We start from the raw sequence: 559197 nt of genomic DNA, 5'->3' as shown, positions 1-559197 counted from the left end.
CATATCTACAAGTGACAGTACTTCAGCACACAATCAATCACAGGGAAAAGAGAGCATGAGTACGGATACCTGTAGTCAGTGTTTTCTGCCTAAAAGTAGCATGGCAACACTCACAAAATAATACAAAAGAGCAGAAGACCCCTTCTCACCGGACAAGTTTGATGTCACAGAGCCAGAATGTCACCCATACTCATTCACAAGCTAGCAATGCCCTCTTCAACCTGCTTTCATCCACACTGGCTCCGGGACAGGCAGCAACGATCAATACCCACATGCTGAGCTGTAACGACTGAGAGCACTCCTGGGTTAATGCATCTCGGAGAGAAGCCAGGAAGCTCCATGCCACTGGCATGCACAAAATTCAGAGGTTACAGAAACAAGGACCCTGCACAAGTAAGTGGAAAATGCCTGCAGTTGTTTAAGAAAGTATATAACCAGGCAGGCTTAGAGACAGTGCACTGAGGCCAGGTACCACAAGCCATCTAACGTCATTGTTTCACTCAAACGTCTAGGAAACAGTGGCAGACAGTAAAATTACTGCTCATTACTCCCACTACTCCTATCTGGGGATGGGTTTAGTAATGCCTGCCTCTCTCCTAGTCCAACATACTGTCCTGGTTCCAGCCAGGACAGGGTTAATTTTTGCAGTAACCAGGAGAGGACATGGCCAGGACCCAGAGGATATTCTATACCACCTCATGTCATTGCCGGGGCTGGGGGAAAGGAAGTCTCTTCCAGGGAAAAGGGGTCTCTTCCAGTTGGCATAGCATGGAGAGGGAGCAGTTGGGTGTTGTCTGTTGTCAGAGGGTTTCCTTGGGAATCATTCATCTCTTTCTTGTACCCTCTGTCATTAGTACTGTTGCTGTTTATTTTCTTATCTCATTGCTGTTTCCAGTAAATTGTTATTTTCTCAATCCATGATCTTTACCTTTCGTGCCTCCAATTCTCCTTTCCATCCCACTGCAGAGGGAAGCAAAGTAGGAGGGAGCAAGCGGCTCATGGTTTGGAGATTCTCAGTGGGAGCACTAAATTGGGGAGTACCATTCTTAGAGCATGACCCATATGCTTAAAGGAAAGCAAAAGAGTGCATAGGCAATGATCCCGTAAGATTTCCGGCTTTATGTGACATCCTTCTTAATATGCAGCACTGATTTTCCTATCACTATGGTGCTCCTGACAAAGACAGCTCACAAGGATCAGGCCAGCAGCAGAGGCAGAGGGAAGGACATCTCACTAATTTTAATGGACATGTCAGCACTCTGTTGTCCTGCCAACCTTGTTGAATGAGCTTTCTCTCAGCAGAGAGCACATCCTTGCTGGGAAGGACTAGTCAGAGCCTTGACCGAGGCCCATTTCAAACCTCAAGCCTGGCTATAAGCACTGATGGACTCCAACAAGCCTAGATGCAGGTCTTGGTTATGCTACTGCTTACATCTTCCTCCCCAGCATGTCATCAGTTTACAGACATGCTACTGCAACCAAAGCTTTGCCTGAAACCCCCCCCAGGAGGAAAATCAGCATGCACCTGTGTTTGTGTATGTACAGATATTACCTGGCTTGGCTGCTTGCAAACAAATCCTGTGACCTTTCATGCTGAGTCAAGAGCCTGGTGTCTTGCATAGAAGGTGACTTACAGCTGAGAAGAGCTTCAGCTGCCCTGGGCAGCAGCCAGGTGCCCTCTGGAAGTGGGGCACTGAGCAGGCAGAACTGGGATGCAGCTCCACCACAACAGCCCACACATCCACATATGAGCAGGAGCTCTCCCCATTGCATATGGACCTTGCAGTGCCTGCTGACAACTGGGAAGGAGGCTAGTATTCTAGCTCAGCTACAGCCCAGCCAAAGGACAACACTGGGATAGGAAGGATGAAGATAGCTACTTCCAGCTTAAAAGAGACGCTGCAAACTTTGCTGGTTTGAGCTGGTGGTAGGTAAGAGAAAGCTGGCCACTCCACTTAAGAAAAACAACAAACCAGAAAACAACCCCAAAGACCCCTAAAACTGAACAAAGGCATAACATGCCACTGCTTTACAAATTAAAAACACTAGAATTTGTTCCCATGGAAATCTTCAGGAGCCTTTATTCTTGTGCTAAGAAGAAATCTCTTTTATATTTTTAAAGGCACTAATTCTTTTGGCCCCAGAGCCACAGAGAGACTCTCCTCAGTGTGCTCAGATTTTCTCTCCCTCAGCCCCGCCTGCCCCCACAATGAGCACTGAGGCAGAGCCCCAGCCCCTGCAGCCAGGCTCTCAGCTGGCTTGGAAGTCACTCCCAATTGGTGCCGTAATAGGTTAGTTATGACAACACTCTTCCTGCTGCCCAGGTGTAAACCCACTTGTGCACCCACCACTGCTTCCATGCAGCAGGGTGACAGCAAGCCCAGGCAACAGTGCGAAGCCAAAGGTGAGCTCAGAGCCTGCAGGCAGAGCCCCAGCTATTAACAGATTATTATAGGGACAAACACCTACTCACACCTTCCTTCACATCCATGTCCAGTCTGGGACTTTAATTCCTCTCACTGGGTTTGGCCTCCCTGCTCATACCTCCATCTCACACCACACTGCTCCCTCCCCTCCTGGGGCTCTCCATAAGCCCAGAAACCAGGCACCCTGGCACAAAGCAGAGTGTTCACCCCCCCGACTGCGGGAGATTTGGGACTGTTACATGTACTTCACAGCTCAGACCTAGCTCAGCATAAAACATTCTGGTTTTCTCTCTCTTTTTTCCTTTCCCCTTTTCTGAAAGATTCCTCCAGAGATAGACAAGGAGGAAACATTTTTGCCTCCAAGAAAGAATGAAAATTACAACCCTATCTACATAGCAAAGGATACTTTACCCCTGGGTGCAGAACAAGAAGGCTGAAAGAAATGTAAGCTAACACAAAAATTATGAGCAACTTTGGATGTGGGTAGGTCTCTGGTGTGAGACCAGCATGCAATCCTTTCTTATTTCTTCCTCCTTTCTAAGATGCAGATAGAGATTCAGATCATATAGTGGGCAAGGCAGATAAATAAATAAAGTTTTCGAGATTTCAGAATACCTACAGCTCTGTGGCTGGGACTAATCACACAGGCAAGGATGAAGAATACATCCTGCAGAACTAGTAAGAACAGGAAGATGAAATACATCCAGTGCTATGATAATTAATTAAACTACTTCAGTTTGGGACACAGGTTGGCGCCATTTCTTGCACAATGTATTTACAGGCATATCAGTCCAACAGTGATGGAACGTGAAACCTTGTCTGAAATACTGCTCCTCAACAGCCAGATAAGCGCACTAGAACAGCTCTCATACATGTAAGCCAGCTCTTCTCCAGCCCTCAGTTATTCTCTGCCAGCTGTTTAGTCTTCCATAAAGAATACCTACATTTTTCCTGCATTCAAACATTCTATCAAACTGCCATATAAAAGTCAATGGATATTAAAACAGAGTAGTACTGTATATTCTTGCTACAGCCCCGAATTCAATTATAATCCTTCAAGACCCCAGGGAAAAGTTACAAGCGGAAACATTGTGTGCTCAAAAAAATGAGAAACGATGGCATTCGGCATTTGTAAGTTTATTTCTAATGTCTTTCCCCAGGAAAGCAGGTACAAATAATTTGCAGTCATGATATTGCTTTTGTTTGCAATCCTTCCTTTGCTTTGCTGCTAACCACAGGTAATCTTTAGTTTAAGTTGTCTTGCTTACAAGGATACCAAAAGATTCCCTCCCTACCTAGATGCTTCCAAAGCATTAGGCTTCTGACTAAACAAGGGAGTAGATTCAAAACCCATGTTTGTTCCCCATACCAGTCACCAGCAACTACATTAGAAAAACAAATAAACAAAAAAAGGCTTTTTTACTTCCCCCCCCCCCCCCCCTTTTTTTTGCACAGATACCTTTAAAGACTTTTACTTCGAGCGAATATGGGACTCGTCACTTGATGATTAATTTGCATGTTGATAGGCAGTCAGTGTAGCAGCTTTCAGATTAGGGACATTCCGCTGCACACTAAAAGGCACAAAGAACAAAAAGTGAATTTCAATCTTGCCCTTCTTTTCCAGTCAGTGCATTCCCAGCCCATGTCTATTGATGAGCAGTTGGAACAATACCAAAATGCAGTGTAAGATCAATCCTGCTGTTTACTTCGCTGAGCTGAAGGAACAAAGGACAGAAGAAAGGACTTAAACCCAGCTATAGTAAAAGAGTGGGGATGAAGGATGAAAAATGTGCCTGATGGGCAGTAGCACAGAGTAAGCTCATTTAGAAAATAGGCAGCTCCAGCTGAGATAAAACCAATGATGATTTGTATTTTGTACTGTATCTTCAGGGGATAAAAGCACTTCTATCAGATACCATTGGAGGCAAACTTGAAACACTGCAGTAAAATGCTATGTTCCCTACCAGGGAGAGAATAAAAATTCCCATAATTGCAAAGGAGTGTTAAATATCTGATTGTGCATGCCTTTTTCCTCCCATGGTGAGATAACTCAACCCGGTCCTCTTTTTAACTTCACAGGACCTGTCTAATAGAATATTCAGCTGGATGCTTTTGTATCAAATGCAGCATGACACCACGTTTTACTTTGATAAATACTGATAATTGTAATTTGGGGGGTTATTAGCCTTTAAGACCTCTTTTTTTTTAAAAAAAAAAAAAAACAAAACAAGAAGCTATTTCAAATGAGAAGGCACTCAAGTGCCTGAACAGGCAGGAGGATGTGAAGAGAGAGGAAAAAGTTCTTCTTCAAATGCAAACACCTTAAAAAATTGTATCTAATGAGAAGGAGAAAATAAAACACTCTCTTCTATTGCTAAACATAAATTATCCTAAATCAAAAATCTATTTACTTTTACTGAAAAGCAAGAATATCTGACACAATGAACTGCCACCATATGAGGCAAGGACAGCACAACACAGAATAATAGAGATGGTAAAAATGAACAGCAGGAGAATTGATGGTATCCTTGTTGATATTGAAGTACAGGGGAATTTTGTTGTTTACTGATCACCATTTACAGGGTTTGTTCACCTATTTGGTTCAAAAAAATTACTTCCCAGAGGCTATTACTTGCCGACAGGGATGTGTTGGCTCCTCACACTGATCAATGTACATTCTACCACTAAGGATAAGATTTGAAGTAATTTATTTGATTTTTCTATGATGCTTCAGAAGAATCTCTGACTGTCACCAAGCAGCAGATAAACAATGTTCCCATTTGCAGGAGTCAGCACTTAGAGACAATTATAAACTGACCTGTCTAGACACCGGCACACCGGAGTGTGAACATTGTCTTTGCACATGGGGAGCTGGTGTAGATACATATAAACACACATATATATGTGCATTGTGGGGTAGGGAAGGTTATTGTTTAAGAGAATAAGAGGCAGCAATTGCAGATAGTAAGTAGAAAAATCTGAGACAGTTGCACAAACCTCACATTTGAGAAAAGCCTCCATGGTACATCCAAATGCAGCTGAGCCAGCACAGCAGGAAGGAAAAAAGGGCTAAAGTTAGGTGCAAACCTCTCTACTGCTGACTCAACAGCTGAGATTTTTCTGTGGGTTGATGAAGATCCAAAACATTTTCTCCATTTCACCTCACTTTCCAACCCCACTGTTTACTCTAAAGTGACCTGACGTGTCTCTTTTGTCCCCAGATACAATAGCTAAGAAACTTGGGCCCTGATTCTGCAACTCTCTTCTTTCACTGTTATTCAGCAGCAGACGTCAAACCACTGCTGATTCAAAGCCAGCATATTAGAATTAGAAAAGAGGTACACTCTGTCTTGTGTTAACATCGCTTCTACCAGCCCATTTCTGTGCTAGAAATTGAAGCCCTGTTTCTTACTAAAATATTACACCTGCAGGTGCTCTTGTGCAGTCTAACAGCCTGCCAGAAATTAGTCCAGCTAGGCAACAACACATCCACCTTGCCCTGGTGAGACAGAATAGCACTGTGCGTGGACAAGTTCCCAGAAGAAGGAAGGATTTTGGGTCTATTTACAGCAACTTTCTCTGAATTTAGAAGTATTTCTGTTTAGTTCTGAGTGCACCCTCTCTCTCCTTACATAACAAACAGCAGAATCAGATAAACTGCTGTTAATTTTAACTCTCTCTTCAGAACATTCATACAAGCACACCCACCCATGTTTGGAAAGAATCCTCTATATTTATCCATAAGCATAAATATTTGGTACACTGATGGATCTTAAATTTTTAACTATGTTCTTCCAAGCTTGAGAGTTCATGTTGCTTCAGAGACAACACGAGCCAGTTTATAACCCTCTAGAAACACACAGACTCTGATAAAGGTTCACAGCTGAAATAACCCGTACTACAGTGGTGAAAATACAATGCCATCAGTATAAAATAAGGCAGCATTATTCTAAGCAATCCTGTGTCCATAAATAGTGTAAGATTAAAGTGCCTATAAATTGCAGAGTCTTATTTACTTCTGGATACAATTACATTTACAACAGATAAATGTCCAAACTCTTTGAAATCTTAAGTCCCTGGTGTGAATTTCTGGATACAAAACTATACTGCATGTATGCGTAATGCACATTTCTGTCAAGAATATAATACATAAGAAGTCTAGTGAGAAAAAGTCTACCTGCTTCTTCTAGCTTTTTTCCCCACTGTCATTTTCCCTCTGATGGAATCTCTGACAGTTGTCTTGAATTTCTATGGGGCTGCAATTTAAAAAAAAGAAACAAACAACCCAGTGATATTCTTTTCCCTTCTAATTAAATCGGATCAGCAGAGGATGCTCAGGTCTGTAAAGCTATATATGGCCACACCTCCCCATCCCTTTTCAAGGTGAGAGGAAATTCTGTTCACCTTTTGGGAATGGCCTGCTTGCATCCACAGCAGCTCTCGGAAGATCCACAGCTCAGAGCCAACAATGCAAATACAAAGCTAAATTTTTGGTAGCTGCCAGGCATTTGAGGTTCCCTGACACATCAACTGGATTCCTCGGGTCAAGGAAATTGAATCTTTCTGCTTTTGAAAGAAATTGTCCTTTTGCGATAGAAAGGCAGGAAAAGGACGTTTGAATGCTTAACCCTTGCCACTAAATGAGAGAAGAGCCTTAAAAGGATTGAGAGCTGCAAGGGGAAGCACATCATGCGAAACATGGACACACAGACCATCAGCCAGCACTGACAGGAAATATGTTCTGCACACCAAGGACAAGCCCTCTGCCCCCCACCCAAAGTTCCTGCCTAAACAGGCACAACTAATATTTGACCTACACACTGCAAAACAGGACTATAACAAACAAAATACACTGAGAAACATCATTCAGCCTCCCCAAAGAGTTTTTGAAATCTCACAATGTTATTTAATTTCTTAATTACTAATTACTTATATCCTAATTACTTGAATCCCACAAGCAAGATTTTTTATGTAGCTGACACATATTTTCAGAGATTATCCAAAATTTCATAGACATCAAGTTAGTTCTCTGAACAATTTCCTCAAGTGAAAAAAAAGAAAAACAAAACAGACAGCCAATCAGACCCTGAAATTCCACTTCAGAATTTTAGAATTAGAATTTCCTCCTCTTCCTCAGCTCACCTCTTTTTTCTGTTCGTGTCAACATAAGAATACAAAGGTAGAATGTAGACTAACTTATGTTTTTTAAGACTGGGCATGCTGGTATCCTTGTTTTAAAGGGAGGAAAAGTTCCCACAACTTTAGACACCTGTGTTCCTAGGGATGGCAAGAAGTCAGGCACAAAATCCAGGCTAGGTGGCTTATCTTGGCAGCTGAACCATGAGCTCAGTTTATCCCTGAATTTAAGTACAGAAGGGGCATTTACTGGAGGAAACACTCCAACAGCCTCTGCATAGATCTTGGTGATGCCAACAACAGTGTTGGACACAACCAGTTCTTGGCATCTCTACAAGTGGCTGGTGGGCACAAAGTTAATGCCTAGATATCTGGGGAGACACTCCATGAAATCTTATCTTTTTTGCCCAGTTCTAGTGCAGAACTGGCTTGGACCAAAGCCTATTTATTCTTAAAGATTTCCACTAACATTATTCTATCATTGCCTCCCTCCAAAGAGCTCAAGTCTCGGAGCGGACACAGCTGGCGTATCCAGAGCATCCTGTCCAGAAGCATTTTGCTGTCAAAGCAGTGGACAACATCCTCTTCTTCTCAGTGACCTCTGTTCTTCAAGACAGAGTAGTAGACAGACATACATGGCAGGCATAGAATTGTTTTAAAAGGCACGTCATGAAAGAAAATAAAATATCCAGTGAAAAGACAAAGAAATGAGGAAGGGGGGACTAAGAGTCTCTCTAATAAGTTTCTGTAATTCGCATCTAAAAAAAAAAGGAAAGAGTTTCACAACTTGAGTTTTGACAAGAAACCAACTCCACAGGCTCTGTGAGGTAATTACAGCAGTTTCCAAAAGACATTCTGGAGCACACAGATGACAGGCAGAACATGAGCTAAGAGGCTAAGAATGGGAACAGCAAGTAACAACAGGTCATAGTACAAGGCTTGAACCACTGCTTTTAAGGGGTTAGCATGGAAATAAAATAAATAAATAAATAAATGAAAGAAACCTGAAAGCTGGTGCTGACCTTTATCAGGGACCAGGGTCAATGCTGTGAATGACAGCTCTATCAGCTGGATTCCATCAGCACTTGAACCGCTGGCATCTGTGGGATTTACAGATGATGCCAGCAGACCTCAGGCTGATGTACTGCACAACATGGCTCTGACCTGCAGGGACCAGCATTTCCAGAGCTTTTCATAGGACCAGCTGCCTTCCCCAAGACAAACTTAAAACTAGTCTAGGCTCCAAGCATAGCTCATGAACCCTCTCTGTGCTCCATACCAAAGCAAATCACTTGGATGAGCAACAGTGGGTTTCAGAGCTAAAACCAATGCAGTGGGGCACACCCTGAACAGCTGCTGAGGTTGACAGCAGACTCCAGCATCCATTACATTTGGGTGACATCCACAGTGTCCTGTAGCTATAAAGATTGGAAACTTTTCCCAAACACACATTTCAACACCACCACCAAATGTTACTCTGATTCCTATTTCTTGATATCCCTTCCCTTGCTTTCTCAGCTTTCCCAAGCTTCTGTGTCGTATGCTCCATCCCAGTCCAGCCTTCCCCAGAATTATGGGAAGAGAACAGAATGGAGCTGTTAAAAAGTAGCAATTTTCTAAAAGGCTAAATCATACCACGGATTAAAATCAGATGTTCTCTGATGGCTCTGCACAGCCAGTTCTCACGGCATGTCTGCTGTGCAGGAATCAAAGGTTATCACTATCTGACTGATGTGATTAAATGAAACACGTCAATGGTATGTCTGGCTCCGCATGTCCAAATGCCAAAATCTCTTTCCACCCTCCTGAAAAACAAAACCAAGAAACTTGTCTCCAACTACCACACCTTCCACTTTTCCCAGCAGTGAGGTCAGGAGCTCCACAGATAAAGAAGGAATTATTCCTTATGCTACAAGAGCTCTAGTGAGTCTGATTCTATATTTTCCAACTGAGGAAAAACTCACACGGATCCCAAAAATAAGACATCTAAGATGTCTAGGAGGATCAGCTCAGGTCCTTAAGAGGGAATAACATGGAGAAGTCTGCTCAGATGAACCATATACAGGCAGCAGCAATAGGAAGACCGAAAAAACATCTATGACATCCTGCACACCTCCATATATTTACACATTTTCCTGTAGAAAAATGGTGCAAATGGCTCGAGTACAGGAAAGAATTTAATTCTCTCAGAGAAAGTGTCTCTCTCCTCAGCCCTCACACTGCAAGCAGAAAGGGGGTTTGGCCTCAGACACATTTGCTCAATTCAGAAAGCTTCACAGTAAGTTTCACCATCATCAAAAAACAAAACCCCTGGAAAATTACAAATGTGCAGATATGGTAAGAGCAAATTTACACCAAACTACCCCTCCACCCTGTAATGAGAGCAGCCAGGGTCAAGGGGAGATAATTAGCAAAAGGGGATTAAAAAAAAAAAGAGAAAAAAGAGAAGAGAAGAGAAGAGAAGAGAAGAGAAGAGAAGAGAAGAGAAGAGAAGAGAAGAGAAGAGAAGAGAAGAGAAGAGAAGAGAAGAGAAGAGAAGAAAAGAAAAGAAAAGAAAAGAAAAGAAAAGAAAAGAAAAGAAAAGAAAAGAAAAGAAAAGAAAAGAAAAGAAAAGAAAAGAAAAGAAAAGAAAAGAAAAGAAAAGAAAAGAAAAGAAAAGAAAGAGAAGAGACAGAATAAATCAAGGAGCAGGGAAGAATGGATGTCTGAGCTCTTCCCCTTTTGTACTTGGGGTCACTAGCTTAATTTTCTCTTACATTTGAGTTGTTTTTAATTTCCAGGAAGTCTTCTCAGATATCTTGAAACTTTGCCAAATTATCATTAAGCCAATATTTTATCTCCTCATAAAAATGCTACAGTATCTCCCTCACTCAATACATACTGCAGGAATAGATCTTAAATCAGGGAGGATGGGAATTTGTTTTTAAAATGACTTAACTATTTCAACCATCCCAGAGAGAAGGAAAAGCTTTAAGGGAAAAAAAAATCCCTTTAGTGCTGTCCTCCCCAAATATAATTATTTTCCTGTGGTTCTGTTTGAAACATCAGCACCACATATCAACATTATGATTGCTCTTCACCTTGCACAGCTGACCACAAATGAAGTATCACAAGAAAAATAGCTATTAAACTTCCATGTGTGAGGCACTTACAGACATGGGATCTACACAGAAGCTTCACAAATCCATCATTAGTCATGGTCTCCAGAAGCCCTGTAGGGAGGAAGCAAGAAAACCAAAAGCACACTCAAGTACAAACACTCCTTTGTGGATCATAATAACTTGAGAGAGAAAAGGGATGCTCAGACAGTTAACAAGTATGAGTCCAGCCCAAAATGGATGTTTCCTTTATTGAAACAGTGCATTTTCAGAGCAGAGATTTTTTGCTCCTGTTGTCACTCATTCAAACAAACAAAAAATAAACAAACGCAGTAAATAACCCCAATTTGGCCCAGCAGAATAGCTGCACCATTCAGTAAATATGGCAGTTTGGTGAGATCCCTTGTCATCATGGAAAAGCCTAGTGAAGAGCACAATTCCAGGTAAATGATGTATAGGAAATGCAGGGAACTTATCTAGCCCGTCATTAACCTCATTCTGAGACAGCCCCAGAGGCAGTTCTTTAGCCACCAGCACAGCCAGCTGTCAACTGTGTCAAACCAGTAACATATTCGTTAGCTGGGGAGCAACCTGAAAAGCCAGCCATAGATCCAAATGCCTAAAAAATATTCTCAGATGTGGTAATTATGTCCTGCAGCTGCCAAGAATGTCCTCAGAGAGTTCACAGATACTGGTTGTACCAGTGAATCAGAGCAGATAACCACTGTAGCCTCAGCAGAAGCATTAACAACAGACAAGGCTCCCTGAAACTTGGAGGGAGAGGTTTTGAATCATCAGCAACAACTGGCATGGTAATTGCCATGCTACTTTAAAAACAGTCTGCTTTTATTTTTTAAAAGTGTGCCAACCTAGCATCTTCATTGCTTAATACAAAATTATTTTTAAATGCAGTGTAGGTCATGGCATGATAACAGGGATGAGCTACAGAGATTCTGGAAAATGAGGTTCCCTTTGCAATCCCAAAAGTTGGACCACTAAGTGTGGATGCAGGTCACAGAGAAATCGACACCACCTTTTGAAAATGCTCACACATTTTGAATGGGGACTGAAGGAACAGCCTGTGTGTAGCCTCCTGTAAAGTGTCCAAAGGGATTTACCAACCAGCCTGAAATTAGCAGGTGTTTCATGTCCATCTTGCAGTAGAAAAAATTGATTGTGAATGATACTTGGCAGCTAGTAGATGACAGAGCAAACTTTTGCTTATTTCAGTGATAAGCAGCTAGCTAGCAGGACTGATAAGGTCTGGCAATAGTGACAGGAAAAGTAACTAATACCTCTGAGCAATTTCCAAAGGCAGAGATCAGAATAACTAGGGCACAAGGAGGAAGGAGCCACACCACAGAGCAGCCCCAAGAAAACCAAATCTCAGAGTTCAGAACCCACTGACAAAATGCAACTTTTAAACACTAGTGTGCAAAGCTGTTGACTTTACGTTTTCAGTGGGGAAAAAAAATAAATGGGTTGGTTTGGGGGGTTTTTTTATTTTTTCTGTGATGTCAAAATGCTGGATTTTACTAATCTGAGAAGTCTTGATTCAGCTTTTCATTTTAAGAAATAATTCAAAACAAAATAACTCAAGTTTTTTCCTATAAATCTTGTTTCTCTTTCCATCTGTGTTTCCATTCACATACAGAATGACAATGATTGTTTCTAAGAATTTGATTTTTTTAAAGAGCTCTAAATTGTAGTTTCACTTACCACAAACCAAAGAGAAAAATCACCCAGATTTTGCCCAGAGTCCTCACATTCCTGAATTCAGAAGAGCCAGTATAACCGTATGTAAAGTTTGCCTATCATACCACAAACCAGCCACAACTTTCCTTTAAAAAGCCAACGCAATAGAATAGGGGAAGAGAAGGCAGACACACCTCAGATATAACCAAAGTACATCCTAAAACATTAGGAAATAAGGGATCATGAAAACTAGAACTTCTGGGGAATGCTCAAGTGAAGATAAAGTCTGTTCTGAGCACTTCAGAGACAGAGCCTGGAACAGCATCAAGACTGGACGGACCTTGCTGAAATGCAGTCGTGACAATCCTCAAAACTAGCAGCTTTTAAAGACAGGATACAGGAAGATCAACTACAAGCAATTAAGACAATCTGGAAAAGAAAGAGCCTGTCATTTAACATCAGCTAGATCAGGTTTGCTTTCCAACTTTTGTTGGTATTTCAGCATTTAGCTGTTTTATTCAGAAGTCCTGGAATGAAGACTCAACAAAAACACTCACAAAGCATTTCTTGATGGCCAAATGTCAACATTACAGCATTCTCCAGAATGCAATGACCAACACTGATCCAACTTTAACTCTGAGAGGCAAAAAACAACAAAAAAAACCCTACATGCACAGCAACTTAAGAAAATCAGGTGTGTTCAGAAGGAAGTTTATGTTTCGTAGGATTTTCAAAACACATGGGACACTTGAAGTCTACACCAGAGAACAAAAAGGAGGAAAAACTGAGCTGCAATTTTAAACGAGACCTCAGAGTTTGTCAGCGTGACCACCACAAATAAGTGAGGAGCAGCATCCACATACAGAGGTGACAGAATGCCCAGCACTAGCTCTGACCTTTGGAGGAGGCAGGTGGCCATCCATACCCTTTGAGGCATTTTCTCCTGCAAGCATTTCTTTTCCATATCTTAATTTATCAGAAATTAAGCAGGATGCTAATCCAGGAAAGGAAGGAAGGATTGAGCATGATGAACTCTGGTAGAAGAGACCCCTAACTTTTACTCTCTTTCCATTTCTTTCCAGACCCTCTCCCTCCTCTGTAGTCACTAACATCATTTCCTCAAATTTAATCTCAGTTTCATCACCATTACAACAACCAAAATATCTACAAACCTCTAGACATTTGCTGACACTGGAATAGAACTTCCAGAGGGTAAACCAGAAATTTTTAATTGAAATTAAATAATGAAATGATGGTATTCCTGATGGTCAAAAATAGATTGTTCATTAGGCTGTGGCTGTTGCTCAATGGAAACAGTTGATAACATTCATCCATTTAAAAATTCTGAGCACTTTTGTCAGGTCAAAGAGATCAGCTATTACTCCTGTTCCATTCTTAACAACATGCACATCTAAAATGTTCTTGCCAATAGACAAGATTTTCTTGTCAATATTATTTGAAAAGACAAGGCAACATTTTCAAGTCCACCCAGGTGACACTAGATTTTCAACACCTGTATTCATAAGTGACTTAGAACTTTTTAGCTTATCCAAACTAAAACTTTGAAATTTATGTAATTTTTATTTTCCATTGTCCAGCTTTCATCAAGTTGGATAGATAAACAGAACTCCTGAATCTACTGTAATGGAAAAGCTTATTTTATTTAAATACAGAAAATGTCTACCACTCTCATTGTGAAGAGGTTCCTAAAGAAGAGCACATATGGCTCTGGCTTTCCATTCCAGCCACTTAGAACCTTGAAGATGACAATATGTTTTTTAAAATCTTAATTTTAACCATTCCAGTCTTCATTATTTTAGCAGAAATGTCCTGCTACCAATAAGCCTCTTGAATGTTTTCTGCTCACAGAGGTGGGGTATCAGCTGAACCATCTAACCACATTTTCCCTCAACAAATGTCAAAAAACTATGGCTGTGTGCTATCCTGAGAAAAATAATCAGCACACACACCAAGTCAGGTGGCACAAAATGGAATGCTCAAGAGAAACAAATAACAAATTCCACACTTCAGTTCTCTAACCAGAATCAATGCCCTAGGCTGATTTGTTTCCTGGGAAATGCTCATTTTGTATGATTTCTTACATCTTAATGTAATGCTCTTTAAACAAACTTTGTCGTTGAAAAAATTTAAATATTTTAAGTCCTCAGTAGTCTTCTGATTACATCAAAGCCCTCAGGTTCATGCAATCTTATTGCAGGGAAACAAAACAGGTTACAAAACAAGGATTTTTCTGTGTATGGAGTCCACGCGAACCTCAAGCACAGCAAACGCTGCAAAAGCAACTTGTTTAGATCAAACCTTTTAGAACACTGACAAGTCCTAGAGCATTGTGATTAAGCATTGCTGATGATAAACAGATCAGCAGCATGACAAAAGGACACCACCAACCCCTGCACCTCTCTCAGTAATCCCTTTCCGACCATTTATTGACTAATCATTTTCAAGACTTGCTCCATTTCCTACGTCATCATTTCTTCTCAGTCTCCCCAGTAACATTCAGGAAGCCCAGGCAGCCCAGGGATCCCTCAGGGGACACAGCAACCACACAACTGCTGTCTTCTTTACCAGGATGCCAGAGGTTCAAGTCTGGTGCATGGCTGCATTGCTTACATAAAGATGATCTATTCTACAGAACTTGCATCAATTTACTTTTCTCAAGCACCAGGCATTTCTCTTTGACTCTCTAATACTTCAGCTGACGCTAATCCAAGGCACAAGTTTGGCTTCTGCAACTGCTCCCACTCCGCCCTGCTCCCACATCCCCTTTGCTGGATTTCTTGATCATGGATAAGAGACAGACACTAGTGGCTTATCATCACCTTTTTGGAATTTACTCACCCTGCAAATCTGTCAGAAAATAGTCAGCCAAAAAAAGGTCTCCTCCTCACCCATACCTTAGCCATGACATACAACACCTCATATCACACATAACTTGGTGATGACCTGCTTTGGCTCTGCAAGTAAACAGCCTGTTTGCAGGAGGTATCAATGCTTTTTAGCACCTGCTGAGTTTGGGGGTTTGTTCTAAACGGGCACACTCTGCATTCCTGCTGGCTGGACCTGCCAGGCTGTGTTACCCCATTTGCAAATGGGGGAAAACTGTTCTTAAATAACAGACTACCTTAATAAAATTGCTGAAAAACACAAATATCTTCCAGAGTCCAAAGTGTTTCATAGTTTACTGCCATTCACCAGCAAAGTACTTTGCAGGTACCACTGCCATCACCCTCACCAGGGCCCATGCTGGATCCCACCACGGGTGCTCTCTTCAGACCTGATCTGCCATCCTGCTTGGGTGGAGGGGACTGTGCCCAGGCTGACAAGCCCCCACCTGTCCCCTGGTCTTCACTAGTTCCCCGCCAGCAGGTAACAGCCAATTCACACCATGTGCCCTGTAAAGCACAGGCTTCATTGCAAAGGGAGGAGTCACATGCTGGAACGTGTGCTTTAGCATTCTGCTCAATTTGTTTTTAAGAATAAAGTGCCAAGACAGTGAGGACTCCTCCATCAAAGCCAGAGGGAAGGCAAAAGAAAACTGTTCTTTCACCAACAGCATTGAATGTACATCTAAAAGATATTCCACATACAGGTGAAAGTGGTCAGTGCAAAGCTGTAACACTGCTGGAAATACTTTCATTTACAGGCTTGGCTCTCACAGCCAGATATTTAAGATGATAAAATAACTGGCCAAACACCGGATTTGGCTGTGGCTGCAGTAAACATTTTTCTTTTTAGTTGTAGTTTCCTTTCCCAAATGCTGCTAGAACTCATTATTTATGTCCCCAAACTGGATCCATCTCTCTCTATTTTTTCCCTGGGTTCCTAACATTATTCCAACTATTGATTGTGGGAATTCATTTTCCAAGAAAAGGTAAACTCCTATACATCAAACCAGATTTTGCATCTGCTGCTCCCTATGAAAGCAACTGGCACTTATTCAAGTGTTCTGAACTGAAATCTTTGAAACTATTAAAACCTTTCACCACATGCAAGCACCAAATCCCAGTTTCTACCCCAAGCACTGATGCAGAAATGGAGCTTTGTGTATTGAGCAGCCACTGCAGTTCCTGCAGAGTGTTTTTTCCTACCATCTCTTCCCAAAGAGGTTGAATAATTTCCTTAAACACTCGCTCTGATTGTGCAAACCAGCATTCACCTTGAGACTGAAGCAGATGACACCATGTAGGTGAAAGGAAACATGACAGAGGCCACTGCTACTCAGCACTTCACAAAGACAGAAGCGGCCTCAGGGTACACAACAGAACGAGAAACTTTTTTTCTCCCCTTACCACTGATGTTTATTGATTTGTCCAGTTCATAGGGAGCATCCCTTAATGTTCTGCTTTCATGTTTCTGCTTTGTTGCATGGGTACAGAAAAGAATATTGCAAATTGATCTTTCTTCCCTGCCTTTGTTGGGAATGCACTCCTATTACGTTAGCTCCCCTGGCCTGTCAGCTCCTGCTCACTTTGCCAGTATATAATCAGCATGGCTAAACACCGAGGGCTGAGCTGATTAATTTCCAGCCTTGGCCACTGAGCCCATTGATGCACTCCCTGTTTGATGATCTGTGCAAGAGAGGACCACTTTTGATTGCTTGACCCTTGCCCTTAAACCTCGAGCTGTCGGCTCTAGCACCTGTCTAAGTTAACAGAACACACATTGTGTTTATTTTCAGTTTAAAAGGAAACCCTAACAATGGATCAGCATTCTCAAAACACAAAGAGACTGATTTTCTGCTCAGCACTGAACTTTTGCAACTCCCACAGACGCCAGATGATTTCGGGGTACTTGGTACCTCCACAGACATGCCTGGAATACAAGTTTAAACAAAATATATCTCACTCCATATCTGGATACAAATTTATGAGCCATATCCATTAAGTAAAATCAAGATGGAGAAAAAAACCCCACCAATTAATTCACATCTTCATGACGAAATTATTCACCTGAACTGGTTAGGTAAGCACCAACAGTAAAATTTCCACTCACTACATTTAAAATAAAGTGTACAGCATTCATTTTTTCAATGGTGCTAGAGATGTTACTGCTGTTTATTTCAGATTAATAAACTAAGTTAGTTTATATTCCAGGAAGGAGCAGTGAGTGATTAGTGTTAAGGCTGTAAGAGTCACAACACCTTTCCTTACACAAAAAAGAAGTTTTACTTGAAGGCCCAACATTTATTTTAAAAATGTTATCTTGGAGTCCTAGGGATGTTTGGAATGAAAGAAAGGAAAAGAGAGGACAACAATGGCAAAACACTTAAAGGACAGTTGATTAGCCTGGGGTTTCTTTATGTAAATACATGTGTATAATTCTGTATATAGTTATTATAAATTAATATCTTCAGATATGAGCATTATGGATCTTGTAAAATATAGATACACAATTTAACTGTAACAGCTTACCCTGGCAGCCACATTTTCATAGCAGCCTAGAATAATATGCCTGGTGCAGTAGGGGTGCACCTGTGAAGCAAGAAGAAAAAAAATCTCTATTCATGAGTGCAAATTAGATAAAATTGACAGACTAGCAGTAGTGAGGTTTTCCTTCCCTTAAATCCCATCTTTGCTGCTCATCCTGTAAATGTTTTAGGTAATGGCTCTCTGGGAAGAGAATTTCTTCTGCTGTTCCAGAGGTCATCACAGTGACCAGGTCAGACTCGGCTGTCCTCATGCCAGCTGGCAGATCAGACTGGGGGGAACAACACTTCTCTGTTGGAATACCAAATTCAATTCTAGGTGCTGCTTTCAGATTTAGGTGAGACTTAATCCCTTTGTGGATGTTTGTAGACAGGGTGATGGGCTCCAAGGGGACAACCCCATCCACAAGCCTAGTCCCTAGAAGTGGATAGAAAAGACTGCTGACTCCTCACAGCAGCCTACTCACAGCAGCCTCAAGGAAATTTCAGAAGATATTTCACCTGCTAGACCCCCATGGTAAGCAAGGGTTTCATGAAGACTTCATGGAGGATCACAGAGGTAAATCCATACTCCCGGACTATTAGCAGTTGTTTATTCTTAGTACTTACTATCCTTTATCATAAATAGTTCTTTCCCTATCCTGAATCTTTTCCCTATTTGTTATGAAGAGGTCAGATGTCCTTGATTTTAAATGGACTAAGTATGTAGGCCATTGTATCCTTCCCTTGTAAAAGGAAACTTCTCCTTCGCTTCTCTGCACACATTCCTGACTGAATTCTTCCTTCTTAAACATGGATGACCAAAATGGTGAACAGTATTTACAGAAATTTTCACCTGTTTTTCCCACTGCAAAAATTCCACACGACATATCTGAGGCTTGTGTTACCGACAGTAAATAATAATGGCCAGAAATTTGTGATCAGGTTAACACTTAGCACAGGTAGGTCTGGTTCCACCATTCTATCCAAATGCAACATTTTCCTGCTTGTGCCAGAAATTATTTCTACTTCTTACACTTGTGACTTAAAATTTAATGCAACCATGTTATCCCATTTCTCTCCATCCTCAACAACAAGGTTGTCCAGTTCTTTATTATGAGATGTTCATACTCTGTCTTTGCAGCATTTACAAACTTCAAGAGTAAGTTTCATCAGTTTGGGTCCTATGACTTCTGAAGACAACATTAAATATGACCAGGTTTAAAATTCCACCCCTGAGGATGACCTCTTACAGGCTCCCTTCAGTCAAGCAGCTCCCTTTCAACTTGGCATTTTCAGCTTTCTATTTGGCCAGGTTACAGTTGTTCTAATCCCCTTTCACTTCACTTGAGTAAATTCTTTTGCAGCCATAACACCATGATGGATGGAACTTGGAAATTTTCCTACTGCATTTCCTTCTTTAAAATCAAAGTTACCAACCCAAGATATGAGGTTAGTCTTGTGCAAACATGAGCAGTATTTATGGATGTAATCTAATTGTCCAAAGAGAGGATAATCCGAGGTTTCACAAGAAATGCTACAGCTGAAGAGCTGATGCTGAAGGAATCATCTGTTCTCCATAGCTGCAGGTCTTAAGACAGAGAAACAGTGGTCTTATATTACACATAGAAACTTATAGTGGTATTAGGAATTAGAGTGGAACAGATAGACGGGGAAGCCCATTTTCATGCCATCATACAGTTGAAGACCATGGATTTGACAGACCATTGGAACGCCAGAACTGACTTGATTTCTTGCAAGTTTTCTATTTGTTCCTTAATCTTCTATTGCCACACTGCTAAAGTCTATGCTGAACAATGTTTCTACCCCCAAATGTGTGCTTTTTTGCTTTTTCTCTTACTCTTCCTAATCCTTTGGACATGCCAAGGTAGCCATTTTCTACCCATCACTTTTTGAAAGGTGGATATATCTTCTACTTGAGTTTTTCAGTTCATCTTAATTCTTACATTTGCAGAAAGCCAAAATACAGACTTTAAGGACACACTGAGACAAAAATCACACCACTGGCATCAAAATTACAGTCAACCTTCCCAGCACCTACAAAAACTCTAGGATTCTTAAAGTTAATACCAAGCTCACCCTTCCTTTATCGGGGAAGAGAGTCAGACTCAAACATGAGCAAAGTCCAGAGGCAACTGGTTGAGGATTCCTGTTTACCAGAATTCTTGATTTGAATAATCAGTAGTTTTTCTTTCCCTATCCCCCTTCTGTTACTACTGTACTGTAGACTTCAGAATTTCAATAGTTATGTCAAATTACCATACAATTGGCTTTAATCCTACTTACCACTGTTTCTAATTAAAACTTAATAAATAGAAAATTATATCGCTGTCAAAACTAAAACTACATTGTTTTTTTAAAAATCAGTAGATACTTACAATACAGTAATTGTCTTAATGCAGTTAATTACATCCTTACAAGAAGACAATTTGAAAAGTGACCTATTTTGTGCTCTAGATTTACATAATACAGCAAGCAATCAACGGTGTCCTGGATACCTGAAGCAAATATTTTAAAGATTAAAATGACTGATGAAACAGCTACTTTTCACAGGGTTTGTTTTAATACCTTGATGGGTTTTAACCTGCAAACTATTCAGGGTAAATAATGATCTATAATGACAATGTTTTTGAGGAAAACTGTATTTAAAGCTCTGGAGGAAAATCAAGAAGACAGTGAAAGCACATAGTGAGAGACGCAGCACTGACCACAGTCCTGTTTGAGACACTGAACCAAGGGTTTGGGGATGTGGTGAGAATGCCAAGGGGGAAAGCACCACAACACTTTCTCATATTCCTCCCACAAGACTGTTCAGATGCAAAAAGAGTCTTGACTTAGTGATATATTCCTTTCCACGAACCACATTCCTTGGCAGTCCTCGAAACAAATCTTTAACTGCTTCTCTGGATGGGGTCCTTATTCCCAAATAACATAGCATCCCACTGCCAAAGCCATCAGGGTCTCGATGTTCATCTCCTCTTTGATCCCCAAATCCCAGTTCAGGAAGAAATCCCTTCCCCAGAGCACTTGCACATGCACTCGATTCCTTTGGGTTGGATGGCACTTTACCATGTGCTGACTGAAGCTCGTTGCCCAACATGGATGGCCTTGGATGCACCAAATGCCACGGTGAGTTTTGGTACCAGTGAATACAGTCGGGCAAAACCGAGCTCTAAATTCACCTGCTTCTGTTAGAGAAATGCTTCAGATAAACCAAACTCTCAAAGTGACTCTGCTGTATGAACAGTTCAGCCCTCAAGTGTCTTCTCAGGGACATTTATATATTTGTATTGGAACAGGAAAAATGCCCAGTTTCAGCTACATTGATATGAAACCAAAGTCATGGAGATTTCAAATGGCTTTTAATATAGTAAATGCAGTATGCACCCAAAACTCTCACCCAGCAGAAATCAACAGGCAAGAGAAGGCAATATGACCATAACTATCCAAGTACATCCCAGGGAATTGCTCATATTTTTCCCAGAAGATCTAGGGTCAGGCAAAGTTACATTTAGGTAGCACACCAGAAAAAATGACGTGTGTCGCTCAAAGAGAATTTGCATCCTATATCAAAAGAAATTATTGAGGCAGGCTTACCACAGTTTTGACACATCAGAGGAGTAACCTCATTCAGCCAAAATCTGAAAATCTGAATCCCCAGTGCTCCTGGAAACAGTAGTATAAAACATGAAGAAACTATTGAATGTTCTTTATACATTGAAAAGGAGTCATATTTCTTCCCGTTCTTTTCTAGGAAGAAAATCCATAAAAACAAAAGAACTGACGTTGCTACACAATCTTTGAACTGATCACTGGACCAAGGTCTATATTCAGTCTAGATGCAGAAAATGGCTTTCTAGACTGACAACTGATTAGTATACAAGGATGATTATATGCAAATCTCCAATTTCTATTGACTTAATTGTGATCTGATGTAACATGTATAATTAACACATGCATTTAAAATAAATGTATATTTAATTAACATGCATATTTATAAAATGAATATTTATATTTAGCATATAATTTTGGGTGAATTTAGGTGGCACAAAATTGAGGGGTTATCATTACTGATGAGAGCTAGTCATAGCAAAACAGCTTTCACACCTCAGGCTCTCCCTGGGGATTTCAGTCCCAATTTATCTCACCTCTGGCAGGCCAGCCTTGGGCCTTCCTCCACTAAACAAAGTCTGCAAGTCACACTAGACAGATGCGACTCTGGTAAACATCTTCATTAAGGCTGGGGGAGGGGAGTCATTTAAATCATAGTTTGAATAGGAAACTACAACAATATGACAAGCTGAGTCCAAAGAAATCTGAAGCCAAAGGTCAGGAAGTTGGGCATCAGATCGCCCAAAATTGTTTTGTATTTCCATTATGGATACAAGATGCTGTGTGACTCCAGCAATTCAGGTACATTTCTTCCCATTAAATCCTCTTCTGCAAAACAGAAAATGTAAAGCTTTTATAAATAAATTTGAGACACTGTTTTCATAGCACCGTAAAGACATGATGCCTTAAACACACTGGAAAGACCAGTGCACCAAATTCCAGCCGTGAGTTGGAAATGATGATCTGGAGAGTCCATCCAAGCAGCCTTGCTTCTCACTACTCTCATGAACGACTGGGTTATGATGCTTATCACCAGGGCACTCATTGCTATGAGTACATGGGCACCAAAAGCACAGGACATTTCAAGATATTTATGTGGGACAAAATATCAAAGATGACTTCTTTAGTTAAGAATGTCTGTGGTGCAAGCAAGACTTTCTACAATCAATACAAGGCTCTCATTCTCAGGTGTTCCCCACGGAATTAGCAGCCTCAAAAAGCAAGAGAAATTCCATTGCTTTCCACAAATAAACACAAAAAACGCCAACAGAAAATGAATGACACTCCCATGGCTCTGTGTCTATATTTCATATCATCTCTTCTCTTCTTGAGGAAGAACTACTGAACAAGTACCTTAATACACTGATGAGAGGTGCTCAGTTGTGCTGGTGATCAGCATCAAATGGAAACTTATGTGAAAGCCAACCCAGAAATTCAGTCATGGGCTCAAGCAGCATTGTGAGGCAGGGCTCACATCAAACAACCATTTGTTTCCTATCAGTCAGAGTCAGTACTTGTATGAAGACAATTATTAAATACCTAGTTTCCTTGGGAAAATCAGGGGGAGAGTAATAGCACATCTCCAACTGAGTAGTCATCCGTTCCTCCCCAGGGGGAACAGAAATACATTTTCTTCTTCACTTCCCAGGGAAGGTAGAAATCCTGACAGCTGCTGCAAGGTTCAAAAATACCCTAGTGTGTCCCCCTTCTCCAATATGATGGAGCATATCTACTCTTTATAAAGGCCTAGAACATAAACAGTTCTACCATGCTATTCCTGCAGTATTCTGACCAAATGTCAGCTAATTCTAGACAAATACTTCTTCCTGATATATTTAAAAATCAGGTTTAATGGTTCGCATACAGCTGATGCAATCACATTAGTTTCAGAAATGTACTGACAAAAGGGAACATTCTGACCAGAAAGACACTGTGCCTTCCAGCACCTTGCAATGGCAAGGGTTACACAGCCAAAATGACACAGTACTGCAAACACCGGCTTTGGCAGTGATGTACTTAGACAAAAATCAAAACTTACAAATGAGAAAAAAGGATTAATCAAACTATGCATTTCTTGATTAGTAGGATGTCATCTTTCTTCTATTGCACCAGATCTATCAAATCACAGATTTTGTAGTTAATCATTTGGATTGCACATCTCCAGGAAGCCAAGGAATCAATTTACAGTCACTTTTGTCCATTTTCTTCTTCTGCCCCACTCCCCACACTTTTCTTATGTGGTTTTATTGCCTGTCCCCTCAGACAAATCTCTTCCCTGCTGCCATGAGTCTCCCATTCTGCAGCCTCTGTTCCCCAGAATGGTTTTCATTTCTCTCCCTGAATGCTCAACTTTCCCTTCTATTCTTTCCATCTTTGCCTACGTCTCTTAACTCAAAGCAATAAAGAAGAACAGATTTAACAACTGTCAGGATGCCTTTGATAGGGGAGCGTGTACACAAAATGAGTCTGCATTGTGCTAAGGAAGGAAGAGCCACAAAACAGTGTTAATATTTCTATTGGTATCAACAGGTGAATCAAAGCTTTGTAACATGGAAGGCAATATCATTCCATCATTGCCATGGTTAGTAAATAAAGCTTGTATCCATAATGGAACTGAGCTTGGATGCTTTAGGAATAAACCTTTTTGCTGGCCAGGATATCATTTCAAATTACGGTCAAGGCTATTTTTATTCTCAAAGATTTCCTGAATGTTCATTAAAAATGTGCATTTCCAGTGTGTGTGTTAATTTATAACTTACATACTCCTCTTCAAATAGATCTAAGTCATTTGTAAAATGGCCATTCAGTCACACTGACAAAGAACACACCAAATTCTATGCAGAGAACCAAGTTGCTCCAGGGCAAATTCTCTACTAATACATATGTATTGTTCACCATGAGAACAACTGCACATTGAAATATGGTTGCCCTGAGAGGTGGTGGAATCTCCCTTGCTGGAAATAGTCAAGTCAGTTTGACAGGGTCCTGGAAAAGGTTTTCAGCAGGACGTCAGACCAGGTAATCAACAGAATTCCCTTCCAACATCTTTTTCATACAGTTTTCCACCTCTGCTACAGGTTGAGGTACACTTTCTGAGGTACCCACAGATTTGCATTAACTTACTAGAGGCAAGTATCATAGAAGAGGCGGGGCTTAAACTGACAAGGAGAAAAACTCTGAACCCCAGTTCATGCCTCCTGCACAGCCCAGCTGCCTGCTACATCCTAACACCCTGCACTCCTGTTTGACTTATGTTCTCATAACAAAATTATTTTTGAAGAACCATCTGGGAAAGGAAAAATCCCATTAAAAATATGCACATATTGAATGTCTCCCCAACAAGAATATCTTCTGTCCCATATAACACATGGAAAGAAGGTGTATTTACACAAAATCACTGTTTACTAGTTTAAATGCATCCCAGAAGGATCCCAGAAAACATCTACAAAGGCTTCAAAGGATCACAGCAAGATACATCAGGTGGTGTATGGTGCTAAAGAGATGCTTCCAAGGGGCTGAAGACGCAGAGCTTTTCCTTTAGTGTACAGACTCCTCAGAACATCTGCTGACCCAGCAGGTATTATTTTGGTATTTCAGGTTGGTTTTATGGGGGTTATAATAACTGTCCCTCAAAAAAATCACTATTTGTTCACATGAAATTACAGGTTACAAATTCCCATGTTTCATTTTCTAATTAATGAAGTCTTCCCTTTCTTTTCTCTCCCCCCTGCCTCCCTCAGAATAAAGCAAAAAAACCAACCAACCAAAAAAAAAAAAAAAAAACACAAAAAAACCAAACAACCCACCTTGTTTATAACTTGAGATCACCAGCACTAACTTCATTTTACTTCAAATTAGTTGGTACCAGAATTCAATATTGCATGGAAAACTGTTACCTTTGCCAATGCCCCAGTGAAATTGCCTCTGCTCTGGCAGGAGAGCTGGTAGCATATACAGCCTCTGACACACAGTGTATCTGTGCTTGGATCACTTTGTTTGTATATAAGATTACTGGATTTTACTGCAGTTTGGTACTTTCTGAGCACAGAAAACACTTTTTATGTGCAGGATGAGTAAATGAAACTACACGATGTGGTAATTAGTTCTCGCACTTGGAAAACAGAGTTATAAATAAAGGGAAGAAGAGAATTTATAAATAAAGGGAAGGGTAGGGGGAAAGAGCCATTTGGTTTCAGATATAGCACAGTGTTCAGTGCTATCATTTGTGCCAATACCCTGCAAACCATTTTCCTCTCTCCCCTCTTCATTGGTATCACTGCTGGTGGTGAATACAGCAGGAACCTTGCCCCGTTTGTCACTTGTGAGAAGAAATGGACAGGACAAGTGACCCAACAATGATTGAGAAGGCTCATCTAATTAGATAAGACAGAAGATGGATGTTCCTGGGTATTTCTTTAGTGAGGAAATCACAAGATAGGGAGGAGGAAAGTGAAAATACAGACCAGCACCTTCTAAAGCAATTGCCCAAGTACCTGCAGGTGAGTTTAGGAAGCTGAGTAACTGATGCCGTGTTCAGGAGAGTGTGGGCACAGCAGTCTTCCACCAAAGCCCTTGGACTTGTTCTGAGTGCCCACACCCACAAGGCAAGCCTGCACACTGAGAACAACCCTGTACATTTGCTTAAGAATGAGCACAGGCATTCTTACACAACAGGAAGATAAAAGCTAGCATGGCCTTACCGGGGGAAAAAATTCCAACACAATCTCATATGAAAATCTGCACTGAACAAAATGTGATTTTATGATTTCTAATGTAAAACATGTTTTTAAACACCACAAGCAGAACTGCACTGCAGCACCCTAAACGCATGTTGCTGGCCCATGGGAACAAGGCCTTGAGCAGCCTGCAGGGCAGGAGGTGACTGAGAAGAGCCTTTAAGCCTGTCAGGTCTGCCTTGGGAATCTCAGGTGTTGGCACAAGAGTCCTTAGCTACAGACACATACTTGCATTAAGCGTCAGAAAAATCCAAATTCAGCCCAAATGGTATGAAGTGCAAAAACTCCTTCTATAATAAGTTGGCAGCAGAAAAAATCATTAATAATTAAATAGGATGCACAGAACTATGGCCTGATCTTGCAACACCGATTACAGATTGTAATGCTGATTTGGACACTAAAAACTAATGGATGGTATATTTTAAACAGTTCTGTTATACTTCTTTATCCTTACTGCTACTGTTCTGTTGACCCTGTTTTCTGCTGGTGTTACTTCCTGGGTGGAGATACTAAATCCATATTAAAATTACATCAGTTCTTTTTAGGCACTACAGACATTTAGGCCAAATACAAATCTATTAGTATATGTAAGAATCCTCTGCATCTAGAAACATCTTGTTTAATTATGAAATTTAAGCCTAGCTTAGACTGAAATTTGGATTTAAGGAGATCAAACAAACAGCACCTATTATTGCTGCCCTCAGAGAAATACAAGGGGGGAAATCCACCCCACGTCTACAAGCTTGATCTCTCCTGTTTGAAGGTGACGTGCAGCTTTATCCATCTGGATGGCTTTTCAGATATTGCTGGTAACATGTCACAGAGAAAGTAACACCTTATTGCTTTTATCTGCATTCCAATCCTGTAGTTGGGTCTAATTATGGGGAATACGGACAAGCAATAAGCAATGAACATGCGGTCTCTGGGGAAAGTATTACCAGCAGCAAGATCATATCATCAGTGACTTGGGAGGCACGACAAGAGCCAATCAATGAGGGATCGTGCAACTGGCAGTCCCTTCTTCAGACAACCTTCTCCCTTGCTATCAGTCATTACTTGAGCCAAAGGTCAGCAGCTTGGTGCTTGTTGGAAGCAGACTTTAAACACCTCATGAAAAACCCCGGAGCTGGGAGCAGGATTAGTGCAAAATGAACGCTGTGGAGAGGCAGCTCTGACTACCCCAAGGCTCCCACATCTGAATTTCAGGAGCTGATTCTTTCCCCAAAGGCAAGATACTGCCCTGAGGCCCAGGGTACAGCAAAATGCTTCTTGGAGAAGGACCATCTCCCAGCCTGCCCTGGGGTCCCGTCTTCAAGCTTCATCTCAAAACAGAGAAAAGCATCTGTCACAATCCCCTTCCAAAGACTGCACATCTCCAGACTATGGGACCTCACAATACATCACTACAAGTCACGAAGAACACATTTCTGAGCAGTCCCTTTCCCAAACTGAAACAGGACATCAAGACCGAACAAATGCAGTAAGCAACCCTAAGCAGGAAAATTTAATTTACAAAGGTTATTTCCCCCACTTCACAGAGTACCACCTCTTGTTCTGATTAGTATCCAGAATCACAGGTTACAAACATCCTTTGCAGGCTGGGAAAGGGAGCCAACTATGCTTGTTCAACATTAGAGAACTGATTCAATTTTGCAGATGCCATTTAAAATTCTTACTTAAAAAAAAAAAAAAAAAAAAAAAAAAAACCCAGAAACAAACAAAAAACATTTTAGACTATCAGTCCTGGATTACATTGATTGGGTGGGTCTGGCAACCTATTCTAAGCTAGAAAGGACACATTTTACAATATGCAAAAAGTGAAATTTCTGCCTTACAAAAGTCAGCAGCAAAATTCCCATTGATTACCCAAAGGATAGAATATCAGCCAGCTTGTCTTCCATAACCAAAGGTTTATTACATCAATTCTTTTCTGTTATTTGTTTTCAGTCTAAATTTATAGACAGTCTTCTATACCAAACTACACAAACTTCCAGAGCTGAACTCCAACTGTTTATCTGGTAAGAGCCACCATATTTTAAATAATAGGAAATTGGCTGAGAGAAACACCCGCCCCAGGCTCTACTCTGCTCCAAAAAATTAAACCAAAAATTGTGTGCCTCTGTTTTTTCATGGTTTTGCCTCAGTCTAAAGCCATACAGCAGGACTGTTAATAATCATTTCTTCTCTCACACACCCAGCCCTTGACCAGCTGGCTGCACAATCTTCTTTCATCCCTTTTCTCCAGAGTGTTGCAAGAGTCAGACCGTATGTAACAGTTACCAGTGCTCCCTTATAAGCATAGGTACACTGAATCTGCTAGGGTTCTGCACAGGAACAAATATGATCCTGTTTTTTTAAAATATTTTGGAAAACTGGAAAGAAAGTGTGCTAAAATGCCTAGGAATCATGGTGATTCTCTAATGCTTATACCACAAATACAGTGTTTTTCCAACAACTACATCTGGTTTATAAATGTTGATTTTAGAGATGAGCATGTGTCAAATCCTTTTAGTATTCTTAGTGCAATGCTTACCGCAACATTTCTTCAACTTGGATGTTTTTCAAATTTGGAGATCACTCTTCCCTGATCAGAATTTCACACTCTGCTTTTACATGAACAAATTAGATGAAAACTGAAGCCTGAAGAAGATCTATCAAAGCTCAAGCATACAATGGAGGGAAAAGTACTTCCTAAAACTGTGATTCTGGTGAGACTGCTCATGCATGTAACCTTTGTTTTTTCTAGCTTTCTTTATCTGAGCAAGTCAGGTTTTAGGCACACAGCCCCATTGGTAAGGTGGTTTCAGGACTCCCTAAGGCCAGCAGGTTGGGACCAGCCTCTGCATAACCTCACCAATTTAAGATGTGCTTTCAGCAGGAGCTGCAGCACACAAGGCAGGAATTCACCCAGACACTTGGAACACAAAGACCATCTCCTCCAACAGTATGACTTGTCTGTCCTTCTTATTGCTCTGCATCCAAAATTTCTGCTTGATTTTTTTTTCTAGAGAAAATGATGCCACAACACAGTTCCAATCGATACTTGACACAGTATCAGATTCCTTGCAGTAAAAAATACTGGCTGAAAGTCTCGTACATGCTTTCTCCAAGAAGCCTATGGTAGCACGCCGTGCCTCAGCAAACCATCAATTTAAATGATTGGGAAAAAAACAACACATAATAAGTGACAGATTTTTCAAATCAGATAAAGATGGGAACCAGATTATCTGTCTGTGGGTGATAGATTGCAGCAATAATAAATTCACTTTAAGACACTGGATCAATTTTTAATCAAGCCAAGAATTATTATTGCAGAAAGATAAAATGACCCATGAGGAGATGCCTTAATTTTCCACCAATCAAATTATAGCCTTTCTAAATAAGATGTAATGAGATCCATGGAATATCCAGGTTACACAGCCTACCTAATTACCCATGTTCCCTGTCATGTTGTGATATAGTAGTGGTAAACTGACCTCTGAATTTACCAAGATGAAAAGGTAATTAGTTTTTCCACAAGGCTGTAGTGAAAACAACAGCAATGACACATGTCACCTCCTTCCACCAAGTCACAATCTCAGAGGTGTTTGTTCTTAAAATATATACAGGATATGACCTACTGGGTAATAAACTATGGTCATTAAGTGAAGCATACATCTGACAGAAAAACAACCACTATCTCCAAGTTGAGAATACAGGGTCTGAAGGTAAAGCAAATCAACTCATATTCCACATGAAACTTTATCAGTGTATTGCCACAGAGGGGCTCAGGAGATAGCAGAGTGTTTTCTAATTAAAGAGGTCACAATGCCATATATAAGGAAGCTTTCCTGAGACACAGGCACCACAAGTATAAGTTTCCTTCCTATTGTCCTTAACCACATAGGCGCTTGTTTCTGCAAAGTGCAGCATGGCATCATTGAAAAGCATTCCTGAACACATCCTGAGAACGTGAAGGCACACCAAAATCAAACTCGGAAACTGTCATCATCATCATGAATTGATAATTATTTCAGACAGAAGATTCAAGTTTTGTACACACTCAACAAGACTAATCATCTCTTCACCAGATTTTGAAGGTAGGATTAAGAACCATATTTTCAACAGCTTTTGGGGCCTGATATCTCCACCAAAGCTATTAGTAAGAATAGAGACTGAATTTTCTCTGGCAGTCTCAGAAAGCAGGAAATCCCCTCAATGATTTGTCCCTGTCTGTGTGCCCTTTCCTTTGGGCACCACTGCAGTTTAGAGATACAATGACAGACGTAATTGGCTCATGCAAAGAAAGCCATCATAAAATTAATGAACTACAACAATTCATTCCATCTGCTGCCTCTTTCTTGCTAATTTATTAATAACACACAAAAAAAAGGTATGGATTATAAATTTCAATTTCTCCTCTTTACCTGAAAATTTAGTTTGAGTCTTAAAAAATTATTTCATATTATACCAAATAGATTTATGGCTTATTACTAGTAATGTGGCAGTACCCAATTGACCATAAAAGCTAACTATTTAAAAGTAACTCAAATTACCCCTTCTGAGCAAATTGGATATTTGGTTTACATAGCTTGCGCTGCTTTTACAAGTGCCCCTCTTCAGTCACCAACCCATCATATTGCTCTGCTTGGATCTTCTTCAGCTTGTCATAGACATCCCACAGCGCAACAGCCCTGCAAGCCACAAGCCCAACCATCAGTACACAAGTTTTCCTGCAATGGCAAAAATATAGCAATACATGCAGAATAGGAAACATGGAATGGATTTTCCAGGGGTTCAGATCAATTCTATCCCTTTATAAGACTGTCAGGCATGGACTTCAGAGGAACAAAGTACATGAAGACCAAGCATTGGAGAATGGCTCTTTTGCAAGTGAACGTCGAGGTAGAAATCGATGAACAGGTGCCATCAGTGTTCATCATACAGGAAGAATGGACTTCACAAAAACGTGTGGAATTATCCTGCTGGGCAACCCCCACGTATGAGTGTGCATGTGCTAAGCAGGCATCCACCACTGCTGCCTCTCCATTTTGTACTGAAGCATGTGCAAAAGCCCACAAAACCCTGACAAGTCCCTTCAGGCTGGGTTAGGACATGCAGGAAAGCCTGACTCCTTTTTATCAGGGCAGAACTGCTATTTCATTCAGCTGGATTAGACCTTCCCCTGAAGTCTGATCCCCACATCAATACTGCAGGAATATAACTGCTTAGATACTAAGGGTTTTTTACTTATTTTTCCAGTTGTTCTCCTGCTATTCATGCAGCTCTATTGATATAAAACCGATGATACATAGAAATGTCATCCCTTTTACTGCAGAGAAACAGCCATATCAATACAATATATCTCTGCGTCAAGGTAAAGACCTATGCAATAGACAAATTCCATGGCTTTTGTGGGACCAGGCAGTAGAGCAGTCAAACTTGAAGGGAATTACACATCCTAGACTGATTTACAAACACTATGGAAAGTTTGTTTTAAGTGGGATCACTGTGTATTACCTAATATGTGATGAGGTAATGCTAAAATACTAAAAAACCCTCAACACTTTTTCCAGTAGAGATTACAGCTGCTGTGGGGGGAACCTATTGCTCAGAAGCAGCTCAATAGTATCAGAGGGCTATCTGTCAGGATAGTTCCACTTTGCATCAATGTTCCTATTTAGATGTCTTGATCAAAACACATCAGTAAATTAAATGCAAAGGCTATATGTTGATTAGAACAAAAGATACATTACACTAAGATTAAAGTCTTGGTATTAAGTAAAATATCTGAGCACTAATTCCTAGTTCTGTAATATTTCCATCAATACTATTATCTCCACTTAATTAGGACATAAAAGTAAGTAAAGTTAATTTAAAAGGAAATTTCAAACAGCATTCTCATTTGATTTTCTAGTAAATTAACACTTTAAAACCTCTAATGGGCATCTTCAAAAGAAAATGTTATTAACAAAATATGTGATAATTAACATAATTAAAACTCTCTAAAGTATACATTTTTTAATGGCAATTGTTCTGTTAAAAAATATGCTAGAGTAGTGAATCCCACTCCCCACATAATGCAGACATGCATTAAATAGCATAAACATTGGACAATTCCTCATGGATATCCATTAACCTAGAAATTGCTAGCACTAACTCATAACAAGATTACCTTTTGTGGAACTGGATTAACTCTTACACACTCCCTTACTCCCAAAAGGAGCTCAGCGAATGGCTGAAAGTGCTCCAATATTTCAAACTATGCAGTTATTAATTTAAAGTAAGAGTATTTTCTCTGATCTTATCCCAAACATTTTAGTCCTCTCTTACTCCTGTTTTTTAAGACCTATTCTGGCACATCAAAAATTATTAGTTATCTCACACATAAGATCAAACTGGCAAAATAAGATAATTTTTACCCTGTTGAAGAGCCTGAATTGTGATTTTCAACCGTTATGACATCAAGCTCTGTAAGGAGCAAATCTTTTGTTCATCCTTGGACTGTGTGGATGCACCTCTCACCTAGGAAAACCATCACATATTTCAGGGAACAAACTCAGTGACATGAAGTACATCTTGTATGCCTTCTGTACTCTCAAGAGATTTATATGTTCCAACCAGATGGGGTAAAAGCATGAAAAACTTTAGTTACTTATCTGAGCTGTTCAAACGTCTAGAGTCTCCCCAGGGAGTGAGATATCTGAGGAGAGGGGCTGTGCTTCCTGCTCCCAATCCACTGAGAATTACCTCATGAGCTGGCACTCACGTCACTTCACACAGGATGCAGCAACGTCCTTTCATGTGGGTAAGCTCAGCACCAGGTGTAACAGCACTGCTGATAAGACAGAATAAAGACAACTTTCTTCTTGTTTGGCTTCTTCCCACATTTCTTGGGAGGGGAAAAAAAAAGATGGAGGAAAACACGTGAAGCTACCCCACTAATACTTTCTATTTTATGCTCACTCCACGGATGCAGAAGGGCTCAGATATACCTGACATTTTAAACGAGCAGGACTAGTGGGGCCCACACCGGAGCACCACATGGGTCAGGTTCTCCCCAAGGGACAGGGAGCCAGGACCTGAGGGGAATCCCATGGCTGAGGCCTTACCAGCAAAAACCCAGCCCCCCCCCACCTTGGTAAGGTGGGTAAAGCAGTCCCAGGGTCATCTCAGAGCTCACAGAGAGGAGGCAGGACCAAGAACAGGCTGGGAGCACAAGTCAGAGCCAGGATCTGACCTGCTGAGGGCAACCAAGTCAGACAGAGCCCAAGGGTCACCAGGGACATCCATGGTGGCAAGACAGGCCCAAGAGAGTGAGTCCCCAGATTAAGGGTATCCACAGCCAGAGAGGGGCACGGCTGCAGCTGGACTGGAGACTAAAGCTCCTTTAACCAAGCTCAGCTCTCAAAGGCAGGGACAGAGCTTAAATAACATGGGAAGCGGGTGTGGTGGACACTTCTGTTGATGTTGACCATTAAGGCCTGATGGTGCACTTGGGACACTGGCAACCAAAATGCAATTTCTTCTGAGACTATAGTGATAGGTGTCCCACAAACCCATCACCTTCTTGATCCCAGGGGACAAGGCCACGTCCCTGCACCTCGATGTCAAATCCATTTATATCAAGCTCCTGTGCACGCACCTGCATCCCCCACCTCACACCACTGCTCAAGAGGAAAGTTCAGCTCTATTGAGCTCCTGAGGAAAAAAAATGTGTGGCCCAGCCTCCTGAGCAGGCTCAGTGCCCTTGCCCTGGACAAACCCGTACGGATGACAGTCGGGAGCAGAAGGCAGCACTGGATTCAGCAAGGCCCTTGTGAAACATCACCCCTTAGACCCCTGTGATGGGGGACTCCAGTGAGAACACATCAGCGGTCCTGCTCATGCTGAGGCCTCGCTCTCCAAGCAGGTGGGAGCCCTGCAGGGCTACAGGAATTCTCACAATCAAGTAGGAAAGGAGGATATGAGAGAGTTAACACCAAAAAAAAAAAAAAAATTTAAAAAAAAAAAAAATCTTGTTTCTCCAAAGAAAAAACATTTGCTCCAAGAGCAAGAACCGGCTGAGTATTTGGTTTATTTTCTATTTCACTTGAGCCTTGCCAGCCACAGCTAATAGATATTACCACCTGAATCATGAGCTGATTTACTAAATAACAGCCATGACACTCTACTAGTGTAATCTTACAGTAAGGCAAATATTTGCCACCATCTGCAGTAAATTTAAAGCATCTGCTGTAACTTTTTTTGATGAAAGTAAAATAGTATACCCCACTGTAAATTCTTTTGAAATTGTTATTACAATATTCTGTGAAAAATAAAACAAATGCACAAATACAGCTCAGGCTACCAAAATAAATCAGCAAAGCTTAGCAACTGCCTTAACAATTTGGCATTTTTCTTACCTGTCACCTTACAGAACTGTTTTACTCACCACTTAAAGAAAAGCTTTGTCTACTCTTTGCATACCTAAAAAAAAAAATTGAACAAAATCTCAGTGTTTGTTTTAACTGATTTTTTTCAAAATAACTCAGAAGTTACTCAATCTCTGCTTCCACTGAAATCTGCACAGCTTCTCCCACTGCCGGTATAGGTAGAAGCCAGAATGATGTGCTTTACAAAAATTCCAGTTCTAGGTATCAATGATGTGTTTATCACCACATTATCCAGGAGACTATCGCTCTTGCACTAAATGTAAGAGTTTCTCACTGTCCGCCCACTAATGGCAGCTTGGCTGATTGTGGGAAAGCCAGCAAATCTTGCTTTTTTGCTCTGTGGATGGATGAATTCCCGGGCATTTTTATCTCTTGTGGAAAGGGTTCAGTTACAGCTGACTGGCCTTCATCCAGGTACCGATCTTTCCCAGGCAAGGCAGAAAGCAGGAGAGGGAGTCAACTGCCTCTGGTATAAAGATGACGTGCAACAGCGTGTTGCTGGGGTCCAGTTGTCACACAGACTCCACCAGACGTTTAAGAAAGATGCTGAGTAAGATAACATCAGACCCAAAAAAAACCCAAAAACAAAACCAGAAAAGAGCACTATTGGAAAGACGAACAGAATTTAATTACCCGTTACAAATCTTCCAGCTTTCTTGGAGTTTTTTTGAAAGGAATAAAAAGCACCATCTCAAAAATCTTCATGCAACTTTATAGTAAAAAAGGCAGCTTTAAAACCAGTGGTGGTAACAGGAACAGTTGACACAGCCACAGGACCATAAATGACCATAAAATGTCAGCCAATAGCCAAAAAAAGACTAAACCCCTCATGAACATAAATGTCATCATTTTGGATTACATCATTGCGGAAGAAGGATTCAAGACACCTGCAATAACCAGATGGAGTCGGAGTTTGCCATTTATTAGCTTTTTAGCTAAAAAAGATGAAAGCACTGCACTGTTTTCAAAGTTTGGGATACATGGACATAGGAATTTCATCCTTAAATATTATATTGGAGGCCTTGAAGCAGGCACAGAGTCAAGAAAGAACATCCTGTTCTTGCTAAATCTGCTTCAGGGAAACAGCCTTTTCCATGCCTAGTAACTACCTTCTTCTTTTCAGACTAAATGCATTCTATATCTGCTCACCTTCCACTGGGTATTTAAACCCATATTTTTAAGTTCTTCCACGTTTGTTTCATGGTGGTGTTTCTTTAACTCTCACTTCATACATAGTATTTTCCTACCTTTTACTTGTGATTTTAGAACAATATTACTCCCTTTCAGCCTTGTTTTCTCTAGGCTAAACAAATTATACTCCCACAGGAGATAAACCCAGAGTATCTAGGAACCCCTCTCCAAATTCCTCTTCTTCAAAACGGTTTGCTCATATTAGCACATGGGAATATTTACAGAGGGTAGATCTTTTTCTCATCCAAGAACACCGTTTATGGAGATACTTCACATATTTCAATCATGTCATAGCAAGTACTACATTCCAGTCTCCCTCCTACTTACATACTTCTAAATTATGAGTTTTCAATGGACATAGGATACTTATGAGTGTGGCTTTACATTTTTCACTAGTGCATTTAATGCCTTTTCTTTCACTCGCTTTCTCAGGGTTATCTTAATTTTCCCATGGGAGATTTAAGGACTCCTCTGTATTGCCAGTGCATCTCATTTTTCCCTATCAATGCAAGCATGCTCCAATTTTCATGCCAACATCATTAAAGAAAAATCTTCAACCAAATCCAGTGCCAAAACTCACTCAGGAGGCTTCCTTTCATGACTTGCTTTCAGCACAGTAATATTTCTTTTAGTATAACTGCTTTGTCTCTTACCAGTTCCACTCCACATTACAGTTCTAGCAGCTGCCTCCTTAACATTTTAAATTAAGAATTGCCTGTGCAACACCATAGAGACTCTGGAGATGCTATACAGCAGATGAAGCTAATTTCCTTAGTTTGAGAAATTGGTTATAAAGAGGAATTGATCCGAAGATACTTAGATAAAATACTTTTGGTAAAAGTTACATTTCTCTTTTACTGATCCTTCCTTCTAAATATTCTTTCTTTTTTCATTACTGTCCTGGTTTCTTAAAACCACGACAATAACCGAGTTTGGAATTTGAGATACTCAGAAACTTCTCTGAGCAAACAAATAAATAAAAAAAAAAGCTGTGTAGATGTTGTTTCCAACTCCTGCTGACCTCAGTGTTTGATCACGAGTTGCTCACCTTCAGTCACTACTCTTAAGCCAACTGCAGTTTTTGAGACTGTATGACACTGAAATTCCTGGAGTCTAGAACATGCTTCAACAGTAAAAAGTTCTCCCAGAAATAATTTGCCATTAGCAGTCAGGATTTAAAGGAAGGCATTCTGGGTTGCCAGCAAGATTTTCAGCTCAGACTACTACTGAGGGATGCAATTTAATGGCTCACATGCGAACAATGACACAAAGCGGTCAGGTCCACCCCACAACTGGGCTTATATGACTTTTGCCCTAAAAACCTTTCTATTCATATTTCTTCACCTCTAATGTTACAGTTTCCCTTATTTGTCCCTCAGATTACAATGAGAACTAAAAGCTGGGGACTTTTACAACATAAAGCTTCCAAGTACTCCGTGAATCTACAGGGACCATTGCTAAAGCTACTCTGTGCATTTGTTATATTATTAAGAATTAACACTAATAAAGTGATAGGTCCTCAGCTTTCAGAAGCACTAGACTTTACATCTATGTAAAAGAAAAACCAATGTTTTGAAAAAGCCTCCTAAACAGAAAGGCAAACATGGAACTGTATTCTTCTCTCTTCCAAATTTCATCTGTCTCTAAAGCCCAAACTTCTTCAAACTATTTTCATTACACTGTTATCTTTAGATACTTAATTAATTTGCACCAAAGCCCCCAGTATTTTCATTCCTTACCATCATGCTCAGTGTGGCCCCAGAGTAAAGAATACATATTCACTCTCTTAGAAGCCAGAGATCTTACCATATTTAACAAGAAGCATCTCTGACAGTAATTGGAGTTTTGTATCAAGGTAAATAAATGGTAAGATCATAAGAACATACTCTAGTGGCCACATGCATCCGGCAAACAGTAACATCAGAGAGCGAAGTTAACATACAGTCTCAGTGGACATGAATTTTCTGTAAACAAACAATCTGAAGAAAGCCTCACTTTTGCCATCTGTTATTCCCATTGAAGAAAAATGAATATTCTGTTTCATACTTCTCCTACCAGGTGGCTTCATTATTTACCATTAGTCTTCTTTCCCTCATCATGTGTGCAATACTGTAATATCCTCAATGACAACAGATTAACTTACTTTCCTCAACAGTAGCATTCAATGCAAATTACCCAAATTATCCAATATGCTAGAATGATGGTACTTCACAGGGGTACATTGGAAGGCCAGTTTCTCATATTGCTGGGGAAAAAAGCTCACTTCTATCAAGGTACAAAGGCCCCTCCGCACAGCATGTATTCCCACAAGTACAGGGCACGGAGTGGAACAGTGCAGTCAAGGATGGGGACAGTCACAGAGGCTCCAATCTTCCCAGTCACTGAGCACTTGAGGAGCGCCAGGCAAGTCACTTACTCTCTCTGTACACTGGCTATCCCTGCGAAATACAGAGATAACACTGCTTCCTCCCTTCAAACAAAGTGCTGGAGGCATAAAAATTCCTAGACTGAGAGGTGTAAAATCCCTTGATGATGAGGTAAGTGCCTTGAGCAAATAGTGCCTGGATAACTCAGACTGAAGTTTGAGCACTGTGTTTAAAGAGTTAAGTTCAGAGCAGAGAAGGCAAAGACAGGCATGAAGGGCTCCCCTCTACATACCTAGAAATCAGTGGCTTCAGCAAACACAGGACTGGCCTCTAAATGCTGAAGCTGTGCTAAGATGCCTGCTATAGAGAAAGAAATACTTATTCTGACCTGGAAAAAAAAAAGAAAGGCAAATGCCGTGGCTTTGAAATAAAAGAGCAGAAAGAAAGAATAGGCTCAGGAGGGTTTATAAATCCTCTTAGGCAGCCTCTCAATATTCTCTTCCCTACAACTTTAGAGCAGGGCTTTAGAAAATTTCAAGGAGGATGGTCAGACACTCTGATTATAGCCATTTCTGGCTTCATTCTGATTAGAATGGCAGTCAAGTTTGATGGGGTTAACTCATCAGGTCCAAAGAAACCTCAGTATAAATATGGCCTTATTGTAGTACCTCTGCTTTGGAATAGCCTTAGTTTGTTTAAGCTTATTCAGTTATAGCTTTCCTGAGTATTTGAGAAAACGAAGTAAAAATAGATTTATAGTGACACCAAGAAAGGGTCAGGGGGCAATATTCAGATGAGCCTCATAATCAAGGTGAAACCTCTAAAATATTTTTAGAATAAATTGTTGCTATCAAATATTCTAGTACAAGACAAAGAAATCAAAACTTTTGGAAGGATTTTGAAGTGTTGAACCAGCAGGGCAAAACTGGGGATATTCCCTTTGTACAATTCTGGGATATGAAAGGGTCAAAAGTGCTCTTTCAAGGAGAAGGACAATTGTGAAGGAAAGAACAGGCTAGAATTGTTCAAGCTGCTCCACCTTGTTGTAGGGGGCTGACACGATCCCCAGGCAGCTGTCAGGAATGAAACAAATCACAACTACATTTGCCCCCTTCCTCCCTCAGACCTTTAACACTGCATGCCTAACCCCAAGCATTCTCCACAGCACTGCTGCTAACTTGCAGCAACCCAACCCCTGTTCATAAGATTCCAACAGCTTCCCAGCTGGGGAGTGCTCTTTCCCCCCAGCTACACAGCCTAGTTTGCAGTAGCTGCACTATCAATGGCTTTAGCCTCGTCAAAGCCCACTCAACCTTTTCACAGCCATATCACAAAGGCAGGAGATGCTCTTGTATGACCAGACGTGACAATGCCCCAGGCTGTATTTCCCCCTTCAAACACCCACCACAGACCATGGCCAGCCCTCGTAGCCTCCAGGTATTCCCGGCAGGGCAGGCGTTTCTATTAACTCAACATTCAAGAGGTGCATGACTGAGAAGGGGGGAGAGCAATCAAAGCATTTGAAATGCCAGAGTCCTGCCAAGTCCTGTGCTGGGCTGTACCCTGCTACATTAGTTATAACTGCAAGTATCTACTATCAGCAACTGATTGACCAAAAAGCTACTTTGGAGCTTTAGAAAATTAAGACACTCTCATGCAGATAGAATTCAAGTGTGGAAGTTTGTCCCTGTGTGCTCCTCTCTATTATAAGATCCTAGCTCCTTACAATCCCAATAGGATGCTGGCGTCTCTAAACCACAGTGTATACAGAGTGGAAAATAAGCATCACAAATTCCTAGTTCCTGTTGCAAGTGTTGCAATATTTCTAGGAGGCTGACAAAAACTTCTCTTTAGCTGGCCCATCACTTATCTTGTCACTTAGATTGCCTTTGTTACTGGTGATGTCCAAAGGCTTTCCATGTAGAGCCGCCAGAGAAGCCATTGCTGAACATCTCCACATCTTGGGCTGTGACAGGAGTGCGCCAGATGCACATTTTAAAAAGCAGAGCATGTATCAGCCTCCTCATAGAGCCCTGTCAGAAAATTTGATTAATGGTAACGTGCTACAAATCCTAAGCAAAAAACACAGCCCCTCATAAGTGTTCTACCCAGATCAAAGCCATGTGGCCATGGATACTCAGCACCAAATGTAGTTTCTGAAGCTCTTTTGAGCTTCAGAAACCAAATGTAGTTTCTTGCTCTTTTGAATGTTTCAAAAAAAGATTTCAGGCTAACAGAAGGTTTGGGAATCATGTTTTCATAGCCTCTGAAGTTTCAGAGTAAAAAGCATCACACTAGACTCCAGTGATTTGAAAAACACGAAACCTTCAATGAACACTATTTTAAAATTATTTGGGATAGAAGGAAGAAAAGGCTTTCCACTTCTGCTCCATGATCTACAGGTTAATGGAATAATGTGATAAAACAATAGGTTATAATAGGAGTCTCAATACAATTAAAATCTTAAAACTAATGGTGATCTGTTTCAGATGAAGCCATGGATGAAAATAAAGGATTAAATATTTTTCCCCATTTATTAAGCACACTGAAGATTTCAGCCATGTAAAAGTGTGATTTACATGTATGCACTTGCACACACAGACAAATCTATGTAAAAAGATCCATTTAGTCATTAAACCTTGTACTACCAGATTTCGCTTACTCATACTGAGGAATTCTACTAATTTCTACACCAAGAGGATTATTTTAGAAGCATCTTAATATAGGCATCTAACAGAAGAAAATACCTGCTGAAATACACTGTGGCATGCTAGAGAGGGGTGTAAGAGGAGTGAAAAAACAGAATAAATGACACACTACCGAGAAATACTATTTGTATCAGCAGACTTCACTAAGGGCAGCAACACAACTGCATGCAGTTGGTCATTTCCAGCTAGGCTTCCTGCTTTTGGAAATAAGCTTTAATTAAAATGTGGGAAGTCAGTGGTGCTATCCCTCATGGATCCTCAGGATCCTCATGAGTCCCATTTTACCTCTAAAATGAAATTATATGAAGAATTTTCCCATGACAAGACATATGTCTTGACATGGTGTTTTTCATACATTTCTCCAGTATCTAACACAGCAAAACCTCATCTGCTGTTTCTTGAAACGGTGTGATCTAAACAGACAGATTTGTAAAGACAGAAGGAGACCAAGCTTCAGCTGGAATTCATATTTAGGAAGACACCTGCTGTTGAGGTGAAACAAACACAAGAAGTCAAGCATTTCAAAGGTCTTTATTACTCTGTCAATTCATTTTCGAATCCTTTCCTGTAAAAAGTCTACCCCTATGCAAGAAAAGCAGGTGACCCACAAACACAATGGATCCTTCTCCTTTTCCAGTATGTTGGACCAGCATTGAGGAGGCCATAAATCAGTTGGGATTAGAAAGATTGCAATGAAGGTCCAACACAGAAGTACCGGTTCCAAAGGCTTATTCCCTGCAGTTGACATTACAGCTGACCCTCAATAATTTGTATGAATGGTTTGTATGACAGTAAGACTGAAGGATCAACTGAGGAGCCATGGGACCTAACACTCATTGTAAAGGAAAAAAAGAGCTTGCAATCTTAGCAACAAAGCAGGAGAAAAGGATTTACATTCAGGCTGCAGATTGAGAAGAACACTACAGCCAGAATGGAGTGACTTGTTGAAAAGGAACTAAACCAGGAACTGGTTTAAACTAAACACAGATTTCTCACATCTTTGTCCGTTCCCTGAACCATAGCTGATCATTTCCCATACAGCCTTGGAAGACTTTCACTTCTAAGTTCCTTTGAGGCTGCTGCACTTTGGCCCCATCCCACACAATCCAGTGTGCTTTTCATTTCCCTTCATCTGAGCTGGCTGCAACAAATGTTCCTTCTGCGGCCTCTGAAGCAGTTTGCGGACAGGCATCTGTTATCCTGTCAAAGACACAGGGCCCTGAAGCCCAGCTACTTTCTGCTCCTCACACTAATGCTGACACCCCTGTGTCCCATCAGTAGAGGAACACTCTTTTCCAGCCTCATGGATGCTCCAGCTGAACAGCTGTCCTCCTGAGGAATGTGCAGCCCAAGCGAGTTAGACATGTTCATTTGTAATGGCTGCAAGAGCCACGTGCCTCTCCACTTTATCTGGAGACTCTGGCAAAACAATTCACACCTATACATATTCCTGGGTCTCTAATACTGTTCAGGCATAGGTCAAAGTCATCTCACTTCAAGAACCTCCTCCCTTATACAAGTTGTCTTCTCTGACTCCCACAGTCACTGTCTCTCTCTCCAGCCAGTTCCCTTCTTCCTTAGCCAGTCTTAGAGTGACACCAAAGCTGTTACCGAAGTACACCCCTCCATTCCTCCTTCCTGCCCACAATCTCTTCATCTCTGCATGTGCCTCCGAGATCCCTTCCCCTTCTCCCACAACCTTTGAACTTCAAAATGCACCATTAGCACTCAATGTCTTTGCCTCCACTTCTGGGGAAGTTCCACAGCTCCAAACACCTTTTCCGCCAGCAGATTCAGCTGGATTGATTTCCCTTGCCTTCAGCTCTTCCACTGTCCACAAGGGATCCCACTTGAATGCAAGCCAGACCCCCTGCTCCGGGAGCTGCATTGGCCATATGCTGTTCAGCCTGTGCATCTTGCTCAAAGTGTGATATTCAGCCACGCACTGAGACTTCAGAGTCACAGTCAGAATTATTAAAGTACATAGGGACACCTTCTCCCTCCTCACCTTTGATTATCACACTTGCATAATGTGTGGTTATGCAGCTATTTTCTTGATGCTGACTGAGAAATAAGCAGCCTAATAACACTGCAGTATATTATTTTTCAACATTTGTTTCCATGCTGGAAAAAAAAGCCATAAAAACTGTGAGTAAAATTGAGAACAGATCCTTTCAGCTGGTGTAAATCTAGATATCTCCATTGATTTTTGGTGGATTTATGCCAGTTTCAAAGTGAAGATTCAACCCTTAAAATAACAAGTCACATGTTTTACACTTTATTCTTAATAAAATATCTAACAGGTTTTCATTTAATTAAAACTTGACTGAGATATTTTTGTATGGAAGGATATTAATGGAGATCTTACTAATCCTGGACAAGTTGCTTTGCATTTGACACTGATGCAATACATGGAAATAAGAGTGAAAGAAAGTATGGTCCCACTCCAGTAACTGCCCCACTAACTTGAGCTTTACCCCAAAAATGAGCAGATGAGGTCACACACTAAGAGTTTCACTCTATTAAATTACTATGTGCTGATTCCCTGCCTTGCTTTTTAAAAGTAAGGCGACAAAGATCACTGTAATCTACACGTAACGAAACATCATATCTCCTGTGTATTCTCATTGATCATATTTTTTTTTTTATCATTCTTAGGAGGATATTGGGCTTTTGAAACGATAGACGCTCCTTTCCTTGAAGAAACTCTTGCTGTCTGCCAGTGATCTTGTTATATGCTTTGCAAGTCAGCTCCGTTTGTAATTAGAGTCAAACTATCAGGGAGTTTTTGAACCACAGAATATCTTTCCAGCAGCAAAATCTAGTCAACAAAATGCAACTTGGACTGCTTTCTTTAAGTGTCAGACTGCTGGGATTCTTGTTTTGCCAGAGATGCACTTTGAAAATTGTAAAACCAAAACAAAACAAAACCCCAAAAAACACACCAAAAAAAAAAAAGAGGGGGGGGGCGGGGGGGGGGGAGTGCTGAACAAAAACCTTTGTGAGAACCTGACAAAAAATGGCCAAAATTGCAGGCAAGCTGAACCACCCTTCCAGGTAGCACTCCTGAGTAACACAAGTATAGCTATTGCAAGCAGGCATTCCAAATATTGATCACAGGATCCCCATTCAAGACAGGCTTTTGCCCAAGACCTTTTCTGAACAGGGCCAGCACCAGGATATCCCAGAGACACCTTCTTTAAAGATTCTGTTACATCAGGAGAATGCTGAATTCTGCATCTTCTGATTTAGAAACCTGTTCAGGATCTGCTGATTTAGAATTGTCAACATTGTAACTCTTCTGTGTGCCACCACTGCTGCTTTTGCAAATACAATGATTGTATTTCGTTGCTTGTTTCAGAAATACATTGGTATTTCTTGCAAATTTTGGAAATGGGAAGAGATTCTGAAAACTCCCCAAGGTACTTTGCATGTCAGAATTTAACCAGTGAAACTGCTGAATTGTGCTTTGACAAGCGTTATTTAATGCTGTGGTCAGAGGACATGATGCTTGCAACGTTATCCTGGAGGGGGTCAGGTTCTGAGAGGACTGGCAGTTCTTGATTTGCTTTCCATTTTTTTAATGCTCACTAGTAAACAGTTATTTTTCTTCAAGTTTTCTGCACCTCACCCCTAAATCAATGGAAGCCAAAATACTCACCTTCTGTTTGGAATAAAGGGGATATCCAAAACAAAACATCTTGACACTTGACTTCAGGAGCTGGGGCTTTATGGAAAATACCAAACAGCAGATTTCTCAGCCCTTTTTATGATTAGCTAAATACAACCAACCCAGAAAGTGACCTTAGCAGTCATATCTAAACAATAGGAGGTCTTCCTTTCTACACATAAACAAAGAGGGACTAAGTACCATTGAAATAAAATCACTCATGTCAGTAAAGAATCATTGACCTTGTTCACTGCTTTCGGGAGGAGGCAAATACAGCAAGAATAAAGTGTTCAATTATGTCAGTTCTGGTATTTGCCAAGCACTTGGGATCAGGTGAATCAGACGAGACACAGATCAGAGCAGTTAAACATGAATTTCACTCATATAATCATAAAATATCTCCAGTTAGAGAGGATCCCTCAGGATCATCAAGTCCAACTCCTGGCCATACACAGGACAGTTCCAAGAGTCACACCTTGTGCACAAGAGCATTGTCCTAACACTTCTGAACTCTGACAGGCTCAGTGCTCTGACCGCTTCCTTGGGGAGCCTGTTCAGTGCCCAAGCACCCTCTGGATGAAGAAATTTTTTCTAATATTCAACCCAACCCTTCCCCAGCTCTGTTTCATGCTGTTCCCTGGGTTCCTATTAATGGTCACCACAGCGAAGAGATCAGGGTCTGCCCCTCCTCTTCCCCTAACAAGGAACTTGTGACTGCAATGAGCTCTCCCCTCAGTCTCCTCTTCTCCAGGCTGAACAGACCAAGTGACCTCAGCCTCCCCTCATACGGCTTCCCCTCAAGGCCCTTCACCATCTTCATATCTCTCCTTCGGGTTGTCACTAACAGCTCTACATCTTTCTTATATTGTGGTGCCCAAAACTGCCCCCAGGATTCGAGGTGAGGCTGCCCCATTGCAGAGCAGAGCAGGACAATCTCCTCCCCTGAGCAGCCGACAATGCTGTGCCTGATGCCCCCCAGGCACTCTGTGCTGTTGTTTCAGGCTTTGAGAAATAAGTAACAAGATAAAAGGGTCTGAGTCTAAAAACAGAAACATACTCTAAGCCTCTGAAATTTCATCCAGGTGGAAATCAAATTTGATGCCCACACAATTCTCTCCATAATGTCCCTTAAGGCTCTAAACCAACAAATGCCTGCACACCTCCTCAGACCTGAAATTCGGTCCCAAGCTCCTCCACTGAAAGCCATCTTGACCACTGCTCTAATCCTTCTTCCCCTAGCCGGGGAGAGAACAGCAGCAACCATCAGTTTGTTTTCTACACTTTATTTCTGGTTTATAGGCTGGTTTCCTCTGAAAGGTCTTTGTAGGTGTTGCCAGGACTTTGAGCACTGAGTCTCTCTAGACCAACACCTACAGAGACAGAAAAGGATTAGCCCCAGGGCTGGCTGGACAGGAGAGATCTTTCATTCTCTGTAACAAGCCTCAGGCGAACAATCACTGCTTCTGGATCTAGCAACGGAGTCTTCCCTTAAAGCACACTATGGCGCTCCTATCTTATGACCCCATATGATGGGGCTAAATGCAACAGCAACCTTTTGCTTCTCTTTTCCTAGGAGTACCAGAAGATACTACAAAGACCTTTTCCTCTGTGCTGTACTTACACCCACCTGATCTTTCAGAAAGGATTCAGTGCACACCTTTGACAAGCAAAGTTATTAATCCTAATGCAAAGTCTGCACAGGGATTCTAAAATTATTTCAAAATTATAAGTATACACAAAACCTGTAACATTTAAACATTTGCACCTATGCCTTCACCCAAAAGGCTCCTAAAGTATTTTCCCAAGGTATTTTTTTTGCTTTTTTTGGTAACTACATCTTGACAGAAATATGAAATGGAATACTGGTAACTTCCATTTATGAGTTGATTATAGCTAATGGACTCATCAAAATCGTAGGATTTTTCTTCTTCTTTTTTACTTCACATTATCCAATCACAGACTGCAACAGCACAAAATACAGCTTTTATTCTTTATTTAATTCAATCTAGTAAGTATTCTGAGTAGCCCTTACTGACAATCTGATTTCTCACAAAGGAGTATTTGCAAAGCGAAAGACGGATATTCTGTGAAATATTTTACTTGTCATCAGTTTTGTGTTCTTATATCTCGGACTGAGACATCCTCTGACAGATAAGTTCAGTCATCAGAGGAAATAGTAGCAGTTCCTTTCTCAAAGGCTGGACCACACTGCTCCCGTGTGGTTTCTGAGGAAAAGAGAACAGGCTGGAATGACTCTGCTTTACAGAGAAACTCCTCGTCCCCTGCTTGTATAAATCAGGCCCTTCATATGTTTCTTAGATGGCACTATGCATTCTCTTGACACCTGACAAAATAAAAACGGTAGTGGCAAATTTCAAGCAGAGGGGTTTGGGGGTTTTTTAAGTCTACTGTAATATCAGTGTCAGTACAAAGTTCCTTTGAGTAGCTCAACTCCTGGTTATTAGCACGTGGCTAAACATTTCACACCAAAAGGAAGAACTCCGCACCTGCTGAGAAGATCTCCTCAGACACTAAAATCAGAGGTCTGGGCTGCCTCACCCACAGGATAGAGACCCATGTCACAGGGGCTGCAGTGAGGAAGCACCAGTTTCTGAGAGAAGTGTTGCACATTGGCACCCAGAGACACAGAACCATTAAATATTCTGAGTCGGAAGGGACCCACAAGGATCATCAAAGTCAAACTCCTGGCCCTGCAGAGGACCACCCCAGGAACGGTGGTGACATTGGTCTCTGTCAGGCACTGTTTGCCATTTGGCTGCTATTCTTGCACATTAGACAGTGGGAATGATTCCTGCAAGGATTCGATCCCAAATGCAGCAAATATTTTTAGTAAGAGTGAAAATATTCCTCTCCTGAGAAGTCTGAGATGTTAAATGCTATTGATGACCAAATATAACCCCAGCAGAAACCAGAAACCATCATCAGGATCAGGTCCTTCATTTGCAAAGTATTTAATCCATAATACACAGCTACATCAAATGAGGTGACAGATACAGGTATTTTGGAATCTGAACCATTAACACCAACCACAATAGAAAAATGACCTGAAAAATCATTGTATGCTGAATAGACCTGTTCTTTGAATATGTGTTAAGACCAGCAGCATTTCCTGTAAAGAGATGACATTTTCCTTTGATTATTGCACAGCTAATTTTACATTAATTCAGTGTATTCCTTTCCCATTGAATCTAAATTGTTCCTTGATACCCAAAATATATCTGCAAATAGATGGTGGAAACAGCTGATGTTTTTCAGAGTAAAAGTACTTTTTGGCCTGTTTTATCACAAAGGTTTGCTTTCCTCAAAGTCAAACTCAAAAGCTGTTTACCCTTATCTGGGGGACATGCAGACAGAAGAAGTGGGATGGGGGAGTGAAAGAGACCTAAAAGAAATAATTACATAGAGAAACAAGCCTTACAGAAGAAACCTCAAAGAAACCCCAAAAGCTAATTCTACCCATCTCCACCTTTTCCCTTTCTATGGAAAACCAGCAGACTGACAGCTCATATAAATAGAGCAGATGAGTTCAACATGAAGGCAAGAAGGAACAGAAATTTCTATTGGATTGTGGAAGCAACAGCTATCCCAGAGCCTGTTACTATATCACCTCAGATTGCTTGCAGGCCTCATTTCACTTAAAAAATATATTTGTGAATCAGACAGAAATGTGGTATCTTAGAACAGAATCAGAGGATCTGTCAGCATTCTGGAGAGTTTACTTTTAACGCGTACCAGGCCTTAACCACATGCACACAGAGGACAGAGCATAATGAACACAGACTTAAAAGTTCCAATGGTTCATAGACCCTCAAAAGGGATGAACAGCTCTGAAGAAGATGTTATGGTGCACCAAGCAAATCCTCCTTAGTTCACACAGTTATTGACCCGAGACATCACAATTATTCCTTCAGAGCCATTAAGGGTCAAATGTGTTAATCCCGCTGCCACCACAGATTATTTGTTACACAGTTTAGTGAGTAGGATAAGGAGGATGTTATACGGGAACTGCACGCACTCATCATTTGGAGGCTACCTCTCTTCCTTGTGCCACATTTCAGTCTTGATACCGAGGGCCTTACACTACTGACATGACACAACAAGGAGTGGAACAGGAAATCAGGGCAGCAGGGAGACGTTCAAAGCCACCAGAAGACAACATGTCCTGTTGGGACAACCCAGCTGCTCTCCTCCCCGGGTTCAGCTGTGCGCTGACTGGCACAGAGCTGGAGAAGAGATATTTTCCTTTTAAGTGCAATATGCCCACAAAGCACATAGAAACAGCTGCATCCCTTCATTCCCTCTGGTACAGGCAATCACTGCCACCAAACTTCCCACTAGATTGCAAAGAAGTGTTTTTGTATCCTACATCTGCAAAAGCCAGTGGCAAGCAGAGGCTCAAGCAGAGACAAACCTAGAGCTGTACCAGCTGAGGGACGGAGTCACCTGGAATACTCAGCAACCCTTGGTACAGCACTGCCAAACAGCCAAACCCACAAAAGTTAGCATTTAACTGCAGGATGTTTCCACGTGCCTTTCAGACCTCTTGGATGAGCACACAAATCTCTCAGCTGCCTATTCCAAAAGCTTTGTGCACATTTTTTGTCAACAGACACACTTGCCCCCTCTTTCGTGGGCAACACCTTAAGGAAGCAGATCATTCCCTTTCCAGGAGAAAAACATACAGTGAAGAAATCAAGCCTTCATCAGTGCCTGACAAAAAAATGCTGGTGTGTAGTATCTGTGACACAGATCACATAAATTGGCATTTCTGAAGTGACTCCTTTCTTCCCTGTGCCAAAATTGTCATAACTAGTTATTTCAGACTTATTAAATCTCAATATTGGAGCTCTTTGCCTTTTCTTAAAAAAAAAAAAAACCAAAAACAAACAAGGGCAAGGATAGTCAAGGTAGGAATTGCTTGAAATGCCTAAAAATAGTTTAAAACTATTGTTTAGGTCTCCCAAATTTACCCATGATTAATAATCTGCTAAAAAGCTATGAAGAAACTAAACAAAGTCAGGCTTCATTGGGCTGATGATTTTCTACTGAACTTGCCATGGTATTCTTCCTGAAAGCAAGGACACAAAGTGGGCTATGAAGCAGTGGTGGCACCTCAGCAGAGGTAAATGGGAACTGTGCTGAACCCCCCAATCCACTGGCTCTGGAACTCTGCCACTGGATGCAATATGCAAAATACTGGAGGCAGTAAAAGAAAGGGTCCCTCAACACTGTAACAATGTGCTCGTAACACCACGTAACTCAATCTATCACGGCTGCAGTCTTCTGCCTCATTCCTGTGGCATTCAGACACACTTTTAGTCATGGAATAAGCAAAGAGGATATATATAAAAATAGCACACAACATGAAGATGAATATAAACCATTTACTGCAGCATCTCTCAGAAGATGCAGTAAAGAAGTACAGAAGACTACCCTGAGGTTCCTGCTTTGCTTTGCTACTCGTAAGCTGCAGTTCCTCATTCCACAGCAATGCCATTTGTTACCCTCACTCATGCTGTACATTACTCGGTCCTGTGGGATATACACATATATGCTAATATATTATTAATATGGTAACACAGGGCCTCATTTTCTTGCAATTTTTTAATACTCAGTTTGTAACAGCTGCACTGCAGCTTCTGTTAAATTGTTTTCCAGTAGGAGAATACTTCCATGGAGCAAGATAAAGGGGAAAAAAAGTGTCTTCATTTGAGGCTTAAATTGGTCTCAAAAATGTCATCAAAATATTGCTCAAAATATGCATTTTTGCAAAATGTGGGAAAACTCTTCAGTCTTCTGGTTATTCATTTGGGGGAAGGAAAACAGATTTTGGCTATGTGCAACCTCAAATTGCATGCAGGCCAAACATTCATAATTTCCTTCACAGATAACTTAATATTACAGAGACTGTGAGGGAGATGGGAGGAAAATTAAGAGAAAAACACAGGAAGACAATATTTTTAGCGTACACCATACAAAATTTTACATGTACTTAGTTTTGCATATCTCTAAGGGAAAGGCAAGCGAGTACTGCAAGCCTGTAAGTAGGCTATCGACCTGTAAAGTCAAATTTTATAGCAGCACCAAAACATTTCACAGCTCCTTAACAGTGTAAGTGGAGAAACTGGATTCTCCATTTCCAGTTCTTTTAGTGAAGACAGTGAAGCTTGGATTCAGCAAACTACTTAAACTACTTAAGTGTTAAGCAAGAGCACTATCTCAACTAACATGTATGCAAGAAGTCAGAAGATTCAAGAATGCCTTGAAAATATTTTTTTAACAAATATCACTCAATTGACTGAGAGCAGATGTGAAAAAATGAATAAATACTAATATGGGGGCTATCATTCATTTTCCCCATAAACCCACAAATCCATAACTGTACCCAGCCACACTGGGCAAACAAAGATTTTCTACTCACTTGCTATGAACAAGAAATTCAAAGCCATCTTTTTTGTGTAACTGTTCTCCTGTGATAGGAGGAAAATTCTTTTATGCTTTTATCTTGAATTCAGTAAGTCCTGTGAGAGGGGATTGTTTGCATTTGGCCAAATGTTTTCATATTTGTGCCAATTTTAAAACCATGGATTTCTTCTTCACACCGATTATCTATGCTGAGATGATGACCATGTTTTGTGTTATTTTCATCTATTTACAAGTATATCTAAGGTTTCTAACAAAAAAATTTCCTTTAAAACCTGCAAGTAAGACAACATCTTTCACATACAACCCAAACTGAATATAAACAGAAGAGCTTGGTAAAGGCCTTCCTCTGTGGCTACCATTATTCACAATAAATGTTTTCAGTTTATTCCAGATGGCAAAACTGAAATAAGATCTCAGCTTTATATTCAAAAGCTGGTCAAGCTCATGTCACTGTTCATAAAGTAATATGAACATCAGTCCCAGGTATATGCTGTTGGGAATGCTCAATAAAGATTGACACTTCGGATGCATTTTTAGCTGGTGAAATTACAATAGGGGCAGGACAATCAGAAAGGGCTGCTCTATGCCTCCCATTCCCTATTTCCTCTTGGGAAACTGAGTCACCACACTATTTTTCCCTTCCCTTCACTTTCTAACTATTTCAGGTTCTGCGGCACAGACTGATTCACACTGATGCCCAGGTCTAATCTTAGCACCACAGTACTAACTACAGGAGCTGAAGTATCCCAGCAGCTACAAACATGCCAGGGCAGCAGACACTTCAGCATGAGCAGAAATCAAAGCCTGTGAGCAGCCCCCTTTACTTCAAAGGGAAGCGGCCTGAAGCAGCAGGGCTACAATGGCCATAGCTGTCTTCAGGATACAGGTAAAACTATGACACAGACATGTAAAAATTGAGTAGTGTAACTGCTCCCTCAGACATCACTCAGTCACTTTTCATTACTAGAAGGAGTTTCTTGCTGCACTTATCTACAGAACTGTTTCCTGGTCATGAACCTTTATCGTGAAGTGGCTGCTTTAATGCTGTTGGTCATTGAAATCACCTGTTGGGCGATTTATTAAAAAATGCTGGTCAGTAAGTTCTGTTTTCAGACACTAACATCTAACCACATCATTAGCATCATACACCCTCATCTCCCTCCTGGTGAGTACAGGACACATTAAACTGCTGCTACAATGACAGAGCAGTAGCAAGACCCCATTCTTCAGAGCTTCTATATCACAAGAAGTCTCTTTCGTAGTTTTGTCAGATGTATGGGCAGGCTGGTGAAACTGTCTCCCCAGGACTTCTCTGGGTTGAGCACCAAAAATAGCTTGATTTGAGAGCTTGTCCTCCTTTCTCAGTTGATCAGAAATTCAAAACAATGCATGCTGCTCCAATAACCTACTCCATTTTCCCTTTTAGTCTTCAAGAAGTTACAAGGAAAAAAAAAAGAAACAAACAAGAAAGCAGAAAGTCTGCACAGAAAATCTGCAAATAAAGCATTTTGTGCATAAGGGCATAAGGCCTCTGAATAAATGTTTCTTTATAAAATGCCCCCAAAGGAAGTAGACTATTCAAATAATCTCTGCATCAAGAGATTTTCTGCAGGATTTTCTGCTTATCACTCCTTTTGCCAACCAGCCCAAGTGGTTTCAATCTCCCTTTTTTCCCTGTCACAGGACATAAATGTTTCCATTGCAAGTTCTGAGACTTGAGTGTCACTCTGAGCTGCACAAAGCAGATGCTGAACTGACAAGTTCACTGAAATTTCTACCAAATTTCTGTGAAATGCACCCATAAATAAAGTCTGTCAACACTTGCTGTTCTACACTGATTGCCAGCATCTCACTATTCTCAAAATAAATACCTCCTACAGATACTTTTAGTTGCCTAGAGTACTAGATGTTTAAATAGAAGTTAAGAAATACAATTTCAAATGTGGATTGATGATCTTTACTCATTCTTAAAGAACCGAAATCCATCAAACAGATATGAAAGATCAAATCGAAGTCAGTTTCTATCAGTTTCCGCCACTGGGCCTCAATGGCCTTCAAACAGCCACCTATTCTGCCTCAAGTTATTTATGACAGCTGCTTTATCATGCAGTTATGCACTCAGTAGTGCATTTCCAGGTTTTCTTAAATCCTAGTCAGAGAATAACTCTTCCATTATTTCTTGTTTCTAAATGTCTGAAAATCAGAAGCATTGAAAAACTAACTCAGGTTACATAAAAGCACTGCTTGAGCAAAATTCAAGCATTTGGAACAGAATATATATTCCATTTCAATGCATTCTTTTTTTACAGTTTTTAATTATTTTTTCTTAAGAAGAGAATAAGGAAGAGTTTTAAGTAGCAGCGACATTCGCTGTTAGTTATAAACCAGTTGGCAGGTTATAAAATTCTCAGGGAAGGCACACTTACACCCCCAAACATCAGTTCATGTCTCAAACCAGGTATCAAGTGTCCTGACGCTGTTACAGACAGGCATAGCGGTACTGAGTTATCACTCTGAGGAGCAGTATTCTACTAAAGATGAATAACTCTGCAGTGCAAGACTGCCCTTACCCAGCTATCACTCATTCAACAGTACTTGTATTACTAATCACCTGAAGAACCTACCCAAGCTTTGAAATGAAGGCGACAAGCATCAAAATAGTCAAGAGTTTGCATTTTCTCTGTCTATGGTCTCATCACACATAGCATAGTCCATCCCCTTCCTATTACCAGACCTGTAGAGTTAAGTGCTTGCAAAATCTTCTATGACAGCCGGTCTATATAGAAAGAGGTAATTTCTGCCAGCCAACTTTTTAATTTAAAGTATTACAGACTTTAAATTGGGCTCAGGCTATGCCTCGGTTGGCTGGACACTGACTATCTAACAGCCTGAACAGCCACATAACCATTTCAGAGAGACTCCTCAGCACAAGGAGAAAGACTTTTACAGTACAATCCCACATTCTAAACCCAACCATAAAAAGGCTAAAGCTAAAAAACACAGTTCCAGTTCAGCTGCTGATAGACAAATAGGTCCTTTTAGATTAATCAGTCTCACTCGATTGCCCCAGTATTACCTCTAAAGCCAAACTGAGCACTAGCACAAGCAAATGAAACTGTGACACAGATTGCGCCATTCCCAGTCCTCAACAGGAAGCTCAGAGGCCAAAATCTCGTCTCCAGCAAGAGAGGCACAAATCTTCAGATTCAAATTCTTATCCTTCCACTCTTATCCTTCCATTTGATAAAGCACAGAACATCATCACAGTCGTCTTTTCAATGAAAGGGAACATTTATTTCAGACATGCAAAACCAGGCAACCTAATTATGGCCCTTCTGATGAGATAGTTCCTAGATTTTCTATCAACATGTTCCCAAGCCCATTCCCAGGGGAACTCAGTGGTAACATGAAGAGCGTGACCGTTTATTTGGCTTAAGGAACACATTAATTTATCTGGCTTATAGAATTTAAACATCTGACGAATGACAGTGTGGTTGATTTTATTCATCAGCTAATTGCTTTGCCACCTGGAGCTGCAGCTTTATATATTCAGCTTATAAAAGATCTGAAAAGGATCTCAATTATTCTTTAATTTGTTCCTTGAATTTAAAGTAGGAAAATCTGGCTTAATCAAACATTGTCTCAATTCTATTGGGATATGTCTAGTTACCTTATAACAAGGTAAGCTTTCACTTAATCATATGATATGATAATTCCCCACTTTCAAGCCAAGTATCCTCTTAGTTACAATCAATTTTCCACTGAAAAAATAAACATTGTCTCTTTACTGAAATCCCTGTAGAGGAAAATAGTCCTTTTAGAGCAACTTGCTGTTAGTATAACCACCCTAGGAATTTTTGTGTTGGAATTCATTAAATCCCCTCATTTAGCCCTGACGGGTAAATTGTGATATCCTGATTTTTCAGAAATGACTCTTCACACACAGGACGATTTTTGGCATAGTTGAAAAAGTCTGATAATGAGCATTTGGGCAGAATGGTGGGATAAGTAAAATCTGTGGGTAAGCCTTTATTTTGCTGTATAAAACAATTTTATGTAGCATCCTCTGAAAATTGACTGCCTGACAGTCCTTGTACTTATTTTGACAGCAAGTAACAAAGGGGTAAGAAGACACACCGAGCACAAAGTAGCTTTTCTCCAAAGTACAGTTAAAATGCTGTGTTTCCATAAGATATAATAAAAATTATATAACTGGGTCAGAGCCCTGCATAGTCACATAACATTTTCCCACAACTGCATGCCCCAACAAAACACTTGCCAACACTAATCCCTTTCCATGCTTTACCAGAGAAAGCCTAGATCTACAACGAGTTTTAGAAAGACTGCAGGAGAGATCACTGGCCACCTGAGTGTCTGGGTGAGGGCAGCACTATGGAGTTTGCTACTTGGAAATAGCAGCTTAAATTAGGAAGCTTAAGATGCCACCACATGGAATGTGTAATGTTTCCACCACATGGAAAGTGTTTGTTTGCATAGGAATAACTGAGAGGAAAAAGAAAACAAGGAAAAAGAAAAAAAGAAAACTTGCAGAGAAATCGTAATGAATTTGAATGGATGGAGTGCTGAGCTAGATAGCAGACTTAAAAAATGAGGAGTCCAAAGGCTAGTCTTGCTGGAATAAACATGCTTCTGATGAAAACAGCATGACAGGCACTGGAGAAATAATTAGACAATGAGATGATATGAGGAGAAACAATGAAACTACTTAAAAACAAAATTATTTGTACCAAGTCCCGAAACACTATGGAGCCAGAGGCAGGAAGGGATAAACCGGCCTGCTAGTGCTTCTACAGACACTGAGAACAACTCGTGCTGTAGCCAGAGCACTGAGGACCACACCAGGCCACAGAAAGGTCAGCGGCAATAGCAGTGTAGGAGGAGGAGTTTGAACGAGGGAGTAAAGCAGCTGACACAGCTCCATCAGGGTGGTGGAATGGTCTGGCCAGGTAAACACGCTTAAGAAAGTTCTCTGATGAGGAAGACAAGAAAAAAGTCATTCAATAGAGGAAGCAAGTGCAGATCTACTTAATATGATAGCTATTTTGCATCTCTGTCTTTGGCAACATATGGCCCAGCTCCAATTGCCTTTCATTTGCATAGGAAGCTGCTGATTTTGCTTATCTGGAATTTCATAGTTCTCTAATGCCCACTAATGGCATTAGCAATAGTGATTTACAGGATAAACATTAGACTATATATTAATTGTTTTCACTTATTCTGTTTATTTTTAAATTTGTACTTAGATTTGAGCAATAGGAGCAACTAAGATGCACTAAGTGGGAGCAGGCACTGGTGAAGTATTTGGACGACAGGATTTACTTCCCCTGAAAGTAATTTCTCCAGAAATTCAGATTCTCACTCTCCCTGGAAGACCTAACATGCAGATGGAGATCTGCAGGACATGGCATGAATATAAACACACAGTGGCACTTGGAATTCAAAGGCCATCAGCTTGAGTAAATACTCTAGAAGAAACTTGGGATTTTTGTCATAAGACAAGTGTTTCTGTATCCAAATGTTTTACTCTGGATTCATGAGGAAGAGTGGAAGTATTCAGTGAAGGAGCCTGGTATTTGGCAACACTTTCTTGAGATTTCCCTGGAGCTCTCTTCTGTGGGAATGCCAACTTTGTTCTCCTCTAGCATCTGACACACATATGAGGTTGAAGCAACAGCTGACTTCTCAATCAGCTTTGTTCAGTGTATTCAGGCAACAATGCCTACATTTTTAGCACCGAAAAAATCTTTTAATCAGGCTCATTATGGCTTCAAACAAATCTGGATCTTGGATGCACTCAAGCTACTGTGAATTCCTAGTCTGTTTACTCAGAGAATTCTGGACAAAGCGCATATTTCTAAAAAGAAAAAAAATATTTCCAAGGCTAACACCCAGACATATTTTTTGCCTTACAGATATCAAAGACCAAAATAGGTTTCCTCAATGCAAACTGTGATTTATGTGTCATGCAACCCATACACCAATTAGAAAATGGCAAGGTGGAAAAGTCACAAGAAGAATTTAGACTTATGCAGTCCGCAAAAGCTGCATTTCAAGGCACTATCTGAATAATTAAAAAATTGTAGCATGGGTATACCACCAGATAAATATTCATTCTTGCTTCCCAATGAACTTGCCTTTTCTGCCAAGTAGAGTAATGCAACATGACCTACAAAGCACCACAGAGAAGAGAAAGCGATATGGTCTGCCCTGGCTTTTATACAGTGCCAGCATAAGAACAGAGGGGTTTTTTAAGAGTTTTGTAAGAGTATAAAAGCCCTATATCCAATAGAATGACTCCTGGCACGTATTAGAAATACCGACCAGATACTTACAACTGGAGTCACTATAAAGAACAGAAATGAAGTATCCTTTGCTACAGCTTTTAGATCATCTGCTAGTGCTCCCCCCACATTTTGAAAAACTGCCAGGAGCCAATCCTGAGAGTCATATCTACGTCATGAGGGTTCATACGCTTGCATATGCTCAGGAAATACAGCTATCATATTTGGAACTCAAGTGTGCTCCTTTGCCCTATTCCTATTCTTTGGTTATGAAAATAGCAAGGGCCAACAGTAGCCCTGCTAGGGTTTGGCTAACATCAGAGAGGCTGTCCTGGCCAGCAAGGAGTATGCACTTCATTCTCCCAAACATATGTCAGCAATCAAGTGGAGCACTCAATTAGAGTTATTCAGTGCTCTCCCAACTTCCCTTTTTTCAAAGAATAATTTTTCCTTTTGTTAAAGAAATACCTACCCATGAAAAACACATGTTTAATAGGGATTTGGGACAGCATTTCCCGTATTTAAAAAAAATATTATTTTCATCTTCTAGCTTGTGTTCCTCTTTTTCTTCTCCTCCTTTATCTCTTACCTCCAACAACTAATAAAAGTGAGTTTTTTTTTCACTCTCCCCAATTTTTAGAAACTGAAAAGCCTTGAAAGAGTTTCATTAAAGCAAAAAACAAAATAAACCTCAGGGGTGGAGGGAAGGGGTAGAGAATTAAAATCAAAATAACTTGCGGAACAGATCTTTTTCCCAAGTTTCCAAGCATCAAGAACTGCCAGAGCAAGAAGTACTTCCCAGGCTCAAATTAAACACACCTGCCAGTGGTGACCTCCTCTCCCACTGATCCACTTGCCAGGGTGCAGCCAGCTCAGCCTTAGAGATCCTGACAGTGCTGGTGGGAGATGCTGTGAGCTGAAAGACCATGGAGCTTGAACATTTTTTTTAAAACAATCACTCCACATAAAAGTAGAGACTTAGTAGAGGGATGCAACTACATCCCTCTGTTCTCTGAACTGGCTGTTCTCTGACTGAACAAACTGTACTCTTAAGCACATGCCTTAATTTTAGTATAGCCCAATAATATCAATAGTCTAATTGTCAGGGGTAATAATAAACTAACAGTATGAGAACAACCTCATCAGGTTCTGTTTAATCTCAGAGTTCCTGTCTGTTCACCTACTTCTCACACAGAAGACATGAGAAAAGATAAGGAGAGAGGAAAAAAAAACCAACTGGGAAAAAATATCCAAATTCTCTCTGCCAACCTCCTACCACAGCACGTACAGGCAGCTTTCCTACCAGCAGTGGCACATAACTTTAATTCCTTGCACAGCAGTCTCATTAAAATGGATATGTCCTGAATGGACACCACAGCTAGAATTTTACTCATGAATTCAGGTATACAGAGCTCACCACCAGATTCAGCTGGGCTGATCAGAGGAATTTATAATTCTTTCAGCACCTCTCTTTTGATAGATACTATTATTTCAAGCTTAACAAACCTGTATTTCACAAGAATTTAGTACCTTCCCACTCTTACAGAGGAAAGGATTTATCCCTGAAATAAAGCAGCACAGGAAAAAAAAAAAAGACATTATCAAAAGAGTTATTTCCGGTAACGGAACACAGTCCAATGAATTCAAAAATCTCTTGAAAAAGCAAATGTTTATTTTATGTCTATCTTACTGTGGATCTTTGTCAGAAACCTTGTTACCCCTTGACAAGGTAAGGCTGAAGAATTTGGAGGGAACATAATCTAAAAAATGACCTGTACATGGAGAGAAGAAATCCAAGAATGACTAATAAGACCATCTCAGCTAAAGCAACCGAAAGCAGAGAGTTGGAAAGGCAATGTTAATGCATACACACAAGTCAAGCCAATATTTTGTAGCAGACAATATCCCAGCAGAGAGTACAAAACTCATAATCCTCATGCTATACAGCTCAGGTCCAGGATCACGGGGTGGGATATTATGAGGATAGTTACTAATTAAGAGGAACAGAGAACTGGTCAGGGAATGAAGGAGTTAAAATAATGAGACCAGAACCTGCACAAGCTATCAATGGATAAAATGGATAAAAATTAATCCATCTGATTTATTCACAACAACAAACTACATTTTAAAGAGAGCTGAAATGAGGCAAATCCTGTCCTAAGATAAAATGTAAACAGAGCTTTTGTTTTTGTTGTTGTGTGCTTGCAATATAAGCCAAGGAAAGTAAGAATTATGACCAGCTTTTAGACAATAACCTCAAAGATAGGATACTGCCACATGTTGGAAGCATTCAAATAGCTAATTTTACATGAGGTGATCTGAAGTTCAGCCTCCCACCTCCCAAAGCAAAGGCATCTGTCCTCTGGGGTAATTCCACCTCTTCTGTTGACTACGTTCCATTTTGCAGGCCCTGCTTGAATACTCAGAGATTTTTAAAAAAAAAAAAATAATTAAAAAATTAAACATCATTTAGAGAAGGTGATGGAATGGCTGGGTACCTGGTTTCATCTTTTTTTCAGTCCTCTCAGAGAAGACAGCTCAATAAAATAATTCCAGCTTCTTTCCACTGTGATCTAAAATCACTTGGATTTCATCCCACAAACACAGGAAACTAAGCTATCATTTCAGCAGTCCACACAAGCCTACTCTCACAAGAGAGAGCTCCCTGAGATCTGTCTTGCCCTAACTCTACTCAGACTAACACCCACACCGTCTTTAACCTTGCTTTGTTTTCCCTCACTGCAATCCCCTTCCCAAATACTCATTAAAATATTTCCAGGCATGGGATTAGGCAGTTGTGGAGCTGTCTCTTATGGTAAGCAACAACAGTCATACTACATGAAGACTTCAATATAAGACTGGAAAGATATTGTAGGGAAAAATCTCGCCTCTAGGAAAGGTAAGTCAGACAGCCCTCAAACACACTGCTGAAAATGATTGTTGCATTCTATAACATCAAGATTTAATTTCACACAGGCCCACTATTTTCCCCTATTGTGGATCTACTCTTCAAACTGTCTGTTGATTAAGTTAGGATGAAAACCATTATTTCTCCTTAATCTCTGTATACACAGAGAACATTAAGACAAATGTCACGTTTCAGCCCTTTCCTTAATTTCTACAGATTGTAACCAAAGCCAGAGAGCCCATTTTCCCTTCAGCATCTGGGGATAAAAAAAAATTAAGGTGGTCACACTTAAGTTAATGGAATTGTACCCATATAAAACTGGTAAAAATAAGCTGAGCCCTGAATCAGATTTTCAAGCTCAAACAGACTAGCAAAAAGCTCATGCAAATCACAGTCTGTGGAATGTATGCAGTAGCTGCCTCATCAAACCAGGATGCTATGTAGAGATAACATGACACTACAACCATGTACTTGGTTACAACAATATAGGCAGCACTGTAATTACAATAATGACCTCCCAGAGCTATTGTGTCTTTAATTAAGCCTTTAAGAGCAGGCATTTGCCACTTAATCCTAACTCACTGTAACCACTGCAGCATATCATCTACATTTTCACAAAGAATTACTGTGTCATATTTCTGTCAGAAAGATGAAAGGGAATATTTTAGTTCAAGTGGCATTTACAGAATGAAACCGTATGAAATAAGTGGGCCATAGATGTCCTTTTAACAGCACTTCAGACCAAGTAAATGCTTCTGTTCCCTTTCTTTCTCCTACTACTCTGCTTCTTCCCAGAGTAAACTGGGAGAAAGCAGGCAGGAGGGGCTACACAGAGCCAATATCACACCTGATTACATGGATGATAAAGCTGTGACAACAGATTTTAACCAGAATACAGCACACAGCAGCAATGCCACAAACTAACAGTTTTCCAGTTTCTTTTAACTCTTCACAAGCAAACCAGCAAATAGCTCTTGGTGCCCACCAACTCTCTCTCTCTCTGCTTTCTTTGACTGGGAAAGCTTTCCTGAGATCCCTTTCTATTCAAATGTATTCTCAGCTAAAGCAATATACAGTGCCAAGGGGTGTAGTTATGCTATTTTCAACACCATTAACAAATTGTTAGGAGTATTTTTCTAATAATTGTTCTGCAAAAGTGAGGAATTCTTTCCAAAAATATGCATGTGAGTATACAGAAGAGTTTGAAGAGTTTCTGTCTGTTGTGTGAATGGCACCACTGTTAAATCAAACATAGGGACACTGAGTAGCTCTGTCAGTTCTACTTGACTTTAACAGACTCAAAGGCACCAGAGATGAGAACAATTTTCTGCTTGTTTACTTGGGGGATTCTTATTCTAACTATGGAAATCTGACTCGGCCCAATTTCCACATCTTTTCAGTGTCTTCTTTGATATGAGTATTTTCAATCCACTATACTATTTATCTCCATCAACTCAAATATTACATCCAAATAGTTTGATGAATGAGAAGAATTAAATCAAAAACTATGGAAGTAGTAGGGGAACTTAAAAGTGATCATTAGCCCCTTGTGTATTTCTGTATCATCACAAGATACTTTCAACACTGAGCATTGCACACCAGGGAAGAAACAAAAACAAGATTATTTTAAATTTTCTCCATAAACAAGGCAGACTTGGATGACTTCTCAAAAAACCAAAAATCTTCTTTATCTCTAGAAACATTAATTTCTTTTCCACAAAATCCTATTTTGTTATTGTCATTTGTCTTTCAGACCTTTGTCATGCTTGCTCTACCCTTTACAAGATTTTTCATGAGCCTGAACAATGCTCACTGTTCACATCACAGGATAGATGTCAACTGCTGCCTGAAGTTTCTTTCTTTCCTTCTCCTTTCCCTTCGTTTCCTACCCTTTGTTGGAGTGTTAAAATCGTATTACCTTCCCAAGCTGATCTCGATAATAATCCACAATGGATTACTAGAGTGTGAGAGAAACTGATGCTGAGGGGCTGTTTTCTGCCACTTCAGGTGTAAGTAATACTACTGTATCAGGTACATAGAGGTGCCCTCTTAGCAAATTCTAATCTGCCCAAACACCATGCAAGTCTAGTGAAGTAATCAAGGCTGACACTGACAGGTAAAAAATTGAACAGTTATTTTGCATTACAGCACCCAATGCTTTATTTATACTACAAACCAATTTTGCACACACAAGTGGAAAGACTTACTGATAAATACCTGTTGGCATGGGCAAACTACCTGTAGAAAAATAGGTGTTTGAATGGTTAAAGGTGTTTGAAATTGTTGACGAGCACATGTGGTTCTTTTCTGCCACTTCAGGAGTAAGTAATTACTGTATCAGGCACATAAATGCAAGCTCTTCTCTTTGTAAGGAAGTCATTCAAACTTTTCTAAGGCATTCAGAAGGGTCTACAGGATTGGCCTATAGCCAGCATTGTCTGGTGGGGCACCGTTCAAAAATGTTCAGAGAAAATTTGCTTCCTACTAGCAATAACATAAAGAAGATCTTTTATTTTGTGACTGGATTGAGGATGGGAAGGGAAATGACAATACTTTTTAAATTCTTTGGCATCTAACCAAAGGAAAACAAAGGCCAAAATATAACTTCCAGTATTTCTGCTCAGTACAAGATTTTGTAGTACTCTGAAAGTATTCAGTTTCATTTTTTTATTAACTCCTTCTTATGGGCAGATAATTTTGAAATTAAAACACTTCAAAATATCCAAAAGCTCAAAGGAAAAATACTCTGCATCTCTCTAAATGAAAGGTACTACTTCAACATTTTGGAGTGCTTCTCTTTGTGTTTCTGCTTTTAAAGAATGATCCACCACCCCTGTGAGCCTACAGCAATGTGATAGACACATCTTAAATTACTTCTCTAAGGTGAGAGAAAGGAGGTTCAGCCTTAATGAACCAGCCCTCTTGCCAACACTTTTGCATATCACCCTTAACCAGACCCTTCTCTCCAGGCTTGATGTGAAAAGGTCACTGGCCTTTTATCTAGAGAAGATAGACCCTGCGAAGTCCAACCATCTCTTCATTTCATTTGACACCAGAGCAACAACCTCTGCTTCACTGCTACAAGGCAGGCACCTCCAAATGCCTCATCACATATCTTTCTACTACAACTTGACAGGCTTACAGTGTGAAGGATGTGTTAGAGTTCATTCCATTTGGAAAAGAACATCTTCGACTGATGAAATTGTATCTCTCTCTCTCTCTTTAGAAAATGTACTAAGTAATTGGAAGTTCTTCGTGACAATTAGAATCATATCCCAAAACTTGTCATGAATTTCAGCAAGCTTTGGATCAGGCACACATATACCAAACAAGACTGTTTGGGCTTGATTTCTTGAAGAAATTTAGGTTGAGTCTGCAAATGTTAAAATAGGTTCAGGCAGCAGTGCAATATGACTGACATACTCTCATACTTCCACACGTTAAGCAGGATCGATTCCCTTCCCCACACACAGACACCTGCCCCCCTTTTTAGAATGTGTTTATAAAACATAATAATACTTTATTAATCAAATTCTGTTATCTATGCAGGATAGATTTTTTTTATTCCACTGGGCTGAATCAATCTTTCAGATACTATTTCTGATCAAGCTCTGAGACAGTTTATTTGAAAGTCATCCCTGCAGTGTGAAATGGGTATCTTTACAAAAATGTCTGAAATTCTATTCTCTCATAGCAAATAACCTTATCACAACAAATAACCTTATATTCCCTGGAAATGGGAGGATTCAATGATTTTTTGTTGTTGTTTTTAAAGATCTTTTTCCTACTATCTTGGGGAAAATATCACCAGGAATTCAGTTGGTCAAACCTTTCTGACCATAGAAGCATCTAGCTCCTAAAGAAAAAAGGAAAGCAAAAGTCCAAATTAAGCATATGACTAGTAGCAAGAAATTAACAGATATGTTCCAGTTCAAACTCAGCATCAAGTTCAAGCCATCATGAATGGGTAGAGACGAAGGTGCATTTTTCTTGAGGAAAACACAAAATCCATGCCTTGTGAAAGCTGTGCAGCTCACCAGTGACAGCAAAAAAGGTGGGGAATGGTACCCCACCCGCAGCACTCAATGGCATACATTGTTATACACAGAACTGCTCTTGTCGAGTCTGCAGTGAGCCAACTGGAAAGCAGACAGAAGCAGGTACCTATATTACACCAGAACATATTGTCACTGCTAGAGCCAACGTACCATCACCGAAGCTGCCAATTATCCCCAAGTCACTGATACATTATTTTTTTTAATCCCAGAGAACGATCTTTTGCTGGAGGCTTTTTCACACCCATGACTGAAGTATCCCTGGTGGCATGTTGGCTAATTAAGAGCAAAATCCATCTCTTGATGAAATAACACTGCCACTGAAAGAGATTTCTACAGCTGGAAAAAAAAATGTTTAATCAGGCTAGGAGGAGCAGCATCCTAACACTTGCACTAAGCACAGGAAAGAGGTCTACCGCTAGCAATTAACAATGATGAAAAGGACAGTGATTTAAAACATATTGCCATGACATTTTTATCAAAGTAAATGAGTTTGCTAGGCCCAGTGGCTGCATATGCTTATTGTCATTTAATGTTTGGATAGCAACACATCAGGCACCGAGTATCAGGAGGTGCCGAATTTAATAAGTCATTTTGACACTGGCGTGAAACGAACAAATCAGCATTCTGAGGAATGTGTTCACACTCTGAGCAGACAGGCAGACATCCTAAGCATGTGAGGTGACACCAATCAACAAAAAAAAAGGGAGGCGGGAAAGAAAGGGAGTGAGAGATGAAAGCCAGGAGAAGAAACAGGCACCGATACTCCGATGAAAAACTCGTTCTGTCCTGTCTGCTGGTTTGCCTGGTTGGTGTCAACAAGGCAAATTTCCACTAAGGCTGAGATACACTGTGTATCTTCGATGGCATAAATCTCATGTATTATTTAAGCCCTACATGGATTATCTCAAATGAACTAAAATTAATGTCATGGAAATCTTTCAGGACTTTTCATTGCTTTAGCGGCAATGCAAAATTCCTGCCACGTGCACAGTTAATCAGAGCTTGTTTTTTAGCACAACAAGGCTGGCTCTGCACACGTACTTTGAGAGCCTCTCAGACACTTTCTCCCCGAAGCCCAGAGGAGTTGTGCCTGTGTGAGCAAACTAAGGCTCTGGCTTTTCATGACTTTCAAAGCAGCGGCAGCAGTTTTGATCCCAGCTCCTCTGCCCTCTGCAGATTGGCTGCTCGCTCTGTCCCTCGCCTTCCAACCCTATTTATATTCTCTTTACCTCAGGGTATGTCTGCAGTGCAGAGGTAGCTGAGTTAGCTATAGAACTCCCCAGCTCAGGTGCTGCTCTAGATGTGGTTGTGTGGAGCTCAGTGCAGACTAATTTACCCCCACCATCCCTAATTCATTTAAAGTTACTTTAACTAGACCTACCTGACAGAGTCACTTCCCACCACCATGTCCATGTCCTCACCTCATCACTTCCAAACACTCCGTATTTCACCACCAGGCTTGTCTACTTCTAAATTAAGATTCAAAACCCAAAAGAATTCAAATTCAAAAATCCTTTTGCATTTTGAGATTTATCTCAAACTTTGCCTTAACAGGGCTGACAAATTCCCTTTTTAGGCAGTCCTGAACACCTAAAAATGCACATAAAAAATGTCTTGGAAGAAAAATGTCATCTCCTTGTCTTGCAGAGCATCAGAAAATACATTAGGATATAATAAAACAACTGGTATGATTAAGAAAAATTAGGCATTAAGGAATATAACCTAGAGTAGGAGCAGCACTCAAACGATGGGGTGGAAAGGGAGGAAAGGAGAGAGATGAAAGCATCCTATTCATGTTCTGTCAATTTCCAATCCACGTAAGTGAGAAGAAATCTACTTTCCTCACATATACTGTTTGGACTTACTCTTCTCCTCTATTTGGACTTGCGCTCTTCCCCACAAAAAAAAAGTTTGAGTTGACTGTCGGGTAAATACATCAACAAAGCAAGAAAGGAAAAATAAGATATCATTGATACTGGAACCAAGTAATTCTATCAATCTGCATAACCCACATTTGATGGGGTATCCACTAAAAAATAAGGACAGTTGCTATTTTTCTGGGCTGATGGGAGGTTTCAAGAGAATAGTGTCAGGTTTGCAACATGAAGTAAAAAACAGGCTGAAGTGATCTCCTTACCTATTAGAGGAACTCCCCATCCCCAGACACTGCTGCACCTAAGCCAGTCAGAGATTACATCCAAAAGCTATGGAATGTGAACCATACTTTGGGTATTCTGCATTCTCCTACTGGCCAATTCATTGTTGAACTCGCTCATGGCACCTTGAAGTGTGTTTATCCCTGTCTTCTCTCCCTCCCCAAAAAACAGTGACCAAAACAAACTGTCTTCAGCACAGCTTCAGCACTGAAGCAGAAGATAAACATTTCAGCCATGAGCCTCCTGCAAGAGATGGTGCTTCATGCCCTAGGGAGATAAAGGGCACAGCACCTCCCACTGCAGCAGGGTCATGCTCACCAAATTACACACAAGTGGGGCAAAGGCTGGGAGGCATTTCACAAGCCTGAGGGTTTGGAATTCACTAGGATCTCTCTGGAAGCACATGACAACTTGGGTTATTAAAGTTAAAAGTGTATGTTATATTGCTTGTTAAACTTTTCAATAAGGACTGAAACAAGAGCAAGAGGGGCTCTGGGACCACAAAAATCCTAGTAACAGGAAGAACTGCATACAATGCTGGACAGGGAGCAAGGAACATGCAGCTGTGAAAGACCAGGGGAGCAGGATTATTGAACATGCACTCTTGCAAAGTGTATTTGAGCCATCTAGCCACAATGTGCTAGAGAAGACAGAGGGGAGCACTGGTGCTCAACCAGGTATGAGAATTCTCATGGCCCAGAATACAACCCCCTCCTAGGATTTAGTTGGCTAAGCAAACAGTTTAGCTGGCTGAGTTCAAGATCAGCTTCGTCACTGGTAAGAGCTGCTGTGACGAAAGCCAGAAGCAAGGACCTCATTTCCCTTGGGAACCATTTTCAGGCTGAAGCTTTACCACAGGTCCCACCTTTGCTAACTGCCAGGGAGCAGTGTGGGCAGGGGGCTCTGCAAGGGACAGGAAGCTGGGAACAAAGAGAGCTAATGAAGGTTCCAGCACTGACCTCAGCAGCACAGAGTTGGGGCAGAAAACAGCAGGTCCAGGTCAAGATGAGGGCAAGAGGCAGTGATCAGTCAGACACGGTCCAGTGATCATACAGCAAGTCTGCAGTGCTGGGGCACATCTCATGTCAAGCCAGGAATGCCAGTCAGCAGGCTCAGGTCTGGGTCAGAGTTGTGTCAGTACAAGACCATCGCAGATACAGCTGCTGCAAGGCTGTGATGGAGCACAGGTAGGGCCAGCAGTTAAACCTCGGCTTTAAAGTGGTTCCCAAAGGAAAGGAGAGGCAGGCCATCTCTTCTGGCTTTCTTCACAAGAGCTCTTATCAGTGAAGGAGCTGACCTCAGACTGTGCCAGCTAAACTCTAACCTAGCCAGATGAACTCCTACAGGAGGCCTATGACATCAGATGTCTCTCACTGCCAGTCACAGGAAAGAACATGAGATAGGAAGGAGGGTGTTATGGACCACTACTATTCATTGTGAACTCCAGCAAGACTGAAGTAGAAGAAAAGAAAAATTACTGAAGGCAAAACCAATGTCTGTTACAGCAAAGTTTAAAGGTCACACATATCAGCTGAGGAAAATCAGTTCTCAAACCTCTGAAATTCAGTCTCTTCTCTGTGACCACAGGTTGCAAGTATTTTCAAATTTTCTTTAGTGTTCAGAAGCCAGTTCATCTGCATCCTAAGCCACTGCAGAAAGAGGAGCTAGAGCAAAAGGCAGAGGGAAGGCTTCTAAGACCTACATATCCTCCATTCTTGTTTAACTTTGCGGGGCAGGGAGAGAACTAACTATGGATCCAAACTGAACATCAGTTTGCTCTTTCATCCTTCATGGAGAAGGTATATCCAAATATCACACCAACACCACACCTGTCTTCAGGAGGCAGCAGTTTGCACAGTCCAATTTAAATTACTTGCATCCCCTGGAATGTGTAAAAGGTACAGTAAAAGTTTTACTATCTGAAACTATAATAGACTTTTCCCTCTTGTTTTTTTCTTCCCATACCCTCTCCTAAGATCTCACAGTTCAATGTGTGGGCAGCAGAGCATTCTGCCACCCTGTCACTACATTGCAACATTAATATTAGGCAGCAAAGGCATATCATCCCAAGATGAAAAGATGCCTTGGAATCCTTCATATTTAGTTAATATATTTTCCTTCCATATAGTCATGCTGGCACTAACTCCATGCCCAAGAGGGCAGTGCAGCTCTGGCAGTCTGATGGGACGCTTCTTGGTTATCTTTCAGACACAGCATGAACATTGCACAGAGCCCTCGTGGCCCTGCAGAGAGTAAGAGCTTTTCCTCCCTGTTCTCTGAGCTGATGCTGCCGAGCTTTAAATTCAACACTGTCCCTAAGCCTGCATCACCAGAGATACAATTAGGTCGTGCTGGGAGTAAATGCTTCAAAAGAGACCCATGACACCATAAGTAGGCACCTTCCACTTGGGAAGGAATGCAAATACACAAATATATCCCTTTGCTTCCAGATTAAAATTAAACAGAAGTGATACCAGAAACACTTTCCAAAAGACTTGTGGAGTCTGCAAACGCCTCTACTTTGTTCTATGTGCAGTAGCCCATTTTGTGCCTCCTTTTTAAAACACTGGCTCTTCTCTACTCCTACATAGCTTGTTGTTATGTTGCCTCATTCCAGTCGTGTTGCACCTGCTAAGTATGCTCTAAATCAGGGACACCACCCAGAGAGTTCAAGCTAAATAGGAACAGGAGAACTAGGCCCCAGGGGAGATTTACCCTCTGCATCTTCAAGCCCAAACAGCCCTATCTTGTCATTCTTTCAATTTGAGGTGGAGAAACCAGAATATTAAATCACATCAGGAGATGCCCAAGCGTGTCTGATATTTTTGCCTTCTTTTTCCCCTTGGTCTACCACCAAAAAAAAAAAAAAAGAAGAAGAAAGAAAATCAATAACAGCTTCTCTATGATTGGACCAAAAAAAAATCTTATATGATTCAAATGCTGAAACCAGTGACAAGTGAGCCATGTCAGGGAGTTTGTTTTACTAAAACAGGTACCACAGCTGGAACAGAGAGTGGCTTCCACTTTTAAAAATAATGATTCAAAATCAGTAGCAAAGCCACTGAATTATGTAGCCCAAATATATAACTCTCTGCATGTATCAGGTATTATACAGCAAAGAGCAAGTAAAAAAGCAGACAGACAAGCTTATGGTCTCCTGTTCATTTTCCAGTCAAATTAGAATGATAGCTGCTTGATTTCTGTCCCAGTTTTTGCAGTTTTTGGAGTCTCAAGCTGCAGTCTGGCCGTACATGACACAACAAGGTTTGGCTCATTTCTAAGGAAAAATAGATTCAAAAGGTGTGAGCTGGTAAAACACTTTCATGTTACTGATACAAGCAACCTGCAGATACTAGTTAAAACTTCTATAAGAACAGTACCAAGATAAGAAAGGTCAGCTTAGAAGCATCTACAGCTTGATTCTAAAAACAGAAAAAACACCCTCTTTAGTGCTCCCAAATCCCAAAGCAAACATCCGCTGGCCGAGGGTTTGGGACTCTTATCAGCTGCTACTCTGACCTCCACAGACAATTTCGCTGCTCTGACATTAGCTGAGGAACTATACCACCCAGCAGAGAGAAGACAATGCTGGGAAAACAGAGATCACCAAGAAATGGAAATTCGGTGATGGAACTGTCATCATCACAAAAGTCATGAAAAATGAAAAGCAAAAGGATAATACGGCCTACGTAATAATACAAAAAGACTTTTGTATTCTCTTCCTCTAGGTCTTCACTAACAAAAATAATTTAGTTTTCTAAACACCATGCCCAGGCATTGCTAATGCACAATGTTTTGCAGTATCCATTTGAGGTAAGAATGTATCACTGCTCCTTCCTACTGAAATAGGCTGGGAACTGCCCTGTGCTCTTGAATTTTTCTGCTGGTTTAACTTTGCTCTTTCATTTAAAATATCTTTGTTTCCATGGTCATTTCATGCTGGCTGAGGAAGCTATATGATGGGAAATTACATTTTAATGATGAGTGCACAAAACAAAACAAAAACCTCATATGGCAACAGAAAGGCCAGAACTCCAACTGGAGAAAGACAGCATCCCACACAGCTGCTTTCTGGGTCCTAAAAAAGGATCTAAGTTAATGTTGTACTAATTATACCCAGGTGTAGAATGAGAGCTGGTTTTCATTTCTTTTCAATACAACCACGGGACTGGTTTCCAGCCTAGATTAGTCCAGGAGTCCTTTAACGGGTGTGATTTAACTTGCATCCAGCTTCAGTTTCAGGGTTCCCTGCAGTGGTACTTCTCTGAACTCTTATCAAATTAATTGGGCACTCATGCATAACTTAATTGGGCACTCATGCAAAAATTAATTGGGCATGCAAGCGTGAAGAAATTGGGTTCTCATGCATGAATCGATTGGGCACCGATGCATGAATTAACTGGGCATGCAAGCAGGAGCTAATTGTGTGCTCAAGTAAGAGCTGATGGGGCACTCAGGCGTGATCTCATCGGGCACTCATGCGTGAACAAGTTGGGCGTGCACGTGCGAATGCAGAAAAGCCTGCGATTTCTGCCCCATACATTCTGCCCTTCGCCTCTGTGAAAAGCACATAGGAACTGTTTCAACATCAGTCCATTATAAACTGTACTTTCAACATCATCACAATCTTAGTATACACTAATTACAAACTCCACTCAGCCCCGTGAACCAGGCAGTAGGAATAAGCACCGTGTGGTGCACACTTTGCCCAGCACAGCACTACAAGCACTGCTCATAATGAACAAGAGCCTCCCTTCTGCACTGAGCGCTTCTTAACACTACTTTTAGCAGGCTTCTTTTATTTTAAAATAAGAAACCTTCAGCTCAACTCCCCACATCTGCCATGTGCTTCTGGGCTCTCTGGAGATCTGTTTAGAGGATGCAGACAGTCCCTTCACGCCCCACAGCACAGCAGCTTTCCTGGAGTTTCCCAGGCACACGGACCCTCCATGGATGGCACTCTTGAATCCCCAGCTGTAAGCCACTGGGGGAGGGGCTCAAAGCTGACCCCATGTTATCTTGTCCCAGTCACCTTCCCATCCCTCAGGACCTTGTTCCATTAGCCTTGAACTCTCCATTTCCTACCTGTTTACACACTGTTTGCACCTACCCCTCCAGACATGGAGGATATACCACAATCCCCCAAATTCCCAATATCACAATCAATGCTCCTTCCTAGGCCTCAAAGTCACTTAAATTATTGCAGTCCCAGGCCATGTCAGACTTGGGTGCTGCCTGCATTCTCCACTAATTACTGTAGTGCACAAAATCACCTCTACTGGAGGAATTTTTTTAGGAAGTTAACAAAAATTTCTTTCTAATCAGGCTCAAGCCTTGAGAGAGAATAAAATACAAGAAATTAAGCACTTAAGAAAGCACTTTTTCTCCCCCTGTCCTAGACTCCACTTAAGCTAAACATACCTTCTTAAACTCAGTTTCTCTTATTTGCACAAGTTACACTTGGTTTGGCCCAATCATCTCATTGATCTAGCGGGCAATGCAGGAGGTTGGGTTTGTGTGCACAAAAGTTTCTTCTGTCTGCCACTCCTTCATGTGTCTTGCTAGGTGTCTTCCACCCCTCTGGCTTCCCAGTGTCGCTCTGCTGGCGTAGATCACCCATGGCCACGTTCAAAGTCTCCTTGCCCTGGTGTATGTTGTCTTGAGGCTGCAGTGATCCAGGCGTACATCCCTTGGGTATGGAGCATCCTCTTTCATACATGCCTTCTCTGCCATCTACCTGATCGTATGTTTCCTCCAGCATCTCCCCATGCTGTCTGCACTGTGGCACTGTGGGATCCTCTGAGGGCCTGGCATTTAGGGACAGCATTTTGGCTTCAGAGCCAGCTGCCACCTGCACATGGCAGTTCACGGTCACCTCCCATGCTGACTGTGCTGGAACCCCTGGATGCCAAACCCTGCCAGGTGCCTCCAGTGCAGCACTGGGGAGAACTCATGGTGCACTTGGGGGATGAACTCACCAGGTGCTCATGCATGTACTAACTGAGCATTCATGCATGAGTAAATTGGGTACTCATCCAGATCTAATTGGACTCTCAAGTGTGACTTGATTGGGCTCTCAAGCATAAACTAATTGGGTGCTCATGCATGAACTATTTGAGCAATGAAGTGTGCACTAATTAGGCACCCATGCATGAAGTAATTGTGTGATCAGGCGCGAACTAATAGGCTGATCATGCATGAGTTAATTAGGCAGCCATACCATGCATGGACTAAATTGGCACTCATGCAGCAGTTCATTAGGTGCCCATGCACAAACAAAGTAAACCCTACAGTTTAATCTCAATACCTTCCACCCCCTGCCTTTGCAACATACATATTTAAGAAATGTTTCCAACACACAAACATTACTGTCTCTACTTTCAACATCTTCACAATCTTAATATACAGCAATTATAAACTTCATCATTCCTCCCTGCAACAGACAGTAGGGATTAGCACTGCAGCAATGCTCTTTAAAATCTTGTTCCTTGCCCCACAGATCACATCATAGAAACATTTAGGTTGAAAAAGATGCTTAAAATCATTGAGTCCAACCATTTACGTAACACTACCAGGTCCACCACTAAACCATGTCCTTAAGTGCCATTCCAACACAGTCAGAACACCTTATCCATCACAAACTCTACCCTTTATACTGGTGGACCAGAGTGTAAGGGATTAATATCATAACCAATTGCATATGCACTTAGTAAAATTCTAGCCCCACCCCAGAGAGCCAAACTACAGGGGTTATCATCATCATCACAGTCTGACTTTTCATCTGGTACAAGCTCTACCCCTTGACTTGGTGGACTAGATTATGGGAGTCAACCTTATCACAGTCTGACTACACCTATTCTTCACAAACTTCAAGCCCCATCTCCATGGATCAGACTGTAGGGATTACACTCAGCCTGAACATGTATTATTATGCCCCTCAGGGCATACATTGCAGGGGACACAGCATTCATGCTTGAGTGTCCCATGAAGTCACACCAGAATGCCCAGCTAGTTCCTGCATGCGTGTTCAATGAGCTCGTGCATGAGCACCCAATCAATATGTGCATGAGTGCTCATCCAGTTTATGCATGGGCACTCAAATAATTCACACCTGAGTGATCTATCAGTTCATGCATGAGGGCCCAATCAGTTCATCCTTGAGTGCCCAATGAACTCAAACGTGGGTGCACAATTAATTCACATCCAAGTGCCAAATTAATTTATGCTAGACCACCCAACTAGTTCGTGCATGAGTGCCCAGTTAGTTCATGCATGAGTGTCCTGCAAATTGACACTTGATTATCCAATTAATCCCTGCATGGAGGCACAATTAATTCATGCTTGAGCACCCAATTAGCTCACACATGGGCATCCAATTGGTTCAAGATGCCCCATTCGTTCACACGAGATTGCACATTCAGGTCACACATGACCACTGAATTCATGCATGAGAACCTGACCATTTCATGCATGATGGCACAGCTCACGAGCACCCGATTTACTCCTGCATGAGCACTCAGCTGACACTTGCATGAGTGCCTGGTGATCTCCTGAGTGCCACACTGGACACACGTGGCAGGCTTCAGAAGGGCCGTGAACTGCTCTGTGCAGGTGGCAGCTACCTCTGAAGCTGATGTAAATGCCCATGGCATCCCAAAAGGAGCCCACAGTGCCCCATCACAGAGCTATTTACAAACAAGCAGCAGACACAAGAGAAGGAGACATGCAGAGGGAGAGGTGCTAGAGGAGTCACACGAAAGGAAACACAACAGACAAGGATGAAGCAGGGCAGAAAGCCCATCAAAAATGGAATTGCAGACACAGGGAAAACAGAAGGCTCAGTTAATGTTGTTCAGGATGTGGAGCAATGTCCAGAACAGTTGAGCCATTTGGTGCACCATTTTATTGCCCAGGTTCAGAAAAACCTGTGTTGCATCAAGGGAACACTCTTCACCACACATTTTACATCTGGAAAAAGCCCTACAGCTATTTGAGTCATGAACATATTGGTACCTCCAACAGTGGTGGTGATCTTTACTTGTACTATTGTCATCATCTGCTTTGTATGCTAGAGTATAGTAAATAAATGAAAAATCTATTGTATTTTTAGCTTTGTGTTTTGCAAGAAAAAGGCATTAAATTTGTAGCAAGTGCTCAGCATATGTTAACCCAAATAATGCACTCCACAGGGGCGAGGGGTGGCATACGTAATACATATATATTGAAAATATGGCTTGGTTATATTTGTTGCAGCAGCAGGGACTGAAGTTCTAAAAAGCATGAATTCAGGTTGTTATAAAATTAATCCATACAGTCTAGCCCACTGGGATAAGGGTTGAAGTTTGTGAAGAGTACATATATTCCAGCTGTGATAAAGTTGATACACATCCTTTCCTATTCATCTTCCCAACCCTAAGGACCTTGTTCAGGTACCTTCAAACTCTATTTACCATGCACTTACTCATTGTTCACACCTACTACCCCTCCAAGATATAACAGCTGAAACACTTATAGCCCAAAAGTCCAATACCAGAAGCAAGGTTCGCCGCTGAGCCTCAGAGTCACTCAAATTATTCCAACCCCAGATCATGCCTAGCCTGCATTTTCCAACAACTACTGTCCTGGGCACACTTTCTGCTGCCAGCAAGACAGCCTTCACTAGGGGAATTTTTACAGAAGTTACTGCAAATTAATTCAAATTTCTAATCACTGACTTAAGTAATGAGAAAGAAGAAAGAAAACTATCAAACATTTAATAAGCTTAGCCTTTTCTCCTCAGTTTTTTTTCCTTCCCAGTTTAAGCTTCCTTAGCTTTCATCACAGTTTACACACAATTCATCCCAACCTCTCTGGTGATGGGCAGTGCAGGAGGGTTGTGTTGTGTGCATAATATTTTGCCATTGCTCTCTGTCTTTCACTGGGTTTCTTCCACACCTTGTGAACCCCAGGCTTCCGGCCCTAGCATGGACTGGATGAAACACAACACACCGTTCCTGTTCTAAGGACACGGCTAAGTAGTTTTTTTTTTCAATCAGTGAAAACTGCACCTAATATCCTTCACTCTCTTTTCTTAGCAATTATACAGAGAGCCTTGCAAATGGTCACAATATTCACAGCAATATAAAAGACCAGGGCCTCAAGTCCACGTATAATGGTGAAGAATAATGTTTTCTTCTTAAGAAACCGTGCAAAACCAAAATTGGCTCAGTGCAATATTCACCACACCACATGAAACAAAAAAAGTCAAAAAGAAATACTGAGGTTGTCAAGCACATCTCAGTACCTCCCAGACTACTCTTATACCACTCTTGCCACGCAAAGCATTCAGCAGTGCAACGTGACTGCCTATACCAGAATAAGTCCTTTGCAACAGTCAGCCTGGATTGTATTTGAAAGACTGGCCCATTTACTGCATGCTTCTGCCAAGATATATCTTAACTTGCAGCTGATTTTGAAATGCAAACCACTTAGCAACTCATAATATGATTTCTAATCTCTAAAATCCCACACTACCGACTAAAGGCAGGAGGCTTAGGCCTTGAAATGCCAAAGTGCTAAAGAGTTGCATTGACAGAAACAGCATTTGTTTTGAAAAGTCTTCAGGAGTATTGATACCAGACCAGGGCCCATCAGAGTCTGTCAGCTGAAAGTCACTTCTCATGTTCCTCTCTGTGTTGACTGGTGTACTTGCTAAGATGTCTCTCAAGCTATGCAAAGTCAGGAGGGGAAAAGCTGTAAACTGATCAGAGTAAAAACTAAGCCTGCTTTGTGGCGATGTCTTACCAGTGCAGAACAGCTGGAATTTTGGCCATGGTGGTTGTAAAACTACTACTGTGTGAGCTTAGGACTGTCACACTCCCAGAGCCCTCTCCATCAGGAAAGGGATGAGTATTTCGACAGACAGGAGAATATCTACCAGTCAAAGGTTTGTCAAAAGGCATATTCTGAGTCAGAAAGGAATGACACATCACACTGCTGAGATTTAAGCCCTGTAAGCACCATTTCCTGTCCAAATATGTACAAACCAGTTTAACATGTCTGTCTACAATGGCAAATAATCATAATTTATCTCAGCTGGCATCTCTGTGTCTAAAGGAGCCTCCAGCAGATATCTACAGGCAAGAACCAAAAATGAAGGGCTGAAAAATGGGAACTGTTCTTCATGTACTACTGTCTCCTCTTCACCTTGCAACATAACCAGGACTGACAGAGAAGAGGGATGGACAGTCTGGGCATACACTTAGAGCCATGCTGCCTCAGTGGCCCCATGGAAAAGAGAGTGCCCCTTCTTCCACCAGGCAAAAACATGATGCCACCCCACCTCCCATGGCTGTCAAGCTACCTGAAAATGCTGGCAGGGGCCACTCCATTCCATGCAGTGCAGGAAGTCTGTCCCCACACTGCACCATGGGTAGGTACTTGGAGGTTTTACATGGCCAACAAGTCTCCTGTGCTCTGGGCAACCACTCTGGGCCATTTAGCTTAACCACACACATCTACTTCATCACCCAGTCCCAAAATTAGCATGGAAAGCAATGAACACCATATCACAAGAGGCTGGTGTTTAGATGCACTCTCATTCCCTGCCTCAACCCAAATTTCGCATTCTGCTACAAGCTGACAAGATAATTGTTAGGTAATTACACTGTCTTCATTTCCAAGTGCAGCAAAGATGCAGCAGCAAGAGAATGTACCAGCATGATAAAAATTGCGTGTTTGTCTGCTTTTCAAAAATTATCCAGCTGGCCTGTATATTACCAAATAAGTAGTAGGCTGAAAAGAAGCACTGGCTGGAGAATGCTTCAAAGATCTGAAGAACATCTGAGTCTGCCATGAGGACCTACCAATGTATGTGCAATGCTACAACTTACAGGCCTAAATAGATGAGAAATAGCAGGGGCATGCACATATGTCATATTCTTTGGGGCAAGCTTTGGATAATCTCAGTTTATGAACCTTACCAGCAATATGTCCAGAATATCTGGAGAACACTCCAGCTCCATCGATTGAGATGTTCCAAAGCTTCTTTTATTTTGCACCAGGATGTCTGCAGCTTTTCACCTATCTTCAGATACGTCCTCCATCAGACATAAAGTTCCAGAAGAGAGATATCTGGAGAATCTTACCAGCTGAAGGGCTGAAAAGAGCATTGTAAGTAGACTAGAAAATTTCAGAATGCTTTTATTTTAAACAAAGGACTGTTGATACAGGACTCTAACCAAAACCCAATTGAGGAAGAATTAATCCCACTTAAACTCAAAGGCCTGGCTGTATATTGCAGCACCATTATTTGCAGTTCAATAGCTTTGAAAAATAAACTAAGATTCTTGGAGGAAATAGATGAAAAGCTGCAGCAGTGGATGATTTTAACAGGAACAGGATCTTTTTACTGACAGAGGAAGAATTCTTGGGACATCTCCCCAAAACCAGAAAGACTACAGCAAGGCACCATAGCATACTTAAGCCAAAGAACCTCGCCTCATCTGCATAAGGCTGGTGCCATTTCCTCAGCCTGCTTGGTACCGCAGTCTAAGAGCACCTTGGAATACTGGTGACACAGGTAAACTGCTGCTGTGTTCAGATAACCCAGGGAAAGGCAAGGCAAAGGGAGGTCCAAACCCATGGCTGACATGAATCAGCCAGCTCGCTCAGAGTTCAAAGAGTTCATTTTAAGGCTTCAGACTGAGTCCTGTTTATATATTGTTTTCCTCTTCAGAGGAGTAACTGAAGTTGTAATCACAGAAATGCTTTTGAGGTTGCCTTGCTAAAGCAACCTTGATGAACCTTGCTATTCATCACAACAAGTGCATTTGAGCACTGCAGTCCCCAATAAATCAAAACATTCTGGGATGTCTGTAATTCTTAATCAACACCTTTGAATTTACACTCTCCTCAAACACCCTTAGGAAAAAAAACAGAGTGGACGCCAATTTCCCTACTGGTGCAAATGAGTGAATTTCCACTGAAATCGAGATGCTTGAGCCAGTTTCAATAAGCTAAAAATTCAGATCTTGTGCTGTTTCTGCTCCTGCTTAGAGTGGTTTTGAGATCAAGCAGAGTTCTTGCAGGATGAGTAACAATGAAGCAGTTATCTCCTAAAGCAGCTTTCATGCCGAGGTTTGCAGTCCTTGGCAAAGGGGATCTCCATACCGACATGTTTTAATTCAGGCAAAGGAAGAACTGACTTGTTCAAGTCTCTTGGCAAAACAACAGCCAAACGAGGATATGCCCAAGCCCTGGAGACCAGGCTTCAAGGTGCCTGTTTCCCAATTATGTTGAACCAAATAGCTTTTCAGTGAGGGACTTGAAAACGAGGAACCTTTTCATTTTTTTTATATTGCTGAAAACCACAGCTACCACACTGAGACACATTTCTGAGCTTTAAAAAAAGGCTGCTTTCAACATTCCTAATTTTCACTGCTTATAAGCCATGACTTTACAGAACGATTTTATTTTTTTTCCTGTGTAGTTGAATATGCCCTGTATCTAGAGGGTAATTTTGGCTTTAATCTGCTCTAAACGCTAGAATGTCGGACAAGTGAAGCATTTGATGGTGATGATAATGAGTAGCCCATTAAAGGTAATTTTTTAAAAGTTAATGAGCTCTCACCAAGGGACCGACACGTACTGTAATGAAAAATGTTTGCATAAAGAATATAGCTTTCTTGCTATTTATTTTACTTTATAGAGAACCTATAAAACTTTTTAATATGCCTTCAATTAATTCAGCAGTTTAGATGATGCTTGAGTTTTATTTTCATTCTTGCTTTGCCATAGTAGGTTACAGAAATTTAGTTTCCTAAGGAAAGCGACTGATATATCAATTAATCACTCTCTTTTACCACCATATTCACTATTGAATGTCCAACGATTCAATTTTTTTTGCCCCTCTGCTTAATTAAGGGAACTCAGCAACAAAGTGATTTAGTGATAATGACTCTTGCCATTTCTTTAGCTGTGTGGTCACTGTTAGCCACTATTTGAATTTACCAGCATAAATAAAGCCCTTCAGTGACTAAACAAAGTTAAAGTAGCAATAAATTAAGCTTGCCATGTACACTTGGTTAAACCTTCAGCCAACATAAATACAAGCAGCCTTTTGCTGTGATTTGCTTGGTACAATGACATCATACATTTCCAAACAGAACATGAAGACCACAGCCAAAAAGCTAACACAATTCCCTTACGTGAATCAAATTACAACAATCTAGAGTTTGTTGCACTGACTGTTCAGTTTCTGGCTTCTATGCCATGTGCTCTCATGTGACCACATTATAAAATAATCTATATAGTGATCTCAATTTTGCATTTTCTGCATGATTACATTTTGGCAAGGGGACTCCCCATGTCATCACTCTCTGCAGGAATGCTTTGAAAGTTACTGAAAAATCAGAATTTGCCAGCTCAGAGTCAAATCAAACCTTCTCCTCCTGAACCAGATCCTAAGAAGAATAAAGGCTACAAAGGGCTGCGTCCAGAAACAGACAGAAAGGCAAAAATTAGGAGTGGCACTAACCAGAGTTAAACCTAGCTACGGCTCATAAAAAGGGGCTCTGCCTCTTTGGACGACAAAGTTTTTAGGTGGTGAAGAGATCAACAAGAGGACAAATAATTTGCCATGTTATCTTAGATTGTCTCAAAGCAGGCCTTGACCATAATTCTGCTCACCTTCTGATCCATTAGAGCCTCTCCCAGGGAATGTGTCTGCACAGAGCTCAGAGGCAGCTGAGCTACCTTTACAGAATGCAGTTGCCTTGTTGAGTACAGTCCCACAACAGCGCTGCAATCCCAGGAAGGACTCACTCAGTCCACCAGCACCACAGTGAGCCTGGGTCAGAGGCACAAACCCCCACAAAAAGGGCAGTACCTGAAACCTTCCAGAAAGAAGGCTGCTCCTCCTGAGGGTTGTTATGCCCTGCAGGGTGGACTCTGGCCTGCTGGGACTGGCCAGGAGCAGCCGATGAAGAGCAAAGCATGGGGCTCCTATTTGTATGAGAAAGGGAGATCCTCAGCTGGCTCTCACAGGCAGTGCTGGTCATTCTGCTCTCAGCAGAGGAAGCATCACTTCTGGTGCACCTGCAAACAGCCCTTCCAAAAGCACAGTAGGCAGCTTAGCTGGACTACAGCACAGATAATGTCATATTACTGCTGCTTAAAAAAAAAATCCGGAAGTGTTGGTGGATGCTGACTAGGTTTAACCCAGAACTACAATTTACTTATGAAGGGTCATGCTCTCGTATTTGTTCTCTATTAACAATTTCTTCACTAAATAGAGCAAAACAATTAAACTTCTTAATGCAAGAAAGAATCAAATGAAATATAGCATCACAGACATATTATTGAGCCATAAATTAACAAAGTATGAGAGAGAGGGAATACCTCTCTGAGCCTGTGTGCATGACAAAGGATTAAAAAATGAGAAAACTTAATAACTAATTGGTTATAACTTTATGGTGTAGCCATGAAAATGGCAATAAGAACATTTTGCCTCAACCAGTCTTGTGCTGAGCTGTATAATTTTATGTCACTTTTTATTTATATTTTCACCATGAAAGTCTTGTTGAAAGAGAAGCACTAGAAAAATGGGGTGAGCCTAGTCTTCGCAACAGATTATACTTTCACAGTATTTTAAAAAGGAAGAGATAGAGCAAAGTCACTCATATATCAGCTTTTCTCTACTCCTTCTTTATTCTCCTAAGGCTGTGTTGAGTAATAATTCTTGCCTACTAAATCATGACATATTAAGGATGAAAAAGATTTCACATTGGTTTTCTCCCCTCCCTTTCTTTTTATTATTCCTTTTGAAAGATCTGTAAAGGGCTGAAATATCATCCAGGCCTCTATGAAGCCAATCAGCACAATGCTTATTAGGCACAAAAGAGAAGATGTGATCTATTTTTAATTAAGCCATCTTTGAACAATGCAACTTAAGGAACCTGGCTTTTGAATTGCAAGGTAATCAGCGAATGGATGGTGAGTGAATTAAAAGTAAACAGGAGGAAGAATTCCTAATACAGAGAAGGCTCAGAGAAGATTTAAAAAAAAAAAATACAGCAACACAACTTTTCTCAAGGAAAGAAAAAAGTGAAGATTTTTTTAGTATAATTTTGAGGGTACATTTCATTCCCTATTTTGACTCACTTTTCAAAGCCACATCAGGTTGCTTGTAGAAACAATTTGTTAGCAAATACATGGTTTGCCTCTGCCTGGAACATTAGAAACTGCAACATATACACAGCACTTACTGATGTTTAAGTATCAATCAGATTGTGTATTATTTGAGCAGAGTATACATTCAAGTCCACTTTACACCGTTATGGAACAGACTAAACAAACCTGACCTCAGGCGTGACCCTCATAGGATCCCTAAAGATTGCAAATGTATAGTAGGCAGTCACCATGAGACTTTTACAGCCTGGTAATGGCATGCAAATGACACTCTGTCTCTGTAAGGCAGCCAAATTCTGGGGTTGTATATGAGAGTAATTTCCTGAAGAATTTGGGGAAAATGTGATACTTTTCCTTTTATGTATGAAATTCACATCTCCTCCTTTTACCAGAGGACTACAGGGAAAGCACTCACAAACTTATCACCGAGCCGTACTGTTCCCTGTAGCAGCACCTCTCCAAAACTTGCCCTCTGTAAGCGGGGTGGCCACGTGTCCCAGTGTTCCAAGCCCCCTTTCCATACCCAAGGAAACCTGCTGAGCAGCTCACTGAGCTATCTGTGTGAAGCATTCTCCTCTAGAGCCCAGCTTCAGGCAGAAGATGAGGAGAGATGCTCTGAATTGCCCTGTGGAGGATCCATTCTCCCTCTCCTTTATACAGGATACATGGAAACTAGATATGGTTGGCTCCTTAAATCCAGTACAGGGGAATCCTACTTATAGCACTCAGGGCTGACTTTTTTTTCTTTTTCTAACTGAATATACAGAATGGAGTGTCTTGAGCTGGAGGGGACCTTTAGAGGCCACCTAGTCCAAACTCCCTGCTATCTTTCGCTGAATCAGGTTGCAGATTATTCAGCTTGAATGAAGTTGTCTAGTGGGTCTCATGCCAGTGCAACGGGTGAAGGCTTAGTTGTGGTTGCAGCACCACTGGGGATTAAGCCAATTTTCACAATGGCAGCCACACCTACACGTTACAGATGTAAATTCTTGTCCACACAGTTCATACCTTTCTTGGCACTTTCAGCGCTGTAGCTGTGTTATTCCAGTTTTGCTTCAAGGCTTCCACTGCAGCTGTGTATACACTTGCCATAAATCAGCTTATCTGTTCCCACTGGAGCTCTTAGCAGAGGAAAAGTGACAAGAAGGGAAAGGTAAATGTGTCTTCCATAACCCTGTGTACTTCTATGTACACTGGCTAGTAAAGGACCAGGATCATCCTGGCATAACACAGAGGAACCCACTTGTGGTTTCACCCTGGACTTTGAGGAAACAATCCACTCTAGTCATACCGAGTAGCAGCTCCCAAAGGACAGCCTGCCATGGCCACACTCCCTCACTCTGTTTTTATGAGAGCTTACAGATGGACATCTGTTTTAAGACATTCTTGTGACCACAGGGACTCAGGAGGGCTTTTTTCCTCCCTGCCTGGCCATAAGACTTCCGCTGTCCTTTGGGGTCCTACCTGTGCTTTCACCAGCTTCCTGATGTGTTGCCACAGTGTACTCCATGCACAGACACCTCATGGATTACTAAAAGCAAAATCTGAACCACTGAATCACAGAATGAGCTGAGTTGGAAGGGACCCAAAGAGGAGTGCAGCAGCCCCACTTTTTTGCACCAACTTTCAAGGGGTGTATTTGTACTCATATTACACAATTACTTTCACCTGACTGCCCCTGCTATGAGACCCAGGTTACTACCTGGAGACAGGACTGTACAAAGGCTCACACCAATTCTTTATTTGGCCCAATAGGTGAGGATTCCTCCTTTTGCAGTGATGGCATTAAATGGAGGCACTGGGAAACACTGCCAAAATTAACAAAGCAGTGTTAATTTAACATACCTGCTCTGTGGGACACTTAGAGCTTAATTTGGAATGTGCATCTATCTTCTTCAATGTGCTGCTGCTTAAAGTTAACCTTACATGAGGACTACACAAGGGGTGCAGGGAGGAAACGTGTTGGGCTCTGGTGCTTTTTAACAAAATAGATTCAGGGAGATTTCATCACTTTCAAGACCCACTCTAGTAATTTCTTCCTTTCCCAGTGCCCCTCTTTCTTTCCTCTTCCCAGAATCACACTGTTAGTAAACGGTTTTCTTCGAGTATATAACATTACAAATCTATGTGTATTTTCCTTTCCTCTGCAGTTCCAGCCTCTTCTGGGGAATTAAGTTATGCATACTGCATGAAAATAGGACCACAGGCTGGGCCCCTACAAGCTGCTAATTGAAAACCTTGTCAGAAGTAGGAGGAAGTGGCAAGAAACTTGGCAGGCCCTCCTGCTTTTCATGCTGTACTTAGCTCTTGGTACTTATGAATGGCAGCTCTGCAGTACTTTGCACAGGTTTACAAGTTGTGCCAGTGCTGTCTCTGCAATTACAGAACAACATGTTCTTCTCTATGAGCTGAAAAACAGAAAAGAGCATTTATATTCAGAAAGCCACATCCTGTGTTTTTCATCCAGGTAATACTGCTGTTGAAATAGAAGTGAAGAAGACAGCAGACAAGACTTCACATCAAACTTATTAAACATGAATGGCTATCAGCTACAGAAAAAGCTGATGAGGCAATGTTATGCTTTGAATAAAAAAATCCATGTGCTAGATTCCTGGCAAAGATGCTCTTATTCTGGAGTAGGTAAGAAAGTGCAAGAAAGCACAGGAAAGATGTCTGGACCTGATCTTCCAATTCTCAGTTGAATCTTGTTTTAAAACACCAACTCACATGGGAGCTGAAGAACTCAGCCCCATAAAAAATTACTACAAATCACCTGATATGAAATGCTTGCATTATGAAAACAGGGATGATTTTGCATCTGTTAATGAGGATAATGACTAACATTCAGGCACTAGACGTGACAGCTGTCTGTATGTTTTTAGGGGCATGTATTTTTAGATGCCATTTACCTCCAAACATATTAACTACTACATTCTTCCCAAGTGCTCCAAATCTCTGAAGCTTAAGAATGAAGGTTAAATTTCTTTCTGCTTCTGCATCACTCAGTTACATCACTGTCTCATTACTTAAAAGCTCTCAGAAATCTGTTACTCAGATCCTCAGCTAAGTGCCATGGTAGAGGGAAATGGCTAATGCCAATTTGAAACAAAACAAATTTGGAATCACAGTCCACTGAAACACTGCTTAAATATAACTTCACTGCCTGCTGCTGTATTTTAACTAGTTTAATCGCTTGCTGACCAAGCAGGGCTTATAACTGCTAAGTAATATATGCTTGTACTTTCCTCCTGTTTTTCAAAACCAAAGATTTGCAACACAAACTCCAATTTTAAGACAAAAGTCACCCCATTAAATCTCAACAGATGTTTCTAAAGTTCAGAAGATTAAGAAAGATTTCAGCATCAAAAATCAAAGAAAATATTCTATGACCTCAAAAAAGGATAAATCTCAAAGCTCCAAACAAACCAAAAGTCCACTTTGACAGCTGCATCTGACTGAATTGATGAGATGCTATTGATGTTTGGATTAAACTATGCCTCTGTGATCAAGTACTCAAACATGGGATAAAAGAGGAATATATTCTTTAATCCCACCAACTAATTTTGTGTAGGCAGCAGTTGCAGAAAGCATTGGTTACAGAACAAACGTTGGAAGTGGCTTCACTTTTTCTTATTGACAAACCTATTTTTATTTCATTAATTCACCAAGTATACTACCAGCATTTAAACTAACACGGGGAAATCTATATCAAGCACAGTATTCTCCACAAACAAATCACTGAAAATTTCAAAGTCATTAAAGGTAGAATCGATAGGATATGATTCTGAAGGGCTAGGAAGATGCAGTGCTTAAATATAATAGAAAAATTAGATATTGATTCTTTTATATAATCTTGATAAACAAAGAAAACAACACAGGAAATTCCAGTTCTAGTTTTATAGCATGTCTTCTCCAAAAAAGAGGAAGGGTTAGAAGACACTAAAGTCATTTGTTAATTACTGTATTCATCTATCACTCTCTAACAGTGATAGTCACACCCTAGATCTCTAGAATAAGACAACCTGGCGTGTGCTTTCCGAAACTCCTAGCAAGAGAGGAAGTGAAGCAAAGCTCCAGATGTTACATTACTAAGAATCCAGATGGGAGAAACTCTAACACAAAACCAGCCACCGGGATACCTGGATCCTCATCTGACTACAAATGGGAAAGGGCTTTGGGGTAAGCAACAATCTGACCTGTAATGTATAAACAGTGGCATTACATCCACTGCTGTGCTCTGGGATGCTTCCTGGGGTTCAGCCCCACTGTGAGGATAATATGTGAAGGAATGGGAATGATTTTGGCTACTTGCAGAAAGTCCAGTCCCACTGTGACACCAGATTGCACCATGAACTGTCAGCATATGAAGTCCTGCAACCTGAGCAAACAGCTGGGTACAGCATTTTCTGGAGTGGAAAGGCCAGTGTTGAACAAAATAGATCCTCAGGACACAGGGATCCCAGATCTGCAGAAGGCAGGCACAGAGGGAAGGAAAATCCACAGGTCATAAATTTGTGTTCCAAATAAAGCTTCCCTGCTCATGCACACAAAACAGTATCTGAACTTTTTTTTTCACTTGAGGCACTCAAGAATGTGATTCTGAAGTAATTTACTGGAGAATTATGTCATTTTAGGGGAACTCCCATCAGTAAATATTTACTCTGAGAATCCTTTCACTAAAATAAAGGGCAAAAATGCACCCTGATCAAAGGGATACAGAAAAGGTAGGCAGCCATTTCCAGAGCAGACTCTGTGGTGGGGGTGTGAATCCACTAAAGTGGGTGACAAACTTGCCATTGGTTTCAAAAGGGATCAGACATCACCTCTAATTCTCTACTCTTCTGCCTCTTTTTCATTATTTCTGTTTCTCTCAGCAGCTGCTCCTTCCATACATGTAAGGAACACCTACTTTCAGATCCAGATTCGCATGCACTGTTACTTTATTGTGCATGCATGAGAAGAAGAAGTAAGTTTATAATTCTGAGAACTGTTTCGGAGAAGAGCCAAGCACCCCCAAGCTGAACCAAACTAGCCCATACATTTGGCAGGAATAGGCCCAAATTAACCAACAGCAGCTGCCTTGCACTCAAGAGATGTGGCAAAAGTGACAAACGATAACACGAACCATAAAAGTGAAGAATGAAAATAACAGATGGTGTCTTTGCCTGACTTAGAAACCTAAAAAACGTGTATTCTCAGCTTCAAGGGAGTCTAGACTCTCTATCATTTCTTCAAGCACAGTTAGATGCACATTTGCAGGAAGAGGTTGGGTGTAAACAAAACTTTATCTTGCTATCGGTTTAGTCTGTCTTTCCAGTCACATGATCCTAAAGGATGCAAAACCACACAATAATACGACTGGAAAACACCAGATGAAAAAACTGTATGTGGTAATATGCTATTTACATAAAAGTATTATGTTTCTATGTTGTAGAAAAATACATAGAGTATTGGCAAAAAGTTTGACCTATTTCTGGTTTTGGATTTTTTTTTATTATTTTCAGTTGGGTAAAATAAATATTTGCAATTTTTCTTCAAAGACTTTTTAACTCACAAATAGATCTTATTAGAAGCTTATGCTTCCAGAATCATAAATATGAAACCAAGAAACACCAGTGGTTATGACTTAAATAGCTGGTCTGTGACTATTATGCAAAGACAGGTTTTACCATGACAATTATACTTAGGTAATTCTGACAGTTTTCTTTGTGTTGCTAAGGAATTCTGTAAACAAAACCCAATAAAACCACAGAGTACTTCAATAGCAGTGACAAAATTTTGTAACCACAATACTGAGAATATGGTCTAATTATTCTATAAACACACTTTGATTTGTTTACTTCAGAGTCAAATTAACTTCAAATATGTACCAACAGTCACTGATTTGATACGGTATACAATGCTGCCAGTGAGTGCTTTCATTGTGGTGTGTGTAAACGTATCTCTTTTTAAAATGAGTTCATTTCTGAAAGCGTCTCTGCTGTACATTGTGAATACTAAACAGGGAAACACATATGCAACTTATTTAAAAGAAAATTATTTCCAATTAATTTTGCTATGATCCAGCATGTTTTGGCTCCATTTTATTTTTCCTTTTGCACAGTAGAAGGAATATTTTTTTAGAAATATTAATAACTCATGGCGTAGAGAAACAAATTATAATCTTACTGGGGAAAAATGAGCTAAACTAACCACATCTCTATCCACGCAGTTGCCCTGAACCAGTAATTGTGCCACTTTAAAAGAAAGACAGAACTTTGACTATTATAACTAATCTACAAAACTGGGGCAAGATCAAGTTTTTTGAGCAGTTGCAAAGAACACAGATCCTGAAGAGATGCACTAAAAAGAAAATGATTGCACTGTGGTTTTCATTTTTTTACAGTATTTACCTAAACTATACTCCAGGGAAGACATCAATGGCTTACAAAAATACTCTGATGTGGGATTTTTGTCCTTTTTAGGGAGCTCTTTTCAGGGGTTGCTGCATACCATGACCATCAGTGGTGGCAAGTAACAAATTCAGTAATGGCCGCTGCTACTCTGCACAAATGACTTTGTGCCCACCACAGCTTAGAAAACCCTGGTTTGTACCATAAAGTGCCATTCACAGAGAAGGCTCTTCAAATGGTTTATAAGCTCTGCGCCATATAGACAGGTCAGAAGCCCTCCCACTGAAATAAGGCCAGCTCAGGAGAGAGTGAGGCTGCCAAATGGCACCTGTAAAACTAAGTAAGACAATTAAGCGGAAAAAAGAAAGCTTGTTAGTCCCACATTCTGCCCGTGTCAGAATGTAAATGGGCAGCTGTTTCTGTCCATTTACCCAAGCAGTATGGGAGGTGTGACATCATCCAGTGGACAAATACTGCTGAGGTTACTTCAGCCCTCTGGTCTCTACATAAGCACTTGCTAAGGTGTCTTGCTCCTGTTCTTCTATGAAACACTTTAGGACCTCACAGGGATCCCAGTGACTGGGTATTGTGGGAAGGATTTGGTCCCAGGGTGCTAATGTGTGTGCAGTATAATCATTAACAAGACTCCAAAGCGGGCTCCAGTGTTTCCAGCAGTGCACCTCAAATGGCACTGAGCAGGGACACAAGGACCTGTGCCCTTTAAAGGACTAAAATTGCCAGGAAGAAAATACTGGATTTACTGTCATTAAGCTGCAGAAATCTAGGGACTTGTGGAGAACTTGGAGTTTTAATTCTTGTGAAGTAGAAATTGTGGAAATTAACAATGAAGTTGTGGAAATTAGAGGTTATTATTACAAAGCCTCTATTTAAGGGATAATGTTCTTGGCAGAAAAATATACAAGGCAATAAATTGCATTAGTAGGTGATTATATTCCCAAAGCAAAAATTGCAGTGATGGCTGAATAAGTAACCACAAACACCATTATACAACAAGGGAAAGGATAAAAGCCACAACACTGTGCCTTCTAAAAATATTTTATAAACACACATTATTTCCATCCGTTACTAGTGCATTTAAGAGTATTGTGTTTCACTGTTCTTAGTCTTTCCATATTTACCTGAGTAGAACAGATAAAGTCTAAAGGAATTCAATTCATAGGTGGGCCTTGGACACCTGACCCATCTGATGTGCATTGGTAAGGATATACAGACAGTTTGTAGATCAAGTTCATGGGCAGGGAAAGTTTTCAGCTTCTCCACAAGCACAAGCATATAATAAGAAATCAAGAGGAAAGGACCATCTTCCCAGAAATCTGTGGTCCAACCCTCTGGGGGTGTTTCCACTCGTAAAGAAAATCCTTACTCTAGGACTGAGTCCTAGGTCAGCCCTTCAGGCTGACTGGGGTGTGGAGAGCAAATCCCTCCTCCTCATCCTTAGTTCTCATTTCTCAGAAAAAAATCTCTCCTTCCTCCCACTTATTCAGGGTGAATTTCATCCAAGAGAAATAACTCTCCCATCACACAGCCCACATGGTTAGCTGAAGCAAAGCAAACTAAGAAAATACAGCAAGAGCTGTATCTTCATCTTTCCTGTGCTTCATACTCTGCATCTCAGGGCTCTGATGGCTCTTCAGCTATTTCAAGACTCCTAAGGATTCTCTTTTCTCCCTCATTATGTATGGCTGAAAATTTGTAACAGTTTCACCAGCCACGAGCCTCACTGCCATTATTCCTGCCACTGTCACGTCACTGTAAGCCTGCTTTATGTGTACGGAGCACGCACTAACCCCAGGCTACACTTCAACTCACTTGGAAATGAGAAAAGGATGCAACATGCCATCGTTTTGTGCGAGTTGACAAGAAAATTCTTCCTCTCCTACCATTTGCACTGACTGACAGTAGGTTTCCACGAGGGGGAGGTGTAATGGAGCTGGTTTTGCCCTATAAATCTCTGCTTAGCTTGCAGTCTATCTACCTGCAGTCTATCTACCTACGCTGTTTCCAGAAAAGGAAAGGGGGGTGTTGGAGCCTCTGCAAAGATCAGTTTCAAGCTCAGGAAGACAAAGTTCTCTGGCCAGCTTCTACAGGCAATACATGGAGACTGATTCCTCCAAGGAACTGGTGAAAACTGTTACTTTCTGAAGTCAGGCGCCTGGAATGAGGATCTATCCCAGCTTCCAGAGTTTGGGTTCCCTACAGCAGGGTTATCCTCTGTGAACATGCATCTGAAAACAGTGACAGGGTTACACAGGGTGTGCACAAAAATTCCCTGGCCCCACCTCCACCATTAACCTCTCTCTAGCTGATTTAACAACTTCAGGAGAATGCTCCAAAGTGTCTTCTGGTATGGTTTTATGGATGCAAAAAGTAAAGGGCAGAGGTGCTGGGGGTCTGGCACGTTTTACCTCAGCTGGCTTGGCTGAGGGGAGACCTGAACAGTCTGTTAGAAAGAAACCTTCAGACTCAGCCTATCAAGAAGATGCAGAGCGGGTCCCCAGCTTCAGTAAGTGGCAGCTGCAACACATCCTGCAGGGACAGCAGAAATACACTGCACCAGGTGATGTGGTCACCTGTACCAAGTAACAACAGGATTTGAGGGCTTAGACTTTCCTCTTCATACTCTTGAGGGGGGGTTTTCAGATTTGTCGGGCTTGTAGGTGATCTGAAATGTGTGTTAGAGTGCAATTTAGTTAAAGTGAAATGAATTTTAAAGAGCCTAATTCTTCATATTTCTATTGACTGTGCTGTAAACATTCAGGTACTTGTTTGAATGTTTCCAGGGTTGGGGCATCTATCACCTCCCTAGACAAGCCCCTTTAGTTGGGGTTAGGGTTAGGGTTAGGGCTTTAGTGTTTCACCACCCTCATCATAAAAAATTTCTTCCTTATATCTAGTCTAAATCTACCCTCTTTAAAACTATTACGTCTTGTCCTATCATAACAGGCCCTACTAAAAAGTTTGTCTCCATCTTTCTCATAAGCCCCCTCTAAGTATTGAAACACCACAATAAGGTGTCCCCAGAGCCTTGTCTTCCCAGGGTGAATCACCCCAAATCTCTCGACCTGTCCTCATTGGAGAGGTGTCCAGTTCTTTGATTAATGGATGCACTGATCTGCACTCCTTACTTCTGCAAATGAGCCCATAAAAAGCCAGAGTTTTCATCTTTTAGTTATGTGGCTGATTTCTTACTTCTCAAGGTGAAACAGAAACAACTCTGTTCTTCTCTTAGCAGACCAGAACACTTCTTTGTACCCAAGCTCCCCATAGTAACTGCTGCACAAGAACAACAGGCTCTGCTAGTTTGGTCGTTACAACTACTAGTAATACCTTCAAAACCTCTACACCGAAACAACAAAGCTATTGCTACAAAAGTAAATTGAAACTTTATTATTTGTTCCTCTAGGAGCCTTTCTGAGAAAGTCTGATTGATTTTCAAGTATCATTTGCTAACTCAATAAACTGGTCATTGGCTGACAAACTCATCTGGCTTTACCTTTAGCGGTTTAGGGACCATGTATTATTATTCCTTTTGCAGGCAGAGTTCTAACACTGGGAGAAAACATCTGGATTGTTTTCAACTCTCACAGCTGCTTGCAAAGCTTTGGACACAACAGCAGCAGTATTAAGTGAGCAACAGTCACTACAAGGGTTGGAGTTGGTCCCTTGTCAATAAGGATGCATTTTTACCTATTAATGGGTTTCCAGGCCTTAAAATCTGAATCAGATGTATCTCTGTTACCTGAGAACTGAAGAAAAGCAAAACCAAATCCAGAGTAAACCTGTTAGGAGGAAGATCAACAAAAGTACCTGAAAGTAATGTAAGTGTTTAGAATGTTTTTTAAATAATTTTCTTTAGATTTTTTATTTATGATAAAAGCCTACAAAAAGATATAAGGAAAAAGGAACTTCTTGCGGTGCCTTCTTTCTTAAATAGGTACATCACAGAGGTGTTACCAGCTTGTTTAATTGGCCTAGCAACCTACCCATCAAACCAAGTTTCCCTAAACTGCTAAACTACCACAGCCCTTTTGAGTGAGTCTAACTCAAGACATTTTTGCCTTTTTTAATATGTCTCAAGGATAATTGAAACTTTTTTTTCAAAGCTATGGTCCTACAAGTGTAAGACAAATACCAGCAGCATTGATAGCTACCCTGCCACGATTGTGTGCAAGAACAAAAGGCTGGGGATTTCTAGCACATGCATTTGGTGCGTCAGACACTTCATGGAGTGCTGTAAACCCTCAGTGTAGGCTTTGAATTTGTGTATCTTGGCCATAAGCAAACACATTTCTGGTGGACTCCTCTGCTCACAGAGGCCTTGTATCACTCATGTCTCCATGCAGGCTGACCAAACTGGCTTTATGCATATGCTGCATCAGGTTGTGTATCTGCTGAAAGTCACCCCAAGGAAAAATAAATAAGCAGATATCACAGTTCTGTCTGTTCTTTTATCCTTAGACCAGATACATTCAGGACATAGAATATGCACCAAAAAAAAAAGAGTGAAAACTTGTTTAAAATACTGACCCCCTTACAATGATAATGAAGTTTTCTCCTCACTTCACTCTGATGTCTTCCACTTTAAAGAGCATATTCCATTGCTATCAATGCACTAGGCAGTAATACACCTTCCAAATCAGCTAATGCCAGCTAATAGTGCAGATAAAAGACCTAAAAAACACCCAGTATGTTAAATTGCACTGGGAGTTGTTGGGAGAATTGCTGCAGATTACTGTCCTGAGATTCAGAAAGGGAAAAAAACCACCACCACAAGTAACAGGTAAGGATTTCTATTTCTGCACCTTCAGTAGAGCAATTTGTAGCTGACAGGATCTGACAAGCATCCCACTAGAAAAAATTACTTCCACAGATGAGCTTCAAACCCATGGGATCATCAAGACAGGGGATGGGGAGAAGCCTGTGGGGGTAGGGGGAAAGCAGGAAGTTCTCTGCTCATTGAAGTGCAGTCAGATGCAATAAATATAAGCAACTGTACATTGACAAACCATCTTGCCAAGGTCTGCAGCTCAGACGAAACCAGGAATAATGTCCTTCATTCAGCATATTCTAAATTCCTGAAAGAGCACTGTGGACTGTCCTGTTCCTGTCCTGTCCTGCTGATGTACTCTGGGCATACATCAGTGCTAACAGATCCTTCCATCTGTGCAAACTGAGATCTGGTTTAAAACTGATTCCTGATCTCCCTCTAACAGGAGGAAAAAAGTCTTTCTGAAATCAAGAACATCCTGATTCAGCTCTGGACAGATGAATTCCTAGAATTTCCCCAAGATCTTTTTCTTCTCTGCCTGCTCCTGTGTGTGAACCAAAGCTTGGGAAGGTGAGGTGCTCATAGCCAAGGGCTAGGAAAATGGCCATTCAGTAGGAAGGAAGGCAAAACATAAAGGGTAATTGAGAAAACATGGTGGGTATATGCTAACAAAAAATCCCCAAGATGATTTATTGTTGCCTTATACAAGGCTCACAAAACTATCCATAAGACTACAAAACTATCCCAAATGCTGAAGGAGCCACTTACACCATCTTGGATCACAGAAGGAAACATGGCAGGAAACAGCCTTCCACATTCAGTTCAGGAGCAATTCGTTAGATGTAGAGCATTTGTGGAATGAGCTCTGCCTGAGAAGACACTGAGATAGGAAGCCAAGCACAAAGAACAGGAGAAACAGAATCTGATCTTCCCAGAAAATCCTGTTATGCAATGCTGTTAGCAGAGGCTTAAGACAACAAGCTGACCTTCTGGGTAACCTGCATCGGTGCTCAGGCTCAATGGATCATTCAGTCACTACGACTCATTCACGTACTCACTCACTCACTCACTACTAAATCTCACTACATCCAGTTTAACAGCTAACCACCAAAACAACGCACAGCACATCATCAAATACCCCCAAACCACTGCAGAGAGGGACAACAGCAAAGAAAAATATGTTCATTAACTCTAGTGTCTTAAGCTCATGGGGAACCCATCTTTCTCCTATTCCCTCCATTTCTGGCTCCATATCATGCATGAAATTGGTCTTTCAGAACAGAGACTAAAGAAAAGGTCTTATGGTACCATCTCCATAAGAGGCTTGGTGGGAAATGAAATACCACCAAATAAAAGTATAAAGTATAAAATAAAAGTATAACAGCAGAGAAGGAAGCAGACAAATGGGCATAAGCAAAATAGGGGGTAAGGACCAGGGAGAAAATGCACAGAAGAATCTTTCTGTCCTTCAGATACAAGGAATAAGAAGTTAAATTTCAATGCTCCTCTACAGTAACATTTACATAGATACCTTCAAGGCAGATATGGAAATATCTACAAAAAGGTAGCTCCGAGGTGTGGTGCCTCTTTTGTAACAGTGCCTTAATAGATAGTGGATGTGTAAGATAGGAGTTGGCTCCGCTGCCTAAACTAGAGACATTAATTGTTTTGCAACACAGTAAAACACACATGGAGATGAAAGTGAACTGGAAGACAGAAATGAAATTTGGGGTCAGAAAACCGAAGGGCCTCTGTACCTGGGAGGAGGAAGGGTACATTAAACTCGGCCAAGAGCCTGGAGTCACCATGAGAGCCCACGCCACAAAGAGGCTGCTTTGCCAGTGAAATTCTCTCAGTTGTGGGTCTACCTGCTGACTCCACAACTGCATTAATAAAAGCAAACCGAGACAATTTAATAAGCTCACTCCTGCTGCCAATTCCTTTTCCTCCATTAAAAGAAATAACCCATCCCTCTGGTTCCAGTCTGCTAACCAGCTGGCATAAAGCCCAAGTGGGGCTCAGCTCTCCGGCCCTGAAAGGCAAGAGGTGAAATCCAGTCCTTGCTTAATACCAACAGTGTAAAGCCAATTTAAAAGTCTTTAAAAATCTATCTTTGATCGAAAAGAAGATGTTGTTTAATTGAAAAGTCTCCTTTTCTGGAACAGATGGATTTTCCTCAAGCAGCAGGCACTTCAAAAGGATTCCCAGTAATGTCAGAGCTTCTTAGGTTTAAACTGTCAGCATCGGAAGGGCTGCTACAGGCTTTCGTCTCCTGCAGGTTCCTAAAGACCTCTGGCGTATAAAGATCCATTTTAAGTAATATAAATGCTTTAAAAATACAGTAGGGAGGGAAAATACCAAGAAAAAAATTCCATCCAAATAAAAAGTTATCATGGTTTCTGCTGGGGACTAATTTCCACAGTAGTTAGGTATTTTTGTAATATTAATACTTTTGCTTTTTGTTCCTTCATTTGCATAATATAAACAGTAATGAGGTACCCATTGCTGTAGACACACAAAACCATGTTTTGGAATTGCTGCTTTACTTCAAATGCATTGCATTTAAATGAAGATGGAAAGTGCACTTAGGCAGGCATTATTATTCAATAAAGTGTGCCCTGTCATGTCTCATCATGCTTGACTAAAACTTTGTAACTCTGGCATAGCTGGCATTAAAATAGGGATATGCCAGTATCTGGATGGAGACATAACATTCTCCTCCAGGGAGAGCAGACAGCAGTTTAACTGAATTGATGCCATACCCAAACTCCACTGAGCTCTCAAAGTAAGATGGACTGGTTTTTTCTTAAATTTCAGAACTGCCTTCTGCACCTTAACTTTCATGATCCATATGACGATTTACCTTTTCTGCATATATAGCTTTAAATTCCTGGCACACACTTTCTTTAGAGATCAGCAAAAAACATAGGCAATTTGTTTTAAAAACAATTCCTCCACACAGACAATGGCAAGGTCTATTCAAAATTAAAGTAGATTAACATAGATACACCTGATTCTCAAATCCACAGGCTGCTGAGGTTTAAGGACAAAAGATCTGAGAACACTTCAGTGTTGGACTGGGGAGAGATGTGCTCTGGAGAATGACAAGCACCAAGCAAGTTCAGTCCCCCAGTTCCCTCAACGCTGCCTGGACTCACACAAACCATATTCAGCTGACACGGATTCTACCACATCTCCATGCTCTGCTTTTCCTGCACAGGGGCTCTAAGATACTTTCATGTAAGTTCATGTAAGTTCATGTAAGCTTTGGGACTTTCCCTCCCTGCACTTAGCATCTTTAAGGTGAGGTCCTCTGTGAACCTCATCTTGCTGTTTCATTATGCTCAAATTTCTCACTTGCACAGTAAGAGCCACAGGACTTCAAGGGGTATTTTGTGAGGGAAAATAGGGCTGCGCAGAGTCTGTAGGAATGAAAGTCAGACACTGCAAAACATATGACAGGAAAATCTTCTAAAACATATGCACATATACAACTAATTTTTGGGTTACCCGTGCATCAGGACCCATAAGTAATCTTCTGTCATGTCACATCTTATTAGTTATAGCAGTGTATTCCCTTCACAGCAACAGAGTTGGCTGGTTTTCTGAACACTCATGTTTGCTATCAGTAAATTTGGGAGTGAGAGACAAGGGGTTAGATTAGGGCAATTAAAAGCTTATTTTGTTACCAATTACTCCTAGTGCTATTGTACTCCTGTGCTATCTCTGGTGTAATTCTATTAAATTTTTGGAGTGGCAACAGGGACAAATTTGGCTCAGTGTACTTAATTTTTTTTTTTTGTATTTGATACTCGTCGCTGTATTTATATCCAAAGCAATATGTCTCTTATTACAAACATAAGTCTTTGTAATGGCATAAGCACTAAATGCATAGGACATTTAGCCCATAAAAATAACGAAGGTCTGATTCAGTCTGCATTGAAATCATCTAAAAAATGCTCATAATTTCTAATGGAAACAGAATCAGGCCCCAGCTTTTTTTGCCCTTTAGAGGGGAGAGTTGCATTACGAGTTCGTGGTAATATCCCCATATTGATGAGTCACTTACTTTGCAGTACATAACATTTTATGAAGTAGAGAATCACTTTCCCTAAGCAATTACAATTTTGAGACAGGATCTCAGGCACTGGCAAGTTCCTTTGTTTCGCAGCCCACTTTTGTGTGGTGCTACAGCCATTCTTAACATGCCTGCCTGGCTATTTGCTAGGGTAAATAATTTGTAAAATGTGGCTTCTGTGATAAGAAGAGATCCCAGCTGGGTATTAAAGTGTGGGTTAAGATCTCAATGAATGATGGTTTCCTTTAAACTTCTCACCCCATTTCTTCAGCTTCTCAGTTAGGGGCCTGTCAGTAAGAACAAGAACATCCACCTCTGAACCGTATCAGCCATCCTGAAAGGACTCCCCTTTAACCCTTTTCCAGTGTTGAGTGTGAACAACAAAAGCTTATCACATATGTAATAACACGAGCAAATGCAACTACTACAGAGATCTTTAAAAACCTATGCATGTTACCTCAGCATTGGCAGAAATATAGACATTCCTTCCACCACGTTTTGGGAAAAATTGCAGACACCTAGAAAAATCCTCACATCTCTCCAGCAAGACTGCTAAGAGTTACAGTGAGCTCTGCCCACAGGAACAATGGGCTGCACTAAGAGCATTGCAACAACTGAAATTTTTGGCTCCAGCAGTGGGAAAAGTATGTATTGATATCAATAGCTTAACTTTGGTCATTGAAATAGGAAGATTTAGTTATTTGGAATGAAGGCTCCAAGCCATACCACTGTATTAAGAAAGAGAAAAGATGTGAAAATGGACAGAGCATCTAACGGTGCTTGATAGGCTGCTCCGGGGGATGGCTGTGTTCTTTTCAACGCAGAAATATTTTGCAAGACTTAAGCAAAGCATTACGTTGGCCACTCGCGCTCTCTCGTGGCCACTGGGGAGAATAACCTGAGCCGTCAGCAGCATGTACAACGCTTCAAATGTTTCTCAAGGAGAAGCAGCTCCAGCAAAGAAACGCAAACTACTAGCTTTAAACAGAGAGCATTAAACACTTGATCTTCCACTCAGCCCTTTGTCATCTCACGATCACGCTGGGGAAGATGTAGGAAACAGGCCTGATTTTCTTCTAACAAACCTCCTTGAACTGCTCACTGAACTATCTGCTTCAGTTTCTGACATGGTCAAGGTGTCCTTGAGACGCACTGCTAACGCACATGCAAAGAAAGAATGACTTTCAATGGGAGAGAGGTGTGATTCACACAGGGGAGATCCCAGTTGTGGTGAGCTTTTACATGGAATCTTAGAATACAGAATAGAATCTGCTTGAAGTCCAAGAGCAGCAAAAATGTTGCTCCTAGAAATTAAATTGCTATGGGCTATGCAAAAATGTTCTTTTTTCTTTTTTTCTTTTTCTTCCTTTCTTTTCTTTTTTTTTTTATTTTTAAGGTAAAGGCAATTATTATAATCCAACACAATCTTTTCAGCCAGGCTTTCTGATACGAAGTATCTTCTTCCTCTTCCACTACAGCTTCTGCTCTTACAAATTTCAGATTGCTCAGCAGCACTGTAAGTCCACTTCTAACATTTCCCAAGGAAGGGCTGTTGCCCTTTGGATTATATTCCTCCAAAACTGGAGAAGAAGACTTTTAAAATGCAAAGAAAAAACAGAATTTATAGATTAGAGTTTAAAACAAGCAGGAAAATAGATGCAAATTAAATGATTTACTGCAAAGGAGTAATGGAAAAGACAGTGCCAAGGCTTTGGTTTTAAATGGAATACTTTCATTCCACATAATTTTCTTAATCCAGAGATTGAAGTTACAAGGCACTACCTCAGTCTATTGTTTAATGACATTTATAACTCTATGATAGTATTTTGCAAAAATAACTTCTCAGGCTTAACATTTCTGACTATGGAATAGACAATACAGTGATGTCATGAATACAAAGTTAGTAAATTATAATCTGTCATTTGGCTTTAAATGTGTATTTCTTCAGACAATAGGTATGATGAACATAAGAACAAATGAACCATGAATCTCTTCAATTACTCTTATTTAGATTCATTTTCCTGTGAGTTTTCATTTAATTCCTATCACAATCTCTTTACCATAAATCAAAGGCAGGTTGGTCTTGTGGCAACATTTCTACTTAGTATAATGAAGAAACACCTACAGACATTAAAAATAGCGTTTCCGTGATCCAAGGTTCTTTTATAGCAGCAGAGTCTTGTGTTTCAGGCTATATTCTGGAGTTTGCAATATCGTCCCTTCTTCTCTACCATTAGATTGTTACTATCAACCACAGAAACTACATTTAAAGCCTTTTACCTTTAATACTAAACTCAGGTGACCTGGAGTAATAAGGATATGATTCTCCTAGTGCTAGAACCTCAGCTGATCTACCTATCAGCACCCACCTCTTGCCCTGACAGGGAATGAGTGGTATTATCAAAAGAGCCCATTCTGACTCTTGGAATCAAGCCTAAGGCCTATGAGATTCCAGATCCCGGTTTTCAGTTTAGGCAGATCCTCAGGGGACAATTCGAGCCTTTAACTGCATCAGTACTAATAAAGTTACTTAGTTTTTAGCTGTCCTACTCGAGTCCACAGTCCCCCTGAACCTGACAAGCAGCTGGTCTGAAGTTTCCCAGCCAGAATCCTTGTGCTCCATCTGGCTCATGCTGTCCTTTGAGTAGCAAACTGCACATTTGCAGCAGGATTCCCATGCTGCTCATGACACCCTAAAAACCTACTTCTGGATGTCATGATCTCAGCTGAGTTCATGACCAATTGTGAGAGTAAGTAAATGCATCCAAAAGACTCCTGTCATGCCCCCTGTTGGGAACCACTGATTTAAAGTCCCACACAAAGCCCCAGTGTCACACGGTGCAAAAACTGTGCCACAGTTCCTTTATGTTGCTTCTCCCTCACCTGTTTGCCTCCTAGTACCATATCAGGTTTTAATCTTCTGTTTTCCTAACCTTTGTAACACACAGTTGATCAGCTTCAGCCCACTTCCCAAGGTGATCCTGTTCATCCATGGAGCCTCCTGAGCCTCTCTCCTGACACTCTCCTATTGTAAGCCAGCAGAATAGGCAGAAGGCAAGGAGATAATCAGGCAGCCAATTTGGTCTGAATACGAGTCTCGTTATCTCTTTATGCATTCTCTCCTCAAATTGTATGACCTGCATTTCAGGCACCCTTGGGCTTGGGATTTACATTTTTAATATCAGGGGCTTGTGACGCTGTCCTCTTGTTGGTTAATTGGTATCAGAGAGCAAGTGTTTTCCCTTCCACTGAAATAAATCTCCCCTAAAGCTGCAATTGCTCATTCTTTTGTTCCATCCTCATTTGAAATGGGTTCTGCAAAGCCTCCATACCATGCTAAATAATCTTCAACTCTCACTTTTTAAAATCTGTTGGTTTATGCCTTAATGGCTTTGATGGGCTTTGCTATTCAGTCTTGCTACTTAAACCACTTTCCTCATATTCCTAAACTCTGTGTTTTCATTCATCCTTACCACAGTGGACTCTTTGAAGCTGAAAGGATTTATTTATTATCCAGAATACTTTTCCCCCTTGATTTTGGAAACATACCTTTTTAAAAGACAATGTGACATAGTTCAGGGTATTTTCTAGTTCTAGAATATTGAGTCTAAAACAAATGTATTTTGTGTTCTGATTTGCTGAAAAATCCATCTGTACCTCTCAGGGAATAATTTTTCCACTGGATCTGTGTCAGCTCCAAACAATAGAAATGTTGCACTCACCATCAGTTTAATGTGATCTGAAATAACATTCTGTCTGAATTCAGTAGTTGGTGGCGTTAATAAAAGCTAATCAGTAGCAATGGTGAATTTCTGGAAGATTACTGCACATGAGCTGTAATTCTCTGTCTTCAGTATGCATTGCAACTTTAAATTAAACTAATTTGGACACACATAGGAAATGTCAGTCTGGGTAACACTGTGTAAACAGACTGAAGTATCACAGAGGAGGATCAGGAACAAATAAAATTGTCTGTGTGACTTTGTTCTTAAATCAATGTTGACACTTTTGCTGCTCCTACAATGATAGTGTAACTTTCAGCTCTTTCTTCGTGTGCTGTCCTTATTGTGCAACCATGGAAATATTGAAAAGAGTAATCATCATTTTGTCAGTCATTTATTTTAATATTGTTCTCCAAATATTTGAAAATATCTAAAAACAAGGGCAGAATTTCCAAAGCTCATCTATCAGTCGGAGGCAGTCTGCTCTCCTTCCAACCCACACACAGCTTCTTCGAAAACTGGAAAGACATCCATGTATTTGAAAAACCGCCAGTTGCTTCCAGGCCAGACAGCTGATGTGCCCAGATTCCTCCACTCTCTGGGGGGAAAAAAATTAATCGGGAGCCGAAGTTGTTCTGTTTTCTCTTATATTTTACACTGATTACAGAAAGAAATGGTGTCACTGAGACATTTCAGTCAAAAACAGTTTTTCTAATGACTGAAACCATGATTCAGCCCCAAAAGACATAGACATTGAGCCAGCCTGAAACCAGAGCTGTCACTTCATCTGGCTTCTATGGGAAAAGAACTGAATCCACACTGAGCCCAAATTTCTGGGCCAATATGTAATAGCATTTGCCTAATTAGAGTCCAGCTGGAGGCTTATTATATAGCAGGATATAGTAGGCTTTTACTTCTTCAAATCAGTCATGGATACAGGCTTGGCTGAAGAACTTTCTTTCCTGTGATCTAACCAGGACATGATGGTATTTAATAGGACTGTGACTTTTTATTACAAGCTGGCCCCTGCAGAACTTTGACTTTCCCTGCAGCCGTGGTCTCTCACCTGCAGTCCTGAAATGCTTCAAGCTTCAGGCTGAAATACCAGTTTTAAGGGTGTGGTTAAACAGAGAGGCAAGAATCAAGGTTTGTATCTGCATTGGGTGGCCTGGAGTTAACCCACTTAACTACATGAAGGTCATCTTCCTAGTTTTACATGTAGAATTATACCACCTACTTTAGTATCTCACAGCAGGAGGGGGCACTTCCAGGTTTAGCTGGTGCTTGCAAAGTGCTCTTGAGGTTGTAAAGAATTTTAAGTGCCATTTTGTAAAGTTGTGTGCAGAACGTGACAGCACAGACCACTCTTTGCCTGGTCCAAGATGGATTTCTACAGCATCATATTTCCAAGTGATAAAGTTCCCTGCTCATACTGTGGCTTAGGTTTCACCACTGAAGAAATTGAAGAGATTCTGCTCGTGGGCAAATAGGAAATTTAAAATCCCATGAGAGAAACTCTTCCAGAAGTCCTTCCAGATTAGAAACAGGTTTATGCATTATTGGTTAGGCAGGGGAGAGTTGTCACTAGGACTTGTGTCCTTGCACGGTGAAATGTTCCACAAGGATGAGAAGTATACCCTTGCTCTGCAAAATGCACCAGGGACTAGATGGTTTTGATGGCCATGGATCTCTGTGCTTCCAGGAGAACAGTAACTGGAATTCCAAAGTGCTGGCTCCATCCTCCAGTGATACCAACCAGTATCCATGAGGACTGAGGACTTAAGATTTGCTATTAAGTACAGCAAAAAGACAGCTTGCCTGCCACAGATTTTTCCCAATTTTTGTATGATGAGTGAGTCTCGGACATCAAAAACATTTTCAAGACCTTGAGCATCAGCTCAGCAGTGCTAATTACCCACGCACAGATACAGAGTCTGAGGCAGGACTTCAACTCCTCTGAATTAGATTCATTATCAACAACAGAAATTAGCTATGTTCCAAGTACAGCTCAGGGACTAAGTGCTTGTGTACACGCATATTTACCACAGGTCAGACAACATGATTAAATGTATTATTCTCAAACCTGGTTGACACACTTTGTCTTAATTTCTTTAGATGTGGGATTTATTTCATAACCTAACAAAAGTAAAATCTACACACACCGTTAATGCTGACTCTTTATAGAAGAGCAATGGGTACAACTGCTACTGTTTTCCTATACCCTCTTCTGATCACAGAAGGCCTACCTCAGTTACTGCCCACCCTTCTACCTCTCATAGAAGACAGTAAGAGTGTAGGTCACGCCACATTAAGTTCCATTTTAAACAAGTCAGGCTAAATAATCCAACAGCAAACCCTAGTAAAAAATGACCCAAGTTAGAGGGATGAGCCTTGTTAACAATTGCTTAACTAAACAGTGAAGACTAAATCTAAGTGGGCTTGCTTGGACTTATACCAGTTCAGGCCGTGACCACACATATACTTCAGGCAGCAGATGGGATGGAAAAGGAAAAGGAAAAGGAAAAGGGAGAGGGAGAGAGAGAGGGAGAGGGAGAGGGAGAGGGAGAGGGAGAGGGAGAGGGAGAGGGAGAGGGAGTTAGACCCCTGTCATTGTGCCCACAGGTATCAAACTGATGGGAAGCTGAGAGAGGAAACTCCTTCAGGCAGCACAACTGTGTACCTTGCAAAGGGACACCTGGCACAGAGCATTTCTTAACTGGGAGTCTCAGCAGCTCTACCTGGAATCTGCACAGGTCACATACCTCACTCCACAATTCCTGCAGCCACGGCCTTCCAGTGTTTAGAGGCCAGGTACAGGGAGCTGACTCTCAGCTATGACACTTCAGCTGCTGACTGTTCCTTGCACACCTCCTCTGCCCCAGCACCATAAGTCCAGCATTCAACTCAGGACGTCTGAATCCAGAAAGAAAACAAGTCTATACCACCTAGGAGAGACAACATCTCTCTCCCTTTACTCACTGATTAGTACTTTTTAGCTGCTTCTATTCCCTCTTAAAACTTGCAATTCAAGAAGTGGAGAAAATAACTCTTCTAATTAGCAATAACAGGCATGTGAAAAGAAAAAACAACTTGTCTCACTAATTATGGGCATTGTGTTCGCAGTCCATTTGCTCTTGATCACTTCTTTTCAGTTACTCCTTGTACTCTGCTTCATCTTGCTCAGTGAGTAGGACAGCAGCACAAGGAGAATATAGTAGCTCTTTCTGCTCAGCTTCTTCATTTTTGCAAACCGGAGGGAGGCCTTTTCAGCTCTCTCTCAGAAGATAATTAGGTATAGTGAGGGTTAATATCAGAAGTTCAGTAACAGCAAGTCCTGTATAATATTATTCTTTACAGCCATAGCATATCCTAAAACAGGCGAGCCAGCAGTAGTTTTCCTAGTACTACAGTCCACTCCACTTCCCAGGGAGTTTTCTCTGTCCCAAAATAAAAAGAAACCAATAACCTAAATCTAACAAGTCCCTTAAACAGATATTATTTCCCTGGTCATCCAAAGGAATGAGTGAAGACAAGATACCTCTGTGCTTAAGAAATTAAGTTAGAATAAGAGATGAGCTCAGCATCCCAAACTGGATAGGCAAAAAAAAAAAAAAAGGACAATTCCAAACTGCTTTCTGTTCGTGTTGTTTGCAGCCAGACAAACCTCATTAGAGCTGAATTTCTGCAGAGCATCATAGTGACATTCAATGGACCACTTGCAAAGTATGCATTTCCTTCAAGTGTCCAGAACAAACTATCTGAGTCTGGAGCTGGGGCCAGACATTTGTTAAAAAGCCAAGCTCTGGGCAAAACAACCATCCAAGCTTCCACACTTGCTCCAATTTGCCAATTAAACATACAAAACAAATAATGGGAAAGGGGAAGAAGGAGGAGCAACACCCTGTTGCTTTGCCAGAAAATGTCAAAATAAGCCGGAGATAAGAGCCAGTAGAGCTACTTACACCACATTATAACATGCAGAGCATTGCCTGCCTCCTGATCCCAATAGTAATTTGTCATTGTACTGAAGTCTCACTGTGTTTGTTTCCTTTAAGAGAGACAGAAGTCTCATATGCCATCTTTGAGGGAGTGTGGTCAGGCTGCCCAGCAAGACATTTCAAGGGAAGGCTGTTATCCCCACCTTGGAAAACCTACACTGTCTCTGTCTGTGTGAAAACCTAACCAACACACCATAGCATGGAACAGTCTGTCCCAGCAAAGGGCTCAACTACTAATCCTCTCTGGTACTCACTCAAAGCAGCAAATGCTCCTGCTCTGGAAGCACAGCGAGGAATAGCTCTCAGCCAGGTCTCACAAGGAGTAAACACTGCAAAGAATGCCTTGCGATGCCTCTCCAAGTTTCAGTATCCGCCTTCTTCCTGCACCCAGAGGCAGGTAGCCACACATAGACTAAAGACAGGCTTGCGTAACACCTTCTATATTACACTCCTCTTGAGCTCCAATTTTGTTAGTGCGCCAAGAACACAGCAGCTGAACACCACTTACAAAAGAGCAACCCTGAAATCCTTTCATTTTGTCCATCTTTCTGGCACTCTCTGGGTTGTTTCTGGCTGGGAACTGTCACCTGCACAGATTCACTGGACATAAACACAAAAGGGGGGAAACATCATTGGGTCTCTGAAACCTGATGAGATTTGTTCAAGTCCTGAATGAATTGACTGGTGTAGTTGCCAAGCCACTCTCCATAATATTTGAAAAGCCATGGCAGACAGGTGAAATCCCTGGTGATTGGCAAAGGGGAAGATTGTACCTATCTTTAAAAAGGGCAGACTGGAGGACCCTGAGAATTACCAACCTGTCAGCCTCACCTTTGTGCCTGGGAAGATCATGGAACAGATCCTCTGAGAAACTCTGCTAAGGCACATGAAGAACAGGGAGGTGATTCAGAACAGCCAGAACAGCTTCACCAAGGGCAAGTCTTGCCCAACCAACTCAGTGGCCTTCCATGATGAAGTGACTACATCAATGGACAAGGGAAGGATTACAGGTGTCATTTATCTGGACTTCTGTAAAGCCTTTGAATTGGTCTCCCACAGCATCCTTCTCTCTAAATTGGAGAGAGACGGATTTGATGAGTGGACTGGTGGATGGATAAGAAAGTGGTTGGATGTTTGCATCCAGAGGGTAGTGGTCAATGGCTCAGAGTCGTGACAGACATCAGTGATGAGTGGTGTCTCTCAGGGGTCCATACTGGGATCAGTGTGATTTAATATCTTCATTAATGACATGGACAAAGGGTTCAAGTGCACTCTCAGCAGATGACACCAAGCTGAGTGGTGCGGCCCAGAGGGACCTGGACAAGCTTGAGAACTGGGACCACTGGAATCTCATGAGATTCAGTAAGACCAAGTGCAAGGTGCTGTACCTTGGTCAGGGCAAGCCCCGGTGTCAATCCAGGCTGGGGGCTGGATGGATGGAAAGCAGCCTTGGGAAGAAGGACTTGGGGGTGCTGGTGGATAAGAGGCTTGACATGATCCAGCCGCGTGCATTGGCAGCTCAGAAAGCCAAATCTGCTGTGGGCTGAATCCAAGGCAGTGTGGGTGGCAGATGAGGAGGGATTCTGCTGCTCTGCTTCACTCTGGTGAGATCCCACCTGCAGTGCTGCATCCAGACCTGGGGTTCCCCGAACAGGAAGGACGTCAACCTGTTGGAACCAGTCCAGAGCAGGCCACCAAGATGATTATAGCATGGAGAACCTTTGCTATGAGAGAACTGGAATTAGGACTGGGGTTGGGATTTGAGATTGTACAACCTGGAAAATAAAAGGCTTTGGAGTGACTTAAGTGTGGCCTTCCAATACCTGAAGGGCGTCCACAAAAAAGATGGAGAGAGACTATTTAAAAGAGCATGTAGTGACAAGGCAAAATGGCATAAAACTGAGAGTAGGTTTAGATATTAGGAAGAAATTCTTTACTATGGGGGTGGTGAGGCACTGGAACAAGTTCCCCAGAGAAGTTGTGGATGATCCCTCCCTGGACATGTTCAAGGTCAGGCTGGATGGAGCTCTGAGCAACCTGGTCTGGTGGAAGGTGTCCCTGTCCATAGCAGTTGGGTTGGAATGAGATGATCTTTAGGGTCCCTCCCAAATCTTACCATTCCATGATTATGATTCTATAATTCTATGATTTTTTTCCACGGGGAAGATGCAACAAAGCAGTATGGACCTAGTACAGTAGAGCAGACCCCAGAGGCAGTGGCCAGGTGAGAAGTGAACCTGATACTTGCTAAGCCCAGGAAGTATAACAGTGTCAGGTGATGGGTCACAGCTTAACAAGATGGGGGATGGACAGAAGGGAGGAGAGTCCCAGGGTGACTCCAGCAAGCCGTGTGTACCTAAGGCCAGCTCTCAGCTCTGCACTACACTGCAGTTCTGCAGTACAGACATACATATTCCCTGATCTCAGAGATGACAAGAAAAACCATCAGTGACTGTGATGCATCTGTAATTTCCCTTTCTAGCTCCAAATGTGAAACTGCTTGGGAGTCTTTCTGTGTATGAATTAAGAATTGTACATACTTTGCTTCATTCATATATTTCTTTAATTATCAGGTGCCCAGCTTGTTCTAAGAAAGCATCCAATTGTCCTTAAAATATAGTTCATACCCATCCTTTATCAAAAGAAAAGCTGCAACCCTTACAAAAGACAAATTATTCCAACCCACCATCCTGTCACTGAAAAAATGTCATGGATAACTTGCCAATCAGTTCATTTTGTACACTAAAAGGGAAATCAGATAATTGCTTTGGCAAGACTGTACACTGCTTATTGCACGTGGCTATTGCACAACCTTCAGCAAAAATGTATTTTAAAAAAAAGTTTTCAGAGACTCTTAAGCCTATCCTCTTGAGACCAGCACCCTCTTTTTCCTGCTCCAAAATCTCACAGCTTTACTTTATCCTTGACCGCAAAATCAGCATAAAAAGTGAAACTTGACGTGAATTGGGGGAGCAGTTTTTAAGTAAAGATGAAACAAATCTTAGAAGTATTTTAGTCATTTTTAAATATTTAAAGACTGCAACCACAAAATCTAAGTTTTGTGTTTCAGATACTTTTATGCACTGGTCTAACTAAAACCAGCTTCACATAAAATCACAGTTTTGCAAGTCAGCTCACTTCCATAAAGAGAACCATTCCCTTAAGCTACTGCTAAAAGGTCATTTGGTCTGCAGAGTCTTGCCCCCTTCTCTAGTACACTCCTCTTAGCAGAATGGGAATGACCCAGCATCCCATAAACCTCTAAGCCCTTGAAATACCAGAGGCACCCAAGTCAAAGAGTAAGAAAAACCATTAATTTGGCATTCATTCCCTTTTTAGATGCTTGGTGTAAGTCATTTCTGGACCTGGATCCTGCAAAGGTTCAAACACAGGTTTAAACTTTACACACTGCATGGGGTTCCATTTACTTCAACAATTGCAAACACTGGGAAGCTTAGGGAATTATAAACTGAAAACTGGGCTTCACTATCTCTTTAAAAAGGATCCCACCTATCTGGAAAGCCCATTTGTGGGGGGAGGGGGGCATGGGGAGAGGGGGTGGGTGTTGGGGTTGTTAGCTTATTACAGTTACATTACACCACGCATTACACCATGATTAGTCCACTGAAAGAAAACAGCAGGAAGGAAAAAAAAATAGCTCCTACTTCCTCTCCACTCCCAAGTTAGTTTATTATGTGTATTTGATGGCCCTTCATGAAGACGCAGTAAGAACCTGAACCTGCAATGACCCCTGTTTCCACACAGAACATATGGACTTCAATGCAGGGGTTTGCCTGGACAGGGCTCATTGTCAACTGAGACTCAAACATCCCTGAGCAAGCAGAAAAACTAAAGCATATTTTAATATTCCTCTTAAAAAAAAAAAAAAGTCCAGCAGGGTTTTATTCTTCTGCTTCCATGAGACACTTCCTATCGTGTTGTTTTACAACTGAACACATCCCTATAGGAGTCGGATGCTCGGCAGAGACTGCACTATTTATACGTAAGGCACCATTCTGCAGCACCTTGAGCTGTGTTATTCAGTACCTTCAACCCTTTCTGAACTCTGATTGAGATGGGGGCACTCAGCCCCTCTCTGCATGGCACACAAAACTAGCCTACTTTGATCTTAAGTGCTGGAATTGTTTGTGATTAAATCTAATTTCATTAAAACCTCAAATTTACTCATTCCCCTAATATTTGCAACTTCACTGAAAACAATACATGTACAAATCACTAGCATGACACATCCTAGTGAAGATGAAGTTAATTTACGGGATCTAGCCTTTAAAATACAGGGATTTCACAACAAATCTGTTGCTATAGAAACAGAGTAAGCTTATGTGAACTTCAGGCATTCATATTCATAGAAACTCCTGAAGCAAGACTGACTGTTGGCCATAACATCCCTACTCTTGCCAAGTTTCAAATAGTGCATGAATTATGCCAAAAATAAATGGGTGTGACTAATACAAGCACACAGAACACCAAGGGAAAAAGAAACACCCAAGCTTTTGCCTCTAAGGCAACATTTGTTGATAGAAAAAATGGGCATTTGGAGAGTATGCCTTTTGCTTTGCTGTATCTTTTTTCTTTACTTGCACATCATAAAAGCCCTACATGCACATTTGCCTGCCATAAATTGTACGACTGCTAGTAATCGCACATCTTTGCAGTCTATAGAACAAATCTTTTTTTAAAGACTTGCTCCCTTTGTACTCCCCTGGTATTTAAGGAGCACGTGTGTGCTGGAGGAGGAAAGTCAATCTGTTTTAACTCATACCTTTCTCTGTCACATAGCTGCAAGCAATTCTTTTTGCAGCCTCTGAAAAAAGCATGTCCAGCCTTAGCCTGTGACAAGCTCTGTGACATTAAATTCATCTCTCTCACATCCTCTCCTGCCCATCTCATCTCTGCACCCCAACCCAGCCTGCCCACTCTCATTTAGCAAGGTCAGATTTTTCCAAGGGCCAGACTGCATTTAATGTGCTGTATCCAGATCCAGAGACTTCCTGCTAATTACTGTGGTCACACTTCCTAATCCAACAAGCATCAAACTGCACAGCAGTCTCTGAAGTGGAATAGGTCACCTGGTGATGTGCTGCAGGTCATTCAGTTGGCAGATTTTTCTTGATGAAAGACAGTTGTGTAAGGTAGCTGTCTCAACATGAACAGCTATGTAGACTAATTACATGTGATACACCCACTCTGACTCATGAGATAGCACAGAAGTAAGGGACAGAGGAAGGGGAAGAAGATGAAGAGAAAAAGGAAGAGGAACCACAGTAAGTTCTTAACTCACCCAAAGAAAAAATGAAACTTTCACACTTACCATTCTTCCCTAAGGCACAGAAAAGTTCTGCAAATTTTGGATTCCAAGATCTTGTTCAAACCAAGATGCAACCTCTCTTTTTCTGTCCCAGCTCCTCTGCTGTACAGCAGCTCCATTTCCCATTGCAATTCAGTCCAAATCACACTTCCTTCTCAGAACTCAGTAACTTCTTTTGGGTCTGATGGACTCTATAAAGGCTGAGCACATTGAAAACAAACAAGAAAGCAGTAGAAGCATCTCTCTGGCTTTCATTTCAGCCCATGCTCCCACAGATGACTTTACAGCCTTTCATTTTGCCCAAATCCTGATTTTTGCTTAATGATGGAATTAGCCCAAACATATGTTGAGAGAAGAATGTGTAGACATGGTAACGCTCAGGAGACTAAGGCAGACCACCACGGACCAGGGGTTTTGCAGTAGGAAAACATAAATCCCTCTAAAAACTGATCTTGAAATTCAGAGTGGGGGATACAGAATAAGGGTTTCTTCTTTGCATGCATCATCTCAACAGTTAGTCCACCTTTTCAGATCAAGTGTTAGGCCCTGAACCCACGATCGTTCCCAGCATGTTTTTGACAGAATGGTGACCTCCAACATGCCTCCTGTTAGGCATGTCAACGTGTTTTCCCTCTTTTCAGGTGTGATGACATCCCCAAAACTTCAACTCAGCAACAGAATTTTAGCCAGGCTTCAGGATGATGCCCTCACCTTCCCTGTGAGTTTATTAGCATAGTTATTTTCATTTATCTTGACAGTTAGTTAAGTTCAATTTGTTTGAATAGTGTTCATTAGAGAATCTCAAGATAAACTATTTGATAAAAGTTAGCCCGGTCAACAACTGAAAGCAAGGACATGCCATCTCCTCAGAACAAAAGAGTTGGCCCAATGGAGTAGATTAAGTAAGACACAACTTGTTGCAACAAGGTTGCTTCAGGAATGATGACACTTGGCTGGGTTTCCGTGCATGTTACCTGTTCTTGGGGGAGGTTTTACTGATCTAGTTACTAAGTTGCAAATGAAACAACTTAAGAGTTGCTTACTAGTTATACTATCTTCTGTTAGCATGGAAGGAATTCTCAAGAATGGAAAGCTGTGAAATACGGTACATCGGTATGAATAAGGATGATGAGAACACAACCTGCTGATCCATTTTGACAGTCCACTTGTGCATGATAAAGAAGGCTGCTTTCAGTTTCCAGGATTTAGGCCTGGAAGCTGGGAGACCTTGTATGAACACAACAGAAAAACAAGGGGGAGGGGAAGAAGGTGAGAAATCACAAAAGCTACTCATGGTCCATGGATTATTTAAGAATACCTGTGTTACCTGAATGCTTGACCTTGCTTTGCCCTGGATTATTCATAATGCTGGCATCAAGTCACCACTTGCCAGGAAAATCGTACTGGGTTACTCACCATCACATGAGACGGGCCTGCCTCCAAACAGAGCAGATTCAACCAATGCTAAAAATTGCACGTATCCATAACCCTTTGCCAGTTGACTGCCTATTTCCCAGCCATAAGGGTTTTGGTAGTTTGGCCTCCAGCCCTGTTGCTAACAGCACTCAACTGAACAAAACAACATCTCTTCTGAGCATGCTGGGGCACTAGCAGACACCACAAAGCCAAGTATGCCCCTGAGGACTTGCTCAGAGCTCCCAGAAAGGCTTACTTTGGCTAAAATATGCCTTGGGTCAAACTCTGCTGCCTTATATCAGGATACAACGGCCAGGAGAGGAACCAAGAAGTGGAATCACTCACTAGATTTTACACCACCAGAAGCCATTGACTTACACTAAATTTGTGTTAGAAGTCGCTCAAATCTAACTCAGTCCTCCCTGTCATCTCATTCTGAAATGCTGGCTATGGATTTTGTCTTCTTGTTTCATAACTACATTTCAGACTCATTTGATGGCTTCTTGAACTCTCCTGCAGCACTTTGACTCTGACTTGGTCACAGCATAGTACGGTATCCCATGAATACAATTTCCTCTTGGAGTTTTTAGTGAAGGACTTCTGGAGCATGCAAGCCTGCCCTCACTCAGGCTCTAAACCATCCATCCTTTCAGGACTATAATGCCAGCACCCTGGGGCAGTAGAGACAGTCCCTGGAAAGGACTAGCAAGAAGATCTGAAACTTGCTTTCAGTTCTACCCATTACACATTTTTGATGACCAACACCCTTTGGGAGAAACACTAACTACTGGAAAGCAGAAGCAAATTCCTACAGCTTCACTCTAACAGTAGCCAAGGCTGTGTTGGTGGGCCAAGTAGTGGCCATTCCCTTTAAATGTATTAATTCTGCTTTTTAGAGAAACATGAGTCTTGGCAGAACAGGTGGTAAGATTTCAGAACAGTTATGTTATAATTCTATAAGCTTAGCTTATAGAATTACAGCTGTTCCAGATGTGGGTCACTATGTTCAAAGTGGTATTCTTAATACCAGTTCCCAGAACTGCTCAGGACTTGGAGCTTAATTTTCTTCAAGTTGAGATTAGTTGACTCCAGTGGAAACCTTAGTTTTTGTCCCAGTCAAGCTCTCATTTCCATTTCTGTCCTCCAGAACAGCTAAATTTATCTCAACCTGTTTGAACCTATTGCACTTCTTACTCTTTTCTTCCAGAAAGATGTTGGTTGTTTATAGCCTGCAGTTTTTTGGAGGGAAAGAGGTTTCAGGCCAAAAAAAAGCATGTAAGTGAGATGGTGGCATTTATAGCCAGGAAGACATTGTTCTGTGAACAATGAAAGGGCAGCCTCTGCAAAAGAGCAGGATCCTGGGCACCCCTACCAAACTGCCCACCATCTACACAGCCATGTCAGAGACTGCCTATATAAGCCAGCCAGGAGCACCAGCAGGCCTAACTACCTCTAGAAGAGGGAGGTTTGCTCTTAAGTGCCTCAAGGCTGCCCTTTCCTAGACATACAGACAATATCCAAAGGTCCTTTGATACTTTGCTCCCAGGCAAATGCCTAAATTCTTCTGGGAATTGAGAAGTCCTCTGCTAATTTACAGTGTCAGAAGTTTGAGTGACACAGGCCATGCTATGTCTTAAGGCTTCCTGTTTTCCAGCTCAGGGGATTAAAAAGGCCACGTACTAAAATTTAGTAAAGACCACACTGACTTCAAGATGAACTATTAAGGGGCCAATGGAACAGACTGCCACAAATACTCCTAGATGTGAAACGGAGCCACTGATAAGGTTTTGTTGATGAGTTCTATTACTCGCCATAAAGGACCTTAACTACATCTAGAAGACAGGAAAGAAACTGCATTCCTAAGCACCGTTTTCAAAAACTCCAATGCTTTAAGTAAGAGCACTAAATATATATTGAAGTGTCAAATTCAGAATGACTCTGCTCTTGGTAAATGAAGGCTTTGGTTTTCCTGGTAGCAAGATGGAGATCTGGTACATAGAGATGAGAAACATTTCCCTCATTAATCTCTATGGGTCTGCCTGGAGACCCAAACCTTAAGCACATGCTTATATACTTGATTGAACACAGAAAAAACTTAAGCACACGTTTGAGTATTTTGATGAGTGTTGCCATATGAATTTCAACATGGCTTTACAGATCTATAGTTTGACTGACAGACTCAACCCTTTCAAACATATATTATCTAATTAGTGCCTGAAGGGAAAGGCCTAGATATAGAACATTTGTCTTTTAGCACACAACTCACACAGCATTTCATGATGTCTTGACAATTATTAATTGCATTCAGTTTGAATATAAACACTGTCACATGATCCTTAATCGAGCATTGGCTGAAATACCATAAACAAAGGATTACAAGCATAGAGCAGGGAGGATGTGTCTCAGGGGATGCCATGGGGAATTTTGGTTGTGTCCAGTCTTGTTCTCACACAATAAGGAAAACAGAATTATAAACAAGCCAAAATTTGTAGATGGTAGAAAACAGACGTGAGAACAGCCAGAAAAACAGGCAACCTGGAAATGTTTGAAATTTGGTGGATAGAGAGAAAGAAAGAAAGAGTTGTAATGGAAAGGAAGTAAGAAATTTCTATCTTCTTCTCAGCTGGAACAAAGAAAATATTTTCAACACTTTCTGTCCAAAGAGTTAAAAAAACCTCCAAGGATTATCCAAAGTATGCACAGGACTCTAGTAGAGACAGTATCCCAGTATCATACAGATCAATAAGACTGGGTTACTCTCTCCAGGAAGAAAGGCAGAAGTAGAAAGGTTCTGTAAAACTACCATGTCTTCTAAAAATCTCTAGCAGCAGGAATGGCACCAGCATAAACCCCCTTCCTGCCTCCCCTCCATCTGCCAAGATTCTTCCCTGAGGCTGCTCCAGCTTTGCCATCTCCAAGTCTATGGACTACAGACTTCATTCAACCCAGCTCCCGTTACAGGATGGGACTTGTTACAGAGGCAAGACAAACTTATTTTCCTGGCTTGGTCATGATATCTGGGAAATTCCTTCCTTGCTCAAGCAATCAGAGCCTGGGACCCCAGGGTGTGACTGCCACCAACAGGCAGTGGAAGAAGTGGATGATACAAAAGCACTCCAGGGTCTGAGACTCTCCTACAAGTGTGTATGACTTTGAAGGTGTTCACAAGAACATGGAAGGTCCTGTGGGATTGAAGGACAAGAGCCTAAACTTGCAATGAAAACTAAAAGGACCACAAACTTTGGCAACCTCTTTCTGAATAAAATACACTCTACCCTTTAGCTAAGACGAAGCCAAGTGCTGGAGCCTCCATTGTGTGTTTGTAGAGCTGCAAGAAGCTAGTCTAAACACATTTTTTCACATTAGTTTGGCATTTGCTAAAAGCCACTACAGCTGCATTTATAGCAATACATTTTTTCAGATGACCAGAAGACTTATTTTCATCTGCCTATCAATTAATTCATTTATCATTTCGACCTTTCCTTTAAGTAAAAGTGTTCTCTCATAACTTTCATACCATTGTAAATTTTTACCATGAGGGGGAATCAAGTAAAATTCACCAGAGCTTTCAATCAGTGTGAGAGAGAAAGAGATGAAGAAAAGTGCAGCAACAGTGTATTTCAGAGCAAAATAATTTATTCTGCCTAACAATAAAGCTCCTATCTAGAAACAAGACTGATTATTCGTAATGCTACCCACTGCTATTACCAGAACTCTCAACAGCCCCGACAAGCTTCTATCCATGTTTAACAAGTCAAAGTCAATTTGCCTTTCCACGTGTGTATTTCATAGCATTACTTCAGCATACAACCAGCCACCCAAGTAACAAATCGAGTACACATTTGTTTGTATGTATTTAATATTACCCTAGCTCCTGACAGCTTTAAAAGAACACACAGATTAGAAATAACTGAGCTTTCTTTAGGAAAAGATCTGCCATGAAAAGTTCATTTTTCTCTAAGCAGCCTAATGGTAGAGGGTTACTATTTTAAAGTACAGATTGTGTAATTGTATATCTTTACAGTTACATATTGCAATAAACAGCATGATTTATAGCAAGAGTAACAAAGGACAGGGATATCTCCCCTAACAAACACCCTGCAATGGCAAACTCCAGATAACAGGAAAAATAAGGGATACACCAAAGAGCACACAGCACAGCAAACTGACCATACAGATTCAGCTCAGATCCATCAGGCCTCCTAACCCTTGCAACATCACCCACCCCAAGCCAGCTACTGGAATCATTGATAGCTCAAGTAAAGCAACAGTACATAGACATAGATCAGGTCCATACAGTCAGAATCAGAATTTTCAGCCCCAGTGACACAGGACCAGGCTGTCTCTGCCTGTACTCCCACTTCTAGGGGCACCAGCTCTTTCAGCTAACTGCTCAAGAGCTGTCTAACAGCAATGCCACCACTTCTGGCACCAAGCTACTCTTGAAAGATACGTAACTATTCTTGCTCCTGCATCTCAGCCAACACCCACCATATCTCTGCTCAGTTTGCCCCACGTCCGGACAGCCACTCACAGAAGTCTGACAACATCCTGCAAACAGTTTCATCTGCCCAAGAAGCACCCCAGCTTCAGCTGGAGTACCTGAGGGTATAAAATCCACCATGTCCTCCTCAGCCCTATGACTGCCCCCCAGCAAGCACATCCCCATCAGCTCCCACACAACCAGGGGAATTAACAAGGGTTCACTCACCCTTCAGAGAACAGCTTCTGCTGCCTGGTAGCCTCAGGATCCTGCTGCACCTCAAACACAGGGCCCAGTCTCCAGAACCCTCACAGCTCTCCCATTCCACTCCAACTGAGTATCTTTTTATAGCCCAGCCTCCTCACACTGCATAAGACTCCTAGGCTGACTGAGAGCCTCTAATGCTCCTCTGCCTGGTAGAGGGTGGGAATGTGCCTCCCCACATGGCTTTACAAATACTGAACAACTTCACATAGTCTCTGCAAAGACAGAGAAATCGTCGTGTCCCCAGTCAGGGAAACCAAGGCAGCAGTTTCAGCATCACCCCTGCTGCCTGTCAGCACCAAACCTGTGCCTTTCTTACATGAGCACAGGCAGCCAGGAACAGCTGTGCAGGCCATAAGCAGATCAGCTCCTCACGCACTGAAAAGCTTGTCTGAAGTGCCCAGTGCCAATGAGCTCTGAAGCCGATTTCCACACAGTACTAGCAGGGCTCCCTTTTGGATGAATCACCTTCACAGCCAAAAAATGAAAGCCTCAGGAAAGCTTATTATCCATGAAATGCAGACTTGCCAAAAAATACAAAGCCCCCAGCATTGTGAATTTAGCTTACCTTGGAGCATCCCTGCTATTTTAATGGAAAGACACCTAAGCATGCAAACACTGAAGTACAGGTTAAGAAAAGCTAGCTGAAATCTCTGGCCCAATTTTCTTCCTGCTCACATTTCTGAAACAAGCCCATTTGGGTCTGGGATATTCCTCTGCTTTCATATAACCAAAATCAGGACAATCTAAACTATCCCTGGACATTCAGCTTTAAAATACATGTATCCCTCCTTCACACTGCACACTGCATGTACCTGCTACCACAAGAGAATAACAAAAATCAATGGTTTTGTGTGCTCACTTGTGTTCTTCTGAATAAATACACAAAATACTGAAGATTTTCCTCTAAGTTACTTTGGGAGAGCTCCTGCAGTCATTCTTTTTGTCTCATGAGCATTTCCTCTAATAAACGCAACACCCAGAAATATTGAGTTTGTGTCACAGAGACACTTCCTTACAGCTGAGAATCATCAGGCTTTGAATCCAGCTAAAAAGAGATGAATTAGCAAATACGGATGACATGTTACTATTTCCTTTAAGAGAAGGCCTCACCAGCACACATGATGAATTCTGAGACCCATACATGATATAAATAAATAGCAATGATTTTTTTTTAATTATTATTTGGAGCATCAGGCAAGCTTTCTCCATTTGAGATTTGAACAAAAGGTATCACACTTTTTTCCATTTACAGCATATACCTTGGACAGCGCTGACAACAATTAAAATGAGGTAAAAAAGCTTCCCAAATACTTTGGCATTGTCTGGATGACCACTGAATTTTAATAACAATTTCAATTAATTAAGACAGGAAAACACCAGAATCATAACAACAGTGCTATTTTATTGGCAGGCTGTTGTGGGAAAGAGTATTCATCTGTTGGCCAGCAATAAAAATCAAAATAACTGCAAGTAGCCCTGGGGCTAGAATCTGCTCTTATTTACACCATCCAGGTAATTCCATTTATTGCAGTGGGACTTCTCCAGACAGATATTGTGGTTGTGCAGCTGTTTAACACCTTGTGCAAAATAGAGCCCTCCAAGGAAAATCTGGCTCTGTACATTTATGCTTTCTATCAGGCATATACTCATATGGGGCTGTAATGAAATGTTAAAAAATAAAGTAAAATAAAATTGGGAACTTCTGAATCAGGTTTTAACTCTTCCCTCCTGCACAAGGTTCCAACTGAATTATCAAGTTCATATTGTGCCTGGGAGGCACAAGAAAGTATAAGGGGTAAAGAGCTCATTTCTCCATTACTAATTCCAATTATTGTTAACTGGAGTGAAAAATAAGGTGGATCAGAGTGAAGATGTCAGAAGAAAAAAAGATCAAATAACTAGAACAGGCAATAATAGTACATTGACTAGCTATAGCAGCTGGATTACAGGTGTTAGTTTTTCCTCCCAAAGAACGGCTGGCATAGGAAACAATTTCTAAGGTGAAACAGAGGACACTAGTCACGAGAGCAAGAGAACTACAGTCTTTCAATGAACCCACCACTGCAGCAACACGGAAGTAAGACATCCTTCTGGAAGGAGGAAGGTAGACTTGGCATTCTCACGTGCCTTTATGTTTCCTCCTGCTCCCTTGTGTTTCTCAGGAGCTGTGGCAGAAGTGCCAGATCAAATGCATCACTGGAAGCGAGTGAGTGAGATGGCTGGGGGGTCCGTCCCCTGCAAAGGGCCTTGCTATCAGGCTACACATGAAGATGATGACTTTGGTTGAGGACAATGCACCAGGAAATATTGCCTTACAAGATTTCTCACATACCTGGAATAATGTACCTGCTTAAGTTTGAAAGCAGTAACTGTTTTGTACCTACACTACCCACTGAAGGCCAGGCAGACAAGCTTGTCTTTTGTGGACATGAAGGTGCAGAAAAGTCTCAGGTAAACAGCTTAGCAGAGAGAAAACAGTGTGTTCTTTGCACAATAAAGATGACATTTTTCTTTACAAAACACTTCAGATTGGTGGCAGGGTATTGGTACAGAGAAGTTATCTGTACTTGGTGACTAATTCACCTTTGCAAGATACCGCTTCTACAGCTGATAACAGACTCAGACAGGAGTCCTGCCCCTGAAATCATTTCCCATTAATTTCAATCACTCTGAAAGGTTCAGCCACCAAAAGTTTCCAAGTCAGCTGGCATGCAAATGTCTAGGCCCTGCCAATATTTTGTGATCCACTTACTGTAAACACATAGCTAATGAATATTCATTCCCTTGATGATTATTTTGGAAAGTGGAGACATGTCTAAGAGTATTTACAAGGTATGTGGTCCTCCAAAAAATTGGTAAATAATCTGACACATCTTAAAACAGAGGCACCAATGCCTTCAGCCAAAGAAATAATGCTAATCATGTATAAAGACATGAGTTATCTCAGGAGCCTCAATATATTAATTTCATTACCTCTGAATATTGCAGTTGTTGAATATGCTGACCCCATAACTTGGAAAAGGACAGGAACAAGATTAATGCAGACGAAAATTGTTAGCTGTTGTGGAAACCTTTGCATAATTGTGATGGCAGTTCTGCGTCAGTCTGTGGATTACATACTTCCACCATCCGCAATGGCCATTGCTAACTCATAATGTCCACTTAGCAGGACCTGAGACTGCAGCTCTTCCAGCACACAGGATGCTCCAGCTCTGGGAGAAAAGCAGACCTGCAAGTCAAAATGAGATGTGCCAGGGCTCCTGTCCCCCTTTCCATAGAGGTAAGCTAGAATTTGGCAATGCACTAGCAATAACCTACAAAAAAACTTGAATCCTTGATGTCCAGAGGGGCTGATCTTCTAAATATCTAGGCACAAGATAAAAATTGTTTTATAAATGCACTCCTGTGCAAACAGACATGCATACCCTTAAACAGAAAGTTGAAAAATATGTTTTAACAATATTGTGTTAAGAACCACCAAGAAAAATAAAATTGAGGGGTTTTTTCACTACAACTCTCTAAAGGCAGATGATGAGACCCTCTGAAGACACTGAGAATTTAGCAATATGAAGTAACTTGCAGATGTTGTGTCTGACATAGCACATCTCCTGTAAGGCTGTACTCACTGACTGCCATCTTAAAAAGCTTCGAGGCGTCCAGGAAGTTGAATGCAATCTTCCGGTCCTCGGTCCTTCCACAAGATCTTGTGTTTTCCAAGGAAGGGAACAGGAAACGTGCCTCTGTGTGTGATCATGTTGCCATCTAGTGACCACAGCCCAAAGACCGCTCAAGCCCTGACACTCTTCCACAAGCACAGACAATGCCGTGTGTGAAGCAACTGGGTCTTGTATAACTGAGACCTCGGGGGAAATCGGAGCTGTTGCCAAGATATACAGGATTATTCCTCCTAAAGTTGCAAGTCTCACTTAGGCAGAAACAGCAAGTTCCTTGAGTAGGGCGATAAGGAGCTAAAAGCTCATAGAGGTTGCAGCTCTTGCAGTATCATTTTCGTGCCACCCTTGAGCTCCAGAGCCAACAGGGGAGTTCCCTTTCCTGAATTCACATGGAGAGTTGGCAAGACCAGCCGCAACAATCAGTCGTGGCCAGCTGGTCTCTGCCATTCCTGTGAGATTCACTCAACTTGCCCTGTTAAGCACAAAGAAGAACAAAACATTCCAGCCTGGGTATTAAGAGTGCAAGGCCTCTTCTACTGCTCTTGCACCTGGATTCAATGGCAGATTTTCTGGGACAGGGGAAAATACAGTTATTTTCTACAGCCCAAAGGATGTAGGTACCCAGCATTCTTTTGCATTACCAAAATATGTAGGCAAATAAAATATCAGTATTACACATGCAGGCACTTCTGAAATCCAACTCTCACATGCTCTTTAGGCACTTTTTACCAATCCTGGCCCACAACACTCAGTTTCCATCAATTATGATGGAAAACTTCTTTTTTGGCAGTTTGAGAAGGCCAACTTTCCTTCATAAACATGTCCATTCATGTTAGTAAGTATACATATGTGTGTGTGTGCATTTGTGTGTTTATAAATATATGTACACACAGAGCACCTTCCCCAGGGCCCCGTCTTTTTATTCTTTTCCTTATATACACATTGCTACAAAATAAGCTGTAAAAAGCTGAAAAAATATGTTGAGATGCCCTTATATGTGACTTCCTGAAGTATCTTTTGAGAGTTTTTCACCCTGCCTAATCACTACACATTACCACCCCAAAGTCTCTGGATCCTGAAAATTTCTTCTCCCCACAGTATCAGGGTTTGCGGCATTTATCCTTGTTTTTCCCCTCATTGAAAGAAGACCTTCTGTTTCCACCTTAACAGAGTCACACATCAATATGGATCAGTATCATCTGGATGGTTCTCACTATAAACACACACACACACACAAAAATAGCTCAAGTGTCTTATTCCTATTACTATCAGTATTATCTCTTGCTTTTTCTTTAGGATCTGAAAAGCCACCAATTTGTTTTGTTAAAATATAAATAAATTTTAGGTCATATATTTCCTGATCAAATACAGACAGTGAAAGACTAATTTCAGCATACTTTTCTCCTTAAACTGTTATAGAAGTTTCAGTGTGGTTTCCTGAGAGATATGATACACACAAGAATTGCTAGCAGATATTATTTACTGGCTCAAATTTATTAGAGATCAAAGAATGGGGAAAATAAGCCTCATCTTTCTTGTTCTTCTTGGCAGTGGAACTTTCGTACCACTGAGAAAACCAAAAGGCAAGAGGAAAAGAAAAAACATGAGGATATACAATTGCACTGGGGAGAAAAACATGATCACACTGAAATACCTAAGGGATCTAAGGACAGCTTCCAAAAGCTATCATAATAATTAAATGAATAAACCAAGTCAGATGCTGATTACCAAGCACAGTGGCCCCTATCGCCAACAGGCATAAAAGAATCTTGATGTAGCAATGCCATTGTGAAACAGCTGAAGATCTTCCTGCACTGTGGCAGTGCTCTAGGATTTTGGATGGGATAGTTTCTACAGAAAATGGAGGACAGAATGCAGCCCCATACATCCCTCTCTGGGAATTAAGGGAATCACATTTCTTAAAATGAACTCAGTGATGAAGCTAAGCTCTGCCGCTCCTGTTAAGTCTGCTCAGGATTTCCTGTTAAGCACTAAGAAAAAAAAAAAAAAACATAAAGAAGAATGAAGAATAGCCATGTGCAGGATTCCTATTTTTGCGCTATTAGGCTATATATGATTCATGTAGCCAGTTAATTTTCCCCAAAATAACCTACTAGCTGAGACTAGAGACTGAAATTTTGTTCTATTCTTTCCTATGGGAACTTATATTCCTCAGGCAATCCCTTAAAATCAGGTTTTCTTTTAGTCTCTAGCAAAGTGTTTCCTTTCCAGAGAGAGACCACCCAGAAGAAAACAGGAAGTCCCATAGTTTCATATTCTTCAAGGAGCAGAATGTTGAGTTCCAGCCCCATATTTACCCAGTCACCAAGGAGTTAATGTGTTGAGCAGCTACTTCATGTTCTGCAGATATGTATGCACTGATTAGCAGTGGTTGGAATAAAAGACTACAGCCCAAGGAAGGCAGAGCATTCTCAGAAACAGCAGTCTGGCAAGAAGCTGTCAAGGGAATAGATCCAGAACCCCCAAGAAGAATGAGACGGACTGACTGGGAACAATTAAGGAAAATAATTTCGTTCTCTATAAAGGAGAGAACAGAGCATCCTTCTGAATTTTTGGAGTCCCTGGAAATTCCCATTAACATGGGATGCAGAAGGGAGTAAAAGACCAACAGACTGGACCACTCATAACCTATCGGATGATACCAGTAAAACCTCTCACGAGGGGAGTGGAAAGTCTTCCTTGGCATTACCTCCCTATCAAACATGCTAATGATGGCAACACTGCTTTTAGAGCAGTTTTCATCCCAGTGCAAACCATGCAGCTGCTGGCTGCTTGTTCTGGGGGTCAGTCACACATTACTACCTGGCTACACAACATTTTGCAGAGCAAAGCAGAATGCTCCACTTTCTCCATGCAAACCCTTATCTGACCAGAAGCTGCACAATGCTGCTAGAGAAAGCCATTCAAAAGGCAAAAGAGTCCATCCCCAAGCCCATTAGTTCTTTGATTACTGACAGTGTTAATGATTAGCAGTGTTAATGATTATTGAGAGATTTAGGATTGAATTGGCTGATTGACTGACAATACCAGCTCCTTTTATGCAGACATTGGAACAACCAAACCCCAGACCAACCTAATAATTTCATTACCAAATCTTACCTAATTCCAGCTAGGGAAGCAGACAATAGTAGTCATTTTGGAGAAAGATACAGAATTCTAGAAATAAACAATACTCTGTCCCCCATCCTTGTATTTGTACCCCACCTTCATTCCATCAGGTTTTGTATCTTATTCAAAAAAACATGTTATGCATAATGTATTATGAAACTGGTTATCCTAAACAAGCAGAAAAAGAGGTTTTCTTCTCTCTGTCTCTTGCAAAGTTTTGGTCCCAATGTAACCTAGCAGCAATGAGTTTCATAGACTAATTCCACAGTATGTGGAGGTCCCGGGGGCAGGTGCAATCCTTTCTACAAATCAGCCAGTTTGAATTTTTTTTGTTACAGTGAGCATCACCTCTGTGGTTCTCTCTGCTTCTTTCTTCCTTCTGTGTGACCTCAGAGGGCATGGGCATGTTCCTGGCTGGACCTTTTAGTCACAGGGTGACAATCATGACACAAAAATAGCCCCCTTGCAAATCTATGTATTAAAACTAATAAATGATCCAGAAGGAAAAGTCCCCTTAAAGATCAGAGACCCAACTGGACCCACATTTCCAGCTGGAATGATGGGAGGTTTACAGACCCAGCTGATCAGCACTCTCTCTCACAAAACAGGGGTGAATGGGGGGCTGAGTCATGGAAGTCAGAGGCAGAGATATGTGAAAGGAGAGTGCAATGTGCATGGACTCAAAGGTAGGAGTCCCACTGCTGATGCAAAAGATGTGCCAGCAGGTTGTATTCCACAGATGATGGATCAAGGAGAAAATTCCTTTCACCATTCCTACACTATTCCTTCTTTGGGGAACTTTATCGCATGCCATCTCCTTGATCCTCGTAAGGCAAAGTAATCCATTTTATAGCAGTGACTCCCTTCTGGTCCATGGGGCCTGCACAAGATGAACGCCTTACATGACCTCAGCACTTTTGTCAAGTCCCTGTGGGCCCCTGTGGCTCTCTGAGGATGAGACAGGAGCAAAGCTTGTGACTTGCATCTTGTCAGTCACAGGTATTCTCAAATTCCCCTGGGAGTAGCATGCCTGGGGAGAGCACAAAGATAGTCCTATTTTCCCAGACTAACACTCTCAGCCCCAGAGTGGAAAAGGCAAGCAAATCCATGGCCTGACTGTCAGAGGTGTCACAGAATGACATAATGGTTGAGGTGGCAAGGGACCTACGGAGGTGAACTTGTCCAACCCCTCTGTTCAAGTAGGGTCACCTAGAGCAGGCTGCCCACAACCATTAGCCTTGCTGTCATTGTTTTTGGTGGGAAGCACCTTGCAGGACAGTTCTCTTGCCTTAGGCATTCATTTTATTATGTAACAATATATAGACACGAAAAGCAACTGATAATATTTCACAGGAAGCAGTGCTGTGTGGAATGGTGATGGACTCTGATACAAAAGACTGTTTGCAAAGCAACTATTTCTATATACACAAAAAAAAAAAAACCAGAAATGTTTAAAATATTTCTGTTCAGGATTAATTCATAACCAATAAAACTCTGCCTGCAATCATATATCAGAATAAGCCATCTTCCTATTTATTCATCTTAGTAAACTGGAAATATACAAAATAGCAAGCCACTCCCTCCCTTGAAAGAAAATAGGTGTTACTATCTCAGCATTGGAACAGAAAGAAAAGCAATCATCTTTGCAAATTAATTATTTAATTGAAATTCTTAAAGAACCAGTAGGAAACAGTTGTCTTAAAATAAGGCTTCATAGGCCATGGAACAATTTAGTAAAGAGAAATCCTATTATTCTCTTTGAAAGGCCTTGAAGTGCTTTGTAAGGGAGTGCTATTAACATTACAGATGGGAAAGCCAAGGCCTTATAAGGTGGTAGGATTTATCCAAGGTCATTTTACAACCAAACAGTAGAAAGAGGAATATAAACTAAATTTCTTAATTCCCAGACCACAGCCAGTTTCCCTTAGCCTTAAGTCTATCACATGCATGACTGGAACAGCAGTTGATAACTAATCTGTTTACTCATGGGCCCTCACATTGAGGTTTTGTGAGAATCCATGTGGAAACCGGGTGGGATGCAACAACACTTAATGACGCTCAACCACAAATCACTCTCCCTTATGCAACTACAGGCAGCAAGATGCAACAGGGGCCCACTTCTGAAAAGTGAGGGCGATTTCATCCTAGACTCGAGTGAGATGACTCGCAGGACTCAGTATTGCTGCTCCCTAGTGCTCAGTATTGCGGATGGTCCTGTTTAACATCTTTGTCGATGATTTGGGTTGAGTGCATCCTCAGTAAGTTTGCAGAGGACACATGTTGGGCAGGAGTGCTGATCTGCTAGAGGGCAGGAAGGCTCTGCAGAGGCTGGATCAATGGGCTGAGAACGGCTGGATAAGCTTCAACAAGGCAAAGTGCCCTGCCCTGCATTTGGGTCACAACAACCCCACCCAGCAAGACAGGCTGGGGGAAGAGCGGCTTGAGAGCTCCTCAGGAGAAAGGGACTTGGGGGTGCTGGTTGACAGGTGGCTGAATATGAGCCAGAAGTGTACTCAGGCGGCCAAAAAGGCCAATAGCATCCTGGCCTGTATCAGGAAGAGTGTGACCAGCAGGACCAGGGCAGTGATTGCCCTGCTGTACTTTGCACTGGTGAGGCCACACTTAGAGCTCTGTGTCCAGTTCTAGGCCCCTCAATTCAGGAAGGACATTGAGGTGCTGGAAGGAAATCAGAAAAGGGCAAAGGACCTGGTAAAGGTTCTGAAAAAAACCCTAAGTCCTAAGAGGAGCAGCTGAGGGAACAGGGTTTGTTTAGAAAACGAGGTTCAGGGGTGACCTTATTCGTCTATACAGCTCCCTGAAGGGAGGCTGTAGTGAGGTGATGGTTCCTCTCTTTTGCCATGTCTCAAGTGAGAGGGTGAGAGGAAAAGGCCTTAAATTAAGCAAGGGGAGAGTCAGATTAGATATTAGAAAAAAAAACCCCACTGAAAGAGTGATTTGGCATTGGAATAAGTTGCCTGGGGAGGTGGTGGACTCACCCTCTCTGGAAATGTTCAAGAGGCATCTAGATATGGCACTTGGGGATACAGTTTAGAGGTGATTATGGTGGTGCTACATTGACTGTTAGACTTGACGATCTTGAAGGTCTCTTCCAACCTTGTGACTCTGTGATTTCCACCAGCGGCTCAGTTACCTGTGGGGAGCCACGGCAGAAAACCCCGAGGCAGAGGCGGGAGCCGCAATGGCGGCCGCACCCTCAGCCCGACCCGGGGCTGCCCCGACGGCCGCGCCACGCGCCACAAGATGTCGCCCTCCCCTCACGCAGGGCCGGGCCGGGCCCGCCGGAGACCCCCAGGGGGCCGGGGCCGCCAGCGCGCCCGCGGCGAGAGCCAAGAGAACCGGGAGCAGAGAGTCGAGAGCGGCGAGAGCCGAGAGCGGCGGGGGGCAGCTCTCCGAGGCCGCCCGGGAGCTGCTGGGTCCCGCCTGCCGGCGGCTGGCGCGGGAAGGCGCCGCAGGGCCGCGGCCGCCATGTCGCGGAGCAGCTCGAGGGCCGCGGCCGGCCGTGGCCGAGGGGGAGGCGGCGGCCGCTTCTCCGCCCCGCAGATCCACGACCTCATGGAATCATAGAGTCGTTTAGGTTGGAAAAGACCTCTAAGGTCATCAAGTCGAACCATTAATACTGTCAAGTCCACCACTAAACCATGTCCCCAAGTGTCACATCTACAGTACTCACAGGGATGGTGACTGCCACTTCCTTGGACAGTCTGTACAAGTGATGGACAACCTTTTTGGTGAAGAAATTTTTCCTAATATCCAATCTAAACCTCCCCTGGTGCAACTTCAGGCCCTTTCCTCTCATCCTGTTACTTGTTACCTGGGAGAAGAGACCAACCCCCACCTTGCTAGAGCCTGCTATCAGGTTGTCAATAAAGATACTAACTAAACAGGAATGGCCCCAGAACTAAGCCGTGAAGAACACCTCACCACCTCCACAGCTGGTTCATTCTGCTCTAGTCCTGTGACACCAATGTCCTTAAGCCCAACTTATTTTGCACTGTATCTTCTGTACAGTGAAAAACTCCCAAATCCAGCAGTCTAAGAGGATTCCTGGTATTTCCTGTTGCTAGGAGAGTGCAGCAGCATCTTGTGGTGACTAGGTGAATACCCTATCTCTACTGAATACCCCATATGGGCCAAGCAAGCAACCCTCCAAAAGTGACTAAGTCACAGAAATCACAAAATATTTTGAGTTGGAAAGGACCTAGAAGGATCACCAAGTCCAACTCTTAAGTGAATGGTCCATATAGACATAAAACCCATGACCTTGGCATTGTTGGCACCATGCTCTAACCAACTGAGAATGCAAAGATTTACTCCTAAAACGGGCCTCTTGCAAGGCTCAGCAGACCCTGCTCCTTTTCACTTGACCCTTGGATGACAGTTGCAAGTTAGGAGTAAAAGACCTGGCTGGGAAGGCAACAGCTGCTCTGCTGGGAGATGTGTCCACCTCCCACTTACTTGTCAGCTCCCATCTGCTAGAGGGTTATCAGCTTCCCGACTTTATAGGTGGGATCACCTTATGTAAGTGCTGCCTACTCCACTTCAGGCACAGACAGCCTGGCCCAAGCAGTCTGAATTAGTGGGCTGAGCTCATTCAGTGGATGTTCCTTGAAGCCCTTTAAATTAATAGCAATGTTATCTTTCTGTAGATCCAACAGGGTGGAGAACAGAATGAGTGTCCTTCTAGGCTGTCACTCTCCAGTGGCTTCCCAAACTGAATGACCCTTTTCAAATGTACCACTACCCTTTCTCTAAAGATGTTTTTGTGATCCTGGAGGACATCTCCTGTCCCAGCCACACATGACATCTAGATCCAGCCCAGCCCACACACACTGGTGTTCAGGTTCTGAGACTGAGAGCTACGCAAATGTGACCATAAGTGTGCAGGAGATGGGAAGAAAGAGGTCACCCACAGCAGCCTCTGAGCAATCCTGAAATGATGGTATGTATGTAAATGACATAGGAGGGTTCAGAGCAGGAATCTGCTCTCACAAAAATATTTGCCCTCTGTGACATGAGGAGTCCTGCTGATGTCAATGAAACAGGAGTGGCAAGCCCTGGTCCTCAGTAAGGAGTCAGATTTCCCTATTTTTTTATACTCACAGGATTATTATGAACATCTGGTAAACAAATTCTTTCCTAATGGTTGACAAGATTTTGACCATTTCCTTTTAGACAGCTGGCTTAGAGTAGGAAGACACAGACTCTAGGGTTTAGATTCACTCTTTTTTTCATAAGTAGCTTCTTCCACACAAGATCCAAGCAAAGATTCTGCTTACACATGATTGTATTCACCACCAAAACATAACTGCGGAGGGGGAAAGTTTTCCCTAAGGATCTATTTAAATCCATGAATCCCCCTTCCTTTACAAGACAGACGCAATGATACTAGCTTTGTATGTTCCAATGTTTGTTTGATACCTCTGGAAAATAAGATTTAACAATCCCAAAATCTGTGGAGGAAGTTAAAGAGTAGAGTTACATAGTGATTCAATGCACAACAACGAGATAATTAAACCTGGCACACAGGAGGATTCTTTCTAATTGACTTCCTGGATCAGATTTTGCTGGCAAACATTGGAAGTGGAGATTAAAAGAGTTTAACAGCTTCCATCTTCAAAAGGTGATTTTTAAGAGGAAAATATCATACTTCATTAAGAATTTCATTGGAGCTGCCATGAATTATGTTCTAAACAAAACATACTTCAATACTATCTTTGCTTACATTGGTTCTGTAGGTCCAAGTGCATTCTAGGGGAGCTTATGTTTTGTTACCATGGTGAAAATTATTTTAACTGTATGTGATCACCATTGCCCCCTCTGTTTGCTCATAATCTCTTCTACTCCTCCACTTTCCCCTTCCAAATATATAAGAATCAAGATTTTTTCCTTCTTCCTTTCACTCATACAGGTAACAGAAAAATGATCTCTCAAGCAGTCATGACAGCTGTTTATTTACTTGTTTGGATAAAAACCAGCTCTCTTTGTATTCCAGTGTGGAAGACAAATCAAAGAAATGTAATAACTAGATGCTAAACTCTCTTTTTTTTTTTAGCCCGCTGACATGAGGCTTATGTGATCCTTCTGTCTGTTTTCCTGTCCTTTCCCACCCTCCTCCTCCATTCAAATGCTTTTAAACCTGTTGGCCAATTCCAGCTAAATTTGGCAGAGAAGTAGAAAAATAATATCTTTGCAGTCTCACCAAGCCTAATGAGAATCAGAAGTGAGCTGAGAAGAGATGACTGCCTTGGTTTAGGAAAGACACTGTAACTCCAGAGTCACCCATTTGGCTGATAGGGTGACCCAGCAGCAAGCACACACTAGCCAGCCTCCACACTGGTTACTGGAGCTTTCCCACTACCAGTGTCTGCTGCCTGGCCAGCTGGCACTGTCGCATAGGAAAGCAGGTGGGACTCATATGATGGAGGAACAGAAGGTGCTGTGGGACTGTGCAAGTCACTGCATGAAGCTGTATTTAAAGGGTTGTGTGTACAGAGGCATGGGATAAAGATGCATAGGAAGCAGCTTTCACTGCATCATCTGCTCCCAGAACAACTACTCACAGTGACTGATACTACCCACTTGGTAATAGCCACCTTCAAATAGCACAGCAATCCAAACAGGCACGATTCTTTCCCCGTGATACATTTTGCTGTTCTACATAAGCAATTTGGGTAGGATACATACAAGAAGGTTTCCTGTACAAAATGATAAACAGAATATTCCTTATCATTCATAGCCACTGCCTACAAACAACCTATATTATGCCCTTTGCATCCTGGGTGGGAGCCAGGACTGCTAGAGTGATGAATCAATAGCATCCATAAGGAAAATGAAATGGAGGAAGCTCTTATTCAGTAGATTTTGCTTTTGTTAATTGTTGCTATATTTCATTCCAGCCCCACATCCTTTCAAATGGCTGGGACTGTGATTCAGCTTCAGCGACTTACATCCCCAGAAGAGAGAGGAGTCACCCTCCTGGGGCTGATTTCACTATTGCTTCATAGCTCCATTGCTTGGCAGGCTTGTCCATCACACAGATCCCTTTGCAGATCTCACATATCCCACATCCCACATCCCTGTCTTGTCTGAGGCAGCTGACTACAATGAGCAAGGACAGGGACAGCCACAGCATCAGGAGCCGGTAAGATAATCCTGCTAGCAAGACAGCTGCATAGGGAAATGCTGGCTTTGCTCACTTGGTATCATTGTCCTACCCTCAGCAGATACATCGTCTAAATGACAGAGCTTGAACTTGGCCTAGAGACAGAGGAGCAAGACCAACTCTCCAACCCTGCCAGCACCTGGTAGACAGGCAATCCAAATTAACAAGGGCAATTATGTCTTTGGCTGTGGCACTTCAATCCAGTAGATTTGGTTTGTCAGTCCATGAGTCAGCTCTGAAGTAAGCTTGTGCCTTCAAGGTATGGTATAGATGCTTCCGAGTTGACACCTCATAAGTCTTTCTGCATGTATAGAAAGCTTAACATTGCTGTTCCTAGGTAGCAATTACACTAGACAGCAGGTTGGGAGGAGGGGTTCACATAACTGGCAACCAAGAAAGAAGGAGTCAAAATAAAGCTAATGAGATTTCTTTTTACAATAACTGCTGTGTCCTCTTTAAAATAGATCAAGGCCCCTTAGTTGAAAACTGAGGGAAAAGCATAATGAAAGCAAACCGAAAAAGCAATTAATAGCAGCAGGAAAATAAACTAGAAACATATGTAAAACAAAGACAGAGGCAAAACCAACAGGCCTTTCCAAGTCTCACCCTTTAAGCCCCAGGTCCTGGAACCAGGAGATTGCATATGGTGCCCAGTGTCATTAAAGAAAGTTATTTTCTTCTTCTTGCCATCCTCTCCAAAGAAGACTTCAAAAACCTGACATAGATGTGCTTTAAAGAAAATCCAGACAAGGCACCCAGATTTGGCCAGCAAGTACGGGGTCTTTAAAACCAGATCAATCTCATAATTCTTTGAGATTTGCCCCACAGTTTTTAAACAGCAAGGAAGTGTTCAAAATGCTGATAATACTTCATGGATTGGATTAATTAATAATAGTTTGGGCCCTGGCAACACTGTACAATTATGCTGGTTTCTAGACATAATGAGACCATTTTAATTTTTTTTTTAAGTGCTTATAAAAGGTGTTTATGTGCAAACTTGTAACTTTCAGGTCAAGTTGAAGTCCAGTACCAGAAGGTAAACCACAAGGACTCAGATGTGGACAGACACACTGAAACCTGTAAGCTCCGTATTGTAAGCCCAATGTTTCCCAGTGCTTCTGGAGACTGTACATTTATGTTGCTAAAAGCCCCAGCTCACACCACAATGACAATGGGACACTATAATGAGATTGGTGGGACACAATAATGATATTGGCAGCTGCCTGCAAGTCTTCTACTCCTAATGTTTTAGAATAGGTCAGACACCACAACCCATATTTAGAGCATGCTTTTCAGAGACCTTGGCCACCCACAATTCCTACAGCGCTGGGCACAGACACCAAGCCAGCAGCTGTAAAGTTCTTATTTCAAATGTTGTGTTTCCAGTCAACACACAAAGCTTAGGTAGGGAACATATTGTTAGGAATGCCTTCTGGGTTTGTCTTTTTTTCTTTTTTCAGCCTGTTTCCCACATAGTTTTACTGAGGAACAAGAAAATCAAATGACTTGCATGGAGGTCACAGACTGAGTCATCAGCTCAGCCCAGTGACGGTCAAATAATGCTTATTTGTAAGACTATAATTTTATAGTGCTCTACTGCATAGCTTTAAAAATGAATGTATGGGAAAAATACACCCACGTATGACAAATGTACTTATACTTTCTCTGCTTTGGGTGGACATTCTGTTAGTCACAGGGAAGCATCTGTGTAAAGCTTTTTTTGTTGCCGCTTTTTGCTTTTCTAGACATTTCATCAAATGGTCCCTGAGTCAGAAGAAGTGGGTTTTGCTATTAAAGTCTGTGTGGAGGCTGCATTCCAAAGCTGTTGGAGGATTCAAAGATAAATATTCCTACTTTGGGGAAAAATTAAAAAAAAAAAACCCTAACATCTTTGATTTAAACACAGCAACAACAACAATCCAAAGTGAATGTAATGTTTATAAAGACAGCAGAAAACCAATGATCCTTCCTGATAGTCTCTGGAACCAAAACCCAAGAGGAGTTTCATTAAAGCACAAGTTCCTTTAAAATTGCTTTCAATTGTATAGCATATGCGCCTACTGCGCTAAAAAAATGGTATTGATTCATATTGAAACTAATTCCAACAGCAACAAAATATTAGCCAGCAACCTCATACAGCCACTGTGCAATGAACAAAGCTCCTTGGAGCAGGAGCCATCTCTGTTCAGTGGTTTGTATTTTGTGTGGTGAGGGTGGAATGCAAGCCTGTAATAATCTGTCTCAAGAAAATATTTGGGGGTGAGCATATATGCTATGGCTCCTTTGGCTGGCAATTTTGGAACCCTCATGTATCCATCCTTGCAGATACACATCGAGAAAGTGAGGGAGAGCTGAGCAGTGGAAGACAGTGGAATCACCCCATCCTGTTGAAAGTGTTTCCCATATACATATGCTGCACAGCACACTGGAGGTGTAACACAAGGAGGTCAGACTTCAACTTAAATCTAGGTATGTTGCTCACAGTAGCACCCCCCCTTAGTTCAGGGCAGCTGCTGAGCAGTACCTTCAAACTCACAGTTCTCCCTGCTCTGGTCTCCCATGAGCAGCAGAAATGACAAGGAAAGTCTGTGCTCTCTGTACATAGTATCTGTTATCATCCCTTCCATGTGGCACCTAAGTCTAGATGGGCTTGGAAAGATTTTTCCCTCCCACCTGAGCACATAGAAGGTGTTTTCTCTTTTGCCCGGGGTGTGCTGATGTGCAGGATGGAGGGACTGATTTGTTCAAGGACAAAGAAACCCACAGCAAAGCTGGGCACAGAGGCTGAGTGCAGATTTGTCTTCTTACCCCATCCAAATTTGCCCATGTCCAGCAGTATCCCAATATCTGTTTTACAGTAAATTAATGTTCTGGATGATGGGAGGGAGTTTAAGGAATTCATCCAGCCTCCCCCACTCCTGTAGCTTTAACTCTTTCTTGCCTGGCTCAGCAGTGACTGACTGCAGAGCTTTGCCTTACCAGCTGCTCAGGGTGGAGCTGGACACAAGGGGAGGACGTCTTTAAAAGTGGAGCTTTGCATAAGAAAAGATGTTGAGTGAGACTGCACAGGAAAAGGGGACAATTTTGTTTGAGCTGGCCTGTCCCAGCCTCATATTGCCACTGTGATCACAGTCTAGGGAAAAACAGTCCTAAAGCCACATCGATCACAAAATCACAGAATCACAGAATATCCTGAGCTGGAAGGGACCCACAAGAATCAAATTTCAACTCTTTGGCTTGCACAGGACAGTCCCAAGAATGACACCACATGCCTGAGAGAATCATCCAAATGCTTCTTGAACACAGACAGGGTCAGTGCTGTGACCACTTCCCCAGGGAGCCTGTTCCAATGCTCAACCCTTTGGGTGAAGAACCTTTTTCTCTAATATCCAACTTAAACTTTGCCCAACTCAGCTTCATGCTGTTCCCTGGGATTCTGTCATTGGCACTGTCCATATGCTGCCCCTCACAAGGAACTTGTAGATTTCAATGAGCTCTCCCCTCAGTCTCTTCTCCAGGCTGAACAGACCAAGTGACCTCAGCCACTCCTCATATGGCTTCCCCTCCAGACCCTTCACCATTTTGGTAGCCCTCCTTTGGACACTCTTTCTTATATTGTGGTGCCCAAAACTGTCCCCAGGATTCAAGGTGAGGTTGCCCCAGGGCAGAGCAGAGCGGGACAATCCCCTCCCTTGCCCCCCAGGACAGGGGTGGCCCTCCTGACTTCCAGGGCACTGCTGACCCATATCCAACTTGCCATGGACCAGGACCCCCAGGTCCCTTTCCATGGCACTGCTCCCCAGCCTCTCATTCCCCAGTCTGTACATCCAGGGCTGCACCATCCCAGGTGCAGAATCTGGCATTTGCCCTTTATAAATTTCATATGGTTGGTGATTGCCCAGTTCTCTCTGCAGGGTCTCCTTGCCTTGGAGGGAGTCAACAGCACATTCCAATTTTGTGTCATCTACAGACTTGCTCAGTATCCCTCCCAGTCCTGCATCCAAGTCATTTATGGAGATGTTGAAGAGCACAGGGGCGAGAATGGAGCCCTGCAGAGCCCTGCTAGTGACAGGTCCCCAGTCTGATGTCACCCTGCTCACTGTAACCCTTTGTGCCCCACCCATGAGCTCACCCATCAGAGGACGTGTTTGTCCAGCTGGGGGATGGACATTTTGTCCAGAAGGATCTTGTGAGAGACAGTTTCAAAAGCTTTACTGAAATCCAAAAGGGTGACATCAACTGGCTTCCCTTGATAGCTGGGTGCGCTACCCTGTCATAAAATGAAATCAGGTTTGATAAGCAGGACGTTCCTGTCATGAAGCTCTGCTGGCTGTGACCAAGGAGTGAATTGTCCTTCAGGTGTTCTTCAGTTTCCCCCTCAATAATCTTCTCCATAGTTTGCCAGGCAGTGAAGTGAGACTGACAGGCCTGCAGGTTCCAGGGTCATCTTTCTTGCACTTTTTGAAAATTGGGACAATATTAGCCAGCTTCCAGTCAAGCAGGACCTCTCTAGCCTGGTGCATCTCATCTCCAATAGCCAGACCACCAAGGCAATTATAGCTCACATCCAAGAAAAACTAGGAAGATGAATGAATGAATAAAAATGTTGAAATATTAGATCATCATCAGAACAATGAAAACCCCAAACAGATACAAACAATGTTATTGCCTTTTTTCTTTTTTTTTTCAACTTCAAGCTGAAAACCTGTTTGGGCCAGAATTCTTTGGAATCGTGCTACTGAATGTGCCTATAGTTAGGAGATAAAAAAAAGAGGCGTTAAAGCTGTTAGGAGATGTGATCATCACAATGAGGGACTGGTTGCAGCCTGCAGGAACCTGAAAAGAAACTGGTGAGTGCAGGAGTTAGAAGGCATTGCTATGACAACAAAGCAAACCACCTCTGAAGAGAATAGAAAATATGTACAGCCATGCCAAGATCATAAGCAAAGAAAAGTATATTCTAAGAGGAGGCAAATGAAACATTGGCTTGGAAAACAAAATTATGCCTTTAGCATGATTTCTTCTTTATGCATGGCACCTCTTCAGGAAAAGCATGCTTTTAGCAGAGGGAAAGAAACTTTCACTAAACCACCTTTTTGCCCAGTCCTTATGCTTTGAGGAGGTAGCAGAAAGATCTGTGCTCTGTTTGCACTCTCAGATTTTGGTTATCTGTGGTTAAGTTATCCATAAGACGGTCTCTATGCTTTTTTCCAACCAATACTTACTGTACTTTTGAATAAATTTAACTTTCTTACCTTTTCCCTCCTAATAAAATTAATCACATTTACCAGAAGACGCCTTTTTATTCACTTTCAAAGCTCAGAATACTCCATGGAGGGTTAAACCCAGAAATTCCTCTAGCATTCTGGCAGAGAAGGTTTCCATGTTCTTCTACAGCTGCACATAAGTCATTAGCAAGATCGGTCCAAGGAGTTTTCTGGACCATACCTAACAGAAAGCTCCCTGGTGACACTGATGCTTGATGACAGTCAACTCTTGAAATCAGAGCCAGCATGGATGTTGACAAAATGGTCCACACGTTGTGTGCTCAGCCAGGAGGGAGAAAATCCTCCGTTCCCCAAAGTGAAGGAGCAAATGAGCAAGCCAGAGGAATACACTATAGCAAGAGCCTGCTGAAGAGGTGATGAGCAGCATCCAGGGTTTGTGGCAGAGAGCAGAGCTGGGCAGCTTTGTGCGCAGGATTGTTCTGCAGAAGGGATGTCCTATACTGGGGAATTGAACAGATACTGCTTGAAACAGAGCAGTATCAGGCCCTACCTAGACAGTCTTACGGTGACTTTTGAGACTTATCTTCTAATTTAGCTCTGGAGTGATAGGACAGAGAGTGTCTTATACACAGGCTCAAGTGAGCTGCCCTCTGTCTCTACAAGAGCCTCATGATGCAGCCCCCTGCCCCCCTCCTGAGCAGTTCTGCATTACTTTCTGGCATAAATACTTTCCTGCTTCAGCCTCAGAGCCTTCATTCCCTAGCCAGAGCCTGAAACACAGAGCTCTACTGTTAAAAACATGTGCTGTACCCCGTAATACATCTAGAACATCAGCAAACCAATGCATGAAAAACATTGTCCTGGGCTAGGAGGTATCTTGCACTAACAACAACAACAACAACATAAGCGAAACTGTCCTTGCCTGTACTACTGCTGTGGAGGGCCGTGGGTTGAATTCCCTAATAGAGACCCGGCCTGTGCCACCAAAGGGAATTTCAGCCTACGGCAACGCCACCAACGTACCCAGACATGCTAAACTGTCAGAAACACTCATCTGTCAGCACAGCTCTGTCTACACCAGCACCTTGCCAGCAGTGGGGGAGTTCATTTCTTTCCACACCCTAGAATTACACTGGCAAACTCTGTAGGTTACACTAAGCCACAGAGTGCAGGCCACGTGTACGTGCACTTTATTGGCCTTCATTTGATCCTGTGCATTAAAGGCAGCTGGGCTTCCTCTCTTTCCAACTAAATAATAATTACACCCATTGTTCCCAGTGGGCAAAGAGACCCTGTTCACACATATCCAGAAAGACAAGACATATAATTAACACCTTGCTGGGATAGAGAGCTTTTGTTCAGATTAGTCATTATGTGTCTTGCAGCCCGAAAACAGTGCTTCTTACATTCATTTCAACTCACTTCCTCTGTGCCTCAGAGCTTAACTCCTTGCCTCTTCCCAGGTCATTGTACATGCATGTGTCCAGCAGCACTACTTAGTAATCTGAAGCCAACAGCTTCATCCCAATATCCAGAGCAGGGGGTCCTGAGCTGCCATGTGCATCCCATGTTCTGCACATTGGCGGGTGCCATGGCTGTTGCTGCTGCTACCAAACCCATTTGCAAAAAAATGGCAAAGGTTTCTGCCAAAGACATAAGGCAGAGGACAAGTCTCCTGCCTTGAGACTTGGGCTACAGGAAGAAAGTGAGGTTGCATGCAGTGGATGGGCTTAAATAACAGTTCATTGTTCTCCTCTTCCTCCTTCCTCTTGATTTGTTTTTCCTTATCCCATTTCCATTCTCACTGAACATCCCATTTTCACTCTGCATTCTGTCCCATCCCTTGTGCTGGACTCCACTCTCTTCTGATCAGTGTGGTCCAAAAATCTTCTTTTTGTGAGTGTGTGGATTTAGTTTTTTCTTTTTCACTTCAGGTTTCATTTTTATCAAGCCCTTGATTCAATGCTTTCAAATGAAGGATCCCAAACAGGCTAAAGAATGGCACAAAAGGGGAGCAGAATAGTCACAGTTTAGGGCAGAAGGGGGGTGCACAGAGAAAGAGGGGTTGCACTCCCCTCTTCTAGCAGCAATCTGCCATTAGATCAGCTCAAGCTCTCTTCAGTAACTTTGACATTTGTTTTGCCAACACAGCAATTTGGGTGGCAGTGCTATGAGCACGTAGGGAAGGCTGAACTACAGCATTTTGTCAGTAATAATGGTGCATAGGTACAATTACTGCAGCAAAGAATCACTTTGTTTTGGGGCCAAAATTGCATAGCTAAAAGCCAGAGCAGGGTCTGTCTTTATGACATGAGCTTCCCAGGAAGAAAGCAGGAGCTGAAGAGCAGAAGCTGCATTGAGGAACCAGAGCAAGTTTGTCACAATCAATACAAGTTTGGGCCGCTGACTGTCAAAGGAGCAGCTGTGGCTACTGCCTTCCAGCAATAGGTCCTGGCAAGCAGCAGGGCTACCAACACCCAACCCACAGGCATTTGCATGTAGCCAGCATGTCATCATTTCACTTCAAGCTCGGTCCAGCTGGTACTACTTGATTTGGCAAGGTCTTTGCAAGCCCACGGTGAGGTTTTGCCCAATGACAGCTTTAACCATAAATACCCAAAGCACCATACCAGTACAACCTGAGTGAGAAGGAGCACTTACATCAGCTTAAAGACACCTAAATACCAAGTTCCTTTGAGGATGCCAGTGTCTGCTGCCTGTCATCAACACGAAGCTAGAGGTCAGCTCTGCATAAGAGCACTAACAAATCAGTTGGATTAACTTAAAACCCCTTTGTCAGCTCCATAAACTAACATGGTGCACAGCTGGGTTGGTAGCATATAATATTTTCACTGCCTCAACACAGATAAAGCAGCACTGCTTCTTTGAGGAGTAAATGTCTAAAAGAGACCATTTCACATCTGTACTAACTTAATAAAAAGAAAAATAGCTTTGTTTTGTAAAAGGAAAGTGCAGCCACACTCATGCAAGCCTGGCAAACTAAAAACTCCTGTAGCACACTGTTCTGTCTTCTTTTGCAGCCTCTAAATCCAATGGTGTCTAATTGCCTTGGGGTTTCAGCCCTTCCAATTAACTAAAAAGTTTTATCTGCCACTGGTGCAACTGAAAGGTGATTCTGTGATCACAAGAAGCATTGATTGCTCTTTTGCCCCCCTTGCCCTAATTTAAATAACATCCAGTCCCACCCTACCAAAGAGCCAGGTGTCAGGAGCTTTACGGAGGTCTGTACTTAGCACAAGGAGATTGCAGCAGACAGGTAAGCAATCGGGCAAAATAAGCCCCAAGTTCTTCTGATACAACAGCCATGCAAAGGTACTGTTTGCTTTATTTGACAGCTGCAGTATCTAGATGATGTAAGATGTTTAAATGGATTTGACATGTAACATTTTGTTAATGATCCCTGGTTTCAGGCCTCAGGTGCTATGGAGTAACATGAAGGCCCTTTGTGTACATACCCCACCAAAACTGGTAGGACCTAGACAAGCATCTAAAACCATCATGATATCAATATCCCTAAAACACGTAGTGGTGTTATTGAACTATGATTTGAAATGTTATTGTTAGAACTAACAGCTTAAAGCCTGATGTAGCAAAAACCCCAAACCATAACAAACCAAAACAAACAAACAAAAAAAAAAAAACCCCAGCTTCAGTTCTCCTTGTTTTCCAGTGCTATGCTCAACAATATTTCAGCAGCTGCCTCTGGAGAGGCTAAAATATCTCTGCAGGAGTCAGGCACTGCCAGGAGAAGGACACAGAGTACTGAAGATGCACACTTCTTCATTTCATGAAGAGAGCCAGGGCAGCAGCCAAAAGAGTGTTATTTTGGATCCTTCTGTAGCAGCAAGTAAAGAAAGTTCAGCAATGCCCAATGGGACAAGCAGAGGCAGAAAATATTTGTCCCAACTGCTCTGGACACTCCTTTCCTACTTTCTGAGGAAAGCATGGGAGGTCCCTAATCGGCTTTTGCTGCTAGTGGCTGGAGATAAGAGTAGCTGTACTGCCTGAGGCATTTTTCTCCAAGATCTCATCTGCTCCTTTGAGTGAGGGCAGCAGATGCACTTCTCTAGGTCCTCTGTCCATTCCCTGGATGAAAAGTTACCTACCTTCCCAGTTATCTCAAAAGGACAGCTCTGGGAAGCATGGATTAACCCTGGAAAAGGCCCCGCTGTGAGGAGACAGGGAAAGTATGATTAAAGACAAAAGCAGCAGCAAAGCTGGACTACAAAATCTGATTGAAATCTCAGGTTTTACTCACAGTTTACTGAAACTTTCCCCCACTTCCGAATTTTCTCATGACAGAATGAATTGCTCTATCAACAAGTGTAAAAGGAAATGATTAATTTACCCCTCCCATCCAAACTGATTAGCAAGACTTCCATATCTTCAGGACCTGCGTAATGAATGAGCTTCCTGTGATTATAACCAGGCACACCGAGAGGACTTTGGTGTTGGCGTTAACGCCACTGGATCAAAAGCTGAGGACCACACAGCATATCTGTGCTCATCAGAGACAGCAGCAACTTCTTAGCATGGCGAATGGTAACCCCTGTAGTCTTTGACCTTGTAGACATTAGTAATCTGGACTAAAAAACAATTTAAAGAATCCCTGTTTCACACCACAAGATGCACTAGATTAATGGGAAAATGCTGGAGTCCTGGATTCTCTCATGCAGACCAGAGCAAGGGGAGCAATGCCAGCTAGGTCTTTCTTTACAAAATGTGAGGCACAGCTTACTGGGAGAAACACAAGAGGAATCAGAAGCTTCTATCTCTCAGAAAGACAAAATGCTGCCAGCAATTAATGGATGGTATCTTGCTTTCTTACACAACAAGCCTCACTCCCAGTGAGACGGGAATTCAGCGTGAGCTGGAAGCTGCAATTTCTGACAGCTCCTTCTCTTGTGGTGGCATGGTTCCCAGTTGCTGATCTTACCATGTGCCAGGCAAAAATCTGTCCTCCTGCTATCTTTGGCCTCCATGCTATCAAATGCTGACCTTGATTCAGAGCTGCTCTGGTCTGAGTTAAGTGGCATCACAGCCAGACAGTAGGGCTTCTGTGCATTAATGTATTCCCTGTTGCTAACAGGGATGGGAAAACCAGGCTGGAGATCCAAGCAGGGACGTGATGGTCACCCTCCTCTGTTTTGTCCTTCAAATCAGATGTTGAGCCAAAGCCTCTTCTCCAGCTGCTTTAAAGGTAGAAAATACAAGCTGTCACTGTCACTCTCAAAAGAATAAAAAACGAAGCTCAGCCTTAGCACACAGGCCAGCATCCCCCCTTCCCCCTGGAGGAAAATGGTTTCTGTGTTAAACTTTCACAACTAAACCCGAAACCCAGAGATGTTTGTTTTAGGTTTTGTTACAAAGCTAGAACACAGGCCAAGTTTGGGAAAAAGAAAAAAAAAAGAAAAAAAATCCGGGCAAAGTTTCAAGCATATCAAGACCGATTTATGGTTTTGAGTGGAAACCCTACTCAATTCACTACTTTCACAGAGGTTTGATCTGAAACCAGGCACAGTCTGGCAGTCTCAAGCTGACTTTTGCTTCAGGTTACACTGAAAATCAAACCCAGCACATCTTCCCAAGTATCCAAGCCTGTAGGGTCCTTGTAAGAAGGAATCACCAGTGCTCTAGAGATCCCATAATTGCACAGCAGTACCAGTGTGTCACTCCAGTCTCACATGAGCAATGGATCTGCCATCAAAACAATACTGGAATATACAGTGAGAGTTTTTAGTATAGCAAGTGTTATACAATTCAAATTCTAGTCTGTAATTTTTCATTTGTTGGAGTTTTCCCCCCTCCATTTCCTTTAATTGTTTGTTTTGCTTTTAATCTCTGCTGCTTCGGTATAGTTGGCTTTTTATCAGATTGCAGACCAAAATTCTGGTGGTCTTGTGTCAAAGGTGGTAAGTTGTTTCAGTAATTGAGAACACTGTTTTGGCACTGATAGTAATTCACCAATTTTACTGAGCGATAAGGTGCATACCTTACTATGTGCACATACTACATTATCTCCGAGCTTTCTCTCCCTCTGCCTAACACTGATACTTGTGGATATGTCAAGCCTGCTTTCAAAATATTAAAGGAAAAGGTCCATTTGGAAAAAGTGATGGCAACTGTGCCGTTTCTAGATGGACAGCACAGGAGTCAGCATTTCACAGAGGCAGAAGGAAGGCTAAAGTAAATAATGAACAACCAAAGCCATTATTTAATGATCCTGTGCCTGGCTTCTACCATTATTTCACATCATTAAATGTAACTTCTTGCTTCTCCGTTTCAGCCCTCCATTTTCCAAGTCCCACTTAACACCTTGTAGATCCAGACAGTGAGGGTTCAGGCATCCCTGAGTCTGAGGATACACTCCAGACATGGGAACATTCACAGCTGACAGCTCTAAGTCAGCACATCAGTGTTAGGGCCGTGCAGTCCGTGCCTTATACAGATGTATGTGTGTGCTTGAATACACACTGGGAGTAGACTTTCATGGGATTAGCCACTGGGAACACTAAATGCATGCTTAAGATTTTGTGGGACTGGCAGGCCTATCTATTAACAAAAGAAACAGATACATAAATATTACTTTGCACATATCCAGTCCCCCATCCTAATTCTTTGTATTTTAATCAGATTAGACTTTGCAGAAACATATTATTTCATGACAAAAACACCATAAGGAACAATCCTTTGTACAAGGTATCAAAGAACCATCTTGAGACATGGCTCCAGTTGAGTTGGCATGGAAGAGGTAAAGCATCCCAGCCACGAATCCTCCCCAAGCCAGCAGGAAGCCACAAGGAAGTTTGCTTGCTGAAGCCAGGCTCCTGGAAATGTGCTGCTCTCTGTAGTGGTTTTGACAACAAAAAACCAACAAAAAATATGACAGCAAGTATGATGGGCTTAGCATATGAGTCGTTCTCCATGCAGCCTGCTTGCTTTGCTTCAATAGATGCAGGCAAAATGTTTTGTAGCCCCCTTTTTCACAGGTCCCTGCTGAGCTGGGCTTTGCCTCCCAGGCAGCCCTTTCCCAGCGGGAGGATATGGGTGGGGCTGCACATCCTCCTCCAGCTGCAGCTGTGCTGGTTGAGTTGCTCCTAGTGCCAGGCCCCATAGGTCCCTTGATCTGCTCTCTTTAAAATCTGCTCTTTAAGCCACTTATCGTGTCCATTTTCACCTTTCTGTGACAAGGAACTGCAGAGAGGCTGGGAGCAGCAAACATCCGCCTAGACCATCACAGCCACACCTCCCAGTGGCCAGGGGAGCCGGATGCTTTGGCATCCTTCTCTGGGACACCTTGAGCCATGACAGCCACCTCTGGGCAGTCTTCTGAGCTGGGGGACCAGCCAGTGGATTTTGTCTACAATTCTTCACTTCTACATGGACTTTGTAGGGGGTTAAACTGAATTAGTGAATAGCCCAGCACTGCCAAGAAATCTGAGTAACCCCAGCCCTTGCCAGCCAGAGGGCAGTTTGTGTTGCTAGTCCTTTATGTATCCTTCCCAAATTTACCAGTCTGTGTGATCTTTTCAAGTGCAAATCACCTGAGGTGACTAAGGTTAGGAATGAGTTTCTAGATTTTAATAACAACGACTAGCTTGTGCATGGAGCTGCCAAGGAGCAGACCAAATTCCTCCCTAATATAATCCCAATGAAAGGAAGGTTATTCCAGCAGGGGTAATTCTTACTTCTTCATGCTAGGCACATGCCATTTCTTAAAACAAGTTTTCTATTTACATTTTAAGTATCCTCCTCAGAAGACAAGTGAGTCAGGCAGCCGTGCTGTCGACTAAGACTGACTGAAAAAATGAAAAGAGAAAAGTAGTCCAGCTGAAGCACAGCTGGACAACTTTTCTTGTTCTTATTATTTGATGCCCTTCAGGATATAAAGAAAGTCTGTGCTCCATTGTTCCAGTGACAGAATAAGGCCTGCTGAGACCCCACCACTTCATTACAAAGCATCTCATGATGGAGCAAACACAGAAGGCCACAGCTGGTCAGCTCTGGGAAAATCAGAAAAAGGGGTTTCTAACTTAAAATGGCTTGAATTCAGAATGTCTGTCCCCTGCTAGTCAAAGCACACAGCATTATTTCTTGGTTGGGAAGGAAATGCCTGTCACCTAAGCTGCCAGTTACCCTATGTCTGGTTTTAAAGGGCTACTGCCTCCACAGTGGATGTTATGGGTGGAAAGAGAAGCTCTAGGACTTGACTGTCCACTGAACATCACAGTGCAGCGCAGTACCCCTGGACCAGCTTCCACCTGTCCCTGCCTCACAGTGCCAACCAGTCAGGCAAACACTTGAGGTGCCAACCACATTCTGCTTCAGTCAGTTGCTTGGGTTGTTTCCCTCATGCCTATCAGCATCACCTCTCTTATCTGGAGTGAGCACAAGGCATTTTGTTCCTCCATAGATCCTGAGCCTGCCTGGAGAGTGAGCAAGCCCACATCTAGAGCAGAGGGGTAGCAGCTCTGAGAGCACCTCCAGATCCATAGCCCTAACAGGGCAAACCTATCAAAGGAGAGAGCCCTGCAGATCCCCCCCAGGGGATGGGGTGCACAAGAACAAAACTAGCCCTCAACATCCCTCGCATGACCCGACACATCTGCCTCTCTAGGGCCTGCCAGCAAATTGAGAAAGCTCGAGATGCAAGGCTTTGTGGTGGTGATCTGGTTGATGGAAAATCAGCCCTCCAGCAGCACAGACACTTAAAACTGAGCTCCGTAAAGCTGTACACATCCATCCCCTGTTGCCTCAACTCTTTCCTCACTGCTGCTTCTTCAGTAGCTTTGCTGGGAAAGAAGAGAGCGCTCATCATGCTTTTGCCTTCAGCCATATACTGGCCTCTGCCCCAGGTGATGCTGTGAGCCCTGTCCTGTTCCCTGAAATCTCCCATTCCTCAGGTTACACATCTCCCTTTTGTTGTTTCTGCAGAAGCAATTCCTTCAGCAGGAATTGAGTAAGGCCAAAAAAACCCCCCTAAAATATCTAGGAAAAAAAAGACAAACCCAAACCATGCAATTTTGGAGTTTCCAAAATGAATGAAATGTGGCAAACATTTTCATTTGTACCCAAAATTTATGGAGGAAATACATACATATCTACATTTCTTGAAAGAAATTGTTTGTTTTGAAAATGCCACAGCATTTTATTTCACTGCCTCTTAAGCCCAACCCTCTGATTTGCTATTTTGAAGTGGCGTTTTCCACTCAAAAGAGACCTGAAATAAAAGAAAGTGTTAGAAACAAGAGGGGTTACTAACCTCAAAACAAAATGTTGCATTCAAAATGCCATTCGGGTTGACCCAAAATAACACATGGGGTTTTTTTCTTGTTTCTCCCAAGCAAAAACAAGTAAAAAAAAAAAAAAAATTGCCATTTCTTTTGCTTTGACCCAATCTAGTTCTTTTTCTCTCTGTTTTCCAGCTCAGCCCCTGAACTGAGGCAGTTATTATTTCCCCAGGTCTTTCAGAGGTTATATTCTCTGCTTTGTGCCTTCCTGAACCACAGTGCATGGACAGACATGGAGCGAGCAACAAACCTTTGCTCCTTCAGGCCAAGCTGAGCCCTCAAGTGCCTTATTTTTACTCCATCCTTAACTTCTACATAAGAGTGTGTGAAGCAGGCAGGGTAAGGGCAATCTGTTCATATTTAATCTTTCTACCTCTGTCACATTTACAGTGTGGCTTTGGCGAGTTGATTTGCTCCCATGGCTCAGTTTACCTAACTCCAGAGCAGAAATGAGCTTTATCAGCACAGCAAGCTGCAGTGCCTACTCACGGGTGAACTCTCCTGAAAACATCACGTTAACCACTGCACTGGTGTGCAGCAAAGTTTCTTTCCCTCTACTTCACCATCTACAGAACACCAAAAGGATTTAATGGACTAAACCTGCCTAGCCATGTGTCTCTTTTGTGATGTTACTGTGCTTGCAAGGGCAACCAAGCTTTGAGAAAAACAGCTTCTTCCCTCCCCGCCTTTCCCCTTTTTTTTTTTTTTTTTTTTGCATCTTCCTCCGTGGGTTTCCGGCAGTTCCTTACAGCCCCACAACAGACAGCTGTGCTCACTGTACCTGTGTGTGTGTGTCTGACTTTTCCCCCCAGGAGATTTGTCTGCAAGATAAGCACCAGCTTGCGGAAATCCTGTGTCACCGACCTCAGGGCAGCTTTTCGTAGTGGGGATCCCAGTGACATTTTGTCCTTCTGGAAGTCCCGCTGACAGACACATCCATGTGTTTTGCACCCCTTGAAAATCTGAAGTAAAGGTTTGAGTGCTTTAGACCATCTCCACAAACACGGGAGGCTTCACCACTGCTCTGTGGTTTTGCTGTGGCCAAGCTTTACTTTCATTTTCACATGGTGGAGGGGAATGTGGTGTCTGGGTTTTGGCCAGGGAATCCTGGATTGAGGTTCTGCATGATGTACCCTAGAGTCACTGCACACACAAGAATGATCCCTCTGGGTGGGATTGACAGGGAACTTATCCCTTGAGATCTGGGAGAGCAGGGGTACAAATGCACCAGTTACAAAGCTCTTAGTTGGGTGATGACTCTGAAGAGAGAAAGGAACGGTGAAGGGAGGATGAGTTGGGAAGGGTGGTGAGGTGGGTGAGGCACAATTCTCCTGCATGGGAGACTCCTGTCTTCTTGACATGGAAGAAGATCGGATCACTGCAGATGAAGAAGGGATTGCTGGGAGAAAAACCTTATCCAGAAAAAAAAATTGGAACTAAACAATATCACAAAGATGCATGTTAGGATTCCAGAATGGACCTGGGCATTGGACATCTGGTTGTCCTGAGTCAGAAAGAGGTGGGGTGCAGAGTCCCTGTGGTTTTAGAGGAGTTCATGGGCACCTAAGAGCAGGCCTTTCCAAAGGAGCCACCTTAGGGCCTGGAATTGCAGCCTTCTCCTTAACTTTACAGCAAAACTTCCCAAGACTGACTCCTAAATATTGATAACAAAGAAATGCAAATACGCACAAGAAGACAAAGCCAGGCTCTCCTTTTCCTGAAGCTGGCACTGCATATGAGACAAAGCTTTTCCAATTCCACTCCAACTGAACGGGTAAACATATGCATTTCTTTTCCTAGTTTAGAAAAGCAAAAAGTATTTCCTTGGCTTTTGTTTCAAAAATCACTATGCTGTGACATTTTTCAGCAAAATGTTTCAATTAGGGTGTTATTGTTCTTTCTTTAATTTTTTTTTCCCAAGTAAGATGGTAGTATCTTGTTCCACAGACTCAGAAAGAGAGTAAATTAGAATTTCTAGGAAACTGGGAAGTCTCAAGTGGAAATACCTAAGTACAAAGCAAAGATTTAAGATTGGGGACATGGAAGTAAAAACAACATTTCCTTTGGGAGAAGCAGCTCTTGTATTCATGGCTTCCAGTTTAAACAGAAATGTCTTCCCTCAGCAATTTTGCATTGCTGGCAACCTGAGAGTTGTAGCACAACTAAAAGAGGGAAATCCCTAGGACTCGATGACAACATTAAGGAATTCCAGAGACCCTCCTACAGGAAACAAAAGTCAAAAAATGAAAAGGAAAGAGGCCAACAACACCTTCCAGTTCAAAACTCTCTTTGTTTTACAGACAAAAATGTCAAGGGAGACAGTGTCTTCTGCTGGCAAATATTCCCATATTTCCTCTTCCTTGTGAGTTTGCCTAAGACATTTGTGTTGAGCCCAGTAACCCCACAGGAGGCTGAGTAACAACATTTACTGAAATGTCTAGACACAGGAGAGTCTTGCGCCTCCAAAATTATCCCAGGATACTCTCCAACCACAGCACTGCAGGCGAGGGATTGCCAATATCCGATACTTGAAAGAGATTGCAAAAAAAAAAATCTTTCCCTTGAACAGTTACAAGTGAAACTGACATTGAATAGAGACAAGAAGGGAAGTCTCACTCAGGCTGACGTTTGGGGGTTCCCTCTGTATACCTGCAGGCTAATGAAGCTGATGGCTCTCTGAAGCTACTGTTTGGCTCCTGGGAGCCATGGATGTGGAGAACGAATTTGGCATTAAACCCATATGAACCCCAAAAGGAGGTCTCTGGTTCTGCAGGAGTGCACAGTCTGTGGCAAGGTTTCCATAGCTGCAGGGAGAAAAGCTAAAGACCAGCTGCTGGTCTCACCATGAAACATCCAAAATAAAGGTGCAGTAGTCTTAATCCTGGTCTATACCACCATACCAGAGAGGAAAAAATTTTCTCCAATAGCCTTAATTAGGAGAAAGACACCTAGAGCTAATCAATTAATTCTTTACATAAGGCATGAGCAGCCCTTCTCAGCCTGCAAACCACTAAGCAAAGTTTTCATGCCATGGGGAGCCACCAGGTCCTGATCCCTGAGCCTGAATAACATGTGGAGGAGGAGCTGGGAGGGAGAAAGTGAGAGCTGCCCCATCCTTGAGTTCTGCGTCTCCCAGGGTCACACTGGGTGTTGGACCACAGGGGTTCCTGCACAGGCTCACATCCACCAGGCAGTCGACCACCCCCGATCCAGCACTGGGCTTAATTTTCACAGTCACATACATCGTCAAACATCTCTAATTCAGTGGGAATTAGAGGCTTTTAGATCCGACTTCCATGATTCAGGAGCTTAAAATTTTGTGGGACGTGGGTGCGCTTCCCTCACGTGGGACATCTGAAAGGCCAAGGCTTGCTCATCTTCAAAATTACATGTAGTGTTTGGATATCTTTTATGTCGCAGTGCAATTTCCAGGATGAATGCATGTGCTGCACCCCTTTATGGTAAGTGTGTTTTAATTTAGGCCTCTGTGATGTAAGACCCTGAAAAGTACATTAAAATTGAAAAGGCAGCTGGTCCTCAACACTAAAGGCACAAATATGATACCACAAAACATCTTCTGAAGGGTGTGACTTCTTCAAACACACCTTCATTAGAAAGGTTAAAATTCAGAAGAGAGACGGCACATGTCTTACAGTCATTATTAAAAAAAACAAAACCAAAAAAAGTCAGTGGGAGCATTATAACTAAGAATCTAAGTTTAGTTCTTTATCCAAGTTTCATGTTGGCACAAGTGCAAAGGAAAGGCTCTTGTTTAGGCAGCAAGTATTTGTAGGTGAAAACACTACTTTGAAGGGTGAAAAACGTGTTTCATCTGCAGAGTTATTTTTGAACTTGGAAATCAGGGCATAAAGGATTTTCCTAGGATGGAAATGCACACTGGAACACTTTTACTCAGGCCACACAAGGCAAACGACTACAACCATGTTCAGTTTGATGGGGCACCTTCACAGCAGCATTTCATTTTAACCCATGATGATATAAACTATAAGAAGAGAATTAGCAGTGTGCTATTTAGGCTTGAAGCATTTAACTTCGCTCCAAAATTCTTCTAAGTTCAGAGTAATTCTGGTATGTCTCACAAATATATTAGAATTTATTTCTGTCCTTTCCAATAGTAAGTTACAGAGGAATGGAGGGTCTCAGGTGATTTATGCACCACTTACAGCCAAGCAACTAGACACACATAAACAAGCACAGAGAATTAAACCTGAGTGGATGTTGTTTTCCTATCTTAAATGATCCCCAAATGCTCCTGAGTTCAAGTCTTCTTCCTGACACCCAGGTATCTCCTTGGGCTGTAGTTCCGTCTGCTGTAATGGAAGACCAACACTCTCCTCCACCCCTACAAATGACTGTGAAGGATACAAATGAAAATTAGTATATTAGATCAGACATGATTACACAGATAATCTAACTAAATCAAAAGTCACAATATATAATTTATTGTATTTTTAAATTGTTTTTTCAAGATCTCATGTTTCTCAGTGATTATCTCCAACCCAATACTTGAAAAATCAGTATAAGAAAATACTGTATAATGAAATGCCATTGTTAAAAGGTCAAAGCCCCATTTGGGGTAGTTGTGTGAAGCAAAGTTACTGCAGAGCTTCCACAGCTTCCTGCAATAGGAGACGTTATGATCAAAGAAAGCTCTGGCTGTGATTTTGGTGACAGCTAAATGGTAGTGGCACAAAGCCCTTACCACTGCTAGCATTCTTTAGAAAGCACAGGGCAACAGGCTCTGGTGACCTTTCTCTAAAGGTGCCTTGCTCATCCTGTTACTAGGGTAGGTCCATCTGCAGAGGGGATAGAATTGACCTTGCCACAGGAAGGTGGAAATCACCTCTGCTTTCCACCCTCTCAGGATTTAAAGAAGACAGCTATGCCTGTTTCTTTCAAGAAAACAAAGACTTGTCCCGCTTTTTTTGCAAGCCAGAGAGAAGCCAAAATTCAGACTGCCATCTCACAGGATTTTGATCAAGTCATGTGGGAGAGCTTTCATGTTTGTGACTTTCTTAGACTGAAAAAACGTCAAAGAGAAGACCCAAATTTCTTTAGAGCTGAGCAGGAACCAATTTATAGGAAGTGTTTCAGTGTCAGAGCTATTCAGAGCATTTTGTGCAGTAACAAATTAAATACCAGTAGTGTGGCAATGTCTTTGGCACAAGGAAAAGCAGTTATGTGCAAGGTATTGCATCCAGACCACGTGGTTATAGAGCAGTTCTTTCACCCCTCAGTGAGTTTTGGACTACAACTCCTGCTGTATGGAAGGAACAGATCAGGCGGGAGAAAAGAAGCAGAACACAAAAATTAAAGGAAGAGCCCAGACTCTGATAGGTTTGATAAAGACAAAAACGATGGCATTAAAAAACTACTATCATTCACCAAAACGTCATCTTCATAAGCTCTCTACTCCCCTATTAGATTTTTTAAAAATGGTTACAAAATGCAGAGATTCATGTCCACACTGAACACGTGACCCTGAAGACATGCATGGTTCCAGCATACATGTGTGTTCTCCAGTGCATGAAATCAGGAGGCAGGAATTTACCATAAGTCACTGAAGGTCCATAATGGCTATTTAAAATAAAATATCTCTTCTGGATCATCTGATCCTGCTGCCACTGCCTTCAGTGGGGCTGAATCAGGCAGTTATCATCAGTGCCATGTAACTCCTCCCTTTCAAACCATCCCTCCAGCCATACTTTGCAAAGCTGCAGCCAAATAATTATCATGTGTAAAAGTACGTGCAGGAGGGGATGAAATTCTCTTCCTAAACATAGCTTACAGCACATCCATTTAAGTGTAAATGCTGGGGTTTCTAGACTTGAAGAGAAAAACAGAATCAAAGGCAAATGTTTACCTGCCATGGATCTGGAGGTTTCCTTCACAGTCTCTGCAACTTAAGCCAAGTACTCCTGGTTAGGGAAGTGAAGCTTATTTTTCAGAATGTCATCCATTTGCTATTTTCTAAATAATTCTTCTTGGTCACACTAAACCTTAAATTAACCCCGACTCCCACCCGCTTGCAATTTTAGCACGATGGCATTAACTGCAGAAGGAACAAAAAAAGCCCTTCAGCTGCCACTTTAGCATGCCCCATATCTTGGATTGTTTTTACTTTCAGCTTTTAAGGTCAGAACACGCATCCAGCAATAACCAGCCCTTTTTTTCCCCCTAAGAGACTGGAGAGTCTACTGTCTAAAACAAGGGAGTTCTGTGAGCATGATCAAGCTTGTGCTTTTGGTCTTGTAGGTGTGAAGCTCTCATAACCTGGGCTTGCTTTTCTGGGCTTTGTTAAGCCTGGCAGGAAACACTGCTGGGGATGCAGCTGGCAGTGAGCACCTGGAAGGCCTTGCACCCAGTACCTGCAAATGGCAGCTTCTGTTACCACAGCTTCTGTTAACGACCACACACAGAGCAGACCTGTGAGTCTTCATTCCCTTCTAGATGGATCTGGAATCCATACTGGAGTATATGTACAGTCCCCAAAGGTTTTTGTGTGGAATGACTAATTACTTTTCTCCTTAGAACTGGGCAGGGAAGCATAATGTGTCTGTGATTACCAGAACATAAAAGGAGCATAGGATTATTTTCCATGGGAATCCTTGGGAACATCTTGGAGGGTGGCTGTCTAAGGAGGTGTTCTCTGCAGGACCATTAAACTCTCCTCCCAGTTTCTTCATCATGTGCTGCGACTTATCCCAAAGCTATTCAGTGGTGCATGGGGTTAATCATGAACCTTCTTTAGCTCTAACTCTCCACCTCTGAGTCCTTCCAGGACACTCATAAGCCATGTGCTATATTTGCCTAGCTGGAGTTGTTATGAGGATGTTGACACAAGGGAAAATATCTGCCTGGGGAAGAGGGTGGACTGGCACCCTTTGAAATTAAATATGGCCAAGCATCTGCAAAGGACTGAGTGGGTCAGTGTCACTAAGCAGTGCTGAAGCAAAGGGCTGGGTAAATGAGGATACAGGCAGGGTACATACAACTCATTTCCCCTGTGTACCATACACCATTAAACATCCGACCCAGCCATGTCAGCATTTCCATATTTCAAAAGCTTAATTTAACTCCAGAAGCCTTTCCTGATTGATACCTGTGGGGGGGTTTCTCCCACAGCCAGGTCTGGACTGGGTAAACCTGCAATTATAACCACTCAGACACTGAATAGGACCCTGTAGTCACAGCAAGACACCAGGTGAGAAAAGGAGGTCAAGCCACAAAAACTGGTTTTGCCAAAGTAGTCAGTCAACTGTTCATGTCACCTGCTGAGGCTGATCAAAGAGCTCTGCAATAAAGGGGATGTGGGTGTTCAGAGGGGATGGTCTCACAATAGCTGTGAGAGAAAGGGAGGAACACCCAAGTGAAGTTTGGCTATCAGAAGGCAGCTTTCTGAAATACGCTTAAAGGTTTAAACCTAATTCAAATAACCCCCAAGGAGGGGAGGAAAAGGTATGCACAGCTCCAGTGTTTTTCCGAGATCCATCCACTTTTGTGCTCCCTGAAGTAAAACCAGATTATTTGGCATCTGTCCGTTCAGTTCCCATGAGGCCCTGGAAACAGCTGTATCAAAAATGCAGAAACCTCTCAAGGGTGGAAAGGCATCTCAAGAGAAGAGCAGCCCTTCCCTCATGCCAAAAGTAGCCTGGATTTAGGACTAATCCTGAGGTTGCAGTCACACTTGCAAAGTTCCTGCACACTTATTTTTCAATTTGGTGGGCCAGGGCATGCTGAGCCAGGAACGCACAGGAGCAAAGCACTGCTGCAGAACTGGCAGCATGCTGTAAGTGAAGGTTTTGTAGCAGTTTTTCCTGCCAAGCATTCAGCACAAAAAGGTATGCAAAAAGTTCAAGAAGCAGTTGTGGACCCATCTCTTGTTGAGTCCATGCCAGGGACTTGACTCTAGTGGGACTCCCAAAACCATCATCCTCACCACTACGTATGAAGGAATCGCCCCCATCAACACTGCTGTCTCGCTAAACCTGCTAATGCCACCCTCTCACCAGGGTGGAATTTGGGAGTGGGAAGGCTGAAGTGTTGAATGCAAGATTAGAGCATTTTCCTGCTATCTGCATCACAAAGACAATGTGTCATGTGCTTGGGAGACTACAATTTAGGTTTGTTATCATCCCTTTATATCAAAAGGAAGTTATGCACACAAAGGAAACACCAAACCACCATGTCAGGGGGGCTATAAATCACTTACTGCTGAATATTAAGAGGGCAACAGTGCCCAGTAGGAAAGCAAACAAGGTTTTTGAAAGGAAAGCAAGGGCTTTGAAAATAATGCTTTTCCTCGTCATCTCCCCATTTCAATAAACTTTGATTTTATTTTGGGAGAGGATGAAGGAGAGCATGAGGTTTGATGAACACAGCTACAAATGACACCAGATTTGTCCCACAGGAATGACTCATGCCTGACTGCATGCACTGGTCAGTGCCTTCCCAGCCATCAGCACAGTCATTGCTGTTGCCCAAGACGATCCCATGGTGTCCAGGAAAGCCATACAGGCAACAGCACCGACATCGCCTAAACGTTGCCACTTTCTGTCCTAGTAAAATACAGGTTTACAAAAACCAAAAAATGGAGAAGTGGGATAGTCAGACCATCTGGCAGCAAGGGCCCTTTCTGCTTGCCTGCTCTGGTCTTACCAGCCTCCAAAAGGACATCCTGGGAAGACTGCAAGGAGCTCTCCACATCCTCTTGCCCTGCAGATGCCCAAAAGGATCCCAACAATTCTCCAAACCACATGTGGAAATCCCACTCCTGCTGAAAAAAGACTTAGTGTTTCCAAACTTTGTGACCTCCCAGAAAGTGTCAGCCCTGAAAGACTTTACTCTGACTGCAAATGTTGCAAATTGTTTCTGTAGCTCTTAAATTCTGAGCAATTACGATGGGGCAAAACACGGATGTAATCACTGCTTTTAAAATATGATTGCTGCTTGAAAGAATTATTGGGGAGGGGGGGTAATTGTCTGGAGGATGGCATGATTCAGGACTGCTGACTTCCACTCCTCACTCATTCAAAGTCACCAAGTGAGTCAGTGGAAAAATCATTGAATTGAGCACAGTCAACAGGGTACCAACATTCATATTTAGGTTCCTAAATCAACAGTGTGGAAGATTTCAGCTCCAAGGCTGAAAGGTTTTACAAGTGAGAGTAAGTGAAGGTAGAAGGCTACATTGCAAGCCTGCAGTAAACGCCATCCTAAACTTTGACGCTTCAAATTCCAGTGGTTCTCACCCTAAGTAAGTGCTAGCTAAAGGGGTAACAGCACTCAGGGAAGTTTATTCCAATCCAAGCAGACTCAAGGTTCTCTGCAACAGCTGAAGTATCACTCTGCAAAATAAATGTTTCTTTTGAATATAAAACACAGGACAGTCATAGCAGGCAAATCGTTAGTATGCAGGAGCTGCTGCCTTGAAGCTCTGCCACCAAAGGCTAATTAATTCTAGGTAACGATTGCATCACAGGGAAGCGCTATTCTGTGTCTGAGCAGAAGCTCTGTATACAAACAACACAACACACAAACAGAAATCACACCTCTGAGAGAGAGCCTTTTCATTCAGAAAAGTCAGTCAGCTCAAACACGCTACTTACAAGAACCGGCACAGTAACCTGAATATTAGAAAACTAAAATTCAATTCTTCGGTGAAAGTAATAGTAAGAGGGTTGTGCAGTGAGTGAGAGAAATCATTAAGAGAATAAATCACTTAGCAGCTTGCAAACTGGCAGGACAGTGAAAGCAGAGATCAAATAAGAGATCTTGCAAATCCACAGGAAATGACTCAAGAAGCTAGATCAAGTAAAACTTCAGCTTCCAAGCCTCAGATACATTTGCTTCTTGCCATCGGGGTAAATATGTGCACACACAACATAAACACATAAAAATACATCCAGATCACACAGACAAGCTCTCAAGTATTAATCAGACAGTGATTGATTAATACCCAGTCCTCCTCAGAGGTATAACCATTATAATGGCCTTTTAATTACATGATTGTGCCCTGGGTTTTTCACATGGCTATAACTCTCCCCATATTCTGCTTCTGTAGTAACCAACTGCTAAATACCACACTCCCCACTTCAGGCACATCAATGTTCCTGCTAATCACAGAAATTTTTGGCATGAAAGATTTTGAGCATGTTAGAAGTCTATGCAATCTCAGCATCCTTTGGGAAAAAAAAAAAGACATAGGATGGGTGGAAATGTCAAATCATTACATCTGGTCTTTTATTGTACAACAGCTGAAGACGTTCCTACCATTTCCTTGCCCCCGACCCCTTACTCCTGCCCTGACACTTCCTTTTGCTGCCAGCTCAGCTTTTCCAAGATGTTTATCATGCCATTCTGCAAGCTGGATCCTTGAATAACTTTCCAAAAGAAAGAGGCATTGGGGGGTATTATTAGCTGGGACCATTTAGCAGATCCAGCAGTGTCACTCCTCAGTGGGGGATGCATTAACACAGCCGAGGGGGTGACAAACTGTGATTTGCAAAGGAATGGGTGGGAAGGGGGTGGGGGGACAGGCAGCATTGCCACCCAAAAGAGCACCCACAGTCTGCCAAGGGGAGAGCAGCAGGCTTGCACTCTCACACATTATCTGGTGTTATGGCCGAACCTCTAGCAGTGACTGGAGCATTACTATAATATTGTGCCACAAAGCTGCAGATTCTGGTACCACCTCCAAAGGCCATGCTGCTTCTCCCTGGGGAGAAGACCTCAAAGCTTTCATCAGCTCTTGCCTCTATCTCATTACTAGCAGTCCACAGATTTCTCTCCGGGATTCCATTTCTGTTCCTGAAAAGAAAATTTACAGCACTTAGAAACTGAAACCCAGCGGAGCAGAAACACAATTTCCACACCAAAATCTGAAAGCCCCTTTAAGACTAAATACCATAGACTAGACTTGAAAGATAAATCAGTATGTGACTCCCTTAGGAACTGCAGCCATATTGAGACTGAATATCCCTATGCAGTGAGAGCAGAGATGGCACATCTCCCTACCTTCAGTGGGAAAGGGATGCTGCAGTGGAGCGGCCTGCAAAAGCTGGAGGGCAAGGTGATGTGCTTAGGTGGTACAGACACATTTCTTCTCCCAGGATTGCCTGATCACAGAGGACCTGATGGAGTAAGCAAACCCAAAACTCACAGCTGGTTCCTCAGCTTCATGAGCCAAACTTTCTTTTCCATAGTTGGCTCTTGTTACCCCTCCTCTGTGGACCAAGCAAGTCCTGAGGGCAGATCTCATGCTGTATCTACGAACACAAGTTGGGAGAGTGTTTACAGTTATGACACTGTTCATTGCAGCAAAAAACATTTGAACTGACCTACGAGAAAAGTTGTATGATGTTACAAGCGTGCTAGCTAGCATGCACCCCACAGCAATTCTGAATGTGACTCTAAGGGGCGATTTGAGCTCTTGTAGAGGGCAAGGTGGGGTGGGAAGAACACAAGGGTGGTGAGAAAACAGCACCTGAACCTCGGGATGCACTGCTGTGGGGGCAACATTGGCTCCCCAGGCTTCTTTACTGACCATCTGCCAGACCACTCACTGGGCACACAGCACCACAGTACGGAAACGCTTCCTGGGGGTCTTATCAGCCACGATGAGGAGCTGCACAGAGCCAGGCTGCCCTGGGCTGGGCCAAACCCAACCAAGCGGAGCCAGGCTGGGCTGAACCCAGCCACCCTGGGAGATGTCAGGTTGAGGTGAGCCACGATGTCCAGAGAAGGTCAACAAAGTTGATGACGGGTCTGGAGCACAAATCTCATGAGGAGCGGCTGAGGGAGTGGGGGTTGTTTAGCCTGAGAAAAGGAGGCTCAGGGGTAACCTTATCACTCTACAACTACCTGAAAGAAGGGTGTGGCCAGGTTGGGGTTGGCCTCTTCTCCAAGTCAACCAGCGACAGGACAAGGGGATACACTCTTAAGCTGTGCCAGGAGAGGTTTAGGTCAGACATTAGGTGGAATTTCTTCATAGAATTGGTTATTAGACATTGGAATAGGCTGCCCAGGGAGGTGGTGGAGTCACTGTCCCTGGAGGTGTTTAAGGGAAGACCAGACGTGGAACTCAGTGCCGGGGTCTGACTGACACCGTGGTGTTCGGTCATAGGTTGGACTCGATGATCTCAGAGGTCTTTTCCAACGTAATCGATGTGACTTTGAGCGCGGCCCGGCACGGCTGAGCCAGGTCTTGCTAGGTCCGGCTGCGCAGGGCTGAGCCGGACCGGGTGAAGCTGAACCCGGCGAGCCGAGCCGAGCCGGGCCGGGCCGTATGGCACAAGCCGCAGCTGGGCGGGCCCCGCCGCTCCAGCCCGGCCGAGAGCAGCGCTGGGTGGCGGGCGGGGCGCGGGGGCTGCGGCGCGGGGGGCGGCGCCGGCGGGCGGAGGCGAACGCGGCGGGACCGCACCCCGGGCGCTGCGCTGCGCCGCGCCGCGGGGGCTCGGGGGGCCGGGCCGGGGCGGCGCCACAGCCGGCCGCGTCTCCTCCTTCCCCGCCGCCGTCGCTGCGGCTCCCTCCCTCCTCCCGCCCGGGTCCGGCGCTGCCCTGCCCGCTCCCGGCGGCCGCGGCAGCGCCGCCGCTTCCTGCCGGGGCTGCCCGCTCCCTCCCTCCCTGCTCCGCCGCCCCCCGCGGCGCCCCGCCATGGCGTGATCGCGGCCATGGGGCTGGCCCGGCGCCGCCGCCTGCCCCCGGGCGCTGCGCCGCTCCCCCGGGCCCGGACCCCGCGCCGCCGCCGCCGCCGCCGCGCCCCGCCGCGCCCCCGCGGCGCGCTGACCGCCGCCTCTCCTCCTCCTCCTCCTCCTCCTCCACCCCTGGCCGCCGCCGCCCGGCGACGAGTGCGGCCGTAGTCCCCCCTTCTCCCCCCCCCCCCCGCCGCCGCCCGCGCTCCCGCGCCGTCGGGCCCGGCGCGGCCGCCAGCCCCGGCCCGCCGCGGCGCGGCCTCCCTCGCCATGTGAAGCTCGGGAAGATGCGGAGGCGCAGCCCGGCCGCCCGCGGCGAGGGATGAGCCTAGACGGGGAGAAGATGACCGAGGAAGCCTACCCTGACGAGTGAGCGGGGCCGGGGGCGGCGGGCGGGCGGGGGGGACGGTAGAGGGGGCAGCCTTTGTTGCCCCGGCGGGAACCGGTGCGGGTCGCTCACCCCCCGCACCCCGTGCACGGACGGACAGACGCACCGGCCGCGGGCGGACAGAGGGACGCGGACACGCGCGTTCGTGTGCGCGCCGCCCGCCCGCGCATCCGCCATTTCGCGCTCCCCCCGGGCCGCGCTCATTTGCATACGGCCCTTTCATTCATAAAAACCCCCGGGAGGGCGGCGCGGCCCCGCCGGGGTGCGGAGCCCCGGGGCACCGCGGAGAGGGGGCGCAGCCCCGCGCCGCCGCCGCTCCCCGCCCCGGCCGAGGGGCTCGGGGCGCCCGGCGGGGGCGGTCGGAGGCGGAAGCGGCTGCGAGGGGGGAGGTGAGCGGTGTGCGCCCCCACCCCGCAGCCCCGGGCCTGGAGGGGGTCGGGACGCGGAGCTGGGGGGGTACACACGACGTCGCGGATCCCCGCCCCGGCCGCCGCCGTTTTGTGAATAGGAGGGCGGCCGCCGCCGTCGTCACATGACGCCGCATTCATAAACCCGGTCACCGGCGGCCTCCCCATTCACCGTCACCCCCCGCCGCCCACCCCCGTTCCGCAGCCCTCCCGCCACCTCCCCACTAAGAAACCCCCCGAGAGGCCGCACCGTGGCTTTCAAAATGCCTGGCGGTGCCCTTTTCCCTTTTTTAATGCTTTCTTCCCCAAAATAAAACCTAAAGCTATTGCAGCGGAATGGCAGGAAGGGCTCTTTCACGCCGTGCTGGCCCAAGGGCTGTTCCTGGCTATCTCCTTCGGGGTTTTGACAGTCAAGAGGAATGACTCACTGGCGTGCAGGACTGGGTTGGTGCCAAGCGCCATAGGATGTACCGTGCTTTAAAACGACTCCTTGCAGGGCTTATAAAGCAGCCTAAGAACTGTGCAACTTTTTGGCTCGGTTTTGAGGTCCGAAAAAATCATAATTGGTGGTATGTGCCACGCTTACACCTTCATCATGGTAAACTTATTTTAGGGCGATTTACTGGAGAAATATGAGTGGTGAAGGAAATGGCTTCTGCCCCCAACGTGCATGTTGAGAGGAATTGTTATTTTGGCAGCTCTTAATGAAGAGACTATAAATACGTGTTTATATGTAGCTTCTGAAATTGTGGTTATTTTGAAGATGGTAAGGTTCTTGCAACAAGAAAAAAATACCCAAAACAAACAAGCAAAAAAAGACAAACCAAAAAAGAAGTGGTTGAGATTCTCACATGCATATTACCATGACCTAACAGGCTGGAAAAACGTGGCCAGCTCATTTCCAATAAAAACCTTCTGGTTCTTCATTTGGTTTGGTTTTTTTTTTTTTTTGACTTTGTAAATTGCATGAGAGGAAGAGAAGTGGGTCCTTGTCTCTGCATTTGAGAACACGAGGCCAACTGTAACCCAGTTCAGTGGACAAAAATCTGGTGCTCACCAGCCTTTATCTTGAGGCAAGATACTGCTCTAAATGTGTTTTCCTGCAGGGCTCAGTGCAGAGGTGAGTGTTGGTGTAAAACACCGAACACTTGGCTCTGATGGTTAGCTGGGGGGGGGTTTTTTTCCCTTAATTGTAGGCTGCAGTTTGTTTTGGAGTGAATTCTTCTTCCACGTGCTGCTGCACTGCCATGCTGACAGAGGCTTCAGCTGATGATTTTCATCTGTGTGGGAGCTATTGGGTCACGCCACATCTCCTGGGGTCACCTGTCAACCCAGCAACACTATGCTTTGGTCCCTCGGAGGTGGGGAGGCTGGTGACCGCAGGGAGCCTGGTACCCAACCCATTCCCAGGCCACTGAGAGCTGTTTTGTTGGGGTCTGGGTGTGTTGACTTTCAGGGTCAGTGATGCCTTGTAGTCCTTACATCAGTGCACGTCCCAAGTGGCTCTTCTGGAGGCCGTGGTTGGGCTTGTCAGAGTTTAGTGCAGGCCTTGGCTTTGTAGGGCACGGCGAGGCGTTTTAGGTAAGCCATGGTTTCCTCTGTAAGCTCCTCGCTTCCAGCCTTGCATTGATTGATAGCGTTGCTGAAGCCGGTGACTCATGGGTTGTTTTTTCATTTCAGTGGTGGGTGAAGTGATTTGATTTTTTTTTTTTCTCCAATATATATGGTGTTAAAAGCAATAAGGACAGGCTCTCCTGATAAGTTTTCTCAAGCTGTCAGAACAATGGTAGTATAGCGTGCTATTTGCCCTAGATATCTGGCTTTAATTTGCATAGCTATTCTTGTTTCACTGAGTGCACTGTGAGCAAATGTTAACAGCCAGATTACAAAAAAAAGGACCACTGTCAGGATGCCTTTTAAAATAACCCTCTTCAAGTAAATAACAAGGAGTTCCTCCCTCCCCTTTTTTTTTTTTTTGCCTTTTTTTTAAAGTAGCTTCTTGAGAACAGCTCAATTAGACTTTGAGCTTTGAGATAGTTTATAAAACCGAGGAGGGAAACAAATAGGGCTTAGGATGCTGGAAACTCATCGGTCCCTTCAGAACTGCAGCATTTGAGATCGATACTTAGAGGTCAATTTGTCATTGCCAAGCCAGCGCCTCTTTCTGCATCTCAGCCTTTATTTCTGCTTCCCTCCTTCCCCCTCACCCAGCCCGTGCTGCCTCGCACGTTGCAGGGTGGGGGGAGAATGGGGATGCCAGGTAATAAATCAGAGGCTCGAAGCCGCCGTGCTGGGCGTAAGCGGTGAGGGGATTTCGGGCAGCGCTGCTTGCACCCAGAAGATGGGCGGCTGTGGGGGACCCTCTCCGAAACCATCCCGGATGGGCTGCCCGTGGCTTTTCCGCGGGTGAGGAGGAGAGTGGAGCTGAACCCTTAAAGTGATTTGGATATGCCCGGAGGCTGCCGCCTGCTCGTTCCGATGCATGGTTCCAAGAAAGTCACAGGAAGTAATTAAATGGAAAAGGTCAGAGAACGAGGAAGTGCTGGTCCGCAGCCTTGTGCTGCTTGGGATGGAGCCGCGATGCCCGGGCTGAGCTGTGTCCCGGGAGTGTCCCCGCCGCTCCAATGCACGCTTGGTTTATTCCAGCGAGCTGGGAGCGCTCCTGCCAAGTGTTTGCAAGTGGGACCGGTCCCCCGGAGGTTTTTAACGAGCTGGGTTAAGTGGGATATGTGTAGGGTTGCTGTGGTGGTGTCCGGGACAGCAAAGTGCAGCGTGAGATCACACCGATGCATTTTTCCAGTCTAGGGAAAGAAAATTAGACTTAGCTTGCTCTTGCTGGTTCTTTTGCTGGTCCCAAAATCTCACTTCCCTCCACCGCTGAGCAGACACCAGCGATGTTTGCTCTGAATACTGAGTCTACCAATATTGCAGTTTGCCCTTTGTGCTGAAAAAAATGTTTCCCCCCCTTCATTATCACTACATTTTTGCCCCATTCTGATGATTTTTCTGTAGATATCAAAGGCAGCTCATTCAGCTAAATTATTTTGCTACAAGTTTCAGCCAGGGAGGAAGGCATGGGACACAATGTGTGTTATGACATTATCGCTCACAAATAGGACAGGAAATGAAGGATTGCCAAAATATAACTGTTTATTTCTTGGCCTGAAAACATGCCTGTTTAAAATATGACATGTAAGTAGCTGCTTTGTTCGGTCTCTGGGAGAAGTTGTTGTTTATAAGGGAATAATAGATCTGTCAGATGAAGAAGAGGGCGAAAGAAAGACGGGATTTACCCTTTCTACTCTTTCTACTTCTGTTTTGGAAATGCCTTGATAGAAGTTGTAGGTGGAAGATGTATGGAGAGGGTGTTTGGTCAGACAACTGGAAGGGAAACCTGTGGGAAGAGGGTTGCCACAAGTGGAAGGGAGCTAGATTTTTAATTTCTCAGCACATTAGGCCAGGCTATGGCCCCATGCAGCCCATGGATAACCCAGATTCTGCACTGAAAAGGGGAAACCAAACCAACCTGCCTTTGGGCCAGAAAGTGAGGTTTTTTGGTGCAGCTCCCCTCCTTGAAGAGTGTGGTGGGGCAGTGGTGGTGGGACAGTGTTTGAGTGCGGCACAGATGCTGCACCAGCAATGGAATCATCTTTGACCTGGTTTTGCAGCCTGTTTTTTATCTCACTGAGGCACACCCTGGAGCGTGGGTTAAAAGGTAGGTTTTATCTACCTGTTTAATTAAATCCTGAGGCTGCAAACAAAAGTACGTTGTGTGGCAAGGCTCACTCTTAACATGGGCTTGGTTTGCTGTTAGCTGGATTTAAACCACAAAATTGTTTCCTGTTGGCCACCAAATTGCAGGGAGATGATGGTAGTTGTCCTCCTTCTTCTGGACCAGGCTGGAAAATAGGAGCTGAGGAGTGAGACACAACTTAACTATTGGTTTCAATCCCTCCTTTTTCTTTCTTACATGCTCTGGCATGCTTGAGGAACCGATAAATTCAATTTCCTTCCTTCCAGCAGAATGGATATAGGAACTGCTCACTACAGCAAATTCATTGAAAAATGTGGCTTTTTTGTTTTTCCTTTTTTTTCCCCCCTTTTAACAGCACGAGGTGATCTTTCTTTCAAGAGCTGTGCAGGGGTGGAGAGGGCACAAAGATCAGTGAAACTAAAAGTACAGTTCTGTAGACTGTGTTTTTGATATATGCCCTTTTTGCTAAGTGGAGCATTTGATTTTTGGAGGACTTAGGCTTCTAAAGCAGTGTAGAATTTCAAAAAGAAGTAAAATAGAAAAGGTCAGTTGACTAAAAAAAGGCACAAATAGACTGTGGAGTTGATTGACAGGAGATAGGAACTGCAGCAGGTCCCCATTTCTGTAGACTACCAAATGCAAGCAAGAAGCTGTTGTCACATAAATCCCAGCACTGGAAAGAGAGGTCTGCTCCAAGCCTGGCAGCAAGCAGAGCACGGCAGCATCTCCCAGCATCTTGCTTGCACTGGCCATTTCTTTCCACTTTGGCCATGGGTAAACTCAGCTGATGGTTTCCAATGATTTCTTTTTTTTTCTTTTTTTTTCTTTTTTTTTGTTTGTTTGTTTCTTTTTTTTCTTTGTTTCTTTTCTTAACCTATTGGTTTTCTGCCAAGATCTTCTGAGTTATCCTTCCTTCCCGTTTCTCTACCCACGTCCACCCCCTTTCCTTGTCAAATTTCCTTTAATCATTTATTTTTCTGGTGCTTGCTCAGTACTGTAAACCTGACTCTCTCAAGCTGCAGAGAAATGCAGCTGGGCTGTGCTGGCCGCCTTCTCTCTGCGTCTGACCCTCACCTTGGGTTTTGCATCAGCTCTTGGGGGTAAAGGCTGGGTGTGCCCATGTGGTTTCTCAGGATTTGGTTCCTTGCAAGGCAAGGAGAACCATCTGCTGGCCCCCACTGCTGGATGAATGGAGGGCACAGGGCTGCAGGATGGAGCTGGGGTGAGGGGCAAGCCCTGCTGATGCAGTAAGAGTAGCAAAGCAATGCCCTAATACTGCACTTCTGCCCAGCAGCACAGCAGTTTGGGGAGGTTTATCACCATCAGTCTTGGTACCCGCAAATGCTCCCAAGCTCATTTTTCTGCTCCCCCTTGATGTCAGACAAATGTTGCGTGGGCAGGTGGACATCGCCTCAAAGTCCAGGAGGCTGTCTTCACTCCATCTCCTTTTCTGTCTGCATTTCCTTTCTCCCACACTCTTGAGGGTATTCTTTTGCCTCTTGCCTGTTTTATATCTATTCCTTCATGTGTCACACTTGTCTGGAAGCAGGAATTCCACTGTCACCACAACTCATGTTCTCCTCACATCAGGGGAAGGTGATCACCATGAACCCAGTGTAGCAAAACACTGTCTACCCCATGCAGTAGATGTAGATGCTTCACCTTAAAGTAAGGTGTTTTATCAAAAGCACTATTACAAAGTCTGCTTTCAAGGCTGTTGGAGACCTTTCTGCCAACAGCCAGCAGGTTCTACCTGTTGGAGTAGGTCTACAGTGAGATTTAACCCAAATGACTGTTTTTGTCTCCAGCCTGCTTGTTCTTACAGTCTTAGAATAACTTCATTCTTTGACTTTCTTTGCTTGCAGCTTGCACTTCAAGGACTATGTTTTGGGGGTTTGTTTGTGTTCCCCCTCCCCCCTCCCCCCCCTTCTTTGTTCTCAACTCCTATGTATATAATCAGAGGAGAGATCTTGAGTCTATCAGCTGAGTATTGCTGATGGCTATTCCAGCTAGGAAGGAAACTTCTTACTGGCAGGCGTGGGGAGGAGGGTTTACGGGACTTTCTAACAACAGAAGTTGATTTCCCCATCTGTGGTGTGTTCAAAAGTGGGATTGCAGAGTTGCCCGAAGTGCTTGGACTTGGACAGCAGTGCCTGGCAAGGAGAAAAGCGTTTCATGACCTGAAGACTGCGGTGGTGATGGAGCTCGTTCCTTGCTAGGTAGAGCTTTTTGTCTGAGGTACTACAGAAATGAGGCAAAATGCAAGCCAGAAATAACATCTTCAGTGAACTACCCAAAGAATAAATGGGCTTTCAAAAGTAACATCAGGGCTCGTTACCTGTGTACATCTCTCCTTAGGAGCAAAAGTGTTTGTCTCCTGTTGAGAGTAACCATTTCCCCCTGTTTTTAAGTAGAAAGGTTGAGTTGGTCACTGTTCCACCTCTGCTGCTGCTCTTTGCCAGGCTGGCAGTGATGGTGCTGGGAGATGTGTTGTAAAACCTGATAGCGTCTTTTGATCCTGCGTATGGGAAACACATCTCCCAGCTTGTAAGGACCTGTGCTGCTGTGCAAGGACAGGAGCATGTTCTGCACATGCACTCAAGTCCAGAGGAGGTCTGGAAACACTTAGGTTGTTGGTTTTTTTAACTGCATTATACATACATCCTGTTTGGATAGTCCCATTACTTCTTTTCTTTCTAGCTAAAAGTGGCAGCTTCCCTCCTGTACGTTAAAATGTAGAGCATTGCTTGCCTGTTTGAGTAGTTGAGAGCAAGATTAGTTTCCACTGCAGTATTTGAAATACACTGAAGGCATTTGTACAGCAGTCAGTTTCAACAAAGCTTCTTCCCTAAACACTGGAGCCTTTTGCAGCACCGCAGTTTGCCTACCAGCTCCTTCCTGGTCCTCCCCTCACCTAGAGAAAAACAACATTTCTTAAATGATGTAGTTTTGTAGGAATTAAGTCCATGTTTAGGATTAGTTGATGCCACTAGCAGCAATTAGTATCTGAGCTAAAGCACACCTGTGTAATTTACTTTTTTTGTTCGAGTCTCTAGACTGTTCATGCTTTTTATTTATTTATTAATTCCCATACTGGTGGTGGAAAGCATTTTTCTGGGGGACAGACATGAGGTGAAAGAAGGGTCTCCCACAACCTTGTGTATATCTGGTTTCCTCGCTTTTAAATATTGGCAGCACTTGCTTTTCTGCAGCTGTAATGACTCCCCTAACCCATAGCACCTTGAGCAGGTCCCTGTTTTGAGGGGGATGCTGCCCAAAAAGATACCCATCATGTTCAGCCCCCTGGCTAAAAGCAGGGAGCTCAGCTTACCTCTGCTCACTGCATTTCTTTGCTGACATGTCCAAACACTCCCACCTGGGCTTCCAAGTGCTTGGAAGGCATGCTGGCTGTTTACCTGGTTTTATGAGTGGAAAGGTATGCCCTGGAGCTGAGAGAAGGTTACTAACTAATGATTCAAGTTGCAGCATAGAGGGAAGCGTGTGCCTTGCCTCAAGTTGGGACAGAACGAGGCGAGGGGCGGGTGAATAGCTGGGATCATGCCTTGGTAGCGACTGGCGTTCTGGGCGGCTCATCACTGCATCCATCTTTGTAAAACCTTGAGTGCTGTGAAGGGGAAAAGTGTCCAGGTTTTAATACTGGAGAGCTGCTTCTTTTGTTTTCCAGTGATCCAAGGGATGCCATAAAAGAGCTGCTGGAAGGCATCAGCAGACCTGGCGAGTACAGTCGGCTGCTGCTGCGGACATCTGGCTCTGGGCTTGCAGTTATTTACAAACTGTCTCGTTCTTAAAAATTATGTAGAGATCTGAATGTATTACCTGGGTTAATTTAAAGCGTGCTTGGAGGTTTTTAGATGTGTAGCTTAGTTTTTGTTCAATTACTCACTTTTGTTTCATTTATTTGTGCGATAACTGTGATGCTTGGATCTTTGCACCTCTCCATCATTCATCCATACTGTGTAGGTGAAGGTTTGAGGTCAGAAGTCCAGTGGTTCAGTGGGATGATGAATGCCTAATTTTGCCTGATGTCCCATGCAGTGGCTCTTGATGAAGTTGACAAGCTGAGAAATTCACCCTCCTCTGCTGCCAGGTTGGCTGTGGAAGAGCTGCAAGGGAGAGCACATTGCTGAAAGTGGGAGCCAAACCTAGACGTGCCTTCTCCAGTTTTCTCCACAATTTCAACAACACCGCCACCTTACATGATCATATTTCTAAAACCCAAGGTGCCTGATTCCTTAGTGCTGATTTCTTTTTAAAATCTTTATTTTCATATTTTACATTGTATTAAAAGCCCTGCTTGCCTTGGTGGCAATGGAGGGCCGGCGTACAGGAGGCCCTGTTAGATCTCAGAGTAAATCTCTGTATTTCAAGAGCTTGTTATGCTCCATGTATTTAAAGTGTGTGTGTTTATAAATTACAGAAAAGCCGCTGATACTTCAGTGGTGTGCTTTTTTATTTTAAATACTGGTGAAATTACAGCAAAAACTTTATCACTAGAGGTTTATAATGCTGCCAGCATAATTCATCTGTGACTGAAATTTGGCATGGGAGGTGTTAAGCTGGTTGCATCCCATCATTGCTTTACATGTTATTACTGTATGTATGCAGTTTGGTGGCTGTAAACATGAAAAGGGTTAGGAAATGGTATAGAGTTTTATAAAACAGTAATTCTGATACTTGAATTGCTTGAATGACCTTGTGTTTTTAAAAAGGCACCTGGTGTTTAGCTGGACTAGGAGGAAAACAGAGTGCAGAGCTTGTGTTCTGTGTTTAAAAGCAAGAATAAAAGGCTGCAGTACAATTAAGCCATTAGAGCTGCTTAAGAGAAAAATTTCCTTCTTTCTTTTCTGTGCAAGTATTTGGCATTTTGGTATAGTAATACTTCATGAGTGTATTGAATGGCTGGAAAATTACTAAGCAGTGCTGGAGATGAGCTTCCGCTTGTTATCTGAAGGAAGTGAAATGTAGAGTTAACCAGATTGGTTAAAAACAATAAATAAAATGGAAAAATTTAAGGGGTATTGATAGGAGAGAGGGGCAGGCTGGTGTGGAGAGGGAACTGGAGGTGCACAGAGAGTGTGATCTCACAAATGCAGTCAGGAAGTTCTAGAAATACCCTTTATAAACACTGCATCCTACAGGAAGAACCTAAAAGCCCAAATAAACCATTTCCCCTGTGCCTATGTATACATAAACTCCACTGGTTTGGAAGATCTTATCAGGTCAGTGATGTGCCTTTTTACAGTAGTTCCTAAGACAAGTTACATGATAAATATCAACTTTTTTTTTTAGCTGTTTATCAGGTTTGTTTGTGCTTTTATCAATTATTAAAGTCTGTGTCTCCGTCCCCCTTACCCAGAAGTCCTAAACCTTCCCAGGTCAGTCTGCCTGGATAAGTGACCATTTTTGGTTAATATCCTTACAGACTCAGAGTTGTGCGGATGGGCAGAGTCAGGAGGAAGGTGAGGGATTTTATCTGTTCGACTTGATGTGTACATGGGGGAGGATGATCTTCCCCCACCTCAAAGTTATGATTATAGGAATGTGGTACGTGTAGAAATTGTTAGCAGACAGCAGATACAGGGGAGACAGAAATAGGCTTATTTTGATGCTTTGGATTGAACTGCAAAAGAGTTTGTTGATCGTGGGATTGCCATGGCCATCTCGCATGATGCTGGGCTGGATGATGTTAAAATATGTGTGCTTGCCTTACTCTGATGTTTTTACCCAACTTCTCTCCTGTGCTTGCCCATTAAAAATCTTCTTGCTTCTCTCCCAGGCTTATTACTGGGTCCTAGGAATAATTGTGTGCCCAGAGGCCAGGATCAGGATCTAGCCAGGGTCTCCCAGTGTTTGGGTGTGGAGATAGCAGTTGGTGTGCCGGTGACCTCAGCTGTGCTGATCCTCCCCCAGTGAGTAGCTGAGTAGCCCTTTAAAATCACAGCCTATGAATGAAAAGAATTACAGCTTAACAAAGTCTGCCACCAACCATTCATTTGGTTTGGTTCTGCATGCGTGCCTTTAAAAAAGAGTCCTGAAATAAATTTCCAGTGCCTGCAGAAAAGCCCCCTCTTCATTCCAAATCCCCATAAGCAGCAAGAGCGACTGTTCCCTAGAGTTAGCAGCCACATGGACTATTTTAGAAATGGTCCTGAAGATCCATAAATTAAAACACAAAAAGCCCCCATCTGAGGCATTTTTAGCCTGGTTTGACTATGGAGCACTGAAATTCTGCAGTGCTTAGTGCTTCTACATCCATGTACTCTATATTTTCTAGTTAGGAGAGCTCTGGGTGAACTGTAGACTGGGTTAATTTGTTGATAAAATTTGCTGTTCTGCCCAAAAGTTATTAAATAATACATCTAGCAGCTTTGTTGCTGGTTGGGATGTTTGGTGGTTTGTTTTTTTTTTCCTCCTTCCCTTTTCTATATCCCTAAGGAAGCGTGAGCTACCTTTATCAGAGTATTGCTGGAATAGCTTCCCCAACCTTTCATAAGGTCAAATAAAAAAACAAACAGCCCTTCATAAGTGAAGGAAGGGATGAGGAAAGAAGGGTGTTTGTGTACACTTTCCCATTCATGTTTTAAAGAGAAAATATATAAACTTCTGGAGTCAGTGCCGCGTATCTCGTGCGATTATAGGAGTTGAGAGTTGGAAGCTTAATTTGCATTCTCAGTGCTGACTTAAACAAAACCAAAGGGGAATAGCAGTGAGCAGGAGAGCACTTTGCTGCTTTGGGTTTGCCTCTCTTGGCCAAATGCACTCCATGTTCTGCAGTGATTGAAGCAATAAAATCACAGGGTGCTTTTGCTAATCCCTTCTCTTTGGATTGTGAGTGCAGCTAAGGTTTCTGTGTTGATTTGGTGTAAGGTGATACAGAGGAGAAAATATGTCCTTTGTTCCAGCACTTGAATGTTGAGATTTTAAAAGGCATACCTTTTGTGCAAATTTCATATAAAGAAAAAAAAAGTAATTAAATATTATTAGACTGTTTTCCTCTTTTGCTTGCTCTCTGCTGCAGGAATGGGAGGAATATTTTCTAAGGAGACAGGTTTTGTGGTTCTGCGTGAGTTTAGTACCCTCCTGAACATTGTCAACTGCAAGTAGTGCTTGCCTGTACATATCTTAAGAAGGAAAAAGTTGCTCTGATTTCTGTGCTTGGGGTACGAATGGTAGAGGTGGGACTGAAAATGAGCATTCCTGGTTGGACATTCTTCAGATGATCTTCACTTTGGGTCACAAGCAGTGAACCCTGGCTATACCTGCTCATAGTGTGGGTGTTTAAAACAGCCAGGTGCTGCCTTTGTCCAGTATTAAAGAAACCCCTGCCCTTACAGGGGTAAGCAAGGGTTGGAAAACCCAACTGCTTTGCAAGAGGCATCTGGCTCTGTCATCTCTGACCAGTTGTCTATGGAACAGTTAGAGGCAATACATAGCATAAGCTTTTTGTTGTGATTAATGCTGTAAAGAACTCACTAATGGGCCCCAGAGATCTTGCTGAAAGCTGCTGCTGGTGGTTGCAGGGAAGATGCCCGTGTTTGGAAGAGGTTGTCTCTTGAAATGGTCAGCATTAACTCTCCTTCAGTTGAGAACTGAGCATCAAAGACAGATCTTTCACATCCTCTCTTATCTTAATATGAAAGTGACTCTCCAACTCTTAGCATGCGTTAAAAAATACTTGGTAAATAGCTACTGATGTTACTTCTGGGTGTGGTTAGCACTGGATTTATTTTACAGTGGATGTTGAAGTAAACATCCCTGTGTGTAATGAGAGCAGTGGGGAGAAGAGGCAAGAATGGAATGGCAGAGAATTTTATCTTAATTGGTGATGGGTCAGCAGAAGAAGTACTATTTTTTTGGTACTGATTAATTTCATATCATGGTTTTATTAACTGCCATGATGTGAATTTGGGCCAGCTGGGTCACCCTTTGCTACAGAGGGCACAAGGAGGTGGTGACTATTTTTCGTAGACCAATAGAAGTGAATCTTCTTTGTGTCTGCAGATGGTGTCTTCCAGTGTTAGATGGTGAGAATCTTTGTTAGCTTATTGTTGAGGGGTGCATTCCTTACCAGATACAAAGCACCTGGCTGTTTTCTTACCTGTTAAGCCGTATCATGTCTTATGTTCTGCATTCTGCACTCTTTTAAGCTCTTGTTTCCTTAGGTGGATGGAATAAATGTTGAACCCCTTTCCTCGACTTCTGCCAGGAAGAAACTTGTGCTGCTCCCTAAACTTCTGAGTAAAGCCAGCTTCTCAGGACAGAAAAGGGAAACTCCTTGAGAGCACTCTCCAGCTTCGAAATGCCCCACATAAAAGCACGTTTGTACATTTTGTTACACGAAGGAATTCCTGGCCTTACCCAGCCCTAAGTAAATAGCCAGGGAGAGGCAACTGAAGCATGACGGGTGGCGGTGGTTGGAGAGCAGGGACGTGCGGTGTGGAAGTCTGCGGTGCAAAGCAAACAATGCAGGGACCCGTGCTGTGTTCTACAGAAATGGTGGTGGTGTTAGGAGAAAACTGTCCAGTGCCAAAACCTCTCCTCAAGATCACATGCAGCAAGTACAGAAAATGCTGAAAAGTTTGTTGAATTTTTTTTTTTTTTTTTTAATCCATAGGTAAATTTTCCTGTTTCAAGACACTTGAAAATTACAAGTATTCACTGATGAAAGAAGTAATCCCTTTGGGGTGTTTTGCTGATTTGATGTTTAGCTTGAAATTCTGGGCAGCAAAAAACTTGGAAAGTTTATCTTTTTTTCGAAGTCGCATTATTTAAGGTCCAGGGAAGTCCTACCTGTAAATTGCCAGAGCTGTCCTTAGAGCTCCCTAGGTTAGTGAGATGGCAGAAAACTAAGGAGGGTTTTCCTTGGATGGCTTCAATGGGATTGCCCTTGGTTGAGCACCTGTTTCAGGCATCTCTTGCTGTATAATTCATAAAGGGGATTTAGAAACTCCTTTGACACCAGAGGGAAGGCTTTGAAACCCAGGAAGAAACATATGACTGGAGAGAGGGCGAAGTGTGGCTTGTTGGAAGGTGCTGTGTTCCAGGGAACATGAATGAGTTTCTTCAGTTAATTGGATAAAGACAAGTTGAAAGGTTTGTTCTTGTTTACAGCTTATATATGTTCTTGCTATTTTATATTTAACTTATTCTGAAAACTAAACCTTAAATAAGGAAATAGCTAAAAGGCTAAAATCCAGTCTCTGTATATTCATTTTATTTTGGAACATTTTAAATATAGGAACTTCTTCTGCAGCACTGTAGCTTTGTCATGCATGAGCTAATTAAGATGTTAAATATACTAACCTCTTCTGTGCTTAAAAAAGATCCTTGCTTCTGTATGTGATGACTTCCCCTCTGCAGGATAAGCCTTAGTTTTGTCAAGAGTGCCTTGTTGGCAGCTCCAAGGCTTGTGCAGGCTGTGTCCCCACGTTGCATAGCACAGCACTCTTGGCTTGTGTTGTCCATGGCTGTACCTCTAGTTTTGTGAACACTTCTTGACATTCAGCGCTGCTCTGCCTTATGGGTCATGCATATACTAGTCAGCTCATGTCATGAAACAGAGTGGATTTTTGTTTTATTTTTGTTTCTTTAGCTAGGCAGCGTGCTGACTCTGTTCTTCCTTTTGGCTAAAATTAAACCTTCTCCCCACCCCACACTGCTCTCCCACCCTTGGACTTCCATTACAAAAGGCATGAGAGACATGCAGAGCAGACCATAGGTTGGCATGAAGTTTCAATTGACTATTAAGTTTTTTAGCTAGGGATGTGATCTAATTAAGCTTGAAGAGCGTGCTTGCCCCAGGTGAATAGAAAACCTGCCCAAACAAGCGTTGTGGCACTGAGCAAAAATTACTCCCTATCAAAGGAGAAGCTTAATTTTATCCCTACAAATCTAAACAGGATGTAGCACCTTCAGCAGCCCATGGATGCAAGTTAAAGTTAATAAAGCCAGCTATTTGGAGATGGTGTGAGCACCTCTGGGCTCATCAGAGCCATCTGGGCCTATTCCACAGCAGCGTTTCAGGAAAGCAAGCGAGGTGCCTCTTGGAGCTTGCAGTGCCACATGCTTGGCAGAGGGTTGTGAGGAAGCCCCAGGTGCTATCCAGGAGTGGGATTTTTGAAACAGTGCCTGTGCCATCCTCCATACTGGCAACAGCTGGTATTATAGGCATGACAGGTGTCTGGGGTCCCTGGCACCAGAGCTCAGCCTTCCCCATCACTACCTTGGCAGGACTTGGTTCCCCATCACTTGGTTGGCAGGACAGTCCAGAGTCTGTAAGTGCCATGAAGATTTTTGAAGCTGCTTGAATTTTATTGTTGTTGTTGCTGTGATTTTGTTTGATGTCATTGGTGTGCCAGGTACTGGTGGACCTCAAACACTGGTTGATTTAATGGATAAGGCAGAAATGCCTCATGCAGCCAGGAGTGTGCAAAGCGAAGAAGCCATGAGATGTCCCAGAACAAACAACGCTTTCAGCATCATCTGGCTTACAACTGTCCTGAACACTGTGTCCTATCAGCAGAGCTGCCAGAGCTCAGAAGCTGGATGAGGCACCCCTCATTTTATTGTGCTTTGCTGTTACTTCTTACTATTTTTATATGCTTTGAAGAAAAGGACTTGAAAAGAGCCAGTCCATGACTTCTGAAAGTGTCTCTTGGGTATTGGCAGACAGTGGAGGAAAACACTGTTGTATTTTGCTAGTTGGCTCTCTCCTGATGATCTGCCTCAATGGCAGGAGCCAGAGTTCGGTACTTCTGTGGAAACATTGCACAGGGGTTTTTGGTGGCTCATTCCTTCATCTGGAGCAAAGAATGGGTGAAGTCAGAATATCTGGGTGTCATTTCAGAGTTGAAATGACTTTCCTGGGTGACACATCAGGGTGCAAAACACAGGAAGCCTTGGCAAGCGCTGTATATGGGCGCAGCTCCTTACCACCACCTCGAGTACTTAATTAGCCAGAGAGCATGAACCTTGACCGTGCTCCCGATAGTGATTTCCTAGAAGCTGGTACTTGTGGGCTCCGTCTGTTGTTGTTATTATTATTATTAAAATTTCTGCTTGTAACTGATGTGAGTTGTTTAATTACCAATACCAGTACTTGACAGGAGGAGCTACGATGTGGTGTAGAACATTCGGTCCCATAAAACCCTGGCACACGAGCACACGTGTGGCAAACAAACCCAAAAGGTAGCAAAGGTAACAACTGGTCTATTGAGTTTGCTGCAGCTCAGCAGGATTTGAATGTGGAAAGGGAATGTGAATTGGCAAAAGGCAGGTGCCCACTGATCACCATACTGTTACAGGCAGTCACTGTCCTGCTTGATACAAAACCAGAAGGCGTGTGGCTTGGTGTAGTGCGTGTCAGACAAATAGCAACTGCTTAATATTTGATCCAATATATAGATACGTATATATTTGTATGCAATAACCATACAAATAACATCTGCATCATTGTCACAGTTGTGGTAGAGGTCAAATCCAAGTGGAAAGCAGGGCTGATGGTATTGATGGTATTTTTAATGTAGATAATTTCCTGCCTGATAGTTAACTAACATCCACTAACTAACACAGAAATTTAATTGTATTTCTTAAACAGTGAATGCCCTAGTTCAAAGGGATGACTTTCAGTGGACAAAAATAATTCAGCTATAAATGGTATCGAAGAGCGAAGTGATGAGGACATATTAGGAGCATAAATATTTAAACCTTTTTTTCAGGTTAAGTTAAACTTATTTTCTGCATTGATGGCTTTCAGTGCTCTGGGAATTCTGCAGACGGATTTGAATTCTGCTCTTAGGTTGGCATTGAGTACACGTGCATAGCTTTGGTTCCAATGGGAATTATCTAAATTTCTTGCAGGCTTGTGCAAGAAGAAGGTGGAGAAGTTGCTTGAAAAAGATCCTAAGTGAAGACAAATTGATGTGGGGTCCCTGTCTCCTACTCTCCCCACCTCCTTTAATAGCAGAAGACCTCTGGACAGTGCTGTGCCTCAGCCTGACTCACTTAAGGAAGATCAGTTATGTATGATAAAACAGGAGTCTGAGGGCTCCTTGTGGTGCTGCCATGAGCAAGCACAAGATGTTTCTGAGAGAAGTAAAGTTGGTGCCTCCAGACAAAGTGATGAGGTCTGTTCAGCTTTGGTGACTTGTGATGGTCTGAAAATAGTTGCGCCACCAGGTTGGTGCAGAAGTGGTGGTTGGCCTCAAGCACGTCCCAGCTGCATCCTTGTCATTCACAGCAGTGTTGGTTTTATTTTCATTTGAACAAAAACTTAAGGCAGGAAAGTCGAGAACAGCTTTTCTGTTTGTGGCAAAGCCCTTCATTTCCAACAAGTGCTACCTTAATATTGTTACAGTAAATGCACCAAAACACATATCTGGAGGGAATACCTAGCCCTGTGGCTGTGGGGGAAATGCAACAGCAAAATAACTTGATTTATTGGTGTCAGCTACAGAGTATTGTCCATGCATCAATTCATAATGGCTTTAGATGAGGTGAGAGCCGAGCAATGGTGTTGGTTAGGGAAACAGTAGATCAGTAATGTGCAGGATGGCCTCCCCATCTGACAGCTCTGGGGACCTGGGTGAGGAAACTCACTGCAGCTGCTTTTGTATAGAGAATAGTGTGACTTGCAGATGGACGTTTTTGCTGGTATCTTAAGCTTCAGAAAAACAAATATTCCCTCAAAATAACATTAAAAAAATAAACTTCCACTTCTTCCTGTTTTTATAGTTTGCTTGTTTCCTCAGTGTCATGGTTTTGTCTCCAGTACTGTAGATCATTAATCTTCAGAGGATCAGGACCTTCATAGAAGTATTTCCTGTACATGTTTATCTGTCTTTTTAACAAATTAGTATCTGCTTGTTCTCCTCTGAATTTTCCTGCAAATAATAGGAAATGCTCTCCTCAGTAATAAGGCTTTTTGTTAGAAAAAGATATCTAGATAAATCACTGCCAGGGGTTAAAAGTACCTTTTTTATGATTTTATTGATGGCATCCTTTAGGACATCTGCAAGTAGCACCAAATTCCAGAGGTCACTGTGTTAGTTTTGGCGAAGCATTGTTTCAGCTAAACTTCATTTACTTGGTTGTGAGTGCGTCTGGAAGACTCCTGTCCAAGTGTTAGCGGGAATTCCAGAAGAGGCATGCTGCTACATCCTAGGCTTTCTCTTGAGACAGCCACAGATTTCCACCTAATCCTTTAGCAAGGTGAGCGTTGGCCATTAGTCAACAGGGAAGTGCCTGTTTTCCACATCCACATGTTGCATTGCCTTGTTATAATGGGATGGAAACAATCTTCTCAGCTGCTACGCTACTAACTTTTGTTACTTTTAGCTAATCCCAACACAGTTTGTAAATACATGCATTAAATGTGTAAATATATTCCTCCTAAAACATGCGTGTGTGTGTGTGTGTGTTGGATGGGGACTTAACTCCCATGTCCTCCCTGGACTCATTGCAGCCCAAGCACATCTGGACAGGGTGAAGACAGGAGAAATGTGATTTCTACCCTCTCAAAATTGATGGTATGCATCATCCATGCATTTCCAAGGGAGAGCATTGGATTTGGATGAGTAACCAACTTTCCCCCTCAGCTTTCTGTTTTGAATGGAGCTGTCGTCATCTGACTCCATCTCTGAATCCGCTGGAGCTGGGCCTGTAACTCAGAGCTCATTCTGGCACTGCCTCGCATTTCCACAGCGGAATGCACTGACTTGTGTTGATATCCACAGCATCCTCCTGGCATTGGCCTGGTGGCTCCCAGGGCTGTCCCCATGGTGGAGGAAGCACAGGTTGGGCACCAGCCTCCTCATGGTGCTAAAATTAATAAAAAGGCATCCCTGGATTTTGCAGGTCCTTGCTCCACCTTTCAGATTAATGGTGGAAATAGCCCTTTATCAGACTCGGAGAGGCCCAAGGGAGTTTTCTTTGGTTTGGGTTTGGGGTTTTTTCAGACGTTTTGTTGACTTGTGATTTCCCATCATGGTGCAAACTGTTTAGCAGAGTTTGTACTCACCTTGCTTTTGGGCAGTGAGTGCATACATCTCTCCCTTAGAAGGCCATTGCTGTTTTCTCTGAATATTAATTTCTAGTGGAAAAGGAGGCCTTGCAGGGCAGTCTTGACACATCACTCTTCCACTGCCATCTTGTCTGGGAGCCAAAACATCACAGTGGAGTGCTGGGCATGGAGCTGCCCTCCCTTTGCACAGCTACAGCAGAAACCCATCTTCAGACCAAGGCTCTTCCTTGCTATAATTTCTCTTGCTCCAAGGTATTAATGGACATAGTGGCAGAGACGGATAAATCCTAAAGTCAGACTTATAGCTGGATGAAACTGCCTTAAGGAAAAAAAAACAAGTTTATAGGTGGAGCATCAAAGGGTAAGCATGCACCTCCTGTCAACCTTCTGTCCTTGTAGTTAAAATCCTGGTTAAATCTGAGTTTAAGGGGAGGAAAAAAAAAAGAAGCCATTTTGGATTGAGATAAACATTCGCGGTTTCATTATCATGCGCTGAACGTGCGTGGAGTGGTTGTTACACAGCTTGAGACAGAGAAAAACCAGTGTGAAGTTAGGGAAAAAAAATCAGGGTATATTTTCTTCCTCCTTTGTAGATACTTCAATAATTTATTGGAAGTCGATAGTATAGATTGGGCTTTACCCAAAGATAAAAGGTGGATGCTTTTTTCCCACAAATCTTTTGCAAGAAGATGATGTTGCTTCTCTTCAGTGTTCATTTTTTGATGTTTTTAAGCAGTGCTGTGGCCATTTAAATTAATAAACTGGCATAAGCTGTTAGCAGGTTTTTTTGGTCTGATGTTCTGGTATTCCCTAATGAATCCAGAAGATTTGAGGTGGCAGCTCCCAGCTAATAGTGAGTGTACCAAAAACCCTGATGGGTACAGGATGAGAAGCTGCTTCACCATCTTTGCTGCTAAAAGGAAAGACCATGGGAGTCTTTGATCTCCTTCATATATATCCGGGGACTCCAGCTGTCCCTATGCTGAACCTTTTTGGAAGGAATGGGTGTGAGAGCATGAACATGCAGTGTGTTGAACAACTCATCCTTACCTGCCAGAATGAGAAAAGAGGATGACCCCAAGATGTTTCCCCTGATTGATTTCTCTGCTGTGTGCAAGCAAAATCCCTCTTGCCAGGGACACATTCAGCGGGCACTTGGCACCACCCTATCTTTCAGCATTTAAAAGATTCTGCCTATTAAAGCAGAGCACAGGAAATGCAAGCCATTAAACGCATGTGACAGTGTTGTGACCAGGCGAAGGACAGTGGTAGGGAGAGAGGCACAGGCACGCAACTGCCGGCATCTTGAGGAAACGCTTGTTTGTTTGTCCTTTTTCCAAAGCCCTTCGGCTGTGCACGGGAAGCGACGGCAGAGATGTAAACAGGAAAGCTGGCTGCAGGGAGAACAAAGTAGGGGTTAGGAGATGCACATAGTTGGCCAGAGGAAACTGAAAGGTACTGGTGAGAAATCTCTGCCTGCTATAGGACTTTAATAATAAAATCAGTAAACTAAGAAAGAGAATCATAGAATCATAGAGTGGTTTGGTTTGGAACGGACCTTAAAACTCATCTTACTCCAAAGCCCCTGCCATGGGCAGGGACATTTCCCAGTAGACCAGGTTGCTCAAAGCCCCATCCAACCTGACCTTGAACACTTCAGGAATGGGGCATCCACTGCTTCTCTGGGCAACCTGTGACAGTGCCTCACCATCTTCTGAATAAAGAAATTTTTTTTAATATTTAACCTGCCTTCTTTCATCTTAAGGCCATTCCCCCTTGTCCTGCCACTGCATGCCCTTATGAAAATAGTTTAATGCTGGATGTCCTGATCCAGGGCAGGCATGGTGACACTTGCAGTACCCTTTACAGGAGGGGAAGCCTGCTCTGTGTTGTTTCTGTGCTCCGAAGGAGGCAGATTGTGAGGATCACTGTCATAAATGAGCAATAAAATAATTCCCACATTACTAAAAATGTAAGTGGAGTCATAAGCGTTAACCATCTTCCTTTAAGTCTATAAAATAGCAGCTTGTTCCCAAGAGTACTGAAAAGAAGAGCTGGACAAGGTACATTTTAAGGGCAAGATAATGTTTTACTAACACTGACAGGAGAAGCAGAGTGATCCTGAAAACTTAAGTGGATTAGTTCAAGTCAGTCCCCAGCAAAACAGGGAGCTGGCTGACAGGAAGCACAGTCAACATCAGATTGAGAGGATGAAATTGGAGCTGCTCAGCATGGTTTTATGGGAGTTTTCAGTGATTTTAGGAATGTAGGTGGATAAAGATTATCGTATCCTTGTGTCTGCCTCTTGGTCTGCAAGTGGTTTTACCGTGGAGTATTGAGTCGTGGCGTGGGGGCTTTCCAGAAGATAGTGCCAGCCCTGAGAGAGCAGTAAAGATGATTTGAAATCTAGAGGGAAGAAATTGGAGAAGACACAAGATGATATATCTGGTTTAGGATGTGCATAATTAGTCTGAGAGTACTCGCATGGTAAAAAAATTTTATCCTAAAGAAAGGGAAAGCAAAGATGCAGTGGATAAAAGATTCACACTTAAGTACCTCTACTTTGAGCTAAGTATTAAAGTGCAAAAAAAAAAAGGGAGGAGCAAGGCCTTGGTTTTTCAGTAGCTTGTTTTTTAAACCAGTTTCCTATCAAGAAAATGAAAGTTTGCAGCGTGCTGTGTGATGATTGAGGCCATGTCACACAAGTAAGGCAAAGTACAGGGTTAGCTTTCCTGGAGTATATTACAGCTGTTTGTCCAGGTATCAATTAGGAGCCATGGAGGAAGGGTTTAATTAGAAGAAAAGCACATGAGGCTTTTCCGGCGTGGAGGAGCTTGGTGCATGTCATTTGTGTAACCTCTTTTCTGGTCGTGGATGTTTATTTGGAGTCAAGTAAGACGCTCTTGGCATTTTCCTTTGATCTGTCTGCAGGGAAATGAAATCCATATGGCCTCCACCCAGATCCTGGCTGGGAATACCCATCTATGCTGGGGTCATTTTTTTGTTGTCATACATATGTACAAAGGTCCATTCATCTATGAGAATGACATTCAATATAGGGAAAACATGGTCATGATATGTAGGGAGGAGCATTTTGGTGCTCCCAGAATGTTCAGCAGCCTAAACCGTATCGTAAAATGTCTGAAGTCCTTCCTAAGGATCTACTTTTGTGCTCTTTTTCCTATTTTTTTGCCATACTTCCTGCTCTTCCCTACAACACAGCTTAATAAACCCAGTATTCAAGAAAGCTTTGTAGACAACAGGGACAGCATGAGTGAAACGGGTGTCTCTCAAGTGCTGGGCATAAAACTACACTGACCATGTTTATGAAGTCTTTTGTTTGGGTTTGTTGTTTGTTATGGGGGGATTTTGATTTGTTGGGGTTTTTTTTGTTTGTTCTATTTTGGGTTTTGTTATTTTTTTAAATTTAAACAAAAATGGAGAAAAGTGACCTTCTTTACCTCTTACAAGGCACAGCAAGCAGTGCTCAGGCAGTACTGCTGTGGTTAATCTTGAATGCTACACCTAAGGTGGGTAGCCTGGTGTTCCCAGAGGATGAGGCATAACAAGTTTCAGTATTCCCAAAGTGGACCTGGGCCTACAGATACTCAAACACCTCACACTGCACTGGAAATGAGTGCAGAGACATCTTTGTGCCCAGTTCACCACTGCCAAGGCTTGGTCCCGGGCACTCTGTTAATGTTTTGCTGCAGAAGTTCAGCCCATTGACATGACTGCTATTAACAAGGTGACCGAATTTCATTCTTCTCACCACAAGTACTCCAGCAGCTGCAGTAAAAATGGGCTCCCCTTGCTCCAGCCACTGTCTCAGCTCTTTGAACCATGCTTGCAGTTGGCTGGCGGGCAGCAAAAGGCAGATCCACCACCTTGCTGGCTCCCCAGGTGCAATGTTTACTTAAGATTTCTAACAGCAGAGCCCTGTAGCGGCATGAATCTTGCTGGGAAGTGGGGAAAATATTCATGTGTTGGCACAGCCGCTCTTCGATCCACACTAGGAACTGCAAGAAAGCTTTAGAGGATATTTCACTGTAGCACTGAGCTAGTAGGGTTGGGTGTGCAATCTACTGGACAGGGCAGTATTTAAGGGGAAAAATAACAATTATTTTAATATTAATGTTTTTTTAAGTGCAGCATCATTGCCTGTCTTGGAGCTGAGGTTTGTTAGCTTAGCCTTAAGGTTAAAGAATGTGTGCAAAGGTGAGAACCCAACCAGTGAGTGATTCAGTTGATGCTGATCCAGTGGCTTGATATCTGCTTCCCTTTGGAGAAAACTGTTGGGAGCAGGGCTTGAAGCCAGCTGAATGAATTGGTGGTTCTTCTTGACAGATGCAACAGCTTCTGGGTGTAGACGAAAGGCAAGGGCATTATTTCCATCCCTATGGATTGAGCATGCTGTAACATTTTAACAGAGAGCTTTTTTCCGTCTTGCATTTTCACACGCGGTGTTTGTCCCCACCTGCCCCTGACCCTGTGCTGACCAGCAGCTTTGCACAGGTTACCCAGGTGGTGGCTCAGCCCAGTCCCATGAGCTGAGAGCTGCCCCACAGCAGCTGCGAGACTGTGGTACCTGTACAGTGTGATGGCTTTCCTATGTAATTGGTCATGCTGGAACTGTTTGTTAATGTTGCTCATTGGTAAGAACCTTCTGACAGTCCCAAGTCTCTCTGTGTGCTGAGCCTTGAGTTTTTAGGAGGACCAGTGGCAGGATGGTCTGCAGACCAGTAGGAAGGCAAGAAAACAGACAAGCTTTGGGGAGATGTAACTGCTCAAGATGTTGTTTCAAAAACATTGTTACAACACAGCTTATTCAAGGATAGTTTTGTCTTACACAGGGAGGCTAATTTCATCTTCCCCCATCCCTTGGGAGAAAAGCTTTAGAAACTGGACTTGCAGCAAAAAGTGCCAGACAGCTTTCTTGAATTTTTCTGGCTGACGTTGCTTTGGACTTGTGTGCTGAGTTCTTGCTGGAGACAGATGAGGATTGAGCTGATGGGTGCTGCATTAAGCATTTGAAGGTAAAAGCAGTGTTGCTGCAGAGCTTGAAGAGGAATGTGAGGTGGCAGATTCCGGCACATCTGGATAGGATGAGATGTGGACTGGGGATGTGCAATTAAAATCTAAAAAAACCCCCCACCTATTGTTTTAATTACTTGCATAGCACGATACTCTGACTGATGAGTTAACCCACTGGTTGCAAATGCACTTCTACCAACACAGACTGCCCTTTGGCCATCAAATTAAAGATCTTTTTATGCTGTATATTGAAATTCAGTAAATGCAGCTGTCCATTGATACCACTGTAACAAATTTGACATGCTGCTTGTTGCCTTTGAGCATCAGGGTCATCAAGGGCTTTGGACTGTGGCTTGATTCCACTGTCATGACAAAATCCAGCCAAGCTGCAAATAGGTGCCTGCAGCTGCACCTGCACAAGTGCTCACTGGGTGCTGGAGAGAAGCAGTGAACAAATGTTGGTGACTTGGAATGTCATGGAATCAAAATAGTTTGGATGGGAAGGAACCTCTAAAGGCCATCTAGTCCAACCCCCTCTGATGTCCCAGCATCCTCCATGCAGCCTGGTGCCTGGTCACTGAAGCTGGGTTCAAGCCTCGTTGGTCCTTAGCTCAACATTTCCATGGTCCAAGCATGAGGTTTTCAGGAGCACATGTGATTTTAGGTTGCCAATGTCTGTAAAGTAGGGATGTGGCTGTCCTCTAAAGGATGCTTGCAGGCAGCATCACCTTGGTCACCATTCTCCACCTTGAGGAAAAGGGGATTTTTGTCCCAAATCAGGATTGAAACCATTTGGGTTTGAGGCAGACAGAAGCAGCTGAGCCTGGAAACACTTAGTTAGCTTTCTTCTGCCCTCATGCCTTATCATCAGCATAGATTAGTTCAGAAACTGGACAGGTATTTTTAGAAGCTGCTTTCAGAGCCCCAGTGTCACAATTTTTATTCTTCTTGTTGGTGCTGAGGCATTTCTTGAGCAACATTTCTGCTTTAATGAGAATACGTTGGGGATCATCATAGAACTTTTGGGGACATGCATGGCACCCTGGCTGAGTGAGGGGTTCCAGCAGTTGTGAAGGTTTCTGAGCAGCAAGGGGGCATTTGAGACCAAGTGTCCAAAACGAAGCTTGTGTGCAGGGATGTCACTGTTGGCACTTCAGTTGTGTAGGCTGCCAGCAAAGGTGGGGTGTATGAAGATCTATAGCTGATACCAGCTCGTTGCCCACTGGAAGTATTTAAAACCCCATTAAAAGTTGTGATGGAGGCAGACACATTGGGAGGCTGAGCGCTTCCTCCAAACCTTTTGAGTGGTTTGGACCCTTGGTCCCAGTGCTGTGTTGGCAGCTTTTGGGAATAAAGTGCTGACAGGCTACCAGAGGAAATGACACCTGCGTTCAACTTTGGACCTGTTTGCAGCCCTGGGTGCGTGGGTGACATGCCTGCTGGGCTGGGGCAGCCTGTCGGCAGCACGTTTGCCCCATCAGCTGCTGCTAAACACCCCCATCATGAGTTTATGGCAGCTGTATCATAATTATTTTATTTTTTTCCCAGCCTGTAACCGGGGTGGGGAAACAAGGATCTTTGGTCGATGTGCTCTTCCGAGCCAGGAGGATATTGCGAATGAGTAATGGTCCGGCTGGGGCTGTAATGTGCAGAATACCTCTGGGATGACTCACCCCGCACAATGCAGCACATCCCTCAAGGAGACTGAATCACGAATGGGGGGAAGCCGCTTGCCTGCCCGGCAGCAGCCAGCTGGGACACGGGGTAACCAGTGCAGGCAGGGAGGCTGGCGGTGGCAATGGTGGTAAAATGGAGCAGTAAAGGTTTAACATGTAGAGGAAATGGCATCCCCCAGCAGGTAAGTGTGCTCTGGATGCATATGATTCCATATTTTTTACTCCTGGGGTTTTTTTTCCTCCGCCTTCCCCCATCTGCCCCCACAGCCCTTCTGAATGTTGTCTAAATCAGCATATGATTTATCAGTGAATATGTATGAATTCTTCTGTGAAACACAGCCTTTCATTTATGGTTACATATCAGGTTTTTTTCAGAACTAATGGTTCAACATTCACCCTTTCTTTAAATACCAATAGGAAAAATAGATGCTGCCTGGGAAGCTGCTTCCCTTATTGTCCCTCTCCATGGACATTTGATGGAGTAGGGGATTTAAAGAGAGGTTGAAGGCAAAAACAATGTGCATGCTGGTTTTGATATAGCCAAGAATGTCTTCTTTTTTATGTTTATTTCTCTGGCAAAAGATGAAAACCCTTTAGATTTAGAGGCTTACTCCCTCACCTCTCCTCTGATACAGACCCAGCTGGAATTGAGTCACAGAATTATTTTATTTCTTTAATATTTGCAAAATATTATCTACTCTTCATAGTTATAACATACGTGTCATTGAGGATGTTTACAGAGGGGTAAATATTGTTGTAGTCTCCACTGATCAAAATGGAGGAGAGTGGGGGAAAATTCAACTTCCTTTGGGTGACCGATTTTCTTTCTTTTCTTTGTAAACTTTGAGTTTACAGGAATACTCTGTATATGTTTGTGTGCAGACATAATCATTTTTCTGGAATGCAGTTTCTGTGGTTGTGTGTTGGGGTGTTATTTTGCTAAATATTGCTATTTATTAGCTAACATAGGATAGCAGTAATGGAGTGCTTATGGTCAGTTTATGCTAGGAAAAAAATTAGGGCAGAACTTGGTTGTGGCTTTTTTTTTGAGGTGGGGGGAATCAATTCAGGATGCAGATCTTATGAATCTACCTGTTTGGCTGGCTAAACTTCAGTGTGATTTTTGCTTATCTTACACGTGATATAAAACAAATACCATCTGTCATGCAACAACAATTTATTAGTCATTACTGTAAATGATAGTGCTAATTAGCTTCCTTGTAATCTTAATATTTTGTTCTCTTGCACGAAAATAGGAGGACTTGAGGCTGCAACTCTTGCCTGTACTGCATGAGGTGCAGGGCAAATTATTCAAATTTATTATGCTGCCCCTTTTAACTTTTCAAGACGTGCCATCATGTGCAGCTATAACCATTTGTTGCAACAAATTTGAAGGAAAGTCTTTTTTGAGAGCTTCCCTTGAATGGTTGCTCATTAAAAGTTTTGTCATTAGTGTGCATGTCCCAGTGATGTCATGGCTACCTTTTAGCAGAAAAAAAATCAAAATACTGTTTTGGGTCTTTTTGTAACAAAATTGGCTGTGGCTTTTGGTAGCTCTAGCACAGTTTCAACAATGTTACATAAATGCTTCAATACAGACACAAGTCATAAGTTAATCTGCCCCAATGCCATTAGATTTTAATTTTAATTCAATATTGTTTGTGTAATAAGCTAATTTCTGGGGAGAGACTTTAAATTCTGTGCGCTTGAGCTGCATCAGTGAATCTTTGCTTGCCTATCAGCTGGCTTGTTAGCCAGCTTTTTTCCCTAAAAAGCTGCTTCCAATTCACTTGAGGTTTTCTCCACATGTACAGCACTTTGTGGGGATCACTGGGCAAGTCTGGCACAGGAAAAGATGTTATGCTGGTCAGAAAAAAATTGATTTAATCCATGCAGGACTACATAATACATATATTTTTGAATATATATATGTATATATGTATTTCAGGAATGAATTCTCATGTACTTCCTGGAAGGACCTGAACTAATTACGGGATTATGAAATCCCATTTGAGCTAGTTAGGATAGAGCTGTTTCTCGTAAACTCAATAAAATCAGCCTTAAATGTTGAACAAACGTTTTGGTGAAAGGATTCCTTTGTTCCTTACTGCCTCGGCATTTAAGGGAGATGTGGAGGCGGGCGGCTGGGTTGTTGCAGGTGTCTTGGTTTTTTGAGAAGTCCTTTTTCTTCTGGAAAAAAAAAAAAAAAAACAAACCAACCAAAACTGCTATTAGTTTTTCCTATGGAGGATTTTTGGATGCACTGCAGTGCTGGAAGCAAACCCAGTCTTGCTGAGCACTGGCTGTGGAGACCTGACCCCTCTTCATTTTGCCCTTGGGGCTGCTCTAGACTCAACCAGCATCTCTGGAGCAAGAAATGTGGAGACTGAATTGTTTGTATTTACTCTGACTGTGTGGAAACTAAAATTTCCCAGATGCTCTTTTATTCTGCTGGTATTGGATTTGAAAGGCAGAAAAATACAGGTTGCAAATTGGTTATACAAGAGTTGGGTTACAGGTAGAGTGGTTCTTTGTTCCTGACATGATGCAGAGGTGAGGGCAAGGAAGACTTTTGGGAGGTTTTCCATGGTTTTCTTCAGATTCCATTCTAACATTTGATCTGGCCAGAGAGACGCAGATGTCTTTTTTTCTTGGTGATATTTAATGAAAAAGTTTCAAACCTGCTGGAAATCTAAATGGTATGGAAATATCAACTTAATTTGCTGTAGCTGCATGCACTCAGAAGGTTTCTTTCAAAGAAATTGGTAAGTTAGGATTTGAAGAAGAAAATGCTGGTTATCATCTGCAGATAATCACCCTTGCTAGAAGGTTCACGAACCAACCAACAGATAAAGGAAGTGGGACTCCAAAAATGGCAGCTTTTCATGTCTTCCACCAAAATGTCCCTGCTTTCTGGCTGTGGGATGAACTGCAGAGAGGATCCTTACAATATAACCTGCAGCAATCACCTGGGCAGGATGGGATGGCTTTAACTCCAGCTGTCAGAGCTGCTGGGTCAGGGAAAATACCTGGCGCTGTGAAATACATCCAGGTCAGCCAGAGACAGGTTATGCCCCAGTAGTTGTAAAGTTACATTTGTTTGGATCTAGATAGTTTAAATTGTGTTTATGTGCCTGGTTCAGCTGAACAGCTTGATTTTTGCTGCTGTTCCATTAGCAGCCTCCTGCTGTCCTTTTGGCTCTTCCCTGAAACCTGGGATCTGGGAATGTAGATGTGTGCATTAAAAGACAGAAATCCATAATGTTGAAACCCATTATATGCAATTACCTTTTTTTCTGAGACCTGAATCTCTCCTGGCCTTGTAAGCTGTTGAGTTGGGAAGGGAGGAAAATACCAAAGTGCCTTATGGCAGCAATAGCGTGGAAGTTTATAAGCTTATATTTTGATCAAGTAGCTTGGCTAGAGGGAAAAACACTACTGAGTTATGGAAGGTGTCTGTGAAGTGTTTTAGATGCTAGATGTGACTCAAAAAAAAGTAGTAAATTTGGTGGGTTGGACTACTTTTTTTCCCCCTTGGGATTTTTAGACATCTTGGATGGTATTTGCAGTTGCTGCTTTGGAAGCAAAGTGGAAAAGAAGAGCAGCTGGTGGAAGGGAGTTGTCTACTTTGACCCTCCTTTTACGAAGACAGTGGTGAAAATAAAGCCTTAACTAAGGAGTGAATTGCTTGGTGTTTAGTCCTGGATGAAGGATTGCAGCCATAAGCCCCCATTGGCCATCCAAGGGGCTCATGTCTTTGTCCCCCGCTGGTGTTGCTGGAGGTGATGTGGCTCATGTCCGAGAGCACAGGATGATGGCAGCCACTGTGTGCATGCTGGGGGGCAGCACTTCTATCAGCTTTAAATGTCACCTGTCTCTTAGGCACACAGACGCTCTGCGAGTTGGACTTACAGCTACTGCAACCAGGGTTCAGTGATGACAGAGGTAATACTCAGTTCCCTTCTTGTTTACGAAAATTCTGTGTCCTCCGGAAGAGCACTTATACATGCACACACTCTTTTCTACTTTTGTAGATATATATGCATACCCACGAGCTATAATTTTTAAAGAGTTCTCTTTTTCCTTCCAATGAAAACAACACGTGCTTTTCGGTGCTACCTTTACTCCCCAAGTTCTTTCTGGTTTTTTTTTTTACTCAGGGCGGGGCAGGCAGACAACCTGGAGCAGCCCTGGAACATACTGGCTGCCTGCCATTGCAGCTGGGTAATCCCTTCAGATACTTTCTTCCCAAGCTTTTAAGGCTGTTGAAGACAAATATGTAGGGTTAAGATAGCATTTAAGACCATAATTAAGAATAGTTTGCATGAAATAAATCCAACAATTAGAGCAGTCTTAAAAGTTTCAAGGATCCAATAAAACAAGGGGAACTAAGGCTACTGTGGGGTTTTCTCTAACTGTTTCATTTTTAGCTATCAGTATCTCATTAGTTGTAATGGACCAAATATTTTCACATACCTCATTAACCATTTCTTGTGAAAGAGTCAAATTGCACAGCTGCCATGCCAAAAATGCAGGTGGATGGCTTGAATATGGTTATTCTGCTACTCCAGTGCACCAACGTTTCATCAGTGGCACGCACATGGGATTTGCAGATCGCTCCTTTGCTCTTCAGGATTTGGAACACTTGGAACCAGCCAGAGCCTTGATGCAGTCGTGTAAAATTAAATAGCAAAGAAAATAAACAGCTTTTACACTAAGGAAGCGAGATCCTTATATGGAACTGAAATATTTGAGTACCTCCCAAGTATTTATCAACACTGGCATGAGAGAAAGAAGCATTGCCTATTCTAGGCTTGTGGATGGAAACAGCAGGCAGGATTTAGACATAGAAGACTGGAGGAAGCTGTGTGTAGGCTTGAAAATTCAACATGCAGCTTCTGAGTCCTAATCCAGTGATTAAACCAAGATGTCAAGCCCTAAGAACCCTTAACAACCTCCTTTCCTTCTACCTTTCCTTTCTTTTTTCCGAGTCCCTTGGCACAGGTTGCGCTTTGGGAAACATGCCTGTGGCTGGAGCAGAGCAGGAGTGGGGACGGGGCTCTGCAGGGAGCCCAGCGTCACCGGTGACTTTTGATCGTGCAGGAAAGCGTGCCAAGGGATTACGTTAATGGAGCCAGAGCTCTGCCTGCCCTGCCAAAGGTGAACCCTTCTGCTGGACAAGGCTCTTGTCTAATAGGGGAACAGAGGTTGTCTTGCCATGGCAGGGGAGTGGAAATTAGATTTTCTGGCTTAATAAACTTAAGGAGGTTGCTCTTCGGGATGGGAAGAGCACAGTTTAAATGGTGTTCTCTCAGCGTGCAGTGGCAGAGTTTGTAAGGGCCACAGGTCATGGATAGATGTGGATATGAAGAGGGAAACCGTGTGGCTGTGTGCCCCACCAGGTTGTCGTTATAATGGGCAGGGATGGTCAGGGCTCCTAAGTTTAATGAATAGTTATCCAGTAATACTCAAGTGTAATTGTGAGCCTAGAGAATTAACTGAGAGGTGATAGAAATGTGTAAATAACTGGCAGGAGTCACAAAGTACCGAGTAGCTGCTACTTGCTTAATTTTCCTTTAAGTGGACAGTTTCTGCAGCAAAGTAACTGAAAACAGCATTACTTTTGGGGCAGCCAAAGGCTCCAACTGCTGCCATAAAAGTGAATGGTAAATCCAGCAGGAAGCTATAATGCCAGTGGCAATTTTCAAATGTGGAAGGAGAAGCAGCAGTTTCTGCGGATGACTTTTGTAGGAGGATGGGAGGGAAGGTCGTATTGAGTGGCTCCGACTTCAGAAGAGAGCTAAAAATAAGTCCAGAAAGTATCCTTGGGGAATAAGTAGAAAGATACAGAAATGTATAGTTGGCTTTCTTTTTACTTCATCTGCTAATTGCTAATACTTATAGACCATATGGGAGAGGTACAGAGAAGAAAACAAAAACTGTCTTGGATGGAAGCAGCTCAATTTTTGCACAGTAGGAAATTAGCTGAAGTATTTTGCTTATTTCTGAGTATCAGGAAGTCAGGAGATTAACGTTGCTACTGTAAAATCTAGAAACAGGTTTTCATTAAAATATAAAAAGGTAACGATCTATTTATGGACACATTTGCCCTGTTTACTGTACCAGGAAGCTGCTTTAAGGACTCAAGCAAAAATATTCTTAAAAACATAGTTTCCCAGTTCTGTGAATACTTTGTGTGTTTCAGCTGTGGCCGTGTATCAGAGTGTGTTGGAAAGCTTTTTATCAGCCAGTGCAAAGTACTCAGGCAGCAGGGGATGAACTTCTAGCATCTGTGCACTGCTGTCATTATGTAGGTCCAGCGAGAAAGTTGGCACATCCATAAAATAAAGGCTGTGAAGAGAAAATTGCAGCATGTGTTTTGTGAGATCTGTGTAGCTGCGGAAGAGATAAGCTGGTCCCAGAAGATGCTCACTGCTTCCCTTGGTTTGTCCTCAGACTGCCTTCAGGTAGGATCCGTGAGACTGCTTGCTTAGATGCTAAATCTGGTCGTGTTAGAGAGAGGGAAGCTTGGAACTGAAGAGCTAGCACCTGAATTGCTGCAAAAATAATGTCTGAAAATGAAGCAGTTCTACCTGGTGCAGGATGAGGAAAGCTACTACTGCTTGTCATGCTGTACAGGATGCTGGGAAAATACCTGGATACAGAGCTTTTCTCAGGAAGGAATTTCTTTCCATAAAGGATGATACCTGTCGTTTTGAAAGGCTGCCTCTTGGAGCCCTCTGTGTGTTGATCCTGCTTCTCCTGGGGAGGTCACCTGGTAGCCTGGAGACGGACAGTCCTTGGGCACTTTTCTTTGCACATCCCTTTTTCTCACCCCTGTTGATGTTCCCAGGTTTGAGGGCCCTGCAGCAGCTTTGTGGGCACCTTTGGGTGCCTCAGCAGCTCTGCAGCTGACAGTGCCATGGTTGTGCATGGCTGCCATCCAAGCACATCGTGGTGACCTCCCTGCCAGGGCGTCACAGCTGGCAATGCTGTCCTCAGCATCTCTGTGTTAATCAGTGTCCAGCACGTGATGGGCAGCACTGATGCAGCGTCAGCATGAGGACAGAAAAGCTAATTTGGGTATTTCCCAACAGTTCTGTGCTGGGGACAACCCATTTTAGCTTGCAGTCTGTTGTATATTCCATGCAAGGTGTGTGGCTTTTGCTTGTGTTCCGTAGGGGCTTTTCTGCTTCCAAATGACCCTGGTGATGTCCCCAGCAGATAATGGAGTGACTGCTTTGTGGAAAGGGTACAGGAGGAGGCCTGGAGTCTCCCACTGTGGGGGCTCTTCTGAGCCCTTGTGGTGAGCATCTGAATTATCCCCAGATTTTAGGTGCTTCCAGAATAGTTTCTTGTGAGGTTATGACGCTCTGCCTTTCTCAGCCCCTTGAAATGCTGGTGAAATTATTTCAGGGACATGGTATGGTCCTGATGACCTGAGCTGAGCTGATTCCCATCTCTTTTCATCTGAGGTACCAGCTGGAGCCACATTTGTGGGGTTTTCCCCATAAAACTGTCCCAGATGTGGAGGAATTTGAGCATCATTTTCCAAAGCCCACTTCACAAATTTGATCACAGAAACCTTGAAACGCTTTGCTCATGGGTTATTTGAGCTCCATGTGTTCTTCCAGCACCTTGAAAACCTAATGTCCCAAAGTGGGAGTTGGGCCTGGGGTGGTGCCTGGTTCACCCCGGTCCCTGTGTGTAGCTTCATGAGGCAAAGAGTGTCAGGGACCATGGGTTGTTTGATCTGTGTGTTGACATCTGGAAACCCAGCAGGTTGGTGGGTCTCTTTCCTACGGTAGCTTGAGTGTTCCAGGCCATCCATGACAGAGGTGGACTTCCATCCTGGGCAGAAACTCTTCGCTGGGGTCAGCACAGCACCGTCTAAATACCACCCTCAAGAAAAACCACTGCGATGTGACTGTGATGCTCACAAAAGGTTCTGTTTTTGTTTTGTTGCCATTGCAGTGACAGCTATATTGTGCGAGTCAAAGCTGTGGTTATGACCCGAGATGACTCCAGTGGGGGATGGTTGCCGCAAGAAGGAGGCGGTCTCAGTAGAGTTGGCGTCTGCAAGGTCACGTACCCGGAGGGCAATGGAAGAAGTGGATTTCTAATCCATGGTGAAAGGCAGAAAGACAAACTGGTAATAGACCCTAATTCAACTTTTGTCTGTTCTTATAATGAGAATTATCCCAAATCTGTTGCTATTGTATTCTTGTGCAAGTTTTTAAAAAAAAAAAAAAAAAAAAAACCAGCCATATGCAAGTAATACCAGATTGGACAAAACAAACCCATCCTCATCTAGAATTGCCATCTTTTGCTACCTAGGCTGGCATAATGCCACCTGGAAGGAGCAGGTAAATTTTTGACATCCACGTGCAAAGATCCCCTTTGAATGAAAGAGGGCCTGTGGCTTTTTCCTTTTTTTTCTTAGACCTAGCGCGGGGGGTAAGTGAGAAGTGAATTGAAGTGTAAAGAGCCCATGAAGCCAGTCACATTGCACTGAGTAATGCAGTGCAAGCCTTTTAAAAGGGCCATGAATTATTTATGCTGTGTGCTGTTCAAGGTTTGAACAAGCTGAGTGAGAATATGAAGACAAGTTGTCTCTTATGAATTGACACACTTGGTTTCTCCTGGTAGCTGTTTATCTAAAAAGGAGCTCTCTTCTATCCCTGCACAAATCAAATTAATAAAGCCTTTTCCTGATTTCCAGGGGCCACTTGAAATGTTATAGTTTGCTATCTTGTTTTTATATATTTGATTCTTCTGAAATGCACTCCTGTGAAGATACGGGTTAGCTTAAAAACAGCACTCCCTCCACAGGCTCAAAAAATACCTTATTTGAGTCAGAAATGATCTTGCTTTCAAAAAGACTGGTGTTTTAAAGCTGTTTCAATTATGGTTTGTCTTTTGCAATGCTGTTTTGCTTAGGATGATTCTTTTGACATTATTTGGGAGCCATGCTTATGGTTTTGAGAGGTGGAGTAAGACATGACAAGCTATTCCTGTTGTCCCTGAGCATCACTCTAGAGATGGTTTTTGGCACAGCAGAACTTGAGATGAGTGTCTGGCTGGGGTGAACAATTTAAAAACAGTGAGGGGAGTGTTGCAGCACCTCCTAAATCTGCTGCTGGTGGATAAAACTTCTGTTGAGCAAAATTATTGAGGGAAGAGGTTGTCCTTCCTCCTGAGCCCCCCACTAGCTTAACCTGTGCCACACTGGGTCCAAAACATGCTCCTGGGGTAGGGAACGAGCGCCTACTCAAAGCACAAGCAAAAGATGAATGTGCAATGGTTTTGAGAACAATTACTGTGTCTGGTGTTTATTAGTCATCATTTGGTAGGGAAGGATGTTCCGCTATGCGAGGCATGACTTGGCTTGCTTTTGGGTCCAGCCTGAGACGGTGCTGGCTGTGTCCTTGGGGTGGGAAAAGTGACTTTGCTCCTCTTTTGGGGCTCATGCCCTCCCAGGTGGTGCTGGAGTGCTTTGTGAAGAAGGACCTGGTGTACACGAAGGCAAACCCCACCTTCCACCACTGGAAAGTTGACAACAGAAAGTTTGGGCTCACTTTTCAAAGCCCCGCTGACGCTCGAGCCTTCGACAGAGGAGTGAGGAAAGCCATCGAGGACCTCATCGAAGGTAGCGTGGGGGTGGACACTTCCACCCTTGGAAGAGTGGGCAGGGGGTTTGAGTCAGGGATGTGTTTAAAATCAGTTCTTGGGCTTGGAGTCTCTTGTGCATGTGTCCAAGTGTAGCTGGGGAGCCCTTATCCCACAGTGAGCAAACCCCAGCTTTTAAGAATTGAGTTTCCTCATCCCTTAGAGGAGATAAGGTGTTTCACTCAAGTATTTTTCAATCCTCTGTCCAGACTTCTCCCCATTTATTATCAAGTTTGTTGTTACTGCTTTTTTTGATAGGCTTGGGTTTCACACTGGTGATGGCAATTCAAACAGCCCAGGCTCTTTATTTGCAGTCAAATCTCATCTTACTGAGTCTTTGTTAAATCACAGGATTTAATTCCTGCCTGGAGTTGAATAAAACTTCGGTTTGTTTTTGGTTTTATTTTGTAGTAATTAGTTTTGTCTGCATCCTCTTAAGCTGAATGGTAGTTCTTGAAGACTTTGTTGTGTTTTGGGGTGTTGTTTTTTTAATTCTGTAAAAAATGCGTTTGAATTGTCTGCTTTGAAGTTGTCATAAATTTTTCCTTTTCACATTTCATTGCAATCAGGCAATCACAATACAGCTATAATTCAGTTGTATGTTATTTTAATGAAATTTGATTCTTCATACATTTTTTTCTTGATTTTTTTTTTTTTTAGCCATACTATTTTATGTAGGGGCTTAGTAATCCAAAGCCTTTTGCCTTCTCTTCCAGTGTGACCAGGGTATTTTTATACACAGATGGTACATTTTCTGAAGATACTAACTCAGATGTATGTATAGATGTATATTTTGAGTACATCAGCTCCATAAGACAACCTAATGTTCTGGATGGTCTGTCCTTGCTTTAACATGAACACGGTAGATGCTGGGAGAGAATTAATCCCCCAGGGCTCCTTGCTGGTAAATACCTCGTCAGTTAGAGGAAGGATCTTCTCAATTCATTTGCTTTTTTCTGTGCCATTAACATTGAGAAGTTACAAGCAGACTTTCTTCTTCTGGTTAAAACTGTGAAGCATTCTGAGTCATAAAAGTGATGTTTTATGTAAGTGGCATGGGATTGTGCGGAGTTTCAAGGAGATAATAACTCAGCTGTATTGAGTAGTATTTTGGAGATGCCAATACTTGGCAACTCCTGTTTTGCTCTTCTTGATCCATTTTACAGTGGAGGTATTTAAAATCAAGTTCTGCTGTATCTCAGATACTTCAAAATCAGCAAATCTATATTTATCCCATTAACAGTCCAGGCTGATCCTCATGAATGTGTTCCTCCTTAAATTCCAAATGAGGCTTTCTGAATGAAAAACAATAACTGGCTCATGCACGCACAGCGTCGGGCAGCGGATTTCATTTATCATTCATTTTTTGTTCACATACTTGATCAAATTCATCAGGTAATATTAAGCACAACTAAGTGTGCTTTCAGAACTTCACTTAATCACTGCTTTATTGTGAATATTCAACCAGTAGTTCATTCCTTGTAGCATCAGAAGTTTGGGGCACAGGTACAAGAACCCTATGCAGCTCCGTAGAGCTTCAGCTTTTTTAATTTTAAAGCTAATGTAGCAAATGGCACAAATGTTTCCACATTACTCAGTGTTTTAAGTGGGCTTTCACACTTAGCTCTGCACATCTTCGTGGTGATGCAACTGAGAGCAGCCAAGGGTGGTGCCAATAGCATTATATAAAACACGTTATTTTAACAAATTTCCAGAATGAAGGCAGTACAAATTGTTCTGCCCTGTTGGTCAGGGATGTGATGTGGCCATAATTCAGTCTAGCAGTGGGCTTCCATCAAAAAAATAGACCTTTGACTTGAGGGTTCTCCCCCCCAGCACATCCTCTTGCTGCATCCTTCCTCCTTGGCAGCCTTAGGCAGCCAGGAAGGGGGTCTGGGATCTTGATTGGGTACAGGGAGAGGAGTCACTCCTTTTTAGGTACAGCATAAACTTGGTGTCAAGTCCAGCGATGGCGAGTGCCCCCTTCCCTGAGGCCTTTCTGTGGCACAGGTGTTCACCAGGCTCTGGAGTGGCTCCACAGGAACACCTGCGGGGTGAGGAAAGCTTTTTGATATGCTTTCCTACTTTTCCAGAAGATTGTCTAATGTACCTAATGCAAATTGCACCCCAATATTTTTCTCTTGTCTGTGGTTTGACACATATCAGCTCCTTTCTAATACTTTGTTTACGTGGGGCAAGGTGATTCTCTGAGAAGTAGGTGATAACAGAGATATAACAGCTTCCAAAATTAGAAGGAAAAAACCCAATCTCACTCTTCATTGTCAATGTGAGGTTCATTTTTTTTTAAATTAAAGGTTATTTCCCCCCCCTAGATTTAGGGAGTAAGTGAAGAAAAACTCATACCTGGTTTCTTGACAGCTGAGAATCAGCCTGGAGCAATGATTAGTACATAGCTTTACCATTCTTCAGAAATTAGTCTTCTGTAATTGGAAATTGTAACTGCTATTTTTACCATTGTTAATTAGCATTGGCAGCCACACCGTTGCGTTTCAAGAAATACTTTCAGATTTTACCTCTCCAACCCAGCTACCAGCAGATGGGTTGTTCTTCCTTAATTTGAGCCACTTTCATGTATCTACAACACACAAACCTGTGAGAATCCAAATGTTTAACAGCCTCAAAAAAAAAAAAAAGTCTCGTGGCAATGTCGTGTGTTTAAAATGCTGTTGGTTTGGTTTTTTCTAGGATCTACGACTTCCTCGTCCACCCTTCACAACGAGGCCGAGGTCGGCGATGATGATGTCTTCACTGTAAGTACCTGTCACCCAAGGTCCTTCTCTTTTATGTTCGGGTTTACATGGTCAGGTTAGAAGGGTTTTTTTTTTTTATGCCTCAGGGTTGGCGTTCAGCCACCATCATGTTTGGCCACTGGGTGTGTTTTATTTGATGGAAGTATATCCTCTACAGAATGTGAGGCCTCCTGTTGGCCTCCCGTCACCACGTGAAAGGCATGTCAGAGCAGGTGATGTCAGGGGCTAGAAGTGAAGAAATAATCACCCTTGAATTTCTTTTGGCTTAGACTGAGTGGTGCACACCCCTGCTAATACTTCTCTCTGTCTTTAAGAAGCTTCCTGCAAACTCAGGTACTTAGCAAGGTGACTGCTACTCAGGTACATACTCAAGGAAATAAGGTTTTAAACACAGTTTAAATCAAAGTCACAGTTTTAAACAAAAGCCAACTCAAAAGATGTTTCACCTGTACATGGAAACATAGAAAGTTCAGACAGGTGTTCTTCGGGTGGAGGAAGGCACAGAAGTGTGGCGTTTGTCTAAGCAGCAGTGACTTAAACAGGAATGAGCTGTTGGAGGTTTTTCGTGCTGTTGTGTAAAATGCATTTTGGAGCTTTACTGGAACTAAAGCTGCTAACCTTGCACACTTCAAAAGGAAAGTTAAAAAGCAAAATAAACTTGTCAGGTGAAAATGTGACTGATTAGGGCTATTCCATGGGCTGGAAACAAGTTGCTCACATTTTACACATTTTTTTAATAAATTTTTTTGCTAACCTTAATTCAACCCCCCGTGTGCATTTATATAAATGCTTTAGTTACCTTACAAGTGCCCTCCTTGTCCCCTGGGGCCCAGAGGGCAGGAAAGGGGAAGGTGGGATATCCTCCGTGCAGCACCAGCAAACTCAAAATTGTCTTTGGGATACTTCCCTGGATTTTTAGGGTGAAGGAGGAAAAAATCAGTACAAGCATCATGCTGCTTGAAAATAAGTCCCAGGAAGCATCCAAAGCCAAAAGGTGTTTTTGAGGGTGATGTTTGGCCAGCATGGGACCATGTCAGGTTCCCTGCTGAGTTTTGACCGGATCTTCCCAACGGCTGGCGAGTTGTCCGCATCTGTCCTTTTGTCACGCTCAGGGAGACAAACAACAGCAGGCAGGGTTAAAAGGTGACTTCCTGCACTCTGCAGCAAAACTATCATTAGCAGCTGCTTCCCAGCTACCTGCCAGAAGTGATTTATAGGCACTGGGATGGGATGGGGCGGGGGGGGGCGAGGGAGGCACCAGTGGAGCCAGAGCCTTTTACCGATACGTGCTGCTTTGTTCCCAAATTTTCTGGAGGAGCTGTGCTCTGCTGGGGGTGGACAGTCACTCTTGATGTGTGTGTGGCTCTTCTGTGCTCATCGGAAAGGGGATGACTGTCAAAATCTTCCTTGGATGGGTGTGTACCAGCTCTAACTGGGTTACACATTGGAATACTCAATGCTTAAACAGTGATGAGTGGCCTGTGGAACCAGGAAAGTGTATTTTTGCTAAAATCCTACTGGCTGATGTTTAGGGACCTGGGAGTGCTTCTGAATTTCTCCACAAGCTCAATCTTGTGTTGGTTTTTAAAGTCGAAGAATGCTTTTTTGCAAGGAGAAAGAACTTGTTGCCTTTAAGTAGGTGTTGTTTTACATTGGAAAATTTGGATGAATGGTGCTCCAGTTGTATCAAAATCACTCAAACTCCTGTGTTCAAAATGAAGAGCCAGAACTGCAGGAGATTTTTCCCACCTACTTGACCCTGGGGAGGTGACAGGTGACTCCCTGCCATGCAGACATTTATGGGTAGGATGCCTGACAGAGAAGGAAGAACAAACTGCTCAATAGCGTTAGCAAGGAGGGAAACCTCAGCGGCATCGGCATCTCGTTGGGACCTGGGAGAACAAGTTGTGTCCTGCCTGGCAGCGCTCCCTGCAGGGTTTCTTGATCTCCAGAGTGCAAGAAGGACCTCACTGGTGGTGGGACGTCGCATGGTGCTGTTTGTCAAGATCGCACACCAGGCAGATGTGTTGTCATACTCCAAAAATAAGGCTTTGGGGACATCTTCTTCCCCAATATTTCTTTGGTTTTCTGGGATGAAGTCTTTCCTTTTCCTGCAGTCCTTAAGCTCTTCAAAGCTCTCAACTTCCTATTTATCTGGTAGGTTATGGTAGAGTATGAAGACTGCATACGCCAGAAATAACTTACTGAAGCATGGAGCAGTTTAAAACTGGAAGAAATTGATAGGGCTGTGAAATGTTTTATTTTTACCGTTCTGTTCCATTCTTTCTTTGCACATATTTTTGACTTGTGTATCATAGTCCATTTGGTCATCCTTCCACGCTAAACTTCTGTAGAACTTTCTCTAAACTCTTACCGAGCCACAGCAGTGGATTTTTTGGGTTTGGTTGGGGTTTTTTCTCTGTTTTAAAGAGAAAGTACATTTGTTCTTTTTATTTCCTAAGGTAGTTATTAAAATCTTCACAGTCCTCCCCCTCTCCCACACATGCATGAATAAACTTAACTGCGTGCGGCAGAATTTTCAAAAGCATCTGCATGATTGAGTCATTTAATCAGTCATTTACCCGTCTCTGAAAATCTCAGCCATTGCTGCTGCACTGCTGCCTCAAATATTTGGCCCGAGGTCCTGCTCTTCTTGAAGATGTTTCAATCTGTTCAAGCACAGCAGTCCAAAACTTCACATTTCTGAGGCTGCTTTGTGGCCGGCCATCCCGACGTCATCGTGCACAGATGTTTGCACCAACGTGATGCTCCCAGCTTTAGAGCAGCCCCCCTCATTGCACACAAGCCCTGACCCCGATACGGCTGTTGGCCATTGATTGACACGGAGCTTTTATAAAGCCCCTGATCCTGTTAGCTCCAGTATGGCTCCATGGGATGTGCGTAGTTTTGTGTGTGCAACTGGTGCATCATCCGTTTCGTTTATTCCTCAGCCAGCGTGCAGCCCTTCCAGGCATCCAGCAGGTTACTTCCATGGGAAAGAAGAGAAGGTTTGCCCCAGAGGTAGAGCTCTCCTGCAGGCTATGACCTTGCATGGCTTAGTGGAGGACCATTTTCTTGTATCAGAAGGTGGACTTTTTTGGGGTTTTGAATTATCTGCAGCTGTGGCTGTGAGAACATTCGCTTGCTGTCAGTAGTTGTCTCCTCCCATGACTGTAACTTGCAGAGCCAAGATGGTAACTTGGGCAGCAGGATCCTGCCCTATCCCTATGGCATATGCTCGCCATCCATCTTTCTGAAGCATGGGTTATATGTTTAAAAACAGGGCTTTGCCAGCTAACACTTTTCCTGTGGCTTAGACCTACAGCATACAACCTGTTCTGAAATTCATACCTGACAGGGCAGGAAACAACAGTATATAGAACTAAATGTCACAGACTCGAGTTGAAAAACGCTTATTTCTAGAATGAAATCTCCATTTAGGAGTTTTAACAATATGTAGTTGTGTTTCTTGAGTTTCAGATCCTCTGAAGAGCCCATAAATGTTTTCCATATGTTAGCAAATAAATTTCTTCTGTCTTGTACATTATAAATCGTCCTCTCAGGAGATGCAATCTGAGTAAGACTGGCCATCCATTCTGTCTCCATTGGGGAAACACTGTCGTTGCAATGGGCTGAGATTGTTCTGTTTGTCTTAATCCATCCAGCCTGCGTCTTCAGCCTTCTTTAATTAACATTCATTTCAGAAGTAGGGTTTGATACAGACTGAATGCATTCTGAAGTTCCTCAGCCACAGAATTTGCCATATAATTGAGTTTTTGTGTAAAATTTTTTTCCCTAATCTACACTTCTACTTTCAATTACAGATAATAATCCCACATGACCACGAAGTGAAAAATGTGAATTGATTCCAAGGAAAAAAGGTCAATGTCTTCCAGAGTCTGCAGAGTACCTGAAATGGTCTCTTTTAGCATCCCATCTGAAAAAGCAGAGGTGTTTGTTCTGAAACCTTATGACCAGTTCAGCTGAAACACCACTCATGTGTTTTTCAGATAAATCTGCAGCCTTGTGCCTGCTTTAGTGCTAAAGAAAAGACACCCACTGGCAGGAGGAGCAGCAGCTCCCATGTTTGTGACTCTAAAAATGACTGCAGTCTCCTTTTGCTTTAAGAGGAATGTAAGGGAGAAAACAGCAAAACTCAGCCTCATTAAGTTTGGTACGCATGTTAAAATCACAGCTGTTTTATATAATCAATAATATTTTTTTTAAATCCTAGTTTTTGTTCAATGTGAGACCCTCAGAGTTTGGCAGGTTGAGCAGGCAGGATCTAGCACATGGCTGAGCAAAAGTGGCTTTTCAAAGTGCACACACTCCATCCGTTGCTTCTCTTGTTGACGCCTGGCTAAAAGCTTACTTATCTTGGTTCCCTGACTGCAAGATGGGGGAAATATTCTCATGAACGTGGATTCCTGTGCTTGGGGATGTTTGAGTTAGGAAGTTTGTTATGTGGCTTGGACACTGCTGACAGTCATTTCAGAGACAGACACAATTTTACCTCTTCTCCACCAGAAGGGTGCATATTGGGGCAGATGTTTGCATTACAGTCCCTCTTGCATCTCTTCTGCTTTCCTAATTAAAAAACCAGATTTATCCCTGCTGCCTTTCCTTGAAACCTTTTGTCTACTTTCATCTCCCATCTGGGCCTCAAGCATGTTACAGCCTCACTATTAAAATTTATAAGATTTATGTTAGTTAGATAAACAGTAAATGTAATTTTTCTTGCTGGCTTGGTCATTTCACATTCAGCTGGTTCTTTTGAAGAATAACTGTGGCTTTTTTTCTTTAAAGTAGACAGTAGAAACCCAGTCCAAATACTTTGGAATATATTTGTGAGTTCTGTGGGATGCTGGAGCATCTCTCATCCCAGCCCTCTATGGAAAATGATGTTGCTGAGAGTAGAACAGCAAGTTGCAAGATGTGTTTCAGTCAGAAGTTGTGCTCAGGGATTGAGGAGCCACAAGAGCTTGCAATTTCCTTTTTCTTAATGCTGTCCTCGAGTAACAGAAGGGGAAAATGCCTTTTGGAGGCTCAGAGCTCTCTGTGGGAATGATGGGGTTGTCACCTTGAGCAAATCTACCTTCTTTGCTCTGTGAGGCTGAGCAGAGCAACGTGGGGATTGTTACAGTGACAGGACATGATGGCCTTACTTCTGTTCTTCTTCCTGCCCAGGAGCCAGCTGTGCTCTGTGTGAACAGCCAAAGGGTTCATTGCTGCTAGCCACATCCTCTGATGTCTGGATTTTGGGCTTGCATTGTAAACCACAGCTATTCTAATTCAGATTTTAAAGGGGAAAAAAAAAAAAGTACTTGCCAAGAAGAGAGAAATTCACACACAGAAAAACCAGCAGGCTCAAATCCTTCCCTCAAAAACAAACAAACACAAAATAGCCATTGCTGGCTTTGACCAATGAACTGGACTGAGATTTAGTCATGTTCTTTTATACAGCTGGGTCACTCACATTGTGCACAGGGCTCTGGGCACCCCTGCCCAGCACCTGAGCAACCAGTGCAGCCCCACCTCAGCAGCTCGGCAGTGCTTGTCGTGTCTGAACACAGCTTTGGCTCTTCACACCTCTTCTCACGAGAAAAGCTGCCTAGAGCTGTTCCAACAGGCTGGCTACCAGGGTAGTCCCAGAGCCTGAAGTTACTGGTTTATCTGTGTTTTAATTGGGTTTTTTTCTTCATCCCATTAATCCCAGGCTGTATCAGGAGGTTTTCAGTGGAATTCTTCCTGCTGGTCTGCCGAGGGTCAGAAAGCAGGAGAGATGCCACTAAAACACTGAAAAGGTCCTGGCTTTTTTTAGCAGTTTTAAGGCTAGCTGCACTTTATCTGTTTGGGTTTTTTTCCTGCCTTCAGGTTAACTTTGCCCACACAAATTCACATCACTCAATGAGAATGGATACCAATGCTGAAAGAGATTTTTCAGTAGGGAAGGTCAAATGGCAAGTTTTTTATCTGGCTGTCAGGTTTATTTTCTAGTGTTGTATTTCTCCCTTTCTTTCAGGATCTCCTGCTTCTTTCAAGTGGTGCTGGAAATTAACCCATTTATTTTCTTGCTCTTTCTGCAAATACAAGCAAGCTGTACTAACTGATAATTTAATATTATTGTCACTGGAACAGTGTGGTATCATCTGGAAAGGCAGCTGCTCTTTTCCTTAAGTCCTTCAAAAATGTAGGGGCAATTATCATGTACTTCAGCCTATAGATTGCCCTTGCTTACTCTTACTCATAACTTGTCATTTGGACAGAAGGAAATACAAAAATGACTGTGGTGCGGAGGTACACAGAACATAAACTCTATTTATTCTTGTGTATATAACAGATTCATGAGATGTAAGTGAAGAGCTCAGGGGAGCTGATAGGAGAAAGACTCATGGGGTAAATTTGAAGCTTTATGTCCTTCCTTTGAAAGAAAGGAGAGGGGCTAGGGGTCTCGCACAATTTATGTATTGCTTTATTGTATTTATCATGGGGTTTGTTTTTGTGTCACTCTCTGATAGGTAAAGCATGCTTTTCTTGCTGCAGATCAGGAGTAGGCATTTTAACACAATTCCCAAATGGACCAAATTTCAGTTGCTTTGGTGTTGTTTCACTCTAAGTGAATTACAAATAAGAAGAACAAATTATTAAACGGAAAGTATCTGTATTGCTATCAGATATTCTAAGGCTCACTGCTGTGTAGTTTTTATGTAGCTAATTATAGCAACAACTGGGATGTGTTGAGCTACTTTGCTGAGGGTAAGCAATTTCTCTTGTCACAATTCTTCCTCTCAAGACCATTTTTTGTAGTGTATTTTTTGGCTCTGTACCATTCCCACATACAAACACAGTTGATTGTGCAGTGGGATTGGGATATATCCTACAGGAAACGGAAATTTGATCTTTTGCTGTGGTGGAAGTTTCCTTATAGCTGCATCTTGCCAGAACTTGTGTTGTAATTTGTGCACCAGTTAAGTACTCAGTTTTGTTCAGTTTGCCCCAGCAGTTCAAAAGAGATTTCCTTCTCTCCTAATTCTCTCCTTTCCTTCTCTCCTAATTCTCTCCTCTCCTTCTCAACACAAATTTTGCCCTTTCCCTGTGCTTGGATGATGATATGTTGTAGTATTTCAGTGTGCCAGCTCTTTACATTTTATACTCTATTTAATTTTTGTTATGTGTAACCAGACTTGCATTAATTTAAGTACTCTTCAGATTACTGAAGGCCTTGTTTTCTTGTAGCATGAGCCTTTAAGATGAAAAGGGTCACCAGCAAACCTGCCTGTGGGATTCCTTGTACAAAGGTGACTTGACTGGTGCCTCTCTAGCTGTAGTTTCTAAATGGTGAATTTGTGATCAGAGTGTGTTGTAACAACATTTCATGCTTGCAGTCAACAAGCTGCATGTTTGTCTTCTGAAAAAATAACTTGGCTGTGTAAGTAATGTACTTAAACTGTGTGATGAGTTAAAGTGTGAAGCCATTTATGAGCGTGTTCCCTTTTAGTTCATCGGGAGCTGAGTGCTGTAGTGCACTTGTGTGTTTAAGGCACAAATGTGTCAGAAACAAAATACAACCAAGAGTAAACTGCCCTTTCTTAACATACAGTAAAAGAGAGGGGGAAAGGATTTTTTTTTTTACTTTATTTTACTTTTGCTTTTGTTCAGCCATGGTTTCCAGGGCATTTCTTTGGTATTATGTAAGGGGGACCTGATTTGAGTCAAGATGCCTGTGAAAAGCAAGTTATTTTCCAGCCAGCTCAGTTCCCCCACCTTGCTTTTGCAGCACAATCATGCCAAGAGCATGATTGATGTGGGGGAGCAGGATTTGGGGTTGCAGGAGTTATTTTAGCACCTATGTGAAACCACAGATGACGGATGCAACTTGACTGATGTGTCTTTAGCCTCAGTGGAGCAGACAGGGGCTCTTCCATCCCCCTTTCCCTACCACAGCTGACCCTGTGCTGAGCCAACCCAGGGAAGTGAACCAAAAACTAGCCCTATAAAAGAAAGCGAATACTTTTCCGGTGGTTTAGCTTCTGGAGCCAGCTCACTGTAGGGCTGGAAAAGCAGAAGTGCTGGCTCAAGGGAAACTGTAGCTGATGGGCTAAGCGGGAGGCAGAAAACCTCTACCACCCCACCAGTACTCATCGTGCCACCTGAAATTCATTGCATACCCTGGCCCTGGATACATCACCTTCTGCAAGACCTCTGCTGTGCTGGTGGTACAAGTAAGGTGGTTCTTGCACTTGTGTCTGGTTTAGGATTTATGGTATTTTCCTCCTTAATTTCCTGCGTTGCTCCTTCATGTTTCTACTCTGAAGTTCGTCCTTCAGTTGAGACAAGAAGGAGATGCCAGGATAGCTGAGGCGGTGTTGATGGGGGTGTGTTATGGCCAAATGAATGCTTTTACCTTGAAAATACATGGTTGATAAGACTGTAGCTTTCCATTAGATTCCCTCTTTAATCTGGGCTATGCAGTCAGCCTTTGAAGTGTATAGGCCTTTCTTTCAGCTTCAGGGTGCTTGAAAATTTCACAAAGGCAGAAAATGGCCTTTTCCATTACTTGCATATTCAACCTGAGGAAGTGGCTTTCAGCACAGCTATATTTGTAAGCTGCAGTCTCACTGGCTGCTGTGTTGGAACAAAATGCCTTGTCCCAGGGCACTCGCAAGAGGAGGCACCAGAGACAGCTAGATTTGGGGTGTCTTGGCTGGCCCCAGGCACTGCCTTTGAAGGTGACAGGCAGAGCAGATCCAGCACGGGGTGTAAACACTGTTGGAAGAAGGCAGCCTTGGCCAGGAGGAGAGCGATGATTGACAACTTCCTGTACTGCTGCAGAAAGGATTAGGGAATGGCTGCCTGGCACATAAGCCGGCAGTGCCGTGGGACTGCAGGGATGCAGGTCTGGAGCGAGCCGGCAAAGCTGGACTGTGGCCTCTCTGAGAGAGGGAAAAGCATTTGGCTCCTGGTGCTGAGCTGGAGCATCTGTCTGAGCAGTGATGGGAAGGGAGTTGAGTTGGAACTGTGGGGCAAATGACTGTGTTGCTCTTCCCTTCGTGAAGGAACCTGTAATTCCCACCTGCTGTGTAAACACTGGCAAGTCTGATTTGAATCTGTTGTCTTGTGTAACAGACAGAAAAGAAAAACCCAAAACAAACAGAGAGTTGAGGCTGCCTGGAGTGTGCCCTTGAATTTTGGATCCTCTCAAATGGTCAGGGTTGGGATTTGTTAGTTTGTTTGTTTGGGCTTTCTCTTTTTTTGAGAGTTTGGAAAATAAAAGGAGGAGTTTGGTAAAGCTTAGCAATGAAACATGCTTTTATATGAGGCTTTAAGCTTTTCCTTTAAGTTGACAGACTCCCCCTCCCACCCCTAGGAAGAAAAAACCAAGCAAAAAAGAAAAGCTGTAAAGAACCCCCACAACCTTCTTCTGACTGACAAAATATTGCAAGATGGTGTCCCCTCTGCCCCCAGGATGTGTTTGGTAGTAACTGAGGATGAACAGCAGAACACAAGTTGGGGAGCTCAGAGTGGACCTCTGCCCAGTACAGAAATGCATTTTAAAGAATTGCATCCAAATAGGCCTGTTTCCTTCCCTCACCTGTCTAATGTGTTTTGTTAAGGGTCTGCTTGCCCTGTATCTCATAAATACTTCATGAAAATTAAATCAGAAGTGATTATAGGAAGCAGTTCATATGTCTCTGGCTCTTTCTGCAAAATGAGAAGGAAAGACAGAAGTAAATAAGTACCATTACATTTTTAAGCAGAGCCTGACATATTTGCAGTGCATATGAAGAGGGTATTTTAAAAGTTTTCATCAGCTGTTGCATTCTATTTTGGTGATAAATTCCAGCTAAAATATCATTGATGCTCATAACTGTGGGAATAAAGGACCCCTAACTGACTTCTTAAAATATTGTATCAGTCTGCTGTGGGAAGTTTGCATTTAACTTAGTTTTTTCTTCCTCTGTTTGTGACCTGGTGTATTATACAGGAGGACCACTGCTGAATTTAGAGGCTGCAGTGCACATAGCAGAGACATTAATGATGGATTAGGTGCATCAATTCTTTTAGCTTGGCTAATTTAATTTTCATTAGCACTTCCCCCCTCCTTGAAAGTTTCTGTATAGAAGAGCTGAGATTCAGTGGTGAGTTTTGTGGAGCCATCTGTTCCCAGCTGCGCTCAGCTGTCCAGTATGTAACACCCCCTTGTGAACTTTCCTCCTTTATTTCCTAGCATCCTTATCCATCTTGCAAAAGGAATGCTTTTTGGCAGCATTGGATGTGCTAAGTTCCCTGTCAGCACCTGAAAATTAGGAGCACCCCTTCCAGCCTCCCCTACCTCTGCTCTCCGTACCTCCTGTGCCACCACATGGATGGTCAGCTGAGGTCAGGGAGCTGACGCACAAATGATTTTGGGCTGCATTCCTGTGGTCCTGCACCCACGCATGCCCACAGAGCAGGTGATGGGACTGGTGGGGGGAGAAGCAGCGACCATCGCCTCCCCTCAGCAGCTCAGACCATGGTGGCCATTCTCTTGGCCTTAGCAGAGGACAGCTGTGGTAATGTGGATAATATTGTTAGAGAAAGGAGCTTTGCTAATCTTTGCCGAGCTGTACAAGCACAAATGTTGGATGCTGGAGCATCCCAACAATGCTGTAGTCCGCACCGGGATGTCATTTTCAAGCCTCTGCAAACAGAAAATGCCACCCTCTCTCCCTAGATGGTTTTTAAGCAATTGGTTAGCTTAAACAGTTGCCAGGTTTAAGTAAAAAGATCCTGTTGAAGCAGTGTAGCTTGTCTCAGCATGGAGAAATCCAATCAGGCCACAGCACGGAGGAGTTGCAGGAATGAAGAAGGAAGCGTGGGAGTCCTGGTAAGGAGAGGCGCTCCACATGGATGAGGACACAAGCGCCTTGTGGGTAGACAGAGCCACTCTGCTCTCACCACTGTACTGTGGGATTGCTGTGCTGCCTGGGGAAGCAGCCCTAGAAGCTGGGCTTGTGGTTTGGGTTTTTTCCCCCCTTAAAACATTCTGGTTTTCCCTTGTAAGTACCTGATGCAAAGACTTTCCTTTCCATCAAAGTGGTGCTCTAGCCCAGTGGTGCAGCAAGAGGGAGGGGTATCCTGGGAAGGAAGTGTTGTATATACCTGCTCAGAGCCTCTGGTCCAGGTCTGAGTCTGAGCAAAATGGGGTACTGACTTGCTTCAGTCCTCCTCTGACTTTCGCAGACAAAGTTTCTCTTTGTATCTCTTCAAATGCCTGCTTTTGCGGACGTGTCTGATGGCTTGTATGAGGCAAGTAGCGAAACAGGAAAATCTCCCTGAGGTTTCCCCCTTACCACATCTGAGTGTTTGTCATGTCATTTAATCGTGTCTGAGTCTCATATATTCTTTTCACTTCTTGAAGTGAGCTGTTAAGCCACATCTGTGGTCCATGCAGAACTGCCCAATGATGCCAGAGTCGGGTTTAGCAGGAGTTTAATGGAGATGATCTTGGTGCACTGAATTCTTGTAAATGTTCCTTAAGTTTTGCTGACTTCAGCCAGCACAGCCACCAGCATCTTTCTGGCACTAAAAGCTGTAACCACAAAAACTTAACATAAAAAAAGGTAGCAGTGAAAAATTGCTAGCCTTCTGCACTTTATATTGGCATTTGTTTAAGGGATGACTAGAAAACAGTCCAAACATCTGAGAAATTCGAGTCCTGTTCTGGTGTTGGACAAGCCTGAATTCATGCTTATTTTAATGCTTGTGTACAGCCAATTAGTCTTTGAACTGAACTGGAATATGATCTAACATGAAGCTTTTCCTTCAAGACTTTCAACAGAGTAGAACTATGTTCAGCTCCAGCCATCCCCAGTGGATGAGAGTGGCAAAATGTTTCCAAAATGTGTGGAAGCAATTTTCTGCAATATGATTTCTGTCTTGTCTTCAGTGATAGGAAACAAACAGAAATTTGACAAAAGCATTTCATCCATGGCTTTGTCTTGCCATGACAAATTAAAAGCTTGTGCTTAGGAGACAGGAGTCTCAAATCTTAAAAGATTTTTTACACTGAATCTTTTTCTTAATACTTGGATAATCTAAGCTCCCTTTGAAATGGGCTGTCTTGAATACACAAGGCACACTTAGAGATGGATGGAAAATGTCAGCTGTTCCCTTTTCTAAATGTCTTGAATAGAGAGAAAAAGGTGTTTTGAGACAAAATTTAGGATTTGTGCTGTTTACTATCCGTGAAACTCAGAAGTGCTGTATCTCTTTAGGCTTTAAAAAAAAAAAAGCTGGAGGAGAACAGAAGGACTTGTCCTGGTCTGGCAAGATTAAGCTGAGGGAGTTCTGGGAGACTATATTTTATCTTAATTTCTTTGGAAAGGTGGATGTTTCTTTGCCATGCATCCGAAATAACTCTCAGACTTCCTCTTTGTGAAGTTCCTAAACAGCAGCTCCGTAGATAAGCCCCAGGCCAGCGCAGAGCTCGGTATCACTCGCTTGCTGTGCTGTTTCACTGGCTTTATCATTCTTCCTTTCCGTACTGATAGCACAGCTGTGCCTCCCCGTGTTCCAGTGAAAGGAAAGGGTCAAGTGAAGAAGAGCTGCCTTGTGCCGGGGCTCCGAAGGGATTGCACCTGGGCAGAGCACACCAAGGGCTCCGGCTGCCACTGGGGAGCCCACTGCAGAGGTCTCGGCCCGGAGGTGGTCGGGCTGTGGCACAGGAGGATGCAGCTCTCTGGCTGTCACTTTTCCAGGCTCATCCTCAAGCCATGAGTTGTTGTGGAGCTGGTTTTCTTGTCCTGGGAATGATGGGGATGCCTTCTCTAAAGATGAGGTGATGCTGGGCTCTTCTTCAACATGTCCAGGCTTCTCCAGGTGAACCCAGGAGTTGCTGCAATGAGCTTTGGCTATTGCAGAGGGATGCCTTCTGTAAAGATGAGACTGTGAGCCCTACCAAGTTTTGCTTTTCTGTGCTGCGTGTGAAGAGGCCCTCTTGGATCTGGATGTTGTGGTGTGTGGGCTTGCATGGCAGTGGGAGATGGGCAAAGTGGAGGGGGGCAATAGAGAGCAGGTTGCCTTGTGCTTTGTAAAGGCCAGGCTGGCATGAGTTTTTGATTCCTTCAGGACCATTACTTGCAAAGCTAATTGTTCAACATCATGGTACATCAGTTCCCCCCCCCTTCATGCAGCCATTAAAATTCTAGAGAGGAAAAAAATCATCTTGTCTTGCTTGACCCACAATTATTTTTGACAGTAAATCCTTTAGCTGGCAGAGAGCACTTCTGGAAGTTTTAAGTGACAGAACTCTATAATTGCCCTCTGGCAACCAATTTCTGACAAGCTGCCACAGATTGTATTGCTTCATAATTCTGAGAGGAATCTTTCTTTTTTTTTGTAGTCAGCCTTGCATGTTGCATCACACAGAGTGAACATATTCTGTGAAGCCGTTAGAGGCTAGGTGATCAGTCCAGTTCAGAAGCAGGAGAATGCTTCTTTTTCTCATATTTTTTTCATACATGCTCATCTATGCCTATTGCTTAGGTATCTGATTAGCCTTCTTGTGTAACAAATCCATTTCAATGAGAAATAAACTGCAGTAAATGATTAACATAATCTTCTTTACTAATGACTGGGGTTTTTTAATTTAATGAGTCACTTCTGAAAGTCTGAGGGGGAAACAAGGACATGTTTTTCTTTTTTTTTAAATTACCACAGTGCCACCATTTGCCAGTAGAAGCCCAGTGTTGTTTCTTAAAGCAGCCATACCACACATGCAGTACATGTGCTTGCTCAGATATGTCCAGCTTGCTTGCAACAGGAAATGTGTTGCACAGGTTTTATAAAATTACTCTTATGGTTGTGATTAATGATTTTGTTATCCAAGCAGTGAAACCACAAGAGTTTGTGACCGCTATAGCAGTCAGAAGGTTCTGGTACAAGCAGCACAAATGTCTCGTAATTGAGCGTTTCAGGGCATGTTGAAACAGAGTTTCTTATCGGACTCCCTGTTCCAGCAACTTTAGTTTTGGGTTCTTTTCTCTTTTGTGACTACCGGGCATGTTTTCAATAGTTTCCTCTCAAACCCAAATGCTGGAGCTGGATTGGTTTCAACAGGTTTTAGAAGAAGATGGTGTTTCTCTGAAAGACCAGTGGCTCAGTGGTTTGGGACCTGCTTTTCCATCAGTGAAATAGCCTGGCTCTGGAGACCATGTCCTTTCTAGATGTATTCCTGTAGGTGAGTGTGTTGTATTTGGATGACTTGCAGCAAACCTCTCGTGTCTCCACCCTTCGCCCCCCTCCCCAAAATTTTCTGTGCTATGCTGATGATAGAAAATCCCAGCCAAGTCCCAGCGTTGTTGTGGGGGACAGAAATTGTTCCCTGCTTCCCTCACTGACGAAGTCTTGCCATCATTTGTTCTTAATGGCACTTGGCTGAAGATGAGTGTGCCTTTTCTTTGAGAACATGCCTGATTGTCACTGATCACCAAGTCCAGGTTCAGTCCCAGTGGAGTGGCACTGAGAGAAGAGTACACCTTCAGAGGCCTGAGGCATCATCATGCCTCCAATCTTTGGTCGATTACTTCCTTCTGAGGGCTTCCCTCTGGCTTCTTGAACTGCGTTTTAGCTGTGGGCACCATCAGAAGTACCTCCTTCTGCGTGAACCTTATTGAGCCTGTTCCAGTGAATGCCTCATGATCTTCCTTTCTGAAGGATGCTAGAAGAATAATCCCTTCCTGCTCACGTTTCTATGGGACTCACAATTCAGTAGAGTTCTCATCTTCTTGTTCCCTTCCATGATCTCTTTCCCAGGCTGGAGAGACCTAGGATATTTAGTTAGCTGTTGTTGAGAAGCCATCCCATGTCCTCTATGGTCCTGGCCATGGCTCTGTGAGCTTGCCATGGTGGAAGTACCCTTATTGGACCAGTGTGGAGGACGGCCAGCACCACAGAGAGCTTGGAGAAGCACAGCAGATACACGCAGTGCCTCGGCGATTGTCTTTGTGGCTGCTGGTTTTTTTTAACCTGTTGCTGGGCCACCAAGTGGACACTGTCACAGAGCTGCCTATTTTAATCCCAAGACCTCTTTCCTGAACAGCAGTAACTGGCTCAGAGGGCATCATTCCATGTGTCAGACCAAGGTGTTTATGTCACACTGCACTTTAGGGTTAATTATGTTCAGGGGTTTTTTAATATCTAGCATGTTAAAAGTCTTTCAGCATCATGAGATTCTTAAATAAGTTTTCAGGGTCAGCTTTCATTTTGACTCTCATGAATAACTTTAGTTCCATCAGAAAACTGTGTCATCATCTTGTTCATCTCTCTCCTCATATCATTGATGAGTGTGCCCACCAGCACAGGTGAGGAGCCTGTGGGGTTCACTGGTGACCTTCTGCTTGGAAGGCCGGTATTTTCTACCTCTTTTTTTTTCTTCAATCCTCAGACCACACATTCATGTATGTTGAGAGCACTCTTCTCCTATGTCAGTTTGAAACTTCGGTCAGGGAACCTTGGTGGAAAGTACCAGTGCTTATCCCAGCTGATGGTCAGCAAGGTAGCTCTGCAGATACTGCCTTTGTGAACCAGCTACTGCCTTTAATGTCACCAACCAGGAGTCAGCATAAACTTCTTTGTGGACGGGTGAGCAGAGACCCAATCTTGGATAGCTTGATTTCCCCTTTCTGGGTGCTTAGAGTAAGTAGTTGTGTTGGCAAACTGCCCCTCTAATCTGGGGACATTGAATGTGGAAATGCAGCAATTTTTAATAAGGTGAAAGCGGAGAGCAGTGTCACAGCCTCCAGTATGCTGCAAACAGGTTCTGTAGCCATGTCAACACATGTGGAGGAGAGGCTTGGTTGCCCTGACGGGTCTAAAGGAGAAGAAGGTGTGGAGGAAAGCAAAGGTAGATACAAATCGGGCAAGATAAAAATCACTACAAGCTCTTTTCTGTTGCCTATTGCAGAAATGCTGCCTTCCCGGAGAGGCAGCAAATAGCACAGTGCTTGGAGGGCTGGTTATAGCTCCCAGCTGCCCTGCTGAGATTATCGAGGAGTTATATCCAGTTTGGGTGGGATTTTTATTTTCATCTAGGACAGGGAGGCAGTTGCAGGACAGTATGTGCAATGACCTCCCGCTGGGTAATTTCCCCAGGCTGTGTTGTTTGGACCATGAGCACCCATAATGTTTTCGAAGTGTATCCACAAAAGGCTTGTCCCAGCAGGGCTCAGCTGTGGATACAGTGAAGGGTCCTGCCTGCTGCCATGGTACCATTTTAAGGCCCTGCCTCTTTTTTGCTTCATGCCAGTCGAAGTTTAACTTTGAGACCAGGCCGGGGCTGCCTGGGCCATGGGGTGTGTTGTGTGGCTTTCTGAGGAGCTTAAATCACAGCTCAGCATCCTGGTCTGTACCACATATAGAAAAAAGGTACTTGTGTGAGTACCATCGTGGCTGTTGTAACTAAATCCTGACTCTTCTCAGAGTTTTCAAAAGGGTTGTAAGCTTAATGTTTACTACAAAATGTTTGTAGGAGCTGCTAATTTTCTTTTGAAATGTCTCCAAAATGTGCTAGATACTGTAGGACCTGAAGTTAAGTGCACAAGAATTAGTTTGGAAAGGTTTAAACTCCAGCTTTGAAATGCTTTTGTCTAATAAAAGTTACGAAGACTGAGCTGATGAAACCTCTTTTTTAAAAGAGCCTGAATATTGGTGCAGTTACACTTCAGAGGTGTTGTTAACTATGTTTAGAGTTGATCTGCTTCTATATACTTGTTTAAAAAAAAAACCTAAAACAAACACATGCATTAAAAGTCTGTTCTTAATGGGAGTCAGCCATTCAAAACTCATCCTGCTTGTTGTACCTCTCAGATAACCCAGCCTGGCTTTACATCACACTGCAAACAACTGTGTATTTGCTTTCAACAAAATAAGTTGGGAGCTCGGTGCTTTTAAAGTGCTATAAGAGTTAAAGAGAACCAACATCTATTTTTGTGTTGCAATGCTTCAAGGTGTTCTCACCTTTGGACAGAGTCTTTCAGAGTGCTGTTTTCAGAATAAACAAATATTCACAATGAGGGTTCTTTTATTCTTGGAGCAAGAAATGTGTCTAGTATGATTTATTGGAAAATAGTATTTAGAGAGTGCATTCTTGACAAGGAGAGAAGCTTTTCAGGTAAAACCAGTCTTCTGCTACTGCTGATACAGTTCTTCTCTGCTCTTGAGGTTGTGTCTCAACTGACTGCAGTGGCAATCGGGAACCTTTTCCATGGACTTGTAGCTGCTGCACATCTTGTTTGTTGAGATGGGGATGGGGTGGAGATGGTTTTTTTTCAAGCACCAGTGTTTCAGGCATGTGCAGTGCTACAGCTGTTTTGTTTGTTGTGCATGGAGGCTCTCCTTTTCCTGCTCTTGGTTTGCTGGTGCATTTAACAACTGTCCGTTGATATTCATGGTAATATGAAAAAGCCCAAAACCTACAAATAGAATTAATGGGCAAAATCCTGAATATTGTATGGCAACTGTTTTAACCAAGGAAGGGCTATGGAGAGATGATGGCTGACATTATTACCCCACTGTGTGTTTCTGCAGGAAGATAAATATGATTGTTAAGAAGCAGCAGGTATTGGCAACAGCATGTTCTTGTGTGATATTTCACCCTTTTGTGATCATTGTTGCATAATGATGTGGTTAATTAACCTAAAGAAAGTGCTCACAGGGAAGCCAGGAATGTATAAAAACACAAGTAACATTTATTGCACATTAATTGCGAGTGGCTAAAAAGTGACAAAACAAGAAAAAAAAAATCCTGAAGTTTTTAAAGGAAAGCTGATTATTCAAGTAGCTTGTGATGAACTGGAATTCAGTGAGTGTTTGGAGAATGTGTAAAGGTTAACAAAATTGCCAGTATTTTTGTAGCCTGGGTAACTGGTGGGGTACAGTGTGGACACATAGATGCTCTGTCTGAGCCTGCAGGACCTGCAGGATTGTGTCATTTCCCAGGGTTTAACTTTGCTCTTCAGAGGTAGCTCCTGGTGTAAACTCATCATCCCACCATGCCCAGGATAACAAATAACATGCCAAGCAAATACGAGTGGTGTTGGTGAATATGTCACGGGCAGGCTATGGCATATTATTTTTCCATGTGTGTGGCGACAGCTTTTATGGCCTGGCAACAGATCTGCCTCTTTCAAGTATTTTATGTGAAACTTCATGAAGCCTCCAGCGGTCAGGTGTTGCCAATATTGCAGGTGTGCGCAAAGTCAGTGAGTAGCAAAACATCTCTTAATGCCCTATGCGGTAACAGCTGAATGTATGACGATTTTTTTCCGCCCTTTCCGCTTAAAACAGAATGCTACAGATAGCTCCTCCAACTCCTCTCAGAAGAGGGAACAGCCTGTGCGAACTCTGGCTTCTCCTGCATCCTGCGAACATCGAAGAATTTGCACTCGTGGCCACCTTCACGACCATTACAGCTCTGACCACTACCATCTAGAACAAGTAAGGTTTCTTCCCAGTGTTGCGACCTCTGTCTGCCAGAGCTAAGGCTGGTGGTTGGTTTTCTTCCGCATGCCTGAGAGATAACTCCCTCCTTCTGCTCTCCCTGTTTCTTTCTCAGTTAGTTTTAAATGGCTTCCTGTTATTAAAAAAAAGGGGAGGAGAGGAGGGATAACACTAAGGTTTAGCATGTTGTGTTGTACCACGAACACACAGGCCAGTGTAGGACTGTGACCGTTGTGCTCCCTCCTGAGCCAAAGGCTGAAACTCTGTGATGGATCACAGTGAGGAGCATATAAAGAAGGAAAGACACAGTTGTTAAATATTGGCTCTTCATGAAGCAAGGAGACAGTGATTACCAGTAGCAAAGTGAGCTTATTTCTTTTTTCTCCCTCCTTCCTACTTCCACAGTCAGTACCACGATCCTACCGGCACGTCAACTTTCCAGACGATGATGAGGAGATAGTGCGCATCAATCCTCGGGAAAAGATTTGGATGACTGGATATGAGGATTATCGCCATGCCCCAGCACGAGGAAAGAACTTTGATCCTGATGACATGGACTCCTACGTACGTTTTGCCAAAAGCGAGGCCTCGAAACACGAATACACTTATCCTTACGTAGACAACTCAGACTTTGACCTGGGTGAAGATACCAAGGGTGCTGTGATAAAGACTCAACCTGTCAAATTCAAGCCCAGGCGGAAGGAAGATGGTGAGAGGTCGCGGTGCGTGTACTGCAGGGACATGTTCAACCACGAGGAGAACAAGCGGGGTCAATGCCAGGATGCTCCAGACCGCGTCAAGACTTGCATCCATCGAGTGAGCTGTATGTGGTGCGCAGACACTATGCTCTATCACTGTATGTCCGACCCAGAAGGAGACTATACAGATCCTTGCTCGTGCGACACCAGTGATGAAATGTTTTGCCTCCGGTGGATGGCCCTTATCGCCTTGTCTTTCATTGCTCCATGTATGTGCTGTTACTTGCCGCTTCGGGCTTGTTACCACTGTGGGGTCATGTGCAGGTGCTGTGGTGGAAAACACAAAGCTGCTGGATGACTACAGATGCATTCAAAGTGTTAGGTTTTTCCTGTAGTTCAAGGAACACGTTGGTTTTGGAGCACTGAGGTCACTCACTTTAATGCAGCCACTGTGCCCGACAGCATCCGGAAACCACCAGTTTGGATCACTTTACATTGGGTCATCTGGGGCTCACACTGCATTGATTTGCTCATCAACTGTTCTAACTAACTAACCTACAGCATAGACTTTTGTATTATTAATCTGTAATCAAAACAGACTGTCTTGTACATGTTTATATATTTTTTTTTCATTTAAAATGAGTTTGAGAGAAGAACTGCTTTAAATGGTGGTGGATTGTAGAACATCTCCAGGTTGTGTCTGTCTTGCCTCCGCTTGTGTGGTACCATCAGTGTGTTAGCAAGCTTTGGCATTTCTAGAAATGGGGCGGTGTAGTGAATGAAATCTCACTTGGAAGGTATTTTAACTTACCGTCAAGCTATTGTGCGTGTATAGAAGGTGTGCTAGTAACAAACTTGTACCACAACAACAGTATTTCTGTCACTGGTTTTCTTTGGGTTTTTTGTTCTGTTTTCCAAAGCTAAAATAGCCATCTAAGCTGCAGTTTCTCTTCTAGGGTCCATCGTCATTTCCTTCAGCAAACATCTTAAATTATTTCTCTGTTCGTAAACCTCTGTGAACAGAAAGTAAGGCTCAGTTACCATAGTCACATAACCATTGAGAATCTGGTAGTCCTCCTTACCTGTAATCATTTCAGACCACTACTTGAAAGGGAAACTTAAAATTTAGGCTTTTCTCTTTTCCCTAAATAACATTGGAAAAATAAAACTGTGTTTTCAGAGCTCTGCCCAAAAAGAAAGGGAACGTCTTCATTAGCCAGCAACATAGTGATCTGTGAATAAAACACTAAGGTTCCAGATGAGGAAGATTGTTGATATGCAAAGAATTACTAACAATGCAATGTCAAAAGCACTATTATGGCAATTCTGGGGAAATGCTGCATTAAGTGGTGGATTGTATGGAAAATCGTGTGTGTTTGTTTTCTGTATACATGAGCACGAGAACATTCGCGTCCACTGTAGTAACAACATTTAGCAATCTAAGCAGGTATTTAAAAATCCAAAGCCAGGATGTTAACTACCACTTCCAGTCTGTGACCTGCGGTCCCAATCCTCCAGATACTTCCACGTGTCCCAGCGCGTTGCGCACGCGGCCGGCCTTGCTGTGAGCCTGTGTGTGGGATGGAGCATGTGAGTCTTTGCAGGAGCCAGACCGAGGCATCTGCCTGGCTTTCCCCCTCCCCAGTTCACCACCCAGGTTTATCAAGTGGATGCATAAGGTGCATACAGCAGGATAATACTACTTTAATTTTTTTTTAATTATTTTTTTTTAATGTCATGTTGTCTTGTGTACAAGGCTTGTAATTAGCTTGGAAAAAGAGTATTTTTCTAATATATTACAAGGAATAGCCAAATAATTTTTATTAAAAAATAAAAAAAATGATTTAGCGCAGTGAGCTCTAACTAGCATAGTACAATCCGAATACTTTGAGGCAGCTAGGGATTGGCTTGTCAAAGCTGGCACTGCTGTTCCTGCCATAATTTCTTTCTGCAGTAAATTGCCAGTGGACGCATGTCCTTTCCCTCCCTCTATTGCACATTGACATCAGTCTTAAAAGAGAGGAATTTTTTTTTTAAGAATTAATTTGCCAAATAAATGTAAAAGGAACGCTTGCCATTCTTTCTTGGTGGAATGTCCCAACGGTTCCTCTGAGAGTTAATCACAGCTTTTTAGTCAACCATTAATTAAGTATGCAATGTGCTTATTATACACTATAGAGTTGGGTAGGTTTAATTCATAGCAGTTACTGGGGATTTTTTTGGTTGGAGAAAAAAAAAATGAATGATAGTGGAAAAGGGATGGAGTGTTACACTCTGGGTGATGTGTCTGGGTTTGCTGAATGAAATACAAATATTTTGTGCCTAATAGCAGTTGACAAATCTCTCAATGGTGTCTAGTAAACATCAAGCCAGCCTCGTAAAAAAATAATTAATGAAACAACCTTTTCCTTTTATTTCTGTTCTCAAAAGTTGTTTCATGTAAACAAACATCTGTAAGATCTTCTCTCTATAAAGCACAACACTACAAAAAGATCTTGCAGTTTTTTGTCCGGTCTTGAAGTGCCCCTATTTATTTAAGTAAAATAGACATACTCCAAGCCTTTCTGTATGTCTGAAAATAAAAGTTATAAAAAAAAAGTCCCTCTTTTTTATTTTTTTTTCTTTCCCTCCTCCTTCCTCCCTCTTCTCTTGGGTTTTTGTAATACTTGTAGATTTTGCTGCGTACGTTATTTGGTTCATGATGGCAGTGGTGTAAGGGCACAAGGATAGAAATGGGTGGTTTTTTGTAAATATTTCTCCTTAATTTCCACACTGCTGCTGAACAGTGTGTAGCATTCTCCCAGTCAGCTTTGCAATACTGACATCAATCATTTGAGAGAAATTATTCAGATTTTATTTTTGTATCTGTGGTAACAAAAACATTAACCAATTTTTTTTTCCTGTTGTGGAAAGGTTTTGGTTTTTTGTTTTTTTTTTTCCAAGCTATTGCTCACGTTAACAAATTAAAGTGCCTGAAGCCTCATCATTATGTATCTATATACTAAAAGTTAAAACCCTGTTGTATTGATTTTTATAAGCCTTTTTACCTCTGTGTAAAAAAAAATATATATACAAGTGTATGATGTACATTTTAGTTCTTAACTTCTTTTTTTATTGTTTCTAATATGTATGATCAGTGTAGCTATTGCTTTAAAATGTACCATGTAAATATAAATACATCATATCAAAACGATGCCATTTATTGTCAAAATGATGCTGTTTATTCTTGTTGAGGTGGCTGGGAAGTGAGGGGGAAACAGAATGGGGGCATTTCTAGAGCTTGGGGTTTCTAAGGAAAAAAATTGCTTTATTTTACGATTTTGGGTGGCAAAGGCTGCTAAGCTTTGGGCACAGGCCATTCTCATGCAGACACAGCAAGGGAGGCCAAGGACAGGTGGGTTTTTTCAGGTGATTTTTAGGTGTTTTTCAGATGTTTGGCACATTTGGCAGGAGGATGCAGCCTGGTGGCACCAGGCCCTGGCAGCCATGGCAGCGGCCAAGGCTCCCTCCTGCTCTCCCTGCTCGTCTCCCCTGAGGCCTCACCCCACACACAGCTTTGGGCTGAGTTAGAGATGCAGCAGGGCTATTGTTATTTTACCTTGTTTCATCTCAGCAGGGCTCCAAGGAGAAGGGGGGAACAGGGAAAGGCTGCAGATGTGGCTGCCGAGCAAGGGCTGTCCTAGTTGCTGAGGGCCCACGGAGCAGGTTTGCAGCCGCTGGGAAGGAGAGATGTCTGAGGTGCCTGGCACTGCCATCCCTGCTCAGAGAGGTTTAGCACGGAAAGAGAAGGACCCAGTTGAAACGGATACCAGGCTGCTGCCAATCGACTGGGAAAACCAGGGGGAAACCAGTGAGTATATCTGAATTTTTGTAATTATTTCCAACAGCTTGGTCAGGCCAACACTGACCACATCTGTAGAGCCCAGGTTTATTTTTCTGTAGGTAAGTGCTAACTGAGCTGTTGCTCCTTTTTTATGTGCTGCTGCTTGTTTTGCTGTTGAACAACAAAGCTGCCTCAAGCAGTATGTAAGGGAGGAGGCAAAGAGCACACTTCTTATTCCTTTATATTTGTGTTTACATAATCCTAGAAACATTATATGCTCATATAAACAAATATTTCTGTGTACATTTATTATACAACTAATGGTATGTATATGTTAGATGATTTTAAAAAGACTTGCCGCCCTCATGAGAAGTGCTCACTGTGGGTATGGTGCTGTGTTCAGGACTTGGTGCACACAAAATCACTCCGTTTGTGTTGGTGTTTGGCTCCATCCACAGCAAAGCTGCAAAGTGTTGCTCACAGTCCATCACACTCTCTTGACTAATGGAGAAGAACTCCAACCCTATTCCCTGGCCATTTGGATTTAGCTTGTCCCACAAAATGCCTGACTAAACCATGTTTCTTGCAGCCTGCAATGTCCTCTTCCTTTCATCCATGAATCAAAGGTGTTGCTTATGCCTGGAGGTTTCTAAACTGAACCAGAAAATATTACATTTGGGCACTGGATCTGTGGAAAATGCAAGTGTCATCAAGATAGGAGGCACCATGAACATCAACTAACTTTCTGCAACGTAATTTACTCCTGCTGTCTGTCTGGGACAGGTACTGTCCTCTTGGTAGGATGCAATCATAGATACTGTAAGCTTGCAACCATATGTTGAATATTTTATGGTTTAATAAATCTAGTTCACTAGTAAATTTATTTAAAAATACATTTTAGAATAATGTCCTTACCCAGACTGAGTTTTAGGGCCTGTCAAATGCAGCTTGGCATTTTCTAGCAGGGACTTGACACCGAATGTGCTGCTACCATTGCCTGGGTCAGAGTGGCTCTCTAGGCATCTCTTTACCCTGCTTAAGCAGCAGCTGTGCTGACCCCGTTCACACCCAGGCTTTTCCTGTGGAGAGGCATCCTTGGGTTCAGACAAACACAGTTCCACCTGTGTGAATTGTTCTCCTTGTAGCTTGTGAAACTGAGGAGTCAGAGGGTAAGGAGAGGATTTTCTTGACTGCTCCCTCAGGAAGCCTACAAATGCTTCTAAGAAGCCTCTCCTCATAGAAGCAGCATCAGGTCAGGAATGGCAGAGTGAGTGGAGGGCAACTGCAAGGGGTAACCAGTCTGGATCCCTCCAGCTCTGTTCTTCTGTACGGGGACCAAGGTAACAAGCGTTTCTCAGGAATGCAGCTGCCTAACGTTGCCTTCAGGGGCAGGGTGCATGAGAGGAATTCACCTGGCCTCCTTTAATCACTCGGTAGGAAGTTTTTCTCACTCTGCTTGGAGAGCTTGTAATTCAAATAGGCAAAAAAGACTTATTCCTGTTGAGAAAACACATCCAAGAGTTTGAATGACTTCCATAAAGTCATATGGGGGTTTTGTGACACAGTCTGGCCTGGAGTATCCTGAGCACAAGTTCACCGCCATCTTCATCCAAAGGTGATTTCTCCTGTCATCCTGGAGATTAATCAGGAACTTCAGGCTTTGTCAGGAGCCTTGCTGCATGGAGCATAAACCAAGCTGCCAGCAAGGAGTGTGTAAATCTCCTTGCTCTACTAATTCCACTTAAAAATGCAAATTTGAAGTAGCTGTCAGGATGCCTGGAAACAAGAGGTTTTGCATGTGTTCTCAGTTCTTACCACAGAAAGAACTTGTCTTTTGTAATAAAAGAAATGCAGCCTTTTTCTGTGAGAGCAATGAGGAGATGCTTTCCTTTGTTCAGCGCACGATGTTAGGAGAGTTAACATCATCCTAACTCCTTGTCCTTTTCCAGGATGTTCAGTCTATTGGTATTTTCTTAACATTTGTACTTAGGCAATTAAATTCCTTAGAATCTTGATGACATACGTGGAAATAAATAGAAAAATGTTTGGCTTCCGCCCAGAGACAAGATATTTCAATGGTGGAAAGTATGTGTGTATTTTTGGGGTCGTATACTTAGATCCCCACAAATATTTTTAGTTGCTTCCCTGCATTAATGCACAACCATCCCATGCCATTCATCTCATTCCCTCATTCCCCACTTGTAAATTCATTTAGGAAGAGTTGACAGACTTTGGTTTGGCTTCTGTTAGATTCCAAGCCTGCTGCCTAACGCCGTGTGAGACGGGATCTCACGGCAGCGCTCTGGGTGGTTGTAAAGAGAAAGGTTTGTGAGGATTGTAACGCATCCCATCTCTCTGCGTGAGCCATCCGAGGTGGCGAGGAAAGTACAAAGTGATTTTCAGACTTAATGTAATTCATGTAATCACCTAAGAAGTCACTGATGTTAGGAGTAAGTATCATTGCCTGAGGGAGTGAGAATTAATGCATACTTTGGGATGGATAAGACACAGCCTTAATTCTTATCTAGATTACTTAATTATTATTAATTATATAGAAAATGTCACACGAACTGGCATTCCCTTTTTTGCATTTTCTGGGGTTATGTCACGATGAACTACTGAATTGGCCAACATCTATTTTAAGGCAAGTGACAGGACTACTATCAGGCTTAGTGCTTTGAACAAGCACTTTGCCGATTTTCACACTCCTAATTTCCCCACTTCAGTGTTGTGCCAATGTTATCTTATTAACTGATAGAGCTCTTAATGTGACATTTCAGTTGTAGAAAAGAAGAATAGGGATAGGGAACTTGTCAATACAGGGAGACCCTTGAAGTATCAAGTCTGATATGTTTCCAAATGTACCCTATCTTCAAATCTGAGATTTACAGTATGCAGATTACATTTAGCTCTGACCTGATTCAGAAACTAAAAGCTAGGACACTTCTAAAATTTGAAGTATTATCATCCTTGTGCCCCAGAGAGTAATTTCCAGCTTTAAAAGCCCAATTCCAGAACAACTGAACCCAAGTGATTTCACTTCAAAAGTGCTTACTCTTTACAACTTCCTGAGAACAATGAAAAAAGCCAGGTTACAAAGTATAACTTTCAACCACATTTTGCAAAAGTGCTGGCCACAACTTACAGCAGAGAGTATTTTGGTGTGGGCAGCCAAAAGAAGCAGTACTCCGCTGGTTTTGTTCGGGAGTCTGAATATTGCAAAATTCAAATCCCAATAAACTTGTTTCAGAAAACTCTGAACAGCTGAAAAAAAAAAAAGGAAATATAAGTTAGGACTGAATGCAGATGTAAGATATATGGTTCATCCTAGATATGAACATAAGAAGAAATACAACCTTTTTTTTAAATTTCTTTTGAGGGATACCTAAAAGGAAGCTCCCATTGTCACAGTAATGTATGGGGTATGGGGCCTGATGTTCAAGCTGAAGTGCCCCCAGCAGTTTCCATGTATTCCTATCAGGAAGGGCGCATGGTCCATGCCTCCAAGAGGAGTGTTCAGACCAACACCGGGGCTCAGGCTGTCGAACTGGTAACGTATATGTACATACGGATATGTATGTGAATATCCTTTTGGAACAGAAATCCAAAACTACCAACATGATCTAAAAGCCTGAGTGATAGCTACCCTTTAAATAACTAAATAAAGAGGTAAAACTCCAGCTGTGTGGCTGACCTTGGTGGCTTGGCAACAATGAATGGGGTTTTCTGTGCAGTGACCCCAAGTCTTGAGGATGGCTGCAGGATTTCTCTGTTCGCTCAGTGAATAGATCTCATTGAACATCCTCATCTTGAGCAAAACCCCAGAACCCTATTAAGTGGTTGAGCCAGCCACAGAAATGAGAAGGCTTCCAAATAGCAAGCAAAATAGCAATAGGATGAAGCAGAGAGATATATTCTGCTCAGAGGAGTTTTCTGCTTTGCTGTGGCTCGAGAGTCACGTGCTGGATGGTCAATGACGCTGTTTCTTGGGGGCCATTGACTGGGCTCTGGGGAAACCATGGGCATTTTGGCAAGCAGGAAAGCCTGTGCATTCATTCATCTCTGAAATGGAGGGGTTTGTGGCAAGCCATTTGGCCAGAGCAAGGCAGCCATTGCAACAGTGCCAGTTCTACAGTTTAAATACAGTTTCTGCCACAAGGCTGAGACATAGTTGTACTTCCACATGTGGCCAGAAATGCCACGGGCCTGGAGCAGGCTGGAGGGTGATAGGAATCCTCACACTTAACCCATCTTTGCAGAGAGATTTGAAGGGCTGCAATGTCCCAGAGAGGTAGCAAAAAATACCACATATGTTTAATTTCAAAACTCTAGCAGCCATCACCAATGCAATGCTATCTGCTGCATTTGTGCTTCCCTAGACTTTGAATAAATGGACTGCTTCCAGCAACAGGCAGGAGACAACTGGAGACTGTTCTCCAGTTCCCTGCGGTAAAATCCTGACTCTACTTAAGTCAATGGCGAAAGACCCATACGCTAAAATGAAGCCAGGATTTCTCTCCTGGGATCTGAAGGGTTTGGATGCCAGTATCTTAAGGTTTGGCACCCAAAATACCTTCTCGACTGGCAGCTCTCTGAGGTGAACTTCCCATGCTGAACTTCTTGTTCAGCCTGGAGGAGACTGAGGGGAGACCTCACTGCGGTTACAACTTCCTGTGGAGGGGAAGCAGAGGGGCAGGCACTGACCTCTTCTCTCTGGTTACCAGTGAAAGGACCCAAGGGAATGGCCTGGAGTTGTGTCAGGGAAGGTTTAGGTTGGATATTAAGAAAAGTTTGTTCATCCAGAGGGTGTTTTGGCACTGGAGCAGGCTCCTCAGGGAAGTGGTCACAGCACCAAGACTGACAGTTCAAGAAGCATTTTGGACAAGACTCTAAGGCACAGGGTGTGGTTGTTGGGGTGTCCTGTGCAGGGCCAGGAGTTGGACTTTGATGATCCTTGTGGATCCCTTCCAACTGAGGATATTCCATTGTTCTCCTTCCCCCATCCTTCTCAGGGACACTAGGTACAATGGCAGTCTACATCCACAAAAAGGGATTTCTTATACTACACAGTGCACCAGCTCCCCAGCTCTGTCTTAAAAGGACTGTTTGAAATGGGAGCCGCTTTCTGCTCCTGTAAAGGAGCTACTGTCCTAGTGACAGCTGAGGAAGGGTTTTGTGGGACCCTAGGATCATTGATTTTAAACTTAGCACCTTGGCTTGTCACCCATTTTTTCCTGTGTCTGATTACCAGAACATTTACTTGGACCTTCACAAAAGAAATGTAGCTAGGAGGAGTAAGCAGTTTTGACTTAAGAAGTGACAAATTGGCAGGGAGATTCGCTCGGCCACATTTCACTCATTTTTGACAGCTTGCAGGGTTTCAAGCTGGCAGCAATTATTTCTGATATTAAGTTGAAATTCCAATCAAAGATTTTAAAAAAGGCTGAAAGGATGCCTATGTACTAACATTCATGACCAAAAGGTCCTGCAACAAAGAAGTACCTCTGAAAGGACTGTGTTTTCAAACCCACTCACATACATAACATTTTAAGAGCTGTCACTATCAGAGCACGTTTTATGGCCAGTTCCTGAAGGAAGTGGTTGTAAAGATGTGGCATGAAGAGCAGCAAATCCAGGTGCTGAGCAGAGAGCTTTTGAAATTAGAGCAAATGCGTGATGCTTTTTTCTAACCAGAACAACTGCTGTTTGTGACCATCTGAACTTTGAGCTACAAGAAAATGTCTTTGGGGTTCATCAGGCTGATATCCTGTCTCTAACCACAGCTTGTACCAGATACTTCAAAGGAAAAGAATACAAGAAACTCTGTATTGGAATCATCTGCTAGCAGAGGAAATTTCTTCTCAACATCAGACAATTTGTCATTGATTTATCCCCTCAAACAGGAAAGTTTATGTGCCTCTTAAAAAAAAGTCCAGCTGAATGTAAGTGTGATGTGAGTTTATTCATTAACCCTAACAAAATTTTATTTGAAATATGTTTGATTTCTCTAAAATAACATAGCAACCCTTCTACCATTTTCTCTGGTTGTTTTCCTAGTGCTGAAGTGACAGTTTGAGGCTTTTTTCCAGTCACTCTTTTGTACAGATCACCCTTGAAATGTGACAATGTTCAGGAGCTGCAGCCCTATGGCAGCTATTTTGCAAATGACAGTGTCTCCTCCTCCAAATCCTTCTCCTGGCAAGAGATTTAATCCCCTTTTATGGATCCTATAATTGTCATTTCCTTATTGTTGGGATGATACTGCGTTCTTATTGTTGTACAGTTTCTCTGGAGCCTCCTGTATATCAAAGACCCAAAAGAGATTGAGGGTGTGAGGCAGGTGGTGAAAACACAGCAATTTATTGGTTTGTTTATTTGTCAGATTGCTGACATTGAGCTGGATTTATAATATTTGTTTTCTAGAACTCAGATACTTTCCAAAGCAGCTGTGCTGTAGCTGTGAATGTAAACTAGGATGAACGGGGTGTCTGACAGGAAGGTGTAAAGTCTGTATTTAGGCTCGATGGGCTTTGCTCTGAGAGGTGTTGAATGTCTTAATTTTTTCTGAAACCCATAAGCTTGGTAGGTGTAAAACACTGGCCCCACTGAGGTCAATGGCAAACTTCCCACTGACTTTAGTAAAGTATAATCACCGGCAAAATACAGGGTTAGAACACTCTAATTATTGGCAGCTATTTCTCTAAGAGCCTGGCTAATGCTCAGAACAATACCAGAATGCCTCTGTGTGCTTTATTTCTTTGTGCAAAGGTCTGTGCATTTTCCCAAAACCTATAAAGAAATACAGGAAAATTCTGCAGCCTAAGTTGCCATCACAATGCATTTAAGGCTCATTTATTCGGTCTTAGTCACAAACAACACAAAGAACTGCTTTGCTTAATACAAGGCCTGGACAGTTGTGCAATTCAGCCAAATAGTAGAAACTTGGTGGTTCTGATGCAGAAACTCACTGGTTGATGTTTGGACTCTAATGTGAGACTTCTAATTTGGTTGTTTAGTGAATTTTAATTACTTCAACATGAAGTACAGATGAGCAGCACCTCCGGAAACCAGGCCACAGATCACTGAAAATAGTAGGTACAGAGCTTTCTAAGATGTGGGTCCTAAGGCTCTGCGCCTCATTGAATTTAATTACAGCTTGGAGTAAAAAGACACACACGAATTCATCTTTGGCTTGGTTTCTTACAGATTTGTATTTGCACCATTAATCTTCTGCTTGTCCTGCTCCAGTAATGCTTCTTGAGCCACATGTCCAGGGAAAGCCAGACTGAGGTCTCAGAGACATTAATTTCCTACAGACTTAATAAAAGTAGGCGGCTGAGTAAAACAGAGAGCTCTTAGTACTCTTGCTGAGCTCATCCCTGATTAGACACTGGGCAAACAGTGTGGGAAAACCCTTGTTACAAGTGCCTTACCTGTGGTTAAACTCAGCTGGCAGTCATGCCCTGCTGGACACTAAACAGCCACCCCACAAGAGCAGCTTTGCTTTCACACCATACCTGGTCTCACTTAAACAGCCAGTCGTGCTCAGACACATCCTTTAGAAACCAAGCCCTGTTTATTTCATCGCTTGCGGAATACTTGTTTTAACATATACCAGTGATATCTCGGAGGGAAGTGACATGTTTTCCCAATCAGAGCAAATAAATATGTCGAGTAATGTCCTGGGTTTTTTCAGTCTGACTCTTAGCTGCTAGAGGGTCTGCTTCACAATTTGTCAATTCAGCTGTGAGTGTTGGCTGCATCTTTGAAGGACTGTAGGTGGATGATTTTTTTGTTGTTGTTGTCAGATTAAAGTCTGCTTTCACCTTTTTTTACCACTTTCTTTTGCATCAATATGAGTATCTTTCCATCATGCAGCTAAATTATTGTAGCTGGAAAGCCAGTGATTCCAAGAGATTTCCATGGGCTTCTGCTTGCATGATGAGAGAGATTCCAGTGCTCCAAAAGGCTTTAAATAACTTAAAATACCTTGCTAATAATAACAACCCAAAAGGGAATAGTCCAGCTGACTGTATGTGGGCCAGACTTAATCAATTAACACACTGAGATAATGACATGCCAGCCTATGGAGCCTTCTAAATATAATCATGTGTGAAGAAGGCCACTGACTACAGGAGGGCTTCACGAGTTAAATAGCACAGAACTGCCAATATTTAGATCTGGGATTTCAGGAAGGCCACACAGAGACGGAGAGCAACAGCGACTTCTGAAGAAATGTGCATCTTTCCGTGTTAATATCTCTACTGAAACCATGGTTCAGGGGACACTGACACCAGAAATTTATTTCTACTGCCATCTTTTACGGCTGGTGGTTGCAAACTGATGCCTGTTGGAGTTGTTCAGCCAATGGGATTGTTCCCACGTACATCATTGCAGAGCACACGGAAACTTTGCTTGCCTTGAAGGTTTCAGTCGTATGTGCCGCTGTATTGTTCGAGCTCATGTGAGCTGAAGTTTGCATAACAGCTCTTAAAAAAGTGGGCCTCAAAATGTCAAAGGGAGCCCCCTTTCATGTAAAAGATGAAAGCCACATTGTCTTGGCTGAATTCCAGCATCTATCCTTGTGTGTTCGAGCGGATGATGGAGGATTTCTGGTGGTGCTTCCTGAACCGGGTGCCCTTTTACAGCCAATAAAGCTAAGTCGATTTGCCTTGATTTTGCCGTGAGCTAAGTTGCGTACAAAGGGGTTACAGTAACCTCTTAATTGGTGGCTGCTTGAATGTGTGTGTGAGCCCCCAGTTCACCCATGTGTACAAGGAAGGCAAAAGAGGGGTGCCTTCCTTTTTGATCCTTTTATTTAATCTGGTTTGATTGTAAGATCTTCCAGGCAGAGATTTTTGCCACATGGTTGCACATTGTCTGCTGTGTTGGGGACCCTGGTTCCAGTGGTAAATAACAGCCCTCAGCAGTTACTCTCATGTGAATAAAATATGACCAGCAGACTGATCTGAGTCATCTATCAAATAACCCACAGCTCCACCCGCATACAGCTCCTCCATATGAATCCTGAGGTTAATTAAAAGAATCTAAAGAATGATAGGGTTAGAGTGATTTTGGTTGAGCACCGAAGATTGATGTAACCTCACAAGCTCCCCATGCTGTTCTTCCAGGCTTGGGGTTTTGCATTGTTGCTGGCTAGTCCCCAAAAGACCAGGACTAGGTTTCTAGCTGCTCTGTGGAGGCTATGCCAAGCTACAGGTTTAAATATTCATTGCATTCTTCACATGCCAAATCATCTAAGTTGGAAAGCAGGAGTCTAAGATTTTGCAAAGCTGCTCTTGCACAAAAAGACCATTAAAAATTCATCGTGACAGAGAAAAAACAACAACATTGCCAGTAGTAGGGAACTTTCTGTTGACTTGGCTAATGCTGTGTGGAGCTAACCCACATTAATCCACTTAAATGGAAGGGTGAGACTGATCCAGTAAAAGCAATAAATCCTCTTTAGAGCTGACCAGACTCGAGTTGCACTATAGGAGAACCAGAATGAATGGCAAACAGTTGGCAGGAGGTAACTGGATGGGGCCTGAATTTCCAATTCACCAGGTAATTTAACCCACAGCATCCCCTTTCCCTTATATGCGCAAACCAGTTGTGGGTAGGACCATATCCCAAAGCTCTTGGTGGAATAATAGACTTCAGGATGCGGAAACTCCTTGCCAAGACAGAGCTGGAAAGACTGAAGTAGCTCTCTGTCATCACAGGGACTGGGTACCTGAGATGCCTGTGTCGGAAGAGTTATTGTCCCAGGCAGCTCGAGCAAAAGGGGTGAAATGCAGGGAGCAGAGATGGACAGAGAAATGCCCGTCCTGGAGCTGGTGGGGCTCTGCCTTGCCTCGGAGGCAGCTTGCAGATGTTAAGAGAGAATGGCCAGCTGCTTGCTGCCTTGGGACTAATTGGGTTGCTGTTGAACTCCACAGAATTACATCCGAAGCTGAACTGGCTTGGGAGCAAGTGGATCTGTGTGCCTGGGAAGTGGCTGTTACTATCAAAGAACAATTTTCTCAAGGCTGACCTAAGACATGGAACTATATCCAGACTGGGTGAATATCTCTGTTTCCTTATTCCTCTGAGAAACTGGGCCTGAATTTAAAAGGCTGTTTAACACTTTGAAGCCACCCACAGTTCTGTCTTTGCCTCCCACGCAAGCTCCAAGGAACTGACTCATTCCCACCGTATTTTCAGCTGTGCATAGATCCTGCTCACAGCCCGGGAAGTTCCCCGTTCAGCCAAGCAAATCAAGTGCACATTGTGACTTGAGTTAGCTGAGCTTGAAAGGGTTTTGCGACACCGACTCACAGCCGACCGTATCTGAAGACATCTGGCCTGCCTTTTAAAGTCGAGTCGGAGCCATATTCTTGAGTTAGCTGTATAATTTATGCCTTATCTCCTGTTCTCTATTCATGATGCTTCTTTATGTTAAATAGCTGTTTGTGAAAATAAGTGACACTGTCATCTGCTGTTAAATGAAAAGAGGTCTGCTCACAAGCAGGCATTCACCTCTCCTCTCCCCTTCCAAGTGGCAAACTCTTGTTTCTCTCTCCATGAGGACACTGCTTTGGGTTTTGCAGCACTTTGAAGGGTGTAAGTGGTACATACAGCTCTGGGTGGTTTGTGACTCAGGAAAGCTTTTCTGCGAGGGGAGATGTAGGGTTGTCCCTCTGTCTCTTGCCAATCTGGTGAGCTAAAATGTTCTTTCCAGTTTGGACTAAAGTCCTGACATCCCTGGATTTCTAGTTCACTCATTCTTTCACTGCTGAGGAGAATAACTCACTTCTTGCTGACATCATGCTGTCCTCCCGCTATGCCATATCCACTGTGAGTCTTTAAAGCTTCATGCTATGCCTGAACAATTACACCCACGTTTTGACTGGGAAACAGAGACAAATGAAGGCAGTTAGAAGGAGGAGGTGGGAGCCTTGCCTTCTATTTCTGTTCTTCACACTGGGCTCATTACTGCTGTCTTTCCCCCTGCCTGGTAGCAAATTTCCAGCAAATGTATTGGGGTCACCACTCCCTGCTTCTCTGCAGAAAATAACCCTGGTCTATTTGGGCTCTGGACCACTTCTGCATGCTGTTACACCACAGCACAGTCTTTACAGATAAACATTTGCAGGTTTGTAAGCACAGACCTACTCACTACATCATTACAGAAGAGATGGGGAGTAAACATCCTTTGCAGTACAAAGGAATTGTCAACAAACTCAGAGAAGGGGAGGAATATCCAAAGGCACCCTCCATTTTTGTCTTGTTGCATTTGGTTTCTTTCATGCAACTCACTGAATGTTTGCCCCCCTCTGCAAAAATCCAAGGCAATGGCCTGGCTGTTGTCTGCACTATTAGCTAATGAAGTCAGGAATTTACCTCTGTCACCACCTGGGAACTGAATAATATAAAACCCAGCTCCTCCAGCCTACTGGCACTGGGCTGAGTTCCATCAGCTTCTGAGGAGCTTTTTGGAGTGCAGAGTCCTGACCTGCTCACAGTGGCTAGTATGAGCTGAGACATGAATAAACAATAAAGGAGATAAAGGAGAGGCTGGGTTGAAAGCAACAGCTGCTTCCTATGGACTCCTGAATAAACTCTAGCTCCTCTTGCTGATGGGCTGGGCTTTTGTCCTTGTGCAAAGGAATGAACTGCTCTGGGAATTGCATTCTGATGTGAGAGTAGTGGTATTTGTGTATCACTAAGTATAAAGGGTCTGTTCAAAAACTTCTAAGAAGAAAAAAATGTGTATTTTAAAATGTATTTATTTCAGGTAGTTCCCAAACTTTTAGCTGTGTTATCTAACTTCAGCTGTGGTTCCAGAACAGAATTACACACAGACTTGCACATGTAGCTCTTATATGGCAAAGAGGAAAGTCCTTAGCCCAAGAAAGCCTTTTGCTGACTCCAGATGTGTTCCTCTGCCATAAAACACTTTGGAGGCCCAGCGCTACATTACATAAGCCACTCAGTGGTTTTGACATTCATTTCATCAGGAGCAATCCCTTCTCTGTGTAACCAAGCAAAAGGTTTAGCTTGAGCTTGTTGCTATAATGAATTTCTAAAGCTGGACTTGTGGGAATGACTCCATCAGTTAAGCATGAACCTCTGCTCTGCTCTACCCCCAGGAGTTCACATCAAGTTTTGGAGCTTTAGGCATTTGCTCCTGATTTCCACCAATGGAGCAGAGAGATGAGCTTGGCCAGGAGAAGTGGATTTTCCTCATACTTCTGTTGTGTAAGCTCATCCCATTTGTTTGGAAATCAAGCATTTTTCTTCTATAGAGAAGCAGAGGTTTTGGTTATCTCAGTAGTACAGCAAGAGGAAATTCTAATATCAGATCCAGGAAACAGATAAACACAATATATCTTAATGCAACAATGTCCTTTGCAGTTTACTACTAGCAAGTTACTATATCTGAAAATTCTTTAGAAAGTCTATTCACTCAAGTAATCTCTTACTTTGGTGAAGGCCTGCTCACTTTTGTTTACATATGTAAATCCTCCCACAAATTATTCCAGGTTAGTGAGTTCCCTATCCTCTCTGTGTCCCAGCTGCAGAAGGGTGGCCGCAAGCTGCCGTTGACATTGTCACTGCAGAGACCTTCCCCACAAAAATAAAGATCATGTAGGGAGCCAGAGTTTGAAGTAGACCCATTTTTAATTTTTCCTCCCTTTTTTCTTTTTTTTTTTAATTTTTGTTTTCTTTTTTTTATTTTTAAGCAGTGTGTATAACCTGTTTGAATATGTGAATAAGCAGAACCTGGAATGGGTCCAGTGGTGTATCTCCCTCTTCACTATGAGGCACTTGGCTCCAGCTGCAGTGGGAATTGAGGGCATCTGGGTCTAGTGGGCTGTACTGTGGGGCTATTTTTGACTCTCTGGGGTGGCTGCAGGGTACCTGGGCTGCTGGCAAACTGGCCAGCTTAGGAGAACAGAGCATACCAACCCCGTCTCCTCAGTGAACAGCAAAACGGAGCTGTGACTCCATCAAGGTTGTCTGTATCTTCTGGTTTTTTATAGGGGAAGGGTAGGTAAAATCCTGGAAAAGTGAAATCTAAGGGCAATCAAGCCTCAAAACTTCTATTAATATGTTTGAAATGAGTAATGCCTTGCCTTAGAGCAAACCTAAATATATAAAAATACAAACCCACTAAATTTCTAATGCTGTTTCAGAAGACAGTGTGTTTGTTTTAAAGTTTAATATTAGTTACAACTCAAGTCAATCCCTTCAATATTTCCTTTTTAATTTCTATTTCTCTTTTTCACCAAGTCTTGCCCATCTCGACAGCTTTCCTGAGGCTTTTTTCTGTTTATCCTACACAATTTCCTTCCTTCCTTCAAGTCCAGACCCCCTTGCTCCCCTGGGACTTTGTATGATAGCTAGGCACTAATCATGTACTTCTGCCCCAGAAGCAGAGATAGAGGCTTCCTCCCTCTGCTTCCAGTCAAAGGAGGATGTAAGGCATAATGGTAATCTTAAACAACACTGCTATTCATTGTTTGGGAGATCTGGGAAATATCCTTGAATTCAGCTTGCTAAATTAGCTGCTTCTTGAGTAACCCACAGCTGCTGTGTATCTGTCCCATTACATTTTACAAAAATGCAGCAGTTCTCATTACACATGATATTCTCTCAACATATGGACCTTCCACTAGTTTATGTCTCTGTGTAGCTGTTGCCATGAATGTACACACAGAAAAATTTTCTTTTGTACTTTAAAAAAACCCCAAACCCAACAATTCTTGAAAATAGATTAAAGACAGGCATTTGCAATTACTCAGATGGAGCAAAGATGTTAGAGCACTTCAGAATACAGCCTTTGTCAGGAGCCAATACTTAGATTAAAATGTTGCTTCAGGCAGTAAAAGTGTAACTACCAGTGGTTTTAAAACTTCATCCTGTGTGTCGTGCTCATGAACATCTCCCTTGAAATTGGCAGGCATTGCCCTGTGCTTGCAGATATTGAAAGTCAAGATGGACTATCTTACACTACAAGTGATGCTTAACTGTCTATATGAGGCAATGATGTGGGGTTTGGTCTTGGGTGTTTGCTCCTTCACATTGATTTACAGAGGAATTTGGTTTGAAAGAAAAAGTATTTCTGCTGTTAAGTGTGTTTACAGTTCCTACCCTTTAATATCTTCTCTGCATGAGCAGAGAACTTGAGCAAATCTTGAGAAGGAAGTTTCTATGTCTCCTCCCTCTTGTGCAGTTTTCTAGGCTTTGCCCTTCAAAATGGAGCAGCAACCTTCAGGAAAACCCAAACTTCCATTTTCCCTGTGACATAGCTGGTTCCAACAGGGAGTAATTGAAGCATCAAGTACTTTAACTAAAAATGCAATGCTAGAACAAGTGAAAATTTTTCTTGGACCCCTAGAGCTCTGTTCAATGCCCCTCTGGTCCCATTCAGGGCTTATTTCATCAATTTCAGGAGGAATCTGACCAGGGATGAGCATCTACTGTACTCTAAACCTTGAGAGAAGTGCCACACATTTGCACATTGACTGTTGTCACCTCACACAAAACAAGGGGTGACAAACCACGTACTCTGTAGTGCATACTTGGGCTATGCTTGATTGCGTGGTCAAGGTGCAAGGGCCAGCAAATGTTTCTGTCACAGTGTCTTGACTGTGTAAATTATGGGTAGTAAGCCAGTGGTATCCATCTCATTGCCTTCCCTCCCTCAGTTCCTCATCATCTCTTGTCCCTCTTCTGTTTTACTTCTCTTTGCTCCTTTTATAACTAAACATGTCCCCTCAAACATACCCACCTGAGTACAGGTACAGCCTGATTTACTTCTGTATCTGAGCCTTCCTGCAACACACATTTGTATGCAAACCCTGCTTAGTGATTTGGTGCTGCAGGAGGGGAGGATCATGTCTCTCCAGCAGCAGCTACAGAGCAACTGGAGATCTGAGTCTATGCAAGGATGTGGCTTTTCTGCAGCCTGAGGGAGCTGCCAGTTCTAGGGGCTCTCAAGTACCTCTTCCATGCTGGTGCATGTGGGAGGGTGTGTAATGTGTCCCTAGGAGTTGGTCAGCTGTGGGCAAGGAGCTGCCAAACCGTGGCAAATCAGAGAGGTTGAAGACACCAGTGTGGCCCCTTGAAGCCAGCCAGGTGCTTCATCCTGTGTTACAAGGAGATGTCTCCTCCTCATCAGGATGCACAGGCAGGAACTCTTTGCAAGAGAGGCCCTTCTCATGAATAGAGGAAGAGGGTTTGGGTTTCCTTTCAGTGGCCTCTAAATCATTTGTCCAGAGCACAGAGCTGTCTCTTCCTGGAGATATTTAGGCTCATTTCTTTAGAAGTCATCTATGATTGTGTTAGTATTTGTGCATAAATGAATATTAATGGTGAATGTGGTCTGACTACTGGGCCCATTTCCTCCCACAGCTGTTTTTTGTGAGAGACCTGATCCAAAAACATCTTGAGCACACATCTTCCAGCCTGGCTCCTCCGCAGGCGAGCTTGATGGAGAATGCTTTGCTGGTTGTGGTTTAGGCATGGACACAGCACATAGCTGCTCAGTGCTGTCAGGGTCTCAACAGATCTGCATTCACCTCACAACAGACATTTAGATACCGAGGGAACTTGTGTTTTAACTGGAAAAAAGCTTATGTGCCAAAGGCCTTCTGTTGTAGGGGAGGTTGCAGCTGAGCAGAGGTTTGGAGGGGCTTAATGCTGGAGTTGGCTGATCCAGCTTGCAAGGAAAGCCCACCCACAGCTTAGGTGGGAACAGCACCTGAAACCAAGCATTGAAACACCTGCATTATAGCACTTTTATTTTATCTGGATACAATTCTGTGCAGTTCTACGATTATCTTTTTTTGTGGATTTATCCCAAAGATAGGGCTGGGAGTGACCCTGGGATTCTTGCAGAAAAAGACAATCCCAGAGATAACAGGTTCTGAGAACAAATACTCCGAATGCCCCATTTTTTAATCATTAAATGAGTATATCCTTAGAGATGTAGATTGATTTAAGTAGGGAAAGGGATTTGCTGTATGACTCATGTCTAAAGTATTGCTACCCATTTTTTGATGTAAAACTCTCTCAACTGCTTGCAAATTATCTGCAAAGGATTTGTGTGCTCAAAAACTCTTGAGCAAGTGACTTTGGCTTTGAACACTTGAAGAAGTTGTTTATAGATGATGCACATGCTGACCACTTCTGTTGAGAAGGGGCCTAATTCAGAGTATACAGCAGGCAGCAAAAAGGTTCCCATTGCCCCAAATTAGTCACGAAAAACTTGCCTGCCTCTTGGTTTTAATCACATGATCCAATTACGACTTAATCCCATCAATATGAAATATATGTTCCCACCTTTGGTTATTTTCTTGGTGTGGAAAGCTGCTCACAGCCTCATGCCCAGCAATGAGTCTGTGTTTTGTGTTCCTGTTGCAGAAGAGGGAGGGGGACACAGGAAGGCTGGTTGGGGAAACAGGCAGCTTGAAAACTTTTCTTTCAGCCCAAAGTGGGAGCAGAGAAGCCCATGGAGATACTGTCACAGATCCAAGCAGGCTGGGGTTAAACAGTTTCCTCAGCTTTTCTTCCTAAATCAATTTGAATATTCTTGGCAAGCTCTGTTACTATGCATGGTGGGCAGCTGTGATTCAAGCAGGGAATTTTTTTTCCTCTTTCTACTGTCTCAGTCTTCCTGTCTTGTGCAGATGTGATCCTTTCCCTCTGTCTGCCTAACAGCTAATTATTTTACCAGATGAGCCAATAGTCTGAAGAAAACAGACCATGCATATTCTTGAAAGCAACAACTGTGTTACAATGTCGGGGGGGTGGGTAATTAAAAAAATAAGGAGTCACTTCCTTCTGACCCACTCCACTCCTTAAGAAAACCTCCAGGAATAGCAAGCATTCTGGTTTACAAGGGATCAACCTACCTCCCAAGTTAGTACCCCCCACATTTAACAGCAGAAACTTGCATTATGCTTTTTGGGAAAGTAGGGGAAAAGTCAGTTTGAATATGTAAGACATCCAGCTAATAGCTCTGCAATCAATGGCAACCCAAAAATATACACACCCCTGTAACTGCAAGAATGTGGACAAGAGTGCATCAGCTGCTCCCCAGAAACTGCCTGGGTGTCGCTGCACTCACTGAATTTTCATTCCTAATCCAAATTATGCTTTTCTGATTAAAATCATTAGTCCCAGGCTCTGGAAAGGGCAGAAATTCTGCTTCTCGTGTTTGGTGGTTATGCTAGAGGGGGCTTTTCTGGTGCGGTAGATCTCCGGGCTTTGTAGCTCGCTGCGAAGCCAACAGTTCTAAACCAGCGTCTGCCACGGTGTCCCAGGTGTGAGCTGTGAGCTACCAGAGAGCACCATAACCACGCAGGTGTGTTTTATAGCCTACAGACTGCGTTTTGAGAATGCCTGCAGGATCGGGTTACACAGGCAGGACAGGCAGGGGAACGCTGCATTTCCAAATCCCACAGAAGCTCAGCACCTGTTGCTTGCTGGAGCACCGCTGTGAGAGACGCTGAAGTGTGTGGTCCTGCTGAGCCACGCCTGCTGTCTGCCTTCATCTCACTCCAGCACCCCAAGAACAGCAGCTCAGCAGTGTTGGCCCTGGAAAGGCTGGCATGTCCCTTGTATAGGGGGGACCCTGGTTTAAGCAGTGAGGGGCTTGGTGTTCTACCAGGGCAGCAGTAGCATATGAATGCTGAGATGCAGGAATGAGAGCGCCAAAGGAAGGCATGTGGCTCAAGATGAGGTAGGGGCTGTCTGGTACTTTTTGGAAAGTTAAATTAGGGCCTAAGATGCTAATCATTGTCAGATTTGGCAGGATAAGGGTTTTTACAGAGGTCTACTACTGCTGGAGCCAAAGCTGCAGGGTCTTCAATCATAGAAAAATGCCACTGCTTTTTTTTTTGACAGGCAGCTACTTTTCCTAGGTGGAAGCACCACTCCTCAATATGGGGTAAAACCAAGGCCTGCCCTCAGCACACTACACCCACACCAAGGGACCAAGTGGTCCAGGTATCTATCTTTAAAATTCTGCACAAGCAAATGTAAAAGGTGACCCATACTGCTCTGAAGGCCAGCGTCGGCTGCCTTCCTGGGTAACCTGGGTCAATGAATTCTCCTTCATTCTGGGTTGTAGCTCAAGAGTTGAGGTAGTTTTGACTAAGCAGAGTACTCTCCTAAAAGCAAGCTTCCTGCCTCAATCCCTGTGGCAGGACGGAGAGAACTCAGTCCATCCTGGACTATCTCATTCACTTCTCAATGAACACATGACTTTGCTGACAGTAATGGAACAAGAGCCAAAAGAATGAATTTTCCTCATTTTTTGGTTGCCATTTTAAGAGTGGATAACCATTTAATTAGTTTTCACCCTCTGGGGCTCTAAGTTCTTGTATAATTAGATAATGAGCAATTATCATTACCGCATTTTGTTCTCACATGGCACTATGTGGATTCCAGCAGTGACCACGTTTCAGAGGCTTGTGTTCCAGGTTATTACCCAGCAATGCTATAAGAAGCCCTAATGCCTCTTTTACAAGAAGAATTTAGAGGGGACAAATCTGTCAGTTATTACAGGTGCTAGCATAAATCCCACCTGCTCTTACTGGGCTAGTCCCACATGATTTGTGCCAATACCCACTACAACAGGAAAACCCTAAAATATTCCAGGGAGATTATGTGGTTGGGTGCTTCCCAAAATACCGCCTTTCATGTCCTTAATGCCACCCTTGCTTTTCCTGCTTTGGCAGGGAAAGCCAAAATCAGGGTTACACAGAGTGGTTTAGAACAGAAAGTTACAGGCCAACGCTAAGGTTTCAATTTGGAGTAGCCCCCAGACGTGCTGCTGCGCTAAGGAAAGTGCCTGATGTGAGTCAGGACTTACAGGATCTACTTGCATTGAGGTCAACAACTGGCAATTAATTAATTCGTTAAAATACCTGGAGAGATTTAAAATGGGCACATGGTGAGAACATGCATGCAAGAGGAGGATCTTGAAACCACTTAAGCTTTAGGGCAAACAAAAGCCAGATGGGAGATGGGTGCGGAGATTAAAAGGTGTAGGCAAGGGGCCCATATCAGTCATTATTCCTGCAGCTACAGTTTAATTACTACTCCTAGGCTTTAGGGAACAGAGGGGTTTTCTTAATAACAATTTTTAAAAAAGGTATGTGAAGGAACATGGGTTCTGTGGCTGAAGATGGCCCTTAGTATCATTCCAAGTCTCTGCTAAGACTCTTAATATGTTTTATTTATGACCCAGAATAGAAACTGTTTCCCTAATCTTCAATGTTAAGGTTGCTTCCAGAGAGAAAAAAGAAATTTCAAAAAACCCAAACAAACCAATTGGGAAACAAAGCCCCATCCTGCTTCTCCCCCCTGAACTTCTACTTTTTCCAGCAGCACCACAACAGAATTCTGCATGAGGCACAGAGAAGGCAAGAAACTCTTCTCCGGCTGTTTCGACAATAAGCAGATACGCACAGAAATCTTGTTTTGTGCAGTTGTTAGTTGGTTCAATGGGCTGCAGCACCAGGTTACAGAAAGGTAAGCAATTTACATGGAGGATGTTATTAAGGAACTATTTTAGTGTTGCAATGCAGTGAAGGTAAGAAGCAAAATAAGCAGCCTGTTGTGGATGGAAGGGTTTTTTTCTTGAGGCCTATAATGGCAAAGTGGTGGTGACTTACACCATCAGGACAACAAACCAACCCATTAAGAAGGAACAAGCATGACATAGTAGGGCCCAAATAAAGCAAAATTTTAGCTTAAATACTTGCTGAAAAAGTCCAATTTTTTCTAATACCATTCTCCCCAGAGTTAGAATGTAGAAGCAGATATATTTGGGTTTAAAAAAAACAACAAACAACCCCAAACCAACCAACCAACCAAAAAAAAAAACCCAAATAACAACCAAAAAATCCCTCGAAACTAGATCTTTCACAGTATTGAAACAGCTAATGACACTTGTTTGTGGAAAATAGCTGAAGTGCCCACAGGGAGGAATTCACTATTGAAAAAGTTGACTAGCAAATGTCAACTGAGCTGTATTTAGTCCTTTCCACACAAAAGCCATGTCAGGCAAAACAAGCCAAGTGGGAGGAGCAGGGACCATGAATTAGTACTGAGCAGAGGTATAGCCAGATGTATTTATTTTTTCCCAAGAATGCACAGTGATGAAACACAGATTTGGGGTTAAGGGTGGCTTTATTTTTTTTTCTATTAAAATCCTGTCTATCTGCATCTGTCCCTAAGATGACAAGTGTTTGACCCAGCCACTGGCAGATGCATACAGAGCCAAACTGCACATAGTGGTTCCATCTAAGAAAAGCAAACCCATTATCCTACTAGGAACAAGATGCCTGGGGAACATTCCTCCAGCACAGCATGTGTAATGGACTCGGGGAAGAAGCTGGTTGAGCTCATTTCAAAAGCCAGATAAATGCATCATGAGTGGTGGACCAGTCACTAATCCACTCAAGTCCTCCTAAATGCCACAGGTCAACGCCATATGCACTTTTTCTATCAGCTAAAATAAGGGATGCAGGTGAAATAGCACATGAAGTCACAATGGCAAGGAGACTTTTCCTAAACAGGGCATCATTTTGTGGCTTCTGACCTTAGCCAAGGATGCTGAGGTCAATACAAGTTGAGGGCTCTTCCCATTTTGCAGTATGGAGGTTGATCTGGAAAAAGATTCCCGTCCAAGGATAAGGATTTTATTTTCTTTTTAAAGAAAAGGATGGAGGGAGTGGAATATTGGCTAAAGAATGGAGTATCACAGCAATCAGTAGAGAATGTGTTATTTTGTCACGTCAGATTTCCTCAGCAAAAGCGGCTCATGATGGTTTTGTGATGGAAGTTAAGTTAGAGAAAAACTGACAGAACTGTGATTTCCCAAAGGAAACAAAGCAAACATAATCTACTTTGAAAAAAATCTGATTTTATTTTTGTATTGAAAAGACCTGTCAATTTAAATAGATGTTTATTTCCATTCATGGTCTCAACCAGTGTTGTCTGTTAACATTATTCAGAACTGTATAAAAAGCCATCTGTGTTACACTGGTTAACATCCTAGAACACTGGGGGAGGGGAGGGTTTGAAGCAGCTTAACATTAAAAATAGGATGTTCCCAAAAAACTTACAACTGATGCGGCATCTTCTATTCTAATTTTATAGGAGCTGAAGCATTTTGCAAATACAATTCAAGTTATTTGGTCTTCAAAAAGACTTTAAAACCAGATTGCTTTCATAGCAGTATTGAAGCTGTCAGCTGAGAGAACACACACACAACACTCTTGTGTGTGCAAACACATACATGGAGAACCACACTGAGCACAACTGGAACACCCCATTCAGTATCTGGATTACGAATGTGTTCCTCTGAATCCATGATCACAGTTAATATAAAATGCTAGTTGCTTTTTTTAATATATACATGGTTTCCATGGAAACCCAAGATTCTGCACAATCAACTGACATTTATTACTCATGGTGCTGTGAAGTTCTCTAGTGAAGGGGCCAAATTCCAAAACCTTTACTCAAACATGCACATACCTCACCGAAGCCAGTGGACAGGGGAGAAGATGGTTTAGAAAAGGGGTTGCAGGATCAAGGTCTAGATTTGAAAAATCACATGACAGATTGTCATTTAAAAAAGTTTTTAAGTCATTCTTTGGTTTATTTCCATGATTCCCAACACTGTCTGAAAAGCCCAGAGACAGTCACATGAGAAATCATAGCTCTAAAGCAAGCCCACAGCATTTTTAAGTCTTGTGTATTAAATGTTTAGAAGACTACAGGAAATCGGAGTACCCCTTACATTCATGTCCCCAAAAATCTAGTAACTGCTTAAGTGCATGCACTGAGGCATGACCGGCATGCCTGTAAATTCATATTGTTCAAGTTAAGAGTAAATATAGCTGCAAAAAACCCCACCCACCTATAATTAAATGGTCATTACTAGCAATACTACAGTGACTTGTCTTGTTATTAAAGAAATGCAGACATGGTTTCTGCCCCTTTGGCTCGCTCAGCCAAAGGAAGCTGTCTGCTCAATTTAGAAAGGAAGCACATTTTAAGAATCCAAGGGAGTTTAATATTTCCATGTTCCTGGGGTCAATTATTAATGTAAAGATGTAGACAAATGGCAAGTATATGAAAGCATCTCTCATACATTCCAAGGTTTGGAAGTCAAGAGCAGATCTTGACTTCCTTATGCTTAAATGTTATGGTAGGCTTTGAAAACCAGTCTATTTCTATGGAAAGCAAAGTAGAACTAAGTCTAGCTAGCATTTGTATGCAAGCAGTTTTTGCTATGCTTAATGTAAGGCAGATTTTATTGCAAAGAGTTACCAGTCTGCTAGTAGGAAAAAAAATACAGGCAACTATACTCAGAAAAGGTGGCTGATACTTACTAGTGACAACTTCCATTTTTTTAAAACAACTCAGCTTTAATGTACTTTCTGGAAACAGCATTTTCATCACTGGTTTTCACTTCCTTTCCCATCCCATGTTAAGTATCAAAAATCAAGACTGGATAAAATGAATTGTGGCTATTTACCAACCAACATCTTGTATTTCAATATTATTCTTAACTGGAACAAATATAAGTCATTCTTTATAACCTACTGCCACTGGTTGTTTATAAATATCAGCTTGCTGCAATAAACACTGGTCATTGAAATACTCATTTGCAGTAACTACTTGGCACTAGGTTAATGTAAAGTTTAATGGAAGTGCTTCTGATGTACATACAAGCACTTAAAACATCAGACTTTTTAAAACTTAGTTCTGGGGGTTTTAATCTCTATAGTTACAGTTTTCACAAGCATTTCTGAAAGTATTAAATCTCTTCAATAAGTTTAGAGGCTCCTGTCTCAGCATATCTAAATTTCTTCAACAATTACAGAATAGCTAATTTAACCTTCTTGCTTCCTATGCCAAGACAACACAATACCAAAATTTAGTTATGAAAAGAGGCATTTTTGGTCAGGCTGACCCCCCAGCTGTCCCTTAACAAAAAAGAAAAACAGCTCAAACCTGTCTCCTCTCTCCAGAAAAAAGACACCTAAGGCCACAAATGTACGTTTGCCAGAACATCAGGTGTTTCTCCATTTGTGGCAACTGTACATTCCCACTTAGAGAAATACAGTCTGAAGGCCCCACCACCACCTTTAAGGATGAACCACCTCAGAAGCCAGTTTAGGCAGCAGTGCATATGAAACCACATTACATCGAAACAGTGTGTTAAAGTCATTCCAGCTACTTCAACTAGTTTTTAACAATGTTTAATCAAAATTCCTAATTGCAGGAAAGAAAAAAGCAAACTTAATGTAGAGAGAGGCATAAAGATGCAAAGATAACCACCACAATGATCCAATAGCAAAAACTCTTGTTTAAAGGTTTTCTTATGCTAAAAAAGGCACACAACCCCTTGTGAACTAGAGACAAAAGCTAGCAGGACTACAGCAATAAACCCAAAAGAAAAAGCCTACCAGAATTACCCAATTGCCTACTGGGAGGGAACAATGAAGTAGACAGGCTGCTCTTGCTCCGTTTTGTGTGCAGGGAAGTGGTCAGATTTAATAGTCAAATTTAGCCACATTAAGAAACATTTAACAAAAGCTACCCCAAGAAACCAGAACAAAACCTGACGTTTGGGTCAAAAGGCCACAGACAGGCCCTTCCATAGCATGTAGCTGAGTGAGTTCAGAGATTGGCAATGAAAGAAAAAAGCTTTAGACATGTGACAGGAACGAGCTTTGGGATTTATCGAACAGTCACACCAAGCTTCTCCAGCACACGCACTCCCTTTTCCTGGTACTCTTGTCGGGTCATCCAGAAGTTGTCTTTGTCTTTCATGATGTCTGCTAGAACGGCGCCCCCCAGAAACACCATGTGCTTCCGACGAGGGGGATCTTCGATTCGGATCTTAAATTTCTGAGAAAAAGAACAGAAACTGTTACTAGGATTCTTGAAACAAAGCCTTGCAAAATAAAATTGGGCTTTCCACCAGAACAATGAAGTGGAAACTGTCTTGTGAGAAAAATGCAACTAAAACACTGAAATGTTAGCATAGGGCCCTCTGTGCGAGCTTCCAGCTTGCGCAACCAAAGTAAAATAACGACTTTGCACTGGAAATTAGACACAACTACTGACACTTGCCCAAAAATTGTACTTTCAGTATATTGACAAAAAGCCCAGGCGTCAGAATACTGACAAAAAATTAAAGACCCAATTTTTGCATTTCAGGAACACTGTAAAGAGTGAAATAATTCATAATCTTTGATGGCTAAAATTATCAGAAGTTGCCAGATCATCAAATCATGAATATTTTAGAATTATACCAATTTACACAATCTAAACCAGCTTAACTAATTAATATTCCCTTAAGTTCTTCAGTGCTAAAGCTCTAACTTCACGAGCAAAAATGAGTACAAAGCTATGACTGAAATACTGTCTCAGATGTAAAACATTCTGTACAACTGACTCATTCCACAGAAGATCTTCAGAGAACACTGTATTAAGAACGAGGGAAGTTCAATTCAGTTCACCATTAGAAACTCCACTCAAAGGAATTTTCAGTACAACACGCTGTTACCTCTGTAAAGTGTGCAGCTGTTGCCTGCTTATCACAGTATCCAATGGAAAATTACTCCACCTGAAAGCGTGTTAGAACTCTAGCCTCTCACTTTTGAGCATTTCACTTGTAGTATGAACCAAAACTTTCACAGATTGAAAAAATTTATTTTTTTTTTCTCTATGACAACTTTAAGGCACAGCAATTCCTTAGCTCTGTTTAACCAACACTACAATTTGTGTCCTGGCATTTATCAGCCTGTTTTACATTCGAACCAACCCAAGACTTCAGGAATTATTTGCTACTAGCAGGGTCTAGAAGGTAACTACTTCATTGCAAGTATGTACAAAGCAAACGCAGGGTGTGAGGAACGACAGGCAGCGATTTTGCAAGTTGCAGAGGGCCACCCGCAGGCTCTGTCATTTCTGACCACTTGGTTCCCTCTAGTGGGGATTCAGGGGAAGCCTCTGCACCCTCCGGATGCAGCAGCCACCCGATACCCACCGAGAGTTTTTCCACATCTCCTTTCAGAACTCGTTCCAGGTAGAGCTGTTTCAGTTCCCGCTCCAGTCGTGAAGGCAGCCCGGGATACATGGTAGACCCTCCAGACAGCACAATGTGCTTGTAGAATTCAGACCTGACGCAAAAAAAAAAAAGTCTTTGTAGTGTTGTAATAGTGTACTCAGTACTACTGTAGGTACCTTACAGACAGGGGAGTAAATACAAATCTAAAAAACAGTCACTACACAAAGACAGACTGCACAAGTTCAGGAGACTTGCTCGTGCTTTCCCAGAAAGCAGAAATAAAAAAATATTGTGCTTTCAAGATTTTATCTTTGCTCGTTCTTACCCAAATAGTTTCCAGACAACCTGTGAAGCTTCCAAAGCTCAGCCTGAGCCCCACTCCCAGCATACACCCTCCCTAAGGAGCACACATTAGAGTGTCTAAAGCAAAAGGTGTTACTTTGAAGACAGTTAGTTCTTGCATCACCCCTGCACCCAGACCGAGAATTTTAAACGTTCTGCTCTTACCTGGTATCAATGTCAGCAGCCTGGATGGTGTTGAACAGCAATTCAGCCACACCAACCCCTTCGACATTGATTAAGTGAGGCTGGAAGAGAGCCTCTGGTGCCTCAAACCGTTCTCCACCAACTTTGATAATCCTGCCATCTGGGAGCTAGGGAAGAAACAACACCATTGAAAAGACTACTTTTAGCCACTTGAATACTAAAAAAAAACAAGAGGAAATGACCTACATTGCTCCCAAATGTTTTAACACAGGAAATTGTTGATAATTGTCAGCACTGCAAGAAGTCATTCAGTAGTACTGAAAGAATATACGAATTCTTTAATCACTCTGCAATTCACTTTGAGACATTAGGAACCAGATACATCGATATTGACCTACTGAATATTTCCTTGCAACACCAACTCCTAATATCAATTTAAAAAACTATCTTACAGCAAGAATAATGCTTTTCTGCAAATTTTTCCAACTATGATCACAAAGTATCCACTAGGAGCAAGTCTACCTTTCCTGACACCAGATATCATTCTCATGTCTCACTGCTGGATGGATGAAGATGAAACAATTTCATATGCTAGAATAAGTCCATTTTCTCTACAAATTCCTGAACATTGAAATTTCAAAGATCTACAATGACAAAAATGAGTACAAAGTCTAACAGAAAATCTGAAAAAAGCCTGTAGAAGATTTCCGCAGAACCAATTAATCTGATTCTACAGGCTGAGAAGTGAGCTATTGCCAAGAAAAATTGTAAAGGAATCAAAGCTAAATGCTACCTGAATTTTAACCTAGGAAGTCTAGGACAAGAAAAGCTGTCCTGAGACACTTACCGTGTAGGATTCAACTAGAACTGTGGTCTCTAGTGCCAGCTTCTGCTCCTGTTCAATGTTGTATCCCACGTAACACAGCTTCTCCTTGATCATGCGAACTGTCTCGAAATCAGCAGAATGGTTGAAAGCGTAACCTCGCAGCAAGAGGAGCTGGAGGGAGCACAGCAGGTTAGCAGGAAATGAGAAGAACAGTCCAGATCTCTCCGTAGAGGGGTACATTTAAACACGTATCTCTGTTCATCTCCCTTTTTTAGCTGCAAATGTGGGTATTAAAACAAATCCATCCCAGCGTATCCATTATCCCCAGAAAGGCAGCAGCATTACTCCAAATGGGAGATTCTCTTCATTATTACAACTTTCAACATAACCAGCACAAAGACAAATGAAAAAAACCTAAAATAATTCTTATCTTTAGAACTTCACTTCAGAACATTCCCGCATTCCAGTTTAACCATAAAGTTTGTCAGTCCAGGATGTTGCTTATATTTAAAACACCCAAACAAATGAATTGTCTATCAAACATGCTCTCTTATTTAATAATCGGGGAAGAATCACTACACTATTTTCCACACTGTAAGAAAGCCTTTCTGAAAATAGATGAGTAGAACTGAAAGAACACAATTTAGCTTTCACTTTAGGTATTGAGAAAGCCAACTTTCAAGTTTTTCCCTCCCAAATATGGAATAAATTCCCTTCCTACAAGACTGCCACTAAAAAAATGTGATGTCTGTGAATAACATCAATATCATCACATGTGATTTAGATGAGGAAACACAGTAAGAACAGACTGAAGCAATACAGAGAATACAGGAGTTCTTTATGTAATTAACATATGAATAATAAAGGAAAAACACAGAGTGGTTTCTTGCTGTCAAGGGATTTTGACTTGAACCAACATACCACAGATACCAGCCACAACCTTAAACCCTCTTCCCAGCTTACCTTAATGAGGTACCTAGTGATATCCCTGCCAGCGATATCTAACCGTCTCGTGAGGTGAGGGAGAGAGAAACCTTCATAAACTGGGCAAATGTGAGTCACACCATCTCCAGAGTCCACAACAACACCAGTCAACAAACCTAAAAGAATGGCGGGGCAGTACAACTTTTATTAGCACTTCCATAAATAGAGCAGAACAGTAGTGAGTTTAAGATAGGATTTTTCACTGTAACCTGACACAACCTCTCTTCCCTCAGTCATCAGTGGATTTTAAACTTCAGGATGTCATAGTAACAAATGTTTTCATATATTTTTTTTAGAAGCATTACTTTTACTTTTACCTAGATGTTTAGAACTCTACCGCTCACAATTATACCAGGTGTTTTGACATCTTAAATTCCACTCTAATTAAAGGGAATATCTATGCTCATTAAATGCTTATTGGGGCACAAATTCCTCCACAGATTCAGTTGTGCAGCCTTATATTAATTTCTGAAATATGAAGAAACCTAGAGATGTTCAAGCCACAAGTTTACCTTGTTAAATTCTTAGGACTTGTTGATTTTTACTGGTATTCAGAAAACCAAATACTTTTGTAAGGTAGAGAATATTTGGACTATACAGCACACACCTAGTATTTTCTCACAGAGGTGGCATTAGGCTGAATGAGATCCACCTTCACAGAATAAAAAAAAAAATCAACTCACACAAAAAAAGTTTACCACAAACTATTAAATTCTAAGGTATACAAAACAGGTATCATGAACGTGTAGAAACCGAAGTTTCTACAATTAAGAGGCAAAAATCAATGGTGAAAGTTGATCAGAAAACAGTTTTATAGTTTCTCACAAGCCACCTAAAGCAAGAAAACATATTTTAAGGAGATACCTTAAAAGTGTGGTACACTGAAATGAGGCACATCTCTATATAACTTTAGCCACTACTTCAATCTTTGAAATAATATAAATACGTAGGATGTTTTAAAGGAGGGGTTTTTTTTTGATTTTCAAAATCAAATGTTTGATTTATGTGCCCCTGGATTTTTACATCTTAGAAGGTCTTCAGCTTTGTTTTAGATGATGGTTTGTAGAAACACTGCAGGCTGCTCTAAGTTGTCTCACATTCTGTTATTCACAAAGTAATTGAGTACTACACAGTAAGGTACATGTACAATTACAGCAGAATTTAAGATTGTAAATGTCAGTTAATTAAATATTTATAAGGAATCAAACCAAAGAAAACCAAGGGGAAAAATGTAATAGCACACATTGCAGCAAATAAAATTAATATTCAGGTCTGAAAAAGTGGTTTTGGTTCAAGTGGTTATAATGACTTGCATGGCAGAACCACCCTTCCAGAACCCCACTGCTTTTGGTCTTGGACATAGGCACTACAGTGACGTGTTAATGGACTCAGATATTTATGTCCTGTCATGTGACAGGTAAATACACCAAATCACTGACAAACAGATGCCAGGAGTCATGGTATTAGAACTGATGTGCTTGAGTAACTTCTTAAAATCCTAGATGGACTGAAGTTGATGGTAGAATTTCCACTGAATTCAGACAATCCATAATTTTCTGCTCAGGCTGAGGACCATTTCAATCTAGTTTATCTACAGCAGAAGACTCAACATTTAATTATTTTTTCCCCTGAAAACAGTACAGAAGTCACATGATCATCGTGAAATTACTCTCTTACTCATGGTAAAAAGTTCTTCGTTTTCCAGAAAATCCAAAGCAAGCCATTAAGACTTGATGCCAAAGGCAAAATGATTACACCCTGGAACAGTAACAGTTTTGAGGAACCAGGTTTTTGCATTTATCCATGCAAAATCCAAGTAACACCAACAGTGGTACCTAAAAATAGTTCCTCAAAACAAAAAGCAAGCATGCCAGTCAGAGCCAAATTTCCTTAGAAAACAGCATAGAATTAAGCCCAAGACTCCAAGACCCAGTGATGCCATATTAGTACTTTGGCTCAACAACACATTTGTAAACTAAAGAAATTTTAGGTTAATTTTGCCTACCTTGAGCATACAGAGTAAGAACAGCCTGGATGGCTACATACACCCCAGAAAACTGGTACGTCTCAAACATAACCTGTAAGATGAAGGCAAAAATCAGCTTCCAAAATAGACCAAATACCTCAAAGAAATTTCATGGGTGTTTGAAAACTGTTATTTCTAGAATTTTGTATTTTTACTAATCAAAAACACTTCCCAAGAAATTTCATCACACAGATTCTACACAAACATTAGAGCCCTATGTGCTTTAGGACACTAAGGAGTACATTCAGTTCTGTACCTTACCTGTTCACACCAGACAAGCCAGATGAAATATTCCACATCCGTTTAGCAACAAAAGAAACCCACACACCAATTTCTGCAGCTTTACACAAATTTTCACTTTTCCAAAGTGCCTAATGAGTGGGAGGCAGTACTTGTAGAGCAGCCGAACAATTCATTACTGAAGTGTGACTTGGGAATAAAATGTTTGTTTAAGGTGTATGCTTTAAAACAAAGTTCAGGCATTTTTCATTCTTCGTATTAAGCCATACGGACTTTGTACTACTGCAGACTATGTCAAATAAAGACTAGACTCCTGCATATCTTAGTCTAGAATAAGCCCAGGATCACAGGTGGTTCTCTGGATCTGAACCACCTTCTTCCCTTCTTTAAAGGGCAATCAATGACAAACTTTTAAAATTAGTGCAAAATCCACTACAGAGAGAAAACTGCAGGTTTGCAGAATTCACACTGAAACAGGAAAAGTAACTGCTTGTCTTGTACACTAGGTTTCCCTAATCACTGAACTAGTTTCAGTTAAGAAGCAGGCCAAGATTAAAGGATTTAGAGTTTATAAGATCTTGTCTTCTTTCTAAACACACAAGAAAAGGCCAAGTAGATAAATCATGCTGTACAGCAGTTTTCTCCTCTAAAAGCTTTACCAGGAAAAATGGATGAATTCTGATTATTCCAACACATACAGAGGTTTTGCCTTTGCTACTCTAGAGCCTTGTGAACCCTTCTGCAACTTCTAGGACTAGAAACTGATTGAATCCTAAGTACTCCCACAGCTCAAGTAAAAGATATCTAAATATTTTTGAAGCAAAAAGCTGATGCCTGACAATTTTAGAATTCTGAACTATTTAAAGAACCTCCTCCGTTAGAACAGTGTGAAAAGGAACAGAAAGGGAACAGCTGAAAGGGCAGCAACTCAAAATAGATCCGCTTTCAGCAGTCATTGTCTAAACCCAAGACTATTCCAATGGATATTTTCAAGCAACCTGAGTGCTTATTAAATGAAAAAATAATGTAAGAAAAATCTAGATTATCACCTTCATACAACAAAATCAATATTCAAATGGCATTAGTTACTGCCTTCACATGTACCAAACCCTAAAAGCCTCTACAAAACCTTTTATAACCTTTGGGGGTGTTGTCATTCATTCTTCCAAGATATACTTGACATGGAAATTGCCTTGACACTGGACATGTATGTGAACGAATCTTAAGATGTAAATACTGAGCAAGATGTTTCCCTGAAAAGATTCTTTTTCACATGACAGCAGATATTTGATTACCTACCGAGTGATGTTCTAACTGGGTACAGAAAGGAAGAAGAATTAAAAACTGGGGAAAAATATAAGGAATCATAGGTTGGATTAGACGAAGTGACTGTGCTCGAGCGTCTCTACAGCTTCTTGATTTGCCACTACAGTCTGGGTGCTTCTGAGGGTGTTACACAATGGGAGTGCAGCAGATAGACACAAACAGCAAACACGCTGTCAAGCTGAGGAGCAACCAGGGTCTTGTACATGCTATGGAAGGAAAAGCACTTTTCTAATATATATTTTACAAAATAGCTGACATGTGAACACTTGCTGCCTTACTATTGCAGGTGGGTCTGATAAAGCCATGAAGTGAGGAAAGAAAATTACTGGAAACAGAATGAAGGATAGCATATATAATTATCTATCATCTTTATATGGTCCAGATGACTAAGCTTTTCTTCTCAAATGCTCTGCACTGTATCCCAAAATACAGAGACATTATTATATTTACTGCAGGCTTTAGATTATCTTCATTCAGTCCTCTACCTCACACTGGGCTTGCCTCCCTGGAAAGGAGGAGGCTATGTCAAAAATGGAAGGAGTATAAATATGTTGCAGTTAAACTAAATATTGTAAGTTCTCCTAACATTGTGCTCCATTAAAAACATTAATAGAAACAATGAGCTTCTGTGTACTCAAATTTAAATTCACAAAAATGGATTCTAGTTCTCACTAATCTGCATCATGATTAAGTATCTATGATCTCTGGGGTGGTGTTAAAGAGGCAAATGGAGCAATGCAAATATTCTACCAGAATTCAGAGGCCACGCTAGACTCTTGAATTTCTGGTATAAAATTACTTGGCACCAGATTAACTAAAATCCATCCTTTTGTATTTATCAGGAAAACAGAAACAAGAACACTATTGTTGACAACTGAAAAGCAAAGAAGCCTGGACAAGAAGTAGAGCCATTCCTGCTATGAGGAGGCCACCGAGAATAATCTGCTCTGCCTATCACACCACAGCTGGCTGATACACAGTACATGATATTACTAGTGTTGCATTACCTGATACTCAGGTTATAGATCCCTGATGTCCACAACTGCTTAAAAAATGCAGTTTTTTAGATTTTAAATTTTAAAAATTTAGATTGCAGAGTCTGATTTTTTTCACTTAAGTTTTCCCAATTTTGCCAGACTTCATTTGCTCCCTGGTCACTGAAAGAAAGGATTAGTGCAAATGTATTCACTGCCACACTGCAGAAAGCACTACTGCAGCTGTGACATCAAAAGGATTTCAAAGGAAAGGCAATGATAAATGTAAATTCTTAACAGACTAAGCAATGAATTTGTGGAAATATATATACCAGCTTTGATATTCAAACTTACATTAATTGAAAATACGTATGATGCTTATGAGAAAAAAATGCAACAAAACAGAAAACGAAACATTTTGTTCTCATCAAACATTACTGCTCTTCAAAACTGAGTCTTCATCACATAGTACAGGAGCTAAACAATATATATCTGACAACCTACACTGAACACAACATTCAGCTGGAGCTTAGATCATCAGGGCAGCACTCTGAGATTGAGGATGCAAGAACCAGGCTTTCCTTCTTAGAAGGCTTTCACTGATGATCCCTAGCACTAATTAAAGATTAGTGCATTGGTTGTCATCACACCTTCCTCTCAACTACCTCCAACAACACTGCTCTGTCTGGTAAGCATCATCTAACTCCAATCTCCTCTGCATTACTGGCTTATACAAGTCCAAGTCGTTTAAAGTAATTAACATTCATCCAACAGCTAGTAATCAACGTATCCTGGGTATGTGAAGACAGACATGTATTTCCAATTCTGTGTTTTAATGCTGCTGTTAATGCTTGAGACAAGACGCCTGCTTACAGCTTGTGAATGAGATCAGCTGGTTTGAATTTAAGCACAGTAGCATTCACGCCTATGGCTGAGAATGAGTTTTGGTTAGAGAACAGAACTGCTTTGCTTCAGACAGTCACTGCGTGTTGCTGGAACAAGGAATCTCTTAGCAATGCTCCAATGACTGTATATCAGCTTCTACTAGACAGACATACCTCCACAATCTTCTCCCTATTTTTAGTTGGATTCATGGGAGGCTCTGTGAGTAGTATTTTACAATTTTTTGTGTCAATATTAAGTTTTTCTGGTCCAAACGTGTAATCCCAAAGGTGCTTCATATCATCCCAGTTTCGAACTATGCCATTCTCCATCGGATAATTCACTTCCAGCATTGATCGTAATTCACTGGCTTCATCACCAACCATGAGATCCTGTAAAATTTTAATACAAAAACATGTCAGTGTTTACAAAGTTTGCTAAACACCAAACTCCTCAAAAATGACAGTGAACTGCTTCAGCCTGTGTCCAGATGTGTTCTTAAACAATGCCCACATTTTTGAACCATTTGCAGGTACTTAGGAGAGAAGTAGAGGATATTTCATGTAATATTTAAATTTGGCTGTTACCTATCCTAAATCTTTTCCAAAATAAGTATTATTGATTTGATTTTTTCAATTAACCTTAAAGAAACCAATAAACCCTGTTAGAGCTAGAGACTACAAAGACCTTTGTAAGTACGGATGTTTCTCCACTGGCACCTCCCAAATTATTTTATCAAATACTAATTTCTAAGAGCCGAGATGCAAAACAGCACATAAGGGTAGTAGGTGGGATTGGCAGAATATTTTTCCATGCATGTTGCAAATTTCTGTGCACAATACCAAAAAAGGAATAATGAGTGGTGAATAAGCGTACCGAACAGGAGCAAAAGCAAATAAGAGATTATAAGTTCCACACCAGACATTAAAAGAAACAATGGTTTACATATTGCCTGTGTCAATAGGGTGTGAAGAGACATATCTAAATATACAATATAACCTCGTCTGTTCCTTGCCAAAAGTCCCATGCCAGAAACCCCAGTAATGTGTTCTTGCACAAACACAACCAACTAATGCAATTTGTATAGTCATTTCACAGTGATTAAGCAATCTGTTTATTAACGTTAGTTATGCAAACATTGCACATTCAAATTAGTAGCATTGCATCTTCTCCTTTCCCACGTATTTCCCACAGGAAGTATGCACAGTAACATCTTATCTTTGCTCCTCATTATATCCCATACTTTTCTAAAGAACCCCAAACTGACTCACTTGTACTTAGGCTGTAAGAACATATTTCTAGGTATCATTAGCTCTGTGTCCACAATAATATTAATTGGGAAAAAAAAAAAAAAAAAAAAAAAAAAAAAAAAGAAAAGCCAGCTGCTTCATCCAAACCTATGCCACGACAGCTCGCAGTTACTGTGGCACAGCAAACTTGGAAGTGAGGGTTACTCAACCTACTATTCAGTGCCAGAGAAAAAAAGATGCACAAGAAAAAATCTGGCATCCGGTTTTATAATGCGTGTTTTAGAAGTAACCTAAGCAGTTATTGTTAACTATATAAAAAGGAAGTGAACTGGAAATAGTTTAAGTGAAACCACTCCTCTTTCACCTTCTCTCCCTGACAAGGTGTTTTACTTGTTTTCCTTGCACAGCAGATCTTCACTTGCACTTTTCTTGCACTTCAGCTCTTGACTGTACAGAAGACAAAAGTCAAGACTCCAACACTTTCAATCAAAAGCACTCTAGTGAAACCATAGTATGAGAACTCCACCATGCAGCCACATTACTCATGAGAATTTAAGACGACACAAACTCCACCAGTTAGAAGAATCAGAAGATCAGAAGCCTTTTTTGTGCACTGCTCTGTGAGGCTCTAAGCTGCCCAACAGGACATAGCCCAGGAAAAACCACTATTCAAAGGTGCAAAGTGAAAGTTGCACAGAACTTTCACATCCTTTTAAAACAAAGCTAAAGGGAAGAACAATTGTTCTCTCTTGAGAACATCAGCACTAGCACACTAACAAACACGTACACTTGGCAGTTGAAGAAGGACAACACAACCAAATTTGCAGAGACGAATCAGTATTGTGGCATCCAATGTTTCCACCACTTCAGTACTCAGTAATATCTGTCTACTGAAAATCTGAATGTTTCTTCAAACTCTTGGTTTGTAATGTTAAGTAATTTCTACTGTTAAAGATGCTGAGTTCACGATCTTTCAATGTTATTCTTGCATCTTGCAAAACTACAGGTTATGTAGCATTTAAAAGCAATACATAAAATATTCCCATTAATTAGTTGCCAGTAAACCAAAGCAATGAACAATGTCCAAAATAAGTATGTATTCAAATGTAAAATGTAAGACAAGACAAAACAATGAATAGCATTTAAAAAATAACATAACAGCTACTAGGTCTCATCAAGCAAAAATGGTAAACAAAAAGCACAGGGGCACCTCACTTACCATCATTTTGTTATTCTACTTCAACAGGTCAAGAAAGGTGAAGAAAAGGTAGAAGCAAGAAAGTCAGAAAACGCCTAAATGAAATTCTCAAATTATTTTAAGTACACAGTAGAATTAGGCTGAAAAGAGATGCATGTACAGCAGGAAATGATCTGAGTTAGTTTAGTTAGGGCCAAACTAACATTATCAGGACACCAGATTAAATTGTCTCTTTAAAGGAAGCTATTGCTACATGTCAGTGGCAAGTCATGTTTAGGCTTCTTAGGCTGCAAACAAGATTGGTGTATCTGCCTATCTGTCATAAATAGGATTCTGTGCATAAATATTCTGTAACAGTGGAGTTTTGCCCTGGGCAAGGTGTGTATCTGAACTAGACAAGACTCTGCACAGGACAATTGATCATAACTAGCTCTGACAATTGCTAAATTTAAATTTTTTTTAAAAAATCATTTAATATATCCAAGAACTGAAAACTACTCCTTAGTACTGACTTACTAATACCCCCCAAACCTGCTGCAAAGACTTGTAGGTCAGTAAAAACCAAGAGCAGCATCTATGCTTCTGGTTTTACTTGCAATTTTAAGCAAAATAATCCCAGTAATAACTGAACTCCTGAGTAAGAGAAAAAACTATATCCCTGCTGCTAGCTGAAATGAGAATCCGTAAGGAAAATATGGTCAAAGCAACTTGAAAGTGGTAACTCAATGGATGATAACCACTGTTTTGATCAGCTTCCAGGCTCCTTTCACAGAATTTCTGAATTTCACAGGAGTGCAGCTTTCCTGAATAGTTTTGAAAAGTTAAACTGATAATCTTCTTGCCAGCTTCCTTTACTCGGTTTTAAACTTATCCTGTAAGAACTCACAGTGTATGCCCAGAATTAAATTTTGGCATAAAACTCATCCACTAAAATACATTTTTTTAGGAAATCTGCAAGATTCTCACAAAGAAAAACAGCACTCATGCTTAACAAGTCTTTCTACTGTATTATCCTACTGGGATATCCAAAGTATCTGTGGCAGGGGTTTCTTCTCTTGATACACTGCTTCCTTAAGAAAGGGTGACAAGCTGTTATAGGCAGATGATATAAAACTTCTAGAAAGAATCTAGACACAGTTTGTACTCTTTGAAACACACCCACATGATCCATGCTCAAGCAGAAGACCAGCAATGCATGCAAAATGATAGTTTACAGGTTCTTTTGCTGATATCATAGCAATTACCCACTTCTACCTCCTATCTTTTCAACATAACACTGTTATCTGTAACAATATTAAATTAAGGTATCAGATAATCAGAGGATACCAAAACTGGCAGGACAGGCTGTATTGAATCAGCTGGAAATAAAACATTACTTCAACAATGAGATTTCATGCAAGAAAGTTTTGGGGGGGGGAGTTCAGACTCATAAATCACTGCATAATTTCATAAAACTTTACCAGGACCTCCTTTAAGGAGGCTTCTCACATTAAGTTCAAAGAAATACCTCTCCCCAAGTCTTACTAGAGAAAGGATTATGTTTTCCTTCTCCTTACAAAAAAATCCTCTCTACTGTGAAAGGGAAAGATTTCTATCCTCTCAACCAAATTGTCCTAGCTGACACAAAGTAAAGCATTACTGAGATAGCAACAAGACAAACCCACAACCATATCTTGGGAAGCTCTAGTGTCTTTCAGCCTCTTGACTTCCTTGTATGGCCTGCTGACTCTACAACCATTTTACAGGCAGAAGCAGAAACTCGACAACTCAAGTTCTCCTTGTCAGCTACAGGGCTCTGAAAATAAGGAACAAGACTGGACTGATTTTTTCTCCTCTTCCTAAACTGCTGCTCAGAAGCAAATAAGGAAAGTACAATTGAATGCCTGTATATGTGTGGTCCTACTTAACCTTCACTGGCTAAGTGGGCACTTCTACAGTTCTGCATTGCCACCTGCTTCTCCCTCACTCTCCAACTGGAGTTTGCACGACGGTCTAGTGAGGCAGTCAGAACTTCACCTGACCAAGAAATCCCTCTTTTTCAGCTGAATCAGCTCACTGAAGTGGCTCACAACATGCCTGCACAAGCAGCATGACCAGCACAAGGTGAGAATTGTGTGGTTAGAAGCAAGAAGGGAGGATGTGACCACAGCAGGGCCAAGACATTTACCAAAGCCTGTATTGAAGAAGCAACTAATAACATTTGAAGTATTACTCTGTAATTACAAAATAAGTGAAAAATTATAGCTCCCTGGACTTCAGAAAATGAATTCAACAGTAGTTCTCCCCCCATGTCTTGGAATAATGTCCCAAGACAAAGCAGCCTGAACAGAGCCTCTCCATCTCTAACTGGTGTGGAGCACCTACATCCATCAACAGCAAAAGGAAAACAAAAACCATAGAAACAATGAAACGCAAACACAACCAAGGTTAAACATCTCATACAAGATCACAGATGATCAACTCTGAGTAGAAAGCAAACCATACAGAAAAACCTGGAAGCTCCAGCAGTTCTTCAGCATTGTCTCAAAATCCCACAGTACGGCTCGGTGACAGTCAGCCACTTCTGTCTGAGTGCTGCTTTCTAATCTTGGCATCATTTGCATATTGGCATTTGAAGCCCCTTTTTGCCCAGAACCACTCGAGCCCTACCTGCTGCCTCCTCAGGTGTACTATCTGAAGGCCTCCAGTGCTTTAGATTACCCTCTTCTGAACTTTGTAGTTTGTGACAGGCTAAAATCCAATACAGAAACAAATCAAGAAATACTGAAACAGCATAAAAGGGAGTTAAGGAAAAAAACACTTCCAAACATTACACAACTCAAAAGCTGCCCTAAATATTTTTATCTGTCAGAAAGAAATAACAATCAAAACATTTACCTTGATTTCAATGTTTCCTACTTTAGCAGTTGATCTTATAATGGGTCTTCCAACCAAAGCTGGAAAAATGTGCTCTGGAAAATTTGAGCCTGCATAGCCACATTTCACAAACTGAAAAGGAAGAAATAATTTTATTAGAATATGCATTATTTTTTTTTACCAATACAAACCTGGTTTGGGGTAAAAAATTAAAAGTCAAAATTTAAGCGCATGTGCCCCACTGGAAACCAATTTGATTTATACTTTCAAATCAATTTTACACATTTTAGACGATGCATAGGTCTTTAAAACTGAAAAAATTATTTTCCAGAATGTTTTCTGAATCAAGACTGTCATATTTTTGAGAAACAGTATTAAAATTAATAAGTACGTTGCAAGCTGTAAGAGTCCAGTGTCTGAATTGGGATTTCCTACCACTCTGTAAAAAAGTGCTCTAGCAACGTGAAATCTGTAATTTTGTAATGGATCACTTTACAATGAGTACCAATGAAACCTAGTTAAATCACGTCTCCAATTAGAGCACACAGCAGCGTAATAAACTACGCACCAGAAAAAAAAAAACCAAAACCTTGCAAATTCAAGTTTTATGCCCTTATAAAAAGTGCTCAAATGTGAACTAGCAATTCAGATGGATTTCTCAAAGTGTCATAATTTTTAGGGTTTCCTTTAAGGATAAAGTTTGCAGCAAGCACTTCTAAAACCAACAGCACAACCAAAACCTCAGATGATGGCAGTTCACACCAAACAGGATGCTCTGAAAGACTGTTTGTTACCCCAATATATACAAAAGGAAGCTTTATACCACTGGGTTCCAAGATAGTATATACACTAAGAAAACAATGACAATTTACTGAACAATAAAAAAATAGCCACTAGAGGAAGTTCAGGTGTAAAATATAAACTTTAAATGTGCCAGCAAGAAGTTACAAGTTTAGTACATGGGGATCAGCAAATTCTGCTCTTCAGCTATACTACTTTGATAGGATATTTCCATGTATCATACTCTGAGGTTCTGCCCGCAGCTCATACAGAGCAGACTCCTCTTTTATTCTGATGCACAGTTCGCCTACTGGACTGTATCAACATGCCAGAACAAAAACATTTTCATCTGCAAAATTACCCAACCACTGAGGTGCAGCAGCGGTAACCCAGCACCATGGGACCCCTCAGGTTGGAGGGAACCTCAGGAGCTGTCTCATCCAACCCTGGGCTCAAACCAGTCACCGCTGAATTCTGAGCAGGTTGCTCAGAGCTGGGACCAGCTGGGTGCTGGGAGCCTCCAAGAACAGGCAATTCACAGTCTCCTCGGCACCCTGTCCCAAAACGTTATTATCCACTGCAGGTTGTATTAAAAGCCATCTGCTAGAATTTTCCAAACGTTCACTGAGCTTTCTGAAGCAAGGTCTGAAGACTGCCACTGGAACAATTATCCAAGCAAAGAGTACAGTTAATTGCAGCTGACAGGAATTCTGTCATTACACTAACGGTAACATGAAAAGTCACTTGTGCTGTTGCTCGTAATTATTCACCTTACTGCAGTAAAAAAGGGCACCTGTTGTGGAAAGAAATTTAGACAGCCAATTACAGAAAGAGCCAAGAGATATTTTAATTATAGCTGGGGTAATAGAGGGGAGAAAGGATTTTTATTTTGCTCTTTTGCGACCCTAGTTTCTTTCACTCCTTCAGTGTTTGCTCTCCAAAGGCAGAGCTGTTTGGAACACCTGAAGAATTACATTGTGTACACAACTCATTTCACTCATTCTACTTCAAACCTAGAGTACTCTAAAAAGGCAAGTATTTACCAATTCTTTCGGTTACACTAAGGCCAGGCGTACCTAGGAGTTATACAGATCTTATCTGTGTATTCAAGAATGCAGTGCTGCTATGAGAAAGCAAAGAGCAGCCACAAGCACTTCTGGATCACATACCTGAACACACCAGAAGGCTTTAACAGAAGTTTTAAATTTGAGGAAACGTATGTGATATTTTGAAGAGCTGAGCTCAGTCCAAACAACAGTGTCCGTATTTAAAAAAAATAAAATAAATAAAAGCTCCCTTTCAGGCTTAGCGAATTACTGCATTAAGGGCAATCACACAGTTTTTGTTGCTGCTACAGTGTGTAGGTATGCTTGTTATAAAATTCATTGTGCAGGTCCTGGTCAAGAAGGTTTCCTAAGAAGTTCTATGAAACAGCCCATACAATCCTATCCTCCAGCTTAGGGTTTCCTAAATTGTTCTAAGCACAACCATAAGCACCTCCATGCATCTTTACAACCGTGTATTTGTGTACAGCCTTTTCCTCCTTTTCTGTTCCCCAGCATGAAGCAACTTCCCTAACAGTCACCACCAGCCATGCTGGTCAACAGAAGTAACAGGATAAGTAATATTTAAATAAATCCTTAGAACTTATACTCCTGAAACGCTCCCCTCAAGAAGCTCCACTACTCAAACTTTTAAACCCTGCTAAACCCCCAGTATTTATATAGCAACCCTGATGTATGCAACCAAAACAACTACTGCACAAAAATCAGTGCCTCTTGGCCAACCTTTAAAACACCTCTCAAAATCACATACAACTATACTGACCTAAAAACTGGTGACCTACAAAACCACGAAAATTCTTACTATTTGATATGAATAGCAACTTCCAGCCTCTTTTTGCATTAACACCTTGACGCATCTTCCCAGGAAATTAACTATGTTGGCAATTAACAAATCCTAGATTTTAAAAACAGATTGTCATTTCTCCAACCAGCCTAAAACACAATCAAAACCAGATTTAATCAATGCGAACTACAATGAGTGAGATTAAGCTTGGACATTCAGTCTGTTTCCCACTTCTTTCTGGCCAGAACAGAGAGGCTTAAAAATGACATTTTACAAATTTTGATAGACTCAGCCATACACAGAAAGGACAGAATTTTAATTTGCCTTCAAATTTGAAATTTCCCCCTCCAGTCTACATAAAAATTTGGTGAAGATAAAGACAAGTGAGCCTTGTTTGTCAGCTTCCCTATCAATGGGAGCATCCCCACTGTAGTACTCTCTCTGATACAATCCTGAGTATTCAGCTGATTCAGTAGATTTATGATGGCCTAACATTGGCTATTATGGCTGAAGAACCAGACTTGGTAAAACTACCAACAGGTAAATGCACAGATCTGTGTAACAAAAGATTTTGGACTGGTTTAGATTTTTTGAAGGGGTACAGGAAACATAAGATACCTCTCCCTCCTGTCCCTTATAGGAAATCCTCCAAAATCTTCAAGTAAATGTCATGAAGTGCAGTAATCTGGAATAGCTTCTCTTTCCAAAGCCCACTTTCCAAATGCTCACTGTTCCTGCCACTCTCAATTTGAAACTCTCTAATTTAAGTACAGTGCACTTGTTTCTCTTCCACCTCTTGCTGTGCACACCCCTCACAACAATTATTGAACAATTTCAGTATAATGCTCGTGTCTCCAACAGTAACATGAGCACTCCATGAATTTACCCATTTCTGCAAGGACTTCATCATCATTTGTTTTTGCACACATTTGCTATACATTCTGCATGTTTTAAGAATAGCTACTTAGCTTGCCTGTGTGCAAGCCTATGTATGTAAGAATTTTTACCATATATAGTTTCTTCTCCATTTCACTGTGGTTTATACTGAGTCTTTCACTTCCTACTGAGTCATCAAACACTAAGAACTTGCATGTATAAGTGTTCTTTCAAACTAAAAGAATGAGGAAGCTTGCAAACAGGTCACGTGACTGGTTTTAAAATGAATACTAATACTCTTATCAGATCTCTGAGCTTGATCCTTTCCACTGATGCAACTTTCAAACAAAAACCCTAAATACAGTTACAGCAATTTTACAGGCCAAGAAGCAACTTTCTGTTTGGCCTCTAACAATAAGAACATCCACCTCTAATGCTTTAGACCTCTGAGGTGCCACTGCCTGCCTCCCACACTACGTGTTGCAATAACTTCCTTCTAGTCCCTCACCTCTTCCTCAAAGATAAGCTGCAGCCTGATACATCAGAAGTCCTACTGCAGCCTAACAAGAACAGTAAATTTCAAAGACAAGCCTAATGTTAAAAATTCACCTGATTTTTCCAAAGATATTCTCCATTTTTTATCTAAGATTTCTGACGCCTGGCAGGAGATTTCATTTCAATCATGCTTTTAAGTATGAGGTATCTTAAATCACTCTGACCTAAAACATCTCTTGTCACATAGGAAAAATATTATTATCAAAACACTGGTTTGATGATATAGAACTACTTGATATCTTCACATGCAGTTGAGACTCAAAAGTTTTACTGAATGGAATTTTCTTCCAGCTTAGTTATCCCAATCCTTGTTCAATTATCCCAATTCAATCTAAATATTTCGAGTTGACTGATTTAACAACTACTTCTGATACTCTGCTCTCCCACCCAAGGAGGTCCGTAGCCAGGGTACTTCCAGACACATGTTGTTCTGCCCAAAGGCCAAGCACAACCCAAAGCCACACCAGCTGAAGTGACACAGGCCCCTCCTCTTGCACCATAAAGGCACTTTCCACTCCTGTGGTTATTTATATCCTGCTGGTACAACTCACAAAGAGAAAAAATGTATTGATCCAAGATGTCTCTGGAATTAACAGCAGGCACAGATGCCTTAGGTTGTAAAGAAATCTGTGTGGCACACCCAGTTTGTGAAATTTGATTGGAACAACCGCTTCTACCCCATGTGTCACACCTGAGACCAGCCAAGGCACAACACTGCTGTCACCACCAATACACTAAACATTTTACAACCCAGTGATTATTGCCATATAAAGGATCGCACCAATAGATGAAGCTCTAAATTATTTTTTTTTAAATCTGGGCCTCACAGTAGGAATATTAAAGAAAAAAAAAAAACAAAAACAAACCCACAGAACCCCAACAAGCGAACAAACAAAAATGTAAAGCAGCTTCCATGTGCCTTTGTAAGAAGAAAATGCTAAATGCTATCTTTTCTTCTTTCCTTTTTCTAAATGATAGTGTAAAAAATGCCCAAAGGCTAAGAACCCTAGCCCTATTAATTTTTGCTATATGAGGGTAAATGAAGACATCAAAACTGTCAAATCCCTGAACTGTCAAATATGTTCTTCCTCCTGAACCATTCCAACAATTTCAGATGCTAACTGGAAAACCTTCTAATTTAAGATGCTGAAACTCTAGTAACATCATCCTTTGTCTCACCTATTCTTTCCTAGGCTTATCAAAAAAACCCCCTCTTCTTTATTGCAAATGTCCACATAAAAAAACCCCAACAACCTGCTTTTTTTTTTGCCATTCAGAAGATCTTAATGTACCACCAGCTATGTTAACTCTTCACATAATACCGCTTTACTAGGGGAAACCCTAGATTGCTAAAAAAAATTACCAAGGGGAAATATCAACCGACAGCATCTGATTTCTTCTTGCTTTAAAATGGTATCTTTTTCACTTCCTGCCAGAGTGCCTCACAGCCTGACAAAAGGATGGATCTCCAGCGGGTGCCTGCACGCTTATGGAGGCAGGAAAAGGTGAAAAGGATGGGAAGAAAACCTTTCATTTAAAAAATGCCGATTTGGAGGCACGTGGCAGATCAGAGAGGTATTAAGGAAAGGATGATGCTCTGTTTTGAACAGCAGCTGCCAAAAAAAAAAATCTAACAAGCCCCCCCCCCCCCCCCCCCCACGAAACCCCAACAACAAAACCCCCAAACATTTTTCTAAAGTAATTATCCTGCAGAGAGAGGACATATCCTGATTGCTCGATGTATAATGCGCTCATTCAGAATTTTTGAAAATCGGTATTTTTGTCTAAACGCTCGTTGCTACAGAGAGACTCGCTCAGATCACGTAGAGAAATCACGATATTGACGGTAAAAGCAGAGCGCCGAGGAGATGGGGGCGGGCACGGCAGACGCAGCACCGCAGACCCCCGGCGGCTCCCCCCTGGTTTGGGGACACGGGGACACCCGGCCGAGGACCGGCAGCCCCCCCCGCCCATTCATTCCGCGGGCCCGCGCCAGCGCCGGGATGGCGGCCGGGCCCGGTGGCGGCAGCAGGGCCGGGCGGGCGCGGCCCGCGGGCGGTGCCGGCAGGAAGCCGGGCCGGCTCCGGGGGGAGTCGCCCGGCTTCCCCTTCCCCTCCGCCCCGGCAGCAGGGCGGGCCCCAGCGCCGCCCGGAGAGACTCACCCCGGTGCCGTTGTCGCACACCACCACCTTCCTGCCCAGCGTGTCCATCGCGGCGACACCGACACGGCTCCGCACCGGGACCGACACCGACGGCCGCACCGACACCGCCCCGACCTCCGCCGGGCCCCCCGAGCGCGCCGCCCGCCGCGCGCGCACGCCGGAAGCCGTCAGCGCGCGCCACCGCCCCGCCCGCCGCCGGCCCCGCCCCCGTTGCCATGGCGGCGATGGCGGCGGCGGCGGCGGCGGCCGGACCCGGGCGGCAAAGTGGCCCCGAAACCGAGTCCCCGAGGCGCCCCAAGCGTCCCCGAGCTACCCCAAGTTACCAGGTCGGCTCTTTATTTTCGTCTCCTACCGATGCCGAGGCGGGGACGGGTCTCCTGAGGGGCTGCTCGCCTTCCCCCTCAGGCCTTCCCCTCCCCGCGGGGGTCTGTCTGCCCGCTATCCTCGCACTGAGCCGAATCAGGCAGCTCTTAAAAGATTCTGTTTGCCATGAATATTGTGTTATTCCATAGCTAGACATCCTGGAAGAACTTTTACTCCTTCCAGGAGGCCTTGCCCAGGTCTGCTTGGTGAACAGTTTGCATTTGCGGGATGGGCTCTGAATAAAGGAAAAGATAAGTGTGATCTCCTGGCTCCTCTCTGGCAGCCCAATATTTGTAAAGGGTAAGTACGACCTCCTGCATTGTCTCGGGCAGCCCAATATATGTAAAGGATAAGTATGACTTCCTCCATTGTCTCAGGCAGCCCAATATTTGTTTATTGTGTTGCCCCAAATTCCACCGACTTCTACGAGAAGCCCAGGTTTTTCCTTTCATGCCATGAGCTATGTCAGTCCGCTGTGAACAGCAGCCTGTTACAATTAGGTATCACCCAAAGAATATAACCACGAGGGGGGTTGGATAGTTAAGAGAGTTACATATTGTGTGGGAAACCATGCTGCAAAAGGCCAGTGTCCACAATGGAGACAGAGGAGTCCTGCAAAAATCAACTTTATTTGAATAAAGGGAGAGAGCCCACTGGGCCATACCCCTGTGGGGTTTCTCTCGACTTTTTGGAGGACGCATATTGCCCTCCTCGTTTCCGAACCATGTACTACATATTCGCCTTTGAACATGTATCCCCCCCTTATCATGCATTGCATGACCATTAAAATTAGCTTTTAACTCACTCTGGGTGGAGAAGCTAATACTCATGAGTCTATTAAGTCTGTGCATTTTTCCCTAAAGTTCAGAAGTTCAGGCTGTGCTTGGCTCTGGAACAAACTAGCGTGGCTTGATGTTGGTAACGACCCCCACACCCATTCTTCCAGAACCTCACGGGTCCGTTCAGATCAAATCTTTACAAAAGACCTTAAACCCATTTCTCCTATCACATAGGGATAGATGTATGAGTTTATGGCTATAATTTTTTTTCTACCTTTAATTTTACAGAATAGTGGGAACAATCAGAAATCTTAAAAATACCAGAATATAGGCCATAATATTTGACCTTTTTTTAACTTTAATCACATCCAGATGTTGACAATGAGGAAACAACAGGGTTGTCATACCTAGTAGGACAAAGAGGCTATGGAAACAAACATGGACTAATCCAGTGGCACGCAGCTGTGATGGAAGGACATCCTGGTCAGCTGCACAGCTTTTCCTGGGTATGGATTGCTTTCTAACATACATATGATAAATGTTCATATGTTAATCTGCTTTTCAGAGCATGGCATGGTTTACGTTGCTGGTTGAAGACAGAGGCATAAAGCAATTGCCTTAAAAGCAATTGTCCAGAAAAATTAATTAATCTGTATGTTTTAAATCCCTCAGCTTGTTGAACCTAGCGCAGAGGGCTCTAGGAAACGACACCCTGTTTCCTACTCTGCTGTTGGACTTGTTGGGTAATTCTGGACACAGCACTTAACCCACCTGTGTCTTAGTCCCACAAAGCTGGATATGGTACCATGCCACATCATACTAATGCTCATGGATAAAGCATCTGCAATCTCTGAGTGAGAAATGTTTCATTTTGGGTTCAAATTATTTGTCAGGCAGAATGCTTCAGCTATGCCTCCTCATGTGATGGCAACATTTACTCTGCTCCAAGGCAAACTTTCTTTTAATATGGCAGACATGAAGTAAAAAAAGAGCAAACTTCCTTCACTCACTTTTCTGAGGTTAGATATTCACTAGATTCTTAAATAGGTTATATATAACACGCAACTCCTTTTTAATAACGTTTTGTAACTTTTATCAGATGAGCCTTTTCCTGCCAGGAATTTAGGCTAGCAGTTCAAGAAAACTCTGTATGACAAAGGGTTAGTTTGATATTTGCCATCAGAATTTATAGCGTAATTGAGGTCTGTCAAGAAATAGTGATGCTGAAGTCTGCCAAATGTAATGGTTAATTTGCTGTTTATAGCCGAGCATAAAGATTCCATAACAAAGGGATACAAGTTCTGTACCAGAAGTACCAGAACTTGCATCCTGCGTGGTATAGTCAATAAATTCACCACTGTTCTTACTACCAACTGTTGTTGCTGTTAGCTGTTGGATAGCCTTAAAAGATTTTTCTATTTTACTAAATGTCATGTACAGTGCAGGAGATGAAATATAATGTGGTTTGAACAGACATCTCTTTTAAAACTTATTTTACTGATTTAGTTGAACTGAGATTTTTCTTTAACAGCAAAGGAACTTTTATTGTGGTCTGCACTCATCAGTGTTATTTGCTGTGAGCAGGATAACAGAGAATAAGATTTGTTTTAACTACACCCCAAGTACACAGGAGTTGGCATTTCTTTCTTAGGTCATTCATACAATGCAAAGAAATGGAAAAGCTTAAAAATCAATTAATTGATGGGTGCTATATACGTTTGAATTATCTTCTTTGTGTATATATTGCACATATTTCAGTTAGTGCAACTTGCTTAGAAGGTTGTAAAGAAATAAGCAAACAGAAGAAAAAAAATCCGATTGTTTCCTATCTTCAGAGTCATTTTGTAAATACACTTCATAACTTAGAGTTTTTGCAGTAAGTTGAAAAGTGATCTTTGTATAATATTGTGTAAATAAAAGATTTGTCCTCCAAAAACCTACTGTCTACTAGCTGCTGCTCCTTGTTAAAGCCATGGAGAGAACTATCCACAGTTTTCCTACCAGGAGAAGGTGTTGTGACTTGCTGTGACTTTTGTGAGAGATCAATATGTTGTGATAGAAGATAATAAAAGTATGATGACTAAGCAGAGTGCTGAAGCTTATCAGAGAAAGTACTACCTCTGTCTTATACTGAGTTTGATAGACTTTTATGAACTTGCCAGTTAAGTGCTCTGTGCTTATCCTAATGTGCAGGCATACAAAGAGAGGCAGGAAATACTCAGAATAAAAAGGGAAAATGGGTTATTGGAACAGCTGTCCCGTAGCTCTGCTCAGTATGGAAGAGTAAGGAGGGTCTAGGAGGAACCAGTGATAGCTTGCTCACAGCAAAGCAAACAGTGTGTTCCTTAGTCTTACTTCCACTCCCCACAGAGCCCTCTCTCCCAGTGTAGGTGTATGGAATTTGGACCTGCAAACTCTGGCTGACTGTAGAAACTGAGGCCAGTTCCTATGCTGATGAGGCTGGTTCCAATGTTGTATTGGCAGGGCAGGAGAAAGACACTCTACGTGAAAACTAGCATTAATCTTTTCAATAATCTGTTTGGTTTCTTATTGAGGCATTTTACCTTTGTCTTGGATTTATTTCATTACTTTACCAAAAATAGAAGGCTAGAAATATTCACAGAAAGTGTCCCCTGACTAAACGCTGATCGTTTTCTGGATTTATCAAACTGTGGATGAAGTAAGCTAAAAACTGTCTGGATACTTCTGAATAGATCATGGTTTAAAGGGGAGGTGAGCCCTCAGCAGACACACCTTCAACATTGTATGACTACCTCATTAGCATTAAGGGACTCTGACCTTCACCAAATCCTGAATATCTCACTTTCCTTGTTATCAAAGCCAACCGCGCTCAGGTGCCAGAGGCAGCGTGGCCATGGGGGCCAAAGCAGGATAATTCTCCTGCTAAGAAAAGACAGCTTGGTTGTCAAAATGCACCAGACCGAGAGTGTTGAGCGGGCCTGGATTTCTGTGAAGGACAAAAGGGTCTGGATTCTCCTCCCTGTAAGCACCACCCATTCTGAGTCATCTGAGCTGGAAGAACTGGCATAATTGCAAAACATCTTCACACAGATGGTATGATCCAGTGAAGGTTACGTGAGGATTCTTGAGTGAGATATTTGGCTGTTTAATTAAAATACTATGAGGACAGGTTTTTATTGTTGGGTACTTTTCACAAACATTTCTTCACAAGGCGGAGAAAATGTTTTTCCTTTTTAGCGTCACAGGGGTACAGAGTATGAACTTTTATTTTTGTTAGCTCATTTCCAGATAAACATGAGAACACATTGTAAAGGTCACTTTGTGTTTTAAATTCAACAAAAATTCCATTTCATGTGGTATCTCTAGCATATGTCCCATCTGCCATTCGAAACTTTTAAAACTGCATTTCAAACAAAGTTATCCTACAGAGTTCAGGCACTGCAAATCATCATGAATTTTGACCACTGTAGATGTGATGATACTTTGTCACAAAAGCCCAGATCCGTGCAGGGCATATACTTGTGTTGATTTCACTGAAATTTAGGGGCCACAAATAGTTTTATGGTAAAGAAAATCTGCCTTTACAGCTATGCTTCTTATTTGAAACAGTTTAATTTCTGAGGCCTTAAGATGAAGCAGTGAAATGTGCAGATGACATTTGTTGGACACTGGACTCATGGGAAACCCCTGGATGCTCTCTCTGGACCCTGTTCTCCATTGCCCTAAATATTTTGTAGTTGCTTAGGCATGTGCAGCAGATGCAAAGTAGTAATAAATCTGAATTCTCCACTTACAACACTGGTAACATTTTGAGGCCACTTTCCACAGATATAAATGACAACCAATGGAATGTCAGAGTTTCAGAAACCTGATTTCCAGAGATTTCGAATTCTTTTTATACCAGCTGAAGTGAATTAGACCATTTTCTGAAAACTGGGTTCCAGATATTAAAGTCTGGCAGGCAAAGCTGGGTTATCCAAAATTAGATGCCAATTCTGAAAAGATAATTGTAAGTGATGATCTCATAGGGGAAGTCTGAGACAGAGCCAAGAGTAGAATCTAAATCATCTGATACCCAGTCCTGTGCATTAACGACACCACTGATTTTTTAACACTCTGAGCTTGAATACTGAGTTCTTAAATAAATAAATGCAATTTTCAAAACTCATCCACAGCATATGTAAAATAGCATTTTGATGTAGTTTGCTTAATTCTGGTAGCTGAAGTCAATTTGCATCTCAGATTTTCAAAGAAAGTGGTTTCAAATAAATTCATTCTTTATTGTGGTGAACTTAGGCCCTACATGGGTAAATGTTACTTTTAACAAATCGATTCATGGATTTTTTTTTTTTTACCATTCTTTATGTGTTTTCTGCACTTGTAAAATCAGTCCTTACCAAATACTTTTACATGAGTGTATCTGTGGTTGCTGTAAAATACTATACATATTAGAAGCTAGAAAGCAGTGAGATTTTCCATTTTTCCTATGAAGACAGGCTGAGTGAGCTAGGGTTGTTCAGCCTGGAGAAGAGAAGGTTCTGGGGAGACTTTATTTTGGCTTTTCAGTACTAGAAGAGGGCTTTATAGGAAAAGCAGCAGAAGACTTTTTACCAAGGCCTGCAGTGACAGGACAAGGGACAATGTTTTAAACTGAGAGGGCAGGTTTAGATTGGACATAAGAAAGACATTTTTTATAACAAAGGTGGTTAGACACTGGCACAGACTGCCCAGAGACACTGTGGATGTCCCATCTCTGTGAATGTTAAGGATCAGGTTGGATGAGGCTTGTGGCCGCCTGGTCTGGTGAGAGGTGTCCCTGCCCATGGCAGGAGGTTGGACAGGATGATCTTTAAGGTCCCTTCCAACCCAAACCATTCTGTGGTTCTGTGATTTTACGAGTTGCAATGACTGAAGCAAGATGAGGTGCAACAAAAATTTCAGAGCAGAGAGCACCACTGAAGTAGGACATGTGGGCTTAGTAAATAGGCCACGTGCAAGGATATTGGAGAGATTCAATCCCGATGGATTCAATCCTGCAAGTATTCCACATGGAAGAAGTTTGGAGATGGAAACACCTGTTGGTTGGTTCCCTGGTCTGTGGGATGCAGGAAGGCCTACGGTGCCGCTGTTCTGCAGGGGTTTTCAAGCTCTCCTGCTCAGGGTCCTGCAATGCTTGGAGAGCACTATACAATATTTTGAAGACCAGGGAGGTTTGAATAAATGAGAGAGACATTTCTGAATGAAGTGCAGTGTCTTTCATAAAGTAGTTTTTCCAGAAGGCATACAAATTATCAATATCTGTTAGTGCTGGGAGTTTGAATTGCACCTTTCACTTTTTCTCAAAAGACTTGGTATTTTTAAAGCCTTTTGTTTTTAACCAAGTCCAAAGACTTACTAAGACTGAGAATGAAAATGGGAAAACAGCTCAAATTTGTGGATGCATCACTACCTTAAAATAAGGAAAACCTCTCTTCTCCTGTCACACTCAATATCACAAACGTTCAACTAGCAATTCTCTAGAGATTATTTGCCCTGAATTTCAAATTGAATAAGACAAACAAGAAGGAAAAGAAATACAGATTTTCTGGGTGTTTTGTTTTGTTTGGGTTTTTTGTATTTTGCGGGTGAACATTGGATGTACTTAAAACTTTTGTATGAGAATTTTTATGCTTCTTGATTAGGGAGATATTGATGTCTCAGACTAGATAGTAAGAGAGAAATGTGCATTTACTTGGATTCCAGTAGACAGGCTCATGAAGAGAAAGTCTCAGATGCGAATAAAAAACTGTGAGGTTGTTGCCTAATTGATTAGAAGCAGAGAACTGTCAGACATCTGGCGTGTGCAAAGTGTAAGATTGTCCTCTGATTTCTCAACGTTGGCAGTTTTGATGCCACTTGCACTTTAAATTAGTATTAATACTCGGGGAAAAAATGCAACCTTTCTCTCTTTAATCAACAGTTTATAAATGCAGTAGCACATTTCAGATGTGAGTAATGTATTTTTTTCTGGCAATTGATTAATGTGCATAATAAGATGGATAGGCCTGTCTGCTGAGATGCAGAACAGTGACACACAGCATAGTGCTGCTTGAGAAGGAAATAATATTTTATTTTTTCATTAGGTCTCAAAGCTTTGGATATCCATGGAAATCAATAGCTGCTTGTAAGATGGATACGACATATTGCATGGTTGCTCTAGTTCCTGTAACTTATGTAAATATTCGTTTCTGATTATTTTTGAGGAAACATCCTTTCTACACAGAATTAGCTTTACCATCAAAGCCGGTGTTGGGAGAACACCCTGATCAGGTTACTAATCAGCTCGTAAGGGAGTGGAGATTTAAGACAGGAGGTGGCAGCCTTGAGTAGTAACTCATTGCTGTCTCTGCTTAGTTAAGCTCGGATCCAAATGGAGTCAGAGCTGGGCATAAATAACTCAGCATCTCAGCCCTTTTTCTTAAACATCACAACGACAAGCAGCCTGCATAGTGAAGATGGCAACAACTAATTTTGTCCTTTTTGCCTAGTAATTAAAAATGTAGCTAATTAATTTAATACTTTTAATGTGAAGCTTGTATGAGTTTTCCTGGATTTTTTTAACATTTGGATCAGCAGTTGTAGCAGGAAAGACTGCAGCACACTGCAGATGCTGAATTTAATCTGTCTCATTCTCATCTGGGTATCAGATCATGTTGCAAACAAGAATAACTAACAAAATATGGAGTTGATTTATTCAAATAAAATTTGTGCCTAATTCTGGTCTCCTTTTTGGTATCCTGGAATGTTGGGTGTTTCTTCATCCCCTAACTGTGGTGTACAAGCAGGTCATGAGGTACTTCCATCTCCCTCATGATCTACCACACAGTAATGGCAAGATAACTTACTTTTATTAGTAATATCACTGAAATTTTCTAATCCATAAATCAGCAGAAGACCTTGCAACTATACAGTCTCAGCAGAGAGAGGAACTTGATGACATCATTGTTTTTCCCCTGTGAAAATGCTTAGTTGGAAAAAGACAAAAAAAGATTAAATGAATCAGAGTAGCTCCATGCAACCTCCCACTTCTAATCTTCTTGAAGAATGTGAACAGTACCATTCACTGGTAAAAATGTAACCAAGAAGAGTTCTGCAGCGTTGTTCATTTCTGCTGAATATTCACAGTAGGAATTATACTTGTAAATTTTATTATTGTAAATTTTGTGTATCTATTGATTAATTTTTCCCTACAGCTCCACATTTTAAAAATATGTATTTTGGGCCAAATCTCAATTTACAATTTTTTCATTCAGGTGCATGTGAAAAGTCTTCATTTGAAAGTTTGCTAAACAACAAATCCTTCAAATAGAACAGGTTGCAACTCTGCTCTGCCTGGAAAGTACACATGCATGTAAGTCTTGATCCATAACAGAACTAATTTTCTGATCTTGTTTTTTGTCACAGTCTGTAGACAAAAAATAGCATTTTCCCCTTTTCCCCCTGTGGCTTGAATCCTGCAGTTAACCTGTGCGTGCACGGATCTGTCTGTTTCACACAGACACCACAGTCTGCCTGGATGGATCTGAATGAGAGCCCGTGCTTTCTGTAAGAGTCCTGTTAGGCACAGTAGACGTTGTCAGGGAACCTTCTGTTTAATCTTTTTATTAAGCAAACATTTCCTTAAGTTTGCATAAGCAGTCGCCCAGCCATGGCTTCCACACAATCCTTTAATAACTGGCAGGGTGTGGTGATTACATTTCCTCGGAGGCTTCTCCTCTATCTGACTACCGAAAGTAATTTATTCCTCAGTTAACATCATTACTTACTTGTTTTGTTTCTTCACTTCCTTTGTCTGTCACAGGCAGATCTGGGAGTTAATAGCTGTCTTTTTAGTGCAAAAAGTGGGTGGGGGATGATTCTTCAAGCCTGATTCCCTAAAGAAATAAGGCTTGTGTGATCATTCTCTGCCTATTCCAACATTCAACATGCTGATAACATGGAACCCCACTGGCCATTTCACTTCATGTGGAAGAGAAACAGGGGACTCCAGTCTTCATCTTCCTGGCAATTTATGAAAGTGGATGGCTGGGGGGTGGAAAAAGAGCCTACTACTACCTCCTAGTATTAAGGTACTTGTTAATTTAGGAGATACATGCTATGTTTTGAATATCAAAATACCAAAATATTTCAGATTTATTTGGAGTCAAGAGGAGCACCTCCCTTTTGTGTGTATTTGGTTTTTAAAAAGGCCACTGAAACTGTGAAAGAATGTGCAAAACTTGCTTGGTACAGATAATCAGTACTGATCACTACTTTTAGGTTGAAGGCTGAGTCATAACAGTTGTTCTGAACAGTAATTGAATTTTCACTCCATCACAGCATTTATGGGATTGGAAAATGTGCCAGACAGTATTTTGCTCTATGAAGGAGCGCAGTAAACTTGGACCTTATAATGTCTGTGTTGCTGGAGAAATACGGCTTTCTTTTTTTGAGTAGGTGGTTTTGGAGTCCTAAAGACTCTCTGATTTTTGCTTTCTTAAAACAACAATAGCCACAGCCTTGGCTGGGTAAGGACATGGACAGATGTTTTGTTCCAGATACAGCTGTGCAGAGAGGAAAGAGGTTTTCCATCCAGAGCCACATGGGTGCTTCTAGCTGCTACAAACCGACCTGTCACGGAGAAGTTTTTTATGGGTTCTCCCTAATTCATACCAAGCACAATTAGGTGTATCATTTTAAGCAGTTTAAAATCCTGAGGTATGAAGTATGGCAGCTGGCTTTGCCTCATCTGAGTTAGCAGTACTGCCATGGACTCTTCTGTTAGCACCCCTGAAGAGTGGTCAGAAAGTTCTGAGGTGGTTAGTCCCGTCCACTGGCACTGCTAGATGTAGAAGAAATCACCTCTACACAGCCTGAAGCCCTTCTGATAATTCACAAGCATATGGCATCATGGGCAGGACTTCTGCCTGCACAAAAGGTGAGTGAATACCATTTGGGGATTTGAATACCTGAGCCCAACAAACAGAAAGAAAAAGACTGAGCGGGTTTGGTTCTGTAACCAGGCAGAAACACCAATTTAGTGTAGTGGTTTGGTCCAAAATACTCATTACTGTTTACCTTCTGTGAGATAAGAATTAAGAGAAACGCAAAGCAGGCACCAAACTTGAAAGAATATAAAGAAGTTTATTAACAGACCTAAAAGAAGGAAAAAAAATTATATTAACACCTTCAGAATCTTCTCCTCCCCCCACCTGCCTCCCTTCTCCCACTGACAATGTAAAAAGACAACCCTTAAGATGTTCAGTCTGTTTGCCACTTCCATAATAACCTTGTTCAGTCCATTTAGGAAGAGGAGTCTCTCTGCTCACATGTGAGTCCCTTCCCCCGACTTGCAGCTTTTCCCACAACTCCTTTCAAGGGTCCACTCTTGAAGGTTTTTGGGGTACAATTTTAAGGTTGAGCCGTTCAGAAACAAAAGTTCTCTTCACCCATCTCTGGGAGCATTTCATCTCTAAGAACAGAGGCCCTTCTCCTTCCCTGGGAGCAAAAGGTCTTCCTCATCTTCATCTTTAGGACTATCTCTGGGAGCATCTCTAGGAACTGAGGTTTTCTCCTTTCCCGTTTGGAGCAAAAGTCCTCATCGCTTCCATCACTCCCTGTCCAAACTTCTCATGAAATTACAGCTGCGTCAGCATCTGCCTATCTCAGCGCAGGTGCTTTTGCTCACAAGTACAAGTTGAACGCTCCACCCCCCATGCCTTCATGAAATTACAATGGGATACTCTGATATATCATAGCTTCACAACAGAATTTCAGCTTTAAGCATCTCCTCTTTCTCTTCCCTCAGGTTTTCAGCTCTTCACAGCACTAAAAGGGTTAATCTCACCTAGGCCTTGCAGCTGGAATGTGGCTTATCGAAGTGGAGAGGGGCGAGAGCCAAGCTGCTCCCACTGCCCACAGCAGGGCTGTGGGGGGTTCCGCGGGTGGAACAGGGCCCATTGGCTCCAGGATGGCCGTGGCCCGGCCCGGCCTGGCCCAAGCAGGGCCTGGCCAGGCCCGCTGGTCCCCACACGGGGCCCGCAGCCACCTGTCCCAGCACCGGAAACAAGAGAGAGCTGTGGGGGGTTTGTCTATTCTTAAGTGTGTATCACAGAGGTGGTCACAACTTTAAGTGGCTCAAAGAATTGTCCATATTCAAACTGGCCAGCTGATAGGTTCTATCAGGTCCCAGAGGAAGCTGTCAGCACCCCTTAGCAAGGACATCCCTTCCGGGACTATGCTTGCTAACCTATGACACTGACTCATATGCTTTTACAAACCAGTGCCAGTGAGCAGAATCACATTTTAAATAGGGCCACATGTGAAAATGGTTTCTTATGCTGAGAAAAATTGTAGATATGTGGAAATGGTATTTGAAGAACTATTTAGTGGGGCACTAAGGAGATCTGTTCTGAGAGCATAGCTTGGACTGTGAATGGCATGAGCAGGCATTTGGGGAACCTGAGCCCTGTGTGTGGTAGAAAAGTCTAAGAGAAATGAGCAAGAAGTCCATGAGTAATGGAATCAGTGAAACCTGGTTTCCAGTGGATTTGTGCTTCATGCAAGTTTTCCCCCTGGCCTGTATGGTCTTTGTCTTAGATGGATCATCTGATGCCTAGTAAGAATTAGGCTTTTGCTACATTCTTTTCCATGGCTGGAGACACCATCTGGATCTCCTCTTCCTCCCAGCTGGCTGCCTACTTTCACTAAACTTAGGATGATTTTGTGTCTTGAAACCTGTGATTCGTTTTCAAATTTAGTTGAAAATCAGCACTGGATTCAAAAGTTACTCCAAGAGGAAGTGAAGACAGCAGAATAGGCACTGATACACAAAACATGATGACAAAGGCCTTTTTTTCCTTAGGAAATCAGAAGAGTTGGGGAAGGCACTTCCTTCATATTTGGTGATTTCCAGCACTGGCAAGGTCACCTCATTGGGACATAGAAAGGGCAAATGGAAGCAGCTCTCTAAATGTAAACCTGCTTTCATCTTGCAGTCCTGTTTTATAGAGAACTGAGGGACAGGTTTACAATATTGTATTCTTGTGGAGGTTTATTGGCATTTATTTGGAACTTGGTTATTTATTAGGTGAAAATATACTATAATTTCAGGAGTTGGTCTATATCTATATGTGGATTGCATTTTTTAAACTGTTTCTTAGGTCAGTATTACTGATATTATTAATTTTGCTTAACCTGCTAATCATTCCGAAATTATATATATTTGTCTAGTGGAGATGAATGAGAAAACAAAATCCAGTAACAGGTGCACAAAGCAATCTACCTGAACATATAAGTTAAGTTTAATAGGCATATTTTGTGAACCAGAACAATTTTCTGTAGGTCTTATCAACATCCTTATCTTTGATCTTCAACTCAGTAGGTAAGAACATCATTGTTTTGCTAGTGCTTTGGTTGACTTGAAAAATAATCCTCCTTTGACTATTTGAGAACACGTATGTAGCAGGTTGAGTTCGAAACCGGGCAGAAACACTAATTAAATGTAGTGGTTTTGGTTCAAAATATTCATTACTTACTTATTTTCCTTCTGTGAGATAAGAATTAGGAGAAAAGCAAAGCAGGCACAAACCTTAAACAGTTGCAGTACAATGAAAGAGTTTTATTACTAATAGAATTAAAAGTAAAGAGAAAATAACAAAACAAAATTAAAGCAAATCCCCCCCCCCCAGCAGTTCTCTCCTTTTACCCAGCTCACACAAGGGATAACAGAACATGGGATGTTAGTCAGTGTTCCAGTTCTTGAAAAAAGTCTCTCTCTTATGCTTAAGGAAAAAAGGGTTTTCCTTCAGTTGCACGTGGTTCCCAAACTGCCACTAACAGCAGATCCGCCCGGAAACAAACAATCTGCTGTGTGTAGAACATCTCTCCCATGAAAAATCTCACAGTTCCTTCACACTACAAAACACGGGCCACCACATGGGGTTATTCATCTTTTTAAGGGTAAGTTATTTAGGCCTGCACACAGAGGCTTTTCTTCGCCACAAGTCTCTAACAGCCTCTTACTGCTTCTATATAGCCTGGCATAGGCATTCTTCACAATCTTCACAGGCACACGAAGATACTCCATCCCCCCATGTTCTTCAAATGGATTAAAGAGACAAACAGTTTGTGGTATTACAGTTTCTTACCACGGCATGCAAGAAGGTTTCTTTTAAGCTGCGCGCCAGAATCGCGGCACCGCCCTCTTTTCTCCCGTCGCCATGCTCAGCTCCGTCCCACGTGACTCACTTCTCTTTCTCTCTGACTCTGAAGCCGCCATGTTGAAGAGTGCTCCCGTTCGGGCTTTACGGTGGGGAAAGCCTCGCTCCCTCTGTGCTGCTGGCTGCGTGGTGTCCTCTTCAGTTCAGCACGGAGTGTGCTGGCTGCAGACAGGAGGCTCTGCCGGCTCCCATTGACTCCGCCGGCTCCGCATGGAGAGGAGAGGGACCCGCCTGTCCCCAGAAGCCGCGCTGGATGGGTTTAGCTGTGAGCAGTCCATGGCTGGTTTTAGCTGCCTGCGGCTCTGGGACAGTCCCCCTCAGTGACCCAGGGTCCGTGCCGCGGCGATGGGAAAGGGGGAAGGGGCAGTGGCCCCGGCCCGGCCCGGCGGGGCCGGGAGGCTCGGAGCCCCCCCCCACCTTCCAGCAGGCGAGCTCCGACAAAAGGGGAAGTCCCGCCTTTCTGTGCGGTTTAAATATGTAAATTGTGAGAAGCGTAATTGGTCTTAAAGACTGTCCATCAACTCAGGGTCAACCCAATACAGCATAGCTGAAATATCTGGTAGTGGCAAGCTATGCTTTTGTCCCAGGGAAAAAACCACAAAAGCTTAAATGGAAAATGAAGGAGGAACCTATCAGAAGAACTGTTCAGAATAAACAGCTCTGCGCATGTCCTCTCTGAAAATTTCATTTAGCTCCAGGCATGGGCTTGAATAACCCACCTCATGTTTACTAGCACCAGCTAAAAATTTATTCAACACAGAGAATATGCACCTTTTTATTCTACACAGGGAATGTGTACCTTGTATCAGACTTGGTAAGAAAGAAAGGTGGGTTTCACATAGATTATGTCATTGTCTGTAAAAAGAGATACATCTTGACTGCGGAAAACAAAAGTGCTTTATCTAGGTGCTTAGCCTAGTGCAAACGTTTTTCCACCAAATACAAAATAACTGTTGACATATCTAGGATGGAAGAATCTGTATAGATAGGTGTGATAAAAAGCCTTCTTTGCCTCACTGAAATTCTCAGTAAGAATGTACCCTTCAGTAGGGCTTGTAACAAAATAATATTTCAATTAAACAAGCTGTAACTTATGGTTCTAGAAAGTAATAAATCTTCTGCAAGAACTATATGTACAGTAGACCCTAGGATGTGTTGTCTAACAGCACAGCTCCTATCCAGGGATAAGTACTTCTTAAATCTGAGGAAGTTAAATCCTATTTTTTTTTAATGTTATTTCTTACATTATTCTATGTGATAACAGACTTCTGCATTTAATTCCTGCCTTCTTGGCCTTACTTCTCCAATTTTAAGGCAATCAGGGCATGAGCCCTTCTTTCAACAGTCCCAGTGTATAATATGAACACCAAGGTAGGGAGATCAGTATTCCCCTCTGTAAGGAATTCAGGGTGGTGTCAAACCTGCCAAGTGACTTTCACAACACTCTGATACAGGTGGTGTGGCCGGGGTGTTTGAGTGACTCCTGCCTGAGCAGTCCTGGCCTTGTAAACTAGCACAGGTATCTTGACTGCTCAGATCTGTGCTTGCATAACCTTAGCCAAATCTGAATCAGCTCTAGGGCCAAGAAAGGCAGTAGTGCTGGGTTTTCAAGGCTCCTTGTGCCATTTTCCTGCACACAGTGTTTGCCAGCAAGTTAGAACTGAACCTCGTGTATCAGCTACAAATGCCAGGTATGTATGGGAAACAAGAGCTATCTTCCAATACCAGGCCTCCTTTAGATACCATGAAGCTTAAGTGCCTTCTTTCTGTTAATACCAACCATTTACCTACTGCTTCTGCCTGAATCTAAATGAGTAGTTTGAAGTGATCTTTGTACTTATCACAGTATGCAAATAAACTGGTTCTTTTGATTCTGTGAGGGGAAGGGGTTTGTTTGTGTGACCTTGGGAGCAGACATGGGTATCTGTTCCTGGCTGCAGGAGGAACACATGGTTGTGGAATTTGGAGACTGGGAGACTGCTTATGAGAAGTATTACCACATGTTCATCTTATCCTGAATAGCCTTTCTTTGACACTGTATATTGGAAGTGTCTGTATCATGGAAAACAAGTTTTAACCACAAAGGCTGTGTGGAGTGTGACCCTGGTGCCTGAGAGCATAGGCCATACCCAAAGCAGCCGTGGTCTTCCCCTTAACATGCTCAGTGTAAGTCACAGCACTCGGGTCACATTTTCCAGTACTATTTTCAGTGTTCCTTGGGTAGTATTTTTAATATTATCAGCTTAAAAATTAACTGTTGCTCAAGAATATTTCACTGATTTCACTGGTGAATATCTAAGAAAATCTGAAGGGTACAGGACAGTCTTGCATTTAATTTTTTTTTCTTTCCTCCTCGCCACTTTTTTCTCCTTGAAGCTGGCAAAGCCCTGAGTATAGAGATTTTACACTCTGATCTCGTGCCCTGAATTATGACCTCACCATTCCAGACCAATTTCTGGTAGCCATTTAGCAGTACCTCTGCTAGATGTGGATATGTAAGTTAACTATGGGGATAGTAAAATTAACAAAAATCATGTCGTTTAACTTCTAGAACCCAGGCTAAAACTTTAGTGCCAAGGCATGGAAACTCTGGGTTTTTCCTAATGAAAATGAACAGACCAAATTATTGAGACAATAAAGATGGAGTCTCGCAATGGTATTGTACACAGCTTTGCTGTTTCTTATTACGCAGATTCACTTTTCTTATTGAACAGAAGTAATTGAGAAAGTAAAATGAACGACCCTCTAAACACCAGCTAGCTTCTCTCACCAAATGGTCAGTAGGCAATAAAGAGAAACAGGCAATTCAGAAGATAATTCGTTCTCATCATCTTTGATACCCATTTCAGGAGAGAGGAACTCATCCCTCAGAAGCAGGAAGGGATGCAGTCTTGTATGTGCAGCTATCATTGCTTAGCTTTCAAATTACCACTAACAACCTTATCCAACCTGTTTTTGTGACTGGAACCTAATGAAAATGCAGCCAATATTTGCAAATGCAAAGCTCTACAGCAATATAAGTCTTTCTAATATATTTCACCCTGCTCCACAGAGCAGCAGAAGAGATTTTTAATTTACCCACTAAGAACAAAGTGCTGATTTGGCTCTGTGCTTCTTGGAAACTGTCTTTGCTCTGCTATTTCCTGTTATTTTCTCAAGTTTTGTATTTCAGAAGAGAACGGGGACCTCCTCAAAATCTCTTTATGTTTGTGGCAGCGTGAGGTGATTCCTTGGACAGACGTAGATGGGTGTTATTTGCAGGTAGAAAGGGAAAGAAGAGCGAAAGCACGGCAGAAAGTTTTCTCCTTTTAGCTGTGAGGCTTTGATGCCTGACGGCCAGCACGCCACGGCGAGCAGCCGCCCGCAGCGCTGACCTTGCTTGACACATTCAGCAGACGCTGCTAAATCTCGCTTCCTCAGACTTTCAGCATTTTTCATGACTGTTCCTCCTTCCATCCCGAGACACGAGCCATGAGCCGGGTCGTGCTCGCTCTGGCAGCTCCTGTGACACAGCTCTGCTGGGCTGTCTGCGGGCTAGCGGCCACTTTGGAACAACCCTTCTGGCTGCATTAGCAGATGATTGCATTTAAAGACGAGGCTTTGCCACTGCGTGCGTTTGAATGATTGTGGTGCTGCAGTGTCTGCTGGTGTTTGTTGACATTGAAATTTATAGAATTTTGTTTGTGTGTCTTGTGAGAGGGGAATATATCACTGCAGTCGTCTGACACCTCACCTATGTTGGTGGCCTTATTTCAAACCTTTTTGGCAGCCAAGTTGAATCAGTTGCTTTCAGAATCTGTGGATGACCTGGCAGGAACTGAGTGATTGTCCTTAAAACCATTTGTAGTTTCTGTTTTGTGCCCTTGACAGATCAGTGGTTGGGAAATTTGTTCACATGCCATCTGCACCTGCTAGCTTTGCCATGCAGGAATAGGTCATTTCCTTTCCAAACATGACTGGCTTCTGATATCAGCGGGAAATTGGCAGCTCTTTTATGAAAGCAGTAGATTCCAGTTTCCTTTTTTCGATTTTCACTGAGATAAGAAAGGAGTTGTTATTGTTACGGTCTCAGTGCTCTGTCCAAGTTCTCTTCCCCACAGAACTGCTTTTTCAGTCATTCAAAACCAGTTTGTCAGTAGCACGCAGCAATATCTTCTACTGTCTGAGATTGTCCCAAGGTAATTTCTTCCCCAATATCACAGGCTTAATTCTAAACAGAACTGCACAACCTAGAGTGAAAATACGTCCTTCTTCTTTTGTCTCTTGGTCTTTCTTCCTCATTTTTGTGAAAGACTAAGAGAATCCAGAATAAAGTGTCTGTCTGGTGTTGGTGGTAGGGCTTAAGAAACAACATAATGGAATTGAAATATACTTTTCTCCCTATTTCTTTGTCATATCAAAGTGTTGATGCCAAGTGTCACTCATAGTACTTTCAGTTCTCTTCTCAAATGGCAGAAAGCTGTTGCAATGACTTCTTTGTAAGGAGTGTTTAAACCAGCAGCTAGGGAATCAGTGATGTTGGGCAGGGAGCACGCAATTGCCTCATCTCCAGCCTGAAGTATCACCTTTGCAGAGAGCTGCAAAGGAGTTTTGTTGCTGACAATAAGACGGTGAATTTTGTTCCCGTTCTAAACAGCATAAAGCAGCTGCATTGGCTTTACAAGTGATTCAAAGGTTTGCTCTCCCTGAAAGTTAGGGTAAATTGTTTGTGCTTCCAATGTGTGCTGTGTGTCTTTTTCCTCCTGTCAGTTACTGGAGATGGAGATAGAATTGTGGGTTTGTCTGTGCTTTCATGTAGCATTATTAATGAAACAGGTAATCCTATTTGTCTTAAAATCAAGGCAAAGATCTCTTGTGTTCCATCTGTTCCAGACACCAACAGCATGCTCATCACCATGGTATTAGAACAGCCTGGTACACAAATAGCAATCAGCAGTTATTAACCTAATATTGTTACTTGGTCCATAAAGCTAGTATTGGCAGAGATACAAGACATCACTCACTGTGAGACAGTTGCTCAAGTGATGTACTTTGTTCTGCCAGAATATGATAATATTCTGTATAAAAGTCAGTAAAAGGATGCTTTTTTGTTGTTTGTTTCATGCAAGCAGCAAAAAATTGCCAGTATAATATATCAAAATTTTCTCTTTATATCCAGTAATTTACAATCCATTGTTATCTAGCTGTAGAACAGCATTCTTTAGAAAACAAAAGGGCTTTTTATTTTAATATATATCAAACCACTGAAAGTTCCCCTTTCCTTCCTTTCTTCCCCAGCTGCTGATATAGACTGATAGATACAGGAGTGGCTTTTTGCATGCAGACCACCATTTATCTCAAACTGGACCTAGATGAGTTCAGGTCTATTCAGCAGGTGATCTGTAGTGCTGAAGGGGTGGCATGTGATTGCAGCCCACCAGGAAACTCTAAGTCTCTCAAAACATCCTGAACACCCACAAAATTTGGACGTTCCTTATTTGTCCTTACTCCCATTCATACATCTCATTTATACATGTTCAAAAGTCCAACTTCAAATGCCTCCTTTTTGCTTGGTCACTTTTCCCTCTGAAACAACGTAAGGATTTTTTTCAGAGTTGAACAGACACACCTTTAAAATCTCTGGTATTTAAATTTCTGGTTAAAAGGAATATATTCCTCTGGAGTGGTATATTTGTGCCAATCCAGTTAAATTAATAGCCCATCTGTATATCGTTTTTCTTCCCTTCTTAATCAGAATATACTCCTGGGAGACCTATTTTGTAAGCTTGTCTACAGAGACTTCTTTATTGCAGCAAGATGGAGCCTTTTCATCCTGCAGCTTCACAGTTGCAGGGTTCAACTGTGAAGCAAAAGTGAAACCAAGTCATTATAGTTCCTAGGTTCTATACACAATGAATTTTGCTTGCTTTAGAAGGCAAACTGCTGCCAAATTAACATTTCTGTCATCATTATAGTGCCTATACAGGTGCTGCTCTAATGAAAGGAAACATCTTTATCTGAGCTGGTTGTGTCAGCAATTACTACTCTTTCAGTGAACATGTAACTTAAATAGTCATGATGTTGGTTCAGTCTCCATTTTTATATCAATAGCTTCTTTTTTTTTTTTTTTAAGTTAACTAGAATAATTAACTAATATTAATAATTATTAACTATCACAATAAACTAATTTAAAAATGTAAGTGGATTCTTAAGAACACTGTTGCCAAATGGAGCCATCAATTTGTTTGGAAAGGCCAACAGGATCTTTTTATAAAAAAGAGGATCATTTTCTGCAGGTCAGCTCTGTCTTGAACACTTTTTGTGTTTAAAATTAATAAAATAAATTAATAAAAACTAGCTTTTGGCTCAGCTAAGGGAAGGAGTCTAAAGTACTGAGTGACTCTCATACATGTCTAGATACAATGAAGGGCAAAGTGCAGCATTTTTATCCTGTCATTCCCTGTTATCACCCTCAGTTATTAAGCATGTGGTGGGTATTAACATCAACCTTGCCTCAAACATTTAACAGACGTTACTTACTAGACAAACTGCATGTGCCCTGTGTTATTTCTCTCAGGGCCTGTCTCTCACTGGATGCATGCCAGACTGTCCTTTGGGATGTAGCCCAGTGAGCAGGAGAAATGGGTTTGGACTTGGCAAAATGGCAATAAGCATAAAGGTATAGTTGGAACTTTCTTGGAATACTCTCTCCTATCTCACTATCCTAGGCCAGTATCTTGGTCCTCTGCAGCCCAATGCTTTGGAGCAATGTTGTGGAGAAAAATGAGTAATTTCTGACTCAGTTTAGTAGGTTTATCAGGACTGAAAAAGCTATAGCTGGACTAAATGCCGTGTCCACAGCTTGTTTCATGTAGCTCTTTTTGTCATGTACAGTGACTGCCCACCAAAAAAAAATGAAGATGCATTGCTTCAGCTTTTATAAGAAAGATCTCAAGCAGGTTGTGTTGTATCCCTGAATACAAAGGGCTTCCAGGGGTTGTTAGTTCTCTCTGCTCCTGTGTTGCAATATACATTACAACAGTACATGTTGCCACTGCACAGTCTCCCCTTGTCCTCTTATTTTAGATAGGCTGCATCCTCCTCGGTTATCTTTGAGATTTATGACTTAGAGCATAAAATGTAACCACTAAAATAGGGCAGATGATTTTTCTGCACAATTTTGAATGACTAGTCAAAGCAGGATTTTGGGGAGAATGTGTCATAGTTTTGTACAACTGGGTGCCTTTCAAAATAGCTGCTCAGAGTGGGGTGCTCATTCAATTCACCACATGTTACACTGGGCGCACTCTAGAAAAGATCAGACACTGTTTTGAATTAATGAGGAGGGCTGGGATCTCTGATATTGTTAATTATGTGTTGGTGGAAAGCACAGTAGTCCATTGTTCTTTCTGAACCAGAGTATCAGAACAAAAAAAAGCAGCGAAAGGTCATCACTGCAGAAGCTGCCACCCTTGTTCCCTTGTGTGCTCTATCTCTTCCATGGGGAGGTCCAATGGATATCAAAAAGCAAAGCAAATGTAGTTGTCCTGATTTTTTTTGTCTTCAAACCCCATCACACATAATAATCCTCTGTGGCTTTCTGCCCCACATGACGTTTTGATGCCCTTGATTTAGGCATGATATTGCTGTGTCTTTTGAACCACACATTTTAGCAGTTTGTATTTGGACATAAGAGCCTGGATATGGAATGCATATTACACGGGGCAATACTGTGCTATTAAACACATATATAACATATGTAGTTAATCTCATGTACTCAAAATGTCACCCATTTTGCATGGTGCAAAAAGAATCTCATTAGTTAATATAGGCAATGCATGCAGTGTAGGGAGTGACTGCATTTAACTATGACTTGCATTCAACTATGAATTAGTTGATCTTTGAAAAGCTTTTTTTCTTAAGGTAAAAGGAACAAATAATTTCAGTACCTTATTTTAAATAGTATTATTTGTAATTATTTTTCACAATAGCAAATGGAATGTAAATAGGTAATGGTGAATTTATAGCTCCTGAAATTATACCTGTTCTCTCTCCTTTTGCTTGCTTTTAGGAAGAAACTGGAGAGCTGCTTCATCAGTGCAAATCCATGCTGTGGTTGGTCTCATGAAAAGGATCATATTGATGAATTAGTGTAGCTACCATTCCAGCTGTGGAAGAATACCTCATACAGAAAAAATCCATAGGTGACTAATAGGTGTGGTAAGGAGCCTTTGAAATTTGGGAGAAACATTTGGTATGCCTGGAAATCAACCTAGATCTAAATTACCTGCCACTGTGGATATTTTAATCTTAATTCATGCTTTTCCACCACATTTCAGAATGCGCCCTTTATTTGAACAGCTTTGCTTTCCTGTTTGTTTGTTTTTTATGTTTGTCAGTCATTACACAGTGCTATTTAGAATCAATTTAGCACCTTTCCATGTGTTGAGTGGTTGTGGTGAGTGATGATTGCAGGATTAGCCTGCTAGTAATTAAATATTGCTGCCTCTTAGCTTGAAAATGAAACATCTCTATGGAATTTAAGAGTTTCTTGCTTTATTCAGGTTGTGCATGTCTAAATAGTATGGATAGGTGTACCAAGACAGTGCAGGCACAGTGCAATCTTTTAAAAAAATAAATTAAAAAAGCAAAAAGAAAAAGGGGGAGGGGTAGAGAGAGAGGAAGAAGAGAAAAAGAAATTGAGAGAAGGAAAACAAACTCAACCAATCATTAAAACTTTGAATTGTATGGGAAATCTTCCACACTTTGCTGAATCCTGGGTGTAATTTCCTAATTTTGGCTTTGTACAATCCAGGTAAGGTTTCCTGTCTGGACTCATTTTTACTCACAGATGGGTCTTCAAAATTTGCAAGTGTTAAGTTGTGTAAAATAGGATGTGTTGCCTGTCTGTTGAAGCCGAGGGGTACCTGTCTTAGTAAAGCAGAGGCTGGGTTCCTCACCATTTGTGGACCCAATGGATGCTTGTTTTTCATATTGGCTCTACCACTACGAAGAGTTTTACCTCTTGAATTCACTGATTAATGGTTTAAGCAGAATGAAGCCTTTTTTTATTTTTTTCCAAATCTGCTACCAAAAATCACATTATTTCACCATTCAAAGACAGTTCTTTGATCCGTACCATGCTCCTCACAGGACTGCAGCAGTGTAACCTCTTATGATACAAATGATGAGCTTCTGTTTGAAATAATAGGGATGATGCCTAATCCTGAACAGACATGAGACGGATTTTAAATAAAGGTTGTCATTGAGAGGCCTGTAAGTTAACCTCACTTAGTTCTGTCTGGCCTATGTTAGGGTGAAGATGAAGGCGTTTGAGTCTCTTAATTGAAGCAGAGCATGAGCTTTTTACCTTGAACTCTTGTTACATTTAAGGGTTCCTGCTGAATAACAATAATAAAAGATGAATTCCATCTGGTTTTCTGTTGATTGTTAGTTTAATTTAGTGTATGATGACTCAAAAGTTTAGTCTGCCAGCCAACTAAGGTATGCAGTTATCAACATTACTGATAGGATAAACCAATTATGTAAGCTTATTTGCAAATCTCCCCAAATCCCATAATACTTAACAAAGTAAAACTCTTGAGCTGAAATGTACCTGTTTACAGAAAGATACAGCATCAAATAGAGATTTAATTCAGAATTTTGGGTAGACTAAGTGGCCTTGGTGCCTGCTTGTTTGTTTTTTTTTTCTCTGTTGCCATTTTTAGACATTAAATATATCAAGAAAGTGAAAAGAAAGTATGGACAAGAAAAACACAGTCATAAGAAAGAATTCTGAGACTTTTCAGAAAGGAGGCCCAAACCCGGAACAGTATGTTCTGTGTCTTGAGTGTCTAGTGAGTGCTGCGTCTTTGAGCTGTAACAGAATTTCCCAAACCCTGTGTCTAACCATTACCTTGGCAGGACTCCAGATTAAGCCTGTGGGGAGAGGAAAGTGCCTGTGGAGCTTGGCAAAAGTTGTTTGTCCTTTCCTCCTGAAGATATGCATTTGTTCCTGGGTAGTGTGGGAGGTGGCTCCTCCTTCCTGCATTTGTAGCCACCATGGAAACAGATAATTCCAGAAGACGGTCTAATAATGGAACTGCAGACCCAAATGTCATTACAGAGGTCTGAGACTCTCTCTCCTGACACTGAATTGTATATGCATCTCCTGACAGCTAAACTGCATGTGCACGTGCAAGCAGTTCCACAGGCCTGCTCATGAACGCCCCAAAGCAACTTAGATGGAGATTCCAAGGGATGAATAGGGTGAGAACAAAATGTCGAGGGCCAAGAAAGTCAAAAAACCACAAAGAGATTCAAAATTTAGATTATGGAAAGTGTGAAATGATATTGTCAATGTCAGGCCATGAGACAAGGGAGGCATTCTGTTGCTGAATTGCACATTGCAGGCCTCTGTAAGCATGCAATAGAGAAAGTATGGAAGATGCTGTGCAGGGCAGGTGTGTAAACAGGATGAGCAAACAGAGGAGGATTATGAGCAAAGAAAAATTAAGAAGAAAGTTTTTGAAAGAGGAAGAGGTCAGAAGAGAGCCTGGTGGCACAGAAGCTGACAGGGAAGAAAAGGGGTGCGACAGTAGAATGGAAGCCGAAAGAAAGTACAGCCATTGATTTAATTTGCTGCTTTTCTTTAGAAATGTATCCTTTTGCCACTTCTGGATGCCATGCACATGCATAAGAACATACAAGCTTTTCAGCTTACCAGGGTGAAACTGCCTTCCAGAACTCTGGCATCAAAGGCACCTACAAAACCCAATAAAACAACCTTCAGTATTAGATCAATGTCAGTGTTCAATAACATCCGGTGCCAGGCAGGGAGATGCCAGCCCAGCTGGGTGAGTAGGAGCCAGAGCATTTGGATGGTAATTGGTTGATGAATCGAACTCTTAAACAAACAGACACCTAGGCAAAGAGCAGAGCGGCCGAATTCCAGGGAGCACTACCCTGCTATCTCGGCTGTGTTGCAAAATGCGTGAGTCAGAGGGAGAAGATAGCCCTGGGCAGCACCTGCAGGGAGTACTCTGACCCCCACTTCAGCAAACCTTATGCTTCTGGGCTCTGTTCAAGTGTGCTGTCTAGCAGGACTCTGCCCCGATGTCTGTGGGGAGGTGAACCAAGGTCTGCAGCAGGAACAAAGGGTTCATTTGCTAGCAGGAGATGAGTGCCGCGAGCAGGACATCAGGAGACAGCACCCTCAAAGTCCGGCCTCCTGTTGCAGCGCTGTGGTCCAGAGTCTGAGCTGCCATTATAAAAACAAACAGGCCACATCCTCAGCTGGCACAGAGCCGCAGAAACTCAGCATATCAGCTCAAGCTGTGTCTTCTTTATCGCTTGTGGCACTGAAGATTATGATTGAAAAGATGCCCAGGGTGTAACAGATGAACTAAAGTGTACTGAATTTACCAGCAACCTTAAGTAAAAGCCTAAGTTGCTTAATTTATCCATGGAATCATTTTAGCAGTGAGCTTTTTTTACCTTTCTTGTGGGTGCTGTCATAAATGGCCTGTGGGAACAGTGGAATTGTCATATCTGGACGTTTTCAAGAATATCGCTATTGAGATTCAAATAGGTGCAGCTGAAGCAGAGAAACTGACTAGATCATCTCTTGGAGTCTCTTCCAACCTTCTTTTTTCCATTATTTTAGCAAATCTGTTCAGTTGCTGTCCTAAGCTGGCAGTATTACCCTGCTTCCAGAGGCTTGTGTCCCAGAAACTCCAACTCCCAAACCCCTCTGCTTCCTCTGCTTTGTATTGGATGGCTACTCATACAATACAAAATGTGGTATTGTCAGTTTTCCAAAATGTTGTGAAATCAAGATCTGAACCATGGCAACAGTGTAAAGTAAAAAAGGATATCAAAGTTAATATGTAACCTGCTTATTACAGTGTTTCATGTCCTGCTCCACTCAACATAATTTTCTGCTTCAAATTTGGGTGACAGTTGCCCTAAAAACACAGGTGTGCTCACAGCAATACTGAAGCAACTAGGCTTGAAGAAAAGAACCAGAACAAGGTGCTTAGATCTCCTTCTAGGAGTTTCCCAAAAGAGATTTAGCTCGCCAGGGTTGGACATCTGCTCTCTGAGCATCCTGCTATCACTTCACATCCAAGTGCTCTTGACACTCCACCTTCCCTGTATCTCTTGTCTCCTGCCTGTGATTGGTACCAATGTGAAGCCTTGGGCTCCATTCCCCTCACTGTGGGATGTGAAAGCACAGCCAGGTGTCCAGCCAAAGTGAGAGGCAGAGACGGACATCAGCCAGTTCCTGGTGATTCACAGACCCATAAATTCCCTTAAGCAATGTGTGATAGTGGACCAGCTCTGTTAAACAGTTCCAGAATACCATTTTCCTCTCCACAGTTATTCTTCTGACACCTTACTACATCTGAATATGGGTACCTTTGTACTTTCCCTCCCAGGGGCACCACGGGTCCATCAGCAACTTACTTCTCCCTTGTCTTTTACTTCCTAAATCAAGAATTAATAGGAGGAATTTGTTGACACCAATTTAGGTGTGCTGCCAACACATCTGAAATGGCCTGGTTGTATTGTCTAAAAACACTGGTAGCTGACAAGTCCTGCAGAGAAATTATGCACATGGGAGGACTGTGAGCGAGGCCAGAGAGACACGCTGCTGTTGATAAGCTAAAATCAGTGTTTGTTCCCCCGCACTCCCAGTATCCAAACAGCCTTTGCAATGTTGTGTGTTCCTGGTGCTTGACCTTCTTCCGAGGCTGCTGTGCATCTATCAGCCTGCCAGCTTCCCACTCCACAGACCAGACACTGAGAAGGGGGAGGGGAAAGGAAGGGCAGAGGAAGGCAGGAGGGCAAATAAATACCTGTGGTTTTTTTCATTTTATACATAGTCCAGGGAAAAGGACACAGCAGGGGGCAAATGATTTCTGAACACTGCTGTGCTAACATGACAGCTTATGGGGAGGCAGTTCTGGGTCAGGAGCCCAATTCCTCCTACCGTTGGTTCAAGAACTGTTATGCAGGGGAAAGAAAGACATTTCCAGGGTAAAATTGTGGTAGAGCGTCAAATAGCACACCTGAAGCCTTCCTTTGCCCTGCGACTGTGTGGTGTGGTTATATAGCTTAAAAATATGGACAATTTCATAAAAAATAAGGGCAGCAGAGAAGGGCAGAATGGATCCTGTGCAGGTCTCTGCTCTCTGCAAGGTGGTCCCGTCCCAGTCCCACTGACAGCCCCGTGGCAGGAGGGAAGGGGGGCTCTGTACTGCAATGCAAAACCTGAGCTCATGCAGTTCTAACATTCCTCCTCCATCATCTGTGCTGGTTTTCCTCCTTCCTTTCCCTTCTTACACCTGACTGCAGCCACTGCAGCTTGCTTTCTCTCTCCCTCCCATTCTCTGTCCTCTTGTCCCCCCACTCCCCAGAGATCCTCTGGCATGGGGCTTTTGTGGCCTGGGGAGGAGAGACATGCAAGCAGGGGAGGGCAGATCACCTGAGTGGAACCAGGAACCAGCAGAGTTCAACCTCAAAAACATGAGTTAGTGGGTCAGGATGCTGCCCCAGGGTGGACAGGACTGAGGAAGTTTGTTACAGGTCAAGCCAGTCTGTGCTCGTGGCTTTTCCTTGGCTGCTCTGGTAGAGCACTATAGCCCAAGCTGAAGGAAATTCTGCAGTTGATTTCACTAACAGGATAATATAAACCTCTCTTTTCACAGGCAGAATTCAGCCCTGAAGGTACATAAATAATGTCCCCCTAACTGGCATCTGAGACTGCTCCCTGCATTGCACTCCTGTTAGCGAGAGACAAGCAAGGCCCCTCTAACCATCCAGAGGTTCGTGGTGTTCAAGACAAACCATGAAAAACCCCTGAAGGCAGGAGGAGGGACAGGACAGAATGTGATAGAGGGTTATAAATCATCGCTGCGATCCCAGATAGAAACCAGGCAAGGGTCCTGAGCCTGCTTATCCAGTCAGACGGGTACACGTGCAGACACTCGGCTGCAGATGGTGACACCACAGCAGCAGTGACCTCAGCCCGCCACACGGGAAGCAGAGAGTCCCCTCTGCACCTCCTGCAGAGCTGGAGCAGACCCACTTCTTCCCTCTGCCCTTACACCCTGAAGCCATGGGTTGCTACGGCTGCCACACTGCCCGGACAGTCGCACAGATTAAATATGCTTTCAGACATGGAAGCTGTTATTTCTCTGAGATGAAACAGCTTCCCAAACTCTTATTAACCTGTGCCCTACTTCAGAAGTACATCTAATTTGCAATTTCATAGTTAGCTGGTGCTGGTGTTGGTTTGTCCCTGTGTCTACTCTGACTTGGCTGGGTACATTTATGCAGCGCCGTATGTGGCAGAGTCCTATTTATTGTGGCTTGTGAGCATTATTCCTCACAACAGAGTAAGGAACTGGGGTGGTTGGAGGTTTGTGTTTCACTGGAATAGGGAAAAGTAAAAGCACAAATGTTAAAAATGTTAAGAAATCAATTTTTGTATTCAGCAGAGAATTAATTGCTGTCTGCTAAATGAAGTTTGTCATCTGGGGCATTCCTGCACATCTGGTCACCTTCCCTGAAGTGCCTAAAGAGAACGACTGCACCAGAGAGGAGAGCACATTTCAAAGGATTCACTGGATTTCTGATGGCAAACATCAAACAGAACAGGCATTGTTTCACAGATACACAAAGTAATAGAGAAAGGGAAGTGGAAACTTCAGCGATGGCCCCCGCAGAAACAACAGTTCGTACAGCAAGTTACGTGGTAGATCCAACTGCAGATTACGTTACCTCACCAGTAGTGTGAGAGAGCAGAGGAAACCCAAACCCTGTGTAACCAGTGCTCAGTACTTCCTATTGCAGCCAGCACAGTTTATCAACTTTTTGTAAGGAACTGAACATAACTAAAACCTCAAAGATGTGTGGAGCATGAATGGCTTTTCTTCATCTTACTGTGGGGAGAAAAGGTGACAAGAGTGCAATTTCAGTTCCTCTGGGGCTTCAGCTCTATTCTGATGCTGTCCAAGTGAAAGACACCCATTCCTGTCAGTTATTCCAGGCACAGAACACATTTAACATTGAGATGTCTGCAGTACCACCTCCCAGCTTGTCCCAAGTCCTGCACACACACAGCCCTGCACAAAATGTTTCAGTGATCTCAGTCCATTTGCAGATTGCTCCTCCTGTCCTTTGAGCTGGTTGGAAGATAAACTTTGGTCAGTGTATTATACTATGCCCTTTGTAATGAAATAATGTCAGATAATATGTGTTTAGTGGGGATTTAAATTCCCGAGCTGATTACAAGGAGCTGTTAAGACTTGTAAGGTTTAGCAGTGCCCTGTGTGCAAGTCTGGAATGATGTGCAGCGCTGCAGTGCTTGTACTTTCTCTGATGCTGTTGAAAGGGCCAGGGCTTTGCTCGGAATAAACCTGAGAACATCAACAACTAAAGTGTCAGTAATACAATTTGATATTTAGTGAGACCTTGTTAAAAGTGGTTGACCAGAAAGTAGGCTCCTGTACTGTGAATTTTTCCAGCTTTAACAGGTTGTTTGCTCTGAGATCCCAGGCATGTGGCAGTCTCTCCATGCCCGCTTCCCAGCAGCCAATAAAGCCTAGAAATATTTACTGTGCCCGAAGTATGTTGTGAAATGTGATTAACGCTCGTAAAGAGGTTTTGATAAAAGATGCAACGGCAGTGCAAAAAGGGACAGTGACTTATTAATGCATGTGAAAAACACAGGCCTTAGAGGGGCTGAAGCTGCCCTGTGCTGCTCCAGATGCGGCTGCACCGCCGGCCACCCCTGCGCCTCCCAAAGCCTCCATCGCTACCCTTCACCGGCCCGGAGGGGAGGCTGAACAAGCTCCAGAGCGGGGTGTCCCTTTCCTCCCCGCACCATCCCCTGCACCGCAGGCCTGGCCGCATTCCCCAGGAGCCTTGTCCCGCACCCTGTCCCCTCTGGGGCTGCCTCCCCCGGCCGTCCCGCAGCCCCCGGCCACAGGCCCCGAGAGACAGCGAGAGCCCGACCGGGCCGCGGGTGTCAGACCCCGGGCGGGGCTGGGGCTCGTCCTGCCGCCCGCTCGGCGCGGAGCAAAGGGAACCACCGGGAGAAATAACGCCCTGCCCGGGCGGCACCGGGATGGAGCGAGGGCTGTTGGCAGAGATGGATGGAGGGAGGGATGCAAGGAGCGACGAAGCCCGGGATGAAGCCCGGGTGCGGCCCCGCCCCGCCTCGCGCGCCGAGGCCCCGCCCCCGCCCCGCCCGCGCGCTGACTCGCCCGGGCTGCCACGTCTGCCCGCAGACGTCACCCCCGGCCGGCGCCCCCCCGCCAATCAGCGCCGCCGGCCGCCGCTGCGAGCCGACGGGGCCGAGGGAAGAAAGGCCGGCTATCGCGCATGCGCTGCTGTCGCCGCAGTGGCCACCGGGAGAGCGAGTCCGCAGGAGGGGGCGCGGCCGGGCGGCGGCGGCGGCGTGGACTCGGTTTCCCGTCGCGCCCCTCGGCCGCCCCCCGGCCATGTAAGCGCTGCTCGGCGAGCGGCCGCCCCGTTTCCTGGTCGGGCTCCGGCGGCCATTTTGGGCTGAGGCGCAGCGCGGAGGCCGCGGAGCGGGCGCGGGCGGACGGGCCGAGCCGAGCGCCGGGTGATCGCGGCTCCCTCGGACCAGCGCACCGCGGAGCGCCTGCCTCGGCGGCGGGAGGTGCCGCCGCACCGCCCCCTCACAGCGCGCTCGCCGTCCCTCGGGCCGCGGGCCCCACGGACATGTCCAGCATGAACCCCGAATAGTGAGTGCGGGACGGGGCGGCCCCGGGGCCGCGCTGGGGGCGCCACGGGGCGCGGGGGGACCGCGCTGGGCCCGCGGGGCCGAGGGCCCGAGCCCCCCCCCCCAGTCCCTGCGGAGCCGCGCCCGGGCCCGAGCGGCGGCGGGGGAGGAGGAGGGGTGGGGGGGCGGGAGGCAGCGCGGCCGCCCGGGGGTGGGTCCCGGCGGGGCTGTGGGGAGGTAATGGTGTCCCCGCTGGGAACCGGCATCCGCCGCCCCGACAGCGCCGTGGGGCGTAGCCGACGGCGATTTTCCTGAAGCTCGGGAATGCACATCGGGGCCTTGACTCCAACAAGTGACCGGGGGGACACCGGCGCCCTGTGAAAGCCGATCCCCCCGGCTGGTGGCGGCTCCGTAGCCAGGGGTCCACCCTTCGCTTTAGCTGCAAGTCATGTGTGTGTCACATGGCTCTTGCAAAACACTTCTTGCCTATGCAGATTTTGCAACGCTGTGACTTGATAATGAAACGCTCTTGGGGCTCTTTCGAGCTGAAATAGCACTTGCCTAGAAAACCTGGTGATGACACAAGGGGTTTTTGGGAGGGTCGTTGTGTGAGTATGGCCTTTTTCTTTAGTTGGCCTGCTCGGGAGTTGGGCTGTCTGAGCTCTCTGCCCAGGGGTTGTCTGTATCCTGGTAACTCGGGGAGCTGTGTCGTGCCCACCAGGCTGTCGGGAACAATAAACTTTATTTTGCTCAAAGCTTTTTTGAGTGAGTAAGAGGAGGGACTTAGGCTTACTTTAGAAAGGAGTTCAAAAATTAGCTGCTGTGCTTCCAACCCTTTAGCCTTGTAGGATGTGGTCAGGATCCTTTCACAGATGCTGGCTTTGCTGGCACCCCAGTTTGGGGTGGTGAAGCCGCTGTCCCATCTGATGCCACTGGAGTGGCTCTGGTACTGAAATGCACGTGTGGTGTGACATTGCTGCTCCAGATATCCATGGACTCTGCTCTTGGAAGACACCCACAATTTTGTCCTCACAGCTTGCCCTTCCGCACAGCTGAGGCTCCTGACTTGTGTGGCCATGGCTCCTGTGCTCTCTGCTTCTGTCAGTGGGGTTGGTTTAATAGACTCTGAGTCCATTAAAATCACCTGAGGAGCAAACAAGTAGTCATCGGCTAGTGAGGGCGTTGGTGGCAACCAGGAGGTACAGCCAGGAACTCGAGTTACATCTTGGCAAGATTACATCACAAACTTGCTCATGTAGCTTTGGAAAACACCAAAACAGTAGCTGGAGGTGGGCAGTGGATGAAAATCCAACAGGCTGCTGGTGCCCCATGGTCCTCATGGCTCTCAAGAGTTTAGCTCAAATTTACCTTGCAGACTGTTGAGTTTTGTAGTGGGACACTGCCTGAAGAGTGTTAGGCCACTAGGACAAATGAGGTGGAGGGGGCTTTTTCCATAGATTTTCTTTCTTGCAGTCTCTCAGCCCTCTAGACCGAGAGGCACTGAGTGCTGAGGACAGTGTTTTGAGAGAGACTCCTTCTCAGTGAAGAGTGCTTGTTCCTGGTGGTGAGCACAGCTGAGTTCTTGAAAGTGAAACAAAGAGGAAAAGCTGTAGTTTGAGATTAACTCATAGTGTTAAATTGCCGCTTCCTGAGAGGCCAGCGTCGGCAGGATGAGGGGAGGAGAGGGAAAGGGTGTGGTGAGATAGGCAGAAAATACCTGTCACTGTAATGTGTGTACTTGGATCCCTGTTAAAACAGGAATAAGATTTAAGGGATTATGACATTATTCCTTCTAGTTCCCTGTAACAGATCTGTCCATTCATCCTCTCAGAAGTGCCTTGCCTGTAATGTAACACATTCTCACTTCCCTATCACAGCTTCAGATCAGGCTGCAGCCCCAAATCCTCTCTCCTGGGCATGCCAGAACTCCGTCAGAAGTCAGTGGGATAGCTAGTTAAAATTTCTCACTCAAGACCTACATCCTTCAGCTTCCCTGATAAAGCTACAGGGTTAGATCCTGCTCGTGCAAAGGTTTGAAGGGGAGTTGTGCTTCTGAGAGCTTCCTTGAAGCCAGGTCTGTGGGACAGCCTAGTAGACCATTAGTTTTTAGATAAGTGAAGGAGCTGAAGAGGGGTAGATGAGATATTAAAATTAGTGTTTGGAAGCTGAATTCTGAAAACACCTGCCCACCAAGCATTGGGATGTGTTCCCTCTGTTCCTTCTTCCCTGCCGGTGTTTAAATGAGCAAAATGTCAATATTGACTCTGTTGTGACTAGGTCATGTCAGGTTCAGCATTTCCTGCCCTTCTCCAACTTGGATGGAGTGTGCTGACCAGCATAAACACACTGGTGGGTGCACAGTCCATAGCAGCCAAGTAGTATCAGGCGTTAGTCTTGATCAGTGTTCTGCCTGGATCTTGTTCTAGATACCTTCAAGCACAGATGAGGAAACTCAGTGGGTTTTGGAGGAAATCTTGGAGGGTACTTTTTGCATTCTCCAGAAGTGTTTGGGAATACCAGTGAGGTGGGTTTCAGTCTGGTGTGATGGTGGTTAGTAGATGACAATTGAGTGACAGCTCCTGGGTTGCTGGAAGAATCTGAACTTGTTTGTGTTCTAACCGTTCTAAACAGCAATCTGCCATGCAAGGTGGCATCGTGTCTTCTGGATTCTGTTTACTTGCACAAACTGTGTGTGATCAGAGTGGCAGTCGTGCTCCTCTTCAAAATTTCTGAGGTGGTAGAACAAAGACTGGGGATTGAGGCTGCTGTGAGTACCTGTTTACAAGTAAACTTGCAGCTGACATCAGTGATTAAAGCCAGCTCCAGCAGTTCTTGTTGGAGACAGATGACTACCTAGCCTTGTCTGTTTTGGCATAAAACCCTCCTGGCATTTAAAAAATCCCCACAGGCCTCCTTATATAAATGATATAAACAGTGGTATCTTAGAGGTCCCTTGTTCCACACAGCTTTGGCCAGGTCTGTCCTCAAGTTGATTTCCTGGTTTTCTGCTGAACTCTCTGACATGGGACACGTGTGTATCAGGAGGATGCTGCACTGCTCAAAACATCAACAGGGCTGTTTTGGCGGTGCCTTTTTTTTTTTTTTCTTTTTTGGCAAGAGGCAGTTACATTTAACACCTTTGTCCTTTATCTCTCTGGCAAGAGGAAGTTATGGGGAGGATTTGAAAGCCTCACTCTTACTCACTGTACCCACCTGCCTTGCTGCACATGCTCTTCCACAGTGCTCTTTTAAACGTCCCAAGTATGGCTGGCTTATGTAAATGGTGAGAAATAATTGAATGATTAACCTGAATTCCCACTGTCTCCCAAGGAGTGTGGAGAAGGCTGTGCTGCATAGCTCAGCCAGCTTTATGAAGGCTCCCTGAACTGGAGGAGCTGATGAGTTTGAAGTCTTCAGGTTTAAAGAGCAAAATTCAGTGGCCTCAGAAATATTTGTGTGGCTCTTTGGGAGTAAATACCAAATAACCTGTGTGGTTTGTTGGATGCATTGCTATGGTTGAACCCTTTTACCCAAATATTCTATTGGTGTAGCTCAGTCTAGAAATAGGTTTCTGCAAATTTTTGTAGCTTTTTAAAGTTTTACTTGATTTAAACTGCTGCTGTACCCAAGAGCTGTCTCAAGCATCACACTCTGTCTAGCAAACTGCACATTTGGTTCTTATGGCCCTAAATAGGCACCTGCTATATTTTAAAAGGTCTGGAAGCTGTATCTTTTAAAGCTTTAAACTGTACTTGGAAAGGAAGGCACTGTAATACTGGAATATGGAGTGTTTTTAAAAATTAAAATCTTAATAAAAGTCTTACTTCTATTTTTCCCAAACTGATGAAAGTCTTACCTGCCAAAAATTAGGTTTTTGTGACACAACACCCACTTCTAAGATCAGAGACAGAACTAACTCAGTAAAGGCTGTTTCCAGTTGTGCTGCAGCTGGACTGGTGCTGCAGACCACCGTATGACTCTGTGGTTCTGGAAATACTGAAGCCCAAAGTGAGGGGACATCTGAATAGCAAAGATATCAAACCCAGTATTTAAGGCTTCTGAGTTCTTGTTGTGTTAGCTTAACATCAGTTCTGCGTACACACAGTTACTGTTCTTGTTTGCTTCTGAAGAGCAAGAGATTTAATGGGTAGGTTTTGCTGGGAGCTGCTCTTAGCATGAGGAGTAACAGAGGAAGACAAGTTTTCTTCATGTTTGGGGCCTGGGGGAACCTGAATTAGTCTTGGAAGCAAGTGGAAGTTTTTAAGTGGATCCCAGACTTACAGCTGAAGCCTTACCTCTATCAGGAAGGAATTACTTTTTCCCCACTAATTTTAGTGAAGACAATACAGTGCTCATATTTTTCTGTGTGTTAATATTCTCAAGGGGATTATAATTTGCTGCAAGCTCTAAGTAATAATTTGACTTCAGGATTGATGAAAACCCTGTGTTTGTAGGGAGCTGAACAGCCCAAACTTCCTGCTGGAGTTGGAAGGATCTGTGTGGAAGCTGAGGCACAGTGGTGGGGAAGAAGGCATAGGTGTGACAGTGGACCAGGTCCTGGAGCCCTCATGCTTTACCTTGGTCTCCAGGTTACAGAGTTTCTGCTGCTCTTGGAGACCAAACTATTACTGGGGGTGAGAAGTTTTCTGGTCTGTAATAGTGCTTCAGCCATCTTGAATCTACTGCAATGTGTGGGTTGTGGGGTAATGTAACTTGTGTCCCCAGAACAGTTTGGGTTAATTGCCATTCTCCTAAAGCCATCTTGTCTTGTGTTAGTGCATGACTTGACAGGTGGAGTGGTGAATTCTGTGACTGCAAACTGCTAGGTATCCTTTGACTTTTTTTTTTTTTTTGATGCCTTTAGTGCTTTTAGCTGTACACTCTGAGGGAAGGTTGCATTTCTAAGGACTGGGTTATTAGCTGGTACATTCAGCACTTCTGACTCCCCTCTAGCCTTGGCATAGGTGCTGCAGACACTGGAGGTTTTATCCGGGTGTGTTCTGCAGCCTGGGCCCAGCCAGGTGAGAGGCACTTGGGCACTTGAGCAGAGGAGTGGTGAAAAGCTGTGGTTGGCCATCTGCTTGGCTGTTATCAGCTGGGGATGGATGCTGTTTCCTGGCTGGATTCCTGCCAGCCAGAGGCAGTGGCGATTCTAGGGAATAATAGGTGGGGACAGTTGACTTCAGGCACTTTACATACCCTTAATCTTTACTCACCTTGCTTAAGTGGGCATAAGAATATGGCTGTTGAACTGATGTGGTTAAGTGAGAACAGGACTTAATCTTGGCCATTGCAGGGCTGAAGGGTTGTCAACTGACAATGAGTTAGTGTAGTACTTGAGAAGCAAAATAACTTGTGTAAGTGGTGGGTTGTTGTTTCTCTCTGTTACTTGTTCTCTAGCATGAAATTTCCCCATTAGTCTTAGGACTAAGACAAAACCCGGTATTTTGCCAACAGCGAAATCTTCACCACTCTTTGAAGTGTAAATATAGGCTGGTTGGTGACACTGTGCTTATTCTTTAATGTTGGGAAGACTCAACATTAAGCAAAAGATTTGTCAATTCTTCAGTGTATCTTGAGAATTACTGATACCACACCTGCCATCCCCCAGAGATGTATCCTCATCTGGAAATGACTTGAGCTTTGCTTTAATTCCTGGAAGGCAGGTGTGGTATTGGTCACTGCTCATAGTCTGTTGTGGAAGGTGGGTATTCAATTGCGCTGTTGCATTCTGCTGGAGCTTAAATGTGAGTAACTTGAACTGAGGAAAGAAACGGCCGGGTTTGGCAGCTCCCTGGTGTTGGTACAGCTGGGCTGTGGAATCAAACCTCTGAGTCTAAAGAAGCAAAGATAATGGCCCTGGAGGGCAGCAGGCTGTTACCACCACCTGTGTGTTATTTGAGTTACTCAGCCAAATAAGGGGGCTTGCACTCAATTGCAAAGCATGATTTTCATCTCAGCTAGACTACAAAGGGCTGGGGTAGGACTGTGGTATTCCTGCTGATAGTCCCGCTATTATCCTCAGAGTAACTTCCCAGGAAAGCACAGTTCCACACAAAAATGCTGTGTTCAGAGCATCTGCCTCACACTTCCCTTAACAAGTAAATTGTGAATTTCTAAACTGAATAGAGGAGCTTGGAGTTGTAGGTGATTTCCCTAGCAGTGAATTAATTTACCCTTCTCAAAAGTCATAATGTACTGACTGTAAGGAACTTCATTCTTGACAGTATTTTTCATTAAGTGACCTAATTTTTTTTTCCTTCTGCAGTGACTATTTATTCAAGCTACTTCTGATTGGAGACTCCGGTGTTGGGAAATCTTGCCTTCTACTTAGGTTTGCAGTAAGTGATCATGCTTGACAACTATGTAAAAGAGGTACTTAGCAAGAACTTCCCTTTCAGGTAGCAGGGCTGATGTCTGACAGGCCTGGTACTACCAAAGAATAATATTGCAGACACCTCCTGTCTTCTGAATTTGAGCCTAAATGATGTATTTGTTTGACTAAACTGGAAAGAAATAATATCAATAATATGTCCAGTTAAGATTAATTCTAATTTTCCTGTTACTTGAGAACAAGATACCTTAATTTAACTTCCATCATTACAGTACTGGTAGAGTGCTGAGGATGGAAGGAATTCTGGGGGTGTGCCCTTAGGCATGAGGAGTAAAGACCTTGATCAGTTACTGCTTGATAAGAACATTTTCAGCCAGATGAAGTTTGATATCTGCAGTGAAAAGATCTACCAGTTGTTTAGTCAGAGAAGTAATGTAAACAATACTCCAGGAACAATAAGGCCTTATGCTTTCTTTAGTGAATGTTAAAATTGCTGGTGAGCTGTTCTGGCTCTGGTTTTCCTGTCAACAAGAAAATTTAAAATGGGTTTGACAGCTCTTAGTAGAAAAAGCTGAAGTCCAGTGAACTTCTTATCTCTGCCTCTGCAAAATGCAGCTTTATGTTGCCACGGGAGGAGAGGAAGGGAAGCAGAATGTGGGACATGAGCTTAGAAACTTGAGTGGGACACTACTGCAAGGTGATGGCTTCATTTTCACAGCCTGAGTAGTTGCTCTGGGCACCTCTGGTAAGAGCCTGGTGTACTCGGTGTTACTAATCTGGAATGGTGATCTGGGGTGTACAGTAGCCTCAGTTAAAGCCATTATGGCTGCTGTTGGGGCCGGTATGAACAGTAGGAGGAGGAGGTCACCTGCTCTGCTCACAGTATGGAGGCAGCGCACTGGAAGTTACACCACAGCTGGAGCAGCATTCCCAGAGCAGTCTAGCCTGCTTCTCTTGCAGATACTTTTGAATTAATTTTGGCTTCATGTGAATAATCCAGCTTTTCTTTTTTGTTAGCCATCTTAAGTTTGTGCTCTGTTATCTGGTGTTTCTTCAACTGAGTAGCTTTTTCCTTTAGAGATGTGCTTTTCCAATTAAGCTGTATTCGCCTGACATAAGGAATTACCACAGCATTCACTTACCTGTGTTCTTGCTGCTGTAGGTTGAACTTCTTCAGGCTTTTCAAACGTACCCTTTGGAGTATTGAAATCTTAAGGAAATAAATGTCATGTCATTCTGAAAGATTTAATACTTTATTCTTACTTGGATGTATTACCTAAGATGTCTTCCATTCACAGCCCAGAGAAATCCCTTGTTTTTGTGATACCTACTGGTTGCATAAAGCCTTTTGTGGTACATTGTACATGAAGTTCTAGCCTTTGGGTACTTCAGGAATAGAAACTTCCTTCCTGCTGACAAGCTGACAATCACTAGAAGGTAGCAACGACTGACCCAGCAGCTTCTGTGTGCCTAAAGGCCTGTTGGAGACTGCAGCCAAGTCCCTGCAGACTGCTGAAGCAGTGTTTTCCCTCCTGTATTGACACAGGCTGCAGAGCAGAGGCCTTAGCACCAGTACTCCAGCTGTAACTCTAACCTGCCTTAGCAACCAGCTGCAGCAGCAGAGGATCTGACATTCATGTGTGACAGGCAGAGCCTCTGACTTGTTCTAGGTAGCTGCTGTGGAACACAGATGAAAAACCATCAAAGGAAAACAAAAATCTGGTGTGTTTTAATAACCTTAGTGGTTATTCTAAGTAGCTCTTCAGTCTGCCAACACGAGCAAAGACTGTATTTTACACTTCAGCTCACAAGGACTTGACACTACAGGATTTCCAGAAAAGAGGCTTTTTTGACTGGTTTTTGAAACACAAGTTTGGTTGGTGCTTTTAAAAGCTGCAGAATTTTTGAAAAGTAAATACTTGGTGGAAATGCTTGGCCATCTCCTGGACTTTGCCACGAGAGATCAGGCTGGTTTTACAAGGAAACGAAGTCCTCTGTCTGACTGGTGCATAATGAAGTAGGTGAGTGCAGAAGAGGTGCAGCTGGCTTGACTTATGTTCACTCTCTCTCCTAGGATGACACGTACACAGAAAGTTACATCAGCACGATTGGTGTGGACTTCAAAATCAGAACTATAGAACTAGATGGGAAAACAATCAAGCTTCAGATAGTAAGTAGCATTTCTCAGCTCCTGGGTGCTTCAGTCTGTTGGAGCAGAGAGTTATATTCGTAGCTATTGGTGGTTACCTTTGTACTTTAAAATACATGAAAATACATGGGATATTTTCCCTGTTATAAGAGGCAAGGCAGTTTTCACAAGACTTCCCTTCACCTGTCCTTAAAGAAGGGTGCTTATTATCAAGGCTGTTTGCCTGGAAGAGGAGATTCTGTGCTGGAGCGCTCTCGTATCAAAATTGGTATAGTTCTGCAGTATTTAGCTGGGATTTGTGTAAGTGCAGCAATACCACTCAGTTGTCCAAGATGCCTGAATTCCACAGCAGCTGTTACTACCAGGCTCTACTGTCTTAAGTGCTGGAAACTCTGCTTTTGTTGACCTGAATGGAAAAACTGACACAAAGGCTTGTAACTGGCCTGGCTGCCTTAGCACTGGGCGGTGTTTTCTGGTTATGCTTTTGGCCTTTCACTTGGAATAAACAGGAGAAGAGACTTGGCAGTTCTTTAATCTTGAAGTACTCTAAAAGGGTGACTGGTGTGATGAAATCTAATATCAGTGCAAGGTCAGACAATCCTTGTCAGCCACTGCCTCCAGCTCAAGCAGAGGCTCTCAGGACTTGAAGGCAATGACTCAGGGATTCAGTGTTGTGGAGCAGAGTCCAGCTTACAGCCAGAAGCCTGAGCTTCCAGACTCTAATGTAACTGTCCTGACTACACAGCAGCCCACTAGGAATGCTGCCACTGCTGAAATCTTCTGTGAGTCTGTTTTTAATACACAGCCTGGCCTATTCTTGACACAGCTCCAGGGAGAGAAATGTCTGGGCGAGTCCTGCTCCCTGTCCTGGGTGGGAGAAGAGGTCAAGCACCTTATGTCCCTTCTTAACTCTCCAAGTTTGGTTTGAGTTGTTGCCTTTAAATACCTTTGCCAGAGCCTGTGTGCCAAGGAAGTTGAAGGGAGTGGTCATGTTGGAGATGTGCAGCTCTCTGACCTTATTCCTAACAGGTTTTCAAGCCCTAGCTTGTGTTTGCTCTTCTGACCACTGAACTGTGGCATCTTCATGGGTCAAAACTGCTTAATGTTTTCCTCAGAGATCTCTTGACTACACTTGGCTGAAACCAAAAAAATGAGCACTTTAGAAAAGTACCTACGAGGTGTAACTCTCAGTTAAAATACGTGATCCCCTTGAATCCTGTTTGATGCATTCAGCTTCAGAGCCACTGCTGTAGCTGTGGCTTGTATATGGCTGTAGTTGGATGGCTGCTCGGCTGAGCTGTTTCTGGATGCTGATGTAGAGCACTGGCTCAGCCACACTGCAGTAGCTGACCCTGTTACTTGTCTTGCAGTGGGACACGGCGGGACAGGAGCGGTTTCGGACTATCACTTCCAGTTACTATAGAGGAGCTCATGGCATCATAGTTGTGTATGATGTTACAGATCAGGTGAGTGTTAAACCTGTGCCTGCAGAGTTTCTCCAGGCTGATGAGTAAATTGGGAATTTAACAACTGGGCACATCTTAAGGAGACAGTGACCACAGTTCTACAGGCTGTGTTAAGGCTTATCAAGCTAAATGTATGTGTTTGCCTCTGGTTTGGCAGAAATAAAGGAAGCAGTAGGATTTGTGGCTCCTGAGCAATTGTATCTTAGGCTTAACCTAAAACTTGGTGAGCAGGTAACTGATTGTTCTGTGTAAATACTTCTCACCCTGCCTTTGGTAGCAGGAAGTCTGAGTTACTGATGGAAGTTGTTGAAAGATTTCTGAATGTACTTAAACTGTGGTCTACAGTAAAGACCAGCATTTGGAACAGAAAATTGTCAGCCTGCATGCGGGATACAACTGAGCCAGTGTTTTCTGTGAAAGGATCTCTGAAGAACTGGTGCGGTTGTTGAAGGGCATTTGGGAAGTATAGGGCTTCCTGAATTAATAGAAAAAGAATGCTTGTGTTCAGTCACTAACTGGATTATTAGTCCGGCATTTCCGGAGTCAAAGGTTGTTCCAGCATATCTACAGCAAGGTGGCTTGCACCTAATACCTGATGCTTTGTAGATATGTGGGATGCGTCTGGTTTCAGCTGTGTGCCATGGCTCTTGTCTGTGCTACAGGAGGAGGAGGAAGAGTCCCAGATGGTAAAAGATCTTGAATATTCAATATATGGAGCAGGGAAAAATAATTGGGGGAAGAGTGCAGGAAGGGCCGATTGTGTAGGGCTGGGAACAGGAGCTGCATGGGCCCTGTGGTTACTGGCCCAAGGCCGTCCAGGGGAGTTTGGCAGCATTAGAGTCCTCTCCTGTGGTGGTGAATCACATGGATAAGTGCACTGCTTCATACTCTTTCCTGGCCGTGACCAAAGGGATAGTGCTGAACTTGCTTCTTTATCAAGGGCCTTGCTTACAGTTCTCTTATCTCGTAGGAGTCTTTCAATAATGTCAAGCAGTGGCTGCAGGAGATAGACCGTTATGCCAGTGAAAACGTCAACAAGTTGTTGGTGGGGAACAAGTGTGATCTGACCACAAAGAAAGTAGTAGACTATACAACAGCAAAGGTATGTTGGGGCTCATGTGTTTGCTTGGCTGAGCACCTACTCTGGTTTGTCATGCACGGAGGTTCCAGGGCAGGGAGGTGTCGTGTGTCGCAAATGGGGGCAGTTTAATGACCCCCTGCCCTGCAAGTTGTCTTCAGACTGGAGATGGGGTGTGGGGTGGGATCCAGGAACTTGTGGGTTATCCAGTGGTGGTGCTCCAGGAAATGAGGTGAGGTATGAACTTGTGTATGAGCTTACTGTTCACTGTTTCTCAATTTGCAGGAATTTGCAGATTCTCTTGGAATTCCGTTTTTGGAAACCAGTGCAAAGAATGCCACAAATGTAGAACAGTCTTTCATGACCATGGCTGCCGAGATTAAAAAACGAATGGGTCCGGGAGCGACAGCTGGTGGTGCAGAGAAGTCCAATGTTAAAATTCAGAGCACTCCAGTCAAGCAGTCTAGTGGAGGTTGCTGCTAAAACTTGCCTCTCCCCTTTTGTCTCACAACAATGAATTTGCAATCTGAACCCAAGTGAAAAAAAAAAATTGCCTGAATTGTACTGTATGTAGCTGCACTACAACAGATTCTTACCGTCTCCACAAAGGTCAGAGATTGTAAATGGTCAATACTGACTTTTTTTATTCCCTTGACTCAAGACAGCTAACTTCATTTTCAGAACTGTTTTAAACCTTTGTGTGCTGGTTTATAAACGTGTAATCCTTGTTGCTTTTCCTGATACCAGACTGTTTCCTGTGGTTGGTTAGGATGTATTTTTGTTTTGATGTTTCTATTGGCATGTTTAGATGTCAGGTTTAGTCTTCTGAAGATGAAGTTTAGCCATTTTGTATCAAACAGCACAACAGTGTCTGTCACTTTCCATGCATAAAATTTAGTAAGATATATGTAAGATCTGATTTGCTAGTTCCTTCTTGTAGAATTATAAATGGAGAGATCACACTATCTGATTAATAGTTTCTTCATACTCTGCATATAATTTGTGGCTGCAGAATATTGTAATTTGTTGCACAATATGTAACAAAACTGAAGAAATGTTTAATAAATATTGTACTTATTGGAAGTAATATCAAACTGTATGGTGATAAATATTGTCTTAATTTGTATGGCTAAGGGGGAAATCAGGCTTGCATTGTGCACAAAACAACATATCTGTGTGTGCAGCCATGGCTCTCAGACCCTCCCTGTAACTCGCCCAGTGACTATGGCCCCAAAGCCTGAGCTGTCATGGTGCTTAAGGCACGTGTGCTGTCCCAGAAACACCCAGCCGAGGTTCATGAGGCAAAATGCACTCTGAATGTACAACAGTTCCCTAACTTAGTCTCGGAACTTAATTTATTTCTCAAGGACTCGATGTAGGGAATTCCTGTCAGCTTTGCATAGCAGGGGAGAGAACAGTATTTCCCTAACATGAACGATTTCAGCATAACCTTGGGGAGGTAAAACTTTCTACCAGTATATTATGTCTTTTCTATATACTGTTAATTCCATCCTCTTTTAATCAGTATCTTCTGACTTAGTGCAACATCTTAGCTTCTATTCCCTTCTGCAGCGAGGCACCAGGAGGGTGACATGGGGATAGCAAGGCCCCCACCAAACTGTTGCTCAAAGTAGGCGCTTTCTCAAACAATTTGGAACTAACCAGCAGCCAAGAGGTTTTGGATGGTGTGTGATTCTTTGTACAGAGCTAATCAAATCATTAGTGCCTGATGTCTAGCTAAAAGCCACAGGAAAGCTAGCCTATAACACTTCCTATACATGTAAAATTGTTCAGCTTTATCTAAACTCAAATGTTCAGCCTATTCTGTAAATAGTCTCATGTTTGAAAGACCATGTAACATTCCCCTAGTAGTAAATACACCCTGTGATAGTAAAAATATAGCCTAGGTATGTTGTGAGGTATAAACTAAAACTGGTGCAAATATCCTCTGATTTTTTTGGGGGGGGGGGTGACTTTGGCTAACAGCTTTCTTCAACATAGTTGCATAAGTCAACAGGCAATTGTAATACATAAAGTATTGTCATGGTTAAGTTGAACTCTTCCACTTGAGACCTTCACAATAAAGTGATGTGCTTTCTAGTAGAGATGTGCTTGTCAGTATAATTCATTATACATGTGATCTCCTGCTCCTCCAGAACAGGAGGAGCAGTGAGTGCTGCTGAGGTCAGGAAGTGAAGCAGAAGGAGGTGTGTTGAGGGTAAAACATCTTCCCTGCAGAGAGTGCACAAATGAACTTCAATGTTGAGATGCCTGCTACATACTATCCAAACCAATGTTAATATATACAGTAATAAAAGCATTACAAAACCAGTTGGGCTACACCAGGTGTTTGGTGGTTCTTTGTTTCCCCCTCAGTCACAAATGGGTCGTTGGGCTGGTGCTGCTCCATGCTGCAGCCTGGGGTTGTCAGGCTGAGCTGTGTGACGAGGGTAGAGCAGGCCTGAAAGTCCTGGAAAAACGCACTGTAGTTTGTGAGCTGAAATACTGAATACTTGGGACACAATGGGCCAAAAAAATTTGCCCTTCAAGCTGAGGATGTAGAAGATGGGAGAATATCAAAACCCCAATTAATTATTTGCTGTAACTGCTTCAGTTTAACTTTGCTTTCACCTTCTGCTTGTGCAGAACAGAAACTTCTCTGTGTTCTGTTCACAGGAATGGGAGAACTTATGTATTCTGCACAAAAATATGATGATCACCACTCAGATTAAAGGTTAATTAAAGCCAAGTAGCAACATTCTGTAACTTTTTTTGGCTACTAACCTTATGCTGTTTCAGAGCTGCCCTTTTTCTGTTGGAGGAGGGGTTTGGAAACCCTTGATGAATGTTCTGAGCAGTGGTTTAACTGCAGTAGCTGGAAGGGGGGAAGGCACGACTCTTTACCCCAGGAAACCAGCACAGCACTAACGCAGCTCCTGCCAGCAGCAGGAACCAGCAGCTTACACAGAACCTGGCTCCTCCCTGCCTGTACTCGCTTGTTTATTGCTTTATTGGGATTCAGTATCATGGCTTTTTGTGTTTTTGAATAACAAAATTGAAAGTTAAGTAGGCCCTGCTTCAGCAGGGAGTGGTAATTATAAACAGGCCCTCAGTTTGCTCCCAAGAACCAGAAGGAGTTGCTATTTCTTGGCTTCTCACACCTATTTTTGATGAGCATAAACAAACCATGAGAACAGGGCTATTAAAATCACAAGGCTTTACTTAGCGAGCTCACAGCACACTATGGATTGCTCAGTTAAAAACTCCGTGTTCCTGATGTTTTGCTAACACAGAACAGCCCACTTCAATAAAAAAAGGGAAGCTATGTTAATAAACAAACCAGAAAAGGCCAGCTGTACATTCCTTACACAACTCCAGACATCTCAGCAGCCGCACACCTTCTGTACAGGGCACCTTTCTCAAGCCCTGGCACAAACCCACGCCGGAATCAGCCCTGTGGGCAACTGGACACAGATTTTGGCATCTCTGGAGAGGTGATGGAGGTGGTTTGGTGCTTGCTGCAATTCTTCTTGGCCTTCCTGAGATGGGCTAATGCAGCCTAGGCCTGACTTCAGCAGCACCTGAAATAAAATGAGGTGTTTGGTGCTGTGCTTTGCCTGCAGTCTGACAAAGAAAGAAACCCCCAGCTCTACTTCCCCATCTCACCAGTGTAGAGGGTACAGCTGGGCAGAGGTAGCAATTCAAAAGCCACAACAAACCAAACACTACTTAAACCATTGTTATCCTCTTCTAAGAGGCTGGCACCCCTGAAACACTTGCCTCCAGTTTTCTTTGAAGGGAGATGGTCAAGAAATAAGCAAACAAGTTTTCTAGCCCCTATTTTATACCTGAATTCACTTGCTTGCCTTTCCCACCGTTATACAGCAATCAGAATGTTTCTGAGAAAATACAAAGCCAAAAGATACCCCTTTCTCATCTTTCCTGTGCTGTGCAAGGGATTTGGGGAGAGCAGGTGACTGTGTTGGACTGCTGCCATCCCTCAGCCCTGAGTGACTGGGACCTGCCTGCCGGGTCCCTGCAGAGCTGCCATCGCTCCCCTCGCGCTCTTGGGTTTCATCAGCTGGCTCACCCGCACTGCTCTTTCCCTGACACGGTTAAACATGACAGGGCAGCTATTTTGAGTCTCCCTGCTGCCTTCTCAGGCTTTCCAAACAGATTCAAAGAAGTAACAATAGACCCTGATGTTTGGTGTTTGCTAGTTCGAGTGTTCCTGTGCTTCCTCCCCTCTTTGCCCACTGCAGCAAGGCTGGTTTGCCCCCTGCTTACCCATGGAGCAGCCATGTGCTGCACCCCCCTCGTCCTGCAGCGCGTCCTTGCCCCGCACAGCAGCCAGGATGGACTCATACAGGTGCTCTGCGTGGCTCTCGAGCTCTTCTGACTGTTTGGCAATCAGACCCAGCGTGTCTTTCAGAGCTGGAAAGCAAAAACGTCTGAATAGAGGTGACAGGAATGCAATAATTCAGTGTCTGTCAGAGCAGAGTTCTGCTTGCCCAGGCAGACTTTGGAAGGAAATTGAGTGTTAAAAATCAATAATGTGCTGTTCATCCCATCCCCATTGTGATGCAGCATTTGCAGGGGGTGGGGACTGACCCAGGAGGCTCCAGGTTCATCACAAAGATGCAGAAATAGGGGGTCTTAAAGAAAACCTTTGGAACTGTGCAAGAAAGCCCATCCATAATGCAGCACTCAACCTCTAAAGCCCCTTTGGTGACTGCAGCTACAGCCCACCCTTTAGAAATCCCTTCTAAATCACCAGAGCAACCACTCTATGTGTGCTGTGGCACCAGCCAGGCTGGGCCAGGGATTTTGGGGGGGCAGATGCCTTGACCAGCATCATCTATGTCTATGAGCAGCCCCACACAAGTGCTCCTCCTCACCTGGAGAATTAGATGCCATGCAGGCCAGGAGAGCTTCTCCCCTCTCCAGCACGCTCTCAGTCAGGCTCCGGTGGTCAGCCACATCCTTCCTGAACTCCTGGCAAGGCAAGGAGAAGAGCAGCCTTGCTTAGAAGGGTTTTTGAAAGAGACACACCTGTGGCAGGTTGCCCAGGGAGCAGTTTCCTCCAAGCAGGTTCCTGGTGCTCCCAAATTTGGCTTTGCAAACCCAGTGCACCCTGAACCATTCCAGCAATGCCTGGCTTCCCACTGCTTGCTGCCTGCAGCACAGGAGAGGGGGAAGGAAGCAGAGCAAGGGTGACACCCACCAGGTAGCGGTGCAGTGATGCCAGCACGCTCTCAGCATCTGGTGAGGGTGGCACCCAGCTGCCGGTGACATCCGCCACGTTGTACAGCCAACAGATCAGCTCTTCCAGCTGGGAGCAAAACATCTGCTCAACAAAGCATAAAAATGGGGTCATCGATCTATTTCTGCAACAGAGATAGGGCAGGGACAGGAAAAGGTGAGCCAGTGGTGTTTTGGAAAGCACCTGTTCCCTGTTTGTCTCCAACACCAGCACACAAACATCCCTAAGCTTGGGAAACCAAGGGTCAACAGGAAAAAGGCAAAAATTAACTTAAACTCCTGCACAGCTCCAGCACTCACCGTGTGGCAAGAATTGAGGGTCACCATGAAATCTCTACACGGAGAGGTGCTGGAGGCTGGTAGCACCCAGACTGAAGGAAGAGGTTGGCCTCCACCACCTCCCAGCCCAAGAGATATCCTCACCCTCCTCCTCCTCACCGGAGCCAGGCAGTTAATTTGCAGTTGCTTTTCCCCAAGGGACTGTCTCATTCAATTAAGTGCTTTCATTTATTTTTAAAGCATCTCAGTAAGGGATTATTTTTGTAAGATGCTGCATGAAACCCAGGAGCCTCTGCTGGCATCAAAATCAGGATCAAGACCTGCTCCTGCTCCTCAGGAGTTTCCCATAAAGCAGTGCTTTTCCCTGGCACTGCAATTTGGCATGACAAATACAGAAAAAACCCTTTCGAATCAACTGAGTTATTTCCATAGCAGAGGAGGGGATGAGTTTGCATCTATGTGCATGATAACACTCCTGTGCAAACAGCCCAGCATCGTTTCCAAATTCATCCCAGCACTGGGGTGGGAAGAAGATGGAGAGGAGGGTGGGAGCACAGTACTGGGACAAATTTAATAATCCACAAAATAATCAGGAAACCCTTCAGAGCTGCTGCAGCTCCTGCCTCCTGCCTGCAGGATGGGCAGGCTGGGGGACCCAGCTGAGTGCCACATCTCCACTCAGCCTGGCCTGTGACACTGAGCCCCAGGGAAAGCAAGATGGGCTCTTGCTCCATCAGAAGGAATTATCTGCTCTGGTGAGCCCCCCTGCATAAATTACCACCAGCTGCCAGGCGGGGCACATCATGCAGAACGGGAAGCTTTAATTAATCGTGCCATAAAGACGGGCACATTTTATGTGCAATCTTCCCAGAATAAACTTTATTTCTGGTCTCAGCCTACCTTAACACACTGGACAAGGGACTCGCCCTGCTGGCTCTTCTTTGGATGCCCCTTGACCCGTGGCTCATTTAGGTACATCCCATCCAGCGTGTCCCTGAGACCAGATGGTAGATGACGCCCCTGGAGAGGATCCCTATGGATCCAGCCATATGATTCCATGTCTTCCCAGCTGGGCTTTCGGGAGCTGCGGTGTTGCCACAGCCCATCATAACCCTCAATATTCCCTCTGTTGTCCCTGCCTCTCGCTTCTCTGAAAGGAGCCAACCTGGATGAAAGGGGCTGCCTGCTGGTGCTGTGATGTGGAAGGTTATGGTGGTCATGCCTGGGCATCCTTATAGTTAAGGAAAGATTGGACAAAAACTGAGCCAGCCTTTCCAGCTCCTGTAGTCTCGGAGGCAGGGAAAGAAATTCTTCATCACCTTCCCACTCCTTCCTCAGGGGGAACACTCCTGTGGTGGGTAAAAACCTACTGGGTTTTTTTGCCTGCCCTGTGTATTTTGGGCAGGGGCTCCCTCTGGTAGCCCAGCTTCTCCCATCGCCAGTAGGGCACCCAGGTGAGCTTGGCCCAGCTGATTCCACCCTTACATCCTTAGCAAAACCTCTGGAAGGATGAGAGGAAGCACTCCTTGCAAATGATGCTTTGGCAATAGGTAAAGGTTCACAGTATGAGCCAGCTCCTGAGCAGCCTCCTTTTCCAGGCTTCGGGGTGGAGAATCTCTCTGCAGAGGCCACAAACTCCCAAAGTACATTTTCTCTGCTTCCCCGAGCCTGCCCAGCTCGGCCGTAGATGCTGGTGGACCTGGATGTGCCCTCAGGAGAAGCAGAAAAGCTGTCCAGACCTATTCCCGAGTCGTGGAAGAAAGGCTCCGGCATCCTTCCCAGCTTGTACCTCGGCCTCAGCGGGTAAGCATAATCCAGCAAGTCCTCGTACTCTTTGTTGGGGTTCCAGTGGGGTGAGCTGCGGTCCGGGGATGGGGGCAGTGAATCCGGAATGGCACAGGCCCAGTAATCGGCTTGGTAGGAGGAGATCTCTCGGGTGCGCCCCACGGCGCTGCGGTAATCGAGCAGAGGGCCCAGGGGCTCCCGCCTCTGCAGGGCCCTGCCCTCTGCTCCCCATCGGCAGCGCAGGTCCTGGGCGGCCGTGGTGGCCGCAGGAGAAGGGACATCCGTGCTGGCTGGCAAGCTGCCGGACGGCTCCTCGGAGGGGCCGTCCCCTTCTGAGGACAGAGCGGAGAGGCTCAGCACGGAGCGGCTCCGCAGGGCGCTCCCGGGGCTGGGCGGGGTTTGGGGCCGCAGGAGCTCTGGGGTGGAAGGACACGGGGATCGAGCTCCCAGACTTTGTCTCCGACGGCCAACATGGACATCGTGGCGGCTGCCAGCAAGGATGTTCTCCTCGGCAGAGCTGCGCTGGCTGGGAGGGCTGGACGCCGGGTCCCAACAGCCCGATGCCTTCACCTGCTCAAAGACGGGGTGGAAAAGGAAAGGGAGAGAGAGACATGCATGAAATGAAGCACAGCACCCGGACAAAAGGCTCCTTTGTGCCGGGATATGGAGATAAAAGCCCAACCCTGGACCTGCCATGAGCTGAGGCTGGAAGTGGAACTCTGTTCCATCTGTGGGATGTCCTGCAGCTGCTCAGAGCAGGGCTTGTTTTTGAGGACAAGGGCTTGGGAAGCTGCACGAGTCATTTGGCAGAAAGAGGCTTATTTAAAGAGCACTGTCCTGAGCAAGTTCCCAGCTCTGCACTGGCAACATCGGAATGGAGGCAACATCTTGGGTATTGGAGCCCAAGCCCTTCCTCACCACCCATCTTATCCTGGGCAGGGGTGGGCACACTCTGGCTGGGAGAGATGGAAAGCCCTTGCTGGACCAGCCCTGACAAACAAGTCCCCACCTCTCCTGGGACTTCCTGGTGGTGCAGCAACACCTGCAGGTACAAACCCTCTCACCTGCTGTTCTTCTGAGGAGAGGAACCAGTGGCCAACTCGACGAGGCACAGGGCCACCATCAGCATCCATTAATGCCCCTTTCCCTGAGGGGTTTGCTCTTGCTCTGGGAAATCCAGGTGCAGAGGCTGAAGACACTTCTGGGTGGCAGCTTGAGCCTCCATGGGTAACACCAGTGGCCATGTGACTGTGTCTGCTCACTGCCACGCTCTCTGTCCCTTGCAGCCTGGGCTTGGCTTCCTCTGTCCCCAAAAGCCGCTGCAGGCTCCCTGCCAGCTCCGGGAAGTCCGTCTCCACATCTGCACTGTCCCACCTCCCATCGCCCTCGGCCTTCCCGCTCAGTGAGGCTTCAGAAGGTGACTTTCCCACATCCACAGCCATCAGGACAGAGCTTCTTCCACAGGATGATGCTGAGCCTCGGGCTCTCTGAAATGCACAGCACAGAGCAATGGCATCTCACCATCCCCCCTTGTCTCCATGCCAAAAACTGGGTTTGCCCAATAACGAAGAGCTTAAGCATGACCTGGGTGAGACCCTGAAATTCATAAAGAAGCATCTTGGTATGTCAGGTGGGACAGCAGAAAGAGAAAACGCTCACATCTCAGCAGCATTTCCTGGTTTTGAAGATGTGACACACCAGGAAAATCTCATTCCAACCCAGCCATGCCAGGAACAAACCTGGGCTTTACACCTTGCTGGCACTGGAGTCCTGCACTGATGGCCAATGTCACCAGCACTTTGTGCACCATGAGGTCACTGGGCCTGAATGAGACATCATTAACTCAGACACAAAGCACCTACTGGTGTGGCTGAGCCCTGAAGGCTGTTGGGGTGGAAGCCTGAGCATTTTTAAAGATACAAACCCAAAACCTTGAAGTAGAAGCCACCCAGAAGCAAGAAGCAGCTATAAAAAGTTAGAGGGGGAGGTAGGAGGCTGTAAAACTCAAACCTGGAGCTCAGCTCTGCAGCTTCTACCTCAATTCATGAAATTAACTCTTTGGGAAATTAATTTATGGAAATGCTTCCACTCGCTTGGGCTTGAGTGAGGAGCTGCTGCAGGACAACCCCTGAGCCAAATCAAGGAGACCCAACACAGCCTCTTCCAACAATTCCAGCCCAAACCAAGGTGCTGGCAGCAGGAAAACGTCAGCAGAGTGATTTTGCTGGTAGTCCCCCAGCTAGTGCCAGCAGAGACCAGCCAAGGGAGCATCAACAGTAAACACAAAAAAAGAAAAAAAAGAAAAAAAAAAAAAAGAATTCCCAAACAATATTTGGAAGTGGAAAACAAGTTGATGCTCACTCCCTCCATCAGCTCTTTTGTCACAGTCTCGTTTTATGACCCACCCCTCCCTCCGACAAGCGGGGTTTTCCCACGGGCTTGGGAACAAAGAGCGGCGGGAGGACGCGCCGGCTCTCCAGGGGAAACCAAATCCCAGCGCAGGCACAACCTGTGGCAGCTCCCGCAGCCGCCTGTCCCCTCCCCAGAGCCGGCAACTGATCCCGCACGGCAGCAGCTGCCGAGGGGACGAGCACAGCCCGAGCTCCGCCAGCCCTCACCCAGCGGCCCCCAGCCCACACCTGGACCCCCCCATTCCACTCCTTAAATTGCCACCAAAGCCAACCCTACGCACATCACGTTATCTGAAACGGATGGCACTGCTCTCTTCTGCCCTCAGAAAGGTCCTGTTTCCACACAAAGAAGTGGGGTTGCTGTAAAAAACGGAATCAATAAACCTACCCTTGTTACGTGGCTTAAAAATACACATATAAAAGAAAGAAAAGGTTAACAAGGCATCAAAGCAGCCTCTAAAGTTTAAAAGTGAATGTGCTGTATGTAACTAACAACCAAGCTCAGGACAGCCTTATTTTTCAGAAGATGCCACGTTAAATTCAAAGGGATTTCAACATCTTTACCTCCAGCAGATTTAGTGGTTTGAGTCAGGTGTCAGCCCAGTAAAAACAACTGTAAAAACATCGAATTTTGACCTTAAATCTGAAAAGCATGTGTTAAGCAACATAAAATAAAACTTACAGGTCAAGACCCATCTGTTATTTTCCTAACTGTGTGGAGGAGGGCAAATATTCTGAACTTAAGATCATTTGTTATCTTATGGAGGCAGCATGCAGTGATTTACATTTCTACGATGCCATTGGTCTTTAAAAAAAGAGCAAGTGCTGGCTCACAGGTTCATTAAATCTCCAGAAGCTAATTGGATGCTGAAGAGAAACCAGGAAACCTGCCAACACACAGGAGTGAGAGTAAATCTGCTTACTGCAGGATTTGTAAGGGTATTTAAAGGGACACCAGAGATTTCACTGCATTTCCCAAAGTCGCTAATTCAGGCAGCTGATTTCAGTTAACTTCAGAGGGAGCTGGATATCCAAACCACACCCGGCCACAAACGAGACGGGGATGTCACACACATCCCACACACAGAACAATCGGGCAAAAAGTCGTATTTAACAACAAAGTGAAAACCCTGCTGCCGCTAAGTGCAACTCCCAACCACACGAGCGTCTAGAAAACAAGGTTTCTCACCATTTTCCAACAAGTCCACAAAAATTCAGAGGTCAGGTTGCCCGTGGCAGCGACGCATCCAGATTAACCCTTGCAACAGGAAGAAACAATCCCAAATCCTCGGGCAGGACTGAGGAGGGATGTACGACCACACCTTTAGGCACGGTGGAAACTTTCCACTGGCCTCAAAAGCACAGGAAAACAGCCCAAACTCCCAGCTACAGCCAAGCCCTCAATTGTCTCCCAGAAATGGTACCCGCAGCCGTGTTTTTAGATAACAGAGGAAGACAGTGGGGCTGCTTCATTCATTTCAAAGGGAAGGTCCGCAGGGACCTCTCCTGAAAAGCGATCCCTGAGCATTTTCATGCCATCAGAAGGGCCCTGCCGGCCAAGGCGCTGCACAAAGCCCGGCGGACAAGGAGGGCTCTATCCAAGGAGGGGCTCCCTCTGCCCGTGCGTATCGCTTGGCTGATGGAATTCAGTGAGCGCAGCGGATGCTGATGGAATTTCCGTCTCCCTCCAGCTCCGCTTTGGCTGGGGAGCATTTCTGGAGTTGTTTTGGGGAAAACCCACACCGCTCTCGCCTCTCAGGCCTGCGGGATCTGCGGGTTGCTATTTTCTGCTCCTTTCCTCGCCCGCTCTCTGCCCGCCACTGGAAAAAAATGGCAATTAAACAAAAAAAGACCAGAAATAAAGACAAAGAAGCCGAGGAGGCGCCGCACCCGGGGGTCCCGGGCCACTTTCCCTTTGGAATCCCGGTACCCACGGGACACCCCCGGGACCCCCCTCACGCCGCGCCCCGGCCCTCACTCACCGAGCGGCGACCCCGCCCCGCCCCCTCCGCGCCAGCAGCCAATGGCAGCGCCGGGTGCGTCAGCACGCGCGCCCCCGCCGCCCGACAGCCAATGGGAGCGGAGCTCGGGGCGGCCCCGCCCCGCGGCTGGCGCTGACCCCGCGCCGGCCCCGCCCCCCGAGCAGCCCCGGCCCCGCCCCCTGAGCCGCCCCGGCCTCTCTCGGCCCCGCCCCGCCCCGCTGCCGGTCCGGGTCCCGCTGGGCCCCGCGGACCTGAGGAGCGTCTTGAGCAGCTTGTGTAAACAACAAGGTGTTTCCTTGTACCCCTGTATTGACCTTCCCGTGGCTCAGCTGTGCCCTGGCTGCAAACCGACTGAAACTGGCGCTGCGCGAGCCACGACTGCCCGCGCCATGGGAAGGGATCCCGATATCCTCAGGCACGGCTGCAGGAGGCAGCCCCGGTGCAAGACCTCCCTCCGGTGGTCTGTCCTAGGGATGATCCCTGTGGGACGCCGGCCGTGCCCTGCCCTCGGGGCAGCTTTCTGGGAAGATCCCCATGCCACACTTTAAAGCAGGCTGCTCTGGGGTTTGTATCTGGCCAGACCTTTCTTTGGTGGCTGGAGTGGACATATCCTGACAAGTTCTCCTATCATGTACAAATACAAACCTTTCTCCTTGTTGCTGTCCATTGGCTTATTCTGTTTTGGTTTTTTTGTTTGGTTTTTTTTTTTGGTCCATGTCACCTGGCTCCTGGAGATTATTTCTTACATAATGCAGAGATTTTCTAGAGGTCAAATATCTCATAAAGTGCTTCATGGACAACATTGTTCCCAGCTTTAGGCCAGGAAGGACCAAAGAGACATCCTGGGTTTGCTTATCAGTTTGGGAGCAGGGTGAGGGGAACGGTACAGATATCCCAAGTCCCTGGCTAGTGCTTTGGTGCTGGCCACAGTCCTTGGCCCTGCAGTGTGCTCCACCTCTGCCATCCCAGTGTTATGGTCCAGATTCCCAGTGGCTGTGAACTGGGTTCATTCTGCTGCACCCAGTGGAGCCAGCCCCATTTACATCCTGGCAGATCTTGCTTTTTCTCCCTGGAGAAACACAGTGGGAATATGTTTTCCAGGGCCGCTTCAGGAAGAGGAGCTGTAACGCTGCAGTATAACGTGGTGGGTGCTCTCAGAAGCACTCAGAGCCAGGAAAAAGCCCAAATCCCCTCTGTTCCTGTGTAATATTTCTGTGTTTGGGGTTTCTTTGATGAATGTTACAGCAAGTCTTCCGGCAGGCTGCACATCCCTCTGTCCTGGATGTGCACACTTTTTCGAGAGTTGGCTTCTCATTGGAATTCACACAGGCAAAGCCCTTGTGAAAGAAAATCCCTTTAAAATGTTGTTTATTGCTTATTCTCCAGGGAGCCGCTTGCCTGCCAGTAGAGGCCGTGCTGATTTCAGGCGAGTGGAAAGGCGGAAGCAAACACGGATGGGCCATGATTCATCCCCAGGCTGGGCTGTTTTTAGCCGGTTTCAATTACTCGGGAGCTGCCAGGCATTGTTCTGGGAGCTGAATAGCACCCGGCTGCGGGCTCGGCCCCGGCAGGAAAGGTCCGCGTCCTGTTCCGCCCCCGATCAAACAAGTGCCAGGATGTCTGCGGGAACAGCCAAAGCGCCGACAAATCTTTCCCCTCCCCTTGGGCTTGGGCTGCCGTGGGTGTCAATAAACAAGGGGGGAATCAACTGGTGATCTAAAGGAGAGATTATTTAAGAAATTCAGGGGGAAAATAACGATTTTCTTCTGCTGGCATCTGGCCCTCTTTGTTAGGAACTTCGCTGAAGAGAAACTGGCCTATTTGATCTATAATACAGGGTCAACCCAGCCAAACTCCCACCCGAAGTCACCCAAGGCTGGCAAAGATTAACAAGGATATTTTCTTGCTGATTTGAGACCTCAGGATTCTTTCAAACGTGTTCTTTTCTCAGCAAAGACAAATTATTTCTCTGCACCTGTGGATGTGACAATTCAGCAGTAATCTCTATATCTATGACATGAAGTAGAGCTTCCTTATGATGATCAGATTTGAAAGCAGTGTATTTCTGATATATGAGAAGCTACCTTTTTGGTGGGAATATCCATGGTTTTTGTACAGAACTGGATCCATCATGAACACCAGCTGTATGTATTCAGTTTAATATGCCCCTAACTGCAGTGACCTGCAGTTATCCAGAGTCTTTGGCACATCAGTTTATTTCTTTCTACCCTGAATGGTTTCACGATACAAGCCAGACAGCCAGCTCTCTGGGATGAAACCTGAAGCCTGGAGGTGCACCATATGTTCTTGCATAGCATCTGAACTATCTTCAGCATCAAATTTCAGTCTCGCAATGCAAATGTTTGGGATGGATGAGACGTCAGCAAATGCAGGACTTGGACCTAACCTATTTGTTCCCAGAGCATTGATAACAATATTAATTAGTCTTTGTACAAACTGCTTGGGATGCTGTTTGCTCTGCCTAACCTTTCTCTGAAAGGCGTTTGCAGGTGTTTGTCCGTCTCTTCTCAAGGCTAACAACTCTTTTCCTTTCCCCAGAGGTCAGGATTGCCACATCTTGGACCATTCTCTTTGTTCTCATCTTGATTCTCATTCTTTGGGCCACATTTCTTTGAAACTCAACACTGATCCAAAGCTCCAGCATGGGCTTGGCTGTACTTAGGCAGAACTGGTGTGGTAGTCCAGGCTGTGATCCTGCTTACACACCCTGGAACAGGATCTGCCTTGTTCACAGCACAGGAGTCCTGCTTCTGACTGCTCATAACTTCCTGATCCTGCTCCTTAACCTACAGTTTCCCACCAGTATTAGTGCAGGTAATTACTCTTGTCTAGATTAATTCTTTCCAGCCTCTGTTTCCCAGACTGTCAGTTTTTCTGGTGTTGCTGTGAATTTCAGCCCTACACTTTTTCATTTTCCCAGGCCTTCTTCTCCAGCTAAGACCTGCAGATTTTCTCTGTTCTGACATTTGAAGTCACTAATCAGCTACTTATGGTCCTGGAACTACAGCAGGCTCCCGAGGAATCCAGTCATTCATCTGGACAGCTGCTCTGGTAATGCCTAAATAAGCAGGTTCAAGCACAACCACATTGCTTTCGCTTCTTTATAAAGCCATGGGAAGACTTGCCTGAAGCCTGCACAGTTCCCATCACTCCTCTAGATCATCACTGCACTAACTGAATACTTCCTAAAAAAGGTAGCTGGTGCTTTTTCTTCCTGATTTTGGAGAAGCACCCGAAATTACGACCTAAGCACACCCATGGCAGCTGACAAAGGAAACATGTAAAGCAGGATTAAGGAAGAACAGAGGGAAGACTAGAGTGACAAGTATTTTAGCGTCAGCAGAGAAGTGTGGAGTTGGGTGCGTTGTCCAGTGCTAGCAGCTGCGCAATTTGAGTCGTTTTACCACTTGTTTGCCAGTTGGACCGAGTGGTAGGATTTAGCCCAAGGAAAAGGTCAAACAGAAATTGCACTTCTCCTTTCTGGCCACACGATGTGCCCATCACACCACGAACAGCCTGGCCAGCCCGCCAGCAATAACAGATGTAGCCACAAAGGTGGGGTTCCAGGCGTTTGTATTCCCTCACAGCACCGCCTTACCTCTACCCAGGCCCTCTAAAACACTCACACAGCTGCAGACCAGGGCCAGGCGCCGTGGAGCAGAGGGGGGTGATTGGGATGGAGTTGGTGTGGTCCAGATGCTTTGCCTTTGAGGGAGGTGACAAGTTGCTGTGAAAGAAATAGGAGCCAAGTGGTCAAGAGGTAGTGGCAGCTTTTCATCTGTGTGAATTATAACAGATAGTGAATAATTGGAATTAAGTTTTCTTATTAAATGTGAGATTTTACTTCTGCTCTCAGTGGGGAAATGTGAGTGACTTCTTTTTCATTCCAGTTGCTGGGGTGTCTTGGCCCTTTGAGCAGAACCAAGAAGCTCTTCAAAACCAGAGCTGGGATCTGCAGGAACCAGTCGTCAGCACAGAGATTTGTAACAGAAATACTGGGATTGGTACAAATTAAAATCTGTTTATGTAAGTGCCAGAAGAAACAGCAGAGCTGGGGGGAGGTAAGAACAGCTTGAATTTATAACAAATGACACCAGAAGAGAATTTGGGACTGATAATTTGAGCCATTGCACACACACCTCACTTGATGGAGAGCCTCCTCTCTGACAGCAGGAGGATGGCAACGCATCACATCTGCCAATCCCCTCCCTTGCAGCCAGGCAGGAAGAGAGACTGCAGCACAGGATCATCACAGAACAACTATTGATTGTTAAACAACTGCCCCAAAACTGGGAGGTTGAGTGAAGAATTCACAGGCATCATCCCTTGTGGTTATGTTGCACACAAGTGATTGGGGCTGGACTGAACTTGTTGCTTGAGAGTGAATGAAATCTGTAGTGCAGGTGGCTAAAATGAGCTTAAAATGTAAATAAATACCATATTCCCCTTCTGTAATATCCCCTACAATGATTCACTGATACTTCAATGCTCATAATGGGGACATAGCAGAGATCTGACTTTCAACAAACCTACAGGTTTTAAAGGTGACCAGGTAGTGCAGCTGTACCACACAACCTGTGTGAATCAAACCATTCATTATGGAGCAGAACAAATGGTATTGTCTTCTGTTTAACTCACGAAGCACTTCCTTATAATTCTATGTACTTTAATCAGACAAACTGGGGATTAAAAAAAAGGACTAATCTGCTCATTGGCCATAATTAGATTTCCTCTGCAAATATTAAGTTAGAACAATAGCAGTGGCTTTGGTAATAAATTTACTTTTAAATGCTTTTCTTCATGTGAATGAGAGAAATGTGTGTTGCCTGTCTAGAGCTTCTTAGAGGAAAGAAGTGAGGAGCATTTCCCCAAAAAGACTTTTTTCTCTTAAAAAAAAAAAAAAAAAAAAAGAAATTAAGAAATTGGAAAGCAGGTGGCCAGATTTATATGTGGTGGTAGAAAACCAGAATAAAATCATTAAACTTTAATTCGAACTTATCCAACTTTTATCTCTTGTTGAAACATCATAGGAAACTTTATTTCTTTATCCATAATAATACCTAACAAGTGCTAATAATGTCTGGCTGGAGGCAGCTGGGACTCAGTTTAAGGCTTAGGTCAGTTCTCATTAAAGACAAGCAATCATTCCACCTTTTCCATGGGTCTCATAAAACTTCATGGGTTTCAAATGGCAAGTCACTATGACTCTGACAACCACCTGAGAAGACTTCAGAAAACCTGTATGCAAAGCTGACATGTGAATGGCTCCAGGCTCTGGTCCCAGAGGACATCTCCCTGCTCTAGCATTCCTCCAGATATCTCCTCAGGGGTTCAGCCAAAGACACAACCATGGGGTCAGAAAAGCTTTTGGGAAACCACCACATTGATGGTTTTGTAAGATTCACATACCAGGGCATAACACCAGCCACAATTTGTAAGTCATATATGAGCAGGTCCTTCAAATTATGCTTCTTGCTTTTGATGCTTGCAATTCTTGCAAATTTTGCCCCCTTGTTTATTTGTTCTGGGAGTTTAATGCTCACAACTAACCGACCTACACTTACAAAGTAGATGTTTTTCCCTGGATTTGTGATGTTATGTGTGTGCATCTCAGGACAGAATCCACCCTTTGGAGATATATAAGCTTTTCATGGAAAAGCTGTATCAAACCCACTTAGATGGCAAACCCAAGCCCTCAGTTCTGAGATCAGCACACTGCTTGGATGGACTGTATAGCAAATCTAAAATGACCCTAAACTTACCAGCCCAGCTGCCTACTGAAAAGCATTTCCGAATGATTACTCCCACTCCTCAATCCTTCTCCAAGGAACCAAGTCAGCTGGCTTGGAAGAAGGGCAACAGGTGTGTCTGTCAGCCCTTCTACCCCACCACTGCATAACTACTAGTCCAGGCTCTCCCAAAGCCCCTTCAGAGCCCAGTACCTGTGCAGAGGGCTTGGAGAAATGCTGGCAGGGAAAGGGTTAAATGCTGGCAATCAGTGACACCAGCATGCCAACAAAGGGCACAGTCTGGGAAAGTGGAACCAAACACCAAGGTGCACAATTCTCATCCAGGGGCATTTCCAAAGGAGTCTTTGCTCAGGTGACAGAGCCTAAGAGCCTGGTCCAGCAGGATGTCACACTGCCTGTGCAAGGCTGATCCAAATAAAAGGCCAGGACTTCTCCAAAGAAAGATGGAAACCTGAATTCTGTTTGGGGTGGGTTTTTATTTCACATTGAGAAGCTACACAAAGAGAGAACAAATATACATTTCCATGAGAGAAGGGAAAAAGAGAGTATCCCATTGTGTCACCCTCCTAAATACAACAAACCATCCCAACCTGAGCCACAGGACTGGTTGCTCCCCAGGTAGGCAGGGAGTTCTTACACAACAAACATCTGTAACATCTGCCCCAGGGTCACACACGCCCATACACAGCAGTATGGTCTTTTTTTTGCATATGTGCACGTACCATCTGTTCTGGGTAGACAATGGAAAGGCTGATATGGAGTCACAAGGATGAAACCCACAGCTTTAAAAGAGGAACAGCTACAGATATTCATAAGGATCAACACACCCACATGGCACAAACTCTTCCTCAATGGAGTGGTTACTCTTAAGCACAAGGTTTTAACCTGAAGGCAGGTACGTTTGTATCAGTGATACTGGATTGTACTGGAGTGGATGGCAGTGAATTTCAGAGTTCATCTTTTTATTAAAGTAATTAATCAAATGGTTTAGCATATAAAAATACAATAATCCTCCCTCCTAATTAGAGCAATATGTGTTCAGGTAGAAATAAAAGCACACGCACACGTACACACCTCAGGATTGCTGTCACAGAGCTCACAGGATAAAGAAAAGAAAACAACTTTCCTTGTCTCACACCAGGACATCACATTCTCCCTCCTGTCTCCAGGAATAATGGAGTCTTTCAGCTTTGGTGCATAGTTATATTTGAAAGCCAAACAGCAACTTGGAATTTGTCCTGAAGGGAACCAGGACAAGGCACCTTTAAGGATAATAAGGCAGAAGGGGACTCCTCATGTTCAGGGGTGTTCCTGCTATCCCTGCATCTGAGGGATTAATCAAAATATAATCAATATCTTCACCCTCACAAAGTGTGAGTGAGTCAGTCTCAGTTTGCTGTAACCAGAAGCAGTTCAGGAGCAGAGGTCTGCTCAGCTATTTGTGGTTCTGTGCGTGGTCTCCATCCCATACAGCACGACCTTATAAGAGTGCAGCCAGGATAGTAACTTAGGAAGTTTAAGTAAGATTGTGTTCTTAAAAGAATGGAATGCTCATGGATGGCAAACACATCACCTCCACAGTGGCCTTCAGGGAAGACACGTCACCAGAGCATCTGTTGTGGAGCGGAGCAGGGAGGCAGCAAGGGCTGGGCCACCTTGGTTACAGTTATTTGACCAATTAAGTGTAAAAAGTCATTAAGGTATTGCCTTAATGAAGCAGGGTTTGTTCAGTCCAGACGCTCTCCAAAGCTGAAACCATGTCTTCGTCCCCTCCTAACAGGATGTGAAACAGTCCATGTCCTCACATGGGGCCAGAATATCTTTGAGTTTGATCTATCCTATACTATAGGAGCCTAATCCTGCTGGGATCTGGGCAGACTCCAAGGAACACAACAGACACTGCAGGAGGGATAGAGAGAAGGCAAACTGAACAAAACATGAGGAATTTTCCTTCTGCATCAACACTGACCACTAGGAAAACACTTTTTTCTTATTAGAGGCACCACATCATAAGAATACTCTGAGCATGTAAAATGCCTCTAGTTACCGTGAAGAAGTTCTAAAAACACTGCTTTACTGCTGCTTTGCTGATCAGGATCATCTTAAAAGGCCCAGACCAATCCCCTATGCTGTAAGGAGATATCTCCATCAGAAATCCAGAAGCCATGGAAAGCTCAGGAAATTACATCAATGCACATCAGTGAAGGCCCTGGCCTGTCCTTTTTGTGGCATTCCTTCTGGACCTTAAAAAAGCTACAATCCAAATCAGTTAATATCTGGAGTAGTTTTTATGGTTAAGCACAATTCTTTCTGTGGGAATGTAATCTGGGGGATTCAGACATGTGTAAACAGTTCCTTGAGAGAAGAGTTCCCTTAGTAATTTCCTTCTGCAACACGCAACTGCAATTAAGTTGCACACACATGCCATATGCAGTTTAGTTTCAATTGCTAAATACATGCTTGGCAAGGAAGAGCATTACTTTCTCTGTGTTGTTTTACCAGAAGGAGCAAGTGAAAGCTATCCTAAGGAACATCTAATACCGAATTTCATGGTCTCTCTGGCTTAAAACCACACCGTTAACTTTGCATTGCAACAGAGTTGGCTCAAAAATAATTTCCTCATGCTGGTTCCTGTTGGTAGCCCCGCTTGCCTTGCAAGCAGCATCTGTGGCCTTGGGAGACAAGTATAAGTGTTTCTTGAGCAGGATTTTACATAAGAGCTATTGGCCTGCTGAAATGTCCACAGTCCTCACCTGCTGGCGCCGAGATCTGAGGTTAAATCCAAATGAGGTTTCGTAACTGTTAAGGATGATGCAGCTGCTGACACTGAGATATAATTTGATAAGTAACCACACTGTGAACTCTTGAATCAAAGAGATTTTCTTTTTCTTCTTCTATTAAAAACTGTACAGAATCAAATATATCTCTAAACCCTTAGGTGTGGATTTTTTTAAGGAGGTGATAGTTGCTAGCTAACAATAACCTGGCTTCAGGACTCAGGGTCTGCTCCTAGCCTGCTTGGCAACTCTTCATGTGACTCAAGAGAGAGTTTTTTCTCCTTTTTCTGTATTCATTCACTTGGGCAGCTGTGAACTGATGCCTGCTGGTCACAAATGTCTGTAAAGACCCTATGCAGAGAATGAATTCTGTGTTAACATTAACTTCCCAAGACAGTGCTCAGATGTGAAGACCTACAGGAGCCAAATAAGGCTCTTGATCACTTATTGTCAGAGTTAAAATATTCAGGGACAACTGTCTCAATGTATCGCCCAAAGCCTGGAGAAAGTTTTAGATCATTTGTCAAACCCTTTTTCCTCCAGCCAGAAACTGAAGCAGCAAGTGAACATGGCTTTCATCAATATGCTCCCATAGATAACAAGTTGGTCTTTGTCCTCGGAGAATAATGGTCTCCATGCATTTATCTGCGGAGTATTTGTCCCAGCTACCCTGCAGGGAGGAATGTGGGTCAATCCCTGATCCAGAACTGTACTGCTATTCCTCTGGTCATGGCCAGCAGCCAGGAGCAGCTTATCAGAGCTCCACGCTGGCCCTCTGCATGCTGCCTTGTTGCTCAGTGAAGATGCATTTCAGAAACTTCAGCACTCCTGCCTCTCCCCACAAATCCTGCCCGAGGAGCAGGCAGGGATTTGCATTGTCTCTGCCACGTGCCAGATAAATGCCTGCAGCCTTTTTGATCCTATCTATATCAAAATGCCAAGGAAAAGATGCTCCTTTATCCTCTTGCTTACCCTGTTTTCTGTGACGGTGCCCCTGCAGCCTTCCAGCTCTTCCTTCTTTTTCTCTACCTTTGTCACCCACACTGACAAGACAACTTTGAGTTTGAGTTGAAAAACTCCTTCTCCCCCTGAAACTAGTCAGGAACTAAGCTGTCAAGGCTCCCAGTTTAGATGTTGAATCCATGGTGATGTCTGTTAATTTACCTGAGCCTAAGCTTTCATGGCATGTCAGGTGGAGCTGGAAGGAGGCAGACAGAATAGGGCACTGTGTCGTCCTTGACTAAGTCACATCCCTTTTCTGAACTGCAGCTCACAGTGACACCAGCTCCCCGCTCCCCCCAAATTAGCCCAGCAAATGCATCCACCTGATCTCCTTTCCATCAGTCATTCCTCCCCTAGCACAACAAGAGTTGCAAGAGTTGCAACTCTGCATACTTTCATTATTTGATTCCTTTCATATTTTTGAAAAGTTCATTATTCTTCAAGATTTACTGGTCTGTGTCTTAAGAGTGCTTTCCAAACATTGCAACTCACTATCTTCCACACTACTGCCTGTGCAAGACACGTAAATATCTGTAAACCTAATTTACAGAAAAGGAAGCACTGGTATAGGACTTACGCAACCTGCCTAATTCTGTGCTGTTCATCTGTCACTGGATCAGTCATTACAGGCAGCTCTGTGATTATGAACTGCCAAGGCTCTGGTAAAATCAGTGAAGATGTGACAATTTTCCTTTGGTGAGAGTTTATCTTTTGGTCTTTTGACTTGGTACCTGAGGCCCACTGCTCACTGCCTATGGGAGGGTCAGGATGAAAAATTATCATTTCCAACAGGATGATGCTTTACAGTGGCTGCAGAAAGGCACTGTGTTAGCAGAGGACCAGAGTGAAGATTTAGCCCAGATTCTTGACCAACACTGCAAATCTTTGCAGAAGAGGTGGTGGTTTTGTCCCTTTTGCAAGCTCTTGCGGACACAACCTACAACATATGGCTGGGTGGTCAGTCACAGAGATGACAGGGACTTTGACTTGACTGAAAGAGGAATTGCCTAAACACCTCAGATTTCCCTATTCTTGCTGCAAAATAAGGAGGAACCACACGAGAGTAAGAATGGTGGCACTGGGTCATGTCCACCTCTGACACCGGCCACAGCAAATGCCCAGGGAAGAGCATGGGAACAGAGCAAGCACCATGAAACCTTCCGGCCCCTCATACCATCCTCCCAGTCTCTCACCACCTCCAGCTCAGGGCATTGCCTCCTCAGGGCTGCCCAGAGAAGACAAAGCAGAGATTGTTTCACCAACTGATGTGGTACTTTGGCTGGCTGCACATCTCTGTTATGTCTGAAGGACACAGTCCTGTTTGTCACATCCCTGCAGGGGAAGCCCTGGGATTGGCTCTAGTCTGTTCTCCACACAAAAACCATCCTGACTGAAAGAGACATCCCCAGAAGGGTTTAAAGCCCTTTGCAATTACCAAGACTCAGCTGAAGCTCAGTTCTTAGGAATACAGGATCTTTACTGAAAATATCCTAAAAGCAGTCGAGTCCTGGCACCCTCCACTGCTCACTACAGCTTTTCAGGCATCTACAGCTGCATCTCACAGCACAGAACAAGCATCTTTCTCAGTGTGAGAGACAGATACTGCTCTGCACTCTCAGCAACTCTAAATTACCAAGGCTCACAAACTTCTGCTGAGTTCAGGACAGGAGCAAAGCAGAATGCAAACTGGAGCCCTCAAAACTCCGTCCACTCTCCCATTTATTCCTAAGCCACTGAAACATAAAAAGAACATAAGGTATTCCAGGAAACAGGATGAGATCAGGCAGTGACAGATAAAGCATGGAGTGAAAAGTCAATCCTAGAGAAAAAATAAAAGGTGGTGAAAAATGGTCAAAGAAACTTCACCGAAAAAGGTAAAAGTGGAAGAATAAATGACATCAGAGACAAAGTGGGACTGCATATGCCAAAGGCTTATGCAGTATTTCATAGAATCACAGAATCCACTGAGTTGGAAGGGACCCATGAGGATCATCGAGTCCAACTCCTGGCCTTGCACAGGACACCCCAAGAACCACACCATGTAATTTCTATATCTTTCTCTCAAAAAGCAATTCCTGTACTAGAGGGTAGGACACGAGCTGAGGAGAGAACTTGTACCTTCCAGAAAAAAACCCAAAACAACAAAAAACCCAACCTAAAATCAAACAGAAAAATAGTGTTTTCTAGATGGAATTTATTTCCTCTTAGGAAAAAAAAAAAAAAGCAAATGACTAAAGGTTTCCAATTTACAGTTATATCAGGAGAACAGAAACAAATGTCCAGTCAAGAGACATTGGAGTTAAGTACCACACTGGCACCAGATTTGTGGAGTGCCTGGGTGAAAGCAGAGCAGAGCAGGTACCCCTGGCTGCACATGCAAGGCTCCTGAGCACCTTCTCAGCTCACAGCCTCCTGGAACAGGAAGCTCCCAGTGTAACACATTACACTGCAGATCAAGAACAGCATCTAAAATGCACATCCCTCAACAGCCCTTTCATTTTTCTCCCAGTGGCCTTACCTGAGGACTCTGACCACTTAAAGCAAATGGCAAGTCTTCTGTCTTACCAGGCTTTCCACCAGGATCCACATTGTTACGGTGGCAGTTGTTGGAATGTGTCACATTTTTTACAGTCTGAGAGAGGGCAATACTGGATCTCTCATATTCCAGAAAATAATCCAGGTAGAGAGTTCTAGAATGCATCATAGCTATCGCAAGGAATGGGTACATCACAGAAAACCAAGAAATGTAAATTCTGACATAAATGATAAAAAAATGACCAAGAAGATGTTCTGACAAGCAGTAGTTACCCAGCACTCCTGATTCCATAGCTGCCTCTTGTTCTGCAAACAACAAAAGAACTGGCACCTTTTTAAGTCTAAAGTAGGGCTTCTGTAAGACTACAGATTTTTGGCAGGTTAAGAGCCGCATACTCATGGTTTATATGAATCCTATCATATCTGTTTCCAAGAGAAGGAATTGTCAGATTTCCTTGATTAAAATCCTGCTGTGAGAATGAGTTGACCTCCTTAAATCCAACTGCTCCAACAAGCTTTACATGGGACTAGACATTCATATTGATGCAAAACATGGCAATCCACTAGTGGGGAGTGGGAGAGGTGTTCAGCGAAGACTCTGAGCTTCTGCATTGCTATTGGAAAATACTAATACTGGGCTATTTGCTTTAATTCTCCATTTCCTGGGATCCCCTGTCAGGAACAATGTGCCACAGTCTATGGCACGCTGCTACAAGGGTGAGGCACGCTCCAGCTGCAGGACCATAGGGAAGAAGGATCATATGGCAAACCCAAAGTGCTGCCTGCAAGGAAGCCCAACCTTTGGGTTTGCCCAGGTCAGTACTTTCACCTGTGGGCAACAACAGCTTCAGGGTGAAAAAAAATTAAAATGGAGATGTTTTCTACTCTGAAATGGTGTTGTGATGCTTCATGAATTGTCATTTTAGTGCTGCCCTCATGTCCTGATCCTAGCTGCATGTGTCATGGTGAGGGAGAGCATCACAGAACCACAGAATGTTAAGGGGTTGGAAAGGACCTTAAAGATCATTCAGTCCCAACCCCCCGGACATGTGCAGCGACACCTCCCACTAGACCAGGTTACTCAAGACCTTACTCAGCACTGCTTTGAACACTGTCAGGGCTGGGCATCCACAACTTCCCTGGGCAACCTGTGCCAGTATCTCACCAAATTTCCCCTCTTTCAGTTTGTACCCATTGGTCCTTCTCCTACCACTACAGCTCCTGAAAGAGAGTCCCTCTCTGCCTTCCCTGCAGGCCCCCTTCAGATACTGGAAGACTGCAATGCAACCTTCTCTTCTCTGGGCTGAACAGCCCCAACTTTGTCAGCCTGTCTTCACAGGGGATGTGCTCCCATCCTCTTCGTGGCCCTCCTCTGGACTTGCTCCAACAGTCCCATGTCCTCCTTATGTTGGGAACACCAGACCTGTAACGCAGTATTCCAGGGGGTCTCACAAAAGCACAGGAGCTAAATGTCTGATGGGACAGACATTTACACATGACAAAACACAACTACAGAACTGTGTTGGTTTAACACAGCCTGGTTTTTGGTGGGGGTGGGAGAAAAGCTGCTCGAAACTTCTATGTCCGGCACAGAGCCAATCGCTGAAGGCTCTGACAATGGGCAGGTTACTAGCCCGATTAGACAAGTTGGTAACACCTCTGTGATGAGATATTTAAGAAAGGAAAAACCACGGGATGTTCTCTTTTCTTCTCCTGAGGGGTGGTGAGGCAGCCACCAGGGCCCATCCCAGCAGGGGCCGCCAGGGGCTGCGTGGCCGGGGCCTTCCTGAGGCCAGAACCGTGCGGCCAGGGCCCTCCCAAGGCCAGAGCTGCACACACAGGGCCGGCAAGGACCACACGGCCGGGCCGGCTGGGACCATGTGGCCAGCAGCGAGAGACATGGAGAGCAATTCCCCACTGTGGAGCCTGGACAAGATCAACCTCTCAACTCCAACTTACAGGCACCAAGTTTCTTCCAAGTCAGAGAAAAAGGAAAATTGAGGACACATGAGGAAAACCAACATGGCGGCACCGAGGTCAGTGGAAAAAAAGGAGAGGGAGCAGGTGCTCCAAACGCCAGAGCTGAGACTCTCCTGCAAACTGTGGTCAGCACCATAATACAACAAACTGTTTCCCTATAATTCATGAGGTGCCTGGGGGGGTGCACAGATCCACACGCAGCCCATGAAGAAGAGTATGGATACTGAAAAGCTATACTGTAGTGAGGAACTCAAACAGAGAGAGATGTCCCTGGCTTCCAGAGATAGAAGAGAGCCTTCACTTCCAGACTAGAACAGCTCATCCTTAAAAGACTAAACCCCATGAACTAAAATGACCCACGCTAGGCAGTTGTGGGAAGACTGCTTGGCCCGTGGGAGGGACTCACGTTGCAGCAGGCTCAGGTGGGACTGCTGCTTGTGAAAGTTAAAACCATGCTAGAAAAGTTTGCAGAGAACTGTCTCCTGTGGGAAGGACCCCATGGCACAGCAGAAGAAACTCTTCCTTAAGTGTACTGTAGAAAAATTCTTAAGAAGTGAAATACTGACCAAAACCCCATGTTTTGTTTCCTTGCTCGGTCAGCGGAAAGAGGGAGGGACTGGGAAAGAAAGGTGTTCTGAAGGTTGCTTTGGTTCTCATTACTCTTTTTACTTTTAATTCTGTTAATAATAAATCTTCTTCATAACTGTTTAAGTTGTGAACTTGTTTATCCTTAAAGTGTTTTTTATCAATAATCCTTAACTCATGAAAATGAAGTCTTCAATTCCCCCTCCTCTGCTCAGCTACAGCAGAGGAAAATAAGTAGATGGTTTTTTTTGTGGGTGCCTGGCACTTAGCCAGTATCAAACCGTGACAAGAACCCAGCACACAGGGGACAGTCAGGATTTTCAGCTTCCTTGAGACATCCATATACTGCTTTAAAATAAAAGTATTTGGGGTTCTGGTGCATTCAGATTTTTCAGAGACACTTAGACTTAAAAGTGTGCTTTTGGTTTCCTGAGTCGAAAGGAGCCAGGATGATTCTAACAGGAAGAAATGCAAAGTTGATCTGCTGGGCAAAACACATCTCTACAGAATTGTGTTTGTCTCCTTCCATTTTGAAGATGAGCCAAGGAAAGACCAAATTTTGTGGACATGGTTATAAATAAACTTGTTTAAAAGAAACTCCACCTGCAGTTTCCCAGTGGGCTGACTAATCCTTTCCTACTTGGATTGTCTGCATGGCTCCAGTGCACAGGATTAACCAGCCAGTCATGACGCGCTCTCCCTCAGGGGTGGCCACATCTCACTCTGAGTGTCTTTCTGCAAAATTAATTGTGTCCCTTTACCAGGAGGCATGCTTTGCAAAGGAGGGCAGCTGCTGCTATGGAATTGGAGTTGCCTCTTCCTAGTGCTGGTATCTTTCCAATATAAATTCCTCTGAAGCAAGAGAGAAGAAAGAAAAAGGGAGACTTAGCATTACTTTATATCAAAGCTAAGTGTAAATATATATTGCTGAATTAACAGTGTGGAAATTGACCACATGCAATCTTCTGCTGAAGTAGCTATGGGAAAACATCAGAAGTCCAGGCAAATCCTGGCATGTGTACAGTCATAACTTTTTACCTATGAGCATCCAAAGACCCAAGATAAATCAACAGGAACTTTGCAATGAGTTTGCCAGACTTTGTTCAGGTTTGGGATGCAAATTCAGGAAGGACACTGTAAAGGCAAAAAGGAGGAGTAAGAATCCAGAAGCATTTGGCTGAGCCTCAAGCAAAGGTTACCATCTGCCATTAAAGCATTACCCTGGCCCAGCACCACCCAGAATTACTAAAAGCAAACTGTTGCCAGAAGAACATTTACAGCAGGACCAAACTCCTAGCAGGAACAGGTAGCCAGCTCCCACACAGAGATCACTGAAATACTTAGGGTTATAAACTCACCTCTTCTCTTCCCCTTTCAAGCCAAGACTCAGACTTGCCTGTCATCAGTTTCCACGTGATGTGTGTTCAGAATTTTTCCTCCCCTATTCAATTTTGCTGGAAGAGGAGTACGACTAAAGTTGTTTGGATTACCCATTAAACAAACATGAGCAGGACGTGGTGTGCTAGCAGAGGATCATGTGTGTTTTCATGAAGGGAACTGACTTCTGGATTTATGGATGTTGTCACAGGCAAGCCTCTTTCAGACATACTAATGCTGGAACAGACTCAACATTTTTTTCAGCCCCAAAGGGATTACTTTAACTTTTAAAATTTGTGCTTCCTCTGGATTTTTTCCTTAACAGCTTGGTTAGAGGAAAGGAGGAAACCAATCCTTGATCCGCACGAAGATCTCCTATGTTTGGTCCCGCAGTTTGGGAGTTACTCACCAAAAGGCAGGAAAGCTGCTATGAGCTGCAATGCAGTGGGAGAATGAAACAAGTGCCAATAAGCTATTAATTTAGGTATGAAATGAAAAAAAAAATTAAAAATAGAAAACAGCTAGTTTTAAGGACATACTTGACGTTTTTAATGGATCGGAGAACATGAGAGGAAGGGGAGTGGGAGAAAAATGTTGCTTCATATCATGGCTGTAATGGTTCGTAAGTGTTTCCAGGCTAGAAAACAAATTTAAGCAACATTTTCACCCACTCTGGAGTTTCTAGACTGCTTCTCCATTCAAACAGCAGCAAAAATAAGCTTACTAATTTTTCCCTACAATAAGCACATACTGGGTTTGTCTACCTCCCTACCTCCAACCCATCTGAGCCTTCACTAATGGAAGCCTTGTTACACCAGAAGCCTCAAGGGTAGTTCTCACGTACATGTACACAAGTGTGCACGTGCAACACGTATACATGTACACATATAAACTATCAAAATATTATTACAAAGCAAGTGTTCCTTCTCAACACCCCTTCTCTGCCTACCCCACCTCCCTCCCCTTCCCCAGGCCATCATATTTCAAAACAGACTGGAAGTGAGCACTTGAAGAGCCATCCAGCCCCTGGTTTCACTGCAAATGTCTGGGTGCGTTGACAAGTCCCTGGGCCACCTCTAGGACTGGTCTTGACGAGTGGCCTCGAGTTCACAATACTGATTCCTTGGATTCAGGCTCTGCTGTGCTGGTTGTGTTGGAGACTGGGTTTTTGTGGGTTACCAAAGGTGACGTTTCCGCTTCCGACTTGCTGTTAGCAACTGCTTCTACGGTGACTTCCTTTAGCTCCTGCTCTCTGTCTTTCTTTTCCTTTTCATTCAGGTAATTAAGGATGCCCGCTCCCAGGGCATCCCCTTCCACATTCACAACTGTGGTGGTTCGGTCCCTGGTGAAGATCAGAAACAAAAACCAAAGCAGCAGGCTTTTAGTTTAAGAGTTACAACACGATAACGGGAGCTGATTCACCCCTGCTGAACTATGAACGTATCAGTGGAGATGACAAGGGAGATGTAGTTATCACAGGTGTTTTCCACAGAAGTAGCATCACTATTTCAGAACTAAAAACGTGCACCAGAGCAGGTCAGTCAAACTGTTACTATCAGCTGGTTCTGATCTCTCCGTGGGTTGCAGAAATGGTACTACTCTTTCTCAGCCATCCTGCTTTTCACAGCCCACCTCCTTCCTCTTCCCTTTCCCCAGGCCAGCATTTTTCAAATGCAAGTTCAGAGCAGGAACTTATTTTGGGCTTATCTGGAAAGTGACTCAGAGCACCCTGCTCTCTTTTTTAACTACAGTGACTTGTACCTTAATCCAAGCACTTACTTAAGGGATCCTTCCAAAAGCAGGCAGAATGACTTGTGTTCTCTGCATCTGTTGCCTGTAGCACCTGCCCTAATTTTTGGTCCTACAACACAAAACTAGTGTGCCAGGGTGTAATGGAGGAGATTTATGGGTCATAAAGAAGAACAATGTTTTCATGTGCCTTTTGAGACTTGCTAGTCATTCTGCAGCCTAACTTTAACAGAGGCTCAACTTGTAATTGTGGTCCTCTCTGGTAATTAAACAGCTGGCATTAAAGCAAGACATGGGACTCCTTCTTCCCTCCTTCCCCTTTTGTTACCACAAGGCTGAGCTCCTTGACTAGAACAGTGTTGACCACAGAGGGATGCTACATATTTTATAATGAAGGCAGCCAGCACAACACAGGCTGAGAGCAGCCCAGAATGAAAGGAAGGGCAAGTTTATCACTCTTGCCTCCAAGCACTTGCAAGTACAAGTGTGGAATGCACAGCTACTACTGTACTTCCTTAGGAAGACAGGATAAAAAGGCCTAGCCACTGCTTTGCCTGCCTCTCCTGTCCTTTGGAGGTGGCTGATCCCCAAGAGGTTACAGTAAGAAAGAGTCTGATGACCCTAAGGAAGGAATATGATTATGCTCCACAGACACGTGTTGTGAGGGAAGGGAAGGTAATACAGCTGCCACCTTCTCCAGTCTCTGAAACTCAAGGGTGTCCTCAGGCATCCTAATTTCCACATCTGCTGTAGGAATACACCATCTATCCAGAGAGGCTGGTATTTCCAAAAAGCAATGCTGAGGGATTATGTGCAGTCTAAACCATGAACTGCCCAACAGCCCACCAACTGGAAACAAATTACCTAAGTGGGATTCAGATCACTTGACCCATACTGACCTCTTGCTTCTTTCCCAGAAGATGGAAATGAAAGGTGGTAATACTGTCTACTGAACGTGTGACTCTCAGCAGCATGTTCCAGCCATGACACTACCCACAGCAGTGACGAGTGCCACAAACCCTGTGTCCCTGTCCTGCCAATGGACAGCTCTGTGACACCTGTGTTAGTGCTTTGACCAGTCTTGAAACTATAAAAAAAATTCAAGCAATAGCTGACAAGAGCTTCTGATGGAAACTGCTTCCCACATGTGACCAAGGAAGCTTTCCACAACTGATATTCAGACTCAATTTCCTTTGTCCTCCCCTGCCATTCTAGTGTCCAACTAATTTCCAGCAATATCAACACCTTCTAAACAGACTTTCAACAACCCTTCTGAAGGGAATTGAAGCCAAGAAGAAATACATTTCTATAAAGCCTGAATAAAAAAGCTGAAGAGGGATTTTAGCATACTGACTGCCTTAACTGGGAAGGCACCACCTTCTCCATTCCCCATGATGAGTTACCTGTCCTGTAGGTAGACATCTTGTAGGGTCTTAGTTTCTACTGGGTTTTATTCTGCACTTTGACCGCGTTTCCAGCTGAATATGCTACAAGGATGCTGTAGTGAGGTGGATGTCACTCTCTTCTCCCATGTAACAAGTGACAAGCTGAGAGGAAATGGCCTCAAGTTGCAGCAGAGGAGATTTATATTGGATATTACGAAAATCTTTTCCATGGGAAGGGTTGTAAAAAATTTGAACAGACTGCCTAGGGAAGTGGTAGAGTCCCCATGAAATGGCTTAATGGTGAGCATGGTGGTGATGCTACACTGACGGCTGGATTTGACAATCTGAACGCTTTTTTCCAACCTTAGCCATACTGCAATTCCATGTTTCTATGCCTTGCAGCAGCAGGTAGGAGAGGCCTGCAGTACTCACACGATCCAGTCCACGGCCAGTATGAGGGACAGGTCGTTGGTGGGCAGCCCGATGGCCTCCAGGATGATGGCGATGGTGAGGACGCCTCCGGCAGGGACCCCGGCTGCTCCCACGCTGGACGCGGTGGCCGTCACACTGCAAATCAATGTCCGTGCCTGGTTAGAGGAGCTCCCAGCTCTCCCCTGCTGCACTCTGTCATGTGTTTCCCCGCTATGGGAATTGTAAACAAACGTTCCAGCATGGGACACACAGAGTATTTGCTTCCCAGGCAAACCCCTTCCTGCCAGATGATGCAAAGGAAAGGGTACAGAGGACAGGGGCTCAGCAGGGATCCGCAGCAGTTACCATGGCGATGGCTCCGGGTTCAACACCAGGACTGCCTTTCTAGGATAAAAAACAACCAACACAACTGTATCCTTACTAACATTCCCAGCTCCAGCACGCTGAGTGACTTACACCTTCTGACCCCACATGTATAAAGGCAAACTGTGCCTTGCAGGGCACAGCACATTCTCTGCGTCTCGTTCGCATTCCAACACAGACCCCAAATCAGGAGCTGGAAACCTGCAGTGCATGTGCTCAGCACACTGTTTTGTGTGCAGATGTCTGCAACTGAGCTCTCCTTGGGCTATCACTGCATCATCCTCAGACCTATCTTCACACCTGATTCACTGAGAGTACCTGAAAAGCTAATTTGGCTACCCACCAAAAAAAAAAAAAAAAACCAATGCCCTAGCCCTGCCTTAAATAGACAAACAACATACTGGGAAACACAACCAAGAAGGAAATAAAACCTGCCCAGGGAAGGTAAAAAAATGCCAGGAACCAGCCCTAAGAGGCATCTGGTGGATGCAGCTGTGGCTGCTGGGCACAGTGAGGAGCCAGAACTGCTTGTAGCATCCTCATTTAAGGGATTTTGAGGAGAGAAATTAAGATAATGACACTTTATGGGATATGGGACATAGGAGGATATTTCAGGCATAGAGGGGAGAGAGTCTTAGAGAAGGAGGTAGGACTGAGGTTGTGGAGGGGATAGTGGAGCAAAGCAGTTAGGAGGAGAACAAAAAGAGATCTGATCAGGAAAGCCAGCAGTGTGATGATAGGAAGGACAGAGGTAAGCAGGAACAGTCTTTAGTATGAAAAAGATGCATAAGGAAGCGAGGAGCTGGCAGGAGAATTTTCTAAGACATCCAGAGGGGGAATTCTGGGCAGAGCAGAATGCCTCAATTACCCAGCCTAATGCTGTCTGGAGGATGGAGGAGTGAGATGCTTAAGGAAGGAGAGGAATTTCATGTGAGAAAGAGCTTTAAACAGCTTCGAAGTCTGTTTCAGAATTCGATTCCCCCCCCCGCCCCAGGTTCTACCTTTTGTTAAATCGAGACTCTGGCAAATCTTGTAAAGGTTTAAAGACTCCATCCTTTAATCACCCTATAATTATGTTACATAGCAGTTTGTAAGCTTTAGGTCAGAGATGTGGAATGCAAACTGCTAGTTATTAACAGAGAGACCACAGCTTGAATGTGTCAGGGGCCAGAAGAATGGGGTTGCAAGCAACTTACAGAATTGTGAAGATCTGCCCAGCGTTGAGGTCGACGTTGTTCAGCTGAGCAATAAACACAGTTGCCATGCACTGGAAAATAGCAGCTCCATCCATGTTTACAGTGGCCCCAATGGGAAGGATAAACCTGCTGATCCTCTTGTCGACTCTGTTGTTCTCCTCAACACACTTGATCATGGACGGGAGCGTGGCTGAGCTGGGAACAGAACAGGGAGAAATGAAACACAGAGCATCAGGGTACTCTGAATGCCTCATTGCTCTCATGGCTTTCATGTTCCTAACATGCTGCAGGCAGGACTGCCAAGACAACAATGCCATTTTATAGTCCCTCTCTGACACGATGGCAATGAGGGACCCGACTCCTTGAGTTTTGAGCAGAGGTATTTAATAATCTGCTTTCATCCAGAAATAGCTGATAAGGACTTTAATCTCCCAGAAGCAAGAACTCATGACTTAACACAGTATGCAACATTACATGGCTGTGGAATGAACAAGTCTCAGACTACAAAAATACAATAACAGATGCAAATATAGCAGGGGAGGTTGGAACTAGATGATGTTTAAAGCTCCTTCCAACCCAAACCATTCTATGATTCTATGATAATATATATACAACAGATGCAACAGCAACCTCTGTTAATGCTGTTTAAGTACCTTCTCAAATGAACAGAAAAATAATTAAAAATAAAACATCACTCTTGGATTTATTTCTTGCATTACAAATCACATGGTTTTATTCATAAACCCTCTCCTACTATGCAGGAGGAGAGAGTTTATTAATAGTATTTCAGCTCCGTTGACAGACATGCATCTAGTTTTGGAGATGACCAAAATGATTTTATAGAGATTTAATGATTTTATATAGAAATGTTGTTTGTTCAGGTGTTATAGATGTGTTATTTGATCAGGTGTTTGTACTTGAGAAAAGTGTAAATGACATGCTCAATAGTTTGGTTATGAGAAATAAAACTTAATAGGGCCAGATCTCTGAAATCAATAATGTTAAATTCCTTTACACTAGCAAGTCCACTTTGCTCTTACAAAAGTAAGTCTAAATTTGTTCCAGGTCATTCTGAACTTAATAAGTAAACTTCTGAGGACAAAGTCTCTCACTACTGACCCTCACTTTACTTAAAATTGAAAGGACAGCTGGCAGGATCATTTAAAGACAATAATTTTAATTTTTTTTCCAAGATATTTCCAAATCAGCATCATGCTACAGTCCCAATATTTTGAGGAATTGTTTTCAACAGCTAATTATCAGCATGTGCTGTGTAGCAGGCTGCTGACAGTAGTGGGACTCTCTATGCTCAGAAGTCTCTTTTCGCAATCTCAGGAACAATATTCACACCTAAAACTAAAAGTGGATACAGCCAGTTTAGGGTGACAAACATAACCAGGCTATAATCCCAGAAGTGGCACAGAAACCCACCTGGAGCAAGTGGCAAAGGCAGTGGCAAGTGGTGTGATAATTCCTAAGAGAAAACGATAGGGATTTTGCCGTGTGGCTGCAAAATAAATAAGCGGCAGAATGATTCCTCCATGGATGACGTGGCCCAGGATAGAGGCGAAGATGTATTTTCCCAGACTGGTCACCAGAAGCACAATATCTTCCATTTCCACAATCTTGCTCCCAACAAGGAACATAATGCCAATAGGTACATACCTGTGTAAATGAAATACTGGCTGTCATTAAGTGCAAACAAGAAGCCTTGGAAAACATGACATTTTCCATCCTGGAGATAACATTCTGCTAAAGAATCTGCTCCACCTACTGAAGGGTGGTTCCTTATTCACCACATGCTCAGGTTAGGCAAATTTGGAAGGCTTTTCTAAGACTCTTGTTTGGTGGATGGTAAGCAGTCAAATTTTAAAAGGTCTGTTCACTTATGCCCTCAGAGAGACAGCTAGGAGAGTGCCAAAGGGAAGGTGAGCAGGAAGCAGGAATGCTGCCAGGAGCTACCAGGACAAGACATCAGTGGGGAGGGGAAAGGAGCAGTATGGTATCACTGAAGTAGAGAGAGGGGTGAAAGTGTTTGGTCTTACACATGCAGAAACTCACAGCACGAGTAGAGTCAGGTCATCAAAATCACAGACATATGGGGTGCCAACACAGTGGGTGTTAAGAGAAAGCTGTGCACATACCAGAGAGCTCAGCTAAAGGCTGCTGATGAGTGTGCCAAAGACAGCAATTAACTCTGCTATTTGCCTAAAAAGGACTAAGTTAAATGATCAGGTTTCCAGAGCTTCCCCCAAGCCAAGAGCCAGGCACACACACACATCCATGCCTCCCATCTAGAAACATGCCACGTCAGCATTTGTTTGAAGTTTCCTTTGTCAAGAGCACCTGGAACTGCTCCAGGGGAAGGGCCACCTGCAGGCCACAGCCACACCTTTGGTCCCAGTAATGCAGCTGGGATCAGCCCTGGAAAGACTGAACTGCCCTTGTACCAACAGCACAGCAGCTCTAAACAAACTGTGTGAATCACTGCAGGCCCAGGGCCAGCTCCTTCCTAAGCTCTGAGCACCTCTGCTGATGCTGTCCACGCTCCATCCCTTTCTGCTTCTAAGATTATGAAATACTAAAAGATCATCCAGCTCCCCAAAATCCTGCCCCAGGAAATCATGTGACTACAAAAGGTTTCGCTGTACCTCTCAGGAATAAAGAATCCAATGCCCATGTTCAGAGAAGCTGATTTGTGGAGTCAGGACAAACTTCTGAAGGTTTGGTTAAGCATGCAAAGGTCTGGAAAGGTGGGCAAGCCTTCAGGCTGCTCAGATCACTCACTTCTTCCTGGCCTGCCTCTCCCTCAGTGGTTCTGCAGCTCCCCTGTTCCATGCAGAGAGCATCTCCCTACGTCCCAGACCCATGAGAGCATCCTCTGTCCTCCCTTGGCCAAATCTCTAGGGGGGCCTATGGAACATTCCCCACTTAGCCTCTGCAATTCTGCCTTCGAACTGTGTTTCTGAGGTCCCTGATTAGCCAGATCCAGCTGAGCCCTGGTCCTGCCCAAGCCCTGCAAACATGAACACTGAATTCCTCCCCTTGAAGAGGGAGGCCGGAGAGGAAAGAACTGGAAGTTGAGACTGAAGCGCTGCTAAACACGAGAGTGGCTGTTGAACAGGACCAGATATGAGCTCAAGCTGCCTCTGCTCCTGCTCGTATGATTTCACCATTCCAAAGTATCCCTTGGGAAGCACATGCAGCTTAACAGATTTTGAATAAATACCAGGACTACACAAGAGCCTTAAGAAAGGAAAGAGAACAAGTGAGGGCTACACTGTTAAGGGTCAGCAGTGGTCCCCATAAGCCACAAAATAAAAGATTACATACCAACTGATTGGCTTGAAGTGCTAGCACTGAATAAGCTGAATACATGAACTGCCTCTTATCAGTATTCAGTGTCCAAGGAACTACACTCAACAGCAAAAAGCTTAAGCTGCTTGGAGACCGAATTTTTCAATCCCTAATGATAGCAACTAACTGTGTAAAATCAGGTGTTTTGTTAAAACCCTTCTACTTCTTAGGGAGAGGAAAACAGTAGAAATAAAAAATGCAGAATGAAGAAGGAAAAAAATACTCCTGCTAAGGTACATTTACAGCTTTTTCACCAGCTTTGGAAAGGGAGTGAGAAATGTCCCACTGTTCATTTGTTTGCTAGCTATCCTTATGAATATTTTTAATTTTGTATGTGAGGTATTAGTACTGCTGGTGCCACAGGAGCAGCCTAAATCCATATAGCTACACAAGGACGGCCATGATACTGCTCTAAGGCCAAGGTTCATCCTACCTGATGGAAAACCCAGCCAGGAGGCTGTTCCTACCCCAGCTTAGGTAGCCTGAACCACTCTCTAGAGGTGCTGCCTCCTCCAATGCTGGTTTCTTACCTAATGAGAAAGTTCAGTGTGCTCCAGTCCCTAACTAACAAACTTTTTTGGAGTCAAAAGCTTTGTAGGATTGATCAGAGCAACATTCACCCCATAAACTTTAGACTCCAGGGAAGCAAGTGAAAGAATGTATTTGCTCATTAATAGGCAGGATAAAAAAGACAAATCAGCCTTAGACTGTAGTGCAGTCACACACTTACCACATAATCCAGGTAACCAAGACCATTGTTGCCTCATTGAATGAGTTAAAGAAACGGATCAGATCTTCCCCCTCCTGGCCAAGCTTTTTCAGTGCCACTCCTAAAACCAGAGCGAACAGCACCAGTCCCAGGATGTTCATCCCTTCGATCTCAGTACCGACAGGGATCTGCAGAGACAAAACAAGAAGGCTTGTTACATGTGAGAATAGCGCAAAACTTAACAAAAGGGTCACCTCATTTTGTTGCTGCCTGACTGATCTGAAATCAACATGCAGAACCTATTTTGGAAAGGAAGAACCTATTTTGCTGGAGGGAATCAAAGAGATCAGAACACAGTTCAGATACAAACGTCCCTAGCTATGGGCTGGCATGGATTCACTGGAGAAGGAAAGGGCCTGCTACTACCTCCCCTTGTGCCCTTCAATATAATACTTATGTTCTCAGTGACCTGAAAAGGTCACTGAGAACACAAAAACTCCCATTTACTCATGATTTTGGTGCAATGATGATACCAAGGTGAAAACCCCAAAATAAAACAGTATTATGAAGCAAAAAAGAGGGGAGAAAGGCAGCAAACTGTAGCAGCCTACTCCTTCATCTGTCCATGTCTGTGGGAGTACCTGCTCCCCTTCTCAGAAACCATGTCACTGCCTGGGAAAAGTGAGAGGATAAAAAACAGGATCCACCTATTAACAAAAACTAGTCTGCCCACAGGTCTGCTCTGTAAGTCCTTCACAGTTTGCTTCTCAAAGAGAGCTGGAGCTCTCTTTGGCAGTGTAGTATCATATGAACTGAATGAGTGCTCTTGTGGCTATATAAAAATATAATTGTTTTGACAAACTGTTTCTTTTTTCCCCCCAACTTGGCAGTACAAACTCAACATGTTAAATTGTTGCTTTATTTGGAAGAACTTCTATAACAGATGAGGTTTGTGTACAAGTTTTGGCCTTTTGGCTAGTTTAAGTGGACACTAGCTCAAGATTAGGAAAGAAAAATACATTCTGAGCTAAAAGCTTGAAATGAATATTGACTAAAGAACTCAGGATACTGATCTGCTAAATCTGATAAAACGAGCCTGCTTAAGATGATGTTTTTGCTGGAAGTACACTGCTGAACTGGACTGTCTCTCAACGGCAGGTGGAAACACAGTCCTGCAGGGAAGGGGATAAAATATAAATTACACACAAAAGCAGGAAGGCTAAACTGCTGTTAACAGAAGGGTTTACAAACAGTGAAGGTGCTAGCTTTTTTTATTTGCTAGGTAAAAAATAATTAGATATGGAATCTGCAATTTTTTATTAGTTGCTTGTTCAGGGCTAAGCTGCCACTATTTATTTGATGTCTGATTGAAAGAACTGAGAACATGGACAGATATTAAACATGAGGCACAGTGTATTTCCAGAGATGTCTGAAGAAATATGCTGTTACACACAGTAACACTTCTCTGTCTGGATAGTTTTGGCTATATTCTGGTTTTTTGTGACTGAAAGCTCTAAACTCTTCTGTGGTTAGAGAAGTTAAGACCAAAAAAATGACACCCTCCCATTAATCAACAAACAGTGTGTGTACATGGGATGTTATTTTATAATATGTATCATTTTATACTGGGTTCATTTGATACAGGATTAATATGAGAAGTTCAGGTGGAACAGAATTTTACCATAATGCGCCCAAACCTTTCGTACAAAAAGTCCTAAAAACATTGAATACTCTTTTGTTTTGGTTCTCATTCTGAAAAAAAATATATAAAACTTCGCTGTGGAACAGAAATCCAGTGTTTCAGTGCTGCAAGAGCCTGGCATTCTGACCTGGGTGTTGTTGGGAGAGAAACTCTGTACTCTTCAGAATGACAGTACATGGTCTTCTTTCAACGTTGGAGAGGTGTCTCTCCACCTTACTCCCAGCACTGTGGTAACTGCTGCTGCTGTTCTCCAAGTGCTCACATTCACTAGCCCTTCAAGCCAAGATTTTGTGATCTGGGGACCCCCTGACCTCTTGGTGACCAGAGGATGACTGTGTGTGCCACTGCCAAAACCTTGCGAGCTGTCTCCCTCTATTTGCTGTCATCCTGTCCCCACTTTCAGGTCTTGCTCTCCTCTCTCTCTCTCACCAATTTCTTTACAACACACAGCATTCACCATAGCCTCTCATCACTGCAGATGTAGGCAGAAGATGCACCACTTGCCCAGAGTAGTAACATATTGCAAGAAATTTCTCCCTGCAAATCAAGGGGACGATCTGCAGCAGCATTCAGGGAATTCCACCTCGTTGCGACACAATATGGAATGAGTCCAGCAGTAAATCTTCAGCGGAAGAGCCTCACAATCCCGGCCTCTAAAACTGGCAGATGCTGAACAGCCTTTTTGTACTCTAACAGAAGAGTGCATCACCCCAAAGGGGCTGCCAAACCAAGCAGCATTGTGGACACCAAACAAAAACAGCTTTATTGAGAACTTTATTCCTGGACAAACTATGGGACATGTTATTGTTTGCCTGAAATTATTCATTCTCTTAGGAAGATTCATGGAGCTCTTCTGGTCCTTGAATCTCTCTGAAGATCCCATTGTTTTTTAGCTCTTGAAACAAAATGCTTATCAAGGAAACAACTGCTGACATTGAACTGTCCCAGTAGTAGGTGGCTGAAAAGAAAATGCAGCCATGTGATGTGAGGAAGAAGAACAACAACTGGTTTGTGTATTTTTACTCCTGTCAGAAAAGGAACTGAGCCCCCCCAGGGTCCCTGTCCTGCAGACGGTAAAGTGAGATAGTCTGTGCCCCAGGAAGTCTTGCTGCCAAAGCAACAGAGAGGATGTAGCCATAAAAGCTGGGTAAACATGAGGTGAGCATGTGAAACAACAAAAAAAGGACATGGCTGAGCAAACATCTACGTGCCCCACTATTCATTTCATCAGCAAGAGAAGACAGGGCCTATTAGCCAGTGGGGGGAAAAAAATACAATCAATGGAAAATTTTGCTCTACACTATTCGTACGGAAAGTTGAAGGAAAACATTTCTCCTCTTCACTCAAATATTCTGCTGAAGAAAGAAAAAAGTAGATAGGAATATGATCTTATTGCTCTGGAACCAAACTTCTGTCACTATGATATCCAAAAATCATACTCTTCTTTCCAAACTTAATCCTCATCTATCCATAAATACTATGGTCAGACCAGTACTGAAACTAAGCTAACAAAACTGAGATGATGCTCTCTTTTTATTTGGTCTGTTCTTCCCTAGAGACAGAAGGGCGTCTGCTGGAATTAAAGAAGCTCAGCTCTGGTTTTGCTCCAACAACTTGAGAAAGGTTTTGGAAAAGTAGTAGTGGAAATAACCTTTACATCATCATAACTGTTGGCAAAAACAGACACCAGTGGCATATTCAGAATATTTTTTCTGATGTTACATCAAACAGGAGACTGATAAGCAGGAAAAAGAGAGGAAAAATGAAAAAATAATCTTGCATTTTAAAGGGCCAAAAGATGCATTCTTATCTCTTAAGGAAAAGTGATGGTGTTGAACAAGCATTAAGAAAATACTTGACAGCCAGCACTCTGTCCAATGGATATGGTAAGCCTTAATACGTGCTTGGTTGCTAAGGAGCCCATATCAAACCTGACACTGAAGATAAATGTAAGACTTGCTCCCCTTTCATTTACCCCTGCTTAAATGTCGAATAACTGTGCACTCTGCAACAAACACGCAACTCTAAGCGCACGCTGCCTTTCATACCGAACGCGTTTCTAGCAGCACGATGCTGCAGGGGCATGCACTGCCCCAGGACAGGAGGGCACGGAGAGAGAAAGTGCCCTCTTGGCATTCTGCAGTCACTGGCTGCATCCGTATCACATGGGGTGACTGCGGATCTGGGCTAATGCAATCCCACAGGCACGGGCAGCGCCGAGCAGAGGGAGCTGCCTCCTTCCCCAGTGGAACTGCTCACCCTGTGATGCCAGGCTCTCAGGCAAGGCACAGCTTTGCCCCTGCTCAGTTCATGCATCATCCCAGTCACCTGTCATCCTGTCTCCAGGGCTGGCGGAAGTTCAGCCCAGGGCTGGAAGCAGAGTCTGCAAACACTGTTCTGCATCACCTGCTCACACACCATGCATGGGGAAGAGAAGGTAATGAAGCCAATGATTCCTGTGCTCAGGGATAGGCTCCAGAGCTCCCTGGGGGAGCATAAACTGCTTTTTCCTTGATGGTTTTACAAACTGGTGTGCAAACCCCAGCTGAGCCCTTCCATGACAAATGCAAACATTACAAGTCTCTTGCCCTAGGGGAATTCAAATCATATTAAAAACATAGTAACCCAACATCTGATACTGAGCTCAGACAGCCAGAATGAGCCTGAGGAAGAGAAAATCACCTTGAAATTTCTCAGACCAGTCTCCCCAAAATCCCATGGCAGCACATGAGACACTTTATTTGGAGCAAGGTGACACCTTGCAGGCTGAGACCCTGGGTCTGTTTCACAGCATGCTGCCTGTAAGACAATGGTAATTACTGCTGGGCCTGCAACATGTTGGCTCTGGCCAATAACAAACATGTTTGATAGCCCTGTCTGCAGGAGAAATGACACTCAGTGGGATACAGAGCATCTCTGGAAGCTACCAGCTACATATAGAAGATACCACTCTCTGCTTTGTCTACACCTACACATCAGTTCCCTTTTTGACACCATTGCAACAATAGCCTATTTGTAATGTTCTGTCTGTAATTTTTACTCCTTCAGACCACTTGTTACTGCTTCAAACAAAATTTCAGCAATGAGAAAAAATTCTCAACCCAACAAATCTCTTTTTTTTTTTTTAGGAGCCTTGGGTAGAGGGAAAAAAATTCATTCTCTCCAAACTCTTAATGAAGAGTAAGGCTTAAGGGACATACTCAGCCAGCCTGATTGCTATTTAATTCCAAGTCTACAGAAAGTTAGTTGGAAACATTAGGCAGACTGACTAAAATTTAGATCAAGTGAGACCAGGTCTAAGAAAGCACGGCCTAAAAAAATAAAGTGTCATGGGTCACATCCGTTGAGCTCAACTCTCCATCACAGCTTTCTCTTGTGGCTGTGCGTACTCATCCAGCCTGTGTGTATCTCAGTTCCAGGCAAAGAAAAGTACTTGTTTCTTTCCCAAGACTGCTGGAAAGGATTAAAGGCTGTGAAGTAGTCAAATACTACTGACAACAATTTGTTTCAAAACCTAAGAAGCAACCTTACCTTTTCCCATGTGGTGTTTCCAGAGGTAGTGTTTCTGAGCAGCATCTTATAATCTGTCGCATACTGCAGGTAAGAAAGAAACCACAACCAGACAAAAATGGTGAGGCAGGCATTAAAATTGTCAGCAAAATATCTAAAATCTAGGGCAACAGTTTACTTTGATAAATAAACCAGACACCTCACAAAAGCAGGGCACTTCTTTGGGCTTGTTTTCTTTAAATATGAGGGAAGGAAAAGCTTCTGTCCTTGTCAATTCCCTGTGACAACAGCACCACAGAGGAAAAGAGGACTGCTTTATTTCATCCCTGAACACACGCAATCTCGACACTCGAGGCATCACAGAATATCCTTTTCATGGTGTTATTTTTGTACTGCTTCTGTTTTTACTCATGGAATACATTTTTTTAATATATATATATAGACACATACACACATTATATTTTCATGCAAAATGGAACTTGATTTTAAGAGTTTGCCCTTGGTTTTGATACAAAAGCAAACCCACAGAACACCATGAAAGCAAAAGTTATTGTTCTGCTCCTGTATCACAAAGAATCACTCTGCACCATGACAATATTCTCAACCCTCTCTATCCTGACACCTAAAATTAGCAATAATAACTAAATGAAAATCTTTTTGGAGCCCTACAGCTCCTATCCATCAGTTTAAACCACACTATGTTCTGGTGCCAGTAATCATCCCACCAAATAGTCTCTGTTGGAAGAGAAGCCAGGCTGAGTAATTAATCCAGCAAGGGATACAACGGAAACTACTGAATAAAACCATCAGGCAACGGGTAATGCTTACACATGTGGGAGCCTAGAAGTCTTCAGCCTTGTCTGTTCTGAGCCCAGCTCTAAACTATGTAGCCAAGGGATTCCCAGCTAGCTCCTGCAAAATGGTAAGCAGCCTGGCACAAAGCAGGATTGCCACTGCTGCCCAACATGGCACCAAAAGTTTTAAGAATATTTTTGGTGAAGGTAGAAAAGATGGGCTTTGGATATGCTTTTGTTTGAGGAATACTTGTCAAATCATTTTCCATGGAAGTTGTATGTCTGACTATATCATGTGCTTTTAAAAACCCCACTTTCTGTAAGTAAATTAACTTCTGGTATTTCCTACACCATCTTTCCAGTCCTCTTCCAATAAAAGAGCCTGTGCACTGTAGCTCACGTCCAAAGTCCACACAGACCTTACCGTTCGGAAAGCCGCAGCAACAAGATTTGCAGGAAACAGGTTTCTGTAAACGACAAACAAGAAATGCAATATGTCATGGAGAACTTCTCAAATGAATGCACCGATGTATCCTGCTCTCAGAAACAGAATTCCTTTTTCAAAGGCAAGCACATTGGAGCTGGTGAGGTGTGTGGCACAGAAGACACTGTGGCAGCAAGGAGCTTGCTGTGTGTCCAGAGGTGTGGATGCCTCAGCTCACATGAAAGAGTTGACAGATACTTGCCTGCCACACCTCACTTCTTGGGCAGGGCCACCAGAGGCAATCAGAAACAATAGTGGTTACACACACCCATTGCCCAGTGGCTACAGAAACTGGCTCAGCCACACCAGCTGCAGCACCAGCTTGTGGCCTCCAGTGTCAGGCAGATTTTTAACATTGCTCATGTGATTACACTTCGATCACAGCATCAACATGGAGGACAATCCAATCAGCAAAATCCACTTACGAGAATGGCTTAACCCTTCAACACAGCAAGGCCAGCTTCCCTGATCACCAAGGCAGAGCAGAACAATATCACAGGCCAGACTTCTCTGCAAGGGCTTTGACAACATAGATGGAAAGTACAGGCAACTCCTAGGGAACATTTGGATCCAGTAGTGCCTTCATACAGAAATGCCAATCTAGCACCAGGTTAGTGCAGAGAGGACAGCACGCAAAGTGATGTACACTCTCTCTGAGCATCCAGTATCTGCATACAGGATGCAGACAGGAAATTAATAGTGAACTGGACCAAGCAGGGAATTCTTCCAAGCTTCTTGTGGCATCTTACAGTTGGTTTTAATGCTACAATTCCTTTCTCCCCTTATAGGCAAAGAGTATGTGTCCCCATGCCAAATGACACCTTTTGGTTTTCTGTGTCAGAAAGGAAAATAGGAATAAAAGCTGATCTCTGGGCAGGACCCCAGCTGGCAAGGCTAGGAAGGTGATGGGTATGAGCAGAAAATATTGCCAGCAGAAGGCATCACAGAGGCACAAGAACTCTTACGGTAAGGAAACAGAAGACCTTACCCAGAGCCAGTTAATTGTGGTAAAAACCATCTGGATAGCTGCTCCCCATCCTTTGCTCCTTGTGCTGCTCCGAGGAAGCTGCAGCTCCCTCCAGGCTGTGCCCTGCTAACTTTCCCCCATTTTTGCCGTAGTTATCCTGGCAAACATTAAATGAGGCTTTCAGCTGTGGTCATTCCACGAATGACATGGAATGTGCAAATCCAAACCAGAGCAAGAAATGGAACAGCAGAGTCAAATCTTTGAAAGCAAGAGGGAGATTAAAATATGGCCCAGATAAGGACTTTGGCCTTTTTGGTTGCATGGCTCCGTTCTCCTGCCACACGGGGAGTTTTCCCACAGCCTTGACAGCAACTGTAAAGGCCATGGAACTTCATCAAACATTCATCTGCTGTGAAATACCTCAGCCTCTCTCTCTCAGTTGCACTACAAGTGCATTTGGAAGATTGCTGCAAGAATACTCTGTCTTCTGGAGTCTACATTCCACCAAGCATGAAAGAAACAGCAACTTTTTCTCCTCAAAAGCTGACAATACAGCTGTCTGTCTGAAAGCAGGAGAGCGAGCTCTCCCTCTGCAAAGGCGCTAAAGAATTGGTCAAATAAGATCAATGGACAGCTAACGTGCTGTCCATTCAGCTGTTCCAGTTCTTGCACAGCTGGAACTCCCTGGTGGATAAAAACCTTGAGTAAAATAAAAGCAAACTTGCTTTTATCAGGAGTAAAATATCACATATACAAATGGGCCCATGCTGTTGGGAAAAAAAGGATATTTCTTTTCAGCTTTTCATAGCAGGATGATTACTTTTTTAAAAAAAAGAACTGACTGGACTTTGAAGAAGCAAAGAGATGAAAAAAGACTGAAAAGCAACCAGAAATCAATTCTTTTTTTTTTCTTTAAATCAGCTTTTCCATCCTGATGAAAACAAAACCAAAGGAAGCAATCCTACAGCCTAAACAACATGGTTCTCCAGTGTTTAAATGTGGCCAGGAAACCAAACCCTCCATAATTTGCACAGTATGTCAGGCATGGGCCTCAGTAACCAAACATTAACTTATCTCCAAGCATATACTTAAAGCACATAGTTAAGTGATGCCAGCAACCCTATTACAGCAAGGCAAGGGGCAGGTTCTTACTTCACATGTGAATAGTGCTAAAAAAGAACCTAGAGTAGACACTTTGCTTTATTTCTCCAGCACCAGTCACAGGACTTGACAATTAGCCAAGTAAAAAATTTGGATCTTAATCAAGCAGCTCAGAAGGAGTTGTATGTTCTGTTCAATCCAACTTCTAAGTACACCTGACTGCTAAATACCAAAACCACATAAAATAATGTTTTGCTTCTCTGTTTCCAATCCCAAAGCTTAACAACAAAATGTGTCACGTCATAAAAAGCAATCAACAGATAAATGGCTTATCTTAGAGGCACAAGGTCTGCACAGACTGCACTCATTCCTCACCTAAGATCAGTCAGCATGTGAATTAAATTCATCTTTAATTACAGATGGGCTAGATCACAAGTTCTTACCCCTGGATGGATTTGTGCACCACCACCACAGCCTAAAAAACGGGGCAAGATGGTGCGTGCTCCGGGGAGAGACAAAAGCTGGCTGGTGACCTGCCTGGGCCCATCATGGACTTGTGCCTGCAGCGTTTGCTCCTCACACCTGGTGAGGTGAAGCTCACCTACCACAGAAACCCAGACACAGCTCTGTCCCTGTGAGCAGAGGAGTCGCATGGGGAAGTGTGGACATCCCTCCTATGAGGGTGAACCAACAAACAGGGAAGCTGATGAGCTGGGTAATTGGGCATGCAAATGAAAACTGGGTGTCCGCCAGTTGGCTTTTCTGTGAGGACCAAACATTTAGAAGGGTTTTTTTGCTTTGAAAGCTAGTAGCAAATGTGAACATGGAGTTTAGGGAAATCACCCTGGTTGTATGGCTGGATTGTTGACTGTTTCTGATGGCCCCATCCCCATGCCCTGTGCCAGAGAACACAGTCGCCTCTTTGAAGCAGATGTGGATTATCACAAGAACGCAGCACTGGCCAAACCCTGGCTCTGGGTGATAAGGAGTCCAGCACGGCAGTGTGGGATCAGACAGCCTTGGCCCCAAACTGCAGGGAGACAAAACTTGCTGCATGTGGCACGAACGAGACAGGCCATAATAACACACCACGGCAGGGGGACAGATGTGCTCCCTGCACCCCAGGTGCTGCACTGCTGCCGGCACCTCACTCCACACATGCATAGAGCCCACCTCCTTTGTGCCACAAAAGTGAAGTATGTGGCACAGAGAGACTTAGTCCCCTCACCAAGCACCAGGCACAAAAGCCTCTCTCTGCCTGCTGCAAGTTGCGCAGACAGCCCCAAAAAAACCCACATCAGAAATCCATCGGACAGCTGCCATGGGGGACAGCTGCGTCCTGGGATTGAAGCAACAGCTGGGCTGCGCCAGGAAACCTCCACATACCTGCACAACACACAGGATGAGAAAGCACCCCTCTCAGATCCTCTTAAAATAGGAACAAGAAAGCAGCAGCACCAAGGGTGGGTGTTTCAGTGTGTGAGTATTTCCTGCTTGAATACTGTGCTCATCACACCATCTCCCTATGCACAGCTGGATAAATGCACCTTTCTTCCTGTGAAAAGCTGCTCTTACCAGTCAAAAATGGACCATTACTCCTCAGGAAGATCCCACTGTATTTCTGCTGTAATAGAAATCTTAGTTTAGCTGCAACAGCCACTCTTGGGAATCCCAGACGACTAAGGGAACCTGGAGCTGCAAAGGGAGAAAAGGGGGGCTGTAACTCTCCTCCTTCTCCATTTTGATATTATGGCCAAATTGCTCTCTTCTTTACAGCCCTGTATCTTACCACCAGTGGGATGAAGATTACACAGGAACTCCTCCACTGTATGTGTAAGGGATTATGATTAACAACTGTTTCTAAATGATTCGTTTGCTAGAGCTCTGCAAACAACTTTGCTCTGGCAGCAAAAGCACGAAGGGAAATCCAGGCAAATGGAATGAAACCCTAAAATACTACGCATTCCTCCTGCATTGCTTCTTACAAAAAGGTTCCACTTCTGAGGCCGAAAACTTTGCTGTTGAAAAACACACTTTTTTTGAGGAAGTCTAGAAAAAAAATATTCTGTGTTAGTTATCTCCAGTTTTCAGGTTTTTTTTCCAATGGTACAAGTCCACTCACAGTAACTTTATTGCATCTGTGGCAAAATGCCAGAGCCCAGTACCCTTCAGTACCTTCATTTTTCTTTCTGTCCCAAGATTTTTATTCAATGTCACACAGTAATTTTCCTCATCTGCTTTTTGATATGTGGATGCACAACACATGCCCTGGACATACTCATATTTGTGAGTGTGTGCATTTGTTGTAACACACAGAAACTTGAAAATGTGCTTACTTATAGCAGATATTTGATACTTTTTTGCCTTACTGGTCCAGTCTGTATTTTTGATGCTTGGAAAATAAAACGTAACTGGGGGGAGTCAGTAGTAAAAGGCAACAAGTATAAGGAACAAATGAGAGGAGCAGAAATGTTCAGAGGCTTACTAAAAAACCCTGCCAGACAATGCAGGCACATGAATGAAAACACTGAGTTCTTCCTACAAAAATCAGTCAGCAATCCCTGTACTTCAACAGAGATTCCAGACTCAGAAAGTGACACAAGCAAAGAGGGACGCTTACCTTTACTTTAAGAACTAGCCATCAGCTTCAAAGCCAGAAGTCAGCCTATCTCTTGGTATAACTGCAGTCATTGCCTGGCCACTTTTTATTCTATTTCTGACTTCAAAGGTGGCATCTCCCTCTCCTTTTCTAACAGACACATTTTACTGTCTTTCCCCACCAGGATTTCAGAGATGGCCTTCATGGTTGCTGGTTTTGGGTGACTCACTGGGAAGACCAAAGCTATAAGGAACAAGTGCTATTGGAGCAAATGGTGCCCAGGAGAGGGTCACTGCCTGAGTGGCCCACGCTGGCCACCTGCTCTGCAGCCCAGCCAGCAAAACACAACCGATGCTTCTCCTTGTGCTCGTGTCTGCCTTCCCTATGGCCCCGAAGACACTCGGAGCAAAGGCACAAACTTGCTGTGGGTGCTCCCTTTGGCAGCTCAGCTGGTAACATCTGGCAGAGAGACAGAGAAGGCAGTGAGAAGCAATAAAATTTAAACAGCTTTTGCAGACTTGCCTGGCAACCTGGGAAACCCTGACCTTACTGCTTGGGGGCAGACATGTAGACCTCTGTGCACTCTTCCTATTAAAAAGGAGGGATTACCTCCTTCCCTTCCCGGACTATTACAGCTAGGGCTGGATTAAAAACAGAATTCCCTTCACCAAAGCCAATTCCACAGTTGCAAAACATGTTTTCATCCCAAAATTGGGCAAAGAAAGCCTGTTTCAGATCTTTTTTCCACTAAAAAAAAATATTGTAAAATACTCTGTTGAAATGTTCCTTTTTTGATGAGTGAGATTTTCTGCTTAAGTCTTTTGTATAAAACGAAAGCAAAACACTGACCTCACTGAAATGAAATGCCACAATCACCCACTGACAGAAATTTTGACAGGATCAATAGGTTCCTATGAAATTGTTCAATTTTGTTGAATCAGTAAATATAAATCAGAGCTAGAACAAAACTCTGATCTTATTGAAACATTCAGTTGTGACAATTGCCCCTCAAAAGTGTTAAAAAATCAATAGATTCTTGCAAAACACTTCATCCTGCTGTTTCAACTGCTTTCCAACAAGCTGCAGGTGGGCTGTGTTAGCAGGTGGTTGGAGTCCCATCCTTGTCACCACCTCTCTCCTCCCTCTGGTTACATGCAGGGCACAAGCAGAGCCAAGCCAGCTCTGTGGCACCTTCTCAGGTGGGGGCTGAGCCCCAGAGCCCACCATATCCCAGCCAGCCCTTTCCTCCAGCTGCCAGCCACTTCACAATCAAGCTCACAAGCTCTCTTTATTCCCTGTTGCTTTAGCTTCTCCACCAAATAAATGAGTAAGGGAAAAACCCAGAAATTCTAAGATTTCCCTTCACTCCCCTCATCTTCTGCTGACAGAGTTAAGGAATTCCAAGATCCTGCTTTAAGTTCAGAGAACACCGCACTTTCTGGGTGCTTTTTTTAAAGCCATCAGCCTTGTGGAAGTAGCTGGGAACTCTTGTTGGATCCCCTCCCATGATCACTGCAGTGATGATCACTGCATTTGGCCATGCTCCTCTTCAGGAAGCTCCCAGGAGCTGCCCACATGACAGATCCGAGATGAGATGAGCCATCAGCATCCCTGCTTCGGGGTACAAAAGCACCTTACAACAGCTCTGCTGTCCCCACCCCATGTCCTGGGGCAGAGGACAGTGTGCCTAAGCCCTGACTAGACACGTTCAAGGCTTGCTTGCCTCCAGCACTTGCCAGAAGGGAAACCAGGAGGGTGCTCCAGCACCTTTAAACAGATAAATCAGATCTGGAGGTTATGGTTAATGGACAAAATAAAACAGAGACAGTCTTTGGGTTCACCAGTCCGTCATCATACCAAAGCCCAAGATAAATCTTTTTTCCAGAGGTCATTTCTCCATGCCTAGACACATGTTTGTGGGGAAGCTTTAGACTTGGAAAAGGAAAACCAAGAATTAAGCTGGCCTCCAGACATCACTGCAACAATGAAAAGCAACATCTTTGGTCATTACCTAACAGACTTCCCAAAGGCAGAAGGGATCTGCAAAAGCAAACAGTGACACACAGCCATTATTTCCTCTTTGTTGCTTCTTCCCTGGGCCATGTTTTACAACAGTGTTCAGTCCCATAGGGGGACTCAGTTTACCCATCTGCAACTTCTTTTTACATTTCCTCTGAAACCAAGCAGCAGCAAAGCCTTGAAGGACACAGTCAGTCTTGTGACACAACTGAAAACAAAGTTTTCTTGCATCTAATAGAAAGTTTCATGGCCAGATGAGATAAAACAAGAAGCAAAGAGCAGGATGCTGCAAGACCCACCCACACGAAAACAGTCATTTCAACCCTCCAGGCCCTATAGAATCAAGGCTTTGTTATCTGAAGATGAGGTTACTCTAGTAATTTCATCTTGGCAGGGACCAAGTTCAGTGCTCAAACCAAAACACACATTTTCAAGAACAGTTAAAAAAGTAACATTACACGGCAGAGAGAGAGATCTTATTTCCTGAAAATCACATATTCTCTCCATCCCTGGGTCTGTCAGGGATTTGTGCTATGACTGAACATTTTAGTGATGGCTATCATCACAACTTTTCTGGAGTGGATTTCACTGTCACTGCTGAAGCAACTTGACTGCCCAAGAGTGTGGCTGCAACAACCCTTCCCTGGGGTTCCAAGAAAAAGCTGTATTCACAGCCTCCCATACATGCATTGGGGGAAACCTCCTGTCCTCTCATCTCCCAAAAGGAAATTCCTCTGCAACCCACCATGCTTTACCCAAGGCTCATCATTATGAGCACTCCTTCGGAATTAGGGACTCCATCCCATCACCCTCATAACCCCTTTGAAGATGAACTCTCCACCTGCATTTACAGACCAGATCAAGAAACAGCTGTCTGCTCTGAACTTTAGCTATTACCCACAGCCTGAAGCTCACTGCAACATCCCTGGCCTGCTCCTTAACTCCATCCTAACTCCATGCTGCCAGGTGACAAAGGGATGTAACACCAGCTACAGCAGCCACACCAGGATGCACTGGGGCAGCAATCACTACAGGCATCTCCCCAACTCTCCCAGGTGTGCCTACTCCTTTTTTTGGCAATTTTCCTTCACCTCCCTCCCCTCCATTCAACAATATATCACTACCACAGCCAGACTACCTACTCCCACTGTCCTGCTATTCCTTCTTAACAGGCTGTCAGGAATTGCTGGTCCTTAGGAAAGGTCCTTAATTGTTGGTTCTTAAGAGAGGGAGAGGTGAGCTGAGGACACTGAGTACATGGCTGCCAATGGAACAAACCAGACTTACTTTCTGTCCAAAGGGAACATACTTGTCTCAGGGGGAGAAAAGGATATTAACCTGAATTTGTAAATACAGTTCTGGGTTTGGGGTTGGTTTTTTTTTTCAGAAAGTCTTTTTATCTTTGTTGCCACATCCACTTGTCCAGACAGAACAAAAACATAGCTGAAAAACTGGACTCAAAAAGCTAAGCAAACAATCAAAATAAAAGAAAAAACCCACTCAGCTTCATAATTACCAGGATATCCACTAAGCTCAACTTTCCAGCCAGTTTGCTGTAACACAGGTCCCCTCCCTTATTCTTCTGTTTGCACCTGGGTGCAAAGCACAAGGAAATGTAGTTGGAAGTCCAATACTCAAAGCACCATCTGGATGCCTGCCTCATTTGTCCGTGTGCTCCTATCTTATTTAAAAAGCCAGAGAGATCTCAACAGGACATGGGCTTTGAGAGGAGGGAAAAAAAAAAAAGGGTGAAGTCTGCAACTTTGTAAGGAGGAGTAAGGATACACAAAAACACTATTATCTGGTTAGAGTTAAAGTGGAAGTCGTTTCCAGATAGATCTGGGGAATGCAAGTCTTGTGTTTGCAAGATGCAGAGGTAGGACAGGAAGCTCACAAACCTACAGAGCATCCTCACACTGGACAATGTTTAGGGTATGTCCTCCATGAAATTGCAGGGTTGCATTTCCATGCCCACAACTATGGGAGGGCACTCTAAGAGGTAGGCATTTGGGTGAGGAGACTAGGTAAAGCTTTGGAGAATTAAAGAAAAAGGTGTGTGTGAGGGATGGGAAGAGCTGCCCAGCCCTGCCCTGCCTGCGGGAGACAGGCAACAACAGGTAGGAGGGTAGGGGAAAGTGCCAGGCAAAGCCTGCCCCACAGCCAGCACCCAGGAGCCGCTCTCCCTCCAGGCAGAACCAAAAACGGGCCCAGGCACCCAGAACTCTGAGCAAGCCTCGACTCATCCTTGCAGCCACCCAGGCAAAATTAAAAACAAAGCGGGGAGAAGCAGAGTACCATGAAGCCCTACACTTGACCGGGCTGCGGGTACTTGGGCAGAGAGCCGTCCTTCTGGAGAAGACAGGATTAGGATGAGGACGATGGTAAGAAGGAGAAAAAGAAGAATGAGGGGAAGATGCAGGAAGATGTGAAGATGCAGGAGGATAAGAAAATGAAGGAGGCTGAGAAGAAAGAGGTTGACAAGGAAGAGGAGGAGGGGGGCTCCCCGGCCCCGGCTGCAGCGTGCAACACTGCCGGGTCTGTCATCATCCTCCAGCCGCGGGAGGGCGGGGGAAGGAGGGGAGCGGGGCGGCCTCACCTGACGAGGTCGAGGAAGGAGTCCACCGTCTCCTTGCTGGTGGGCAGCGCGCCCGGCAGCCCCAGCCCGGGGGTGTTGAGCGCGGAGGCACCGGCGCCGGGGCGGATGATGAAGCCGAGGGCGACGGCGAGGCCGGAGGCGAGCAGCGTGGTGCCCAGGAAATAGGCGAGCGCGATGCCGCCCAGGCGGCCGAGCGAGCGGGTGTCCAGGCTGGCGGCGCCCGACACCAGGCTGCAGACCACGAGCGGCAGGATCACCATCCGCAGCATCCGCAGCAGCAGCTCCCCGGGGAAGGCCAGGTAGGCGATCTGCGCCGGGCCCAGCGCCGCGCCGCGCACGGCGGCCCCCAGCACCACCCCGGCCACCACTCCCGACACCGTCAGCAGCACCAGCGCGTTGCGCCGCAGGAACCCGCGGCAGCCCCGCAGCCGGGCCCCGCCGCCCCGCCGCTCCTCCGCCGCCGGGCCTTCGGCATGGCCGTTCCGACCGTGGCCCGCCTTGCCCTCACCCGCCGCCGCCTCCTCCATGCTGCGCTGAACGGCAGCTCCCCGCGTCCGGGTACCACGCGGCGCTCTGAGCACGGACAGCGGCGCGGTGCCGCCCCGTTCCGCCCCGCGCCCGGGAGCAGCGCTCGGCCCCGCCCAGGGGAGGGAGGGCGCTGCCCCCGGCCCTGCCCCCCGGGCCCGGTTGGCTCCGCGCCATCGCTGCCCGTCGGGCCCGCGCGTCTCCCCCCGCGCACGGCCCGGGGGCCCTGGCCCGCCCGCGGGTGGCGTGAGGCCTCTCCGTGTGCTCAAGGGCCCCCTCGGTGTCCCCGCGGTGTCCCGGAGCTCACGTGTGTGTCCTCACGGTTTACAGCCATCCCCACTGGCGTCACAGAGCTCACACGTGTCCCATCAACGTCCGCTTTCGTGGCCCTGTGGGTCACACTTGTCCCTCCATTGTCCCCCCTCAGTATCCCCATTGTTCGTACACAACCCCGTAGTGTCCCCATGGTTCACACATGTCCCCTCAGTGTTCCCGTCGTTCAATCGCATCCCCTCAGTGTCCCTTTCAGTGGCCCAGGGCTCACACGTGTCCCCTCTGTTCGATTCCATGTCCCCGTGGCTCACACCTGCCCCTCATTGTCCCCCCTTCATGGTTCATACTGTCAGTAAAATTAATCCACAAACACCAGAGGTTTATGTCTAAAAAGGAGACAGAGGTGTCCTGTAACATTTTTCGACTAAAGGGAGAGGCCATAGGCATTTCCCATGGGGTCTCTCAAGTTGTTGGAGGACGCAGCCTCCCTTTTATCCTGATTTCCCAGTCGCTTTTCCCTCTCTTTCCCCATTGGCTGAGGTACTTGAGAGGTACAGGCTTTCCGAATCGCCTAATACAGACCCCTTTCTAATGTGTACCTCCCTCCCTTTTCTCCTTCCTTGTGTTCTTTTTCTTTAAGTCCAGGGATTTAGCACAGCCTTGAGTGTGTCAATTAGTGGAATTCCTCTGGAATTTATGGTTCCTTCCATTGCTTCTTTCACCTCTCAGTATCTGGCTTTATCTACCATCAGACTCACAGTTTGTTTGTAAAGACACCTCCTTCTCATTCCTTTCAATACACACCCCTGCAGTGTCCCCATAGTTCACACATGCCCCCTCGGTGTCCCTACAGCTCACACACGTCCCCCTCAGCATCCCAGTTCAGACTGAACCTCAGATGGCTCAGTCACATACCCTCAATGCACCCATGGCTCACACATGTCCCTGTCAGTATCCCCCCTGTGTTTCACTCGTGTCTCCTCAGTGTGCCCGTGGCTCACACATGTCCCCCTCAGTGTCCCCGTGGTTTGCACACATCCCCATCAGTGTTCCCACCGCTCACATCTCCATTCAGAGACCCCCTCAGTGTCTTCACAACACACATTGTCCCCATCAGTGGGGTTCACATGTGCCCTCAGTGTCACCTTCTCCTCTCCAGGAACCTCTCATGGAGGCAGGAGCCATCCTCTGCACCAGGACAGGCTGTGTCTGTGTCCCCTGTCCCCATGGTCAAAGCCATTCAGCAAGTCCGTGGGTTCATCCGGGTGATGAGGACACAGGGACTCTGAGCACCCTTCCTTGAGGAAACCCACGTCTGACCACACGAGCTGGTTGTCTGAGGAGCAGACAATGTCTGTGATGATACAAGGGCCTGATAAATGTCACTTGGAGCTTTCAAACCCACAAGAGCCTCATGGGTGCACTACTGTCATGTTTGCTCACAAGGGCACTTCCAGGAGCTCCAGCCGGTGTTTGGACTCTGTCGGGGGCTCCATTTCAGTTTGTTCCCCTGACATCAGCAAAGCACAGCCTAGCAGAAAACACGCTGGGAAAACAACCGGCCACACATCTGCTTTTTGAGTAGACTGTGCTAATTAAAGAGACTGACAGGGTGTGATGGGACAATAATCCTGATTTAATAAGACTCTTCTGCTTTCCAATCTCATGGATAGACCTGAAGATCGCTATACCATGGCTGGAGCTGCTGGGAATTGTCTGTGTGTAAATAGGTAACAACACCACTAACAAGCAGTTGTGTTCACCACCATCCACTTCAGAGCTTGATGAAAATTCTTGATTCGCTCTTGTGCTGAAGTTAAGACTCGCGATACCAGGCACATTCTTATTGATTTTGTATTTTTTTCCCTGCTAACTTTCCCTTTCAGTAACACTTGGTTTGTGGAAGTCTGTGAATCAATAGAGAGCAGAGATAGGAAACAGAGACGAGAGTAAACAGGAAAACAAGTGTCTGCAAACACTTTTAAACACATTCAATTCCACAAACCTCAAAAGGACAAAAAAGTTATGTAGATCTTTTAAAATTGGGTTTGAATTTTTTTCTGCAAATAGGTTTGTGAATAATAAACAAGTTACTGTCCAATGTAATTGTTTCTTTCACCATCAGAAGCATTTCTAAAATGGTTTTTAAATTAATATTTTCAGAGCATTCTTTGTGAAAATGTCATGCTTCATTTTTTCCTTGCATTTTTCCCTGCCATTCTCTCTTGATCCCACCCTTTTTTCTTTCCATTGACCCATGAGAAGGGGAAGAGAAAAGCAAAAAAGAAGGAAAATTATAAAATAATTATGAAAATAAATCTATTCCTTGTTTCAGTTGAGAAAAGATTCTAAAACCAAACAACAAACATAAATGCTGTTCCCTTGTGCAAACTGAAAGCAAGGGGAGAAATTCAAGAAAGTGTGAACAAGAAGAATGTATTAAATCAGAAACCTCATTCATAGCGGCACATGTATGAGACCAGTGCAAGAACTAACACAGAACCTTTTCCACCATATGATGGTAGACTCCTTCTCTCTTGGGGCATCCCCCCATTTCCTTGTGGCACTGGCTTTGCTCAGAGCAGTGCCACGAGAACAGCCACGTGACCTGCAGGAACACACACCTCCAAGACTGTAGATCCCAGTGAAAGTTCTGTAACCCATGCTGAGGCTGTTTGATAGCCAGCCCTTCAAAAAGAACACTTTGACATAGGGATGCTGGTGTCGAGCTTCCTGGTCAATGACACCATGGGAATTCAGATTCCCAATTTCTTCTTTCTATTTTCCCGCCTCTTGATTTTCTGATTAAAAACTGATCCAAACAGTTATCCCTCCTCTCTTGACATCTCTCCAGATGACAATGCTTTTGTCAACAAGAAGACAACAGAGCACATGAACCTCCCACCATACAATGGACATGATCCCAAAGATGTTCTAGGCAAAGCTGACTGTTTTTCCACACCCTGTGAGAGTTCATGGATGGCTGCAGTGATTAACCCCAAAGCCCGCTGGCTTATTCAGTAGTAATCGTTGACTGATCCATTGTGTCATGTTTTCATTTCAGCACTTGTAGATCTTGGGAGCTTTCCAGTGAGTGAGTCTGCATGTTTCCAATGTCCACCCTGCTGGTGTTTCTAAATTAGGGATTTTGACTTTCCCTACTGAAACTTGAAGATTCTTTTTTTGGCTTAAGTGGCTTTCACCTGCACGGGCCTAGGGTGCTTCCTCCAGAAATCAACAGAGGGATCGTAAACATTCAACAACAACAACAACAAAACAACCAGAAAAAAAAATCCAGTTACTTTTAAATAAAATTTTTAAAAATCCTTTTGCTTTTGGTGAAGAAACAGCCAATATAGTTTTCACCACTGGCCCAGGAAGGAAGATGTCATGCTGTTTGCCAGTCAAATTTAACTTAATACCAATTTTTGATGGTAGGTATTTGAAATTTCGGCCTCAGTGGAAGGAATGAAACAATCTTAATGTCTGCAAGGGAACCAGGTCCTTCCCCTCTATGTTTCATCACCAAGCAAGCAGATCACAGGACCCCTTTTCAGCCATTTCCATCACAGATGTTCCTATTTTGGGAAGGGAAGTTGATAGCAAGACCTCTCAGAGGAAAAGCTTACAGCTCCTTTATCCTGCTGCTTATCCACTCCCACTGTTAAATTTTAGCACAATGTTGCTGCACATCAGTGGGATGGACACTTATAGTAGGATCTATGTAATCTAGCTGCTGCCTCCTGGAAATGTAGGGTCTAATTTTAATGCCCCTAGGAAACAGAGGTGATGGTTTTCCCCACCTGTGGAAGGTCAACACAAAGACTGGAAGGAGTCAGGTTTGAATTTCTTTGCTAGGGGAGGAGAGGAGGGCCTTCAAAGAGCTGTTTGCCACTCCCTGAGTCTCACATCTGATACATACAAGTCTCAGCACCTGGCACAGGTTAGAGTAGCCCTCAGGCCACATTTCCTACAAACCTGCATAGCATCAGGAGTGCAGAGAACACTCATTGTGCACTTCTGCTTCCCTCTGTCTTCCTGCTGCTATTTCCCTCTCCTTAAGACTGGCAAAGTCGTCTGCAGCTTTTTCCTTGGGTCTAGCTGCTGTTTGCTCTCTGTTGTTGGGAGACTCAACAGAAACATCTGTAGGCTTCAAGAGAATTCAGCCATCAGTCATCTCCTGCGACTGCTTTGATTTGAAGTAGTTTGAAGAGTGATGCCTCGAAGGCAAGGTGGGGGAGGAAAGAACAAGATGAAAGGGAAGAGGGCAGGAAGGGATTGCATTTTATATTCATGTTTTTCAAGAGAAGCTTGAATAAAGGTGCTCCCAGACATCCCAACGGAGATGTGCTGGGCAGCCTGCAGTGTCCTAAGGGGCTGTATTACAGTGTGGCTTTTTCTGAGGAGGATTCATGAAGAGCACATGAGAGAGATCTTGTTTTCTACTGAGCAAAGGAAAGTCCTCTGAAGAGCCACAGCACTTGAGCTGAGGCAGGAAGGCCTAGAGCACTTCCTTGGTATGCAGACTTTAGTTTGGCAAGAAGATTTTGTTGGGCCTGGGATGCCAAGCAGTTTGGACAGGCTCCAGCCCCTTTGCAGAAATGCTCTCTGCCTGCATCTGGGAGGAACATGAGATGTGCTCCTCAGCTCTTCCCAGTGCCCCTGGCCTGCTCACCTCATTGCAAGCTGGATGCAGGACCAGCTACCCCTGCACAGTTACCTGGATTTACTAGAATGAGCCAGATTTCAAGACATCTGAAACCACAGAAAGAAACCCCCTGGCCTCCAGTGATGACAGAGCCAAAGAATATTGCTCTGGCCCGGCTTCATTTAGGTTCCTGACTAGCAGCTGAAATAATACAGTCCCAAACACAATCCTACCACGGTGTCACATGTTGATTCAGCATTTCTCCAGGCTAGGTAAGTGCTCACACCTGATCAAAAATATTCTGAGTAGGAAAAAAAATTCCTCCGTAAATTCATTTTCTAATAGCAGAGGCAGGCAAGGAATTTTGCAAATACCACTTGCTTGCCCAAACTCCAACAAAATATAAACTCTGCAGACAGGAATGGTTGACCTAGGGTAAATGTTTAACTTTATCCTTCAAAGGCACGTGGAGTTTTACCAGCAAGAAGATGAAAAATATAGAAAATACACACACACACATACCTTGTTTGTGCTAAGGATCCTTTAACAGCTCTGGAAACAAAGTTATATTGAGGCAGGAATAATTTTAAAACTGTGTGGTGTTGTTCCTTTTTTCAAAACCATCATAATATAAAAGCATCAAGAAAAGCCAATCACTCCCCAAGATTAGGGGAATTTTCTCCTTCATAAGCTCTCCCTGAGGTTTTTCTTTGAGTTTAAAGCAAGGAAAAGCAGGGAAAAGTAGGGGAAAAGGGCAAGAACAAGCACAGACATTCAAGATCTTGGATATGTGACAACCTGTCCTAGCAGGGGACGTTGCCTCTAGCTGGTGGGGGAGATTCAGGGTCAGGCTTTTCAAAACAAGCTGGGCTGATCTGAAAGCAAGCTGTGTGATCTCCCCTCGCAGTGAAGCTTTGCTACTGAAGAAGCGAGGGAAGCGACCGGAGCGTCTCAGCCATGGGAAACATGCTTGAATGAAGAGCTTGAAAGTGCTCCAAGTGCCTGCTGAGTTCTCCCGTGGTAGTGGGTTGATAAAGTGCCTTGTCACTGGCAGGAGGTGGGTAAGTTGGACATCTGAGGATTTGCCTGGCATTCAAGGATCCATACACAAGCAGAGCGTGCATTGATTTACATCAGCTGTATGGAATATGATATAAAAAGCAACATTAGGGGGAAAAAAAGTGTGAGCAATTTCTGAACGTTGATTGTGATTCAGTGGCTAGAAGCAACAAGGGGAATCTCTATCCTTACATATTTTATCCCTGATTACGGTATGACAATGAATACTGTATCCCTGATTATGGGTGACAGTAAACCGGGATGACAGTGAGCAGGAATGACAAAACTTCTGCCAAGGAACACAGGGGACCGTGCAGCTGCCCTTTGGCCACTGTAAGGCTGTCTCCCCATGCCTCCAGCTTGCTGCAGGATGTGACAGTGGCCACACCAAGGGGCTGTGGGAGCCAACGTGGGGACCAAACACGTCTTTGAGAAGTAACTGGAAAAGAACATAAGGGTAAGCAAAGCAAGAATGTGTTATTTTCAGAGAATACTTTCCAAGTATCCAACAATCTGCAACTCAGATATTTCCAGGTGGTCCTTTGATTTAAAAGCCTTCAATTCATTTTCCGCCTGGAAATTTGTCTGCTGTGTTTTTAACCCCATCATTTCTTTCCCGGAGATGTGGTTAGTCCTCTACAGAGCTCCCTGCATGCTTCTGTCGCCCTCTGCACCTCTCCTGGTGGAGACAGGTAGCTATCAGGACTATAACCACTAAAGATCTCCATATTTGCCATAGTCTGTGAAATACAGATTTAAGAAGGTGTTACAGCTTTTTGCCTCTGTCCTCCAAGGCTGCTGTTCAGCCACCAAGTGTAATTCCCTCCTTCATGAGGACGGGAATTTGGCATTCTGGCTCAGGAGATGTTATTAGGCTCATGAGTCTAATAATGCCGTAGGTCTCTGAGGCTGCGAGTCCTTGAATTTCTGCTCAGAAGTAATCTCAGGCAGCTCCTCAGCAGAGGTTTCTCTTCAGCCAACCTTCCTGGTTTTGTGAAACTCACAGAAATACACTTCCTGTGAGATTTCCACTCTTCAGCAAAATTTTCAGTGAAATTGCATGTTGGAATTAAGTGCTGTTAATGAGGGACGGGTGGATGGAGTCAAGTAGAGACACATCTCCCAGTGCACAAGCCAACGTACCAGGCTAACACTTACCTTTATGTTTACTGTTGTCTCAACTCTCCATGTGATTCACAAAGTAGTTCTCCTAATACGGGAGAAAGGGCTGATGCAGATTTTTTCTTTAATCCTAAATAGAGCCATGAAAATATGTGGAAATGCAGGGCAGTCACATATATCTAAGGAAAATGGTAAATGCATACTCAAAAGAAAGAAGAAACACAGAAACATGTGTGATGAGACTGCAGGTTAGTATGGAAATAACCTCAAAGTCTTCAAAGTCACAGCAGGGTGTTGCATTGCTGCTCTCTCCCTTTCCTCCCAACATGTTTGCATCATGGAAGATGAGCTTTTTGCTGCTAAAGTCCACAGTTTCAGATGTGTTTCTTAGCTGGACCTGGAAAGCACATAGGTACCTGATGTTTTTCTGGGGCTTGTAGTTCTCAGTGATCTCAAAGTCTTTGAGAATCTGAGCTTACTTTACCTATTGTACAATTTTCAAACATGCCTAGGCTACTGTAGGTATGTGAGATACCTGCTGGGATCTCCAAAGGCCCTTTTACTCGCCTGAACTGATGCAATTTTAGCTCCCTATGAAGCAGCATCATTATCAAATCCAGGCGAAACAAAACAAACAGCAACATACCTGTGCAGAGTAGATTACACATCACTGTGGCTGTGTAACAGTCCTGTTACTGCAGGTTTTGGAGTAATAGCCCAGCTGGGAATTAAGATGAGAAAAACAAGGCAGGAGGAGCGTGAACTTTCCACCTGCCTGAAATCAGGGCCAAGACCTCCTGCATCAGGGAGTGCAATTCACCTCTGGCACAGTGCAGCCACAGAGTAGAGAGTCAGCCCCAGGGTGAAGCCCCCTGGTCCAGCACTGGGGCTGCCAATCTGTGGGACACATGTGCTTTTTGGGGGTGGGTGAAGAGGTCCTAACTCAGCTTGTTACCCCCAGCTTGCAAAGGAGGTTTGAGAAAAATGAAGAGAGGCAAAGCCACCCTCCATCCCTTGCTCACACGCCACCTTTTTTCAGAGGTGACAGAGAGGCTCTATTGGCAGCAGAGGATATGCTGAGCAGAGCCACCACATCCTTCTGGTGGATAAGGAGAGGCAGCAGAGGTGGCTGCTGGAGCAGACTGAAAGTTTTTTCGGAGTGCCACAGGAAAAGAAACCATTATGAGAGTGTGCTAAAAGCCTATTCATTGCTAAGGAAAGGGCTACTGAAGAATGTGGGATGCATGCCGAAAGCTGCCAGCCAGAGCAACAGAGAGATTATTAAGGCCCTTTGCAAAGACCCCCGTCTCCTTCCTTTGGCAGTGGCAGTTCTGGACATGGAGTCGTTTCAGCCCTACCCATTGAAATCTTGTAAATAGCTGTCTGCATGGAGGCAGGAGCTGGGTTACAGCTGAGGGGATTTCTTCGTGTGGGAACTCTAGGTTGCAAATGTGGCTGTTCTCAGCTGTGCTCCTCAGTGGGCAGCAGTGCTGACCCTCTCCAGGCTGGCTGCTGGTGCAGGGGCTGTGCACACAGGCAGCTGGGGCTAGGGAGGCCTTTCAGTCTCCCAACAGGAATATTTTGCCCTGAATCAGCAACTACCTGTTCTGGCAAACCAGAGCACTGTCTCCTGCTTTCTCTGTCCCAGTTTCTGCCTTCCTTTCCTGCCTGCTTTTACATTTCTTTCTTTTACCCCACCTTAGCTTTTTACCTCCTCAGTGTTGTTTGGGATGAGCACCTGTGAGACAAAGCCTAGCCAACGGGAACCCATCCAAGGAACAAAGCCCCGGAGCAATGACTCCTACAAGACAGGCTGTCCCCTTTGCTCTCTAAGGTGAAACTGATCCTGTGACATTGCTGTGCCCATAACTATTTTGTTTTAGGACCTAGTGCCCTCCCTCCCTGCGCACTCAACCTGGTGGGAGCTCTGTAGTAGTAGGTGCTGTACAGACACATCAGGGAAACCCGCACCCCTTCAAGGGTTTCTGCTGGATGAGTAGAGAGGCGGAGGCGCGGGAAGGTAAAGAGACATGCCCAGGATTATTCAGTACACCCAGCTCTTTGATCTGCTTTGTTCCATGCTGGTTCCTCTGGGACCCGTATGACATACTTGGTCACATTAGCACAGCTCCGGCCTGGGAGCACTGCTTTCCTGCCTCTAGGAGTGGCATGGCAGGGAACCAGCAGGAAGGAGGAGGTGAGGCTCTACCCTCCGGGGGCTGAGATGGTCTATTAACTACTCGTGGCTGCAAGGAGACTCCAACATGACCACTTCCATACCCAAGGGTTTAAAAGTCATGAGTCCCTCCAAAAGCATGAGACTTTATTGTTTCAAAAGCATGAGGTTTGAAAGAAAAGTAAGTGCATGCTCTTAATTTGCCTTTGGTACTGGAACTCTTCGATCATATTTTTGAGTTTTTAGCCCAAAAATCAGTGTTTGTTCTGCCTTTTGGTTAGGCAACACAGAGCACCTTCCCTGTCTGCTCTCTCACACATGTTCGTGAGACTTTTCAGAACCTGAAGCCTTTGGGCCCTCTGACTCTCTGTCCACCTTCATTAAATTTGGTTGATGGGTTCAAGTTGTGAGGGAATCCACAGTTATGCCCATACATAGCACCCTTAAATAAACCTCGTGTCCTTAGAAATTGGGACCAAAGTAGAGATGTCCAAAGTTACTGCTACTTTTTTGAGGATACGACTGGAGGAAAGACATGGAAACACTTCATGTGTTGGAAAAGCAGCTCAGAGGCTGGATCAGGAGTCTCTCTGGAAAGAAGAAAGCATGTTTAATAACCAAATTCAGCTGAAGGAAAACCACAGAAAACAAACTACCTGCACCAGGAATTTGGGGAAAGGGTAAATGCTGGGAAAGGGGGAGAAAAGAGCACAGAGTATTATTTAGTTCAAGTAAAAACAGAGCAGCACATCTGAAGAACATAACAGGGAAGTGCATGTTACAACTGGCCAGGATGAAAAGAATCAGAAAAGAAAGAAGGAGAGGCAAAGACAGCTTTAGGAGTAATGACAGGGAGATCCAATTTTCAGGCAGAGCTCAGACATGTCAGCTAAGTGGAGCCTTGTGAGACTGCATGATGCTTAATCCAAAAGGCATCCCAAATTCCAGTAACAATATCCACTTCAAGCCAGCAGATGCGCTGCTTCACCTACACCCTTAGGGCTCAAAAAAATATTGGTGTTTGGAGGTTTGCCCTTCCTTCCCTGCATCCATCCCAAATCCTGACTTACCTTTTCAGGGGCCACAGCTCCTAACAAGGTAGGAATGGAGATATTCAGCTGGGCTGAGCTAATGGAGGGTCAGAGATCTGCCTGCAAAAGCTTCATAGCATTTTCACCCCAGTGCATCCTGGAGATGAATGGCTGAGATGGGAGTACAAGTCACTTTCATCTCCCTGGTTTACCTCCCCAGAATTAAATGATGGTGTTCTTATAATTTCTTCTCCAGGAGACCATGTGCACTGCCAGGAAGAGTTCAGATATTCCCAGTGCTGCAGCACATTTATGCAAGTGGTGGCCAGGTGGTACTTGGTTCCTGAATGATCTGATACTGAGCAGAAAGGGGAGCAGCAAGGGTTCTCCAGGATGTGCACAAGGATGAATTATCACTGTGAGTCCCGTGACTGGAGACTGGGCACCCCTTGCACCCAGCTGGAAACAGATAGAGAAAGTGTTCAGGAAAAATGTTGAGATCCAGCCTGAGCTGAAAAGGGGACACTAATGGGGACAGGAGGTCACTGTGGTGGGTCTTGCAAGGTAGGTAGGAGGTAGGAAATTCCTCCACGGTAGAACACCACTTCCTCGTACTTCTGCTCAATCCAAAGTGCAGCATGAGCAGCCAGGCACTGCTGTGTCCCACCCTTGGCAGCACAGTCGCCTGTCTTGTTGATTCAGTTCATTCCCAGTGGGACTGGATGGGGCAGGATTTGGCCCTTTGTCTCTAGATGTCTGTCCAATCTGTGGGCTTGCAAGCAGTGAACCGTAAAAAAAGAAGAGTTGACAATTAAATGCTCAAAATCTACTAGGACTTTGTCCAGAGTGGGCTAAGCAAACAAGTACAGATGGAGCAACCTATGATCTGCACAGTTACATGATCTGTACAGTTAAGGGTGTACTCTACACTGCTTAATTTGCTTTAACTGTACTAATTTATGGCCCAGGTTTCTTGCTTAATTAGTGAAATGAATAATGAAAAGTGAATGCATAGAATTAAGTCTCAACTTGCTCATCTGGCTTATAACCTCCATTACTGAGCTGGGAGAGCTGTGTTCATTTGGTGTCTGGATGTTTAATGTGGTTGTTCACATGGTGCAGAAAGTGGTGAGGAATCAGCAGAGAAAGGGACTGAGCTGATCAGTAACCCTCAACCTCAGGGCCTATCAGTGAAGGCTGAGTCAGTGACCATATGATGTCCTTGGAAGGGCCATTTTGGGTGAAGGGGGATGCAAACTTTTGTGATGCTGCTGCTGTGCATGACACAGCATTTGCCCGCACATCTGGAGCAAAGTTCCCACTTCATCCCCAAATGATTACCCCAGAACACAAGGACATCACCAGGGCTCTGCATCTTTCATGGAAAGCATCATCACCCAGCCCCAGCAGGTTCTGGGTGCATTTTTCTTCACGGAACACTGACCACTGTTGATCCCACTCACGTGGAACCAGGCAACACCACCTCTCGTGCCTCCAGGGGACTGAAGAGGACCTCAGGGAAAATAGTACAAAATCTTCCCTGCATTAGCATTTTCAGACAGAAAACGTTCTCAAACAATGAATTCTAGTGGTAAGGCAGGGTTGGGTTTTTTCTACTTTTAAACCAATCTTTTTCTAGCTGCAGAGGGTTGTTCCCTCCATATTGTCAATTAGGAAAATTAATTTTAAAAATCTGATGCAAATGCCTCTGTTTTCTTTTTTCCTCCCCTCTCTTTTCTTTCTGCTTCTTTTAGTTTTTGGACTTACTCTATTATTGGATAATAGCACTGGCTAATTGCATTTAAACAGTTTTAGCAAGATTGGGTAATTAAATTCAGAGCAATTGGGCTGAAAATGCACCGACTCTGGTAGAAGTATTTCACAAGAGGCTGAACTAGATAAACAAGAAGGGATGTGTGAGTTTGTGTGAGGGTATATGCACATACTTAGGGTACAGAGGTCCGACTCCCAGACAGAGAAATGCAATATTCATGACTCTGGGCCCTTCCTCAGGACCTGGAATCTATGGAAAACAATTCCAACTGGCAATGGAGGCAACTTGTAAATATAGCCTACATTTTCATTAACAGCAGATAAACCAATTCCAGAAGTGAAAACCCCACAAATATCTTAGGAGCTTCTCTTGTCACTGTATCAGAAGCCTCACTGGCAAATACAGTAAATAAAAATAGAATAATACTTTTATATCTAAATGCATTCAGTGAAATTCAAATTTCCAATAATTAAACAGTTGCAGCCAGGTGTGTAGCTGTACTTTCAGCTCTCTTGTAGCCAGCAGGAAAACAACAATTGTCTTTTAACCTTGTGCATATGCTGAAATAGTTTCCTGGGAGTTTTTCACCCCCCCGTGTGTGAAGCAGGTATCCAACATGAAGGGACATGGGACTAGAGAAGTTTTATTCAGCTTTTTGTTGCTGGCTCCTTCCTTACTCCTCCCTGTGGCTGGGTATGTTATGCAGAGTTTCTTCCTCCAAATCTCAGGCATATGGGAAGGCTGGTGGGAAATGCAACAGGATTTGGTGAAGGTTTTCTGACCCAGCAGCCCCAGTGATGGAGCCCTGTACACTTCTCATGGCCATGCTGTTTCTCAGGCCCCCACAGCACACAAGCATGAGGAGTCATTTTGCCTTCCTAGCACCGTGCTTTGCTCCTGGTGAGGAAATGAAATCCTCTCATTTTCTGCTCAGAAGGAAGGAGCAGGCAGGAATTGCACATCTAAAGCCCACCAACAACATCTCTAATGTAGCTAAAGCAATTTGCAGAGCCTGGAATGAAACTCGCACCAGTCTGCCTATTTGCACATCCTTCCTCTATCTCCCTCTCTCATCTGAAAGCAAGACACAAGTTTGTGAGTCACAAGCAGACTAATTTCAGAAAAGCCACTTCTGAGAGCCTCTGGCTCCTGGATGAGACACCGGCCCGGCTGGAGCAAACCTCCCACCAGTCCCACTGAGGCATCCAACTGAGACAAAACAAGGCAAAACACTTCTCATTAAACGACCCTGGCAGAAATAGTTTCATAAAGGGCATCTTGTTGATAGCAAGGACTTCAGGCTAGGGCTGTGACTCGGCCGCACCAACCACCATGTCCACACCCGGCCTGATGAGGAGTGAGGGTGAGCATAGCCAGGAGAACAAGTCTGAGCCAAGGGCTTCAGCCTTGGGCTTTTCCGAGCGTTACAGCCTGTGTGGGCACTGGACAGGCACAAGTCTGGGCAAAGCTTGACATTTCTTAGCTGCAGGGGCAGAATTTAATTTTGCTTCTCAAGGCAGGAGGAACTGAGGCACATGTTGTATGGGAAGGGAACAGTGAGGACAGATCTTGGGCAATGAGTTCCCACTGGAGTAAGAAAGATGGGAGAGTGGTGGGGGGATCTCGGGGGAAACGCTAGAAACTTACAGGAAACCTCCAGCTCTGGCACAGATGACAGGACCATAGTTGCCTGATAAAAATCTCACAGATTTCACTACAAGTGCAGATTTTGGATTTCCACCAGCATACACAAAACCCATGCCATATGGACAGCAACCACAGCAGCAGATGTTGTCACTCAGTGCTCCCCTGCTATTGCACTGCCCATCCAAGCAGAGAAGATACTGTGAAGGGGAGGGTGAAGGTCTGGCCCATGTGGTTGGTACCCCTGAGCCCCAGGTCCTCTGCAAAAGGGAGCAGGGGGGTTGATATTGTGTTGAGGTTTTTGGCAGTCCAGATGCTGAGGTGTACAAAGTCAATGTGCCTCGGGGAAGCTGGTGTTTTCTCACACCCAGACATCTCCCCTGGGACAGGAGCCTCTTGTTTTTCCCTCCAGTCCCACTAAGACGAACCTTGCTGGAGCTACACTAAAACATGCCATTGCCATCAGCACACATCTGGATCTAGACACAACTGATATATAGACACTGGAGAACCTGAGGTGCTGGCATAAGGCCCACAGAGTCATTTACTTTAAAATAAAGAAGAGCAGGGTATGACTGTGAAAGGAGACACACACTGTGCACAAAGGGCTTGGGATTGGTCACAGGCCAGCATCATAGCAGCTGTCATCTCCTGAGGTGGACACAGTGGTACCTAGAGACACCAGTCACCTGCCCTAGCCTGCAAAAGTGTAGTCTGCTTTGCAATTGCCAAAGAGGTATCTTCTGAAAGTGGAAAAAGCAGGACTCTCACAGCACAGTTGTGTCCCTTGCTGGTGTAGTTCTTTTGGGGTCTGCAGTGAGTGTCCACCATGTGGCACCAATCCTATGTATGCTTGCCCAGCCTCTCACTGCACCTCAGAGGGATTTGATGACCATCTGCTACTCTCCCTGCATGTAGGGACCAGGTTTCTGAGTGCTGTGAAAGTCTTTTCTCTACTCTGGGCCCTCAAAAGAAGCAATGTTATTCTTCCAAAGGCTTCCCCCAAACATCTAAGAATGATTAGCTGATGCACAGCTCCAAAGTAAACTATAGCTTTCTGAGGTCCTGGGGGTGCCCTCTTTGGGAAAAGAAGCTTGATCCCACATCACCACCTCAAGCAGGGTTAACCTAAGGCCTCCTGGCTGCCAGCGCCAGCACAGGCCCCATTGCATGACATTGAGCATTTCCAGTTCAGCAGACTCACTTTGTTTGCATTTTATTGCCCAGGCATGACTTATATCCTTGCTGAGGGATGTGTCCACAGTCAGTGTGCCAGGCTGGGCACAGCCTGTCCTCTGAACTGAGCCCGAGATGCTGCAGGCGCAACCAGCAGCTGCTGGGGTCACACAACATTTTTGGCTCTGTAGATGTTTGTGTTGCAGTTTCCTCACTTGGGTCCTCATCTGCCTCAGCGAAGATGAACTGGCCAGGACTGACAGAGTGGAAGGGCCCTCAGGTAAAATACCCTCCAGAGAGATGATGCACTGTTGTTTTACAAACCCTCTTCAGCGGGGTACCGTATTACTTGGGCTGCTTGACTAAAGTGTTTTGCTCCTATTTAGGGGTCATTTTCATTAGGGTGAACCCAGGACTTGTATGGATGTGGATATCCCCCTGTTCTATTTGAAGAACCAAACAGAAGTTTTAATTCCCCTACTGACTCCTATAAACTCTGCTGCTTTTCTCTGGGGACCATGCTGCTGTTGAAAGCTGGTCCCATTCCTCTGCTTAAGGCAGGGGCAGTTTTCCATTGAACAGATTCCAACTGCAAACTCTGAGCAGCTCTTACCATGAACCCCTCGCAGGCACACAGAGCAGAGGCAGGAGACACTGACACCTCCTGGTATAGTGTATCGCTGGGAAATGACTCACCAGCCATTGCCTGAGAAACTCTGCTTTGGGGTGTACCCAACACGACATACTGGGTTTCACTCTGATGCATGGGCCACCTTAGAACCCGGTCTTGCTTTGAGGTGTCAGGAGATTCTGCATTTTTGTCATGAACACGTGGTTGTTTTCTCATTGTTTCTTTAGCATTCCACTGTTTCCCTGCCAAGGCTGTGGTTTAGCTTAAAAAAAATCCATTCCGCTTTTTAGTACAGTTTGCCATACAGCTCAGTGTTTGCTAATATTGCAGAAACTTTCTTAATTTTTTTGAGAACAACATTTTCATACAAGCCCAGCCCAGCTGGTGAGCTCAGCAATCTGGGCAAATATTTCTGTGTCCTTTCCCTGCACGATGAACCTGACTGTGCCCTCGCTCAGAGACTCACAGACCACACCATCTTACTGTTGTTCACTTGAAGTCCATTCAATTTGGCAGAATTTTTGCAATGGGAGTTAATTAGGGGGAGCTTGCTGATGAGAAAGTACTAGGGCAAATGAAAGTCGGGCTCAAGTATCTCTCTTGCATGTCTAACAGAAGTGAAACACAAACAAAAATTATTGCAACAGATGCAAATCAAGTTCCACATCTCTTCTTATCAGGAACAAGTCACAACACTGAGTCTCAATATTTTGAAGTTGTACATAGGAGAGAGACGGTCACAAAATAACATCATCTGGAAAAGCAGACCAGAAGTTATTCTCTGTGTTTTTCAAGAAAGAAAGGGGAACAAGTAGCAATCTTACTTGATTTATCCTAATAAATACTTACTGCTCCTTAAATAATAGAAGAAGCAATGAAGAGCATCCCTGAAATCAAGCTCAGCCTTCGGAGTAACTTTACCATTTCGGATTTTCACAGGGAAGCATCCTCCAGTTCCCATGCGATGAACCTCAGCTTTGAGATGCTGTCGGTGCTGAACCCCCTGTCCCTCCGGAACCGCAGGGCTCAAACCCCAGCGGGCTTAAAAGGATGAAGGCAGTGGAATAAAGGGAAAGCAAAGCTATTTTGATTGCACAGTGCCACCCACTGTCGGAGAGACAGACGGCACCGGGGCCGCTGCGCGGGATGGGCGGGGCGTTGCTGCTCCCATCAGTAACAAAGATATTTCTCTGAGACGTATCGTTCTGATATCTAAGACAGACAGACGTCTGTGAGGCAGCTCTCTGCATACGGTGGGATATAAACTCACAGATAGATACATACTGCTGGGGTCAGTTGAATATTGCATATATATATATATATCTCAATATGATATAAATATTGTCTGTATCAATCAATATCTGTGTACCATTTTGAGTCTTGATGGGTTACAGAAAAATAAGATGAAGTGAGTGGAGATCCAGCGAGGAGAAGACCTTGCTGGAAAAGCTTTGGATGGGTCTGGGAGTCACGGTTGCCTGGGAAAACACATCATTTGAGTGCCAGCCCCTCATGGTGGCCTGCAGGTGTAGAAGGGATGGTCAAGGAGATTGGGAGGGGATGGAGATGTGGAGGTGCAGAGAAACACGGGCCCATGTGCACATTTCTTCAGTGAAGATGCTTAATTTGTCATTTGCAATAGATACATATTTTGATTATCAGCTACTTATGTGTATCAGGATGGATGGAATTATGTGATTAATTTCCTCTGTCTGGACATTGGGTGGAAAATATTTCACCCAAAGCACCATGCCACCCTCTGGGTTATGCCATTGTGCATCTACAGAAGGGAAGATAGTTCTAAAACTTTTATGAGGAGCTCAGACCAGAGCATCCCAAGACCCTCTATGCCTACAAAACCATGTATCCTGGGAAAAGACCGAGCTGTATTTTTCTATACATCCACCACCCACTGCCAAAGGCAATTCAAGCAGCCGGAGAGCAGGGCGTGCTCTGACGAGCTGGGAGCTCTTGCAGGATGGTGCTCTCTTCCGCAGAGACGCCCTTGGAGAAGTGATCTTTCGTTAAGATTGTCACTTGCTACCATTTCCATCCCCGCAGAGGCTGCCTCCTCCTCACAGGCAGCATCCCCAGGGAGGGAGCGCTTGTGAAATATTCATACATCAGAAGAAATTACATTTGTAAGCATGGACTGCGAAGCGACAACTGGCTGGAGGGGCGAGCAGGGAAAAACAGTAGGAGTGAGGGAGGGAGTGAGGGAGGAAGGAAAAAAAGGCAGAATGTGGGAAATGGAAGGTGAGCTGTGATTTCTCCCTACCAAAATGCAGCGAGGAGCTTCGTGGGCTCTGCTGGGGTTCATTTTTGATGGCATGTGTAGGGAATAGATTTTCTCCTCATTCAGGGATGTCTAAACAGCATTTGTGTTCGTGCTTCTGAGAATAATCTCACCCAAGCATGCACAAGGGACAAAAACATCCCCTAACCACTGGCAGATCTAGTTGAATACTTTGGGCATTTCTGCAGGTTCTACTCCAGTTTTAAAGCACTTACACAAACATCCACATTTTGGGATTTTTGGTGAAATTTAATTGAACAGCAGGAAGAAAGCAAACCCAAGCCCATTTATCCCTGCATGACAGGAGGCTTCAGGTCCATGACTGACAGGATGTAGCTGGGCGCTTGGTGCAGCCTTTGGGTATCTCCAGCACACAGCTGCAAATCTTTTACATCCTGCTGGACCACTAATGCCCCACAAGCACACTGCAAGAACTCCTTGAGAAATATGTATTCCCTCTTAAAAACCACCCTTTTCATTTTCCTCTGCTCTCTGTGTCTCCCCCTGAGGACTGGATTCCCTATCAGGATCCAGAGCCTAAGACCTCTAGCAGGAGCAGTAACAGTGAAAACGGGAAGAATCATTGTTTTTAATGCTGTGATCATTAAGATCCTCCCATTGCTGATGCAGTCTGTTGCCAGCTGCTGCTTAATTTATCCAGATACCCTATAGGTATAGGAAAGGAGACTGATAGCATCCTACAGATGTTTTCTTGAGAGGATGGTTTCCTCTCCTGCATAGGAAGGATCCTTACAGCCTCCCTGCGCCCTCCTAGCTGGGTCCTCGCCTCCCTCGCAGGAAGCACACGCACACTCACATGATGCAGGAGCAAGTTTTGACTATTTTAGGGCCTGAAATTTCCCTGTCGGCATGGCAACTTTCAACTCCTCACCTCTGACGGAAGCTGCTTAAAATAGAAAATCCAGAAAGCAAGCATTGTGCTCCACGCTCAGCAAGCCTGGCTCCAGCATGGCAGGCAGAGCAGGATCTCGCCTCACAGGGCCAGAGAAATGCCAGGGTTAAGGAAGAGGACCCACAGGCCATCACCACCCACTGCTGCAGTTTGTAAAACACCACCTGAATCTTCATGATCTTTGTTGTCTAAAGGTATCCTCTCCCTATCCAGCCTTCTTAGCTCAAAGAAGCTTTGTCTCAATATTCCCAGACTTACCCACAGCTGCTGAGCCTCCATCTTTCCATGGGTACTGTCTCCATCTTAGATGTATTTTCCCCCACACCTCCAGGGCTATTCAGTACTATGGGATTGCCATATGAAGAAAGGCTCCCCAACCTTCCAAGCTTACTTTTTATTTACTTTTTTTTTTTCCTTTGTAAAATCCATTAATTTTTTACACCAACTCTTTTTTCCCAAACCCATTTTTCCTCCAGCTCACACATAAACAATTGTGATTGCAGGGGGTCAAGTGGGCATGTGGTGTGTCTCCTCTAATCCCCGCTTAACCTAATTCATTTTCTGTCTAAGAACAAAACTCTGTGAGATTCATTCAAGAGTCTGGATTAGGTCCCTCTCGGCCTACAATGCTCACATAGGATTAGGGAATAAAAAAACCCAGAAGTCACTGGCAAGGCACTAAACCTGCAAACAAGCCAAACACCTCGAAAATCCCTTTCTGTGCCTGAATTTGAGCTATGGGCCAGAATGTGCAGGAAGAGCTTCTCCACTGAAATGTCATTGCCAGCACAGAGCCCAGCCCTCAGGGCTGTTTTTAGATCTGTGGGGATCTGGACCTTGCTGTCATATTTTGTTTCTGAGGGCTTTGTTTTTTTCTTATTTTCTCCTCTCTGCAACCCAAAGTTTTCTGGGGAGTTCAGTGGATGGACCTGGGATGTCTGGGGGGTTTCATTTGGCTTTCGTGTGGGAAAAATAAGATCAATCTTCTACATCAGGAAGAAGGGCTTGTTTTGTACAAACACAATCACTGCTGCTTGTTATTGCTTCTGGGAGAGCTTGTTGACATTTTTCAATCAAAATATTTTCCACTCTCCCTCCAATTGATGTCTTCTTCTTTTCTTCCCTCCTCCTCCTCCTCCCCTTCAGTTTGACAGGTGTTGTTTTTTCAAACAATTTATGCACTTTCATTTCTATGTGTTTTTGAAAGGGCAACAAACACCCAAGCATGTTTCTTTCCCTTTCTGCAGGTGGGCAGTGAGTATTAACATAAAGAATTTCTCTCTCTTCTGTCTTTATTTTATTTATCCCCATCCCTTTTCCCACTGCTTCCCTCCCTCCTGAACTTGTCAAAACTGCTCCAAGCAGGCAAAGGGCAAATCTCAGCTCTCCTCTGGAGAGCTGGAAGCACCCCACTGAGCCAGGCTGGGCCAGTAACCTCTGCCTTCCAGGATAAAAATGGATTCCCTTCACTTTTCCTTCTTAATTTGAGATCCATGGATGCTTGACTGAGGCACCTCTAACAAGGCATCTTCTCAAGAGTCTGCTCCAGGGGAAGCAGGGCTCAGCTGGGAGAAGTTACCTCCAAGTACGGGGATCAGCTCTTGTCAGGAGCAAGCCTGGGACACTGTCCCCTGCAGCTGTTGGCACCTTTTTTGGGTATACAGACTCTTTTAAAAGCTGCCACTCAGAAATGATGATACCTGTATTTCACCTGACTTGCGTTCCTAAATTGCCGTTCACAGATTCCCTTAGGGGAAAAACAGACCATTCCCCAGACCAGACAGAAAACCTCAGGGTTGCATCTCTTACACAAAATGCCAGAGGAGATTTAATGCTTTACTACCACAGCGTGTGCTCTTGTTCAGCCTAAGAGGCAGCAAATCCCCATTTCCCAGGTAAAGCTCCTCCTGAGCTCCTCTAAGGGCAGGGGACCTGCTACAGCCTCCAAGGAATACTAGGAAGAGCGTGGGATACTAAGAATAAGCAGTCAAGCTGGACAAGCAGGTATCTGCAGCTCATCTAAAGGACCTGCAGATAAGAGAAAAACAGCAAAAGAAATTTCAAAAGCAGATTAAGGGAGAAAAAAAAGTGCATTTAGAAAAATTAGATGTTTGGGAGTGATTTACCGAAGTGTGCTCACCCCAAACATCAGCTTTCCTGGAGCTATTGAACAGTGAAGCAAAGTCAATATACTCATGTAGTTGCCTTTATATAAGTGTCTCTAGTGTCATTATTAACACAGTCAATACTAGGAGCTTTATTTCTTGATTCCCCTGAGTGGGACACGAGTCCCGAGGTGCCCTGGGCACAAAGCCCATCAGCCTGGAGCTGCAGGTGGGTTCCTGCAGGACTACAAAGGGTTCCTGTGCTCAAGCTGCCCAAGCAGACAGGGTAAACACCCTCGGCCCTAACTATTCTAGGAAAGTGAGCCCACATGTCCTGACTCACTCCCTGAGGGACACCTAGCAGAGGAGCTTGTGGTCACCCGTGCACCCCTCCTGCCCCACCACTCGCCTTTGCTGTGGCTGCAGCTGGTTCCCTCTGGACATTGGAGCCTCTCTGACCTCTGCTCCCAGGGGAGTGCACCCCTCCTTTCCCAAATTCACTGTTGTCTCCAGTTCCTCCTTCTGTGCAGTCCCAGTTCCTCCTTCAGATGTCCCCTCCTCTGTGGCAGGGACCGGCAGTGATGGAGCCCCCTCCGGGGCAGCCCCGGGTAAGGATTAGCCCATTGCTCCCTTCTGAAGGTGTTCATCTTGCAGAGGTGTAAACAACTCCTTGAAAATAAATCAAAGTTAGATATCTAAGCCCCCTTCTTGGCTTGGAGCTTCTCCATCAGCCTCACAGCCTTGCCTTGCATGAGGGCCGTGCAATCACAATGCTTTGAGCTTTGGCACAAGGATGGGACAGAAACTTGTGTGTGTGTACAGAGGAAAGGGGGTGATCAGGATGAGGAGAAAGAATCAGGGAGCAGTGCAGCAGATTTGTGCCAACAAAGGAAGTTTTTCTCTGCATCACCTTCATTCCCGTTTAACTCCCCCCAACTCCTCATCAGCCACCAGCTGAAGCCCAAACCAGCTTTGAGTGTTTGGGCTCTGTCTGAGGGAACAGAAACCTGCTGTGAGAAGCACAAATGTTGGGGTAAATAGAAAAGAAATCTCCTAAAATTATTGCCAAAATGTCTGCTACTATTTAATTTAGAATAGATATTGCTAATGAGAATTGCCTGGGTAGGCTGTACAGATTACTAGAAAGCCCCTTCCATACCTCACCATTAGTCTGACTATTTAAAATCCCTCTTGTCCCCTCCCGAGATACCCCTCGACTGCCCCTGCTGGCAGGACATCTGCCAGGGGAGGATGATGAGACAAAGAGGCCACCATAAATCAACAGCTGCTAATTGCAAAGCCGTGTGTATCTGTCCTTGCCCTTTTGTGCCTTTGCCTTCAATCCACGGCTTGCCAATCCGATCCATCTCCCTGTCAGTCCTGCTCCTTTGTGTCTCTCTGTGCTGCTCCCCTTTATGCTCTGAAGCACAGCCTCTGCTTCTTCATGATCAGCTTCCTGTGTCTTCCTTCTTGAGCACTCCTGGCCCCTTTGCCAGCTTGTTCACTCTTTTTACATTTCTCTTCTTCTTCCTCGAGCATCATCACCCTCCTTGCGTCCCTGCTTGCCTCTCTGAACAGACACACATGATGTGTTTTGCTGTTGCCATGCTTTTCAGACATAAACTAATTATGGTCTACAAGCCAGAAGGTCAGCAGTAGGATCCTTATTTTTGCAGCCCTCGATCCCACTATGTCAATGCACACACAAACATTGGCAAACGTCTTTCAGGGAGATGTCAGGCCTAGGCACCAAAACCCTGTAAAACCAGTAAAAAAGGCTGGTTCTTACCATAGAAGCACTCCCTTTTCAGCATATGCTGCTCCCAGTGCTTGAGAGAAAAGCCACGTCAGCTGCAATTTAATGTCAGGAAATACTCAGGAGGCAAAACTGCCAACCTGCCAACCTTTGGGTCATCTCCTCATCCTTAAAGCATTAGCCAGACTCCAGATTTCCAGGAAAGGGTTTTTTACCACCCAGAAGAGTGGTGGGAGACTACAAGAGGCCATAGTTTTACATTCAAGTGATTTAGGAAAAATATCAGGAATAGATCCCAGAGAGAGAAGGAAACCCCTTAGGGATTACTAGGAGCCAGTTTAGTGTTTTCCTGGGGGAAAAATAAATTGCTGGGGAAACCAAGAACTGACAGTCTCTGAGGCGGTTTTGACTACCTGCAGAAAACTATCCTTGATATTTGCTGTCAGGGCTTTGTTCCAGCCTGAACTGCCTCCACCCAAGCAAAGTTGCTCCACAGGTTTCAAACACTGAAAAATTGTAGGGAAAACAGGGTTACAATATTTCAGAGAACAAAGCAAACCAGGAAAGTTCTTCTGTGAGCCAAACACCATTATTTTTTGCAGAGACTTCTGGACTGTGGGACCCCAGCATTAGCAAATCTTGTTAACAATTTGCTTGAGCATTTTTGTGAGGCACCAGAAGAATGGGTTACGTGTCTTATTGATTTAATGACAACTATTGCTGCTGGGAATTGATGCTTTCATTAGAGAAAGCAGGTCAGCAATAGACTTGTGGAAGTCTGGCCTACTCAGGAGGTGGCAGGGAACAAATGGTTTCCCCTATTGAAATAAAACTTACAGGCAAGGTGTAATGCAGGAAGGCTCTGCTAATATCACAGAGCTGTAAGACAGCTCTGGTTCACTGAATTAAAAAATCCCATAGTTGCTGAAACCCACCAAAGATTATGATCAATATATCATCCCTTTGGGAAAGAGCAGTGAAACACCTGATCAAAGCTAGTACTGGTTGCTGAGTATCTGCATTTGAAACCCTGGCAATAGGACTCAGTTTCCCCATGCTGGAAATCTTTGGCTGATGATGCCAAATGTCTTGGATGGTGATTCCTAGAAAAATATAGGCAACATGAGGCAGAGAAGGCTTCCTCATTGGAAAAAACATCAGGAAGGAAATCAGAATCACAGCAGGGTTGAGGTGGGAAGAGACCTCTGGAGGTCACCTTGTCCTGTATCGTCTGCAAATTCCCTGTGGATGCATCTCTATTCTCTCCCTGAAGTCCTTAGTGGAGACATGGGACAGCACAGGCCCCGCTGCCAATCCCTGGCTGAACCATTTGCCCCCAAGTGGGCTTTGTGCCACCAGCCACAACCCTCTGGACCCAGACATTCAGCTGCTTTTCAACCCACCCTGCCATCCTCTCCCCTAGCCTGCAGTTTGTCCAGGAGACAGCGTCAAGACCTCACTAAAGCTGGGGTGAAGAACATCCACCACTCCCACTGCATCCCCCCAGTCCCCTCCTTCGGGTTGGTTAAGCACAATTTCCCCCTCACCTTTCCCTTTTTCTGCTGAAACAACAGCAGAGCTCAAGGATGTGTTATTTTAAGAAAACAATGAGATTAAGAGACAGACGCTAAGTGTTCACAGCGCTTCTGACAGAGATAAACTGCAGTATCAGTCTCTATCAGATGGAGAGCACAGGCCCCGCGCTTCAGGGGAGAGGCTTCATGATTTAATAGAGCTTTCCCACCTCTCACTGGCAAGCTCCAGCCCTGCACACAGATATGTGAGCACCAAGGGGAGACAATCCCAGATGTAAATAAATCATTAGAAGCCCTCACTCAGGGTCTCAGCACTGAAGACATTACTTGGGCACATTTCAAGCAAGAAGCAGAGCAGGTTTCCCTCTGCCAGGTTATGTCCCATATCTCCTGGAGGAGGGTGGATATTCTCTTCATTCCTTCTGCTGCCTCTGGGGCTAGAGCCTGTATTTTCTTTGGTGTTTCAGGCTTTTTAGCAGGCACTTAAGTGTTCATATGAGTGTACAGTGATCATGCTCATGGTGGGAGAGGGGGATTGAAGAATTTTCTGGATTCTGCTTCCTGTCTTTTTTTTTGTCTGCCTCCCTCTCCACCTTGGCTTTCTGTTCCCCAATGGAGCTGCTCCACGTTACCCTACCACGCAAGCACATCTCAGCTCTGCAGGTTGTCCTCCGTCTGCAGCCTCCACTCCAGCACTCAATTAGGTGGAAACCTCTAACCTTCTACTAGATGGGAAAGGCAGGAAGAAGAGAAACTTCCATGTGGCTGCTTGTGGTGCAGCATCTACCATGATTGCTGGGGAACAGGGTCATATCTCTGGCATCCTCACTGACTCCCTTTCTGAGGAGGGATGTCCTCTGCAAGATTCATCTTCCTGTACAACGTGCATCCAGAGGCTTTGCTCACTGAAGGCTGATGTTTAAGCATTTAAATATGTGGATCCAACAAGACCTACCAAGTTTTATCCACAAGAAAAAGGGAAGTTTGTGATGGTACCACTGCTCTATTTCCTCTTAACTCATTGACATTTATTTACCATGACAGTTAATACTCACAGGGTTTAGCTTGATGAAATGAAGAAAGAGAAAGGGAGAAGGACATAAGTAAATATCAAGTATACAGATTGGGAGAGAGGAAATGTCCTGAAAATGCCATAAAACCTGCCAGACATCCTTATTGCTGCCATTGGGAATAAGATATTTTTCAAGTACAATGGCAGCAAATGGTTCAAAGAAGGAAAACAAAGATGTGATTTCGATGACCCCTTAAGAAATCTTCCTCCTTGCTAGGTGAAGCTTCACCTTTTCTGATTAGTTTTTAACACCCTGCTTAGACCACTGTACCGATTACAAAACTAAGTTGCTCCTCCAAAATCAGGATGTCTACACTAAGTAACAGCCAAGGAAGCTCTAGTCCCAAATCCCACATAAGAATCTCTGGCACTCACAAATTTCACAGGATTTTTGGGTGCTCACCACCTCCCAGGCAGGATGTGTCCTCAAATGACTGAACTGAGAAGAAAAAAAAAAGAAAAAAGTCCTCTCAAAGTAAAACACGCTTCTGATGCAAAATTAGCATTTGGCAGAGAAGTGACTCATGGTGACTGAGGGCTTCATGCACCCCTTCTCTGAAGAATCCAGGATCTTTTTCTGGCTTGTGATTCACCAGAAAATGGCAGATGAGCACATCTTGACCTAAGCAAAAACTGAGGGTGTTACAGAAGAAGATGAATGTCTCTTCTCTCTGAAATGGCGCTGCTGGCAACTCTGTGATGCCAGGAAGAAGGAAGACAGCATTTCCAGGGGTGGGTTAAAAGGCAGAAAGCCTCATTTATAGTGGATTCTAAGTCTTTGGGAAGCCCGATGGTGAGCTAGTGGTGGATTCCACTGTACACAGAGCAGGATCCTGTGTGGGAGGGGGACACGTCAGCTCTTCTGGGGGCCTGATGCCTTTTATTTATTGCACAACCCCATGTTTTGGCATATTTTTCAGTGTGACCCATAGCCCCTCCCAGAGTCCAAAAATCCCATCTTCAGGCTCTTCACAAAGACCCCTCAGACTCCTTTGAGAAGAGTCTTTGGGAGTGGGTATCAGCAAAGCACCTGAGCACCATCCTAAACCCCTTCTCTATACTTCCCCTTCAGACACAGCCTTGCATCAGTGGCACTGGGTGCAGCAAAGACAGAGTTTTATCAACACGCCACATGAATTGCAGTTTTACCACCTAAATTGCTACAGGGCAGAAGGAAGGAGACATCTATATGTGTTTACTGAGTGGAGCTCATATATAATGAATTTGGGTTAGAGTCCAGCTGCATGAAATGGGGCAAGCACAACACCTCTGGCTCCGCAGTGCACTGGCAAAAGCTTTCCGACCAAGGCAGGGCACAGTGTGGAGCCAACAGGCACATCTGGCTGTCCAAACACTACGCTGCTGCCCCAGGTACTCTTGTGCTTTTTGCAGCAGGGGGTGATTGCAGGAGCCCCGGCTGTCCAGGCAGGGAGAAGCAATGAAATACATTTTGTTTGTGGTTGGATTAGCTGGGTTTACTGATGGCTAAGGTGAAAACACCAGCCCTTCTTCTGCTTCTTGTTTCGTAACTCTGCCACTTGTCATACTTCATTTCTACATCTCTCTTAATTATTTTTTAATCCAGATGACTCCCCACAGCAAAGTCCCTGAGTCAAGCAGTCTCCTATTCTGTAGCACAGAGAAATAAATGTTGACAATGATTTTTTTTTCTTCACATCAAGTAGAATTAAGTGCCAGCTTTTGTCATGACTACAAAATATTCTCTCCTGGCAGAGGATTCCCTTTGGATAAATGCTCGTCACAAAATAGCACCTTCCCAAGCACCCCTCATTAACTATCTCCCTGGTCAAAATTTCCATGACCTTCCTACTGCAAAAACACGATGACACTGATGTCATGGTTTAACCTGAGCTCATCTTAGACAATCTAAATCAGGTTTTGTGGGAAGGGTAGTCACGACTACAGAGCAATACTCAGGGTAAACATTTGAGGTGGTGGATGTTAGCTGAGCTCTGTTGGATGGCAGCATCATGCTGCAGGCACTTGAGAGATCCCTGGGCGAGTGGGTGGGGGTGTCATTCCCCATGGCTCCAGACATCCAAGTGCAAAGTCCTTTTTTGCCACTTATGTTGTGAATGCAGGCAAGGGCAAGTGACTTCAGGCTTTATGCTTCCCTTCTCTGGGCTTTCCATGAAAAGGAAGGTGAAAATTGCCCCACCCATGCTGTTCCTGAGGAGAATCCGAGCAGGAGCCCTTTTCATAAGGATGCTTTGCTGTAGGATCATCCATCTGCCCTAAGGTACCTGCTGACCTTTTTGTCGAGTGGCAAAAGAGCAATGCAGACGTGGTATCGGGCCAGCCATGCAGACCTGAGCACAAAATGCTGCCTCGTGATGCTGCTGCTGTGAGCAACAAAGACAAGGAAAAAAAAGGAGTAGAATTCAAATCCTGCCATCGCTTTCATGGTAATCAGCATGGCATTATGCAGAATGATTTGTAATTTTACAGTGACAGCTATTATCTTCTGGCAGCCGCCATGACTTAAACAAATGTCTGACGTTGCAATGGGCTGGGGGTTTGTGCCTTTGACAAGAACCTCGGCTCAACAAGGAGCCCAAAGAGAGGGAGATGCTGCTCTGCAGTCCCCATTTCAATCCTGGCCTGTGGATCATGGAATCCTTCCTTGGTGCCTGTGGTGGTGCTGTGATGTCAGCCTCACTTGAAATTCCTTTTGCAGAGCAATACAAGAAACACAACCTGTGGACTTTGCTCTTAACATTCTCCTTTTCTTCCGATGGAGAAGTGTCCAGAATGAGAGGAGATGCAGGGACAAACCCTACAGCCTGACCCAACATGGCAGATTTTGAATATGAATGAGAAATGTCAAAGTAATATCCGAGCTCTTACTTGGGCAAAAACTTCTATTTTTTTGATGCCTGCTAGAAAGGCAAAGCAGGCAGCAGGTGCCTGGGTAAAAAGTGATCAAGTAACTCCTCAGCTGTACAGGTTCACAAGAAATTGTCTAATATTCCTTATGACTCACAAAACAAGGGAAGCAGGATACAGAAAACGAGAAATACTCTCTTTTGCCTTGAATTTGTTTGTCTTTTCAACTGAATTTCTCAGAAATCCAAATCCAGTGACTGGGAGAGCTTCAGCCTCATGAGCTGTCCGGTCCTGGACACCGAAGAGGATCAAACACAAAATGGGACGAGGCTCCAGTGCTGGAATGCTCCAGTTCAGGTTCATTCATAATATTAATATTTCTCTTGCTATCAGGTCTTGTTCATTCAAGATGCCTGGGGAGCTCAGGCCCTCCCACCAACCACAAGAATACCCTGCCAATCCACAGGGATTTCCTATAGTGCTATTTTTAGAAAAAGTTTAGAATTTTGAATCGATAAAAACTGCTTAGGTCAGAGTTCCATCTGTGTCAAGCCTGGCTGGTTTTCAATCAATCTCTTCATTAAATTTCCATGTCTTGATAGCAAATTAGTAAAAAGAAGGATTTTTTATTTTGTAGGAAAAAATTTTGCCTTCCAAGCAAAGCAGATATAATTTGTCCAAAGTTGATCCACGCTTACAGAAATTCTTTGGCTTCTGTGAATATTTTTAGTTTTTATCTGGCTACTTTTGATGGTTTATTTAAGGTGTTGTTGGCACAAGTGGGAGATTTCTGGGAACTTTTTAAAAGCTTTTAAGTTTTTTTGCTTTTATTCTGGAAGCTTTTGTGTGCCCAACAGCTGACAAGCTGTTTCCAGCTCTAGTGGCTTGTCCAATAAAATATATTAATGTTCCCTACGGCCTTGATACATTTCTGTGATGCTCAGAAAAATAGAGGGCTGCAATTCCCACCTCAAAGCCTCTCACCAAGTACTCTGCCTGATATGTAAAAATCCCAGTGTCCTGAGGCATTTGTAATATAAAATTGAGGTTATATAACGCACCATCCCCTTCAATCCTGATCAGGACAGATCCAAGGTCATTTCCCTGGTAACTTCAGGAGACTTTGGCACAAACCCATGGCTTCTTTTTTTATAATTACAAGCCACTTTTGAAAATCTTGCCTGATACCACCAAAATTTCCTCAACCCAAGGAGAGATGTTTTTCAAAATTTTTTCCTTGCAATGCTTCTCCCCCCCACCCCCCCCCCCATGCCCCCAGGTGCTCCTTTTTTAGGGTGAGGAGGTGCTGGTATCTCTTTTGAGGTGTTCCATGCGTCCAGCACACGAGATCCAATAGGAGGTGGCACAGTGGTCCCTCAAAGCAAAGGGACATTTCCCCCAGCTGGCTCTGGCACATCTGGCTGGGATTTTGTGCCCAGTGGCCCTTTTGGTCTGAAGGCACATGAGCCTCGCCAGCTGGTAGATAAACATCAAACCAGCCTTGTCCAGGTAAAGCCATTTTTACTTATTTCAAAGATGTGGCTGCTCTCCTCAGTGGGCACGGCTCCACAGTGTCTCCATTCCCCTCCTTCACAAGCCCTGGCTGGGCCCTGGGGTCCTTCAATGTTTGAGATCTTCCTTTTAATCTCAGGTTTAGCCTTGAGAAGAGTAAACTCTTTGCAGCCTGAGTGGAGCCAGCCAGGAGCTACTCCCCAATAAACATCTTGTCCTTTGTTTTGCCCAGCAATGTTATCTAGGTCATTGTTTTGCCTTTCCTGCTCTGCCCCACTCAAGGTGGCTGAAACCACATAGAAACCATAAAATGGGGATCTCCCAGTTTTCAGGGTGCATCTTCACCCATTCTTTGGATGCCCACCTCACCTTCTCCATCCTTATTCCCACCACACTGAGATCTCCTGAGATTCCTCACTTCCTCATGGCAGTGTCTCACCAGCCCCCCATGGGTAGGATTTGCTGGGGTCATTCTGCACAGAGGACATGGCCAGATCCTTATCCCACTATGGCATCTGGTGGGCAGTGGCGTGTCCCTCAAACACCTGAACTCTGTCTCTGTAAAGAAATCAACCCTCTAGGGCTCAGCTGTAACAGTGAGCAGGTCTGTGTGGAAAAAAAAAATTAAAAATTCAAAGAGAGTTGACTTTTATCTCCCCACTCAGCTCTGTGTTTACCTCTGAACATCAGCACTCATGGCAGGACTGTGTTTCCATGTAGTACACACTCCCCTTAGATAATTGCACTTAATTGCTGGTGTTGGTGGCTCAGACGCCTGCCAGGCTCCACCATGGTTCCACCAGCAGCGCTCGGGAGCTGAGCAGGGCCACCACGCGTGGTCCACGCTGCATCCCGAGCGTGCCTGGTGCCATTCGCACCTCCTCCCTGCTCCCTTGGCTGCTCTGGGGAAAGCAGAAAGGCCCAGGATCTGCTATGGTAGGATGCAGAGGTCTGCCCCAGCTTGCAGGCCAATAGTTATCTGTGAAGTGGGAATAGCCCCTTTCATCTCAGCCAATTAACTCCGAAGGATAAAGATGGTGACTGAGCGACAGCAGCTGAGTTTATCACAGCTTTCAGTTTAGAAGAAACAACCCGCTAATGTGCGCTCTGAGCAGATGGATGTCACACAAGCCAGGGTTTTAGGAAGCATTCCCGATTTTTCTAGACTTCTCTTCTCGAGGCCCTCCCATTGCCTTTTCTGAGCTCCACGGAGATCAGCAAGGACCAAAGTGGGATGGTGGGGGAGCAGCAGCCAAGGAAAGGTAGAGAGGACTGGCTGGAAACCTTCTGACCCAGGATGGGGAGCCCTGAGGCTGGTGTAACTTCTGCCCCGTGGGGAACTGCAACAGATAACCCTCCCCCATCAGGAAGGGATTTGCACCTGGAGCCATTGTTCCTGTGCTCACACTGCTTTTCTCACCTGGAAAATGCCCTCCTCCAGGGAAGGACCCCACAGAGCTTTATGAAGGCAGCAGTCTGACCCCAGCACATAACTGAGATGCCAGATTTGCAACAGCCTCTAACACAAACATTTTGTTTATTGCTCAAATGGAGTATGAAGAGAATCACTCTTTTTCTGCCTTATTACTGAGGCCCTTGGCTTGTTCTCACATAGTTTCTGAAATGCCCAACCCTGCAGGAAGTTTAACAAGGGCTTGGTGTTCTGCCCTTCGGGTATGAATCAGTGTGAGTGGGCACAGGATAACTCATAGCCTGCCTGCCTGCTCACTTAAGGATCTGCTCTTTGCACAGCACCAGAAACAGGGCTTTATTGCCAAATAAGCCTTCATTCCTGAAATCATCTACCCCAGCACTCTGAAATATCAAGAGATAAATACTAATTTCAGTGTTTCCCTGAGCCACGCTCAAAGAACTTGTTCACAGTGTTTATCTGTATAATTTCAGCCAAAAATTGTTGTAATACTTCTTCTTGGTAATTATTTGAAAAAGCCACTGCAATGTGCCACCTGCCCCTCTGCACAATGTGCCTGTCCCCTTCTTTTACTGGCAGCTACAGGAACCAAATGCCGAGGTGAGGAAGATAATTCCCCCAGGCCAGGAACATCTGGCTCTTTGGCAAACTCTGAAGACCATTGTGTCAACCAACCTCTCTGGTGTGGATTCTGGTTGTACAATGAGGTTGTATGCGGGCTGGCACAAAAAGCTTGCTCTTCCCGGCACCTCCTGTCTTCAGGTGGCTTTTGAATGTAGAAGATTGGTTGCTTCGCCCAAAAGACCTGGTTTCTTGAAAGCTTCTCAGCTTATCTATGCTGTCCTTGTTTCTCAGCTGAACCCTTTGCTAGCCTCAGACCTAGCCACATTTCTGCCATGCACAGTGGCTTCTTTTTTCCTCGGAAAAGGTTCATGCACTGACCTTTTCCCCACACAGCTCACTTTTGCCTTCTGTCTGTCTCACCCATCTTCAAGCAGTTCTCTGAAAAACCTAAATAAGGCGTTTTGTCATCCTGGATTGTCCCTGAAGTCATCGCCACAGAAGACAGAAGAGATATTTCTCCCAGCAGGAGTTACAGCTGGGCACAATGGTGTTCTCTAGGTCTTTCTTTCCATTTGAGTGACCATGGTCCTATCTTGGATGGCTTAGTAGTATGCAACGGTATGCAGGGTAGCTTAGAGCTGACTTGTAATTCACTTGTGCTATGATGATGCCAGAGATGATTTGCCCAGGCATCACTCAGGTGATGTGGGCTATGGGGCAGGGTGGGATTCTTCAGGTCCCAAACCAGAAGGATTTTGTGGAATCTGCTTTGGGAGTGCATTTATGGGTATAAAAGAGCCGACAGCCACAGGAGGTGCAAACGCAGTGAAGAAAGTAGCCTTTGACTAGTGTTATTTTTTTGGCTGGTGAAAAATATGCTTCTTGTCTTCTATCAAGTGCACTGAAATGACTCCATTAAATTAAATAATTTCCTCCTCTTTTTAAATTTTTTTTTCTTAAATATTCAGTGTTTTGTTTCATATAGTAACATTTGCTGAAGCAGAATGACAAATCATTGTGGTAGAGCAAAACTACTGTGCCTTGAAGAGTTTTGCAAAAATATGGAGTTTTATATTAGATAAACATGGAGATCTTGGTTAGTCGGAGGTAGCAGCAAATGAGGCAGAAATAAAAAACTTGGAAAGTTAAGAGACTGCTCTCTCTGTTTGGTTTGCTACTTACGTAGGAAGCATTCTTGAATTTATAGGAAACTTCCTTCGCACCCCTTCTTAAACTGACACTGTGCTTTGCCAGGACCTGAAACGTAAAAATTAAAAATAATGGACTGTCCTGCATCAATTATGAGACTTTTATGCCTTGAATGCCTCTTCTTTCTATTATTAATTGTCCTTTTCCCAGGAAAAATCTTTTTCCCAGATTGTAAAAATGGGCTGCTTTGAAAAGTCTTCCCCAGTCTCCTGATGGAAGGAGGCATGACAGACATGGTTTGGGTTCTACATCTGGTTGCTTCTGGGGCACCTCTTGCCTGTTCCTTCTACCTGCAGGAGAGGAGAGGGGTCCAAGAGCACAACTGCCAGGCCAGAAGTCAGGGTTTTCACGAGTTTCATCTCCAAACCCACTGAGATGTTCATGCAGAAGGGTTTCTCCCTCGGGGCTTTCATTTCATCAGCTCTAGCTGAGCAAAGAGAGTGGGACCACCAGGTCCATGTCACTGCTGTGGGCAACAGCCCCAGGAGACCAAGTTAGCTCAAAGCTAGCTCTGGAATAGCTGCTCTTCGAAAATGGACATGCATTAATTGTCTGAGTGGAAAAACTTTACTAAAAGGTGCATTGTGCTGCCTAAAAATAACTACCACGTCTTTGTCCAAACCACATCCCTCCAGAGGGCTCCAGTATTTAAGCACATTTGGATCTAAGAGGAATCCTAATCAGGAAGACATTTTGCTTTGGCCGCAGATCTCTCTGAAGTCACTGGGAAGCATCTGCAGAGGCGCTGGGAGGACTTGGCTGTCACCCATGCCTAGGCACTGCAGCAGCAAGTTGGCTCTTTGAGTGGTTTCCTTTAATTGGGGTGATTGCTCACATGCAGAAGAGCAAATTAAAATCCTGGGAGCTTGGCTGTATGGAGAAGCTCACGGCTGCCTGGGGAAGGCTGAGGGACTGACACAGAACCGTGGGCTCCTTTAGGTCGGGATAAGACTTTAAGGTCATTGAGTCCAGCCATTAACACAGCACTGCCAAGGCCACCACTAAACCATGTCCCCAGGTGCCACATCTACACATCTTTTAAATACCTCCAGGGATGGTGACTCCACCACTTCCCAAGGCAGCCTATTCCAGTGCTTCCCTAGAAGCTTCTCTGGACCCTTTCCCAGCTTTATTGACCTCCTCTGGACATGCTCCAGCACCTCAATGTCTTTCTTGTAGTGAGGGCCCCAAAACTGAAGACAGGATTTGAGGTGCAGCCTCACTTGTGCTGCATAAGGGGGACAATCACTGCTCTGGTCCTGCTGGCCACACTGTTTCTATGAGCGGGAGGTATCACTTGTCACCTGATCCCCTGCCCCATGGAAAAAGCTCCCCTCCAGACACCATCTTTGCCTTTTCAAGAGTGTTTGACTGGAGGGAAGAGGTTCCCCAGAATATTGTGTCTTACCACGGGCTGTCCCAGCATACTTTGGGGAGACCACAATGTGCCACACTGAGCCTGTACCTCCGAACTCACTTCCCATCTGTTTCTTCTGTCAGCAGGATTCCTGTACCTTCCCCCCCAAGTAGATGGATGGGATTTTGGATGGGAAGGGTCAAGGTCCAGTTGAATCCAACAGATCCCCTTCCTCCTTTACCCTCACCCTGCCAGGGCTGTCCCTTCTGGAGCTCAGCTTTGCTCCTTCCATGATAGCAGACATTTCAAACACTATTTTTAAAAAATAAAAATAAAATTGTCCCAAAACACTCTCACTCCCCAAAGCTCCTCTTTTTCTTTTCCCAGCAACTTTCTTTCTTTAAATTTAAGATGGTGCTGGTCACCTTTGCTCCAAAAATACACAAAGCTGCTGCATAACTATTTTCCAAATAATTAATCTTTCCAGTGGAATAACTTAAAGCCTCACGTTTCCTGTTATGTTACACAGCTGCAATTTGTAACAAGAGATCCCGCGCTGAGCTACATGGGCAGAAGGCCAAGGACGTGGTGCTTTACCTACACAAGAGCCCTACATAAATAATCCTTCCCTGCATGTTAAACAGTTAGGTACTGTTCAGTTCAAGAAAAAAAGGAGAGGGAAAACAAAAGCCTTTCTTTTGGTTGTCATTTCACAGTTTGGAGTTAAATTTTCAGTGGTAATCTGTTTTGTTTCGTAAGCTTCAGGGGTTGGGAATGCCCCTTCTCAGCTGCCAGGGACATACATGCTCAGTTCCACTACCAATAGCTGTTTTATTGATTAATTCACATATCACACAAATATTTTGTCTGCTGTAGAGCTTACAGCCTCCTGTATAACTGGGATCTCGAGATATGCCAAGTATAAGCAGAGTAATCCTTACTTCTCTGCCCAAAACCAGGCTTGGGTGGAAATTGTGGAAGATGGCCAGGGGATAAGGGATGTCACTGGATGGGACAGCCCTTGGAGGACCACTGGAGCCAGGCATAAATCAGAGGACCCTGAGATGGCAAGAAAGGATGCCAGGAGCTGCACTGGTCCCCTGCCAGCTGCAGCATGGGGACAGCCCTGAGGTGATATAAAGCCTCCCTTGGCAAACCTTCGTGCCTCCTCTGCCTGGCACAACATGCAGCTCCCATCATGCTGGAATGTGGGGGTCTGGCCTCCCAAACTCACTGAGTGTCTCCTTTCATGTGTGTTTTACATATCCCTAATAACAGCATCATAAGTACTGTGGGGCAAATGCAGGGCTTAGCTGAAGCAGTAGCAGTGTTTATGGGAGTTATAAGTCATCACCAGAATCATGCATACTGCTATTGTACTTTCAGGATAACAGTGAGAAGGACTGGGACATGGCAAAAATCAGTTGTAAATTGTTGTCTTATCAAATTGAGGGGAAGGATTTCAAAGGCTTTCAGCAAAAGCACTTAAGCATAGTGTGCACACTCACGGGTCAACCTCCTGGTTTCATCCCTAAAGATACAGGTACAAGCTTGGCAGCAGTTTGCAGTGGGATGGGAGGGTCTGGAAGCATCTAAACCAGTTCAGCACCTAACCTCCTGTGCTGTCAGTGAGATTTTAGGCATCATTCACTTCCAGACCACTAAATACACTCAAAGCATCTAACCTGTGGTTAATGGGACTAACATGAGGGAGGTGGGATGGACTGGAGGATGTGTCCCTTGTAAGAGCAGGTGCTGCTGCTTGCCTCCTCTTTTTGATGAGGAGATGAGGGTCTGAGTGCACTCTGTAAAAATCACAGTTCACTCAGCCCAGCAAGGCAGTGAGCCAGGAAAGATTACTTCCAGCACCTCCCAAATTTGAAGGATACTCCTATCTGTTTGGGGGGGGGTACCATGAGATTTCCAGGTGGTGGAGTGGTCTTGCTGGGAAGAGTGAGTGAGGAGACTGCTGGCTGTGGTTTCCCTTGGCCCTACCCATGGCTTGTACTCACACTGATGGGATTTACCCCAGGTGATGGAGAAGAGAAGAGCCTGGTGCCCATGTCAGGACCAGTCCCAGCTGGTCAAGTCTGCTGCCCTGGTCACATCACACACATCAGCTGCAATAAACCTTCAAAAGGGAAACAATTTGAAATTAGGCAAACAGGAGAACAGCTTCCAAAAGGCATGAAAATTAGCTCGTTTCATGCTTAGAATAACCCCATTACCTCAATATGCTGAATGAATTATGCCAAACTTCCCATGCACGCACACACACACACAGAATCCCCCTTTGGGCTACTTAACAACAGTGAGAAATTTCAGAAGAAGCAGCTCCTGAAAAGAGAGAATGTGAAACAAAAGTGTTCTTTGGAGCAGAACTACAAAGTGTGTATCATCATGCTTTGATATTTAGAATGGCAATTGTTCTCCTTATTGTGAAATACATTTCTTTTGTACCATCAAATTCTTGAAAAAAGCTTAATCTTGCACACATTGTGCATCAGGAAACTTCTCAAATGAAGACCTCTTTGAGACACTGATCAATGCAGTGGTGAGGAAGGTCAAGAGGGAAAAAAAAGCAGCTCAGAGAGGGAAAATTATTTCCTTCCGGACAGAGAGGGCTATTTATTGTAAGCAAGGATGGGGGGAGCTTACGCTGCATTATGAGAAATGATGTTTGTGACTTAACTTCTCCTATGTAAGACCAGAGCTGGGGGGGCTGCACCCAGGTAAAGTGGCTGTAGAGGTAATTGTGCTTCAAGAGTGTTTGATGTTCTCCTCACACATGGGTGCTGTCAAACTCCACACATCTTTAAGAGCTTAAAAACCTGTTTGTGAACTTTTTTATTCCAAAGCACAGAATAAAATGCTGGACTCGCATGAAATCCTTGCCTTTTCCTCGTGTCTGCTCTTAGCTGATTCTGCATATGTGGCTAAACCATGAGTCCACTTTTTTCATCAGAGTGATCCAAAAGACTGCATGTCACCTGGAAATGACTTTGTGTCAGCACAACTCTTATTAGACATCAGAGAATCCCTACCAGCAAATTGGCCCAACCCCGGGAAAACTTCTACCCTTTCTTGCATGGAAAAGACACAAATCCAGGGTCAAATTGGATATACTTTTTCCACCACTTGCAGAAGTTTGGCTATTTTCTTCCATGTTTGAAGCAGTGGGTGGCAAATCTTGGAGAAGAAATGGAAAGGACACGATGGGAGGTCATATATGGCTAGGGAAAGGAATGTAGCAAGAAAGCTGATGAATTGGTGAAAAGAACAAGCAAGCAACCAAAAAAATGAAATAAACTTACAGAAACATGGAGAAGTTCCAGTGAAAGGGGAAAGAGAAACAATCTGGGAATGTCAGGCAGCAATGTGGACAGTATATTTAGTTAAGCCACTGACACTGGTGGGAAAAGTGACAATTGCAGGGTTTAGATCTTAATCCAACAAGGGAATTTCAGCACGGGCTTATTTTTAGACATGAGTAATCCTCATGATTTCAGTTCAGAAAGGTAGATCCCAGCTCATATCATCCTGTTGTCAGTGTGGACCTCACTGTTAGGAAAAAAAAATGTTTTAAACCTCTTTTAAGTCACATTTTATTTTTCCCTGTGAAAAAAATATACATGATCAAATTTATTCAGATTAATAAGGACATGGAGGTGGCTGTTATGAGCTGGGGGAAAAGGGGTTTGAGGTTTCCTGTGGGCTGAGACAGGTCTGCCTGGGGAGCCTGCTCCTGCTCTGGTTGTGTTTTGCTGAGAGCAGGCAGAGCTGGAAAAGCAGAATGATGGAGACACTTCTGGCATGATGGAGTGAGCAGCAGGACATGGGCACCCAAGACATCACATCCTCAGGAGTGGGACTTGTCTGGTGTGGAGAAAAAAGGACAGGTCACAACTGTGTCCACCCCAGGCTGTTGCAACCTGTACAGAAGATGGCTTGGGTGGAAAGAGAAACAGAAGAGCACATCTGAGGGGGAGCATTGAACATTCAGTGTACAATTAATTATATTTACATTTGAGATGAGATAATATTATTAGAGTGATTTATTGATTGCTTCCAAGTCCACTGTCTCCTCTTAAAAGTCAGACTAGACAGAAATTTCATATAAAGTATTTTATTCACTGGATTTTAGGGTGGTTTTTTTGGAGGGGGAGGCAGGATTGCTAGTTCTTTCTGCATCCATCCTTTTAAAATGCTTTCAACAGTAAGTGTTTTGAAGCTTTCAGACACTGAGAAAACAGTGATGCTTGGAGTCACCCACCTTCAAGTGAGCTGTTCCTATGTGGAGATGGTCCTACTCTCCCTCAGTGACATTTTATCACTTGCTGCAAGCACTGCAGTGTCCCCTGACACAGCAAAGCCCATCACAGGCTGTTTGTTATGTGCCAGTGATCTCCACTGACACCAGAAAGATTAACCACAACCTCATTATCCCCTTTTTGTGCTGGGCTTTGTACTGGTAAACCTGCTGGTTATTGAAATACCCACAGAAAACTGCACCTCCTCCTGCAGAGGTTGCACTTAGCCAAGTCCATACGGCTCCAGAGCTTCAACATCGTCAGGGAATTTAGGAAATTAGGATGCCTGAAGGGGTTGCTGGATGCAGTGCAATGTCATGGAGAGATGGTTCCTCCACTGGACATTCATGTGGCACCTGTGGGCCCCATGGAGAGCCCCAAATCTGGGAGAAATTATCACCTTCCTTGAAAGGGAGCACATCTCAAGGCATTGGCTGATCAGAAAGACCTGCCTGTGTCAGTCTGGCATCTTCTGCTGAACAGGTTGGTTTTTAGCAAATAGACCCATATAAGAAGAATTTGTCAGCAGGTTACTCTGCTTCTTTCCATTGGATTGACGTCACCAACTTCAACAATGTCCCATAATTTAAAATTTATTTTGGAAGAGGGTTGAAACCAGTCAGATTTGGCTAGTCCATCCTCATCCTTTTATCAGTGACATCATGAGTCACTGAAATTTAGGAAATCAGGAAAAGATAAGGAGAACTCCATTAACTGGGCTCCCACAAATATACATCAAATTGCATCTAAGTTTGCCAAACCTTCCAAGGAGGAATTAAGGAATACAAAACAGATGGAGAAATGACTGATATGAAGCAGGTCAGATGCTCAGAAAATATAGCAGTGTTGCAAAAAAAAAAAAGGGGGGGGGAATAACTGGAGTCTCATTTTAATCAGTATAAAAATTCAATCCCATGATTATGCAAGCATTTTATACTGTCTTAGATACAAGTTCTGTGGAAGAAGTGCTTTATCATACCGTGCTGCTATGGGGCTGAGAGCAGGAGCTCAGGAAAGCAAGGTCCAGGTCTTTTCTCACCCCAGCCCTGAAATCTGGATTAGACAGCAATGGTTTAAAAAGATCAGGCAGGAGCAGCAGCTTTATTTACGGGAGGGTTATCACCATGGTGTGGAGTGATGGTGACAGTGATGGGAAATTTGGGCTAGAAATGCTCACTAGCATCCCTCAGACTTTTGCCTTTAGTCAGCTTTGAGAGCAGTGTTTAACCCTGCAGAGAAGGGATCACTAAGTGGTGGCACTGACCCAGCCTGCGCATCTTGCCCAACTTCAGCTCCTCTTCTTCCTCCTCTGACCTTTCACTATGGGGAGAGGAGGAGTGAGGTGGGGGAGCAAACAACACAGCAGGACTCCAGAAATCCTCCCAGCATCCAAGTCAGGAGGAGGCACAGACCTTGGACACCCATTTATTCCAGTAAGAAGCATTTATCAGTGCTAACCGGGCAGTCGCAAGAGCAGGAACCAGAATACACTTAGCAACACTGGGGCGAGGCAAGGCGGCTTGTAGGGACGCGTGGATCATTTCCCCCCCTTTCTCCCCGAGCCTGACTGCGGCAGGCAGCCTTCAACCCCGTTTGCACCTCCCGGCCTCCCTCTCCCGGCTCCATCCCTGCCAAGCCCAGCTGCTCGGCTCGGGGTGCCGCCGCAGCTCCCGCTCCCCCTGGCACGGCTGCTGCGGAGCGGGGACGGGGAGGGCCCTAGTGACGCACCCGATTGGTATTAGAAGACTTCACTGGCTATTTATAGGCCCCCACCGACCGCAGAAAGCTCTTGGCCTCGCTTTTTCTCCCTCCCTCCCTCCCTCCATCTCACTCACTGGCTTTAGCTCAGCACAGGAGGGGGAGCAAAAGAAATGCTGTCAGTAAACCAGCGAGTCCAAGTGCGACATTCCCAAGCACAGCAAAATTTCTGCTCCTCCGCTAGCAGATTCAGTCTGAACAAATTATTTCCAGCATGCCGGCCTTTCACTCTGGTGTTCTTTCCTCCTTTTCAGCCTGCATTTCTTTCCCGTTTTGCCTTTTTTTTTTTTTTTTCTTTTTCCCTCTCTCTCTCTGCGCAGTTTCACTTTCCAGTTCCTGGCATTGGCTTGGCTGTTCCTCAGCAGGGCTGGATACAGACCAGAGAGGGGGAGACCTCTCTATTGAGCTTGGCAGATTGCCCCAGTTCCTGCCAGGAGCTTCCCTGCGTGTCTCTCTCCAATACCCAGGCTGAGCCTTGACCCTTATTTTGGCCCACGACATCTAATGCTCTCCTGACTGCAGGGTCTGGCTTCAGCTCCCACGGTCACCGTCTGAAGGACAGACCCATGGTCCCCACCCTTGTCACCCACGTCTCTCCAGCCCCTGCCCTGTTCCCGTGCCGGTGGGTGAATCACTGAGGACTAAGCAGAGCTGTGGATGGAAACTGTACCCACGCATCGACCCTGGGTGCTCCTTCAGCGTGGAAAACCACAGCAATAAGTTTTAAAGTGCTGTTGTTGCAGAAGCACAGTCTGCTCCAGTTTGGGGCAGAGGCGGCATTTGGAAATGCGAGTAAAAAATTGGTACACCTGGATACGGCCAGTGAGGTAAAAACAATGCCTAGTGTCCACAGCAAAGGCACTGATGGAGAAGTAAAGCCATTTATAATCACTTCAGCGAAGTGAAAAATAGAGGTCACTGGAGGTGCACATCCATTCTTTTTTTAACAAAACAATGCTGATTTTCACAATATTTATTGTCAGAAGCATTTCTAACAGAAACACTCCCATCTGCGTGCAGGCCCTCAGGTTTACAACAGAGGTAAGAGACAACGACTGTGGGAATTAAATCTGGAGCAAGCCATTTTTCTTCCACTTGCTCACTGAATTAACCATTGCCCCACCTAAGACACTCCGTTCCTTGCAGCTCCATCAGCACTTCAGGGCCAAAGCAATTAAGGGGTGGGAGTGTCTCGTCAGTCTTATCTTTAGGTAAATCACTTCACCTCTCAGTTTTTGTATGGCACCCTGCTCCACACTTATCTGTGGACTTGCAGGCTCTGGGGCTATCTCCCACTGCAGGGCAGGATGTACAGCATCAACTCCAGGCACATCCCCAGAGGGCTGAGGCTTGCAGCAACGCTGGCAGACAAATAACAGGGCCAGGGTCGGAGAGCTGCTGCAAGCAGCTGGTCCCAAAGCTAATGCATTATGTTTTTCAAATTTATTATTATTTGTAGTATTTACTATGTCCAGTTCTGGGCTCTTCAGTACAAGAGACGTGGAGATCCCGGTCCACCTCCTGGTCCAGCAGAAACAAAGTTGATCAAGGGACTGGAGCCCCTCCCTGCTGAGGAAAGGCTGAGGGAGCTGGGCCTGTTCAGGCTGGAGAAGAGACACTGAGAGGGAACCTCATCCGTGTGTGTCAGTGTCTGCAGGGAGGGCTCAGAGGATGGACCAGGCTCTGCTCGGCGGTGCCGGGCAATGGGACAAGAGGCAGCGGGCAGGAACTGAGGCACGGGAAGTTCCACCTGACCATGAGGAAGAGGTTCCTCACTGAGCAGTGCCCGAGCACTGGGACAGATTGCCCAGAGAGGCTGTGAGGCCTTCCTTATTGGAGATATTCCAGAAGAATCCAGACACACTCCTGTGCCACGTGCTCTAGGACAACCCTGCCCGAGCAGGGAGGTTGGATCAAATCACTGTGGTCCCCTCCTATATGACCCAGTCTGATTCTGTAGCTCATCAAAATGCAGATACAGTAATTCATTTGAACCTGGGGATGGTGCTTAACATTTGGCCACAGAACCAAGAGCATTTTACTTTTTCTTGACAAGCTTGTCCCTTCATAATTTTCCAATCCCATTTCTAAACCTCAATGCGAATGAGGCTCTTGCTAAAGGTGTCTTACTTGCAGCTGTGTCATGACCAGGTCACACGGGCTGAAAAACTGGGTAAGAGAAAGGAAATTCTTATTACCTCTATGCAGCTCCTTTAGAGGCTTCACAGAATTGCATTTGCTGTGTCTGACAAGGTGAGTGGACTGCCAGTGGTCAAAAACAAGTTGATGGGAAGTGGATGGGAAGTGTCCTGGCAAAGGGAAAGCACCCCTTCTCATCTGACCGTGCTGGAGGGTGCATGGTGTGGCACTGAAGAGCCATGTACTCTGCTGACCTCTCTCCTCCCACTCTGCAGAGCTGAAAGCCTACAGACCCTTTTTAGAGTCAAATCAGTACATATGGATTCCCCTTGCCACAAGTGGCAGCCAGGACACTTCAGCGTTGCATCCTTCTCAACTTGGATATGCTCTAGCCCTGCCTTGAAAACTGCACGGTCACCCTAGAAATGTGGGATAAGCCAGTAAAATTTCAGGATGCCTCTGGAAAGCTGTTTCAAAAGCAGGTCAGAAGCAACAGCCTGCACATGAAAATTTTTATTTATTCCCCAGTTCCTACTTCTTCAGTTTTGGAGAGGCACATTCATAAACCATAAAAGCAAATTATCCCTTCACCAAAGATCCAGTCTTGACCTTTCCGCAGCACAATTAAAATGTGAAAGCACTTTTGCTGTATGACTGAAATTGTTCCTTTCATTTACACGCCATTTTCTGCCAGCAGCAGAAAGGTGGTCATGACTCACAATAAATGTCTGGTCGTTCTCCTACAATAAAATCCTGATTTTAAGGGACTTGCAACTTGAGCTGGACAAACACCTCATAAGATGTAACTCTTGAATTCAGCACCCCTGTCCACATGCAGCTTTGTTTCCTCCAATTTTTGCGTGTGAAATTTTCTCACTGGGGGTTTCCTAGAAGTAAATCTTGTTCTCATGGACCACACGAAAGCATCCCTGCTACAAGTACCTGACGCATTTGACAGAGGAATGTGCTTGTTTCATTGCTATAATTTATGGTATTTTTGCCAGTGCTACAGTTATGCCACTCCATTCCTAAGCAGGAAAAACCACACAGGCTCTGCCTTGGATGGGCTGCAGTCAGATGACAGCTGGTAATGCTGAGGTGCTGCAGGTGGCACACATGGCTGGGGAAGCTTGCACACAAGCACCCAGTAGGCATTTCACAGGTCTACATAAAAGTTCTGCTAATTTCTACAAAAAAACCCCCCATGTTTAAATTGCAGTTCAGACTTTGGACTTAAGAGCGAAGTGCTCACCATTGTGTTTTAATTTAGTAAATGTCATGTGGTTTCTGGTAGTGGAATAATACAAGCAACTCAGTGTGTTATGCATTCATGGATTAGGTTGGAAATGTTTGTAAACCAGGCAATAAAGCTGTATGAGCAGAAGTATTGACAAGATATTAGTGAACTAATTTGAGTTTTAAAATGATGGGAGAAGTTGGTGTTTGGCAGTGCTGTACAGGGTCACAGACACTGGACAGCTGAAAACATTATAACCAATAGAAGCAACATGGTCCAAGGTGAAGAGCAGCTTACAAATGGGTATAAATGGCATGAATTAGGGATAAAACATCACAGATTTTTTCACCTTTAGGCAAAGGAGGGTCTGTTTTCTTGCAACAAGAGCTCTGGATCTTCGCTCCTGGTCATTTGGGAAGCAAAGGGATTGGGAATGTGGTGCTAAATTGCCAAAGAACACACATGAGCCTGATTATGTGGTGGTAGTAGTAACATTAAACTTAAATCTCAGTCCTTCAAACTACACAATTATATTGTATGTCCTGTAACAAACCCAGTATTTTCCATGTAACTATTTAGAAAGATGAATGTCTTTTAAAAAAAGTAAGCATATTACACTGGTATACCTTTATTCCCAGTTCTACTTTACAGTTGCCAACAGAGAAAGAATCAGAAGTACCCAATATCTACATGAAATGTATAAAATGGCAATTATCTCTGTTTCAGCAGACAGTATTGTTATTTCTTTGCTAAATACAGATGGTCTCCTAGAATCTATAAACTCATTGCAGCTGGACAATGTTTATAGGCCTATGGCAGAGGATGGTTTTCAAAGGAATTTAAATATTGCAGGGAGTGGTTTTATATTCCAGGGCCCCAAGTTTGTTTTGTGATAGCAGTTTAGTTTCACTGTTGCTCAAGAAAGGAGCCCTCTGTTCAAGAGGGAAATGCAGAAGGTGTGAAGTGAACAAATAAAATGTTCAATTTTCCATCCCTAGCAGAGCAGAGGAGTAGGAATCAGCACGGCAGAAAAAGAGACAAGACTGGATAAACAGCAGAGATACAAATCCTGAACAAATCAGACACGTAATACTGGTTTGCATTCCCAGAACATAAGTTAACACCTCGTAAGATGACTGTGTTTCTGAGATAAAATTTTGCTTTCCATGAATACCCTCTAAAACAGGCTTTAAAATCTTTCCATAAACATTTCAAGCCACTAGTCGAATTGAAGGGAATGTTTTCAAAAAGCAAATACAGCTGAAGGAAAGTCACTGCTTTTATTCACTTAAAAGTGAGTATTTGCAGGTCTTTAAAGGTATTCCCCAAGGTCAATAACTAACTAAACAATCTTATTTTGTACACATCTGTGGTGCAGTAAAAAAAAACAGGCTCCAAGGTCTTTGTGCAAAACTATCAACAAGATCATCTCAATTGTGCTCAGAAGAACAAATGTTTCTAGCAATTGTTCTCCTCAACATGATACACACTTTCTGGTGCTCCCTAGAGGTAGTTGAAAGTGAAGTTTATGTCACCAGGGCACCTACACAGGATCAAAGGTTTCTGACTGCTTGGGATATGCATGGATGTGAGCAGGGAGGGATCAGGCCCCTCTTGCCAGACCCTGAACTGATTCAGGCTTTGAAACTTCAAACCCATGAGCTTCAGGGGAATTGCTCCCTGCTTACAAGGGTGGAAGAGCTGCACCAAGCCCCTGGGACCTACCGCAGCTACAGGCACACTGCACCTCCAGCAGGCCTGGCTGCCCGAGCTTCTTTTAAGTCTGGATTTTGTGGTTTGGTTCTCTCAGGTAAAGCCAGAGCCAAGCCCATGACACACTTCCTGCAGTTTTGCCCCACACACAAATTACAGGGGGACAGCTGCTGGATCTCCCAGCCGGGACACCAACTACCCCTGCTGAGCTGGTCCTTGTCCTGGTTTAACTGTGAGCACTCCTGAAGCAGTTTGGTAGAAACGCTGTAACTTCTAAGCTCAGTCTAACTGAGGAGTAGCTTGGCGCAGATCAGCTGAAGCAAACACAATCCTAAACAACCAAACTTGCAAACCCCAAACCAAACCACCTCAGAGAGAAATCACCTTCGGCAGACAGGCCGCGTTTTCACTTTTCTCTTGTAGCTGTGAAATTGAGACTTTCAAAGTAAAAGCCTTCATACAATTGCTGCCCTGCCAGCGCTGGCCCTGAAAAACCCTGCTGTATGTCGGGAAAGCTGCAGTGCTGTGATGATATGAAATATTCCCTCGGCTGCTGTCTCTGGAAGTGTGTGCAAAGCCCCCGTGGAAGGCTGTACAGAGGCACAGGATGATTGCTTATAGACTTCCACCAGCCAGAAACAATCGTGCCCAAACTCACGAGCTCAATTTCTGTCTCGATTCTGTCAGATTATTGCTGTTAAGGAAGGCACAGCTACGAAAAGTCTGCCCTGAGATTCCCACCCTTTTAATTTCTTTGAAGAGGTATGTGTATGTGTGTGTGTGTGTGTGTGTGTGTATATATATTCATCTATCATTGAATGGTGAATACTCTGTTCATTCTGTTTGCCACACTACACAGGACCTGATGCAAAGCCCTCTTTAGTGCAGCGTTCAGAAGTCTCTAAGCATGAATCAGTGTGACCACTGCCGAAGGCTGCAGAACCTTGCACGTATTTTAACCTCTTGCTAATGGCAGGGGGGAAAAAAAAGACGACAGATCCTAAATTCTCTGCTTTTGCTATCAATTCAAAGATGGAAGTCACTTATAAACATCCTTCATTATTCCCAATGATTACTTGAAAAGAAAACCTTACCCCCACTGTCTTTTTTTCTTCCTTTTTTTATTCCAACAGGATGGTCTTAAAGGTCTTATTTTCCTCTCCTTTCATATTAGAGCAATTTGAGTACTGTCCATCCTGGATTCCTTGCAAGACACTACGGCAAGGCTGGCAGAATGGGGCCTTAGAGGCTAAGACACAAATCTGAGAACCTTTTTTTTTTGGTGTATGATTTGACAATTCCTGCTTCAAATGAAGAACTGTGAAATCTCCCCTCCAACTCCCCTGGATTTCAATAAAAGCAAGCAGGAAAAAAACTGTAATTAGTCCCACCATTTCTAAAGTGAAAAACATGAATAAATTATTGCAGGTTACCATTTTTCTGCTCTTCAATTACCATGAATGTCAAAATAAGAAAAAAAAAAAATCTCTATTTATAGCAGTCCATTGATAGAACAAGTTTTTAAAGCAAACAAAATTGTATTTTTCCAGCCTGTGAAAACGCCAATGTAGTCCCTTATTCTGTTATCTTATTATCTTACAGAAGTCTATCACCTGTTTTATGCTTTAACTGCAAAAAACAGGTCTTAGTGTAAGAGTTTGTACATAGAGATGAACAGGTAAAACACAATTTGAGTATCTCATTTCCTTCACGGGGATTAAAATTTTGGTACGGTTCCAGTATTTGCTGGAAACTCCTACTGGGCATTACTTCCTCACCGTACCCAAAATAAATTCCTCCAAAATGAATCATTTGTGATAACAGCGTTGCTTTTTTACACCACTGACGCTGCTCGTACCTGTCAATTCCCCCCCAGCAGCAGGAGAGAGGAATTGCACTGCCAGCGCTATTATTGCTCTCACTTTTTCATTCACCGGGTCAAATTTTGATATCGTGCCGGATCCTGGGATGTGCTTTGTTCTCTAAAATTCTGTCAAAATTAATAAACAACCAAGACCTTGAGCCGAGACACCTGTCAAATACATGCAACCCCCAACCTCCCACTTCCAGACCCCGGTGCCCCGGGGGAGGCCGAGGCTCTCCCGGCCGAGCTGCAGTCCCCTCCCCAGGCTTTTCACCGCCGCCAGCAGAGCCTCCCCGGCTCTCCCCGGACCAGGCCCCGGCTCCGCTCTCCTTCCTCCCGCGGGAAACGACCTTGGCGGCGCCGGGGCCAGCCCCGATCCGCCCCGGCCACCTCCCGCTCCGCAGGCGGCTCCGGGGCGAGCCCTTCCCCTCCCCAGGGTCTCGGAGGCGCCGGCCCCGCCTCGCTCGCCGAGGTTCCGCCGCCCGCGGCCGCCGCCCCCGCTCCCTGCGTGACCATCTCCCCGCCGCGCCCCCGCGCGCTCCCCATTGGCCGGCCGCGCCGCCCATCAACCCGGTCCTCGGTGCTGATTGGTCGCAGGCCAGGCCGGCGCGTAGGTCCCGCCCCCGGGGCTCCCCCCGGCCCTCCCCGGCACTTGGCGGCGGAGTGTCCTCAGAAGACTCGCTGGGCCGGAGGGGCCGCTCCGCCGCTGGCGGCCGGCCCGCGCTCCCATTGGCTGCCCGTCCTGCCAATCAGACTGGCCGCGGCGCGCCGTTGGCTGCCGGGAGGCCGTGGGGCGGGGCGCTCCCCCCGCCCCCGCCCGCGCGGTGCCGCCCTGTGACCAACTCCCGTGTGTGAGTCACGGCAGCGCCGTCAATGCCGTGTGCGGGCGGGCGGCGCTGCCTGGGCTGCCCCGGCCCCCCTCCCCCGGCACAGGGCTGGCGGGCCGCACTTGTCACCGTGTCACATCCTCCCCGCCGCCTGCCGACCCGGCTCACCCTCCCCAGCTCGGCCGCCGCCCGGGGCCGCCGCGGCGGCATGGGATAGAGCCGGGCACAGCCGCCCCCGCTGCTCGTTTCACACTGACCTCCCCGCGGTTTAAATCCCTCCTCCGCGTGTCCCCCCCGCCGCCTCTTCGCCTCCCCCGCGCCCCCTCTCTCCGCCGAGCCCCCGCTCCCCCGGGCGCCTCCCTCGCCGGTCCTCGCCGCGGAGCCCCCGGAGCGGGTGAGTGCCGGGCACGGCCCTCCCGGGCTCGCTGAGGGGGCTGGGGGTGCGGGGGGCGCGGGCCGGGGCAGCCCCGGGCTGTGCGGGGCCGCCACCGACAACTGTTCCAAAGTTGGGGCATTCCCCTCCCAGCGCAGCCTGGCACTGCCCGCTCGGACTGCAAAAGAAAGGGGGAAAAAAAAATAGATACAACCCCCCCCGGCGTCGTTGCCAACTTCTAACGCGTGTCGTGCTGCCGGTGATTGTAATTTTGGTTTTATTTTGTTCTTTTCCCCGCCCTGGTTGAGGCTGTGGTGATGGTTGACGTGAGGGTATCCCGAAAGCCGCCCGGGTCGAACAACCCCTCCATGCCAGGCTCTGGCCACTGTCCGTCCTGGAAAAGCGGGGAAACCTACCTTTTGTATTTCTAGGTGCCCCATCCTCCTCCCCGCCCTGTCGTTCCTGGATGTTTCGCTGTTACCTGGGCTTCACTTGCCGTGGCAGGAACATGCGTGTTTGGAAGGGGGAAGCCGTGGTCCGCAGCGGGGAGTTTTGATGTCTTGGCTTAATATTGGGAGCGCTTGATGTGAAATGGTTATGCCTCTGTTTCACTGCTATTGATTTTTCTTCCCCCCCCCCCCCCCCCCCCCAATGTATTTTTAGAAACGTGAATGTGGTATATGTTCTCGTGTGCTGTACGTACAGAACAGCTAAAATAAAACAGAGGCATGGAAAACCCCAGCAAATACAGCAATGCTTCCATGCACAGGGCATCCAAAGCCTCAGTACTCTGCTGGGTTTATTTATTAATATTAATTGCTCGATCTTTGTAATTTATATCATATGGAAACTAATTGCTGAATTGAAGGTTTACCAAACCTCGCAGGGCTCCAAAATAATCTTTCTCAGGCATCTGAAAAATAAATCTACTGAACTTTTGTTAAGAGGAAAGGCCAGCATCATTCTGGGAATCCTCCACGTAAAGTTTCTAAAGGCAAGCACTGTTGTAAATAAGTCCTAGTAAAGTATGGCTTTACTCAGTGAGTACTCAAGTTTATGCAGAAGATCAGTGAATTTCTAGAGGAAATTAAATCTTTACAAAGTCTTGTCTAGCTTTTATCTCTAAACAGAGAGAGGGAAACAAAAATCAGCTGTGAGATTGACATCAAATAGAAAAATCAGTCCTTTTCCCAAGGAGTAACTTGCCCAACATAACCTGAAAACTTCCTAAATTTTGCTTTGGGGGGGGGGGGGGGGGGGGGCAGGGTCCTTCAGCTGATCTGTTGACTCAATATGAAGTGGGCCTGTTTCTCCTCTGGAACTAGTTTAGCACCAGTGTAACTTCATTAACAGAGCGGATTTGCATTAATGTGAAGAGTAATCAAGAAACTCACGTTTTCAGAAAGGCCCCTATAGTAATGCCGTGACAAGCCGTGATTCCTTCCCTCATCAGACCCAATTACACCACCCTTACTCACCCTGAGTGGTACTTCACTGCGCAAGTGCTCCCTGCGATGCTTGTGTGACTACTTGTGTACTACAGTGCCAATCCGGGTGAGGTAGAGTGGCGCTTATTTGTTCGTAACTATTTTATTCCTTTGCCTTGAAATGACAATGTGTTGGATAACTATTTTTCCTTGGGCCATGAAGAAAACTTCTGAGGATTAAATGTAAATCTGCTTTGTTAAGTGACCGTTCCAAAAACCCAGTTTAAGACTCCTGTGCTGCCAGGTGAAACGGGCAGGTAAGTTTTTTGTGTGTTTAGCTTTCTCTTGTTGCTATGGAAAGTAGGAAAAAGATTGTTGAAAAATTAATTATCTTGTCCTGAAATTCCTCTGTGCCTGTGGGATTCCATACCTATATGCGATGTCCAAGTTGGAGTTGTTTTTCTAACTCCCCTCTGTCTCTAGAACCGTCCCCACCCCCCAAACATTCACATTGCATTGTTTAAATGTTTGCTGTTGAAATCACTAGCAGAAGGATCAGGCCCTCGGCTGGTCTTCTTTAAAGCAGTTGATAATGACTTGGATGTGATGTTGTAGAAAGATAATATTATCTGGTGTGTCCATAGCTCAGATCCACTGTCTTACTACAATCTCAGAAAAAAGCTCTGTGCTAAGCAGCCTGTAAAGAAAATATGTCTAACAAAGCAGAATTGTCTTCTGCCTTTCTGTATTTATTTATAAATCTCTTGAAAGTTTGCTTGATGCTCTTTCAGAACAAGACAAGATCCCTTCATGTTTGTTTCATGGTTTCACTTCCTTGTATGACTGTGTTCATTGCTAAGCCTTTGTGTCACTGATTGAGATGTTATTGTAATTAACATTAATTATGCAAACTAGATTGTTTTTAGAGGCTCTCCAACTCTGTATTGATACTGTCAACTTGTTTGTTTGTTGAACAAAAATCCACGCATTTCACCGTTCTCAGGGGAAATAGATTAACTGATTCCAACCTAATGTATGCATGGGAAACCATAGCAAAATCAAGGTATATTAGCTCAAATGGCGCATCGAATCTTGATGGATGTGGTGAATAAGTATGGTCGGATCTGAAATACCAAGGCAGGGTAAACAGGGGGAGCAGGAAAGGGGACTCAAGGTACAGTCATTCGGGGAGGGTGTTCACACTGCAGAGTTCCATTACGTTTTTTCCAGATAGACAGTATTAGATTAATTGGGCCAAATTCTGCTGTCCCTAATTGAACAAAACTCTCACTAAAATATACTGGAGCTGTCCTCTTGGTTATGAACTGCTGAATTTGTTTGAGAAACGGAGAAAAACGGCAGTGTTTACTCATTAATTATTTAGGACGTTTTTGATTTTAGACTTGGAGAAGATGTCTTCCTTAAATTTGGTTACAAAGCTGTTCCAGGGTTGCCTTTTTTAAAGAAAAACTTAATAAAAATATATTTGAAATATACATCCCTGTAGCAATGGTAACATTTTATAATTGTTTTTACAATGTTAATTGTAGTGACACTCACAAAAGTCTCCATGTCTGATTCTGAATCACCCTCTTGAAACCCTTCTGAGCTGAGAAGGACTCTAGAATTTCTCCCTAGAACTCATAATTGTTGCAATATTTATATGTTGTATTCTTGTGTACTCTTAGGAAGAAAAAAAATAGAGGTGGGGAGAGTTTAGATGGGAATTGGTTGTTAGAATATCACATCTGAAAATATATGCAGACTGGCAGATTATTCCCTGTTTTAAAAAACAAGTCTCTCTAACTTTCCATTTAAATAAGCAAAATTTGGTTTGCAGTTTGCTTTGGGTAATGAAAAAGAGATTTTTTTTTTTGTTTCTACTTTTGGTGCAGTGGTCCTCTGGAAAGTTAGAAATGGCGCCCTGGGGCTCAGCGAAGTGGAGGGTGTATAATTATATGGGAAGGCTCCATAGCATCAGTGAATTAGCATTAGCAGCTGAGTGAGTTTGTTAAGCTGTAGAGATGGCATTATGGAAATCAATAAAATGCTGATTTCTTTTTCTTATTGCAGATTCCGTGTTAAAAGGAAAAGATGCTATTTGTTTGTCTGCCTTTCATGTAGGCTTGCCAAACCATTAGTTGATTTGCAAAGGCAGGTTTTTCAGTTCAGGCAATCAGTAGTCAGGTTTGTTTTGTTTTGCTTTTTTTAAACTCTTATAAATCTTTATTTATTAGATTGTCTTCCAGAAATCACACTAACGTCCTGGCCTGCAAGCGGCTTCACGTGTGTCTGTTTGTCAGCAGAGACAAGAGGGAAGGTCACTTATTTTTCTTATGACATGCTGGTGTGGCATTGTGTGTTGTAGCCCAAATGTTCTGTGTTCCTGACGTTCCTGTTTCTGCTTTAAATTAAATTCTTCCAAGGGTTTGGAGGGTTCCAATGCGATATACTGAAATCCACAGTCAAAATAAAAGAGAAATAGTGACCTTAACTGTTTTCAGAGGTGGAGGCAGGAGGAATGATATTAAGTACTGTGAGATCTGTAATATGCATTGGCCTTTATTTCTTTGTCTCAAAGCTTCTCCTGCTTTTATACCAGAGAGACAAGTACCCAGATCATTCATCACACTGAGCTCTTACAGAGACATGACAGACCGACAGCCTTATGTTGCACACTGTGGAACGTGTACGATGCATTAGGTTCTGATGATCTATATAAAACATTTTAATTGGGAGGAACTGTAAATGGGAACGGCTGTCTTCTAATCCAAGGGCTTCGCTTTTTCTTCTCTCCTTCCCGACTGAAATTAAACTTAAGTTCACAATCAAATCATTCTGCTTTAATGTAGATGTATGCTGTGACTCTTGATGAAATGATTTATTCATGCTAAGATACACTCAGGACTTTGGGGGACCCCCTCTGCCTTCGTGGTGGATGCTAATTTGATGGACTTTCTGGAACTAGGAAAGTCCAACCCTGTGGCTTCTTCAAGGATGCTGCAGCGAACATCTGTTTTGTGACATGTGAGCAGCCTATGTGACAGAGTTCAGGTATTGTGAGGCTTGTGGAGCACGTTCTTGTATGAAGAGAAACAGTTCAAAATGCTGGGGGTGTGATGCAGAAAACATTAAAGGTCGGCAACTTGGAAAATTAATGCTGTGGTTCATGTTGGTATTTCAGAGGGAATTCTGATGGAGGCGTGGTCCCAGCGAAGGTAAACTCACCGGTCCAGCCACACAGATAAAATAGCAGCCTTACTCTTATCTCTTTGGTAACCCAAACCTGGTTGCTGATAAACTGGAAAATTATGTTTATAGTTTCCCTATGCTTTGTTTCTGCTAATCTCTAATTAAGTAGATCCAGGGAAGGCCAGCATGGTGCTTTTACTGCTCAACTACAGCTTGGAAATGACACTCTGCTTTCTAATGATTACAAGCAGGTGAAGTGACAGGAAGGGCAGAGATGTTGGAGTAATGTGATATGCAATTAAATTCCTGATTCTCTAAAATATTTACCCATATCTGTAGTGATCCACAGTACTTCATATCTGGCATTGGCCATGTGTGTCTGGTTAAAGACAGTTAAAAAGCACAGAAATGGGGGGGGGGGGTGGGGGGGGGGGTGGGGGAGGGAGGGAGGGGAAGAAAAAAGGATGAAAAGATCTTAGCTGAACCAGAACAAAACCTCTTTAGCTCCTACTATTTGAAATAGGGAGGAATCCCAAGAAATAACAAGGGTAAAGTCTCTCACAACTGCCAAATTACTGTAGTGATTGTGACTCTGAAAAAGCAGGTTCTATCTAGAGAAGCAATTGTAGTTACTCTGTGGTCTTGTTATAAAACTTGCTAATGTGGTTAAAGCCACACTTCTGAGAACAAGTGCATTGAGAGCTTGGATTCTTTTTCTTAAAAATGTGGAAGTCTATATTCATATATTTTCTAGGGGGCAGGATAAAATACTGCTTGTTGGATTACCCAATTTCAATATTGTTATTAAAAAAAACCCACACCCTGTTTTCCACCCGTCAAATGAAGTCAGATATTCCTGTGGATGCCTTTTTCTCTTTTCTCTTTTTTTGTTGTTTCCTTCCTTCCTTCTAAGAACCTTTTAATCATCTGCTTTTCTTCTTTCTGTCCTACTGAATTCCTTTCTTCTTGTTGTTTTGATTCCCTCCACTTCTTTCTAGATAAATTTTTTTTCCAACTTGTTATTGTTCCTTCTAGTCTTAATCAACTACCAATGTTGCTGCTTGCCTATAGAACCACAAGGTTCATGTCGAGGTGTGTCCTGCCAATAATATTTAGCATCCTCTGTCCTTGGCAAGGAAAAGGTTTACCACTGTCCGATGGAAAACGTGAAGGGAGAGCCTGTCGGAGGTGTGACTTGAATTGGTGCAGTCATCTAGAAGGAGTCAGGGCCACAGCCACGAATACCCAGGTGCCATCAGCTTCAGCCATGTGCCCTGTGCTGTAGCAAAGCAGGTTTTTTGCTTCTTCTATCCTTTGCAGAGCTCACTTTTTTTTAGTTTGTTTTCCTGCTTCTACTTATTTGGCTGTCTTTTCTGTTTTAGTCTTTTCTCATCTTTAATAAGTAATAGCTACCAATGACCTCTCAAACTGTGTCACAGGGGCGTTAAGGCTAGTGTGTTTTCCCTCATCCTGTACTGGAATATTTGGCTGTTGCCAAAGAAATTGAGGTCAGAATCAGGGTGTCTTGAGTACCATGCACCAAAAGAATATGTACATATGTGTTGAAGATACCAAAATACTCTTAAAAAAAAATCAAACAAGACTTGTAAAGTTCAAAAAGCTAATATCTGTTTCGAGATGCAGTGTGAGAACTAAAGTATAAAATGAGATAGGTAAAAATGCAGCCTTTTTAAGAGAACCTTTAAACTATTAAACCTTTTTAAAGGAACACATCAATTCTTTGCTGAACCTTGTCAATTGAAGGAAGGTAAGCAGTCCTTACTGTGAGAGGGAACAAATCTGATAGTAAACTTTCTAAACAGAGCTGAGGTCTTTAGGCCTGATGTCAAGTGAAGGAAGTAGTGACGGATATGCAATGGGAAAATGCCCAGGAACAGGCATTCAGCCAATCCAAGGAGGCTGTTTTAACTGTCCTTTGATTTGGATATTCTTAATTTATTCTGCTTTCAGATATTTCAGTGCAAATTCTAGAAAAGGCAGTTTCTGTCTTTTTGGATTGGCAGGTTTTTGTAGCATGCCTACGTTGAAAAATCCAAAAGAAGGGGCAGGTAAAAAAGTAAAGCTCAGGTATAGTTTTCTTCTGTCCCTCCTGCCGTGTTCAAAATTATATCTCATCTTGTTCTTATCCTTGTTCAGGATAAAAGCTGTGATAATCCATTTCCTTTGCTGTGATAATCCCTTCCCCAAATGTCCTGGTAGCATAATTTGATTGTGGTGCTTGGACAGCTATCATATCACTCCTACAAAGCAACAGTAATAGTTGTTACAAACAACAATATAATCCAAGAAATCCAGAGTTAAAGTGCTTACAGCAGTGACTAATTGCATGCTAGAGAGTATTACTGTATCTTCTGATTGATGTCCCTCATTGGCCAAGACAGACTTGCAGATGAGTTCTTAACGTATTATTTAACAAGATGGTAGTGCTCTGTGTTTAAATTGCTTGTTGTTGTGGGTTTTTTTATTGTCCCTCCCCAGTGTGGGGTTCAGAACCTCCTTATTACTTTTATGGGAAAGCCACAGATCCAGATTCCTTCTGGAACTATTACAGCATGAGGGAACAAATTGTGTAGGGATTTTTTTCAGGAGCTACTAAAGTAGCCTGTGCTCCTTACTGAAGAAAAGTTAAGAATCCTTGTAATTGCTGGGGCTTTTGTGTGGTTTTTGTTTTCTTTTTTGTTTTTCCTTTGCCTTTCTTTCCCACTTGAACCCTGATTCTGAAGGAGCTGGAACAATTACCCAGCCTATCTTACATCTTCCCATTCAGAAGAGGGTGGAGTGGGAAAGAAGGTCTGCATTGGACTTCAGATATTCTCTCTAGCCCCTTTGCCACCCCTAAGTTACACTACTTCAACCAGAAAAACAGCAGAGGGAAAGTTCTTGCTGGTACAGTTTTTCCTGGCTTTAATGAGAGATTTTTACAAAGAGAGGAAACAGTGTAGGTGAATGCATCCAGCACCCTTTAGGAAAGGGTCACCACCACAGGGATGCTGCTGAAAAAGGATGCCAAATCCTCCCAGACTCTGTACCAGGCTCTTTGAAAGGCTCCTGTGAAATAAAGAAGCTGTATAGCCAGTGTGCATGTATATTTCTGAAGGTAATGCTGGATTTCTGCCATATCACAAACCTGATTAGAATAATTTATAATAAAAAATGAGGCATGGATTCCAGAAATGGATAATGTGGTGGGGGAAAGAGGGAGGTAAGTAGCAGAGAAAGTAAATCTGAAGGTTTTCCTGGACTGCGGATGCATCCCAAAGTGTGGCTTTACTGCAAGTGTCTGTAGGAAGAAACAACAGTCCTAATTTTTGATGTCAGAGATGACTGTTACATGGTTGCCTTAATATACATACTGTGCACTGCTGTTTGTTTATTTATTTGCAGTAGGACTTGGGGTATTTCAGGTACTTTCCAGGTGCTTACAGATAATTTCTGCTCCAAGGACTTCACAAATCAAGAGAGGCCAGAGGAAAGTAAATGGGCGGGAATTTAGTACTGAGAAGCAGAACGAGATTCTCGGGAGGCAGGGCCCTTGAGAGGAGTGCGAGTGTGTGGCAGAGGTGCTGTGCAGGTAAGGTGGGGAGGAGGATACCTGCAGTGGTCTTCAGGAAAGAAACAGGTACTTGGTGTGTCTGGAAAGAAGAGAGATCCTTTTACTTTGCTTCTGCATTGCAAGTCAGCCTGTGGTCAGTTTAGAGCTCCCAACTCCCGATCCCTCTCTTGGATCCTTTCCACTGCATTTGTCATTGTGTGATGTGGTGGCTTTGTAAGTGAAGCTACTCTGTCATGTTCTGTGCAGAGAAGTGCTGTGAGAATGGGAAAGCAGGGGAATGAGGCACATGAGGTGTGTGCATGCAATATGAGGCTTGGCATGGCCAGGGAGAAGTAGCATTGGGGTTTTGCACAAGCATTCTTTGGGTCACGAAGTGTCATCATCTTCAGTTCAATTTTTTTGCTGTGATTAAGGCCCTGAGCATGCCTGTAATGCAAAACAGAAAACATAAAGAAAATGTTTTCTCTTCAGCCATCATTCTAGCACGCTTATGTGTGTATGAATCATTCCTCCTCCATCTGGAAGGATGAGATGCAGAGCTCTTTTCTAAGGAGGTATCTAAAGTACATCCTCATAGCAGCCAGCAATTGGCATGACAAAAGGTTTATAGCAAGTGGCTGGCACTTTTCCCATCCATCTTGCCACTGGAAACATAATGCTTTTGCAATGTGCTTGTTCTTCAGGCACCAGTGTGCAGAGCCAGTCCTTGGGACATGCAAACGGAGCAGTTGCATGTTGTTCGCTTTTGTTCGCGGCACCTCCTCACCAGCCCAAAAACTGGGAAGAGGGAATAACACCGATAAACTGTTTTCCTTTATTTAAGCATGACGTGGAGTGGATGGGAACAGTGGAACATCCCCAGGTGTGGGAAGATGGGCAGCATGGCATCTGGCACTGCCGGTGTAACATCAAGTGTGGGGGAAGACTTTGTTTTGCTTCTTGTATGCTTTGCACAGAACAAGGAAAAATTTAGTAGTATTGAGTGCACAAGGAAAAAGGTCTGATTTTTAAAAATGTCATCTGTTGCCCATGTAAACTATCTTGTAGGCATTCTGTCTTTCACTCAATTTGCAAGAAGGCCAAGGCCCTGAACCAATTAACTTAGTCTTAAGTGTTCCTGTGATGTCAAGAAAGGGTTTTATTGTGCTTTTTTTTGTAGAGGAGTGTTTAATGTGGTGTCAGAACAGGCAGTAGAAAGAAGGGCCCCTTAATCTCAGTGCTCTGCTTTAACAACTCTATTGTTACCTTTCTCTTTTGCTGACCATGACTGGGAGTGTCCTTGTCTTACAGCAGTGGCCAGCTCTGTATGTAGTTCAAACCTAAATGCAGAAACTGGATGTTCTTCTGCTGAAGCTCCTTGAGGCACTCTTGAAACTCACCAAATGCATGCCCATGGGATTGGACATGTCTTTGCTGCTTCCTTCTTTGGAAAGGTGGTTGGAGATGAAGTAGAGGAGAGTCCAGGATTCATTGCCTGCCCTCAGGATCTTTGGTGTAGTAATGAGCTTGTATTTTGGACCAGTTGTTCTCAGAGCTGGGACCAGTGGCTTTTCCTCCCTGGGGCGTGCCTCTGCAAACAGGAAGAGCCTCTCTGCTCCCCATTCCTGCTCTGCTTTTTAACCAGTGTCTGTTCAGCAAGGCAGGCTCATATTTCTGCTGTGGGAGCTGAGAGTCATCTCTCCATCTCGCACAGGATAGTCTGGAGGTTTAGGGCACTGCTCCTGCGAGGCCTCAGCCGACTTGGATCGCAGTCGGAATGGCAGGGAGGAAATCATCAGTCTGCCTTACTGGAGAGTGCTAAGTCCTGCTCTGCTGCATGGAGAATGCAGGCTGCTTAGTGCCTTGTATATGAAGCACTTCAGCTTTTTGGAGGACGGGTTGCTGTCTTAGTGCATGGACACAGAAACCTCCTTTCTGCTTCTTTGCAAAGGGTAGGTTTAAGATGCAGCCCTGTTCTTGGCATCTCTTATGAGCTGACTCTACATAGTGACATGCTGACCCCAGGAGTTCAAAGTACTGTCCTGTTCCCTGGTGTACTTTGGGTTTGGGATAGAGGGAGGTGGCTGGTGTGTGTGTAGGCTTTCTGCAGCAGGGCTTCTGTTCTGAGGTGAAAACAGCTGCACCCCTTTCCTTGTGAGCTGTTGTGGCTGCAGGCCAGGCTGCAGACTGTGAAACCCTCCCGTGCCACTGAAGCTGAACACTGTGTTTGTCTGCTGCCTCCCAAAGTGCTTTTGGGGGGGCTGCTCTGGATCTGGGATATGAAACGTTGTCTTGGAAAGCCACTCTGCCCTGGAGAGTGAAATACTCTTGCATATTAGGGCACGGTGTTGGAGTTTGTATCTGGGGAGAGCTTTTCTTTTACTATGTCTCAAGCTTGTGTGTTTATCATTTTTCTGATACATGAATGCCCAGAGAAGACCCTTCAGGCAAGGATGCTTTGTTACTTTCTTTAGCTTCATAATTGCTGTTTGTACTATAGTGCAATAAACACAATTAGCATTTTTGGCTTATTTCAGGGTGTGTGCTTGCATGTGAAAAAGACTGGATATGTTAACTCTGCCATCTTTCTTACCTGTGCCTGAGATATTATCTGATTATGATCTTTCCTGATACATAACAGCTATGGAAAGGAAATAACACTCCCTTATACTTTTGGAAACGTTTCAGTAGCTTGACTTCAGTATCCAGTACAGTGGTAACAGGGGTGAGTGGTGTTACATTCAGTCTCTTGCTTTGAAAACTGGCTTCTGTATCCTGCAGAGCACGGTCAGCAGGTGGGGGATGTTCATATTGCACACTTCACCTGCAGTGTCCAATTGGAATGTGCTCCATGTGTGTAAATTCAGCTCTGCTTTTCTCTGTGTCATGGGTCAGAGTTTACAGTCTGGGGACCCCTGAGGCAGAAGAATTGCTCTGCCATGTGTGTATGAGTATGCTCATCAGGTGTATTTTGTCCTGTAAAGTGTTCAGTATTTTCTAGCCCGAGTCAGCTGTGGGTATTTCCACTTGTTGAGAGGCTGAATACCAGGTTCTCATGACCTAAATTGTGCCTAAGGCTCTGTGCTTGAAAGCCACGAGTCAGATGGAAGGAAATAAAAGATACAGTGACTTGGGTGCAGTTTAGGACATGTGAATCTGGCTCCTCCTCTCCTCAAATACCAGTGTGCCAGAAGCATCTGATGTAGGAAGCTGCTAGGAACAGGGCAGGCCAGTGACCGTCTTTCACTTTCCAAAGTATTTCTAAACATCCCAAACTAAACTTCCCACCTTTAACCAATTTGAATTCTCAAGCCAATCCTTTCAATGTCAGGCAGAGCAAAGAACCTGATCCAAGCAGCGCTGCTTATTCCTGGAAAAGGTCCTAACATCTCACTTTACCCTCTGGAGGATAACTGGAGGGGTGGGGGAGAGGCCTGGAGCTGTGCTGGTACGTGTTGTTTTCTGCCTCCTGGGATTTTTGATGTTGTGTGCATTTTTTTGTTTTTCCATCTTATACAAAATCTGGAAGCTTGTGTTGCAGCTGTGGCCTAGAAGGAGTAGTCAATGCTCTGTGATCCAGTAGCACCAGATAGACCTGGTGATGAATGAGGGAGAATTTGGGGCTCTCAGACAGGGATGCTGAGGTTGCTTTGCAGCCTTCTGAGCATGCTGAGCTGTGGGGGTCTGAGCCCTCTCAGGCTTGCTTGTGGCCACAAAGAGTGTGATCTCTCACTATGTTGGCCCTGGTAATCTCTGACTATCAGTCATCCTCTTCTCGTTTGGAAGAACTTTGACTTAATGAGAGATACATCAGCTTGAGTAATTTCTATTTGAAGATATTAAGCTCAGTGAATACTGAGGAATATCATATCCTAAGCTTTTGAGCACTTCTGAGTGTAATGCAGTGCTCTTCTTGGAATGATTTGTTTCAACTATAGGGCCAGTTTAAATAGAACTATTTAAGTATATGTTGCTGTTCATCATACATCAAAAAGTGAAGTTCAGTGAATAATGAGTTACCACAGGGCACCGTAATGAGATAAGAACTCGTCACAGCTTTGCGGTAAGTGGCAATGTCATTAAAAGAAAAAAAGGCTTTTTGTCTATAAGCTTAATTGGAAAAGCCAGAAATCTTGAGTGGAGATTTTTAGCAGGCTGACCAACTGAAATATATTTTAATAAGAGCAAATTTATGTGTGTAGAGGGTGTCCAAGATTTTGATTGCTGCATGAGACACATGGCTTTGGGATATTTTCCTAGGTATGCCTTTTGTGTAGATAAGTTACAGTACCTGATTTCTGGTCCTGGAGGGAAAATGTACTACCTTATTATTGAGCAGCTTCCCAAGATGCAGCAATTGTCATTAAAACTCAGCAGTAGACCACGGAGCTGTATTTGGCAGGTGGGGACTTTTTTTTCCCTAAACTTTTAATGGCAATGACTTGCAGTTATGTCATGCTGTAGTTTTAAAGTATGCAAGGCAGTTTGACTCATTTATGTTCTCATTCGGGTTTCTAATGTGCACACAGAAGCAGCTGCTTTCTGGGATTGCTGATAATATGGAATATGGTGAGGATGGCCAGCCCTTGCTGCGTACAGGGATATTGGGCACTCACTCTTTCACTGAGTTTTGTAGCAAAGCCACTATGCTCGAATTTCCCTGTCTGCAGAATGTGGCTCCACCCTGCAGTTTATAAAAAATTTTAAATAAAAATTTTTAAGAGGAATGATATGCAAGATCCATGTCACTTTTCTTCCCTTTGTGGTGCTTACTTTAAGTTATTGCTTTTTAGCAAGTAGAATCATTGTCCTGCTGTGGTCTCGGGGATAGTTAGCAGGACACCACAATCTGCCCATCTGCAGCAGCTCTGCTGGAAGGGTCTCATCTGCAGGAGCCCTTGTTTGCTCTTAAGGATGAAATGCAATTGAGCATCTGGTGAAGTCTGCTTATGGTAGAAATTAGCTATAAATATATACCTGGGGATTTTTTAATCATTAGTCTTAAATTGATTATTTCCTACCAGTTGTAGGACTCCAAAGAACTGCTTTTTCTTCCATAAGAAAAATACCAGTTCGGTGGGCAAATGCAATGCTACAGGTAAGATGTGGCAACAATAGTGCATGAAGAGCAGTGTGAGGAAAACGACAACTTCCTGCTCTGTGATGTCTGATTTTTTTTCTCCCCCTAATTACATGGAGTTGGAAGAATGAGCTGGTAGGATATGAATGTTGCCATCCAATTATAAGAGTTGTGGTCATGGGTGCCATGCAAGTATGAAGCTTCAAGAGACTATAATGTGTTTTGGGGGCAGACCAGGAATAATTCGGGCCTGCATATGGCTTTTTCTGATAGAAAGGTAAGTTGAGGGAATGTCTGCAAAGCTAGTGCCCAAAGCTGGAATCGTGCTCCCTATTCCAGTTAAACCAATATGTAAACAAACCAGTTCACTTGATGTTCCCATTAATTTGGACTGCTTACCTTTCCAGTTTTTCTAGCTTGTGATTTGAGCAAAATGAGCCAGTAGGAAAAATGACAGTCTGAAACTGGCTTGGCTTGTCTCTGGCTCTCCCCAGAAAGCCAGTTCCTTTTCTACCACCAAAATAGGGCCTGGCTCCATAGCTATTGTTTAGGACACCTGAGACAGCAAGATCATCTGCCACTGCCTAGAAAAGGGGACAGCAAGGGAAAACTTTCAATCCTTTGCCAGCTCCTTCTGCATCTCTCTACCTCTCTCATCTCTCTCTAAGGCCTTTCTCCACTCTACAAATGGTGTAGCAGCTGTGGCTTGAATATCCCTGGGGCTTTCCCCTCACTCTGGGCTATTTAACTGTGTCCAGCCCTGGCCCCTCTACAGGCACAGGCAGCAGAAGCTGTGTGTGGGGCCAGTGTCACGTCTGCGCCGAGCACGCTGCTCTGACAGCCCTGCTCTGCCTGTGCCTCCTTCCAGCATGGACACACTGCACAAAGCGGGCTGACCTCTGGGAAGACAAGTTGTGCCATTTTTCTGACTTGGGACCTTCAGGCCTGCGATGACCTTGACCCTCTTGTCCCTGAAGAAGGGAATACTCGAAGAAGCCTTTTCTTTTTAATGGGCAACCAAAACTTGGGTTACTGAGGGATCTCTGGGACCAGTTGAAGTAGGTTTTCTCAGTGGGTGTGTGTGTGAGGGGGAGTGGCAAGGAGAAGGAGACTGGATACTCAGCACAACATTTGATTTGATTGTGTAACTCCACTGCAGTATGCTCATGAGGTGTGTTTCTGACTTCACCAAGAATCACTGAAGGTGCAAAGCCCCTCTGTGTCCTCTGTGTTCCAGGAAGTCCAGATAAGCTTCTGGCTAAGCAGTCAACAAGTCCACAGAGTCCCTTTGGTGTTTCGATGCCTGTGGAAAGAGTAGTTGGCAGTAGAAGTAATTTTCTGGCTTTTGTTGCTGACTGTGACCAAAAAAAAGTCAGCTTTCTTAACCTGTGATGATGCCAAGGCTGTGTGCAGGCTGGAGAATGCAGCCAGTGGTCTTTCCCTGGTGCCTTGGGTCTTTCGAAAGAGATTTTATTGGTACTAAAGTACACCTTAACCTTCCATGGGATCTGGTTGAATTCAGAGGTCTGTAGCTGAGATTGAGGCCTTCCTTCCACTCAGACTCACTTCACCATCAATTTTTATATGGCTCTGCATAGTGCAATAGTAGAGATTTTGATGTTCTATATTCTCACACATCACTCCATGCTTTGGTATGCTGCCTGTGTATTAGTGGATCCAGTTGGAATGCTTGCCTACCAAAAGTGTTTCCTTTTTTCTCTTGATATTGCTAGAAGCCATTCTCAAGTGCATTTTGCCAGACAAAATAAAATGAAACCTGTGAATCCCAAACCCCAAGATTTACTGTAGGCTCCAGGGGAAGAAATGAAGCAGATTGCAAACTCTCAGAAAATTCCTCCTCTCTGTGAGGAATATGACCCAGGAAAGGGCTGTTCTTGCTTCTTTAGAGAGAACAAGAGATCAGCTGAGACCATTTTCTCTAGCTTTATGTAGCAGTGTAAAAATAATTCATGGGAATTTTATTTTTGACTAGTTAGCAAGTTGAGGAGTAGCAATGGAAGTGATTAGAGCTGTGATTAACTGTGTTGCTTTTGATCTTGTGGCTGAATCAAAAATGTGGATCGGCTTGACCTGAAACATGAAAATTTCTTCTGCTAACATGAAAAATTAAGACTTGGGGTAATCCTAAACCCAAGTATTTTGGATTGCCTGAAGTTCTTTAGGTTAAAGAGTGATTGAAAACAGTTTTCTAGTTTCAGGGAAACAAGAATCTTAATGGCTGTTCATTGAATTCAAATTGATTTCAGTCCTCATGAATCCGTGTTTCGCTGAATATAAAATGGGAGAGGGAAACAGAGCTGCAGACCCGCAGAGTCTCTCCTGTATCATGAGAATGCAATCACAACTGTTCAGCTCCCTTATTTATACCAGTGCTGTGCACACCTCTGAAATAGTTCTCCAGACTAAAAAATGTCCCAGCATTGATAACAGACAAAACTGAAAGTCAGTCACAGTGAGAAGCAGAGCTTTTTGTTATTCCAGAGAGCAGTGTGCATGCAGAAGGCAAGTGACAATTATTCCCTAATGAAAAAGCAGCAAAATTGCCGAAGAGCACAGCTGAACAAAGGTCAAACTGCAGTCTGAATGGAGACAGAGGCTAAACCTATTTGCAATACATGCAGAGTGCAGTATAAAATGTAGGTGGCCGGCCCAAGGAGTATTACCATGCATAGATAATACATGTATGTGAAGATAATGCATCATACATACATGTAGATAATGCAGTCATACATTTTGAAAGCCTGTCATCGGAACAAATTGCAAAGCACAGAATGCACACAGGAGCTCAAAAAGATGTAGCTGCAGAACATAATACCAAGATCACCACAGAAACAGAGCATTTTTTCAAGAAGACAAGAGGCATGTCAAGGAATAGAGGATTAAGGAAGCTGTGTGAGATGCTGATACAGGTCCTGGCATCCCAACAGTGTGTATGATCCATGCTGCATCCCCCTTTTCCCTGAGACATGAAGCAAAAGGTGAAAGTGTTAAACGTAAGGGTTGACAATTCAATGTAGTTATCAAGCAAGTTATTAGCACATGGTTCTGGTGTACAGAAATAAATGCTATTTTGAACAGCTCTCTTTATACAGGAGGTCTAGATGAGGCCACCTTGAGAGTGTGGTTACATGGGGAAGGTACAGAGATGAGGAGGCTTCCAAAAGAGGAAATCGTGTCTAGACTTCAAAATGCCAGTTCTCAGTTTTGTTTTAGGTGGTAATATCCTGTCTGGTATCTTTGAGGAGAAATAATTGAGAGGAAACAGTCAGTAACATGTAAGGAGGTGCTATGTATCATTTCAGAGTAAAAGTTCCCAAACTTTTATATTGAAAATTGTCACCAACCCTCAAAGTTTGTCACACTAGAAAGGCAGTATGTATTTTATTGTCTGATAGAGTATCAGTTTAATAGCACTGGCCAGCAGTGATGGAAAGTGTTCTTATGAAGGCTGTCTGCAAGGTCTTGACTAACTTGCATGCTGTAGTCAGTGTGCCTTCTTCATATATTTTTATGTTAAAGGTTAAGTATATTGGTTTCTTTCATGTTTTAGCTGTCTTGGGGGTTGGAATGGATATGCCAATTCTCAGCTTGGTGTTTTTATAGGTAACTTGATAAATGTAGGTAAAATATAGAACATTGGACCTACAGAGTAAAGTTCACTGTTTCTGGTAGTTCAAATTAAGTTTCCCCAGTTTTGCATATTTTCTGTGTGTACTGTGCCTCTGATGTTGAGAGGGGGGATCTCAAATTCAGTACTTCCCTAAACGAAGAGGAAAACAATTATTTATGTTGTTTGTGGTTAACCTACAGAGCAGTATTAATGGTCTGTAAAACCTCTTCAGATAATTGACTCAATAGAAACTTCTGAAAAACTATTTAAACTTGAAAGAAAAGTTCCATGGGAAGACAGGACAAGACAGAGTTAAAATCATCAGGAGGGTGAGTTTGTGTGTAGATGAAGATCCTCTTGTAATGCATTCGTTGGAAATAAGAAGGCAGAGGAGTGTTTATTTAGGTGCTAAGGGGAAGAAGCCATTAAGTAGAACCAAAAATCTTCAGTACAGTTAATTCTTTCACTCAGATGACAGTGGCAGTCCACGCTTGGTTGCAAATACTGGAAACTTCACCTGAGGTGCCAGTAATTGCTTTTTGTATTCCTCAAATTCAAATAAGCTGGAGTGTTTTCCCAGGCAAAAATGACAGCGTAATACTTAAAACTCGAAATGGAACCTTACAGCCATTGAGATAATTATATCTGTAGCATATAAAAGTTGTGCTTGAAAACAGGATTTGATGCCATTGTGTAATGTGTCCCTTTACAGAGAATAATCTAAATGAACAAAAGTTACAAAAAAGTCACACATGGTTGGATTTCTTTTTTTTTTTTTTTTCCCCCCTCTGGACTATTAATGACTTAGAATATCTTGATACAGAAAATGCAATTAAGTAATTGTACTTATACCTGATCCAGGGCTTTCCTGGTCTTAGAAGAGGAAGACAATGCAGTTACTCTGAAAAGTTATATAGTCGTTGTAAAACTTAGCTATTTCTTCTATTCTATCAATTATTCAGATTTTCACCTCAATCCTTTTATGGATGGACAGGCTTTAGGGGTTTTTTTTTTAATTATTTGACTGTGTAAACTTCTTTGTGGGGGTTTTAGGGTTATCCTAAGTTTTTCATTGTGTTTTCATACATGCTATGATATTTCTTACAAGAAAACTGGCAGTGCTTCCCGCTCTCTCCTTTTCTATTTCTCAAAGAAGATGAAGTGCTGTATTTTTTTTTTCTGTTGTTGTTTTTATTTCTGGTATCTCAGTGGAAAATAAAAGCCAGTTGCTTTTCCCCACACACACATTTGTGTGTGCCCACAAACACACACGCGTGCACACTCTTAACATGCACGCAAGCACACACAAGGAACTCTTGCTTGTGCACAGCCAAAAGAGGCTGGACACGGCTGTCTTCAGCTCAGTGGAAATTGGCACCATCCCATCTCCAGTAAACAACAGCCTGACGTCAGCTCACGCAACGGTGATAGCAGCAGAACTTGAGAGATTTTTCAACTGGCCGAGCTGTTGAAAGGCTATCGCTGGGTTTGATAATCTCTGGCTGCACTTGAGAGGAACTGGTGCAAAGGTGGGGGGAGGAATGGTTGGTTAATGACAGAAATAATAGAGCAATTCCTGATAACTTCATATGGGGTGGAGAGGTGATTTTTTAAGTCTTACACCAAAGGGTATTTTGATTCCCAGCTCATCAGCTGCAGTAATTCTCTCCAGGTTCTGAAATCCTGGCTGCTCTGTAGAATCCACGTTCGTGCCCTGTTGGAAGTTGGAGAACAATTAAAGTGCTGTAGAACAGTCAATCAAGCAGATGATGAAATTTGACTTTTCTAATGTGTTGAATTAAGCACTTTCATTATGATTTCAATTCCTGATGTTTGCTTCAGTTGTAGATGTAGTTCAAAGAACCTGAGCCTGGCAATGCTAAGGTTTTTACTGGTTTCTGTACATTCCATTTCAATTAGTAGGATATAAGTCATTGAGGCACCACATTGCGGCCACAACACCCAGAAAAGGTTTATTGAAAGATACTTGGTTATTCGTCATTATCAAATTAAGCTAGAATAAAGGGACCATTTTGTGGTACTGGTTTCAGATAAGGCCTTCAGAAAAGTAGCTGTTTTCCTGAAATGCTACAAACTCCTTGACTGCAAAGTTAGTGAAGACTGTTGCATTTCTGAAACAGAGCCACTATGACTTAAATTTAATTACAGCTGGTTCTCCTCATAACCCAAGAGTTGAAAGAGACTTTTCTATTGTTCAGTACTACCACTGAAAACACATTTCCATTATGAACTTAGCGTCCTCCTATGCCAAAATCAACAATTAAAATGAATGGTTTGCTCTGGTAACAGGAAAAACAAACATGAAAATCATTGTGTTGTGTGACAGAAAATCAGAATGTTAAAGTAAAAAGTTGATAAACCTACCAGAATAACTATTTGATGGGTATTCTTGAATCAAAGACACTTCCAAGCAAGTATTTCAAGGCTATAAATAATAGCGCATCAACTTCTGCTTTGTTTCTTGTATGGCTGCAAAGACAGCAAAAAATTCATTTTCCATTTAGGTCCTGTCACCAGGGATTTAAGAGTTTTGTGAAATCCTGGAAAGGAATGTGAATATCTGCCAATATTAACATTTTCTAATGTACACATTTTTACATCTGCTTTTAGGGTACATTCAGACTAGGTTAATCATAAAATCTGTCTTGGTAGGGAGGGACAAGAATGCAAGAGGGAAAGAAAAATTTGAGTCTTCCTAGGACTGTGTCTGTTCTAGTAGTAGTTTTTGAGCCTTTTGACCAAATCTGATGGGGATGCACAAGTCTCAAAAGTTCACAACTTCTGTGAAAGTGGGCAAGAAAGTGAGGACCTGTCTGAGCCAATACTTTTCGATGAATTCATAGTCATCAAAATCAGGTATGGGATAGATCTGTACATCTCATAATGATACAACTGGAATTGCTGATCTTGCAGAGGGGGAGGAAAGGGTAAGCAGTAGGTCTTTAAAAACCGGGGAAGTCCTGGCTTTCTCTGAGTCTGACTGTCCTTGGAGACCCCTGTGGCTGCTTGACATCCTGCTCCCCAGAGGGGCTGGCATGTGGCAGGGTCTGACTGCCCTTGATTTATGAGAAAAGCCCAGGACAATTTTAAAAGAGACCAAAAGCCAAGCTGTCAGAAAGCTTGTGCTTGAGAGCTTGCAGTAGCAGAAGAGTTGACAGCTCAGGTGAGGAATTTATTCAAGACAAGTTGGCTGGAGTGAAACTCTGAGACTTCTTAAACTTCAGGGCCCACATGCAACTCTAGTATCGCAGCTTTGGCCCTGTGCAAACGTGAACTTGCCAGAGTGTAGGAGAAGGGCAGACTTCTCCAGCTGTCCTTCCCAGGCAGGTGTGACACAGGCTGGGCAGCATGACCTGTGTTCAAAGTTTGGAACAGGTTGCCTTAGGTCTGTTTATGACCTCTTTCCTTCTCTGTGTCTGGTGGTAGACTCTGAGACAATGCCTTCCCTGCAGCCTGCCTACTTTTCTGGGCTTGTGCCTGCAGAGGGGAAACTGGGACTTGCAGCCCTGTGAAATTATTACAGTGGCTGTAGCTGAGCAGGGGTCTCGTCCTAGGTCACCTCAGCAGTACTGAGTAGTTGTCACAACCCCCAGCAGAACTTCCCCTTCCAAAAACCACACCAGCAGCTCACAAGGGTAATCTCTCAGCTGCAGCCTCCCTGAAGATGTTTGGCCATGACTGGGAGGAGTAGGAAAGGTCCTTTATGTTGGTTTTCTTTTTTTTCCCCCTTGCCTTCCTTTGCTCTCTCATCTTGTTTAACCAGCCTGCTACTGCTCTAAACAGGGAGCTGAGGTGGTGGGAAAGGTCTGTACACTTCTCTCTGCCTCCAAGTGGGTAACATTTGCATTAGCTGCCAGTGGTAAGAGTTAGCCAGAACTGCTCACACTAGCCTTGACCGAACCCACAAGTCAGAGATGTGCTGTAGCGTGTTTCCTCTTGCTGGAAACCTGCAGAATGGCCTTTGGGATACCCAGCCCTGCTTGTCTCTGCATGTAACAAAGGCTACTGGATGGCTGTTGAGGTTATGGTTCACTTTGTATCGAGAGAAGTTACATGTAGCTTTAGTGTGGCCAGGTATCCAATAATACGGATTTTAATCATTTGAAAAAGATCTTGAATTTGCTTTTGGTTTTATGGAGAAAGCTGTAAAAAGGCTTCCAAATAGTCTGGTTTGCTATCAAGGTGTAATTTTGGATTGGCTTTGTGATACATCTTGAAAGGAATTACCCTTCCCCAAAGATTCAGAAACATCTTGTGGCCAGCCCCTTCAAAGGAATGTTGCAAGGCTTCTAAAGAAATGATGCTGAGGGCATCCTTTTGTGCTTAGATGATTTTGGATCCTTGCAGGTTGATATTTTCACGATTTTTTTGTGTAACATCAGGGGCTAAAAAACCAGAAGAAGTTCTTATTTAATTGCTTCTCAGTACTTGGAAATGTTGCATGCTCCTGCCCTTGCTCCTTCTGTGTTCCTGAAATACTACAAACTTTTCTGAATAATAAGGAACTATCATAAGGATGGCCTCTCCCTGTGCTTGATCACAATGTGAGATGCAATGCACAAATCGCTCTGGGCAAGACGGAGGGAGGATTCTTACCAGCCTGTGCCTCTGGAGCCTTGCAAGAGCTGCTCCCAGACCTGTTCCGTGTCTGCTACAGCACATGCATCAGTGAGTCTAACGAGGCAGAGGGCAGTCCCCAGTAGATTTTGGGGATTTGGAGTTTTCTTGTTTAAGACACTCCTACGAAGTGAAGGAGCAAAATAACTTTGCAACTCGTGTTGACTTTATCTAAACTCAAAAAACCCAAGAACATTTTCCAAGCATGGTTTCCAACCATGGCCAGATCCTCGCACCTTACTGGTATAAAATGTGGATTTCCAGCTGAAGTGACCAGCAAGAGCAAAAATGAGGGAGGCACAGTGATCTTGTTTCATAGCTTAGAGATAGCCACCACGGCTTGCTCCTTCCTTTTTTTTTTTCTCTTTAATTATTTCTGCCTAGTGGGCAGGGAGTCCTATGGAGCATGTGATGCCTTCGCATCCTCCCTTGCTCACGTCTCATTGAACGCGAGACCAGTCCCACCCAGAGGGATCCCAAAGTTCCCCACAGTCTGTTCCTTGGACTGGAAAGGTTCTCATTCTTGTTTGGTCGTTTTAGGCGTGGTGTCAAGCACAGGAAATTTACTGATTTCTTCTTGTTGGCAATGCCGTGAAAGCCCAACATGGAGGAGAAATCAAGAAAACCAGAGCAGAGGGCGAGGTAGACTGATGAACAGGAGAAATTGGACTTTTATGGATCTACACTGAGCAGAACAGGGATTTGTGTGCTATTTACAGTCAGGTAAAATGCACAGCCCTCTGTTCAGCTCAATAGTCCTGCTGCTCCCTGTTGAGGCCCCCAGTTTTACCTCTACAAATGCCTTGTGGATTTTTTTTCACCTGGAATAAAATAGTATGATTTTGGAAAAAAAAAAAAAAAAGTCAACAAAACAAACACACCCCAACACAAAGAAAGTTGTTGCAACTGCAATGTTTGTTTCTACCACTAAAAACTCAGTTTTCTCATTACTAGAATAATGTGTTGATTTGAAATGGCTGAGTGGCTTGAATTATAATTCTGATTTTATTTTCCCTTTTGGTAGCAATAACAGTCAAGCAATGGCATGCCGACAAAGACAGCTTTGAATGAGCGGCAATCCTGAGAGGTGCCGTCCTGCTCCCTCCCCCCAGCCTCATCTCCCAACTCCTGACAAAGAAAACAAGTCGCTGCCTCTTCAAGACTTTTCTTGTCCTTTCTGTTCGTGACAGGCGTAAGTGTTAGTAACATCTGCTGGCCCGAGCTCGCTTCCTCCTGCTGTGCCGGGCTCTGGCAGGGCCGTGCAGAGGAGCCAGGACCCTGTGCCAAGCACGGAGCGTGGCTTCGCCGAGCCAGGCCTGCATTCAGCGGAGCTGTGCCTGCAATAGCTGGGCACGGGCTCCGTGTGCCTGGCAGGGTCTGCTCAGCTCCTCCTGCCTTCTCAGGCCCCAGCTCTCACAAGTGGCAGCGTTGTTGGCTTTTTCTCCTTGTGGATAATGAATGTTATTTTAAGCAAAATAGCCAAGGGGGATAAACAGATCAACATGTGAATCTGAAAACATTTTCTATGAGCTTTGACTTAGAAAGTTACTATAAATTAAACATTACAGAGAATGCTTTTCTTTCACAATTTATTCTTTAACTTGTTTCTGCCTTTCAACAATGTTTCGTGATTCACTAGGTGATGGGGTTTTTTCCCTTTGCTCTGTCAGGTTTCCTTGATGGTGGCAGTATTTTCCAGAGCAACCTGAAGGGAAAGTATATATGTATATAATTTCACAGGGACATAGAATCTGTAAAGACAGATGCAGACCCTGCTTTATTTTGTAATTGTTTGCTTTGGAGTTGGCTAGCTTTTCCTTTGGATAAAATGGACAAAAAGTATTTTGGTTTGTTTTGCTTTTTTAAAGTAAGGCATAGGGTTTCTCTTCCTAAGACTGATTGGTTGAATACTGTTAATTTTTTCATCAAATTAAAAAAAAATAAATAAAGGAATATGTGGAAATTTGGTCTATTTCATGTCACATGTGAGGTCAATGGGAAAAAATTATGTGCATCTAAGAGTAACATTTATCTCAGACTTGTCAGCTCCTAACAAGTAGTGATCTTGCTACTCGCTCTTAGGTTGGCAGTAATGTGATGTTGTGCTTCAGGTCTGGTTTTTGGGGGATGGACGGGGAGTTCCTGAGGCTATTTTATGTGCCATTTCCTGATGCGAGAATTTTTAGAGACTCTTGTAATGATTTATTTGGAGATTTTCTTCTAACAACATCAAAAGGCAGCCTGCAGTTACACTAGGCTATGCTTCACTCAAATCAGCCTTATAGAATAATCCAGTTGTTTCTTCCCTCTAAGTACACAGTGAGTGTGTGTGGCAATGATCCTGGAGCCTGCAGGCAGCTGCAGCAGAAAAGAACTTCCGTGGTTTGCTTTTGCTTTCTCTTCCTGTCCTCTCCATTTTCATGTATGTTTTTGAGAAGGCTGAGTTTCTGATGGACTACCTAGTGCAAGACCAGGGGAAGGTGAAACTGTATTTTGGGGCGTGTTTTGTTAGTTCTTTTGGTTTTCATACAGTGTTCTATTAAAGGCACTGTTCTTTAATATTAAAAACAACCCAGTGGATGGATAAATTTAAAATGTCAGTCGATAAAAATTAAAATCTGAACTTTATCTGTAGGAAATACTAATGAGAGAGAAGCTGAATATGTCTCCCCCTCAGCTCTGCACCCCTCAAAATGCCAGGCATCATCACTCTTTGATGTAACTTTGTAGTACTTCTAAGTAGTGGAAAGTGAAAAGATTAGAAATCAGGTTGATGATACAGTTTCTTTTCAAATGCTTTCTCTAAATGTTTAATACTGTGTCCCTGAGGAAGTCCCATCATTAAAGCTGCGTGACTATGAAATCACCTTGGCTCTGTGGGGGAGATATTTGAGAGTTCTGGGGATCTTCATCATATGACTCTTAGAGTTCCCCTTTGTTGCAAGGATTACAAAGGTTTTTTGTGAAACGTCCCTCTCAGAGTTTGTATCATCTCCAGTCAAGTCAAATTGACAGGGATGACAGGAATTACCCCATGTACACTAGGTATATAAACCAAACCATGTTATCAACTGAGACTAAGGGTTGCTGTAAACTTTTCGCAAAGGATTTTTGAGCTTGTTCACAGATAAATGCTGAAGAAGAGTTTCTGTGCTTTCCAGGCACCTTTCCCCCCGTGTGACATTAATAAAAAAAACTAACTATATATAACTATATAAAAATAACTAAAAATGACTAACAAAAATAACTCAACAGTGTTGAGTTATTATATATCTTCTAATAGACCTAATGACAGAGACCCTAACACACTTTCCATGATAGATACTTGTAGAGGGGAACTGTTCCTCTCTCCTCTACCACAGCCTGGTGTGGGGTGGGACATGGCAGTGGCAGCTGTGTGTCAGCATGACAGCACACAAGGCATTGGGATGAAAAGTGGGAGAATTTCACCGTGTCCTGTAGAAACGGTGAAGAACTTAACCCAAAACAGAAGCTGATAAAGATGTGAGGGTTTAACAGTTGGCTGGCTGGGAAGTTTCATTTCTCTTCAGGATGCGGACTCTTGGTTTGTTGGTTGTTGGCCGGTTTTTTTTCTCCTGAGTTACAAAAACTTGCTCGTTCTTTGGTTCAACTTTCCTTACTCCAGGTTTGGTTATGGGGTAGATAATGAGCCAAGGCATGGGGTGTGCAGGGTGATGGTACAGGGTGTTCTGCTTTATCCTCTCCTGTATGGATAATGTGGTATCAGCTTTGAAAGCGGAGCTGTGTGTGTTGCATAAGGGCATCGTATGTCTCCTTCAGTATCTATGCAGAGCTGTGAGGCTGTGAGATACTGTGCTGCAGATCTGTACAGCAGCTTCCCTGAGGGTAGGCAGTCCGTGAGAGAGCAGAGCAGTGCTGCTACATCACTACCAGTTCTAGTATCTGCAGCGCTTGGATCTTTCCCCGGGGGCCTCTCCTTTGCGTATTAACCCAACCTGACCCTGCTTGCCTTGCAGGAACTGCCTAGATCACAGCTAAAGGGGGTATGGCTGTAGGCATGGAAGTGTAAGGTTTGACACTGATGGTATCAATGAGCAGGAAGCCTTATACTGCTCTATGTGTTCTTAGTGAATGCTGAAGCCAAAATATTCATGCATTTCTTTTTCATCTGTAACCAGTCTAGCATGTTTAATAGTTTTTTGAAAACTGTGTGATAAAAAGGGAAAGGCCAAAACCCCTTAACTAAACCATTAACATAGCATTCTTCTTATTCTATGTGGACATAAATATGGGCAGAATACCCTTATGAGTTTCTGACTGGGTCATTCAGCCTTAAATTGAAGTGACCTTGTTCTGGGGGGATCCAAGGAGCTCAAGCCTTGAATTTTTTCTTGCCATGGCTGCTGACGATTTTTATACTGTTAGCAAGACTTCTAGTGGGTGATATACCAAAAAGCTTGCAGTGGCAAAAATTACTGATCAATTCACTGAAGGAAAGCTCTGTGTGTGTAGGTTCCAAGGAGATGGGGATGTCTTTGGATTTTGGTTATTCAGCTTGAGCTTTAGTGTGTAGCTTGTCTGGTCCTTTGAGCTCCACTCTCTGACAGTGAATTCACATTCCAGCTTTTTTTCAGTTGATCTGATTTTGCCTAACAGGTCTAACATTTTTTCCTTGCTTATGATCAGACAGTGCTGATGGGTTTAGGAGGGCTGATTTTGGGATATAACTCTGGGTACAAAGTGTGGTCCTTTGTGTTTAGGCATACATGAGCACAGAAATATTTTTAGCAATATGTGTTCCTTCTAGAAGTGCATGCTCTTCTCAAAGCTTTGGGTTGTGGTTACTTGTATATACCAAAACCACCTTCTCTTCTGTTTTCCTCTTTCTGTTCCAGAAACTGGTAAAAGATCTGTTTGATTTCAGATTTTCTTTTTAATAAATTTTTTAATGGACAGATTTCAGCAGAGATTTGACATGAGCCTGAGATAGAAGTTAGGCATAAATGTCACAAAATTCAGTATCTGTGCATGATTTCAAATCTCAACCACAAAAACTGAGATTTGCTTTCAGATTTGAAGACAAACTGCAAAGCAAGACAAAAAGAAAATTTGGTACTTCTAATGCTACTGAAGTTTGTGCAGTTTTTGAAGCCACCAGCTACTAAAACATGCTGATTACTCCATGAAGGTGATAATGTTTTTTGGACATCAGCTGAACAGTTGGTATGAAACTTGGGCCCTGGAAAGTCAGCTGCTAGTGACTGTAGTGGAGTCAGTGTCACCTGCTGACCCTTTTTTTAAAAGAGTTTAGGCATGGTTTGTAAAGGGGGTAGATGATGTTTTCCTTCCCTTAACAGAAGATATGGGGGTGTGACTACAGGAGCTGCCACTGCCCAGAGGCAGAGACTTGGGGTAATTAAGCAGGAGCACAATCACCTAAAGAGAGAGAGAATTTCCAATAACTAGGCATACAAAATTAAACCAGACTGGTGATTCTAGTTTCAGGCAGTGACTGTACTGGTTTTGCATGGCAGAGACAGTGTACACAGGGAGTGTTAGGTTATAGTGCCCACAGTAGCTTTCCAAATACCACTCAGACAGCCACAATTGATTGATTTTATGCCTCTAATTTTGACTTCTTTTGATCAGTGGGAAAAACAGATTCCTCTAAGCCAAGGGGACCATACCCCACCATCTTGCAGCTGTAAATAAAGCTTGGTTCTCTCCAAACTTCATTGTGAGCTGTTGTAGCATGTGTGACTCATAGCCTAATTAAACAGTCTGAAAAAGAATACAATCTCAGCATTAGTTGTGTTTTTACTAAGCATATTCCAAGTATTTTCTGTCTCTTGGAGAGTCAGATATGTGGTTTTAAATCATCTGCCTGCCTGACATTAGACTGCCAAACCATCAGTGATACCTCTCATGAATGTGCAGGACTGGGTTGTCCTGTGACCATGCTGGACAGCTGATTTGGAAGGGGAAATTTCTATCAAAAAAGTACTGACACTTACGTGTTGATTGGGCCTTCATGTCTTAGATGTGCATATCTGTGTAACTGTATGAGAAAAACCAGCTATGGAAAGTAATCGTACCATTCTCTGTGTGGGTATAATGGAGGAAGGAAGCTTTTTCACTATTATTTTATTTTTTAAATTTATTTTGCTTAGTAGAATAATGTAAGGAGGTTCAGCCCTGTGTTTTTAGTGAATAACTACTTGGTAGTGAAAGGAAGTAATGAAAAACATTCAGTTTTGGGGGATACTGTGCATGTGAAGTAGAACATTTTTGCATACTGAGTAGGATGCTCCAAGGCATGTGTAATCTTTGAGGCTTTTTTTGTTTCTTTTACATATGGGCCTTGGTGAAAAGTCAGACCTGCTATAGGTGAAATTTCCATTTGTGATCCTCTTGCTTCTAACCTTGTTGAGCTCTTAGATCTACTAACTTGTCCCTTTGAGTCTCTGTGTGCAGTGCAGAGCTGCTTATGCATCTCACACTCCTGTTTGCTCACCAAAAGCCATTTGATGCGCACAGAAGTATCTTTCCGGGCCAAGGTGCTCTTAAATAAAAGACCTGATTTTGATTGTTTGGTACTTAATGTTTTATGACCACAAACTGTTGTGAGAATATCGATAACTTCAGAGACTTCCATTCCTTTGAATTAGCCTGTTTTTGGATATGTTTGCTTTAATTCTTGTCTATGTTATATGAACTTCCATCTCATCTCTGCTGCTCCAAATTTGTCATTATTATGCTATGCTAATACCTTTTTTTGGCTTCTGAAGCTGCCATGTGTTACTTTTGGATTTACTGGTTTCTTCAGAGGGAAAAACTTTTTGGTTAATACTTAACCTACTCAATAGCATAGGTGCTTTTCAGAATAATTTTTTATAAATCCCCCCGAAACAGGTGTCTTCCAGTGGACTGGAATACAGGAGAGGAGAGCAGGGGGTGTGCGGGACGGGAAGACAAATCAGGAGACCTGAGTTGAGTGTCCAGCCTTTAAACGCTGCCTTTCTCTCTTGCATTTGCTATTCCTTTTGCTGTTTAATTCCTTATAAAAGGATTATATTTCCTTTTCCCATCCTCTGACATATCTGTTTAGCCTGTAAGATGCCTGGCACAGAGGTGCGTGTCCAGACATGGATGTGTGTGCAGAGCCGGACCCCCGTGAATCTCCAGGTTCAAGAGGAGGACAGCAGCGACAGCGTTGCCATCCTGAAGCTGCAGTGATTACATTCCCATCCTGGGAGCTCCTGTACTTGAGGCTGCTTGTCTCTAGGTAACTCCTCGGTGTAGGAACAAGAAAGTCGCATTCCTCTGCAAGTTGCTGCAGCGCATCCTAGGAGCATCCTGCCATATCCAGCCCTCTCCTTCCCCAGGGCTCCCTGATCCCTTCAGCCTCTGTTACACACACGCCGTCTGAGGAGGAGTAGTGCTGGTGACCTGAGAGCCCCATACTCCATGAACCAGACCCACTAGGGTGGCTCCTCTGTCTCTTCCTTCTCTGGTGAGGTTTAGGGGATTTGCTGGCCTGTCTGCAGGTGTTAAAGGCGTGGCTACTTCACCTCTGTCTTGCCAGATATCCCTCTGAAAGCAGTGTAGCCCTGCAGCTGCCTCTGGCTCGGGCTGGTTTTGCCCGAAGTGCTGCTGTGAAGTCTCCTGGCCTTTGCCATCTCTGGGAGAACTACCTCTGTAATAGTTATCTGCTGTAGCTGCCTTACAGCTACAGGATGCTTTTATTCTTCCCTTCCTCCTGCACCCTTCTTACCTTTGTTGGGTAACTAGACGTAGGTGTTCTCTGGAGTGGGTGCTTTCCTCCCGTTCCCTCGCTATCAAGCGCTCATCACATGATAGCAGACCTCACCCAGACCAGGCGGCTGCCGATCACAGCGTGTCGTCAGCTGGCACCGCTCCCGATTCTCCGGAGCTGGCAACTGTCCTCTTTTCTTTGAGCTCCGATAACGGGAACAGATTAGCGGTGGGAGCAGCTGGAGCACTGCTTTATGGGGCTTTACTCCTGTATACCTCCGGTTTTCCACAAATCTTGCCAAGTGAGTTTCCTGATTGTGGGCTATGTCGTTTGCTATGCTCCCCTTCCCTGCCCCCACCCATTTCCTGACATCACTTTAAATCCGGCTGTAGCGCTGGTCCAGTTCTGCTGGAGCACTCCACCCTGGACTTCCGAATGCAGTAAATCTTTCTGGTCGGGAGAGTCATACACTGTGTGGAGCTTTGTCAAGCTTGGGAAAGAAATCCTCAAAAAATGAGGGAGAGTATTGAACGCTTTTTTTTTCTTCTCCCCACCCTCCTCCCCATACTGTGTAACTTTCACTTGGTGAGTCTTCTCTACCCTAAATAGAAATAAATAAACAAACAAAAACTTTAAATTTGTCTCTACTGCAATCTCCTGCAGCAATTTTGAAATTATCTGGCATAAAGGAATAAATAAAATACATTCTCGTTGCTTTCAGTGGTCTCTTTGCAGTGCCTTTCTAGACTATCACCATCATCATCTTTCCGAACACCATGGGTACTGTTTAGTTTGCTAGTGGTTGCACTGTCTGGCCTCAGGGGCAGGAGTTGGTCATTCTGGGGCTAAAACTGTCCAAAGCAAAGGTTTGCAGTGCTGTGATTATGAGTAATCTCTTGGCAATCTTGCTGCCATATACCCTACTAAAAAAGGCTTTTTATTCATAAGGAAAGTGTTGGAGACCCCACTGGCATTATGACCAGATACTTTTCTGCTGGAGGTCCCTAGGATCCAGCATTTCCTTACCTTCCTGGCATTTGGGCTTGTCCCATGTGCTACTGATTCAAATCTGAAACAGCAAACGCAGACTAGGTTTTGTTCTTTTTTGTCTTCTGCATCAGCACTGGGAGTAAAAGGACATGTCAAATTTTGACCATTGTATTTCCCAGGGTAAAGACAAAAGTCTTTCCACCTGCATAAATGGGGGAGGGATCAGATGGACTTGAGTCAGGTGTGTTTATAACAGCATGGTCCTCTTCTAAAGAAAACTAATTTCTTTAAACAGTGGGCAATTGATGGAATTTATAGCCCAGTATGTTTTGCTACAGGATTAATAAGCAGTGTCCCATAGTACAGCTGCAATTTGCTGCCCTGAAACATTGCTTGGGATCAAAGTGCCCTTCTGCCATATTGCCCATGAGCTATATATGGTGACCAGAACCTGGGTGTGAAATGCCTTCGGGTCCTTTCTTCCCGGTCAGTTGTCTGAGGCAAACACAGCCACCCCTTTTGCCTATGTCTGCCTCCTAGCCTGTAGCCACAGTTGAATTTTTGCTCACTTTGTATCAGTCTAAAGATATTTGCCATCATAGTGTAGTGTCAAAGCCCTGGAGAGAAGCAATGTCTGGTGGAAAAGAGGTGTTGTGTGGATTGAAATAGCTTTGATGAATACTGTAGAAGGAGTGATGCTTGCTGGTGAAAGTTTTTTAGGGGAGCATGCCTGTTTCTTGCAGGAGACATCACAGTTCTGCTGAATGCTCCACCACCATGATCAGGCAAATGCTGCTTTTCACTTTTGTCTTGCTGAGGCTTTTGCACTTTTTCTGTTTTTAATTAGCTGCAGTCATCTCCCTTACACTGGGTTAAATAGCAGCATGGCACTTGATCTGAATTGTTTTTATTATGTCCTGTGGCAGAGCACAGTGGTCCATCATAAGCCCAGCATATTTGCATGATATCCCTAACAACTTTGTCTTCCACACTTTATTGTGACTCTCAGGTTACTCCCAGGGAAATTCCAGGGCCTGGGTGTTGTGGGGTGCAATGTCACAAATGCTCTAGGATCAGTTTGCATCCCCAGTGGTCAATTCTTGGGCGTCGTCCCCAGAACTAACACGCAGCGGGGATTTTTCTGCTGTGGGTGCTGATTACACTTGCAAATGATACTGACGTGGGAGGAGCTCTGAGTTTTCTTGAGAACAGGGTTAGGATTTAAAACGTTGACCAAGTGGAGAAAATAAGAGGTTATTCAGAAAAGGACAAGCACAAAGTTGTTAACTTAGGTGGGAATAATGGGCTGCCCAGACCCAGAATGGGAGATGGCTGGCTGAGCAGCAGCTCTGCAGAGGGGGGATGGAGTTGATGGTGGATTCCAGGCTGACTGTGAGTCACCAGCCTCGTACAGTTGTGAAAAAGGCAAGCTGAGGTTTATAACCAAAAGAGTACAGCGATCCTTCCACTCAGCTCAGCTTGGTGAGGTCTCAGCTGGAGTCTTGAACCAGTTTTCTGCTCACAGCCTTTAAAAACAGCAAAACAACTCATAAGTGGGTCAAAAAAAAAAAAAAAAGAAAAAGAAAAGGAGGAAAATAGCATGAATGGATGATTTAGCAGACATGACCTTTACAGAGAAAGTGAAGGTATTGGGGTTGCTCAGTCCATGGAAGAAAAAAGTGAGGGGATGGATGAACATGTTAGCACCTGTAAAACGTGGGAAGCAATAAGCTGTTTAGCATATATTTCAGGAAGAGGACTGTGTACTTGAGTCTTGTGGGAGCTTTGTGCAGAGCAGTCCCGGTGACAGGCTGTCACCAGAAATCCACGGGAGCCTCTTTTTAGCAAATGTATTTATCTGGAACTGTTTCTGTGGCAATGGCCCTTCTTCTCTCCTGCTTTGTGATGGCCAAGCCTGAGAAACACATGGTGGGAAGGGAGCCTGTGCTTCCCATTGCAGGAGAGCTGGCTCTGGCCCAGTGAGTCGAGGAGAGCAGGGCAGCTGCAGAGCTGACCTGCACCTCTGATCGATGGTGTAATGGCAAAGCTCACCCTGTGCTTTTGTGCTGAGGAGGCAGCGTGTTCGTATCCAGGTGCGGCCCCACAAATGCTTGGTCAGAGGTGTGCTCTGATGTCAGGCAATGAGATTTTTTGGCTGCTGGTGTAGGGAGGTTGAACATTCACATTTGGCTTGCATGGAAAGGCCAGTCATTTTCCTCTCTAAGGCTGGAGGCAGGGGAGGTGACCAGGGTGAAAGCAGGAATGTGGCTTTAGACTCACTGCAGGACTTGGTGGTCCTGCAGGAGCACCAGGTGTCAGCTCTCAGGATGTGACAGATCCATCCTGACAGATGTCTCTTTAGCACCAACAGCCAAAATATCATGGTTGTGTTGTGAGGGGTTTGTTCCCATCTTTTAGGGGAGGTTTTTGTCTTGGGGATGGGCTTGCTCTCCTCCATCATGTAGCAGCTACTGCAGCAAAGCAATATTAGGAAGTAAGATTTTAGCTGTCTTCCACATGATTAGTCCTGCTTGAGGGAGGGGGAAGGGCCTCACACTCCTTATTAATCATTTCTTCTTCCCTCCTCCCATCTGCTCAGTGATTCTCTTGCTCTTGCATACACCACTAATATTTCATCACTTTTATTTCTCTCTGATTCTCTGACTCCCTGCCTCTCCTTGTTGGTTCTTTCTTGAATCTCTGCCCTCCTTGCTCCCACATTCTTGCAGAGATGCTACTCAGTGACCTAATTTTCTTCCCTAGCTTCCTTAAAAAAAAAAAACAAAGGGGAAAAAGGGAAAAAAAGAAAAAACACTCCAAAGTTCCTCATTCCCCTCTCCTTGGACATTACGCCTTTTCCCAGTGGTCAGCACCTTCAGCCAGAGTGGTAGAGCATGTGGGCAGTGCCTGCTTCCCTCCTCCTCCTCCTCCTCTTTGTGCCCTCCCCAGAGGGTGGAAGCCTGACTCCTCCTCCACCTCCTTCTCTTCCAGCTGCTTTCACTAGCCTCCAAGCTCTTCTTGGCAGTGAGGAGCCTGGACATCTGTAGAAGCAGCTGGAAGCAAGATGGAGAGCCAATATCCTGCAGCTCATCAGATCTCTACAAACCTCAGCTCAGGAACAAACTGCTTAATTTGCTGTGTGTTTGTACTCTTTAGTTTGCAGTGCACACTGCTCGTTCCTCACCATCCCAGCAAAGCTCCAGCTTTATTGATACATGGCATGGCTATAGCCTGTTGTTTTAGAAATATTGTCACCAGTCTGTAAATCTGAGTGCTCTTAAGTTATAGTGGAAGAAGGCAAAGTTAAGCTTTGTTTCCACCTGGATCTTCAGCACTACCTGCCATTAGCATCATGTGGTTCCACAGGCAAAATTTAATCCTGCATTAGCTCAAATTTGACCTCTGTCAAACAAGCAGTGGTACCATAAATTCATAGTCCTGAGAACACAGCAAAAGTGGTTTTGCTGGTTCTTTATCACTTTCCCACCTGATTTACATCACAACCTTCTTGCAAAGATGACTGGTGGTATTCTGAAAGGTGACAGTCATCCTTCCCTGTAAACACTGGAAGGGAACGTTAAACTCAGCTCCGCAGGGCTGAAGGAGCAAAAGAGGTGCAGGATCCCTGCTACTGTTCCTGTGGAGGTGGGATAAGCTGGCGGGGGCTGGGAGCTGCAGCATTTTGCAGCAGGGCGTTCTGGGATGGGCCCCCGAAGGGAAGCTTGCGAGCCGTGTTGCCGTGAAAAGCCTCGCAGCATGTTACATGATGCAAGCTCCTTGGCAAGTGCTGTAATTGTGTCACTGAAATGGCTGAGCCACAATGCTCAGGGAAAAGGTTTTTCCTGGTGAGCCTGCGAGCACACTATACCCTTCCCTGGTGCACGAGAGCAGTCTGGGAAGGCCAGGGATACCACAAAGTGCTGAGAGAGCTCGTGTTTGGGGAAGGTTTCTTGTGCTCTGTTTCGGGATTTGAAATTTGCCAATTTGTGGCTGAGAGCACGTAACAAGACATGTAACTAGACAGATGCTTTAAAAATATTTTTCAAAGGACTTGGAAATGAGTGTGACGATTAGGGACACCATTTTCATAAAGCTTTCAGCCCAGCATCCTGTTATACTCTCACGACAAACTGCAGTTATGCACAAAAACAGCTATTGGAGTTTTTAATATCTTGCTCCCTCAGCACTAGCAGTAGCTGTTTGCTTTCAAATGCCATTATTTGCACCCAGAGCAGTTGGAGCAGAGAGGCACGAAGTAAAGGGAATTGTTTTAGAAATCAAGCTTTAGGCCCAATTCAGGGTCAGGCTTCAAACCACCAGCTCTGACAGAGCTGGGCAGTGCTTTGTAGCACGGGTGCCCATAGATACTTGGGGGTACACAGAGCTTACATGTGGTGGTGTCAGGTGTTTAAGTCCAGTGTAAAGCAAATACTGTTTGCAAGTAGCCCTAATACGTCCTTTTTTTTTTTTCCTTCCCCCGTCTCTAAACCTTTGCTGTGAAACAGAGCTCTCATGTTTTCCATTCCTAATTCAAGAGCTGGAGGGATCGCTAAAGCCAGGTATCAAGTTACAGGAGAAAGAGTGAAGACATTTGGTTGCAGCTTCATTGGCCCACACCATGCATACACCCAAGCGACCATTTTCATCAGCCCCCATGTCTATGTTAAAACTCTAAGGAAAGTCATCTTTTCTCTAAGTCTGTCCTTGGGAAGGACACTGTCTGCAAGGAAAGTTCCCACCAATAGAGGTGTTTGAAGGCTGGGAACAAGAGGAAGGAAAAACCCCGTAAGGATCAAAAAGCATCTCGTCCATAGTACAGGAAATGTTGTTCCTACTCATCTGAGCTACCAAAATAAGGCAAAGCAACAAGTTTCAACAATAACAATGTTCACATTAAATCCTTTGAATGGGTAATGTGTGTAGCTTAAAATGTGACTCAGCCAGGAATTGTTACTATTTCTGGTACTGTTTTAGTTTATAAACTTAGTCTGCTTCAGATATTTGGCATGTCCTTGGTTGTGATAGGAGGCTGATTAGAGGTGGTGACTAAATATCCTTTATGGGCTGACTAATTCAAACTTGAATCTTTTCTGCTGAAATTGAGGTTTGATGCTTTCCAAGTTAGACATGAACTTGAGTGAAAGATTTCAGTGTGTAAAAAAATCTAAACCCCTGTATTCTTTTTTTTTTTTACCTTCTTGTTACCACCTTCTATCTAGCATTTCTTTTCTTGTTGGGGTTTTCAAGACCATGGTTCTTTCTCAGACAGAACCTCTTCTCCTCTGTGTTAGGATGCTTTCTTTGAACCTTCAGCTGCTTCTGTTTGATTCTTAGAGTGGTGGTGTGTGTTTGGCTGTTTCCTCAGTAGTTCGTCCCACCAGAAGAGCCTTCTCACTGTCTTTTCCTTTCCTGTGTATTCTCTTGGTCTTCCCCCGTGTGCTGGTTTTTCTTTTGCTGATCTCCATGTGTTACTCCTTTTTGTTCCTCTTTTGCACTTGTCTGGCTGGGAATGATCTGCAGCCATCCCTTCTGTTTCCCCACCATGCCTTTCCTTTGGTAGAGCTGATGGGAAATGCTGTATTTCCCCCTTCCCTCCTCCCACTGCCCCCTTCCTCTCCTGCTTCCTTTTCTAGTACAGCTCAGTGAAAAGCACTTAATAAAAAGGACTTCGGGTAAAAGAGGAGCAGAACAAACTCCAGTTATTTCCCTGTGTGGGTTTTCTACTATCTGCCTCTTCCTGCGAGCAGGAGCTCAGCTTTTGAAGCTGGATCTTCTTGGGAATCAGTAGAGAGATTAATTTTGGACAGGGTAGTAGTGGACTGACATTTGATTTCCTTATTTAAGTGTGACTGTTATCCATATGCTGGAGACCACACGTGACTTACAACACCCACTCTCTGTGCTTCCTCAGTTTTTCTGCCCAACCTTCAGTTCATATTTTGTTGGCTATCCTTACAGTGAAAAGAAGTAGAAATTGTCTTCCCTTCACACTGAAAGTGTAGGTTAAAATTGAAACACATACAGAGCTGCAGAAGCTCTGGGGCCCATCTCCTATAACCCCAAAGGCTGCCTTTGGAGGCAGCCTTGGGGGCTTTTCAGAGAGCTAGGAAGGGGAATTTCAGTGTTGTACACAAGCACTTTGCTTCTTGCTGCCCATGTGGCAATTGTGAAGGTGTCCCTAAACTGTGGTAGTTGTCAGTGTGTGTCTGTGTCTATCTGAGATGCTCCATGAACCCTAAATGTGAAGCATGCTGAGATCAGAGGGGAACCATAAATGAATCTGTGTATTTTCAGCTTTTCTGTCTTTATTTTTCCCCGTTTGGTGGACAGTGATTTGTTGTGTGTGCTGCTTGTGGACAGTGTAACATGAACAAAAAGAGTCCATGCAATATGAAAGACACGAATTAAAACTGAGTTCTTCCCCTCCTGCCACTTTTCCAGGCCAGTTTTTCCCTGTGTGGGCTGTGTGTTTGCATGCTTCCACTGCTGCTTAATGAAACACACAGCACTTCTGGATAACAGACAAAACAAAATTAGGTGCTTTGTTGTTGCCCATATGCCCAAAACTAAGGGTAAGAAAAGACTTGTCCCTTCTCATGGTGTGACTCTGGGAGATGATTCTGTACAGGGCCAGGAGCTGGACTCGATCCTTGTGGACCCCTTCCAACTCAACAGATTCTGTGATTCTGTCCCTCATCTCTACAGACCTTCAGTGCTAGCAGTAGGAATTTAAAGAAGTTGGGTGAGAACCTGAAGGGAGCCCAAGGTCTCCTTACATGTGTGTAATTCCTGATGGGAGCAATGTGATCTAACACTGAGCAGAGTCATTGTGCTAATGTACCTTTGGACCCTGGCAAGAGGAAGAAAAGCTGTGAGACAGCCTCTTGTCAGGAGCTTCTCTCTGCAGTCCTCCAAATTCCTGAAAGACAGGTCACATCCTATCAGGCATGAGAGATGCTGAGTGAGGACGTACAGCCTGTGCTCTCCCGCTCTGCAGACGAGAGGTCCTTTGAGCCTTTGCCTATGAGTACAGGAAGGATGCACTGTGGAAGGTCCTTTATGCAGATGCTTTCATATCGATGGGGAAAAAGAAAGCCCAAGTTTTCTGCCTCTTTTTCCATCTTGCCCTTACAAATGCCTTCCATGGTCGCTAGCCCTTTCCTGGGAAAAACAAACCCCTTCCCTCTGAGGGGCTGTGGATTGGAGGCTTGCTCTGGGGCAGTCCAAAGAGCCAAATCACCTTTGAGAACAAGACAAGGATATTTGGATCACACCTGCATGCCCTGTTGTGTACCCTGGTGCTCAGGAAGGGGTATTACTGGAGAGCTCTACCAGATGAGCAAATACAGATGTCAAACATATTTTCTGCCTATCCAAGCTGCCCCTTACTGTAATAGTGGCATCAGGAGAAATTTGAACCTTCTGCAACTGAAAATGTAGCCCCAAACTTTGAATTGCTTGTTCAGCTGCCGTGTCAGATGGGTAGTGTGGGATAGAAGCACACATCATCTTCTGTCAGTGTGGGAGGGTCCCGTGGCAAGGTGGACAGGATGCTTAGGGTGGGACAGCTTGGAAAGGCTCCCCAGAGCTCAATCCACATGTGCTGTTAGTCACCGCCTGTCCTTTGCTCAGGCATGAGTTTCAGGCTGGGTGCTGTAGCTCACAGTCTGACCCCAGATGTGTATTAATTATTTATTTTCCTCCACGTGCTGGCAGATGGTTGGAAGAAGAGTCTGCCAAGCATAGTGCATGCTTGAGGGCAGTGATTTTGAGACACGTTGTTGAGATTATCTGATGTTTCACATTTTCTGTAATTTAGTTTGTGTGTGTGTGAAGGGAGTATTTAAAACTTGCAGACAATAGTTTGCTGGGTTGCAGGGAATGAAACCCCTAATGAATAGTCCATTGTTTACATCCATTTGAGGCTGTTTCTTTGCTGAATTAGTGCCATGAAACATAGCTGCAACTCTGTTTTTAACTCCCCTCTCCTTACCCATCCCCCTTCCTATTCCTTATGGTTGCTAAATCCTGCTGTTATCTTCTCTACACAAGTTTTCAAGCTTCCTTCTCTTCTCTTGATTTTCTTCTGCTTAAACTTCTTGTCCAAACTGGGTCATCTTTTGCTTCTAGTGTGGTAAATTTTGCCATCCTTGGCCTCTTGGACTCACACTTCAGTCCTTATTATTTTTATCCAGATGAATGTGGAACAAGAAAAAAAAAAAGCACCCAAATTGTTTTCTGCCATAATTAGGTCTAGATCCCCCTCTTCCCACTGCCTTTCCCTCCCCACCTCCTTGTTTCGGAGCTCTTTCTGTGCCAGTTTGCAGCTGTGTGTAACTTTTATTTGCCTGCAAGCCCCCGGCCCAATTTCTCTCTTCTCTTTACCTCTTCATTCAGGAGGCATCCTCCCTTGCTCTGTCCATACTGCTCCGTGCTCTGATCTCTGCCTTCTTCTGATGACCCCTACGATTTGGGGTAGCTCCCTTTTCCCTCTCTTTAAACAGATAAGTGGCTGGTTGGCAAACTTGTAAGCTTTTTTTTTTTCCTGTACTCTGTTTTGTAGATGGCCCCTTTTTTTTGTGTTGCTAATTGATGCTGTGTGGCTGTTTACCTGCATGACTAGCTGGAGTGATTGCTCAGACTGATGCATACCACACTCTGGAACTGTTTTCTTTTCTCTCCAGCCCTGATTTATAGATAACTGGAAAAAGCAATTCTTGGCTGCCCTGTTTTGAAAACTATTACACTACAAAAGAACTCATTACATGAACACAGCACCTGATATAAAGAAGCTCCATTCGGTTTTCTGGTTTTCCCCATTAAAAAAAAGCTTCCCTTTATTATTGAAACACTAATTCCCTTCAGATTATATTTAAAGGATGTAGGCACCAAGGCTTGCCTGCTCTTGTAGGAGTTCCTGGAAATTGGAACTGAGGAGTTTTTCATGATCAATACACGGAACGGGTTATTTTGGAGAGGTTTTGTTTGTTTTCTTTATAGGCAGTGTGCACATGCCACATAATACAAACCAACCACAGCTCTGTCGGGCTTGTGTATGCCAGACAAAGTGCTAGGACAGGTATCTGCAGAGAGCTCCCTATGGATGAAGGGGCTGGAAGGGTTGGAAAGCCCCAAAGATTTCAGGAAAGTAGGTACAGACCAACTGAGAGTCTCCTTTAATTAAAGGAGTGCTGTGCATTGTGCGAATCAAGTGCATTTGCTTCCCTTTTCTTCACAACCTCAGTGGGATGCCCACTGGACTGCAACTTGAGGGCAATGCTGCAGAGTTTGAAATACTGCTTGTTTGTGTAGGACAGTGCTGCTGTCCTTTTGGGTCAGCAGAGCTGCTCTAAAATATGGCAAAATCATCAAGTGACAAGCAAACCAACCATACTTCAGCCCAATGCCAAAGAAAATCCTGCAAGAGGGAGAATTAGCTGTGAAAATTTACCCTGTTGCTACGGAGCTCATTAGGTTGCATATATCATGTCAGAGTGGAATGACTGAAGAAGTACTCCACTTGGTAAATGAACATTTGTGCCAGTTACAGGACAGCTTATACGTGCATAAAACCTGAGACAGCTGGTAGTGGTGCTGGACAGGTTGTTTTTGAATGCATGTGCTTCTTGGAAGGCAGGGAGGAGCAAAATGCCTTTGTGTCTTTAAAGTATTTCCCCTTTTGGTGCCATATACTGTTAAGGAAACCAGATTTTGGGGACATGCTAGTTCTGTAAGCAGCAAGAGTTTCTGCTTCCTACAGTGGGGATGCTTTCTCCTTCTTACTTCCACTCCAGATTGATGTTAAGATCCTGAGGCTGTGGCACTGCTTTTGTTTTGCCCTCTTACTTCCCTCTAAAAACACAGAGCCAGTACATAGGATATAAGATCAATTTCTGACTTTCTTACAACAATTTGCTCCTCTTCCCACCTCCATCACTAGACATTGCACATTCCTCCCAAACCAAACCCCTGTAGCCCAAAAATAGGTCACACCCCACCACCTGAACAACAGTCATGGCTTGTGTCATCGCTTGGCGTGACGTTGGTGAGTGCTTGGCGAGCAGGACTGGCTTCTTCAGGGAGCAGGATGTGAGAACGCCCCTCGTGATACCTCCAGATGGGCCTTGGGAGGTGATGGGGGAGAGGACACTGTTTGCACAGGGGAAGAAAAAGAGGCAGTGTAAGCTAACTTGATCAGCGCGTGGATTTTCTGCTGGTTGGTTTGGATGATTTATAATGTTATACAGAGCTTTGTCACCTTTATGCTGACTTGTTCCACTGCTGCCCAGAGGTCAGCCCATTGGCCTGTAAAAAATGAATTGTCGATCTCTGTGGCTTTTCCTGGTGGCCACAATCCTGGGGCTGTTGTCAGTCCTGCTGTTGAGCTCAACTGGGGGCTGGAGGGGGCTGCCCAGGATACTCGGTCAGCCTCTCAGCGTTGGTGATTTCATTTTGGACATCCCTATAAAGTCACCCTATGCAGGGCATATCCAAATCTCCTTTTTAGCTAGTGGGTAGAGGAGCAGCAATGCCAGCAGTGGGACTGGTAGCCTTTGCTCAGGAATGCAATTTCTTGTCGAAGTGGTTACTTTGGGAAGCTCACAGGAAAGGAGCCCACTTCCGTTTTTTTTCAGATTGTTTCAGCTGCTGCAAAAGGTTAGCTGCACAGGGGATGGACACAATGGAATTAGCAGTAGAGACAGTGGTATCTGTGAGCATGTGATCATTTTCATAGGAGTACGTTGTGCTTCTTCCTGAGAAATGCTGAGAACAAATTGTCATAGAAATGCAAAATACAGTCAGTCTGGTTTGGGTTGAAGCAAGAAATGAGGACCCTATAGCCTGGAGAGATGTGTATGAATCTGCGTGGGGAAAATGCACCTTAATTAGATGGTGTTTCTTAATTAGATCCTGTTTCTCCTGCTCCTGCAGTTTGCAGCATTCAGTCTAGGAAACGCCTCCCAAATTCACCCACCACTGCCCTTATGGAAGGCCTGGCACACTCACCCAGAGTCCTCCATGCCGTATGTCTGGATGTCACTGAGACCTGGATCATGACCTGTTTGGCTGGATGGACAACTTCAGCCTGGGAGGGGAGCCCAGCACATCCCCTGCCCTCTGCACGCCGTGTTCTTTAATGCTCCTTCCCGGCAGCTGGCTGGGCTTTGGCGTGGAGAGGATGGCGTCTGTCCCGGCGGGGCCTGGCCGGGCGCTGGGGCTGTGCCTGTGCCAGGGGCCACGTCCCCTCCTCTCGCGCTGGGGAGCTTGCGGTGCTGCTGTGCTGAGCACTGCTGCTCTGAAAGTTGCTTAATAGACATGCTAGACTCTATCTTGACAATGCACCCTTTTCTTGAGAGAAATGAGAAGTTTCAATTTCAGTCACTAGCCTGTTTTTCATTGACCTGTTTTAGTCAGCAAGTCATGGCTTTACTGTGCCACTCTCTCAAACTGCCACTCATGAGCCTAACGAGATGGTGGAACAAAACTCCTGTCCTCTGCAGAAAATTCAAAGAGAGAAGAGACAGTTTTACCCCAAACGTTAGAGGAGACTCAGTCAAATTAACGCTACAGTAAATGTAAAATATTTTTAATTTACAGAGTACTTAAAGCTCCAGTTGGGAGGTGAGGGGGGCAAAGGGGGGAAGGGTTTGGAGTGAAGTTAATAAACCTTTTAAAACTTTTGTCTGAATCTTTTATTCAGTGTTTGTATAACTCAGTTATCTGCTAGTTAATAACAGTAGTTTTGATACCTCTCCAGAGCCAATACATGACAAACCTTCAGCCCTGTTGGGTATTTGTGCTACAGCATATTTAACAGCCATGACAACAATTCAACAATTGTATAGAAGCCTCCCCTCCCTGTCTGAGTATTGCAGGCACCAGAGTGTCTCCATTGGAAAACCCCTAAACATACAGTTTCAGCCAAAACTGGTTTAATGATAGTCTACTGAGAGCTTGACAGGCTTTCTTTTCAAAAAAAAAAAAAACAAAAAACCAACAAAACCCCCCCCCCAAAAAAAAAAACAACAAAAGAAAAGGGGGCACTTTTTTCCCTCCCTCCCCCCAATTTTTTTAACTTCTTCGCTGCTTTTGTGAAAGCTGCCGCTGTAAAACACAAGGCAAATTAAAAAAATAAATTGCTTTAAATTGCTTAACAGGCTTGATGAGACAAAGCCTGGTGTGTTGGAGTGGCTGCAGGGAGCTCTGCGGCTGCTTTTGTATGATTTCAGAGGTGAATTTAGATGGCTGGAAGATAGATGGGTGCCAGATGCAGTTTGACACAGATTCCGGCAGCTGCTCCTGCGCGAGGTTTCATTAGTGGTGAGTTAGCGAGCAGCAGAGCGCCGGCGAGGCCCCCAGCGCTGCGCTGACAGTGAGAGCACTGAAACAATACAATATTCGCTAAGTGATTTTAATCTGGGAGATTAAATGACACCCAGTTGATTTCCCGACTTAGAAAGCCAACACAGTATAAAGCTGTTCATGGCACTCACTCTACCAGGGCCCTTGTCACATATATTTACATTGAGAGTGCTTTCCCGACCCCCTCATCCTGAAATGGGAAGAGAAGGGTTGATTTTGTGTCGCAGACATATTTTTCCATCCTAACTGTATAATGTGCTTTTAACTACAACAGGAAACATTGGCCTCACTTCAGCAAATGCTTACATTGGACCGAAGTGCTCATATGCTCCTGCTAAGCACAGGCAAAACTGTTTCAAAGATTAGGGCCACGGTCTGTAAAGTGAACGGCTTCTTTTTTAATAGATGGGCAAGTCCCAAAATCAGGAAGCAGTTGGTATTTATGGGCTTGGGCAGTTGGGTTTGTTTTAAATAAACCAGTGTACTACAATGGATGACTTGATAGAAATGGTGGAGGAGCTGCTGTTCTCCAGGCAGATGAAGTTTTATTTGTGGAGGAACATTAAAGATTAGGACTTGGTGAAGGGAGAGTAAATGTGATCAAACTTATTTGCGATACAACCCAGGCTGACTTCAAGATTCTTCTGCGGGGACTTCATGGGCTGTATTTTGGGAACCCTCGCTGTGGCACATTTACTGTGTGTTATTCAGGCTTTCTATAAACTTTGTGTATCTTGAATTGCTTCAGCAAGTAAATCCCTGACTAGGGAAAAAAAAAAAGCCTTTCCCCTGATAGCTGGGGGAAAGTATGTAGGGAAGCAAACAAACAAAATCTCTTTTCTTTCACATGTGCCACCTGAATTCTGCCTTTACATATTTAACTGCTGATGTCAAACTACTCTGTTCACTTTGAGTCATTTACTATCCTCACAGTAAGCAGACAAACTAGCTCTTTTTTTTTTTCCCCTCCAATAAGTATGCAAGTTGGTTGTGTATGGGCTGCTGTCTTTGGATTTCAACTGTTGTTTGTTTGTGCATGTTACAGTTCTGTTTCTAGATGCCTTTGGTAAATACCCCATGCATGGCTTCAATTAAGCTTTCTATATTGAGAAAGTATGCCTTAATTTATCAGGTTAAAGATATCTCTGTTACATCAATTTGTTCACAGTGTGTTGTGACCTAATCAACTAGGGATGTAAGCCATTTCATGAGGAGTAATTACTCAACAACAAAAAATGTCTCTCTTTCCTAATAGCTGTGAGTGAGTTGGCTAATTGGAATCCATTTTGGTAGTGGCAGGTCAGCAATCAGGAGGTGGCTTTCCTGGCTGGCTTCTAGGTAGGAGGGAGAAGGTGGCAGCAACAGAAACACAGAGCTGTGGTTTCCTGAGGTCACTGGGAGAGCTTCTCTCCATTGGATGTCCCATGTGCTGGGATCAGGGTGCCCTCATGATCCCCGTTACCACCAAGTGACAGTTTGGTCAGAACCCTTTCCTGGCTATTTTTGAGGGAAAGAATTCATGAGTGGGTTGGAAATGCCAGATCTTCTTTCAAGACTTGCAAAGGAGTTCTGGTGTTGTTATTGTTAGTGGAGTCAGGGGGCTGCAGTGATGTTCCCATGTGAGAAATCTCCATGGCCTGGCTAAGCCTTGGTCAGGAGATGATGTGAAGTTTAGGGGTGATGGCTCATTATGTCTCTACTCAGATTAACTTATGACAGTGACAGAGCAATTTTTGCTTTCAGTGCTGCATCACTTAAGAGCATGAGCTGCCAGTCCTGCTAGGGGTGTCATGCAGAGGCATCTTTTAGATGACCCCACTGGTTGCTGTCCTGTTTTTCTACTTGATAGATCATTGAGGTGCATTCTGGTTTTTTCTTTTCTTTTTTTTTTCTCCCCTCCTTGGCTTCAAACCTTGCTGAGAGGGAGGTAGAGAGGAAAATCCTCATGAATTAACATTATTTCCCTGGTGGGCTTTGCTGCCATTTTATCTAATTACGCCTGCTGTTTTCCAGATCACATTGTAAGCATTTGCATGAAGGGGCTTTCACTTACCTCCTCAAGTAAATTAAATAACAGCCCTTAGGCTGGGCTGACAGCATAATGCATTTTCATGTGGGAGATCAACAGCTCCCATACCTTGAGATGGGAAATGCTAAAATGACAGGGAAGATCTGTGCTTTTGTCTTGAATTAGGGCAACTAGATGGAGTTAAGGCCAGTTTGAAAATTCCTGCTGCTGGCTCTTGTGGTGTGTAGGGATAGGTAGGAAGAGAGGGGCACATAGAAATCTGCAGAGGGACACATAGGAATCTGCAGAGGGCCACAGAGAACAGACTCATGAGGATCCACGAACTACGTGCAAGATGTGCAGGAAAGCCAGGGAAAGCAAGCCTGTTGTCAGCAGGTTTAAATGCACAGCCCTATTGGAAAGCGTGAAGGGATCTGCAAACTGTGGAAGATGGGAAGCCACAGACATAAAGCAAATGAGAGGTGTAGGCCCTGCCCTGAGGATGTTTACAGCATGACTTTGTGGATGAGGAAGGCTGGACTTGTGTGGAGCGCTCTGGAAATCAAAACACACAGCCTTGACTTTCATTTCCACAATAAGCCGGCCCGTAGTTTGCCTGTGCTTCATTTCTTCAATTTGCAAAATGAGGCAGTAGCCCATCTGCTGAAATGACAGTCCGCTGCTTTCCTGGCCTGACCCGTTACTCCCAATGAGTATCCAACCCCAGGAATTATCCTCCTCCAAATGTTTCAGAGCTCCTAGAGCCCTTCATGATACCAGCTTCATGGGATGATCTGGCCCCTTCATAGTCATGTGTGTTACACATCAGAAATGTAGATCAGCCCTTCCCTGGCTGTGGTCCCTCCTTCATTCCTTTGATATAGTTGGGAGCTTCTGAGGAGGAGAATGGATTGGGAACAAATAACCATGAGGAAATGTGTTTCTTCAGCTCCTGATCAGCCCAGGCTCATCCTGGCAGAAAAGAAGATGTTGATAGGAAGGCAGAGAGACAAACTCCACCTCCCCCAACCTTTAGGCCTGGAGTAGCCCAAAATTCTGGTGACCTCTTGGGTTCTTTCTTTACGGGACTTGAAGTGGGGATGTGCCAACAAGTGGGCTGGTGAGCTGCACAGCCAAACTGAATCAGCACTTAGGGAGTGAGGAAGAGAAGGAGATGGACCTCTACAGCACGTAGGGAATTTAATCCCTACTCTGGCATGCTCATGTTGGTCATGAGTGGGGGTCAGCAACAGGAGAGGCTGCTTAGCTTGGGAGGGTGTGCCTGCCTTACGCAAAGCTCCCGCAACATAGATGTTTCATGTAGAGGAAGAAAGGTGATAAGTGGTTATTTAGTTCACTGTAACTATGTGGTGAGAATGACCCTCTCAGTATTACACCTGTAATGTTGAAGTACGTTCTAGCTTTTGGTGCTAATTCCTTTTATCCTGTGTCATTGGTTAGGGATTAAGGAAATCATGCAGATCACTAAGATCTGCTTGAAGGAGTCTGCAGTGACTTGCTTTTGTCTGGGAATCCTTGCTGAAGAAGTGTGATGTACTTGTTTTTCTTTAGAAAATCAAGGTTTCTGTTCCGTCAAAACATAGTTCCAGGTTGAAGGTGGAGGACAGCTGGAAATGTTAGTGTGGTGGGGGTGTAAACACCTTTTAACTTACATGTTAAAGCATCTTGGCTTTTCCAAGTAACTAGAGAACTACTTTGTGATGCATTTCTGTGTCTGAGATGAATTTTGAATTGCCAGCGAGATAATGAGATTTATCAAATAAAAAGCCTGTCTTTCACTTTGTTCAAGCTTGGCCTCATGCCTCAAATACATGGAGTTTAGCTCAGAAGCAGCTTGTAATTTGTATCACAAAACCACCGTGTGTAATTCATGATGGATGGTGGCCACTGAGTGCGGGAGGTTTGCAGTTGGGACGTGCCGACAGCTCCCACTGACATTTGTGCCTGGTCAAAGTGACTGCAAGGGGCAGAGGACCAGCGAATGGTCACCACGAGGCTACCGTGGGAGAGGCTGAGGAGGTGTTTGCCTTTATAAATCAGGGATTCGGGTTTAATGTCAATCACTTTTTAGCATGAACTTGCAGGATATTCATGATGCAAGACACAGCGCTGCTTTTAACGTGTATGGGGAGATGATTCAGGACTGATACAGCTGCTTCAGAGATCTGGTAGTATACATCCCATTATCATTATTCACTCACATTATTCACTGTTAGAAAGCTTTCTAACAATTCATGATATTTCTCAAGCTCTCATCCCCTCCTCTCTCTTTCTAAAAAAACTAATTTAATTTTATTATTATTATTATTCAGATTCCTGCTGTACACATCCCCCAAGCAGGTGGGAGGGGGAGTTGGTGGGTGATGACTTGGCTTTGTTGGAACTTCACTTAATGCAGGGTGGGGGCAGAGAAAATGAAGCTAAATTACGCAGATCCTGAAGGCACAGCTAGTGCACTGCATCACTTGTGAGCATGACTAGAACTGAAAATGAATCACAGCCTTGTTAGACACTGTATGTGTCAGTGCATGTGGGCAGAAATATCATTCAGCGAGAGAGAGAAAAAGACAGAGACTACATCTTTTGAAGTGTGCTGGTCCCACTGAAATTGTTGTAGTATTTAACCTAATGGGTGAGAGCTGGGAAACAGTGGGACAGCTGCTCTAAGATACTTTACCTCGTTGATTTTTATTCCTTTCTGAAAATTCAGAAGGAGTCTGGATTTGTCAGCAGTAACATTTATTTTCTAAACAAGAAAATGCTATAATTGCAAGCTCAGGTTTGAACCCACTGTTGAGGACTATAAAATACAACCACCCGTTAGGAGCTAGATTTGAATGTAGAGTTGCTTCAGCCTGTGTGTTCATTTTGCATTAGGAAGCAAATGTGATTTGCTCTTTGTGTAAACTTTTGGTGGCTGCATGTGCACACAAACACACATGTGCACTCTGAGCCAGTTCACATATTCCAGATACAAAAATCCAGCCTGGAACTGTAACCCTGGTTCTTGCAGCTGTATCATTCAAACAGGACCTATTTCTAGAATGGAAATTGGTTTTACAGTTCAGTTGCAATGTGACAGAGCCACGTCAGGTGATGGAGAGATGCTGGAATCAGCCGGCCACTAAAATCTGCTATATCTGTGTTTGTGTTCCAGAACATACTTGCCACAGGCGATAGCAACGTTCCTAAAGAAGCTCCCCCACCTCCTGCAGAGACCTATCCATAGCAGCCAACAAGCAGCAGCCATCTTAAAATTCCCCCCTTGGCACACTGAAACCACACTTTTTCGAAGCCAGATGGAATCAACCAGTGTAGTCTTTAAGGGATTTTGGTTGTGCATTTTTGAATGTTGTGCTTGGTGCCTGTCCTCAGTCATTGGCCTGTGATGTGTGATGTGTTGTCTAATTTAAAAGCTGATGATTCTAGACACTAGCCTGAGTTTTTAAAAAGTGGCTAGAGATGTGTGGTTTCTCCTTTATCCCCCTCCTACAGACCAGGTGCTTTGTACTTTCTGAACATGCAGTGGTTTTTGAACGTTGTGAGGGATGTAAACTGCAGCTGAGAACACAACAGTGCACCTCCCCCTGCCAAAAAAAAAAAAAAAGGGAAAAAAGATAAAAACCCCACCATCAGTAGATTTTTAAAATCCTGGTCATCATGTGGCATTCCTAGAATGTCCATACTTACTAAATGAAAGAGGGAAAATGGGGATAGCTTGTGATTTTCTGACTCTTAATGTGACATTTTTGGGAGAAAGGCAAGGAAGGGATCCATACTTGCGACAAGTTAAAAATAAGTTTTAATTACTTAGAGTAAGAACATGTTCTGAAAAGTAAAGATTTTGGACTTAACGTGCATGGAACAAAAGGCCGTTGTGAGCTATGTACGAGAGTTGCTGCGAGTTTGTATTCTGCCCTTTTTTTTCTGTGGGAGTTATTTCCTGTTGTTGACTAGAGTTCTTTATTTAGAACCACCTAGCTACTGAATGACGGCTCGCTTGCAAGAAGAAAAAGTGTGATTAAAACTTGCTAAGGCTTATTCCAAGATCTCCCCACTTCCATTTATTTAAGGGGAACCTTTGCTAAATGAAAGAAAGTAAAGTTCAAAACAACAAATGCATTTCCTTCTCATTATTGTGCCCACATCAGCTGTGGCAGCTAGCAAAAAGATCTTGGGAGGCTGAGGTCTTTCACCTGAACATCTCACAGAAGACAGTGTTTCTCTAGCACAGGTGATTTGGTTTAGGTTGTTCTGGGTTTAAAATCAAAACAGACCCATCAAATGCTGGGCCTCCATTTTTGCAAGCAGGAGTAACGCACTGAGGTTCTTGGGGGCAGCTCTTTCTATGAACACCACAACTCGAGTAAGCAGTGGGCACTTGCGCTTTCCCAGCTGCTCAGAGAAGAAAGAGTTTCCTTTGAAGAGCACTGCCAGCAAAAAGAGGTTTCTGTATGCTGACCTGCTTGGGAATAGTATTTGGGTATGTGTGTGGAGTCACCTTATCAGCACTTTGACATCTGCCTAACTTCTTTTGCTCTTGTGGCAGGGGCTGAACATCCAGCAGGAGTAAAGTAAAGTTAGCAGAAGAGCTGATTCAGAGGGGGGAGAAAAAAGAAAAAGATATAACATGAAGGTTGACTACTGTAGGTAGTAGGTAAGCAAGTGAAGTAACTGGGGTTTATTATGACTTTTTTGCTTAGCAGGAATCACACTAGGAATGTCCCCTGGGTGTGGATGATTAGAAAATGCACTGGGGCATGAGTGATAGCAGATGGACAATCATCCCTGCTTGGCTTGGCTGGCCCCTTGCTGTGAGCCTCTTGCAGAGGGTGCCCCTTTCTGCCCAGGGCTTGTGGAAGAGCTGGTGCCTTTCTCTGCCCTGCCTGGGGCTGGCTGCTCTGGGTGGGCAGGTACTTCACTCTACAGACAGGAGTTATGGCTCAGTCGTTGGCACCTTCCCTTCTGCAAATGAATCTGGTAGAAACTGGTTTGTTGAACCTCTGTAGGAAAGTGGATCTCTGTGAAAGAGAGAGGGGGTTGGGAGCCTTCTGCCCATCCCATCTGTGCTGGGAAAGTTTGTGGCTGGGAGAAGCAGCAGGGAAGGCCTCAGTGATACACCTCATGTTATTTTCTTCTCCTGCTGCTGTCCAGTGGTCAAAAAAGGGAAGACCCTGGACTCCGTAGCAGCACCATCAATGGGAATGCAGCTCCTCTGCCTTGTTTCTTGGGTCTGCTCCTTTCCCTTGACTTGTTCCCTTCTGTACTCCAATTATGTCTCTGAGTTGCCCCCTCACCAAGGCTAAAATAAAAATAAAAAGGGGAAGTTATTACTGCTTGAGCAACCTGCTTATGGCTGTCACAGAAAATCATTTTTGGCTTTAGGGAGCTGTATGCCACGTGCAGCATCTTCTTCCCTACCTCCGTGCCATCCCTGCTCACGACATCTCTTTTTTCTTTCTTTCTTTTTTTCCCTACAATTTTCTTTTGCACCCCTGCAAATGCTCACACATGCTATGTCATATGGGTGTGACCAGACAGGAGAGCTGCCCCGCCTCTCTTCCAGACCCCTGCCACATTTCAAGGACATTAGCACCCCAGAGCCACTGAGGGAGGAAAGAGAGCATTAAGAGGTGTGAAAGGGAGGGGACTGTGATGATAAATGGTGGATTTTCAGCTTTTTTTCCTTTGTCCTGTTGGTAGAACCTAAATGCTGGGTGGGTTTGCAGTGATTTAGTGTTTCATCCTTGCTTGGGAATACTAATTAGGTGTAAACCTCTTTTAGCCTTTGGCTAATGGTCATTATAAATGAACAGCTTCCTTTAAAGTGAAATAACATAAAAAAAAGGTTAGAGGAGAACCTAAATTAATTTGTATTTGTACAGTTCCCTTTTTCTTCAGAAAGATAAAATGTGTTTCTGACGGTTACGGGGTGGTTTTAGGTAGAGTTAAGAAATGCAGACATCACCCACAGTCTGTTTACCTGCATATACAGTATGAGCTTCTGCTGACTCTTAGCTGTGCTAGCACTAGGGAATGTAGAAAGACAAAATGAATCATTACCACAGGCATAGTCACTAAAAGCATCCGATGTACTCATTCAGGCTTTTTTTTTTGTTTTTAAATCTCCTCTTTGCACATAATCTAAGGAGTCACACATTTTGTGAAGGGTTAAAACAGAAAGACTTGTGCATTCACTGCATTGACTCAATGAGTTCAGTTCTATATGATCTTCAATTATTTGTAGAGGAACAGGATGGCAGTGGGAGTTAATGCTGCTACATTTGATGTTCTTGTGCTAGGTTTTCTGCCAGCTCCTTTTTTTTTTTTTTTTTTTTTTTTTTCTTCCTCTTCTAAATTTGGCCCTGCAGATTCAACTTCTGTTTTATAGGGGTTTGTTGGTTTTGGCTTTTAGCTCTTTTTTTTTTAAAGAAGTGGTGTAGGTCACTCACTGTTTACTTAAAATTAGACCCTCAGAAACCTCTGTCTGAAAGGAGTACAGATAAACATCATCTGTAAAGAATTTTGCACCTGGAACAGTCAGAGGAAGGATTTATCATTGCAAATTTGAATTACTTTGAAAATGCCTCTATCTTGGTAAGCATTCTTTGAATCTAGAGGCTCTAAGAGGCTGCAGAAACTAGTTTTAAACAATAGGCCCAAGCCCCCAAAACTGTGTAGGAGCATTAATATGCTCTACAGGTTGTATTCCAGCCAGCAGAAGCAGCTATAGGTGAGTGCATTCATTTGGATGTCCATGTATTAACTCATGTTTTCATATAAATAAGGATTGAAATAGCTTGTTGTTGGTTTGAGTTTTGGTTTGGCTTTTTTTTCTGGTAATGCATCTGAGCACAAACACATTAAACTCCAGTGACACGGTTTTAAGTCCTGCATAACGTATTGAAGGTTGTGTAGCATCCTACATCAACACTGTAGGCACAACACTATTTTGATTGTGCCCTTCCAGCCTCAAACTCGTTGTCACTGTTGTACAATGCTTTAATGCAACCAATCTGAGCAGGAACATCCACTTCTAGAAGCCTCTGGTCACCCCAGTGGTGGCCCCATTTGGTCTATCAAGCCTTTGGCATCTCAGCAGGGTTGAGCAGTGCTAAACATATTCCAACCTGCCTATGCAGCCAGGCTTCTTCCAGGTTTCAAGAGTGCTTAGGAAGAGTGTGGGGGCATTTGTGCTCCAGAAATGTGTGGCTCCATGGAGAGCTTTGTAGGAGTAGCTTTGCTTCAGGGAAGGGTTGTAGTCTGTGCAGTGCTCAGGGTAAGCCAGAGCAGTAGAGCTGCTCTCCCCTGGTGAACAAGGAGCAGCAGGTGGTTCTTTGGCATTGGGAACATGGTGGTGACCTTTGTGCTGAAGTGTGTGTGGCTTGCATGTTTGACAGCCCCACATCGTTAAGATTTTCAAGCTCGTGTTGGGTTTGTGCTCAAGACTGGTGGGTGGCCCGAAGTCTTCTGGCTTGATTGCAGTGACATCTGTTTACACCAGTGGTTAATTAGGCCTGAAGACTGGCCATCTCTCTATTTTTCCCCACCGTTTCTGTGTTTTTTCTTGATTAGAAGTATTCCCTCCTTGACTCTAAAACAGAGGCTTTGGTTTTATCTGCAGATATTTTATCTCTCTTGATCCACTGGCCGTGGTATGAGATGAATATCAGGACATCAGCATAGCCTCTCTTCAAAAAAAGTAACCAAGTGTTCCAGAAAGGAATGACTTGTGCTCTTGATAGAGACTGCAGAGTGAGCATTGAAAGGGAAAGAAAAGCAGTCTGAAATTGTCTGAAACTCAGCTCAGTGCAGAGTACAATTCACTGTGTCACAAGAAGCAGGATTGGAAAGGGGAGACCGTTTCAGGAGCCTGTTTGCTGTACAGGCAGTGCCAGTGTGAACAGTCTGGCCTGGGCCAGGAATGAAGCACATCTTGCAGGGGATGCAGCCTGAATGGGATTTGGAAAGGAGCACAGATTTTTATAAAAAGGCAGAAAGATGTGAGGAGATGTACAGCAATGGTAGGCAGCCTGAACCTCTGTCAGAGGACAATCTTTCAGCTGGAGCAAGGATGATGAACACCAACAGTCTCCAGAGGACTGGGAGTGCACAGGGAATTACAGAGGGAGGGAGTCATCACCGTGCATGAGGAATGCAGCAAAACCTCCTCTGACTAAGCCAGCTAATGCACACTGCATTTTTTTTTTCTTTCCTGATAATCCTGTTCCATAATATTTCCTTAATAATTTAGTATGTGAAGAGTAGCCCTTCTGAAAAGCATCTAAATCACCAAATCTTACTTTCAGATGAAGCCTTGTCACCCCTGTTGTTCGCGCACGCTGGGGATTTTTATTGGGTATGGGTATTTGAGGGCTATCCTAGAATTAAGGGTTGAGTTTTTTCCTTAGTTACTTAATGAATTTACCATGTGGCACAAGCCTTGGTACTGCCAAGCAATAGCTTTCTATTACGAGACTGTGCAGGCCTGATCCTGCGTTACCAAAGCCAAAAGCAGTATTTGGGAACCAATGTTGTCATCAAAATCTGTAGGAAGCTTAGAATGACTATACAAAAGGGGTTAGTTGCACTCAGAATATTGATTTGTGAGCTCCCTGGTTTTTTGCATCGCTGTTCATTTTACCCAAAGAAGATCAACTGCCCAACTGGACGTATAATATATGATACTGCATTAGAACTAAGGCTGCATTTGGTCATACTCATTAATTAAACTGATTTCTCCTGTAGGGTTTTTTTTTTTGTTTTTTTTTTGTTTTTTTTTCCTAGAGAACTAACCGAGAATGATAATTAAGCATATTGTGCATTCTAGGGAACGGTGTTTCTCCTCCTGCCACAAAAACATTAAAGGAGAAAAATATGAACTAAAGCAGAAAATGAAGGGGGGGGGGGGGGGGGGAAGAGCTAAAATTGGAGTGAGAAGGGATGGAGCATTCCTTTCTTTGGTTTTTACTGACTCCCGTGCCTTGGGACACATGGGACAGCCTTGTTAGAGTGGAAGAGTTGCACCAGCAAAAAAAAAGAAGAAAAAGCCACTGAAATCCCAAGGAAACCAGCCCAGCTCCCAGGTGCAGCTCCCTCCCTGCTTGTGTACAGGTGCAGACTGCAGTAATGCAACACCCCAATTTTTTACCGAGGAACTTGTGTATTTTTGTGGCTGGGCCTTGCATGAGAAGGGCCCTACTCTGGGAGGTCAGTACCGAGCCTGAAAGGAGACAGCGCGAAGTGTGAGCAGTGTTTAATCGTGCTTTTGCTTGCAGTGTGCTTTCTCCTTACCCAGGAGAGCCATGCCACTCGCCAAGGAGCGCTGCTCGAGTGGAACGAGCAGCTCTGGCTGTAGGCAGGCCCTTTGTTTAGCTTTTCCCAAGTTACCAGTGCTGAGGGGGTCTTTATTTGCAAAAAGTTGTCTGCTCTGGGGGCAGTATTAGGTGTTTGCGTGCCAGCTCCTGCATGCACCAAAGCAAAGACATCCAAGGAGAAAATGAAGTTGTGTTGTACAATTACCTGATGAAATCTCATGGTACTGCAATCAGAAAGGAAAAGGCTGAGGATGCAATTAGAAGCATAGGAAGCAGTTCACTCCCTCCATTTTTGAAAAACGCAAAGGATGCCAACATTCCAGCACGCCAAACTTTGCCACTCTTTCCTTGTTAGCACATGTGTGGATGGGCAGATTACCTGGCAGTCTGTAGTGTTTCTAATGAATTGATTTATGAAGTCCAGTGTCCGTTTCCTCCTTCCCAATCTTCCCAATCTTTGATTTCTGAGTGTTCATTTATTATCTTGTTCATTTATTTATCTTCAATACAGGGATGGTTTTTGAATGATCTTCATGAAACTTGGCCTCAATCAGACAGGCTTTGACCATCCTTGCTCAAAGCCAGGGCTGCACTCAGGCTATGCCTGTAGCCCACGTCACGTCAGTACTGCTGCAGAAAGACACAGCTCAGCTCCTTCTCTTTTAGCGTGTCATCTTCACATGTGAGCAGCTCAAGGGCCTGTGTCAAGGCTACAACTGCTCAACTAAATCTGTGCTGCTGCTCCCTGGGAAGCCCATGCATGCATGGTTCTGAAATGGGATGCATTTTGGGTGGCTCCTCCTTGCAGACACTCAGACTTTCCCCCCTCTGGCTCCCGCAGGCACTGGAAACCTCTGCCGATACACTTCCTAGCACAGCATTTTGTGGCTCCGTTGCAGGCTGCTTCTCTGTGCTTACTGATGTGTTTGGGCAAGCTGCATTTGTGTCTTGCAGGTGAGGCAGCTCCAGAGCTGCAGAGCACAGTTTTTTGGCCAGAAAGGTCTCACTCAATCAGGTGTGAGGCCATGTGAGGAGCAGTCGGCAGCGGGATTATTCTCCTTGCGTAGCCCAACCTCGTCCCGCCGCGCTGGAGCCTGTGCTGTGCACGAAGCACAGGAAGGAGCTCTATTCATATCGATTCGTATCGTGACCTATGCTCAGCTGGGAGTTCTTCTGAGTGTGGTTGCAGGTTGTACTAGTTGTGTTCAGAGGCACAATCTGAGTTACAGCGTGACTATAAACTCCTGCCAAGAAAGACTCGGGAAGTTACAGTAGGAAACAGAAGGGGCGGTGAGCTTTTTCTTATGCTGGTGTAAAATTTGAGCAACCGAGCAAAGTCAGAAGCATTTAAAACTCGGATGACACAGGCTCAGGCTTTTTACTGTTGAGTGTAACATGGCAAGATCAGGGCTGTGCATATCGGGCTGGAGCCCAGCTGCTTATTTAGCAAATGTTTGTGGTTCTGCCTCTGGTGCCGGTGATAGCGTGCACACACCCAGGCACGGGGACTGTAAACCTGCTGCGGACTTTGAGCTCCGGAAGGCAGGCACTGCTCGGCTGGGCGCATCCACGGCACAATTGCGCAAGGCCAGATCCCGCTGTGTTACAAATCTGGTGTAAAGGAGGGAGGAATGGGGCCCTGAAATGCAGTGAATCTGGCATGCAAAAAACCCCAAACAACCCAGTCAACAATGTGCAAGTATTACAAATACTCTGTGTGGCTTTGGAGCAGGCGGAAGCCCACTGAAGAGGTATCACTCAGGCCCTAAGGAAAATGAACCTTTTCCTTTTATTTAGTGATTTTACTGTGGCACTGGTAATTTCAGGAAGAGACTTGTTTCCCCAGGCAGCAGGACCAAATTTCAGTGCCTTGCTGCTGGAAGGTATCCAGCCAGGGACATTCTGGTTTTAATGTTTACCAGCTCCTGGGCAATTTGCGAATCACTCGTCAAAATCTAGTAAACGGTTTGTGAATTGCTTTGCAGATTGGTTTAGGGCTAACTCTGTGCCACAGATACGGGATGAGAGAGCTTGGATCTCCTCAAAGGAATGGCTGATAGCACGGGTGGAAAAGGAAAGGTGTGCTGAGGCCTCCAAACCGGCAAAATAAAACGTCAGTTTTTAAATCTGATGCCCTTTCCTCCCTTTTTAGTGAGTTCAGCAGAGTGCTCAAGTGCTAGGCCCGGTATTTAAACATCAATTGGTTGGGGCCTTTTCAATTATAATGTTAAGAATCCATAAAATCAGCACTTAATCTCCTTTTATTTTGGTAGATTCACTATTTTAATTGTTTGGTGGTGTTTTTCTTTTGTGGATTTTTGTCAGATACAGTTTCCAGGGTAAGGAAACCTTTCTTCTAAAAGTATTCTTCTTTTCCTTTTCGGTTTCCTGACTGAAAATGGAACTTAGTTTCTAGCAAGACCATCATCTTGATTGATCACAAATCATTACAGACCGTTTTGAGCATAATACCTAAACGAGTCGTGGTATTAATGACTAATAATCGCCTTTATATTAGGTCTTAAAGCTTTATTGTCCCGAAGTACAACCGGTTTTGTGGAACATGAAAGGCCGGAATGATCCGAGATGCCTGCCGGGGCTACAGCCAAAACTGTAAGGTGTTTGGATCGCCTTTAACAGCGCCGGCTGGGATTACAGCCCCTTTTGGAACACAATCATTGAGGTGACTTAAAATAATCGTCTTCTTTCCAGATAGCGCCTGGTGCAGAGCGCTTCCCTCCTTCCCCCAAGTCTTCGCGCGCTCGAACATCTCCGTTTGGCCTCATTTTTGTGCTTCGGTGGTATCTGCACAGCCCATACTAGCAGCGAGGATTCCACGGACGGGGGCCGCCGCCTCCCTCGGCTCCCAGGTGAGGTCCCGGGGCGGGGGGCGGGCGCTCCGGGCTTTCTCCACATCCCCTTCTCGCCCCCGCTCTGCTTGGCCGGGCCGGGACTGACCGGAGGTGCGGGGGCAGAATTTTGGGTTGTACCGGGACAACCCGGGGCCAGCCCCACGCGGGGAGCAGGGCTGGCCGAGCCCCGTGCCCCGGCCGGGTCCCCGCCACCGGATAGCAGGGATACTTGTCATATTTGCGGTCGGGGCGCGCTGGCACCCGCCTTTGTGCCGGCCCGGCGCTCCCCGGGGAAGCCGCGGCGGCGGCCGCGCCGCCCGCCCGGGGCCGGGGCACGCGTGGGCAGCGCGGGGAGCCGGAGCGGGGGAGGAGGAGGAGCAGCAGCAGCGGGGGTTGGGGGGGCGGGGGAGGGAGGCCGGGGTCGAGGCGGAGCTTTGACGCGGGCCGGAGGGTGAGGAGCTCGCCGGAGCCGCCCCTGTCGTCAGTGCTGGCGGCAAGTGCTGGGAGCCGGGGCTGGTGGTGCCTCTTCCTTCTCCTCCTTCCTCTCCTCCTCCTCCATTGTATAATGCTGCGTGATCGCAGCCGCCGGGGCAGAGCGGAGGCTTAAATCCTCACGCCGCCTGCTCCTGCCTCCTCCTCCTCCTCTTTTCCTCCTCCTCCGCATCCCACCCGGCCCCTCCCCGGAGCGGCGCGGCGAGGAGCGACATATGGAGCTGCTCTAGGGCGAGAGTTTCCGACCTCCCCCTCTCCATGCTTTAGTTCTCAGGTGGAGCTGCATGTGGTGAGTGGGGCTGGGGGCTGCGGGGTATCGGGGGGGGGGGGAGGTGGGGACCGGGGACATCCCCCCACCCCGTCTGGCTTTGCGAGTCATCGGGGCTTGTTTTATTTCTACCTTTAAATTGGTGCCCGGGCAGAGAAGCCCGGGGCGGGGATCCTCCCCCTCTCCTCCGGGGGGGGTTCGTGCTGAGATGAGCAGAGGGGGGAGAGCGGCGGAGTTGACCTTAAAATACGCCCCCTCCCCCGCCGATGCGGGGGGATCCCGAGCCGAAGCAGGTGCGGGTAGCTGGAATATACTTTTTTATCGAGGTGGCTGTGCCGGCCCCGGTAGTGCGGCCGGTTGTGCTCTCCGGAGCCGGGCTCCCTCCGACGCCAAGAAAGCCGCGCCACCCCGGTAAGTTCGCGTGTGCACCGGGGAGCCCCTGGAGCCGGGGGCTGCAGCCTTGCTCCGTTCTCCCAGCAAGAGCGGGGGCTTCGGGGAACCCCGAAAAGTGCGTGCCGTAGTGCCGGGAGAGCTAAAAGGGCCTGGGGGAGACTTTCACTCCGCTGTAGCAAAGCTGACATATGGCTGGGCAGGAGCCGGCTGGCCCCGCTGCCTGGCCCTTTTCAGGGGTTGGTGTTAGGGCAGGGGATTAGCCTGTCTTCTCCCTGAGCAATAGCGCGCATGGGTCTTCCTGGGGAGCGCCGCCGGCACGGAGAAACAGGCGTCTGGGGGGCTTTTGTGGGTAAGGTGGTTCATCTTTTGGAAGCGATGGCAAAAAATATATTTGTTAGGATTTTCTTCGGGGTGGATGAACGCTTGAAAAAAAATCCTTTTGCGGTGCCACTTTGATTTAGAGCGTTGGCTGCTTTACTCACATCAGGATCTGGAAAAATAAGTTCTTCTTAAGCATGAAAATAGGAGTACATTAACCTGCTGTCATTTCTTGCATTTTGTGAAGCACAGCTGGAAAACCCAGGGCCACTTCTGTTGGAAATCTATGGAGGGGTTTGTGTGCTGTCCAGTGGGCCCCTTGGTGGCTGATTTACAGCTGTGGGTCAGCTGCTGGTGTAAAATAAAGCGAATCTGCCCATTTTATCTCCATCCGGGGGGAGGCTGTCAGCTTCTTTACCCGAACTTCAGTGCAGCACGCCAGAGCTGTTGCGTGTGGCGGCGTGTGCTCTGACAGATCCAAGGCTCTCGGGAGCAGGAAAGTCCAGGCTTTTGCATCTGGTGCCTGGTGCAGTCATCAGGGTGACTCTGGCTGCTGTCAGTGGGTGCTGGATTTGGCCTCTGTAGAATGTACTATTGCTCAAACAACGGTGGGAGAGGGCTTGGCTGCCCCAAACACCAGTTTTATGCTTGTGTCTCTCAAATGAGTAAACACTTGCTATGTGTGTGAGTTCAAACAATGCTTTCTACCTTTTTTATTCTGATAATTTTAGGCATGCACCTGCACAAATGAAGTTATGGACTTCTCACAGGGTACAAAATTGACAGAGGCACCTCAGTTTGCATCTAAGGGCACAGGAAGCTTTCACATTGTAAAACAAACTATAAAAATGTTTTCTTTAAAATGATTGCTCTAGAAATTAGCCAACTGATTTAGCAGGGTAAATTGAAAGTAGCCCTTTCTGGCTGAAGTTAAAATGCATGCATTTTTACATAATAGGATGGTATCTTCGGACTCTGATTTAACATAATGAGCCGGTGGTGGTGGTAGAGATAGGAGGAGGATTAGCAGTTTGTGCTGCTGGACAGGTATCCGAGAGCGTGTCCTTCGGAACACTTCCATTGTTCAGGCAAGTAGTGCAGCATCCAGTGTAGCAGCTCTAGATATTCCTCCTCTCGTGACTGATCCTGCTTCCATTTAAGCTGGTAGCAGCAACCACCCACTCCTTTTCTGCAGGAACTGGATTGCACTGCTAACAAATGAAGCTAGACTTTGTGCATATTAAAACACTGCTTTGATTTTTGTGTCAAGCTGATTTCTTTTTCTCTGAAGCTGATTGAAAACAAACAAAAAGACACTTGATAGCCATAGGTCCTTCAGGTTTTGTCTGTAGATGAAGCAGTCTTAAAGAGCATTAAATACTTCTGTAGGTGCTGATTTATTAAGAGTTGTAATTGCGTTCCTTTATCCACCTGCACTTTTTAATGGGAAAGATGAAATAAAGAATTTCATAGTGGAAATAATAACGTAAATATAGCAAGTGCTCAGACTGTCTGCCTGAGAGGCATCAAGGACTTTGAGATAATGTCCTAATAGCAAGGAAACACTCAAATTTCATATTCAAAATTTATTTTTTTAGCTTCCATGAAGTACAGCAGATTTTATGCAATATCTAGTTTGAAGGATTTTGCCATCATTCACACAAGCTGCTTTTATTTTTTCAATAAATATTTCATTGAGAAAACATTTTTTTTTTAGGAACTCTGACTTTTTTCACACTGATGTAAAGCACTCCTGGCACAGTTCATCTCTGGCAGTGCTAACACTAGACAGGTGATCCAAAGTACTTGTGACTATTTTTGCTTTTATGTAACATCTTAAAGTGTAATCTGTCAAACAAGGAGAATGCAGTACTTTGAAAGTGCAAGTAGTCTTCTGGTGATCTACTTCTTATAAGGGCTGGGTAGCAAGAGAGACGCTTTTCTTTTAACTCAGCTTTATAGTGTAACTGGCTCACAAGGAGACAGCTCCAGTTGCAGTGGTTCCTTAACATGCACACGAATCAGTGCCAGAAACAGCAGCTTTCAGTTACCAAGTCCAAAGATCAGGAGTGTTTCAAAGGAGAGAGCAAGGTCCAGCTTCAATGTAAGCAGGTTGGCACTAAGCACAGATCTTTAGTCTTGATGAATCTTTTGCTAATTAATGGTTTGTGGAAGATGAAATTTGCCAATCCGAGCACAGTACTCATTTTCTTCAGGGGTATATAATTGCATGTTTTCTGCCACTTCTTCTGATTTCTAAACTTTCATCAGTCAGAGAAACTGCTGTCATGAAGAGGTGCCTGTTTTCTATAAATGGAGAGAGACTCTCGACATGCGTTAGTTCTTTAATTCTTTTATAAACAGAGTCAATTTTTGTGTTTGCTGTAGTGGAGGCTTCAGGTTTGTTCAGCATTACCAGTGCAAACACTATAACAAAAATAAGATAACAATGCTTGGCTGTTCAACACGAGTGGGGAGGGCAAGCCCCGTAAATGCTGTGCTCATGTTCCTCTTGGGTGTGCTGAAGTCAAGCCCAAACTGAGGTCCAAAGCAAACGTGTGGCTGGGAGACAGCAGAGGTTTAGAGGGAGAAACAGGCTTGTGTGTGTCACAGCAGGCTCCCTGCCCTCTGTCTCATGGCTGTGTGGGTATTAAACTGTGTGTCACTGTGCAGAACAGAAACTGCACTGCCACCACGTTTGCCTCACCGATGGCTCCCGGTGAACATGTCAGATGCTGGGTGTCATTGCCAAGTGGCCAGGAGGAGCTGTGAAGATGTGCTGGCTGGGACATTCCTCCGGCGCAAAGGGGATTTTCAGGGTGGGGAAGACCTGATTCGAGGGGCATTTCCAAGGGAGAGTTGGGGCAGCCTCCAGGGGCATTGGGTACAGCCTCATAGGTCTTCAGAAAAAGCTTTAAGCTGGGACTCAGAGCAGGAAGGCTTGAAAGGGCCAAAGAAACTGTCAGGTCACCAGAGAGCAAGTTTTTGGTTTTCCTGTGTCCCTTCTTTGAGGGTGGAGGCTCATCTAGCTCAGGTGAGACAGCAGTCACCACCACATCAGAGTGACACTGGATTGAGGGTACTGCAGCGAAATTAAAACCATGCTCAGAGTCCTGTGTTAGGCGAGGTCAGACCACTGTTCTTCAAATGAGGGGCCAGGTTTGGTACCCTCCTCAGCTTGGTACACGAAGTCAGAAGTGTTGCCATAGAATATCTGAAGTTCCCAACCTGTATAACATGATCAGTATTTTGAGTACCAGTGGTTTTAAAGACAAATTTCTCCTTAATATCACTCTGGACTTGAGTTTTAAGCAGCATTGAATGACATGAGTCTCAGTCTGTGTAGATATTAGGAGCCGAAGCCTGTTTACTTTGCTTTCACACCAGTAAGGTGTATTGGATTTCATCTGACAGCTCGTTTCCAGTGAAGTCAGAATAAAAATTATATTCTTAATGTAGTAGAATACAGAGAGAAGAGTTCAAATGTGGGTTGTTTTCTTTTAATGTTATTTTGAAAACTGGGCAGTATATGGAAGTAGCAGAAAAAAGAAGTTCCCTTTTTCAAGGAACCCGGAATTGGTGGAAAGATCTAAACTTGCCCTAATACTTTCTCAGATGTAACAATTAAAACTGTTTTCTTGATCCCCCGTTTTCCAACCCATGCCAGAAACCCTTGTACTGTTCGAGCCACACTCACCTTTAATGGAAACGTGACAATTATTGTCTGTTTTCATACAGTTTCTTATAGTAGCCTGTAACATTAGTCTTAAAAAACCCCTCCTGTCATGCCAGGCAGGCAATAAGGTTGAGTGAACTGCGCTATAGCAAGAACCACCCATGATTGGAGGTAAACTATGCGGATATATGTTGGGGTGGAGGTTGAAAGGAGCGTGGAGGGCATATTTGAAGCAGACTGTGCAACTGCTATAGCAGGTCTGACTAGTTTGAGATGCCTAAAGGCAGCTTTGTCTTAACTTCAGGTAGCTGCAAAATGAAGTTTTAAATCCTAATTCAGAAATACATCATCATCATCTTCCGGTGCCTTCACAAACTTTACTTTTCGTGTGTTTTTACAGGCGCTCTTTCCCCCTTGGAAAAGAGCCTTTAGTAGGTACACATCCATGTGCATGCATATCATTTGCATATTTTTCAAATATACATTTCATCAAGCTGGGACACTAGCATTTGTGTGCAAATCACAGTGGTTTTTTTGAATGGTGGTAACATTTTGCTTTCTCACTGCTCTGTGGGCCTTGTGTGAGACAAGCCACTCTATTTCAGCACTTTTGGCATGGCCTGATTTGCTGCGGGTCAGGTCTCGTGCCTGCCCCGGCCCTGTGTCGGGGCAGTGCCTTGGGCTTTAGGAGCCTGCACTGCGGTCGCAGGGATTTTGACCGGGGTACTTCCATGCTGGCTGTGCCAGGGGTCCAATAACCTTCTTGGGTTAACCTGCTGGGATCTGGCTCCCCCTTACCCCCTCCTGCTCCATCTGCTTGGTGAAATTGGCTCTTCTAAACAACCCTTCCACTTTCCTTCCCTAACTAAAGTGTTCCACAAATAGCTTGTGAATGAATAGAAGAGAGAGAATATTTTCTCTGTGTGTGACACACTGTGTCAAGCTTCCTGTCACTGCTCTGCTTCCCCTTGCTGGCAGGGGAACACACGTGATGTATGTATGCTTGGACGAGGACTTTTCTTTTAGCTGTGGGGAAAATCAGTATAGTACTATCTTGGGTGAGGTGAATGGGTTGTGCCTGAATATGAAATGAAGTTTAGGACATTCCGTTTCCTGAGCTGTTCTCCTTCTGTATGTTCCACTCCCAATTTCCAAAGACATAGTTTGTGGTTAAGTTTCTTTGTTCTGTGTTGATTAACCTGTCCTAAACATGCTTCCAAATACAGATTTAATACACGTTGTCAAAATATGCTGTTAAAAGGGTGTCTCCATCCAAGTTTAAATGACTTACTTGAAAATGTTTAAATTACTCCACATAGAGGTGACATGGGTCCCATGGTGGCTGTTTTAAAGAACATCGCTTTGGTGTAGTACTTTTTATTGTGAAATCAAGCAGGTGCCACAAAAAATGGAATCTCTTTTGTCTCTAACTCATAGCTATTACAGGTTGAGAATAGTTCAAGGCTGGCCAAAGTTCCCTTTAATCAGTTTTCAGAAGGGTCCTTTGTAGGACATGGAAACCATATGCTGTATTTCAACAAATGCAAGAGCTTTAGTACACTGGAAGGCCAGCAGTTATCATCTTGTCCAACATCATTTAATACCATCTTAGCAAACTTTCATGTCAAATTTTAGCTACCTTTATTTTATTTGTTTTGTTTTCACTGTTGGTGGAGAAATGTCCAACAACTTTTTCACCTCTTTAAGAGAAACTTGTAGGGTCAGTGGGTTCTTTTTCATAGAATATATTTGTTCGCAGGGTTATGTTTGTTTCATTTAAACAAAAATGTTGAAAACAACTCATGTGCTGTTTAAGCTACTTTAAAATTGCCAGGGAAACACCTTTCTTTTCTCCTAACTCTCAGCAGCGTGAAACTGGTTAGCAAATAAAATCTGCAGGCCAGAAACTAAAATGACTTGTCATTGCTGGGATTTGTATGGTGCATTTGCAGTAGATATTTCTTCAGAGGTTTGTTTTTTTCCCTTTCTCCTCTTCTTCCCTCCTGCCATTCGCTGCTTTTCAGTTTGACTGTGATAATTTATTCAACACTGTTTTCAGAGCAATAACCTACTTTTTGGTAAACCATTCAGTTCTTTCAGTAGTGGGGTTTTTTTCCCCCCCCCATGTGTTTATTAAGGGTCCGTGACAAGGGGGAAAAACAAGGTATCTTTGGGGAAAAGATGCTATGATAGGATTCAAACAGAGTAGTTATACATAGGTGAGAAAAACTCTCTCCCTTATTATACACGAAGGAGTCTCGTCTCTTGTGGGTGCATGCACAGTTCTCATTAACCTTTGCAGGAATTACCCAGGTCCAGTGGAGATGGCTCTGCAGTGCTCAGTCCCTACGTACACAAAAATACCAGGCAGCCCATGACACGTGCGTGCCAATAGAGATGTCTTGTACAATACCACACAACGTTGCCGTAATCCATTGTTCCATGCGCCAGTGCAGGGGAGGAGGGATGCACAGCCGGGCTGGCTATTTCATCATTCTCCCTCAGAGCCTGACCGGTAGCATCTTGTCATTACAGGCGTGTAATTTTAGCAGTGAAAAGGGAGTGTGTATTTCCCAGCCTGTGTCGCTTTCTGGTAGCTGTTCTAGCTCTTTCAGATTGTTTTGAATTTCATTTACAAGTGAGGTGTCTCTTTTTAGACAGCACTTGCGCTGTGCTGGTGCCTGCTGGCTCTGCAGTGGGAAGGAATGGAAGGCGCAGTCTTGGCTGAATTGGGCCCTGGAGCAGTACACAGCCATCTTAATTGCTGCTGCTCCACCTCTTGAAGAGATGGCTCTGGTTCTCCCAGCATGAAGCTGTGTGCACTGGCTCCAGCGTGGCTCCCTGCCCACTGACATGGGAATTCATGGTATCGTCGTCCTGCCTGGGGGACCGGCATCTCCTGCTTCCATGCAAGGAAGCCTGGAGTGCTGCACTTGTGGGGAGAAACAGTGGTGTGGAGCAGGAAGAGCTTCTTGGCTGATCCCAGGGAGGCTTGTGTGTAGAAGTCCTCGCATATTTTTTGGGTGACAACAAGCAGAGTCTGCTGAATAATCACGTAGTAAAGTCAGAGGATCTGGCCTAGTGCTGTGCCTGGTTTGCTTTACTGCAGCTCTCATTTCCTGCTGCTGATGCCCAGGTGTGTAAAGCAGCCTCCTAGTCCTTCAGCAGAGTGCTGAGCCCCTGTGTTCACAGCACGATAGAACTCCATTCACACTTGGCAGGCCTGGCTGCTTCCTTAACACTGCCACATGGAGACCCAAATTTCAAAATAGCCTCAGCCTGGCTCTTTTTGGTGGCTCTTTGAAGCACAGAGCCCAGCTAAGCTGAACACCAGGGAGGAGGCTCCTGGTGGTGGCTCGGGCACTGTTGTGAGTAGACACTGTGTGTAGCCATTCTGGGGAAGGATGTAAAGGAGATTTGGCACAGAGCTGACCTGAGATGAGGGCAGCTTTGCCATCTTCTTGAAAATCTCTCTCCCCTCAGCAGGTAACCCTAACAGAGCATTTCCTGGTAGTGGAAGGGGGGACTCCTCCACCCTGATCTGGCTCAAAGCAGGTGGTTGGTAGTCAGCAGGGCAATGTCTGCACCAGGCCTGTGAAGGGCTGTGGCAGGGTTGGCAATTGTAGACAGTGTGACTCCTAAAGCTTCCAAGGACAAGACCGAAAAAGGGCAGGTTGGGGGCTTGTTTGCATCTTCTGGGCACTGTTTTATAAGGAAGCACATGGGAAGTCCTGTCTGAAGCAGAACATGTGAGAATTGACATTTTGGCTTTGATATCTTTGAGACAGAAATTAGTTCTGTTGGGCAATCCGAACCTGTTCTGTTTTTTTCCAGTAAAGACAACTGCCTTCCTGTATGTGAATATTGAATAAATGTTTCTTAACCCTGGTGTGTTACCCAGGTATATCCTCCCTCTTGCTTCGTACTGAGAAGGAGTTGTCAGAGTTTTTCAGGGCTTTTGCTCTTACCTTCAGCCTCACAGTGGTTTGCAGCGTGCCTTGCTGGCTTTCCATGCTCAGAACCTGTGCGGTCTTGTCCACCTTCTGGTTCTGCCAGGGCAGTCTTTAATGCTTGAACAATCTAACAAGTGCTCCTCTGATTTAAACTTGCATTAACTTCTGCTACCCTGATAGAATTCCTAATATTATAAACACCCTTAATAACATGGCTATAATCTAGAAAACCTGCTGTCCTTTTTCCAAACAATTACTTAATGAGGCAGTAATTTATTCTAAGCTATATTTATTGGAGCCCATTCCAGCTTTATCAGACGTACTCTGGATGTGTGCAGTTAGTCAAAAACATTAAAACTGCTCCACTTCTTCCAGGGGAACATGTTACATTTAGCAAACTGACAGCATTAGAAACTGTTTCCAATTTAATAGAAGCATATGTTTCCTGCAAGGCTTAACACACTGCAGAGTCAGAGATTGCCTTAGACTGCGGCTTTGCCTTTTTTTAGCGTGGTGAAAAGGAGCTGGAAACGGGAGGCAGAAGTGGAGTTTGTGTTTTTGGTTGTTTTGCAGAGATCCTTCTAGCAGGGCTTCGGCGGGCTGCAAGTTTAAGAAACTCTCAAGAAAGTGGTGTGGGCGATGCACGCAGAGCTCTCGCTCCAAATGCAGTTTCTGATCATGAACAAACAGCAAGAGCTTGCTTTGCCCTCTGGGCCTCAAATAGTACAGTATGCAACAAGGGAGAGCAGGCAAGGCACGAGGATGGAAACAGTAGGATCAGATTACAGTTTCAAAATATCACTGGAACACGTTGGCTGGCGTTACACTATTGACTGGCTTTATAATTGCATTGCTTATTTGCTAGGGAAGGCTTCACCTTACTTTCTGATTAACATGGACACTCCTTCGGGGACCTGGGGGCTCCAGGCTCTGAGTCTCAAAGGCAAACCCCGTGGGAGCTGCACAACTCAAGATGCTTCTCAAATGAGAGTCTGAGCTTCCTCTGTTGTCTCCTGTTTGCCAGAGGTTTCCTTGCACAGTCCCTAACTAAGTTCTACTTAGATTAGCCTCTGAGAGTCACCCACTATGGTTTTCCTTCTTATTTTGATTTTAACTGGAGAGCAGAAAAGACCCCTGTCACTCAGCCTGCTAGCTGCTCTTCACTCAGTCTTCACTCTGTGTGAAGTGCCTAAAGCAGGGGGCTAAGGCTGTGTTTCTTTAGAGAGAGAGAAGCTGTCTTTCTTGCTAAATGCAGGCATGGGGTGCTGAGGAGCTTTACTTGCTTCTCTGTTTCTTCTGGAAGAGCTGAGGTTTACCCATCCACCACAGGAGATGGGAAGAGTTAGGTCCCTGTAAAATATGTGTGAGAAGTACCTGCCACTTACAGTTACTGCTGGCACTGGCAGCCTTGCAGTGAAGACTTGCAAACATAAAAATAATCCCCATACTCTCTGGAAGCACAGAGCTACCCAGGAGGCCAATTTTTTTATATGCTCCAAAGGAGAGTTTTGTAAGTGCTTATTAAACCTCACTCAGTTAAAAAAAAAAAATAAAAAAGAGCAGCCAGAATTAATGTAAAATGTGTCAGGGAAAACAAACCTTGTAAATGCAGATTGTCTGAGCACTGGTTCTGAAGAGGACAGAAACCCCTGCACAGCTCCATTCCCTCTTACCTCTCTTCGGGGTTTGTGGGATTTGTTTCCTAACTCACATATGACATGAGACACAATTCTCACCAGGCAGCATTGTCAGGAGTCCTCTTCAGCCAGGCAACATGGATGCAGTACATTCCAACAAGTAAAAAGTGCATCAGATCCCGAGAAAGCAGCCTTGTGGAAAAAAAAAAAACAGAACACTCCCCCCACCCCTCCCGACTGCTCGGTGCACACCCTGCAGGCAGCTGCAGCACAGGGAGCGTGGCCGTGCAGCTCTGCATGGAACAGGCTGTCCCTGCTCCCGGGGATGCTGCCATGCCAGGCTTTAAACACTCCGGTGTCAGTAGATTAAATCCCCAAGGAGGGGTGATTTCCAGCGAGCTGTGGCTGCCACCTCTGAAAGTCCATGCTGCTTATTTGCTCCAGTCCTGGAGTTAAACCTCGACACCTGGGCTGGTCGGCTTTCCCCCTTGTTTTGAGCGAGGCTGGGAGAAGCTGCCAGGTTTATACTGGCTTTCCCCCCTGCTTTTCCTTTGTAACTTTGAATGGGAGGAGGGTGCCAGTGCTCTCAGATGTCTGTGCTCCCACCTGCTGGGGCAGGTTTGCTCTGCTTTGCCAGGATCCTGCAGGCCAAGGAGCATCGTTCTGTGGTGAGTGAGCCATGGTCGTGCCCCAAGGGGTCTTCTGCAGATGTGTCCACTCTCTCTCTCTCTGCTGTGGCCTTGGGGATGGGGAAACAGGGATAGGGAGAGAGAGGTTTACTGGTTTGCCTCCCTAGGTCTAGGAGACAGATACTTTGAAGTTGTGGAGACTGGTTACAAGTTCTGGTGGTCCCTCAGCACTGCAGCAGCACTGCAATAGCTCACAGCAGCTCAACCTGCCTCTGCTACCTCAGAGGATCTGGCCCTTGTCTTGCCAGTTGAACCCAGTTGGCATAAAAGGCCTTTTTATTTTGGTCCTGCAGCTATCTGTGCCAAATCCTGATTCTGCTGAAGTCAGTAACAAAACATCCATTGACTACCGTTGGGCCAGGACACAACCAATGGAACCCTCAAGGATGAGGAGTGAAGGATGGAGGAGAGGAAAATTATATTTCATGTGCCAGAAGTGACAGAGAAAGCACTTGCATAATTCACTGGTTAGGTTCTCTGAGAAACCCTGGTGAGGTTCACTTACATCTGAGGTTTGTAAAACTTTGGGGAGTGAAGTGTACAAATTCAGTGCTCTTTTTGCACTTTGAGGGGCTCTTATGGGGAGCTTTTGTGTGGTGGGGTTTTGCTGGGTTCTTTCATGCACACGTGTCAAGTACTGTTTTATTTTAATTTTCCCAAGTTGCCTTTTTCTTTCTCTCGCCTTTTTTACCCTACCTGTGGTTTTAATTACCTAATATTTCAGAAAGTAACTGGTCCTGCTTTAAACTCCTCTTCTCACACGATCTCCTGTGGTTCACACCTGTGTTTCAGTGTTCGGCTGTGTAGAGAGGAATGGTTGCCTGTGGACTCAGGGATTTGATGCTTTTACCTTTTTGAGCAACACGGTGTTTGTTCTAAAAGTAACCTCACCCTAATAACCTGTTCATCCTCTAGACTGACTGAGGGGGTGGTATAAATCTGTGAGTGGAAATGTCACTTCTTAAAAATCCTTTTCTGCTGTTCCTCTTGGGGTTCAGTTCCTCCTTCTTTTTTTTCCTTCCTGTCTGTCTCGATGAGCCGGGAGGGGCCTAGTGGATTGTAGAATTGATTTCCAAGATGAGCCCTCGGTCTTGAGGATATTTTAAACTTAACTGTTAAAAGTCTTTGGGAATTAAAATTAAAGATTATTTTTATTATTGGGTGGGCAAAATCACTTTTCCTCTCTGTTTTTACGTATCTGGTGCTTTTCTCTGCCAAAGTGCCGATTATTAAAGACTTCAGAAATAGTCCAGCGGTGTCGAAGTGTCCAAAGCGCAATCAATAAACACAGTGCTCCTCTCACAATGTGCACATACCTCTGTCCTCCAGAGAGCAAAGGATTCGTCACTAAGTGGGCTCAGAGACACAGGCATTGCACAAGCTCTTCTGTGTTTAATCGATGAGGGTTCACTCTGGAGAACCATCCGCTCCAGGCTGATTATCTCTTCTACTGAGCCCCAACTGCATTTTTTTTCCAGCTCTGTCTGAAGAGCATGAAGAGCCAATAAAAGGAAGCTAAATGACACACAAATGAGGAAAAAAATATACTACTTTTGTTTTTCAATTAAGAAAAGACAACTCCCAAACAATGCTAGGGTTTCTCTGGCGCTGAGGCGCGTGCAATCACCCTAAATGGGCAAAAAAGCAAGTTGAATCTTTCTCAGCAACAGTGGTTTAGCTTTTGGTTCTGGGTCTTCCAGAGCTGGAGCCAACTGGTAGATAATATTGGGGAAGATCTCCAAGTAACTCCCCCCACCCCAATCCCCAGATAAATGCAGCTTTTCCATTGTCTTTCTTCAGCTTTCTGGTTTCACATACCTAAGAAACATTGAAAACTCACTTGCAGACCAAAACCCTGCAACACCCTTTATTACAACAACAACAGCAGTAACAAAACGACGTCCAGTCTCAACTCTTGACACCCGGCCTCAAAATTACGTTTAGCAAAGAGGTGAAAATGCAGCAGAAATACAACTGGCTGAGGTTGCTGCTCAGCCAAAATAGATGCGTGAAAGACCCTCCATGAACATGACCCTTTCTCTCTGCCTGTCCAGTGCAGCATTTGGGTGGGTGGGTGTTGTCTGGCTGCCCCTGTCACAGCTCTATGACTTGGTTGGACAGCTCTCTTTTGACACCTGGAATGGTGCAGGTTTATCTCATTTTGTACTGCTTTGGTCAAACCGATCTTTTAAGTTTGGTATTTTCACTTTCCCAGCAGGAGCTTTGCTTGGAAAGGTTAGGAAGAAAGTTTTTGAGATGAACAGAACTGATTCAGATCAAGTGCTGGTATTGTACAGTGTCCTTTTTTTAAATGTTATTCAGTATCTTAAGACGTACAACACTGATCTCTTTAAAGCTGGCATGAAACTGGTTGATTGAAGGAGGGAATAGATGACTTGAACTGTAAAGAACAAGCAGGCAACATTGTCTTAAGCTTTGGTGGTCAGAAACTATGAAATTCCTTTATGGAGAACCAGAGAAAGACTTGCAAGCCCCCAAGCATGTCTGGTTTTACCAACTCTATGAGTTGGTCTAAAAAGGTATCACCTCCTTGCTTCACTTGCATGAGTAAAGTGATTTATGGAAACTGGAGGAAAACATTCTTTATGATTCCCATTTGCATGCCAGAGGAGAAGGGAATAAAATAAAACTTTATAAAGCTGAGAGTCTAGCGGTGCTCGTTTGAGCCTCCTCCGTGGTGGAATAAAACCCCCATGCTTAGGCTGACATCCTGCTTTGGTGCTTTAGGGGTTAAACCCTCTTCAGAGAGTGTGAGTGAGGAAAAAGGAAACTAAAAGTTGTGCTGAAAAGCTAGTAGGTGAGACTGGGAGTTGCCTGATCTATTTTATCTTTTAAAAGGGCAAGCTCTGAATCAAGCTACATGAAGATGGAGTGAGATGCGAAAGCTTGACAGTCACATATACAGGAAACCTTGAATCATCTCTGAGCTTCCTGGAAAATGACGTAGTGAGGTTATTGTAGTATTTACTTAGTGATGATCCCATAGTTCTTACTGATCAGCTTGAAAAATGTGCTCGCTACCAGCACCTCAATCTTGGGTGGAAATGGACTCGATTGGGTTTGTTCGAAATGCTTGGCAGCATCACCTGGCAATAATGAATAACTGAGCACAGGGAATGGAGCCTGGGCTGTTTTCTTTATCATGGGGGAAAAGGTTTGCTTTGTGCAGTGAATGTTTTTATACATTCCTGGCAGAGGCTGACAAACTTCAAACTCTTCTAGTCCCCAAGCCATTTAAAAATGTCTTCTTTAAATAGAGCATTGTGGAAGGAGCCACTGGTATGTCTTTAGGACAGAGTCTGTCTTTTTTCAGGGGGAGGAGATAGCAGGAAGGGATGGAAGACTGCTAAGTCTCCTCCTAACCCCTCGCTGCTTTAAAAACATGCTGGAATTGGGCAGGGTTTTTAGTTCTTGCTAGCCCGATCCTCCCTTTCTTGCTCTTATCTGTCTGAAGTGAAAGGAAATGTGTCTACCGTGAACATTGGAACAGCAAAGCCCCCCTGCTCGCACCCCAAACCCATGTGCACAGCTCAGGAGCAGTCCATGGAAGTGACACTAGGGAGCAGAGAAAAACCAGACTGCAGCAGCAGTGCTAAATTTCAGAGGTCTTGTTCACCCAAGATTCCAGGCGCGGGAATCGCTGGTAGCTGGCCAAGGAGCTTGGATTGGCAGCCTACCTGTTCCTCAGCTCTGCTTAGCCTGCTCCCTCCCCCCGCCTTTCTTTTTTTAATTGCATAATATGCTAGAAAATTATCTGGATTTGGGACTTACTTTTAACCAGAAGTGGCTCACTTCATCCAATCTGGTTTTGGATTTACCACGCAGCAAATGCTTTCTGAAGCTCTTCTAGCACTGAAACCCTGACTTTTTTTGCCCCCTCTTCTGCTTTCCAAGGGGCTCTTTGCTCTTAAATGTTTGTCGGTCGTGTTTTGGGGATGTTTAACTATGTTGTCTGTCTGCAGAACTGGTGTGCGACCATCAGACTGTGTTAGACCTGCCTAGTGCAGTCATTTTGCAGGCACTAATCCCACTGGGAAGATTAGGAATTGTACTTAAATAAGGAAGGCAGATTTTGTCTCCCACATGATAGCTGCATAATATGAGAAGGGTCAGGTCTGGGGTAAAAATCTGTACAGCTGTTGCAACTTCTTTCTGGATAGCCGTGGCTAGAAAGCCTCTTCCACTTTTTTTTTTTTTTTTCCTTTAAACAAGGAAGAATTCTTCATGCCAGAAGAATTTGTTAAACAGAGGGAGAGATGCAGGAATGAACAGGGAGCTGCTTGTGATGCTATTAAAAGAGTGAGTGGGTTAGAGCTCCAGCACCTCACCACTCTACCTGGGAAAATGAGGGAGCATAACGTTAGGTCGTGCTACTGTCACAGCACAGCGATTCCTTCATTCCTCTGCATTTGGGGGGATCTTTGTGTCACAAAAATAATGGTGGCAAAATGAAGTTGGGACTGTGCTGTGTAGAGGAGCATTTCCAGGCGCTCTGAAACATCCTGGAAGAGATATTTCACTGGGCACTGGGGATTGAACTGCCCTACTTAATCTTAGCTCAGAAATTATCTATAATGCAGGGCAAGTTTGGTAAAATCCCCTTTGTTTCCTTCAAAATCTGCCCTCTGACCAGCAGCAGAGTGTAGTGCAGAGAGTGGTCTTGGGGATTAGACTAAAAGACTTGACAGATCTTCTTCATCTGTAATTTATCTAATTCTGAGTGTAATAATTGCATTTCCTGCTCTCGTAGTTCAGCCCTTAGGCAATCACTAAATAAACCTGTATATGTATATCCTGGTGTACCAAAGTGCTGGATCTCCCAACCTCACTGGGGAAGTTTTTCTCAACACACAATTGCTTGAGCCTTGCTTCCCTTCCCCCGTGAACACACTTTTGAATAGAAGAGGAAATTCATTCTGAGAACCTTGGTGCTTTACATTTGTATTCCCAGGCATAGCACTGCCTCAGTCAGGGAATGTAAGGAAATGTTCAGTACAGTGCCTGTGGCTTGTGCACCTATGGACAGGTGTTTGCTTAACGTAAGGAAGAGGAAATCTGCTGCCAAGCACGCAAGATCTCGAGTATTATAGATGCTGTTTGAATTCCTGCTTGGAATTTACCAGCACAGCCATGCCTAAACATGGATGGACCAGAGCCCTGGTTATTAAGGTGGCTGCTGCTTGCTCATCCGGCTGCTGTGGGCCAAGACCGAGTTATTGATGGGGACAGATGTGCACTTGCTTTACTGTCTTCATCAGTCTCCTCTCTTCCCTTGCAGATATATGTTGGGGAAAGGAGGAAAGCGGAAGTTTGACGAGCATGAAGATGGGTTGGAAGGCAAAGTGGTGTCTCCCACTGACGGTCCCTCTAAGGTGTCTTACACCTTACAGCGTCAGACTATCTTCAACATTTCCCTTATGAAACTTTATAACCACAGGCCATTAACCGAGCCAAGCTTGCAAAAGACAGTTTTAATTAACAACATGTTGAGGCGAATCCAGGAAGAACTCAAACAAGAAGGCAGCTTGAGGCCCATGTTTGTGGCCGCTTCGCAGCCTGCCGACCCTCTCAGCGACAACTTCCGCGAGGCGCAGCCGGCGTTCAGCCACCTGGCCTCGCCGCCCCTGCTCCCCGCCGACTTCGTAAGCACTATGCCCCTGGAGTCCTGCCTCACCCCAGCCTCTTTGCTCGAGGACGACACTTTTTGCACTTCCCCGGCTGTCCAGCACGATGGTCCGACGAAGCCACCACCTCCTGCTCTCCAACCAGTAAAGGACAGCTTCTCCTCAGCCTTGGACGAAATCGAGGAGCTTTGTCCAGCACCTACCTCCGCAGAGGCAGTAGCAGCCGAATCAGCAGCCGACGACTCTAAAGCCCAGCCCAGCGAGTCCAACATTCACAAGCCCGAGGGCCTCCCGGAGAGCAGAACGGCTGAATCCAAACTCATGGACCCCCTGCCTGGCAACTTTGAGATAACAGCTTCCACAGGTTTCCTCACAGACTTGACCCTGGATGACATTCTGTTCGCTGACATTGATACGTCCATGTATGATTTTGACCCCTGCACGTCTGCCACAGGGGCTGCCTCAAAAATGGCTCCTGTCTCAGCAGATGAGCTCCTAAAAACTCTTGCTCCGTACAGCAGTCAACCAGTAACTCCAAATCAGCCTTTCAAAATGGATCTCACAGAACTGGATCACATCATGGAGGTGCTTGTTGGGTCTTAAAATAGTAGAAAATATAGCAACTTTTTTTTCTGTTAGGTTTTTTTTTGGTTGGTTTTTTTTTTTTTTTAATTTTAAGTACCAGTATATACACTTGGTAGTATTTCCATAGTCCCTCCCAGCCCCGATTCACAGCACTGTGCATGCATCCTTGCTTGCCTTTTTTGAAAAGAAAAGGATCACACTAGTTTTTGCTTCGAGCAGAGTTGGAGTGCCTTCATCCATGTATGACCACTTCTAATGTATTTTTTTTAAAGTGGTTCCTCAAGGAAGACCGAATATCCTGGTATAGGAAAGAATATGTATTGTAGACAATGTTATGTTATTACAAAAAAAAAAAAAAAAGAAAAAAAAGGAAAAAAAAAGGTAAAAGCTAAGCACAAGGATTATGTTGGGGAAAGCTGTAAATTGCATGTGCATACTTGTCTATTTTTTCTATAAGTTTTATTGCAAGAGGTAAAAAATTTTATTATTTAGATAATCTCAATACCATTTTAGCCCTGTATAGGTTGACTTTAGCAATTCAGCCTTTTGGAGGCATTAACCTGCTCCTCTTTAAGTGTTGCATTTACATGGCTGTTTAGAAACTGCTGCCCAAATTTATTTTATATTTTTGTACAGATTCTGCAGTTTATGATATTGTTTTTTCTAAAAACAAATGCTGTTTATACACACAAAAAAATAGCTATTTTGATAGGATTTGCTCACATAGTTCCTGCATAATTCAGATGTACAAGAACCACTTGTACTTTTATACAGAGTTGTAATGTTTTATATGTGTATGGTGCAAAGAGAAAATTGGATCAAATAAGCCTGCAGTCGGTTTCCCTGAATGCAAACAAAAAAAAAAGTGCTTTAAGAAAGGGCTGGGAGCTGCTTCTGTCGGAGTTTCACAAGTGTTTGCTCCCTGCTGTACCCACTGCGCACTACTGTGATTCCTGAAACTTAGAGCCATGTCCTTTTCCAACACGTATGTGAAGCAGTTGGCAGGAAACAGTTGTGGAACTTCCCCCCCAGAGGTCCTGAGCGCTGCTGTGGCCGCAGCTCCCACCCCAGGGCCGGGTGCTGTCCCCAGGCCCGCATCCCGCCTGACGTGGAGCCTTAACCCGGCGGAGATCGGCACCTCCTCACCCGGAGCTCCTGGGAATGGTGTGAGGGGGAGCGACTGTGCCCAGAGCCCACCGAGAGCCTCCCGTGGCACCTCCCTGACTGATGGGCGCGGGCAGAGAGTGGGGCTGGGAGCGTCCGCTCGCCCTTTCTTGGAGCATTTCTCCTTCCCTCTCCCACCTCACTGTGCTAAGTGCTGAAAAAGGCAACTTCAGTATTACTGCAGTGAAGCTCATCTCGTACCTGCACTGGATGGACTCGCTTTAATATCCATTGCTGTCGAAACTGGAGCCAGTCGTGTGACATCACTTGGCATCTCGTATAGAGTTGGGTTCTTGTATCAACTGTGTTACCTGCTTTACACTTTATAGACCCATTTTACAAGGAGTATACAGACACAGCTTTCTATGCATGGTCCCCTCCCCCGTGACACCTGAGAAGTCTTCTTACTGCACCAATAGCTTTTTTTTTTTCCTAAGTTCATTGTGGTGTACATTTAATTTAAAAAGAAAAAAATGTTTGCAATGTATCATGCCTATTGCTGAAGTTGCTGTGGCATTTTAGTTTTCCAATGGTACTTTAGTTGTCGAGTGCCGGTTACAACCTATATTGTTGACATGCCTATGGCTTCTTTAGGAATAACTTTTATATTTATTTAAGAAATTTTAAATTATGTTTTATGTCATTTGGCAATATTCAGTCAGTTCTGCTCCCTTCTTGTCATGGATGAAATTGGGTCTTGCCTGCCTTTTAAGGAGGCGGCTTTTTATAAATTGGCACTTTAAAACAGGCCATATATATTTATTAGTATATAGATAGACGTAACATAGATATGCACACAGACACAGGATGAGAGCAAATACATTTTTGCAATGAAGGAACTCCTAATCGAAATGAAATGCATCATGTACAGCTGCGAAAGGCGCTTCTGGCTCCCAATTCATCTGCCAGGGAGAGACAGGGCTGGAGGAGGAGGGGGGCACTGGCCCAGGGGGGTGGGTTTGCTTTCCTCTTTTTCCCAAGCTGTGAAGCACTGGGATGCTGATGGATTTGCAGTCATTACACAGACTAAAGAGAAAGGAAGTTATTGCTTCAAACAGAAAACTATTGACCAAGTGTAGCTTTAGGGACCAGGGAAAGGGAGGGTGGGGAGGAGGGGGCAGCTCCAGCTCCCACCCAGCCCTTGTTCCACAGCAATCCTCGGCCCTTGCAGGAGAACCCACAGCCCTGCCTGACCCCGCACCTCGAGCACCTGGGAACACATCCTGCACAAACCTGTAACAGCACCAGGCTCACACGGGAACATGGTAGGCACTTGCCCCTTACCATGGTCAAAAACTGATTTGCAGGACACTGGAGCTGCCTGTTTTTTGGGATTACTTATGTAATTACACAAATACCACCTGCTAGGCAAAAGCTCCCATCAGTGCCCTTTTCAGAGACCGGTGCTGTTAAGTGGGGTCAGTTGAAGCTTTTGTATCCAGAGAGCAGGAGCCAAGCTCTAAATCCACTTTGCCACTTGGGTGGTGTCCGTGGCTCCTTGGTGCTGAAGTGCATGTCCTGTGGCAGAATCCTTACAGGAATCCCATAGGACAAAACCATACTTGACTTATGGGACTCAGCAGAAGGTTGGGAAGGCTGGTGTTGGAAGGGCTGAGCTGTGGCTTTCCCCCTGCACAGTCACTGACTGTCTCTAGCTGGGCCTGTGCTGTGGTCCCAACAGCAGCCATGCATGGAATTTCTCTGAGACCTACACCAGGGATCGAGATTGACATTAACGTGCAATGAAGTGACAAGATGGGAGCAGAATAAGAGAGCTTTGGATTTGAAGTGATTTTTTTTTTCATAAATTATTTATTCTTTTTTTTTTTTTCTTCTGTAAATATATTTATTTTATTGTGAAGCTAACAACATCTGGATTGTAACATGTACAGAATGTATGGTAGGAATGTATCCTCTTGTAGGAATGTAAATCTGTATGAAAAAGGGTATGGGAGCCAGATTCAGAAAGAATGAATTGAGTTCCAGTCAGGATATGCATGGATCACAGGATTATTTTTTCCCTACACTCTTTTTCTAATATGGGTCTGGTTGTTTGAAATATGCAAAAAAAGGTATGGAGGAGGGACAGGTTTATGTTCAAAATTAGTCCTAATCAGGCTCCTATCCCCACTGGCTTCTTGGCACGCTACTGGAATCTGCCACCGAAGGCAGGAGCAAATGCAATCATCTCCATCAAGCTGGCCTGGGAAAGGTTTAGAAAAGATTATTTTTTTCCTTGTTTTTAAACACCCATGGGAGGCCCAGCAGAAACCCCTGGGGCTGGATGCCCATAGAAGGGGGCAGGATGTTCCCTCCGGCCCCAGGAGCTGTGCCAGAGCTGACAGCACGTCCCTGCGCGGCGGTAGGGCTGGGCACAAGCTCCCGACCGCCCCGTGCAGCCCAAGCCCCCGGCTCTGTGTCCGAGCAGCCAGTCCTGGGCTCCACAGTCCCTCCGGAGTCCAGCGGGACCCCACAGCCCTGGGAGCGAAGGGAGGGGAACGTCCCTCAAAAGAGAGCGGCGTGGCAGCGCCGTCTGGCCGGGCACCCATCGGGCACCGCCTGCAGCCAGCTGGGACAGCGACACAGCGAGGCACCGTCCGAAGCCGCCACTGTCGGGAGAAACTCGGACCTCGTGCAAGGTAATTCGGTTTTTCCTCAATGCTGTGTGGCAAGAGTCTGGGTTGTTTAAAACTGATAATTTTGAATCCAAAGTTGACACTTTATTATCATTAAATTGAGTAAATCGCAATGGGTCCTGTCTGACAAATGGTTTAATTCATTCTGGCATGTTTTGAACTTTTTGTTCTTGTTACAGGGTTTCTTTTGCTTTGGTTTTGTTCTTTTTTTTTCTGCCCCCACACCCAACCCCTCCCAGTCAGGTTTCGGTATCCTGCTTCTATGCAAGTTGCTTTCAATATTCTATTAATTAATGAGACTGAACATTTTAAAATAAATTAGTTCTTTTTTAAGCACTTTTTTCTTTTTCTGAAAATAAGCCTAATGCAAGTTCTGGAACCTCTTTAAAAACACAAATTGCAGATAAAATCCCAACCTCAACTCCTATCTAGTTCTGAACGTATTCCATACTAGTGCCTGCAAAGGCCAAGATTCTGGAAAAGGTGTAAATAGTGTGACATGTTCAGTGCATGGTTGTTTGAACAGGGCTTGTTATTGTCAAAAAAAAAAAAAAAAAAGAAAAAAAAAGAAAAAAAAGAAAAAAGGCTGTATTTCCCCTTCCCCTCCCACAGACCTTAGAGCTGTGCCTTTTCTATGCAATATTACAGACATCTGAAACCAGATTACTGTATTCATATGTAGGTATGGGCTGTAATCAAAAAACAATTGGACAAATGTACATGGAAATGAGCAGTCTTACTTTTGTAGTTTTATATTATACAATAAACAATTAAAATAAATTCTGGCTTTGTTCTTTCCCTTCACGAAAGAGGGCAGTCGGGGGAAAACGACCTCATGAGGGCTGCAGGAGGGGGTGTGGTTCGCCCGCGGGAGGTGGCAAGGGACAGGGGAGGGACAGCCCGGTCTGACCCCACTCCACCTGACAGAACAAGAGAAACCTCGCCTTGTGCGAGGCGTGTTCCTGCTGTGAGGCTTTTGTCCTCCCCAGCACAGAGAGGTGCCCGCGGTGGCCGTTCCTGGGCTGCGTGTGCCGAGGGATGTTCGGCTCTGCTCTGAGGGAGCTGCAGCTCTGAGCCGGCTGTGAGCGGCTTCCCAGGGAGCAGCCGGGCTGGCCCGGAGCGGGACCTGCCCGCTTCTAATACACGGAATGCGCTGTCCTTCGGGGCATTAAATCCCAGCAAGAAACACCTGATACCTTAATCCACCGTTTCATTTATCAGTGCCCTCTTCCCCTCCCCACTCCTCCAGGTGCCTGGTGTTTGCTTTCAGGGCCAGCCAGGAGGGAGATCTCGGCCCTGCCTTTAGCTGGAGCCCTTTGTGGCCGTGCCTGTCAGCCCCGGAGCGCCCCGGGCTGGCCCCGGCTGCGGTGCTCAGCACATGAGTCACCCCCGCGCACGCCTCGCCCGGCCTCCCACACCCACAGGGGCACGACTGCTCCATTTTGGATTCCCAGCGAACCAAGAGCCAGAGGGAGAAGCAGCAAGTTGTCCCCGTCCCGACGTGCCGCACGCAGCATCCCGGCCGCAGGGAGCGGGCTCGTGTTACGGCGCAGCGCCCGCGGGTCCTGCACCAGCTGCCGCCCGGGGACAAATGGCTGCGGGGACACGGGGCGCGAGAAACGCAAAGAAAGGAGAAGTGGGAGAATTGAAGCCGGCCTGGGGATTGAATTTCTGTCTGCTCAGCAGGCGCTGCGCTCGCAGGGGTGAAGCGCAGCCGGGGCTACGGCGCGAACCCTTCCCCGGGGGCTCGGCTCCCACCCAGGCCCCGCGGCCCCGACGGGATCAGCTCCCGTACGGACATGGCCAGGTGCTGGTGCACTGACCCGAGGCAGGGCCGGCCGAGATGCCGCTGTTGCACTCCCGAAGCTGCCTCGGTCTTGTTGCCACCTACCTTTCAAGAGCTTATTTCCTCAGTTGTGCCTTGTCAGTGAGAGCTGCTGCCTCCAGCGCAGAACACAGGGCCTTGCACAGAGCACAGCTTTCCCCCCTCCTGAGGTGAACAGCTTCCCACCCACTCCAACCCTCCACCTTTCCACCTCAGCGAGGGCAAACCATTGCTCTGGGCTTTTAGGATGGGGTACCCCTGCGGGGAGCTGCATCTCCCTGCAGTGTGTGCCCCGACCAGAGGGCAGCTCCAGGCATTTGTGCACAAGCAGCCCTTGCTCTGAGCCCGCTGAGCAGGGAGCAGGAGGAAGCGGGAAGCAGGCTGGAGTTCGGCGCAGGCTGGATGAGTTCAAGTCCGAGGTATCTCACGCCAACACCACACCGGGGGAGTGAGGCATGTACCTTGTCTCTCGACGTGACAGGACTCTGGGGTACCCTGGGGACCGAAGGACAGTCCCTCCCTCCCTCCCTCGGGTGGTGCCACTGTGCCCCAGGAGTGGGGTTTCCAGGCTGAGGAGGCACCACAGCACTGGGCAGTGGCTCGTTTCCAGCAGCAATGGCCCAGGTCTGCATTCAGCTCTACAGCTGCTCCATATCACCACGAGTCAGGGCAGCAACTCCATGGCAAGTAAGAGCCACACTAAGCTCCTCTCAGGGCCCGAGGAACTGGAAGATGAGGGAGCTGGGGCCAGGCAGCCACCAGCTTTGCTCAAGTATATGCTGTGTAGGCAGAAAGACACCCGAACACAGCACACAAGGAGGGGACAGCAAAAGGCGCCCCTTGTGCACCACGCTGCTGCTGGTGGCCTCACCCGGGAGGGGTAACGCTCCCTGCCTCCGATCTGCACATCCGTGTGGGACACGTGTTCCACCAGCACTGGCAACAGGAGTGAGCCCTGCTCACACAGCACAGCCAGCTTCCCTGGACCACACACATCTCGTACTCACCAGAGGAAACACAGCAGGGAAAATCATTGGAGAATGAAATCCCCTCCTGCCACAGGCAGCGCTTCGCAGAGCTGCTGTGAACCACAGCAAACCCATCAGCTGAGACAGGTCTGCTGGGATGCTGGCTCCATGGCTGAGCTGTGCAAGGAGCTGCTTCTCCTGGCTCCCCCTGCCCCTTTCCACCCCACCCCTCTCCTCTGGGCTCCTTCCCCCCTGCTCCCACTCAGCCCTGGGTCACGTTTGCCTCCATCACTGGTGGCTGCAGGCTCCTCTCTGTGCCTGGTCCCTGTGTACATCATCTGCCTCCTCTCCAGGCAGCTCCCTCCTTCCTCAGCTCCCCTCCCTTTTGAAGAAACTGCCTTAGCAACTGGCAGCAGGCCAGCAAGATCATGGGTTTTCCCTCCCACCCTTCCTTCTCCAAAGAACAAGGTGGCCAGGGAGGGGGAAGGAGCCATGAGGCCTCATGTGCAGCAGCCACAGGGGCTCTGTGTGTAGCAGTGGGCTGGGCACACCTACTGACTCACACGTCTCATCCTCCGGCACTCCAGGTACGTCAGGTGCTCTGGGGTCAGGGGCAGAGAGGTTTCCTTTTAGTCCTCCTTCCCTCTCTCTTTTCCAACAAACATGTCCCCAAAAGCCAGCCGATTCCTCCCCAAACATCTCCAGATCTAGAGCATCTGCCAGGGAAAGGCACAGATGGAACGGCTTTCAAATAGCCCATTTCTGCAAGGATTTCCTTCTATTCTCTTGGTCCTGCCTTCCCCACCTCATGCTACTCTCCCTGGAGTATTTCCTCTCCTGTTTCCTCTCCTTTTCTCCCCCTGTTCACTGGGCTTCCTCCCCCTCACCCTGTTCCTCCCCTTGCTTTCTCTCCTTCACACAGTTTGGCCTACAGCCTTCAGTACTTGCTCCTTTCCTGGTGTGAGCAGGGATGACGTGGATTGTGTGCTTGTGCTGAGCTCTGCATTTATTAGAGAGGGGGAGGAAAAAGAGGGAAAAAAAAGCCTCAAACCCCTGGAAGCTTGCTAGAAGACAATACTGAGGTAGGGTAACATCGCTCTTGCTTTCCTTGCATGCTGCCTTACAGTTTGCATGGAGGAGGGATTATTTGGGCTGCTCCAAAGGGACTTTACTGCCTGGCTCGCAACCCTTTGGCAGAGCTAGTTTGGCCAGCTTGCTCCTTCCTGGGGGGATGTCTGCAGGGGTGGGAGGCACAGAGGGATAAAATCCCCTTCCTCCTGCCCTGAAGGCAGAAAAAGGCACCTACCACCAACTTTTTCCTGCCTGCCAGGGGTTAATATCATGGCAGCCAAAGTGGCACCTTAGTTCAACCAAAGGTTTCCTCCTAAATCCTTCAGCATTGTCACATGAAGAGGTCTGCATTTCTTCCCCTGCCTGCTGTTTGGTGGGAAAACTTGGTGAAGCAGATCTGCCTAGTATAACCTTAACTAAGGGATGTGGGGGGGAAAGTAGGACACCCCACTGGGAAAATCCAGAGGGGCCACAAACCCAGGGGCTGTGGATGAGGGGGGCTTTGAATCCTGACTGGTTTAGTAGCAGCATTTTCAGGTGAGGCCTGGCAGGTGGCTCAGGACATGAATGGAAGGGGGGCTCCATTTCAGGCCAGTTCAAAGCCCAGCCCTCTGCTCCTGCACCTCTTGCTGCAGCCAGCAGTGCAAAGAAGCTGCTTCTGCCACCCTGAATGGGACTGAGGGTCACCTCAGCCACTGTCTTCCCTAGCCTCGAGGTAACGCTCCAACTCCAGGGATGAGGAGCAGCTATTCTCAATTTGGAGAACATCTGTCCTGAATGTAACTCCATTTTTAAAGCACCAGAACATCCTGCCTCCCTACGGTGGCTGTGAGGACACAGCTTTAGGTTACACCAGGGTTGGTGCAAGGTCTGGTGAGCTGAGCTGCCAGATTTTGGCTTTCACTGGATGAAAGCAAGAGCAGGGTCTGGACCCAGGCCATATCCCCCAGGAGGAAATATGTACAACTGGAAATATGTACAATTGGATGCTCAAAAACCACACAGGGGCTGGCCAGTGCAGCCCAGAGGCAGTCCAGCTCCAGCAGCAAGACTTGGTCCCAGCTGTGGAGCTTTCACCCAAGGAGGGGATTGGGGGTCAGGAGAGGAGCAGCTCAGCTCCAGGATGGGAAAAGCCTTTCAGGGTTACCTCTGGATCCATGTAGTGTCCGCACGCAGCAGCTGCTGTGTCTCCAGCCCTCGGCCGCTGTGACACAGGGACACCACGGGCACAGCCCCGAGCTGGCTGTGCTCCAGCGGCGGCACCGTCACATTCCTCGGAGCAGCCCCTCCCGCTGAGGAACCTCGGAGCACTCTGACTCGCAGCCGGGGAGGAAGAACTGGACTGTGCTGCTCTGGGAGCCAGGCGGCTCCCACCTTGGAAAGGAAAAGGATTCAGGAAAAAAACAGGGCAGGGGGGCCGGGGAAGAGCTGAGCTGCAGTTTGCTCTTTTTGCTCTCTCAGAGGCAGCTCTGGCAGACGCAATGGTGGCAGCAAGGCCACCCCCGTTTGGATGACACCCCCGTTTGGATGACACCCCCAGACACACAGCAACAGCAACAAACAGAGCAGAATTTCGAAGCAGAGTTCAAAACACCCCCTCCATCCCTCTTGTGCTACAGATTACTCCCCGAACACGATGTGGCCTCACCGGTCTCACAGCTTATTACTCACTACAAACTGAATTCTCGATGGTTTCCTTTGTCCAGCCCAAGTAAAGAACTCTGATGCAACCAAAAAAAGAACAACTAAATCACCCCATCACCTCTGCCACTCAATTTGGGTTATTAAAAAGCCTTGACTTAGTGGGTTAGGGATCACTAGCACACCCAGAATTACTCGCAGAGAGGAGCACAACGATGATTTGTACACCCCTGGTGTGTGGCAGGGGCAGCGATGCAGAACAGCAGCCACAGCACGGCCCCAAAACCAGACACTGCGGGAGCAAAGCGAGGGCCAAAACGTGCCCAGTGAATCATCCACTACAAGTTGGTTCAACCAGTCTGGAGCACCCCACACAAAAGCAAGGAGAACCCAGGACTGTGTCATCCCAGGCAAAGGAGTGGGGGGAAAAAAGGGAGAGAAACGTGCTGGGCAGGAGGGATGACTCTTCGATGTGGCCCTGGGGATGAGCTCGGAAAGGTGGCAAGTCCCAGCTTGCTCCCTCCTGCCAGAAACTCCCATTCCTGCCTCCCCTCCCACGCCCTGTGCTCCTGGCGTGACCTTCCTCCCGGCTCAGCCACCGAGCAGCCGCTCCCAGGCAGATCCCCCCGGGGAGCAGAGGTGCAGGGGATGAAGTGAATGAGACTGGGGAACGAGAAGGGCTCCAAGGGCTCGGGACTTGCCAAACTGAAGCATCCCTCAGAAGGGATGGGAGGAAAATCAACCTTCCCACAGTCCATGGGCTGCTCCTGGGGCATAGCAAATCCATGTGGCTCCAACTAACTTCATTTCATGCCTTGACCTGGGGCAGGGTCAGCGCTCGCCAAAGGTGAGGATGAAAAAGATGTAATTTAAAAATAAAGAGTAGTCCTCTCCAGAACATCCTAGCCTGGCTGGTGCTCACCGGGCCCAGAGCAGGCACAGTGGTTCCAGCCTGCCCAGCACCCTTGCCCAGGCAAAACCGGCTTTGGCACCAGCTCTGGGTGCCAGAACACGCCCAGCTGGCTGGGAAGGGCTCCCTGGGACAGTGGCACCAAGGGAAAACTGCAGCCTCAGGAACACTCACACACCGAGTCTGTTTTCTTGTGCTGCTTCAATGCTTTAAGTGAGAGCCATCGAGATTTAAACCTAAATTAAGATTTAAGATAAACAGCAGGAACAAACCCATTTGGCCCAGCTCCTTCCTCTTCAGCAGTCTTGCAATCCATACCAGGCAAGCAGAGCCCAACCATTTCTGGTTATGGTGTCTGTTCTAAAGCAACTGATCTAAACTTTTTTCTACCAGCTTCAGTGAAACAGGCAAATTTGGCTCTGTTGTTCCAGAACACCCTGTTGCCATCTGCAGATAATTCTCTACACAGAGAGAATGTGCCCTGACAAAAAGAGTTAAACAACCCAATAGCTTCGTGTAATACATAATTTATCACTCAGAGTAACCATAAGAAAAGCACATTTAAAATATGTGGTGTTTGACTGTGGTTAACCCTGAAATTAGGGGCTTTCTTTTCCTGATTACTGCACTCCTCTTTTTGAAGTACAGCTAGCCCCAAAGCCGAGCTCAACTCTGCTGCTTTAAACCCAGCTCCTAACGCCTGCTCCCTCACACAGCCTTCAGCACAAAACAGGTCCTGCACCTGTACCTGGGCCAGCAAAGGCAACACCTGCCATGGAGAAGAGGAGTTAAAAACACTTTGTAAAATGCTGCCTCCTTGTTAACCCAAGCCCTCACTCCTGGTTTGGTGTCTCGCACCACCCCGAGCAGCAGAATAATTTACCAACATATAAACAGAGGGCTTAGGGGCAGCTGCACCACATAAACAGTCACGGTGGGGCTCTGAAGTTTCTATCAGGATATGGGATATAAAGCTGGGTGAAAAACTGATTTTTCGGTTTGCTGGCAATCCTGAAAAAAGTTTCAAAAGAAAAAGAAATTCATTTGGGGTTGACTGAAACAAATGTTTCGCTTTGACTTCTCAGCCCCTCTTAACCAAAGTTAGCTCCGAAGATCATTCCAAATGAAAAGTTGCTTCTAAGAGGAAAATCTCAGAGCCTTTTATTCAGAAAAGGGCGAAACAAAATAGGTTTGTTTATTTTCTAGCTAGAAAAAAAAAAAAGTGTGGCAAATCAAAACAACTCATTTTTATTTTGCCAAGATTTGCCTTTTTTTTCCTCAAGATTTTACCCAGCTTCAGCACAACCAATTTACACATACAATAATTTAAAGAGAGACACTAGTAATCCTGATGGAATACAAGTTTGTTTTGTTTTTAAAAAAAACCCAAACAAAACAAACAACAACACTGCACAAATGTCCTGAAACTGAAACCCAACAGAAAGTAAGCTCAAAACCACTAAGCTTTTCTTGGCTCGGCTAGAGAATCTTATTAAGTCTCTGAATCATGGAGCCACAGATTTGGGATGTTGTGAAAATTAAATTAGTCTTACTTATTATTAGCAAGGCAAGAAAGGAACCAGGAGATTAGGATGCAGCAAGTGCTATTGTGAGCCAACTTTTCAGCATGTTTCTGCCTTTCTCCTGTAAACCCACAATTGGCGGCGCCCGCCCTGCTCTGTGGTGTTTTTAATCTCGAGATGCAGGTTCCTGACTCTCCACTCAGCCTAATGCAAATCCAGGATTTAATGCCATGCCACAGTGAGATTCTCATTTCAGTTCCTGCCTTGCTCCATTTGAAGCCTCTGCTTGCCTGTGCTCTGTAGGTGCATCTTACCCTATAGCTGCAAACGTAAGATCCAGGGCAACCAGGAGTTAAACCTTGGGATAGAGGAGAAAAGGCACAAAGGCACCCATCCATACGGACTTCCAGAGAGTCCAAGTGGGACGGCCTCACCCCTCTCCTGTTTTGCCTTTTTTTCTTGGGAGCTCAATACTGGAGTTTGCTGGCTCCGATGCCTTGGGGGACAGAGGCTGGCCAGCTGGGACAGGAACACTGCCCTACACTATGGGACCACAGACAGAGATGGGATTTATCCAGATTTATCCACGCTTTCATCCAGAATACTTCACATGAATTGCTTCACATGCCAGGGAGGAAGTGGGAGCGAGGAGGCACCTTGTTTTTTCTAACTGCTGCACTTTTAAATTAAGCCAGGCTGTAGCACAGCTCACCTTCGTAATTCACGGCTTCCAGACATCCCACCACACTCCTCAGCAGAAAGGAAGCAAAGAGCAGATATTCCAAATGTGTCACCCAAGCCTGGGTTTTAAACAGTAGAAAACAAAATAAAACTGGTTTTCGTATGTCATAAAGAGACAAAGACAGGTAGTGACAGTTTGCTGGAAATGGTTTTAACAGATCACAACTGAAAGTGGCTTTAAACCCAGAGAAATCCTTGGAAGGTAAAAAAAACCCATCCAAAGAAGAATTTGGACCATCTCAAATCACTGCTACACTATGAAACCATAGCCTTCCTGAGGGCAAACTCCAAAGCAATATTTAATGAGCCAATACTTCCATTTATCATCAGCTCATTTGAATACCAGAGTCCCTACACAATAAATCAAACCTGCCTGCAGTGTTATTATTATTGTTTTGTTTAAATAGCTCCTTTAATCCCCAAACAGCTGGCTACCAGCACAGCAGGGCTAGGGGTGAGCAGCTGGGCAGCACAGCACCTCTGGTCCCTCAGGCCACTGGCTTCCAGCAGGTGAGGTGTGAAGGGCTGTCCTGCTTTTCCAGCCTCAGCTCTCCCAGGAAACAGCACTCACATCAGGGAGGAACCAGCTGTCTCCAACCCTGCTCCGAGCAAAAAGGAGCTGCAAACCTCCACGGTGGATGCGGCTTTTAGCCCTGCACACTTGGAGTGGGAGGCAAGGGAGTTCCAGCACCGATTCACAGCTCCAGTTACCACTTCTGTCCTTCAGCCAAAGACAGCAGCTTGTCATCCCTTCCCCCTCCAGCTTACAGCACCCCACAAAACATGCAGGCTTTGTAGAGGGGCTTCCCAGCCTGCCTTAAACAATGAGCAAGGTTGGTTCTGTGCCGAAGAGCATGGAGAGCTGGAGTTCCTGCACCCAGGACCTCTGCAGTCCCTGGCCACCTCCCTGGAAGAGACAAGCTGCAGGGAGCTCCCGACACACACATTCCTGTCTCTTGCACTTACTCCTGGTTTTGCATCTCCTGTGGTGCACCAGATAAACATCCCCTTGCTCCAAATCTCCCCTCACAGCCTTTTGGGAGCAGAGCTTTTCCCTTGTCAGAGGTCTCTAGCCCAAGGCAAGCACATGCAGCGTACCATGATGGATCAGAGCCCAGAGACTCACTTATTCCTTAGAAAACTGCAGGCCCTCAGACTACCAGAGACCCCACACCACCAGGTGAAACCCACAGAAGATGGGATGTGGTGCCACTGGTTCTCCTTCCAGCAGAGGACAACGAGCTGGGGTTTTGTAAGCACTCTGATCACCACTGCAGCACCAAAGATGAGCAGCTCCCATGTGCACTGTGCTCATGAGACACATCTGTACCAGCCCAAACAGCATCCAGTACCTCTCAGAACAATTCCAGCTGCAGGAAATGTCTCCCTGTATCAATCACTGCATGTGTGTATAATCATATATAACTGTGTATGATAATTGTTCAAAATCAGCTCCTCACAGCAAACTCTGGACAGGGAAAATGGTCTGGGAAGCATTAATTACACAAAAAGCAAACGCAAATCCCTATTATTTGACACTTAAGTTGAAGTGTTTTGCTAGAGAGTGCAGCCTTGAGTTCATCAGCCCCTTCTGTGACCAGCTCCAAACAGGCACCAAACAATCACTCTGTGACTGTAGCATCTTTCCTGACCCTGGCATCTCTCTCTGCAGGGAAAAGACACCTGTAACTCTGCGGCTGCACTTCTGCAGCTCCAACTGCAGGAGAGCCTTAAAATTAACTTTTCTGAGTTATTTAGTTTCCCACATGCGAGTCTGTTTTGCAGGAGAAGAGCAAGGCCTACCTCTGTCTCGCTTTCCTCTTTTCCAGGGGCAGGTCCATTTTTGGGGAGCTCACAGCAGCAGTGGGGTCTGCAGCGCTCCGTCAGGCAGGAGGGAAAAGCAAGCCCTGTTGAAAGTGGAGCACCATCTCCCTTGTGGTCCTGCCAGCGTTCCCTCGCCCGCCTCCACCTGTTTGGGTTGCTGAGAAGAAACCAGAGCCTATTATCAGGCTGGCTGCTTTGTCAGGTGCTCCTTTGATGTAAATTCAGCCACGATAAGATGTGCTGATGGCAGCAAACAGCCAGAGAGAACCGAACGTGCCCTGCACGGTGACCTGCAGGGATTACAGTGATCGGGGCTGTAGACAAATCACGGAGATTAAATGTGAACGAGCTGAGAAGTCTTGGGAGAAGCACCCAGGGAGGCAAAAATAAGCAATGCAGACAGAAAATAGGAAAACAAGGCAGACCAAGGATTGACTAGACCCTACTAATGCATAAATCAAAGTCTTTCCCCACCTCTTGATGCTTTAGCTTTACCACAAGCCTCCTGCTCCACTTGCTGCTGGGCAGCCAGCTGAGAGAAACCCTTCGTGCACCTTTGCTGTATTCTGCCTGTCACAGTTGTCACTGCAGAACCAACTCAGCCCTTACAGGAGAAAAAAAAAACAGGCTTCCCCCACCCACCCTTTTCTTTTATACTTTTTTCTTTTTCAAAAATTTGTGGAGAGCTGCTGACACAAGTTCCTTGAAATCAGAACTGTTCTGCTAATCCCAGTGTCTGCAGAGGCCCCTTCTGCTTCCATCCCGTAAATTCAAGGAAAGCCTACCTGGAGCTAAGGGCACTCCAGGTAGCTGACTTCCAGCAGCTGCCTTTTGCAAGGGTAGAGGACCAGGAGGCCTGCAAGGCCAGAAAAATCCCATGCCCACATCTAAGTTGAAGCAATCCCATGGCCATGCAGCTTTCCTTCCTGCAAATCTGTCCCTGCCTGCAGCTCAGCTGCATTTTGCAAGGTTTCTTGAAAATTTGGAGAGTGGGGCTCTGCTTTTGAAGGTGGAAACATTTAATTTGGGGCAGTATAGCACACCATTGCATTACTTCATGCTTTCATTTTTTAACTGTTGCTAGTGGCGATGTTCTGTCCCTGCAACCTCTCAGATTTGAGGACCACTACTGATTTACGGACCACTCAGCAGTGTGCCAGGTGACAGATGGTATTAAGACACCAAGATTCAGGGGGAAAACCAAAGAGCACCAGAGAAAAGTACTTTTTTCACTGATCAACCTTTCTGCAGCTAAAGGAAGCCTGATGCCTTTATTACAGGCACACACCTTTGGAATTCCAGTTGCAGACAGCATTTTCTGTATCCATCAAAAAGAGAAGTTCTCTAGCAACAACACCAGAAGAACTGCCAAATTCCTCCAGCAAACACCATAAAATCCCCCTTGCCACTGCACACCATGGCTCTTCTCACCAGGGCAGCCACACTGTGTTCACACTTGGAAGCACAAGGGTGAATTGTCAACCCTGCTGACCAGAAGTGGCAGAGCAAGATGTCAGTGAGGCAGATTTCTGCACACCAGGCCTATTATTTGCTAACGAGATTTCAGTTGTGATCCTCCTGACTCAAAACACACTCCAGAGATCAGAACACTCAGAAATTTGTTGACAGCAAGTCCTGGACTCTCTCCCCTCATGCTGCGCTGCCAGGCTGGCCTGGGCAGTGCTGCACCTCACCAGGTATCTCCCTGCACCCACTCCCACTGTCAGGGGTAAGTGGCTTTCACAAGGAGATGGAAATTCAAACTGCACATTTCAGCAGTGTCCTGAGCCAGGTTAACCTCCACAGTGCCACCACGGTCCTCCCGTGCACTGCAGGAACCAAACACAGGGAACAGGAGGAGCCTGTGCCAGCTGCAATGGTCCTACAAGCTGGAAAGGACCAACCTTCCTACCTGGTCAGTCCTGGACTGGGGAGAATTGGCTCAGGCCACCTCCGGAATGAAAGAACAGCTTTCCTAAGGACTGAGATCATACTGCCAGCTTGCTAAGGAGCTGCATTAATTGGAAACCTAAAGGACAGCTATTTGTTCCTCCCTTTCCACCCTGCTTCCTCCTTCCCAGCCAAAGGAGAGGGCAAGTTGCCAGAGGAGACTTCATCTAGGTGGCCAAAGATAGAGACAAAGGGAGAGGACATCCCTTCAAAATGGAAAAGGGGGAGAAAATTGTACCCTTAAGTGCACAAAGCACCCATACAACAGCTCCTTTTGCCATTGTCAGAGGGAGGCAGCTCAGTCCAAGGGAGAGTGGAGTAACCTGCAAGAGTTTGAACAGCTGCAGAACACCCGTCGCCAGCTGCACGTTGATTCTTAACTCGCTTCAGCATTAACTAAGTGACAAAAGGCTTTAGTGCTCCTAATGAAAACACAGTCCCTGCACCAGTAAAATAACACAGCCTTGGAAAAAAACCCTTTTGGTAGCAGAATTCGTGTGCAAACAGGTTTCAGGTCCAAGTTGTTGAGATAGGGACAAAATGTTTGATGATACTTGGGGCTGGAGACAGAGGGGAAAGAGAGGATTTGAAAGCATTAGGGGGACGATTCATGACTGCTTTTGATTTGTTTCCAAAATATCCATGTTTTCTATTTGTGTTAAGGCTCCCTGTAGTTCAGAAGCCAAAATGTGATCCAAAAAGGCCTTATGGATCCTGAACCAGCCTTTGCATTTTTGAAAGTGCCTGTTAGGTACTTTCCACTCTGCTCTGAATTCCTGTGGAAGCTGCTCCCACATCTTTCTCCAAGACTGTAGTGAGCAACTGAAGGGCTTTAGGGAGAGATTCAGCAAATCTTGTCACCTTGTCTTCTGTAAACTCCTTGGACTGGTGAGCATAAAGGAGTAAGAAAAACCCAAACCAGCAGTCCAGCTACTCATGGAGTGTCTGCACACAGCTGCCAGCGTTCACTTGTTGTTCTTTGTGGACAGTCTCCTCACACACCTCTTTTCCTCAGCTGAAGAAGACCTGAAAAACCAGCTCCAACCACAGCAAAAATTACAATACAGACAGTATCACAGCTCTGCAGACCCGACTGACAGCCCAAGGGGACACTAGAATATAGACATTAGACAGAGACAGTTCTGCCATGACCACACACATGTCCTCTGCATGTCCCACTGTACCTCAATCTGCTCCTCTGACCACAGAGCTGTCCACTGGCTTTGGAAAGGCATGTTGGGACAAAGTTGTGTGGCAGGAGCAGCAGGACTGCCCTCCTTTCCTGTGTCACTGTGTGGTCTCTCAAGCAATAGGAGAGACCCTTACTAGCTGTTCTTGGCCCTATTTATACCAATAAGCTGCAGCTGACGATTAGAAATGTGGAACTAGCACGGGAGAAGCCAATTTGTCTGCTCCTTTTACTACTGCAGTTGGAGTCTGTGACAGACAAACTCCCCAAAGTGGCACAAGGTGCCGCATCCATGCCACCAAAAGTGCTTGGGGTGGGATGGGCTTTTTCCCCCAAGAAACAAGTCCAAAGGGTTTACCCCTGTGCAGAGCCAGCCCAGCTGTGACAGCATGGCTCACGAGGATGGAGCTGAACACCACAGAGGTCTTTGGGGTTCGTACCGTGGTGAGGTCTGGGGTGCTCACTGCATCACGGCACGAGACCACAGCTCCCTGAGGTACCCTGCACAACTCCTTTTCCTATGAGGTATCCTGCTGAGCAGCTGGAGGCCAGGCAACACAATAAGGTTTGATCCAAAGAACTTGCTTTTCTCCCCATGTGCAATGCCTCCTGAAGACCAGCTCAGGCAAGACAACACTTCCTGCTGTTTATAAGATGAAGACAGTCCTGAAAACTACACCTGGCCCTCAGCGAACTGCCCTCACTGCAGTTCTGTGCTGAGGGAAATGAACACCGAGTGTTTTATCACTTAAAGAGTCAAAACCAACTGAGACACGTTTCATTGGAAAAGCGAAAACAAAAGCACAGAGAACGCTGCTGAGCTGAACCTGCACCTCAGCTTCCCCCTCCCTCCCCAATTAACTTCATTGCTTTAAATAAGGAAGGCAAGGCTCACACCATGACAACAATCCCAGCAGAAAACCTACTTGTATCCCGAGCGGGTTTGCTTGCTGGACCTGGTGTGAACCATGCAAACGCAAGGACCTGCCCACGCAGGAGCACCAACAAACCCTGATGAGCGAGGATCACTCACAGCAGCTCCACTGACAGTAGGGGTAGCAAATGTCACCCTGGGCACACAACCAGTGAGGGCACAGGTGACAGCCCAGCAGAATCCCATAGGGAATACAGCCCAACCTGATGCCTCACATCAGTTTATTGCACACATGGGTACATATTCTAAACACACAAAACTATGCCAAAAGGATCATTAAGCATATGGAAAACCATGCCAGAAGAATCATTAAGGCTGTTTAGGCAAACATTAAGAAATATGTACAATACCTTAATTTGACTCTCCTTTGAATTATTTGTTTTCCACAGGACCCCAGTGTCTTTTAGTTCAATGAGAAGTTTGGTTTTTTTTTTTTTGCCCCTTTGTTGCTGCAGAAGTAGCCCCAAGCCTTACTTGAGGCACACAATCCAACTGCTGTATGGTGTACAGCACTAGGAACCCCTGCAGGTATGTGCCAGGTCAGCAGGGTCCTGACACAATCAGCGGATCTGCAGCAGATGACTCAGAGACCCTAAACTAGGAAAATACTTTTCTTTGGTGACCACGTAGTGAATCCAGACATGAGACAGTCAGAATTCCCCTCTGCCTTTGAGATGTGTGTGAGACCTGTGCCAGATGAGTCCTTCTCAGCTATTGCTGACACAGAGCAGGATGGCATTTCAAAGAGTCGATCTTCACAACTCATCTGTAACACAGGGTTAACAACATATATTACACTTTTAAGTACAGGTTGACAAGGTGAAAACAAGAGCTCCATCAGTTTTGGATGCACCACACGTGCACCTGACCCCCAGTGCCACAGAGCCACGACTGAGTATCAAACAAGCAAAGCTCCTAATTGCTTAAGCTACATCCCAGAGAAATTAGCATTTCTGCACATCCCAATCAGGCAACTCATGCTGTGCACCAAATGACAGAAGTGCACAAGTGACCTGCAAAAAAAGCTGGCATGGCCAGCTGCTCCCAGCCAGGAGAGCATCACACTCCCCTGTGCCTTCTCAGCAATTTCCACATAAGGCCACCCCATCCCCTTCTACTGCAGGAAGCAGGGGCCCTTCAGAGAAGAGTTTCACTGCACTACGCTGATTCAGAGAATAAATCTGCACAGGACACGAGGCAAGGATCAGGCGAAAACAGGAGGATATGTAAGCAACAACTATCACATTGCAGACACATGACAGGACTGAAGCTGCAGTTCCAAATCCGTGGCACAGCTTTGCTTTGGAGGATTTGATTTTATACCTACAGCCTGGAATTATAATGTACCTCCTTATCTAAAAATAATTCTTCAAAAAGGCCTTCTAACATCTGGACTTGTATCGATGCTAAGACAGGCACCAGCAGCTGCATTTAAACCCCTTAGTCTGCAACCCAGCTCTCTACCAACAATAATTGACAGCAATAGCAGGGCTGCGGCGATGCAGCTCCCACTCACCCCACGGCTGTGACACATTTCCTCTGCAGAACAGCAACTCAGACCCTTGGGTCTCCGAGGCTCAGTTCCAGATTTTGGAGAAAAGCAGCCAGTGGGCACAGTGTGTGCACCTGTAATCCAGCCCAGGCTTTCCCTTCTCTCCAAATGCTCCTGCTCCTCATGCTTGTATCCCACTTTCTCTACCACCTGCTCTTCCTACAGCTATCCCAGCTGCCTATACTCTGAATCCTGCTTCACCTTCTTATTTCCCCTACTCAGAGCTTCTGCTGAGCTCTTGCTTTGTGTTTTCTTCCAGCTCCTCCTCCCCTTGTTTTCAGTCCTCTGAATTTGAATGTGTTGTTTCTTCCCATCTCCTTTCACGTTCCAGGCTCCCTGGAGGGAGCAGATTAGGTGCTTGCTGCCTTTAGTGCCTGTGCTCTTTGGCAGAGGCCGGAAGACAAAAAACTTCTGATTTTGTAGCAGACGCTCCTAGCAGGTGCTATGCAATTATTAGATGACATACGCTTTTAAAAATTATATTCAAGTGTATTTTGCAACTATCCTGTATTTTCAAGATGCTCTGAAATTTAGAAGATAAATATGCAGAGTTGCAGAACTGGCACAAAATGTCAATGGTTGGACCAAGGGTGATGCATCTTACATGCACTGAGGTAAGTCTCCCTCACATCCTATAAAGCCCACCAGATATTCAGCTCAAGTGCAGCAGTCCAGCAACAAAACTTTCCACACAACAATTTCATTACCAGGCAAAATTCTGTACAACTCAACGTGACAAAGAGTTAACTTCAGTACACACTCAATGCATTTGAGGACATGTACACACATTATTTGCAAGCTTTACTTTTGGCATCTCAAAATGAATTTGCTGAGCTAATGATATTCTGAGAAGGTGTCAACATTCCAGGTGCTGTGGGCAGTCCAGCACTGCCAGCACCTGCAGCAGGTGGTGGGGCTCTGGGTAAGGCAGAGCTGAACCCCCAAGTCTCACAGCACAGTCTTTCAGATAACACAAGCAGAGCCCAACCCTTCTTAGCAGTCACTCAGGAGCCTGCAGCTCCCTTCACAGTGGGATCTTTGGATTTTGCTTCATGGCCATGTGCCAACTCAGGGAATTGCATCTGAACCAGGTGTCCTCCGCTGCTTGTGCTGGACAGGCACATAAGCACTTACTTGCTCCTCAATGGCACCAGTTCTGGGGTGAAAGTGATGCACCCTGACATGTCTGGTGACAATGCACAGCAACCCAAATGTGCACAAAGTATCTGTTGCCATCCTGCCCATAAGCCTACTGGCAAGATTAAACTAGACAAGGCATGTTGTGTCACTGGGAACAGCATGGAAGGACAACCCCGATGCAGCCGAATCTGTTAGCCAAAACTTTCTGCATATGAACAAAGCTGCCTGTACAAGACAGGAGAGAGGCAAGAGGATCCTGTCTGTCCATCCCACCATCAGCAACAAAAAAGGAGGCTTAAGCAAGGAGACAAAAAGCAGTGCTGTGTTTTAAGGCAGGCAGCATCCACCTCAAAAGGCTGAACTTCGATTGTAAGCTTTATGTCTTTCAGCAGTGTGAAGGTCTGTGGGATGCAGAAAGAACATAAACACCCCATAAACACACTCAGGTTTCACAAAGTTTCAGATTGGTACATCAGTCACAATAGAAATCTCCTTTTTCCCCTCCCCCATCCACGGTAGGCCACCAGAACTGCACTCGGAGACTGGAAGACAAATGGGCAGCTGCCTCTGGAGGCAATTGTGAGGAGACTAAAGATCAACTTGCAGCTGGCATTTCCACCCCCACCTCTCCTTAATACTTCAGTCCACTCGCTGCCAGACAAGGATCATGAGTCAGCTCCTAAACATATTCTCCCTGAAACAATAGCTATAGCTCTGTGCTGCAGCTATCCCACTGCTCCAGCTCCAAGGGACACGCCACAGTCACGGAAACAAAGGCACCAATTTTAACCTACAGCAGCCCAACACCAGAACTGAATGATATAATAAGCATGTACTAAAGAATACTATGCTAAACCTGGGAGATTAGCAAAGCTAATTTCAACATGTAACAGGCATGAAGTCAGTGCTGTAATGAAAACCTGCAGAAACAGCAAACAGACGTGGTTTTGGGGCTACACGGTAAAGCAGATGGCTTTTGCTTAAACCTTTTCTGCTACAACAGGGTGCAGTTTGATACCACATCACTGTACGCTGCAATACTAATTAGAGGGCAAAGGAGACAATTTAGCATTTACAAATTAACTTTATCACAGCCATAGAAGCTGCTCTCTCAATTCTGAGCAGCCACCACTCACTGAAACTCCTGTATTCACAAAGATGGAACCCCAGCACTTGTCTCCCAAAGACATTTCAAGAAGTAAAAAGCTTCCTTTTGCAAGGACAACCTTTCAGCTTACCCAGCTAATGGCATCAAACTCAGGCTTTTCTGACCCAAGTGCTGTCAGACAATAAAGAACTCAAAGAATAGACAAAAAAACACACTAGAGATTTCTCAGAACTAGATGTTAAGTGATGAACTGGTGGTAACGACTGAGCACTTAAAGAGCTGTGCACATAGTAAAGGCATGGAAGAGTCTATGTCCATGCACCATCAAGAAATAGCAGCACCCAGAACATGCCTTACCTGCAGCCAGTCCACTGAGACCCTCTGATGAGATGTTGCTCACAGAGCTACAGCGCAAGCTAACATGAGAGGAGACTTCAGTGACTGCTATGTTTCTTTTTTTTCTGTAGCTAAGAAATCAGCAAACCCAGTTGTCCTTTCTCGCCTCACCATAGCTGGTGTTGCTTACAGCTGAGTATTGCCAATTGCTTTGAAGAAGTCTCTAACCCCAAATATCATGAGCCACATTGCCCTGCAAGCCAGAAAGGAAACTGGTGACAGAAGTAAAAGACTGACTCCCAGAGACAGGAGGACTGAAGGAAAGTCCACAAGACCCTGCCAGGAGTGGTTTGTGGGACTGAGCAACACAAATTAGAAGGTCTTACTGCTAACACAGTGAGCACATCAATTTTACCACCAACAGAAAGGTGAGGAATGCACACATTCTGTAAAAAAAGAGAGCAGGCTATATACATATGTATCTTTTAAATTATTTTATTTTGTGTAAGCTAAAAGGAAATTTACACACTTAAATCTCAAAAGACCTTGGGCATGCATATTGACCTTTTTAGAGGTTCTTCGACATAGCTCTCTTTTTTCCATAGGAATTTCCCCAGACATTTACAACCCATAGTTTTTTACTGTATATACAGCCTAAAACCATAGCAATCTATGATTATGTCATTTTACACTGTGCAAAATCAAACAGGAATAGTGGTACAACAGAACATAAAAATTTTTAACAGGTAAATTTCATTGTAAGACATTCATATTGTTTTGGTCCTTCTTTTCCAAATCAAACTGATTAAAAGCAGACAATCTTCTAATGATCAAAAAAAAAAAAAAAAAATCAAGTGTTTAGACAGTAATCCATAACTGGAACAAGAAGTTACTGACAGTATACCTTTCAAAAGGCCATATAGTGACAGAGCCATACTATTGAAGTTCAAGAACATAAAAACTGATCAGCCAACCAATCAAACAGGGGGAGGGGATGGGGGAAAAGAAAAGGAAAAACACATCTTAAGCTTGTTAAAACACAAAAGAAATTACTGGGTTTTAAAGAAACAATAACTGAAAAACCCACAAAAGGGACAACATAACCTTTTGATTTTTTTTCCAGCAAGAAGTATTTTAATGTATGCAGGAAAGAAAAAGTTGCTCAATGCAATCAGAAAGTCTTAAGGGGGAGCTTCACAGATTGTGAAGATCAAAGTTTTCATTATGTGTTGATAGGATATTTTTTTTTAACTTTTAAAAGTTTTTTAAGAAGGACACCACCAGTGTATTTCACAAAGACATAAATGTATACAGCCCAGCACAACAAAAAGAATAGATCTTCAAAAAGATTTACCCCCAATTATTTACATTTTTCTCTAATATAAATTTAGGACTCCAGTATGTAAATAAATATACATTACTATGTATACCTTTCTAGTGCTGCTTACCAACAAATCATCTGAACTTGATATTTTTTTAATTAAAGCAAGATTGCTTTTTACGACCCGCAGAGGGAAGAAAAAAAAAAATCAATAGAAAACGTCCAATTCACATCACTTTAGTCTACCTTTTCTTGGCAGCTTGTTGAAGGTGTTAATGTGGCTGGGAACATCAACACCTTGGCATGCATGAAAGTTAAGTCAGGAAGGCTAGAAATCACCTTGGCAGCCTCTTCACTAAGATGTTCTTCCTTTTTAGGCTTCCTGTTGGGAAGAAAAGAACAAAGTGCATTAATCCAGTACCTGATATCCCTGGGATCACTGAAAGAATCACTGATTGAAGCAATGTTCTGTCAGCTTGTCTCCCACTGACAGGCACTTCTGTAAGCTACTTGAAGGTAGTCTAATGTTATAATACCTACCTGCCTACCAATAATGTGTTAACAGAGAGAGTCAGCAAAATGTTCCTGTGTATATTGTTGCAATAAGGAAAAGTCCTATTCAAATGGTAATTTTTACAGATTTTTTTCTTTTTTTTAGCAGCTTCAAGAGTCAAGAGACTCACTTGAAGAGACAACCATGCCCATATTCTAGAGATAAAACAGTAGGAGCATTAGTTCTAAAGTACCTAAATCTGCTACAATCTTCAAAAATAAAATGGAAAAGATCTTAAAAGGACATTAAGAAACTCCTAAGTTACTTCTCAAGAATTTAAAAATAAAAACACACTTATGCTGTGTTTTCAACATGATTGTTCTCAGACTGCACATCATGCTACTCTACATTGTGATCCCAAAATCTTTTTTCCCTTCAGGATTCAACAGTAGCAAAAGGTGCCTCACAAATAAGCGTATCTACTCAGTTTGAAGTGCAAGAGTATGAGTAGCCATGATACATTCAGCAGTTTGGGAATCACTAGGGTTTACTTTGCCTTTTGCATTATTCACAAGAATTACTGAGCACAAATGAATAAAGAAGTCTGAATCCCATGTCGCTTGGTTCTCACTATTATGCAAAAACTCACACTTCCCAAGTAAAATGAAGCCTGGCTCAGACTGTTACAGACCCCCCTCCTTTGCCCAAGCATCCATACTTTACACACATCTGGCTTATCTTTGAAGAACACTGCCTACTACTAGAAATACTCAGTTTTCCATCAAACATTATTCCAGTTTCAAAAAGGCACCTGCTAAATCCTGTAATGATATAAGAAATTCCAACTGAATAAGCTCCCTCACGTTTGGGGGAAAAAAGCTGAGACAAAAGGCTTGAACCAAAGAAACTGCTTTCCCTAGAACACTTCAGAAATTTCCTTTCTGTATCTGGTCTTATAGATAAACTTTAAACCTAGCCCATGAGAGGGCAATGTCCACTCCAATCATGAAGCAGCATGTACTTATACTTTTTGTCAACCCCCATGAGGATTGTTTCCTCAGCTGAGCAGAGACCAGTGGAAAGCAAAGGGCTACATGTTTGCTTTCACAGCAGCCTCAGAATTCCTTAGCTAGAAGAAAAAAAGAGCTGGAGTCAAACGCATCCTTGACATCTGATGATAGTGTTGACCATCGTCACTGATCATTGTGCTGACACTGAACTATCACTTTTGTTTGCTACCTGAAATCTCCACTCGATGGAAGTTCTCTAGATGAGGCAGTCTAAACACTAAATCTGACTTACCTTCACAGAATAGCAGTATTTTTTTTTCTCTGCTGCAGTGGAATTTCACGAGCTACTGACTAGGCAGATTACCAAATTCTAGAGGATAAACAAAGCTGTGTGCTGGATTTACTGAAGGAAGAAGCAGAGAGCCAATATGTGCCTCCTCTAACAACTTCACAGTCAGCTCTGTTTGCACTCAAAGGACTATCTCTGAGCTGTTGAAATGTGGTTCTCACCCACCACTGTGTTATCAGTATCTGGTGCCACTATTAATAATCACTTACCACAAGCCCCTTAAAGGTACAAACTCCTGGTGATCAAGGACTTAGAGCTAACAAAGGAGTGTTTGACAGAGGAAGCCAAAGGAAGAGGGCTGCCTTGGAGATGTTCCTGTAATTGTTCATCAGGCGAGATGGAGCTCACACACTCCTTGCTATTTATATTTCTCTTCCTCCTCTGCTCAGCTGCAGCATGTTGAGAAGTGGCACTGCCGGGTCCCAGACGCAGCGCTGCGCTGTATTCCATGGTCACGTGCAGAACTTTTACCACAGGACAGTGCCACCACTCCTGCTGTACCAGCTGCTCTCACTGCACATCAGGCACACCAGCGAGCCCAGTCAGGTGTCCATCTCGCCCAGTTACCAAATGCTCCCCTTCTGGCTGGAGGCCCTTTGCAATAATTTATCTACTCCAAAGCAACGTAAAAAGTATCTCTAAAGCAGGACAAGCTAACACACTAACACAGCAACCACTGCTTAACTATGACCAAGACAGAGCTACAGATACAATCACTTGGTAATGAGACTCAAACCCCTTTTTGAAATCATCTCAGTGCAGAAAGGGGTGAGATGGCCAAAATTCTCCATGGAGAGAGGCAGGTTCCTCTGCATTACAATAAAACTAGACACTGCAAGTACCCTTTCTGGGTAACAATCAATGCTTTTGCTAGCAAATATCACCAGGGCAACCCTGAAGAATTACTCACTAACTCCCTAATTTTAAAAGACAAAGTAACATCATCACTGCAGACAGGTTTTACCCTTAAAACTTAGCAAATTGCCTCCTAACTGTGATGTCCTTTAATAGAGGCAAGAGAAATAACTATGCATTAATTTCAGGCACATCTTTTGCTGAAGATGTTCCTGTTGCCAAGAGCTTCTTTTGCTGAGCCCTGATGAGTGGAGGAGAGCCTTGCAGAGCTTTTCCTGCTCATGCTGTCCTCATTTCTGGGTGCCATGGCTTAAAGAACAGACACCTGAGTGAGCAGACTGTCAGTGGCAGCTGTACTACTCATGTCTGCTTTGGAATCAGAACTTCTGATTACAAAACCATGAAAGGACCCATCCCTGGATCAAAACAAGGTCTCTGCCTCATTCAGGTTTCAAAATAATCCTCTACAGCACACTTTGTCCCCATCCATCTCTTCTCTTACACTAGGTTACATTTCCTCCCAAGAAGGAGGACAGGAGGGATACCCCTACCCAAGCATTTGTACCAGCTCCTCTACCCCTGGGCACCACATTTCAAAGGCATGTTAACACTAAGCCACAAGAAACAAACCAGACTGACAGGCAGGAAAGGTGTTGGAGGAAAATTTAACAAGAAAGAGGGAATGCTTTGTCCATCCATCACTTGAATGTCACTGCTCTGTTTTGCATTCCAACCCCTTCCTGCAGCATTCAAGTCTTTCAGGGCTTCAGTCACCTCTCATGTTTGCAAAGGGTTTTGTGGATAGCATCAGCAAGGCCAGGCTTTATCAGCAACAATGAGCTGATTAGAGAAATGCACTTTAAAAACACTCTATAATTAAGAGTTAGCCTGCTCCATCCAACACCATTCCCAAGGAGTATTTCCAGTTTAAATGAAGGTTTCAGCCATTTCTTGGAAAGGTATCAGTGCTCTGCTTTCCTTCAAAAAGACAGCAGATAAACTTTTGATCTCTGCCAATTCTATGGAACGAGGCAAGGCTGGAGACTCTGGAATGCTGGATCCCTGACCTTCAACACTTACTGCTGCCGTCAAGGCTTCAGGCTTAAGCTGAGGGGGAAGTTTCCCCTCCTCTCCCAATACTTTCCTGCTGAGAAACCAACTTTCTGGTTCAAGAGGTGGCTTTGCAACCAAAGACAGGGCTATTTTAGACAAAGATGATTCTTCACGTGGCATCCCAACAGCTGAACAATGGTATTTTCACTCTAAACTTTACCCTAAAGCTCCTGAGCTCAACCAAGTTACAGACACGAGATAGCCTCAGCACAACTGAAGCTGCCATCAAAGTGATCTTAATCCATTGTTTTTGTCTTCCTCAGTCAGTTATCATGGATGTCTAATAGTCCACATTTCCAGGCTGGTGCATGAACCTTTTCCTCATTGACCTGGCTGTACCCAGCTACTCCTATTTTAAAGTCTCCAGTTCACTACAAAAGAATTTAAAAAAATGAAAAGAAAAACAAATTTATTACAAAAAGCTAACATTGTGCCACATTATTTGGCATATTGCTGAGGCTATACCTTTTTATTTCTCAGAAGGTTTCTAGCTTGAAAAAACAGACTGCTTTTCTTTTGGAGAGCATGAAGTCAAGCAGAGAAAGCACTTGATATTTTTTTAAAATTCAGAGTTGATAAAAACACACAAAATGTATTAAACAGTGAACACAGCTAATCCATGTGTGCGTCTGAACTTAGCCTCCAAGCCTGAGGTCCCCAGCCTGATATAGTGCTACATCACAGATCTAGAACCAATTCCTGTTGGTAAGCAGTGCTCTCCAGGACAGAGGAAGAGCTCTGACATCTGGGTTAAGAGCTTTAAGAGCACAAGCAAGAGCTTTCAAGTGCATTGTGAAAGCACTGGAAAAAACCCCAAACTCCTCATATCAAAAAAGCAACAATACAGAAAAATGAGGGTCAACATTCATTTACTTCCCTGCTCCTTTGTAAACAAAAAGCTAAGACATCTTAAAGCAAGGTACAAATCTATGAGTGCAGGTACAATAAAGATACATTGGGAGTTTGCATGTCCCACTGTGGTTACTTTAAAATTAGGTTTAGAACATAATACAAAAATATTTCAACTGTAACTATGTTTTCTAATTAATGAAAGTCAGACTTCCACTACAATATCTCCAGGAAGAGTACGTGCACTCCATGGACAGAAAAAGAGGGAATCCAAAAGACCCAAAACTCAGCATCGAAGTGGGGAGTTCCCTCTACTGGTTCTCCCTTGAAATTTCATGGCTTGTTGATTTCGTGTTCACTTTCAAAGTTATCACTGCAGGAAAACTAGGAAGGTAGTTTTCTCAGTAAAAGAGCATGTTTTAAAAGAACTCTTGTAAATTACAAATTAGTCATTTTAAGCCAGCTACGTCCCACCATTACTGTGCCTCCTCCTAAGGGCTGTTGCATGAAAACACATCTGGTTTTAGAGTGCTGACTAAAGCCCAAAGCTCACTTGGGAGTGAAGATGTTACCATCTACTTGTTGCATGTTGAGGCACACACTTCCAAAACCCCAATGTTTTACTTGGTAAAGATCCTTCAGCATTTATTTTAATGGCCACAGACATTAATTATGTTAAGATAGTCCAGGATCCTACTGCTAAGATACACATTAAAAAAATAAACCCAAAGAATACAAGCTTATAAATGGAGACACTATTCTGTACCCATTCAACAGGCCAGACTTCAAGAAAGCCATTTGATGCCTAAAGCCTTTCTAGAGATGCTACCTATTAAAAAAGCACAAAACTGCTTCACCTGTGCTCCACTAGAGCAGAAAGGACATCCTAAACCAACTACACACTCAATCCTTAACCTGCGACAGCAAAATTAAACTGATGTTTGGTCACCGAAGTTTTGACAGGTGTTAGAAATATTTGTGAAGGGACAAATAGAGTCATAATTATTAGTCTGTTATCATTTTACTTGCGGAACATTCTGTATTTATAAATTACACAGAGCCGAAGGAGAGTCTTCTGTCTCAGTCCTAAGTAACTGAGCTGATTCAGTTTACCCTGCTATTCTTAGGAACCAGCTCTGGTGCTAAGAAATTTGCTTCCTCCAGTTCAGTTTGGCTCTAGCTTTTCACCTTAGGTCCTGGTGATCCTGTTCCTTCAGCTCATAAACACTTTTCCATCTTATTTTAGAGTTCTACAATAATTTGAAATAAGAACTCCAGTACCATGAACTTCAGATTTAAAATTTAAAGCCTTTTGACCATTCAGGAACTTCTGCCCTAAAACTGCACACACGCTGACACCTCACATTTCACACCACCCTTAGAAGACAAATGTGCAATGAAGAGACTTTACCTTGTGGACGTGCTTGCCTTCTCCACTGTGGACATGAGCCTTGCAAATGCATCAGTCACTCTGTTGCTTGTGTTGGAAGTTTCCAGTTTTGAGGTTGTCAATTCATACAACTCAGGATCCACACCTTATAGTATAAAATAATAATCAGTGATGGTTGGAGGCACGTAATCATAATTAGCCACAGACCAACTTGCTAGAGACTGTTTTCTGTAAACATCTGAATCATTTATAATTTCAAGATACATGAAGAGAACATGACAGAACATGTTTGCATTTCTGAAGCATCATCCTCTCTCCCCATCCTTTTTCAGCAGCTTTTTCAGTTGTAGTACAAAACACACATCTTGGATCAAGTCTGGCATACAAGGTCTCAGTCTATGAGTAAACGAAACCAATTTGATTGACTTTTTAGAGTGAAACCTCCATAAAAATGTCAGCTGTGTCAAAATGGATTGTTTCAATTACTTCAACTCAACTGCCTGTACTAAAAGAACACTGCATGTTAACAGGGACCAACTCTTCACCTAGAGATTACAAACAACACTGGCATGCAATAGAGTGCATTTAGTATCTGGCTTTTCACTAGGGGTCGTGTTGAAATTTGAAGTGAGGAAAAGCAGCTTTTATGAAACACAGAAGTGGAATGGCATTAAAAATATGCACAGCCCTACCAAAACTTTTAGTGTGTGCTCCCTTTTCACCTTCCAAGTATTTCTAAAGCATTAAGTATCTGAATGTTTCAGCCTTGAATTCCTAGCTTCAGGTATCTGAAATCAGATGCTGAATTTTGACATCCCATTTGTCGCAAATGGATTTCAGATTTTAGCAGCAGAGGTCATTCTGAAAACAGTGCAAACAATGGAAACCTGTATGCAAAAAATACGTATGCATGAGTTAAATTCTACCTGTTTAGTACCAAGCATCACATCTCAGTAGGAAGCAGCTCTAGGATTTTTACATATTACATACTATTCCTTAAAAAAAAAAAAAATCTCTAGGAATTAGAATTATCAAAATAAATCATGAGGAAAGACTGTTACAGCAAATTTTGTTGCATTTTAAATTGCTGATACTTCCCTAGCTACAGTTTCAGATATTTTATGCTCCATGGATTCCATGAAGTGTGCATATGTGCCATTCACAAGGCATTTCTCAAAGACAGCACAGAATTTTTGTACATAAGCACTGTGTTTATTTACAGACACCTGTGTGCTAAACAGGTTGTGCCAGCTGGTGTGGACAACACCAAAGCATTTAATCCTACTGCAGAACAAACACTGCAAATACTGGGACCTGATGGTCCCATGCAGCTCCCTAATACAAAACCAGCATTGATTAATGTTTGCTGGTGATTGTATCCAGCTTACAAGGATCACGATGCTTTTAGAAGTGATCCTGAAACACCAAAAGATTACTAAAAATAAATGCCAGTGCCTATTGTCCTGCCTTTACCACCAGTAACTGCAGCACTGTGTGTGCTAATGGATGATGTTAATCATCCTCAAACCTGCTTTGCAGGAGCTCTCCTCAAGCAGTGTCTTGACCATTTATGCTTTTGGCACAAGTTAATTCTTCTTTTATTGTGAGGAAACTAAGCTGACCGAAATGTAAAATAAAGAAAATCATCAGGTTAAGCTGCAGGAGGTGCAAGATTTGTTCCATAAAATATGAGCTGATTAGAGATTAATCAACTGTCCTTTTAACATATATTTTTTTTAAAGTCTGGACTTTCACAATTGATTTAATCCAGTTCCATGCAAAATATCAAAATATGTACTGTCCTGAGACCAGTATACCAAGACTTCTAGAAATGTCAGATGTTTACAGAAGTTAGAAATAGGAAAAATCCCAAATATTCCATAAAATATCCACTTTCAATCAGGGAGAGGAAGCCTTGAAGAAATACATTTTGACTTGCAGAAGCCTGTGAAATCCCATTAAGGTACACATTGGAAAGCTAATTGAAGGAAGGAGCCCTTTGACATGCAACTCTGCAACAAACATTAAATGCAACCTTGTAAGTTACATCATTTAGGTATTCCCATTTACAGTCCTGTATTGGGATGTCACTGCTCAATTTACTGTTCTTTAGGCACCTCTTACTCAGCTACATTTATGTTAAGCTATTAACATGAAAAATAAAACAATACAGTAAATCTGCGGGAACATACTAGAAATGAGTAACTCCCTGTTCATAATGTGGAATGAAAATTTTTATTAAAAAGTTATTTTGGGTACTGATGAAATCAGACTGAGAAGACTCCAGTGTCAATCTATAGCAAGTAAAATAAGTCTCCAAAGAAAGAATAAACTTCTACTGATAAAAGTTTCTTCTTTAAGCAAAAAAAAAATCTAGCAATTTGTCTTTCAATTATTTTATATATTTTTTAAGAGTTGCATATTCTCCATTTTATTCAGATGATGATAGAATATTTAAGGAAAGCACTGCAAAACCTTAATGAGATATTGAAGGAAAGTTAGCCAACCAAACCCCACACAAAGCTCCTAAACACACACACAAACACACGAGCTGCAAGCCATGAAACAAATGACTTTCCCAGAAACAAGTCAGTAGGGAAAAAAAACCCAAAGCCAAAACAAAATAAAGAAAGAAACAATAGGGAAAAGAAAGGGGGGGTGGGGGGAGGGAAGCACTATAGGGCATACCAGAAAAGGTGATAATACCTGTAACTTGATGAAGCAACAACATAAAAAATAAAATGCAATAAAAGACTAACAGAGTATTCCTTCAGTAACCCCTTCCAGTGTGCACACCTTCTGCACAAGCAGTAAGACATGTACCCAACTACACAAGCAGTAATACATGTACTGGGCACTGGTGACTTGTGTCAGTTGACTTGCACACACTTACAAAGAATCTGTAGGACTCAAAGCACCTTGACTTTGCTAGCTGTCACTTCCATGACAAATCTGCCCTCTTTCATCTGATAATGGTATTTCTCAAGGGTGGAATAAAAAGTCATTTAGATTGCCATGCCGTGAAATTGCTTTCAGTGATTAGATTTTAAAACCAAAAAAGCGTGTTTCTAAAAACAAAAAATACCATAATAATTATAATCACTTATTTGAAATGTGGGAGGACCCCAAACATCTTATGAACCAATTTTAAAGATTAAAATCACTAAGAGGAAAAATATCTTTCCTATGAAAGAAATTGATTATCATGGCTTCAGGCACTGTATGGAAAGAGTACTTGCCTTAGCAACTTAACCTATGCACTGGAACAAATTCCCAAATTGTTCCCTGAAATTCCTGCAGAAATTTATTCAAAGTGTAGGTTTTCATAAGCTTGTGCAAAATACTCAGAGCATGTAAAAACCACGTGATAAATGAATTTAATTACTTTCAAGCATTATTCAATGAGAGAGTGGTGTTTTCATCTTCTTTTTAAGGGAGTAAGTTGCAGATAAAGTGCTTTGGCTTCAAAATTAACATTAATGAACTTCTAATATCCCACAAACATGCAACTATCCTTCTTTTCTATCAAAAAGGCTGTTAAAACACTTCTTTCACTTTATTATTAGTAGTAGTAGTCCACGACCTCCTGGGCTGTGATACATCAAGCTCCATAAGTTTATATTCATATGTGGCTTCCAAATATCATCATAATCCTGTAATTTGGAGGCACTCAGAGAAGAGAGCAAGCCTCATATTTTAGCAATTGCCACATCTACACCATTTTTCAAATTTCCTTAAGTGCTTAGAAGAGTTAACTTCTGGAATTTCTCATTTGAAACAAGTGTTTTAACATCTTATTTGCAAGAGCATAGAAGACACTCATTCCTTCAGCAGGTGACAAATACAGAGCTGACAGTACCTTTTAAATACTTCGTACTCGATACAAAACATCAGAAAACAGAACACAGATTAAAGGAAAAACGCAGTAGAGAGACATTTTAGAGAAACGCAATGTAAAACTTCTCCTTGTTTGTAGGAAAGTCAAGTGATGTGCTCATGCTTTTAGTAAGTCATTATATTCTTACAGTTGTGGTTTTAACACTCTGCTGACCTGGGATTGTGGTGGTGCTGCTAGAGCTACTGTCATCCACGGGCCCAAAGAAATCAAGGTTCAGAAGAGTGGAACCTCCACTAGCTTGAAATTCAGTGACCGTGTTGGTAGGCAGCCATATAGAAGGTAAGCCAAGGGAGGGGTTTATGTGTAAAAAGGGGTAAGACACACACTTGAACATGCAAGTTATAATTAGTACTCAGTACGCAATTTAAAAATCGACATGAAAACAATGCTTACAGTATTAGTTTGTACCTTCTAAAATGTTAACAACTTAATTCAGTGCACATTTCCTCATGTACAATGTAGCAAGGAAATCAACACTAGTAACTTTAAAATAGAAATATTTATTTCAATCTAAAAATGAAAGAGAACCAGCATGACCCAGAGAGAGAGATGTGACCAGTTAAAGGGAAACAATATATAGGTCAATTGATAGTTAAAATATAATGGGCTTTTTCCTCCCCTCACTGAAATTGAAAGCCATTCTTTCATTAGGAAAATTCTTCATTAGCAGATCCTCAAATAGCAAAGAACAAAAAGAAAAAAAAACATTCAAAATTTTATTTAGCAGCTTTAAGCTATTAATTATCATTATCTTAAAGCAGCGTGATCACTGCGTAACAAATGCCACTCATATGTTCAGTTCCTCACTGGTAAATTATACTGTTCCCCTTTAGTACTAAAACAGAAATCAAACCAAGATACATTTTAAAGTTGTTTGTTAAAAAGAAAGCATGATGATTGACTGAAGTAGTAAGACACCAGACAACAGCAAAAGGGTCCATCCAGGCTTTCCTTCAGCACCATGATATTGCTATCCAAACTCTTACACCCCACACGTTCTGCAACAACACAGTGTGGCAACACCTGTGCAGTAAGAGATGCACTTTATCTGAGCCTGCCTTTGAACTTGTCTGTCATCAGTTAGTTGCTGTAAGCAGGCCCCTTGTAAAGGAGTTTTTTGATAGGTTTCTAGTCTGTCAATCAAACAAGTTTCCAGAACTTGTTTTATTTCCTTTGCATGCACTTACATTTCTGACACTGGAGGCAGTGGCACAACTTACTTTGCTATTAAAATAGACATAGGCGAAGGGTTTTTTAGGTGATAACTATATACATTTACAGATACAAATGAGTTCGTAGCTACCTCTTTAATATATTAGCTGTAATTAGCTCTTAAGTGTAAGCAAAAGTGATAATGAATGAAGTCACATTTTTGAAATATAAAATTATCTTTAAATCTGAAAACTTTCAGCTCAGGAAGTGTATATTTTGCCAACAGTTTGTGGTTAAAATATTGTGCTTTGAAGTAGCCACTATACACAAGTTTGTCATTCAGAGGATGTCTAAAGAGATAGCTGACTGGTGAAAAATACTTTTAAGAAATAAAACTCATCAACCTACAACGCTCATTTGTTTAGAGTTCCATTATAATCTGCAGTTATACATAATGAAGCGTTAATATTGCCACTGTGTCACTAGCATATGGCAGTAATCTAAAATAATACTTAACTTAGTATTTTTCAAACTATGTAATACTTCACACAGGGGCACTGTTAATCAGAAAGAAAGCCTGAATTTCCAAAGTTAGGAGTAAGAAATAAGTATTATATATATTTTTATATATGTGTGTGTGTATATATTTTAAAAAAATAATCAGCAGATAGATGTTTGTCTGAACTTTGTAGCTTTCTTATCTCTAGCTCTGGTGCTAGAGGCTCTACGGAGAGACGTACCATCTAAAGGGTTAGTAAGGCCACTGCTACTCCAGTCAAACTGGACAGGTGGTAGAGATTCCTAGAGTTGAAAAGTCAGAAATCAGATTTTATAGTCAGTTCAGGTTACAACAATGCAAAGCAGTTCAAACAACAGATTCTTTAGTGTCTAAACACTAAAAAAGACAACTAAATGACCAAGCCCCAACTTTTGGGAGGTGTGTATTTTCATAATATGCAGTAGAGATTCAAAGTAGATCTGTTCTACCACAGGAAATCCATTAAATTCTGAACAGCACAGACTAGGCAACTTCTAATTCAAACAGGATTTGCAAATTAACTAAAACATATGAATTGAATAACAAACCTTAAGGCATTGTTGAAAATGAAACTACTACTTTCATGGAAGATGAGGCACTTATCATAAAAAAGTTATGTATACACAATTACAGGGCAAATTTAGAACAGTGAAAGCTATCTGTACATCCATGCTTTGTCTCGATCATATACGTTATTTATAATCAAACAATCCATCGTTCTTTTCTCTTAAGAAACATAATCGCCATATGTGAGGGACAAACTATCAACACCCTCTCCACTCCACCCACTTTAAAAATAAAAGTCCGGTGACTTATTATCCTTTCACAGTTAACTCATCCTGATCTATATACAAACCATTGGCAGCAGTGCTTGAACAAGAGGAGTATGGAAACATTGACTCCTTCTGGGAGCCTATCCTTGCCTTTTGATTTCCCCTTGTTAAGCCTTTTGGACACAAGCAAGCAGCAGGGACCATGCTCTAAGGGAAGGTGTGTTCAGGTGCAGTGTAACTTGCAAGCACTGTCCTCCTGTACTCTCAGGACACAAACTGATGGGACAGCAGCAGAAATGTCTGAAAGAAGCTGAACCTTTCTACTTCTGTGCAGTACACTCTGCTCTCTCCCCAGTGAAGTCAACTGTTGTGAAGCACTGGGAAAGGATGTGCCCTCAACTTCTAACAAAACAATCACAGTATGGAAGACAAGCAATGGACGTTCTCAGCAACATTTTTCAAAATGCATCAGTACTTGTTAAACTTCCAGGGGCTGAGCCATATCTTCTCTTTGTTTTTGTAGAAAATCAGCCTTCATTTTTTAAATTTAAAATAACTTCCAACCATCTGACACTGAAGAAAAACGCAGATTCACTACTCGAGACTGTAGCAACCTGAGCTACACCTCTGTAGCACAATTAAGCTCACTGTAAAAGGCTTTTCCTCAGTGCTAGATGTTTACAGGAAGCAAAACAAAGGGAGCTGGAGATTTCTGTATTTACTTATAGGAAAGATTTTTCTAAGTAAGACATTTACTGTACATTTTTAGTACTGAGCACAGCTTGAAAAGTATTCTCTCCACGGAGGTTAAGAAGCCGATTCTTCACTTTTTACTTTGCTTTGGGAATGATATTACTAGTATTGAAATGATTTGCATGTAGATATAATGTCAGCGGTGTGGAAGCTCCACCTGATAAAGTAATGATCACTATCATCAGTAGCTTGTTTAAACTTTGTCACATGTAAAATATATTAACATTAAAAGGAATTTGTTGGAAAGAAAAGGGTAGTGAGTATGACAATTTAGTAGCTTTCTGCCCTGAGCAAAATGAACTCAAATTGAAACAAAGTGGCTTCCTACCAACTCTCTTACTGAGGAAAACACCCACTACATTTTGTTTCAAAGGCCTGAGTCAGGACTGATGAGTGTGACAGAGCTGTATGGAAAAAGTGGCACCAATGGCTTTCTAAGTGTTTGCCTTTAATGATGGCTTGACTCTCATATTTGACAAGGAAAGGACAAAGGATGTGAGGAATTCTTCCTAAAATAGGAAAAAACGAGTCTGACTCCAAATCGGTAAGAATATACCAAGTATGTTAGTCTGCTCTGTGGGATGAGGCCACTCTGCTGACTTCAACTACTTTGCAAAAGAGAGGGTAAGTAAAGCAGTCCTCACCTATACAGGACGCTGGCAAGCCCCAGTCTATACAATAGCAAACAAAGTGAAAGGAGAAGGCAGAGGAAAAAGCAAATTAAACAGAAAGTTTTCTGTTTCTAATTACCTCAGCCCTAAGAAAACTACACTGGGACACCTGAACACAGGTATTGAAACCTCAGCCAATGGGAACATACCCCGCAAATGGGAATATAATGTTTAGCCTTTCTGGAATTGTGAGCTTGTTAGACTACTGCAATTATTATTTTAATAATATGCTTTCAGGTAAAGTGCCCAATCTAGGAGAGTACTGAGAAATGGAGCACACTGCTTTCACTCCTCGAGGCCTCCATCTTAGATTACAGGACACAGTACAGAAATGAAAAAGCATACTCAGCTGTCAGAGTACTACTCTGAATGTTAAGGAAGTAAGAAAGAGGAAATTAAAATGCCTGCTGGTTTTACTGCATCATATTTCACTTTGATACGAGCGAGAGATGTTTTCACACAGTAATTTTAGAATGTATTATGTAAGAGCTCTTATAATCCAAAAGAGTAAAACGTAAATGTTTGTGTCTGTGCCAATAATTACCCAAGGAAAATGAAACAAAATAAAAAAACAAGGAAGCATTTTGCTGTCTTAAAGCTGGGAGAAAAGAATAAAAGGACTTGTAATACAAATATAATGTCAATATTTAGATGGATCCCACAAACGAGCATCATAAACATTCCAGCAAAAGCTTTACATGTAAGTAATTCATACATTTCATTGTGTGTATTCATCGGCAAAATTATATCAGTTCTGAAAACTGCTCTTTTCAGATAACCCCTTTACACAGATGTCACATCTGACAGAACAGCAAGTTCTGTAGCATCTCTTACCTGCAAATCTTTCTCTCTTACTCTGTCAACAAAGCTACACACACTCTCACACTCTTGGATCTTTCTCACATGTATAACTGGAGAGCAGTTCCTGATGGAGCTTTTGGCTGGTGGCCAATAATATGGTAGTTTGCATCTGTCACTGTTAGAAGTCCTGATGGTCTCTTATGTAATTAAAAGTGTTTTTAGAGACTGTCACCCCACGGGGTTTAATTAAGGTTCAGTCCTTAATAGCCAGCAAGCGTAAGATGTATATTTCTATTATAACCTGATCCCTAATTCAGTGTCTTACATGCAAGCAGATGTGTTGTAATGGGCACCTGCAGAAAAGAATCACTAATAATTTTCTTCCAGAAAGGTCTGGATCACTGCAGATTTTTATTCCAATATAAAACTTATTAAGTAAAACTAGGCAGGTAACCCTACCAAAGAAACATAGTCCCAAATGGAGAGAAGAGAATGCTTTGAAGCAATAGCAGAAGATCAGAAATATCTGGACAACTTTTTTCAAAAAATCCAAAGAGAAAGCAGGTAAATAAACTTTAAAACATTAACCAGAAAACAGTATCAAACCAAGAGAAAGCACTCATCATTAAGTCCAGACAGCAATCCTTTAGACAAACACTGGAATGTATTTTGCATGCACTGCCTGAAGACTTGGCTGTGATGTGGAAGCCCACTAGAGCAGTATAAAAATGAAGAGAAAGGCACCTGTCTCAGGTCTAACAATCAAAGGGTACCTATTTCACCAGCCACTCATTACACCTGATGTGGCTTGACAGAGCCTTTACTTCAGCCCTGTGAAGTCTTTGAGATACCATGCTTGGATCAAGGCAACAGTAATCAGGGGATTATTTCATATTCTGTTTACTGCCTTCTAGTCATGAGCACAGAGGAACAGAGAAATAAACCCCTCAATTGCCAAGATAAACAACAGATCAAAGAAGAATTTAGATGCTACCTTCAAATATAAAAGAGAATGACTCTACAAAAATCATATTTACACAATAAATTAATGTGACAAACCAGTCAGTAACTTGCTTGAGAACTCAATTTCAAAACCCTTGTTCTTACAGCTTAAATGGATCAGATGGAAATTTGTCCACTCTATTTCCACAGCCTAACTCAGTGAGACCCTCTGCAGGGAATGAGGGCAAAACATTCAGAGTTTATATCATAACTAGGAAGAAACATTGCAGCTCATTTGCTGCTTTTTACCTCATTCTATTAGTTCTAAAGTTCTCCATTTTAAATCTCTGCATGCTTTTGTCTGTTTGCCTACAACAAAAACATTTATGAGGCATTTCTCTGTTTCTACAAATGTTCTTTTCACTTTTGCCTAATCAGTCTTTCTTCCAAAGTCTTATTCCCTTAGCAGGAAGTCCCACACACACGTGCACAGACACTGATCTGCATACAAGTGCCATAAATGCCAGCCTTCGAACAGAGGAGAACTTTTCCTTGAGCAAAGAACACGAATCTATCAACCAGAGCCTCTCCTTCCAATAAGAATGTCAATATTCTGAAGTCTGAATATAGGGATAAATCATCATTCTAAAAATGGAGGCATTTAGAAGTTTAACTAAATAATTACACATTAACCAGGTACACTTAGGAGATACTTGAATTGTTGCAACTAAATTACTTGCATTTAGAATAAGAAGTTTCAGAGTCCACTAAAACTGCCTGTATTTCCACTGACTATTTAACAATGTTTGTAGCATAGCTCCTAATGAAATGTTTGGGCACATCATCTTATTACCACTACAATCTGGAATATTCCTAAAGAGCCATTTGCACAATGTGACATGAAGCTGGATTTTCCCCAAAGCAAACAGAAGCCACCAATCATTGACAGAAGATGAGGCCGAGAAAGAAAGGAGATCTCTGAGGTGGAGAACTGATCTTTCACTCCCTGAAACTTTTGGAATGTCATCTAACTGTGGCCTCCTAGAGCTCTGAATGGTTACAGTCTCTAACCCATCTCTTCCCCGAAAGCTTATTTTAGTATTTGTTTGTTACCTTTTCTTATATCCAGTTTAGCTGCTCAGTTCCACTACACATGAGGAGCAGCACAGGAAGCACCAAACACGTACTGCTGTGCAAACAATGCCAGCTCTGAGCCTACTGACAAACTGCTACTCAACAATTTAAAATAATTCTCCTCTGCTACAAGCATGTCGTACATAGAGCTCTGCACTGTGCCAGAGCAAGGACTGCAAGAACATCACTATAGTCACAAGCACCTACTGTTAAGGTTAGGTGTAGCACAAGAACAAGTCTTTCTGGAATGCCTTCAGTCAGAAGTCACGAGCATATCAGGTAACTGGAGATGCTGGGTGGATTAAACAAGACCTGCACTAAAGAGGGACACAGCTGAGTCTCTGAATATGTACTGAGCATCACTGTAATGACACTGAAAATGAAGTATCTCTGCATATCCCATTAGCTTGTTGACAACCACGCACATTGCAACATGCATGGCATTTAAGTGCTCTTCTAATATCATCACATCAAAACAACAACAACAAAGAATTTGTGAAATTCAAAAGCTCACTCCTAAACTCCCCAGAATTCATTTTGTATCAGACTTTAAAGACAGAGAAGCCAGCAAAGCAACTCTGTGTAACTGATAATTCAATAAAATCTGGCACAAAGGGCCAAGAGAATTCATACAGTCAGGCACGTATGCTTGTAATGACCACACCCAAAATCCCTCTCCAGGCAGCTGAGCTGCTTTTCATGACACTCTGAAGAAGTAAGAAAGGGTAAAAGGAAATGAACATGAACAGTATAAATGTAAATAGGGTAATTCAGAAAATCAAGTGCGAACCAACACGTAGAACAACCTCCAACAATAAGCTCCAGAACAAGCAAAGACAAAGAACCTTAGCCAGAGGTCAGATGAGTCTAACATTACATATAAAATTTGTCTAACTGCCCAGTGCCTTTGAGAGCAAACTGAGGTGTAACAGTAAGGATCATCAGGACTCTGAAATGCTGGCCACCAACTGCCACAGCCTTACCACAGGGACTCCCTTCCAGTCACACACGAAAAACAGATCCAAGAGCAGGACTTCAATCTGACACAAGCAACACCTGCCTTTTACATACAGGTGTCTTTGAATACACCACCTAGATATTTTAAATATAAAGGAAGAGACAAGGCATCCCATTATTCCCTCATTCTTTCTTTTCCTCTCCTCACCCTTCTCTCTCTGTTTTTTACCTGGAACTGATCAGATGCACATGTGTTCATCTCTGGTGATACAGGAGGTGTCTGTCCTATTGAAGCTATTTTTTCTGCTGCAGATATTGGTTTCAAAGGCTCCTTGGTAGGTTCTAACATACCCTGAATAAACAAATAAATAATCTAAATTAAAAAAAAAAAAATCACTTGCACACACAGACACATGCATTTACAGACATTTCAAGGGCTGAAGATGCTGAAAACTAGAATACACTACTAGGTAGCACTACCCTCAAATAAAGGCTTGGGGGGTAACCATGTATCTCTGGGACACTTTCACTGTGTTGAGAGGGGCAGGAGTGGATGGAGCAGGGGAAAATCCTCCTGAGTCCCTAGGCCTAGGAAACATTTTAGAGACAGTAACAGAAACCCAAGTGTTGAGCTAGAGCTTGCTTTCAACTTTCAGTTATGTAATTTAAGCTGGAGAAAACAGTCACTTGATAAGATGATGTTTTCTCCTCCCAATTGTGTGTAGACTATTCCAGAAATATCAAATGACCCATCACAAAAGTACATGTGCATTCATTCCATTTCAACAATTCAGTAATCCAGAAGAAACAAAATAAATTAGCAGTTTTCAGAATGATACCAAGAATGATAATTACTGAGATGGAAATAAGTGCATTAAGAAGCATTAAGAAAATAATTACATTCACATTTTTAATTTTAAGCAAACAGTTCAAGGATAGATAGGATTATGAAAAATGTCTGAAATGTGATCTTGAAGAAAATTGAGGGTGAGAAGATCTACAGAAAACCCAAAGTTTGCATTGAGACATGCCAATGACTCGAGAACTATGAGAAATCCCCAAATAAACACGCAGGATGTGCAACTAGAGCATTTTAAACCACTTTCAGGAAGTCACTTGCCAAGATCAGCTGTCCCACAAATGTTTCTGCACCATATTAGGTGAGCTTTGAATTTACCCACCAGTTAAATCAATTCTTTTGGACAGCAGAGAAACACAGAAAGCAATGGCAACACAGAAAACACAGAAAACACAGTGGCAACAGAGAACAACAATCCACTTAACTCCTACTATCGCTGCTATCCAGCTTATTGTGTGCAAAAGTATTTATCTCCTAAATTTTTTATATAATCAGCAACAACAACAAACTTGCAAAAAACTAACTGCATGCGTTGCAAACATAGTCTTGCTCACAAACAGGACGAAAACAGCAATTGCTCTGAATTGTTTTAACTATCTGTATTTCAATACCATGTGTGCATCCAAAGAAGTACATGAGAAGACCTTGATGCATGAGAAAACTGTAGAAGTTGCACATTACGAAATTAAATCAGCCTAATATAAACCAAAGAAAACAATTTCTTTACTATTCCATTTGCAGATGATCATATGAAAACATAGGTGTTTTTGTATGTGCTTATACATACATGTGCACCATTTTTTGAGGAAAAAAGAACATTTATTTTGTTCAGACCAGCAAAAATCACAAACCTTACCTTCTCACTGTTTTTACTAAGTACTTATTTCACTTAAAATCAAGTATCTGCTTGCACACATAATGAAAATTGTTTGGTAATTCTTTTCTAGATTTCTACTGATGCTTAAGCCATAACTGTACTTACAAAAATATCTTTCTGCACCCTTGGTGTTTAATGTAATTTATTTCATTATATGATGTTGTTGGAACTATAACAAAAAAAGATACTAAAAAGGCTTACCAGTCCTGCTGCATACATGGGTACTATAACAGGCTGCTTCTTGTTGCCTGTAAAGAGCTGATAAAACAACAACAACAAAGAATTTACTTAAGAGTTTGTGTGTTAGTGATGGAAATGGTTTCCAATGCTACATAACTTGCATAAGGTTAGTACCACAGAATAAATACTATGTTAATTACAACACAATGGCTAAAAACTAATGTGACTTCTATATTAATAAGGCTTATAAAAGGTTGCCAGGTGGTCTGTCAAGAACAGCCATGTTCTGTCCAGCTATGCAATTAGGAGACAGGCATTCACACAAAACACTTCCACCTGATTCTACATTTAAAGCAGCTTCGTTACTTAGAAAGCCAGTTTTACTGAGAGACTCACAATATTTCTTGTGTCGATTCCCAAGGAGCACAAAAGCTTTTTGTTGCTGTGGGAGCCACCCCACTGGTATCTCAGTCCATATGCATCATGGATGTCCTGCAGCTCTGTCCACACGTCCATCAGTTCCCTGCACAACCCATCATAAATCAAGTTATCATTCAGAAAAACAGCTTAGCAGCCTTGAATATTCATTCTGTTTTATAATGCAAGTGACTTATTATACATTCCAATTAAACTTATGACCAAGCACAATACCCAGGGGCACTAAAACTGCACAGTGTACTCAGAACAATTATAGTTCAGACTTCTCACTGGAAAATGATGTCCACAGCAGACAGGGCAAAGCCTGCTTAGACTTCATCATCATATGAATAAATGCAGTAATTTATAGCAAGTGTAACTAATAAGACATATTCTGGTTAATTCAGAGACATCATTGAAAAGAAGATGATAGGCTGCTGAGTTGCTAAGTGAAGTACTCCTGGCATATGTAGTCACTGAAAACAAGCATTCTGCTAGATAGCTGATTTTCAATTGACAGCTTCTCAAAATGCTTGAAGCAAACACCTCACTTTGAATTACTGCTCTATGTGGTTCAAGTTCATTTTGAGTTTGTTGCATTGTGGTTTCTTACCCAGAACTTCCTAAACTCTCCTCAGCTGTTATTTGCTTTTTGTTATTTGCTTCCAACAAATGATTCAAGGAACTTATTTCTTCTTCAATTTCAGCAACAGGCATGGAAGGAAAACAGACTTCAAATATTCGTTCCAGACGACTTAGCAACGTTGTCTACACCAAAGAGAAAATAATTATGTCAAGTTCTGCTAACTGCTTTAAAGATAAGTCCAATACTACAGCAAGATGGAAAACAACTTATAGCTAATACAAGGTTTCACTTACCACAAAATATTAACTGCCAGATGACCATAAGATTCTTTAAACACCCAATACAGGCTTCTAGCTACTAAGAAACAGTAAGGATCTTGCCCTCTGCAAAGTGACTTCTTACAGAAGAGTTCAAAGCCACTCCGTTAGAAATTAGTAGAAAATGAATGCAACAAGATCTATGCTATATAAGGATAATGTCTCAGCAATATAAACAGCACATATTGGAACTAATGGTTTCCAGACATTTTAATTCCAAAGCAGGAACTGGGCCTTGGCAGATAAATCTAACATGAAAAACAAAACAAAACCCAAACAACCTCTTGCCCTGACAAAAACAACAAAAAAATCACCTCCCCCCCTTTTTTTTGACAAGCATAGTGTGCTTTCTTCTTTTTAAGTTCTTCCCTTATGTTTCTCTTTTCTCTTCTGTATTTCCATATAGACAGGATTTCAACTTCTTGTACCTCTATTAACTAGTCTCAGACATCAGATGTACCACTGATATGGAATTTTTTTCCCAGTTCAACCCATTAAAAACAGGTAAGCATCAAACTTTTAATATTTGTTAAGATATCAATTGCAAGGTATGCTCATAAAAATGAGATTAAAGCCTTTTCTCATTTTTTCCAGGAACACCTGAATCTCTTTTCTTGCTACGGAAAGGAGGCACAAGCCTGGCATTAAGTGCAGCACTCCTATCTTCCTAGTTTAGTGTTCCTCAGCAACCACTTTCCCAATGCTCTGCTGCAACACACACAGGGCAGCATCCAGCAGCTCCAGCACCTGCTTTTCTACTGGGGAAATGGAAAAGAAACAGAGTAGGCGGAAATCCCAGGAGCATCCCACGGTGTGTGCTGTTTTAGCTGTGCCAGCAGAGCCCTCCTGTGGAGATGCAGCATATTCCAGCAACAGTGTTGAATTTACACACATAAGCCTCAAAACAGAGGGTTTTTTGTTACAAACGAGATGATCTGAAGTTCAGAAAAGCAAGGCTGTAGGAGGAAGTTACTTATTTTAGTTAGGCCAATCGATACAACTGGGACAAACCCTCATGCAGCAAAATATCTGCTTCACAATTCCAAGAGTTATCTACAACATTTCTCATTTGAATTTTTAGCTGAAAATTTGCCTTGTCTCTCATCTCAACAAAGCAGCTCACTGACCATGAACATCAGCAAATGTAACAGAGGTAAATGCCACATTATCTGTATTGGAGTTCAGATGATGAGTCGGGAACTGGGAATGAGTCTGTCCAGACTGTTCTTTTTATTCTGCCACTAACTGCAAAAAACAGGAAAATGAATTGGCTTAGAGCATCAGCTCTTCAGTTTTACTACCTGTGAAAGAAATGTCTGACTGGGACAGCCACCAGGTACAGTCATTTGCAAAACATAATGTCGAAATGTGCAAAGATCTGCATTCAGAGCATACCTGACTCACCCTTTTTTTCTTCTTTTCTTCTCCATTACCTCTCTGGTAAATTCTAACCATAATGAGCCATGTTCTACAGTACACAATTTTCCTTTTAAACATCTCTTAATGCTCAGTCATTCTGGCCATACACTAAGTTGCAATACTTGCAGGCTGTTTTGTGTTTGTTGACCAGAACTAAGACACTAACTTACATTTTTAGGAAGTAAAATGAAACAGTATTCCCGATTCTAGCCTAATGCTTCAGCTCACAAAAGCATACTCTACTTCAATTTTAAACCTTAACTTTGCCTACAATATATCACTTGCCCTTATCTTAGATCAACAGGTGATGCTTACTTCATTTCTGTAACACAACAAGAGTACATACCCCCAGGGAAAAGCAAGAGGCAGATGAATGGCATTGGATTGTGGAAACAGCAAGGCATCATGTTTCTTGAAAAGGATCAACATTTGAGAACATGCTAGTGACTAAAAATATGCTTGCTTAGGTAATGAAAGAATTAACAGAACATCTCTAAGAACCAAGCAGCATCTCAGTCAGTGTCACACTTCAAATTTGAGTTTAAGAATTGTGCTAAAATTTCAGGAACAGTTTAACTATAGCATTCTTTACACTTCCTGTCATCTTTTCTAAATTTCCAGCAATACTTAGCCCTTATTTCTATACGACAAAGAATGGTTTCCATAGCAAACCAGAGTAATTAATTCTGTGTGTGCAGATACACAAAGGGAGGAGTGCACAAACACACATCTCCCGGCAGTGGCAATGGAAACAGCTGAACTTTTTCTTCTAACTGGGGATGAAATCCTGTGGTCACAGCTTTCAGGTGTAAAGGGCATTACCAAGATTTTAAAGCTGGTGTAAATGTCCACCTCCTACAAACTTTAATCTATTGTTGCATAAATCAGACTGTAAGAAAATACTCCGTATGACCAGAAGTAAAGTCATGTCTGTCTTTCTGACAGAAAAAAAAAAAAAAAAGGGGGGGGCAGAAACCAAGAATTTTTATCCACTTTTCATGTGGATAAAAGTCACTAGAAGTATCTGATACCTGAGTGTTCTCCACAGCCATTTGAAAAGAATATTCTTGAAGGCTCTTACAGAAGATGTAGAAAGGCTACAGCTGCCATTAAACATTAACTGTGATTCTCCAAACACTGATAAATTCAAAGCCCCATAGTTTCTGCAAATGCATAGAAGTTTTTGGTAGATACTTAAGATATGTGGTAATCACCACCAGAACCAAACAAAATATCACAGATGTAACAGACTTTCAAATAAGCATAACCACAGGATTAGAATTTACCTCCTTGGCAATTAAACAGGGGGCAACATCATCCCTCAGAGCTGAAAGCCTAAAGTACTTGGTTTACACAATTTGTTTTTTGCTGCTTCTCCACCACAAGGCCAGAGAATCAATTAATTCCTCCAACACAGCAGTTCTTCCCTAACCACCCAGCACACCAAATCCTCCCCAGCTGCCCCCACATGAACCCAACAGTGACAGGTCACTGCCTTTCTTCAGAGCTATGAAAAGAGGAGATAACAAAGCTTGCCATAAAGACAACACACCTGAGCCCCACTACAGAAGCAGTGGACACAGGGGACACAAATGGCAGTTTTCACCATATGACTGCTGTAATGCTTCTCTGGGTGAAGTTTTGGAGAACTCTGTGTGCAAGAATGGAAAAAAAAAAAACCAGTCTTGCAGAATTCTCTCCATGGTTCCACATGAGATCACAGATCACACGTGAGCTGTGAAGCAGACACAAGAGCTCATCCAGGTGAACTCCCCTTCAAAGAGTGGAGTGGCATTTTGTCCTTCCACCCTCTCCCCTTTCTACTGGAGGGCATAGCCCCATTTTTTAACACAAACTCTTATTTTCCCTTAGGAAATCTCTTACATCCCACAGCATCTCTTCTCTGGCAACCTCTAGAGGTGCTTTAAGAAGGGGAGAATCAAAAACAGAGCATGCCTTCAGCCCTCCTTATCCTGCTGCCAGGAAAAGAGGCCACAGAGGAAGCAACACAAACTCTGCGCTGTTTGCATCTACCAAACACAAAACTGGAGGACCTAAGAATAAACAAAACCAGTGTAATAGTTAAATTGTTGAACATGTTTAGATATTCAAGCTTATGTGAAATGTAATAAAAGAAAAAACATATTAAAGGAGATGGAAATGAGCCTATGAAAGATCCAAGATGCTAAACATATAATTTAGGAAAGGAATAAAGCCCATATGGACACAATTGGCTTCTAGTTAAAACTCAGAAGCTGAATGAAAGCTCTCAAAAAATGACAGAACAAAGCTCAGGGGCCAAGAAAAGAAAATGATTAACCACTGAGATTTTATTTAACTTAAATCACGAACTCACTATTCTGCAGAGTGCCTAGCACAGCTTTTTATGACTATTTAAATAAAATAGAGATTAAATGAGAAACTCTCTTTGCTGGGATTTTTAACAACCAAACCGCATTTTCCAGCAACACATTTGCCTGTGAAGAGCTAAGTCGCCATATACTCTTCTACCTTCACCACGTGTGTGCATGGGATGGGTGTATTTGGGGTTTTTGGTTGGTTGGTTTTATTGGTGTTCTTGTGGTACTTTTTTTGGGGGGGGGGGGGACACACCAATCAACTTCCATGGGTCTCAAGATTTTCTGGACTCAAGCATTAAACAAAGTTAAACAGTTAACTAAAAGCACACAAGCAAACAAACAAATCACTAAGTTCTTAGCTAAATGGGGACAGTTTTTTCTTTGAAACAGTTTCTGGATTGTTCCAACTATGAATCTATTTCCTTCTCACATAGCAACAATTTGTTTCTTTGTCTGAAGCACAGGCAACACCGCCTCACAATCAACGGGAGAACAGCTCCAGGCAGAAAAACTCCTGAGTAAAGAAGACAAGTGAAGCTTACAAAGAACACTAGTTTAACTTCTTGTGTCTCAAATGTGTTGTCTCCATCCCCACTTGAAAAGCAGGTAAATAAAAGTTAATGACAAATTTCTTAGACATAAAAAATTGAATTGAAGGATGCATTTTTATTAACACGAGAAATTCATAACGAAAACACTTGTCCTAAACTGAGATATGCAAGCCAGGAAGAGGATGCCACAAGACCTAAAAAACCTTCATCAACATAAAATGAGGAATCTGATTTTTTTTAACAATAATTTAAAGAATCAAGGAAGGCAATGTTAGTCCTAAATATCCCAAACTCATTTTTAAAGAGTAACTATAAAAGTTTTGAGCTCAGCTGCAAAGCAAATCTGAAAATGTAGTCGGTTGAGGAGAAAGAAAAGGTTGAGACTCTTCTGCTCCTCTTACTGCTTGATCTGAGAGTTATAAACTGCAGGGAAGTTCAGGCTAGAAATGTGAAGCTGTCTCTCTCCTTCTTGCTGGAAGCTTCACCATTCATTCTCCCTCAGCTGAAGAATACATCAAGCATTGCATCTTCCATGCAGGTGAAGTACAGTTTAACAGTTCTTTATTGTGACTACCTAAAACTCACTGACCATTTCAGTTTGTCACATTGTTATTATCTACTGCTGTTGTACTAACTTTTCAGTCAGGGTCTGAGAGGAAGTACAGCAGATGACACTTATGTGTACAAAGTGGGAAATAATTTTGTCCTGTGATATATAAATAGAAATGCTAAAAGAACCCACTCTCAAACTATTTTCTTTTGTAAGATTCCCCTTAGCCAGTCTGTTCTGAAAAACAGCAATTAAGGACTACTTGTAATAGTCTGATTTTCACTGTTATTCAGCTGCAAATACTTAAGACTTACAACCCCCAAACCTTTCCAAAAAGATATATTTACACTGCAAATTGTTACCCAACTGCCTGAACATAATTTAGCCAATACCATTTTAATTTACCTTAGTGAACTGGGAGGCTGAAGTCTTTATGGTCATAATTACTTTTTTCCAAAAGGATGATCATTGCCCAAGACAAAGTACACTCCAAATGACAGTGATCCAGGTTTCTCTTTGTCTTGGTGCATATTTGTGGCTTAGTAACCGTGCATCGCCCACACTGATTAATCTGACAAGGCAGAGCCTGCGAGCACAGGCTCTCTAATAAGTGGAGAACCTTAAAAGCCACTTGGAGGACTGTTCACATTTTCCTTCATCCCTTTCCAGGATTTGTTAACTCTCAGCTAGATCAGGTAAGATTTGGCCTTCCAACCAAGCCCTTCTTCAGCTCCTCTTCCTCTGGAGATGCCCATGCTCCTTGCACACAGGCAGGCACAGCCGTATTCCCCACCCACACGATTACCATGGATTATTACTGCTCTTGTGCTTCACTGCTGAATCCTATATATATATTCTTAATGCAACAGAGTAACCCCCTCAGCTGACTAATGTTCAGCACTAGCTCGTGGCAAAAGCTGTGCTACAAGCCTTATATTCATCATAAACATAACTTGGTGGCACGCAATGTGATTGCATAAAAGGGACTAATGCATGTGCAGGTTTGCTCAAGACTTGTTGGATCAACCAGTTCACCCACAACAACATTCTAAAGCAGTTAATGAACACAAAGGCACATCTCTAATGCAAACTGCAGCCATACTGAAACCAAGCTTTACATCTTTTCAGCTGAAGACAGACTCTAAATGGATTAAGGTATACGTAGTATTAATATGGGTTCAGATAGCAGTCTGTGTATGCCACACACCATGCCCTTTCTCCTCTCCCCTCTACACAGAACTGCTGAATAGAAGAGGTCAGCACGTTACAAATCCTGCACTGCAAATTGTGTGCAAAATTCAGAGAGCCTGAGACCAAAGGCAAGGAAGAAAAGACCATGATCTTTTTGCCACTACACGTCACTATATAACGTCATTTAGGGGAACTCCCCTCCCCCTAGTTTCATCCTTTATATTCTATATTTTCTAATAAAAACTGGATTAAATAGTTGAAGCAAAGCCTATTTTTTAATTAAAGATTATACCAAACCCACAATCTTTAAACAGTTTGCCCAACATACATCATACAATCAAGATTGCATTCAGAAAGCACAAAATTTTACTGCCATCTCTACACTCAAAATATACAAACTAAGAAACAGAAAGGAAAATACACAGAGACCTTTTCAATGGAAACTTGAGCTACTGATAAATAACTTTGCTTTCATGCTGCATTCTGATGGATGAAAATTGCTGTATAAATAATATCCACATTTAAACAGCAATGCTGCTGGCTAAGTATCCTTTTCAATTTTCTGCTTTTGCAAAGAATTCCATTAGGATCATTCTATTTATAAACCATTCAGGATTATTTCACTACCACATTACAGTGACTCTCCCAGTCTCACCATCACTGCTCAAGTGTATTCAGGATCTTGTAAATGATCCCAGTTCACCTTTAGCCTAAGATGAGATCTCAATTTTCCCATCTATCTCAAGTGTCTAACACATGCAGTATTTCTTCTCCCTTGTACACAGCCTGCTCCCTTTGGGTTGCTACAGCAAGTGCTTTTTAGACCTGCCAGCAATACATTGATGCAAGTGATCCCCTCCTCTCTATCCTTCTTTAGGCTGGGTAATAAAAAACTTTGTTCTCTCCCCTCTCACCAGATTTATCTTGCCTGCCAGTATTTCTGCTTTTGCATCAAACAGCTGCAGAACTAAGTTTAATACATGGCAAAGAGAAGATTGGCAACTACTTTAAAATGCCGTATTTTGTGTTTTGACCTAAGTGACACTCTCTTAAATGACAGCAAGGAAGCTGATCAAAACCTGAGTTTAATTTTACTAAGATTCTGCACTCAGAGTACTGTGACTATCTACTGGCTCATGTTGACTCATTAGTTAATCTCTGTTTCTAACAGCAATTTAGCAAACTGTGGCTCAATGGATTATAAAAAGAATTACTATTTAATCTTAAAACAAGTATTTTTTTAATATAAAAAAGTTTTAATAGATCCTTCCAAAGCTTAATGCACTTACAAAATAACTCTTTTAAGAGTTAACTGAAAAAATGTAGCAATTGACATTGGAAACTATTGCAACAGAGAAAACATGTCCAGCTCAACTTCCTCTCCAGTTTATTTGTTTAAAACATTCTCTCAGCTGTACTTCCTCAGTGGCAGAGGAGGGAGAACATCACTTTAGATCCAGTCACAACTGACTGCAGCATAAAAAGAAGGAATGAAAAAACACTGAAGGTCTTAAAATTTGCTTTACAATCTAATCAAACTACTGTATGACTTCATGGCAGACTTTAAGCAAAGAACTTTCAATTTAACTTGACTTCTTTTGCTAAGGCAGACTTACGGAGGGAAAAATTAATTACAGAGCCTCTGAAAGTTCTGTTTTTATAAACACCTACATTCAGAAGTGTTTTCTATTGAAAACCAATCATAAAATTACAGAAACCTTTAAGTGAAAATAAATGTTTGAAACCTGCAAACTATCCTTTAATATTAATTAATTACTAGAAAAAAGGGATGATTTACTAGAATCATCTTCCCACCCCATTTCTTTCTCAGCTTCTGGACAGTCTTTTGAGTGGCAAGAGAAACAATTGAGATTAATTGCACTAATGACCTCAGTACTCTCAAATTTTATGGGTGAATAGGAAACAATAGATTCATGCTTTGAACTTAAGAAATGGACCAACACATTCAGGTGATAAGCAAGGTTTTGCACAGACACAAAAATCTGCCTGCAGGTTCACTTGGGAGCCTTTTTTTGGCTTGTGCAATCGCTTTGAGGTTTGGAGTGTTAGTCACTGCATGGAACAGCAAGCAGGAAGAGTAAGGACCTGAGGCTCACAGCTTTTAACGTGACAAGAAATCAGTGCTAAGTCCCAAAAGCTCCATTCCATTTGCTGATTCTGGCAGAGCTCCAGCTGGCACAACCTTCTGAAAAGCCATTTCACCTGTCACTGGTAGGAAATGGGAAGATGCAGGGCTGTCACCGAGCAAGGTCCTGAAAGAAAGGACTTACCTCATTTCCTTTTATTGCCAGAGAAGATCCAAACCCTTCAGACACATATTACTACTAACACCCTTTACTGCTGGTGTTGCTGCACGCTTCAAAAAGACAGAGCATCCACTAAACTATTCATATGGAATGACGTGAATAAAAAGAAGCTTTGAAGAAAATTCTAAATTGAAATTGTTGTTCTGAATTTTGTAGAAGTAATATTAAATGCTTAGTAAAAAAAAAAAGTCTATGTATGAATAGCCACAGATCTCAAAATGACTGTTAAAAAGACTTAAGAAGTAACTAATTAGGAATTAATAAATACTTAGCAACTAAAGTAGAAAACATAGGACAGGTGGTAAGAAATAAACCTATTTACTTCCCCTCTTGGAAACTTCTAATCAGAAATAGCAGCTTTAATAAATCACCAGTCCTCTATTTGTGACGTTGCTATAATGTGCAGCTGCCCACAACTAATGCCTAACAGAGACTTAATTTTAAAGAACTTTTAAAGGGTTAAATTCCCAGGAGTTTGAATACCCAACATAGAACTCCACAGCTTGTGTTTTATCATGCTGTCCGCTCTAAGTGAATTAATGCAGCTATTTACAAATCAAGTCATCATTTTTAATCAGATTTTGAAAACATGATAGAGAATGGTGATGGAAAATTTTGGGAACCAGTAATCCCAGCTTCCAGTCAAACCACTATTTTACAAAAAGGCAACAGAGTACCTCCCCAAAAGGCAGTAAACAACGAAGCAAAAGGAAAAACTATCGCAGGCTCTGAAATGCTCATGTTGGCTTATTCCTTTGATCAATTTATGTAAAGGATCACATATAATCACCAAAACAAATTCCTACAAGTTCCAGCACACCCTGTTTGTTTGTCCGTAGGAAGTAACAGTGCTGCAAAGATCTGCGAGATCCAAGCACAGCATAATGTTTCGTATCAGCCCGTCTCACGCAGCACATCAAATCTCTCCTAAAAGGCAAACAAGGACTACTCAAATATTTGTTGTACGCAGAAGTAGGAACCAGGAAGAACTATATGCATAAGAGCAGAACAAGACTGAGGAAAACCAAGCAAACCCTTACCTGAACTGAAGGTGATAGCTCTTGGGATTGCTTACTGATAGTCCCTTGGAGAGACGCTAAAGCAACACTGTCCGTCTTGTGTAACACTGGGCCATCACTCCTGGCAGATGCATCTGTCCTATGTGACTGCCACGTCTCTTTTCTGTGATGAGATTCACCAGCCTGCTCATCTCCAAAGGCAGCCCAAGAACAGCTGTCTTTTTGTTCATCTTCAAAAGCATTCCAGTCTGTAGCCTGGTTACAGCCTGCTGAACTGAAGTCCGCAAAGTCATCTGAGTCCTGGAAAGCAACACTCTCATCTTGAGGTTTTGGCACTGAATCAAAGTCTCCAAATTCAGTATCATCACCATTTTCTACCTCAGTAGTATGCTGGAAGTCTAGTCCAGAAGTTTTACTGGTAGTATCACATTCTAAAGTGTCAGCAGCCTGATTTAGTTCAGCTTGGTCCAAACTTGCTGGCTGCTGAGAAACAGTACTCGTGTCCCTAAATTCACCAAATTCCTCATTAGGTTCACTAATACGTGCGGACTGTTCAGAAGTTCTTTCTGAATCTAGAGCATTTATTGATTCTTGAGCATTCCTGAAGGTGGGAGACACACTGCTGACTGAACCAAAATCACCAAACACATCATCATGTTTGTCACTGCAAGCTAAAACTTCAGTGCTACTTCCACTGTTCTTGAGATCTTCAGAATCACCCAGGTTTTCTCCTGCAGGATCACAGCTTAGGCTTTGGATCTTATCAACCTTGATGTCTGCTGCTTTTGAAGAATCCTCAGGCCTACTAAAATCTTTGCCATTCTCTAAGTGATGCTGTATTCTCCTCCCACTGCGCTCTCCATTTTCTGTAGTGCATATTGAACTTCCAGTTGTTTGAGACGTACTAGAAATTGCAAATTCATTATCTTCCAGTGCTGAGGGACCCTGTTCACAACTAATTTCTGTAATGCAAACCTCTTCTTCACTATGAGTTACTCTGTTTATTCTGTTGTTCTCCTGAATGCCCAGTGAGTCTCTTTCATTAAGAACACTGCATATTGTAGGCCCTGTTCCCTCTATATGGGCTGGGGTTTTGTTTGAGAAGGTAGCAAAATCTGCAAAATCTTCACCTGAGCTAGGCATTGAGTCCAAATTTTGCTCAGTACTATGGGTGCTAATAGTTTTCAGCCCCTTTGAGTCACCAATACTGTCTAGATCTTCTGTTCCCTGAGGATTTACAGGGTCTGATGCTGCAAATCCGTTTGTTAGAATCTCTAGACATGGAACTTTCTCACCATTACAAGCATCTATTTGCTCATCCTGGCTCTCAACAGTTATACCAGTTCTAACCACACGAGAAGAAAAATCCTCTGATTTTCCAGTGTTGTCTCTTTGTTCCCCCCCTCTGTTTACATCTTCTAAAGCAGTACCTGAAGTTCTAAACTTAGATTTTTCTTTGATAGTACTAGTAGCTGACATATCAGAAAGTTCCTTAGGATGAGTAGGAAGCTCTGCAATGCAGTCTTTATCTTTACCATTTTTAACAGATGTGAAAGTTGCAATGCTAGCTACATTGTCAGAATAATCATGGAGTGGGATGAAATGATTTGTGGGTATAAACTCTTCCTTTGGATGACTGTAGTCTGGTGTATCAAAATCAGCAAAAGCTACGCCAGCAGTGCTCACACCAGAAAATCCTCCAAACTCATCTTCATCATCGTCATCAGCTCCATTGTCGAGTGGTGGAGGGGATGAGGAGTACATTCGAATAATATCTGGTTCCATTGTTTGGTTCTGCTTCAACATTAATGTATTTCTGTAAGAGGGAAAAACAGAGCTATGTTAGAACTTGGCGAGCTTTTGTGTCCTTATATATTTCATTTTTACAATTTCATGCCTCATTTTTCTAAGTGTGTATATAGGTCAATATCTGTATTAGATATCAGAAAGAAACATTCCCCAAACCCATTTGTTTTACAAGTCACAAAGAATCTGCTGGGACAGTTCAAATCTCTTGTAAACTAATACATGATCAAATTGTCAGCAGACAGTGATGAAATGACTGCCTTGAGCTGTTGTGCAATACACTGACACAACTACACTCAGTTTTAACTCATCAGTTCTCTACCTCCCATGACTGGCAGCTCACAAAACTGCCAGCGACCCTGGTCCATCTTTTGCCACACTCCTTTGTGCGCTCAGCTGTGTGACAGGAGTTAAGCCTCCACTCCATGGGCTATGCCACAACAGCCATACACATAAGGGACCTTCACCAGCATCAAAGACTTTGAAAAGTGTTTCCATAAGCTTTGAAATTGTGAAGCAGTGGAGGAAGGAACTGCTGTTAAAAACCACTAGCTATGATCTGCTGCACTACTCTAAGTCTCTTTCTACCAGCCCATGGGGTTCTGTTTGGTTGCTCTGTTCTCTGGATTTCCTACCCACAAGCCAATACTGCCTCCTCAGCTGCTGCCACCAGCCTGCTTCTGTCTTAGGAACCAGTTGAGAAATGCCATCATGATGCCACCAGTAAAGCCTAGAGCCAAACAAACTTCATCAAAACTTATTCTCAAAAGGAGAGCTGAGCACAACCATTCATAAAATATTTAAACACACATCACTAAATCACAGAGGGAAAAGAAAAAAGCAGAAAGTATTCCCATGGCCTAGATAGAAACAGATTAAAGACTCTGCCTTAACATTGCAAACCATTACAGGAAGAAGCCAGGTAAGGATGGAAAACTTTCTTTCCTAAAGAATGATCTTGACTTTTTCAATGTTGTGTTCAATTAATGAAACAATAACTACTAGTATGTATAGATTCACAGATGTACAGATCATTGGACTACTTCATACCTTAAAATCCTTAAAAGACAGGGTTAGACCAAGCTCTCTCCATTTCACTTGACAATTGTCATGAATGACCTGTAACAGCATTAAGCCTTATCTACAGAAAAAGGGTGAAAACAACCTATACATATTAGCAAATATTTGAACTTCTAACCACCACAGTAAGTGCAGACTTTACAATACTAGTTATGAAACACAGATAAAACATGATCCTCATGTCCAGTGCCTTTTGCAAACAACTTTGCACAAGCACCTTAAGAGCAGCACACAAAGGGCAAAACAGCAACAAATGAAGCTCTGCAGTTCTTCTCAAGCACAACATACTGAGCACTTCAGCCAAACAACTCTGGATATTTGCCAGGAAACTCTGGCATCTTTGAGGTGACTAACATACCTACAATTTCTTTTTAGAAGGGTAGTTTGCAGGTACAAAAGTACATCATGCTTATCAGATGAAATATTCAAGTAATTTGTAACATAACACACAAACTGAAGAGAACTGCAAAGGAATTTTGTTTAGAATAATGCCTAAGTTGTCAACAAGCTCCCACATAGGCTTACTCAGCACCAGCTGCTTAACAAGGTATTTGAGAGAAGAGCTCCACTTGCTCTAAACTTCTGAACTTACCCATTAAAAGAAAAATTTGTCTGTATGGTTCACCAAAAACCATGTGTTTTAAGTATTTTCAGATTTATCAGTTTGTATAAGATGGTTTTCACCTGAGTTCTTTGAAATATCCCATTCAGCTCTGTATTAGTAACTACACCACCTTACATCAATGGCTCTCATTTCAGCAAGAAATGCCAAAAAAAAATTAATTCTTAACCTACGCTGGCCATACCTCCATATACTATCCATCATGTTGGGCATTTACTGTATGAGCATTTTAACCTCAGACAAAAATAAATCATAACAGAGTTGAGAACATCCTTAGAGGCAAGGATGATCTAAAATAACCCAAATACGCAGTTTCAGAAAACAAACTGAATAATGTGAGAGGAGCACGCATCACAATCCCAGGAAATTTACCCACAAGACTCCTTTTCTTTCCAGTTAACACAAAAAAAGGGGAGACAAGGAACAAGAATAATAGGGATAAGCACAGGAAAAAGATAACTGCATGGGAGCTGAAACAAACTGCCAAAGCCCAACTGAACATGTAGGAAGATGTCTGACCATTTAAAAATTTTCTCTCCTGCAATTTCTGACATAGAGCAGAAGAAACTTCCTTCAATTTTTCATTTCAAAGCACTTTTAAAACATCACAGGGATCATTTACACAGCAGCAGTCCAGCAACACAATGCTCCAGATAGGTTTCAATAACAGTTGCCAAAACAGGATCTGCAAGGAACATTAACTGTGCATTTAAAAATTTGATCACTGGTTTGATAGTCTACTATGTGTTTAATCAGTTTAACCCATAAGAACCCACTGCATAACCAGTTGTATGGATTTCTTGTACAATTATTTGTTAAATGTCAGGTATTTCCAGTTATGTTACTGCTGTATTCTAAAAGCCAAACATGAAGAGCTCTAAAAGGTATGAACCTGCATTAAAAATGAGCGTAAGGTTACGTTGACACAATTTAATTGTTGTTTACAGAACTCAAACCCTAAGAAAAGGAAAAAAGTCATACTAGTATTCCCCCTCCTCTTGACTAATTAGTGATTAATTTTTAAACTGGGCATAATCCCAATTCTCCTCACAACATAAAACAGCATGGGAATTTTATAGTCTTAATGTAGTTTTCTTCAGAAAGAATTTCATTATGGTCCCCTTTCACGACTTCCAAAAGTGTTCTATCTGCCAACTATAAACCAAATTAGTTATTGTCCATTGAAACCTGTGGTGAAAACCCACAGGTCTGACAGAGCAACTGCTTTGTTCCTTATTTCATTTAGTTAATCCCTGCTTTGTTTGGCATCTCAAATAGAGCAGGAACCGTGGCTTCATCTTTTGTAGTCCTTTTACCCAACTCAGACAAATTCTTGGTCAAGACATTCAGCTACATTATTTTGTAAACCTGGTATTTCAAGTGATGTTTACAACGTGATTTAACCCAAAGTAGAATTTGAACAAGTTCTATGACTAGTAATATGGATTATTTATCATCTTATTTTTGAGGGAATTTGCTACCAAATCTAAAAGTATAAAGCTTTTTATATACATGCTCTGTTCACTTACACATTCTTTAAACATGTATTTCTTAAACAAAAAGAAATCACCCATTTTTCAGCACACTATATAATAAGGACTGTGATTTGAAGGAATTTATGACAGTTTTTACTTGTGTAACAGAGCATAACATGCTTAACTTCTAAACGTGATTTGTAATAAGCAACAACCCAGGTGTCTGGCATCAGACCTTACACCTTGAGGTGAAGAATCTGACACAGTTAAAGTATTCATGTTTAGTGGATTGCTTTTAGTCACGAACACAGATTTATGCTGACAAATGCCAGTAACTTCTGCAGATCTCAACAGTTCAATATTAGACTGAAGACAGATTTCCATCAATCGCTCATGGCATGCAGTTGTACCAATGTTTTCTAGAAGAAAAAAAAAGAATTGTATCCTCTCACAGATGCCATTTTCTGCATTTCTGTCTTCTACCTATTTGCTCATTGGGTTTTTTTAAACTGGAAATGCTAGATCTTGCATCCACATGTTTCTTTATATTCACATTGTAATGTTCATTATCAAGGAATTTCTCAAACAAGTTTCAGTATCACAAACAAAAGACCACTGTTAAAGTCATACTATAAATGCAGTTCACCAATACACTCACAAGTACATATTGACAGTGTACTCTAAAGAAAAAACATGCTCATTAATTTATTAAGATTCAAGGTTCAAACCTTTTTTCTCAAGTCACAAGCAATTCAAGTTAACTTAAAACATTAAAAGAAGAGAGAAAACAGAAATCAGAAATGCTAGAAAAAGTAAGAGTAGTAGTTAAGTTTTGATAGGCAAGGAATTGGAAAGGGAAAATGCATCCCCTTCTTTTATGATCACTAACTAGGTTTTCAAAACATTTACAACAAGACCAAGGTATCTTATTATTTGTTTGCAGTAAATAGGGAACAATATGTGCTTTCCTCATACACAGATCACATCCTTGTTCACTACCTTTTGTGCAGTAATAGCAACAGTCTAACAAAGACTAGGCAGCAAAGAGAACAATGTAATTACGCTGCACAAAAGCAGGTATAAATAGTTCCTTCTCTGTGTATCTTCTAAGGCAAAACTTGAAACAGCCTGTTTGGCTCTTACATAAGACCTAAAAAATCAGGAGGCCACAAAGAATATCTCTAAAGAAATACTTGAGGCATGTAAATTCAAAAGAAACCCCTTGTAGAGCAGAATGTTTCCTTTAACTTTAGAGGAAGCAAAGCAATGAATAACCTCTCAGCTGTGGACTATTCTGAAGAAAAGCTGAGTTAAGCAAACCATCTCCATAAAGCACACAGAAAACACAATAATCAGAAATGGCACAATCAAGATCTCCGTGACAGAAATTACAACGTTGCTGAGATACCCTACAGTAAAAGCCTTGCAATGGCAAGGAGATGGATTCAAGTCATTAGCTGCTAGTATTTGATCTTTCCAAGAACATTTAACTCTTAGTGCAAGGGAATTCCTCAAGCAGATGCCAAAAATACCACAGTAAGGGCCAGATTTAGAGTTTTTATTACAGCACCATGTTGGCTTCCAATAGGAAAAGCTGTCCTCTTCCATTATTCCTTTGCCTTTTCTTTGGCTTACGAACAATGGAAAGCAGATTCCCAGTCCTTCTGCACCTGGGAACCTATTTCTAGAATGGTGGTTGTAAATGAGGAGAGCCTGTGTGTTAGAACAGCATTTCTACAACCCAAATCCACTCTAGAGAGAAAGTCTCTGTCCAGGCTGAAGTCAATATGTTCTTAAATTGGTTTAATAAGCTTACTTTTATTTTTGGAAATAGTTACCAGCAAACAAGATACAGCAAGAAAATGTTTACTTCATAAAGCCTCCAAGAAATCAATGTTTTCGATTTTGAACTTAATGCTGTTATAGCCAGAAGGTCCATTACCCAAAGCAGGAGTTTCAGAGCACTTTTTCTTGGACATATATGAGTTGAGGAAAACAATGCTCTCCAGTTCCAGTAAGGCAAACATATCTAAGCCTTATTTCTCACTATCCAACATTGGAATTAATCAATACCAACGTACATTACTGTGATTTCAAACACTGAATTTGCTGAGCACCTTCAATTACAAAGTGTTGTATGTACAATGAATTAAAGTAACTGAACTCAGGAGACTGTCACCAGGAATCTGGCACTAGTCTCAGGCAGCTCATTCCTCCTGTTCTCCTGCGCTCCTCACGCTGGCATTAAACACCAGGCACCCGCAGACAATCCAGTCTATGCAATATTCAGACCTCTTTGATGGTGCTGCTCTTCCTCTCATCACTGACGATACAGAAAGACCAAGTTAGGTGGCACAAATGTGACATTTAAACAGACCTTGGACATAAGCATTTTCATTTTATATGTTGTTAAAAGAAGCAAACGTATTTTCAGTAGTTGTGCTTCTTCACATCTCCCTATTTCATTTTGGCTTAGTTGTGGAGTCAGAGGAGCTTTTGGAAAATACAAATCTAAATGTTCTTTTGGTTCATTAAACTTTTTAAACAAGAATAGCATTGCTTCCCAAACCTAAAAGACCAGGTTATCCTCAAAGTTACTATAAGCAAAAAAATGTTTCAACTCAATATCTACTGATGTGCTTTAACAGCTGCAGATGAAGCCACTGCCTGTACCTAAATCTGTAAACAGATAGTGGGGAGAATGTTGTAAGAACAAGCACATCTTAAATTCATATGGGCAGACACAACTGGCTGGGACAGTCCATCAGGTTACAATCTGACTCCGTGGAATGCAGTATTTGTGTTCAACATACAGCACACAGCCACACAATGCATAAAGACAGATGTCGTAAGTAACACATCACTGGGATGTTTTCATTCTTATGATTTCTTAAATTCCTTTTAAAACAGTGTTCAACTCAGTGAGAAATCTATTTCTGGATGTTACCCTCAAACATGCTAGCTGGGAATGTTCTAAATTAGGACAAAAAGATGCTAGATTAGGAAGTATTAGAACTAGATTACCCAGGGTCAACTGTTCTCAGAGACTTCCTCACAGAGCAGTGTGCTCTCCATTGCATATAAACCCTTCCAACTTCACACAGGTTACAGCAAAAAGTAGATTAGAACTGCCCAGGGGTGCACTCTTCTGTGACAGGTTCTCTCTCAGCCTGGCAGAGGAAATACAGCTGCACAAGGAAAACAGCCATGGCTCTTCTTTCCGTTACTGCAAACGTACTTACTGCTTGTTTTTCAGTGAGCAGGCTTACATTACTCATCATTTATCCCACCTACAGACATTACCTCATATTAAAAACACAATACAGGAGGGACACCTAATACTCCAAACAATAAAATCTATTTTCCATCACTTTTCGATAGACATACGAACTTGAGGTTTCACACTTCCTTCACCCTGCTTCCAAACATACCAAAGCAAAGAGAGGATTTGCCCTTCCCTGTGGTTCTCCCAACACAGGACTCTCTGATTTGAAAAATCCAAATTACTTGCTTTAGAGAAGCAGATTTCTTAGACCACCATGCGAGTGGCACCAATACAGAAATATTCCTTGCAACTGAAAACTTTAATTGCTAAAGACATTAGCATGAATGAAAGTCTACTGAAAATGAGACTGTCAGTTTTCAAACAAGGCACATCTCAAGGCTTTTTTTTGGTGTGTGTGTGTGTGTGTGTGCAATAGCAGCAGCTTACTCAGTGTGGTTTTTTTGCACAAAGGAGAAAGTCTAACAGACAACATTTCTAACACCTAGGAATGAGTAGGATCTAAGACACTTCTCTGACTATCCAGAAAAATTATAAGTATTTTGAATCCCCATGAAAAGGCTAGCATGTCATTGCACTGTAATGTTCACAAAGAAGCAGTTTAAGTTGTCAAACAGCACAATAGCACAGAGAGGAATGAACATTCTGTCGAGAAAGATAATGGTATCTGCAAGAAGATTATGCTGCTGAGAGTAGTGAAAACAACTCGATCGAGCATCAGTTTCTTCACCGCTGGGTTTCCAACTGATACCACCACAGATCTGCAAGGACAGCTCGATGAATATTTCAAGAGGAAAAGGCAGAGTTGACTGAGGTCCATCTAAGCTGCTCTATTATTTCCACTGTGAAAGACAACTCTTTTCAAAGTATTGAAAGTTTTAGAATATTAAAAGATTTTGTGTAATTAAGGTCTTAAAAGGCTTCTGTTAGCTTAGAAAGTGGAATTTTTAAGTAGAAGTATAGAGATCACACAGAGCCTTCCCCACCAGAAATATGTTACACAAATACGATTCACTGTAACTCCAAATTTTATAGTCTATTAAATCCTTTACTAAACAAAACCATGATCTGAGCAAAAGTAAAGTACATAAAAAAAACCCCCTGAGGTTGTGATCCTTCAATTGCTTACTTATAAACAAATTAAGGAAGTAAAAACAAGAGGTCATACTTTCACATGACCTTAAAAGGTTATACGAAGTGTACTTCAGGCAAATATCATTCGGAATGAAAACACCAGAGCTACACTAGCAAGTCTCATTCTCACATTCATGCTATTTATTCTCACTGACATGACTGTTTAAAAAAAACCAAAACAAGCCCTCAGTAGTCACAGGTACTCAAACTCTTCCCCAGGCTCTCACAATTAATATTATATTCCTCCAGATATGGCTCCAATTTCAGGAGGAGAAACTGCTACCTGTGCATTGCATGAGCAAACCGCTGCCTTTGCTGACAATACAACAGAACATTTTTATTTTTAAAGTAGGCTAATTGGCTTTCCAAGTCTAGTTCATATGTCCAGAGAATAAAACAAGGAGGAAATACTTTTAATTTTGTTCAATCTCCAAGGACCAATCCAGTTAAAAAGCAGCATCCATCACTCACTTTGCCATGGACTCAACAGCTGAAAAACGAGTTCTAATGAAGCATGTTGGGCTCTAAACCATGCATGGAAACAAAACTCGTAAAACCAACGCAGTGCAGCTCCTGTCAACAATGTTTCTCTACTCACTCCAGTCACTTATGAAGAGATGTTTGCTTAAGGAGCATTAAGCTGCTGAAGGTTTCCATTTCTGTGCTGAAGCTGGAAGGAAGGGGCTGTCACCATTAAGAGGCCAATTTAGTGACACTTTGAAGGAATCCCAGGGTTTAATCGTTGGTTTTAAGGCACTGTCTTCTCTAAAGAAAAAATTATATTTTGGTTCATCAAGTAGACACTTTTCATAGCAAACTGAAGTGTCAGGACCTAATAAGCACTTCAGCAATTTTGCCCCATTTTAGAATGACACTACTTCTTTTACAAAAGAAAAAAGATCATACTTAAATTATCGTAACTCTGTTCAGCCTATCATCTCCAGATGCATTTAGCAACCAATACGCTTTACGCCCCTCGGAAGAGAAAGCTTGTCAAGAAAAGCCAAACACACAGGACAGCTTAACTTCTCGCACCACATCCTTGAGCCCTCTCCCTCTCCCAGCTGCGGCGCCGCTGAACCCCAGGAAGACGCCGGGCCCCTCGCCCGGAGCTGCCGGGCCCCGCCGCAGGACGAAGCCGAACCCCCGCTCCAGCCGCGGCGGGACGAGCCGGGAGAGCCGCGGGGCTTCACCCCTGCCCTGCCCCGCCCGGCCGAGCCCGGCCCCGCCGCCCTCCCCCGCGGGCCAAGGGGAAGGACGGCGCTGCCCCGACAGGCCCCGGCCGCCACCGCCCCCCGGGGGCAGCGCCGAGGGGTCCCCGGCGCCCTTCCGCGGCCAGGCCCGGCGGGAACGAGTCGCCCCCCGCCGTGTCTTACCTGCGGGCTGCGCGGGGGGCGGCGGGGCCCGGGCGGGCATGGCGGCGGGCGGGGAGGGGGAGGGAAGGAGGGGAGGAAGGGGAGAGGGGCCGCGGCCGGTTATCTGCGGCCTCCCGCGGCAAGCGCCATGGAGGGGAGCCCCTGTGGGCGACAGGAACCGCGTCGCTGCGGCCCGGCCCCCTCCGGCCGCCGCCTCCCGCCCGCCGCCGCCCACCGCGCTCCCGGCACGCACCGCGCCGCCGCCCCCGCCCGCGTCACGTCCGGCCCGGCCCGCGGCCCGCCGTAAACAGCCCTGCGAAGGAATGGAGCCGTCCTGTGGGCTGCTGTGCTGCGGGACACGGCTCCTAGAACGGCTTGGGGTTGGAAAGGACCCTAAGTGTCAGCTAGTTCCAACCCCAAGAAAGCCTGTGTTAACATTTTAATAACGTTTAAAAGAACAGCCTTTAAGTAACGTGCAAAGCCTGCCACTCATGCTGTGGCCGTGGTTAGCTGAAGTCCGGACAGCGGTCACAACGCGGTGGCAAATTGCATTAATAAAATAGCGAGCGAAGTGTAACATCAGAGCTCTGTTACAGAATCACAGAATGAATTAGGTTGGGAAAGGCCTCTGAGGTCATCGAGTCCAACCCGTGACCCAACACCGCGGTGTCAGTCAGACCCCGGCACTGAGTGAGTGCCACGTCCGGTCTTCCCTCAGACACCTCCAGGGACGGTGACTCCACCACCTCCCTGGGCAGCCCACTCCAATGTCTAATAACCAATTCTATGAAGAAATTCCACCTAATGTCTGACCTAAACCTTCTCTTGCTTAAGACTATGGCCTCTTGTCCTGTCACTGGTTGCCTGGGAGAAGAGGCCGACCCCACTTGGCTACAGCCTCCTGTCAGGGAGCTGTAGAGAGGGATAAGGTCACCCCAGAACCTTTGTTCCTCCACAGGCTGTATATACATGCACACCGTATGTTTAAACACACAGTAGTTTGGCTGAGGGAGGCTTAAAACGAGGTCATTCACAGAACTTTTCATGTTTCAGATAGGTTTGTGGAATAAAAATGCCTCAAATGCATTTAAGGGTAATTATAATTAATCGGCTAATTTAATCAGCAGTAGAAGCTTTTTGTGAAGCGGGGGGAATTATATTGTTAGTGCAGTGTTTCTGTGACGTTCTGAATCCTGTTACAATAGCTGAAGGTAATAATGGATGACTGTTAATGAGGCTGTGTGACTATTAATGAGGCTCTGTTACTTCGCCTCCTGGTGGCTGTTCCCTTTTTTCAGCTCAGTGTCAGAAACGCAGAGTGTAGCTTGTGCTGACCCGGCAGGACAGAAGGAGAAGCCTGAGGGAACAAGAAATAGGGTAATTTGGCACTCAGTGCTCTTTGACCTTCACCCAGTGTACAACAATGTGATTTACAAATCGTAAGGGTCCAAAGAAGATCCTGTAAAAGCAGTGAAACACTTCGTTATAAAGCAACAGAGAAACGAGATCTTCCCCCCGCCCCCCATATCTGGCAGCAGTCATTAAATTCCAGAGGCCCAAAGTATCCCTTTCTGTGTGGTGCTACTCCATGAGGAATCATTTTCCATTCCAGCTGTGTTTAATTGGTGGTCATTGGCTATGACTGTTAATCATCCTGTTGTAAATAATACAACTGGAGAAGATGAAATAATAATTACCTTCTCTTTTACATCTGCCTCATCAATCATTTGAATGACACATGAAAATAAAAATGCTGACTGTAAACTACCCAAACAGCAACATGAGCCCCAGTGTTGTCTGAAAAAATCAGATTCTTTACCCAGTGCAACAAGCCAATAATTACACACTGGAGAGAGACATTGATTATTTATTTCAGAGTTGCACAAGCCTGGGTCCTCTGTGGTATTCCACCAATCAAGAACACCAACTACCAAAACTTTTTACTATTTATATATTTCAGCAAACAAAGGAATTCGTGCTCATTGGCTACAAGTTACGTAGTTCTCTTACTAATTAGTATTCTACTATTGCCTAATGGTTCTCTCTCTTCTCACGCTGTTAGTCTGCATGCTCAGGCTTTCTCTTGGTCTGAGGTGGGTTCTCAGCTGGAGGTTGTGATCTGCCCCTGCCAGAATTACCTTTTACCCAGGCAGAGCTGACTCAGCACAGTCACTGGGCGGTCTTTATTAGCCTCTGCCTTATCTTGGGACTTCTGCTGAATGTCCGTGGGGCCCATAAATTCTGCATTCTCTGTGTTCACCATCAGTGGTACATCCTTCTTCCCAAGCCTGGTTAACCTCCCCCTGGGTCTGAGGTCATTGAAGCATATCCAGCCCTAAACCTTAAGAAGGCAATTCTACTCACAAGTAATTTGTTTTTGTAACACCTGGACATCACTTAGAGCTTGTTAGCTGCTCTCTGTTTAACAGATTAAATCTCCCTTCTTGCTGATTAGGCTTGAAAGTATACAAAGACCAAACATTAAAGAACATCCTTTCTTAAGAAAATTTTATGTGTTCCACGTTTTGCAACACTAGCACCCTAAAGAAAAACAAAATAGTAAAGCCCTTCTTGTGCAAAAGCCCAAAGTCGCAGCACAGTTATTTACCTCAGAAAAAGATCCAGAAAGATAAACAGTGTCAGTAATCAGGTTCTAGATTAGAAGAAAATTTGTTAAGTAAAATTTCCAGATGATTTGAAGAAGTGACTCATATCCTAAGCTACAAAGAAAGGCAGAGAATCCCCCAAATAGTCCCTGCCAGTCTGACACGGTAAAAATTTCCTTCTCTTTCTTGGTGGCATTCAGAAGTTTACAGGACCAGAAGCATTAATCAGCATGCAGTTGTGAGTCCATAAAATTCATTTAACTTGAATGCAAGATCAGATGAGAGGTAACTGTTTCACATTTAAAAAAATGAAGGTAATATTCACTTAAGCATAGTGTGAATGATTGACAAGATGTGTGGGATTTCTTCAGTCATTGCTGCATAAGTTTCGCTGGTTGAAGGAGATTACATTTGCTTGTGAAGGCAGACTGACTCTTCATAATAGCATTAGCCATATCACGTATTAGCTCTGTGAAATGGAATTCATGGGTTACAACACTAATTTCAAGGTTGTATTTTTAACATATGAAAGTTCCCTTTACAGAACTGCGTGGATTGTAAACACTATCTCTTATTTGGAGATGATTCTAGCATGGTGTTCTACCTGTTTTCAAATAAATGGTGAGGTGTTTTTAAAGCATATACTTTCAACCCATTTGTTTTCTTCAAGCATGGCGAAAAAAAGTTCCAATTTTGATATAGCCATCTCAACGGGAAGCCCTTCTGCGCCGTGCAATAGAGGTTTTAAGTCGAGATGGCCTGGTCTTGGTATCTCCGAGGCTGAGCTTTGACTTGCTGGGTGCAGCCAAGTGGCTTTATCAGTCACTGCTACCGAGTCCTGAACTGTCAGGAGAGGGCGCTGCCTTCCCAGAAGTCTCGGGTGGTGTGTCAGGAGGATTCAGAAAGGCTCTCCCAAAACCCTGCGTGGTCTGGAGGCTCAGACTCTCCTCCTGGTTTGCGAATTGAGGACGGCAGGAAGAACTTGCTATGGTCTACATCCATTCCCTCCGTAAAACTTAGTCATTCATAATTCTCAAAAGAATTGAGTATGTAGTATTTATAGAAAAAAAAATTAGGTTTTATTTCTCAGTTTCAAGACTACAGACATGGCTCCTGAACGTAAATTTTAGTTACATATAAGCTGTACCATATATTGTGTAGTGTGGTGCAGAATATCTTCTGAAAGATGTTGTACTGCTGGTATGGATAGTGCAGTTCTTTTTCTTCTTTTCTTTTTCATTTCAAAAATACATACAGTACCACATGGCTCCTGGCAGTGCAAGCTTTTTCTGGCTTCCCCACTGAGCGAGGAAGAAACTTGCTATAATCAAAGGCTAGATAAGTCTCCAAAATTCAGGCAGTTTGCTTCCCTCTCTGCTGTGTCTGGCAACACTGCTGATCAGAAACTGGATAGTCAGTGTCCTGAGAAATTATCATGCTTGGTTTTCCTTTTTCTTTTTTCTTTAATTCACAATCAAATCAGACATTTAAAGATTTTAAATTTTCCATAGAATGAATTTTAAATGGTCTTTTAACCTACAAAATCGTTTAATTTCATTAATGCCAGATGCTTTCATTTCTGCTATTGGCTCTATCCTTGGCCAAGTGCTCTTCAACATCTTTTTTAACACCTTGGGTGCAGGACTCAAAGGAATACCAAGTAAGTTTGCTGGTGTCACTAAATTGGGATGAGCTGTTGACTCCCTGGAGGCCAGAGAGGCCCTGCAGAAAGACCTTGACAAATTAGAGAGAAGGGCAATCACCAACCATATGAAATTTAAGAAGGGCAAACGCCAGATTCTGCACCTGGGGTGGTGCAGCCCTGGATGTACAGACTGGGGAATGAGAGGCTGGGGAGCAGTGCCATGGAAAGGGACCTGGGGGTCCTGGTCCATGGCAAGTTGGATATGGGTCAGCAGTGCCCTGGAAGTCAGGAGGGCCACCCCTGTTCTGGGAGGCATCAGGCACAGCATTGCCAGCCGGGCAAGGGAGGGGATTGTCCCTCTCTGCTCTGCCCTGGGGTGGCCTTGCCTTGAGTGCTGGGGGCAGTTTTGGGCACCACAAACATAAAAAAGACACTAATCTGTTAGAGAGCATCCAAAGGCGGCCACAAGCATGGTGAAGGGTCTGGAGGGGAAGCCATGTGAGGAGCAGCTGAGGTTACTTGATCTGATCAGCCTGGAGAAGAGGAGACTGAGGGGAGAGAGGAGACAGAGGTTGAGACCTCAGTGGGGTCTTCAACATCCTCACTGAGGGCAGAAGAGGGGCAGCACAAATCTCTGCTGGTGACCAGTGATAGGAGTTGAGGAAATGGCCCGAAGCTGAATTGGGGGAGGTTTAGATTGGGTGTTAGGAAAAGGTTTTTCACTCAGAGGGTGTTTTGGCACTGGAACAGGCTTCCCAGGGCAGTGGTCACAGCACCAAGCCTGGCAGAGTTCAAGAAACGTGTGGAAAACACTCTCAGGCACATGGTGTGATTGTTGGGATGTCATGTGCAGGGCCAGGAGCTGGAATTCAATGATCCTGACCTGTCCCTTCCAACTCAGCATATTCTATGATTATAATATTCTGTGAAATCATTGCAATTCATCTTCACATAGTGTTTTGACTTTTTCTCGTTCTGACATGAAACTGAATTGGCACATTTCTCTGAAATGTTTTAAATTCAGTAAAACTGCATCTATCTTAGACCCTTATAGCTGAAATAACCCCTACAACTACATTATCAAGCAGAAAGGTCTTTTCTGACTGAATTCACCAATCAACCTCAAACGCTTTATATGAAAGTTTTTTGTGGCTGTGGTTTCATAAGGTGGGCATTATGAAAGCTAGCTGAGTGAATAATATGTGCTTTCTGCTGGCTTCTAAATGGGCATCAGTCAATAAAAGAAAAAATCTGCAGTTACTGTTAGCTGAGTTAAACAAAGCTGCAGCTGAGTAGAGAATGAACTGTTGCTAAAGCAGCCTGTTACTAAACCCCACTGTCCTTTGGCGTGGGAAGATGGTAAAACAGATCTATGAGCAGTGGATACATGTTTCTTTGGGGAGTGGTTGGTGCCTTTAGCTCCATCCCAAATCAGTGCAGTCTGTCTGGCTCCTCCCCAGGGCAGTGCAGGGCTCTCATCTGTGTTAGAGCTGAGGGAGCCAGGAGCGCCCCTCTTGGCCCCAGGGCATCATCCAGCCACATGAGAGCCCCCTTGTGAAGAGCCCATTCGGGTCTGCAAGCTGCCCACGTCTTCTGCATCACTGCTACTCCCTTTAGCACTGACCTCTGGGCATGCAGAATGACCAGGCACTGGTTTCTCTGGTTTTGGGGATCCAGCAAAGGTGGTTTAGCTTTTCCCAGCTCCTCAAGCAGGGGACTGTGTCCATTCTGTTCTAGTTGCAATGGCATAAAATATAAAACATTGTAACATATATTTCAGGTGAAACATGTAAGTGCTCTGTTTGGTGGAGTGCAAGTTTGTTATTATATTATTTTCACAAGTCTCCCTGGATATCTTCACCAGAATCATTGTACAAAAGTGAGAAGGCATTGCTGTATAAGCAGCCCATTCTCTTGTGATTATCAAGCCATTAAAAATTCCAGAATTGTCTTTATACTGAATGTATTAACTACAAAGAACCCTGTGGAGTTAGAGAAGACAGATGTAGTGGCAGTTATTTTAGAAGTCTCCTACATCTGAATGTAGGTTCTTTGAGTTTTGGCTCAGGTTTATTTGGGCAAGAATACAGTTGTTGGCACTCAACAGTGTTTGTTGGGAGGGTTGGGGTGGGGGGGGTTGTTTTTGGGGTTTTTTGTTTTGGGGGACTTTTTTGTTTTGTTTTGTTGTTGTTGTGGGGTTTGTTTTGTTTTGTTTTGGACTGAGTTTTTTGTTTGGTTTGGTTTGGTTGCATGTTTCTTTTAAATAACTCTTTTCTGAGTCTTGACCATGTTTGCAGCTGATTTGGAGCATCTAATGAACATGAAGGGTCACATTCTTGCCATATGAGGGTTACCCAGTGGATGAACCAGATCGTGAATGTTTAAAGAGCCTCATTTTACCTGCTGTGGCCTAGACCACATCCTCCAAGTGGCACAAGTTAATGACTTCAGTGTAGCAATATTATGTGTACACCTGGCCTCAACACATTTGCATATATAACTCATCAGCAAGGTGTGCAAAGTGTATTTTAGTGCATGTACATACTAATAGTGGCAAGGCTTGTCAGCAGAGTCCATAACCAAACCAAGGTCTGACAATATTTACTTCTCCTAGTATCGTGTGAGTACCTCAGCTGTCAGCTGGAAAGCAAGATTTCTAGTGCCTGCAGTAGCAAAGCTTTCTAGTGCAACTAACTGGTTTGGTTTGGTTCCTGTTGGCTTTTGTTTTGTTTTTTTTCTTAGTACAGGCTCTAAATGCAGAAAGCCCATAAGAAAAGAAATCAAAATCATTCATTTCAAGACAGTCCCTTGCCTTTAAGAGGCTTGGCTTGTGAGCTTTTTACATTTAAGATGAGAAGTGCTTAAAAGTGGTTAAGACCATTATTCTGTTTTAATGATCTCATTCATTTACTGGGCAAAGGTGAGTTGATTTTCGAAGTTCTCCTCCTCCCTGGTGTGTCAGCTCCTTTCTGTGAGGCAGGAGTCAAGAGCTTCCAACACCCTTGAAGATCAGCTGATAGGAAATTCCAAGGTACAAACTACTCACTCTGTGTATGTAATAGGCACTATGCCAGCAGCCTCTTGCATACCAACCTGTGCAGGGTAGTAGTATACATTCCTGTATTCTCTATTAACGTCTATTTGAAGACATTTTCATTTCTAAGGCATTTTAGAGTCTGGCGGTATTTTGTTTGGTTGTGTTTTTTTGAGGTTTAGGAACACTGAAACTTACCTTTACAGCTGTTTGGGGTGTTTTTAACATATACTTAAGAAGATCTGCAATATCCTGTTTTAATCACACAAGTTCATTTCACTTATGTATGTCAACACAGTTGCTGAAATTCAGGTGTCAGGTTCAGATGTTTTGATTAAGTTTTCCTAACAAATCAATGTTGTGTGACTGGCAGGGATTCTTATCAATAAAAATAATTTTGAGATTTTTTTCGCAAAGGTCATGTCCTTTTATTTCTACCGTGAATGACAAAATGTCCATTAAACACAAGGGATAGTAGCATTCAGTTTCAGGTTTTAAAATGGAAATGGCAGAGGTTTTTCTGGGTTAATGACAACTTACGTCTCAAATGCAACTGCTATGCAAGGAAAGTGCTTTATTTCATAGGTATTTTTCAAAATCCTTCTCATTGTCTTTCAGACTCATATCTGTTGCCTTGTTTATTTGTCAAAATCTTTCTCATTGTCTTTCAGACTCATATCTGATGCCTTGTTTCAGAGCCATATATTCCAATTTTATCCTCTGTCATATTTTTCTGCAGTAGGTTTGCTTTCTTGATCTACATTCATTGAGATGCAAAGCATCTGGGATGTAGGCACATAAGGAGGCTAGATCTCAGAAAAAAAAGCATTGCTTCCTTGAAAGCTCTTGCACAAGAAATGTGTGAGATTGGCCGTATCTGACCCTAAACTACCTGACAGGGTTATTGTTATAAACAAGAAGACAGAATCAGAAGAGGAAATACCATGTTCCAAGTAGCTAAAATGTGTTTGAATGCTGACAGAATGTCAGCCCCAGCTGCCCAAGTCCTTCATGCTACAACCTTTGGCTGCACCAGCAGTCAGGATGAGACCCTCAGATGGAGGAATCTGTTGGGGTGCCTGTGTCTTCCCGTTGTTGTCTCACAAGCAGAAAGAAGAGGCTCTCTCCTGACATTTGTACCGAGAACAGGCTGAGTGGTGGAAGGAGCAGGCAGAGAGGAGTGTGGAGAACGGGTCAGGGAGGAAAACAGCAGGATGGCAAAGACAAGCACAGACAGTGGGGCAGATGAGATGAAAAGTCCAACCTTCACCCCTTCTATATCCAGGATCAGTCAGAGATCTCTGGAGAGCAGCTGAACCAGCTCTGTTTCCATGAAGAGAGCTAGGAAAGATGAGATTAGGTAAATCCAAGTACCTGAGCAATCTGTTTAAGTTCATTAGGCCCCTCTTTCTAAATCGTGGCTAACTGGGTTTCAGCACTGGGAAAAGGATGCCATCTCTGAGTCAGCCTCTTGCTTCTAGGAAGCAAATACGATCCCATCAGGCTTACATGGAGTCACTGATGTGGTCTGCAGGAGCCCTTGCCAGGATGTGTCTCCTCCTCACCATTCTCTGCATCTCTGTGCCAAACATGCAGTCTAAGAGCAGCCTGTGGCATTTCAAGGCAGCAGTGAGCTGCAGTCCCCCCATCTCTAAACTTACTGAACTCAAGGGGTGTGCATTAGCAGTGAATTTGGCTCACAGTTTTCAGTTTTTAACTACTGAGCTGAAAAAAATGTAATACACATAATAAATCTTTCAGTTTATAGGGTCTGGTGCTTCTTGCAAGGAGCCTCGATTTCCAGCACAAGCTGATCACCAAGCTGATGTTTTGAAGAAGAATCTTCTGTCTCGATTTCCCTGCATTTATTGAATTGCTTATAATGTAGGCCAAAGGGTTTTTTCTGTCTGTTTGGTCAGATGTAGGTCAGCAGTTCAGTGGATTTAAATGAATGACTGACGGCAACCCCCAGTTGGTTTGCATGGAAATGGCATTGGGCCAATTGTCCAGTTGTGGAATGTTGTAGGAGCAGAGGAAACATAATTATTTCCAAATTTGGCCATAATTCGTATTTTATCCATATTTATCCATATTTTGCTGCAAATGGCCTTGTCTTCTTTGGCAAGACATCCCGTGGGCAGAGAACATATCCTTAGTAACTCACTGTTCTTATACTGGGTATAAACCACCGTTTCGTACTGAGTGGAGTTTCCAACAAGTTCTCCCCTGTGGAGAGGCCAAGACTCATGACCCTTGCTAGTCATGCAGCTATCTCTCAGAATCAGGCCTTTGGCTCCTTGGTGGCCTGTCTCAAATGCTGCAGTTTATGGGATCATTCACAGTTCTTTGAGCAGCAGTTAATTCTTGGTACAAAACCTGTTGGCAACAGCCTGGGTTTTTCGAGGAGCAAAGACTCCTGTGCATATCCTCATGTGGAGCAGGAAGGAATCTCAGGAGCGCCGCAGAGATCTCCCACCAGTCAAATGCTTGGTCCTCTTATTCAAAGAAGCAGTGGGATGTGAACCAGCTTTTGTTCAAAAATAACCCTGGCATTTTAGCACATGACTGCTCCCCACAACTATGCCCTCTTGTACCTTCTGGGATCATTTTGTGTGAATTGTGCTGATGAAACCCAATTGCTATCAGATGGCCCTTTGCAGAGTTACTTCAGGGGTGAAGAAGATGTAGACTGAACATGCTGGGGTAGCTGTCACAAACTGGCCTATTCTTCTCTTGTTCCTGGCCAGCCAGTCAGGGATGGTCGGTGTATCCACTTCGTGGCTGCTGAGCCATGAGTCTTCTGATCTTATTTCTGCATAAATGTCTTCAGATGCAATTTGACAGCAGGTTACACTCAGAAGACTTTTCCATTCTGTAGTTCTACACTATCAAGACAGGCTTAAATTATCCTACAGGCTGTGCCTTCAGAGAGGCCTGGGTTAGTTACACATCTGTGGTTTTGGCTGACAATTTATACACCCTTACTAGCTAGGCCACTTCTCTGGAGAGTCCCCTTTTCTTGATCTGACAGAGATGCAGGCAGACAGAGCTACAATCCTGTGCTATATAGAAGAAAACCAGAGTGATAACCCCTACAAAGCATGACAGAGTCACTGCATGCTCGGGTTTGCCTTGGAGCTGCTTTGCTTCTACAGAGCCAGACCAGTTTCTCCTGAGTCAGATTCTGTTATATGCACACTATTGTGGTGCCTTTAATTCAGTTTAAGAGTGGAACAGATAGGTTTCTTCCCCTTTCACAATTGTTACTGCTCTGCTTTCTGAAGCGTTCTGGTTGCATCGCACAGCTGCAAGCGTGCCCCAGGGCCCGGTGCAGTTAAGTGTCTGTGGTGTGTTTTGCTCTCTTGATTGTATAGAAGGAGTCATCACTGCATTATAAACTTACCTCTATAGCTTTTCAAGGCTCATTCTTGCCTGTGGGAAAGCTTTGTGTGTGAAAAGTGTCAGGTTCTTTGTGGGATAGGCTGGACTGTTACACCCTGAGCTGCATCTTGCCATTTCTTTTTCTGCACTGGAACTGATAAGAGGGAACAGATAGGAGCAGTTCAGAGCTGTATGAGGCCCCAGTCTAATGCTGGGCCTAGGTAAGCCTCTGTAGGGGTCTCCAATTTTCTCTTGGAAGTCAAAAATTATGATACTGAATGAGTGAGTTCCATGAAGAACAGGAAATAATCTCTGCAGTTGTGGCAGCTAGTGGGAAAGATGCAGCATTTGTGTGAACTTTCCAGTACCAGTTGCATTCCTGTGAATTCTTTTAGACTGATCTAACACCTTGATGTTGAATTCAACCATTTCACCTCCCAGGAAGCAAGCACGACCACTGCAGGACTTTCACTGGTGCACAAAGATGCTCATTGTGTTTCCCATTGCACTGGTATTGCTCAGCTATGGAAAACCAGAATCACTGTTTTTAACAAGAAAATAGTTGCTAGAAGAGAGGGGTCTCCCAAAAGATTGTAGGTGGTAAGTTGGTTTGTTGGTAGAAAGCAACAAGCTGTAGTGATATCTACCTAAAACACATACAGGCTTTGGACTCGTTGGTGTTAAAATAATTTTGAAGATCAGGAATAAATCTGTGTGTGACTGGCTGTATGTATTTACACTCTTCTTGCAAAGGACAAAAAGAACAGAGAGTCTGCTTCTTTGATGATTAATATTGTTTGTCTGCATGAAGATTGTTTTCTCTGAGGCTTTGATGCATGGTCTTTTACAGCTGCTTCCCTGTAAGGTTCTTCTGGAGGATACTGCAGAGCAGCCAGCTGCAATTAGAAGTGAGAAGACTGTGTCCAAGTCCTTTGACTTCTAATTCTTTGACTTCCATTATCTTTAAATTACATCTTTAGTGCTGTCACTCTGTCAGAGTGGGATCACCCCTGCCTAGATCTTTGCCTGTGGTTTAGTATAGTCTTAACCTGATTAGGAATCTGAGGGTTTTCTCCTCATTTCACTGGGGAGTATTAAAATGAATTATCCTGATACAGAGACTATAAAATAGGTAGAAGTAAAAAAAAAAAAAAATCAAACACTGATTCTCTATGCTCCAAAGACCTCACCATCCCGAGCCCCACTAGCATTAAAAAATGTTTGTCAATTCAAAGTGTTGCACGTCTGAAGTCTCCAGGTTTAACAAAATGTCATTGTCCCTCTGTTGAGAGTCCATAGTCCCAAATCTTTGCTCAGTCTTCAGCTGGACAAAGTGGACAAGGAACTTAGAGTGACTTAGAACACATCAGGACTCCCGAGTTTAGCTAAGACTGCATATAAAAATAATATTGTCTTAGAAAGTAAAAAGGCTGTGTCCTGCATCTGCTGAGCAAGGGGTTTCAATCCCACAGATTTCTCCTGTGTGCTGGCAGATGCACGAAATAGGATGCATTCTGACTACAGCTAAATAAACAGCTGGAGGGGTGTTGTCTCTGTGCAGAGCCACAGGCCTGTCCCTTTCTGTTTGCAGGCGCTCTGCCCATTCCCCATCCTTTGTAAAGGCTCCAGCCTTACAGGAGGGTGAGCACGCTCACACACAACATTGGTGTGATCTGAGCCCATTCCCCCGAGCTCATCACTTAATAAGTAATACCTGGTGTATGTATATTTTGGCAAAGCACTCTGAAACGCCTGTCAGGCTGAATCAGACTTTGTGGAGGTAATGATCATTTGCCCATCCCTGGCATTCGGCCCTTTTGGAGTCAAGGGAGTGGATTGTCCAGCTCTGCCCTGCACTGGTGCAGCCTCACCTCCAGCCCTGTGTGCAATTTGGGGCACCACAGTATGAAAAAGACATTAATCTATTACAGTGTGACCAAAGGAGGGCTATGAAGATGATGAAGGGTCTGGAGGGGAAGCCTTATGAGGAAGGGCTGAGGTCACTTGGTCTGTTCAGCCCGGAGGAGACTGAGGGGAGACCTCATTGGGGTCTTCAACATCCTCACTGGAGTGAGTGGAAGGGCAAGCACTGATCTCTTCACTCTCATGACCAGTGACAGGACTTGGGGAAATGGCATGAAGCTGGGTTGGGAGAGGTTTAGCTTGGATATCAGGAAAAGGTTCTTCACCCAGAGGGTGGCTGGGCACTGAAGAGGCTTCCCAGGGAAGTGGTCACAGCACCAAGCCTGACAGAGTTCAAGAAGTATTTGTACAACGCTCTCAAGCACAGGGTGTGACTCTTGGAGTGTCCTCTGCAGGGCCAGGAGTTGGACTCAGTGATACTGATGTGTCCCTTCCAACTCAGCATATTCTATGATTCTATGAAAAAATGTTAAGCTGCACACAAAACTGACAACCCAAAGCAGCTCAGGTCAGATTTGTTTGCTGCTGTAACCTCCTTAACATCTGTGGAGTACCAGCATTGTTTCCTCTACATTCACGTGTAGGAGACCACCAAGGAACAAAGGTTCAATACTGAGACATTTGGCATTTCTGGTGCTGTTTGTAAATAAACTCCCAGCCAAGAGCTATTGCATATTTTGAATTCCAAGAAGGCACTGTTCTGTGTCCTCCTATATGTGCCAGTGCTGAACAATTCAAAAAGGACAGTGAGAAAAAATATGCCCTGTTCAGTCTAAGAAAAGTGATAAATCTGCTCTCTGGAAACACAGTTCTGCTTTATCTGGCTTTACTTTCAGTGGAAGGGGAGACACATAGTGCTTTCCTATAGCCACCGTTTCTGGCCATGCAGGACCTGCTTGTAAGCCACTTGAAGTTCCTGTAACCAATAATTACTTTGGCTCTCACTAATAGGAAACTCTGCTCTCAGCAATATGGAAAGGAATTAAAAGTAAGCAAAGGTCACGTGTTTATAGAGCCCTTCCCACGTCATTAGCATTTCTAGTTGATAGAGTGTATTGTTTCTTACTCCCATGTGTAGAAGATGCTTGCATTGACTGTGGAATGCTGAAGAGGGATGTTGTGCAGGCACTCCCTAAGTGCCTTGGCTTCTTCCAGCACTTTTTATTCAGATCTTTTTCCAAGCCTGGCAGGAGAGGTGAACCCCTGTGGAAGCAAAATTGCAAGTGTCTTCTTTATTGTGTTAGTTACACATAACCCTCTGCCTTCAGCACTGAAAGCTTTTGCTGGTTTTCACTTTCTTAGGATGGTAGTTTCTTTCCTATTAAGTACTTAAGGAAATACCTGGAGCCACCTATCTCTGGTCTACTGTTTCCATATGTGGTTTATTTGGTTTTTTAACTTCAAACACAGGATGTATATGTGTGTGAAAAGGAGACCAGGCATCTACATTTAGGTGTTTGGTAGGACGTGAGTGTCTTCAAGGTTCCTTTATAATCATTGGACCTAAGGCCTCTGGAAAATCAGGGCACCAAAATCATCCCTGCTAAATCATCCTCTGGAGAAGCATCTCTCTTTCCACTGCCTGTATAGGGAACCCACAGAGACCAGACCAAATTACCATAGCTGAAATTAGATTCTGCAGAAGGTGGCATAAATACCTCACCCACTGAAAGGCTTGAACGGCTTCCAGTTTTCCCATTAATATAGTCACTCTGCTCACCTAAGCAAAAAATTTTAAAAAAAGGCATCTTTGCAGAAAATTGTGTATTAAGCACCAGCCTTTATTGCACCAAATAGCACTTTTAAATCCTCACCCCAGGAAGCTGTTGACACATGTTGGAGTCACTCTACCACCTTCTCCCAATAAATGTGTGTGTAATTGTATTTGTGTGTATGGTTACACGTTGCTGTGGAGGTGTTGGCATGCTGATCTAGACCTGCAAGCCAACCAGGACAGCCTGTGGCTTCATGGCCCTAAATGGCAGTTAACCTGTGAAGGCAACCAGGATCTGCCTCTGAATCTCTTTGAGGTCTAAACTAAGCAGCTTAGAAGATGGCAAATGGAGCTGCTACATGCCTGAGATGGGTGGCAGCCTCTGGCAGTGAAAGCTGTGACCTCCTATTTGAAACCTGGCTCACATCACCCTGAATGTTATGAAGGA

At 43.7% G+C, this 559197-nt stretch overlaps 7 protein-coding genes and 4 long non-coding RNA genes across 27 annotated transcripts; 5 read left to right on the top strand and 6 right to left on the bottom strand.

Moving 5' to 3' along the window:
* Positions 1–154534: 154534 nt before the first annotated feature.
* On the bottom strand, positions 154535–157888 carry LOC125323683. The gene is made up of 3 exons (XR_007202606.1): positions 157611–157888; positions 155574–155689; positions 154535–155366 (listed from the first exon to the last, which is right to left on the bottom strand). It is a non-coding gene; the product is annotated as an uncharacterized LOC125323683 (long non-coding RNA).
* Positions 157456–217360, top strand: SPRED2 (sprouty related EVH1 domain containing 2). 2 transcript variants are annotated; one of them, XM_048298849.1, is made up of 6 exons: positions 157456–157618; positions 190524–190701; positions 192030–192198; positions 194925–194989; positions 213317–213466; positions 213875–217360. In XM_048298849.1, the coding sequence occupies exons 1-6, from the start codon at positions 157572–157574 to the stop codon at positions 214523–214525; spliced, it is 1260 nt and encodes a 419-aa protein (XP_048154806.1). In that variant the 5' UTR covers positions 157456–157571; the 3' UTR covers positions 214526–217360. The 2 variants fall into 2 exon arrangements, with proteins under 2 accessions (XP_048154806.1, XP_048154807.1); XM_048298850.1 differs by lacking the exon at positions 157456–157618 and adding an exon at positions 182700–182731.
* A 21536-nt stretch (positions 217361–238896) lies between these two features.
* On the bottom strand, positions 238897–262492 carry ACTR2 (actin related protein 2). 2 transcript variants are annotated; one of them, XM_048298851.1, is made up of 10 exons: positions 262350–262492; positions 256150–256260; positions 253294–253308; positions 251001–251216; positions 247382–247454; positions 245356–245492; positions 244414–244563; positions 243588–243733; positions 243060–243192; positions 238897–241915 (listed from the first exon to the last, which is right to left on the bottom strand). In XM_048298851.1, exons 1-10 carry the CDS (start codon positions 262395–262397, stop codon positions 241745–241747), a joined length of 1200 nt encoding a protein of 399 aa, XP_048154808.1. In that variant the 5' UTR covers positions 262398–262492; the 3' UTR covers positions 238897–241744. The 2 variants fall into 2 exon arrangements, with proteins under 2 accessions (XP_048154808.1, XP_048154809.1); XM_048298852.1 differs by lacking the exon at positions 253294–253308.
* A 62-nt stretch (positions 262493–262554) lies between these two features.
* LOC125323765 lies at positions 262555–285122 on the top strand. Of its 2 annotated transcripts, XR_007202637.1 has the most exons (5): positions 262555–262675; positions 263864–263997; positions 270766–270863; positions 282269–282370; positions 283763–285122. It is a non-coding gene; the product is annotated as an uncharacterized LOC125323765 (long non-coding RNA). The 2 variants fall into 2 exon arrangements; XR_007202636.1 differs by lacking the exon at positions 282269–282370.
* A 7145-nt stretch (positions 285123–292267) lies between these two features.
* RAB1A (RAB1A, member RAS oncogene family) lies at positions 292268–305805 on the top strand. The gene is made up of 6 exons (XM_048296404.1): positions 292268–292469; positions 298716–298788; positions 300856–300951; positions 302301–302396; positions 303367–303498; positions 303760–305805. Exons 1-6 carry the CDS (start codon positions 292447–292449, stop codon positions 303955–303957), a joined length of 618 nt encoding a protein of 205 aa, XP_048152361.1. The 5' UTR covers positions 292268–292446; the 3' UTR covers positions 303958–305805.
* Positions 305437–315220, bottom strand: CEP68 (centrosomal protein 68). 3 transcript variants are annotated; one of them, XM_048296400.1, is made up of 8 exons: positions 315194–315220; positions 314401–315031; positions 311865–312287; positions 309916–311370; positions 308699–308821; positions 308373–308469; positions 307762–307908; positions 305437–307055 (listed from the first exon to the last, which is right to left on the bottom strand). In XM_048296400.1, exons 2-8 carry the CDS (start codon positions 314401–314403, stop codon positions 307024–307026), a joined length of 2280 nt encoding a protein of 759 aa, XP_048152357.1. In that variant the 5' UTR covers positions 314404–315031; positions 315194–315220; the 3' UTR covers positions 305437–307023. The 3 variants fall into 3 exon arrangements, with proteins under 3 accessions (XP_048152357.1, XP_048152359.1, XP_048152358.1); XM_048296402.1 differs by lacking the exon at positions 314401–315031 and having other exon boundaries at positions 315194–315211; XM_048296401.1 differs by lacking the exon at positions 315194–315220 and having other exon boundaries at positions 311865–313571; positions 314401–315185.
* A 6200-nt stretch (positions 315221–321420) lies between these two features.
* On the bottom strand, positions 321421–405603 carry SLC1A4 (solute carrier family 1 member 4). 2 transcript variants are annotated; one of them, XM_048297003.1, is made up of 8 exons: positions 405478–405603; positions 346842–346884; positions 345645–345707; positions 340433–340599; positions 337777–338010; positions 336346–336540; positions 334787–334921; positions 321421–332562 (listed from the first exon to the last, which is right to left on the bottom strand). In XM_048297003.1, exons 3-8 carry the CDS (start codon positions 345687–345689, stop codon positions 332328–332330), a joined length of 1011 nt encoding a protein of 336 aa, XP_048152960.1. In that variant the 5' UTR covers positions 345690–345707; positions 346842–346884; positions 405478–405603; the 3' UTR covers positions 321421–332327. The 2 variants fall into 2 exon arrangements, with proteins under 2 accessions (XP_048152960.1, XP_048152959.1); XM_048297002.1 differs by lacking the exon at positions 405478–405603 and adding an exon at positions 356184–356769.
* LOC125322814 lies at positions 356398–373600 on the top strand. 5 transcript variants are annotated; one of them, XR_007202233.1, is made up of 4 exons: positions 356398–356482; positions 358141–361901; positions 362537–363145; positions 363949–373600. It is a non-coding gene; the product is annotated as an uncharacterized LOC125322814 (long non-coding RNA). The 5 variants fall into 5 exon arrangements; XR_007202231.1 differs by having other exon boundaries at positions 358141–363145; positions 363949–371891; positions 373182–373600; XR_007202234.1 differs by having other exon boundaries at positions 358141–362686.
* SERTAD2 (SERTA domain containing 2) lies at positions 404728–484107 on the top strand. Of its 5 annotated transcripts, none has more exons than XM_048297006.1 (3): positions 404728–405082; positions 461732–461889; positions 478597–484107. In XM_048297006.1, the coding sequence occupies exon 3, from the start codon at positions 478601–478603 to the stop codon at positions 479543–479545; it is 945 nt and encodes a 314-aa protein (XP_048152963.1). In that variant the 5' UTR covers positions 404728–405082; positions 461732–461889; positions 478597–478600; the 3' UTR covers positions 479546–484107. The 5 variants fall into 5 exon arrangements, with proteins under 5 accessions (XP_048152963.1, XP_048152965.1, XP_048152964.1 ...); XM_048297007.1 differs by lacking the exon at positions 404728–405082 and adding an exon at positions 406588–406805; XM_048297008.1 differs by lacking the exon at positions 461732–461889 and having other exon boundaries at positions 405060–405082.
* LOC125322815 lies at positions 423083–434611 on the bottom strand. The gene is made up of 3 exons (XR_007202235.1): positions 434339–434611; positions 424330–424434; positions 423083–423658 (listed from the first exon to the last, which is right to left on the bottom strand). It is a non-coding gene; the product is annotated as an uncharacterized LOC125322815 (long non-coding RNA).
* An 18411-nt stretch (positions 484108–502518) lies between the features above and the next one.
* Positions 502519–544659, bottom strand: AFTPH (aftiphilin). Of its 3 annotated transcripts, XM_048296835.1 has the most exons (10): positions 544468–544657; positions 533713–535507; positions 523985–524139; positions 523351–523477; positions 522976–523032; positions 521268–521390; positions 515210–515270; positions 513471–513554; positions 509441–509564; positions 502519–503742 (listed from the first exon to the last, which is right to left on the bottom strand). In XM_048296835.1, exons 2-10 carry the CDS (start codon positions 535495–535497, stop codon positions 503598–503600), a joined length of 2661 nt encoding a protein of 886 aa, XP_048152792.1. In that variant the 5' UTR covers positions 535498–535507; positions 544468–544657; the 3' UTR covers positions 502519–503597. The 3 variants fall into 3 exon arrangements, 2 of the variants coding, with proteins under 2 accessions (XP_048152792.1, XP_048152793.1); XM_048296836.1 differs by lacking the exon at positions 513471–513554; XR_007202212.1 differs by lacking the exons at positions 513471–513554; positions 515210–515270 and having other exon boundaries at positions 544468–544659.
* Between the last annotated feature and the right edge of the window lie 14538 nt (positions 544660–559197).

The sequence above is a fragment of the Corvus hawaiiensis genome, chromosome 3, assembly GCF_020740725.1.
Source record: "Corvus hawaiiensis isolate bCorHaw1 chromosome 3, bCorHaw1.pri.cur, whole genome shotgun sequence".
In the NCBI taxonomy this organism is placed as follows: domain Eukaryota; kingdom Metazoa; phylum Chordata; class Aves; order Passeriformes; family Corvidae; genus Corvus; species Corvus hawaiiensis.
The sequence above is the reverse complement of the archived record's forward strand: the minus strand, read 5'-3'. Positions and strand labels throughout refer to the sequence as shown.

Excerpts from the sequence above, each read along its gene's own strand:
- SERTAD2 (XM_048297006.1), top strand. The coding sequence starts at position 478,601 with ATGTTGGGGAAAGGAGGAAAGCGGAAGTTTGACGAGCATGAAGATGGG.
- SPRED2 (XM_048298849.1), top strand. The coding sequence starts at position 157,572 with ATGAGCCTAGACGGGGAGAAGATGACCGAGGAAGCCTACCCTGACGA. Across the intron at positions 194,990-213,316 it reads GCGATGATGATGTCTTCACT|AATGCTACAGATAGCTCCTC; the intron begins GTAAGTACCTGT and ends CGCTTAAAACAG. Across the intron at positions 213,467-213,874 it reads ACCACTACCATCTAGAACAA|TCAGTACCACGATCCTACCG; the intron begins GTAAGGTTTCTT and ends CTACTTCCACAG.
- SLC1A4 (XM_048297002.1), bottom strand. The coding sequence starts at position 356,710 with ATGGAGGAGGCGGCGGCGGGTGAGGGCAAGGCGGGCCACGGTCGGAAC. Across the intron at positions 345,708-346,841 it reads TTGCTGCGGCTTTCCGAACG|TATGCGACAGATTATAAGAT; the intron begins GTAAGGTCTGTG and ends TCTTACCTGCAG. Across the intron at positions 336,541-337,776 it reads GCCTTTGCCACTTGCTCCAG|CTCAGCCACGCTCCCGTCCA; the intron begins GTGGGTTTCTGT and ends TTCTGTTCCCAG.
- CEP68 (XM_048296400.1), bottom strand. Across the intron at positions 308,470-308,698 it reads CATCACTGCACCGCTACCTG|GAGTTCAGGAAGGATGTGGC; the intron begins GTGGGTGTCACC and ends TTGCCTTGCCAG. Across the intron at positions 307,056-307,761 it reads AGCACATGGCTGCTCCATGG|GTGCTGCTGAAGTCAGGCCT; the intron begins GTAAGCAGGGGG and ends ATTTTATTTCAG.
- RAB1A (XM_048296404.1), top strand. The coding sequence starts at position 292,447 with ATGTCCAGCATGAACCCCGAATA. Across the intron at positions 302,397-303,366 it reads TGTATGATGTTACAGATCAG|GAGTCTTTCAATAATGTCAA; the intron begins GTGAGTGTTAAA and ends CTTATCTCGTAG. Across the intron at positions 303,499-303,759 it reads TAGACTATACAACAGCAAAG|GAATTTGCAGATTCTCTTGG; the intron begins GTATGTTGGGGC and ends CTCAATTTGCAG.
- ACTR2 (XM_048298851.1), bottom strand. The coding sequence starts at position 262,397 with ATGGACACGCTGGGCAGGAAGGTGGTGGTGTGCGACAACGGCACCGGG. Across the intron at positions 256,261-262,349 it reads TGTGCGACAACGGCACCGGG|TTTGTGAAATGTGGCTATGC; the intron begins GTGAGTCTCTCC and ends CTTCCTTTTCAG. Across the intron at positions 244,564-245,355 it reads TCACTAGGTACCTCATTAAG|CTCCTCTTGCTGCGAGGTTA; the intron begins GTAAGCTGGGAA and ends TGCTCCCTCCAG.
- AFTPH (XM_048296835.1), bottom strand. The coding sequence starts at position 535,497 with ATGTTGAAGCAGAACCAAACAATGGAACCAGATATTATTCGAATGTAC. Across the intron at positions 509,565-513,470 it reads CAGCACCACCACAATCCCAG|GTGTGGATCCTGAGTTGTAT; the intron begins GTCAGCAGAGTG and ends TTATACTATAAG. Across the intron at positions 503,743-509,440 it reads AAGGCAAGCACGTCCACAAG|GAAGCCTAAAAAGGAAGAAC; the intron begins GTAAAGTCTCTT and ends TCTTCCCAACAG.